Source organism: Hippocampus zosterae, chromosome 7, assembly GCF_025434085.1.
Source record: "Hippocampus zosterae strain Florida chromosome 7, ASM2543408v3, whole genome shotgun sequence".
In the NCBI taxonomy this organism is placed as follows: domain Eukaryota; kingdom Metazoa; phylum Chordata; class Actinopteri; order Syngnathiformes; family Syngnathidae; genus Hippocampus; species Hippocampus zosterae.
The window spans coordinates 2,976,017-3,501,966 of NC_067457.1; the positions used below are offsets into that span (position 1 = coordinate 2,976,017).

Consider the following 525,950-nt stretch of genomic DNA (forward strand, 5'->3'; position numbering starts at 1 on the left):
CTGAAGTCAACATCGGGAAAGAAGCCGCAACGCTCTTCCACTTCACGAGAGTAGAGGAGGCGCTCTCGGATAAGAAGAAGATTAATTAAAAAAATTAATAATCAAAACAAGATCACGAATGAGAATTTTTTGGGGGGGCGTGTTCCGAATGTTTTGTCCTCATGCAGCATTTATGCATGGAACCAAAATGCAAACAGGAAATAAATGGTGGTCAAGTGTTGTTACTGCCACCATTTTTGTTTTGGGCGCACTCCATGACATCACGGTGATATTTTGTTTTTCCAGAAAAAAAAAAAAAATCAATTTCCAAATGACGACATTTTCATTTTTTCTGCTCCTGGGATTTGCTCAATTTCCCCTGGCACCCAACAAGCTTTTTAACGTTTTTTCCCCCTCCGTCTAAAAACAAAATGTTCTCATCAGCATTTACTTGCTTCAATCCCTCACTGAAATAATAGAAATGCTTTTTTGTATCAGATAATGTGAAAATAAGTAAGTAACATAAGAGACTGGTTGGGAACGAGGACATTTTGGGACACGGCTACAAAAATATTTTGGGACACCTGTTGGAATGGCGTACAGACTGTAAGTGACGCAAGCGAGTCGAAACTGGAACAAGTCCTCCCAACATTTGCCCTCCTCAATTCACCTCGAAGCGGGGAAAGCTTTCCGCCCAGCTGTTCCCATCACAGCCTCGCAATACTCCCGGAATCACTTTTGATCCCGCTTTAAGACTGCGGCAGTGCGGCCCGCAACTCCATCCCGCCTGTAATCGCGGCAAAGCCCGAGCCTCCGCTAAACTCGCGGCGCATCCCCGACGAGAGGCGGATTATGTCGGGATGAGACGGCGTTACATCACATGCCGGCTTCAAAGCCAAAACGCCTTCTGGGGGGAAACAAAGCCGCACGGTACGCAGGTAGGGAGGTGCGCGTGCACATAGATATGTCGATGAGGCTTTCTGACTTTTAATACTTTGAACGCCAAGCTTCCAACAAGCGCTACTATACATAACATGGAGCAGCGACGCATGCAAACGGAGACCAACAATAACGCGCGGGCATTCCTTTGCTCTGCGCCGTGCGAACGGCAAACATTAAAAACGGCCAAATGTGGTTCTGTATTACCGAAGAGACGTCGTCATCTGGTCGTTAATTACATTGGTTGTCTGCCAGCGTGCCTCAAAGCTGCCAAGCCCGTTGGGGCACAAAAGTGCGCCGAATCGCAACCGAATCCCAGCCTGCCCGTACCAACCGGCGTGCTTTCTGGAAAACGGGTAACTCTGAAACGGCAACGGCATTTTAAGGGAGGACGTTGCGGTTTCGCCCGGTGCCAAAAAGTTGCCGACCTCACGCATCGAATTGACCTCACGCGGGTCAGGTCGGATCATAGGAAGCACTGCAGTGCGGCCGTCCGGCGTGAGCCAAATGCAGTGCGGGGAACGCGGAGCCGGGCGGGCGAATGCGCGCGGTAATTTATTCCATTTAAAGTGCGGGCCTCGGCGCCTCACCTCGGCTGCTTCCAAGTTTCTCCATCTCCCGTGGAAATTGCAGCGCAGCCGGCGGGGATGAAGGCCGGCGAGATTGGAAGACACTTTTATCGCATTTTCCTCACTTTCAGGCTCGCAGGCAGGCTGACCCGCCGCGCCGCGCCAAATGACTTTTATTAAGAGCGGACGCAGAAAGTAAAGACATTGATTTGAAACGCTTTAACAATCGGAAGACAAAAAAAAAAAATCCTATTTTGCTTATTCACTGGACTCTTTTGACACCATTATAGATTGCTGCATTAAATACTCATTATCATGCTACTGCCAAGGGCTGGGTCATTAATCGAATTTATTTGTCCAGATGACTTTTATTTTATTTCTTTATATGATTTTTTTTTGGGGGGGTGCATCTGTAGTTGAAAGCACATCCCCCTAATGCTCACACAAACAACATGGCTGCAAACAAAAGAGAGTGCAACGGAGCGCACGAAAACACAGTCACCGTTTGCGCGTTTGAAGGTGTCACAATTGATTGACAACTAATCCATCGTCAAATGAATCAACCAGTTTGATCATCGAGGAATCATTGGACTATGAAGCAGCCTCAGAAGAAACTCACCAACTAAAAAAGAAACAAAAACCCACTGTTTGGAATATGAACAGACAGACAGAACCGCGGTGAAAGGCAATGCCGTGTTTTTTTTTTCTCTATTCGAGGGGGGGGGGCAAGAAAAAAAAATAGAATAAAATTCAACGTCGAGTTCAAGATGACAGCACTTGTGGTAAACATTGTTGCGGCAGCCTGACAGCGGAAACCTGAATCTCGTCATGTGGTTAAGTGCACAACCTCTCCCGACCTCAGTTCTCTGTTGCCATGGCGACACGGCTCAAACCCATGTTGCGAATTTTCAGGTTCAGTTTCTGGTTGCACAACAGTGGCTTGTGCCAAAAGGAATGAAACATTCGAGATCCGGGCCTTCAGAAAAGTTTGCGGGTCAAATGTCGTTCGCCTGTGGAGTTGGCCAACATGGCCGACTACGAACGGATGGTGTACGATCGCTGCCGTTGGATCACTATGGACTTGAGATCAGCACAGCTTTTGAGTAGAAAAATGAAGATTAGGTGATAATCTCGTCTTGGTACATTGTTTACGAGGTCAGATAGATATATGCCAATAAATATAGATTTTTTTTTATATTTAAAAGCCTTTTCTCTGTCTCGTTTTTGTTCTTTTATTGTTTGAGGTGTGACAAAGGCAAAAGATATTAGCATAGGAGTCACTGTTCTGGGAACATGTTCTTTTTTTCCCCACTTTGTCACGAAGAAAAAAAATGAAAATCAGGTCAAGGTAGCGCTGTGCTAACAAGTATGCGTTGTCGTTCACCTTGATACGGATTCTTCTCTGCCCAATTAGTCCGTCCTCACCTCAGCTCCGCTTAGCTCTTCCTCCTCCGCCTACTCATCCTCGTCGCGTCCTCGCCTCCTCCTAATTTTCCCAGGTGGCCAATTGTTCCACGCTGGCTCCTGCAAAGTGACAGCGTGCCGTTAAAACACCATTTGAGTCGCGCCGCGCTCGACATGCACGTCATTAAACAGAAAAATGTCGATGCCTCTGCCTTCCAAATGGAGAGCGGCCCACCGCAGAGCTTGTGACCATTTGTCCTGGAGGCCATCAGCGGCGTTTACGGGACTCCTCAAAGTCGTTGAAGACTTTTTTTTTTTCTCCTTGTTGTTCTCCACGAGTACTTGTGCTTCCACTGTCTTAGCTGTGAAAAATGACAAATGGAAGGCCAGCCGGGCTACGGTTACAGCCCGCAATGATTCAAGTGCTAAAAGTCAGGATTTGGCCTTGCGTTGGACTGCGCTTGGTGAATTTCACAGCGACACTCAGCGAGTCTGTTACAAATGGCGACCTTTACTCGCGTCAAGGCGATTACGTCCAAAATATTGGTGCCATCTATCCTGAAGAGGCTTCTCCACGGGGGCATTTGATGGCCAGAGGCCAACGTCCACGCCTCCACAGACAGACTTTCATTCATTTATGTCCTCTTCAACATAATCGACATCACAAGCACCCCCGACAATAAAAATGCCAAAATATTACACCATTTCATCCGTGTCCGAGATTAACGCCGCCATTTTATGGAAAATGGACTTTCTGATATTTGTATACAAACGTGTGTGTGTGTTCTTGACGTTTGACGTGTGTTCTTGATTCTTGACGTTTTTCAACAAAAGCATACCAAAAAGTATGTTATGAGGAAATACATGGGAATTGTTTTAAATTGAGGGGAAAGCTTGTAAAACATACTGATACTGTAGAGGAGAATAACAGCACATTGTAGCCACGTTCTAATGATAGAAAGACAAAAGGCCTCCACTTACCCAAAATGATAGTTAATTGAAGAAGAAAAACACAGCAACCTTCCACTGCTTGGTTCAATAAAGCTGTAGTAGAGTTTTATTTGTTTAATTTTCGACAATAATTCCCTTTTCCCCACGCTAATTTACCTGAGAACTCGAAAGAAACAAGCTAGCAATTCAAGACAAGCACTGATATTAACAGCAGGTGCTAATGACAAACACACTGGTCAGGGTCAGCCAATCAGAGAAAAGCTTTGAAAGTCAACTTTTGATTGGTTTAATGAGACGTCACTCCATTTTTGATGGTATTTTAAAAATTTATTTTTAGTTAATCTCAAGGTTGATCGAATAGTTCCTCTTCATTAAATTGTATTTTGAAAGTATGATGTTTTTTGTTGTTGTTGTTGTGCAAATAAATGTTCTTAACGTCTTCGAAGGCACATCTTGATGACGCCAGACCGGCTGAAATCCGATTGGATGAGACACCCACAGGGAGCATCGGCGACGTTAAGATCGAGACCAATCAAATGACGACAATAGATCAGTTTTGTTAGTGAAGTACGTCATTAATTATAAAAGCGCAGATAAAAATGATTATTTGAAGTTACTGAAGCCAGTATAGATGGTATGGATAGATCACTGCATGATTTTTGCTGAGGTTATCTGCTAAATGCCAAATTTGAAATTTGGAACAGAAGACCGTGGTTATCTTATGTTTCATAAAATGCAATATGCTTCATATGATGATAGTAATAATCGTGTTAACCGGAGAGAAGTGTTGCTACAAGCCAGAAAAAAAGCACCAAGTGAATAGCCTGAAAGAGAAGAAAAGGCACAGAACCATTTGAATAGACATGACATGAAAAGGCTGAAAATGTAATTATGGGTTTCAGTATTTCAGGATTCCACTTTTCTTTTAGTCTTAATATAATGTAAATGACCGGGTCGTATTTTCCCTGAGTGCCGCCGCATAGACACTAAAAGCTTTCCACCTTTGACTCTGTGATACGTCCACCAATGTTTTTCTCTCTTTTCTCCAGCCAGGCCTCATTCATTGGTAGGCACTGAACACCGCAATGACCAGCAGCCGTCCTCAAGACCCGCATTGCCGCTCTCCTTTCACTCCATCACCTCCGTCGTCCTGGCAACGCAGCCGAGCGGACGCCGCACGTCCGAGCTTTCTGCCTCCGACTTGATAAGTGGTTGTCGTGGCGACAAGGAGCTTTTTTTTTTTCCCCCTCGCTTGGTCTTGATCACGCTGAGACCGATGATGGACTCTCTCTGGAAGTGAAAGTGCCACTTTTAGAGAATGTGCGAAAGAAGCTTTAACTGCATGAAAGAGAAGCACAACGGGAGGGAACCACTACACCATCACGGACAACTTTTATTGTCACGTATCAATCTTTTTGTTTACACCGTGCGAGTCAATGAGTACGACTTGAGTGCCATCGGCACTTTCATAACAATGTGGAGTTGCCAAATTGCACTTCATACTGCTTGAGTAAAAGTACAGACCTTTTTTATGTGTGTGTGTGTGTGTGTGTGTGTGTGCAAACACATATTCCCGCCCCATCTGCACAAAGGATTATCCTCTTTTTTTGTTCCCGGCCATGTTGCTCTGGTTTGCACCATATTAATGCTTACACTTCATTTTTAATTTGCCCACTGTGGGATTAATAAAAGATCGTGTTCAGTAAATGAGCACTGAAGCTTAAAGAATATAATTAAGGCTGGATTTCCATTGCGGGTCCAAATGAACAATTCTCATTGATGAACCGTTCCCATGTACATTTCATGTGTTAACGACGTTCATGAAAGACAACACCCAAATTCCGTGTAAATCGACGACCCAACGCTGGGCAGGGACAACGCAAAAGTAAATAATACAACAATAATTTAAATGATGAAACGTTTAGTGTTTGGTTGGCCTGCAGATGACTTTTCCACCCTTGTTTGTTGTTGCTGATACACCTTTAATGTCGCATATTTGCATAACGCGCAATGTCGACACACCTCAAACGTAGCTTGGCATCGTGTTTCATGGTTTGTGTGACTCTCGTGTGGCATATTTACGTCGGATTTTGTGTTTTGTTTGTTTTTTTTTTAATCATACATAACTAAGTGCAATGCTTTTCCTGTAATATGTGCACACCTAACGAAGGAAACGTCGTTAGCGATTTCGATATAGCCTAGCAACCGCAAGTTAGACTGACTTGTCCTCCCTTCACATCGGGTCAAAGGTTTGCTTTCAGTGGCTTTCTTGAGCAAATGGTAACAACATGACCACAGATACGTCGTTATGCTAGCTGCACAGCCGCGATTGACCCCGGGTCACTCAACACACTGACTGGCTAACCTTTTAGCCTCACTCAACGGGCCCTGCCTTTTAAAGCTCTACACAGTCAAAGTTACAGATAAGACAGCGTGGAACACCCCGAGTGTAGCATAAATGTCGGCACTCCCCCAAAAAAATCCTCGAACGCACATTGCGAGGCGTTGAACTTTTCTAAAAGGGGTTTTTTGTGCCACAACTCATTGATTTGACTCGCGCTGAGCGCCGTTGTAATGTAGAGCGCGTAACGCACGGCAGATCGGGGACTGATTTCCCAACGCGGCCTCGATTGTTTTACCTAAAGCGTGCGGCGCGAAGCCATCTTGAGACTCCATCAAATCCGCAGCCCACCTGCCAGACACTTTTCCGCTGCCCCCTAGAGGCTGGAGTATGTGAAGCAGTTGAAAAAGCTGAGTGGGCGAAAGTGAACGCGGCTGGCTGTCAGAAGTTGTCAGGGATTTTTTATTTTTTTTACCTCTGTGATCTGACGCACATTCCCCCCCACCGGAGAGGATTTGATCTCAGATTTGGAAGTTGCGGCGAGGCCGTAAAAGACCCTCTGGCGTCTCCCGCTGCCAACGAATGAAGACTTCATCAGCCGGATGGAGAAGAAAATTCCTCGTTTACTGGCGGCGATTCACGATAGGGGCGTTTTATTTTCTCCAACGCAGTAAAAGTGCCATGTGTCTGTGAGAGAGGTAAGGAGCTTCACCAAGAGGGGTGGGTCTTTTTTTTAAATTTTTTTTTCATATTTATTAACTCACCTGCAGAGAGGACCAGATGCCTATTGCGCTTCGTGCATTTATTAGCTATAAATGCATTTGCTCATATAAGTGGCCAAATATGTTTCTTGACTCACCCACAGTGAGCAGCAGCATGCATCAAAGGCGGCGAACGGCTTCCTTGATACAAGCTCACCTCAGTTCATCGCGGCGAGCAAGAAATTTCCCGGTGGAGCACCAAGCCCGGGTGAGCCGCTGCGTTCCCCCAGAGCTTCCAATTTCCTCCTCGACTCCCCGGTAGACAATCACAACCTCCCGCCGAGTCATCTAAGTGGACACCATCAACTCCTTGTCACGACACGTCCTCGGCCTTCTTCGTTTCCTTCTCTTCTCTTTGCTTTCGCCACATTTTTGCTACTCACTCCGAAATGGATTCGCTTCTTGTTTTACACATGGAAATAGTTTGTTTTCGCTGTGGACGTGTTTGCAAATATGCTGAAAGTGGAGCCGAGCTGCGAGCGGTTTGCACTGATCACCTTTGAGAGGTCTTAATTAACCACAGGTGGACGGCAGTCAAGAGCAAGAGGAAGAAGAGAAATCTGAAGGATGATCAGCGCCCGGATGGCAAAATGTAGTACATTGGCTCTCCACATAACCTGCAAACGCAGAAAATAAAACACCACGGCGCCTAATGTCTCGTCTCCGCTTGTTCTTCTTCACTGGCGGTCATTGGCCGTTGGCAAATGTGGAAAAAGTGAAGCTGGGCGTAGTGCTTCGCTCATGCCCCCGTACATCAACGACTCTTGGATTGACTCTCGGGCCATCACGCAGAGAGTCCCGAATGTTGTGACGCTCTAGTTCAACATGACTTATGGAAGCTACAAACAGGACTTTATTATCGCCCAGGGGCAATTTGTTCCACAGCCATCAAAAGTACTCAGGCTGCAATAAATAAAGAGGCAGATAAAAACACGATAAAAAACCTCTTAGACAGACATAAACTGCAGACGTGGCGCGTGGAACTTGTCGCTTGAAAACTGTGAGGCGCTAAGCGTTGCTCTCACTCATGTTTGGAACGAAAAGTGGCCAACTTTGGGATGCCAGCAAGGCAAAGCCTCGCATTCACGCCGGAGTGCATGTCTGCTAATTCTGATTTGTCGCAGAGGCCTTTCAAGTAAGTGTCCCGGTACTTTTGTCAACAGTCCTCAGAGATGTGGTTAGGGCATCCCTTTAGCGCGAGCAAACAAATGGGAGTCCCAGCGGGGAACCTTCAAGATGCCGGGAAGCAGAAACTGGCGATTAGCCACACAATGGCTTCCAAATCAAAGCCCCCCCCCCCCACCCCCCCCCCCCCCCCCACTACTTCAAAGACCCCCGCCACTCTTGTCAGCCCCGACATGCTCTCCACGATTAACGCTCCATTCACACGCTCGCTAATTAGTTTACGCCCTTTTTTGATTCGATGAAGGGTTCACGGCGGGGGCTCCGCTACGACAACAGAGCCCCCAAGGAGAAGATTGATATTTATGCACATGAATCGCAACACTCAGCTGCTGACATTTATTTTATTTTTTTTTTAACATCCACAGCCAGGAAAAGACAGAAGATCGTTCGCTAGCCTTTTAGCACATCAATTCACGGGCAGAGGCAGTAACATTTTGGCACGCTAGATAATGGACAGAGAGGGAAGATTGGCGACATTGTAGCTTTTTTGCTAACATAGGAAGGTGTGGGGAAAAAAAATGGTAGTCAGAACAAAAGTATCGGGACACTGAATGGCGATAGTAGTTCAGTTGTCCAAATTATTAGCATTTTAGCTCGTTGGCGAGCAGGCGGTGAAAGAAGACGTCTGTTAGCGCTGTGCTAGCATGCTAAAAGACGATCGTCCATTTTGGTCTGTTAGCAGCTGTGCCGACACGCCAGTGGACAAACTTCCTTCTCTGTCTGTTAACCGGTCGCCTAAAAATCCCAACAATCTTCCCTCGTGTTTTTTAGCTAACGTACTAAAAGGCAAACGAAGGGTTTTCCTTCTCAGTCTGTTAGCTGACATGCTTAAATTCTAACAGATGATCTTGCATCTGTGTCCATTCGCTAATGCGACAATTCTGTCCTGACTCAACATTTGCACTCGGGCACATTTTTCTTGCTTTTCAGCCGCTCACGTCTCTCGTCATGAGGCGTCTCCACTGGGCGCGACCTATCTTTGTGGCATTTTTTTGACAGCGTGACATCTCAACGCCTTCTGCAGACCGCCGACACTTCACCACTGATAAGTTGCCGAGCTGGCTGAGAAATGTTGTGACGGCTTGGAAGTTTCTGTGTCGGCGCCCCAAAAAACTCGCTTCCATGCTCCAAACGACGATTTTCCTTCCAGAAAATGTCAGCATGTCGTCCGTGCGGAAAAAAAAACAAAAAGCTGCTGATGAGTAGTTGCCATTTAAACGGGTTTGCCAACTTTGTTGACATTTTTGGCAAGACGCCGGAAAGTGATTTTCAAATGAAGAGATGACAAGACACCTGAGAAGACGCCACTGGTAATGAACGGACTGGTCGCCAAGATGTGTGTTTTTATACAGTAAGGTAAAGTTCAATAATTTCTTTTATGTAAAAAAATAAAATCAACCACATTCTGGGTGGTTTTTTTGCGGGTGCGGGGTTGTGGAACGGATTATTCCACGTCCATTCATTTCAATGCCGAAAGTTGATTTGATTTCAAGGCACCACTGTACACAGCAATCATTTCTCCGAAGCCGCAGCCCAGCTGTCTCATCTCATTTGCATATTTATGTTTAGCTTTCATTTCACGCCGCGTGCTTTCAGCGCTAATCGGAGCTCCTCTCCACCGCGCCGCCCATTTACCGCCGCTGACCCGTCTCCCGACCAGGCGGCGTCTCGGCCCATAACTGCCCCGTCGCCGCCACGGCAACGGCAGCCGGACCGGCTTTGATGGCCTCCAGCTGCCGGCGCCGAAGCGAGTAATTAGCCCTTTTTACCCATAACGCCCGGCATCGGGCATAGAGACGACAGCGATCGCCATCTGACAAAAACCTAAGCGCTCGATCGATAGTGAAGCAGGGGAACGAATATTTCAAGAATATACACTTCATCTGAATGCAAACGCGCACCACATCCCATTGTAGCCGTTGTCCCTTTTCGCGGCGTCAGCGTCCGCCGATGAGCGTGAGGCCAGAGGACAGCTGACAAGCCGCGGGCAAGCGTCACGACGGCGACGCCGGAGCGCGTTTGCGATGACCGGCGGTGACATTCAAAAGAGGAGGAGCCCGACGTGTTGTAAACATACTCCTTTATTAAAGATACGAAAGTCCAAGCAGCGTGTCGATAAATAAAAAGTCCTCCGTCGGAACACTAAAGACAAGCAAAGCCTCCCCGGGACACACAAGCGAGTGGACGTGAGCTGAAAGTTGAACGGATGCAATTGGACTTGGTCAAGATGGCGTCTTTAAATTGTAGGCGTGGCTTGTTAACATTTGAATGTTAACATTCAAGCGGAAAAATCTTGAACGACCAAAAAGAGTCCAAGTTGTCTCCACTCAACCTTTGATCACTGAGAAATCTATGCAGACATGGAGCGAGCGCAGCTCATCTTTTCCGGCTCGCGGCAGTGAAGGAAAAGCAACCGGCAGCCTGAACTAATGTTCGTTTCGGGAATCTCCCATGATGGACTTCCAGAGCTGGCGGGGAGGAGGCGAGTAGCGCGGTGTGTGGAAATAGCGGCGAGGAGGTCGAGACTGCTTTATTGAGCGGAACGGAAGGGAAAAAAAAAAAAAGTTGCGCTTCGTGTTTGTTTCACTTGATTCACGAGGCTTAATGCGCCAAATGAGCCTTGGTAAATGTCACCATTATGACATCAGAGGGGACATTACGCTGTTTCCCCCCCCCCCTCCACAATCTAAAACAGTTGTGAAAATAGGTGTCTCGAGAACGCGCGCGGCACGCTATGGCAACGGCCGTGACTCCGACGACCAAAAAAAAAAAAAGAAAAAAAGATCCGTTTGAAATTACCGAGACTCCCTGGCGATCTGGCTTCTCCGCAGTTGTCCTCGCTGAGACTCGAGTCGTCAACTTGTCTCCAAGGCCGGTGAGCGAGGGGCCCTAAACCGAAAAATGATGCGAATTTCATGAGCACTGAACAGGGTCAAGGTCTTGAAATGAACTCATTACATTTTTGTGCCTCAAAAAGTTGAACATTTGGTCTGTTGAAAAGTGAACAAAGCCCTTCCTTCGTTCCTCCAGGACTGCAGGGGGCGCTGCATGTCGACAGATTCGCCCCAATTGCGCTTCGGGTGACGCCGCTCCCGTTTCCTTCTCGGCTGGAATTGATCAAACCCACACTTATGACACGTAACATGTTGAACAAGAGAAGTGAAAGCTGCCAAAGACAAAAAAAAAATGTTTTGTGTGTTTGGAATAGCGTTTGTCATGGCAACCCAGCGCCGAGCATCTCGGCCCGAGATAAAAATAACGCGGACCTCTCAAACATTTTAGCGTCGAATGAAGTTTTAGGGAGAGGGAATGAAACATGGGTGATTAAAGATAATGATTGTGATGATTTCTGTCGGTTGTCAAGGTGACCGTGACATTAACAACAAACGGGCGGCGGATGGAAACAGTTTTTTTTTTGTTTTTTTTTTCCGGGGCACTTTGTAAACAACTACAATGAATTTTTTTTCCTTGTCCTTTTTCAACTAAACTTGGAGAGCAGTCAGAACGTTGGCATCATGTCGAGATAGATATTTATATCGTTTATATAGTTCATCTTTTTGAATGTGTTTTGTCGAGCTCAACTTCAAAAATGGAGAATATTCAAAATACATTTGGAGCTCACTCTGTTCTTTTTGTTATTTACACCAGTCAAGAGCGCTGGATAAAAACAAAAACAAAATCTTCCTTTTTTTGAGGGGTGGGTGCCTCAAGGCCTAAATGGAGGTGCTGTGGGTGGCGTCAATGGCTGCGGCTATGGGTCCTGCCTGGTAGAGCGGCACCTTGCCAGGGCTCTGGCGGAAGAGCCCCCCGTTGGGCGCCCTGTGCTTGCACTGCATGGTGCCCGCGAGCTGGGGCGGTAGCGTGGTGCTGCCAGGGAGCTGCGGCGGCGGTAGCGTCCTGCCTAGGGTCCCCCCAAGGTGAGGGTGGCTCAGAGATGCCGGCGGCGGCGCCCCCTCCCTGGGCAGGAAGGTGGTCACAGCCAGGCCCGTGGGCATCAGGCCCGCCTGGGTGGGCCGCATGCTGCCGATGTCCAGCGCAGAGATCTCGATAGAGGGGCCGGGGATCTGCTTGTGGACCAAGTCCTCGTCCAAAAGACTGTTCATACGCCGATGCACCTGTTCCAGGTTCACCTCCTTGTCCTATGGGGGGGAGGGGAGGTTGTTACTTCTGGCGCAATCACTGCCGCCCTCGCCCGGCCCCGGCCGGCCCCGCGCCCTGCCGACACCCCGGCTCTTGAAATCAAATTTGTCCGAGGTTCAAGATCAAGGACTAATGACTGGAGATGGGATGTCAGGACGGGAACGATGCTGGAGTCCTGCATGCATGGATTTTGTTTGGAAAAAGTCTCAAGACCATATGAAGATGTCGGCCTAGGACAACTGAGGACTAAAATGGGATGCCAGGATGGGATCAACGCCAGAGTCCCGACATCCGGGGGACTACCAACTAAAGACTTTGGACTATTTTTTTTTATATTTGTTTGTACGTGCATGTATGCTCTATTCTGACCTGTGCCAGTGGCATGCGCTTCCTGCCAGCCTCTCCCTCTGTCTGTCCAAATGTCCCTCCTCCCCTCGGACGAAGCAAAGTCATTATAAGTCAACGGACCCGAAACCAAAGCCAGCCTGTAATCCTTAGCGACCTGCACGACAGCACACAGGAAGCATCAAACACAGGAGGAGACAAGACGTCCACATGGAAGACAAAAACTGTGATTGCCACTCCCCAAGCCGCCCCCCCCCCCGCCACCTCCCCGCCACCGAGGCCCCGACGGCTGCTCATGCTTTACTCCAGGGACCCCGCCGTCACCTGCGTAACTGAAAGACATGCAGGCAAAATAACAGTGGGCGGGCACGACGTTTTTTTTTTTTCTTCTTTTTTTTGTTCTTGATTTTACTGCTTGGTGCTTTCTACCGATTCGTCTTACTGTTTATTGTGTATGTTAAATCGCTCCATGTACAGCACTTTGCATGCAGCGATGGCTGTTTGAAAGTGCTCTATAAATACTGTTGACTTGACGAAAGAGGCGGAGAAGGTCCCCGATGAAGCCCCCCCGTCATATTCAGTGTTACCGCGTCGCACAACGAATATCCTGGTTAGTCGTGTCGTACGCAGAATTCGCCAAACATTGATGCTAATTTAGCAATTGCTAATTTGCTAATGCTAATTTAGCAATTTAGCAAAACTAATTTAGCAATTTAGCAAACTGAGCACTATCGCCGGTCATGAAAATCTGCAGACCTCAAAAGGGGCAGACTGGGGGGGGGGGGGGGGGGTCACTGTACCCCAATCGTACAAAGACAAGACGGACGGGGCGGGAATCAAAGTTGTGGCTTGCGGTCGGACTGCCACGCGCTAAACAAACGTCATGTCCAGCGGCTGTATTTTATTTTATGAAGATCTTACGACGATCCGAGGATGCCCGCGGGAGTTTGCGAAGACGATAAAAGGGGGATCTTATGAAGGATTTTATGAAGACGTGTCGGACATTCCTGGCTCAGCGTGTTTCACAGCCGACTGAGGAGAATAAAAAGGGAACAATAAAGCCACGGAGGAGGCGAGCGGCGCGTCGGCGGACGTTCAAGGCGCTCGTTGGACGCGGGAGGCCCTCGGGCGGTCGCGCTGAAATTAAGCTATGACGTTGGGGGCTGCGATTGAAAACATGGAATATGCCCCCCCTCGAAAAAAAAAGAAGCTTAATTATATTTAAGACATATTGATGCGCTCTTTGTGGGTTGTTTAATGTGTTGGGATGTAAATAACTTTCATTAGACGCGGAGAGGCATTTAATATGATGGATAAAGGACGCCATGAGTGAGCCGGGCGGACTAAATAGAGCATTTCGGATTCACACGATTTATCTTTGGCTGGTTTACTTCCATCCTGCGATACAATAAACGCACGTGGGAGAAAAAAAAAATCATTTGGGACGGCTCACTCAGACATGGAGCTGAAATTCAGCTTTGGAAGGGGAAAGCGTTGACAAGCCATTTTAGTCCCAGTCAATGAGTAGAATTCTCTCTCTGTCTCTCTCACACACACACACTTGGGTGTATGCGCAGTGTCAAGATGAGGTTTGGTGGTGGAGGTGGGGGGGAGGGGGGGCATTAAGGAAATATGACAGATGGCGTGATGAAAAAAAAAAATATTGTGTATCGGTGTTGATGATATGCTGCGTGTTGTGTGGGGTGGTTCTGTGAGACGGCGAGTGTCTATTGCAGTGTGTGTGTGTGTGTGTGTGTGTGTGTGTAAATAACTGTGCGCACTCCCACACACACTTTGACTGATATGCACTGCGTCTTGAGTAAAGTAGCGCTTGCATCGTCAAGCGTGGGATGTGGTGGAAATGGAATGGGGAGGCGGCACACAAACAGACCAAAAATTATTTCAATCTCCCGCGCGGCGCCTCCAGTCTACAGCTTGGTGAACTGCAACTCCAATAAGTTGGGGGGCCGGCTCGGGCGGGATCCTTAAAGCAGAACGCGGCGGCGGGTCCCGAGCTCGGTCACCTCTTTGGCCCCGCGGCGGCGGCAGCCGTCGCCGCTCCACCAGGCCTCCAGGCCGGCCACCAGGCAGGCCAGCAGCAGCCCGGCGGCCAGGATGCAGAAGACGCCGGCGAAGCTGTGCAGCTTGAGCGAGCGGCCGTCCGGGTGCGCGCTGGCGTGGCTGCTCAGGTCGCAGCGCCCCGCGCGGGGCCACCATTTCTGCTTCAGGATGTCCAGATCACCCTTCTCCTGCAGCTCCAGGATCCTGGATGGGCACGCACAAAAACACCTGGGTCATCAACACCCAGGGCCCGCCCTCCCGCTTCACCTCATGCGCACCCCAATGTGATGCGTCGTGTTTTGGGTTTTTTTCCCGGCGGCGTGTTGATGTGTGGGCGGCGCGCAACGCGGCGATACAGGCCGGCGTAACAAGGCGGCCATTTCGTCGGCACCATTGTAATTGGGAACTCACTATGGGGTGGATCAGACAGCGATAATCAATGTTTGGGGGTGGGGTCGGGGGGGGGGGGCAAGGAGGATTTTCATCATTTGCAAGCAATTATCTGTCATCAAGCGTCATCTGGATTGGACTGAAGACGGTCGCTGTGTTATTTCACTGCTTGAGAGCGACTCCATTGATTTGGCTTCTTTGTTACTTCAGCAGCTCAGAGGGAGGGGGGGGGGGGCCATGCGCTGATGCCAACTAACAATGCGGACAAGTTGATTTTTTCAGGTCGATTTTTTTTTCACATCCAGTTTTGACTGTTCATCGCCGGTGTTGCTGCTCAGGGAGTTTGTTTAGTTATTCAAACCTTTACGGTCAATTCCGTTAACCTGCAGTACCTTTTGTTGAAATCAATCGCCTCAACTCACTTCAAGATAGTTCCTAGACACCAAGATGCCTGCAAGAGCGCCGCCTTTCTGCAAACGAAGCTCTTCAACTCCCTTTCACGTAGTTCCTTGCCAGCAATACGCCACTAGATGGCGCCAAAGCACGGCTTTTATCCAAATGAAGCTCCTCCACGCACCTCAACATAGTGCAGTTCTCATGCGCCAAGAGGGCAGCAAAGCATTACATGTGCTTCTGTAAAAAGAATCTCATTTTGGAGTCATTCCCCCCCCTTGGCAGAGATGCCGTCTGCGCTTGTGGCCTCACTTTCACAGTTGCCACATCCCGGCTGAGCTTCTTGCGAGGAACTTTGCCTTAACTCGGGCAATCCCTAGAGGCGCCCGGATTAACGAGAGCGAGCAGAGGATTGGCCACCCCCCGAGCGGCACGTTGAACCCAGACGCACCGCGGGACGTGCCGCAGGACGGCGAAGACCGTCACGATCAATTTGTCCTCCCTTAGGCTGAGCGCTTGACCTTTTCGGCTCCCATTTGGGACGACACCCACGTGGGGGGGGGATTGTTATGATCTCCATCCTGAACTCTCCTGACAAGAATTTTGAACGGCATGTAAATAAGCCGGACGTCTGACATGAGTCACCGGGTGAGTCAGCGTTGCGATGACGTTTCTTAGTCGTGTCAATTTGGCTAGCAAAAGCCCCTTCTCCGTCCTGTTTTTAAAATTTTATCGGGTGTCACAAGAGAAAAATTATATTCCTGTCAAAGTCTACTGCTGATTACTAAAGAACGGCAAAAAAAAAATGCTGGAAAGCCTTTTTTTCTGGTGAAAGTCTTCTTTTGTGACTGTGTTCACGGAACACAATATTCTGACGACAATGGCTTGCAATATGTGCAACTCTGCTTGGAAAATGGCAGCCAGTCAATGATTGAAAAAAAAAAAAAAAAAGATAATGTGGGCATTTTTTTTTTTTTACGGGCGGGAATAGATGAAAGGAATTTCAATTTGTTCCAATGGGGCTGAAAATTGATTTGAGGCAGAGGTTTGGTGGCGGAATGGCTTCGAGTCGAGGTAGCAGTGTGTCGCCATGGTAACATGATGCTGAAATGTCGCCATGGTAACATGATGCTGAAATGTCGCCATGGTAACATGATGCTGAAGATGCAAAGGAGCAAGAGGACGGTTCCCGCGCAACCTTGCATTCAGTGACCCTACAAACCGGTGATGCGTTCAAGGGCACCCCCCCCCCTCGCCGTAAGCGCTTGCCCATCCTTTAAAAGTTGGCGAGGATAAACCGTTTACAGATTGGCAGCGGAAGGTCACATTAACGTGGAACAACGCAACGCACGTTCAATCTTCTTGGAAGGTGACAGTCTGTTGTTTCCATAGCAACAGGGGCCATGGTGGAAAGTCGGCGGTGTGACATCGCACGACCCGACGGAGGTTTTTTTTCCCCCCCCCAATCACGCTGGTGTTTGTCTGCTTGGCCTTTGCGCGATCGATACGAGACGGGTGAGAAGTTTTGTTGCTGATGCAAAGTGGAGATTTAACCAAATGATTCCCCAACTCGCTTCGGGATCAATTTGCCGGGGATGAAGACGGAGACGCTCACGTGAATTTTCTCCGAATGTCTCGCAAAGATGCGAGCGTGTCTAACATGGCGGGATTTTTTCGAGGTGTGCGTTTCTGCTTCACTGACTTTAACAAAAACTTCTCCTCACACGGGTGGGAAAAAAAAAAGTCACATTTTTCTGCCTGCAGCTTTTTTTTCCTCAGACGTGAGAAGAAAAAAAAAAGTCCGAGTGGCACTTCTCAGCATCCTTCTTGGATTTGGGGACCTTTGAGGTCATCACGGCAACACGGAACATCGCCGTCCAAAATCTTTGACTCGTTTGGACAAGACGAGTTAATGCCGACTGACTTGTTTGTCATCACAAGAAAGCCGCGATGCCTTCACTGACACCCGCGCGACGCGATTGTAAACACGTCCAATGTCTTGTGCTGCGTTGCGTTCAATGGCACGCCTAGAGGATCACAGATTGTGATGCATTCAATGCATCCTCGCCGACAGTCAAACGGATACATCCGTGATGCGTTCAATGTCCGGATAGAGATTTGGCACCCTCGCCATGCATTCAAGGACACCCGCATCTGGCGGCGCCATTTGGAGCGATTGGGGTGTGGGGCCTTACTTTTGGGAGAAGAGGTCCCGGTAGGGGCTGCCGTGCTGCATGGCGATGCCGTAGCCTTTGCTGCTGACGCCGCTGCCCGACACGGTGACGGCGCAGTCGTCGTCGGTCAGCGCCGCGTACTCCAACGCCGCCATGTCCCACAGGAAGGCGTACGCGCTCTTCTTGGCCTGCGTGGCAATTAGCTTTTTTTTAGCTAATGGGCTAATCTGCTCACATCAATGTCGATCAACAGTACAAAAAAAAAAAAAAAAAGATCCCCGGAAGGTCCACTTCCAAGTGATGTGATTTATGCTAGTGCTGGAGCAGCTCAGACAGGTGCATTGTGGGAAACCGTTTTTTTTTTTTGAGTACCGATCGAGCCAAGTTAGATGTCGGCGAGCAAAGCTGACCTTGCGTATGCCCTCGGAGGGGCTGGACACCGAGTAGTCCAGGCCGCCGTTCTTGCTGACGGTCCGCCACAGCTCGGCGTACGTGCTGTCCTGCTCCAGAGGGTTGGTGCCTTTGTTGCGGAAATAGTCGTACACGGCCGAGTCCCGCACCGTGCCGTAGTCCACGTCCATCTGCCGCGACAGGTCCTGGAAGGACCTGCAAACATGGAAATACGGTCGAGCGCAGTGAGAAATTCATTCGGATGTCTTCATCCCGCGGGGGGGGGAGGAGGAGCGCCGACCGCCATCTTCTCGGCTCGGAGTAGTGGGCTAATGATAAAGGAGTGACGGAAGCGGGACGCCCGTGGAAGCCTGTCGGACAAATCGCGTTGCCTGAAAGAAAAAGCGAGCGAGGCCGCGTTCGCTTTGATGCGACGTGACAGCCATGCAGCGACCAGCCCGGGTCGCTTGGCACGCGCGACGGGGAGAAGTCGAGAGCCAGCAAATGAACACTTGCGAGCGACGACGACTGTCAAAGAACCAGCCATGGAGATCACTGAACAAAAAGGTGCTTCGGGATGACATTCCCGTTCGGTTTTTGACCGCGGGTCCGTGACTTTTTTTTTTCCGCTCGTGAAAGACAATTTCATGCTGATCAGTGAACTGCGTCAGGGGCTAACTTGCGTCCATCTGTTTTCGCCCCAAACTGAGCGACTTCCAGTTCAATTTCGAGCAAAGTGTCCTTGACATTTTTATCTCGATCAATCAATCAAACTGGCGGCAGGGCCGGATTTATTCGGGTTTTTTTTTTTTTTTTTTTGGTAAGCTTCCTAAAATCCATTTTCAGCAGAATAAACGCACTTGGCAAAAGTTGCAGAGTTTGCGCGCATGTTGAAGATGATTCATCGGTTTGGGAAAATAACGAGCGGCAATTCCGAGAGGATCTCGCACCCCCCTAATTGCCGCCTCGGAGTGCACTTAACCGTATGGCGTGGTCCATCCGGGACACGGTGAGGTACGCCGCCAGGTTGGCCGTGTAGGACGAGCACACGATGAGTGTGAAGAGCCACCAGCTGCCCATGACGATTCTCAGCGCCACCGAGCTCACCACGCCGTCGCCGCCTACGAACACAACCATGCCGTCTCGTATTGAAAGAAAAAATTTTTGGGGGGGGGGGGAACTTCACGGTCTCCTTTTGAAAAGTGGTCCCACCTTGCTGCACAAAGGCCCCGTAGACGATCCAAATGGCGCTGTGCAGGGATCCGGATGCCGAGCCCTCGCCGGTGGGGCCCGGCGGGGGGGCGTTGCGCGCGGCCGACGAGCGTAGCGCCTGCAGCCTGTTGAGCAGGAAGATGAGGACCCCCACCACCGGGATGGCGGCGGCGATGCAGGCCCACACGGCCAAATCGAAAGGCACGAAGAGCGAGAAGATGTTGATCTTCTCTTCGGGCTTCCGCAGCAGGATGCCCACGCTGTAGTCCAGGTAGCGCTTGCTGAAGTCCACCACGTTCTCCCGCTCCGGCGTGATGGTGACGGCCGACACGGCCAGGTCGGCTCTCTGTCACGGACGACGATATTTGGATTCCAAAAGATGACAAAACACCATCGATGGTGTTTTTGTGCAAGTCAACGCTTCACCTTGTTGATGAGGTCGCCGATCATGCCGTTCCAGGAGCCGTTGGGCAGCCGAGATCCGTATTTGCTGTCGGACACCTGGAGGAACGGCGTTGAGAGCTCAGGGGAGGTCCACGGGAGGTCAACGGGAAGTGGCGCGGGGAAGTGGCGCGAGGAAGCGCTCACCTGGTAGATGTCGTACTTGAAGCCCAGGATCTTGGCGAGGGCATCCAGCACGTCGATGGAGAAGCCTTTGTATCGTTTGGGCTGGCCCAGGATGTTCTCGGCCACCATCACAAACGGGTCCTCCTGCGAGAAGAAGAGAAGAGCCGTCACGACAACATTCACGAGAAGAAATCGCACATTTACAAGACCTCTCAGATGGGAGATTTACAAGACAAGATCTTTTATTTTCAAGAAGAACCCTCAGAATACCCGCAGAAAGGGTACCTAATGAAGTGTCCACTGAGTGTCTGTTTTGATTCCTCAAGTGCTACCTTGACCAAGCCGGACAGGACTTTAGGCGGTCAAGAGATGGGGGGAAGGGGTGCGGGGGACATGCCGGAGAGGGAGGCGGGGGCGGCGGTGAGGTGTAGTATCCGTGATGAGGCTCTAATATGAGCGCGGGGTGGCCGACCGAGGTGCAGACTCGCTCGGTGGAGCTCAGGAAGAAAAACACTCGCTTGTTTGTTTCTCCCCAAATCATTAAAAGCTGAGCTGCCAATCAAGCTCAAACACTCGCACTGTCGCACACCGCCTTCCCCCCCCGAAAAAGAGGATTTGTCACACGCAAACTTTTTACCGTCGTCTTTGTGGTTCTGTTCACATGACACCCCCCCCCCCACCGCCCCCAAAAAAACCCCAAATGATTGCAATGTGTTTTGAAATCAGAAAAGCATAGCATGATCATATTTTGCTTCATAAAAGCAAAATTCAATGGAATGTAAAGAACTAGCTAAGTTGTAATTACGTGTGTCATTCTTTGCAGAGGATAAAGAATACACTCCTGTGCATTCAGCGAGTTCCACCACTGCCCAAGAGCAGGTTTTCCCCCCACAATGTGCTAGCATTAAGCTTGACGGACTTGGGTTGTTTTAAACACACTTGGAGTCCTTCCAGTTCAGGGTGCAAAAGGATTTGCGTACCAGCAACGTGACCACTTTGACGGTGACTCCCTGCATGCCGCTCTCGATCCGGCTCTCCTTCAGGCTGCCGTTCAGGCCGTGCACCGCGTCCCATGTAGCCAACTGGCAACAAGAAAAACAAGACACGCAACGGAATGAGTCTGGCGGAACCGATTCAAACACGTTGCTGTTGCTACGGCAACACAGGTGAGCAAAATCCTCACTATTCAATCCCTCTTGTCACCTTTGTTTCAAAATTTGTGCTCGCAACGCGGGTGCGAGTAGCGCCTTTTTTAGTACATTTTGTCCTCATTGCGATCGCCGGCAACAAACGATAACCAAGCGCACATTAGCCGCCGCTGCTAATAAGCAAGCAGAGCTGGCAGCGTGACGTGACGGGAGTTAATTAGCCTCGTTAGCTGACGCGAGCACAGCCGTTATTGTTCCTTAATGACCGCACCGCCCGCCGTTAAGATGGTGCCACCCGTAAAGAGCGCCAAGTGGTTGTTGCCGATTAGCAAAAACAAGCTAACCGAGCCGGCACGGCGGAAGCTGCATCTGCTCCAGAAAAGCAGCAGATATGCAGGAGTTTATGCCCACGTTAAGGTTAAGGTTCAACACCCACACTTTTCCCACCCTTATCGACACGTTTCCGAAAATGGGATGCGATCGGCGTGATGGATTAGGACGCGCTTCATCTCCACGTGTGGAAATGAGCTCAACGAATTGAGTGCAGAGCTGTTCACTCAGATCAAGGCAGATGAACACATGCAGACATGTTGCATGCATATGAATGAGCGCACATATTAATGAGCATGCGTGTAAAACACTTGACTGAGCACCAGCATGCTAATAACAATCATACATCTGTGTTTCCATGAGTGCTCTATTAACGCTCAGTGTGTGTGTTTGTGTGTGTGTGTGTGAGAAGAGGATGGCCATTATAAAGTACAGAGGGACTAATAACTCAGAATGAGAGGCCAGATGATTAAATCTTCATTACTGCGGCAACTCTGAGCGTGTGTGCACGCACTGACACGTGGACCCCACAAGCCCCTAAATCACCGCAATGGGGGTGCCTGCGTATGAGACCGGGTGTCATTTCCACATCCGCGTTTAATGAAAGAAAGTGAGAAGAAAGGTGCTTCACGGTTATCAAGTCGAACGACGCCAGTGTGTACATGCAAGTGAGAGAGGCGCATTGTGCATGCCACACCACTAGGTGTTGCTGTGGGATTCGAGCCGTGATGTCACTATTTCGTTATCAAGTCGAACGACGCCAGTGTGTACATGCAAGAGAGCGAGGCGCATTGTGCATGCCACACCACTAGGTGTTGCTGTGGGATTCGAGCCGTGATGTCACTATTGCCATGGCAACGGGATGTTGACAGTCCAAATGGGAACAATGGAACCATTTGGTGTCAACAAGCGTTTTAGCACCCGCGGACGGCGTCCACTCACCCTCTTGACGTCCTTGCCGAAGGTCTCGCTGAAACTGGTGCCGAGGATCTCGAAGCGGACGTGAGCGTTGGCGCCGCTGTCTTTGAAGTCCATGGTGCCCGTCAGTCCCGTGATGTTGCCCTGGCGACGCAGCGCCGAGTTCAACGCCGACGTTACAACAGCCCTACTCAAGATTTATTTGGCTGTTTAATATTTGTCCGCCCTCCCGCCCCCCTGATGGGCTAATGGGAGACTCCAGTTTACAAGACGACTATTTTTGTACACAAAAGTCAATTTTCCACAATGCGGCGCCTTTAAAGTGTCACCAGTGAGCGCGATTGCGGCCATCACGAGTCATCACCGGCGATGATTTCATGCGCGGCACGTCCGAGCGGAACCGTGTTTTCTTTTTTTTTTTGGTTTGCCGGTGGATGACATGACATTTCATGGCTTCCATTAGCTGGTGTAGCGGCGCAGACAGCCGTCAGTGTGAATGTATTCCCCCCCCCCCCCCCCCCAAAAAAAACGTTCCTCTGTCAGCAGCAAAGGTTGCAGCAGCTGTCAGCAGAAGGGAAAAAAATCGTCCGACACGAGCTTATTTTCTTCACACTCTCAAAAAGTCAAAACATTTGTTATGGAGCGCATATGTCAAAAAACCCCCAAAAAACGGTGACCTTTCGTGAATGGATAATAAACTCCACGTTAAATTTCAACTGATCAGCTTTGTTCTGACTGTGGAGCTTCTCATTCATTCTTTGCGTGGAGGGGGGGGGGGGGGTGTAGTTGTTGGTATTTGGCTGCCGACAGACAAGCAGTGAGCTCCCAAACCTTTTGAATGGTCTCCAGCATGGACCAGCCTCCGTTCCAGGGCTTGGTGGACTTCCTGATGCAGTTGAGACTGGCCATGCTGTGCCACTTCCTGTCCTCCAGCTTCCGGTAGAAGGCGTTGGCCAGCATCAGCACGCTGTCATACAGGTACAGGTTCGAGACCTGCCGGGAACTAACTTTAGACCAATGTTTCGACAGGCTGACAATCTTCATAGCGATGAGCTAACTTTAGCAACCAGTCATTACCTCCAGGTTGTGCAGGTATCCTTCCTGAGGGTCGCACAGCAGCGACGAGATGCGATGGTTGTGTCTCACGCATCGCGCTCCGCCGTCTTTCCACAGCGGGAAAATCTGCCGAACGACCGTCATGCGCCCCAGTGCGCTGTGGGTCAGCTCCAGGATCTCCGTGTCGCTGATTTCCTGCGGTGGCCAAGGGGACGGCAGAACATTTATTCAGAAGCCAAAAACTTTCATGACACGCTTTACGTTCTCCATGTCAGTCATGTGACATGTCATACGCCACGCAGTTATTCAGCGTAACCGCGAGGAGTTCCTGATTTGTGAAATGCACGCAAAGATCTCATTTGAGGCACCGCGGAATTCCGAGGAGGGAGATGTGACATGCAGGCCAGTTTTAGTTAGCTGGAGGCTAACACACATAGCATGATGCGTGTGCCCCCCCCTCGCACACACATACCTACACACACACACAGAGAGAGCGGATGTGTGAGCAGACACGGCACGTGCTGATGCCTTGATGGAGCTTATTTCTCCCAGCATGAAAAACAAGCTAATCAGCGCATTAGCATCCATTTGGCTGCAGCAAATGGATGCTAATGTTTTGGTCTCATCATACGCCTCTCTTGTGACTATAAAAGTCGAGCCGTTTTGGGCTGAGTGCACTCGCCCGCAACGTGTTGATGGTTTGATGTGATGTTGCCATTGGCACGCAACAAAATGCCCTGAAACAGGTTTTTTTGGGGGGGCGAAGTGGGCAGACATTGTAATAATGCTAGCTAGCACGGTAGTTGGCGTTGTTGCTTCGTGAAGCAGCAGGAGGTTGGACTCGTCCAAAGTAAAACCTCAACCTATTCAGAGTTGTTTCGGAAAAATTCCGCAGTTACAGTTTCACCATACTTTATTTGCGACTACCTATTTTTCCGCCCCCTCCTAGTCATATCGCGAGAGCTTCTGGCGCTCGAACGTTCTGGTTTATCTGAAAGAAAAACAGACGGCTTATTTCCCCAGTTCTTATTTACGCCACCTTTGTTCTCCTAATTGTTTATCAAAGAGGCCTTCACCTCTTAATCCACCCCCTGCCTCCCATCTGAATGGCCCCCCTCAGCCCCGCTGCTCCCCCGACCCACCACCCCTTCTCCGCCGGTTAGCGATTGGTCTCCCCTGCGTGCGTTGGCGGATGAAAGGCGAGCGGCGGAGGAAGATGGATGAGCGAGCGGACACGGGCCGGCGAGCAACTTTCTCCTCCCTTTGTCTGCTAATCATCTCATTAGCGCTTCAGAGTATCAGAAACGGTGACTTCCAAATGGCACATGACTTGACTCTGATAGGATTTTAGTCAGCGCATACATTAACTAAACAATTTGGTTCACGGATAGCCATCCAAACGGGAACAAAGCTTCATATCGGTTCGTGGTTTAATTGGGAAGACAACGTAATAGACAATGAGGAGAGTGGTTTGGGATCATTACGGAAAAAAAAAATGTGGATGTTAGCTCTGCCAAGTGTATCATTAATGAATATGTCGAGCAAGATGGTTAACCCAAGCACTGACTCCGTGCATTGTTCAATGGCGTGCCTCAAGGCTCTGTTATAAGGCCTCGTGTGTTCTCTCTGCAATATTTTAATAATTGTTGCTACTTTTCGGGCACAAATCGGGAATATACGCAAAGGGATTCCAGCATTACAAATTAGCATGTTGCGCTTGGAGTGCTCGGCGTTTTGTTGGACGTTATCGGACATCCTTGGTTGTCAACTTTTTTTTTCCCAGTAATTTTCCTGAAGAAACGTAACGAGTCTGAAGCGTCTCGATGGTCTCCGGGGAGCGTTCGCTCTTCGTGTTCATTAACAAACGCTCAGTGTGATTAGTTAAAGCGTCACTTTGATGCGGTTGTCGGGAAAGTGGGATTCCGCCCGCGGTATGTGTCAACACACACACACGCACACACACACGCACACTCATTAACACTGTTAATAGGCTACAAACATTGACACTCGGATGATCAAAGGAGAGTGTAAGGGTCTAAAATTGCTGCGGGACTACGGCTGTGAAAAAAAAAATCTAATCAAGTCACGTACTCTGCATTGTGTACATTGATAAAGTCATAAAAGGTATTGATGAGCTTACCTCGTTAACAAACACCCAGTGGCTGTCCTTGGAGGCCAGATTGGTTTCCACTGCCTGTACGCAAACGACAAACACACCAAAAAATAAATGTTTACAAGCCGCACAATCAGAAAAATTATTGGGACACAACTCTTGGTCGATCAACCGGTCTGTGTGTATGTGTGTGTGTGTGTGTGTGTGTGTGTGTGTCCTTGTGCTGTTACACTTAAAAGTAATTTGCACCCAAGGCCGCACAGGAAACATGTTCCTGACCGACCACTTGACCATACACTAATGCATGCGTGTGCATGTGTGCGTTTGCATTTGTGTGACCCTTGTTACCATGGAAATGTAAGACGCATGGACCAGCCAATCACTGATGGACTACAAATGACTGAGTCATGACTTCAAACACACACGCACACACACACACACACTCGCGCATGTACAGTAATGTCACACTGACTGACTGACTGATTAGGTGTCATTTTCATGCTGATTTCACAAGTCCCGCCTCCTCAAGTGCATCCACCACTCTGTTGCTAGGAGACCAGTAATCCAGCTTCCTGTCCATTTGTATGCAACACCGTGTGTGTGTGTGTGTGTGTGTGTCACTATCCTGAGGCGTCTTCTTCCATCTTTCTTCTACGAATGTGTATCTAACAGTGTCTCTGTGTTTTTGTGCAATTATGAGTGTGTGTGTGTGTGTGTGGTGAGCTGTGTGTGTCTGTGTCAACGTGTGTGTGTGTGTGTTTATTTGCTCCTATGATTTCGCCTGAGTGGCTGATGGACTCTCACAAACAATATGGCCACAGTCAGACAAAAGCTTTCAGCGGCCCAGCACCGCCAAAATGGCCTCTTGGGACAACTTGACACCATCTGCGTGTGTGTGCGTGTGTGTGTGTGTGTCTGAGTTTCTGAAGTTGCGACGACAAAAAGCTTAATGACATTTGCTGAGCAAATGCGCGCGGGCGCGCACATGCACGCACGCACACTTTTCATCACAGTAAGATAATTGTGTCATTTTTCACCCCCATTGACGTGCGTGTCGCGAGCACATAAATCTCGCTAATGACTCAGCGAATGACGAGAACGCTAGCGTTGATAACACTTCCTGCCTCACGCCGGCCACTTCCTGTTTTTCCACCTTCACCCACGGGATGGAAAAGAGTACCTACCTGCATACCTAACTACCTCACACTTCATATGCTGTATGTTGAGCTATTTGCTATGCTATTTGTCAGCGTGTTGCGTGATTGCGTCGCCGCGACCCGAGTGACCTCTTGTCACAGAGATTATCTTCATCTAACACAAACCCGCTTCGGAAGAACATTAGAAAAAAAAGGGTGTTCAAAAAAAAAGCTGAGGCAAAAATATCCATTTGATGTTTCTCAAGCTTTGTTCCATTTAGTCCGCACAAAACGTCCATTGGATCTATTTTTCTCCTACGGTTTATCCAAGTATTCATTTGCTCTCTGGACAAAAAAAAGTGATTTTTCCATTAGCGCACAGAGAAAAGTCCGCATAACAGCTTCTTCTCTTTCTTTCTTCCAACACATAGGCTTCTTGTGCAAGGGGACATCGATTAGCATGAGCGCCGGGCTAATGTGTGAGAAAGCAACACTTGCCTGTCAAGCTGGCTAAAACTAAAAATAAATCAGTCCGTGATGACTCCTACATTCAGGGCCCTGAGCTCTGGTGCGTTCAGGGCCCTCGACCCGAAAGTTTGCATCGTATTCATGGTCCTCTATTCGTCCTCTATCCCGTGAGAAAACATCGCCCTAGTTCCGCTGAGTGCAAGGTTCAGCAGCCGGCGTTGAGTTTTGCCAACTTTAGAGTCCGTATTTTATGTGCGGCCCACAGAGGTCAGAGGTCAGAGATTGACGCCCTGTTTGTGCCTTAAACGCCTCTCTCCAATCAATCAGGCCAGGGTGTTCCTGCCTTCACACTAGCTTGAGTCCGCTCCATTCATTCATCTGCCTGGAGGATGACAGGCAGCCAGGCCCACCCTCGCCCCCTCCCCATAAACAAAAAATGGGTATATATAAAAATATCCAACTTTTGTTTGTTTTGGTTCTGACCCGCAACCTCCACAAGTTAGCATGTTGCTTGCTAAAGCGTGTGCGTGGGCGAGCGAGAACTAGCATTAGCCAGCGAGCGGGGGCGGGCGAGCCAGGCTAAAAATGGTGCATCGTGGGAGATGGATGAGTGACTCTTCACCCAACAACTCAAATTTTTGTGCGTGCGCGCAACTATGAACGTGTGTGTGTGTGTGTGTGTGTGTGTGAGACACAGGTGTGCAAACACAAGGCAGTCATGTGACTAATGGGCAAGGTATGCGACGTCGACGTAGCGCTCGTGCTCGCGCGGGCAAAATGTTTATCTGAACGGCGCTGCGAAAACATCTGCTTTTAATCCACTTTTTAATCCGCGTTTAATCGGTTTGGAACGAGGGGTTGCGTTGTGTCGTGTTCAGCTTTGTTCAAAAAGACCAGACGACGGGCAGACTGCCTGTCGTACACTTGGGTTGGATACGAGCTTGGTAGGGGGTGAGTGGAAATTCAATTCCTCACAAAATAACATAACCAAAAATGCTTTTAAAAAAAAAAAATAAATGACATTTTACGTCATAAAAGTAATTTCGCTTGAAATATATTTTGGCATTGCTTTTTGCCGTATTTCTTTGCCAACCTGTTGTATGAAGGTGTGCGCGGCGTTCGGGCTGAGCAGCAGGATGGCGCGGCGCAGCGTGTCGCGGTACCGGTTGAGCTCCTCCGTCCTCATGGACGTGAACAGGTCGCTGAACACCTGACTGATGTTCTTGTCCACCCGCTGCAGAGACACGTCCAAACCTTCTCGACACGCACGGTCCAGGAAACTCTGAAGGCCTCGCATGTCTACACGGGAAACACACACACACACACGTAAGATGGAGGACAGCGCAGACATTATTCGCTCTGTCATCCACTGATAATCGATCCCTTGATAGGCAGCTCAATTTTGCAGGCGCTGATAAAAACTGGCAGTCTCCTTGGAAACCACAAATGTCCAACCCGAGTAGAATCAGTCAGAACTCCCAAATCGCGTCATAATTTCCGTACACACACGTGGAGCAGTCATTCATTTGCTCGTATGTAACGCATTCACCCGTGACTAATATGCGCTAGCAGTCGCGGTGTTGCTAACGAGTTGCAGTGACTCTAGTCGTCCCCCCCCCCCATCTCGTTGTCTCCGACAGAACGTAAATCAGAGCCGCCAGAGGGCAAACGCACGGCGGCCGGTGACCTCCGACGCACGACGCGCATGATAAAATGCTATTTTCTAATCTCGCCGCCGTGGCCGCCTCGTTAGGCGCAGACATGGATTCCGCTTTCGACCGACCGACCGACCGACGGCTCCTTGGTATGATGAAGTGTTGTGGGTTGCCGCGGTTACACTAACACGCGGGGCTTAATGAAAGATGCGCTCGGAATGATGATCCGCGCGTGCTAACGTCGCTTATTAGCTCGGCGGCACGTCGGCGGCCGCGACGCTAACGAGGCTGACGTGCGGTTAAAGCCTCGCCGCCCCGCTCGTGAACGGAATGCAAAATGGCCGCCACTCCGCCAAGGCCTCGCGCGCAAAACGGGTCGACTCTCAGCTGAGAGTTCACTGTGTTTTACACACACACTGAAGGCTAAGGGGGGGGGGGGGCCACGGGGGTGTTTCTATTAAGGCCCCTCGCCGGCTGTTGTCCTCATCCCGAGTCGAAAGCGACCATTTGTCGTCTTAATGGCGCACCTGTGCTCCAACACGCCAAATGTCTGCGCCACGACAGGAAAAGGCATCAAGGAAAGTTAGCGAAACACTCGAGGCACGTTTGAGGTCGCCCGAGAGTGCTCGGCCAATCGTGTAAAATGGGCACGTGTACGCAAAACGTGAACTGGTCGCCGGTGGACATTTAGAGTTGCCGGCCACAATTCCACCAGGCGGCCCTTCAGATGCGGTTAGGAAATGTTTGAATGTACGGCTAAAAGCTATTTGCTGCCGCGACGAATACGGCTGCTAGAGGGCGCTCTCCGTCTGTCGTTTCAACTAAACGCAGCCGGCGACCAGTTCATTTAAGTTTGCCATTTTCCCTTTTTTTTTTTTTTTTTTTTAAACTGAGTGTGCATGTGTCTTGACGACAGTTACATCAGCTCATGTCACACTTGAAATATTCAAAAGCGCACAGCCGCGTCGGGCCTTTGATGCCACGAAAACAGAAAGCGCAAGCGTGGGCCGCTTAGTCTCCGAGCGCCAGGCAAGAGGACGCCAACCTGCCGGCGCCACCGCTTATGTCGCTGAACGGCCTTAATTGAGTTCCGTGCGGGTTCCTTCCTGGAGGTGCGGTGAACGAGCGAGCATGCGTGCGTGCATGCGCGGAGGCGCTGCCGGTTGAGACCTCTGGGGGGCGAAAAAACGTGTCGATGCATAGCTTATCTTCCTCTTTTGGGCAATTATGGGGTGGTGCGTTCAGGGCCCTCTTATCATCATCTGTCGGGCAAGTTACTGGTGGTGCATTCCATGTCAGGGCTCTTATCTGGCCAGTAGGGGGGGGTGGCGTAAGGAGTGCACTTATCGTCAGCAAATTGGTGGCGGTGCATTCAGGACCCGCTAGAATTCGTGTCTTATGTGGCGGTGCGTTCATGCTATCTTATCGTTCTCCGTTTGGCGAGTAAATGATGGCGCCACCCGTTCTCTCTTGTTGCCCTCCGTCTGGTTATGATGTGTTCAGGCCCCACTTATCGTCCTCAATGATGCGTTCAGGGCCCTTTCATTGTCTGCGAACTGACACGCAAGCGGTGGTGCGTTCAGGTGCCACTTCTCATCTGCACCGGGCAAGTTACTGGTGGTGCATTCCATGTCAGGGCTCTTATCTGGCCAGTAGGGGGGGGTGGCGTAAAGAGTGCGCTTATCGTCAGCAAATTGGTGGCGGTGCATTCAGGACCCGCTAGAATTCGTGTCTTATGTGGCGGTGCGTTCATGCTCTCTTATCGTCCTCCGTTTGGCGAGTAAATAATGGCGCCACCCGCTCCCTCTTGTTGCCCCCCGTCTGGTTATGATGTGTTCAGGCCCCACTTATCGTCCTCAACCTGGCCAGCATGGAATGATGCGTTCAGGGCCCTTTCATTGCCTGCGATCTGGCACGCAAGCAGTGGTGCGTTCAGGTGCCACTTCTCATCTGCACCGGGCACGTAAAGGGATGAAGGATGTCAGTTGAGAACATTGGTGGGCGCCGCCCCCGATCAGCTTGCTCATGTCGGGTTCTCCTCTCGGCCAAGGCAGGTGACGAGTGAGCCGATGAGACGCCTGACACCTGTCAATCAAGCTGGCATGCTGTCGACGGATCTCCAAACTGTACATTGTTACGCTGCGATGTGCCGCTACGTCGTGATGGTTTTCAATTCTGATGACTTGCTGTGTTGACCCCCCCCCCCCCCACAATTGAGACACACAGCAGTCAATTGTCCCCCTTAGTCCAAAGCGCAATTAAGCCAGAATCACCTGCATGAACTTTCTCGACACGGTTGTTCGTGACGGCTCGTAAAGCGAAAAAACATTCCACGAAAAGGTCAGCATCCTAAAGCGGATTGGCAGCGCGCTCCACCGCAGAGCTTCCTTACTAAGTCACAAGTTGACCGACACCCTCGACGGCTCTGCGCGGCGGCAACACTTTGTCAGCCGGAATTTAGAAAATATGCCAAAAATTCAAATCATAATAACTCATCTGTCGTGTAAATATTTGGCCTTCTTCCACCGAGTTATCAAGCAAATAGCGCCCTGGTGGATTTGGTGGACGGAGGCCCGGAAGAAAACTCATCAAACTCTCTGGCGGGAGAATGAACTAAGGTGATTGAGTTCATTCAAGCGTGTCTGTCAAAACAAGGAAGTGCTCTTTGAAAACGACTGCCAATGCGATTTGCTGATTGACTCGACCGCGAGCGCGGCGACCGCGAGCCGAGGCAATCTGAGGATCTTGACGATGGCCCCACAAAACGCATCACGTACAGGTTCTTTACGTGCGACGCGGACCGTGACGACCTCAAAGAGTTGGCCGCGCTCGCCGCGGCATCGAATCAACTCTCGAGGGCCGCCGTCGATAACGGCTAATGCACGCTTGAAATTGGCCGCCGGGCTTCAATTAAGGCCGGCATGCCGCTAATTGACTTCCTGTCTCCTCCGCGCTCTTCACCTTGAGCGTCGCGAGACACGAAAGGCGAGCCGGAGCCCGGGCGAGGCCAAGCAGGACTTTCCATCTCCATCCATCTCCGGCTGATCCCGGTGCGGCCGTCTTAGCGCGTTAGCGAGACGCTACGTCACGCTAATGTGCTGAATACATTTATGAAGACTTGCTGTGGCTCTTTCTCATCCGAGCCTGACCCTTATTTCCAGGAAGGCTTGTGAAAGCGACGGCAAAGATTGGGGTGGGAGGCGGAGGCGGATGGGGGGGGGGGGGGGGGGCGAGAAAGACAACGCTTTCGCTCTTCTGCGACAAACATGAAAACAAGCGGCTGCTATATGAAGCTAACAAATTTGCTGCGAGACAAATACCAAGTGAGACACAGCCACTAAGTCAAGTCGAGTGAGTGGCCACTAAATTCCAGGCAAGTCAAGTTGGGAGCAAAATGCTTCTTTTCGGCACGGAATTGAGGAATTGCTTCTCGCAGAAAGCTGACAAGGACATTAGTCGCCCCCCCCCACCCCGACAAAACTCGTAATGCAGAGCTTGGCGAGCGAATGGGATCCATTTGTTCTGTTGGCTTATTTTGCAGCCAGGTGGCGCAAGTTGGCGCAAGTTGGCGCTCTGGCAACACACAATCGGGTCTCGAATGCCCGAAATGGGCACGGACGGTTCACTGACCCGACCGTGTTTTGTCAGCGTGACACTTTTATTTTTTTTTTAATTCACGGCTAACGCTAAGTAGCACGTCGGTATCAAACACGGGTACACGGCTAACGTTACTTAGCGTTAGCCGTGTATTCGTCCACAAATGGGACGCAAAACACGGCCGCTAGTTTTTGTGAAACTTTGTTCCTTCCGACTGATTCTATCGACTGTGTCACCGTGACAAATTGTTGTTCTTGCTAACTCCACCGACCATATCAGTGTTGCACACTAACGTTCACACTTTTAAATGATTTCACGGAAAAGACAATTGCCCTCCACTCCCTCGCCTGCAAAAAAAAAAACTAAATCAATAACATGCATGGCCACTAGCGTTTGATATGGCCGCAGTGGAGAGCGAGTGACCCCTCCCCCCGACCCCTCCCCGAGCCCCCGAGGCCCACATCAGTGCGTCCCCGAGGTCTACGTCGGCTTGTGACTGACAGCTGGAGAAAGGTGTTTTTTTTTTCCCCCAGAGTGCAACGCGGCGTGTCCATGCGTGAGATTTCCTCCCTGAACTGCCGTGTCACGCTCAGCCGAGTCTTGCTCTGTGCGCACCCGCGCGGGTGAGCGTGCGCACAGAGCAAGACTCGGGTGAGTGGCGAGTGCGCTTCGGTCTTTGCCTTGTGGCGGGATGCTAGCCGCGCTACCTCCTCAATCTCGCTGCGTTTATCCCGACGCTCCATTGTTGACCGCATCGATCCCGCTCGGAGATCCGTGATGGCCGATGCGATTGCATTAAGATTTCCTGCTCCTAAGCTCCCCCCCCCCCCCCCCCTCCCGTCAATAAAGACTTTGCGATGCAAATGAGAAAACTGCCCGGCGGAAATCAGTCAGCGGAATGCAGGGCGGCGCGGCAAAAAAATTCATAGAGAGCGCCGCTCTGCTGACACGTTGTGACCCCCGACTTGAGTCCACTTTAGACACGGTTCGGTCCTCACAGATAATTGGACCGACCGCGTTACCGCCGCACGTTTTTTTCCGACCGGCGTCGGCGTCACGCACCGTACTCAATGTCGTAGAAGACGATGAACTTCTGCCAGCGCAGCTCTTCCACCAGCGTCAGCATGACGTCGTTGAGGCGCACGGGAGGCCGCGCCGCCAGCGTGTACCCGCGACCTCCGGGACTCGGGTTGAGCTGGCACGAGGTCCTGGGCGAGCCGCCGCCGTTCCTCTGGATGTACAAGTGCGGGATGTGCATGGCGTCCGTCAGAGACTGCAGCGCGCTGGCCGAGGCGCAGCCCGTCGACGTCACCAGCGCCAGGATGCCTTGATTCATCAGCTCGCAGGCTGCGAGGGAAAGGGGGGGGGGGGGGTTAGACAGTAAATAATAAATCAGAGTCGGGTGATCGGAGGCATCGATCCGAGAACAAATTGTCGCCACCGCTTCAACAACTTTAATGAGTTCTTCTTTTTCTGGTGCCTCCAACACTCCTCCTGCGTGACCATGACATCATCTTCTCGCGCCTCTGTGACATCATCAAAACGACGGTCCTATCACGGCGCGTTCCCGTCGTTAGCATCCCGTTAGCACGCGCGCCGTGCAATGACAAACTGCTCACATGACACATCATGTCGCAGGACCATCCAATCGGCGTGTCCTTCGCGGATCCCCTTGAGGGGTCCCGCGTCTCATCCCGTAAAGTGAGAGGGGGGGGGGCGGGCGGGTGAGGGAAAAGGTAGAAAATAACAATGACGGAGGAGGACCGTTAGGTGAGGATAAGGAGGAGGAGACGACGGGGATCGGAAGGTGGGATGAGGAAAAAAGAGGGGGGGCGAGGAGGAGGGGGCACGTCGCCCGCGAGGAGGGAGTTGGAACGAGATGAGAAAAGGGGGAGGAGCCATTCCAATTTCGAGACCATCATTTGAAGAAGAGAGGAGGTGGAGCTCCATAAAAAAAAAAAAAAAGTCAGCCGTCCTCCACTTCCTCCTCTCGCCATCCAGATGACGCCCGATTGGCCCAAAGGAAGGGCGACGCCCCCCCCCCCCCACATGAACTCTGTCCGGAACCCATCGGTACCGTAGGCTTGCCGCTCACCCCAGCAGCAAAGTGACGATGACACTGTGGCCACATTAGCCGCGCCGCACGCAAACACAACAGGAAGCGGCTCAAGCCCCCCCCTCCCCCCACCCCCCTCGTCCGTCGCGGTGACCGCCAATCACGCTCAACTTGCGGGCACGTTTCAAGGTGGCCCTGGATGAGTTCAACTTTCAGATGACAACAAAAGTGGACCATTTCCCGTCCTTGTTGACTCGATGCGCTCCAAATGATTTCCACGGTTTCCATTTCACATGATCAGGAGTCTTGAAATCTCCCCACGTTTTTTTCTTCACCCCCCCTCCCCCCCATTCTCATTTCTTTTTCCATCGCCGCGGATGATTTCTTGGATGGCGCGTGACAGCCGAGAACCGCCACGGTGAAAATTTTGCGCAGGTGCACCCGAGCGGACGTGACGGCGGCACTGAATATTGCAGTTAATGGCGCCCGTGGATCACGCAACGCTCGTCGGCTCAAGTGAAAACCGAAATCATCCACATCAATCAGAAGAACTAGCTTAAATCTACGATGGTCGCTTTTCATCGCAAGGCACTTTTAGACGTGCGATTCTTTCGCGAGGCATTTTGAAAACGGAACCCGAAATCCGTTACGGCGAAATAAAATCATCGGAATTACGAGTACAGTCGTCGGATGCTTGGCCGCGCAACGGCGGAGACGCGCGCAGGCGGCGTATTAGCGCTCACACTGACAACACCGGATAAAAAAGCGCTTCCCGGCGAGCCTGAACCGTGTCAGCCGTCACACACACACACACACACACACACACACGCCTTGAAAGATCATCGTGCAGATGACTGATGGACGCATTCCATCGATATCAGAGCGAGAGTTCAAATGTTAGCGATAGCGATGAGTACATTTGCCGCCGCGGCCTTGAGTGGCGAGACGCATCGTGGCAATCAATATTTGTTGATGGAACGTGACAAAAAGTTCCAAATAAAAATAGTGGCGGGACAATATAGTCAAAGCGGTGCGATTTTTTATTTTTTTTCCCTCCCCGAGAGTCCAACTTTGTGCGTATGAAATTAAAAACTGAAAACGGACGCCATCTCAAATTTCACATAGTAGTTTTGTTTGGTGCTCGCAGCTAGCGCACGCATGACAACTTTTAGAGTCGGCAAACAAAACACTCAGCTGGACGCTCCTTGTCAGAAGGTAAACAGGAAAAAAGACAAAGAAGAAACGCTTGCTCCATCACCAAACATGGCGGGATGTGTGTGTGTGTGTGACACACACACACACACGAAACAAAAGGTGTTTGATTGACATGAGTCTCGAGTCTGTATTGGAGCCTCACAGAGGTCACGCCTCACCTCTCCATGACACACACACACCGCCAAGGTCAAATCATCTCTCCTGCACAGCGCCAAGGTTGAATGCTCTCACGCGGCGACTATCGTCAAATACTGTCTCTCTCACACACACACACACACACACACACACACACACACACACAGACACCGCTCTGATGGCAATTTCATCTTTGGCGAAGCCGGAATGTAATCAGAAAGGGTTCAGAGGTGACAGTCTTGCCCTCTGGCTCTGCGGCTTTGGGGGCGGAGCTATAAGCCTTTTGGGTCTGAAAGCGGCTAAAAAAAAAACAATCATGCAAGAAATTCATTCATTCATTCATCTTCCGTACCGCTTGATCCTCACTAGGGTCGCGGGGGGGGGGGGGGGGGGGTGGAGCCTATCCCAGCTGTCTGCGGGCAGTAGGCGGGGGACACCCTGAATCGGTTGCCAGCCAATCGCAGGGCACACAGAGATGAACAACCATCCGCGCTCACACTCACACCTAGGGACAATTTTTAGAGTGTTCAATCAGACTGCCATGCATATTTTTGGAACGTGGGAGGAAACCGGAGTACCCGGAGAAAACCCACGCAGGCCCGGGGAGAACATGCAAACTCCACACAGGGAGGCCGGAGCTGGATTCGAACCCGTACCTCTGCACTGTGAAGCCGACGTGCTAACCACTGGACTACCGGGCCGCCCATGCAAGAAATTATCAAAAAAAAATTTCTCGACTTCGGGTGTCATCGCGGCCAGCCGCGGCTTTCTTTCGGGTGTCTCCGTTGTATCGAATGCACCCGGCTGGCATTTCACCAAAACGTTCCGGACACCTCCGTCAGCGCGCGTGTGGGTGGAAAGGGCAACGTGTCGGCTTGAAGCCGGGGTGGCTGATGAGTGTAAAAAAATATTTCTGCTCTGAGGATATCATATCGCACTGCAGCAGGTGCACCCGCGCGCCGGCGTGCGATTGAAAGAGCTTTATTATGCGGGGCAATAATAAAGCTCACGACGGCGTGAGGCTGGCGGACAGAAACACTCGGCGGCGGTGTCAAGGTCGGCAAATCACACGCGACATCAATTTTTGCTTTGAAAGTGGAGGATAGCGTCAAAGAAGACGTCGGATTGTTAGCATTTAACAGATTTGGTGTTTTTTTTTTTCCTGGTTACACTTGGACTGAATGAGGACTACTTCACTCCTACTTTTTTTATTCCGCTCCCCCCCTTTTATTTTTCCAGCGGCAAAGTGGTGCATGTTTCTGATTTTGGGCTTCAGTGAAGCAGCAAACAGCTCGAGTCCCGGCGCGGAGGCAACATCAGCAACAACAACCAAAAAAAAAAAAAAAAAGAGATACACACACTTGCACACACACACATTTGCAGTACTCGTTGCCAGTCACTGTCGAGGCACATCTAGACAAACAATGTACTGGTCGCTCGCTATTCACTGCGGCTCTGATCTAGATTCATATAAAGAACGGGGAGAAAAAAAAAATATGATGCGAGTGGGTTTTTTTTTTCTTTCCATTTAATGAGCGGTTGAACAGATTTTTAGCCTGCGGCACTTGTAAAGTTTATCACACTTGCTGGCATCTCCGAGCAGATGCTGGAGGCCGTCGTCCGTCGTCGTCATGACGACATCATCATCATTTGCAATAACCGGGCACACCTCGCTGTCGATCTTTTGGATTTGCCGGTTGCATATTTCAACAGGAACACTTGATGGAAGTGTCACTTTTAAGAGTTTATGAAACGTGTGAGACGCCGGCGTGAAACTGATCGCAAAGCTGCATGGCCGTGTTTTCGGCGTTGAAGGCCCGACGATGTGAAAACGATCACATTTCACCTTGACTAACGTTAGCTGTCAAATTGCTAAGCTAATATCGGCTAATTAAAGTGGTCGATCAATCAGGAGGGGTCGAGTTGTGTTCGATTGCTGGCGTCGGGAACTAAAGCTCATGAGTCACAATTGGGTTGTTTGGGGGGGCGGGGGGGGGGGGGGGGTTATCTTAATTATTAGCCAGTCCAAACGTATGTCTCTTACTTTCAGAAATGATTGCGCAACCTAAAGAGCTGAAACTGGCTTGTGGTTTTTGAAGACGTTAATGGATCATATTCTGATAACCGGCGCCGCTTTCAAATGCATGAAATCACATCCTCCCTCAACAGCGGCCTGGCGCGAGTCATCCGCCCCGAGCGCGCCGCTAACCCAAATGACGGCGCTAACGGCTCCAAAGTGATGGCGCTCTCTCACGCCGGCCATTTGTGTGCTGCGGGTGCCCCGGACGCCTGCGAGCGTACGCTGGAGTATCACTCGACCCGGCTGACATCGCCACCGCCGCCGCCGCCGCCGTGAAAGCGTCCCTAATAGGCCTTCCTAGCCACTCCAGCCAACGAGCTAATCGGCCACCCGCCGGGGCATTACGGACCTCGCTCGCCTCCAATAAGAGCCCCTCCTTGACCACCGCGATGACGAGGGGCGGCCCCGGCGCCCTCCGTCGCGGTTCACGAGTAGAGCCGCTGAGAATAATATCCGTGAGCTGCGGCTCGCCCCCGTCACCGGATGGTTTATGTTCGCGAGGTGTCATTGCGCTATTTGGATAGCAGGCAGCGGACTAGCGGTTACTCACAGGGCAGGATTTGTTGCCGTGTCAATGGCGGAGCAGATGTCAACATATAATAGACCGGTTGCCGGTCTCGGGTCTCTACGGAGAAACTAAAGAGCGGTCACAAGGCCATCGGGGGGAAGAGGAGCAGGGAGTTCCGGCCTCCTCGATTGCAGTAGGTGTTATGGTTCCAAACATGGGCGCCGACTGCGAGAAGCCTTTTAACATGTGCTCACGGCTCTGCTGTACAGGTGTGCCTTTCCATAATGGATGAAGTGGCGGCAGCGAGCGGAACAAGCTGAACTGGACTCGTTTCAAAACGCCTCGAACGTTGCTATTTATACTCCAAGCTGGAAGGACATCAGGAGGAGGAGGAGGAGGAGGAGGGCCACAAAGACTAAGTGTGGGGGGGGGCACTTCTCGGGACAGCGATGCCACCTCGTTGGCTGCTCGAACCTACGGAGTCTTACATACGATGTTTTCCCGCGAAAAGACATTTGCTTGACAAGACTTTTCATATTAGGGCGGCCCGGTAGTCCAGTGGTTAGCACGGCGGCTTCACAGTGCAGAGGTACCGGGTTCGATTCCAGCTCCGGCGTCCCTGTGTGGAGTTTGCATGTTCTCCCCGGGCCTGCGTGGGTTTTCTCCGGGTGCTCCGGTTTCCTCCCACATTCCAAAAACGTGCATGGTAGGCTGATTGGACGCTCTAAATTGTCCCTAGCTGTAGATGGTTGTTCGTCTCTGTGTGCCCTGCGATTGGCTGGCAACTGATCCAGGGTGTCCCCCGCCTGCTGCCCGAAGACGGCTGGGATAGGCTCCAGCACCCCCCGCGACCCTAGTGAGGATTAAGCGGTCCAGAAAATGGATGGATGGATGGACTTTTCATATTTGTCGCAGTTCAGGCATCCCCCTGTCGGAGGCTCGCTATCGCGCCGTGCGGAACGCCACATCGGCAGCGGGGGTGACACGAGGACGCTCCGACGCTAATCGCGCCAGGTGGAATCCGGCCGAGTGCCGTTAAAGAATCCAAAGATGTAATCGGCAAAGCTGCATCGCTGCAAAGATAGCGGACGGAAGCGCTCGCTTCATCGCTGGCAGGCGCCCCCACGGCGATAAGAAGAAACCAACGCTGCCGATCAGCGGTCCCGCATGGCCGGATCTCCGAACGTTATCGGATCTCGCTTGACGACGACGGGTCGGGCGGGCGGCGTGTTCCGCCATGGGGCACTTTTTTCCCCTCCTCTCCTAATGGAGGTAAATCGATGGCGATTAAATGGAGCGGGACTCTTAAGCCGCCGCGCCGGGGTCGCCCGGTTCATTCCCGCGCACTCCGCCCGCAGTGGAACGTTGACAAGCGCCGGGAGATGCAAACGGCACGGGCGGACTCGCTCTAATTGCTGCACACACACACACAAATAAATAAATAACAAGTATTGCTGGTGCCTGGGGAAATTAGGCCGCGACTTCAACATTCCACACCCTTTTGCCAGAGGTGAAAATTCACCGGCACGGTCATGCCTTCAAATACATTCGACGCAACTCGAATATTTTGAGATACAAGTCGTCGTTTGATCAATATAATATCATATAAAAATATAATAATACAGGGCGGCCCGGTAGTCCAGTGGTTAGCACATCGGCTTCACAGTGCAGCGGTACCGGGTTCGATTCCAGCTCCGGCCTCCCTGTGTGGAGTTTGCGTGTTCTCCCCGGGCCTGCGTGGGTTTTCTCCGGGTGCTCCGGTTTCCTCCCACATTCCAAAAATATGCGTGGCAGGCTGATTGAACACTCTAAATTGTCCCTAGGTGTGAGTGTGAGTGTGAATGGTTGTTTGTCTCTGTGTGCCCTGCGATTGGCTGGCAACCGATTCACGGTGTCCCCCGCCTACTGCCCGAAGACTGCTGGGATAGGCTCCAGCACCCCCCGCGATCCTAGTGAGGATCAAGCGGCTCGGAAGATGAATAATAATACAGGTCTTTCTTCTCTGTGAAGAATAACTAATATCAGTGCCGTACCGACGAGCTAAAACCGAGGAGCTGAGACGGTCGCCATCTGTCTGTTACTATGCCTGTATTAGACGGCGCTCTCGGGGGGGGCCCAAGGCGAGCACACCAGGAGGAGGCGTACAATTCCATCAAATTCGGTTAAACTGCTGCAGGGGGTGGCGAGCCATTTTCTTTTCTTTTCGTGTTATTTCGCGTTACAGCTTTCAGGGGAGTATTTGTTAACAAAGCAGGAAGATTACCAATGTTTTGACATCTACATTCAGGCTTCAGTTCCCGGCAGCCCGACGTCTTTTGTCACCCAACAACTTGTTTACCTGGCGCTCACGCTCACTCGTTATCCCACTCCGACTTCCTAATGCCGTCTCTCGCCATCGCGGCGGCGGCGACGGACCACGAGGCGCCCGGCCGCCTCACCTGCGTCGCTCATGATTGATGGCCGCTGCATTTTCATGACAGTTTATTTCGCTGCTTGCGGGCCAGGAGAGCAACAGACAAGAGAGCGCTCACACACACACACACAGATTCCTGCACTTGTGGCACAGTGAGGACCGAGTAAACAGGCCTACAAAGCGAGGACCACCCTTTCTGCTTCACACACACACACACACACACACACTACCCCACATCCATTTATTTATTTATTTTGAACCTCTTTCCATTTCAAATCTCACTTTTCCATTTTTGAACGTAGTGACATTTATGGTGAAAATGAGCCTAAAAGGCTTTGTCTTGACAATAGTCAGAACACACACACACATACAGACACGCACACACCTCGCCTGTGTGTGTGTGTGTGTGTGTTAGCTATGAGTGAGTGCATTAGCCGTAATATCTTTCGGTGTGGATTCCACGGAGGCCGGGCCCTGTGATTAAATTGCGTCCGCGTCTGATCCATTGTCAAATGTCAATCCGGCTTGTTCACCACATAAAATGAGCGAATAAAATGAAAGGGAGATTGTTTAGAGCTGGGAGGGGGTTGGGGGGGGTGATTTTCAGATGAAAGACATACACTCACACAGGAAACGAGGAGAGTAAAATGTCAATGAGTGAATCAATCTTGGTTTGTGCGCGACCGATGCAAGTTAAATTTATCCGGGGTGAAAAGTAAAACGGGGCAACATTGAATGACAAAAGAAGCGCTCCCAAAGATAAACCACCCCAACAATCAAAATGGAGAGTGAGACGAAAGCTACGATCGCCGCTCATGAGACTGACTGATGACGTGGCTCAATTGTTAGCTTTGCCCTTCAACTGTTCGCCAATTTTCTCGCGCAGTTGCTCACAAAACCTCGCCGCCGCATCTTTGAACACATCATCGAACACCACGACAACCGCCACTCATTCCGCTTCGAAGATAACCGCCACCACGACTAGCGTTCGTAGCGTCCAAGGCTAAGCCTTTCCGATAAATACAGCAATTTGCCAAAACATCAGTTAGCATAGCGCCTGTTGTCCAAAGTCTGCTAATAAGCCCCAGGCGACGAATTAGCCAAAATGTTAACGGCGGCGTGGCGTCGTTTTAGCATCGTGATTACACACACGCGAGCGAGAGCGCCTCCTGCGCGCTCACAAAAGAGCGGCTCGTCAAAAGTGCCGCCGTCGGCGATTAGCCCAAGTGTCTCCGTGCCATTTGGAAAAGGGGACGCGTGCGCAAAGAGCGCCGTTCATCACAAATAACCTTTTCCATCCGGCTAGCTCCTCCTGTTTCGTATGTAAACACAAATCATCTCTCATGTAAACACGCTGCCGACTATTTTCAACGTGAACCTCGAACACCATCGTTTGGAGGTCAACATGACCGTCAGAAGTTGTCCATCTTTTTAGCTAGCTTGCCATGTTAAAGAGCCCGAGCTAGCAAAGACGGTTTAAAATGGACGCTTCAACTCAAGTCGAAGGCAGTTTGAAGGACTCGAAAGAAGTTTCACGTCAGGGGGGAAAAAAAAAAACGAGTTACAACGGGAAAGTTCAACCGAGGTCGGTCATCTGTTGTCGTTGAAGATTGAATTTGAACGTTTTCTTTCTGTTCTTTCTTCATTCATGCTGGCCCCGATGCCGCCGCTGATTTCCCGGCAGGGTTTAGCGACAGCCATCATGATGATGACCGTCAAACTTTCTGCTGCTCATCCACCTTTATTGACACGCTCACAACTCATTTTTTTTTTTCATCGGGAACAACTTTTAGCCCCACACACACACACACACACACACACAAACACACACACTTTCCATTTCCTATTGTAATCTCGCCCACTGCAGCATCGGGGTGAGCAATAAAGAGAGGATATGAATACATAAATAGCTAAGAGCCAGTTGGTCCGTGCGTTTTGTGCGGATTCTTAACGGTAAACTGCAAAAATGCAAAAAGATGTATCAAAAAAAAACAGCAACAGAATGTGATGTTTGACATTTTACAGCACAATTCGAGCTCGGCTTCTTATCAAAGCCGAGCTCAGACAGACATCTTATCTTTTTGCTGCAGTCCTTTGATTGCCCGGTGGGTGCACATTTTGGGTGCGTGTGCATAAGTGGTGCAGAATGCAGATATCCAGCCCCCCCCCAACCCCACGGCCCCCCTGCAGTGTACAAATGTCCTACAACTCTTTGCCCTGTTCATGGCTGCCATCCAGGCCAGTGTGTGTGTGTGTGTGTGACTGCGCACGCTCATTTGCATGCTTTCAAGCCTTCTTCCGCCTTTCAGAAAAGTCGCTCGTACCCGATTGATTGCGTGTCGCCGATTATTGACAGGCGAAAGCTTTTGAGGCTCAGTGCAACCGGTAAACAAACCGGAAAAAAAAAAACCTCAAATAAAAAAAGCTCACCTTGCATCAAAATTAAAAAAAAGGACGATTTCACGTCACAAGAGATGCTAAATAAGTAAGAGCGTGCGCGCGCTATATTTAACCGCCGCTGACTGACGCCTGCTTTGATGGCGACGGGAGACGATCGGGCCCGCGTCCTCGTCCGCCTGTCGCGTTTCTTCTCGCTCGAAAATCACACCTGCACACCCCCCCCAAAAAAAAAAAAAAAATTACAATTCAAAACCTGATCAAAGTCAGCCTGGCGACTTTAAGTTATTTCCGTCGTTTGCTTCCAAAAAAAAAAAAAGGAGAATAAAAAAAGCTGGGCATCAAAACGGCTCTTGGAAATCTACGACGACTTGTGAGTGAGCTGAAGGCCACCCGCTCACCTCGCCCTTCCTTTTTTTTCCTCTCTTTTATTTGTTTGAGATTTGAGCTTTCATCCTTTTGTTGACTTATTTATGAGCACGGAGCAGGTGTGCCTTGTGGGGGTGGAGAGATGTGGTGGGGGAGCGTAGGGGGACATCAAGAGGAAAAAAAAAGAAAGTATTTCACTTCACTTTCATACACCGCCAGATACTCTTCTCCTCGGAATACAGTACACGTTCATTTTTTGTAATTTTTTTTTTCAAAAATCATCAAATCACCGCCGCTAATCTTTGGGAAGCGTTTGGGGAGATAAAGTGAGACGCTTCATTTCATTTGCATGCGTCTCCGTGTCATCTCCGGGCTTTGTGCATCAAACTTCTTTGGCTCGCTTTCTATTTTTACTTGGCCTCTCTGCACTTGTCAACATCGTAAAATACTGCTGGAGTATTTCAGGCCCTTTTTTTCTTTTCCCCCCGCCCCACTTCCTTCTCTGAATCAAAGTCTCGGAAGAGTTGCCTTTTACGTGCCAGACTTATGACAGACCCAATGATGATGACGGGGTGGGCCGGGGGGGGGGCATTTAAATGCTCACATACATTTGGACATAACATGTGCGGCTCAAGGATGAAGAATTCTCCAAAAAGAATTCCGATTCCATGAGCAAGATAAGCGCCGTGGTCGCTCGACTAGCACTGAACGGCAACTCCATCGACTTGACTTGTTTTATTTACTTTGACCAAATGAAATCATGCGCATCAAAACAACTCATGCTAAGCTAACAGCTAACACGAGTGGGCGAACGTGACCCCGTCTGTCCGACTCTTGGCTCTCCTCCAGGATAGAAACAAGCGCCAACGTTGCTTTATCCTCCGGACCACTATCACGCACACACACACACACACACGCACACACACACACCCACACACACACACACATACACACACAAGCGTGTTCATGTCAGTAGAAGAGCTCTTGATCTTCTTCTGCTTTTATTTTTGTCAAGAGGGCCAAATATGAAAGTAGAAAGGCTGAAAGGACTTTGGGGAAGGCCGGCAGGCTGCTGATAATGCACGCACGCACACACGCACACACACACACACACACACACACACACATTTTGTGCATGAATGTTCAATGGCCACATTCACTGACACCTAAATTGACCTTAGCCAGTTTGCCTGTGTGTGTGTGTGTGTGTGTGTGTTCTGGGGAGGGGAGGTGGGATAAGCAATGAATGAGTCCAAATTGTCATAGGACACTGCTTGTGTTTAAATGATGCGTGACTACTTATTGTTGTCTATGTGTGTGTGTGTGAGGGAGATTGTGAGCTTTCCAATCTCTGTACGCAGGCAAGAACAATAATAAATTGCCCCTGCCAACTCAAATTCGTTCAACTTCCTGGCACAGCCCACACACACACACACACACACACACACATGTGGCATCATCATCAATACCCCCCCCCCACCCCCCACTAGTAGGTAATTGGATTTCAAATGAGGAAAAAGGCAGGCGATTGATTGCAAAAGGCCGGTGAGAGTTGCAGCTAGCTGATTGGCTGACGGGAGGCTCCTCAGATAAGACGGCGACGGCGCCACGCTTGGGTGGAGCCATCAAAATGAGCCGAGCGCCCGGAGAAGTTGACGTCGGTGCGGGTCAAATTGGGCACAAAGCTGGTTAGCTATTTCGCCATGAGCCCACTTAAGCCAACTCGTGTAACGCTAACATACAAAACGCTGCCTAGGCGTTCTTGCTAGCAGCTTTCAACGCGTCGTCGCCGTCGGTGTTGCCGTTTTGGAGAATGATGGATTCCACCATCCAAGTTTTACTGTCAACATGTTTTTAGTACACTAAAACACGAGCTGGCTAACATGATACAAATAAAGTACAACACGGTCCACATGCGCTCTCAGCACTTTGACAGGCGGGAGAAAAAAAAAAAAAAAAGCAGCCGCGGCCAACGAGCTATAAACGCCGCGGAGGGAACCGAGCGCCGTCTTCAAACACGCCAAAGGTCCCGGCAGAGGGGAGAAAAAAAAGCTCCCAGCTGGACTTGGGTAACGAGACCGGGAGCATGAAAGCCAGGGTTGATGCTCACACGTGAGCGAGTCAAAGGCAACATGGGGGGAAACGGGGGGGGAGGAGGGAGGAAAAAAAAAAATCATGCCCACATTTGGACTCTTCAACATGTCACACCAGCCATCAAAACTTCATTCTCATTTGTTTAAATAAATCATGGAAATTAAATTATTAAGTGACATTTTTTTAAAAATACACCTCTCCGTCAGACTTAAAAGATTTGTGTTAAATAAATCAAAGTCGAATCCTTCAACTTTCTGTCTCACTTAATAGACTTTGAGCGATCAGATTTCCTTTAATAACTTTTACAAACTGAAAAAAAACATCCAATTTGTTTCTTTTTTTTTTCAAATGTATTATTTTTAGAATACAACTGTTAAATAATTTTAATAAATCACTCATAAAATTAAAAAAAATCCACTTTCCCATCAGGCTTAGTTATCCTTTTTTTTTTTAATTGATAAGATTCGAAAAAATATTATTTTTTATTTTATGCCAATCAAATAAATCAAAACAACTCATGAAAAAAATGCAACGTAAATATTTTCAAAATAAATTAAGAAACATAAATGCTCAATGGAAATCAATCAAATAAGACGATTCCATTTAAGTGTATTTATATTGAAGAAAAGTGCAGCTTAATTGAAGTTTAATGGCCGATAGGAGCCCATTGACCGCGTGCGGTACGACTTGCCGATATATTAGCCCGTTAGCTTAAATGGGCTTTTGTCTGGAAAAGGCTCCTCGGCCAGATTAGCGTGCCGCTCCTTTTCTTCTATTCCTCTCACTTTTATTTGGGCGGGGAGGTTTTCGCCCTTGCTAGCGTAAGATAAACTTTAATATGTTGTCTCTTATCGCGCTCCTGTGAGATAAAATGAACAAAACGTGATGGCGGAGAGTTCAACACGGGGAGAAAGTGAAGAAAAAAAAACAGCAAGGGGCTACGTTGGAAATGCTTCAATTTATTCCTTACGCTTCTTACTTTGGATAATGCGCTACGTAGCAAAAAAAAAAAAAAAAGTCCAGTAAAAATCCTGATACGGCCATTAAGGTGTCGAGAAATCAGTAGAAGTGAATGATGTCCCGCTTTAGCAAATTAGCATGAATCAATCGCAATCAATTGACGCCCGGCGCGGCGCGCGCGATTCTTTTACAGTGCACTTGGATTTCGTGCGAACAAGGAAGCGGCATCGATTCTCTGCGTTCGACATGATTGCGGCGCTTCGTTCACGGGACCAACAGCCGCCATATTATCTTGCGGTGTGTGTGTGTGTGTGTGTGTGAATTACAAAGCACAGCGATGTGATTAGCGGGTTTTATTTCCCGTGAAGTGTCCAGTCGATGATTTTCTCTTCGACTTTTTTATTAAAGGGCAGACTTTTATTTGAGGTTCCAGCTGCTAACATTGACTATTGTGCGTGCACAAAAGAGCCACAGAAGTGTAAAAGTGCTAATTACGGCCGCGCTCTCGCTATCGGCTCGGCTGCCGCACAAAGAAGAAGAAAAATAGCGAGCCGCCGTGACCTTTCGTCCGGCACACGAGCGAGCCGAAAGACGTTGTTGAAATTGGCGAGTCAAGCCAACGCTAGCTTTGTTTGACATCAGCCGCATGTCTTGGTTCACGACCAAGATTTTTATTGTATTATTGACAATGGAGAAAGGAAAAAACACGTTTGATTAACTCCATTTCAGATGAAAAGCGGCTAAATGAATTGACGGCAAGAAAATGTCATTTCAGATGGACGCGGGCCAAAAGTGGCCGACCTTTTTTTTTTTTTTTTTGGTCTTTGCGGTTTTGTAGAGTTTGACCGTGATGATTCCCTCGCTCAATTATTCACCGCGGCGGCGGCGGCGGTGGCGTCGCAAACGAATCAAGACACGAGCTCCCGTTGAAAAATGCAAGTTACAACAAAACACAATAAAAGCCTCAAGTGTGCATTATTGAACGGCGAGACGCTTTTAGCCGCGGCCGGCCGTGGACGTGTCTATCAATGGCGATGAATAAGTCAGCCGGTAAACAGCAGCTAAGCGTATGTCGCATGTCGACCGCCCGCCCGGATGACGTTCCCGACATCAAAAGTGCAACGGTGACCAAGAGATGGCCCACATTTTCAGGAACGCTTCTTTTGCGGACAAGGAGCGACAAAAGAAATGGACGAAGCGAGGATGGAAGGAGGATAAAAGAGGAAAGAATCTACTTTCCACCCTGGAGGGGTCAGGCGGGGTCACCGTACACCGTCAGGGTCGGGAGCGAGCGTCGCAGATCGTGGCGGCGATAGCGCCAGCGCGTCGTCGCCGGCGTTGAGACGGCCGCGATCTGCTGCGGCAGACCGGTCGCCTGAGGGCCCCATGAATATTTCATGGGCAGCTCCAACAAAAACATTCGACGGGGCCGACAGTAACAAGAAGAGGAAGAAGATGAGCAACGCCAAGACGACAACAACGAAAAGCCCAAATGCGACGAGATGATTGGACGACGACCGTCAAGAAATTTCAAACAAATTTCAAATGAAACATCCGCTACATCAGTTTGACGCGTGATGCCCTCGCATGTGGGAAAGGAGAGCCACAGTCATCCATTTAGCTTCAACGGCGCAAACGGGCTGCTTTCAAACACGATTGAGCACCGTTCCTAAGCACCTGCTATCGACCACGCTCGCACGCCGACACTCGCGCGCATGCGCTAATGGCCGCCAGGCCCCGCCTCTTAAAGGAAGACGAATACGTGCGCGGCGACACGACGAGACATCAAACGCGCTCTCTCCATTCGCCGCTCAAAGAAATGCCTGCAATGCGTTTGTCTGACAACCATCTGGCGACCTATCCGCTGTCCGGCGACCAATCTTTTTACATCTACAGCAGCCTTAAACACCTCATTTAGGATGCGGGAGCAGACTGTGTGTATGTATACTGTATTAAGTTGAAGTTCACTGCGCACATACGTACACACACACACACACAGTCGCCTCAACCTTTATCCAATCACAGCCGAGCGCAATGATTTCGCCCATTAGCATTACGAGCCTTCGCCGATGTCAGCAGAAAATCGCACGCACGCCCGCCGCGTCCTCGATCGTACCCTTGAGGGCTTGATTAGCAGATGACAGAGGACCTAACGTCAGTCGGACGGCAGCTAGCGATGCCCGAGCGCCAGTCGCCGTTAGCATTTGTAGCGCATTTGTTCCGCAAGCGTTGTTAGCGCTCATTTAGTTCATATGAGCGTGTGTGTGGTTAGCATCCTTAATTGTTATTTGAATGAACTATCTAATTGGAGTCAGCCCGAAGGAGGAGGAGGGGGGGGGCATGTTTTTAAGGATGAATAATGTTTTGAAAAAAAAATCTCTCCTCCGCCTCCCCTGGTCTCATCTCCATGGAGACGTCACCATGGCAACAGGCCAAACTGATGCATGGCGAGGACCATATTCATGAGCCACTCGGGCATCATTTGGTTTCCGAGTGGCTCATTTGCGCCGCTTCTTCTTCTTCTTCTTCTCGCAACGTGAACGCAACGACCTTGTGGACGATGAGTTTGGCACCAGAGCTAATCGGGACAAGATGGCGTCGGACGCTAGGTGGAGGGGGCCACGAAGGGATTTGATGCAATGGTCGTTCAAAGCGCTTTTCTCGGTAGAATTTGATGTTGGGCAGGACACTTGATGAACGGATGAATGTTCATTTCATTCATTTTAATAGGCAAAGATGATTTGAGCGTTTTGAGGGCGGTCGCGGAAGGAATAAATAAAAAAGTCGCATGGCGGGGCACCGCTGTCCACCTTTTTGCACGCGTGACATGAGCTCGTGCGAGCGCCGTTGCCTTCACGTAATTTCCTCCCCGCCGGCCGCATTCACACCCCGTCGCCGAACGCGCCCACGTACGGCCGGCCGGCCATCCGGCCGCCGCGTGACCGCACGGTGGGCCGGCGGCGAGGCGGCCGCGTTTTGACGGATCGCGCCGGACATCCCGGTAATGACTCGCCCAGGCTTGTCGTTTTTGTTCGGCGAGTCTCGCGATCGGCCGGGGGGGAGGCGGCATGTGCGGCAGGGGGACGGCGCTCGTTTTGTTTGGGTCGGTCCGGAGCGGGTACTGGACGGGGACGTCGCCCCCCCCCCCCCCCCCCCCTGCTGGATGCTTTCACCTCGAGGACAAAACGCTCGCTTGGCTTGGCAAGGGGGGACGCTCCTGCCAGGGCGAGACCCTTCACACGCGCCGTCCCGCATCACGCTAAAGCGGCCCAGACGTCCGCGCGCACGCCGTCTCATACACGCGCATGACAAATTCACACGCAAACCGCCACACGGACACTCATGCGACAGAAAACGTGGCCGTGAAAAAAAGAAGACCGAAATGGAAATTCGAGAAAGCCAGCAGGCGATTTTACGACTCCGCGGCGACGTTAAATGAATTTTGAAGGACTTTTTGCTAACACGAGCACGAGCAAAACGTTTGTACTTGACGGACACGGCGGGCCGAGACTTTTGGGGGCCACCCCGCTACACGCCGGGGAAATCCCAATTCCCCATATGAGCGAAAGGGGCAAAACGCAGACGCGCACGCTGAACCCGTCGTGTCTTTTACCCACGCTAAATATTTCATTTCTTGCTAACCAGAATAAAAATTTAGCGGTTGCCATAGCAGCTCACCTGGATTTTATGAGCCGGTGATTCCGTTTTGGGGGCTTTTTTTTTGTTTTGTTTTCCTCCCGGCGCATCGCGTGCGGTTGACTCAGCTCACGATGTTGCTGCGACGACGCAGAGGCGGCGTTTTGTCGCGCGCTAACGAGGCGGCAGCCAAAGCTTCTTCATAATTCATCAAAGTTACATGAGTCCTTATTAGCCGGGCACGCCATCTTCTACTCGGTGTTTGTTCAGGAAGTAGTGGCGCCTCGATGACATGTCAGCATACGAGTACAAACAAAGAAAAAAAACACGGGTTTGGCTTGTTTGTGCTAAACGCAACGGGGGGGTGGGGGGGGGCACAGTGAAGTGCAGTTGCACGAAACTACGGAGGCCGGCGCGCATCCGATACACGCGAGAGTACGCCGACGGCGCCTTGCCGTGCGCCGCAGCGGGTTCAGGTGCCGCTTGGCAAAGTTTTGAAAGGACTTCCGAGCCGCGCGTCCACGCGAGCGAGCGAGCGCCGCGGGCAAACTCGGCGTGGAAACTGGGACGCGGCGGCTCAGAAACCTGCCGAGATTATCGCCCGTGATGCCGCAAAACTCGACGAGTCACGCGGCGCCAGCCAGCGAAATCAGGTCAGGTGACACCCCCCCCCCCCCCCGCACCCCCATCGCCTCCTCGGATGTCACTCAAGAGTCTCTCCGAGCAAAGTCCATTTGCAAGAAATTCGTCAATAATTTTGCGCACTTAGTGAGGCTCATAATGTCATCATCCTTTTTTTGGTGTGCATTTTGTACTATGATTTACTTTCAGATTGCCGCATGGTGTACCTGATTGACCATCTTTCAGAAGAAAACGACAAAAAGAAATGTGGAAACATCATCAGATGGAGAAAACAAGAGCAGGAAGGGGAGAGAAAAAAAAGTTTTCCTCTAATTGGACATAATGGGGCCCACTCGCATGGATCACGTTTGACAATCAGCCTCTTTTGTCCGACTATTAACCAGCACAAAAGGAAAGCGGCTAATTTGGGGGTGTGCGGGTGGGCTGGAAAGACGGCACGATACAAAAAAAAAATCATTCTCTAATTCTGATCAACTACAGCCCAGGGGTCTCCAGTCCTGCTCCTTGAGGGCTGCTTTTCCACCCCCCCCCCCTCTGCCCCCCCCCCCCCCAAACTATCAGATGATCGGCAAGGTCTGCGGAAGCTGCCTTAGGGTCCCGGGCAGCGGCAACCCAAGGAACAAGTTTGTCATCATCGCGACTGTCACGGAACTTGAAACGTGTATTGATGGGTGTCGCCATGGCAACATCATCAGCATCAGCATCAGCATCAGCATCAGACATTCCAGCATCCGTCTGCATCAGCTTGTATCAGCATCAGAATCAGATACCCGGAAGTAGAAGCAGAAGCAACGCGACAAAACCACAACAAGAATCTGAAGCGTAATCAGAGCCGAGCCGAACGTTCGAACTTCAAGCGGAAGCGTCGGATTGCAACCCAAGCGTCGGGGGGGTCGAAGCGCGCCGCTTACCTTCTTGCACGGCCTGGAAAGGGTTGTTGGGTTCGATGAGTTTGATGGAGTGCGTGATCTTCTCACTCTGCAGCACGTCGTCGCTCAGGCTGAGGTCGGACACGGCCAGCTGGAACACTTCGTCGTCTCGGGCTGCGTTCTCCTCAAAGATGGCGCCTGGATGACATGGAGGAGCGCGTCAGAACCCCCCCCAAAAAAAATTTGCAATCGAAACGCAGCAACGGATCGCAACCCGGATGAGTCTGGAAGCAGAGCTGCAATGAGAACCAAAGCTGGGAGAAGAGCCAACGCTAAAGCTAGCTGCACTTCGGTTTCTGGTCTACTTGTGCGGTTCCGCTAAGCTAGCTGCTAGCGATTGTTGTTGTGGTTTTTGCTGCGTTTTGTCGATGCGGGTGTCGTCGACGTTTGGCCGACAAGAACCGGCCGGGTCAAACGCCGTCTCATCAAGCGGTTGACGGCGCCACGTTCGTGCTATCGATCGACTGTCATCGTCCATCGATCAGCCGGAAAGGATCATCCATCATCTTCACCTCTCCATTCCGGCCGCCATCTTGTCCCGAGTGGGTGGATCCCGCCGAGCGCAGAATTTGCCGCCGGGACATGTTGCGTCCTGAGAATGTCCCTCGTGTGTCAAAAGGGAACCTCACAAGTGACTCTTGATTGGCACTTCCACCTTCCCCCCTGCAGCTCGACCAAACCAGATTCTTGCATGTGTGTGTGTGTCATCATCGCGCTTCCTGTCCAAGCCCCGCCCCCCCTGTGAACTGCGTTTGATGACAAAGTGTGACCGAGCAGCTCGCCAGGCGCCAACAGTGGCCGTTTGTCCTCTTTGTCATGAGAGGCTTAAGATGAGGCGCACGTCCCGCTCAAAGTTGCGCCTGGTTCCCTCGCGGCCAAAAGAGCAAGAGAGAGAGAAACATTGGCGAGGGAGTGCCCCGTTGTTTGTCCGTATGTGCCCCCCGTGACCCACCGGCGACCAGTCCGGGGCGTTCAAGCTACTCCGACAACTGGAATTCATCTCAAAAGTGACCTCGGTAAAATGACGACACTTTGGACGACCGCTCTGTTTTTTTGGTGCCCTGCCAACGACACGGCGACCAGTCCTGGGCGTGCAGTCTCATGATTACGCTCATCGTCAGCTTGCGACAACTCAAAATGTTTGTCTTACGAAACGATAGGTGGTCGTTACCACGACAACGATAAGCATCCAGGCATCCGCACCATCATGACTTTCGCCATACGAGAAAATAATTTGCGGCGTCACTCGTTATGTGGTGTTTACACCCCCATTTTGTTGGCAGAGTTACATCAAGTACGTCTCTACAGTATACATCTGGAACGCAGCCCATTTCCGCCATATTTATGCTTAATTCATCTGCAGTGTAGCACACTTACATGACTTTTTTTTTTTTTTTTCACTCCGCATCATATTTCGCCTCCATGCATCTACTTCATGACTTTATGTCACAATACGTCGCATCTTTCTGTCCTTCTTCCAGTGAACACGCCAGCGGAGTGGCATATTTACACCAGATTTGACACCCGTCATTAAGCGCCTCGCCTCCTATTTCAGGTCGAGAACGGCAAATCAAGCGCGTCGCTTCCACAAAGCCCGCAAGACTTTGAATGAAGCCGACTGGCGGATGAATGAAAGACTGAGCAACAGCTTGTCTTCCTCATCACGCACCAACGAGAGAGAGGGGGGGGTACCCCTTCAACTCCGCCCCCCCCCCCCCCAGACCACCAGGCACCATCAGGACCGTACCGCATGATCCCCCCCCCCCTCCCTCCCCATAAGAAAAATAAGAGGGAGTGTATATGCTGCCTTACCAATGTGAATGATGGAGTCGGCACGCAGCGTCGCTCCGCGGAACAGCAACAAGCACGCGCGCAGCGCTAGCAGCATGCGGAGATCCATGGTCGCGTGCACGCACGCGCCTGTACACCCGCGCACGCACCCAGACGCCAGCCGCCGACACGTCCTCAGTGCGCAAAAAATAAATTTTAAAAAAAGAAAAAAAAAGGAACAAATTGGGGAGAAACGCAGGAAAGGAAAGCTATCCAAAGTGGGGATGCAGGAAGCGGGAGAGGGGGGGGGGGGAAAGAAGAAAAAAAAAGAAGAATGAAGAGTAAGAAGAAGAAGCTTCCGGACTGCGGAGGAAGAAAAGCAGCTGAGCCACCAGGATGAGGAGGAGGAGGAGGAGGAAGAAGAGGCAAGAGGCTTGCTCCGCACGCTGTGCCTCTCGCTACAGTGACGAGAGAGAGAGAGCGAGAGAGAGATGGAGAGTGAGAGGGGGGGCCTCTCACAGGGACAGTAGACTGACTCACCCATTCTCTCTCTCTCAACCTCTCATTTTCTCCCTCTCTTTCACTCATCTCTCTCTGTCTGCCTGTGTGTCTGTCTGTCCTTTCGCTCTCTCTCTGCCCTTCTTCTCTCTTGCTGACTTTGAGCAAGGCGAGGTAGGCCCAGGATTGGTTGGCAAGCCATCAGCAGGGCCCATGAGGACAAAAAAAAAAAGGACTGGTCACCATTAGCGGCGAAACGTTGCATTGGGTGGTTAGCGTGGCGGTTGTGAGGTCCCGCAGGGTTCCATTCTGGGCCCAGTGTGGAATTTGTGTCCGGATGTGACCTTTGAGGTCACTTCAGATTTATTTTGGTTTCTGATCAGATCTTAAAAGTCAAATAGACAAAAAAAAAACGCAGGAATGTGCAACTTTTTATGCAACATCAGTTGAATCGCAAGAATAACAAACTCAATCTTCACATGCACCCACGCAAAATAGTGTTCAACATTATTTGCATTCAAAGAAAATAATCAGGATTACGTTCCACTAATCAAGAGAGCACTCAACAGTAAGTGATTGTTTGGTTCGCAGCGTGATGAGCGTACTTCAGGTGGTGGTTACCATGGCAACAACAAACGGATTTAGCACCCGAGCAGAGGTGAAGTCAACCCGTGACTTTTGACATCTTCGTACGTTAAATATTACAGAAAAGCAACACGCTCGTGCGCTGTTGGCGATTTGTGGAGCGTGGCTCCCTCTGCGGGACACGGAGCGTTACTACACATTCCCCCACAATTATTCGCCGCCGCCTTTCGGTTTTTGTTCGTTTGCTTTTCTCATCGTCATCTGCGATTCAATCGTATTAGGAGCAGTCTTAGGAGCAGTATTCACACAAACTGTGTGCAACTCTACGCTGAAAAAAAAATCAGTTTATAAATGTATTTTCAAATATGAAACAAAATGCCGGCGGACCTGAACTGGGGCTATACATATTTGACACACGGCATCACCGCGTTGCAACGAGAACGTGCGCGTACGTTCCAAATTTCCATTTCCAAAGCGAAGTAGCGGGGGGGGGGGGGATCACTTACCATTTAATTGTTTGTTGAGACGTTGGAGACGAAACTCGGAGGCTTGTGGATGGCGGATGACTTGACCATGCTGACATCTCAAGCTTCCAAATCATCCAGAAAAGTCGACCTGATGTATTGTAAAGCTTGACAAAAACAGCCGCCGTGTACTCGTCCCACATGTCTGACGTAAGGCGGCCATCTTGTGACCCTTGACCTTTGCGATCGGGGCAACGTGCAATTGCAGCAAGCATATCAGAAACGACCACACAATGGCTGGAGATATTTTCTTTTTCTTTGCAGATCTGTTTTGCGAATCAATTACTTAATTTGAGAAGCGATACATTTTTTTGTTTTTGTTTTGTTTTTTTGTGTTTTTTTTGGGGCAGGTTTTTCCAAGTTTGATTGAAGAATAAAACTATGACAATGTAACATTTTTTTTTCATCTGTGTGTGTGTGTGTGTGTGTGTGTGCGTGTGCAGCCTCCTCAGGTCATCCAACGGCTGCCAAGCATCACATCAGTGGAGCTGATCAGTGTTTTGTGTGCTTAATTAAAAAAGAGTGCCGCGTGGTGCGGTGCGGTGGCAGAGCGGCCATGAGTGACAAGAAGTGAGAGTCTTTTGGAAGCGCCCCATGGCGCACTCGTGAGGGGATTAGGCGCGGGCGTGTGCCAGCCCACGCGGGCGGCCTTTACAAAAGCGAGCAGCATGGCGGCGCACGGAGCAGAAGGGAGGACCCCCGACCCATGTCGGCTTTTGGCCGGCACTCGTGGGCCCGCCAATCAAACGGCTCGTTGGTGGCAGCGAGCCGACGCGGGCGGGCGATCAAAGCACCCCCGAGGAAGACCGCCGCTCGCCAGCACCAAAGCGGTTTTGAGTGAGGCCTCAGGTTCTGATCTGGTTGGGCACTATGCCCTCAGCCAAGGCAAGAGATGACTTGCGCACACACACACACACACACACCTGCTGTGGTGTCACGCCCACGCTTCATTACAGCCAATCAAACGGCTCATTGACGTAAGACTCGCACCGCAGATCAAACCCGACAGTCCACGCGCGGGATGTTACACAAGGACAGACTACAAAGGTTCGACAAAGCCCAATAGTTTCATTCTGGACGTGTCCCAATAGTTGTGGATGTGTAACAATGAAGAAAATTTGGAGTTTGGAAATAATTATTGGGACGTCGTGGTCAAAAGTATTGGGACACCAACAGAATGGAAATGTGGAATGTAGGGATAAAAGTATTGGGACAGCAACAGGAAGGGGAAAAGTGAGGATCTCCCCCGTGCGGTCAGAGAAGGCGTGACGTCACGTGACGCTTGAATGTCATCGCCTCCTTTGGTGGCGTTCCAAGGTTGCACGTGCATGCGCACTCGCGCGCGTCTAATCCTCTTTTGATGAACTCTCCACACTGCTCGAATGGACTTCCTGGCGAGCGGTGGACCCGCACACGCGCGCACACACGCCCATCAGGCGGGCGCATAAATGAGGCGGGCGGGCACGAGGGTGTCACACGCCGCCGTGTGCGCACGGAGAGAAAGTTGACCATGTCTCCGCGCAGAAGCCTCTTCACGCCTTTCATCGCGGAACTGCACGCGGCCCATCGCCCGAGCGACGTGCGCGCCGGGACCCGGGACGAGCCTGGCCCTCCCGCCTGGGTTCCTTGCTCCATCGCGCAGCTTCGCCTCGGCCCCGAGGCAGGCGCGCTCCTCCGAGTGGCGGCGCCGCCGGACGCGCGCGCCGCGGAGCGCGCCCAGAGGCGGAGGCGCCTGGCCGCCAACGCCCGCGAGAGGCGGCGCATGCTCGGCCTCAACGTGGCCTTCGACCGGCTGCGCAGCGTCATCCCGCAGCTGCAAAGCGACAAGAAGTTGTCCAAGTCGGAGACGCTGCAGATGGCGCAGATCTACATCGCCACGCTCAGCGAGTTGCTGCACGGCGCGTCGGAGGAGGAGGAGGAGGAGGAGGGCGACGGGGATGCTGCGCCTCCCCTGGAAAAGGGACCCAGGCGAGCGGTCACCAAGTTCTGTGAGGACCACACACACAACACGCCGCCCAGACTGAAGTGACCTTTGGACTTCTCTTCCTGCTGCTGTTTTTCTTCCGTCAATTTTGGGGAGTTCGGTTTGTTCCTTGGTCATCACGTCGCCCAGATGCTAAAACGGACGAGCATTGACGCTCATCAACGTGCCTCGAGTATTTCTTGCAATTACTGGCTTTTTCTTTTTTTTTTCATCGAAATGCGTTCATCCATACGGTAATTGGCTCATTGATTTGTGAGAAACATTTTTTTAAAAAGTGAGTGGTGTTTTGAAATATGAAAATAATGCAAATAAATGATTAGTTTAGTAATTTTTTTTTTACGTCGTTTCCATCTCTTGATTGACATGGTTTCAGGTTCTTGCAAATTTCACATCCGCTGCCAAACAACAAACTCGCAAAAACGCAAACAACAACTCCCTTTTTCAACCGACAAAAAGGAAACCCAGCGGGAGGTACTGAAAGTAACAATTTTTATTCTTTTCCAAGTATGTACACGAAAGCAAAGACCGGTACAAACGCAGTCGCCGTGTTAAGAACTTTCCAACGCGCAGGAGGAGGACACCCAAAAAAAAGTCTGTAAAAAAAAATTCTCCAAAGTAGTCCGGGCCTCTCTCCGCACGGCCCAACCCACCCGCTTCCCATCATGCACTGCTCCTCCGGCAACTTATGAACAAACTATGTACACCAACATCCTCCGCGCTCCTCTATAAAGCTCTTGTAAACGTTTGTGTGTGTGTGCGTGCGTGTGTGTCATTTTAAAAATGAAAGCAACGATCCTGAGGTTATCGAAACCAAACGTGACTGTGAGAAAAGACCCTTTAAAGCTTTTGAAGGGCCACCTCCTCACGATAAGATTCGAGTTGTACATGCGCCATTAAAAAAAAAATATTTTAAAAAAGAAAAATGTTGAAGTGACCTGGCGAGAGGTACGTGAGACTCACTCGTTCAAGGGCAAAAACGGAGAATCGAGACGCGTGGATGAAACAAGACGACGCCAACCGAATGTAAAAACCATTTGGGGCTCTTCTCCACGCGTCAAACTTGCAACTTAGCGAACGAGGAGGCGCCCAAGGACGAGTTTGTGGCGTTAAAGTAAAAAAAAATTAATAAATAAAATGTATTTCAAAAAATAACAAAACAGTAGCTTGATTGAGGGGTCAGAACCGGGAGCACCAAATACGGCACAGGAGTGAAAATACTGACTGGAGGTGGACCGCTTGTGTATGTGTGTGTGTGTGTGTGTGTGTGTGCGTGTGTGTGTGTGCGTGCATCTAGCAGTGCTCCAGAAAGTCGATGACTCTGGCAATGGATTTCTGTCCTGTGGTGCCGATGTCACACTGCGGAGACAAAAAGAGTTTACACTCTCACACACGCGCCGCTCAAAACTGACACGTTCCCAAGACACATACACACAATTATTTGGCCCAAATTTGAGCCGGAGAAAAGAAAGTTGCGGCATGCGACGGACTCACTGTGAGGTTCATGAAGTTGAGGAACTTCTTGAGCAACACCGTCATGACGGAGAAATCCCCCTGAGGTAAGTTCTCTCGCACAGTAGTCACATTCATCTAACACACACACACACAGACACACCGTTAGCGTCGGGGGGTTTGCAGCGTGCGGTGGGCTGTCGGCAAGGTGGATGCGACTCACGGGGCTTCCCTTGCAGAGGCAACCCAGCAGCAGAGCCGTGTACGACGCCACCATGGTGTCCTCCATGTGCTTGCCGGCGTGCTGCAGAGCTGAAGAGGACGCACGCACGCACGCAGTTTTGAGGACCACCAATCCGGGCTCGGGCACTTAAGCTCATGGCCCACTTGGGGAAAAATCCTCGGCGTGGCTTTTGCTTTTTAATATCAGCCCTCCGACTGTAAATCCCTCGTCATGCTACAAAAGTTCACTCGTGCGCGCCTGCCTGTTGCATTTTTTAGCTTTTAGCTCGTTGCTAAATTCCCGGCATGTCGTCTTTAGCCAATCGCTCACCTTTGTTGAGGTCCAGCTCTTGGTCTTCTTCCTCCTTCTTCTCATCCTTGTCGTCCTTCTCCTGGGCGTCGTCGCAGTGGTTGTCGTTGGCCACCCATTGGATCTCGCCGCCCGTCTCCTGCCACTGGCCGCTCTTGTCCGCCGGCTTGGCGGCGGGCTCTTTGATGAGGTCGTCGGTCTGCGCCTCGGCTTGGGCGGCCGCTCGCTCTCGCTGGAGGAACAGCTGAGGACGGACGGGGGCGGCGGGTTAGTGTTATTTTTTTTTTGGGGGGGGTGCAGGTACCACACGTACCTGCACGAGCGCTGCTACGGCGCCGAGCGGACCGCCGGCGATGACCACGTCGGGCTGGTACGGTGGCAGGAGAAGCACGGTGGAGTCGCAGGGACCCTGACCTCCCTCCGTCTCCATTTCCATCAGGCAGTAGCGGTTCCTGGCACTGTACTCCACAAGGTTGATCAGCAGGCCCAGGCCCTACAACACACACACACAAACACACTGATATTTAATCGGCACAACCACACACATGCACACCGACAAATTCAACGATACACCCGCGCGGTGCTCACCAGGACGCGGATGTCGAACCTCTTCTCCTGCGGGAAGTATTGCGGAACTCTGAGAACGCAGTTGAGCGCCGTCCTGATCAAGTCGTCCTGCTGGCCCGTCTTGGTACTGCCCCACTCTGCGCGCACACATACACAGACGCACGCACGCAAACGCTGACGACGCGCCGCAACTCCGCGCCTGCGCATGTGCGTGCCTGGGCAGGCGCTGACCGTTGTCGTGCGTCAGGTTGAGCAGAACGCAAATGATGGCCCTCATGCAGTTCTCCACCGCTTTGGCCACCACCGAGCCGCCGTCCGCGCTCAGCTGGGTGCCGCCGACGACCTCCCTGCTGTAGCGCCGGATCATCTCTTCGCAGCGCCGCAGTGCCCTGCGGGGTGGGGGTCGACGATTCGAGTGAGGCGTTAAAAATTATTATTAAACAACCGCAACGGCGATTTCGCGGCATCGGGGGCGCAGGTGCTTGTTTTTGTCCACTCTGGGTTGTCAGCGACTTTGAATGTGTGCGGCTTTAAAACCACACGGACGCACACGTCGCGGATGGCGGCTGCGCGGTGTCGGTTGAGTGACAGCTGGACATGTCGCGAGTGTAGCAAATCCGACAATGAGGGAGGGAGGAAGCCGACGCGAAATCAAGTTAAGGAATTAGGAAACACTGCCGGTTTGTGTGCGTGCGCCTTGTGCGGCTTAATGGCATTAAGGGAGCAGGCAGCTGAAGGGCCGGGCAGAGCGGACGCGCGGGCCCGCGTCGGCCTCTTGACACTGCGGCTCTTTGTGGACGCGTTCGAACTCTTCGTCCTGCTCCTCATCCTCGGGGCGGCCTGCAGAACTGGCGGTTCAAAGGTCGTGTCACTCAAGGGGCAAAAGCGGGGAGGACGTGAGACGGCGAGTGGGCCGTTAATGCAACGCAATATAAAATATGAGGACAATCGCTTGAAAGAACTGAAAACAAGACGCGTGTTTGTTTGGGCGGTGCCGGTGGCAGCTTGTGCTGTTCGCGCACACATACACGCACACACACACACACTCCGGTTATTTGTCTACTGACTTGGCACAGGACACAATGAGCGACGAGTCTTTGTAGGCAATCAAGTAGTTCATATTCTCTGTATTGTGCACCGTCACCTAAAAAAAAAAAAAAAAAACACACACAAGCACATTTACGATGCGGCCGATGCACCGCGTTAGGTAACGTGCCAAGATGGCCGCCACGCTTACGCTATCCAGCACGCGTAGACATCTCTCGGCTCCCCACAAGGACGACACCAGCTTCTCCTTGTCGTCCTCCGTTTTCAGGTTGTCCACACACTCCTTCACTGGGGTGCCACACGCACTTTGTTAAGTGTCGCACGCACACAAACGCTTGTTGGCTCGCAGACACGGCGAACCAAACGACAGGCACGCGCATGCGCGCGCGTGCACACCGAGAGGTTTATGAGGTGTTACCTTTATCCACGACGTGGTCCAGGCCTCCCAGGAGCCGCAGCTCCTCTTTGAACCAGTCGCCCGCCCGCTTGGACGTCAGTGACAGAAGCGTCTCCATGGCCAGGTGACCCGTCTGAACAAAAAAGGGTAGGGGTCGCAAGGTCACACGCTGGACCCCGTCAATGAACGTGACGTGCGTGCGTGGCACCGTGATGTTCTGCAAGTCCAGGTGCTTGTTGTGCACCGTGTCGCAGAGCTTGCGGATCTTCTCCTTCATCTTGCAGATCTCCCTGGCGCTCAGCTGGGACGCCGGGTCGCAGCCGCCGTGGTCCTGGTCCAGCTCCAGTAGCCGGATCATCAGGTCCAAGCAGGAGCGGTCCAGGTCCATGTTGAGCCGGTCGCGGCTGAGGATGTACATGAGGGAGGCGGTGCACATGGCCAGGTTCTGCCCCACCCAGGACAGCCGCAAAAGCCCGTCGGGAAAACAAACAAACAAAAAATTCCCATTTGAAATATCATCCATCCAAAAAAAAAAAGCAGCCAGTCTTGCGTTTCAGCAGCTTTTCGCCATTTTGCCACTCACATGGTGCTGGGGGGCGTCGTTGAGCGTTTGGAAGACCTGCGCCACCTTCCCTCGTGCCCTCAGGTGCATCCTGAAGCTGGGCATGGCGCAGCGCGCCGCCAGACTGATCACGCTGCGGACACACGCGCGCGTGCGCAGGTCGCGTGAACCCAAAGAGAAGCAACCGCCTTCGCCTCGCCTTCGCCTCGCCGTCGCCTCGCCGTCGCCTCGCCGTCGCCTCGCCGTAATCCTACCTGAGGCAGCGCGTGTTGAGCGGTTGTCCGCTCTTCAGGCCGGCGGCCAGGTACTCAAAGTCGTCGATGAACTCCTGGTTCTCGCCAAACTCCACCACGTCGTTGAAGTGCTTCACTTGCTGGACCACCGTGTAGAGCTGACGAAAGGCAAAAAGGAAAGAGTTACCACGAATACACTCACTCACTCTCTCTCACTCACACACTCAGAAGTGCGCGTACCTCCTTGTGCTCTTTGCGACACTTGAGGGTGGTGACGGTGTCCTGGTAGGGGTCACTGGGGACGTGCACACACTTGGTGACCTTGGGAGGAGGAGGCGGGGCTTTGAAGACGCCGTTGTCCTTCTGCGCGTCCGACGCCACGTCGCTCGACGCTCCTCCCGACAGCTGCGGCGCCTGCGCCAACGTCGAGATGTCATTGGCCGGCGGTAGGAGACGATGAAAAGGCCGCGCGCGGGGGTCGGCGTCTTACGGGAGTCGCCGGCGGGCGGCACGTGACGGACGGAATGGGCTCCTCTTTGCTCTGCAGCGTCCAGTGGCGGGCGTTGTACACTGCTTTGGTTGGTGACTGCGACGCACAAACATACACATGAGCGGATATTCTTGAGCCTCTGCGTAGAGCAACTAATATGCTGCATTAAATGCTGTACTGATGACCTAAGAGGAATTGAAACCTTATTGTGAATCCCACTTGTGTTGCCCGCGGGACACGCAACTTGATGAAAAAATGTCCGAACAGTACCTCCGTCCACGTCATACTGCCCCCAGGTGGCCACGGTGGGTAAACCAGAACAAACGGCGCGAGTGTGACAAGAGCGGTGGAATTCTTTTCAATCCGTCGAATGCGGTGGTTACTCTATGTTCTTATTAAGTACATTCAAACGGAGTGCTTTTGTTTTGTTTTCGTCTGAGGAGGTCAATAGCCGCGTTTGGAATTTAAACGCCCGCGGCGGCGAACGCAAAGCCAAAAAAATAAAATAAAATCCACTCAGCTTGATTTGAGCCCATTGCGATTCGTGACCCCCCAAAATAAGTCCCCCACCCCCACCCCCACCCACCCACCAGCAACCTTTCTTTGCTTTTGGCTGCCATCTGTGCGTGTCGGTGCCAAACGCGCGCTCGGGAGCTGTCACTCGTCATGAGAAACAAAAAGAGAGTGAGTGAATATCGGGAGGGGGTGCGCGGCAGGGTTAATAAACGGAGATAAAAAGGCGCAGCGTGCCGATGAGCCGCGCTGGACCGTCAACGTGCTGCATGCAACAAGAAGAAGTCCGTGGAAAACCGATTAGGAAAAGAACGCGGAGAAAGGCTTGCTGATGTTCTACATCTGCTTGGTCGTGTTTTTCGGGGGCAGATAGTCTGTCAACTGTGATCATTTGAGTCAAGAGGCGGTGACGCAACTTTTCGGGTCCCCCCCACCCCCGCCCCCCGCACCTTCTTCTGTGCACTGAAGATCCTCCGGTGGGTATTGTGGTTCTTGTTGACCGGCTTGCCCTGGGGGTGCCTCCTGGGGCCCGAGGCCACCACCCGCAGATCGTCCTCGGAGAAGCTCAACACGTCCGCGGGGAGGCTATCCAGGAGCTGCCCGGCTGACTCTGACGGCGTCAATTCATGTGAAAAGAAATCCAAAAATTTAATCCCCCCCCCAAAAAATGGCAGTTTTGTGCAGACCTTTTATATGCAACGCGTTTTTTACAGGAAATGATTCGCAGCGCGGGACTTTGTCTGACCTGCTTGTAAGCTGCCATCCTGCCCGTGCAAGTAGTTTTGGCTCCGCCCGGTGGCGCATCTCTGAAGGGCGCGGCAGTTCCTGACGGGCTCGTCGTGCGCGTCCTCCTCCAAGGCGGCGGGCGCCGTTTCCTCGGCAACCGCTTTGAAGCGTGCTCTCACTTTCATCCTGCTGTCGCCGTCGTCGTCGTCGTCGTCGCCAACTGCCTCGCTGTCGCTCATGTTGTCAAAACCAAAGTATTTCATTTTGAGTTTGGACGAGGCGTCAGTCTCGTTTTCATGGCAGGCGTCAAGTTCGTCGAAACCGAACAGGTCCGTTTTGGTTCCCTTCTTCGATCTGGACTGGTTCTGACTAAAGAGCAGAGAAAATATATGTCATTCAGGTCACAGAATGACGTGAAGGACATTTTCCTGTTTTGACATTCTTCTCATGGGCTCCAACAGGGTGTGCACACTTTTGTCTTTAAAATTGTATTAAATTAATTGACCCATTAAAAAACAATCTTGAATGAATACAAACGATTGCTTTTATTAACTTTTGTACTTTTTCAGTTTAAAGATTAAGAATGAATCAAGTAAGCAAGTAAATTTATATTTATTTGGCAATTTTAAGGAAAAGTTTCTATAGAAAATAAAATGACTTCTTTTCCCTGAATTGTATGATGGATTATACACGGTCTATATTTTTAATAATATGCAAAAACCTAAAATTTCTAGCCGTGGGCCGTCTGTACCTGCTGTCCTGTTGCTCGGTCCTCTTTCGCTGCCGCGTAGCAGCGAGCTGCCCGTCGGCGCCGCTAAAGCCAGCAGCGCTCTTATCGCTAGCGCGAGCGGCTTCACTGGTAAACTTCACGCCGCCCGCTTGATTGGTGACGTTACACATGGAGGCAGAGGAAGGGTGCAGCACGGAGTAATCCCTCGTCCCGCTGCTCCGAGTCGCCTCCGTTGCGCCCGCGCCGCCAGACCCCGGCGTGAGCGGACCCCGAGCCGTATCGCCACAATCCGTAGCTTTGGAGGCGCTCCGCTTGCCGGGCCTGCGGTACGTCCGACATTTTGAGTTCCGCACGTGCGCCGAAGGGGACGACGTCGTTCGGCAGTAGTCGGCCGTCTCGAAGCCAAAGACGCTATCTGGGTCCCGGCTCTCCACGGGGCTCTGCAGGCGAGGCGGCGAAGGCAGCTTGTCCCCCGCGACCGCCGAAGTCCAAGAGAGCGCTGGGGCACGCAGCTCCTGACTGGGCGAAGGCGGTCGGAAGCCCATTAGGGCGTCCCAGGAGCTGTAGGTGGACTCGGCCTTGGTGGAGGTCTTCAAGGTGGCTGTCTGCGCCAAAGGCTTCCGGTCGCTCTCCGAGGCGTTTTGGTACCACGCGTAGCTGTGCTGCTTCTCCCAAGACGGCGAGGAGCTCTCGGGTATACCTGGGGCCGCGTAAAATAGACCGAAGTCAATCGGAGCACTGATTATGTTTGAAAAACAATGATCAACAGCATCACATGACGCATTGTGCCGCACGGCAAGTCGGTGACATGTCTGCAAATTTTTCAAAACAACGCATGTGGGCTGCTCGCAGGTAAAAAGGCAAACTGCGCACGGCATGTTCCGCGGTGACGTCTGTGCGGTCGTTTAAAGAACTCTTTGGGCCTAACTAATTACCTTTGCTGGCATGGCCGCTGTTGAAGAAGGGGCCACAACGCTCCGTCCCACCCGGCCGTGACATGTCCTGCACTGAGCCGTGGAGTCCTTCGCGGAAGCTAGACCAGTTTCTGGGGTCCGGGCTGAGTCTCACTTTTTCCACCATTGGGGCTTCCGCTGAGGCCATCTTGGCAGGTGATGACTTGCCACCACCACGAGAGGACACCGGCTTCGACTCCTCATCACTGTCGAAGCCAAACGGGTCGTCCGAGCCGCCCCCTCCAAGTCGGGCTCGCTTGTGAGTGTCCAGGAACGAAGAGCCCTTTGGAGGGCCAGCACGCTTGGAGCCCACCTTGGCCTTGTAGGTGGTGTCCCCCCATTTTGTGCTCAGAGTGCCCCTCTTGGTGGACAGCACTTCGTCAAACTTGGACGAACCCTCTCCTCCCTTACGGCTGTAGGTTTTACCAAATCTGGATGTCATTGTTGGATCTGGCTCATATTTTCTAAGGAAGCAGAAAGATTGGAAAATTAAAGCGTGACCAAGTATTCAAAATGTCGTTCTTCACTGAGCTTGTAGAAAAAAAAATCACAATACTGGAGGTGGCAATCATGGAAAGAAAATGATTGAGAGCAAAGTGGGTGCCTATGTGGTTTTTACAGAGCGAAAATTGTGTGACCTCAAACACAACAACAAAAAAAACTTTCAGATTGGTGGGGCCAAACAAAGCTAAGGTTAGCCACATACCAAAAGCTAATAACGGCGCCCGGTCCCTCTCGTGCTTGTTGGGGGTGGAGGAAAAGACGTGCGAGGATTTGGTGGCTCTTAAATCGGCAATTTGTACAATCCTTACCACCGCCTAAGTTGTTCGTTTGAGCGTTAGCATTGAGGCGAGCTAACGGCTAACAATAAACGCCATTTCGTCGTTCTGGGCCGCGACGCGAAAAGCACACAACACCGAGGAAAATGAAGGCATATAAATAAAGCTAAAATAATGTTTCGGAGCTTACTTGGTGAGCTATTGGGCCGATGGGGACAAACCAGCGGAGGCGTTAAACTGGCATCGGACCGGACCGAAGGCCTGCTTGGCTGATCCGAAGCGCAGCATAAACAAGGCCGGACACCGGCAGCAGCAGCTGCCCAAGTGCTCGATGGCAAACGCCACACACGCTCAACAATTTTGGGTGCCAACGCGGCTCTGCCGCACTCAGAAACTGGAAGGCCTGCAAAATTGTTCAGCCTAGAAATTAAATCACATACAATTGTTTCCTCCGGCTTGGGTGACCAAAGCCTTCCATTCCATTGGATCCATTTAGGTCAAGTTTGACAGTAAACCGGAAATTCCGTCAAACTCTACAAGAATTTGGAAGATAAAAGAAACCAATACGATACCAGGCGTTTCTTCTATTAAACCTTTTAAATACCCGTCAACATATTTATGGAAGTACGAATTCCAGGAATATAAACATAATTAAATTCCACGCGGTAGCAAGTCTGCAAAATGACGATACATTTATTCTGACAACTGTAACCGGAAGTATTTGTACGCTATATGCACGTCACCATATGCCAATGCGGCGTTCAAATACTTCAGCAGCAGTCGTATATTATCATTTCACATGACTGCACACAAATGAGATACACCGAAAACAAAAAAGTACACAGGCTGGTAATTATTTCATGTATATTTTAATGCCATGATACTCATACTTCGCAGTTACACTGCATACATTGTACTGTATGCTGTAATATGACATTAATTTAATACGTTATCATATTCATAATTACAGTGTGGCTACATGTAAACTATGTCTGCGGAAGAAATTTCCAACAGACAAGACAGTCACACCCCATGGAGACGAAGAAAGCGTTTTTGCTGAGCCTTTAGTAGCTGTACCAAACAAGTCCCAAGCATGTCAGCTGCATGGACGAAGTCGCTGACCATCACATCTGCCATTTTGTCTTTCGCCTCATTCATTTGAGGGGACTTATGTTCACACCGCCATTGACCTTTTGCTTCTGCCGGAAGAAAACCAAAGACAGACCATCAGTTTCCTGCACAAGCAGGTGCCACATTTCATTTTACCTAATCTTGCAGATGAACCCTCTATCGCTCCCACAGGTGTCCTCCTTCCAGCGGTCGCTGTCAAGGTCCCAGGAAAGACAGCGTTGCGCGGGCTTGTCGTCTTCAGGCTCGCCTGAAAGCAGGCCAGAAGAGATCTCAAGCGCTCTACATGGTGGCCTGCAAGCATCCATCAGCCAGCCGTGACACCAACCTGTGCTCCAGCGTATGTAAAGCAACTTGGATCCGTCGCTCCACATCCACTTTTCTTCAGCGTTGAGGCTGTAGCCGCCAATCCACAGGGAAATCCCATTCACTCTCGCCTGGAAGTAGTCTACACATGACAGTCATTTTCCACCACCGTCAGGATGAGCCGGAGCCCAAACTCGACTCAACATTTCTGCGTGCGATCAACTTGACAGATTTGCAACGAAGTGCGTACCTCGCACAAAGTCCTGTTCCTTGAAGTCGGTGATGCTGAGCAGGTTGCCTCCGTTTCGGCTGCAGTCGTCTTTCGCACCGTTCCAATTTATCTGGTACTCGATGATGAGCAGGTAGCAGTAGTCGTTGGAGGGGTTGTGCGCCCACCAGCCGCACGCGTCGGTCCAAACTGCAACCGATACGCCACTTGTCACCAACGTCGAAGTGCGTCAGACGGGATCGTGTCGGCTGTCGTGTGTAACATCACCTGATTGCGGTTCCGATAGCTTGAGAGGATTGGACCCGCGGTTCGCGGCTGCAAGGACGGACGCGGTACGTGTCACACATGAGAGCAGATCGACCCTTAACGTCACGAATAAGGCTTCTCCGGGTTTTCCTTTTGCGTGCTTGCGCTCGATTATGGTAACGGGAAATTAAGCACTGTGGGTTAACTGACATCAGTTAACCCACGAAGTAAACCGTCATGAATCGTGGACCTTTTTTGCAGATGAACCGTATGTCGATGTGGCACAGGTAGTAATATAGACGGCCATCCGATCCAAGGCGAACGCAGCTGGCGTCCTCCCACCCGCGCGGCTGCTTTTCGCCCCACGGGAGGTAGTCCTGTTGATCAGATTGGAAAGGTCTCTTTAGGGAGGATGTCTTTCATTTCTCACCATTTAAAGAACATTTTCCCCATTAGTGAGGTCTGGGGCCCAAATGTGATCCCCCCGCCCCCACACTCCCTCATTTCAACCATTTGTGGATCTTATATTGTTCAGAAATATGGTCAGATGACAATTTTATTCAGACTTGTTGCAAAGATTTCACTTACTGAAGGTGTTCCATCAGTGAACATTGCATTGTATCCATTAGTCCTCCTGAATCCCGCCCAGATCCAATACCCCCTTGCGTAAGCTTCAGGAAAGGAAGACATGAGCTTAAGTGCAAGACCGGCAGGCAACCTTGTGGATGTTGTGCAGCGAGCAGCATTGTGGGATCATAGTCAGGAATGCCCACGCGGCACTTTTAAGCAACGCACTATTTTCGTAGATAGGTGCACGTCGTTTTCATGCCATGGCAAGTCTAGTTTATCGTCTTTGGGATTTTGGCCAGCCCGGCTTGCGTCGACGGACTAAGGCGTTTTCGATGACACTTTCTAAGTGCCCTCAACTACGAAAATACCAAAAGAAAGAAAACTCATCCAATCCGCACATTTGAGAATATGTTCTCCACGAGAACATGTGGCGGCCATGAAAATAGGGTCCTTAATCATGGTGCTCACCTCTCAAGAAGTTGAGCTCCTCGATTGAGTGGAAGCTGGCCAAGTGACCTTTCCATACATTGACGCAGTAATCCTCAGCATCCTTCCACGATGCAGTCCACGATCCAAAGTAATAACAAAAACTGCCGTACAGCACGTCACCATGGTCACAGTAGGAATCTAAAAGCGGGAATAAACACTCAGAGGAAAAAAAAAGCGTGACGGATTGGGGAAGGTGGCCAAAATGTAGTAGTGTTGGTGTGAGTGATCATCGCCGCAGTCGCTTTTGAGTTCTGTTTATTCACTTCACAATCACTCCTTTTCATTAAGCAGTGTAACTTGTGCATTTCTAATATATCCAAATAGCTTCATGTTTATAAGATTCAAGGCATGATTTTCGGTGCAGATTGTGGTATGCAGTATTTCTCCTCAAAGACGCCAAATGCTTTCTTTATTGTTAAATTTACACGGCAGCGACTGCCACTGGGTTCTGTTGTGCAACTGACGTGGTGACAAAGCATAAAGAGAACAAGTTGAAGGACATGTAGGTGACGCTTTGAAGTGATAGCGCGCAAAGCAGTCTGCTCCAGGAAACTCTTCAAAGCCCCCCCCCAAAAAAAAATCCTTTCTATCTTTATCAGCAGTGAAATGTTGAAATGAATTCCTCCCCGTCCTGTGATCGGACAAAATTAAGTTGCCCACAAATTGAACTGAAATGAAATTTGAAATGCAATTCAATAAATACAAGAAAGAAAAAGAAATGCCAAATGAGTCTGAACTCACCAGAAGCTGTCCACGCGCCAAGCGTGAGCAGTGCCTGCCCAAGAAGCCATCCTGTTGGTTGCATCTTCAGCGCTGGATAGAATTATGACAAGTTCGGGTTCCACAGGAGCTGGGATTTGCCGAGCAGAGTGAGACCAATTTTGGTGTAATGGGCACGTGACCCCGTGTGACTTACGCTCCTGACGTCATCACACGTATGGTGAGATGTGACGTTGAGTGGAACTGGAAAGGCGCACTGCAGCAAGCACCAAGCGGCGTCTCTGGCCTCAAATCGCGCCACATCCAATATGGCAGCGCTGTCACCGTACCTTTTGGCTCTCAACGCGTCATCAAAATCTTTCCTCTGCGTGTATGCCTTTCACGCGACTGAGCTACCTGTTCAGCATTCGAACCGACGAAATCAACTCGAACTAAGTACAATTGTGTAAGTCGCACGAATCTCGGACGCTTTCTTGACTCACCGTCCATCGGCCGACACATTTGTTGTTCACATCTTTTTTTATCTTTGTTTCTTTTGAAGACACCAACGCTTGATCAGGTACGGACGGCATGTTGAACTTTTATTACGCTTTTATTACGTTCATTGTCCTCACTCGTAAGACAATTCAGCGGACTTGTCCCAACGACGGTCTAGCATGTTTGTCGTGTTTCTGATTCAAATAATCAGCACATCAGCAAGCACTTCATAAGCCTGCTAACTATTTTGATCATGTGAATCAGGGAAACACCCTAAAAAAAAACAGTATAGTGGCCCTCGAGGACTGAAGTTTGACACCTGTGGCTATAACCGGTCAAGTTTCCCCCCCCCAATACTGCTCGAAGTTTCTGCACAGGATTAATAGAACAATCTAGCTCACTATTGAGGCAAAACAACATTGTTGATTAATGATTACTGATACGATTAATCGGCGATAAAATGTAATGGTTTGGTCTCTAACATCTGTTTTAAATCGGCAAAAATTGTTTTCCACAGTAAAATAATACAAATGTCTTATTTGCTGGTGTGGTGGGAGAAATCAGACAATGTTTACTGTTGAGAGACTAAAATCAGAGGGTTTAAACCAGTTTTAATTAAAAATAAGTCTCAGAATCCTGATCAAAATAGTCAATTAATATCAATTAATCGATAATTGTTGAATCTCCGTCCTGTCAGTTCCCTGTTTGGACGTGACCGGACGTTGTCCGGCGCTCATCTGGCAGTCCCAGCGAATCGTCAGCGACGTGTGATTGGCTGCCCGGCGGCGTACCTGTGATGTCACGTGGCGTGCGGAGCCGGCAGACGTTGTGGCCATGCCGTACGTGGACCGACGCAATCGCATCTGCGGCTTCCTGGACATCGAGGAGGCGGAGGGCAGCGGGAAGTTCCTGAGACGTTACTTCGTCCTTAGCGCGCAGCGGGACAGTCTCGTTTGGTACATGGACAACCCACAGGTGTGTGCAGGTGTGTTGCGTGTGTCCCACGACAAGAATGACTCTGTACCGCATGTATTACCTCGCACAGAATCTTCCGGAAGGGGCCCAGCATGTCGGCTGTCTCAACCTCTCCTACATCTCCAAGGTAAGTGACAGACAGGATACGTTTGGACTTCCTGTCTGCATCCTTTGGACTTCCTGTGTGTGGAGTCCACTTCCAGAATTGTCTAGTGTATGTTTGTTTTTTTTTTGTTTTTTTTTTTCTTGCCGACAGGTGACCAACGGCGCCAAACTGAGGCCAAAGACGGACTTCTGCTTTGGTGAGAAGCTTTCTGATTGAATGAGGACACAAACGTACAATCCGTGTACTGTTCCTACTTTCCATTTTCCATTGGCAATTTTCAGGTTGCAAAGTTGTCTTCAGTTTTGCAGCATTTCAGCATTTTGTTTTGTTTATTGTGTGTGTGTGTGTATTCAGACACAAATTGAATTCAAAACACGTGACTCGCTCCCCCCCGCCCCCTCACGTTGTCTGTCTGCAGTTATAAACGCTGGGATGCGCAAGTTCTACTTGCAGGCCAATGACCAACAAGACTTGGAGGAGTGGATCGCCGTTCTCAACAACGCCACTAAGATAACGGTGAGCCTTGCAATCGCACAGAACCCCCCCAAAAGGTCCACTAGCTTAATGCTAATATATAAATAGGCTAACCGAAATTAGCATCAATGCCAAATTATAACCCTTCAATGAATGGCGCTTTGCAAAACATCGCAGTCACAGAGCACAGACCTCTGCTCTGTTGAAATTTCATCCCTCAAAATTAATATTTGTCATTTCTAAAAAAAAACAACAACAAAATGTGGCACATTTTCGGGTTGCTCGCAAGGTACCAAAGCTCAGCGATGGTGCCGATCCGCCTCAGGAAGTCCTGGGAGCCTTGAAGCACGTCTGCTACAAGACGGAGATCGTCGGTGGAGTCCCCATCGTCACCGCCACTCAGGTGAGGCTGGGCGGGTCCGGGCGTGCGCAAAAGGAATGCGTGCCCGATTCGCACGTACGCATGCCTCCACACGCGGGAGCGAATTCCAGACTTTCCCATCAGCTTAAAAAAAAAAGTCTGATGATTGGCGCCGATTGGGAGTTTTTGCTATGTAATTAATTCGAGTCATCTAACGTCCATAAGAAAAGCGTCAAACCCATTTGGACATTTACGTGGCAGGAGCAGGCGGACGGGCCGAACGGGGCAGAACGTGGCGCTTCGGGGAGACCCTACTTCCTGTCCAGCCAAGTCCAGGACCAGGATGTCATCAAGGCGGGATTCTGTGTCAAACAGGGAGCTGTGGTGAGACATTCCAAAATGATTGCGGGAAGGGGGCGGGGGTGGAGGGGGGACCCTTAGCTTCATGCTAGCACCCAATGCAAAACAATGCAAACGGATAGCATTGACCTGCTGATGTGTGTGTTTGTTAGATGAAGACATGGAAGCGGCGCTACTTCATGCTGGATCAAAACAGCCTCCGCTACTTCAAGTCCGACTCGGTGGGTTGCCGACTGACCAACCGTGCGCGTGCGGGTGTGCGTGCGTTAATCCAAAGCCTTCTGCTGTGCACGTGTGTGTGTGTTCACAGGACAGGGAGGCACTGCGTGTGATCCTCCTGAAGGACATCCTCAAAGTTCAACAGTGTCAACAAAGGTGATGAATTGGGGGGGGGGGGAGTGTGTACATTCGGTGCATCAAAACAGACTTCGAAAGATGCTCCCTGGCGCCTGTTGTCACCCTCGAGCAGTTTTTTTTCCCTTTGACTTTTCGATAGCACCAGCAGAGGGCGCTACTGACTCAAGTCTGTCAAATAGAAAATCGAACAACGACTACAAGGACTTGATCTCTCTTCTTTTTGTCACTTATGCAACTTGACAATGAGCCGCGCAAATAATGTGATGCTTGTGTTTGTGTTGTGCAGTGAGCTGATGATGAGGGACAACCTCTTCGAGATGATCACCTCCTCCAGGACTTTCTACTTGCAGGTAAGCACGTGTGTGTCTGTGTGTGTGTGCATGTTTGTCTTCTTGCATATGTTTGTGTGATTATATGTGTTGTGCTTGCCTGCGTGGCTGCGTGTCAGACGGACACTCCAGAGGAAATGGACAACTGGATTGAAGCCATCAACGGCGCTCTGGTGGCCCAGCGTGGACCCGCCAGCTCAGTGAGTTTCTCGATCGTCATCGTCTGCAGCAACAGCATCGTCCTCATCCTCATCTCCTGCTCTCTCCCCTGCAGGATTATAGCTCTCCCGCCGTCTCCTCCTCGACCTTCTACTTGGACTTAGGTGAGGAGCTCCCTTGCCCACCATCCTCCACTGCGCCCCATGACGGACCCCCGCCTGCCTCAGAAGACGTCCAAGTCCAGGAGATGGGGGTGGGGCATGAGTCGCTATGGAAGCGACGTCGCAAGGACGACATGGATGTCGACGGCTAGCCCGTCGTCCACCGCGCCATCCAGAAAAAGAAAAATTGAAAAATGAACAAGACAAGAAAAATATCAAATCGATAATCAAGGTGAATGATGACAGTAGAGCTCGGCTAAGTTCTGAGCCTGAGCTGCTCGAACACACACACACACGCACACAAAACAACATCATTACCGACTGACTCAAGCTTGGTGGAATTTGGTGGCTGCATGCATACGCGCACGCGGAGTTTCCGGGAAGAGTGTGTTTTGACTGGCATTCAACAGACTTGAGGACTTTTAGTTTTTTTTTCTTGGACTCGAGAGGTCATTGGCGGAGCAAAAAAAGAAAAAAAATTGCGCCCGGTTGGCAGAATGCATTTGGGTCATTAAAGTGACTTGCGAAGGCAAGAGCCCCATTTACTGGAATCCTCCAGGTGGGCCCACGCCAGAGCCAAACATTTTGTTCTCCGATGACAAGCGGCAACCGCGCGGCTTGGAAGTTCAATGGATTTGTTGTCATTTCACACGCGCACACAGCTCAGAGGACAGGGTGTTGTCTTGGACTGCGCTGCATCGCTAACTCTTAAAGTATGTTCACTCGCGATGTCTGAGCTCATAAAATAAAACACGCCAGTCTGTGTGTGCGCGCGCGTGTGGAAGGAGCGCGCGAATAGACTTACACAAGTGTTTTTGTCATGTGTTTTTTAACGAGTGTAGGATGTTCTATAACCGCACCAATGACATAATGTAACAGAACTTAATGAATGGAACAGTTTCTGTGACACTTTTTGCTTCAGCTGAATGCACTTTGTGCCGCTCCTTCTGGTGTGCGCGAGATGTCCGCTGTACAAATCCCGAGGTTGTGATTATGGACCAAAAATGTCCACTGAAAATTGATTGATTGATTGATTGATTGATTGATTCAGTTGTAGGGAATGAGTGAATCATCTTCATTCCCTAGCACTTAATCAGGACACAGTCCCCCATAGCGGGTCAGGACTGGGCCCCAGCGGAAATTGTGAGGATCCACCAGTTATTCACGGTCAACATCAATGCCATTAAAAAAAATAATAATAATATGAAGTGGGAAAATTCCGTGATTAAATGTTTTCCACAAAAGAACAGGAAAAATACATAATTGGGAGGGGGGGTCTGCGAACAGTTTACACGCGGATAATGAGCCGTGAAAATGCGGGTTCCGCTATATAACGGGCGAATGGCCCGTGGCTCCTCCCCCTCGGGGAACGTCACAAGTGCGAGCCAATCAGACGGCGTGTTTACGCGGCGCTTTTAAAAGCCCACCAAGGCAGTCCAACTTCACTTGTCCGCTAGTTTTCCAAGCTTCTGCGACCTCACCGCCGCCGCCTTGCTTCCTTCCGCTGCGCGTTCTCGCCCTACGCACACGATGATCGCGCTGGCGCTCCTTTGCGCGTTGCTCGCCCCCGCCGACGCCTCGTCGCTCTATAAGCGCGCCGCCGTCGGCTGTCCGGAAACGTGCGACCCGTCCCGGTGCCCGCCGCCCCCCTCGCCCGCCGAGTGCCCGGCCGGGGTGGCGCCGGACGCTTGCGGCTGCTGCCGGGCTTGTGCGGCCGACGAGGGCGAGCCGTGCGGCGGAGACGAACGCCGCTGCGGCGACGGTCTGACTTGCGTGACGAGCGACGGCGTGGCACCCACGAGCACCCTGCGGCGCCGGGCCACGGCGGGAGTGTGCGCGTGCGCCAGCTCCGAGCCCGCATGCGGCAGCGACGGGGTCACCTACGCCGACGTCTGCCGGCTCCGACGCGAGAGCGTCCGCGCAGTCCGGGCCGGGCGGCCGCCCGTCATCCCCATCCAGAGAGGCGCGTGCGGGCATGGTAAGTTGCAGTGGGCGTCGAAGCGGAAGTGCTCGGAACCGGGTGTATGCGGGGGCGTGGGGGCCTTCATGAATGTCCATTGCACGTTTCTGGCTAATTACTTGCATTTGATGTTGACATTTTGACATTTTAAGTCTCGACCTAAATTGCAGCCTTTCGGCAGCACTTTGCCGGGATAATAGCCAGACTAGTCTGAAAAGTTGCTTATTCAAGAAACAAAAGTGCTGAGTGGGCCTCCGTGCGCTCAGACGAATCTTGTCATTCCTCCTGGAATGTTCCACATTGTGGGAATGATACTCGGTCACCGTGGCAACAGAGTGTTGTCACCTCACAAGCCAAGAGTGAGTCAAGCCAGCGGCTGTCAAATTGAGGTCGGCGAGGGTCCGTAAACCGCGGCTAGCAGTAACCCCAAATTCATCTGCAATAAACCGTGACGTGGTGTGAGTTCGACAGTATCTCCCGACGGCACATCATGGAACCGGCAGGCCGATAAAACAAAAAGTACTAAAGCGAGGACTTCTTCTCCAAATAAATCTTGTGATGTAAATTCGATCTCCCTACTTGAGAAAATCTGCATCTCATTCCAAAAGCTTCGTCTTTGCAATGGATTGCGACGGGCCGGCAGTTGTTTTGTGGACAGAACTTTGGAGCCTCGGAGAAGGTCTGGAACGCGTATGGTGCTATGACTCATCCCTGGAAGACGTCCAGTTGACTGCTTGAATGTGGGTCAGACGTTATTTAACCCAAATTGAAGCGGCTCAAAATATTTTTCTTTCCGGCTCTGTGTGCAGACAAGCTGGGATACGCCGTCAGCGCGGCAACGCTTGCGCGGTGACTCAGGCGGAATCTTTCCCAGTTGAGGCTCGTTTCTCCTCTGGCTGGGATCAGATAAACGGGATGATATTGTTGATCATCGCCGTCGGTTTTGGCTTCTCGACGTGAAAAGAAGGTGGCGGATAAGAGCGAACCGTTCAATGTCCTCAGTTGATCTCTTTTGAGTTTACAAGTCTGAGCACGCCCGCTTTTTCGCTACGCAACCAGCTGGGACTCCGTCACCCCATGGTTCGCGCTGGCCAATAAAAACAACGGGACTTTTGGAAAGTGGGTAAAAGTAACGTAGTGGCCAATCGAAATTAAGTTAAAAAAAAAGATAGATGACGAGCAACAGAAATGAAATAAACGTTGTTGGTTGCCAAGAAACATGAGGGTCAGTGGTGGCCCGTTAGAGCGGTGACCCTGAGAAAGTCCATTAAAGACACGCGGCCTTCGAGTGCGGTAACATGCTAGCCAAACGTGACCTCACTTTCTTTCCCTTTGCCATTGATACTCACTCAGCCATCGAGCCAGATCGTTTGTCGTGTCCAACATTTGAAACGACTCCCCCCCCCCCCATTGGGAGCGGCGCTGATGTTTCAGCACATCTGGAGCGTGAGCAAGCGCGGCGCTTATGTAAGACCAGACTTGACTCGCAGCCTTTTGGTTTTATTAGCGTGGCTCGTCGACACGCGTGGATGGACTCGAGCCTCGCACAGCGGCTCCACGGGCCCCCCAACCCCGAGCAAAATGAACCATTCGTGTACTCGGGGTGGGGCGGCCCAGTAGTCCAGTGGTTAGCACGTTGGCTTCACAGTGCAGAGGTACCGGGTTCGATTCCAGCACCGGCCTCCCTGTGTGGAGTTTGCATGTTCTCCCCGGGCCTGCGTGGGTTTTCTCCGGGTGCTCCGGTTTCCTCCCACATTCCAAAAATATGCATGGCAGGCTGATTGAACACTCTAAATTGTCCCTAGGTGTGAGTGTGAGCGTGGATGGTTGTTCGTCTCCGTGTGCCCTGTGATTGGCTGGCAACCGATTCAGGGTGTCCCCCGCCTGCTGCCCGAAGACAGCTGGGATAGGCTCCAGCACCCCCCGCGACCCTAGTGAGGATCAAGCGGCTCGGAAGATGAATGAATGAATGAATGAATGCACTCGGGGTCCATGAAATGAATGCTCTTCAAGGCCCCCTAGTGGCCACGGTGAGCCTCACGTTCGTTCCGCCCCAGCAGGTCAGAGGAACCCCGACAGTCTTCGCCTCAAGTACAACTTCATCGCCGACGTGGTGCAAAAGATCGCTCCGGCCGTCGTCCACATCGAACTTTACCGCAAGTACGACCATGAAGTCAGGCGTGAACGATTTCCAAACGCGTTGCAACCCTTATTGACCTTTCCGACCCGCAGGATGGTTTATTCCAAGCGGGAAGTGGTGGTGGCCAGCGGCTCGGGATTCGTCGTGTCGGAGGACGGACTCATCGTCACCAACGCCCACGTGGTGGCCAATAAGCATCGAGTGAAGGTCCGGCGGTTGACCTGTCGAAATCAAGTCGGCAACGGAAAGGTGACATTTGGTGTGGCGCCTGCAGGTGGAGCTGAAGAGCGGCGCCACGTTTGACGCCAAAATCTTGGACGTGGACGAGAAGGCCGACATCGCTCTCATCAAAATCAACGTCCACGTGAGTCAAAGTTCAAGGCAGAAATCAAATCACCAAAGATCAAATCGGCGATCCAGTTGGGGAAAGTAAATCTCAGACGGACGTCAAACGTGAAATCCAAAATGGGACAAAGCCGCGGTTGATTCCGAAGGAAGTCCGGGTGAAGTCAAATGCTTGCTTTGCGTTACAGAGCAAGCTGCCGGTTCTGCTGCTGGGCCGCTCGGCGGAGTTGCGCCCCGGCGAGTTTGTGGTCGCCATCGGCAGTCCCTTCTCGCTGCAGAACACCGTCACCACCGGCATCGTCAGCACCACGCAGCGGCAAGGCAAGGAGCTGGGCCTGCGCAACTCCGACATGGGCTACATCCAGACCGACGCCATCATCAACGTGAGCCGAACGCCGAGCGGCCGCAAATGCGCAACACCCCAAAACGTTTTGCCCCCCCCCCTCTGACTGAGTGCTTTTGTTTCTCCCGGCGACGGCAGTACGGCAACTCGGGAGGGCCGCTCGTCAATCTGGTGAGTGCCTCTGGATTGGGTAGACCGCAGGATGTGTGTTCCAACTACAGGGGGTGTCACACTTCTACCCTGCCCTGGTGAGGGGTGTTCAATCGAGTGTGTGGGTGTGCGTTGCAGGACGGCGAGGTGATCGGCATCAACACCCTCAAGGTCACGGCGGGGATCTCCTTTGCCATCCCGTCCGACAAAATCCGAGAGTTCCTGGCTGAGTCGCATGACCGCCAGGTCAAAGGTGACAAACATGATGTCTGCATATACAGCGTTTTTAATTATTTTTTTTGTCACGGTGTCCGAATGATCTTTTTCAACGCGTCTTTATTGTGATTAAAATCTGCTGTGATGAAATTTGCGGCGCCCTGAGGTGTGTGTGATCCGTGCTTTTGTTCGCTCAAGGGAGGAACAGCGGCAAGAAGAAGTACATTGGCATCAGGATGATGAGCCTCACGCCAACGTGAGCACTTGACACGCAAACGCACGTGAACACTCTGACGCTACTGATGTGGTGGTGGGGGGGGGGGGTTTGAGGAAAAGATTTGCAGAAAATCAAGTACGAGAACGAGGAATGTTCTCATCTGTCAATCAAGCCTTCGAGAATCATATTTTCCCATGAAAATCTGCCCAAATAAATCCAAATGTTCATTCCCATTGTTTTTTTTTTTTTCAGTCTCGCCAAGGAGCTGAAGGACAGACAGTCAGACTTCCCGGACGTCACCTCGGGCGCCTACGTCATCGAAGTCCTCAGCCGGACCCCCGCCGAGGCGTGAGTGCGCAAAAACAATCTCGCAGCACAGCCGCATTCAAAAACACAGATTTTTAATTGCGATGTATTTGTTTCTGCGGCGTATTCCCGAACCAGCGCCGGCCTGCGGGAGAGCGACGTGATCATCAGCATCAATGGCGAGCGCGTGACGTCGGCGGCCGACGTGAGCGCCGCCATCAGGCGTGACGACACGCTGCGGCTGGTGGTGAGGCGCGGCAACGAGGACGTCATCGTCTCCGTCGTGCCCGACGACGTCGCCCCGTGACGCGTCGGCGACGAGCCGCCGCTGCCACCGACAGCACTTCCGCCGGCCACCAATGAGGGGCGCTGCGGGCGGAACACCTGCTGAGTTTCGGGTGTTACGGACGTACGGACCAATGCTTGAGACCGTGCGTCACACGTGCACCTCAAAGACACTCGCGCGACCGGTTGCTACTTGTGTGTCCGTCAAGTGGTTTCGGTTGACTTGTTTTGAAGTTGTTTTTATGCGTATGACCATTTTTCTGGGAAAAAAAATAAAATTATTTTTAACATAATTCTTGTTGTGTTTTATATTGTTTGTTTTATTTTGTGATTGTCGTTTTTCTTGTGCCTTTGGGTGATTTTTTTAAAAGCCACACTGATTAAAACACAGGTTCAAAATAGAACATGATTATTTGTCACCTTCACAAGTGGAGCCGCCCTTGTGGCGCGGAGGACACATTGCGCTCTGCTGTGTCGCTAGCGTCAGAAACGGAACAGAACAGACACATAACAAGCGAGTCAAACTGGCTAGTTTATTGGTTGTGAATGTGCTTAGAGGGATTCAAGCAAACGGGAAGTTGCCCGGCGAGCCCAAGTAAAGCCACAGAACCATTCGGTGCCGAGGTTAGCTAAATTATGGTAAGCACGCAAAGCATGCTCCCTCCAAGCGTGTTCATTTCGTATTTCTGTCTCGATCAAGAAATGTCCGGTCAGTTCAGGTAGTGCTTGATATATTCCACATCTGTGTTGGTTACCGAGTGCAGTGTCGGTGCCGTCTCTTTGCTATTTGGACTCGTGGACTTTGGTCTCGGACGGGTCGGCGGGTGGCGGGGCTGCATGCGGCGCTTGCTGGAGTGCGGCGAGCAGCACTTTGTCCAGCTTGTGCTCCAGAGCGTCCAGGCGGCTGTCCACGTGCTCCTTTAGACGCCGCTCCATTTCCTCCAGGCGAGATTCCATGGACGCGTCCGCAGTCCTGACGGACAATAAGCAACAACCAAGTCCGATGTAAGTACACGTTGACGTTCTTTTACGTGTACAGTACCACTGCCAACCAGTGACGCTAAGCTAACAATGTTTTAAGAAACACTCGGTCGGTCCACTTGCTGACTTGGAAGAACATTCTTGGACATTCCCCGCTTTCCGTCTGAGGCCAAACTTAAAAATAAAACGTCAGCAAAAAGCCACGCTGATTGGCAAGCTTGACATTGGCAAAACTTTGTCACTTAGTGACCGCCACCAAAACTTTTTTGAGAGCCCGCAACAGATCTGGTTCCAGCTGCGGGACATTTGATGATGTATAACAAAACCTCACCCCTGAAAAAAAAAAAAAACAAGAACAAGAACTTGAAACAGATGTCGGAGTTGATGTGCCTCCAAAATGTTTTCACTTGTGCAACACATAATCCCGCACAAAGGCGGAAAAAGACAAGTCCAAACAGATGTGGTAAGGGATGAGCTCAGAACATAAAACGCAAATGTACACACCCACATGAGAAAATTATGTTGAACCGGGAAAAAAAGAACATCAAAATACTTGCATTAGTTGTTTACAAAAGTAGGTCAAAACAAAATCTTTGCGTCGAAGCTTCATGTTGTGTTTCAGGTGGGGGTCAAAGCACTACTTTTGTCTGAATGAAACTCCGCCACCGACGTCCATCCTTGAGACAAAAATGATGACAAAGCACTACTTTGTGTCTCTATGTAGCACCGTAATTCACTTCAACATAGTTCCTTGGAACTAAGATGCCACCAAAGTACTCCTTTTAGTGCTTTGGCGTAAGGGAAAAAAAAACTGGTGGTCAGCTGTATCAACATATAATGGACTGGTCGCCAAATGAGGTCAGCAGATAGATGACAAACACGTGAAAAGAAAAACAAGACTCACGGCTCGATTGTGGGTTGTTTTTTTTTTTTTTTTTGAAGAGCACGGTTCGATTTTGGACTTGAGTGGGGCGGCTGCGTCCGCTGTGCTTGCGTTTCTTCTCCCGTCCGTCCGTCCGAGTGGCGTCACGCTCGGCTGACTCGGCCGGGTGACAAAGATCACTTTGTGGTGCCGCGAGAAGGCACAACGAGATCTTTTGTCCGTTTGTCACGGAGGGGTTGGCGTTCCTGTCGCCATGGCACCCACCAGCAAAAATTCAGCTGGCGTTTATCCTGGCTGATTTTGGCTGAGAGGCCAGTAACACCCTGGACTGGTTGCTAGTTAATCACATGGCACGTACAGACAAACAAGGGACCACTTGCCAGTCAGACTGGATTGGTCGCCACTGCCAGTCAAATTGCAGGGAACATGGACAAGATATTATCTCTTTTAAAATCGTCAATAATTAAATACACAAAAGTCGAATTTTTGTTGTTGTTGTTGTAAAGTCCAACAAATACGAAAGCAACAAGTATTGCAAAAATAATCAAATGTTTGGCCTACAATTCATATCTTTGTTGTCAGTGAGTACGAAGCGAAGAAGTTATTTTCTCCATGAATATATTTTTGAGACAATTCGGCTAATAAATCGGAAAGTTTGTGTCCTGCCAAGTTTCAGAATCTGCGCCCCCAAAATTTATGTGCCTTACTGCGTGTTGTTCTGGTCCACTTTGAGTGGCGCCAGCTGAGCACAGATCTCGCGCAGCAAGTTGTCGGGCGAGACGCCGTCCATGCCGTCATCCTGGCCCCCCGACAGGAAGTGGCGCATCATCTGGGACAGCCGTACGTCCGACGGCGGCCCGTTTGGTGGCGCTTGCGCAGTGGGCCTGACAGAGTCTGATGGATGCTGTCAAAAGTCATAAAATAATGTTTTCATCTAATTACATTTCAAAAATGCGTGCTCCATACATTTGCGGCATGCCGTACCTGAAAGGCGGCGGCAGCTGCGGTCCCGACATTCGGCGGGGGGGCTAAGGTGGACAAGAGGCCCCCACCCATCAGGAGGGGCAGGAAACTGCTTTGGTTCTGGCAGGGACACTTTGTCATGAGCACAGCAGTACATCAGCCCATCCGCCATATTGCATGTGGCAGATCTGCCTCGTAAAAAGGGGCCTTTTGCAACAAGTGAGCTTGAACCGACCGACTTAGTGCCCGTATGTACCTTCTGCTGGAGGCGCAGCGTCTCCATGAGGTTTTGAGCCCCTGGCGAGAGGGTGCCGCCCATCTCGTCCACCAGACTCTGGACCTGGAGCAGGTCGATGGTGCCCGCAGCGCCACCGCCATCTTGGTGCGGGGTGCGCTGTGGCGGCCGCAGCGCCACCACCACGCCGCGTAGCAAGACGCTGCTTCGACCCGCCAGAGAGAGCAGCTGAGAGGGCGAACGGGATTTCAAGCCGTTAACACCGAGAAATATTACTACGGTATAGTGAAAATGTATATTGTCATCCAATCTTTCTATGGTACAACTCTATTGTATTTCCTATCCCAACTATGAAATGTGTGAATGCAAACAAAGCGAGTTTGCTTCAATCACCTTCACGTCACATGACGATGGCGCGTCATCCAGGCTTAGTTGCTTCCTGTAGAAAGGTCCTCTGCCCACAAAAAAAAAAAGATATGAAACCTATTTCTCAATATTTCTGCAATGACGTACGGCTTATTAATGACCTGTCACCATGCTGCACATCGTCCTGCTTGTGGCCCCGAACAGTTCCGCAATATTCCCCTGTGGGCAGGTACACCTCCATGGTCCGCGCCTCGCTGATTAGCGTCAGGCGGCCGATAGCGGCCAGCCCGGCGGGGACGCAGCTCAGCGTAACGACGCAGGGCTCGCCGTTGTCGCCGTCCGCTCGCTCCAACAGGACACCATCGCCCCTAAGAGACACGGGTGCATTCATTCACGTATCAAATGTCACAGTTGCATATTTACCACCACCGTGGCAGCCTGAAGTTCAGTTGGTTAAAGTTGTACAGCAGTACCTTACCTCAACTCATAACAAGCAGCAGAGTTACAATGAAAAATATAATTGTACGTATATATGTATCTGTACTTTATCCTCTGCAAAGAATGACTCATTGCGGCTGTCCTACCCAAGTGTCTGCCTCAGCTTCTGTTCTTCTTCACTGCTGTCGTCATCCGGCGCCGTGACGTTGACCATCAGCACCACGTCGGCCAAGCTGGTGCCTCCGCTTCGACACTGCCACGCCGTTCCCACCTTCACGTCCACTGTGACTCCAGATGCCACTTGGAGAAGACATCATCATCACCACCACATAACTGCCTTGCACAAATGACTTATCTCATGTGGTGTATTTTCTCAGGAAATCAACTCACTCAAAATTGTAATATTATTAAGTTACTGTGTTTGCCCTATATCCAATTCCAAATCTGCAAAAAAATATTGAGCCTTCTCCCGTTCACTATTGGGCAGCAGAAGATCCAGTGTAAGTGCAGCCAGCTGACATGTCTGCAATCTAGTGGTGAATGGTGATATTACAACTTAAAACAGTGGACGGGTCGCGAATCTAACGATAGACGGAACCGTCTGGAGGTCTTCGTGTCCCAGTCGGTACCGCCATGCAGATGACAACGAAGGGTGTTAAAGGGCGTCTATTCCTACCCGCCATGCCTGCCGCCTGCAACCGTTAATGACGCCGATGTGTCCTCTTCAGTCTTCGCATGTCTTCCGGCCCGTTCAACCATCAACCCACGCTATTACAATAGCTTATTCGTGGAAGATACATCAAATCAGAGAGTTTTCCGAGTGGCTTCTGGTCGAGCTCGGCATATAAGGGGTCACGATCTACTTCCGGGGGTTTTCGGCTGACGTAATAAAAAAGCGACTGGTTGTTATTGACTAGGTATCTCTGCTCCACGTGCTGACTTCTCAAATACAATACAATAACGTCGTTCCCGTGCGTTTTTCAACAATTTGCAACTCATGCAGTCCAACTGTTATGAGTCGTTGCCGAGTCACCAGACGACAAAGTGACAAAAATAGAATAGAAAGCGACTGGAGTTCAAGAATCGAGTCAAAACATCACAGACTGAGGTCGCTGAAGGCTTCTTTGAGCAGCCCCGACTTAACCCCACCATCATCTCTCGCTTCGGTAAAGTAACTTTTTTTCCCCCATTTTATTCGCATTCAACATGACCAACATGTCGCTGCCGTTCTAGCGTCACCCCGGGATGGACTTCAGTGAATGCTACCAGGACACTGTGTCCACCGTGGCCGCCGCTGCCCGCGTAGGGGACATGAGGCTCCTGAGGTCCTTCATTCGCCAGGGCCGCAAAGTCGACCTTGTGGACAACCGGGGCTGGAGGGCCATCCACGAGGCGGCCGCCGCCGGCAGGGTGGACTGCCTTAAGGAGATCCTCTCTGCGGCCGCCAGGACGGGTAAACGCAACCGCAGCCTTGTCGCTCCACTGTGTGATTAAGAGCTTCAAAGTCGAATTGATTGACACTAAGCCACAATTATGAAAGATGGCCACAATTACTGGATGGTCTTACGAGTGACGACAAGGAGCGCAGACAATTCCAAGCACCGGTATAATCCTCAAAATGAAACGAGTAGTTTCTGTGCTGGTTATCCCCCGTGTGCAGCCGGCTCGACGGCGGGCTTCCAGGCGTACGTCAACTCGGCCACCCACGAGGGCGAGTCGGCCTGCTTCCTGGCGGCGAGAAGCGGCCACCTGGTCGCCGTCCGCGTCCTCCTCAAAGCCAGAGCCGACATCGACCAGCTCACCAACGACCTATCGTGTCCTCTCTACGCAGGTAAAGCTGCATGTGTGTTGGCAAGGCGTGGGTGTGTTAAGCGTGTCTGCGCATGCATTCTGGTTGATGCCAGGCCCTTAAGTAACAATTGTTCTCTGACAGCGGTCAGCAACGGCCACAAGGATGTGGTGGAGCTCCTAATGGCCAAGGGGGCCCAATTGAATCGATCGCACACGGCCTCCTGCTGGACGTGCCTTCATCTGGCGGTCTATCAGGTCATCCCCGCGCACGCACACACTGGCACTTAGTTTGAATGTATTTATCTGTTTTGTTCAGTTCATCCAATCAGATTCAGGCAAACTTGACCACATTGGATTTTGGAAAAGGACACATGAGCGTACATATTCGCAGTAGCTCTAATTGTACTTCTTCGGACAACTGCACACTTTTCAATCTCCGCTTTGATGTACTTTGTGTGCTGCTTGCAGGATCGCGTGGACATCGTGCGATTGCTGGTACGGTCGGCCAACCTGGAGGCACCAGACGACTACAAGATAACGCCACTCTTCCTGGCGGCGCAGCACGGACGGCGGGAATGTCTCGAGGTCCTCGTCCGCGCCGGTAAGCTGGGTGGTCCATGTTGGGAGAGCCATCACTTCCTGTACGCTCTCTCGTGAGGTGCTGTTGTTGCAATGAGGGCAGGTTATCCCAAGGGTTTCCAAACTGTTGCTTCAGAGCAGGGGTGTCCAAACTTTTTGCCAAGGGGGCCAGATTTTATGTGGTAAAATGTCGGGGGGCCGACCTTGGCTGACATTCTTTACATTGAACAACAATATTGTTCAACAAATTTTAGTAAGCCAGTCTGTTTCACATTTCCATTTTTATTTTAATTTCAACAATCTTAAGAATTTCTTTTGGTTCATTTGAAACAGGAATTTGAAATATGACATATCAGTCAATATAAACACGGAGTGATGTCTTGTTAACTCGTGAGTGATGCCCTCTAGTGTCTAAATACTATTACTCATTTAGTGAATGCTATTACTCATTTAGCCACTAGAGGGAAGCAGTACTCTATAAAGCATCACTCCCCAGTCTACGAGACCTCAGTCAATGCAAGACGTGTTCCATTGCGCCCAACCTGCGGGCCAGACGGCACTGATTTTATGACGGGGGCCGAGGGCCGGATGAAATTCGACCGCGGGCCGGATTTGGCCCGCGGGCCGGACTTTGGACATGCCTGCTTCAGAGGGTTTTTTTTTTTTTCTGTTCAGGCGCCAACGTGAACGCGCAGGCGGTGGACCTGGCCTCTCCGCTCCTGCTGGCTTCTCAGGAGGGTCACCTGTCTTGTGTGGACTTCTTGTTGGAAAACGGTGCAGATGCTAACCTGGTGTGCAGCGAGGATTGGCCCCAGCTGCCCATCCACATCGCCGCAGACTTCGGCCACCTCAGGTAGGTATTATTTCCCAATGCCGACTTATAGGCCGGGTTGAGGTTGTTTCTAATGTAGTGTGTTTTTTTTGCACTGGTATTGTTTTGGCGTGTAACAGTATCCTGCGGCGGCTGCTGAGCGTCACGGAACGTGCGTGCGACCGCGGCGAGGGCCTGGTGAGCCCGCTCTACCTGGCCATTCAAAGCCGGCAGTTGCCCACCATGGAGCTGTTGCTCGCCGAAGGCTTTAGCCCCGACGCCCAGAACTGCGACAGCCTCCTGAACGTGCACTCGCCGCTCTCCTTCGCCTTAAAATGCAACAAAAGGCGAGCCAGCACCCGGGATGCACACCGCACCCCGCCCAAGATGTCATATGATGGTGGCATAATTTGCAAATAGATGAGCTTCTTCTTTTCAAGAAAGTAAAAAGTGCACGGCACTGATGCGGAGTCCTTAAAATACTCGAGTGTCACATGCGAGCCATTTGGCTTTTTCGCGTTTTCAGATATCCGCTGGTTGAGGAGCACACACTTGACAGCTAATTGGCCGGGTGTATCTGTGACGCGCTGCTTGTGCTCGCCCGCAGGGAGGCGGCCAGGATGCTGCTGGCGGCGGGAGCGACGCTGGGCCTGGACGAGTGGCATCTAGTGTTGACCCGTGACGACGCAGATGTACTGAAGCTGGTGCTGGAACACAGGTGAGCACCATCCATGCTTCAACCTCCTCCTGCTTCTTACTCCTCAAAAGTACAGCAGGGGGCGGGGCCACCGCCCCGGGCATCCGCAGCAATCACAGATTTTGCGTAAACAAAGCGTGCCTGCTGACTTGCAGGAGGCTTTACCCACCACGATTCTTGAGCGACGACTCGGCGGCGGACGGCCGTTCAAGCAAGACGCCGCTGAGGCCGCCGGAGTTCGAAGACATGGTGCAGGTGGCGCTGCAGCAGCCGGAGTTTGCCGGCAACTGGCTGCCGCCGCTCCTGAAGGCCGGACTGGAACCCGAGTTGCTGCTGCACTTCAACACGTGCGTCTCTCTCGCTTGCTGCTCGGTTTACTTTTCAGTACCCTTCACCTTCCATTTGCAAAGTGCGACAGCCTCAAAATTAGTCTTTTCCTTAGCATAGCAAATAGGACCGTCGCACTTCTTCAACTCCCGGGAATGTTTTTTTTTTCTTCTAAATGTGTTAAACGTTAACTGATCAACCCGTCAATGTTTTTTGATTCATCAAATGAATTTTTAAAAAGTAATTAGGTCAGTCCATTTTTCCATCCCCTTCTTTGTGCTTCCAGAATGAATGTGGCCAACAGCGAGATGGTCAATTTCCTGCTGCAGTTTGTCAACTGGTCAACGGTGCCCCCCTCTTTGAAAGCCATCCTGTGCCATAGACGGGCATTGAAGACGTGGCAACCATTCCCGCAATTTGGTAGCAACACAAAACATTCGGACTAATAAGGACAAATGGGAGAGCAGTGCAGTAGTTTGGTATCACTGAAATGATTTTGAATGCGGTCTCCTCCTCCGTGCAGACTCGGTCCCCGACCTGTCGCATCTGTGCCGGCTGCAGATCAGGAATTTAATGGGATCCGACGCGGTGATGAGACCAAATGTGGTGGGCAGGCTCCCCGTACCACCGTGCATCCACCGCTTCCTGCAGTTCGACGACGTCGTCTAGGAGACCCTTGAACATCTTGTGGTGGCGCACCTTGTTTCTGTAACCGTTCCGGAAGTTTCGTCTGCAGCAGCGACATTTAAGTGAAAAGTTGGTTGTTGTTGTTTTAAATAACAAATTCCAGTCGCGGAGATGACACTGTGAGGTTTAAATGGTGTTTATGTTCAATACGTTCGACGACGTCGCCTGGGAGACCCTTGAACATCTTGTGGTGGCGCACCTTGTTTCTGTAACTGTTCCGGAAGTTTCGTCTGCAGCAGCGACATTTAAGTGAAAAGAAAGTTGGTTGTTGTTGTTTTAAATAACAAATTCCAGTCACAGAGATGACACTGTGAGGTTTAAACGGTGTTTATGTTCAATACGTTCGACGACGTCGTCTAGGAGACCCTTGAACATCTTGTGGTGGCGCACCATTTTTCTGTAACCGTTCCGGAAGTTTCGTCTGCAGCAGCGACATTTAAGTGAAAAGAAAGTTGGTTGTTGTTGTTTTAAATAACAAATTCCAGTCACGGAGATGACACTGTGAGGTTTAAACGGTGTTTATGTTCAATACGTTCGACGACGTCGCCTGGGAGACTCTTGAACATCTTGTGGTGGCGCACCATGTTTCTGTAACCGTTCCGGAAGTTTCGTCTGCAGCAGCGACATTTAAGTGAAAAGAAAGTTGGTTGTTGTTGTTGTTTTAAATAACAAATTCCAGTCACAGAGATGACACTGTGAGGTTTAAATGGTGTTAATGTTCAATACGTTCGAATTATAGTTTGTTACAAATGTCTGCTGCTGTTTTGTTTCACTTGCAAAATAAAAACTGTTTCTGCAGCAAACCTCTGTCAATCATTCGAAATGGGAATTGTTTTGATCCAAGAATCAGAATCATCTTTATTGGCCAAGTATGTAGAAGACACTCAGGACGAAGAGGTGGCACGCTGATTTTTAAAATGGCGTCATTTACTGTCACTGCACATGGAAACAGCCGTGGTCTCCCCCCCCCCCCCCATGTTTGGGACGTAATTACTGCTTTAAATGACTATCCTAATGTGCATTCCAGGAAAGTGGTGTCAAATGTTTTTTGTTCGGGTTCATCGCAACACATTGGGACCTCCAGCAGACTTTGCTTAATAATGTCCTTGAATGATAGAAATGATTGAGACAATCAATAATAATGTCCTTGAATGATAGAAATGATTGAGACAAGCAATATGTTTATATTATATTTTGCCATTCACTTTCCCATTCACATTTTGCCATTCACATTTGCCAAAATTATATTTTGCCATTCACGCTCTGCGTCACCATGGGGAGCGACCATTGTTAAGTGACGTCAGATTGAAACTGGTCGGTGATGTCGGGGTTTTTTTCCTCTAACTTTGCGAGTTAAACTTAAACAATGGATAATGAGGTTATTGGCACCAAATATGCAGCAAATTGAAGGCTCTCTGAGGTTCAAATAAAGCCACCGATTAGTGAATTTTCCTCTTTTCTCATCGTTCTTTGTCGCGTTTATGACGTCAGAAGGGTTACATCGGACTCAAGTCTTTGTCAATCATTCACAGAACAGCTCTGCTTGGTCAACGTCGTGCGAGTGACAAAAACGTGTTTTTAAAAAAAGTCAAGTAAATCTACGTTTGTTTCACGTTGACTTCGCGTTTTGTTGTGGTCACGTTTATGACGTCATTTCTTTCTTCAGTGGGTTGACGCAGGCCATATCAATCATATGAAGAACATCTCTGATTGGTGGATGGGGTATTTTGCGCGCCGTGCTCCCTGAAAGCAGGAAGTAAGTGTGAGTATCGAATCCTATGTGAGACAAATCCAAAAAGAACCACCTCGCAAAGGCCTTTATAATCTTCATGTTCTGCGTGAGTCTATCATATATTCTTCATTCCTTTCCATCGCCAACATTCCTATTGCTTGTCTAACGCTTGCTAGCTTCATTGTTGTTTAAGCGCAGAGATACCAACGGAAACATTGATGACATTATTACGAGAAATACTGAACATTATTACTTTTCCGACAGCGGTGAAGTAAGTAATATCAGTTTGAATATTGTGAGACGTCGTCCAGCTCGGCAGTTTGGACAGTAGCTGCTTTTCGGGACAGTTGTTCAGCATTCATTTGCTATAACGGGACGAATATTTTATCGTGAAACCACGTGGGCGTTTTATTTATTTATTTTTTAGGACTTGATGGTGATTAAAACGTAGTGCGAGTTTGTTTTCAACCTACTGCTGTGCGAAAACACCTGCGTGTGTTACAGGTGAGGTCAGCAGCTGGCAGACGAGTTGCGGTGCTGAAGTCATGCGCGCCAAGCATGCAGGGAGTAGCAGAGATGCTGCAGTGTGGCAACAAACCCGAAGTCTCCTGTACAAAAACCTGCTCATCAAGTGGAGGACCAAACAACAGAGCTTGCAGGTCTTTCTCTCTTCACCCACAATTTTGAAGGAACAAATGTGAAGGAAGCCACAGCAGAATAGAGCTCGTTCCAATTGATGCCATTGTGCTCTCTCGCTGCGGTGGTAGGAAGTCATCCTCCCGCTGTTGTTGCTGGCTCTGCTGATCGTCATCAGTAATCAAAATCCGAACGTCTCCTATGCCGGCGTTGCCACCGTGAAGCTGGAGAGGGACGATGATGTCTTCACCACCATCGGCTATACGCCCGTCACCAACGTCACCAGCCGCATCATGGACGAGGTGGCTCGCGGTATGCGTAAGGCACACGTACCTCAAAACATGTACACACACCACAATCCACACTAAATGTACGCGCTTGAAGATGGTGCGTGTTAGTGTCGACAACCCCCCAACGACCCCTCCCTCTCTCCCATTCTGACTGTCATTTGCGTGGCACCCGCAGACCTACCGGTCAATTTGGAAATGTTCGCCACTGAGGAGGCGCTGGAGAACGCCAGTGTGTACGAACCTTCGGGCCTGGTGGGCGTGGTGTTTGCTGACGCCTGGGCTACCTCCTACAGCCTCCGCTTCCCCTACAACCAGCTGCCGCAACCCAGCGACTTCACAGAGTCTGTCGGTAACGTCCGGAACGACGATGGCGGGGGCGGGGTGGTGGCGTGGCGTCGACGAAGGCAGTTCCGACGCGCTCTCTCGGCATTCACGCGTCTTTTGGTGCTTGCTTTTCGTCCGCAGGCGACTGTCTGAGCAGCTCCTTCAACTGCCGGGCGGCCAACTATTGGCACGCGGGATTCGTCCACCTCCAGTCGCTTTTGGACGCCGCCATCATCCAGGTGAACCGCGCTTGGCATCTATTCATTCATTCATTCATCTTCGGAGCCGCTTGATCCTCACTAGGGTCGCGGGGGGGTGCTGGAGCCTATCCCAGCAGTCTTCGGGCAGTAGGCGGGGGACACCCTGAATCGGTTGCCAGCCAATCGCAGGGCACACAGAAACGAACAACCATTCGCACTCACACTCACACCTAGGGACAATTTAGAGCGTCCAATCAGCCTGCCACGCATGTTTTTGGAACGTGGGAGGAAACCGGAGCACCCGGAGAAAACCCACGCAGGCCCGGGGAGAACATGCAAACTCCACACAGGGAGGCCGGAGCTGGAATCGAACCCGGTACCTCTGCACTGTGAAGCCGACGTGCTAACCACTGGACTACCGGGCCGCCCTGCTTGGCATCTAAAGAGGCCATTTTGTGCCGATTCTGGGGCTTTGTACAAACGCCTACTGAGGAATTGTCGGAACGTTTGCTCATAAGTCAGTCGCCTTTGACACCAGTTCCAGGTGTCGACACAACACCGACGGGGGGTGTCCTAAAAATAATGTTTAGTTTCACCCCTGGATGAGATTCACACAGAAAATAAGCACGTTAAAAAGCGAGCCGGCGGATCAAATGTGGTTTGTTTGCATTGCGAATCCCGCTAAAGTTTGCCATCTCCCGACAGATGCACACCAACCGCGCGGTGTGGACCGAGCTGGACGTGACAGCGGTGATGATGGGTCAGCCGAGCTGGGTGGACGTACACAAGTTCCCGCGCGCCCTGATCTCCATCTACATGGTGCTGGCCTTCACGCCCTTCGTCACCTTCCTCATCGTCAACGTAGCGGCCGAGAAGGAGCGGCGCATCAAAGACACCATGGCCATGATGGGCCTCTACGATTCGGCCTTCTGGTAAACGGCGGGTGGCTTGCCTTCTCACCTGCTCTCCACGAGCAGTGGCGACCGGTCCTTTGGGCTTGCCGGTTGTCAAACCCGTGCGGGCTTGTTTTGCAGGATGTCGTGGGGCCTCCTGTACGCCGTCCTGGTGAGCGCCATGTCCGTCCTGATGGCCATCGTCGCCACCTGCACGGCACTGTTCCCCAACAGCAACTTCCTGATCGTCTTTTCCCTCATCTTCCTCTATGGCATTTCTTCTGTGAGTAGCGCCATCTACCCATCCTCCAATAGAATGCGACATCTCATCTTACTTCGACATTGGCGTCGCTCGCTCGGTGGTGGCAAATGTCCACGAGACATCACAGGGGAATGCTTCCGTGTGCGCGCAGATCTTCTTCTCGTTCATGCTGACGCCGCTGTTCAAGAAGCCAAAGTTTTCCAGCACGCTGGGCTCCCTGCTGACGGTGGTCTTCGGATGTATGTCGCTCTTCACCATCCTGATTAAGGATTTCCCGCAGCCGCTGGTCTGGATGCTGTGCCTGCTTTCGCCCTCGGCCTTCTCCATTGGCGTCGCTCAGGTGAACGCGCCGGCGTTTTTCATGGCTCAAAATCGGCAGGGGGGGGGGCGCTTTCATCAGAGCGACTCTTCCAATCATGCCATGGGCGTCAGTTGTATGTCCCGATGCGCGTCATGTGATCTCAGGTGGTGTACCTGGAGGCGCAAGGAGAGGGCGCCGTGTTCTCCTCACTGGCCAGCGGGCCTCATCCGCTCTACGTGCCGATGTTCATGCTGGTTTTGGATTGTGTGCTGTACCTGTTGCTGGCCGTCTACCTGGACCAGGTGCTGCCAGGTGAGCGCTCACCTGAAGTGGTCTGGATAGATCAAATCCTTTCAGTGTCGGACATTTTCAGAAAAAAATGAAATAAAATCGGCCATTTTAGAGCACATGACGTTGCGTTGGGCGGTAATTGTTTAATTCTCGCTTTTCCCCCCATGTAATCAGACGAGTTCGGGATGAGGAGGTCCTTGCTGTACTTCCTGAAGCCGTCCTATTGGTCCAAACGCAGCAAGCGCTACACGGAATTGAGCTCGGTGTATGACGCCGAGTTAAACGGCGCTCCCGGCGTTGGCGGCGGCGAGTCGGTGGAGGCCGTCTCGCCAGAGTTCAGAGGTAGAGAGGCCATCCGGTAAGTCGGCCGGCTTCTTGGTCCTCGTCGTGAGGCCACGTTGCTTTTCTGATGAGTGGTCCGGGAGGAGTTTTTATATTTTGTGTCTGGCCCCCCTTGTACGGCAGCATCAGCAACATTAGCAAGGTGTACAAAGACAAGGACAACACCGTGGAGGCACTGCGAGGTCCGCTGATTTTTCACCTTGCATTGTCATCGCAAAACCGAACGTCAGTAATTGTAACATTCACATCGACAGGTCTGACCTTCGACATCTACGAGGGCCAGATCACGGCTCTGCTGGGCCACAGCGGCTCCGGGAAGTCGACTCTGATGAACATCCTGTGTGGCATCTGCACGCCCAGCGCCGGCTCGGCCGCCATTTACGGCACCCCGGTGGGCGAGCTCGCCGACGGGCCCGAGATGAAGCGGCTGGTGGGCGTCTGCCCGCAGTTCAACATCCTCTTTGACGTCCTCACCGTGGAGGAGCACCTCAGGATCTTCGCCGCCATTAAAGGGATCCCGCCGGCCGACGTGGACGCTGAGGTAACCGCCATGTCGTTATTGGACTTGGAATGTGTCCCGATGCGATAAACGACGGTGCCCTGAACCCTAAAATGTTTGCTCTTTCCTTGGAAAGGTGTCCAAAGTGCTGAAGGATCTGGACTTGGAGAAGATCATGATGGCCCAGGCCAAGAATCTGAGTGGAGGCCAAAAGAGGAAGCTCTCAGTGGGCATCGCCATCCTGGGGGACCCCAAGGTACCTCGCGATATCCGCTCCCAATTTTTTGGGGGGGCTCTTGTGTTGAATTTTCTTGCGTTACATGCTCCGGCTCACGTTTGATGATGGCGGCGGTGACGCGTGCACGTTTTTCAGATCCTGCTACTGGACGAGCCGACGGCCGGCATGGACCCCTGCTACCGACATCTGGTGTGGTCTCTCCTGAAGAGTCGCAGAGCCGGCCGAGTGCTTGTCCTCAGCACGCACTACATGGACGAGGCCGACATCCTCGCCGGTGCGTGAACCGTTTGCGCCTGCAAACTTGTACGCGCAGGTCATCACGATGCGGTGATAGATGACGTTTTTTTTTCTTATGTGGCGTGCATCCAGATCGCAAAGCGGTGATCTCGCAGGGCCGGCTGAAATGCGTGGGCTCGTCCTTGTACCTCAAGACCAAATGCGGCGTGGGCTATCATCTCAGGTACTTTACTCTTAGCCATCTGTCATTCGTACGCCGCTTCAAACCTATTCTTGTCCGCCCCCCCCGGCAGGATGTCCATCAACAATCGCAGTGATACCGGCACGATTTCCTCGCTGGTCCAGCAGCATATTCCCAAAGCCAAGCTGACACGGCGGCAGGAGGCGGAGCTAAACTTCACGTTGCCTTTTGAGAGCTTGGCCGCATTTGCAGGTAGGTATTTGCCTTCAACCTCTTCGTCTCCAGCCTCAATGTTTTATTTGTGTCAGTTGTAATGGCCTAGGGAGTCCACAAGGCGGCGACAAAGTACAACTTTTCCTCTTAGACAGGTTACAACCTGGCACTTGGTTTTTCCTTGAACACACAAAACTTGTTGTTTGGGCAGGATTGTTCTCGGAGCTGGATTCCCGACCCGACCTAGGCCTGGTCAACTATGGCGTTTCCATGACGACGCTGGAGGACGTCTTTCTGCGTCTGGAGGCGGAGGCTGAAGTGAACGAAGCAGGTGAGAGCGGTGCCAAAGCCCCAATGTCCGCTTGGGCCCGAAAAGGAAAATGGCAGATCTTTTTCAGACAAAAATCTGATTTCCGTCACACGTTTTTACTGTCGCCCGCAAAGACTACAGCGTGTTCGGTCGGGAGGGGGCGGAGGACGAGTGCGACGCTGCAACGGCGATGAGCAGCGACGACGAGGCGGACCGGCGGCTGCTGATGTTCTCGGACGGGTCGGAACTGGCGCGGGGTGCGGCGCTCTGGCGCCAGCAGTTCAGTTCGGTGGCGTGGCTCCACATGCTCAACTTGTGGCGCGAGAGGAAGGCCTTGTTTTACGTGTGAGTCCACCAGCACCCTTTACACATGCTAGCAACGTGCGCTACAGCAACACGAAGCTCTCACACCTCTGTCTTGAATCGTACTAACGAGAGCGCGCCGGTTGGCCGGCAGCCTTTCCTTATTGCTGGTGTTTGTAGGCACCATGCTGGTCCTGTCTTTGTCCACGGGGAACATCCTGATCCACTCGCCGGCCCGCCAGTTCTTGCCCATCTACCTGCTAGGCAGAAACCAACCCCCCCGCAGATACGCCAGCAAACTCCTGGTGTGCAACTCGACAGGTGACACAACTCGCAAGTCCGCTGGAATATTTGCGCTTTTGTTCTCCGGCCTCGCGTGTGACGTTTGACGCTGACGCAGGCGCGGATATTTCGGACTTTATCCGGAACCTGGAAGCGCAGGACATCGCTGTGGAAGTGGCGAATCACTGCGACTACATGATGGCGGCTCCGCACAGCGCTGCCATCAACGTGACGGGCTCCAGCAAGGTCACTAGAGGATTTTTTTTTTTTTCGTCAATCCCCACAAGCGACGTTAGCCTGTTCCAGTCTTTATGTGACTGCGTCAGTTGTGGCCGTGCAGCTAGTGTGGTTCACGTGGCTGTTTTTTGGTGGTTTGAGCGCAATGTTTGTCGTCTTTGCCACAGGGCTTCAGGTACAGCTTGGCCTTCAACAGCACCACGGTGCACTCGCTGCCCATGACCGTCAACATCCTCAGCAACGCTCTCCTCAGAGGGCTCAACAGCACCGCACGCATCCAAACTTGGACCAAACCGTTTGATTATGTGAGTATTTTGTCGTGTCACGGAACGAATCCAAATACAGGAATCTTTATTTCATACAGTATATATTTTTTCAGTGGTCCAATTCACGTTTCCGCCATCTACCGGTAGTTTTGATGCAAAGAAGACTCGAGTCGTAGAGTGCCTCGTGGTCTGGCCCCTTGCAAGTGAAATGAGAGGCGCAACAATTCATGGATGAATCTGTGATAACATTTTTTAATTGATCACAGTGCTTATGGGAAATAGTTTCTGCTGAACATGGGAATCAGCACGGGGTTGACAAAAATCCATCTGGATTGGGCCCTCTAGTATTCAAACAGCCGGTGCCGGTTTGCAAATGTGGCGACGTCATTGTCTGGTTTGCGTCCCGCAGAAAATCTCACCCGCCACGGCGTACGTGCTGCTCTTCATCGAGTCCGTCTTACTGGGAATGTTGGCGGCCGGCATGCCCGGCTATTTTGCCATGGAGCACACGCGAGACCAGGACGTAAGTGCTAACCACTTGACACAACGGTTCCATGAGCCACAGTGTTGGACCACCAAAACAATTTATGTACAATTGGTCAATATTATAAAAATGTACAGTATATAATCATTCAAATTAAACAGTTAAATAAAGGAGCTGTCGCATCCTGCGTGTGCATTTTCACATCAAATGTGCCCTGTTTGGAAGGCCATATTGACACGTGCCCCATCTTGTCCCCCCCCAGCTGAGGTGCCGCTCGACGCTGCGCGTCTCCGGTCTGTTCCCGTCGGCATACTGGTGCGGCCAGGCGGCCGTGGACGTGCCCTTCTACTTCCTCATCGTGTCCTGTATGACCATCATCCTCTTCTCCTTCCACTCCGGCAACTTGCTCACCTCCGGCAACCTCAACACCGTGGTATGCGCCGCCTTCGCCCTCCGCCGTCTCACACATGCTTTGAGGAACGAAGACTCTTGCTAACGCAGTTCTCCAACAAAGACGCCGAGTCTTTAGTTTTAAAGATGTGCAATGATGTGTCTGGGGAAGCCCATGTTGACCTGTTGACCTTTCCGCCTCTCCCTCAGATCTTCTGTACCATTGGTTTCGTACCAGCCGTGATCCTCTTCACGTACGTGTGCTCTTTCGGCTTCTCCCGAGTCCAAAGCAACAGAGACTTCTTTTCTGTCATCTCCATGATGGTGAGTAACAAGACGTCAATGCAAAGCGCCATAGACGGGCTAACAAAAACAATGAATTCTTGTGCGTATGTGCGTCAGGTGTGCGTGGTGTCGGGCTCGGTGGTTCACATCCCCCTGGTGAGCGACAAACGGGGGATGACGCACAACATTCTGTGCATCCTCAACCCGCTCTACCCGCTCATGGGCTGCCTCACCTGCATCGCCAAGGTACGAATCGTTTACGAGCGCCTCCAAATTTTTCAGTACAAGCCATCGCTTGGTTGGTCAGTTGACTGATTTTTGACGCCCAGGCCACCTTCCTCCCATCGTCTTCGGATCAGAGCTATGTGTTCAACAACATGCTCCTCTCCGTTTGTGGGGTAAGTCAACAAATCAATGGCGGATGGCCAAGCTCCTTAACCAATCATAATTGCCATTTGGTTGCGCGTGCTGAAAGAAGACGTGACGGGTGCTGCTGCTGTTGTGTTTTTTTTGTTTTTTTTGTGCGCTCAGCCGTACCTGCAGTGTGTGGTGCTGCTGCTGGCGCTGCGCTGGCTAGAGCGCTGTTACGGCGGCAGGACCGTCAGGACTGATCGCTTTTGCAGGTAGGTCGGAAATGCCACCAAAGCACTTGTTGTGAGTTGAGACGCAACATCCAAAGTGAGTGTGAGCGCATGTGTGAGCTTCGTGTGCCACCTGTCAGGATGTCCTCCAACCGGAGGCCCAAAGTGGAGCGTAACCCCGAGGAAGGCCCGGACCAGGATGAGGACGAGGACGTTCAGATGGAGAAGGCCCGAGTCAAGGAGGCCCTCAGCTGCCGCTCCTGTGACGAGGTGAATAGCAGACCGCGTTTACCTCCCCATTGCTTTCCCTTGAGATTCTGGTGCTGCCGCTGTCCCAAAGTTGATCGCATACTGCATGAGCTCTAATTGTTTGTTTTTATTCCACTTCCCGTAGAAGCCGCTGCTGGTCGCCAACAACCTGAGGAAGAAGTATAAAGGTCGCAGGGAAGGCTTCGCTCTCAGCAAGAGTAGCAAAGTGGCCACCAGGAACGTCTCTTTCTGCGTTCGGAAAGGTCTGTTGCTTTGACTTGGGCGTGAAAATCGAAAAGGATCCGAATGATGACGGAAATGTCATCAACAAAGACGTTTAAGAATTTTTTTTTTTTTTTTTAATGGGAATTTCAAAAGGTGTACTAATCGCAACAAGGTTTCAAGCACGCAGTCTTTACAGCGCTCAAACTCCAAAAGTCAGTTCAGCCTTTTGAGAGATTTGGCCAGCATGGAAAACATTCGGACTTTCACCGCCACTTTGACCGTCGCCGTCATGGTGTTGCTCTTCCAATGTGTCGTCCTCCAGGTGAGGTTCTCGGACTGTTGGGCCCAAACGGATCGGGCAAGAGCACCGTCATGCGCATGCTGTCGGGGGAGATGGAGCCCACGGCAGGAGAGGTACGCGCGTGTCTCGCCTGCTCAACAAAGACTCTTCAATCGATTCAATGCATTCAGTAAATTCACCAAACACGCAAACAAAAATGGACATCTGAATTTAAATTCCAACGGCGACTTTCCGGCTGAATTGAGTGTCGTTCTTGTGAGAACTGGGCTGTAAAGCGCAAGCGTGGCGACGTGTCCCCAGGTGCTGATGGGAGATTTTGGTTCGGGGGACGCCTCCCAGGAGCACGTGGGCTACTGCCCCCAGGTCAACCCTCTGTGGCCCAGGATGACGTTGCACGAGCACTTGGAGCTCTACGCCGCCATCAAGGGCCTGAAGGGACGCGACGTCCCCGGGATCATCCAGCGGTGGGTCCGCCGCCTCAAAGACCATGTCGTCCTCCGGGCGAGGTTTTCAAATGTAAACGGTGCTCTTGCCATGTTTTTTTTTCTTTTTTTTGTGCAGTGTGGTGACTGCTCTGGAGCTGAAGGAGCACGTGCACAAGCAGGCCAGGTCTTTGTCCGCCGGCATCAAGAGAAAAGTGGGTGATCATAACTCTCATTACTCCCCCCCCCCCCCAACAAAAAAAAGATGGTTTTGACGTTGCACTCTTCTTGGCAGCTGTGCTTTGCGCTGAGCATGATCGGGAACCCCGAGACGCTGCTCCTGGACGAGCCGTCGTCCGGGATGGACCCCAAGTCCAAACAGCGCGTGTGGTCAGATTGCACTTTTTCACATTCTTTCATTCATGACATTTGTTGTCTACCATTTATAGTTTTAACTAACCTCTTCAATTAAGGTTTAAACATGTTTAATTGATTTATTTTTTAATATTTAGGATGCTAAAAGATGTATAACTATCGATGCAAAATGGTCCATTTCAATCATAAAATGAAATTATATTATTTAGACTTAGCTCACCGGTTATTTCATCAAATTAATTTCAGTTTAAAGTATATCCTATTCCAGTAGTGACATTGCTGTCAACTTGATTATTTATGAATTATTTTAACAAAAGCATGTAAACTAGACGGGCGGCCCGGTAGTCCAGTGGTTAGCACGTCGGCTTCACAGTGCAGAGGTACCGGGTTCGATTCCAGCTCCGGCCTCCCTGTGTGGAGTTTGCATGTTCTCCCCGGGCCTGCGTGGGTTTTCTCCGGGTGCTCCGGTTTCCTCCCACATTCCAAAAACATGCGTGGCAGGCTGATTGGACACTCTAAATTGTCCCTAGGTGTGAGTGTGAGCGCGAATGGTTGTTCGTCTCTGTGTGTGCCCTGCGATTGGCTGGCAACCGATTCAGGGTGTCCCCCGCCTACTGCCCGGAGACGGCTGGGATGGGCTCCGGCACCCCCCGCGACCCTAGTGAGGATCAAGCGGTACGGAAAATGGATGGATGGATGGATGTAAACTAGACTACATATTTGAAATAGTTTTTTTAATTGTTCATTCAAATTTGAAAAACAAAAAACAATTTTAGGGCGGCCCGGTAGCCCAGTGGTTAGCACGTGGGCTTCACAGTGCAGAGGTACCGGGTTCGATTCCAGCTCCGGCCTCCCTGTGTGGAGTTTGCATGTTCTCCCCGGGCCTGCGTGGGTTTTCTCCGGGTGCTCCGGTTTCCTCCCACATTCCAAAAACATGCGTGGCAGTCTGATTGGACGCTCTAAATTGTCCCTATGTGTGAGTGTGAGCGCGAATGGTTGTTCGTCTCTGTGTGCCCTGCGATTGGCCGGCGACCGATTCATGGTGTCCCCCGCCTACTGCCCGAAGACAGCTGGGATAGGCTCCAGCACCCCCCGCGACCCTAGTGAGGATCAAGCGGCTCGGAAGATGATTGAATGAATGAAAACAATTTTACGGGTTCCTTTGCCCAGCGTTGTTCTTGTCTATCTGCAATGAGGCGACTGAAGCGGCGCCATTGTGCTAGCGTGTTGATGTCGCCCTTTTGCGTGTGGCTGCTTTTAGGAGAGCCATCCGCGCCGCCCTGAAGGACCGTCAGCGCGGCGCTGTGCTCACCACGCACTACATGGAGGAGGCGGAGGCCGTGTGCGACCGCGTGGCCATCCTGGTGTCGGGCCGGCTCAGGCACGTCTCGTCCCGTTTCCCATCCCGGCGTCAAAAGTCTCCAAAGTCTGAAGCGCTGTGCTTTTCGTCCGTCTGTCCATCCGTCCCGTAGGTGCCTGGGCTCAATCCAGCATTTGAAGGCCAAGTACGGCCGAGGGTACGGCCTGGAGCTGAAACTTGGGGAGGACGTGTGGGGGCTCCGGCAGGTGGCGCTGCTGCACAAGGAGATTATGGCCATGTTCCCGCATGCCTCCAGACAGGAGAGGTGACCTTTTTTTTTTTTTTTTTTGGCCTTAAGCATCGGTAACTGGTATCAAAAGCCTCCACGAGTACCCGATACAATAAAATGATGCTTGTATTGGCCCGATATTGGTACGTCGGCGTAGTATTGGTAGCAGTAGAACATGTTTGTTGTGTTTGTTGTGACAGCTTTGCCACCCTACTGGCATATAAAATCCCCACGGAGGACGTCCGATCTCTGGCCGCCGCCTTCTCGCAGCTGGAGCGCGGTAAGTCGCACGCACGCACACGTACTCACGCACGCAGACACAAGTCGTGACACGTGGTGATGTCATCAACTGTGGGTGATGTCATGTGTTTGTGCAGTGAAGCAAAAGTTCAAGTTTGAGGAGTACAACTTCTCGCAGTGCACTCTAGAACAGGTGAGACACCCATTTCCAGCAGATATTTTAGTGAGTTGCCCGTAAAACCACTCCCGTGGCACCCAATCGTGTCTCGTGGTGCCGTCGCAGGTCTTCCTGGAGTTCACCAAGGAGCAGGACAACGAGGACGACGAGGCGGGCTCGCTCAGCACCACTTTCCAGTGGCGCCGCCTGACAAACGACCAGTCGCAAGTCGACCACTCCGCTTGCGACAACCACGGCGACAGTGTCGTGCGACAGCTGTGACACCCACACCCTACTCCTGGACACAAAAAAAAAAATTTGACCGCGTGCGAGTGTTTGTGTGTGCGCGCGCGATGTCAAATTGTTATCGCCCCTTTCTCACTGCTCACCGAAGCCTTTGTGTTGAAAGCTGCGGCTGCTGCGTGCACATGCGATAGAGATGTGGGAATGTCCTGTTATATATACCGTTTTACACCTCTGTCAGTTTTGCAGACAGCCAGCACGAAAGGGGCGTTTTTGTTTTTTGTTTATTGCACCATGTTTTTAAAAGGAAGTGCAAACCATTCAGGCCCTGCGAAGGTTTTTCAGAGATGTTTTTAGTCTGTGTTAAAGGGCCGATATTCGCTGCACCAAAGTCTCCAAGGATGTCTCATTTCCGAGCGTTCTGTAGATGAAAAATGCAGCATGGAAAGTCGTTCGTTTAGTGTTTTTAAGGGAAAGTGTGAGCCGTCCAAGATGGAAGTAAGCAAGCGCCAAATCGGCATACATGCCAGCGGGTCTGTAGTATGGTCACGCCATTGGACGTGAGCTGTCGGGTCCCTTCATTTCACATTGACGCGGATGTTATGAGCGTCGTACATGTAGCGCACGTTGCCCAGGGCGCAGGCCTCACCAGAAAAATGTTTCTGTCAGTGTTTTGGGGGTTTTATATAAGCACCTCTTGTGAAATTTGTTGCACTTTGTTAAAAAAAAAAAAATCCCCCTGACACTGGTGAATTAAAATGTTGATGTTCCTGTCTAATGATTTCTTCCTTGATTCCATATTATCATGTACGTTACATTTGGCAAAATTGACACCGGTACGCGTGCAGTTTTTTTTATTTTCCACAATGTTTTAAATCAGCACAAAATGCAATCGCGTTTTATCCCCGCGCGGCTTCCGTCCGACTTCCGGGTGGGTGTGGCCCGCTTATCCGGAATAGCCTTGCAAGCTAGGCAGCAATTGCTACCTGGTAGCTAATTCGATTTTTGTGGAGCCGGTGTAACAACAAACAACCTCGTGTCAAGTTGCTACGCGCTGATTTTGGTGGCCGCGGCTTGCGGCTGTGATGCTTTGTCACGATGGGGAATCTGTTTGCCAAAAAGAAGCAGAGTCGAGTGACGGAACAAGACAAGGCCGTTTTGGTAAAGTCATAGCTGTTCCAAACGGACGCTTTTAATACGGCACAATAGAAATACATTTCCAGTTTATCCAATTCACGAAATGAGCATTGGAAACGGCTAAAAATGTTGCGTCATTTAGGATAACAAGCAACCTTTTGGCGGTGGCGGATCCCCAAAATGCCTCTCTGTAAGCTAAACTGTTTCAATCGCACTCAACGACAACTTTTTGCGTCTTTGCAGCAACTGAAACAGCAACGAGATAAACTGAGGCAGTACCAGAAGAAGATCGGCATGCAACTGGAGAAGGAGAGACTTTTAGCCAAGCAGCTGCTGAAAGATGGCAAGAAAGAGTAAGTTGGAGGAAAAACACACTAACAACAATGGCCAACTGTCAATGGCCGTTGTAGCGTCCGAAGCATCACAAACATTTTGAAACAATGTAAGTTTTTCAAGGACCTTTATTTATAACTGTTGATTTTTAGCCATGTCATTTTGCTTTGTTCAGCAAAGCGCTGCTCCTGCTGAAGAAGAAGCGCTATCAGGACCAACTGCTGGACAAGACGGACAACCAGATCAGCAACCTGGAGCGCATGGTTGGCCGGCCCCCGACAGCTCTGACCCCCGACATGTCGCTCGCTCGGCCTCATCGCCCGTCTGTCTTGCCGATGTTCAGGTTCAGGACTTGGAGTTCGCCCAGATTGAAAAGAAGGTCCTCGACGGCCTCCGAGTGGGAAACGAATGTCTGAAGAAAATGCACGAGGTGGGTGATGGCCGGCACCATGATGACGTCATTGTAATCGATGATGGTGTCATTGGCTATTCAGGAACATTCCATTCACTTGTTAATTTCAAAGTCAAGGTCCAAAAAAAAAGGCCAGTTAAACGACGAAGGTTTTTCAAAATGGACATTTAAGCCCCTCAAGGGTACATGTTGTGAGATTTCTCATCGTCCTCCATGAAAGCTGACTAATGAAACCTCAGCTTTTACTTTGGAAAGCAACATTTTGTTTTTGACAGATGGTACGAAGCAAACCAGCCGCCGAAATCCTCATTTATGTTTGAGCGTTTTCTGCACTGTCGGTTTGAAAGAACGCCACTTTGAGCTTGGAGCATTTTCCCTCCCCCTTCCAAGGTGATGTCCATCGAAGAAGTTGAGCGCATCTTGGACGAGACGCAGGACGCCGTCGAATACCAAAGGGTGAGTGGGCGCCGCATGCGCTCCACACAACTTGAAGCTTTTGCGCCATCGCACGTCCCCTCATGTTCCTCACATTCATTTTCATTTTTCACTCATCCTACCAAATAACCGGGCGATTGATATCTTCTCTGATCAGCAAATTGACGAAATGTTAGCGGGCTCGTTCTCCCAAGAGGATGAAGACGCCATACTGGCCGAGCTGGAGGCCATCACTCAGGTGCATCCTCATCATCGGCTTTTTATGATGATGATGATGATGATGATAACCTTTTTCTGTGACCTCCCGCAGGGAGACGTGCTGCTTCCTGACGTCCCGTCGGACCAACTCCCGGACACTCCCGAGGCTGGTGAGGAGAAAGCAGGTTTGTTCTTGTTGCTCTATTTCACTTTTAACTAACATGGCACCTGACTTAGTCGTCTCTCCTTTAGCGACAGAACGTCCGCGGAAGAAGGCAGAAATGTTAGCGGCGTGAAGATGGAGGAAATGATCTTCCAACAACCTTCTAATTACCTTCAATTTCTCTACAAACTTGAGCCCCGAGCGCAATGAGGTTCTTCCGAAAAGGCCCGTCGTGCGCTGCCATTCAGAACTGCTAAACTGCTCAAAGGCACACGTGTACTATGTAGGCCAGGGGTGCCCACACTTTTTGGACCGAAGATCTACTTTTCGATCAACTAACCTCCCGGGATCTACCATTACTGGCGCTAACAACTTCCGGTGACGTCATCACGCGCCATCGTAAATTCAAGATTTACCTGCTTTATTTTATTTTTAAAACATTTTCTTTTTGTGAAAATGAGACTGATAGGATGCAGCGTACATGAACACAAAAAATAGATTACTAACATGTACAAAGACACACAACTGTTTTTTTTGTTTTTTTTTCTCCTCGACACTCCTCGGAACCTGTCTTAGATCTACCGGTAGATCAGGATCGACCTAATGGGCACCCCTGATGTAGACTTTATTTTATTTTTTAACTTCAAAATCTTTTTAATGAGATCTGGTGCCAATTTCAAAATAAAAGGGGGCTGGATGATGGACATAAATGGAAACATTAAAAAAAAAAAGTTCAACCTGTGTGAGAAGCTCTTTGGCGTGTATTCTTTTCACAATAAAAAATGCTTGTACAGTATTTTGCTACTGCTGTTTGCTTTGACCACCAGGGGGCAGCACGTTTTCATTTTTTTGGGCATTAATTTTATTAACCTAGCCTGCAAGGTAAATTCTCGCGATATCTGTGAGTTTCCAAAATCCCGTGTGATGATTTCGGAGCCTTCAACACTGGAGCTGGCTGACCAATCACAGTGGGCGGCTGCGGCGAAAACTTTTTTCGGTTGACGATCACCTTGATTTAAAAATCAATGTCGTGTTATTTCAGACACCCTTGAGCTACAGCTTTACATTGAAAAAAAAACCGCCAACTGCCACTCAAGGCCACGATGCCATCCGTGCAGAATATCGAGATACCGACTCGGCGCTTTTTTTTTTTTTTGGGTGGAGGGGGTGATGCTCTGAGCGACTGAATGGATCCACGCCATGCGCGCGTAGGAACGAACGGCCAATGCGCATGAATCACGCGCGTGGATGTGGAGGTGCGTGAGCGTACGCGCCTCCACGTCCTTCAGGTGACCGACAACCCTGTTCGTCTTAGGCGACTTTTTGCCGGCCTTTGTTTGAGTTATTATTGGTCTCTGGCGTCAGAATGTTTGTCTGCGTGCCCGGGTTTGTGTGGGACAAAAGATGTGAGGAAGCTCCATCATGTTAGAAGTATTCAAGTGTTGTGTTAAAAGTGTCAAGAATTTGTGTCGAGATCGAGGGACGCGGTGACGCAGTACAGTGGGCGCGGCGAGCGACTGCGTAAAAACAACAAAAAAAATGAAGACGAGCGACTTCCCCGCCAGGCTTCCTGCGGCTCAAAATCCGAAGCAGCGTTGGGAACGTCAACGTTGTTGGATTGGAGCTGGTGGAGTGGCTCTGCGCCGGCTTTGACGTCATCAGCGTCCCCCTCTCCCAAGGTCCGCGAAGGCGGCGCCGTCCGCCTCTGCAAGGGGGGCACGCGCGCAAGCGTGGGTTCGCCGGTGTTGCTGTCGGTGGGACTTTCCTATAAAAGAGCACACCGAGACACCAGCTGAATTCCCGGCACACGTCCGCGCCGATTCACGCCGCCAACATGTCCAGAACCGACGAGGTCCAACGGATCACCGAGAACGTCTACAAGGTAAGACGCACGCACACGCGCGAGCGCGTTTCATAATGATCCTTTTTTTTCCACTTAAGCACGCTTTATTTTAGTGTACTGTCTGTATTATTGTGAGTGGCATATTTTACGGTATCATTCTGTTTATCTTGTCTTTCTGTCATATATCGATAATATGTGTGCGCTCTTTGCCAGTGTTGTCATTTTGTATTGATGTGCTGCTATGGCTCTCCTTGCCCACATGCCAGGGCATTGCAGTAGCTAAAATCGACTGTTTCTTCCTTTTGTTGGATGTTAAACTAGAGTGCGGGCTAATTAGTATGCAGGTGTCACACTCAAGGCACGGGAGGGAGGGGGGGGCGGGCAAATGTGGCCGGCCACATAATTTTAAGGGCCCATTCAAGGGCCCGCTAAATGTCTGTATGTCAAGTCTCCTGCAAAATTGATACATTTTTTTTTCATTGGGCTAGAAAATCTCCAGAAAAATGGATGATTATCTCTTTTTTTTTTTTTTACAAATATTGCAACCCCCCACCAACACCACCACAAAATCCCTTCTTAGCATGACGAGAGTTAAATATTTACAACAATTGTTTGGTTTGTAGTTTCCATGACTTTGAATTTCAAATTCAATTTGTTACGAAAAACATCATTCACAATTGCTATGGGATCTGACTGATGAATAAATTGGACAATGGCAGCCGTTTTAAAATTGGCATCAGTTCCGGGGTCAGTCGAACCCTTGTCCTTATGTGTCCTTGTGATGAAAAATATAAGATAAGATATCCTTTATTTGTCCCACACTGGGGAAATTTACAAGGATCTCAGGTGACCACCTCACCGTTGAAGGTCAACATGGCAGCACAAACATCTCAGCTGGCTTTCTTGCCGCCTCCCGCAGGATGCCACATTTCCAACCGGGTTTTATTATTCATTCATGGAGGTAAATGCTTCCCCTTTGAAAAAAAAACACTTCTGGCTATTTTGACACATGGCATAGTTTAGAAGTACACGGGGCCGAGTGGGTGTTTTACTGGCGGGTGGCCGGAGCATCATGGAGACCTGGTCCAGTCACGCATGAGGCCAAAGCCCCGTGACCTTTTCCTGTTCATCTTGCTATCAGAGTGAGACCTCAGTGTGCCTTCAAAGATGCAAACATGCACATTTTTCCATGCCTCACGCTGTGCGCTTGTGTGCCTCTCCGTGTGTGCAAAACGTGTGAGGAGGCTCCATGTTCATGTGAAAAATGCTTATGTCTCTGGATGTGTGTGTGTGTGTGTGTGTGCCTGTGCGTGAGCGACGTGTGGAGGCTCACCCACCGAGTCGTGATGATGATGATGCTGCTGGTGGTGCTGGTGCTTCTGCTGATGGGTGTGTGCATTGGCGGAGGTTGTGTTGTTGTTGTTGTGACAGAAAGACAAACAGACAAACACCATCTGCGCTCCCTCACAGTGCCACTTAGAATCCCAGCATGCCGCAGCCCCCCCTCGAACACACACACACACACACACACGCACACACACTGCTGAGTACACTGTAGTGTTGACTTAGCGTTGGTAAGATGAAAACCAATCGTCCTAACCATCATTCTGCATTAGGCCACCCCCCCCTCCGCCCCCCATTGAAACCTTCCCAGAGCCCCATCTGCACCCCCACCGGTATGCGGTAGCGCCACTTGACTGTGCAGCAATTTCAAGCCCAACATAAAGCCAACTGCTGCTCTTTATGTAAGCGCTGACTCATATCTCACACACACACACACACACACACACACACGTATGACAGCCCCACCCTCCCACATCCTTGCGTAACAAAAGATTCACGCACATATCCGTTCCGTGTTCTCCTTGCGTGTCACCAGAATGATTGCGGTTTTGCTAAGACCCACAACCAGACATTCAGGGGGGACCTTGAACTACACCTAGTCCTAAAACTAAAAACAGCTGGTACAACAGAACAAGCACCAGCTTGGATTAAATCATCATAAGATCCGGGACTACTATGAGATCAAGTACTAGAACTAGTTCTTACATCAAATTTGTGGCAGTGTAGAAACAAATCAGGGATGGCTCCAGGATTGCTTTTTCTCTGTCGGGGCAAAAGGGGGGGCTTGACAAACAGCAGGGCTGAAAAAATGATTTATCAATATATTTTGGAAGATAGTAAAATTCTGGAGGGGCTTTTCTGGAGCTACAAAGATTTGAGACGGGGCTGTACTTACCCCTCACCCCAGTGTCGCACCGTCCATGGAACCGATTGCTGACATATCAGTTCATTTCAATTAGGGGAGTCGATTTGAGATACAAACACGGTCACCGGATGAAGTCGTAACTCAAAGGCTGTGTGCTTGTGGCAGTGGAACGAACGTGTGTTGCGATCAGCTGTTTGGCAAGTCACATGACCAACGATGACACACTGCGCTCAACTGGACCTCAAGCGACTACCCGCGGAAAAATCATTAGCAAGTGCAGCGGGTGCTCGGTCAAGGTCGCGCAACTCCTCCTACTGTGCGTGTGCGCGCATGGCCCAGTAAGACGAGATTTCGGTGCGAATCGCACTCGCTCGACAACTAACGACGACACGCGTGTCTTCTCGCCGCAGTCCATCATGGAGCAGTTCAACCCGTGCCTGAGGAACTTTGTGGCCATGGGGAAGAGCTACGAGAAGGCGCTGACCAGTGAGTTCCGCTCACCTGTCGCCGTTCGCCGTCTCTTTGTCTGAACTTTCCGTCTGTCTCCCTTGTCCGTCTTGTCGTCTATGATTCGTTTGTCTTCCTCGCCACTCCATTGGGCTCTTTTCATGTCATGCGGCATCACTTCGTCGGCTTCCTTTAAAGTGGGTGCGCGTGTGTTCTGTCGTCGGCGCACAACGATCGCCGCGGACGAAGCATTTTTTAAAAACTTGATTTCAAGTGTGTAGATTCAGATTAAAATCATCGTGTGGAAAGTGTGGGCTTGTGAGCTTGGGTGTGAGTGTGGACGGCGTACGGGTGCGTGTACCGGATGCGGGTGCGCACTGAGGACGGAGAGCGCGCGCGCACACGCCGGCAAGTGGGACAGACGTCCTCTTGAGAATTGGGAAACGGGAGCAGGAAAGCGTCAAATGGAGGACAAGACACACTTTTGGGCACTTCACCATAAACCACTGCAATCATTGACGATCGCCAGGAGATGGCGCCTTTGCGACACTTTGGATTTGAGATCAGCACAGCTTTTGAGTGGAAGACAAAGATTAGGGGTGACTCCCGCCTTGTCACGTCGAGTATACGGGAGCTAACTACCAACACGTTGGAAGTCAGACAAGTTCAGTCCAACAGATTATGTAAACAAGGATTTTTTTTTTTACTGCAAGCGTGCTTACGGTCAAAACATGAGTGATGAGACTCACATTTTTCCGTCGGAGCTTTGCCGCATTTTCGTCTTTTTTCGTGTGTCTGTGACGTTAATCTTCTTTTCTAAATCCGGTCGCCTCGCACTTCTCCGAGCTGCCCGTCCATCGCCTCCCGTTTTGATTGACAGCTTGTCATGTTTTGATCGGCTACACTTTGGGAACTTTGAAAGGAGCTTTGTGTTGTGCCCAGTTCTGCTTTGCCGCTTTTGCCGCTCGCTTGGCCAGCCGCAAACTTCCTGACGCCGGCACGCTTCCGCCTGCCGAAAGCCGTTTGAACATCCGGCATTTCCAGCTGCACGTCCATCTTGAAGGCTTTTTTTTTTTTTTTTTGCGTAGATAAGGAGAAGAAAAAAAAATCAACAAGCGTTCTTGGAAGATGCAGTGCGCTCAGTGGTCCTCGCGGTCGTGGACATGGACATGCAGATGGAGATGACGGATGTGGCCTTTTCCCATATTGCGTGTCTGCAGGTGTCACGTCCGCGGCAAAGGGTTACTTCCACTCTCTGGTGCAGATGGGCGAGGTGGCCAGCGACAGCCAAGGCGCCAAGGAGCTCGGTGAGTCCTTGCGCTGGCTGGAGCAGGGTTTCCAGACACGCTCAGGCCTTCAAACCAGGCGTTCGGACTTCAGCGTACCCCCTAATCTCATGACACCAGCAGGCGTATCTTCTTTATCCCCCGCCTAGAGTGGCTAATTCTCACTCTGAGGGTTGCTGTGTACTAAAGGTCGTCTTAGAAGTGGATTAGCCGTTTGATTATTTTTGTCAGTTCGAGTGTAGCGCCCCTCGGTGGCCAAAGCGGGCATCACCAGAAGGAACACTACCATCAATTCAATTGCTGGGTTAAATTGCGGACCTTTGAATTCTTGACAATCAATTTAGGAGGCGACGTTTTGATGCAGTACAAAATTCACATTGTTTGGGGCGTTTTTAAAAAATCATTTTTCTGGGGGATGCCGTTTGGAATCTTTTGAATGGGGGAAGCGATGACATCATGTGAGGGATGCGTGCGTGCTCCATTCACTTTTGCTGCCGAATGAGTGATTGCGAATGGCGTCCGTCCCACTCATTCCCGCCTCCTCGTCGTCGGCGGCCCGTCTGCCTTCGCCCCCGCTCGCTCTGCAGTCGGGCGAACACGTCGCCTGCTAAAAATAGACGAGCGGAGCTCCTCTGGAGGTGGAGGGAAGAAGACGGACGGCCGCGCGTGTCTTCCAACAGGCCGACCAAATATGGTCTTGCAGTTCCGCTTGCCCTCGTTGGCCGTATCGGGGCCCCGGAAAAACATCCGCTAATCAAAGATTCTGAGCGTTTGCGTGGCAAGAATAAGAACAAGATGCTGCCCGTCATTCGTGTTTCAAAAAAAAATGTCTGCCATGTGTGTGAGAGTGTTTCAATCGTGGCGCTGAGAGAGTATTGGAGTGTATGAGAAGTGGATGTCGTCCAGTTCGTAGCAATGTGAGCGTCATCAAACCAGTCTTTGGAGTTTGACTCGAGTGTCTCGTCGGTGTCATCCTGATGTTTCTTTCCTATCAGCCGTGGATTAGAAAGTAGGGTGGGGGAATTGGGGGGGGGCGGATTTGTTTGCTAAAAACTTGTTTTTGTGTGTTTTTGCAACGCGCCGCATATTCAGAAGAAACAGCATGTAGGTAACGGCCGCACACGCACGTGTCACGGCCCACTTTGTGTTTTCCGTGTCACTGTGGATTCTTTTGTCACCATGACGCATTCGTCCCGCGCCTCTTCCTGCTCCTCCTCCTGGTTTTCCTCTTGGTCTCGCTTCCCCTTCCTCCTCTTCCGCATCTTCATCTTCTCTTCTCGCATCGTCCTCCTCCTCCTCCTTTCGTCCTCCCCCCTCGCCGTCTTCCTCCGCGGCCTCCCGCATGCCCTCGCCAACCGAAACGTCGCGTGACGGCCTCTGTCTCGTCCGCAGGGGAGGTCCTGTTCCAGATGGCCGAAGTGCACCGCCGCATTCAGATCCAGCTGGAGGAGATGGTGAGCGCTCAAACGCAAACTAATCAACCCAACCGGTGACAAAATAGCACAAAAATGCACAAGTGGCCTTTGAGTTCTTGTGACAGCAGTTTTTTTTTGTTCCCCCCCCCCCCCCCCTCCCAGTTGAAGTCGTTCCACAACGAGCTGCTGACCGAGCTGGAGAAGAAAGTGCAGATGGACGCTCGCTACCTCAACGTAAGACATTTGGCGCCGACACTCATCGCTTTGCGCTCCATTTGTGCCGGCTACTTGACCCCCCCCACCCCCCCACCCCCTCCACCCCATCTAGGCGGCGCTCAAGAAGTACCAGACGGAGCACAGGAGCAAAGGGGAGAGTTTGGAAAAGTGCCAGACCGAACTGAAGAAGCTGCGACGCAAAAGTCAGAGCGGGAAGACCCCCCCCAAGTACGGCGACAAGGACCTGCAGGTCAGTTGCGACCGCGCGACGCGCCAAACGCTGACCGCTTGCCGCTTCACGCCACATAACATCGAAAAAGAAGATTCGAAATGTATCTCGATGCGTGGATGCCGCGGCTCGAAAATGTAATCATTCCATTTGTCAAATCAGAACTGAGTTTTGTCACCCCCACCCCGCCCCTACCTAGGATCTATGCAAATTTCAATATGCTAATGCATATGCAAATGAGGCCCAGAATGTTGCAAAGCGGATGCGTCGGTGATCGCGGCGCTGCCTTACGTAAAACGGTGAGAGCGTGGGCCACGAGTGGCGCCGTCTCGCGCTCGAGCGCCACTCGCTCTTTACGTGACACACTTCCTGTTGTGTAAGGCTGCCTGTCAGGAGACGGGAACTTTTTTTTTCTTTTTTTTTTCCATCCACATCTACGCCTCTGCTCCACATTAGCCCATAACCGGTTTCCAGTTGTCATTTCGGATCCTAAATGAGGGCCTATAATAGGCCAGCGTAAGAGTGACCGGTCCCCCCCATCCTTTGACTGAGCGGCGACCGGTCTGCTCTGGTGGGATCCGGTTATTCAAAAGCCGAGGCACGTCACAAGACTTGAATTCCACTCACCGAGCATGCTGACCCACTTTGGGTCTGCGAGCGCACGTGTGGGCGGGAGACGGGAAGTACACAAAGTCATGATGTAACACACTCAAGTGTTTCCTGATCTGGGGTGGGGGGGAGACTGCGTTGTCATGGTGACGGGAAATCCTCCATCTTTGTGCGTGTGTGTCTGTCTCTTGGACCTTTCAACCAAATGTTTTGTCGTCCCAGCAGATGAGCGGCGCCATGCCAGAGGCCGGCGCCAAAACGCTGGCCGGACCTCCGCAGCTGGCGGCCTTGCGAAGCGCTGGCGGCCCGCAGGTGACAATTTCCCTCCCTTCAAATGCACACTTGATTAGGGACACTCGGGCACTAACTAGTCCTTTGTTAGTCAGTGACTCGTCAAGTGAGTGCACGCCCCAAAAGATTTTTGTTGGGATTGTAAATTTGCGACAAGGCAAGTTGACCGTGTTTGTCACGTGTGGCCGCAGAGGCTGATGGAAGGCGGCGCCGAACACTACCAGCAGTGGCCCGAGTCCGAAGTGGCGGCGGTGCCCCAAGGCAAGACGTCGTACTCCAACACGCTGCCCGTGCGAAAAGCGGCGCCCGCCAAGAGCAAAATCTCGCTGAGTAAGTCGGGATATTCATTCATTCATTCATTCATTCATCTTCTGAGCTGCTTGATCCTCACTGGGGTCGCGGGGGGTGCTGGAGCCTATCCCAGCTGTCTTCAGGCAGTAGGCGGGGGACACCCTGAATCGGTTGCCAGCCAATCGCAGGGCACACAGAAACGAACAACCATTCACACTCACACTCACACCTAGGGACAATTTAGAGTGTTCAATCAGCCTGCCACGCATGTTTTTGGAATGTGGGAGGAAACCGGAGCACCCGGAGAAAACCCACGCAGGCCCGGGGAGAACATGCAAACTCCACACAGGGAGGCCGGAGCTGGAATCGAACCCAGTACCTCTGCACTGTGAAGCCGACGTGCTAACCACTGGACTACCGGGCCGCCCTAAGTCGGGATACACGTCTGCAAATTGCTAGCGGGTTAAAAGAAGTGGCGGCGCAAACGCGTGACGTGCGTTTGCTTTCGTCCGCCAGCGGAGCCTCGCACGCTGCCGCGTTCCAGCTCGATGGCGGCGGGCCTGGAGAAGAAGCAGCGCGGCGGGCGGACGGCGCGGGTGCGGGCCCTCTTCTCGCACGCGGCCGGTGACAACGGCACGTTGCTCAGCTTCCAGCAAGGCGACGCCGTCACGCTGCTGGTGCCCGAGGCCCGCGACGGTTGGCACTACGGCGAGAACGAGAAGACGCGCATGTGAGTGTGCCCGCCCGCCGACGCCGACGACCTGCCGCTGACCTGCCGCTGACCTCTTGTGTTCCGCAGGCGAGGCTGGTTCCCCTTCTCGTACACCCGCGTCATTTCGGAGGACGACCCGGACACCGACGGACGACTTCCTGTTCACAGGTAAGTCAGCCCAGCCCTGCATGTTTTGGTTGCAATTTTTTTTTTGGCGTCTGCCATTATTAGAGCGATCGCTTTAACATTTTGGGATTTTATGGAGCGATAAGCGCCGGTCGATCTACGTCCCAACCCTCATCTATGGTCACGAGCTATGGGTCGTGACCGAAAGAACGAGATCCCGGATACAAGCGGCCGAAATGAGTTTTCTCCGCAGGGTGTCCGGGCTCTCCCTTAGAGATAAGGTGAGAAGCTCGGTCATCCGGGAGCCAGATGAGGTGGCTTGGGCATCTGATTCGGATGCCTCCTGAGCGCCTCCCTGGTGAGGTGTTCCGGGCATGTCCCACCGGGAGGAGACCCCGGGGAAGACCCAGGACACGCTGGAGAGACTATGTCACCCAGCTGGCCTGGGAACGTCTCGGGATCCCCCGGGGAGAGCTGGAAGAAGTAGCTAGGGAGAGGGAAGTCTGGGCTTCCCTGCTAAAGCTGTTGCCCCCGCGACCCGGCCCCGGATAAGCGGTGGATAATGGATGGATGGATGGATGGATAAGCGTCGGCAACTATGCGACGTAAATTATTTTTCATGCCATGGGACAAATCATTCGGGTGTTTTGTGTCATTTGACATCGTTTGGGTGTTGTGTTTCATATATTTGGTGTCACATGTTTTGGAGGTCATGTGACATCACTGATGTGAGACGTCACGTGTCGCACGTGCTCGTTTGTGTGCAGCCTCCATTCTTGGAGGAGCAGCAGCACCGGAAACCTTCTGGACAGAGACGCCACCTCTACCGCTGCCGCTGTCACCTTCGCCGACTACCACATCCACCCGCTGGCAAGACAGCCACGCCCCTATAGCGTCACCATGCCGGGTTTTTCGCAGGTACCGCATGATGCCGGGATAGCAAAACGTCACACATGGCAATGATGTCGCGGATATGAAATTAGCTGCGATCGCAAAGACAAACCAGACGAGTCTTGGCAAAAAAAAAAAAAAAGTTTGCCCCTCTTCCTGAGTTACATAAAGGCATGAGGATGGGGGAGGGGCCGGGGGCCTCAAATGCACCCAGGTGCGTAGGAGAGCTCAGTGACACACGTCAGCGGCTGACAGCGGCGCTTATGCAACTATGCTCTTGCATCACCCACAGCTCAGCGCTTCGTAACACTTCAACACCTGCGTGGGGAATAACTTTGAGGGTTTCGGGTCAACCCCAGCGAGCCCTCTGGATGCAAGAAACCGGTCCGCACGGGTGCTTCCGATGAACATTCTGTTTGTCTGGGCCTCGACGTTTGCCTTCCGGTGAGGTCATGTAGCAAGGGAGGCAGGCATTTATGAGATTATGTGAGCCACTCTCCCAGGAGAAGTCCAAAAGGTCACCAAATTTTCCGCCTCAGTGGTTGCTTGCGTTCGTTTGCTGCCCTCTTGTGGTGAATCTTGTCACTGCAGTCTGAAACCCCCGTTCTCGTGGATTGATTGATTGATTGATGGATTGCGTTTTCCTCACATCTCTTTCCTTCCCCGTGTTTGTGTGGGCAGGCAGCGGCGGACGAGTACGATCCGGCTCCCCGTTTCGTCGGCGGGTGAGCAACTTTTTTTTTTTTTTCTTCTTCATGTCAAGCGAGCACTTTAACTTTGTTGGTTTGATCATCCAAGACCTGCACTGTTCTTTAGTCTGGCTCAACGAGCATTTACGTGACGTAAGAGTCCTTTTATTCATTGTTAGTTCATCAAATCATTGCTTTGTTGATCATAAAAAAAATTGGTCAAGATTCAATTAATTATAAATATAAATATCAAGAAATGAGAATGTACTCACGATCAAAGCGCAATGAACTATTTTGAATTTGAATTCCATCACTTGGAAAGGTGCCGCACAAATACTGATTGACATTTTACTCTTTCTGTTTTCCTGTGTGCGTGTGTGTGTGTAGTACTTCCGAAGTCAAACTCATTTCCACAGTGTGAGAACCGACAAAGCGGGCTGCTGATTGACAACAGGAACAGGAAGCGAGCCCACCAGGAATAGTTCATGGTGGCGGCCGGCGGCTTTGTGGCGTCGGTTCTCCGCCTCAAGCGCAGGCGCAAAATTATCTATCATTCACACACATGCACACGCTTAGTTTCAGAATCTCAACAATAATCCCAATCATCCTAATCAAAGTGTATTTCTTGATGTGTGTGTGTGTATCACCAGTGGCATTTCCACACGCGTTCACTATGTAGTGAACGGAAATATTTGTCTTCTATGAGCACTTTTGATGACATTCTGTTCACGCCGATGATATTGCCGACATTCTCACGTTTTCTAGATCGCTGTCATGAATTTGTGTTGCTGTGTCTTGACATTATGATGGATATTGACATCATGCACACTGTTACGTATCATACATTTGTGTAGCCTGTATCATAGAACACACGAATATGTACAGGATATTTATTTACATGATGACACGTGGTTGCAATATTATGTATTAGGAAGACTATGCGTGAGTCATTCCACGCCAATCAGATATTTATTTATCTATTTACTTATTTTGCAATTCAACTTGCCAAGCATCCCCAAGAGGTGAATGGCCTTATAATAATAATACATCACATTTGTAAGCGCCTTTCACAACACTCAAGGACACTGTACAGCCAAGACCAATAATAAAACACAGATAAAATAATAAATAAAGAAAGAAAGATTTAAGGCGGGTAGGCAAGTCTGAATAGGTGGGTTTTGAGCTGGGTTTTGAATAAGGAAAGAGAGCCTTGTGGCTCAAAAGTCTGTATGGAGCTAATGCATGCTTTGACGGCGAAGGCGCAACAGAAAGCTGAACAGCTGGCATCAGCTTCCACGAATATATCAATTAGAAAAATAAAATATTACAAATGTATACAAGATGTTCTCCTGACACCCAGGCCCGCTTGTCCTCAGCTTGGAATGAACTTCACAACTTCAACTCAAATGTGTTTCAATCATTTCTCTGTTCTTCACACCGAGCCTGCAGTCCAGATCGAAGTACGATTGTTCACGTCAATAAAAGCTCGCTTTAGGGGAAAAAAAAAACCCTCAAAAGCTTGCGCAATCATCATTGAGCAGGACACAGCGCAAGCGTGAAGATCGCAAATTGCAAAATAACTTGGGATATCGATGTACAATGATGTGGAATAAATATTCCTTTGGGAGAAGCGTATCTCATTTCAATCATTTTAATCTTGCCTTTTTAATTGAAAGTGCTCAGTGTAAAATGCTTGAGCTGAAGACAGACAGAGTTCTGGAGCGGCTGTGTTTGGATCCGGAATCATTCATTTTCTAATTTTAGGTCATCAAGTAATGAGGTGGCCCATCTGTCTTGTTTGTGCAGCTTTCGGAGTGTGTCAATTCAATTGTGGCTGCCAGTCCAAAGGAATCCATTCTTTCTCCACAGAGCTCCCATCAAAGTGTGCCGACTACCCCCACTTTCCTCCAAAAGCCTTTTGACTTGAATGACCCCGCCCTCAGAGGTCACCATCTGCCATGTTGTGACGTGCAACTGGCCAGAAAACCCTCATCATCGTCAACATCACGGCCACCCGACACACACCGTGCACCTCTGATGAATGAAATTGAAATCGGCAAAACAATTCCAAAACAACATTCAAAAACACCCACATTTCATTTCGCAAATGGGGGGCGGCTTGTTTACGGATGGTCAGGAAAAAAAAGAAACATACGCAGAATAGTTTATTTTAATAATATACTAATTGTTCGATTTTTTTCAACTGAATTAGTCGAGTTATTTATTTCCTCAAATTATTGACGATTTATTGGCTTTATACTTGATGCCATTTTCCATGAAAATAAAATCATTCCTGAAATTTGTATGTATTTACTTTTATATGCAAGGGACAAAACTATCACCTTTTCCCATTTTTATTTTATATTTTATTTTATTTTCTGGGGTGAGAGGACGTTTGTCTGAGCCGTCAACTTCCGGAATCAGCTATGGATACAACCCACTTGACGAGTCATCAGTTTAGAGATGAGATCAGCCAATCAGAGGCAAGAGAAGAGGAGCCGGAATATCGAGCACGAGCCAATGGCTAACGGAAAAGGCGGAACTGATGGACGCCTTCGTGAAAAGATGTTGTTGACTTTGAATATTTGGTGGTTTTCGTTCTTCCCTGGTCCCAGTTAACTGACGGAGTGCGTAAATTCTCCCGTTAAGTGGACGTTGGCATTCCCCGTTCGTCGGAGAGTTTCTTTAGTAATGCGGCTCTTCACATGCTAAAGTAAGTTTGTGTCCGCGTTTTTCGGCGCGTAGGAGGTGAGCTAGCGTTAGCTTGCGCTGTTGGCGCTTTAGCTTGTGCTCTGTTGGCCTTATTTTTTTCCCTTCACATTTTGGAGCAGAAAACATGAAATGTGTTGAGCTGTAAGCTGTCGTAAATGTGTGTGCCACTGTAATCTCTTTTCGTGTTCTGTACTTTGCGTCGCTGCGTGGTCGTCGTGGGTAGCATTTAGGATCATACTGACTGACTATTGATTTTGTTCTTATTTTTCATGTTTTTCACCACGTTACTTATGCATTTCCTTGGCCACCTCGGGGCAACATAAGACGAACTGATAGATAATGTTGAGACATCTTATTCAACTCATCTTTCCTTGTCAGTACCGCACTAATATGGTCTGTAACAGGAGCTCCTTTAGCTGCCAGCAGTGTAGAAGCACCTGTGGATGAAGCCTTTCAGGACCTGGATTTACCACCTCAGATTATTTTTTTTGTGGGAAGGACCACGGAAGAAAAAAAAAAAATTCCACAGCACCTGAGAGGTTGGGAATGAGCGGTGGACACCATTCACCTGGTTATGTGGAATTTGGCTGGTTAGCTGCATGCGAATGCGGCTCAAGTTTTCAGTGATATGAGCAGAATGCAAAGGCGGTTTCTGTTGTTTGTAGCCATGGTAATGCGAGCCGCTTTGTTGTGATCAAATGAGCCGTGGTCTTATGCCCAGGTGTGAAGTGAAGGATGCACGCCACGCGAAGCCCCTCGTCCATCTCGGCCACCCCGCCGGGGGACGCCCTGGACCTCAGCTTATCCGGCTCGCGGCTCTCTTTCTCCAAGAGACCCGGCGGCGGTGCCGGCATGTTGCCCGCCGGCAAGTTCTTGGCCCGCTCGGTGTCCGTGTCGGCGCCGTGCGAGGCCCGAGGCAAGCGCAACACCCTGGTGAGGAGGAGGAGCCGCCGCTGCGCATTGAAAAACTTGCGGCAGTGGTCTGGGGAAAACATGCGCCTATCTCCGCAGGGCGACGGCGTGGGAAGTCCTCGCTCGGTCAAGAACCTGCGGCGCTCCAACAGCACCACACACGTCAGCCAGCAAGCACACTTTGTGCTCAGGTACCATTGTGAGATCACTTGACACACACACACACACACACTCCTTTTTGTGTGCATGTGTGTGTTGTCACAAAACAAAAAGTCTAGAGGGTGGGGTCAAGACCTTCGGGTCAGGTTACCCTCACCCCACCCGGTGGAGCCAGTGCGAGAAGAAAAGTGTGCGCTCTTTGTGCCTATTGTTCGGCATCTGTTCATACCCGAAGCCTGCCGCCCCCCCACGAGCCAGTCTTCAAGTCCAGGAATGTGCATCCTGAATGCTGAAGTGGCCTTGTGTTTGGGTAGCCGCGTTTTCAACACCTCCCCCGAAATATCCTCGGTACAGAGTTGCCCGAGGCTAAAAACGCAACGCAACACGACATTGTTAAGGACTGGGAAAAGTGTGACTCACATTTAAAAATGATGTGTTCCAAATCCACTTTTAAAAATTATTTAGTTATTTATTTTAATGTAGAACATAGAACAAAATGAGTGTGTATTTGCATCAGTGTTACTTTTGCTCCTTTCAGTCCGGACCACCACAGCGGCGACTACCTGACCGTGTTCAACAGCGGCGCCGACGGCCGAAAGAAACCGGACGGGACCACCTGGAACATCTTGGTATACATACACATACGCACACGTCTCATCTACAAAGCCTTTTCACACGTGTCTTTGCCATGACGTCAGGACGAGCAACCCCGGGCACCCGCCGCACTCCCCGTTGGCCGTAGCAGCGCCAGCGCAGACGCACCCAGCGGCATGAAGAGACGAGACCCTGCCGCATCATTCACTGCCAACAACAGGTTCCGTTCACTTCTATGAAAATGTATTTTATTTTTTTAGTTTGTTTACAAAATCTTAAATGGTAGAATTATTTAAATAGACTGGGGGAAAAAAGATTTTCTATTCTTCCCCAAAAATATTATTTTAATTCTCACTGCTATTGTCGCCGAATCAATTTGGATGGAAGAAAACAAGTATTCTTCCTTTGAGATCCTAATGCCTGTTCTCGGCTAAGGAGCAACAAGGGCGCCGTGGGCAACGCCGTCACCACCATCTTGCACAACAACCACGGCGACAAGCCGCTGACCCCCAAAAGCTCCAACCAGAGGCCTCCCTTCAAGTACGTCCTTCCGCCCAGCTTCCAGCTCGCCCGCGACGGCCTCTGCGACTGCCGCTGCTTTTTCTTTCAGCAACCTCCTGAAGGCCAGCGCCAACGACGACGTCTCTCTGGAGAATGGCTCGCTCACAAAATCCCAGAAGAACTTTTCCTCCACTTCGTCCAACAACAAAAGTTCGGTTCCGCGCGACAGCCCACCACCGCAGCGCTGCAACCAAGTCTCTGAGGAGGAGGCCGAAAGGTTTTGCCATAAAAGTAGTTATGTAGGATTTCAAAATCCCCAGCTCATTGATTTGGCTTTGCCACAAAAAACGGCTAATATTGAAAAAAAAAAGTACAATAAAATACAAATAGCGAAATCTAAATATGCGACTGTGGATGGAGTTCTTCCGAGTGCTAAAGTGTTTCGAACCTCGCAGGTACATCCAGCAGGTCAACCAGGCGGCCGTCACCATCCAGCGCTGGTTCAGGCGACACGCCAGGCGGCGCCGCGCCAACCGGGCCGCACTGCGACGCATCCTGGACAGCAAAAGAAAGGTCTGCAGGGCTCCACAAAGCCATTTTTGTTTTTTTGCAACGTCCTACGAGTGCGCCGGATGTCAACGACATGGATCGCTTGCGCTCGCAGGAGTGGCAGGAGCGAGCCGAGACCGAGAGTCACCTGGAGACTCCTCGAGACGACCGCAAGCTGATTCGAGAAGAAAAAGCTCGCCAGGCGCGCCTTGCCGCTATCCACGTAAGTGATCACCAGTGTGTTTCGACCTTTACAAAGACTTTTTTGATTGCTTTTTTGATCCTTTTGTACTTTAACTGGAATGAATGCACCAATTGTCGATGATTTTGTATAGCCAGAAATCCGTTCGGCAATTATTTAGTGACATCAAGTAATTAAAGGTTTGTAGGCCATGGGTGCATTTCAAATATTTTATTTATAAAGGACGTCCCCTGTATATACAGAACCGGTGAATTTAATTGGAGCTATTTAGCCACTATTTAATGGATATTTGTTTTCATTTTGTTTAAATAAGAAATGGCCTTGCCTCAATGTCTCCCTCTTGTGGTCACTACAGGAGCTGCAGCAGAAAAGAGCCCAGCATCCTCCTTCTCAATCTCCTCAACTTCTGGGCCCAGAGGCAGACGTAGAGCACCGCAGGGCGAGCGGCATCGCCCCAGGCAAGAAGCCAGCCAAGATTTTGTCGAGTCGCGCATCTCCAACCAACAGCGTCAGCGTGTCGCCAACACACGCCAAAGCCAACAACACGGGTGCGTGTGTTATGTGTGCCAGTCTGAGGCGCATGTGAGCGCATTTATGTCCATACGTGTGTGATGTCCCCGGTACTCATTCAGCACATGCATGCACGTGTATCGCATGCATGTGCCTTTGTGTCACAGACTTCCACGCGAACGCGGCAGCCGACTTGAGCGAAGTGAGCTTCAGGGCGGTATCTCCGGTGTTGACCAATCACAGAGCCTCGCCGTGCGCGCAGGTCTCCAGTCTCCTCCCTTTCCGAGCGCCTTTGCGGGTCTGCAGTTCTTCTCATCTTTTTTTTTTTTTTTGTCCTTGTAGGAGCGCAACGGCGTCACAGAGGAAGATGATGGCGACGACAGGGAGTCTATACGTCAAGCGACACCTGGTTTGTCTCGCCTGGCGGTCCCCGAGCCCAAGCCTTGTGACGTACGTGCAGGTTTATGCCAGCCGTGGGTGTGACACAGCAAATCTAGGCCTGTAATATTTGTGGCACATGTACCCCCTGAAACTGACTGCTGCAATGCCGCCCCCTGTTGGTGGTGTTGTGTAGGATCTGCAGCCGCCAGCCCAGATCAAGCCGGGAAGCGGCAGGCGAAGTGCCAGCGCCAGGCTTCCCATGAGCGCCAGAAGTCCTCCTTCGACCAGGAATGTCAGCCCTGTGTCAGCGGCAGATGTCAAGGCTAAGAATGCGCCATCTGGCCGCCGCCTTCCGGACGAATTTGCCGAACTGTCCTCTTTCCGGACCCTTTCCCCCTCCTTGCCCAGTCGCGGCGGTTCTCGGTGTTCTCAGGTAATCGGCCACGTCACTCACCCGGGGATAGATATGCGGAGTCCTTGATCGTTACATTTGTCCATTGTAGTTTTTTTTTCTTCCGACTATGTTTTTACTGTCCTGTATTCCCCGTGCTCCAGGAGCATCCTCGCAGGCATTTGAGCGGCGAGGATCGATCCTGCGCGACGTCCAAGTCCACCCTCAACGACCTGCTGGACACCATCAAGCTGCTGGAGGAGGAACCCGAGCGTCTTTCCGAGCCTAAATGTTACAACAAAGACAAATACGCCTGGATCGACCAGGTGAGAGCGCGGCATGATGGAAAATTGACTTTTGAACGGCTCGTGCCGTCAAACTTGATTTCCTTTTCAAGGACGGCGATGCGGATTCGCTGACGGCCGACAACCTGGAGCGCCACGTCCAGCTCAGCCTGCCGCCGCTGCCGCCGGACGGAGACGCCGCGGCGCTGCTGTCGGAGGCCAAGCTGCAGAGCATCATGAACTTCCTGGACGAGATGGAGAAGTCGGAGCAGGAGCGCCCGCGTTCCACCGCCTCGCACAGAGAAGTCAGTCAGTCTGAGGCTGCCTGCCCCCTGCCTCTCCATCTTGTGTGCATTTTTTGAAAATAAATTTTTACATCTCGTAATTTTGCCATTGGCAGCATTCATTTTGTTGTTAGTTAGTTAAAAATCCCAATCCGGTAATGCTGGCATTGCTCTTGGCATGTTGTCAGGCAGCATTTTTGGAGGAGGAGGCAGCGCTTGCGTTGGACCCTGCCTCGGCCACCGCCACCCAAGTCTTGGGATCCATTATGAAGATCAAGATGGAGCTGGAGGAGAAGAATCGCCTGGTGGAAATGCTGCAGAATGCACTGGTAACAATACAACAGTGTGTCCCCCCCACCCCCGGCTTAAGGCCTGTCAGCGCGTTGACGATTTCCTTCCTGTCCCGGTCAGGCCCAGCAGAGAGAGCTGACGGTGCAGCACGTGAAGGAGACGGAGAAGGAGCTGAGCCGAAACCTGCAGCTGCAGAGGGACCAGTACGAAGCCACGGTGCAGAGACACCTCACCTTTATAGACCAGGTGGGCATGTTGCACAACCGCCAGCGACCTCAACGGAAGCGTGAAGATTTCCCAAAAAGTCTGGCCATTTCAACAATGCAAAAAGATGCTTGAAAATACCATGATGGGTTCTGGAGAAATATCTGTATTAAAAAAAAAAAAAACTTTCTACGTTCACGCTAACATGCCCCTCCGTCCTCAGCTGATCGGCGACAAAAAAGCTCTGAGCGAACGATGCGAGGGCGTCATCGCCGAGCTCAAGCTAGTGGACCACAAGTACACCAAGAAGATCTCCCAGATGCAGGAGCAGCATGAAATGGTGACCGCCGACTCACCTTGGCCTTCTGGTTTCCGTAGCCTTCCCGGCCACACACTCGTGCGCACTTTGTCCTCACTCGTGAGGTGCTTCGGCACACTATTGAATGCTCAAACGGCTTCCCATAAAGCCGCTTGAGCATGCAGGGCCATTTGCGACTCAAATTATCCTGCAAACCTTGCTGGAAGGTCATCAAAGATTTCTCAAGGAAGTTCATTTTTAAAAATAACATCTGGCTTCTGCTGCACGTCTGGCTTTCTTTGGTTAAACGACGTCTTCTTCTTCCTCCTTGTCATCGCCGTTGCCGCCGGCGCCGCCGTTGAGGCCGCTTCTCCTTCCCCGCGTCAGGTTTGGCAAATCCTGGGTCCGCTGTGCGAGGTAACGCTTGCCACTCCCCCTGCGGCGCACTCCGCCGCTTCCATGCCGCCATCTTTTCTCTTTTTTTTCCCCCTTCGCTCGTTTGTGCAGCGCACTGTCCGTCCTGCCGGATGCTCACTGTCCGTGTGAGTCCTCATCATCACCACCACCACCACCTCGGCCAAGTCTTCATCCTCCCGCTGCTCCTCACATTTCTTGTTGCATGTTAACGCACACTCGACACCAGCTGACCGTCCTCCTTCCGGGAGCTGCAAGTGACATTTTACCTCGTACTCTTCTCTTCACCCCTCCCTACTTCCTTACATCCATCCTGCTGCTCCTCCTCCGTATATTCCCCCATTTTCTGCGCCATCTCCTCCTTCCCTCCTCATCTTCTTTTTCCTCCTCCTCTTCCTCCTTATCCTGCTTCTTGCCCCCTGACAGGAGATCAAGAAGCTGAAGGAGCTGATGAGTGTGACGGAGAAGATCCGGCGGGAGAAATGGATTGATGAGAAAACCAAGAAGATCAAAGAGATCACAGTCAAAGGTGAAACCGACGCGCGCCTCCCTGCCTGCCCCCCCCCCCCCCCCCCCCCTCTGTATTTGTCCCGTGCCTATTATTTCTCATCCTCGGCTTCCTTCTCCTCCCGCTGGCCAGGCTTGGAGCCCGACATCCAGAAGCTGATCTCCAAGCACAAGCAGGAGCTGAAGAAGCTGCACACGCTCCACGAGGCCGAGCTGCTGCACGCGCACGAGCAGGGGGCCGAGCGCTGCGCTCGACAGTGCGAGGAGCTGCGGAGGCAGCTGGAGAACGAGAAGGAGGAGCAGTGCCGCAAGGAGCGAGACTTGGCCCGCCGCAAGTTTGAGAAGCAGCTCCAGGAGGAGGAGATCTCCCTGCAGCAGCACAGAAAGCGCATCCACAAGGAGGTGGCCGACGAGAAGGAGCGCTTGGCGCAGCTGGCGGCCAGGTACGACCTGAGCGCGGGTGGCCGGCGGGTTGAAACGGAGGCGGCGGCTGCTTTCAAAGACCTCCGTCGTGTTCAGGCAGCACTCGGAGATGGAGGAGTTGCGTCGACGCATGGAGGAAAACTCCTGCATCGCCGGAAGGGTTTTCAGGGAGGAGCTGGACAAAACCAGAGAGGAGCAGGAAAGGAGACACCAGGTGGGGGACCGTCGGCCTGCACCAGATTTTTTATTTATTTTTTTTAGCTTTTCAAAACACATTCTCAACAACAAACAAAAACAACAAACAACATTACCCGTTTGGTAGCGTCACATTATATTGATTTATTAAAGATGTACAACGTAATTGTTTTTGCATTAGAGGGGCTTTGGCGCCGCCTTGTGGCCACTTGGCACATTTTATCGAGCGCACAAAAAGTTGAGTGAAAGCAAATTTGAGCATTTTGGATGTACCGGTACTTGATTGTGTCCTCAGGCGGAGCTGACGAAGCTTCAGGAGCGTTTTGACCAGGAAAAGATGAGCTGGGAGGAGGAATATAGGAAGAAACAGGTGAGACGGTCGGAAGCAGCGCCCATCCGGACCCCCGCGGTGGCCCATGCCCGTGAAATGCGACGGTGTGCCAGTTGCCGATGACACGTTTTGCCGCTTAGGAAGCGGGACTCCTGAGACACGAGCGCCAGCTGCGAGAGGAGCTGCGGCAGGAGCGCGACAAAGAGATCCAGCTCGCCATCTGGACGCTGGAGGAGGAGACCAGCAAGGAAAAGGAGGAGAGCGAACGAGCCGCACAAAACAGGTAGCCCATGTTACGAAATTTCCGCTCGCAGCCGCGATCTTGGTGCGAGCGGCGCACGTCAGCCGTTTGCCAGACAAGCTGAGAATGTTTTTTGTTGGTCAGGGTGAATCGCGTGCGGGAGGCGTACGAGGCGGAGCTGAAGGAGTTGGAGCGTTCCCTGAGGGAAGCCCTGGACAAGCAACAGGAGCTGAGGAAACATCACATGGACGCGCTGCAACAAGTCGACGCGCTCAAGGATGCACTGCGCCGCAAGGAGGAAGACCTGCTCATTGTCACGCAGGTGAGAAATGACATCGCCTCGCCTCGTGTGGCATGCCAGAACATTTTTTGTGACATGTTGAAATCACGCGGCATATGAATTCACACCACGCTGCGTGACATCACGCGTCATCGCTCGCCACCGCGGCTCAGCCTTTTGTTTTTGCGCCACGTTGGTCTGTTGAGAACCGGGACCAACTCCTGGAGGAGCGCCACAGTCTGGCCTCGGTGATCCAGCAGGAGTTCGACGCGCGCCTGCTGCTGGCCGAGGAGGAGGCGCAGAGGGCCAGGGTGGAGGCGGAGGAGGTGCGCGTCACGCTGCAGGCGGAGGTGGACAGGATCAGCAAGGAGAAAGAAGACGAGCTCCACGAAGTGCACCAGCGGTAAGCAACCAAAGTCTTTGCTTGTGTCGAGAATCTCCGCCGCCTTATCGGGCCCACTTCCGTTGCGATGCTCACGGATGACATCATCACCTTCAGAGTCAAGGCGGCCATCTTGAAGAAAGACGAGGCGGTCAATGCTCTGCGGCGGCAGCACGAGGTGAGTGGCGTGAGCAAGGACGCCGTCTGCTGTTTGGTTGACGGCGGGCGGGAGTCAACGCCGTCCCTTTGCTGTCGTCCGATAGGCTGCTCTGAAGAGGGCGGAGCACCTGGAGGCCTTGTGGGATGAGCAAAGGAGGCAGCTGATGGAGAAATGACCTCAAGACCGCACTCTGAAGTACTCACTCGCACCCTCACAGGAACGTTTCTAGTGTGTCGTGGGTATTTATTTTTTTTAAATGGATATCATCGGGAAAAAAAACACGCGCTCCTTTTCAATGTTTTTCATGCGGCAGGTAAATCCACCTGTTGCGGATCGTCTCACCGCTCCGCCGTTTTGTGCCGATGACTGACATTGATGTCAAAGTACCTTCAGGTTCGCATTGCGAACGTCACCGCTGGCCTCTTTTCTGTTTGGTCACCTGACCTTTGAAATGCAAGGCCAAGTGCACTTTGACCTCAATTTCAGTTGAAAGTAGAGGGTAGCGGAAGGCCAAAATGGCCGCCACCTAGGTTGGATGAAAATCGCGCTGCTGGATTCTTATTCCACGAAGGCAATTTTCATCAGAATACCATGCTTGGACTCGGTGTAACGCAAGGTGACCTGAAGTCGTATCTGTGAAGTCACAAGTGACAGGAAGGATCAGCTGGAACAAACTGAACCCCCTCTCGCCCCCCCACACCACTTTCTGGCCCCTCCCACGACGAAGCAAGAATGTCTCAATGATCCTCAGATCTTTTCCAGATGTTTCTGTGACCAGCCCGGGCAGGCCTGCACCACTGAGGGTTGGGTGGAGCCGGGTTGTGTAATTTATAGTGACTCGTGTTTTGTTTCTGGGAAGCGGGCAGGAAAGACTGTCGAATGTTCTCAAAAAAAGAAGAGGACTTGTCGGGATGGGCGATGTGTTTTGAGGTGGCCTAATTGCAGTGTGGATGCGCCAGCATGCACCGAGAAGAATGTTCAGGTGGGGGAAAAAAAGTTTGGGGGGTGGGTGCTCTCCGAGCACATCAAGTCACGTGACCAAAACGAAGGACTAAACGGAAAAATGAAGGAAACCCGTGCTGATGTATTCATTTTCACTTGTTATTTATTGTGGTGGAAAAAGCTGCTGGACCACCGGGGGGGCGAAATAACATTTTTTTTTCTTTCTTTCAAAATGTGTTCATGAAAAATCTATTGATACTTTTTCTACTCTGTCCAGTTATCAGATGTCTTGTACATAATAGAAGATGTACCACCCTTTTATTTGAGTGAAATGCGCTCAACAATAAACGTTAGCGAGACGAATGTCACCCTGTCCGTTCGCAAGCCTGGGTCTGTTCTTACAGATATTGGACAGATACGAATCTGAGCTCTAGCTAACTCCAACGTCATTTGAACTTCCTTTAAGCGATCAGTAAAGGGAGCATTTTAACCCAGACTGGAATTTGAACACCATCACAAAGTACTTCTGAGCTGCCCTTTGCTGCCTCCAACAGGACAAAACGTGATGTCAAGGGGGGGGGGGCAAAGTACTGCGCGTCTTGTGACCCACTTTGCTCCGGAGCTTTTCTTCCGCTTTCAGCGCATTTTGCTTTCTGCCGATGAAAGCCAAGATAGCTGGCGGGCCTCGGCGCCGCGCCGCACGCCAACAAAAGAGCCCCTGTCACCGCCTGCGGGTTCCGATCTCAAATCCAAAGAATCTGGAGGAGACACTTTGACCCCCTCCCCCAAGGATGACTTGACATACGTGGCAAGAAGCCAAGCAGTCGACATGCACAGAAAGACGCTCAGGCTGGGCCCATATGTGGAAGTCACGTCATCAAAAGTTGTTGCCTTGAGCTTTTGCCACGAAAAGTGATCGTAAATATCACAAATATTTTAGTATCAACTCATATCTCATGATTTAATTTATTTGCTGTAAACAGTGCTTAACAATTTTACATTTAGGTAAAAAAAAATTAAAATCTACTCGCAAAGGTGTACTCCATGAATTAATTATACAGTGTATGACAGTGTTGGAAAATGTCCACCAATTTTATCAATGCCAAAAAACAAACAAACAAAAAAACTATTCAATGATTCCAGGAATGTATTTGGAATTGTTGTCCATCCGCTTTTTAACCTTTGTTGATTTTGTGAGCAGTCCTTTCTGCCCCGTAGCTCAACCCCTGCTTATCTGAGATCGACACGAGAGGCGCCCCCCCGCCCCCCCTGATGTTGTCAAGCACTACGAGCGGGCCTGAGGTTGCTGGCTTCAAAACACCGGCGACAAAAAAATCCCACGGCGGAGAAGCGCGTCTGCTGCGATGCCATTGGCTTCAAATTGCCTTCTCTCCCCCTCTCCTTCCGTGCCGGTGCTGGAGAGGCCCCCACCGCCCTCGAGGCTGCTGCCAGCAGCTGTTGCTCTCTTATTGTGGCCCCACCCTACAGTGCTAGGAACGCCTCCCCCCCGCCCCCCTCGAGTAGGCGGTCCTGGCAGCAGCTGAGCGTCGTCGAGTGCCTCCAACTCCTCAAAGCGTCTCCCAAGTCCTCGAAAAGCTTGGCTCGGGGACCGCCAAGGACCGGCAGGACCAGGTGAGGCCTTTTCACAACCCCCCCGCCCCCCAACCAAAATCAAGCCCTCTCCGATTTAGAATCGTGTGAGTATTCTGACGGCAATCAGTTAGGAATCCTGAAGTAGTTGTGGTTCCAATCACGTTCAAAATGTTCATTGTTGAAGTCGCGGGTTAGAATCGTGTTGGATTTGTGCTTGGAGTCCCCGTTATTATCCGTTTGTCAGAATGTTTAGGAATTATGTTCAAATTGTCGGACACGTGAAAGAATCTTGGTTACATTCTCAATCATTCTCCGCTTGTCATCGTGGTTCGAATGCGATCGGGCTCATGGATAGAAACATGTTGCAATTGGATTGCAGTGCGAGTTGCAAGGGTGTTGCTTTCATCCTGACAATCCTGCTCAATTTCTCTTTGGGACGCGGGACAACGTAAGCACCCCCCCCCCCCCCTTTCTCCCACCCACAAAAAAGAAAAGCTGAGGTAGACCGCACAGGAAGATCACTCACTTGTGTCTACATTTTGGTGCAAGTTCTCCTCCATTGGGTGCCATTTTGAGTTTTATTCGCAAGTCTGGGGGTTGGGGGGCGGCATTGTTCCCATGTGCAATCCCCTCCCCACATTACTTTATTGTCCACTGAAACGGTGGTGGAGGAAGGGGGGGCGGGGGTAGTGTCAGTGACAGGCAGGCTGTGTGTCACTTTACGACTCTGACCAGGCCCCGGTGACGCACACGAGTAAGAAAGTTGACACTTGTCGGAGTTGTTAATAAAAAAAAATCAGTTGGATCCAGCTTTGCGGTCGTGTTGTGTTCAGGGTTGGAATCCGCTTCGGTTAACTTTACAATCTTTGTTGGATTTGTGTATGAGTCAGGCTGTCATCAATCCGATTGTAATACTTGTTTTTTTGGTCTGGGTGTGTGTGTGTGTGTTTGCTCATCGCCACCCCTGCAACCTTTTCTCACGGCCGTTTGCCAATGTCATTGCCGTGTCTTATTTGCGCTTCGCTGAGCAACAGGAAGTCAAGCTGCCCAAACCAGGAAGTAGATAACGGATGCGGGGAGCGACAACACGTGGCTTACTCCGATGTCGCTCTGAAAGGGCGCGCGCGGCCAAATGTGCCTGCAAATGGTCGAGCGTCTGGACTGCGCCGTCGTGTCCGAGCCGGAAGGTAAGCGGAGCTGCGAGTGTTGGCGCAGATTAGCTTTCGCCATCAGATTGTGATGTCATCACTTTTCGAGTTGTGCTCCGGTGAAACACTGCGACCAGTCCACTGTTTTTCTAAACGTCTTTAACTTTTTCTTCTTCTCTCCAGTGAATTCTGCCATATCCTGAACATCCTTCATTGCCCCCGCCTGCCCCCATCACACACACACACACACCTGATGCGCCACACACATCACCAGTGAAGCCCCCAGCAGCGGCAGCTCCTGAGTGAGTGTGGCTCCCCCACTCTCCCCCCCACTCCAACCGAGCCTTCCGCCCCGCCGGGGATGTCGGCGCTGACGCGGCTGGCGCTGGCAGCCATCACCGCAGCCTCCGTGCTGTGCGTCTACTTCCTGTCCGGGAACCTGGAGACCTCCCTGGCGCTGTCCTGGGCCCACCTCGGACCACCGTGGAGGTCGGTCACACAATCAGCATGGAGACGAGCCAACGTTGAGATTTAAAGTTTTAATTGCAATCGATCAAAAGATGAAATGCTGAAATAACTTTGTTGGACAAAATGTAGTCAATTAATTATGGTGAAGGCGGCCCGGTAGTCCAGTGGTTAGCACGTGGGCTTCACAGTGCAGAGGTACCGGGTTCGATTCCAGCTCCGACCTCCCTGTGTGGAGTTTGCATGTTCTCCCCGGGCCTGCGTGGGTTTTCTCCGGGTGCTCCGGTTTCCTCCCACATTCCAAAAATATGCATGGCAGGCTGATTGAACACTCTAAATTGTCCCTAGGTGTGAGTGTGAGTGCAAATGGTTGTTCGTCTCTGTGTGCCCTGCGATTGGCTGGCAACTGATTCAGGGTGTCCCCCGCCTACTGCCCGGAGACAGCTGGGATAGGCTCCAGCACCCCCCGCAACCCTAGTGAGGATCAAGCGGTTAGGAAGATGAATGAATGAATGAATAATTATGGTGAAATTATTTGAGAAGAGAAAAAATATTGTTGCGCAACGAAGACTACGGGAGTCTTGATGCCGAAAACTGCTCGGTGGGCACGTGTAGATTCTCCTCACGATGTCATCGACGTGCGCCACCAGCAGACCGCCTCACAGACATCTGCTCTTCCACAGCGACCCGCGTCTCCATAGCAACCGGAGCAACCCCGTCCCCTCGCCGGCGGTCCGTCCCGGGACGACGACTCCGCCGCCGGCCGCTAACGTGACCCGGCACAAAAAAAATTCCGGGAATCCCACAGAGCCCCCCTTCATCGGGGACTCCTACGCCAGTGAAAATGTCGTGCCGCAAACCGTGAGTGCAGCGCAAAACTCATCGGAATGCTCCCGAATCATGTGGGATTCAAAGCTCGAAGCTGCTTTGGAATCGCGTGCCCTGCCGTGACCTTTGAAACAATGTCGTGAGCAGTTGTCCTCCCATCGGCTCAACACGCTCGCTCGCTGTGCGCAGGACTGCCCCGACGGCATCGGAAGTCGCGTTGCCAAGTCGGACGTGTCTGAGCTGTTCCTGAAGAACGTTCCGGTGCTGCAGTGGTCCAAACACGCCACGGCCGCCGAATACCTTCGCCTCCGTCCGTACGTGGGCGCAAACGGCTGGGGGAGCCTCACCTATCAAAGTCAGTACCCACACGACCATTTCCCATGTCTCAAGCAGCGTTTCGTCAGCTTTCACGAGCACCAGCACATTTTTTTTTGATGCTCCGAAAACCTCTTGCCGTGCCGGCAAACTAAAATATCGCAAAAGGCAGAAATGGTGATCATAAAACATATCAAACATCAGCTTTCGGGAATACATTTGAAAGTAATTTTTGGGATTGCTGATTATTTTGGGAGCGATTCCACTGTTGGCTACTAGATGGCGACACACGATTTAGTCTGACGGAAAATATTTCAAGCTCAGCTGTGGGTTTTTTTTTTTTTTGGGGGGGGGGGTGGCCGCAGTATTAAATCCTCTTCAATCCTTTCTTTGTTTGAATCAAGGGGCGGTGGAGAAATGGGATGATTTGATGCCGCGCACCTGATGATGTCTTTAACATTTTTCCGGACAGTGCTGTCAGACACACTGTCGCTGCTCAACTCGTCCGCCAACGGCGTCGTGTTGGACGACTGGGCGAGTCGCCGCGACCCGTCCCGCTGCACCCGCTGCGCCGTGGTCGGGAACGGCGGCATCCTGAAGGGCTCCAAGATGGGGAAGGAGATTGACCAGCACCACTACGTCTTCAGGTGAGCTCATCTGATGTGGAATAAAAAGCTACATTTTACGCTCGTGAAACAAACTCTTTTAGCCTTTGAAGTCAAGTCACGTGACGGCAATCCCTGCCTCCGACGACGTCAGGAAGCTTCTTTTGACGATAACATTCAAAAGCTTCTGCCTTTAGCTTTGACTCGCAGTCGCCCCCTTTTGGTGATGACGTGCTTAAGGTTCTGAGTTGACGCTTTGCTGGCCTAGGACGAACGGTGCCATCCTGGCGGGCTTCGAGGAAGACGTGGGGGTGCGCACCACCCACTACACCTTCTCCACCAACACGCTGATGAACTCCATGATGAACTACGCCTCTGCCGGCTACCGAGGGCCGCCTCGGTCTCAGGTGAGCCACACGCTCTGCCGCCCGCTCAAGGAGGACGACGTGCCTTGACGCGGTCACGTCTCACCCCCGGACAGGAAACGCGTTACGTCTTCCTGCCCGACCACGACCGCGACTACCTGCTGATGAAGGCGGCGGCCCAGCGCACCCTCGTTGACCAAGGACGGGAACGAGGCAAAGAGTTAGTACCAGCTTTTTGGGCATGAAGCTCTTGTGCTTGGAATCTCTTGGCATGAAGCTCTTGTGCTTGGAATCAGCCACTATGATGCTTTCTCAATTCCCCCCCCCCCACCCCCCTGCATCGTGATGTCATTATTATCACGTCATGTTTTCCACTCAGTCCGACCGCGTACTTCGGGAAGGACGTGACTGCGGCCAAGCTGAAGATGTACCATCCCGACTTCATTCGCTACCTCAGAAACAGGTGAGGGAGCCCCGCCCCCTCCTCCCCTCGATAACCACGACAACCTAACGGCCCTCCCCTGAGTGAGCGTGACCATGTGTTCCTTCAGGTTCCTTCCGTCCAAAACCTTGAAAACCAAATACAAGAACATCTACCGGCCGTCTACCGGCGCCGTCATGCTGCTGGCGGCGCTGCACAGCTGCGACCGCGTCAGCGCCTACGGCTTCATGACGCCACAATACAAAAAGTACTCGGACCACTACTACGACAGGAAGTACCACCCGGTAGGATTCTTTGTTAACCACGACTTGATGTTAGAGATGAACCTGTGGCAGCGGCTGCACCGAGCCGGCCTCATCGCACTTTACATGCGCTCGTGAGTACTCGCGGATTTTCTCCCGGATGCTCTTGAACGCCCGGCGAATACTCGCCGTTGCTCCTCAACATTACCGAACGGCTTTTTCGAAGCCCCTGAATGCATCTCAAAGACTGCTCCTGAATGTTGCTAAACACCCCTCAAGCCGCTCGGCGCTCTTCTTCTGAACGGGCGTCAACGCACCCGACTGAATGCTCCCGAACGTTCCTGAACGCTCAGTCATGCCCTTGAACAACTGAATTTTTCTGAGTATCCCTGAACATTTCCGACCACTCCTGAATGCTCTTGAACGCACCCGAGTGAATGAAACATTCCATCACGCTCTTGAACGCAACCTTAATGAATACTTCTCAGCCGCCTTGAACATTTCGGAACGCGCTCAACAATGCCCCCGAATGCTCTTGAAGGTGCCGAATGAATTTTTCTGAGTGCCCCTGAACATTTCTGACCGCTGCTGAACGTTGCTGTACACTGTTGAACGCGCCTTGGCGAATGCTACAGAGCGCTCCTCAGCCCTTTTTGAACACTCCTGAATCCCTCCTGACGTTGTTGTTTATTTATTCCCCGCGCATTTGCACGTCCTCAACCACTCATTTTGGGCCAGCGGACAGCTCCTCCCGAAGGAGAGGCATGAGTTTCCCTGAGCGAAGCGACTTAGTCAACGTGCTAACCTGAACGACCAGTACGCTGTTCTGGTCGTTTCATTGTGCCCTGGCCAGCTCAAATTCTGCTGTTGGCGGGTTCCTTGTCGATGGAACCGCAAGCAAAAAGCAGCCTGCTGAGCGATCTCGACGGTGTGCTAGGCCGGTCGCCGTAGCAACCAGCAACTGGACCCCCCCGTTGCTAGGGTAGCAGCAGATTGGAACGCTCACTACGAAATAGCCTCCTGCCTTCCCACAATGGGTCTTCTCCCGTAAAGAAACTTGTTGAACAACTTTTTGTTTCTTTCTTTCTTCATGGTTAAGACGTTTTGGTTTTGAACATGTTTTCTTCTGAGGCATGTCGTTTTCTGTTTACACTTCTTTTTGAAAAGCCGGTTTCCTTTTCGACGTGTCAAAAGAAACCTGTTAATAAGCTAACTCTTTAATCTTTGAAACCCTTTTTTTTTCTTTTGGGACATGGTTTTATGTTATTTTCTTTTAGATATGATTTTCCTGTTTGATATCTTTTTAAACGTATTTATTTTATGTCTGAAAAACAAATCTGTTTAGACACCTGCTTTAGTCTGTTTGATTTTAAAGATACATTTCCTTTTTAGTCCTTAAAACATCGATGACAGTGCAAGTCATGTGACTGACTGATATGAGGAAGCAAACCAAAGTGACCTTTGTTGACTGTGACTGCTGTCGTCTCAGTGACTTATTACGTTTTTAAACACTCCTGTTTTTTGTGTAATAAAAGCCGAAAAGCTTATCGACTGTGAAGGGAAATGAGTAACCTAAAGCGCAGTACAAATGCTTCTGAATTGAGCATGTGAGGGCCAACATGTGACTAGTTGTCAAGAGTAAATGGAACAAAAGAAGTGGAAGTAGTGAATGATAAGACGCAAGCTTGGAAAATATTTCCTCAAAAACCATGCCACGTTTTTAAAGGAGACTTAGTTTTATAGCAAATAAATATCACCGGTTCTTGGGGGGGGGGGGGGGGGGGGGAAATGAAACCACCAAGTCGATTTTAGTCAAGTTGTTTCATGGTCATCATTTTTCTAAGTGATCTGAAAAAGAAATGTATGAAAATGCGTCTGAGAATAAAACCGTGGTTACAATTCTAGAAAAGTACTTCGGGCGAAACACAATCATGTCAAATCCAAAAGGTAAGTGGAGCTGCAGTGTTAACACAGAAATGTTTGACACGTCGAGTGACACACCGCGGCATGATTTGTATCATTGGGCGGCTTCATGACAAAATGCTGCAAATAAAATTGGGGGACAGGTCTCAAGTGTAAACATTTTGCTCGGAGAAGAAAAGAATTCCATACGATGTCTTATTCAAAGCACATTCCATGAATCGTTTGTGCGGGTTTTACTAGGCCGCCATCTCGCGGTGACTGCAGCTCAGTGCACCTATGCTGCTGTTTTGCCTCCTTTTACGCTTCCAAAATGATTCTTTTGCCGTGTGTATGATTTCATCCTAGTTTTGGTTTCGTGTGGCGGAGACAGGAAGTCCATAGTATTTTTGACACCGTGGACTGTAACTTTGCTGCTCTCAATCGGTCGCCACAAGCAGTGCAGCCTTCAAGTGCCTGTCGACGACTTTTCCCACGATGCTTCTGTGCGCTTGCCAGCCGGATGGAGTCCTTCAAATCAAAGTTTGACGAGGACGACTGAAAACAGGTAGCACACGTCCGTCATGAGCATTTGCCACTGAACCAAGTTTTCTGTTCTCTGACGACACCAAAGAGGAAGTGTGAGTGAGCTGTGTGAATGTTGCACCAATGTGTTTAGAGTTAATGAAGAGTTTGAATCAATTATGAATGTGTTTAGTTGCGGAGAGGCAATCGTGTGTTTTTGTGGCTTCTGTGCGTGTTTAACAATCCACATTGCTGCATTTGTGTGTGCACAGGGCCGGCGCTATGCGGTGGGGTGGGGTGGGGGGGGGGTCACAGCTCAGGTAAAAATGGATTGTTGTGATTTTACGGCTCTTTTCACAGGTCTGCAGTGTTCTTTGATTGCATGATTTAAAAAGAAAGGAAAAAAAAAAGCCGCCTCAGTTACAGAGGGGAAGTACATGGCCGCCCCTGAGTGAAATGTTGGCTCACGCTGGCCTCCCCACTTAAAAATTTCTGACTACGTCCCGATGTGTCTGAGTGAGCCTACGCGTGTGTGTATGCATGTGTGTCGGCGCATGCGCATTAATGCCCCCCCAGCATACTCCCTCCCCCTCAGCATTAGCGAGCAAGATGGCGCTCTCGCAAGCAGCACCGCGGACAGCACCAGCAGCCTCCCCTCCTACTCCCCCTACTCGACACCAACGGGCCAACGAAGCCCACGTCTGATTCCCCCCGCCCCCGCACCCTTCCGCAGCCCCCCCACCCACCCTTTTACAAGGAATGTCCTGCTTTCTGGAACCTTCCTGACTCCTTTGAAGCTTTCTTCCTTCCTGGAGATGGACGCGCAAATCCGCAGCTGGCTGGGCTCGGTTCGGAAAGGATGAGGATGACGAAAGAGTGAAGATGGAGATGAGGATGAAGATGAGGAAGATGCTGATGATGCTGACGTGTGCCGCGCTTTGGCCCCGTGCCGCCGCCATCGGCACAGGTGAGAAAAACATTCCAGCACTGGGGTTCCATTTCGGATTGTGTGTGTGTGTGTGTGTGTGTGTGTGCGCGCGCACGCATTCATGTGAGCGCCTCCTTGCCGTCGCACTCGCATGTGCGGAGCGCCCTGAAGTTAATTAATCATTTGTCATCTTCATTAAGAGCCAATCGTCCATCGGCTGTCCATACGCAATAAAGTGTTGCGGCCGGTTGCCATGGCAACCGCGGCTCCAGATTCTTGCTGAAGGAGCAGAAAAAACATTGCGATAACATTTCTAATTTTAGCATCCTGTCAATCGCCCGCTGATGACATCGTCGTGTGATGCCGTCATCCCGTCACACGATTGAACATGGTCGGCTTGATAGCGTTGGTCAAGTGAATTTGTTAGCTTACTCAGCAAACCTGGAATGTAACATTTTGATGCTAGCGTTGCATTTTCAGGCTGTTGTTGCAGCAGCGGAACGCTAAGATCACATTTGAATGTTAGCATATCGCTCGCACTGAAAAGTTAGTCTCACGGCAAATGCGTGCATTACGTTTTGATGCTCGTTTAGCAGTCGCGTCTTATTTTGGGGCTAATGCCACATTTCACGCCAATATAGCTTTCTAAGCTCACAGAATGCAAGTCGAGAAAAATCTCGACAGGATGTTGGCACGGATAAGTGACTTTACCTTTAAAAATGTTGGCGGCAAATTAAAATTCGCGATGACGTAGGCCCCATAACGTCGGTGGAAAAAAGTCGGCAAAGTTTGTCAATGTGGAAGTGTCTGTATTGTTGTGTGCACAAATCACATTATAAATGATTGATTTTTATGAAGAAATTCATATCGGCGGGCTAAAAATAGACGTTGCTCGCATGCTTGTCCCAGCAAAACGCAGCAAAGGGAGGAGTGCACTCGGTCACATGATGACTGGAATAGAATCCTGTAGCTTAGCCACGCCTAGCTTCGTGTGTTGCAGTCGGGCCCCCATGAGTGAAGCAGAGTTTGTGCCAGACAAGCAAAGTTGCGACGCTCGGCGAGTAAACACAAAGCGGAAGGCCCGGAGGAAGGTTTCCGTGGCAACCGCATCCTCCAACGGATGATCCAGGAACATTCTGCCTCGAGTGGAAGACGACAAAAGTGAACCAAGATCACGAGGGCGAGCGCTATGCCCTCGTTTTGACGCCGAGGCGCGCCAGCGCGCGGAAAACGTGCACCGCAGCCCGTGCCGTGCCTTCAGACGCACATGTGACATCACACATGCATGCGCAGCTCTTACGTAACGCATCCACACATCGACGCACATCCAACTGGTGCACAAAAACACACTTGCATACCCCGAGAGTGCTCACACACCCCCCCTGCCCCCCACACACGCACACTTGTATCTTGCCGTTACCTGAACGAGAGCGTTGGGGCTGCGTGCGTTTTCCTGATTCCTATCTCGTCCCGCAGGTGTCGGCGAGTGGGCGGAGCCGTCGTGGGCCTCGACGGCATTGGCGTGGGTGTCGGGTGTGGTCGGCCTACTGTTGGTCCTGCTGAGCTGCCTGTGCTGCAAGAAGACCCGCAGCGCCCGATTCAAGGTCAACTCCACCGCGCACACGCACGCACACACTAACTGTCACTAACCAGCACTAACTAGGTCCGGTTTTTGCTGGTGAGTCTTTCCGTTTGTATATCGCCCTGTGTGCGCATGATTTCCTGTTTGTTTCATGTGTGTACATGCAAGTTCTTGTGTGTGTTTGTGTGTTGTGTCTCTCTATCTGTTAATGTGTGTGTGTGTGTGTGTGCGCGCACGCTGACCAGATGTGCATTGGCGGGTGTGTTCTGCCGGTGATGTCACCAGTACACTATGTGGACCCCCACCAACCCCCCGGCCTCTCCCCCATTTTTCTTCTCCCCCGGGGAGGGGGCGGGGGAGCGAGGCGACCCCCGACCTATTTGCTCCTCCTCCTTCCACCCTTGCATCCATTGCAGCCTTCCTTACATGCTCTGCTGTTCGCTTCATCTGCTTCATCCTCTCCAGACTCCGACGTTGGACGCCACCAACTCTGCATTTGTGTGTGCGTGTGTGTGTGTGTGAGAGAGAGACAGTGTGAATGTGGTCACCCGAGGAAGGTAAGTCACCTCGTCACACGTGAGAACCTTTACTTGGTTTTGATGCTCTTAAGGTATGTATGCTTGTGTTTATCGTCCGTGTGTGTGTGTGTGTGTGTGTGTGTGTGTGTGTGTGTGTGTGTGCGTGTGTCACACCATTTGTGATACTTTCTGAGCAAATGGAATAAATACATATGCACAATCTTACATGGCCGTGGACGCACACACACACACACACACATATATACAGCATATAAATGTATACAGTATATATGTCCTCCTCTCATGCACATCCTATTGTCATGCAGACCCTCGTTTGTGTTAAGAGTACGAAGAGAGAGAGCGAACACATGTGCGAAGGGCGAGTGGAGCGTGTGAACGTGTCGGGGTCACAAGAGGAAGAACAAGAAAGAGAAGGAGGAGGAGGAGGAGAAAGGGCTGAGAGAGTGAAGAAGCAGAAGAGGAGGAGGAGGAAGAGGAGATAAATTTATGATGAGGAGGAGAATTGTTTTTAAAAAAGCATCCAAGTGTGTGTGTGTGTGTGTGTGTGTTTGGGGTGTTGTCAGGTCACATTCTTGAGGTCTTGCGGGACCTGGCTGAGTTTTTCCCTGCAACTTCCTGTGCGGCCTCCCGACTCGGGTTTGGCGTTCGATGCTCATGTCGCGGCGGCAGCCGGCGGCCAGCGAGATCCCCCAAAACTCGAACCAGTAAAACTTGACGTGTGTGTTATCGTTGTTGTTTCAGGAGTTCCGCAACCTTCCTGATGGCGAGGCGGACCGCACGCATGCCTTCACGCCAGCCTCGCCGGCCAGCCCCGATGTGTATGTCCTGCCCCTCGGCGAGGTGGCACTGCCCCTCGCCAGAAGGGCGGCGCCACCGGCTGAGATGGAGTACACAGCACATGCAGGTGACATGTTGCACGCACGCAAATGGACAAATGTTCACGTTAACACACACACACACACACACACACACACATTTTCTTCCTCAGTTGCAAGTGGGCGCGTCTCCTCGGGAGACCCTCGGGGCATGAGAGCCGAGAGTCTGATCTTGGCGGTCGCGCCTTTTGCGCAGCTGCTGCCTCGTTCTCGCAGGAAAGCAAATGGAACGCACATGCCGCAGTTCCACGGGAAGCACAATTTTGCCTCTGTCGTTGCACACGTTTGTTCCCGAGTCCTACGAGCTCACCCCGGTCCTTCTACTCATGTGTCATGAAGTTGTTTTCTTCATACACCCCGGTCATTCCATACACGGACAACTTAGTACACGTCTTGGCCGAAAGGAATTTCTGAGGCATCTCAACTCAGGCAGACGCACAAAAAAAAAAACCACTCACACGGGATAATGGCCAGCCGGTCCTAATAGCAACGGTGGATCCATTTGGAGGCGAGGATCCGTGCATCCCGTTTACGACTTCCTGGCTCGCAGGCTGGTTGGAAGTGGGAGGCGGCTTAAAGCACCGACACCATTATTGATTCGGAGCAGTGCGCGCCAACAACAACAACAACAACAAGATGGCATCCCTCAAAAAGCACACTCGCAACCATTCGCACGCACACACACACACTAACTGGTGCCAGGCAGTGGGGGCCAAAAGTTGCCGATTCCAAACAGGGATTCGGGTGGCTGTCAGGAATGAGCAGCGTGGGGAGGGTGACGCCATGTCCAGTATGAACAGTGGCTGGCCTGTGTGGTCTTCTTTTTGTGGGGGGGCGAGGGTGAGGCCACAAAGGTTTGTTTGTCTGCGCCACCACCCACAGTGAAAGACGGATGGACGGGAACGACTGGGTGAGCCGGAGCAAGTTTCTGGTCAAGGACGCCGACTGCGATGCATTACGGAGTCAGACAGACCGGCGCCACTGGCTGGGGGGGGGAGCTGACCTTGAGAGTTCTGGGATGTTCTTCAGTGGATACGTTTGAAACCTGATGTTGTCTGTGTGCCATTTGATTGACTCTCACCTGGACTGCTCTCTCCCCTCGCAGCGCACCACCTGAAATGGTCCGGCCTGAGCCGCCACAGTCTGCTCTACCTGAAAGAGATCGGCTGCGGCTGGTTCGGGAAGGTAAGACCACCCGTCAAGGGGCTCATGTTCCAGTCGTCGTGACTACGGTTGCAAAGTGCCAGTTTGTTGAAAGAAAAAAAAAGAAAATCTTGCAACCCCCCCCCCCCACGGAACCGCTTTGCAATTCTAGTCATGACGTCGCTCTAATGTTTACAAGCAGATAACATCTTCTTCTCTCCATCCTCGTTTTCATCATCAACATCTGCGTTATCTTCATGACTGGGTATGTCCATCACACCCCCTCCCGTGGCCCGCACTCCCACCCATTCCAAACTACCTTGTGTCAACCTATGTGTCCGTGTGTCCTCCTGCTGCATCTGTGTCCATGTGTCCACGTGGCAGGTTCTTCTGGGGGAGGTGAATGAAAACCTGAGGACCAATCAGGTGGTGGTCAAGGAGCTGAAGGCCAGCGCCAGCATCAAGGAACAAATGCACTTCCTGGAGGAAGTGCAACCCTACCGGTATTCCTCCGCTCGTCTTTTGACACACTCGATGCTTGCCGCTGAGTGACGTCACTTGCGGCGTGGCGCCTCTCTTCCTGGTCCGCAGGGTGCTGCAGCATTCGGCTCTTCTGCAGTGTCTGGCCCAGTGCACCGACGTCGCGCCCTTCCTGCTGGTCATGGAGTTTTGTCCGCTGGTGAGTGGCAGAGTTGTTCTTCCGATGACCACACTGCCTCCCTAGTGGCCAGAGGTGGTACGACATGGCAGTGTGTTGCATTACCAGGGCGACGTGAAAGCGTACCTGAGGAGCAGCAAGTGCACGGACGGCGTGGGCGCCCCCGAGCCGCTCATCCTCCAGCGGATGGCTCGCGACATCGCTTCAGGACTCAAGCACCTCCACGCGCATAACTTCACTCACAGGTACCACATCCGTCCATCCAGCCATCTCGCCATGCAACATGTAGTTATTTTTGTCTTGCAAATGGCCACTTCCTGTAACAACATCCTGGTGCTGACTGAGTGTTGCTCAAAGACTCCAGCATCAGTGATTTTGTTGCAGGCGGTGGACTCTCGTGCCAGCAGTAGCAGCAACAGCGCCCTCTGCGGGTTCATTCAAGAATGTCATCACATCAATATCTCCAGGGTGGGCCAGAATTCATGACTCAATCGCGTTGATTGAGTCCAGGATGGGAAAGATTCTGTTAGAACAAATGAAAATTAACTTTGCTTAAGAAGTGAGATTGATAAGTGAATCGAATTTAAGATTTGGGGTGAATATTGATCGAATAGAATGCCAGCATGAGGTGAGTCCTGAATTCCGGCCTGCCACAAATGCATCCTTTGCCGAGACGTATGACGTCTTTAAGTACGCTGCCATCGGAATTTACAGCGACCTGGCTTTGAGGAACTGCCTTCTGACCGCTGACCTCACCGTGAAAGTGGGCGACTACGGCCTGTCCCACACCAAGTACAAGGTAGAATCATCGGACAATCCAAAGCGGTCATTGGAAGAGGTTTCAAATCCATTCTGCATTCCTGTCAGGACGACTACATGGTCACCCCTGACCAGACGTACGTGCCGCTTCGCTGGATTGCTCCTGAGCTAGTGGACGACGTGCGCGGAAACCTGCTGGTGGCCAAGCAGACGCGACCGAGTAACATCTGGTGAGTAACTCGGCTTAACGATGAGTTGCGCGTATGTGACGCCGTCCCACCTCTGGACTGTCAGGTCTCTGGGCGTGACCATCTGGGAGTTGCTGGAGCTGGGGAAGCAACCCTACAGCCTTTACTCTGACCGGCAAGTTTTGTCCTACGCCGTGAGGGAGCAGCAGCTGCGACTGGCCAAGCCCGTACTCCAAGTTCCTCTGGCTGAACGCTGGTTCGACACAAACGCTCAAAAGCATGCTGCGGTTCTCTCTACCGACTGGTAACAATTGCCGGGTGACTTTCAGGTACGAGGTGATGCAGTTCTGCTGGCTCCCGCCCGATCAGAGGCCCAATGCCGAGGAAGTTCACCTGCTCTTGAGCTATCTGTGCGCTAAGGGTGCCAGTGAGGCCGAGGAGGACTTTGAGAGGCGCTGGAACTCCATGCGCCCCGTCGCCGGACACGGCATCCATCGCGGTCCCACACTGACGACTCATGAGCAGCCTTCATCCACTTTGGCATCTTTCCCTCTCCTCCAGCAGTTCTCACCCGCTGACGGCTACCACTCGGAGTCCGGGGATGACGTTTTGACCATCACCGAGACCAGCCAGGGCCTGAACTTTGAGTACAGGTGGGAGCAGGCCAGGGCGGAAGAGTCCTACAGAGGCCCGGACTCCTCAAGTGCCCTCAGTCACATCAAGTGTCCCGAAGCTGTTTATCCTCCGGCGGGCATTGTGGGAGGCTGCCCCTTGGGGAGTCTGAACCACATCGTTTCTCCACCTTACTACCAGCCAGAACACCTGCATGCTCCAGGCGTCCTTCCCGTCTTCGGTGCCCACAGCCCATCGGTCAACAGCGAATTCTATGTCCGCATCGAAGAACCGGTGGACTGTAACATCGAGCCCGACTACACCATGTGCTCCTACAGTCCAGACTACCAGAGCAGTGGAAGTTTCCTGACTGGGAGCGCCGACTCGGGAGACTGCATGGTCTGTCCGTCACAAGTTAAGAACTGTGACGCCTACTGGCCAGCCGATATCCACAACGTCGATGTTTACGACTCCAATGACTCGAGTCCTGCCATCTCCCTAACAATGGAGCCCCTCCTAGGTCAGGTGTGTGACGACAGCCCCCTACGCCCCTGGGAGTCAAGTCACTATGTGTCCTACAAAGACCGAGATGGAGGTTACTATTACGAGAACTCCCCGCCTGTGGACTTGGACCGCTATCTGATGGGAGGAGGGCTAGCCACCGAGCATCTTCCAGAAAGTTGGGGGTCAAGGAGCCTTCGCCAGGCATTGGGCGAGCTGGAGAACCCGGCGGGAATACCCAAGTCCCTCAATCGTCCGTCAGAACAGGTCTGCAGAGGCTCATACCTGGACCTGGACCCGAGCCACTCCTCCATCATCGGCAAGACCGTGACCGGAGGCTACTACGACATGATGGGCTCCCTGAGGAAAACCATGCCGAGTCACGGCGGGCACGGCTCGGTCAGCATTAACATGGAGACCGAGAGGGCACTCTTCGTGGGGCGCGGCGAGAGCGATTCGGCGGAAGATGAAGAGGAGGACATATTCATCGAGAAGCACACGTGCAACACTTGGCCTTCCAAACATCGCCACAGAAGCGTCGGCAACCAAAGACGAGCGAGTCAGAGTTGCGGACGGGATCCGTATGTGGACTTTCACTACACCATGCCCAGCACGGACATCGAGGACTCCTGGCCGGAGGAGCTTGGCCTGCAATACCACAGCCTGCCGAAGAGCGTCGCCTACCCGGAACCGCGCCGGGCTAAAGACAACGGCAGCTGGCGCGGTCGACAACCCCCCGTTGTGTCGCCGGACCGCTGTGACGCTTTGGCCTGCTTGTGCCACCAGAGTGACACCCGCGTGGTGCCGAGGGAGTGCTGCTACCCGCACTTTGTCGACCCGCTCACGGGCTCGCTGGCGAGTAACCACTACGGCTACAACCACGACAAAGTCATGGACATCCCGAGCAGGGACGAGCTGATGAACCTCTCACCGGCACCGGGAGGCCCGGTTGTGTCCAAAACCGCCCCGATCGAGCCCGATGGTGGCAAGGAGGAAGAAGCGACGAAGCGAGACATCATCGCGGAACAATCTCTCGTGACCAAGCCCACCACGGAAGAGACGACCCAAAGTCTTGCGCCGCCCGCAGATAACGAGCACGTGATGGTGGTCCTGACGGATCCGCAGTCAGAGACCAGTCAAGCGGGAGACAGCGGTTTGGACCGAGGTGGTTCCAGCGTCAGCCTCACGGACATCCTCGACTGTAGCGACAACGAAGGCGATGACTTCACGGATGACATCACCGATATCACCTCGGGGATCTTTGCCGAGGAGTCCGGCGAGCTGAGCGCTTCCCCCGCCTTCAAGTCGCTTCAGAAACAGGTAGGAACGCCAGATTCCATCGAGTCCATGGATCTGCTACCCGTTGCCGGATCTTGTGAGGGCTCGGGCACCACCTTACGCCCTTCCTGCTCCCCCAAAGCCATGGACAGCGGCTATGACACGGAAAACTATGAAAGTCCCGAGTTTGTCCTAAAAGAACCTCATGAATCCAAAGACCAAGATGTGCCTCAGCCAGCGGTCCGCGCGAGCCCGACGGAGGACCGCGGCGTCTGTGCCCCGAAGGACCAAGCGTCTTGTGAAGACCCGCCGCTGAAGTCGTGCGAGCACACCTACTTGCCGCTGAGCCAAGAGACTCCGTACAGGGACTCGGCCTACTTCTCCGACTACGAGAATGAGCGGCAGGTGAGGAATGAGCAGGAGGAAGGGCAGCAAACAGACGATAGTTGTGATGATGAAGAACCGCCGACAGACACTGTGAGGGCTCCAGGAAGGCCACCTGGGGAGGATCGTTTGCCAGAACCAAGCGGAACGTACCAAACCGAAGACTGTCCCCATGTTGAATCGTTGGATGGTGGCCTGGATGAGTGGCCCTCCCAGGAGGAGAACTCGTCCCTTGAAGACTGGGCGGCAGAGGTGGTCGGGGCCATGGAGGAGGCTCTCGATGCCCTGAATGGAGAACAGAAGTCCGCCGCCGGCATGCTAGCGGAGGATCTAGGAAAAAGGGGGCCAGTTAAGGACAAAGCTTTCGGGACGGAGGTGCTGCACATCTTACCCAAAGACGAGGTGGCCTTGCAGCACGCCGCCAATTTCAGGAGGTCGTCTTTGTCTTCGCCGCCACCTCAGCCTGTTCCGGCAGAAAGCGGCGGTGAGACGGACAGGGAGGACGGCGACTCGGACGACAGCGACGCGTCGGATGAGGAGCCGCGCACCTTCGGCGTCCGGGAGGAGGAGGAAGAGGAGAGCGAGGATGAATGCCACCCGGTGCCCATCGTGGTGAGCGACGATAGCCACGCCCACACGCTGCGAGGCCTCCTCAAGACGCCCGGCATCCTGTCGCTACATGAGGAGCTGGAACGCAGGAAGAGGAACGTGTCCTTCTTTGATGATGTTACGATCTATCTCTTTGATCAGGTGAGCAGGAATTAGCAGCAGATGAAAGTCGCTCATTCCAGGGCCTTGAGACTTCATGAGGACTTGCATTTGTCATCTGGCGTTCCATAACGTGAAACCTTGTTGTTCCAGGAGAGTCCCACCAAGGAGCTGACTGCACACGGGTTCCCTTTGGCCGTCGAGAGCTCAGCCAGCAAATCCCCCGAGAGGCTCAGCGCGTCTGACGACGCCTCGGACGGGAATATCTCCGAAGAGAGTGAGCGCGGTGCCCTTCCCGAGTGGGGAGTTTTCCCGGAGGACCTTCCTCAGCAAGCCTTCTTCTTTCAGGCGCAGGCTTGGAGTGGGAGGACGACTTCCCCCTGTTGCCGCTGCCGACGTCCTCGGCCGCCTCGGACCCGCCGCCCGTCTGCGTTCCCGGCGCCGAGGGGACCAAGTCGACCACCCGGTTCTCCCGCTTCACCGTATCGCCCTCCGTCGTGTCCCGCTTTTCCATCACGCACATCTCCGACTCAGATATGGACTCGGCGGGAGGTAAGGTGCTCTCGGGTACCGAACTTGGGACGCTCCTGACCTAAACAAACAAATGTCTGACTGCGTTTGCTCGGCAGGGAGCAGCGAGGACGGCGACAAAGAGTGACTGCCGAACATTCGCCAACCTTTGGGGGAATATTTTATCAGGCAACTCGAGGAAAGACCGGAATTCTACGAGCATCGCGTTGAGACTTTGGTGGAGCTTTAAAAAGTACAAGGTGACCTTTCAGAGACAAATGTAAGACGTGCATGTTGGGAAAACGTCCACAAAAGTTTGAAACGGCTTCGAGGACATGGCTTGGAAATTGGACATTTATTGTATTATATATTTTCCCAGCGTGAGAGGCGGTGTTCTTCTGAACGAATCAAGTTATAACATTCGCCGAAGCTGACAAGGTATCCCCCCCCCCCGACCCCCAGAGTTGGACAGCTGCGCAATAACGCAAACGAGCCGCCGATAATACTGATGATAATCACAATAATAATACGAGTACTGTAGTCCAATTTAGGGGTAGGGTGGGCAAAGTGTAGCCCGCGGGCCTCCTCCCTCCTGTAATCGGGGCCCACCGAGCATTCGCGTGCATCGGTTTCGCTTTGATTTGGCCAGGAGAGGCATGCTGCTGAGAACAGATTGCGGTTTGCAGTGCCTACTTGGCAAAAAAAATAAAATAAAAAAAATCAATATCGAGCAATAGCCAGACGGCGATTTGTTAATCTTTCTTGGATTGAAATAGACATCGTTCCCCAACCGCTTTTTTTTGTTTCAAAAACGCCGTTCAATTCTTTTGTATTCAGTCATCTGATCACAAAGTTGATCAATTGATTCGTTGTAAATAACAAAAAATAGTGAGCTTTATTATTCGTATTATTTTTAATTTTGATCAGTAAGGTGGTTCCTTTGTTGATTTTTAAAATGAAGCTTTGCATATTTGACATGTATTTATTTTTCGCGACTCTAATTCGGTCATCGGTTAATGTATTGATTGTAATTATTCAACAAAAAGTGTAAAATAAATCTATTCGCAAACACAAATTTTGCAGTATTTTATTAGATCATTGATGAAATAATACTAAATAAATTAATCGGAAGGGAAAAAAATTGGAGGTTGAGTTGTAACTTTTCCTTCCAATTCAAACGTCGCCAAGCCCTTCTGTCGTTTGTTAGCGGCTGGCTCACCACGCGTCGCCTCGGCAACAGGAATTAGGAAAACCTCCGTCGTTTGCTTTTCAGGACACAATTCTCGGAACGGTGCCGCCATAGTTCCGTGCCGTTGCCGTGGAGATGAAGGCGACATTGTTGAGGTACGCGCGCGTCTTCCCAGGGAGTCAAACAAAATTTTTTGGGGGCCGGACTGTACCCGCAAGATGCTTGCAAGCCGGCGCGTCGCCAAAAAGGAAGCTGATCGCGCTCCCCTTTGTGTTATTTTATCTTGCGCAAATGGCTCCCAAACACTTGCCTGTGTACCTTTTTCATCAAACCCCCCCCAACCCCCCACCAAACTAATTAAAGTCTCTTTTACACAGCGAAGCAGTCACAGTTCAGTTGTTGTCAGCTAGCAGACTAGCTAAGACGCTAATCATGTTTGAGGTGCAACAATGAATACAAGTGAACACCCTTTTTCAGTGCTCAGTGTTCAATCGGGATGGACCAAGACCAAAGGTTGGTACGGAACACCCTTGAATAGCTCACGTGCCCGCACAAACATGGGGGCACAAAGATGGGAGAGCATTTTGGCCACGCCCCCCCAGCGGCTTTTGTGTCTTTGATGCTTTGTGACATTTTTCTCTTTTTGGGCAAAAGAGTTTGCAGCCGCAATCTCGCACTTGACTCTTGGCGGTCTATGCCGTCTCCCTGGTGTCGTTTCCTTCTGCTGTCGGTTCCCCCCACCCCACCCCCGACACGTAAGTAAGTGCAGCGGTTTCCTATGAGGTCAGTCGAGAGCACTTGGTGTAACTGATGGATGTCGTGGAGCTGGAATGAAAACCTGATGGAAAGGGAAAGTCTACTTAGCTTCATGCTAACAAACACTGAAAAAAACCCAAACAAACCAAAAAAAAACACCTAAGGACAATTTCGAGTGTGACGTTAACCTGCCAAGAATATGTTTGGAATGTGGGAGGAAACCAGAGTACCCGGAGAAAAGCCACGCAGGCAGGGGGAGAACGTGCAAACTAAGGTTTTAATAAGGCTTGGGGTTCTCAAAGTAGGGTTTAAAACAAGGGTTAGGCTTTCAAAGTAGGGTTTGAAAGTAAGGTTTAAAATTAGGGTTAGGGTTTCATGGTCGTTTTTGGGGGGGTAAAAAAAAACACCTTACGATACATGGTAGGTTTTTGGGGGGCACAACGTCCAATCAGTCATTTGGTGCATGACTACTGAGTAAATACGACAAGCGCATTCTTGATGTGCTCGCGTGACTACCCCAGCATGGAGTCCAGCTGCGAGCCGCCTGACCTTGAGGACGACGAGAGGAGCTGGACCGGGCGGCAAGTCCGGCAGGTGCTCCAGGAGACGCTGGCGGCCCACCGCCGCGATCTGGATCGGGTGCGTACCTTCTGGATGGAGCAGTTTGCCGAGTTCCGGTGGGTCCGGGACGCGGCCGCCAAGGCGGCGCTGAAGGCCATCGAAGACGATTGGAGCCGGCGGTGGGCGCGGCGCGAAGACGACATTTTTCAGGACCTCCAGGCAATGAGGGAGAGCGTACGGCTGCACGTGGAGGAGCACTGGGACAACATGGAGTGGCATCTGGACCGCACCGTGGACGACTGCGAACGAGAACTGCGCTGCGTCAAGGCCGTGATGGAACAGAAGGTGCGGAAAAAGACCCGGCACGGTTTAATCTTCTGTTCATCCCATGACTGGTCCCACTTTTGCCGCCTGAGTACAAAAACATGAATAGGAGACAACTTTCCAATGCTAAGTTAACATCCGTGCTTTTTACCTTCCGGTAGCAAAAGTGTTCTTGCTAACACGGCTGCCGCATAGTTCCATGCTTGGCTTTTGGGGGTAGTTCGCCCCTGCCAACATGGCCGCCTTGTAGGCACGCGACCCTCGTCCACTGTACATCTGACAACAGTGGCACAATTGGAAACACACGGACCAGACTCTTACGTCTGAATGGACTTTGACAGCTTCCTTAAAAACGGGTGGACGAGACATTGACTCGCTGTCCCATTCAATCCGGATATTGGTAAAACTAGAATAGCAAAATATGCGGGTGGAAACTCATGCAGTCGGTTTCAGGCCTCCCACGTTTCAGAATTCTACTTCTTGCGTATTCAAATAACTTGCAATGCGTGAGTGTAGGTGCAAAACCACATGTGAGCAGAACTGACCCGACTGTGCGGCTTTCCTTTGGGAAGGTGCAGGAGAAGGAGCTGCAGCTGAGCCAGCAGAAGGAGCTCAACGCCGGAGTGCTGGCCAGCTTGGAGGAGAAGAAGGCGCAGATGGGCAACGTCAAAGACGTCCTGCTGCTGCTCAAGTCCAGGCTGGAGGAGAAGGAGGAGCAGAAAGAGCAGCTGCAGCAGCTGCTGGTCTCCGTCGGCCGGCAGCTGCGGCAGGAGCGGCAGGAGAGCGCGCGCTGGAGGACCTGCGCCGACGAACTGCGCCAGTGTCTGGAGGCCGAACGCGAGGCCGGCGCCCAGGCCAGGATGGAGGCCCTCCGCCGACAGCAACGGCTCCTCCAACGCGTCGACAATGTCAAGAGTCTCGTCAAGGGCTTCGTGGGACAGAATGCCCGTTTCATGGTCAGGTCCTGCGCTCGACTCAAGTGTCACATTTTTGCAACAAAAACATAGCTTTGCTTTCGAAAAGTCTACTTAGCTTCATGCTAACAAACAATGCAAAATACCAGTGGCTGACCATTAGCATCGATAGCCACGATTTCAGGAGCAACACACATTTGGGCACAAGCAATTGAGCAACACCTCATAAGACGACGCATTTATTATTTATCCTCTGCGAAGAACACATCAAACTGAAAAATGCTGGTGCGCTGTCTTGTTTTGGCAGAGGTCTCTGAAGTGCGCCGACGACACGGCTGACCAAAATGAGATGATGGACCAGGCGGAAAAAGGTCAAGTTGGGGAGAAAGAAAGGAGAGAAGAGAAGGAGCGCCGGGCTAAAGAGAAGAAGGAAAGCAAGGAGCGGGAAAAGCGAGCCAAGAAGGAAAAGAAGGAGCGAGACAAGCGGGAGAAGCAAGCAAGCAAGGAGTGCCAAAGGAAAGAAAAGAAAGAAAAGGAATGAAAGAGGGATGGTGAAATAAACAAAGAGGACACATTTCGCTCTCTTCTCGAAAGTCCGAAGTGTTTGGCACGACGCTCTAACTTCATGGGGTCAAAAAAGGTCACAAATAAACTCAATTAATTCTTGTAAAATAATTTTCATGTCATAAAATGAAGAAAGCTATTTTAGGGGTATTAAACTGCCGAAATGGATGTTCTTGACAAAGTCAGAGGTCCAAACGGAAACCGCACGATAGCATAATAGTTCAGATAAAATATGATACGGCAATCGAGCGACACTTTTTTACAGGTGACAAACTTTTTTTCGTGCTAAAAACGCCTTACTATGCATGGTCGTTTTTTTTCAGGCTAAAAACGCCTTACTTCTAACGCCTTATACATGGTCCTTTTTTCCAGCTAAAAATACCTTGCTATACATGGTCGTTTTTTTTCAGCTAAAAACGCCTTACTATACTATGTCGTTTTTTTCGGGCCAAAAACGCCTTACTATACATGGTCGTTTTTTTCGGCTAAAAACGCCTCACTATACATGGTTGTTTTTTTCGGCTAAAAACGCCTCACTATACATGGTCGTTTTTTTCGGCTAAAAACGCCTTACTATACTATGTGTTTTTTTTCGGCTAAAAACGCCTCACTATACATGGTCGTTTTTTTCGGCTAAAAACGCCTTACTATACTATGTGGTTTTTTTCGGCTAAAAACGCCTCACTATACATGGTCGTTTTTTTCGGCTAAAAACGCCTTACTATACTATGTGGTTTTTTCCGGGCCAAAAACGCCTTACTATACATGGTTGTTTTTTTCGGCTAAAAACGCCTCACTATACATGGTCGTTTTTTTCGGCTAAAAACGCCTTACTATACTATGTCGTTTTTTTCGTGCCAAAAACGCCTTACTATACATGGTCGGTTTTTTTCGGCTAAAAACGCCTTACTATATATACTATGTCGTTTTTTTCGGGCCAAAAACGCCTTACTATACATGGTCGTTTTTTTCGGCTAAAAACGCCTTACTATACTATGTCGTTTTTTTCGGGCCAAAAACGCCTTACTATACATGGTCGTTTTTTTCGGCTAAAAACGCCTCACTATACATGGTTGTTTTTTTCGGCTAAAAACGCCTCACTATACATGGTCGTTTTTTTCGGCTAAAAACGCCTTACTATACTATGTCGTTTTTTTCGGGCCAAAAACGCCTTACTATACTATGTCGTTTTTTTCGGCTAAAAACGCCTTACTATACTATGTCGTTTTTTTCGTGCCAAAAACGCCTTACTATACATGGTCGTTTTTTTCGGCTAAAAACGCCTTACTATACTATGTCGTTTTTTTCGTGCCAAAAACGCCTTACTATACATGGTCGTTTTTTTCGGCTAAAAACGCCTCACTATACATGGTTGTTTTTTTCGGCTAAAAACGCCTCACTATACATGGTCGTTTTTTTTCAGCTAAAAACGCCTTACTATACTATGTCGTTTTTTTCGGGCCAAAAACGCCTTACTATACATGGTCGTTTTTTTCGGCTAAAAACGCCTCACTATACATGGTTGTTTTTTTCGGCTAAAAACGCCTCACTATACATGGTCGTTTTTTTCGGCTAAAAACGCCTTACTATACTATGTGGTTTTTTTCGGCTAAAAACGCCTCACTATACATGGTCGTTTTTTTCGGCTAAAAACGCCTTACTATACTATGTGGTTTTTTTCGGCTAAAAACGCCTCACTATACATGGTCGTTTTTTTCGGCTAAAAACGCCTTACTATACTATGTGGTTTTTTCCGGGCCAAAAACGCCTTACTATACATGGTTGTTTTTTTCGGCTAAAAACGCCTCACTATACATGGTCGTTTTTTTCGGCTAAAAACGCCTTACTATACTATGTCGTTTTTTTCGTGCCAAAAACGCCTTACTATACATGGTCGGTTTTTTTCGGCTAAAAACGCCTTACTATACTATGTCGTTTTTTTCGGGCCAAAAACGCCTTACTATACATGGTCGTTTTTTTCGGCTAAAAACGCCTTACTATACTATGTCGTTTTTTTCGGGCCAAAAACGCCTTACTATACATGGTCGTTTTTTTCGGCTAAAAACGCCTCACTATACATGGTTGTTTTTTTCGGCTAAAAACGCCTCACTATACATGGTCGTTTTTTTCGGCTAAAAACGCCTTACTATACTATGTGGTTTTTTCCGGGCCAAAAACGCCTTACTATACATGGTTGTTTTTTTCGGCTAAAAACGCCTCACTATACATGGTCGTTTTTTTCGGCTAAAAACGCCTTACTATACTATGTCGTTTTTTTCGTGCCAAAAACGCCTTACTATACATGGTCGGTTTTTTTCGGCTAAAAACGCCTTACTATACTATGTCGTTTTTTTCGGGCCAAAAACGCCTTACTATACATGGTCGTTTTTTTCGGCTAAAAACGCCTTACTATACTATGTCGTTTTTTTCGGGCCAAAAACGCCTTACTATACATGGTCGTTTTTTTCGGCTAAAAACGCCTCACTATACATGGTTGTTTTTTTCGGCTAAAAACGCCTCACTATACATGGTCGTTTTTTTCGGCTAAAAACGCCTTACTATACTATGTCGTTTTTTTCGGGCCAAAAACGCCTTACTATACTATGTCGTTTTTTTCGGCTAAAAACGCCTTACTATACTATGTCGTTTTTTTCGTGCCAAAAACGCCTTACTATACATGGTCGTTTTTTTCGGCTAAAAACGCCTTACTATACTATGTCGTTTTTTTCGTGCCAAAAACGCCTTACTATACATGGTCGTTTTTTTCGGCTAAAAACGCCTCACTATACATGGTTGTTTTTTTCGGCTAAAAACGCCTCACTATACATGGTCGTTTTTTTTCAGCTAAAAACGCCTTACTATACTATGTCGTTTTTTTCGGGCCAAAAACGCCTTACTATACATGGTCGTTTTTTTCGGCTAAAAACGCCTCACTATACATGGTTGTTTTTTTCGGCTAAAAACGCCTCACTATACATGGTCGTTTTTTTCGGCTAAAAACGCCTTACTATACTATGTGGTTTTTTTCGGCTAAAAACGCCTCACTATACATGGTCGTTTTTTTCGGCTAAAAACGCCTTACTATACTATGTGGTTTTTTTCGGCTAAAAACGCCTCACTATACATGGTCGTTTTTTTCGGCTAAAAACGCCTTACTATACTATGTGGTTTTTTCCGGGCCAAAAACGCCTTACTATACATGGTTGTTTTTTTCGGCTAAAAACGCCTCACTATACATGGTCGTTTTTTTCGGCTAAAAACGCCTTACTATACTATGTCGTTTTTTTCGTGCCAAAAACGCCTTACTATACATGGTCGGTTTTTTTCGGCTAAAAACGCCTTACTATACTATGTCGTTTTTTTCGGGCCAAAAACGCCTTACTATACATGGTCGTTTTTTTCGGCTAAAAACGCCTTACTATACTATGTCGTTTTTTTCGGGCCAAAAACGCCTTACTATACATGGTCGTTTTTTTCGGCTAAAAACGCCTCACTATACATGGTTGTTTTTTTCGGCTAAAAACGCCTCACTATACATGGTCGTTTTTTTCGGCTAAAAACGCCTTACTATACTATGTCGTTTTTTTCGGGCCAAAAACGCCTTACTATACTATGTCGTTTTTTTCGGCTAAAAACGCCTTACTATACTATGTCGTTTTTTTCGTGCCAAAAACGCCTTACTATACATGGTCGTTTTTTTCGGCTAAAAACGCCTTACTATACTATGTCGTTTTTTTCGTGCCAAAAACGCCTTACTATACATGGTCGTTTTTTTTCGGCTAAAAACGCCTTACTATACTATGTCGTTTTTTTCGGGCCAAAAACGCCTTACTATACATGGTCGTTTTTTTCGGCTAAAAACGCCTCACTATACATGGTTGTTTTTTTCGGCTAAAAACGCCTCACTATACATGGTCGTTTTTTTCGGCTAAAAACGCCTTGTCGTTTTTTTCGGGCCAAAAACGCCTTACTATACTATGTCGTTTTTTTCGGGCCAAAAACGCCTTACTATACATGGTCGTTTTTTTCGGCTAAAAACGCCTCACTATACATGGTTGTTTTTTTCGGCTAAAAACGCCTCACTATACATGGTCGTTTTTTTCGGCTAAAAACGCCTTACTATACTATGTCGTTTTTTTCGTGCCAAAAACGCCTTACTATACATGGTCGTTTTTTTCGGCTAAAAACGCCTTACTATACTATGTCGTTTTTTTCGTGCCAAAAACGCCTTACTATACATGGTCGTTTTTTTCGGCTAAAAACGCCTTACTATACATGGTCGTTTTTTTTTATCATCTTGTGTTCCTTAATTTTTATTGTTTATTGTGCATGTTACATTGCTCCATATACAGCACTTTGTATGCAGCGATGGCTGTTTGAAAGTGCTCTATAAATACAGTTGACTTGACTTCAAATAAAGTTGAAATAATAACAATTACAATTGTTAATAACAACAATTCTTTGGTGTTCTTTTTGTTAAAGTCAGTCACACGCACAACAAAAATAAATAAATAGAATAATTGTGCGCTGAAGTCCTGATAAAAGGTTCGAGGAAAAGGGAGACGGGCAAGGTGCCTTGCAAGACTGCTCTCTTGAATTCCAGGGTAACCACACTCAAGAATGGGGAATAGGGATGACTTCATATTGACTTATCGAAAAGGAGAGTAAAATGTATCCCCTTATCGCCATCAAAGTACTAAATTGGAATTGAAACTAATTCGTCATGTTCTGTTATGCACTACAAATATATAATTAAGTTGGTCGACAACCTCAGCCGTGATGGTCTAGTGGACTAAAACTTTGCTTTCAACAATTGTATGGAGATGGGCTAAAATTTTGCCCATCTCCATACAATTGTTGAAACTTTTTTTCAAAATAATATAAAAGAAAATGCTCTCGTAATTTGTGTTTTGTCCCGTCACATGCCAGAAAACAGGCAAAAATGTTGTTTGTCGCTTTCCAAATCTACATAGGTGCATATGCTGGTGAGAAGAAAAGGGGACTCGAACACGAGTACACTGAACCCATGTATAGTAAGGCATTTTTTAGCCTAAAAAAAAAACGACCATGTGTAGTACGGTATTTTTAGCTGAATCCACACAATGATGCACTGTGTGGATCCCGTGTCGATGACACCTGCTGCACTTTCAAAATCCCTGCAGGCAACCCGCTTGACAGATTGAACGGACCGATTGGATGACAAAGTGTATCCAATATCCTGGAAAACATGCCGGACAGCGGCCCTCCAGGACCGGAGAGTTTGACACCTGTGCTTTAGAAGGAAGACCAAAAGCAACGTTGCAATTTTGAATTCTTGGTTTTTATTCCTTCAAATGCAAGTCACATCAGGAGGAGGCTTGCTCAGCAAATGCCGACATAAGTCGCCCGCTTAACAGGACTTCAAATAACCACTCAAGAATTCTCACGCCCACACTCAACCCCAACCCAAAACAACAACAAAAAAGTCTCGACTTAAAAAAAAAAAAAAAAAAACGTTTTCTCACATCATCAACAGAATTGCAGTCAAACTCCTAAAGAGGCATAAATAGCCAGCAAGGACGCAAATGCCCGTCAGGAACTCTGGAACCTTCTGTCCAAGTGTGTCCATGCGTCCTTCCTGGTTTTGGAAATGTCGCAAATCCTCGAGAGAACACGGAGCAAGTTTCTCTCTTCATCGCGCTTGGTTTCTTTTTCAATTTGGTGCGCTTCACGCCGATTAAGTCTCAGCCGCCCACTTCGCGCTTTTGTATCAACAACGGAAATTTTGAAAAATGAAGTGCTTGAACTTAAGCCGCCGCCTGTGCGCTTTACATATTTTAACTCGCGTCCGCAAATCATGTATCATACGAAATAGCGAGACTCGGCTTGCTTCGTGAGGCGCACGGGCGACTTCCCAAGCTGAGCGTTTTTGGGACCTTCTTGCGAAGTTGCGAGAACGGGATTTTTGTCGGGCCTCCTTGCACCTTTCCAAATTGTACTTTGTGAGTCTGCGCACAAGTTTCGCAAAACACGTGGCAAAGACAATAAAACGGAGCGGTGCCTTGAGATACGAGCGTCTCAACTTGAATGTTTTTAGAGCGATTTTTTGGGGTGGCGGGGGGTTGTCTTTCAAAAGTCAAGATAAACAAAGGACAAAGTTCTGTTCTTGTAAATCAGTCAAATATTCTTTTCTGCCGGTAATTCACATATTTTATTTTATTTGTTACATATTTTTCAAAGCCGATCAAGGAATTTTATCGTAACAGATATCCGGATTGGTAGCGGCCTAACAAATTCCGCATCGGTCGATTTCTCATGAAAAACAGGTGAGGTGGGTTTTTTTTGGGTGGGGGGGGGGCTGGAGTGGCCTTTACAACCATTCTTCTGGACAAAAGATGATTAGAGATCACAAAACAAATTCAAAATGTATCTCAAGGCACCACGTTTTTGGTTCTTGCGCTCTGTCAGATTCCGTTATCGGGTCAAACAAAACCAACCAAAACGACAAACAAAAAATTTGGGCGAGCACCAGTTGAGCGAAGATGAAGACCGACAGGCGAGCGTCATCCAATCCGATGAGCGCCGGTTGCAGTCCAAACCATCCGAGCGGGAAGCGCTCAATACTGAGAGCAGAGGGGCCCCGAGATCTTTCGTTGGAAAGCAAAAGCGGAGGGGCTGCGAGAGGGGGGGTTGGGGGGGGCGTTTTAAGTGCGGGGCAGCCTGCACATTTCACAGTGCTCGGTCCCGGGCTGGTTCATGAACGTGCAGTGCGCGCAAGACCACATGGCAGAGGAGGACGGAGGTGCCGACGGGTCCCCCATGCTGTCGAAACCCACCGAAGCCGACGGCTGCCCCCCTACCGTGCCTGTTGGCGGGAGAGGAGACAAACGTCACTTCTCCACGTGCACTCATTTGGGTATACATTTTTTTTTTTTGTCTTTAGGAAAAGAGCGAGATTTTGCGGATGGATGTTGCAGACCACACCAGCGACGGAAACATCAAATTATGTTTTGGATCAGACTCATCAACTAATTGAAAAAAAAAAAATGAAATTGACAGATAAAAAATAATTTGGTCATATCTGTCGTCCACGCATCAAATCCAGTCAAATATTGAGAGATGATTTGCAGCTCCCGCCACGTACTTACCGCACAGCTGTTCGATGGTGGCCCACTGCTCCGACTTCTTCCAGGTCTCAGCGAGGTCCCCGTCGGATGTCTTGACGGCATCCAGCAGCAGGCCGATGCTGTCCTGCAAAACGGGCGCGCCGTGCGGGCCAAATCAGGCGGCGGTGGCGGCGGTCACGCACGCCGCTCGCTGGCGCATGGTGGGTGGCCAACTCACCCTCAGAGGCATGACCTCGTTGGTGACCAGGAAGAGGAGCAGATGGAAGTCGGACACGATATCCAGGAAGGACGCGGAGGCGCACTGCGACAAATACGTGGCCAGGCTGTGGAAGTCCTGAGGAGAAAAGCCGCAGCTATAATTGGAGCCGATTTCTCAGGGTTGGGGGGGGATCCTACGAGCCCCTTACTTGCGTCTCTCCGAGGATTTCTCGGTTCTCGATGGGGAAGCGCTGAGTGGAGCTGAAGGTGAAGTGGGGGTCCTTGGGGAACGTCGTGGTGATCTGAGAAAGAAAGCGGAGAGCCGCCACATGGGGGCGACAAACGAGCGCGGGGGGGAAGACGACGACGCAAAAGGGAACTCACGTCAATGATAAGATACTCGACGGGAAGAGGGCGTGCCAAGAAGGTGACGTCGTTGCCAAATTTGTCTTTGTCCTGTTGACAGAAACGCCAGCTTGACGGCCGCTTCCCAAAAGCAACACAAGAGGGCGACGGGGAGCGCGACGCGGGTGTGCGCTTCCGAGCGTTACCTTGAAGAAGACGTCCGGGACGTACTGCTCGGGACTGGACTCTTTGGCGTAGCCCAGCTCGGGGGCGTCCTTGCAGGGCAGCAAGCACTCCTCCCTCACCAGGGCCATGCATTGATTGGACACCTGGTAGCCCTCGAAGTGCACCTGGTTGTCCGGACCGCCTGGGAACCGGTCGCAACATCCTCAGCGGTCGGCGACAATCGGCAAATGTGCACACGCGTGGACGCCAAAGTGCGGCCTGACCTGTGGCCACCACCGTCACAAACTTGGAGCCAAAGTGTCCGTCTCGGGAGAGTTTGCAGGGGTTGGAATGTTGGTTTTGGAAGTAGCCCGCCGTGATGCACTCCTCCGCGCTCAGGAAGTGCGAGTCCTGTTGGCAAGAACCAAAATCAGATGGGAGGGGCCGGGAGGGCAAAGTTTTGAAGCGATTCTCCAAGTGTGACTTTCCATTTTTAAACATGATTACGAAATCTACCCGACCTGGTTTCTGGTGAAGCGGACAGTCCCGATCCTGGTGTCCTCGGAGATCAGGTCGGAGAAAATCCATCCCACCTGCCCAAATAATTTCAGTGTGAAATGGCGAAAACGTACCGCAAGTGAGGCACGCGTCAAGATGCCCCCCACCCCCTCTCGTCGCGGCGAAAAGAGGCAACCCACCTTCCGAAGGCCAAGCTTGGCGGCGATCTCGTCCACGGCTGCGGCTTTGGGGTCCTCCAGCAGCTCCAGACTGTTCTGAGTCGCGTTCTGAAGGCAGCGCAAGTGCAGCGTGAGCTTTCGGTGACACTCGCGGCAAATTTCAACTTGAGCACACAAACGACTTGAAGCGAGCACACTCGGGGGGGCTTGTATTTCGGACAACCTGCGGAGGCTCGTAGATGGCGGCCACCTCGGCTCGGATGCCCAGCGGGATGTCTTTGTGCTCCGTGTACCTGCCGAACAGGTAGCCCACCCTCTGGCTGCCCGTCTTGCGCCAGAAGTCCAGGAAGCGGTCGGCGATGGTGTGGTTCTCAAACATGATATTGTCCACGTGTCGGTATTTCTGCCCAGCAAAGAGAAACGCCGTCGACTCAAAAGCGCAAGTCTGCAACGGCGGCTTTCTTTTGAGGGCAACGGCGAAGGGTTCAAAGGCCCAAAAGGTGGTCGTGCCCACCTGTCTGTTGAGCGTGATGGCGCTGGGCTGGCACTTGGTGCAGATGCCCTCCGGCCAGGGAGGGTGACCCTCGCAGCCCGACTTGATCTTGCAGCTGATATTCTCCAGGGCGGCAAACTTCCCCCTTTACATAGCACATCAGATTTTTTTATTTTTCTTATTTTTTTACATATAACGAAGAAAGGCAGAGAAGCGCTCACTTGTCGGCTCCTCCGGTCAGCTTTCGCAGGTACGCGTGGAACGACATGTGCTTGACGGGCGGGTCCAGGTGGTTCAGGTAGTCTTCGTCAAAAGGCTGCCAGAGGAGAGAGAAAATGCGGAAGGAGAAAAAGACAAACGAGAAGACGATTATGAACAAGGTGGAGGAGGAAAGAGGAGGAGGAGGAGGAGGAGAGTCTTGTTCTGACCTCCAACGGCACGCAGTGCACACACTTGCCCAGGGCGCCGTGGCGACATCTGCGGCCAGAGAGGACAACTTCAGTGAGTTGAGCAGACAAAAAGTCACGCTCTTGGTGTAAAACAACAAAGTTGAAGTGCGTCAAGGGCTTTCGTGTCTTTAGCATTATTTGTCGGAGACCTCTGCTTGTATGCGTTTCTGCTAAAATTGCCCAAACATAGATGCTAATACCAGCTAGCTCCTCGAGAGCATTTCACACTGTGTGGTAGCATTAAGCTAGCGCACGCTGCGCGCATCTCTAACGTGTGCGTCGCCTCACAGCTGCGCGTCTCGGTTCCTGTAGATCTTGCCGTCCTGTTTGGTCAGATACTGGTCGATGTCATCCTCCTGGATCTGCGGCGCCGACTGGGGGCGGGGCATCGGGAAGGACGAGGAAGCGGATGGCAATGATGACGATGAGTGCGGGGCGGCCGTGTCCATCACCTCGGCGGACGATGACGATGAGGAGGCCGGCGAGCCCGAGGGGAACAAGAAGAGCATGTCGCCGTGCCTGCCCAGACCGCACAAAAAGATAAGATAAGATAAGATATCCTTTATTTGTCCCACACTGGGGAAATTTACAGCCTCCAGCAGCAAGAATGTGGGTAGAAAGAAGGAAGAAGAAAAAACAAACAAACACTGTTCAATTAAGTGCAATAGAAATACTAAATAGATAAATCGCAAAAAGCCAACTTAGTGAAATGACTTCACGTCCGCCGTTGCTCACTTAATCTTCAGCAGGCTGAGGCTTTTGTTCTGCGAGAGGATTTCGCCGGTTTTGTTGCGGTTCAGGTAAAGGGAGAAGCGGTTGGAGTTGAAGCCAAACTCTTTGGCTACCTGCAAACACAGCCACCACCGGAAACAGAATCAAACACAAGTCAACTCGGTCATTTTGAGTACTGTATCTGCCGCTATCTTTTTTTAGGCTGGCACAAAATGCCAGGCAAAGATGTTTTTTTATTTAAATTGTGACATCAAGTACAAAATGACTAATAATTCTAACATTCAGAGAACAACATTCTCGACTTCATGTGCAGCATTGCAATCGACTGTACAAATGAACGGTACCTTCTTTAAAAAGGCAGCAGCAGTCTCCCGCTTCGTCAAAGGAATTTTCTTCATTCCATCTGGGGATTGAACACGGATGATCTACAACCACACCCCCACCCCAAAAAAAACAACAACAACAAATGAGAACATGTTTTAGAACATCTTTTCACGGCCAAAACTGCACCCTGCTTCGAAATAGTACAATGTAAAACCATAAGGAATCGATTAAGAAGACAAATACACAGAATTTACAATAAAAGCAAGTCTAGAGTCAATCTTAACAAGTAGCCCAACACTACAGTGGAGCAGTGATGACAGTGCAAAACAAAAAGATCTGGCAACCACTTTGACGAGGAGTTCATTGAGGTTCATGCAACCAAATCCAACAAAAAAGCAACTTTTGAACATTGCCAGCCTTTCAACAAACCATTGTCAGATGTTGAAGATGTTTTCTTTTTTTTCCAAACGCCAAAGTTATGTTTGTAGTGATGAGAGAAAATCAACATTGTCATTCATGGAGCTGCCTTTAGCCGGTTAGCCGGCTCGGCCGGTCCACTTTCAACGGGCCGTCACGTTAGCCGGCTAACAAGCTAATTGTGCTGCCTCATCACAACAACCAGTTGCTGCTAACTGCTAACGCTAACCGGGCTAGCTCGGCTTTGCCTCAGCTGAGCCCAGGAGACGACAAACGTCACTTTTGGCTCGCTCACTTGTTTGTTCGTTTCTACTCACGATAGTTTCGGCCATGATGCTCCCCTCGCTGGACACTGAATGTTGTCGTCCGCTGCTACAAGTTGACGAACGAATGCGCTTTCACGACGTTTGTCAACAAAACTCCATCCCAAAGCAGGTGCACCCAACAATTGTGTCCGATGCGGAAGCAACGAGTCCCTTTTCCAGACGATCCCCCTGGAAACATGTTTCAAGAAAGAGTTTCCGCTCATCTCTGCCCCGAAAAAAACAGTACTGTATTTATTTTTTTTAAATTTGGAAAGCAATTACTACAATGAGATAATTGGATGAAATTGATTATCATGTTTCAATTTTACCAAGTGAAATCAACTGAATTGTCACGAATGATTCGATTTATTAAAACAATAATTCTTTTCAATAACCACCTGTTGATTTGTCAAACATTTTTTACAAATGTATCTCTCAAATTATTTGGATATATTTTTACTTTACTCATTTGAGCCATTATTACAATGAGATAAAAAACGATGATACACATACATGTAATGTTACGAATAATATTACTGTATATTTTGACAATCCTCCTCATTGACAATATGGACATTGGAATTTTACTTTGTTATTTTTTATTTTGTTCATACTGTAAAGAAGACAAGCAAACAAAAGATCTCCATCACCAGCATTTTTTTTTAAACCTTTATTTCTCCGATTCTCTTTTACCATGCCGAGCTGGCTGCAAAGAAAACCAAGCAAAGTGCAAGCAAACACAAATAAACAACTGCAAAGAGTATGTTTTACTGTCTGTTTTGATGATGACGACGACCGTAGAAAAATCTAGACAAGGATCACTTAAGCGAAAAAAAGAGAAGATGCAAGGAGACACGTGGTGTGGCTGCTTTTTTAACGATAAATCAACAAGTCCAGAGTCAACCGTGAGCAAAGATGGATGAACAGACTCGCGACCACCACATTGTAGCTTCAACCCCAGGCCGCCCGGCAAACAAGAACTTTACAGAAGATCGCAATCCTAAACACGAGCAGCTGCTGAGTCATGACCACAACATTAATTTAAAAAAACCTCCTTTTCCATTTTTTAATGAATTAATTTATTTGTGTGTGTGTGTGTGTGTTTCCGGACGAGCTCAGATGATTCCGTACTGGGCCAGCTCGTGCAGCTCCAGATGATTGAAGGCCTCCCACGGGCAAATGACTGTAATGTCTAAAACACACACACCCACAAGCACACATCAATATATACACACAGACGACATGTACAGACGTGTGCTTTGTCATCACTTGTAAGATAATTGCGCAGACGACACCAAAAAGGAGTCTCAACATTTTGAGTTTAGCATCCGTGTGTGTCCAAAGACTCACCGGTTCCTAAGCCCTCCATTCCCGGGATATCATCACCGAACCTGCACGCAAGGGGCAAAAAAAAAAAGGATGCAATGACAAAGCCGACGACAATCAATAATTATTATTGATCATTCATCAATGGAATGGCGACTCGATCCAAACTATTCCCTTTTTTTTCTGTGAATCTGTTCTTTTGGAATTGCTACTTATGTGTAAATGACGCACCCCTGCACACCCTTCTTGGGGGGCTTGCTTTTGAACTGCCGAGTCTGCCTCTGCTTGAACTTGGGGGGGCCTTTGCGCGGGGTGGCGGGGCCCCCGCTCACCCGCGTGGCCGACTTGATCTCAGTTTTGGGTGCCTCCAGATTCATTTGTGCCGCCCTGGTCAGTGTGTGTGCGCGCGCTGATGCTTTTCTGTGGAAAAATATACACAAACACACACCGGTATATACGTGGCAAGTGACAATCGACACAATGTTTCATCATCGTGACCCCGATGCAATACGAGTAATCCTAATCCTGGGCTCACTTTAATAATCTGCCTTCAATCTGGTTAGCGAAGATGCCGCACAAGTGCTGAGCACACACTCGCGCTCTTAAGCGTCGCATCTCTCAATGACAACCGCACAAAAACACAAACGTATTATTCACTGAGCATTTTAAATAGGACAATTTATTTATTTTACAAAAAAATGCATTTAAAATGGAAATGCGGTAGCCTTTTGTTCATTCAAATTTACAAAATTAAAACTGGCAATCAAGTATTCATCCTAGTTTCAAAAATGCTTCAAAATCAAATGTGCAACATTGTCTAAATGGACAAGTATATTTACAGAATTGAAAAAAATATTAAGAGCAAACCTTAAAAAAGGCTGTCTGTCCATCTATCTACACAGTTTGTGTGCAAGACCCCCCCCAAGAGCCAGCGGGAGGTTGGCGGGACCTCTGTGACATTAAAGTGGACGCGTTCTACTCACGTGCTGCTTTGCTTGGATGACCAACAGTCGGACGACAAGACGGCAGATGAGCGGATGGCAGCGACACGTCACTTTTATACATGTACGGCCGGGATTACCGCGGACACGCCTTGTGTCATGTCGTAGATGGGGGGCGGGGGGGGGGACAGGCAACCACATAAAGGGCCCTAACTGGCTCAGAGTGACCTGCCATCACCCTGCCTGTGTCCCTAACGATGATGATGTCACTAATCTGTCATTTTCCATTACGTCATATTCGGTGACAGCATAATCCCGCCACGGTTTCACGTTGTCACGGTGACGAACTGTCAACAACACAACCACCACCACCACAAGATGCACCTGGCACTGTTTAATTGACACAAATGCGATAAATATGTGCATGTTGTATTCACAACAAGAATAAATACGTATTTCAAAGTGCAAACAGACTTGATGACGAGCGGTTGTTCATCTCATCTCAAGTCATACTCGGCGGTCTCCTCGTTGTGTTCAGCCACCATTCCCGTTGCCGGCCTAGGGAGGATCCAAAACCTTCTGCTTGAGGCAACTCCATTCTGGAAAGTTCTGCGCACATGCAAGTGGGGCACATGTTGTCAGAGGAGTCGGTAAACATTTCAAGTGAATCCTTATTTAGACCACCGTTGACGTAATGGTGACTAGTCAACTTATTGTTAGCCCTAGTCTACATTTCCAAGGCGTGGGGAGGTTTCATCGTCCGACTCCAAACTCACCAGGGGCACGTCACGTCTTTTTGAGGAGTCGAATCTCCATCTTCAAGAAGGTCTTCAGGTTGTCGTCCAGCACGTTCTCCTCGATGGCGGCCAGTGCCCGCTCACCGCCGTCGTTGTAGAAGGCCAGGAGCTGCTCGGCATGCTCGATCCACACGCAGTTGTGACAGCCGCTCATACAGCAGTGCGTCGGGGGTGCGGGAGGCGCGCCGGTTCCGCCACCGCCACTCTCTGAAGGGGCCGCCGGCGCAGGGGGTGGGCCCGGATTGACGCACTGGTTGCGGACATTCTGGTTGAGCAGAACGCCCGTCCATGATGCCGCACACAGCTGGAAAACAAGAATGTGAGGGAACTTAATCTGATGAAGACATCGATTGGTGACGCGCCGCAGTCATGCAAACCAGCATTACTACACAAAAACAAAAAAATGAATATCCAATAGGGAAGTACACTAACACTTTTTTTCTGACTGACACGGCATATCGATTCCATTTGTACTTTGGAAATACACACTTTCTATGAACACAATGACAGATAATGGTGATGAAAGACTGACTTCTTTGTTTTTGGCACATGTGATGTTGCGTCAAAACTCAAACTGACACATTGCAGCGCAGAAAGACTTATTCAATATCAGACTTTTTTCTCTTAAGTATCAGTGGTTAGGATCGGCCGCCTTGAGGAGTACTCGCCCACTACTCCATAATACGACAATCAATACAATAAGATCAGATGCTGATTATTACAAGTATTGATGGGCGTGCCTCGCAACAAACGTATTATGCTCGTAAAACGGTTTTGCTCCGATCAACCAATCTCACGGTGGCTACCGACCTTTCGTAAAGACGCCGACGACCTCGCCACGTTCACAACCAAATAAACCATCGCGAGATCCAACTAAAGTCCGTTTGGGACCCGGAATTGTTTTCAATGCTCCTCAAACTTGTCTTCAAGGGGATAAAAAGACGAACGAGCGTAAATTTCATAATCGTAGGAGTGAACGTCCTTTCATTGTCCCGGAAGTAAACCCTTGTAAACAAAAGCGTCGATTGGCCGCAAAGGGGGGAATTTGAACCAATCAGAAGCAAATATTTCTCGTGCCAATCAACTGTATGGGCGGTGCTAAGGACAAGCGTGAGTTGAAAAAACGTGTCCAACAGATGGCAGTACTTTACCGCGTCATTGTTTTCCAGTTTATAATTGACAAAACGCACATCTTATACATCCGAGAAAAACACCATTTTCAATTTGTAAAATGCACTGAAATCATGATGTTGTCGTCTCAAAGAATAAGCACAAGAAAACCATTATTTGTTCGTTTCGAAGCTGCAGTTTCACAGTGTGCTTATGTGTAGGAATCTTTGCGAGTGAAAGTAAAGCCGCAACGTCAGGTGTTATTTGCCCTTCAGTTGGCAACACCGACAGCGCCCTGAGCCCCCACCCCTCCCCCAACCCCCGTGAGCCCGCGCTGTAGTATGTTTGCCTTCCGGTGGTCCCTAAGGGGGGCTCTTTGTTTGCAAGCTGCGTCCATTGAAATGCCGCCTGACGACAGAAGTGAGACAGCGACAAGAGAACCAGTGAAGGACAGAGAGAGAGAGAAGAGAGAAGAGCAACCTTCTCACACACACCACCGAAACACTCACACACCACTGAAACACACACAATTCAGACGCTCTCATGCCGCAAGTTTTTCACGCAGGCTGACCTGGTTCGTTTTTTTAACTCATTTGGCAGGCGGTTTGAAGTCACACTAAGTAGACAACAAAGTATGCCACACACCCACCCGGGTCGTGCAGCGTGTACTTTTGTGTTCGTGTGCAGATGTGGCGCTCAGGTGTCCTCGGTCAAGGTTTTTCTCACAGCGCCGTCTTTGTCCCGAGTGTACAAAGACAACATTGTGCCAGCCTCTTGCGAGCTGGGCAAAGACCTCAAAGAATCGCTGACTAGTCCTGTTCAAACAGGAAGCAAGAATGAGAGAGGAGAATGATTGAACTATCTTTAAAGTACTTGTGTCTTTGCAAAACAAAAGCTTTTGGTCACGAAACGCGTGCACAAAAACACAGAAGAGCGAGCGAGTTTGCCGACGATGGCACGCACGCACGCCATCAAACGCCCTCCGATGACCTCGACCCGTTTCCACCGGCGGGATGTACGTCCTCCCCTTCGAAGGCCGACGGCGGGCGGGCGGGCGGACTCCGGCTCCCGTCGGGCTTTGCGCACGACAGGAAATGAGCACAAATAAATGAAGCCAAGAAATATGTACGATGAAAGAGACGCCGTGGTCCAAGTTCGATTCGATATAATTACACATACACATTCACAGCGTGTTTCCATGTGGAAGCATTCAAACATATTTACATCTCTTTGGTCACATGACATGGAAAAAGAACCTTTGGCTAGTCTAGTGTGTCGTGTCCTTTCTCGTCGCGTTGAGATTTATAGCGCGGCCTTAGCCCAATTCAGTGCCATGTTGTGTTGTGGACGGTAGTACAATCTAAAAGCAGCGTGGTAGTGTACTTTTGTGCGGTGCAGAGTTGTGTACTTTTGGTCTAATGTCGCCGACTTGCATGTTCTTTCGCGTCTTGTTTTTGTTTTTGCATCATCAGCGGATTCAATTCGGAGGACGACCGCCGCCGTCACCACTCGGGCGTCCTGTGTTGTGCCTGTTGGGACACAAGAGCGAGAAAGGAGGAAAATAATCAGACAGGAAACGCAACAAACTGATCTGTACACACAAAAATACACAAACACACTGATATCATTCGAGGTGGAAGTCCGTGTGGGCTTACGCTGCTTCCGTTTCCGTGAGCCATGTTGACTGTATCCGTCGCATCCGTGAGGTTTGCGGCGTGCAGGTCTCCGCTGCCGGCTGTAGAGTGGGCCGATGCTCTGGGAATGGTGGAATCGTAGGGTGCTTCCGGAGGATTCTGCGAATGGGGTTGGGGGTGGGGGGGGGGACATCCAAACAGGTTCAAGATGGCGTGGCACATGCGAGAGGGAGCATCGGAGACCGGCATGCATGCCGTCAGCGTCATACTCACAGACGCCACGCGGGCTTTGGTGATGAGCGCCAGCTCGGTGGGCTGGTACACGCAACTCCTCAGCTGACCCATGTAGCCGCTGTACGGGGACACCACCGTGCCGCCTGCAAGGACACAAAAACAGTCATCACCTTTTAGTTCAACCACGCTTCATTGCCTCTTACTCCGCTGTGTGTATTTTGGCCTGTTTTACTGCCATTTCTCCTTTCTCTTTGGCTATATGCAACCTTTTGGCCTGTTTTACTGCCATTTCTCCTTTCTCTTTAGCTATATGCAACCTTTTGGCCTGTTTTACTGCCATTTCTCCTTTCTCCTTAGCTATATGCAACATATTGCATTTTCCTTTTGCTCAATTTAATTATTTTAGCATTGCCGTTATTGTGTTCGCTGAGCCGAAGACGCATTATGATGGACAATAAAGATTGAGTATCGTGTTCTCCTCCCTCTTCCTGCCCTGAGTTGGTCACTAAGGAGACAATGTCAACACGCGCCGCCGGGACGCGATGGGGTGCTCAGGGACACGGTTAGGCAATAACATTACACATTAACCGGAAGCTGCCATTTTGCTGAATTGTTTTCCGCCAGGTGATGGTTCAACTCACGTTAAACATTCACGTCGGCTCCCAACCGAGGAAAATGTCTTCATTTTGATGTTTTTGGAATGTGTGAGGAAGTGGCAGTACTTGCAGAAACAAATGTAAGCACGGGAAGAACTGAGACTCAAACCTTGAACCCTTGAACTGCAAGGCAGTCATTCAAAGCATGAGACCAACGCATTTTTTCTGGTTTGTTTGTAAGAAAAAGACAAAAAATCACACTCGGACCTTGTGCGGGTTCGTCCATGGTGAAGGCTTTGTTCTCAATGTTGCCGGCGAAGACACTGCGAGAGTTCTGCTGCTCCTTGAGGATGTTCTCGTAGCTGACGGCAGAGCCCGAGTAAGCGTCCTCCCTAAAGACGAGGTCACCGTCTCCGTCCCCGGCCGAGCAGCACACTTGAGGGATGGTGACCAGCGCCAGGAAGACCCAGCCGTTGGTCACCAGGGCGACGGCCAGCGTGGGGTCGTCCCAACGAGGCCCGCCGTTGCCCTGGGCTCGATTCCCGTGGACGTACATGGCGATCCACGCCCCCCAGATCCCAGCGGAGAGGAGGGTGCACGCCACGATGAGGGCGCCTTCCCTCTTCCACTGCTTGTGTTTTCCCGCCATGACGCCCAGGCCTGCGCCCAGGGCGGAAACGAGGAGCGCCATCACGTAGATCAGCGCCATGACGAAGTCGGCGTTCGCTATGTTGCAAGGCACAGCCGCCGCCACGTCGCCATCGACCGCCGAGTTGTCCGGCCCCAGCGGGTGGCGCACCACCGTGATGATCAGCCACTCGGCGTTGATGAGCACCTCCACCGACCACAGAGCCAAGGCGGCGAGGCACGAGCTCCCCGCCCGCGGGGCGCGGTTGGTCCTGGCGAGGGCATTGAGCCGCACGGCTTGAACGAGGAGGCACGAGAAACAGCCGGCGAAGAGAACGCCGAACAGGAAGCGGCGCGAGGCGCAGGTGGAAAAGTTCTTCCCCACGATGAAGGCAAAGGTCAGGCCGAAGAGGCCGGCCGCGCACGCCAGGAAGATGGCGTGCAGGGCCACCGCGTTCCTACGGTTGCGGTCCCTCACGAAGGGCACGTTGGCGAGCAGCACCATGAACAGAACCAGGCTGACGACCGCGCCGGCCGACGCCAAGGCCTCCAGGACCACGCCCCACGCCGCCTCCAGGTCGCACAGCTTGAAATAGAGGGACGACACTTCCGGACCGCAACCCGTAGGTCGACTCGCGTCGGACGCCATCGCTCTCCTCAGCAACACTACCTGTTGACATGCACACACAACAAAAACACTTGTGTGAACCACATACATACACACTCGGTCTCACACTCTCACACACACACACACACACACACCAATGCACAGAGACTTTTTGGCAGCTCTGAGATGAGGAAGACATTAATGTTTAACCCAAGTCAAATATTTCAACTTTCACGCGGGTGAAAGTGCACCAATGTCCAACGCGAGACGCTTCCTAAAAGTCGGACCGACGTAGTTTGGTGTAGTTTAGTCTGGTCTACTTTATTGGAGTGTTGTGCCGTTCACTGCACTGCGAGATTGTTTCATTTGGTGCTGTGCGGTGGCGTTCGGCAGCGTAGTGTCGTGTAGTTTATTCATTCATTCATCTTCCGAGCCGCTTGATCCTCACTAGGGTCGCGGGGGGTGCTGGAGCCTATCCCAGCTGTCTCCGGGCAGTAGGCGGGGGACACCCTGAATCGGTCGCCAGCCAATCGCAGGGCACACAGAAACGAACAACCATTCGCATTCACACTCACCCCTAGGGACAATTTAGAGTGTTCAATCAGCCTGCCACGCATGTTTTTGGAATGTGGGAGGAAACCGGAGCACCCGGAGAAAACCCACGCAGGCCCGGGGAGAACATGCAAACTCCACACAGGGAGGCCGGAGCTGGAATCGAACCCGGTACCTCTGCACTGTGAAGCCCACGTGCTAACCACTAGACTACCGGGCCGCCCTGTCGTGTAGTTTAACGGAGTTCAATTGCGCGCGGTGGAGTTAATTGTCCCCCCACCAGTCACGTGACCTCGCGTCAGCCGCGCCTGTGCGATAGCGACAAGGTCCCCGTGACGGTTGCCGTGGTGACCGTGCACCTTGGCATGATTGGCATTTCTCAAGCATCCACATCCCAATGCTCATGTGGATTGAGTTGGAAGCAAGCAGAAGTACATGCGAACGCAACACAATGAGGCAAACAAACAAAACGAGAGAAACACGAAAGACTGATATTTACTTTGTTAACTTGTCTGACAAAAAAAATAATCATAAAACGGTTGTTTTGTTAAATGCTCCCTCAGACAAAAAGTACAACCTGTATGAAGTGACAAACACAATTTACAAATGAAACGGAGTCGGAGTGATGCGTTCACGTACCTGATTGCTCGCCTCAGATTCACGTGAAGAGATCGGTCAAGGCAGGAGACAAAAGTGGAACAAACGAGGCATTCAAATCCAGGTCAGCTTGTTTGTGAGGTCAGAAAGTGAAGTCAAGTCCCAGGAGAGGTCTGAGGAGGCTCGAATGCGGCACAAACACAAACAAGCGTCAGCACAAGCTGCGGCTCTTGTACTACTCCTGCTGCTGCCGCTACTTCATGCAACAAGCACACACACACACACCTGGTGAAGGGTGTAGCGACGCCTGGTGGTGAAAAAACGTTATTGTTTGTCATCATCATCATCATGTGTACATCATATTATGTCATTGACCTTGTTGGTTCTTTTATCTCAGACTTTTTTTTTGTTTCGATTGTTATTTGCTTGGGCAGAAGTTTTCTGCCTTCTTCGAGGCAAAAGCAGAAGGTCCACATTCAAGATATTCTTACACGTTATGAACTCGAGCCGTCATCCAACCGAGCGCCACAGTGGCGTGCGGCAGCCCAGCCCAGGCTCCACCCAGGAAGCGGGCACAGCCGATGACCCACATTCCAAAGTCATCGTCATCCTCGGCAGCATCGGCGTCCACTTCATACTCGGCCACCGGGACGCTCACAGAAGAAGTAGAAGATGGAGAAGATGAAGCCGGCGGCGGTGGTGGTGCTGCTGCTGCTGCTTCGGGCTGCGTGCGTGTTGACGGCGGCAGCAGGTGAGACAAAGATCTAAAATTTGGTTTCTTTTGGTGACGGAAAATGTCTTAGTTGATTGTGGGTCAAAGTACATGAGCGTAAGGTTGCATGGAGACTCTAAATTACACTTGATTGTGAAGATGCGTGCAATCTGTCTTGTACTCCACTTCTGAGGCCGAAGTTGGCTGGGACTGGCCCAAATTCAGTCCAGTGCGTCGAAACGATGGAGTTGTAGCAACCTGATAGACACAGATATGATCCACGAGGAATGGATCAATAATTGGACTGCACTAAGGGGGGAGTGGGGGTGGGTGGGGGTGAGTTTTAATTAAATGTGACCCATAATCAGGCACCGGGAGACCGATCGATGACCTCATGAGTGTCCCAGTAACAGAGCTCTACATTCAGCGCTTGATCTCGTTTTCCGATCTTGAATTTTGTAATCCCCTCAATCAACCGTCTCGCTTCGGCTCAGGCCGCCCAAAGGTGGACGGCAGCCCAGACGGCAACGCAGACACCCTGAGCCACTCCCTGACGCTGGTCCAACGTCTGGAGGCGCTCTTGCTGCTGGGCAACGGCAGCGACGTGACGCTTCGGGTGGAGACGCCCGACGCGGACGAGGTGAAGCTGATGGCGGTCCACGCGCTGGTTCTGTCGCTGCAGAGTCCCGTCTTGGAGGACATGCTGCGGGGACGCAACGGCAGCGTGCTCACGTTGCGCGAGAGCCCGGAATGCGCCTCTGTCTTCGAAAAGTTCATCAGGTCGGGCTTGTTGCGCGCACTCACAAACAGAATGGTCACCTGTAGAGGAAAAAAAAATTATTCTCTGCGTCAATCTTGACTGAAGAGAATGTCCTGAAATGTTTTTTGAAATAATATGATATGATATAATATAATGACGGCGGCCCAGTAGTCCAGTGGTTAGCACGTCGGCTTCACAGTGCAGAGGCACCAGGTTCGATTCCAGCTCCGGCCTCCCTGTGTGGAGTTTGCATGTTCTCCCCGGGCCTGCGTGGGTTTTCTCCGGGTGCTCCGGTTTCCTCCCACATTCCAAAAACATGCGTGGCAGGCTGATTGGACACTCTAAATTGTCCCTAGGAGTGAGTGTGAGTGCGAATGGTTGTTCGTTTCTGTGTGCCCTGCGATTGGCTGGCAACCGATTCAGGGTGTCCCCTGCCTACTGCCCGGAGACGGCTGGGATAGGCTCCAGCACCCCCCCCCCCCCCTAGTGAGGATCAAGCGGCTCGGAAGATGAATGAATGAATGAATAATATAATGACAGTTATTTACAGTTATTTCCCGCGGCTAGGTACCTGTACTGCGGCGACCTCTCGCTGCGACTGGACCAGGCCACCCCGCTCCATCGCCTGGCCACTAAGTACCAGGTGGTGGCACTGCGGCAGGGACTCACGCGCTACATGACTCTCAACCTGGCCCGGGAATCGCCTTCGGGCCACGTGGCCGGCTGGTACGAGTACGCGGTGGAGGCGGGCGACGCGGCGCTGCGGGACGGCTGCCTCCAGTACCTGGCCTGGAACCTGTCCTCGGTCCTGCAGAGCGGCGAGTGGACCGGTCTCAGCTCCCAGCTGCTCATGACGCTACTGCGGCGTTCCGATTTGGTTCTGCACAGTGAGATGGAGCTCTTTGCCGGCTTGGAGGAGTGGATCTCGCACAACCGTCCCGACGGTCTGACGGCAGAGAACGCGCTGAGGGCGGTGCGCTACGCCATGATGCCGCCCCGAGAGCTCTTCCGGCTCCAGACCCAGTCGGCGGTCTTGGCCCGCTACCGGGAGTCGGTCCGGGATCTGCTCTACATGTCCTACCAGTTCCACGCCGCCTCCCCCGTGCACATGGCCAAATACTTTGACGTCAACTGCAGCCTCTTCGTGCCCAGGAACTACCTGGCGCCACTTTGGGGGTCCCCCTGGGTGGTGAGCAACCCCACCCGCGACGATCGCAGCACCAGCTTCCAGACGCAGCTCGGGCCCAGCGGCCATGACGCCAGCAAGCGGGTAATGGACACATTCCGTCTCCCGCGGGTTCTTTTGCTACATTCTGGGAACATACACAAAGCAGCCGTGAGTTGAACGCGGACACCTCGATGTCAATGCGCAGGTGACCTGGAACGTCTTGTTCTCGCCCCGCTGGCTGCCGCTCAGCATGAGGCCCATGTACACCGAGACAGGCGCCATGCAGCCCGCCCGGGCCGAGGGCGGGCGTCCCCGCATCATCGTCACGCCCGCCACGTCCAGCGCCGACTTTGCCGGCGTGAGCTTCCAGAAGACGGTCCTGGTCGTGGCGCAGCAGCAGGGTCGGCTGCTGGTCAAGCACGTGTACGACTTCCACCAGAGCACCGAGGAGAACGGAGACTTCCTGGCCGACGCGGACCTGCACCGCCGGACCTCCGAGTACCTGGTGGACGGGTCCCTCATGCTCCACGTGGTGGTCAAACCCATGTACCAGAGCCTCGTCGCTAGCAAGAACTAATCGCGTACACATGCCAATCGCAACCGCACCTTTCCGTCCATCTACTGTTGACTTATCTCAACGTCTGCATCGTCGCTAAAGTTCAACGGGGGCACCGGGAATCCTCTTGTGCGTTGAAAAGGTTTTAGACTAACATTGGATTACAAATCAGTCATGCTACCAGCGCAGCAGCTGTTGCTAACGTGGGCTTGTTCACAGTGCTAGTGCTAGCATAGCATTGCCAGCACTACCATTTTGTTGAAGCCGAATGGCATTCTTTTTGGCGAACCCAGATCGTGATGATGAAACTTGGTAATTGCGTGCCGTTACGAGTTGTACAAGTAGATGCGAAAGAAAAAGGAGGGTTGAAGATTGGCATATTTGTGCTTTTACTTGCTGTTGCTGTTGTGTCGTCGTCCTCCCGTCCCTCAAAGTTACGGTGCTATTCTATTACTATTGACCTCAATGTAGCTGCAGTGCTCCTTTCTATTATTCGACGTTACACTTGAAATATTACACGAGTGAAAGCGCAATAATAAACTCACTCAAAGATCAACACCATGTCTGCCACCCGTCAATCAAAAGGACACGGCGGCTGTTTGATACATCGGTGAATCATCACGCAGGTTAGAAAGGAAGAAAGGTTTTTGTTCAAGTTTTCTGTCGCCGTGTTAAATGAACTGTCAAGAGTGAATAATCGCACTGGTATCGGTCGGAAAAAAAGATTTGCACTTTACTTAACATGACTAATGCAGACTTAAAACTTATTCTACATGCGTGTGCGTGTGGAAAGTGCCTCAGCGCACACGCAGAACACGAGGACTCCACTTCCCATGATGCCTTGCACCCATCGGAGCAGGAAGCAGCTCGCCAGTTGAGGGGCTCGCTGGTGCGAGCCAAGTTGGGAGCAGCCTCTGTCGGCTCAACATCGTGCACGCGCACCGGCTCCTCTGCAGGCTTCCTTCGTGCACGAGGCGCGCGAGTGCCTCGCGCAAATCGCAGCGGCGCACACGCACGAACGCGTCGGGCGTGCACGCGGATCGTCGTGCACGTATGTGCGCCGCGAGAGGCTCCATGCAAGAGGAGGAGGAGGGGGAGGGGGAGGGAGGAGGTCGCGCACCTCTCCCTGGGGGGTCCCACCCCGCTCGAGCCAAGGGAGGTAAGCACGCACGCGAGTGGCTGCAAAGCGCGTGAACGGGGGCACTTGCACCCACTTCCGGTCCGCTGACATGTTTGCGCGTGCACTCCCGCTGCTCCTGAAGCGTTGCTTCGCGTGCACGAGGGCCGGTCGTCGTCATGAGACGTGCATTAAACTAATGTGCGCGCGCGCGCGTGAGTGTGTATGTCACGGACGGGGGCTTTGTGCCACATGACACCCTGCCGCGGTCAACTTGACATTCTAGCGCGTGCACGTCCTCTTTCTGCACACTTCTTCAACTGTTACACAAGTGCCACGGTGTGTTTGTCTACGCCCGCGATACTTTACACTCAAATGAAGGTCACACTCAAGTCAACATGCGCACTGTGCACACGCATACACTGTGCACGAGCATTTTTGAATTCATAAATACACAAATAAAAAACGCGCGCGCGCACGCACACACACACACTATGCAGGAATGGACCAGGTAGGCCCCGCCCCTTCTGTGTAGCCAATCAGTGTGGAAAAGTTCACATTTGCTTTGAATTACTTGTGCTTCATTGCACAAAATGCTGAGCTCAGCAAGTGTGTGTGTGTGTGTGTGTGTACACGCACGCGCGCCCGCATCAGACTTGTGTAACACCTTATTCCCGATAAACATTCACGACCATTGTGATGTCATGTTGCTGAAGTGGCAGGGCACGCCCGAGATTGGTCGCCAGCCAATGTCAAGACACATCGAGACAAACAAAGAACTGGTCGCAAGCCACTCTCAGGCCACGTGCAGCCAAAGGAGCGTTTTGTCTCCACTGATGCTAGCGAGCGAGCCGAGATGGGAACCCGCAACCTTTGACAGCGAGGCACACTTACGAGCCCGCGGCGCTGCCCGGCCGCCCACGTGCGACACGACTGATGTTTTGGTTTTGCGTCGGCAGGCAAGCAGAAGTTGGTCCTCTCCAAGGAAGTCTTCCAACAAGCTCCTCCTCCCGCTCTGTAGGTTCATTTTCCGCCTTTCACTTTCACCGACAACGGTTTGCTCCCCCTTGAGGTGGAGTATCGGCACACATCAATCAATACAATCGACCAATCAATCATGTTTTTGTGTGCTTCAGCCCGCCGCGAGATTTGGACTCCAAAGCGTGCGTGACCATCGGCGACAAGGTAACGTCCGGCCTCTTGGCTCGCTTCCTCTGCCGCGCTTTCACAAGTCTTGTCGCCGGGCAGAATTTCGAGGTGAAGGCCGACGACCTGGAGCGCATCGGCGAGCTGGGCCGCGGCGCGTACGGCGTTGTGGACAAAATGCGGCACGTGCCCAGCGGCATCATCATGGCCGTCAAGGTTCTCACCGCTTGGACCTTCAAAATAAAGTTGGCATCCTTTTTTTTTACCAAAGTTGCAGATGATGATGTGGTTTTTATTTTCTCTCTCTCTCAGCTGATCCGCGCCACCGTCAACTCTCAAGAGCAGAAGAGGCTGCTCATGGACTTGGACATCTCCATGAGGACCGTGGACTGCTTCTACACCGTCACCTTCTACGGGGCGCTCTTCAGAGAGGTGCCTCCGACTCGGCAATCGCACGCTTCCTGCCCAGCGAGATGATGTCATCGCGAGGCATCGGCATGTGCGCTCGCAGGGCGACGTGTGGATCTGCATGGAGCTGATGGACACGTCGCTGGACAAGTTCTACAAGCAGGTGATGGAGAAGGAGCGTACCATTCCCGAGGACATCCTGGGAAAGATCGCCGTCTCCGTGAGTGGCCGCCGCCGCCGCCGCCGCCTTTCGTCCTTTCTCCGTCCGTTGCGCATCAGGGCCGCCGTGGTTTTGTTCCAGATCGTGAAAGCGTTGGAGCATCTGTACAGCAACTTGCAAGTCATCCACAGAGGTGGGTGTCGGTGTCGACGGCCGCGATGCGACGCGCACCTGGCGTGCGGCGCTGTGCTCACGCGGCGCCTGCTCCGTCGCGCAGATGTGAAGCCGTCCAACGTGCTGATCAACAGCCAAGGGCAAGTGAAGATGTGCGACTTCGGCATCAGCGGCTACCTGGTGGACTCGGTGGCCAAAACCATGGACGCCGGCTGCAAGCCTTACATGGCGGTGAGCGCGCCGCGCTTCGCCAAGTCCGCACGCGCGAATTGGGCGCTGACGTTGTTGCGTTCCCTCAGCCGGAGAGGATCAACCCCGAAACCAACCAGAAGGGATACAACGTCAAATCTGACATTTGGAGTTTGGGGATCACCATGGTAACCAAAGACAAGTCTTCCTCTTCTTTCTTCCTTCCTCGCTCCTCGGAATTTGTTTTCCTGTAAATTCATTCTCCCCCCCCCCCCTCGGCGTCCATGTTGAAACCGGCAGGTGGAGCTGGCCATTCTGAGGTTCCCGTACGACTCTTGGGGTACGCCCTTCCAGCAGCTCAAGCAGGTGGTGGAGGAACCTTCCCCTCAGCTTCCAGCCGACAAGTTCTCCCCGGATTTCGTCGACTTTACCTCGCAGTGGTGCGCGGTCGCCGCTTCCTTTCGTTTCGCCTTGTTGCATGCGCTTTAAAAAAAAAAAAAAAAAAAAAAAGTTGTTGGTTGTTTGTGCTCAGCTTGAAGAAAGTGTCCAAGGAGCGGCCCACTTATGCGGAGCTCATGGTGAGTGTGCGCCGCAGACGCCGTCGCCGTCGCGCTCGAGCACCGACGGGTTTTGTCCTCCTCAGAAACATCCCTTCTTCACAACGCACGACGGCAAAGACACCGACGTGGCGGCTTTCGTCAAGGTCATCCTGGGGGACTGCTGAGTGGCGGAATCCTTTTTTTTCCTCCAGAAAGCGCGTGCGTCCATGTCCGACGGCGTCCGATCGTGTTACTCTTCTCATTGATTTAGCATGCGCTCGATTTCTCAAAGTCTTTCGCTGGCGGCGGAGAATTTTTCTTCTCCACATTCGGCGCCGTGGACGGCCATTGCTATCGGCGATCCCTCTCGCCGTGATTGATGAACGCGAGGCCCTTTGGAAATCGTTTTAGGATCTCTTGTTGTGATGCGTGGCGATTTGGAATCGATTTATGTGACATCCGGCAAATTAAATCGCCGCCCTGGACTCTTGTTGATCGATGTGCCTCCTGAAATTGAGCGGCGACCAGTCCGTTCTCGTCTATCTGTCGTTTAATTGGCCGGCGACCAGTTCAAAAGCTTCAGCCGGATTTCCCCCGACGAGGATAAATGTTGAAAACGGAGAGATGGCTCATGGCTGTTTGCTTTTATTCCCTTTAAAGCGTTTCTGACCTCCCCCAGGGAGTTCAAACTCTTTCATCAACGTTTACACTTCTTGTTGAGGGCATGCGCTCGAGAAATAATCACAACGGCAGTTTTTTTTTTTTTGTTTAAACACAAGAAGCGCCTTATTCAAACATTTCACCTCATTTGAAAACGAGTAAATATGAAACCCAGGAGATGACACGCCGTTCAATTTTTATTCCATGTCACGCACGAGTTCTTTTCCGCGCTAGTGAAATACAGAAATGATGTGTGCACTTTTCTTCAGTTTCTTCCCTTGTGTTCTTCAGTTTAAAAAATATATTGTGATAAAATTTCTTTCAAAGAATGAAACAATTGTATTATTATTATTTTTTTGGTTACCATGCAAGCAGTTTGGCTTGGTAGATTCCCAAAAGTGCAATTCCGCAAGTTCCCAGCTAGGTGGAGCAACAACTATACCCTGGGCATTCTCTCCTTTTTTTTTTCTTTCCTATTTGGTTTCACCAGGACTTTTGCTGACATTTTGGCACCTCCTCTTCCTCATCCTCGTCATCATCACAACTACCATCATGGTCGCTGTTGGGAAATTTTGCCTTTTGGAATTGCAACGGAATGCATTTTGGGTATTTTGGGTCATTTTTGCAACGAGGCGGCAAAACATCAATGAGCAAACTTTGTTTTATAATTGCTTGGCAATTAAAAAACAAAGTGGCAAGGCATCAACTTCACTTTCACGGTGCAAAAGACAACAACACATCTGCACATCATCATCATCTTCACCGAAATCAATGTGTGCGCATGCATGCGTTATCTTGTCTTGTGTGTATGTTGTATGAGGATGCGTCGAGTGCATATGCGATTGTGCGTGTGTGTGTGTGCCTAAATGTTTCGTGCACGCGTGTGCGTTTGTGTACTTTGTGCGAGTGTGTTTATTTCCTGTTTGCGCGCAGGGCGATGAGAGGAAAGAAGCTTTCCGCTTCCCAGCCGAACTTGCGGGACGGTCAGGCATCAACAATCGGGTGGAAAGGACGGCAAGTGTTCTGGAGTGCACGTGAGACGCACGACCTGCTGCTCACGTTGACAAGACGCAGCCGCGCGTGTGTGTGTGTGTGTGTGCACCCATGCGTCGGATCGCCTGCATGCATGCGTGCGTCTGTTTCATGGGCTGAAGGTCGGGTCAGCACGCGAGGTGTTGATTTCTCAAAGTTTGCGTGATTTCCGGCCACAGGAAGGCAACGCGACGTCACGGCCGAGCTGGCGAACGAGCCCTGGCCGCCGAACGAAGGGATCTTTCGGCGGCCCCCGTCTTGGAAGCGAGTTCTGGAAGCGTTACAGCTGAGTAAATGTTGTGTCTGCGAGCGAGCGCCAGGAGCGGTGCGGTCGCGCCAATCATCGCGCGGCCCGACGATCCGTTCCACACGCATGTTTGCCGTCACACGCATCCGCCGCCTCCTCGCAGCCGCGCGCGCCAGAAGACAAACGGCCGCCGAGGCTCATCAACGTTCGCCGTCACGAAATGGCCGATTGGCGACCTCGGGCCGGCTCGGCGCCGCACGAGAGGAAGTCGGCAGGCGGAACATTTCGCTTTTTGGGTGTTGTGATGTTCGTGCTTTAGTAGCGTGTCAGTGGTTTTGTTTTGGATGTGTTTCATAAGCGCGAGCGTCGTTTGTGAGGGATTTATTCATGAGTGCATGCGAGTACATCGTTTCGCAAAAGCGCGTGTGAGCATGAGAGCGCCACATGCTTGTGTTGCCAATGACCAAAGTCGTCCCTCACCTGTTTTCCACGCGAGGGGCCCCTGGCGGGCGCTGTTGATTCAGTTGCCTGGGCCCCTTGCGGCCCGGGAGGCCCCCGATGCTCAGGATCAGGAGGACACGCCCCCCTTCCAGCTGGGCACCCGTCACCCGACGGAGCGTGCGGGGATTTGATTGTTGACAGGAGCGCTCGGACGCTTGGTAGTGCTCATCATGAAGGTCATCCTTGTTTCCAGGGAGGGGGGCGGGGGGGAGAGAAACAACTTTTACTCAGATGCATCTTCATGTCTTTCATTTCATTTATGTACAAAAGCGAATCTTTTGCCAGGCGTGACATCACGACCCCCCCCCCCCTCCCCCGATTCAGGTCACAGCGTACAGGAACACAGTCACCGGCGCGGACAATGGAGCGCGACCCATTTCCCAGGATGCAGCGCGCCGCCGCGCCGACTTGCGGCCTGGGAAATCGGCATGGCGAGTTTCCGCGACGCGAGTGTGCGACATTCCGTGAAGAAAAGAAAATCGAGGAGGACCGCCCGCGCCCTCCGCCAAGCCGACCGCGTTACTCACGCGCAGCTCCACAATGTATATACGCCGAGAGCTGCAACACGGGAGGAGAACGGCGGTAGAGCGGAAGACGGCAATTGTGGGCAACCGTGAGCGAGAAACAGCAATCGGCTGTGACGGAACACAACAATCGCACTGCGGCGCGCACCCGCACACCCCCACAATACCACGGGATCACCGTGACCACATCCGCAACCAGGGAATCTAAACACCGGCGATTACTCTTCGCATTCATCACGACGCGTGTGTGTGTGTGTGTGTGTGTGTGTGTCAAACACACATTGACATGAAGTGGACACACCAAGCGGAGCCAAGTTTAGAGCGCAGACACACGGAAAAGCGTTTAAAGGCCGGAATGGTCGGAAGCCGCGTGTCAGACATCTGAGGGGCTCCTGACTCACCGCCGCCCTAATTCAACACACACGGCGCGGCGCACACACGCACCGGCTGACAGTTCGCGCCGACGCAACACACGCACGCAAGCGCAACAGCGGACACGACCTGCACTCCTTCAATCGCAAAGCCGCACGGCGAAGATCGTCAAGGTGCACGCGGGGTCGGAAGGAGGTCAGGCGGAAGGTCGGGATTCAGCGTTTCTGGGTCTTGTTTACGAGAGAAAAAGACGGAACGGGATGGGCGACGGGACGACTGGCGATTCCGTAGCAGCCCTCGCGCAGGCAATCTGACCGCTCCATGTTTGTCGAGAAAACACGGAGTGGCGAAGGGGACCGCCCGACCTTGGCTCTTTGCTCACCACGCGTACCGCCACCCGCGCTCGCCGTTCCTGCAGTTTTATTAACCTAGTTTTTCCGCAAAGTCTGCACTCCTTTTGGCCGATCTTTTTCCTCCCTGACAGGAAAACAACTTTTCCACTCTGGTCACGAGCTGCGACTCGTTTTGATTTTCGTTGCGATTCATTCCGAACAACGTGACGCATTGGCCGTTTATTTTAACGACCGATTTTATTGGAAACATTTATTTGCAAATGAATTTGAGGCGAGGCGAGCTTGTCAGCGACGGGTTGACGTGCGCTCGAAACGAGAGAGGAAACGCTTTTGGCTGCACTCGATCACAGACGCCGCTTGGCGGGACTCGGCGTTACTTGGCCGTACTCGGTGCGAATGCGAGCGTCCAGACCTTGGCGCCCGGCCCCAACGTGTGGGAACTGGACGGGCATTTCGGCGTTTTTATGAAGCCGCGAGCACTTGGACGCGCCGTCCGCCGCCTGATTCGCATCTGCGGCAAACTGGCTTCCACACGGCCGTCGTAAAATCATAACGAGGGTCGTAAAATACACATACTTAAACACTCCCCGCGGACGGTTAAACTCGGGACTTTCATCACGCAGGTGTACAAAGTGATGCGGAGTAGGCTCGTCAACAAAAAAATATCTATATACACTTGCGCATTCTTTCAACATACACACGGAGGCTACCGCTATGTGCACGCACACTTTTACAACACACACACACACACACACAGGAAGATGCTAATGAGCTGCACTTAGCTGAGCGGAAGAAGCTAGTTTGTTAGCTGGTAAACAAGTGAACAAACAATTGCCAAATAAACAAAAGTGGCACTTTCATTCCACTTTGTAGCGTTTACGCGCTCGGCTTGTAATGAGCAGCTAGCACGTTAGCGGGCCGCAACATGGCACGCACACACACACACACACACATGACGCACACGCAGGTGGTCGCAGGTGGTCTGGTGGCTGCCAGAGGACCGACCGTGATGTGCGCGGCCTCGCTCGCATCTGGAGTCCATCAGCGCCGCACGGCGGGCCGCCGGGTCTCAAGATGTCACGGTCATGCCGTGTGCATGTGGCGGCGCTGCTGCCGCTGTTGTTGTTGTGACACCGGCACACGTGTGGTCCATGTGTGGATCCCCCCCAACTGCCACAACTCACACACGCACACGCAGGTCATCCACATTCTTCTTCTTCACTTGTGATTTCGGAAGCGAGACAACAGGAAGAGATACGACACGTGTCGTTTGACACACTGGCCTTTTTGACACGTCAGCGACACTCTACGAGTCGGAAGCCGCCGTGATCCTCGGCTTGCAGGCTTCTAAGTCTCACGAAGCGCCACAAAAACTCCGCGAACGAGGGGAATCGCAGGTCGCCCGTCAAAGCAGACGTTAGCCGTCGCCTTGTTTTGATGAAGAGGCTTAAAATCCGAGCATTTGGACAATTCCAAGCTCAACAAGGTCTCAAAATAGTTGTGCATTAATTTGTTAGTTGCCGATTAATCAATTGCAACTCCAATGCGGACAAAAATGTGCAGCAAAAGTAGACAGACATCACAATACAAGTATTATTACTGCCGTACTAACGAGCTTGCCCACATATACCTGCATGTCTGCATGATACTGCCCCCCAGGCTGCCAAGTGCTCACACCAGAAGGAGCAGCACAGTGTCCATAGATCAACCAAACGAGGCTTCGTAATTAAAAAAAAAAAAATTTGGCCCGTATGTAGCACTGAGTGCACACGTACGCCGACACGGTGTTAACGCGCAGGCAGAACGACACGGCCAGCGGCGCCAGCGCGCTCTGCGTCACTGCTTCAAGGCCAGCGTGACCTTTGAACGCCGCAACCCGAGTTTGGCCCACCGCGGGGAGCATCGCAGCACGCTAACTAGTGGGCGCTAACGTGCTAATGCTCCTTATAAAAGCCTGCGTTCATAACGTGCGCACGTCTGTGCGTGTGTGTGTGAAAAGGTTAAGAAGCCTGTTAAAAGGCGGCGGCGGAATGTTGGGGAACGCAAAGTGATGACAGCGCCTGCAGCTACGCTGGGAAAATATCATGGAAAATATTAGAGCATTGGAAAATGTTACAGGCGGCTGGAATAGCGGGACTATTGTAACAATATAATCAGCGACATGCGCGCACTCGCGCGCGCACGCACCCACACACACACACTAACGCGTTCATAGAAGCAGATGGGAGGTGGGCACCAGTTTTGGCCCCAGAGCATCATGGGAGGAAAAAAAAAAACAGTTGTGTGCTTTATTGATTTTGGATAACTTCATCAAGTGTTCCAAAAAAAATAACGGCAGACTAAAAAAACCGCTGTCTATAAAGATAAAAACTATTAAAAATAATAGACGTGTTTTTATGATAAAATTGTACACTCTTCATAGAATTTGTTCTCTGTTGTAATTGCTTTATTTGTAATGGATTGCAATTGTCGGCCAATTATTTGATAAAATCGATTAAAAATGCAGACTATGTAAAATAATTTTCTCATGAAATATTTGATCATTTAAAAAATAATGCATTAGCCAGTTATTCCCTCCCTCAAAAAAACAAATATGTGGAAGTATTCTAATCGTGAATTATTTGTATTTTGGACTTTATTAAATGAGTCATAATTGATTCGCCAATGATTGAATAAATGTTGAAAAAAGCAATATTCAAAATGGTCACCGAATGATTTACACAGTCCGGTCAGACTTTGGACCGTCCCGCTTGAACGACCACCTTAACATCAGTCTGCGCCAACGCCGCTGCAATAGCAAGCACGAATGCCCGGAAGACCCCGGGAACGAGCGCAGACCCTTTCGGCGGAACGACTTTCCCAACCCAAAGGATCATGACGGGAAAACACGTTTGAAACGCAAGAGACAAGACAAGAAGAGAAGACGCGAAGCAAAAGATGACGGGTAAGCCGCGTGGCGGCGGCGTGCACGGTGCCTTGCGTCGCCCGTTTGAAGGCGCGAGAGAGCGTCAACATGCCCACTCCGTGACTTGGTTGTGCCGGGCCGGTTTTTCGTGAGGCTGTCACATGACACGCGAGTCCGAGTTCGCTTTGAGGTTTATTTTGAAAAGCCGGCGATGGCGTGTCCCCGAGGCAGGCTTCTTGTTGAGGGGCGTGGCCAGGTCACCTGTATTTTGGGAGGTGTCGCTCGACTGTGTTTTGCCATGACAGGTGTTCTGCTTCATTCCAGCACGCCTGCGGAGGCACGCGCAAAGCTCAGGTAGCTCTCGTCCTCCCTCCTCTTCTTCTTCTTCTTGATTTTCTTCCACGATGAGGCATTTTATCACAGAAAGCTGCCGCCGAATTTAAGATTTGACCTCAAAACTTAACAGTGGGACCTCCTACTGGAGCCTTTGAGAAGACTAATCAACGGAAAAAAAAAAATTGCGCTCGAACCGTCGAACCTCCCAAGAGAGCTTTTTCAAAGCCAGCGAATTTTGCGTTCTCGTCAGGGTTCGCTCAAGGTCGCAAATGTTCGCCAAATGTCCGCCTAGACCTTGACGACTCCTCATCCTTCGACGGTCACTAGAAAAAACTTGTAGTTCAACTTTCCGCCGAGCTTCCAAAATAGAATCCTCTACCAGAATCTTTTTAAGAGAAAACTTCTACTTGTACATTTTGGCTAAAACAATCGACATATTCCGATCGTGTTCTACTCCATCGTTCTGCTAGAACCTTTTACCGGGATTTTCTACGAGAAAACTTCCACAAGCACGACGCTCGAACCTCCTCGTCCTGTAAGATTGCAGCTAGCCCAGGAGGGATTTGTGCGACGTCCCCAAAACACATCCCGGCGCACCGTTGTCACGGCGACCTCTCGCTAACGGCGTACTAATAGCATGCTAACGGCCGGCGTGCCCGGCGGAGCGCGAAGTGACCAGCGTCGTAAACGATGTTTTGTAATCGTTGCTGCTTGCACGAAACATTTGAAGGCTGTCGCGGAAAGTGGCCGCAGGCTAACTCGTAGTCTGTGTCATACTCAGTCAAGGATAGCGGGAAAAAATATATATATAATGCCCCTGGGGGGGGCGGGGGCACTTGCAGTAAGTGAGCGTGTAATGGCGTCGTAATTGAGGGAATCACGCAATGAACATCGAACGCAGTGGAAAGTTTGCGATGGGGAAGGTCAGCGTCTGTTTTGGACACAACGGCGACGGCGGCGGCGGCTTTGAGGTCAAAACACGCCTCAGAGACACGCCGCCCGCCGCTGTGTGGAGGAAACAGAATCACATCCTGGCGCAAAAACATACACACAACCCCCCCGGCCCCCACACTTTTCCAGGAGGGGTAATCTAGTACTAGGTGTCCTCGTAACCCGTGTTTTGGAAAACTCTACAAATTGCGTCGTACAAACATAAAGTGTACAAAGTGCTAATGTTTGTACGCCCGCCAGCCGGCAGGATGCAGACGTCCTACCAGAGCGTTGAGCGCGACGACGGCACGACGGCGGTGAAGATTTCCGAGAGCCGCAAGCAACGCTTCGTGCGCAGAGAGGGCACCTGCAATGTGGTTTTCCGCCATCTTCCCCAGGAGTGGCTGCTGTTTGTCACCGACATCTTCACCACCTTGGTGGAGATCCGCTGGAGGGCGATGCTGCTCATCTTCGCGCTGTCCTACATCCTGTCCTGGCTCTTTTTCGGGATCCTCTTCTGGGTCATCGCGTTGGCTCACGGCGACGTTCACGATCACAGGACGGCGCCCTGCGTCTACGAGGTGCGCAGCTTTACCGCCGCCTTCCTCTTCTCCTTGGAGACCCAGACCACCATCGGCTACGGCTCCAGGGGGATGTCGGAAAACTGCGGCGTGGCCATCGCCGTGGTGACCGTCCAGGACGTCGTCAGCTGCTTCATCGACACGTTCGTCATCGGCATCGCCGTGGCCAAGATGGCGTCCGCCAGGAAGCGTGCGCAGACGGTGGGCTTCAGCAACCGCGCCGTGGTCAACCTCCGCGACGGCCACCTGTGCCTCTCCTGGCGCGTCGGCGACTTCCGGCGCCATCACCTGGTGGAGGGCACGGCGCGCGCTCAGATCGTGTGCGCCGACGTTCACGCCACCGGCAGGGCGGACGTGACCTATCGGGACCTGGTCATCCAGCAGCCCGACATTGTTCTGGTGACCCCCACCACCATCTGCCACCGCATCCAGGAGGGCAGCCCGCTCTACGGGATGAGCCTGGCGGATCTGCAGCGTTCCGACCTGGAGGTGGTGGTGTCCTTCACGTACACGGACGACACCACCGGCACTCTGCACCAAACGCGGACCTCCTACACGCAGGACGACATCCTGTGGGGTCACGTCTTCCAGGAGATGATCCGGGCCGGCAGAAGGCGCTACACCGTCGACTACGTGCTCTTCAACCATACCGCCAAGGTCCTGGCGCCCGAAATCAGCGCCGAGGCGTACCAGCTCAAGAGGCGGCTGCGGCCCTCGCCGAGACACTCGCCGAGACCATCGCCGAGACCCTCGCCGAGACTATCGCCGAGACCCTCGCCGAGACTATCGCCGAGACCCTCGCCGCGCCCCGACAAGTCCCCGAGCCCCGCAAAAGTGATGCTGCCGCTGCCGGACGCCCACCTCCGACACGACACGCTAGCTGATGAAAAACGTGCGGAAACGTAGCGGAGTGACAAGATGCAAACTTGCCAACAAAGAAGAAAACAAGTTAGCGACCGGCACGTCGATGACTTTCAAGGATATTTTTCGATCCCTCAACGAGAAGATTTTTCCTAGAAACCTTCCGACAAAACCTTGTACAGTATTCTAACCTTCCACTAGAAAACTATGACTAGCTCTTTCAACAACCACCTTCTCCGTTTGAACACTGTCTCATCATGAGTACGTCTGGATTTTTTTTTTTCAATGATCAAAATGAGAGTTTTGAGATTTTTGCCAACACTGAATAAAATGCCACCTATTTGTGCGTGCTTTTGTGCGCGTCTTCATGCAAATGTGCAAGTGTGCGTGATCGTGTATAAGGGAGAAACTTTTGAGTGTCTGTGTGCGCCGAATGCACTTGTTTCACTTGACGTTCAACCACCTGCAAACTCCATTCTCTCTACTGCGCCCCCGTGTGGCTAAGGTACGCACGCACATACACAAACTCTGAAGTACACATTCATTCGAACTAAATGTACACTTTAGTCGACAAGGAACCTCAACGCAATTCATTAAAGCTCGCTCTCACACACACACACACACACACAGACACACACACACACACACACACGAGTGCACGCAGTCCCTACGTGTGGATATTTTGCAAATACGTGTGTATTTCGCAAATATCCACACGTAGGAAGTAGAAAAAGTTGTCGGTTGTTTTTATTAATGTTGGTGAACGCACGCATGCACGCGCCGACGGTATCATGAGCGCGCGAGACGGCGACGGGTGGGGTGGAGGTCTCGGGGTTGGGGGCGGGGGCGTGCCCAGTCCGTGCCTCGCGTTTAAAACGCCTCGGGACGGACCTGCGAGGCACAGCAAAAGCCGCCGCGCACGCACACACACGCGCACACACAGACACGGGCGCGCGCGCGCTCACGCATGCGGTTCCCGTATGACAAGCGCACGGCTGGACCGAGCGGATTTTTTACCTCCGAGCGCTGAGCAAGACTAACGGCTACCGAAGCGAAAGCCTCGCAGCAATAACAACAACAACAACAAAGACGACCTGGATGAAGTTCGCCGGCTTTGACGTGCACCAGCAAAGTTTTCCATCCAACTCCAACACCGTGAGTCCACCCCCGCCCTCTCCTCCTCTTCGCCAGCGTGCGTGCGTGCACCTGTTGTCAACATTTGTCGCCGGCATGTGTGCCGCAACGAGACGCACGCGCGCACGTGTAGCTGGGCATGAACAAGATGTGGCGACTAGAACGCACGTCAGCATCATTCGCAAGATTTGCACTGTAAAAAGGAAAGGGGTGGCTTGAATTTTATTTTATTTTTTTTAAACTGAAGTGTTTCACTCGTGGGTAAAACACGTTTTGTTGGAAAAGCATTCATTCGGATATCAATACGATGGAAGAAAAGCTCAAATGGCTTTCCGGCACTTTGATAAACTAGTGAAAAAAAAAAAAGGTTCCAACCAGTTTTGACATGTGGAGGAAGCTTGAAAGGAAGCTCGATTGAAGTTTGGCGTAGCGGCGGCGATTTGGGCCGGGTCGCCGTGACGACGGCGCCTAATGAACAAGTGTTGCGTGGCTCCGCGGGGAGAAGCGGGCGGGCGAGCGAGCGAACGGCTCCTGAGGAAACCTCCCAGGGTTGAACAGTCAACAAGTCATTCGTCCTCCGCTTCCTCGACTTCCTGCTCACACCTCTGACGGATGAGGGGGGGGGATTAAATGGTGGGAAAATGGTTTGCAGGTCGACGACCGCCCCACCAAAAAGTGCCGGTTCAGTTTATCTTAAGGGGTTTGCCCTCTACTGCCCCCAGGTGGCCAAGGTGCATATAGCAAAAGGAGCAGCACAATATCCAATTAAATGGAGCATCCCCCCCCCCCAAAAAAAAAATAACTCACAATTCTGTTCAGAAATGTCATGTCCCGTTTATTATTACGGAGTGCTATTTTAGGTGGCGACGCGTTCCTAATGACGTGTCCTCCTTCGCAGACGACGCCCACGACGAAGCAGTGAGTCCCGCCTCCCGGCGCGATCAGGCGGCATCATTTCCCGAGCGAGCGTCGTTCCTCAAGCGCTTCCAAAGTGTTCCTGCGACGCTTCCTGCGCAAGCGGCGACTGTGGGCCCGGGTCATGGGCCGCTACGGCGGTACGGCGTCCTCCGAGGAGGCGCGCGCCAAGCCGGCTAACGGCTACGGCAAAGCGCGCGCGTGTCCGCGATGGGAGAGCCGCTTTGTGAAGAAGGACGGCCACTGCAACGTTCGCTACGTCAACGTCAGCGAGAAGGGTCTGCGCTACCTGGCCGACATCTTCACCACGTGCGTGGACGTGCGCTGGCGCTGGATGCTGCTCATCTTCTGCTCGGCCTTCCTGCTCTCGTGGCTCTTCTTCGGCTGCGTCTTCTGGCTCCTGGCCATCTTCCACGGCGACCTGGAGGTCCACGCCGGCCACAAGTGCGTCTCCAACGTCAGCACCTTCACGGCCGCCTTCCTGTTCTCGGTGGAGACGCAGACCACCATCGGCTACGGCTACCGCTACGTGACGGACGAGTGCCCGGCCGCCGTCTTCGCCGTGGTCTTCCAGAGCATCGTGGGCTGCGTCATCGACGCCTTCGTCATCGGCGCCATCATGGCCAAGATGGCCAAGCCCAAGAAGAGGAACGAGACGCTGGTGTTCAGCCACAACGCCGCGGTGGCCATGAGGGACAACAAGCTGTGCCTGATGTGGCGGGTGGGCAACCTGCGACGGAGTCACCTGGTGGAGGCTCACGTGCGGGCGCAGCTCCTGCGCTCCCGCACCACCGCCGAGGGCGAGTACATCCCCCTGGACCAGACGGACATCGACGTGGGCTTCGACAGCGGCGTGGACCGCATCTTCCTGATCTCGCCCATCACCGTGGTGCACGTGATCGACGAGGACAGTCCCTTCTACGGCGTGGCCAAGCAGGACCTGCGCGCCTGCGACTTTGAGGTGGTGGTGATTCTGGAGGGCATGGTGGAGGCCACCGCCATGACCACGCAGTGCCGCAGCTCCTACCTGGCCAGCGAGATCCTGTGGGGGCACCGCTTCGAGCCCGTGCTCTTCGAGGAGAACAACTACTACAAAGTGGACTACTCGCGCTTCCACGCCACTTACGAGGTGCCCGGCACGCCGCAGTGCAGCGCCCGCGAGTTGGCGGAGAACAAGTACATCATGTCCGCCTCGGGGTCCTTCTGCTACGAGAACGAGATGGCCATGGACGCTCGGGAGGACACGGACGAGGGCAACGGGGGCAGCGTGGGACCCGACGCCGTGCAAGACGCCGAGCACGATCACGATGGGACCGCCGACGCGTCGCTCAGGCGAGAGTCGGAGATATGAAGGACGGGGCGGGGCCCCTGTTGGGAGGCCAGTTCCGGTCCGGTTGGCGGGACGCTAAGGGACGATTCCGCCGCACGCGTGACGATTCAAGGGGTGGGGCGTCTAGTGACGGTACAAGCGGTCACGCCATTGGCCGGCTGGTGTCGGGCCTCGGCCGACCTTTTTTTTTTTTTTTTGTACAATGTGCTGCTGCACCACTTTTTGGCCTTGGCCTCCTCCTCATTCATCCCTCGGTCTCCTTCTAATTTCTCTCCTGCCTCTGATTTTTCTCCTGTTCCGCCTGCTCTTCTATTTCCTCTTTCCCTCATTCTTCTTCTTCTTGTCTGCCATCTTCTCCGCTTTTCCTCCTTCACGTAATGCCATCTCCTCTTCTCCTTGATCATCCCGAGAGCGCTTTTCTCCTCGTCCCCCTCCTCCTTTTTCGACGCTCGATGCCGTCGTGCCAAAGACTTTTTATCAATGACGACTCTGAAGAATCAATGCGTTTCTTCTTTTGTTTTGCGAACGGTACAAAAAAACACTTCTTCGGCTCTCCATGTCTTTCCTTCGTCGTCTTCATTCCCAACGAGGCAAACCAACAACAAAAACGTGGGACTTGTCGCGTGGAAATGTGTTCGCAGTCTTCCAAACTTTCACACTTTTTCTACCGGGAATAATAGCAAATGACTATTTTTGTTGTTGTTGTTGTTGTGATGATTATTTGTGTCTCGTTACATCTTGCTTTCTTTTTCAATAAAAAAACTGAATAATGCTGTTTGTCGTGACTTAGTTGAAAACTCGTTGAAATATGGCAACAAACTCACTGGAGTCCAAAGTGGCCGTTTATTGCGGTCAGCCCAAGGCACACCTGTACAATAATCCCGCGCTCTATAATTAGCGTCTCGTGATGCCACACGTCTCAGTTGGTTGGTTCTTAGCGTTGTGACGAGCTGCTGCGTCACGGCCACGAGAACAACATCGTCGAAAGCCCGCGGAGGACACGGACAATGACGGGAAGCGTTCTCGCCATCCCTTGTTGTTATTCGGGCGGCCTCTCGGCCAGGTGTCGTGTTGCTTGCTTGCCCACCGGCCGCCCCTTCCCGCCACACGCACCCAAACACTTTGGGCGTCTTTCACATGGCGACCGGGTGCTAAAAGCGGACGCTGGTTTTAAAGTGCTTACTGTCATCGGCTGGCACGCCCTTTTTCCACCCCTTCGCAGCTGCTCGGACAACTGTGGCGCACGGGTGGAAAAAGTCAAGTCAAGTGTGGGAAAGCCCAGCTCGGATGAATATGATGATCGTCAGCTAGCATGCTAACCGTTAGCATGCTCACACGTACGGCAGGGAAAAAAAAGCCAAATTTGACCACGATGAATCGGTGAGAGAAGAGGCAAAATTTTCAAACATCAACATTCGTCTTCGGCAAGAAATCAAGATTCATCGCAAATCCGGGTGGTCAATCATCCATATTTGGCTCAAATCAGATCGACAGAATTTGAGTTCAGGTTTTCGCTTCTGGCTCTGTGTCGTGCGTACGTGCGGCCTCTTGGCAAATGGCGTCCGAATCGGATTGGATTCAAGTGCCCGCGCATGGTCAGTGGCATCGCTAAATTCCAATTGGATCAAACCTGGATCAAATTTGGCTTCATGTTGCAGCTTCTGACCCCCAAATACACAACTTGGATACAATGGGAACGGGATAGTCGGCGTGCGCGGGCGCAATTTCAACAGGATTTGTTTTGCGGTTTAATACGAGCCACTGACGAGGAAGCACAAAGCGGCGGAGCGGCTCTCGACTCCTTTGCCTCCCGTCAGCCTTGAATACTTTCCACCTTTGACAGCTGCAATCTAAATTTACGCCAGCGGCAGGAAAAAGATTTGGACATCCTGCCGTCCGCTTCCTGTCACAGTGACCTCCACGTGTGGAAAACAAGGCGGACGTGGAGGTCGGAGGGACGGCGGGAAGCTCCCTGCCACCTGCCGTCTTCGCGCTCTGACGTGTCAACGACGGGACGGGACGGGACAAGATGCGACGCGTGCGGCCGGCCGCTCACTTCCTGCCACTTCACGTGCAAACAAAAAGATGACAAATGCTTCGCAACGACTCAAACTTGATGATCAAGCATGGACATGCTCAAAAGCATTTAGTCTAGTCTTAATTTGAGCATCCTGTCTGATGTCATAGATCAGATTAAAAAAAAAAAAAAGATGGATAACAGCCTGCTCATCTTTGTACAAGTTGTACGACTCGCATTAGCCATTTCTCTAAAAGTGCTTGTCCCGTCTCCTGCCGCTTAAGGGCTGACTTTTGTCCGGTCACAGGAGACGTCCGTGGAGGAGGAGGTGGCTTGGGACGCCGCAGAAGTGCGCCCGCTGGCCGGGACTCAACAACAATCAACGGAACCATCTGTGGCGGGCGCCGCACTCACACCTTTTGTGTCGGACGCAACTATTTGCAAAAAGTTCGGGAGAGTGGCCGTCCGGGTGACATTTTGGGTTTCAAGCAGGTGTCAAATTCATTTGGGTTGAGGAACTACAAGTGGCCCGGACTTGTGTAATATGCCACACGGGACCATTCTGGCCCAGCGCAACCGGCCGATCATTTCCTACTTGTTATTGTTGTTGTTATTTTTGTTCTTGTGGAACCTTCTTGAAGTCCTAAACAGACGTGAAAGCTTGAAGATGATTATTTACCTCGATAAGTAAATCGAGCGACGGGTCCCATTGGGCCAAACATCCATTTCCTGTGTCTAACATCCACTTCCCTTGTGTGCGCGGCGTCAAATCTGGAAGCCGCCCTACTCCTCCACCGAGTCACCCCCCGACCCCCTCGATTATAATTAGCTGCCAGGCTTAAGTTTGATCCCGATGAAAACGCTGACCCAAAACTAATGACGACAATCTTGAGTCGCTGGGCTAATGTTGGCTAATGTAATAATGGCGTCGTTTCAACATGGAGGCAGGTGGCCTCAGCACGAGCGCGGCCGGGCTATTTGCAGACCAACAAAACAAAGCCCGTGCAGACACGGGTGAGCGCGCATGCCTTGTGGTTTCCGAGCAGATCTTGACCAAATGAATATCTATATACAGCGTACAGTGGTGCCTTGGGATAGCCACGACCATTATTAGCATATGTCATCCATTACCAGCAAAGCATTCCGTCGGTTAGCCGCTAGCAGAGCAGGGGCCGTCAGTTAGCCGCGAATATTAGCATTCACTGGGAGGCTCTGTATTTGAATGCCGACACTCTTGGCTATCGCATTGCCTTCGCTTCACTTTTGGGGCAGCAATGAGCGTGGTAACCAACTTTGCACGGACGCTTGTACAGGACATGACTCGCACACAAGAAGTGACTCTAAAACAGGAACCGTTTGATGTGTGAAGAAGTAAAAGTTACGTGCACATGCACACACATACACACCTCACTAACTTCCACTTCCTGCATTACTAGCTACATATGATGGGAAACCGATTGTCTCTCACTCACACACACACACACACACACACACACGCACGCCCACACTTTACAAAAAAACAAGTATTTGTCAGCACTGACTGATCAATGTTTGTGCCTTATTTTTATGTGGTGGCATTTTTAAGGTTTTGCTTTTAATCTCATTCAAATACATTTCTGATTTGGACCGCATTTTAATGTTGGCCATTTTTCCGGTATTTGCAGAGTGATTTTTTTTCTTGGTGTACAAGTTGGAGAGCCACTCACCCGACGTCATATGCAAGCGATGACTCTGGTGGTGAATGCAGAATTCCCGCCTAGAGGGCAACAGAAGATACATACAATAGGGTTAATTAAACTCACCACCGCTTTATGCTAACACCTGCACTTCATTATGCATGCTAAGGTTGGCAGCTAAATGAACAAATGTGTTTGTGTGACAGTAGACGTTTGCCCACTGCACTGCCAGGAACAAAATTCCCGGAGTTTTCCAGAATATTTTTTTTTAAAAAAACGTTTTTAGGGGAATTTCCTGCCCTTGAAAACTTCCCAACAGTCAATTACAAGAGGGTGATTCAGTTCTTTTACTGTTGTTGATGACTATTTATGTGACGGAAGGAAGCAGGAAGTGATGAAAACGATGAATGGATGGGAATTCTGTGTGTGTGCGCGCTCGTGTATTGTTGTTTTTATTGCGCGTGTGCGTCTTTGTGACAAGTGTCTTCAGAGGATGTTATTGGCCGTTTAGATCCTGTTTTTTTCCCCTTTCCATAACACAGGTGCACTCATTGAGTAACAAACTCCTCTGGCTACCAGAGGGGGGCACCAAGGGGCCAGGTCACCTCTTTTTGCGCGCTTATATCGGCACGCTAGCTGCCAATTTTCAAGGTCAACAATAATAGGCAGAAAGAAGGCTGGTCAAAGTCATGGTTCGGACGTTGTCGGCGGTGAGCCCGCTGATCTTTTATGAGCAGCTGCTGCGAATCAACGCCTCCTTGGATTCGTGCTTGGATGAAGTAGATGGTGCTCACGCGTGTGAAGGTCGACACGTGTTCATCTCAACGTCATACAAAAACACACTCTTGGGCTGTATGTAGGTCATGAGGCCGACCCGTTAGCCACTCACGATGGCACGTTTCACCAGTTACCTCCCAACTTTGGAATACCTAAACTTTAATAAGAGGTCAAAGCAAATTATGGAAAACTCAAACATAATGTGCTTGGTAAGGCTTGGCAACACGTGACTGGAAGACGTTTCACAACAGGAAGTATTTCATATCAGCCATTATTGATAATTATTTGTTTTACCCGTTTTATATACGAAAAGCAATTAACTGTTTCGGTAATGCGGTGTCATGTGCAAAGTGCTCCACCGCCAGAATATTGTAAAAGCATCTTGGCCTTCGAAGCTAGCTACCCCAAAGCGGTATCGTGTGCTAGCTACCCCAAAGCGGTATCGTGTGTATTTGCATTAACCGTCATTCAATGTTCATACAATAATCCTACTTGCCACAGTTCTTTTATACAATATTTTACTTGCCTCTGATGCCGAGGGTAGGACACTAGCGCAGCGTACGTCAAAGATTTGGAATTCATTTACTTGAACACGCTTCGATTGAAAGAGTTGTAGTGAAGCGACGCGCCACTGACCTGAACGAAATTGCGCCACTGCGTCTTCTCGCGTGAGTACGTGCACTTCGTTGGTTTAGCCTATTTTCTTTATGTTTGGAGTCGGTTGCGCGTTGCTTGTAACAAGCCGGAGTCCGGGTTTGCTTTCTGGTTGTTATCTATTTTACATGTTATCGAAGGGTGTTGTAATACATATTAGTGTTGAATTACTGCCGTCGCGAGCTGACGGCCATCTTACGTTGCCAGTTGCTGAACGCACCTGTCCCATTAAGTTTGGGACAAATATTACATGCAGATTTCACCGGAAGGAATTCGAGAAAATCTTGCTTTAAAAGTATATCTCTGGTGTGCTACTCAAAAATCATGACTCCATACAGAGATCCTGGCATAAAATACGCATGGCACGTGTTTTCAGCAGGAAAAACAAACTGTCATTGGCAATGCAAGATGGCTGCCGTGTGGCTTTGCCGTCACGGGTCAATTAGTTGTAGTCCAGTCCAGTCCACAGTCCGTCGGTTGGAGGCAGTGTTGCAACATTCTGTGATTATCACTGATATTGCATCTCTTGCGCGCAGTTCAAAAACAGCCCCAAAATCATATGGATGGGGGATTTCAAACTGTTTTATCCCCCCATCCCGCACTCTTTTTCAAAGGCCACAAAATTCAAAAGTGATACAAGACACCTGATACTTGGTTCATTTATTGAACACACACACACACACACAGACACACACACACACTCTCAATCAAACCAATCCGTCCCTGGAGTCAAGCTGATGTGTCGAAAAGCCTATCGATCATGTCCTCCACTTCCTCTGGGCGGTACTTGTGGTACTTCTCTGGGTTCTTGGTGAAAGGCAGGTTGGCACATCTATAACCCAAAGCAATCACAAAGCAAAACTTCTTATGTTTGAGTCAAAGAGTGTATTCAAAGTGTTTCTAATAAAGTCTTAAAAAGCGTATTAAATGTGTACCAAATGCCATTTAAGCAGCAGTCACCATTTTCAAAACATAACAAGATGGCACAATGCCCCCCCCCCCACCCCACCCCTTATGGTTGTCAGCTCCTCAAATATGTCCGGCCGTACGACATCTTGGTCAGTTCCTCAATCATCCACCTTTTTTTTTTGTAAGTGGGCATGCATGCACCTGTTCAGGAAGCCGGTGTAGGCATGTGTGACGGCTCTCTTCTGAGCCAGTCGGATGAAGTCTCGCTGCTCCTTGTCAGGAACGGCCCATCCCTTCTGGATCTTGCACAGCTCCTCCAGGCCTTCGTTGAAGCCCTAACACACACATACACCGCTGTCACACGCACGCACACATGCAAATCCATTCGGTATGCTGACCTTGAACTTGTCCTTGATAACCTGCCGTTCTTTGTCCTTGAGCTGAAAAGAATACAGTGTGGGTTACCGTGGCGACGCAGCATTGCCATTAAATCGTGAACGCGCGTCGCCGGCGTCTCGTGCTGACCTTGGCGCCGGGCTGGAAGGCGGGAAGGTTTCGCTCGGTCAGGTGCTCCGTCACTTTCAGCCAACTGAGAAGAGCAGGGGACACCGGAGCGAGTTGGCTTGGAGCGACGGCGGGGATAAACTGACGCAAAAGGCAACAGAAGGAGGAGCAAGGGCAGGAGGGAAGGAATGGGGAAGATGCGAGGAGGACGACGACGACAACGAGAGCACCTGCGTTGGTAAACGTGTATTTGTTGCTCGATGAGCTCTCGGTATGAACTCTCAGCTCGCTTCTGAGTCACCGTCACCAACTGGATCAGCTCCGACCTGCGCACGGGAACAGACGCGCACACATCAGCACACGTGTGCAACGCGCACAAGCCAGTCACGTGATGTGCGTGCGCTCTGACTTCTCGAGAGACTTGAGGATGTAGTTGTAGTTGTTATGGAGGAAGATGGCGCTCAGAGCCGAATCCTCGTACACTTTGGACTTGCTGAGCAGGTTCAGCTGAAGGTTCCCCAGGACTTTACCTAAACACACGGACTCGCTCGTCAGGCTGCGTGCGTGCACGCGCACGCGTGTAGATACGTACAGATGTACGTGCTGAGGAGGCGCTTGTTGAATTCCGACGTGTAGCTGCTGGATGAAGACGCGGACTCTGGAAAACACACACAAACGGCATGAGTGTTGCCGTTACCGAGGTAACACCACGTCCACTCATTTGGTATGAACCATGTTGCTGCAGAACCACAAAAAGCCTCTGGAGGGCGTGCTTACCTCGGGGGTCTAAAGGGATATTGTAAGTGTCCCCCAGCACTAAAAGGGGAGCCCCCAACCCGACAGACAAAGAAGAAGAAGAAGAAGAAGAGGTTAGTGTACAGGAAGTAGAAACATTAGCAGGGGACGTGGGATAGTGTCATGATCGCCCCTCGGACAGGACAGGAAGCTGCACGCCATAAGCAGGAAGTGGAAAGAGACAACAAGTGGCAAGTTTGTGGCCGCACACGAGGACGAGAGCTTTTGAGGAGGTGGAAGCATGGCGGTCATGCAGCAACACGCACCTTCGTCCACACGGGGGCGCCAGAGCTAGGCGGCTAAGGTGCTAACGTGCGGCGTACCTTGTGAGGCCAGCATGGCTCCGGCCGTCTCGTGGAAGTCCAGCAGCTGCTGCAGGAACAGGATGGCCTGGGGGAGGAGCCGGGGAATCAGACAGGAAGTCCACGGCTCAAAGGTTTCGTTTGGCTTACGTTGCTGGTCAGCTCGTGCACCGTGCCGTCCTTGGGCATGTTGTACTCCTTGTCGGGATCGTTCTGAAGACACGCAGAGACAAGAGCGTGAAGTGCCGGAAGAGAAAAAGGAAGTTTGAGAGGATCGTGCCTTGATGCTGTCGGCGAACTCCTCCAGCGCTTTGGCGCCGATGCTCTCCATGGACGTGATGAGCGCCGGCAGCTTGTTCTTGGTGCTCGCCGCCGTACCCTCAACAAGGAAACGGGAAGAGCGAGTTAGCCCGACCGCCGCGCCATCCCCCCCCCGTCCCATGCCGGCCGCCTACCTGCAGCGTGGCGTCAAAGTCGGCCTTGTTGATCTTGAGGTGCCTGAGGACGGGGAAGATGGCGAGCACGGCCGAGTAGTCGTGGCGCAGGATGGCGCGGCGGGCGGCGCCCACGATATTGTCGCCCTCCAGCATCACGTTGTCCAGCGCTTCCTGCCCGACGACGCCACGCTCTCGCTTAGCATCCGCGCCAATTCTCCGCGTACAACAAGTCTCGTTCTACCGTTTTTTTTTTTACTCCAGAAACGCCTGAGCGGCGCTTAAAATAGCAAAGCGTCGGCACCTGAATGAGGGAGTCGAAGGTCTTCTTCTGGTGGTGCTCGGGGATGACCTCGCTGAGGAGGGCGTACTCGCTCTGCGCCAGCTTGACGAAAGCGCTGATGCAGTGGACGTACACGTCCATCTCCGCGTCCAGCCCGTCGTCTTTGCCTGGCGAGCACACGGGAAAAATTGAGCCGTCGCGCACGCCAGATGAACGTAGCCGCACGCCGCGGCGGGTCGAAAATGAGCACCCGCTGCATTGCGTTGGAGGACTTTTTTTTTTTTTTTTTTTGCAGCTCTCAAATGGTTTCTTTCCTTTGTATTTGTTGGAGTCACAAAATAACCAACGGGTTGATTTATTGTCAGAACATTTTTGAGAAATAAAATATCCAAACCCAATTCCGATGAAGTTCATTCATTCATTCATTCATCTTCCGAGCCGCTTGATCCTCACTAGGGTCGCGGGGGGTGCTGGAGCCTATCTCAGCTGTCTTCGGGCAGTAGGCGGGGGACACCCTGAATCGGTCGCCAGCCAATCGCAGGGCACACAGAAACGAACAACCATTCGCACTCACACTCACAACTAGGGACAATTTAGAGCGTCCAATCAGCCTGCCACGCATGTTTTTGGAATGTGGGAGGAAACCGGAGCACCCGGAGAAAACCCACGCAGGCCCGGGGAGAACATGCAAACTCCACACAGGGAGGCCGGAGCTGGAATCGAACCCGGTACCTCTGCACTGTGAAACCGACGTGCTAACCACTGGACTACCGGGCCGCCTCCGATGAAGTTGTGAAACATAAATCAAAACAGAATACAACAATTTGCAAGTGAGGTTCAATCTCTAGTGAGTTGAATACTATTGATATAGACGACAAGATATTTCACATTCAAACTGATCAAGTTGATTTTTTTTTTTTGGAGCAATCAATCAGAAACACGTTTTATGAATTCCGAGCCTTTTTTTTCTGGATTAAAATGAATTTCATGATTTTAAAATTGTCCCCGGAGCCCGAACGTCTGCTGCCAATGCCTGTCAGTCTGATGGAGAAGGGGACGGGGTGCTGGGCGCAGGGGGGTGGGCTGCCACTCACCTGGGGGGCCGCCGTGCTTGTCAGCCAGCGCCTCAGAGATGAGTCTGGCCCGCGGGTCGTGATCGGAACCTGCTGAGACGGACCTCGTCAGACCGCGCCGCCGTGACGAGGTCCTGGGGGTGGGTGGGGCAAAGCTAAACTCGACACCGGCCCGCCACCGAGCACCCGGGGGGGGGGGGGGGGTAGCGTCACACCAGCAACTAGAGCCCCTTTCACCTCCACTTACCGCAAAAGGGACCGTCGCAAGTACAACGAAGACACGGCATGAAGGAGGAAGGGGAGGGTGACAACAAAGGGGGAAGAAGAAAAGACGAAGGTGGATGAATGGGAGGGGCAAAATAAGAGCTAAAAAAGGAGGAAGGAAGGAGGTGAGGACGAGGAAGATGAAGAGCAAGACCCATGTCAGGAGGGGCGTGTTGGGGGCGGTGGAGTGACAACAAGATGAAGAAGGGGAGGAGGTGGAGGACGAATGGCACGTCAAAAGACAGCGGATCCGAAAGCCCGCTTTCACCCGAAGAAGGGGGGAGGGGCTCAAGTTCAAGCCTTAAGTCTCAAGTCCTTGTCTCAAGTCTCAAGTCTGCGTCTGCGTCGTTGTGAGGCGTAACTCTACACTGTTCCACCACAAGAAACGGAAAAGAGAGCCCGAGAAGAAGAAGAAGAAGAAGATGTGCGCCGGTTACCTTCCAGAGGTGCCAGGTTGGACCCCCCCTTTTTGCCATCCAGCCCATGCTGTGAGTACTGTTTCAGAAGGTTCTGAGCCTTGCGAATGGTCCCTGGGCCCCAAGAGGAGCAGGAGGAGGAGGAGTTAGAGGAGGAAGGGCAGCAAGGTCAGGAGGGTCCCGATAGCCAAAGGGAAGAAGAACAAGTAGAGAAAGCACAGCCGCGCAGTGAGAGATCAACGAGACGGCCAAAGAGCACACCCTCAACGAGAAATCGATAGTCAACCCTCGCCTGGTTTATCGTGGGGGGGGGACAGGCTCCACACTACGGCCGCCGCATGTAAACGTGACTTGTTCATCTGCCTTTTTGCTGTTCGTTACACTGCACGTCTTGCGGCTCAGTGCTGCCCCACATGTTGTGGCAGAACGTCACAAAACGGGATTCTTTCGCAACCCACGATAACCCGGCAGGGGTTCACTCAACTTCTTGTGAGCGCCACTGCAATTCACGCACACACAGAGAGCATGGTCTCTTAGCAACGGGTAAGTGTCAGCTGGCAACTCAAGCTTGAGAGATAGCAAAGCACCGAGGGTTAATCACATGGCGACGTGTCGCATCATGGAGCCAGAAAAAGACCTTGAGAACTACAGTACACGCTAGAAAATACTACCTGCGTCGACGCCATGTTGGATGCAGCAAGGCCGAGCCATGGCTGCTGCGCACGCTTTCATGTGCATCGAGGAGTACGGCTTTTGAGCGACATTATAAAGTTCTACTCGTTCAGATTGAGTGACTGACTCCTTCGCAAGATGATTGCCATTTGCTGATTTGAACTGTCGATCAACGGCGGACTAAATGAACAGCTTGCCCCACTGCCACATCCAACATGGCCGGCGTGTACTAGCAAACGGCGAGAGGAGACGCCGTCTTACCGGGCCTCTTGGGAACCTTCTTGGTGGGCGTGTCTTTGCGCTTGGCCTGGATGGCGGGCGAGTAGAGGACAGCCGAAGAAGCGCTGTTCTTGCGCAAGTGCTCCTTCAGGCCTTTGATGGAGCGATCCAGCTGGCTGGAGCGGATCTGGAAGTAGACCGTCATGAAGTCTGCCAAAAAAAAAAAAAAAAAAAAAAAGTCATTCATTTGTCAGAAAAATGGCTAAAATTGTCATCTGTGTTTTCGAAAGTGAAAGCAAATGTTACTCTGAGCCCAAACGTGACATATGACAAGGCGAGCGCGGTTCACCTTGATTGCGTCCGTATTCCACCAGCCATCCGCCGATGCAGATGATGTCGTGGAGGACGGCTTGGGGCAGGTGCTCCAGTATCACGTCCTCCTGGACGTCCAGCTCGTCGTCGGCCACGCCGATGGCATCCAGGATGAGCACGGGCGGCACTGGCTTGCTGTAGCGGGTCAGCAGGCTGCGGAACTCCGCCTCCAGGAGCTCCTTGCCCTTCTCGAAGAGTCCTTTCTGCAGCACATTCCAATTTGAAGGGTGAAGCGACGTAAGCGGCGCACGCCAACGGAGACGCACTCCCAACCCCCAAAAGCCCACAAAAACTAGCTTTTTCCAAAGAACAGTGTTTGAGATCCATTAGGGGGCATTCAAAGACAAAAACGGCTGAACGGGTGAGCGGCAGGCGGCGGGTCGTACCACTGTGTTGAGTTCGGGGCTGTCAGGATTGTTGTCCTGGAAGTACTCCACGGCTTTCTGGATCTTGGCGATGCATGCCAGATACTCGTCCAGGCGCCCCGTCGGTCTGGAATACAAACGCCGCAAAGTCAGGAGCAGTGGCGACCTTCGATCCCCCCCGGCCAAGAGCTCCCCCATATCCCATCCCCCAGCTCACCCCTCCCTTATGATGCGGTCCGTATCCTTGGCCACATGGTAGTAGCTGATGACGTGGTCCATGCAGGACAGCGTCTTGTCCACGTTGTCCTGCAGACGCTGCAGGTTCTCCGTCTGCTTGTGCACGGGAATGATGGAGTTCTCCAGCTGCATCAGGCGGCTCTCAAAAGACGACAGAATGGACACCTGCCAAAAGCACACACGCGAGCATCTTAAGCCACCCGCATTCGTTCACAGTCAAAAAGAGTTTCCATGTTGTGCATGCTTTGCCCAAGATACCCCGAGGATCAACAAGGCTACATATTCAAGGGCGCTGTGTGTTGTGTGTGTGTGTCTGACCATTCCATTGGTCAGCTGATCACTCTTCTCAAGGTTCTCGCGAATGAATGACAGGGTCTCTTGTTCCTGCATAACAACACAAAAGAGGTCATGTCACTTGTGCTGCTGAAACTAAAGCGGAGAAGCACTCCACAGACGTGTAGCATTTATTTGTGTGTGTGCTATCAAGAGGGTAGCTGTTGTAACCTGCTTGAGTTTCTCCTCGATTTCTCTCTTCCTGGCCGACGCGTCCTCGGTGGGGATCATGCTGGCAATAAAGGACGACCACTTGCCAATGACAAACCAACAAACTAGTCCAAGTGGATGATTAAAACGATCATGATTTGGTCGGAAGATCGCTTCGCAACAGGACAGGAAGTTCAGCTTCCTGTAGCTTCGGCCACTTCCGGGTCTGACGTCGAAGTAAAATACAGCCTTCGACTCGAAGTCAGGGAGGCTATTTTACTGTGCTTGTTAAACAATCGCTGAACTTCAGTTAAAAGTAGAAAAATGGGTGACTCCAATTATTATCAGTGCTGTTGCATTTCTCATCACATATCGTGTAGTGTTACTTTCTGTCAAGATTATTTTGAAAGCGCAACATTGTTTTTCTTCCGATAGGAAGCGTTTCGCGTTCCCAATGTTGTTTGTTTAGAATGATTTAAGTGGCGTGGATTATTAGAAATGAAATCAAAAGGGAATCAAATACAATTCTTGTCTTTTTTTATTGAAATTCGATCGGCTAATGAATGAATGAATAATAAATAATATTCGTTTGTCTATGTCACGAGTGTGCAGTAACCCAGATCTCCACATGGAGTAGCTAGTGCTATGTATTGAGATCAATTCATAAAAATTATTGTACACCAACACAGTTCAATTCATGTATTTTAAGCACAATGCTTGATATTATCACCATGATTTGAAGAAAAAAATGAAGTTAAGAAAACAGTCTTTTTTGTATTTATTTACATAAATAAATCCCAAAATACATGACGATGTCATGCAACAAACTGAAATGTAGGTGGCAGGAGGAAACAATAGACAACAGTCTTTCATCACCCTTGAACACTTGAGAAGAAAAGTAACAACTGGAAAAAGAAATAGAAATAAAATGTAAAATGTGTGTTCCGTTCATGACAAAAGGGAACTCTGAAGCAGGAGAGCCCCTGCTCTTTTTAAGATTCCTCCGCCTTGGACAGAGTCTGAAGTGGAAAACACAAAAAGGAGTGTCACTTTTCCATGGGGAAAAAAACAGTTTACCCCCGCACCCCAAAAAAACAAATTACCTGTTTGAGAAATTGCCTTCCAAAGTAGTTGGTGGCCATATTTTTGAAGTCTGTCTTTCCTCCCACTTTACACCTGACGTATCCGTAAAGGTTGGCTCCCTGCAGCACCAGCCCCATGAGCACCACTGGCTGCACACGAGACAAACACACCACCACCACAACAATAATTCAGCCAAATAAACATTGGAAGGGGAATAACCTGAAAAGAGTGAAGATGGACTGATTTGAATCAGTCAACAAATTTGAACATGGTAGGTTAGTATGTAAAACTGTCTTCATTTTGGAGTTTTATTTTGAAATATATAGTACTTTGGGAATGGGAATAGTTTCATTTGGTCGAGAAATTATGTCAAAACTGTTAAATATGGGACTGATGCTTCTCAATGGGAGAATTTTGTATTTTGGGGAGAAAGGAGTTACTATAGCAACACACAATTCTTTAAAAAAATTTGTGGCGCCTGCTCCACAAATAATAATAACCATAATAATAAAGACCCGGCCGTGGCAGCCTTACCAGCCACTTAATGTTGAACTGAAAGAGGGTGCTGAAGGCGAACACCACCCACACGAGTGGGCACACGATCAGACCCAGCCAGAAGATTCGAGCCTCCGAGTCAGAACTTGGCTTTTTCCTCGGCCCCTGCACAAAACCAAAAACAATCCGAGAGCAGCCATGAAGCGGAGCAGCAGCCATGCGATCGCACGAGTGCGATGTCGCGTCACATCACCTTGCGCGACTCAAACACCCAGTGGCTTTGGCCGTCCTCGTCCACTTGGTTCCACCACCGCAGGGCCACCATCAGACGTCCGCTGATGTTCTGTGTGAGGACAACAGCTTTTCAATTTTTCAACACATACCAAACATCGGTGTTGACACACACGCACGCACGGCCACCTTGACGGTCCAGAAGTCGCAGGAGAGCAGAAGGATGATGGCCACCATCCCTCCGATGGAGCCGTTGCCCAACCTCTCACATAGCAAGTACACTAAAATGGCGCTAATCCTGAAGAACAGGTGGAAGAAGCACGCCACCGGATGCCTGCAAACATAAACATCAACATCACCATCAGCATCACCATGGCGCTAAATGTGCAAAATACCGCTGGATCTTTTTTGACAGAGCAGACTGACTTGATGTTTGTCTTCTTGGACAGTCTTTGTCCGGCGTCCTCCTCGGCGTCAAACAGAGCAACATCTTCCTCGTTTTCCTGAGGGAACGACGAGGACGAAAGAGTAGACACAAATCAGCTCGGTTGTGCAACAAACTTCACAGCATTCCCCAGGCACTTTGACATTTTTTCCCACTCGTTTTTGTCATACTCGTAAAGCTCTGCGTTGAACAGCCAAACGATTGTTATTTTCATATAGTGTACATTGATCAAATGCAGAAAGAACGGCATCGAAAACACATTTCCTGAAACAATTTCGAAAGCGTTTGTAGTGACTTTTAATAAGAATTGACGAGCTTTCTCAAATGCTAAGCGTGCAAAGTCACACTCGGCGAGCAGATAATTATTTTCAACACGTTCTAAACATCAATTTTCATTTACAACACACGAAAACATGCTTCGGTAAACAATAAAAGGATCACTTACGTCTGTTAGCATGGCGACGCTCGAGCGAACACTTCCTGCTTACCTGCTAGTCGAAAGACACGTCACTGGACGACGTGCTCACGTGGCCCATGCGGGTTACGTCACGTGACGTGTGCGAGGATGACCTATGCATTGAAATGACAACACAATTGAAAGTTTCAACAAAAATGTAGAAATGGTGGTTGTTAATATCCATTTTATTTAAAAACATGAAATGTCTACTTTGTCACATACGTCTGCGAGCATGTTGGTAGTCGAGGCACCACTTCCGGATACTTTACACGTCAATGGACGCCAGCGTGTCACGTGACCTGAGCGCGTCACGTCATAGGTGGAACGAACTACCCTACATACTGGGGTAAAAACGATAACCAAATGAAATGCAAAAACAAGAAAATAGAAAAGAATTTATGAATACATAATTTGAAAATAAACAAATAAAACTGTGAATTTATTTATTCATTATTAAATTCAAACGAATTTTATTCTTTGTCTTTTGTCACATCTATTTTGTCCAGTGATTAACTTGATCGATTACTTTGTAGAACACCAATACAGTTTCATATTTATTTCTGTCATCTACAGTCATAAAGTATTGCCTTGACCTGTTTTAATCAAAAATAAATAGGATCCATTTGGGAGTGTAAACCTTTCAATGAGTTCATCCCAAGTGAATTCAAGTTTATAGCAAACGGGTACTCACGCTGTGTAATTGTCATGTCAACACTGATATACACATAAAAATACTTTATTTCGTGAGTTTATTTCTCCTTGGGAGTATCTGGGGGTTCGTGCATGGATGCAGAGTTTCATTCTCAGCAATTCCATGCAGACATGCAGGAAGTGTGTGCATGTTGACATGATATAAATAGAGTGACACTTCCTCCCTCGTCGCAACTAACACACACAGCAGTAAGCTTCCCGGAAGATGGACGGCGTTTCTTGGCCTTTACGGAGGAGGGACGCCGTTTTTGGGGGACGTGGGCGCAGAGGGACACTTGAGGGGCAAGGCCTCGCCAGGTGGCACCAAAAGCACCACATTCTCCTTCTTGGGTAACCAGAAGGCGGGATAGAGTGGCTCCAGGAACTCGGCCTCGTAGCGGTGGATGAGCGTCATGGTCTCGTCCACGCCGTAGAAGGCTAAGAGGCCTCCGGCCGAGTCCACGTACACCCCTGCGGGAACACGTCGGAGCCTTCACTACAAAGTCTTGATATCCAGCTTAAGGTCCATGTGCATGGTACAAATAAATGGAACCTGGACCTAACCCGAACCATCAAATAAATGACAGAAAATTCTAATTATTCCAAAATGGGCACTGCACTGGTCCTGGCAAATTCATTGGTCTTTATCTTTGGCGCGACTGATCAAATGCAGAGAGTACACTGTCATGTCATAAAGGTGGAAAGCTCTTTCATACAGACCGAGTCGCGTAAAGTTCCCCGCGCTGAGAGGCGTCTCCACGCCGCTGTGCCAGGCGGAGAAGGCGCGACCGTTCCAGTGTAGGCACCAGGAGAAGTTGTTAGCGGTGATGCAGCCGCTGCTGTCGCCGCCTTTGCGCTGGATGCTCTTGTAGGTGAGGCCCACGTGCGTGCCCTCGCCGCCGATGTCCGCCTCAAAGTAATGGCGGCCCAGGTAGAAACTCTCCACCGCCAGCACCTGACGCCAGTCCTGGAAGCGCTCGGGGAGGTCGGGGTAGGGATGCTGCCAGGGCGTGGTGTTGGTCACCTTGCGGTTGTCTTCGGTCAAACGCAGGAAGACGTGAGCCGTGTCGGCGTCGAAGCTCACCTGAGCGCCGTCTGCAGGACATCAAACCAGATTGTTTGGAGGACGACTTTTGTCCAAGGCTTCTTTTTGCGCAGTTATCTTGCAATTATTTTTATATTATATATATTATTATAAATTAAAAAATTTATAATAAATTTTAAATTACAAATTATATATCTATATATTATTATCTTTTGGCACACTTACACTTGAGGAAATCGGCCCGCGTGACCGGCTCGGGAAGGGTCATGCGCTGTCTAGCTGCAACGATGGTCTGCACCGTCGTCTTAATTCCAACATTGTCTGAAAAGGAAGCGCACATTTTTTTGCGATCTGTCGGTCACACTTAATCCCAAAAAAAGAATAAATAAATAAATGCCCGACCTCTGAACTGTGAGTCAGACCTGCGAACCGCTAGTGCAACACTTCTTGGAAAGTAAACACAAGCTGAATGGCGGCAACTTTTGTTTGGTCAAAATGGTTCACCTTCATTCCAAAAGTCTGCGTCACTTCTAAACGTTCGCCGACTCGCCTCCATCCAACCTTGGCGAATAAGCGCGACCTGGACGGCTGACATTCTGACGCCGAAACCTTGGAAAAATTGCTGCGGCGTCGGGGGGGTCGGCTGATTTTTCACCGGAGTGACGAGACATTTTTGGCAAGGGGCGACGCTCCACACCTGCGCTTTACTCCTGACACGCAGGCGGAACATTCCACACGAGTAAAAACACGCCTGCAGACGTTCAAGCGGTGATGGGAATCATCAAGAATTTGCAATGAGAGGACCTAGATTGCATTCGAAATCGTTCACTCATCGCAGACTTACAAATCCTTGAAACGAGATGCCTTTTTGTTTTGTTTTGATTTTGTTGTTGTTGCAACAGTTTTTAGCACATTTTTTTATTTTTTTTATTTTTTGCAGAGGATAAAGAATACGTCTATGAGTGCTGTTGTCTGTCTACAAGTGTTGCACCACCGTTTTTGTTCAAATATCCAAATAGCCATTCCTTGAAGAGTCTAAGACACGGAGGCTATTCCTGAGCCCGTTGAATGTGTTTTGCATTGTTCGTTAGCGTGATGCTACGAAAAAAAAAACAATGCGTCGCTTTTTGCTCTCCACTCACCAGTGTTGCACGTCTCCCTGACCTTGTCCATGTAGGACGTGGCCAGCGTGGCGCAGAGCTCCTGCGTGGCCTCGGCGATCACGTGGCTGATCGACTTGAGGCCGTCCATCAGCCCAATGTAGACGCCGGGCAGCGAGATGTCAGACGCCTCTTTCTTCCACTCGCAATACTCCTGCAAAGACGTGGGAGTCATCTTGTCAGGAGGATCAAGAGAAAACCGTTGCACTTGAACATTCGAAATGGCGTGCGCAGATCACCTGCAGGAAGTCGACGTCGTTCTTGTTGCGCGAGAGCTTGTCCACCTGCGCCCGCGTCTTGTTCAGCTCGCCGCACCTTTGCTCCAGGTGGGCGCGGATGCCCTCGGCCTGCCCCAGCGCCTGCTTCTCCTCGGCCTCCAGGATCTCGCTCACCTCCCTCTCGGCTTTCTCCACGGCCGCCCGCAGCTGCTCGAACTCGGCCCGGACCACGGCGCGCACCTGCGTCACCGAGTTCTGGATGGACACGGTGTTGAGCTGCAGCTTGTCCATGGCGTTCTCCGCCGCCGTCAACGTCTTGGTCATCTCGCCGCGTTTGTCCTTCAGCTCCCTCTGAGGTGCAGACGGACACTTTTTTTCTTATGCGGGCCGAGTATTATTCCCATAGACAATGAAACGAGTTTGACAGCTCTGTCGAAACAATCCTGTGTGTGTGTGTGTGTGTGTGTGTGTATGTGTCCCTAAAGTGAAGGTCAGCGACTGTCCGAAGAGACACAAATAGCTGAAGCTTGATCTCTTGCGCCGCAGTGTTGTGTTACCACAAAGTTAACAATCAACCAATCGAGCAAACAAAAAAAAGTCAACCATCCAAATCAATCAACTTGAAAATGAGTTTGAACAATCAGAAAAGGATTCTCTTCATCAAATAGAATTTCGACTTGTTGACTTTTTGGGGTGGAACGTAGCGGCCCGCGACCTACCTCCAGCTGGCGGCGCGCCTGCGCGACGGGGACGGTGTCGTGGCCGCGGTGGTCATCGGCCAAACAGTCGCGGCACAAGCAGCAGGCGTCGGCGCGGCAGAAGAGCTCCAGGGGCCACTTGTGGATCTCGCAGGTGCGGCGCTCGATGTCGCGCAGCGGCGCCACCAGCCGATGGTTGTGGAACTTGGCGTTCTCCAGGTGCGGGCGCAGGTGCGCCTCGCAGTACGACACCAAACACGTCAGGCACGACTTGAGCGCCCGCCGCGGACGCTCCATGCACGAGTCGCACACCACCGTGTCCTCGTCCAAGACGTCCTCCTCTTCCTCCTCTGCTGCCTCCTCCTGCTGCTGCTGCTGCTGCTCCACTGTGGAGCAGCAGCCAAGTGTGGTTACGTGCGGACCTTCTTTATCCTCACTATGTCACGAGAGAGGCAACAGCGCTTGTGGCATCGAGTCGAGTCCAGGACAAGCAGCCACTACTTGGGACGAGTCATGTTACTAGTGCAACGCTGGAAGGTTTGATTGCGTATTAGTGGCTCAAAACTTGTCTTCATGGTGAAACGGGACAAGTAAGACACGGTTAACCCGAGCAGATGTCAACTAGTGTGCGGTTTTGTCACGCTGCTAACAAGTATTTGTCCTACATCAAACCTGTTCTTGTGTGCAGAAATTTACAGTAATGGAAAAAAAATCAACATTACTCATTCAAAAAAGAAAAGTTGTTCTACTAGTTTATGAAAGTTAGTCAAGTGTAGATGAAGATTTAGGTGGACGTGAAGGATGTGGAAGAAATGCTTTCTTGGTCCTCACCCAAGTGCTTGTCAGGAGCTTCTTCCGCTTGTGGGCGTCCCTCTGGGACCCCTTCTGAGCCACTTTGCGGTTCTCCCCGGGGCTCTCCTTGGGAGTCCCCTTCGGGACCTCGTTGAGGTGCGGCGTCCTGCTGCCGGGGCTCATCTCGCGCGGGCTCCATGTCGCCGTCTGAGCAGCTGTGGTCGTCTCACTTCTTGACTCGCGAGCGAAGACGAGAGCGGACGAGCCGAGAGGCGGCCGCGCCTCGATGGCGTCACTGACAAAAGGGGGGAGCCCGGCCCCCTCGGCTCCCACGCGGGCGGAGCCCAAAACTGGCTGCCGACCCACCTGGCTGACAAGATTCCGGCTCGCATTGCTGCACTGGAGTGTAACACGCGCACACCCAATCAGCACAAACAAGCTGCCGCACCCGTGCAGGTGTTGCGGGAGACAAATTTACTTTACATCCTGTTGCACACGTAAACACAATGCACATGGACACCGACCCGTCACTGAGGGCGGCCCGGGACCGCCCACCAAGTAGCCTTGGGCACCGCCCACTTGAGGCTTGAGTCTCAGAAAAGTACATTGTATTTCGACACGATTTTTAAATGTTATTTTATCATGTTTAGAAAAGTCCACAAAGCCCTAATCTGCTAACATTCATTTTGGTTACTCATTTGCATAACGTTGTTGGGTGAAAAGCGAGTTCATGTGACTTCGGCATGCACGGTGTCACACGTGGCTCGAAATACAGGAGACAAAGGAAGACAAGAGGAAACGCAAGAGGAAATCTGGAGCCAGCGCGGGAACGGTGTTGAGTTTCAGAGAGTGCGTTGGTGACCAGTGAGTTATGTCATCTTATTGACGTGTCTCGAAGTACACATTGTCAGAAGCAGCCGTAATCTTTTCCATCAAAGCGTTGTTTTTTTGCCAACTTTACCGTAACCACGTTACCGCGGAATGATGAAGTTCTCATCACGTCACGAAGTCCAGTACCGGAAATGGCACCACTTCACTGTCACAATAAGAGCACCTAACCGGATGTGCTTCTTAAATCTTGCTACCTTAACTACGCATTGTTTAAAACCACAGCATACGGTGTGCACACGTTTATTGGCCTATTTTGTGTCTCTCTTTCGGAAACACATATACAACCTCCACACCCAAATACGTTTCTGGGCCTTTGAACGCAAACATGTGCCCATCAATCATTTCCAGTGACAAATATAGCATCCCCGCTTGAATAAAAGGAGATCTCTTCAATTGCTGGTTGATAACTTTTATTGAACAGCCATTGTGTGAGGAGCTACAATACAAAATAAATCGTGCGGAAAGATGTTTACCAATGTGGCGTTTTCACTGGACGCCAACCAACCGCGTGATGGGCGGAGCGGCCACCATCAGTTCCTGATATTTGTGGAAGAAAAGACGAAGGCGGGAAACGTAGCCGTCCTCCTGGTACGGAAGATTCCGATCGGCCAGGTAGCGACGCACCGCCGGTTTCACCTGACACGCAGGCGCATGGAAAGCCCAACTTGTAACTATCTTGCATCTGTTGCATGTGGCGGCGTGCGCTAACCTTGAGACACATGTTGTCGGAGAGAAAGGGGAAGAGGTGGTGCTCCACGTGGCAGCTGATCAGCGAGTGTCCGAAGGTCCAGTCGAGCAGGACGTTACGCGGGAGGTTGAGGACGCCGTGAGACATCTGCAGCAGGCGCGCCGGCCGAGCGCTCCGACTGTACATGGCCAGGCCAATGTGCTGACAAACGCAAAATAACTTTTTTTTTTTGGTCCTATCCCATCAAAATGCAACTTTTCCCACATAATTGACTTTTATATTTGCTCAACGTCATCCAGGCGATCCAAGAAAAGACTTTGGCTCCTCACCTGGAAAATGTTGACGTGGATGAAGGGCAGGGAGAACATGGCCCTGGTGGCCAACATGCACAGCCCGGCGCCCAGTGGCGAGCGGAAGCCCGACACGGTCAACAGAAGCCAGAAGTGCGAGGCCACGCCCAGCAGGATCAGAAGCACCGTCCTCAGCAACAGCACAGCCGACGCGCCTCCCAGTTCAGCTGACGGGTGCAAAAGGCGTCAATCGCGCAACGCATGGATAAAGAAGATGTACAGTTTGACTAAGACACACGCACACATACAGCGTGGCGCACCGACCCAGGGCAGCGAGGGGCGTGACGACGGGCACGGCGAGAGGCGCCACGAAGAGGTAGAGCAGTCGGGGAAGGCGCGGGAGCTTCCACACGCTGGAGTCGCCCATGCCGATCACGTTGGTGTGAGCGTGGTGCAGCTTCACGTGACCCGCCGACGCCACGTGCGCCGAGAACGCGCCGCAGATCTGCTCGACAGCATCAAAAACATCCACGATGTCGGCTCGCCGTTTGTTTTGACAACGATGTGACAAAAATCAACACGCAAGAACCGGACCTCGATGAAGAAGAGGGCCCAGAATCGCTTGGCGGCGGGCGACTGACTGAGCGCGCCGTGACTGGCCATGTGGCTCCCCTTCACCGTGATGACGGCGTGGGCCACGCCCATCAGCAGCAGCCCGCACGCGAACCGCGGCGCCTCCGACGAACGCAGCAGCAGGAAACCTGTCGTCACGGCAACACTAAGCAACAGGTAACGTGGAGGCAAAGCGCCACGGTGAGTTGAAATCGAGTTCACGGGGCGGGGGGGGCGGGCAACAAAAGATCAATAAAGCACAAGGCCGCGCAAACAGACCAAGGGGAATGATGAAAGCAAGAAAAAAAAAGAGTAATGGGGGAAAAAGGAAGTTAGACGGAAAATCGCATTTCTATCACACGTTATTTCATTCCTTCACGGGCGTCTCCGCGGGACGCCGGAGGATGACTTACCGGCCGGCAGGCAGACGACGAAAGCGCCGGCCAAGATGGCGCAGTCGAGCCCCCTCCGCTCCCACCAGCTGCTCGCCTTCACCACCGCCTCCACTTTCCGCTTCAGTTCCTTCATGGCGCTCTCCTCCTCGCCATCCTCGCTCCTCACCTTACTCGCTTCCGCCGTGCCACCTTCTCCGTCCATGTTGTCTGCCGATTATGTTCCGCAAGAAGCGTGCCGCGGTGCAAAGTTCAAAGGTCACGTTGAAAACCAGGTCAATAAACACTATGCCCGATCATTGCCATCTTCCCGTCTTTCATGAAATGTCCCTCATTATTCATTTGAAATAGTTGAGTGACTTTTTTTTGGGGGGGGGGTACCTCAAACCTCTATTTCCTGTTGTCGAAATAATGTGCTGTTACTTCTGCTTGTTTCTTCACATAAACAAAACAACACAACAAGTCCGAATAACACCGCTGGCTTGTTTTATGCCATTTTATTTCAAGACCGTTTGGGCTTTTTTTTTTTTTTTGCCACGTCTTCCTCGTGAAGGCGATGACGAAGAAGTCGTCGTCTTAAAGCTTCTGGATCTCAAAGAGTCGGATGTCGGTGTCGTACCAGATGGGAGGATCCAGGTTGCTACGGCGACCAAAACAACAAGTGAGCCGCGCGCACGCACACGAGCACGCACGTTACGCAGACGGGCGGCCGACTCACCGCAAGTAAACGACCCCCCACGTGTACGTGTGGAACCACGACGACGTGACGGCGTTCGCTTGGTACTTGCGGATCAGGATGGGGTGCGGCACGGGCAACAGGCCCACCAGGGTCCCGTGCTGGAGGAACTTTAGGATTTCAGACTCATCCGTCAGACCCCTGACCACCGAGAAGAAGTACAAAGATGTCCGAGAGGAAGAAGACGATGTCCAAAACGGAAGTGTGTTGCAAATAATTCATGTCCACCCCAGAAAATACGTTTGAATTCACGAACGTTCATGAATTCACGTATTTTTTTTCCCCCCATCAAGCTAACGGAATAAAAATACAACTTTGGCGCCATCTTGTGGCGTGGTGGTCTCAAGACAATGCGTCGTCGTGAATGGAGGCGCTTCATTTTTCAAAACGTCCTCATATATTGGCAAATAAAAGATTAAAAACAAACGTTTTTACACGAAACCGTTTACACGAAAGTACACGATTTGAAGCGAGCAGAATGAATCTGGTATTTTTTGACGCATTTTACGGCGAATATTTGGCGCCGCCTTGTGGCCTGTTGTTCCCAAGAAAAAGTGTTGTGAGGAGAGATACCTTCATTTTTCAAAACGTCTTCCATCACATATTGGCAAAGTAAAAAAAAGAAAAATAAAGGTGACTTGGACTTTTGCCTTACTTGTCGATGCAGATCTTCTCCACCTGCGGCACCAGAACCTGCAGAAGTCGCATGATGGTCTGCAGGGGAAGTTTGGACTTCCACGACAGCACCTGAAATCACAACCAGCCGCCTCAAATGTTGTCCTCGAGGGAGACGTTAGATTTTTTTTTTCTATTTTCCCCGGAGCACCATATTGCTGTTGATATGAGAACGCAGACTGACCCAGTCGGGCGTGGGGCTCCAGGGCGAAGAAGCCGAGGCCCTGGCTGGGAGGCGAATGGCCCCTTTGCTCTCCTTCTGCGTGCCCTAAAAAAAAAAAAAAAAAACTGAATGCTTCCAAACGCAGTCGCTCGCCTAATTATCCCAAAAGGATTTTTGAGGAACTCTTTGGGTCCGGTCCGCTATCTCGAGTTGCGTACCTCGTGGTGGTCCCTCTCCGAGTTGGACTCGGTGTCGTTAGCCCCGCCCACGACGCTGCACTCGGCGGCGGTCCGCGCGCCGTCCGAATCGACGGCGCCGTTATCACCAACTTGGGACTTCTGTGTGATGTTGTGGATCCCTGACGGAAGAGAGGACAGAAGGTAGGTCTATGACTACATTCTTTGTCCTCACTGGTAAGACAGCTCTTCTTTCTCCTCTGCAAAGAACGACTTGTGTTTGTGTGGCCCACTGAGGAAGGAGGACAATGTCCATTGAACTGAAGGACAGAATGATTTTTTTTGTGGGGGGCGGGGGATAGTCTCCTTATCAAGAACCTTGCATAAATACTGAAAGCGTTTTCCTTACAGCTGCGATGTGGTTCCGGCGCGGCTTCCAGGGAACCGACCAGGTCCAACTCCTCCTGTCGGCTTTTCGGGCAGGATTCCGTGCCTGCAGAGTTGTCGTGGGAAGTGTCGGCGCTCTTTTTTTTCTTCTTCTTTTGGTGCAACAGCGCCTTGTTGATGAACGCCGCGTCGGCCTGGAGGTTGGCGAGCCGTTGGAAAAGGCTCCTCCCCCGGATCAGGGAGTACACCAGGTTGCTGTTACCTGCGAGGAGGGCCGGAGCACAGCGGTTTGAGGTTTGGAAGGGTCTACTGGAGCGGGGGGGTCTGGTGCGATTAAGGTGAGGGTTTGCTGACCGTCAAACTGGTACTGGATGATGTTGTTGAAAACCTCCAGGAGGAAGAAGACGAGCTGGTGGTTGTGCGGGGCCGAGAACAGGAACCACGGCCCGGAGAAAAGCTCCAGGAGGTGCAGAAGCTTGTTGGCCGACACCATGGACAAGCTCTTCAGGTACGGAGAAACTAGTACATGCCACGCGGGACACGTGATGGAAATGATCGGCAAACGACAGGCAAAGGACAAACGCGAGACGAGGAAATGACGGACACCGACGCCTCACCGTTGACGATGATGGTGAGCAAACAGTCGAAGAGCGGCTGCAGTCGCCGATGTCCGCACGTCATCATCCTGTGGAAGATCTGCGGAGGCCGTCGCAAGCAGTCAAAGCCAATCGGGCTGCCGTGTTTCTTTGGCGTGCGTGCGGCGGCGTTACCACGAGCAGCAGGTCGGCGTGCGTCCCGCTGAAAACCGGAACGTCCATGGGGACGCGCAGCGTGAAGGGTTTGTTGAGGCGTACGCCAAAGTTCCTCTCCCCGCTCAATAGCAGCAGGATGAAGACGCCCATGTGGACCAGGCCCGTACCAGCTGCCGACGACACTCTGGGTGTAAACGGGACTTCGGGGTTGCCCGGGGGCGGGGGGGGGGGGGGGTCGAGCCACTCACAGGGATCGGCGCGGGCTTCGTTGAGGAAGAACAGAATGGGGACCAGCACGTCCAGAACGTCGCTGCTCTTCAGCACGAAGAAGAGGAATTTCTGTACAAGCACGCAGGCGTTTATTACCGTGGTTAGGTTAGCATTAGCATTTTAGCTAGCATTCGCGTTTCCCTAGGGGGTTAGAGTTAGCTTTAGCATGAGCATGACATTGAAGACCGGCATTATCGTTCCCCCACGGACGGAGGCTTTTGGCCGTCCGTTCACCTTGTTGAAGTCGCACAATTTCCAAAACAGGACGAAGAGTTCCTGGTGGAAGGTGATCTTCTTGGTGGAGTTGGGCAGGTAGGTCTGCGCCAAAGGGTTGTTGAGGAGCCGGCTCACACCTTTCAGGATGAAGCTCAAGTCCTGAAAGACAAAAACTATTTAATCATATTAAAAAAATTATCTATAACCGTCACCCGTCACCCTCGCCCAAGCCACCAGATGAGGTGGCTTGGGCATCTGATTCGGATGCCTCCTGAGCGCCTCCCCGGTGAGGTGTTCCGGTCATGTCCCACCGGGAGGAGACCCCGAGGAAGACCCAGGACACGCTGGAGAGACTATGTCACCCAGCTTGGCTGGGAACGACTCGGGATCCCCCGGGGAGAGCTGGAAGAAGTAGCTAGGGAGAGGGAAGTCTGGGCTTCTCTGCTAAAGCTGTTGCCCCCGCGACCCGGCCCCGAATAAGCGGTAGATGATGGATGGATGGATGGATGGATGGATGGATCTATAACCGTACGGGCAGCAGTGGAAATGAATCTCGCCTCCTCACCTCTTCTCGGTGGATCCTGGACAGGAAGTTGACAAACTGGTTCTCAGGACCACACAACTGCAGGGCAAGAGGGTGTCAAAAACTTAAAACCTGCATTCGGTTTCCCCGAATATCGGTCAAACCTCTCTTTGGCCCGGAGAAAGAAAAAAAATATTTCTCCTTGAGCCCGTGCCTGTTCCCAACTCATGTCATCCTCACATCGGTCTCGTCCTCGGCGGCGGCGCGGGGTGCGCCCTGCTCCAGCGCGACCATGAGAACCTGAAGCGCTTGTTCCACCAGCAGCTGGCGCTGGTCTGACATGAGCAAGTGGTCGTAAGGGAAGCCCCATCCGGAAGGCTGGTAGGCGCACACCACGTTCAGCAGCGACGTGAAGAGCGGGAGCGCGTGTCTGAGCGTGCGCACACACACACACACACACACACACACACACACACACACACACACACACACACACACACACACTCAAGCGCTTCCGAAATGTTCTCACTCACAATGAAAACGCTCACACTAGTACCTGTTGGCGGCGGAGCAGAAGAAGCGCACCCAGGGGTTGACGCGATGCTCGGCGGGCGCCAGGTAAAGGACCTCGGAGAAGCACGTCAGCAGCAGCTTGAGAAGCTCCGTCCTCCAAAGCACAAAAAACACCTTGACGCAAAAAACACGGTGACTAGATGCGGCGCGTAGGGGGGGGCGGGGCCTCGCTCACCTGTTTCTGTCATGGCTGGTGTTGAGCGGCGGCGATTGGGAGAAGCCCACGCCCGCCTCCCAGATCAACTCGCAGCTGTCCACCGCGCCGTCGGCGTCTGCAACAACTTCCTGTGGCCCATATTACGCGCTGTTAGCAGCTAGCATTAGCGCCAAGGCGTCACCTACTTGTTCTGGAATCATTCAAATGTCGTTTATCCATTTGAGAATAATTGAAATGCTTTGTATGCTTCAGGAATATTCTGGAAGTTTGGTGTGTTCAGTAGCAATATTCTGGAATAACTGGAATAAATGTTTTATGTTCAATAAACGACAAACCAAATGTTGTGCATCTTGGAGGAATGTTGTGGAATATTTTCAGTGCTATCTCACGAGTGAACATCAGGCTGCCTTCCGCATAGTGTTGTTGTTTGGGGGGTAGGGGTTTGCCCCCACTCTGCGCACCCCCTTCTTGTGGACTCTTGGGAGTGTTTACTCAGGCTGTCCGGTTTCCACGCCTGCTAGTCAAACATGGCCGCTCCAAACTGACTCCGGAAGATGCTAATGAGATAACAGCTAAGCTCACGAGTAGTTTAGTGCTGTGAGCAAACAACACGCCTTGTTAGCTTTAGCTGCAGGGTGAACATAAAATCAACAGTGGAGAAGCGGCAATGTTTGTGCTGGAAAGCGATGGTTAGCCGAGCTTCTGGAGCGCAATGCATTGTGGGTAGCGGAGGAGGACTCGCCTGCCCGCCCCGCTTACGGCCCTGGACAGTGAAGTCGGGACAGAAGAGAAGGTCGGCGATGGCCAGGAGGAGCGACTCAGCCAGGGGGCGAGCGCCATCGGGGTCATCATCGTCGTCGTTGTCGTTGTCCTGGCAACACTGCGGGAAACAGGAAGTGAAGGCAAAGGAGACGCTGGGATTGGCCAACTGCAATGTTGTGACTTGTGATTGGAAGAGCTCCTTCATACAAAGAGGATTTCAGATTTTTTTGGGGGGGGGGCGCGGGAGGGCCACAATGCGGGCTCTGTTTGGACTGCAACAAGCAGGTAACTAGAGAACAAGTGATGGGTGGGGGGGGCAGTAAGAGGGGGAGTGATAAAGGGACTAAAGGCGTGTGAATGGGTGTTAAAGGAGGAAGTAAGGGGCTACGGGAGGAGGTGTGAGGGGTAAATCCGGATGGTCAGCAAGGGTGGCATCAGGGAGGGGAGGGGGAAAGCGACTTAGCCGAGCAGGTGGGTGCCTACTTGCTTACGGGCGGCAGGCAGGCCGGCCCACATGAAGCCTCGCCAGTCGGCGTCCTCGAAGACGAAGGGCAGCACGCGGGTCAACAGACGCGTGCAGTTTAGGACGGAGACGCGCTCTCGCTCCGACGGGCAGCAACGATCCGCCGCCCGGCCCAACTTCTCCACCGCCTGAGCATTGAATAAAAAAAATTAAAAGGTATCGTGGGGCCCGAACAGCAAGCCGCCAAACTCCCCCGCACCTTGTAGCACAATGTGGCCAGGTTGGATGGAGATTCCTCCCTCAGCGCTCGGATCTCAGCCGGCGGAACTAAGGCGAAGATGTCCTGGACCGACATGGACGGCTCGGCCCAGAACTGGTCCCAGAAGACCTCATCCGATGCTTCCACGGCCTACGCAGCACCCGTCAATCAACGCGTTTAGTCACGTGTCATATACACCTTGTTTGGGGTAAAACACAACTCTAAAGTCGGCAAAAAAAAGTGTGTTGTTCTGAGACGAGAGTGTGCGTGATGACGTCAAATGAGGGGAAACAGTTGACTGAATCGCGCATGTCAATCATTTATTTGTCAAATTTGTTGTTTGTCTGACAGCTGCCAGTCAGTCACGTGTCATACAGTGCGTTTACGTTATTAGTTGCAAAAGCGTCACTTGGATGGACCAAAAATTATTTACGTGTGTGTTGTCGTTGTTGTGCCATCTGTTTGCGTCGTGTGGCTGCCCTACGGCAGCCGACCCCCGTGACCCGGTTCGGTCCGCTTGTCTGACCTGACCTGAGTGGAGCTGGTGAGCTGGATTACAGCCTTCCTGAAGTGAAGTTTGCTGTCACCGCTGCCCATGTTTCGTCTCGTGTCGTCGGTGTCGGTTCGGCTCCTGCAGGTGTCTGCAGCAATTGGCAGCAGGTCCGCTGGTGATGAGGAGGCGTTCGGGGTATGCTCGGACACTTGAGGACTCTCTCTCGGCCGTTCCCGTGTCTTGCTCAACTCAACTTCATAGCATCGCGCTTTCACAACAGCTACCACACTGCTTGGTTATTGTGTTTTTCGTTTTTGAGGTGGTAATTGTGCTAACTGCGGCAGTCACCACCGTAGCATTTAATTCATGACTTAATATCATGATAGCTGTTTGCTTTACAGCCTTATTTTTCTTTCTGTCAGTAATGTGTACTTCAAATTTACCCTCTTTAAAGAAACAAACATACCTGACTATGTATTAATAAAAAATATAATATAGAAATTTTAATGAAAATATAACAAAAGTGGGAAAGTGTTTATCAAGACTTCTTCAGGAAACTTTTTAATTCCCACTGTCGTGGAAGGCAACACCATACCCGAGCAGGAACTCAACTGGAAGACTTCCGGGATTGAAACGTTTTTCAATTTGAGATTCATCCGCTTTTTGATGACGTCACACTCTGCTGCCGTGACGAAGACGTCGCCTGGGAGTCACGTGATCCAAATATGACCGTTTTGGCGTTTATTATCGGAAAAGTGACGTCGCCCGTTCGTAAGAGTGACTAAGTAGCCTAACCGTATCATTGTGCTGTGCTCATGAAGTCCAAAATATGGGGGTAAATGTTTTAATGTAATTTTTTATTTTTTTTTGGTGAGATTGTTGAGCTTTTTTCACATGAAGCGTTTTAGACTGTCCCTCTTTCGAAACGCACGTGGGTTTGTGCGACTACTAAAGTGTGTGCATGGGAGGCTCCTCTCATGTCTCCGCCCACACGCTCGGTGGATATCGAGGACGCGATGCGGCGCGCTGTGGCGTTGGTCCTCCTGACGTTGACGTTTTGCTCCTCATCAGCAGGTGGCGCCATCTTCAGCGGCCAGGTGCGTCTCTCCTCTGAGCGTTTATCACCTGGCTTTGTCGTAAAAATGTCACTTTTGCTCAACTTAAGGCCGGGGGGCGCGAGCAGCCGAGAAGACGGCCGCGGCGGCAGACGAATTTCTCGTCGTTGTCGAGCTCAGGTGAGCCGGCGTCAAGCTGGGACACGTTTCAGCACAGGAATGAGCCCGATAGACTGTGGTTCACCGTGGCGTGCTGTGATCCGTTGGCAGGAATCTGCCAGAATGGAGGAAGGTCTGTCCCCAGCCTGACGACGGGCCGACACATGTTCTGCTTGTGTCCCAACGGTTTTGAGGGGACCTTCTGCCAAACGGGTGTGAAAGCCACAACTGCTCCACAAGTACACTCACTTGTCCACCAAGGTCCGGTACACACATCGAGACAATCGGGCTGATTGTGGTGACGGTGCGGTCTGAGATGCGTTCGGACGGGAGTTGTCTTGACAAAATTTGACCTGGATTGGGCTGACAATTCCACAGATGGGACGCGGCCTCCGTTTTTTTTTTTTTTGCCAATGAGCCGACTTGAGCTGGATGACAACGCCTCTCTATTCATGTGGCGTTTCTCCTCACAGTGAGCGGTGCCGACTGCTACGAAGGCGTCGGGATTTACTACCGAGGGTTCCGCTCCCAGTCGGAAAGCGGTCGCCGGTGTGAGCCCTGGGACGCCGACATCAGGCTTCGCTATCTGAGCTTGGACGTGTATGGCGGCAGGCACAACTACTGCAGGTCCTCGGCAAAAAAAAAAAAAAAAACGCTTCCTCCGTTTCCATGGCAATGCCACACTTCCACATTCCCCACTATAAGAGCAATGAAAGGTTCTAGAACAAGGGGGGTGTGCACGCCCCTGAGTGGGATAGAGGCAAGATGAGCGTTCAAAAAAAAAACCGAACCATCCAGCTAAGATGAGAGTTGCGCTAACTCGCGTGTGGCGCCCCCATCAGGAACGTGCGCTTCAAGCGTCGGCCGTGGTGCCACGTGTGGAAGGAGCAGCACCTGGTTTGGGAATATTGCGACATCCCTCGATGTGCCTCATGTAAGTCACGCTCTGGTTTTTGCAGCTTTTTAGCGAGGAACTGGCCGCAGCGCCACCTGTTGGCGCACAGATGCCGTTGTCGTTGCACATTCACCGCACACAAATATTCCGGAATATTCTCCAGACTATTTGAGTGAAAACTTATTTGTGCTCTCGTAGCCCAATCGCTCGTGTTGGCAATGACCACCGCAGCCCCACAGACCACACCCCCGTGTAAGCCACACCCCTTCATCCGCATGTGTGTGTTTTAATGTTTGCTGCAACATTGCGGAATATCCCTGAGCCTGCTTGCATTGTTGTAGTGCCACCGACCACTCAGCCACCACGGACCACCCCGCCGGGTAAGCTCCGCCCCCCTTAATTGTGCACGCGCGTGTACGTCAACTAACGTTTTTGTGTCTATGCGCGCGATGCATGTGTGCACGCGTCCAACCAGCAGTGACCAACACGTGTGGGCGTCGTTCGCGCCGAAAGCAGATGCGGATCGTGGGCGGTTCGGTGGCCCCTGTGGAGTCGCACCCGTGGGTGGCGGCCATTTTGTGGCGTGGCAGGTCAAAAGACGTGGTCTTCCGCTGCGGGGGGAGTTTGATCTCCAGCTGCTGGGTCATGACCGCCGCTCATTGCTTCCCTGATGGGTAGGCCGCCGGCGACGTCGCTCCCCGTCTGGAAAAAATAATAATAATAAATGCCGCCGTCTACTTTCCGTGCGACAGATCCCGTGTCAACGAGCGGCGCTTCCTGGTGTCGCTGGGGAAGAGCGCCCTCAACCAGAGCGATGCCCTCGAGCAGAAGTTCCGCGTGGACAAAATCATCCTGCACCCGGACTTCAACAACGAACTGGGAAACTACGACAACGACATCGGTAAGCCTCTCGCCGCGCACGACGTTCATTACCTACTGCGGCTCGATTAGTATGTAACATCCGACTGTGCAGCGCTGCTGAAGCTCAAGTCCAAAAAGGACGGCCGCTGCGCCCGGGACAGCGTGGGCGTGCGGCGGGTGTGCCTGCCCGGGGAGGGCCACCAGGTCCCCGTGGGTTTCCCGTGTGAGATCGCGGGCTACGGCAAGGAGAAGCACGGCTTGTGGTACCACTCGCAGTTCCTGCGGCAGGCGCGGGTCAACCTGCTGGCCGCCGACGTGTGCGGCGCCGACGATTACTACGGCGACAAGATCACCAGCAACATGCTGTGCGCGGGCCGGGACGACTGGACGCAGGACGCCTGCGAGGTAAAGTTTCAAACGTCACTGAATCCCCAGATGGATTTTGATGTGTTTTGTCGCGTTCAGGGCGACTCGGGAGGTCCTCTGGTGTGCCAAGTGGACGGGCGTTTCGTGGCAGTGGGCGTGGTCAGCTGGGGCGAAGGCTGCGCCCGCGAGCGGCGGCCTGGAGTCTACACCAAAGTCCACAACTACAGACAATGGATCAGGCAGCACACTGGAGTTTGACCACCGGGGGGGGGGGGGGGGGGGGGGGGGCGAGACACGCGGATGCTTTTCATTTTGGTTTTTTTTTTCAATATTTGTAAAAGATTTGTGTTTCTGGTGACAAAGTAAAATGTGTTAGTCTTTTTTTGGGGGGGACAAGAATTCAATTCCAAATACATTTACTATTTTGAATGAATGAATTATGCAGCACATTTTCGAGATTTTTTTTTTAAACACAAATTCAAAAATAAAAAGTAACAATTTGTAAGATTCAACAATGCTGATCATTTTTGGTCGTCACGAGCCATTTGGACTGGAATGACAGAGGACTGACAAACTCACGTTGTCCACCAGAGGGCAGAGTTTTGCGGCACAAGCCCAAATGGATGTGAAGTCAATGCTAATGTGTATCATTTAACTTGCAACGGATTGAACAACAATGGTGCAGCAACGCATGGAGACAAAGAATGTCACAATGGCTTTTCGGTTCATACAATGGGAAAAAAAGATTGATTCGTTTGAATTCGATTATATTAATTGACGACATGAACAATATTATACGTTATGTTTTTTTTTCTCATTAAAACACACTTTTCAATTTTTTTGGGGGGGGGGGGTTGTTTTTGTTTTTTTTGGGTGGTGCTCCCGTTTGAATTTGGACATACTAATGTGGACTTGAAAAGCTCCCTGAACAAAACTGGTTGAACCTGCCCGCGTGTGAGTGTGTGAGTGCGCATGCGTACGAACCCGTCTGGGAAGTTCGGCACCTTTTCCGGTCGGCCGAGGCGTGTCCGGATAGTCACCAGGCAGAACGCCGGGCAGCTTCGACAGACGCAGATTGTCGTGCGCGTGGGAGACTCACATCGTCTTTGCCAGTCGCTGTCGTCGCTAATCAAAGTGAGTAAATGGAATATTATTGATGACAGTGACGATCACGATGATGATGATGATGATGTCGATGACTTAAGGCCATCATGCCCGAGACGGCCGAGTCGCACGCCTTCCACCTGACCACCAACCGCAACTGCACCATCGAGGTGCTCAACCTCACCTCAATGTACTGCCTCACCAACCCCAAGTAAGTGTGTCGCCCTGAAAACGTTCCACACAGCGCACGTGCGATGATACCGCGAGCATGTCGCGCACACCGCTCTCAAACCTTTCCAAGTATTCGCGACAACGTAGTAGTTTCGGTCAGTAGACGGATTCTCGCGCGTACGTTAGCGTTAAATCTGGCACGCGAGGCCGGACTAGCAAGTTAGATCAATTTTCGGGTTGGTTGGTTGGGGAGGGGGGCCGGGGGGGGGGGCACCTGTGCAGAAACGCCGCGACTGACATGCCCGGTGTGCTGTCGCGCAGGGTGTACATGGAGAGCGGCTTCCCTTACAGCCCGCCGCAGCCCACCGTGCGCACGCAGCGCGGCGAGGTGTGCTCCTTCACCAAAGACGACAACACGGCCTCGGGCGCCGTGGGCGTGCTCACCTACGAGCTCTTCCACATGAGCTCCAAGAATTGCAGCGAGATGATGGCCGTCATGTTCTCCGTGCCTTTCGACTACAACTTCTACAAGAATTGGGTGGCCATCGGCGTCTTCCCCAAGACCACGCCCACCGACGAGAAGCTCTACAAGCTCATGTACAACGACAAGGGGAGCTTCGTGCGCCACAAGGCCGACGGCGGCGGCCTGGAGTACGAAGGCGCCTCGGTGGACCTGGCCGCCACCATGTCCGACGAAGGCCACGCCATCATCAAGTTGGAGATCCACGACAGGGGGATGTGATGCCGGCCGCCCTCGCCTCAATAAAAGCGGCGCCTCGCAGCCAAACTAACGTTTGACCTCTTCTTTTTTTCCCCACGCAACAACAAAAAACACCCACAAAGCCTTTTGCCCCTGACGGCACGTTACACAAAACCTAGCGCGTCAAACACACACACACACCAAAATTTTGTCAAACAACTGAACCAAAACACACAAAATAGACAAAACGTGCATCAAAAACACAAGACGCACACTCAGAGGGCTTCAAACATGCTTTGAGCCTGCAGGTCTCTTGAGCAAAAACACATTCAAGACAAAACACACACACACAAAAAAAAAGACAAATGCGGAGCAAACAAAACCCACAAAACAGGCCGTCAGTGAAACATGTGAAAGATAAAACAAGCGCTAAGCGCGCGTGACGGTCGCCAAACTCACAAAGGTGTATGAAACACTCCGTCGAAAAACGTTCATCACGAGGGGGGGGGGCACGCAACTGACACAAAATAAGCACGCGGAGCGCATTCTCAGCACCCACAAAACATGCAACCAACGTCCATTCACCCCACGAAACGCTCATGAGGAGCTCAGTCAGGGCTCGTTTTTTTTTTTTCGCCGCCTCCAACCTGTCAAACTCACGCCCGCTTCGCATCTCACCCCCCGCCCCCCGGCTATTGTTTTCCAATCGTTTCCGCCGCACTTCCTTGTTAGCAAATCAATTCAAACGAAAAACAAAACACACATGACAAGGCGTCGGATTCAAGGAGTGTCCAGACTCGACAGGCAGTCATCATGATGGAATGTCATCCGAGCCGGACGCACCCCGAGCGAGGGCGAGTGAGGTCCGGGTGACTTCCGTGCAAAAATGTCCCCCATCCGGTTGCGGGCCGCTCCGTTTGGGCACGGCGCTCCGGTCGAGCTGGACCTCGCGATATGTGGCCAAGGTGCGGCGCTAACCGGAATGTCGTTCCAACCGGCAAAACTGGCGCAGACAAAAGCCCGTCTGTCTTTACGAGCGCGGCGACGTTTGGTCCGACCGCACCCCGCCGGTGGGCGGAGTCTAAGGCGGCCCCGCCGGCGGCGGAGAAGGCAGCGGCGACGCCGAGCATTCGCTCGGCAGTTCCCAAGCCAGCAAGCGCCCGTGCCGTCCTTCCAGGTAAGCGGCTTTGTCACCGCGCGCTTCCACTTTTTCCGTCGAGCCCGACGTCGCCGACCCCTGCGTTGACCCTTCGCGCTCTCCCAAAGGTCATCATGTTGACCTTTGTCAACCGAGAAGGGGCGAGTAGCTTTCGTTCCAGGGGATCTTGTGTAACCGTCACTTAGCGGGTGCAAAACTTTCTTTTTGCATTTTCTGAATCGTTCCGTTGGATCGCGGCGGCTCGGCGCTTTTGCTCAAACGCGTCGAAGCGCTTGAGGAAGAGGCCAGATTTACGGGCGGGGCCGTCACGCGAATTCCACAAGCGCCGGTCTGGCGCTTCAGTCGGTTCTCTTCAACGTGAGCGTCTCCTGAAAAGTGATTGAAAAAGCGTCCGACGGGAATTAACGTTTTTTGTTTTTCCTTCCGGCTCGTCCCGTCGTCCGTCCGTCTTGTACAGGAGTCCCGATTACCGCCCATCCATGGAGTCCGCCGAGGCTTTGGCGGCCAATCAGAAGAGCCGCAGGAACGTCACCATCGAGATCAGCAATCTGACCGCCGGCTTCGTCCTTAAGCGCCCCAGGTAAGAGGCGCACCTGACACCGCACCACGTCAGGATACAAGCAACTTCAGAGACCCCTCCCCCACCCCCACCCCGACCTAAGCCCTCGTGTCTTCCCAGGGTGCACCTGGAGAGCGGCGACTGCCACAGCCCCCCTCAGCCCACCGTGCGCTCCATGCGCACCGAAGTGTGCAACTTCAACAAGACGGACGCCGCCGCCTCGGGCGCGGTGGGGGTGCTCACCTATGAAATCCACGAGCGCGGGGCGGCCGTCGCCAAGCTGGCCATCATGTTCTCCGTGCCGTACGACTTCACCTTCTTCAAGAGCTGGATGGGTGTGGGCATCTTCCCCACCAACCGCGAAACCGACGGCAAGCTCTACAAGGAGATGTATGAAAACAAGGAGCAGAAGGGCTTCGCGCGCCAGCTGGCCAACGGCAACGGCCTGACCTTCGAGAGCGGCAAGATGGACGTCAAAGTCACCATGTCGCCTTTGGGCAAGTCCATCATGAAGCTGGAGCTGTGGGACTTGCACTTCCACCCCTGAGGGCCAAGGCCGCAAACGCACGCAGAGGCCCCGTGGCCACCGGGTCAATTAAAAAAAAAAAGTTGCTCTTTTGTCTTGGTTTTTTTTTCCTGCTGGGTGCTCAGTTCATAACATTAAACACGCACACACACAAAAACAAAAAAATTAACATATGAATCAATCTGCAGTTTGTTGCCCTCTTCTGGACAGTTACGGAACTGCACCGAGAGCATTCTGTCTCTCCATCTATCTTGGGGCCACAAATTCAAATAAACATACAAATTGCACGTCATGCCTGGGGGGCTACGGTGGTCTCCTTTGTTTCGATGGGGGGCGGGGGGTGAGGAGATTAGATCAGAGGACGAAATGGATCAAGGGGCCCCCAATAGAACGGCCAACATGATGCCGGCATGACAGGAAGTGGGCGTGTCTTCAAGGAGGAAGCGCCAAGGTGCATCGCAACAGGAAATTGGCAAAAGCACAGTAAGACTTTTCAGTGCATCCGACTGTCATGTTCTCCTTTCGTCTTTGTTTTGAGGCGACCCATCAGCAGGTGAGTTGTTGCTATCTGACCGTTTTTTTGGGGGGTGGGGGGGTTTGGGAGACATCCATCAGCTTCCTGTTAACCATTGACTTCCTGTTAGGCCGAATCCAGCCGTTCGCAACCATTATTTCAAAAATGATTGCAATGGAAAATATTGACGCCTCCCTACAAAGATTTACAATTGCATTTAGAGGCCACTAGAGGCGGCAAAGCACTACCTTTGTCTAATGGAAGCTCTTAATTTACTTCGGTTTAATTCCTCGGTACTCACTTTTTGTAGCCTTTTTCCTTTTGGCAGGGTGGGGGGGTTGCGAGATTTTTTTTTTTTCCAAATGTGAACTCAAGATGGGGAAACCCCGCCCTAATCAACCCGTACACCTTTTCACAGCCATGTCCATCATCGTGCCCTTCGATTACGGCGATTATACGGACATACTGAACGACTCGCGGCCCAACGTTTCGGTGTTCGTGGTGGATCCGGACACGCTTTCGTGCGAAGCTCGTCCGCTGGGCCGGGGGTCGGCGGCGGCACTCAGCGCGCTCCTGGCCGTCATCTTCCTGCTGGCCGTCCCCGGGAACCTCCTGGTGGCGCTGGTGATCGCGCGGGGCCGGCGCTCGTTGACGCCGTCCGACGTGTACCTGTTCCACCTGACGGTGGCGGACGGCCTCATGGCGCTGACCGTCCCCTTCTGGGCGGCGGCGCTGACCCGCGGCTGGATCTTCGGCGACTTCATGTGCAAAGCGCTCAGCCTGATCTTCGAGGCCAACTTCTACACCAGCGTGCTGTTCCTGGCGTGCATTAGCGTCGACCGCTACATGGCCATCGTGCACGCCAACCGAGTGCCGGGGCGCGCGCCCAAGCGGTGCAGCCGGCTGGTGTGCGGCGGCGTGTGGGCCCTGGGCACCGCCCTGGCGCTGCCGACGCTCTTCAACGACGCGCTGCGGCCCGATCCCGACTCGGACAGGAGGACGTGCGCCGAAAGCTTCGACGTGGGCAGCGCCCCCGTGTGGAGAGTGGCCACGCGCGCCCTGCGCCACCTTTTGGGCTTCCTGCTCCCGCTGGCGGTCATGCTGGCGTGCTACGGCGTGACGGTGGCCCGGCTGCTGCGCACGCGCGGCTTCCACAAGCACCGCGCCATGCGGGTCATCACGGCCGTGGTGGCGGCCTTCCTGCTGTGCTGGATGCCGTACCACCTGGCCATGATGGCCGACACGCTGGTGAGGGCCGACCTGGTCGTCTTCGACTGCGAAGCGCGGCGTTCGATCAGCGCGGCGCTGGTCCTCACAAACGGCCTGGCGCTGCTGCACAGCGGCATCAACCCGCTGCTCTACGCCTTCGTGGGGGAGAAGTTCCGCAGAAACGCCAAAGCGCTTCTTTGCAGGAAGGCCCGACAGGAGCGCGCGTCGGGCTCCAAGTTCAGCAGGTCCACGTCGCAGACGTCCGACGGACAGGGCGCCGTCGCGTGATAGACTCCGCCCCCTCCGCTTACCTGCCTAAGACAGATTTTTTTTTTTTTTTTGTCCAAATGAAACTCAGACAGAAGCCATGTAGAGTAAATGAACGCAAGATTCAGTAGAATAAAAGTTTGAAAAAGACATCTGGAAAATCACCACCACCAAGTGAAATATCACAAGTCAAAAACCTGGACTCCGAGACAACAGTTCAAGGATGATTCACTCACCGCGATGATTCAAATCCCACTCAGAGATCACAAATCGGAAATGATGACTCAAACGAGTACAAAACTAAAAACACCATCACACTAAAAAAAAAAAAAAAAAAATCCTGAATACAAAAAAAACCCCCAAAAACCGACCACCTCCAAAAACTACACAAAACCCATCAATCAAACAGCACAAGTCCAAAATGACTCAAAAGCTACAAATTAAAAATTAGGACTCAAAATAATCCCTCAAATCGACAATCATGACTTCAAAACCCTCCGAAATCTGAACTCAAAGAAAACACTGCTCACCAAGCCAAAATCTTCACTCGAAAGCCACAAAACAAAAACCGCCACAATTCAAAATTCACAACTGAAAAAAATAACAAGCGACTTGAAAACCACTCAAAACAGCACACAAATGAAAAAGCCACAACCTCAAAATCGCCTCTGGAACATCACGATGACTCAAAAGCCACCGCTGAACAATCAACCCCGACTCCAAAATGGTGACCCGCCCTAAAAAATTAGGTGTCACATTTATTTTAATTTTTTTAATCGCTTCGATGGCAGTGACATCATTTTGCGCTCATCGGTCCGCATTCGGCTCCGCGCGGCCGCTCCACCGGGCCACCACGTAGACCAGCAGCGGGACGAGGGCGACGGGCGCCAGCGTGAGACCCAGGACCAGGCGGCGGGGCGCGTCCTCCAGGTGGCCCTCTTGCGGCGGGCAGTGCGCGAAATAGGCCGAGTGGACGCGCAGGAAGGCCGAGTGGGCGGCGGCGTTGGGGTAGTAGCAGCGGCACCAGTGGGACAGCTCCTCCAGGCAGACGCTCAGCTGGTTGTAGGCACTGCGGGCGGTGGAGGTGAGCTCCAAGTCATGCCTTCATCGGCTCACCTTGATGACATCACGACGTCTCTTCTTCTTACCCGATGACGTTGTCCAGCACGCAGCGCGCGTCCGCCTTCAGCGGCGCCATCTGCTGCTCAAACGGCGAAGCGCAAAGGGCCGCGCTCAACTCACCCAAGGCGTCGGCGCGGCAACCGAGGGGGAGCGGCTCCAAGTCCTCGACTTCCTGAAAGCTCTCTACGCGGCGCATTCGTACAAACAAACATGCGGAAACAACGCAAAACACAAAAAAAAAAAAACACGTGCGCGATCATGCGCGAGGCACGAGTGACCTGTTTTTTTGTTTTTGTTTTTTTTTTTGTCAAAAACTGACTGACCGTCATCTTCGGTGATGACGTTTTCCTGCTCAATTTCGTCCAGCACTCGAGTCAGCTCGTCCTCCGATAGGCTCCCGTTTTCCTTTCCCACCTGAGGCGCATCTGCGTACCAAACAAACCAAACACAAGTCCAAAAAAGAACATCACAACTCAAAAAGAAAAAGAGAAACGTCATAGTGAAACCCAAAGTCTCGTGATGACTTCACATTTGTCGTGGATGACTCACTCGCGCTCGCGCGGTGCCAGCCGGCGGATGGTTCCGGAAGGTTTTGGACGGTGGCTGGAAAAAGACATTGTGACCTTATGACCTCATCAGCCAGTCAAAGAGCAAAAGAAAAAGGGCAAAATTTTACTTTTCTCCGGGACGCTTTTGTCAGTCGGCGGCGTCTGCTGGAGCGTGCGCGCGCAGAGCAGAACTGCGAAGACAACAAGTCAAGGCGACACGTCACCCAAATGGCGTCCGGCCGTACTCACCCGCCACGATAACCGCCCCGAGCGGCAACCGCGCCATCGAAACACCAAACGAGCAAAACGTAGAAAGCGGGCGGCAGACGGATCGCCTCGTCGTCTTCGGGAGAACGGCCGGGGACTGTGAACGCATCCGGGGGGGGACGCCGCAGCATGGCGTGACAAGCCCCGCCCTCTTTGAATAGGGGTCCGCGCTTGTGTGGGAGTGTGTGTCCGTTTGTGTAAGTGTGTGTGGTATTTGTGCGCGTCCGCACGCCTTGGTGCCCCGGCTTGTGAAAACGACAAGCGCACAAAGTGGCGTCGATGCGGGCGTAAGGGCGGCACCTCAACTTCCTGTTGGCGCTCAGGGACCCCGAGAACCACTCGAGGGATTTCCTCCCTCGTTAAGAGACGCGCTTGCCCAAACAGACGCACAAACACACGGCGACTGGTTGGGCCTTTTTTCAAGGGCAGGATATGCTAGCTCGCGGCTAATGGCAGCAGGAAGTGTCACGTTAGCCTCGCAGCTGAAAGACGACTTGGACGGTTTGAGGAAACTTCCTGTTGACCCGGGTCAACTTCACGGCGAAACGAAAAGTTGCATTGCGATGTGGCTTTTTTTTTTTTTTTTTGTGGTCGAAAGCTCACTGGGTGTGACGACCTCAACGGCTCATCTCCGATTCGAGTTTCGGTACATCTGGAGGTCAGAGTTCAGCGCGAGCCGGCATACGTCAGGTCAGGAGGTCGCGGCGCGGCGGCCGCGTCCCCGATTGGCTGACGGGCTCCGATAAGGTCGAAGATGACGCCGCCCCCCCCCGGCACAACTCGGCGCGACTGCGGAGGGCAAGGTGAGAATTTTGATCTCGCCGAGGCGTCGCTCGACGTGACGCTTTTGCTAACGTGAAGGCGCACTCACGGCAGGATGCGGTCAGGCCTCGGCGACGGCGATTCCGACGCGTACGACTTTGCCGAGTACGCCAACTGGTCGCTGGAGGATTGGCGGGCGACGGAGGACGATTACGACGACGGCGGCGGCGACTGGTGCGAGGCGGGCGAGCAGGAGTCGGCCATCAAGGTGTTCCAGACGTGTCTGTTCGCCGCGGTCTTCCTGTTGGGCGTGGCGGGAAACGTTTTGGCGATGGCCACCTTCGCGGCGCATCGCCGCCGCCGCCGCTCGGCGACGGACGCCTTCCTGTTCCAGCTGGCGCTGGCCGACCTGCTGCTGCTGCTGACGTTGCCGCTGCAGGCGGCCGACACCAACGTGGGTTGGATCTTCTCGGCGCCGGCGTGCAAGGCGGCGCGCGCCGTCTACGCCGTCAACACCTACGCCGGCCTGCTGCTCCTGGCGTGCATCGCCGCGGACCGCTACCTGGCCGTGGTACCGCGTATTGGGAACCCGCCGCGCCGCCGTCCGAGAGCGACGGCGTTTGCGAGGTCGGCGGCGTCGCCGGGCGTCTGGCTGGCGGCGGCGCTGCTCGGCCTGCCCGAGATCATCTTCTCCGACGTGGCCGGCTCCGGGGCCGACGCCTACTGCGGCACGCTGGCGAGCCCCGGCGTCAAAATGGCCGCCGACGGCGCCGCCGTCGCCGTCTTCGCTCTGTCCTTCCTGGTCATGGCGTCGTGCTACGGGGGCATCGCTCGCGCGCTGTGGGCGGGGCCCGGCGGCGGGGGCGGGGCCAGGCGCCCCCGCCGCACGCTGAGGCTGATGGGGGCCCTGGTGGCGCTCTTCCTGCTCTTGCAGCTGCCCCACAGCGTGGTCTTGTCAGTCAAGATGGCGCGGCCCCTCTGCGCCCCGCTCCTGGAGTACGTCACGCGCAGCCTGGCGTACGCCCGCTGCTGTCTCAATCCCGTCACCTACGTCCTGGCGGGCCGGCGCTTCCGCCGGGACGCGCTCGAGCTCCTGCGCCGCCGGTGCCGGTCGGCCGTTCGGCCCGACGGCGCCGCCTCGCAATCCTGATCTGATTCCGGGTCTTCTGATTGGTGGGTTGGTAATTGGTCCACCGATTGCATGTAACCTGACGCAATTCCCGTCCGCTTCCGCGCTGCTTTCCAAAAGTTTCACGCCAAACTTTGTTTTTTTCTTTCTTCTTTTATTGCCACTTTCACGACAATTTATAAAAACTCTCAATGACACACACTCATGTCTCTGAATATTATTGATTACAAGTCATCAGCGTGCACGTCTAGAATTTGCATGCCACTCGGTATGATTTTTTTTTTTTTCCCTCCTAATTGCGATGACGGAGAACATCAAGTCCACGGAAGCTAACGAGACGGTCGATGGTTCGGGTGCGTGCGGGCCGCGCGCGGGACTATCGGAAGATATTCAGGAAACGGGTAGAAAATGGCCGACGGAGCTTTGCTTGATGGTCGTCAGAAAAAATAAAAGATCTCTAAATCATAAAAAATAATAATTTTACACAGTCGATGTGTTACGTACGTATAAAAATAGAAAACAAGTAGAAAACATAGATGGCATTTGTCTTTTTTTTTTGTACATCTTCAGAGCACGACAACATCGACACGGTCTAAAGTCTAAATCACCACCGCCACCGTCGCCTGTGATGTCATCACCCGTGATGTCATCACCCGCGATGTCATCCGCGAGAGTTGGACGAAAGGGAAGGGTTGAGGTTAAAGGTCGGCGGGTCATCATCGGGCCGACGCCGGGGGCTGATCATGTGACTACGGATGAATTGTCATGCAAACGATTTTGAAACGTCATCGTTGTCCGAGCTGACCCCCCCGGTCAGAAAAAAAAAAAACGGGAATTGGCCAAAGATGATCCTTTTTGTGCTTACGGGTCGTTCCTCGCTCGGAACACGGGCAGGCGCGGGGATAAGACGAGCGACAAAGGGTCAGAAGTAGATTATTGCGCGTTAGCCACGAAGCTAATTCCAAACAAAGACGCAGAAGGAAAAAAGGAGCCGGCTCGCTTGCGAAGACCAAAATCCGCCGCCGCCGCCACCGCCGCCGCCGCCGCCGCCGCCGCTTCTAGAAGTGGAATACCTGCTGCTGGCCCCCCGCCGGCGCCGGCGCTTCCTCTTTGGACTTGCGGCCTCCTTGCTCCAGACGTTTGAGGCGAGCCGCCACCGTCGGACCTTTGACGGACGCCGACAAGCCGCCCATCACCTGGAGGGAGGGAAGGGGGGGCGGGGCGAGAACTGAACCGGACGCGTCACAGAGATACATCAACATTTTGGCGTTGACAGCTAAAAGCGGGTTCCCCTGAGACGGAGGCCGGACGCTCTACCTCCTTGTCGACGCCGTCGTCCTGAAGGCCCGGCGGCGTGGAGGCGGGACGGGCCGCGTCCGAGGGGGTGGCGCGCCTCAGCTTGAACGGCTCGCCGTCCGCCATCTTTCAGCGCGGCGCAGACGACGGGCGTCATCCAACAGTTTCCGGGCGGCTTCGCGATCGGCCGCAAACGGCAACCCCGGCGCTCACCTTGTTGTTGTTGGCGGCGAGCGCCGACGGGAAGCTCCGGCGAGGAGGGGGCGGCGGTGGCGGAGACTTGGACGGCTTGTCCGTGCGGCACCGGGACACGCCCGCGTCCGCTGGGGAGGGACGCACATGACAAACAGCTGAGCGGTCGCCGGGCAACGTCAGCGCGGTGACCCAATTTGCATTTTGCCCACCCGAGCCTCGCTGGGAGGCGGAGCCATCCATGCTGTTGAGCTTCTGCGCCGCCAGCTGCACTTTGCCCGGCGGCGGCGGCGGCGGCGGCGGCGACTCGCCAGCCGCGGGGGCGGCCATCAGCGGTTTGGGGGGCACGGCGGGTTTGGTGACGGTCTTGGCGGCCAAGTCCAGGTCGGGGATGGCCTTGAGCAGCTCGGCCTGCGTCTCCTCCAGCAGGCGGTTGATGTCCCGGGCGCTGAACTGCGTCAGGCTCGCCCGCTTCTCCGCCCAGTCGCGCTCCGCCGCCTGACACGCGTCATCAACACTTTTGTCATCACGGCTTTTTAAATACAAAAAAAATGGACCCACCTTCTCCCATCGCATCGCCCGCTTTGCTCCAGCGACTCACCAGAGTGACATCGGCGGACACGTGCGCGTTGAGGCTCTTCTCGGCCGCAACGCGACTTCGGGCGCTCGGCGGCGGCGTCTTGTCCGGCTCGGGAGCGCGGCCCGCCGCCTTGCCGTCGCTCGCGTTGTCCGTCGGGCCGCGGGGTGAATTCCTTTGCGATTGGTCGCCCGCCTCCTCCCGCTCCTTCTCGCTGGCCTGCCTGCTCGAGGAGGAGGAGGAGGAGAGCGCAAGTCAGGTGGAGGGGCGGGGCCGGAAAGGAGGGAGGAAGTGGCGCTTACCTCCGAAGCGTGCCGAGTGTGTCGCGGACGTTGTTGCAGCGCTGCAGCAGGGCCTCCAGACGATGAGGCTCCTCCTTCAGGAACTTGACCGCCTCCACCTCCACGCGCAGCACCACGCGCATCTTGCTCTGCAGGCCCGGGAACTGGCCTGGCGTGGAGGACGAGGAGGGGAGAACAAAAAAAAGGAAAAAGAAAAAACTCCCGTAGTTACTGTCGAGTACTTGAGTAGTCACCCCCTTGTACTCGAGTACTCACTCTTGAGGCTGCCGAGCGTGTCGGCCAGCGTTTTGAGTTCTTGCGTCTTCTGCCGGAGGTCCTGCTGGCTCACCGGGAGCCTCGCCGTGTTCGACTTCTTCTGCAGGTCCTCCACCCACCGCTCCAAGTCGCTGGCACGCACCGGGCCAAAAGGTCAAAGGTCACCATCCCGAGGCGCAGGGAAAGGAAGGAGAGAGGCAGCGAAGGAGGCGGGGGTGGGGGGGGGAGGTGTACTGACTGCAGCCGGTGCACGAGCATCTCCTCCTGGTTGAGGTACTTGAGGCGTTCCTCCTCCACCAGGAGGCGCTGCCGCTGCAGGGGATCCTCTTGAGTGCGCGCCGCATCCTGCATCAGCACTCTAAGCTCCGCCTCCGTCTGCCTCAGCAGCGCCACCACACAATCCTGATTCTCCAGCTGATCACATTCACGCACGCGGCCGTTTTAGTCGCAACGCGTGCGCATGCCACACACACAAACACACACACACACACACACACACTCACTCAGCCGCACGCACCTGCGTGTTGCGCAGCTGCGAGAGTTGCGTACGCAGCGCATTGGTGCTTTGCTGCAGGCCCAGCAGGTGGCGCTGCATCTGCACGCGGGACACGGTCAGTGGCCGGTTGGCGTCGCCGGCGGCGGTCGGGGGTGGCGGCATCAGCGCCAGGGGGCCGGACGGCGTCGCGGCTATGATAAATCATTTTTGCACTCAGCTTTTCTTTCTTCATTTTTGAATTCACGCACAATGCGTCATCGGCGTGCACGCAAACTCAACTTTATATGCACATGCCAGCCATGCACACGCACTCACGCACAAGCTTGCCAAATGACAGTTGATATGTACCTTTCTTTACTTTTGCAGGTCCAGCTAGAACAAGAAGCATGAGCAGCAGTTACATGCTAGCAGCGGTTAGCGGAGGCTGTGTGTGTGTGTGTGTGTGTGTGTGTGTGTGTTCTGCAGAAAGGGTGGTCCTCGCTTTGTAGGCCTTTTTACTCGGTCCTCACTGTGCCGCAAGTGCAGGAATGTGTGTGTGTGTGTGTGTGTGCGACACGTTGGCTTTCGCAAGCTGGCAATGAGAAGCTACGCGCTAACGCTGACAAGCTAGCACTCAGAAGCTCCAGGCGAGCGCTTCCATTCAGGTAACTTACGATCTGTCCCCGAGCCGTCGCTGGCAGACTCCATCGGGTCCCTTCGGGAGAGCACAAGCGGAAAAGAAGGCGAGGATGGAAGTATGGAAGCGGAGACGCGCGACTACACGACAAGGAAGGAAGAAAGGAGGCCTTACGGGCTGTGGTCTTCGGGCGCTCTGCTGAGGACTCGCTGCAGCAGACCCGTCAGGCTGGCGATCTGCTTCTCCATCACCTCCATGCGCTCCCTTCACACCCGCGCACATCATCATCATCATCATCATGCCAGTCACCTTCCTCACCCTCTTGAAAGCTCACCTGGTTTCTGTCTCATCTGCTCTGACACTGCCCCCGTCTCCTCCCGCCGCCGCCGCCAGCAGGCACAGCTGCTCCGAGGTCAGCCCCCGACCTCTGGGACTGTCGCCGCCCACGGACGACATTGCAGAGTCTCGCCGCCGCTCGCCCCTGGCAGGGGAGCCGCGCGACGGCAGCGTGCTAGCGTAGGCCTCGCGCGTATCGGGAATCCTCTGCGGAGAGGAGAGCGACGGTCCGCGCGGGCCCACGGCCAACATGGCCGCCGCGTAGGTGTCGTTGTAAAGGGCGCCGCCCGCTCTGTAGAGGCCGCCGCCTTCCATCAGGGAACACACCGCCCCGCCGGTTCCTCGCCGGTATAAGGAGCCGTACGGGTCGCTTCGGCCGGTGAGCGGCGATTGCGGCGCCCCGGCGAGGCCCAGGCGGGCGTCCATGGCCAGGGAGTAGGGGTCGGCGTAGATGCCCGCGCGCTCGTCCGCCCGCAAAAGCGCCACGCCGCGGGCCCCGCCCGCCTCGTCGTCCGGCTTCACGTCGCGTCGTTCCAGGATGGCGCTGGAGGAGGCGGCGAAGGCCGGCGGGGGCGGCGAGTGGTGCGCCGGCGGCGCGCCGCGGTGCTGGGGCAGCGCCGGCCCAGCATACGAGGACGGACGGACGCCGCCGCCGTAAAGCAGCCGCGTCCGCGACGGCGAACCCTGAGGCGGCGAGGACGAGGCGGAGCGATGCTGGGAGGACACTTGGGCGCGCCGGCCGGGGGGCGAATCCTGGGGGGTGTACACCATCTCGCGCTAGAAGGACGCAAACGGGAGATTGATGGAGAAGGTGGATGGAGGTCCAAGGGAGCGGCGGCGGCGTGCGGCGCTACTCACCCTCAGGTCCCCGTTGGCCAGCAGGTGCGAGTTGTGGCGCTGGCCCGGGTACGTCCCGTAGACGGGCTCCTTGCAGTAGATTTTGATGACGCAGCGGTCCCGAACGTCCCGCGGGTCCTCCAGCTCGTAGAAGACGTTACGGCTCTCGTCCTTGATCAGCAGGGCCGTGCTGGGAGACCTGAAAACCGCCACAGGCCCCCGGCCCCCGTCTTGGCAAACATTCGCTCCAGATGAAGGAAGCTTCAAGTGCAACGTACCTGAGCGCGGCCATGCTGAGCCTCTGCGGGAACATGTGCACGATGAGCGCTCGCAGGGTGTCCAGGCTGCTCAGCTGGTGCGTCAGGTGCACGCGGCGGGTCTCCTCGCCCAGCTGGAGGAACAGCATACCTGCGCCACACATGCCGAAATTAAGGAAAGGAAGTAAAATGACTAAAAGGAGTTTGGGCGAGACCCCCACCTGGCGCGTGCAGCTTGGCCGGGCCGCCGGCAGACGATCGGGCCAGCGGGAGACTCTGGCGCAGGCGGTTCATGCGGCTGAAGGCCGCGGGCAGGTCGCGATCGGACATCACGTCCGGATGCTCGGCCGAAAGTCCGCCGCCTGGCGTCGGGCTCAGGCCGCTGCCGCGCGGCGTCCGACTCTGCCGCCGTCGCAACGCAAACATTTCGGGTTACTCGCCAACCGAGACAACGCGCAATCAGAAATTCATGTTCGGGACCTGGATCGTGTCGCCAACGTCCACTGAAAATCCCTTTGAAGGGATTGAGATGTATCGAAACAGAAATCCAAAATAACCACAAAAAAAACTGGGTGCGTATGAATGAGTGAATGTACGCACGCACACACACACACACACACACACACACACACACACACACACACATCGCTGGTTGCCGCAGCGCAACGGATCAGCGCCGACAGTCAGAATGCGAGCCTCCGACTCGGGAATAGCGATTTACGAGCCGGCGCCCTATCAGTCAGCGAGCAGCAGTCCTCAAATCCTTCAGTCCTCGAGCCGGCTCACTGGGACCGAGATGTCCGGGTCGGGTCGTTCCCTGACAAAAAGTTCCTCCTGACTGTCGACGATCCGAACGCGACTCAATGTCTTTGGAAACGGTCCTTCCCGTCTGCCTCTTTTTTTGTCCGTGATTTTCACTGTTTGTTCATATTGTGTGAGCGTTTGTCGTGACTTAGCACTCGGAAATAATCGATTTTGTTTTTGTGGATTGATTTTTGAGACAAACGCCGCTGCGAGATATTTTCACGCTCACACACACAAGTCTCGTCTCAGAATTTCGCCTGAGGATAAACCATCCCTCTTGTGTCCGCGAGAGGGCGGTGTTGCTGCCCTCATTGAACGGGAACGACCAGGCAACAAAATGCGACGGTGATTTATTTCCTTCAAATTTGTTTTGCCTTCACGTGGAAGACGTTCGTCTGCTGTCGCATAGATTCGGGGAACCCCAAAAAACACCCGTGAAAAATAAATACATTTGAGGGGAGAATTTTGACACACGTACGCACACAAATGGAGCAGAAAAAAAGGAAATCCTTTGCTCATTTGTGGTCACGCACACTCATCCTGAGTGTGTGTGCGTGTGTGTGTGTGTGTGTGTGTGTGTGTGAGTGTGTTTCAGCCTGGCAGACATCTTTCCAGCTCGCCTGCACACCCGTTTCCATGACAACAGCAGTCACCGGTGCCATATTGTTAAGCAGAGTGAAGGATTAGCGTCACTCACTTCATGTCAAGTCATCAATTTGGCGTTCCCCCGCTAAATCGCACTTTCGCATGTGCCGCAATTTTTTACACAATAGTCCATTTCTGAGAGTTCTCTCTCCCTCTCCCTCTCGGTCTCGTTTTTATTTTATTTTTTTAATTTTTTAACGGAGCTTAGTTGGGCACGTCGGTGCAGTACCACGCCGAACCACAACATGTTTGGCAGCACTGAGTTCGACTACATTACATGTAGTGTAATAAAAAAAAAAGAGGAAGAAAATTGTAGGTTTTTTTTGTTTCAGTCAAACATGTTGCCTCGCGAATCCGGAAGCATGCAATTGATCGTGCATTTGTCAGCGTTCTATCGAACGTCGTTCTCTGGCGCGGCAGTCATCCGTCGGCGAAAGAGACGATCCAATCCAATCATAACATTCTCAAAAAGCATGTGAGCGTGTGATGCGGGGTCACCGTGGCAACAGAGACCTCTGCCGCGTCTTTGCCGTTTATTGGGGGTGGCGCGTGCGCGCGACTGGCGCAAATGCGATGAGGATGACGAACGACGAGCTACGATGGAGAGAGTAAGGAAGACGAGCGCTGCTGACCTTGAAGCTCCAGTAGTTAGCTTGTTGCTGAGGAACAAAAAAAAAAAAACAACAACAACAAAGAACACAACGTCAAAGACTCGCCAGCGGGCTTGACTCAAGTCCAGCGGCGAGCCGTCGGAGCGTCGACGCGAAATCCTACGAGTTCGCCCAAGACAATCGGCACAATGGCGGCATCGTACGAGTGACGCTTCATGCCTTTCACTAGTGGTTGAATTTTCTGCACGCTCGCCCAACTATTAGGACTCACGAGTAGAACGACTACAACAACTGGGAGATTAATCAAACGGCTCGCACGGCTTGTAGAAGGACAAGGATCAATAGTAGTATCGGTACTTAGTATCGGTGTGCAGCTAAAGTGAATACTGGCAATAAAAAGCTATTGAACATCCCTAATCAGTCCTTTGCTGACTTACATCACCCAAAAGTGTCTCGTTTGCGCCGTGCACCAGGAAGTGACATCATTGGCTTCCACATACACACACACACACACACACAAGCGGCCATCTTTGTACACACCCTTCCTCTTCCTCTGCGGCCAAACCCACGTGCACCCGCACGCGCACGTCTTTTCTCTCGAGCGGGTTGTCCCGGCGCCAACATGCACACGTGCGCCATGCCCACACACACACACACACACACACACACACACACACACACACACACACACACACATCATCAATAGGATGGCGGCGGCGCCGCAGAATATCGTCCTTTCTCCTGAGAGGACGACGGACGAGCGGAGACGGTTACCGTGGCTACTCAGTCTTGGTCCCTCTTCCTCCTCCCAGCGCTCCATTTTCCCCGAGACGCCCGCTGTGGGTTTCCCGCGCCGGAGTCCCTGCTCGTCGCTACGGCGGCGGCGGCGACGACGGCGGCGATCTGCATCCTGCTCAACCCCCCCCCCACCCCACCCACTCCCCCCGCCGCCCCTCCTCCATGCCCTCCCCATCCTCCTCTCGCGCTTTCTCCTGCGTCTCAGCTGACACCCCCCCCCGATCCGCACACCTCCCTCCCCCACCCCCCTTGCCTTCCCGTAATGCCAATCAGGTAACGGCGGTCGCGTTACGCCAATCCCACAACGCACCTTCGTGTAACGCCAAACACGTCACGCGGCATTTGCCAACATCTCGTCATGGAAACGACGCAACAGCAATTTGTCCAACGCCGACGTGCGTTCACGTAACGCCGACTTCTTCTCACCGCGAACGTACCTGCCGTCCTCGAGCAGCGCCCCCTAGCGACATCTCCTTGTCGGCGTCCCTCCGCCGCTCCGCGTCGACCTGGCGGACGCCGTTCGGGGCCTCCGGTCTGTCGGGCGCCGGCGCGTCGCGACGCCGGTCCGGCGACGAGGACGCCGACCTCCCGTTGGCGGCGAAGCGCCGGCCTCCCCGGGATCCGGCCGGTGAGCGGCAGTCCCGCGGGAATTCGGCATCACTGGCGGAGATCATGGAATTCCTTCTCTTCTCTCGACCTGCGCGGGAGGCGAGAGGGCGACGCAACGGCATCAGAGGCCACGCGAGGAGGCGGCCGAGATCTCGTCTACGAAACATCGCTAATCGCTCACAGGAGACAGGCGTGCGGCACTGGTGTCCAACCGGCGGCGGAGGGCCAGATCCGGCCCGACACAGCGTCACTCGTAGCACCGACATGGCTTCATGTTCGTCAATCCCGTCGAACACCATTCACGTCACCCCCCCAACTTGCCGGTGATCTTGATGGAACACCGGCACGCCTTGAACGGCCATCCCGTCACCCCCAACATGCCATCACGTGACATCAAACGCACCGTCATGTCAGCCAATCACAGAACACCGACACGCCTTCACATGATAGCACTGAGGCGTATGTTAACTCGATGCCAAAAGGCACAGGCGGACTTGTGAAGGTTTGAGGGGTGTGGGGGGGGGGCGTTCCTGGCACGCGTTACAGAGCGGGCCGGCGCCCCCCGCTGGCTTAGCATCGTCTTGATATCTGGTGAGCCCTCTCCTCCTCCTTCTCCACTCGGCTGTTCACCCCCCCCCCCCCCCCCCCGCCTCGCTCGCCTCTTTAATCCTCTCTGGCGGAGAATGAAGCGCTTCAATCTCTCGCTCCACTTTTCCACCTCCTCTATCTGGGTGCCGCACATGTGCCCCCTGTGAGACCGCCCCCCCCCCCAGGCCACCCCCACCTCCTCGTCTTCCAGCGACGCCGCTTTCTTGCCGCCTTGTGTGATGTCGCAATGCTACCCGGCCGCTTCCCTCTCGCTAGCGCGTACGCCGCCTTTCCAAAAAGGAGCTGTGGAGGCGCCCGGTTTTGCGGACCGGAAGTCAGCCAATCGGAGACACGAGAGCCGCGTCACCCGCTCATGGGGCGTTTTCGCATTTTCAGCCTTGTGACGCTTTCACAACTTTTCACCATCAACCTTATGCGAGTCCTCCAGGTAGTGTCGCACCTTGTCCCGTTGGAACAAAAGTACCAAGAGGACTTAGTCAGGGAAAAAGTCAATCAGGCTCCATCACGGATTTGCGGTCCTACTAATTCATGTTTTTTAAAAAAATTGTGCGGTAGTGTGTAGAAGTGTGTGTGTGTGTGTTGGCTGCTAGATGATGGAACACGTATCTCATCACACAGGCCGGTTTTCGATGATTGAACGCGAAATTAATTCAAATCATCACATCCTGCTTTTTATGCCTACGGAAAGCGGCATGCGGAGATGTTTGTTGGTTGGGGGAGGGTGGGGGGGAATCCAATTGCAGTATACACAGTTTGTAGAAAATGTTTGTCTCATCCATTGCTCTCGCTCTCTCAAAGTGTTCAAACCTGTTTGGATGATTTTAAAAAGTGTGATCTTAAAAAAATGGACGCGCCGCTCTAAAAAGTCGGCCATTTGTCTATTGCGGGGTTTCCCCGATTGCGCAGATGGGCCGGGAATGCGATTAGCCCCCCGCCGGTCGTGCCAAAGTACCAAAAGTCGCCTCCGGCTAGCCCTCATAGGACCGACGGCAGCCGACAATGAGTACCGTCAGGAAGATGCGCCGGCTGGCTTCCTTCTGTGTCGCAAAGGCCGCGCCGCCGCGACGGCAACCCGCAGACGGCGGAGACGCGCACGCGTGAGCAAGAAAGACAGCCGGGGAAAGTCCAGAGCGGCGACAAAGTTAAGAATACCTGCGGCGGCGGCGGCTACATGCCTGGGAAGGACGAGTTGCCCATTCCGAGTGCGACGACGACGACGACGACGGCGCCTCCTCCACGACCTCCTCCTCCTCCTCCCGTTCACGCCACCGCCGCGCTCCTCATCGTCTCGCCATCTCGGTGGCGCCGCTCGTGTGAGCCAGCGCGTCTGGCAAGACGGCGGACGCTGGATAAAGTCTTATTTTATGGATGCCCCCAGCACACCGCCCCCCCCCACCCCATTCCCGCAGCCTCTTAAAGGGGCGACGGCACATCTGCACCAACTTTCATCTCAGCACCAGCCTCATGTCCATGACACACAAGTCTACCTGTGTGTGTGTGTGTGTGTGTCTATGCAAGTGTGTGTTTACGTCAATGCATGTTTGTGTTTGTACTTGTGCATGCACGTGTGCGTGCACGTGTGTGTGTTGAGAGGAAATAGCGAGGGCAACGGTTTTTTTTGTGGGGGGGGGGGCTCTCAGCGTTTGAAGTGCTTGCTGCATGCCGATAAATGAATCATGAATTCTAGCAACAAATAAAACCATGCAGAGAGAGCGTGTTTTTGCGCCTGGGAAAGTTCTCACCTCCAGCTGCCAAAACATCTGCGACGTCATCATGGCAGCTTTGCCGATTGATTGGTGATTGACATCATAGGACACGCGGGCGGGGGGGGGGTGTAAGTGGGGGCAATGGCCCATTATGACAAGAGACTCCACCCAGCCAATGGAAGGTCACTTCCTGCTGGCCTGCCCCCCCCCCTCCCCCACACTCTCTCAACATGGGCAAATGGACAACCTCCATCAATGACACTTGCGTCATGTGGGCGCCTTTTTAAACCAATGAGGCATGCGACTCACCTTTCATATGAAACGTTTTATTTTATACGTAGAAAACTTACAAACCTAGTTCTGAATTTAAAAAAAAAATCACGCTCAAATATTACAAATGTGCTAAAATGTACAAAATGTGGTGGGTGTGGAGGGAGGGGGGGGGAGGGTGACATGGTACTTTCCGATTCGGGTCACATGACCCTGCGCGGGCGTGACCATCCGTCGACAAACGTGCGCGCACGTGTCGCCGTCAGTCATTTTGAAAAAAAGGGCGGCGGTAAAAAGGGCGTGGCCTCACGCGGCGGTTGACGGGTCAAAGCGCCGCGCACACGCACGGGCGCTTGAGGCAGACGGGCAGGATGCCCTTGTTGATCTGGTGGAAGTCCACCAGCTGCAGGAGGTCGGTGAACAGCGTCACGCCGTCGTCCATCGTCAGGTACTGCCGCCCGCCGTCCTCGCACTGGAAGCACAAAGGCCATCAGCACGTGTGCGCGCACACACGCACGCACGCGGGAAGCGCTCACAGGGATGACCAGGAAGTGTTTGGCCTTCAGCTCGAAGCACAGCGACAACACGAAACACTGAGCGTGCCGCTGGCTCACTCGAATCAGGAACGTCCTGCACACGCACACACACACACACACCGTGTTACGTTGGCACTCCCAAAGTAGGCCACGGTGATGCGGTTGCCATGGCGACCGCCGGGCTCACCCGTCAACCAGGCCCTGTTCCTCGAGCAGCGTCTCCGCTCGCTTCCGGGACACGTTACCGTGGAACCACGCCTGGCCGGCGTGGAGCACTGCTAACACTGCCAACAAGATGATCAAGGTCGCCTTGGGCGCAAAGACGAACCGCCAACGAGACGGCGGCGGCGACTTACGGGGCGGTCCTGAGGCTGAGCTCAAGTTGGGCAGGCTGCTGCGAAGACCTTCACGACGCTGACAAATTAAAAAAAATAATAAAAATTAAACTATACACACACACAAAACAAGTCAGAGTGCAGTGATGACATCACTGCTGATGGACCACGCCCCCTCACACAACGAGTTGCTCCGCCCCCTCCTCACCCGCCGCGCTCGGCCCTCCTGCCAGTCGGCGCACTCGGCCTCGCTCGGGTTCTCGATGACTCGACCGCCGGAGCCTCCGGAAAAGTCCATGGCCACCAGGTTGTCCTCCGACTTGGCCTGGAAGCACACACGAAAGAAAATAAAAAAAAATTAAAAAATAAAAAAAAAATCACCTTCATTGTGCGTCTTCGTGCTCACTTTGCCCTCCGTCAGGTTGCTTCCCTCCAGACCGCGATGGGTCAACTTGGACTGTTGGAAGTTACACTGCAGCTGCTTCCCATACTAACACACACACACACACACACACACACACACACACACACACACACACACACACACACACACACATTAAAGCGTGTCAGACGTCAGAGAGCCGATTGGTCAAAAGTAATCAAGTCCAACCTTAAACAATCGGAAGGCCGAGGTCCAGCAGGTTCTGGTCTGCTCGCTGTCAGCGCACAACATCTTCACATGGTGAAGGCGGACCGGACTTCCTGAGGACTGTGCGTGCGCACACACACACACACACACACACACACACACACACACACACACACACACACACACAGATGAGATGACGTCATCATCACACGGTGAAGCGCAAGCGGGGCAAAGGTCACCGACCGTGATGGCGAAGCAAAAGTTTTGGGGCGCGGCGTAAAGTTTCCGTGCGTTGACGACGTTGTAGACGTGAAGGTCGCGAAGGTCGGCCACGTACTGCAGGTGTCTCGGTTCCTTGGACGCGCCCTTGGACGAGGAGTAAAGACCCGAGCGGCGCAGGAAGAAGTGCGCGCGCTTCCAAGATTTGCGCGTGCTGTCCTTCACGTGGAGGAAGCCTTGGATCTCGGGACACGAGCCCGAATGGACCAGATCCTGAAGGCCCAATGGGAGATCGTCACTAATGCTCGCCTGTGGGATGCCGCTATGGGACGCCACGCTGGATGTTGTTATCCGCGTGTGTGCATTGCGCTCATCACGTCTGTGTCATGTGCGTGCATATTGTGACCTGCACGAGCTGTTGCGACGTCATCGGTTTGCCGCCGTCTGCACTGTCCGAGATCATGGCGTCCGGGAAGAAGAGCTGAGGGAAGGACGACATGGATGATGATGTCATGGCGACGACGGGGTTGATCATGCGGATGAGGTCACGGGTGTGCCGTGATAACATGCCACGGCGAGGAGGGCCTTCGTACCGCCGGCTTCCGGAAGAACTCGTACTTGGCGTAATTCTTGCAGAAGACGAGCCGCGTGTCGGCCTTGACGGCCCAGCTGGCCTGAACCTCCAGCACCGCCTCGTGGTCCTCCAGGCACCTCTCTGGGGAAGACGCGTGCGGCTCGTTCATGCGCTCGGTCGCCAGCGCCTACGCGGGCGCGCGCGCGCGTGCGTGTTACCGAGGCCGAGCGCGGGATGGACCTCCATGAGGGCCCAGTGCTCCCGCTCGCCGCAGCCCCCCGTCGTCACCAGCATGCGACAAACGTCCATCGCCGTGGCGCCGTCGCTCACCCGAAGCGAGCGGGCATGCTCGTCCTCGCCGAAAACCTTCAGCAGCTGACGCGCGCCACGAAAAACACAAAGTGAGTCACAATCTCGGGCGGTTCCGTCGCTGCACGTTTGTGCTCACTTTGCCTCCGTCCAGACTTTGAGGGCTCCATTCGCTCGGTTCCGAGGTGCGCTTCTGACGCTGCTGCAAACGTGCACACACAGGCATGCACAAAACGTGTACATCTTGACCGTGTTTGGATGAATGATTTGGAGACAAACTCTCCCCAAAGCGAGAAGAGAGCGTTCAAACCAGCCCGACGAGAAAGTTCCGCTTGCAAGAGGGCGTGGGGGGGAGCGGGGGGGGGGGGTGCACGCGAATGTTTGTAAATGCAAAAAAATAAAAAATAAAAAACCAACCGCCACAACCTGTCTGTTGTTCAATCATGACTCACAACTGGTCTGACGTCATCACCCCGCAAGCGGGAGACAATAGACGACGACGACGACGACGACTACGACTCACTTGTTTGTCGCTGGCTGCCAGCGAGGCCGTCGTCGAGGGGACGGGAGAGCGGGTGAGGCCGCACAACTCCGGGAACGGATTCGGGACGGGTGGAGCCGACGATGACAAACGCTCTCTCCAGTTGCCCCTGGAAGACAAAACGCAAACATTCATGACAGGAAAGGTCGCCAAACTAACTCCTTGGAGTTGACAAACGCTTTGAAAACAATACTCAAAGCAATTTCCTGGGCATTAAGCTTTTTAGTCCTCGTAGGAGTTCGCCATTGAGAAAAAAAAATCTGAACGTGGTTTTATGAACAACCTATCGCCACCAAAATTCATCTCCCTAATCAACCTCTGAAAATATCCTCAAAATGGCCCCCAATATTTTGCCTTTCACGCCATAAAATCCAAATGATCGAGGTGTTGTGTTTGACAGAAAACCGAGAGGAAACCGAGAGTGGCAGAGTTCGCGCTGGTGACGTCATGACGCACCTGCTGGCTACGAACTCCCCGCCGGCGATGTTGATTGGCTGCGAGCTGTGCGCTTCTGGCCGGGTGACGTCGTCATCCAAACTTTCCTTTCGCGACATCGTAAAAGCACCGCAAGCGTTTGGCTTGTTTTTCCGTTTCTCCTTTTTGCCCCCTTTACCACGGACAGCGGGCGCCGATCCTTTCACGTGACGCCACGTGAGCCGCGAGCAACACAACGCGCAGCCGACCAGCTTGACGGCGTTTTGTCCCAGGTGTGTCGCGCACCTGCGCCCCCGCTCAGCTGTCGCTCATCATGGCGACGATGACGTCAACGGTTTGGCGGGTCGGCTGCAGGGGGAGGAGCCACACGCGGCCAGGTAAGCGACTGACGTGCAGGTCAATAGCGCACCTGCGGATCAGCCGACCTCCCCACCCAAAAGGAAATCATTAAAAACAACTTATTTGTATTTTAATCTAAATGCGAGGCCATTAAAACGGAATCAAGCAGCTGTTATAGGACAATTAAATTCTAAAAATGACTGCATACGTGTTGTCATATGCAGATGAACATTGAAACTACAAAAAGAATTTTAAAAAACGAAGCAACTTTATGAACATTCCCAATCATTTAATTAAAACGAGTGATTGTGGAGCACTAAACAATTTCAGGTAAAATGATCTTGCTGTACAAATAGTTAGATGGAATTCATAAGAAAAGATAACCAAAATGTGACTGTTGTACAAATGGACTTTATAAAAATTAAAATGTGAATTATCATGTGACATAATCAATGAACTTTGTCAGAATGAAGAAAAAAATGAAGCTTTCGTGTGTCTTGACATACAAAGATACAAAGACTGTTTATTTGTCTAAAGAATGACTTTGAAGGAATCAAATGAATGACGGTTGTACAATCAATATCATAATTAAATATAAATGAATTCTTATGGAATTAGTTTGAAATGTAATTTTACAAGTTTTAATATATTAAAAGAATGTTTTTAAATTGTACATATGTCCATGCAAAGTAATTTCGGTCTACTAATGACTTTGTTGCAAATACTTTATCATGAACTTTATTTAAAACATTAGAATCAAACAAATAACTCTGACCAACGATCATTTAAATGAAAAGTGATTCAAAAACGTAAAGACACAAGTCAAGTTTGAAACTCAGGTGAAATGACAAAGCAGAGTGTTGTACAAATAAACATTTATTCTGATGAAAACTGATCCAGAGAAATGCAAAACGCGGACTGTGTCCCAAACGAAAGTTTCCAATCTTGTTGACGCTTCTTTGGCGCCACCCGGTGGCCCAGTTGGGTACACAACCCGTTCGAATTGCGTTAGCGGTGCGTGACGACGTCATGGCGCGTTTCTTTTCTTGGATCAAATCAGGTTTTTATTTTCATTTCATGTGTTGAGAAAAGCCCACACAGTTTCAACATTTACAATCATTCCAATGGGCGAGGGACGGCACGAACAGCCCTCCGACGACACCCCCCCCAGCCGCCCGCCGACTCAGTGCCCATCCGGAGCAGCCGTCTCGATGGGTGCCATAATCCTTCATCCGGACCAAATGGCGACTGCCAGCGACCTGAAAAGTTACTGGCTGGTGGACATTTTTTTTTCTTTCCTTTCCTTTTTGTTTGTTGGAGTCAAAACAGCTGGGATGCTTTTGGTTGGTTGCGCGGTCAAAAGTACAAGTAGAATCGCGTGACAGGAAGAACGAGAAAAACGACAAGAAGAAAAAGAAAAAGTTGGTTTGAAATGTTGACAATGAAGCTCGTCACACAGTCTTGTGGACTCCTCCCACAAACGCGCCTTGTGCTGGGGTGGGGTGGGGCCACGGGGCTGATTCCAGAGACAGCATGATTTTCATGAGTGACAGCACGGGGAGCGGGCAAGTGAACTCTGACCTGATACAGGTTAAATGCTTCTTACAGGAATGAAATGACATCTAGCAATCAGGCGTTTAATAAAGTGAAGGGGGGCCGGGTATTGAAAATCATGCTTCCTCTGGGAGGGGGTCAAGGGGGTGGTGGGTTATGCGTGCAGACTGAGAGGGAGATTGGGGTGTGAAAGGACACCATTGTTACTCCCATCCCAGCCCACAGCTGACCCTCGTAACAAGTGGGGGGTGGGATTGCAGGTGGGGGCTGGGCGGGGGTCAGACGGAGCGAGGGAGTGGGGGTGCCGGCGCGGTGTGCGGAAAGAGAACAAAGAAACAAGAAAAGGAGCGCTCATTTCTGGTTCTTGAGCTGGTTGGAAAGCCAGTCGAGGCCCTCGTAGAGGCCATCGCCGCTGGTGGCGCACGTGGCCTGGATGTACCAGTTGCGCTGGCGCAGCGAGTGCAGGCCCAGCTTATCCGTGATCTCGGCGGCGTTCATAGCGTTAGGCAGGTCCTGCGGGGGAAAAGGTGCACAGCGTCATGCTTCGTCGGCGTGAGCACCCGCCACTCAACATTCACGTGCTGGCAACCGCCGGGGGGGCCAACGCACGCTTTAGCGCAAACCTCACCGAGCCCGAATGTTGGTTTCTCGTGAACGGTTGCAAAGACTTTCACCAGACTTGCCCTAACACTGAATGGTCGCAAACAGCTTTTCTTGTCGCTACAAGTGCCGACCAGAAAAACTGCGATGGTTACGACTGTTGACGAACGTCTTTACAGCCCTCTGTGACCTTGAAAAAACCCAAACCAAAAAAGGGGATGGGGGGGGGGGCTATTTGCTCAGTTAGATAAGGGCTTTCAGGCTTCTTTTAAGCTGCTCAAAAAAAAAAAATAAAGACGCTACCATGCGGGAGTCCAAAGTCAAAGTCAGTCGGCCGATTGGGGGCAGTCGTTTCAAGAGGCAACGGACAGCAAAACGTTGCGTTAGCCTGCCCCATGGCAGTTGCATCAATAATATAGCCATTGTGAACCACCATTGAAATGTGAGGCATTTATAATGATTCAATATTTTGACAATGCCTTAGTGACACGAAATTGTCCAAATGATGACATTTTCAGCCAAACTACTATCCTGCATGAATGCAGACTGCTTTTCAAAATAAGACCTCTGCTTTTACTTTGAAATCAACGTTTTTGTTCCAGACCAAAGCCCCAAATCAATTCAAATCAATTGATCTTTGTGCATTTTCCAATTTGCCAATTTAAAGGAAAAATGATCAACAGCTCCAAATAATTGTCAGTTGCCACCCTACAAATTCGAGCACTCGAGCGGCTCCATTGGCAGCGGCGTGCATACCTGTTTGTTGGCGAAAACCAGCAGAACGGCTTCTCGGAGCTCGTCCTCAGACAGCATTCTCGCCAGCTCCTCACGGGCCTCGTTTACACGCTCCCGGTCATTGCTGTCCACCACGAAGATCAGACCTGCGCACGCACACAGACACACGTACGTCAACATGCGCACACATTGACGCAGGCACACCAGCGGCTAGCTGACCTTGGGTATTCTGGAAGTAGTGGCGCCACAGAGGGCGGATTTTGTCCTGGCCGCCCACGTCCCACACTGTAAAACTGATGTTCTTGTATTCAACCGTCTCCACGTTGAAACCTGAAGGAGAGAGGACAACATTTGGACGTTGATAATGTGACAAACCATGCATACACGCTAGCAAGGTTGACAGCCCGACCGTTTCCAGCCAGCGCATATTCAGCAGTAATCCATGCATCAATCGCTTTCCCAAAAACAGAAGCGCAAGTTCCTGACGGGGAGACGTACCGATGGTGGGAATGGTGGTGACAATTTCTCCAAGCTTGAGCTTGTAAAGGATGGTGGTCTTCCCTGCAGCATCCAGGCCTACCATTAGGATCCTCATCTCCTTCTTGCCAAAGAGGCCTTTGAATATGCCAGCAAAGATGTTTCCCATGGTGACGACGCTGCTGGAAGGAGGAGAACCACATTAGTGGAGGAGCCTCACAAGACGGCAAAAGGGAGTGCATTCAACAATGGCGTGATACAATCTCCACACTTTTGGGGAGCGATTGTTTTGTTCTGTGCACGTCCGCTGCCTGCTGCCTGGCAGTCACCTGTCATCGCACTGGCAGTCGCAATTAGCCCACTCGCTCACCAAGCCGCATTGTTCATCATGCATTTGTCCGTGCCGTGGGCGTTGGCACGTCACGCGGTTCCACGCGTCACTTGTGCCGTTTAAGTCAAACATTTAGTCGTTGCCGGTCGAAGTGAAGCCGAGATAATCACTCGGGCGGCCCGCTGCTCCACCACCGAACCTTGAAAGTCACCAAACGGCCCGCAAACAGCGCATAGTTCCGAACGAAGTTCCCATCAGTGGGGTCCCCTTTTACCGCAATCAAGGCAACCGTCAAATCACTGCCGGAGATCCGTGTCTTTGGATAGGATTTTGAAAGGAACTAGTTGTTGGGAGCTAGCGCCGATATCGTTAGCTTCGCTTAGGGCGGATACGTTAGCTATTAGCATTAGCTGTGCGGACGTCATCTCTCTCTCTCCCTCTCACACACACACAATCACCTCTAAAAGCGCTGCGCTGTTTAATTGTGATTGACGAGTTTATTGGGAATGTTTAATACAAGAACCGGTGGATTAATCTAACCGATTGGAGGTGGGGGGGATCCAACTTCCGAGAGGAGCCTTTCCCAATCGGCCCGTCAAGAGAATGTCTAGTCTAGCCGCTAAATGCCGCGTCACAGCACAGGGGAGGCGAACGCCAGTTCGCGCTCAAGCCTCGACGGTTAAAATGCTGCGTTCGGATGTGTCGACGCGTCTTCCCGTCGCGGACGGAGCGGTGGGGAGCCGCCGTTGGCATCGGGTGCGACTTTACCTTTTTGACGAGCTTTTGGTTCTCTACCGTTCGGGTGGCCGTCACTCCAAAATGGCGTCTTGCGCAAGCGACGAGACGCCGGTGCTTCGCCGCGTCCTACTATCAGATGGCAACCAATCGCAACGCGCCCACTGTCGCGTTTGTCCCACCTTCTCCACGCTGTCGTCCAATCGCAGCGCGCCCGCCCGAGCGACGTACGGAACGTTGCACAAAATGTCGCGGAAGTGCACCTCCACCCAAAAAAACAATTCTTGACACTTTCGTTTGGCGTGACAGTACAAAAAAACAACTCACACTAGCTAATTTAACTACTGAAAGACTTTCCATTTCCTGTACGTCAGCAAAAGTAAAAAAAATACAAACTCTTTAATGTACAAGGTACAAAAGTCAATAAACTGTAATTGTTTAGTATTAAGAGGGTAATGCGCAAGCAACTTCCGCATTGGGTAAACAGGTCGAAGCACATCTTTCCGGTTCCGCTGACTGGCCGAACCGTATGGCAGACACTCGGGAAATACCACTGCAACATTTAATATGAAATATGCAAACATTTACACTTTGATTGACGCTCCGAGCTCGCACTGTCTTACTCCAACTTTTTGGAAACTCAATGAATTGTGCCAATCATTCAGAGTGCACCAAAAACGGAGTGCTGGTGCGCGCTCGACGCACTCCAAGTTAAAAGTTCAACTCAAATTCAAGCATGAGGTCAGCGGATGTCATTAACGTTTGTCATGTGTGGCCTTGTGTAGTTCTTTGAGAGTCTTTTGGCTTGTGTGTGTGCTCAAATAAATAAAACCGACTTGAACTATTCTTTCAGCAAATGAAATAAATTGCATGAAGACTCCCACCAAAAAGTCTCCATCTCATTCTTAGCTCACTAGCCAATGTCCCATTGGAATTAACAGAAGGTTAATTTTTTTTCTTGTTTTAATCTTTGTAAAATACATTGCTCCCCCAAAGTCCAAACATACTTTAGTCACTCTCGCGGACACAAAAAGTAATTTGCTCTTTTAAAACACTTGAATTGGTATGACAAGAAAGTCCCAAGCATTTTAATTTATAATAATTAAATAGTAGTTTAAAATGTGATGTGCCTTTACAAATACCACGTAGTACATTTGCATATTGAATGTCACAAGCTAAATCCATCAGATGTTAACTTGTTGCTAGGCTTCTTGCTAACACCCTTTCAACATGAAAAACAAAAATCGTCTGGCGGAGCTAAGGAAGTTAGCATTTGCTCCGTTCCTGCCGTAGCGGCAGGCAGCCCAACGAGACGCCGCCCTCTGTCGGTCCGGAGTGAAACATCGGGCTCCTTCCGACAAGTCCGGGTCATTGGCGGACTTCCAGTTTGCCATCTCGAACTCGCCACATCCATCGTGGGCATGAGTCGGGCGCTTCCACGCAGCGAAGCCACAGACAAGACTCGCAGATCTCCTGCCTGAAGCAGACCGACTTCCTGTCCAGCGTCTCCAAGGTAAAGGGACTTGTTGACATCTGATTGGAAGACAGGAAATGATGTCACCTTCCACATCACTGTGTCAGACTGTTCCCGATGGAAGTACAGTACAGCCCCGTGAAATTGGGCAAGTGAATGCGGGCATCACCTGCTCGCTGATTCCGATGGCCACGTGTCCCACTCGGACCTGTCGCCGTTCCCGAATTCTCACGCGCCGACCCCGAGCGTCCTCAATCCAAATGTCCACGCCTGACGGGGGTCACATGACCAAACGTGAGGCTCAAGCCGCTCTCCGCTGTGGCCGCTGCGTGCCGTTCTTGCGGCATTACCTTCAAAGCGGCGGAGGGGGGGCCCCCGCGCCCAGGCCGAACTCTCCGCGTGACCCCCGCTGGAGGAGAAGATCCCGGAGCTCAGGTCGTCCGACGAGCACTCAGAGTCCTGGATGAATGGGGGACGGGGGACAGGAGGGGGGGGGGGGTGAATTATCCACGATGAAATGGATCCACTTGGACATGCGCCACGCATACCTTTTGTGAGACTTGTGACGAGCTGCTGAAGCAGGAGGGGGGGTCGTCTCGCGGCTCAGGGGACGGTGTCAGCATGCCTAGCCAACAAAAAAAAGGAGCATTTCAGTCGTGTGTGAGCAGAAAATGCGTTGGAGTCACGTGTGTGTGTGAGTTTTGTGTCAGAGTTTGTCAGTAGTGGGTGAGAGCGAATGCTTATTAAGTGGTGTGTGTGTGTGTTTTTGAACAGAGTAAACACCTGGGGGCTGTTGCACCTCGCCGTCCGAGTCCCCTGCCACCTGGCCCCTCCGCAAAACCGGGAAAACGTCCATCAGGGCTCGGAGGTATTGTGTCGATGCTTCATCCTCCCCCTCGTCATCCTCATCCTCACAGTCCCCCTCGTAGTCACCGTCCTCTTCCCCCACGTAAATGTCCAAATCCGAATCGGAATCGGACCCCGATCCCGAGTCCGAGTCCCAGGCGGTCTCATCCCGCAGAGACGCGGGCTGGCCTTCCCGATCCAGAGCGAGCGAATCGTCGTCCTCCGAATTATCCTCGAGGGCCGCTGCCGTCCGCCAGGGGCTCACCCAGCGCATGGCGGGAGAAAGGGAGCCGGGCGCGGTTTGGGACGTCTTGAGTTTGTCACGGGCCATTTCCAGCGAGGCGGCGCTCACGCCTCCGACTGCGCGGCCAAGGAGACCGTGTGATCACGTGATATGTTAGCTTGAAATGCACGACTGCGCCGCTAACATGGCAACCCCCCCGCCCCCTCCACACACACACAGAGGGCAACATACCCACTGCGAGGGCGACTGCGGTATTCCCCCGAAGCTGCGCAGCCGTGGCCCGTCTATCGGGATCCTTGCGCAGTCCGGCACGGAAGACTTTGAGTGTGGAGCGGTCGCAGCCGGACGGCACCTCCCACAGCGGCGGCGGCTGCGTGACGATCTGACAAACGCAAGAGAGTCACGACTTGTATCGTTGTTGTTTTCTGTACGAATCTGTGCGTCGAGAGCGACGTCTTACGTGCAGACAGAGCGGCTGCGCGTAACGTCGTATCCACGGGTGTCGTCCGTTGAGCATGTGGAGCAGCATGCAGCAGCTACTCCAAACGTCCGCCTTGCCGCTCGGACACTCGCCACGTGCCACCTCGGGCGACATGTGGCTTTCCGTGCCCGGGAAGGATGCTCCTACACGTGCGCGTACCCAACACACGCATTCACACACTCTAATTACGGAGGAAAATGACATTTTAAACTTAAGTTTGCATTGTCACCCCTATGGAGACGACATTTTCGAAAAGGTGTGAGTGGATGGAAGGAAGGGTTGTTTTATTTGCGCTGTGCAATTGGTAGGCAACCAGTCCAGGGTCTACCCAGTCACGTAATCCATAATGATTCATTTGATTGTGTGTGCATGTGTGTGTTTTTACCCATGTCTTTGGTGGTGCGACCGTTCTCGTCCAGCACACGAGAAAGTCCGAAATCACACAGGAAGCACTTGGTGAGGTCAGCTGACAGCAGCACGTTGTCCACTGCATCAACACATACACACACACACACGCACGCGCACGCACACACACACTTGGACAAACACGCACACATACGCATAGACACATCACAAAGACAACACAGACACACATATACACACAAACACAGGTTAAGATGATGTGACGAGCTGACTATGTTCAGGTAGCCCTGCGACCTTTGACATCCAGATGCAGCACGTTCCTGCTGTGGAGGTGCTGCAGTGCCCCCAGAGTTTGGTGCAGGTAGTGCAGGGACAGGTCTCGGGGCAGGCCGTCGCCGCCGCCGTTCGCCCCCAGCAGCTGAGCCAGTCCGGCTGTGGAGTGAGCGTTCCACATTGGTGTCATGGCGAAGGCGGCGAGTGTGGACGGGGGTCAAAGGTTACCTGGCTTCAAATCCATGAAGAGGATCATGTTGGGACCCTCCCTCACTGCGCCAAACAGGCGCACCACCCGCGAGGACGTCGCCAGGCTCCATGACCTCACTTCCTCTTCGCGGAAGTGACTCACAGGAACCTGAATGTGCACACACACACACACACACCGCTCAACATGAATGATGAGAGTGGCGCACACAACATACACACACACACACACACACACACACACACAAACACAGAGAAGCTGACCTTCTTTGCGGCGCACGTGAAGCGTGTTGCGTAGTCGCGTACACACACAACGTCTCCGTAGGCGCCGCTGTGGATGTGACGCAAGACGTCGTACTCGCGACCCTCTCGATAACGACCCGCGATGGGTCGCAGCTTCTACACGACGCAAATGCAAAACAACTGCTCAGTGTTTTGTGTGAATGTGTGCAACACCTGCCATGCTTGTGTGTGAGTCTTGTGTGGTCTGTTCGTGTCCGTGTGTACTGTCTCTGTGTATCTATATTCGTGTGGGATGTTTGTGTGTGTTTTGTGTGTACGTGTGAATATGTGTGCGTTGTGTTTGTGCTGACCCGATGCAAGAGGAAGCCCTGGTTGCCGTGCGCACTCGTACTCCAGTCCAGCAGGTGGCGCGTGCTGCCGTATGTGAAGGAAGGGCAAAGCGACACGACTTCGGCCGCTGGCGAGGAGGCGGAGCCACATTCTCTCCGAGCCAACAGGGAGCTAAAAGCGCCGGACACTCGCTGGGGCGACCAATCATTTTCATTCCTACTTGTGTGAGGCTGGCAGCTGCTGGTCAGTCGATGCGTGCTTTGCGGTGAGCCGCCATCGCCGTCGTGCTGCCAGTCCTTAAACTGAGGAGGGGGAGTGATGACATCACAGGGCGACATCGTCACTTGGTTTGCCGAACGGGACCAGCAGATGCCTCGGGCTGGAAAACTTGTGACGTCGACTCCTTCTTGTTGTTCTGACTTGGAATTCGCTTGCCAGGCTTCTTTCCTGTGCACGTGAGCAGTTGACCGGTCGCTGTCAATGGCGGCGACTGGCGTGATACGAGTTACCTGGATGCGTGGACGAGGCCAAGGCGCGAGTCGCAACGGTGGACGTGCGTCGGGCTGAACTCCTGCAAGTCTTCACCTGTCAACAGAGGAGTCACACAGTTTTCGGACCCAGTGTTGGACGCAATGGGAAGCCATTGAATTAAACGTGTGCGTTTGTCTCACTCTCAGCCTGCGCCACGACGGACAGACGTAAAGGTTCCCCGGAAGGCACCGGCGGTTGTCCGGTGTCGTCCAGCAGCTCGGCGGTTCCCAGCAGCATGGCCCGGCCGAGGGGGCGGGGACCGACCCGCCGCTGCCACTCGCGGTCGTAGCCCCGGCGAGGGTCCAGCATGCGACCCAACCTTGACTTCCTGCTGCGTGTCAAAGATGAGAGTGACATCAAAATCAGGAACAACATGGGCTAAAAATAGCGTCGGAGGTTTTGGCGCCACCGCGCCAGGGTGCAGCTGTCCGACTTTGTCTTCCTCCAGTCGACACGTTGACACCGACAGCGAATTAGCCGGCGTTTACCACGGCAAACCGACAACAAGGAAGGAAGGACGAGGAATATGACAAACAGTACCACGTTCAACTCATTACAATGACAAGCGTGATGACATCATTAGCTTTCCCATGATGCTCCGCTGCCTCATTTCCCGTTTCCGCCACTTACCCGCTTCGATCCTGCCAGCGGGGTTGTTGTGGGTTCCCCTGGTAGGTCCGGCAGATGGGGTGCTGGTCCTTCCCGAGTGTCTAGATCTTTCTTTGTGGGTCCAGTGTCATCTCGACGCTTCCTGTCCTCCTCCCCTAAACACTTCTCATTGGCCCAAACAACTTTTGACGTGTTCAAGAAGCCAACCCCTCTTGCCCGAACGACATTCTTGCGCCCCCCACTGACACTGATGCAAATATGTGTGTGTGCGTGTGTGTGTTCTCTCCCTGGCAACACGTAAAGGAGGCCTTAGGTGGGCTTTGATGGGGGGGAGGAACGGACCAATGAAGATACTGAAGTTCTCAAACGACAGCAACTTGTCGCTTCGAAGCTAAACTAAGCTAAGCTAAGGTAAAATCAAGTCAACAGACTTCCAACTTATTTAGATTATGTAGATGTCTCACCTTGTTCAAGGACATCTGAATTGAATTAGTCATTTGTTTATTTGTATGTACTACTGCTAAAATTCACTAACCTTTACTGCAGTGTAATTTAAAAAAAAATATTTTGTTTTATAAATTAGTCATGATTCACCGCGCAATAATTACTCGATTATTGGAGAGGCTAAAATTCCAAGAGCTTCAACAATTAATCAATGTACCACTGACACCATAAAACTCTCTGAAATTGTGTGTGTGTGTGGGGGGGGGGGGTGCATAATGTGTTGAGGCTGACCGTCTACGACACGTTTGATTTTATTGACATATAGTTCATGAAAAACACTTCCGTTTGTTTGCTGAGGTGACAAGCAGAAGCTGATTGGCCAGCAGCGACCGTGTGAATAAATCAAGCAGTTAAACTTGCTTTTGCTGGGCCCGGAGACTTCTCATTGAGGAGGTGGGCTTGCGTGTGCGGCGCACGCGCCAGATGACGTCCGGGTCGCGCAACGAGGCGGCCCACGTGGGTGGCGTCCGGACGCAGCCGCCGCTCGGGTCGCATGAGTAGTGGGCGGGGCAACAGTGCTTCATGTCTGCGCAGCAAACCGCCTGCGGAGGCAAATTTGACATTAGAACACACCCACAATACGACGCGCCACGTCCGCCATATTGGATGTGGCAGGTCTGCCCCCGTAAAGTCGCGCAACTACAGTGGATTACCAGACGACTGATCAGTTGAAGTCGTTCATTACTTTCTTCCCTCATATGTCAAATTGCCCCAAGTGAAAAGAATTGAAAGGCTAATAAAATATCTTTGCGATAAATATACCGACCGCGTAAACAAAAGGTGCTTTAAGAAAGTGCTGTTCGTTTGTATGACAGACCTGGGGCCAGGGGCAGCAGGCCCACTCGGAGGCGGAACTCCGACAGCACGTCTCGCGCTCGGCGCAAGCGAACGCCGCCGCCACGTCGCAAGGAACCATCGTCTCCACCCGGACGGCGGCGGTGGCGGCATCTGGCGCCGCGGCCGGCTTCTCGCACGTTTCCGTCTCAATGTTGCACGAGTAGCCCTGCGGGCAGCAGTGCTCGCGATCCGGGCAGCACACGGCCTGCGGGCGCAAAACCCCACCGCGCGTCGTACGGGCGGACTTACGTCTTTTCAATATGACGAGAAACGGTACCTTGACGAGTGGGCAGCAGCCCCACTCTCCGGTGGGCAACTTGCAGCAGGTGGTGCCGGCCGCGCAGCTGCTCTTGTCGTCGCACTTGACGTCGGTGACCGCCAGGGGGCGTGTGAGGGCTGGCGTTTTGGCGAGCCAGGGGACCACGTGGCGTCCTCGGGAGCAGGACGAGCGGTGCGGCTCGCACGTGTGCCCGGCGGGGCAGCAGTGGGACCCGTCCTGGCAGCACACAGCCTGGGGGCACACTTCCTGTCACTTTCAAACATGTTGGGGAGCGTTATGGGTGACGTCTTGTGACGTGTTGGGCACAATGGGCGGTTTGGCACGTCGGGCAGTGTGTTTGGTGGCATGTTGGTAGGTTTGTTGGTTGGGTCACCTGCGGCAGCGGGCAGCAGCCCCACTTGCCAGCGCTCTTCATGAAGCAGCAGCTGGCGCCTTTGGGGCAGCTGGTGTGTTCGTCGCACGCATTGGCGCCGGTCGCCACGGCGGTCGTCTTGGCCAGCCAGGGGAGGGGCGGGGCCACGCCAGAGTCATCGTCGCAGGTCTTCGCCTCCAGGTTGCAGCGTTTCCCATGAGGGCAGCAGTGGGCGCCGTCGTCGCAGCACACGGCCTGGCGAGGGACCAGAACATTTCAAGACGAGAGCACATCAGCTGGTGGGGCGCGTTGGGGGGCATCTTTACCTGCTTGAGGGGGCAGCAGGCCCAGTCCCCGGCCACGTCCCGGCAGCATGTGGATGTTCCGGGACACGCCATCGACTCGTTGCACTTTGTGTTCGGGGGCGAGATGGCGCGGACGGAGGCGGCACCATTGGCGGGGTCGTCACACGTGGCGGCGGCTAAGTTGCAGATGGTGCCGTGAGGACAACAGTGAAGGGCGTCCGAGCAGCACATGGCCTGGCAAAGCACACGGCAGGTGCACATGCAAAACAGGGCTCGGCCAAGTTTCGGGCACAAGGGCCTCTTTTTTTTTTTTTTAAAGACATGTGGTCACGCAATTTAGAAAAAAAAAAAGAAGAAATAAAAAATATTTCAAAAAGAAAATATTGTTAATGTAAATTTCTTTGTTATTTAAATAAACATGTTCCTTATATAAGTATTTAACAAGACAAATGAAATTTAGTGTATAAGAAATAGTTAATTACAGTAATTTATAATTTAATCTTTTTTTCATTAAAAAACTCATTACATTATAATTCATGCAGTCATTCGAAAAAAATGTAACTGTATACATTAACTAATACGCATTGTACTGCTAACAAATACATTCAATGTAACAATGTGATAATAAAATGGAATACAGTACATATTATTAACTCATTTCAAGGGGTGGAAAACACTACATTCATGCAACATATTGAATATATTTTAATTATTCACGGGAGCAATATTCAGTCTGCGTGTTTGAAAAGCAAATGTTTCCACAAGGGTCTTACATCGGGCATTGGGCAGCAGCCGTACTCCCCCGAGCTTGTTTGGCAACATGTGGTCTCATCTGGACACGTCCATGTTTTGTTGGGACAAACCACTAGCGCACACACACACACACACACACACAGAAGAATACAGCTAAATGAGGGTTGTGATCAATTACTGGATGATGGAAAGTGATCATGGATGGGTTGCAGATCAATGGAGGAAATCCTGCTGCCAGTACAGCCGTCATCATGAGCTCACCATCTGCGGGCAGCTTGCGAAGCCGGCGGCCGTGCCCCTCGGCCGGCCGGCAGATGCCTTGCTGCAGGTCGCAGACGGTGTGATTGGGGCAACAGTGGGCGCCGTCGTCGCAGCACACGGCCTGCAAGAACAACACTCGTTTCGTCGGCTGCTTCTCAGAAACGCCCGTGGCGCCCGCGAGACCACGTACATCCTGGTAGGGGCAGCAGCCGTAGTCTCCGCCAGCCTGCAGGCAGCAGGTGAAGGTGTCGGGGCAGCTGCTTGTCCCGCCGGGACACGTCACTGACGACACCTCGACCGGTTTGCTGGCGGCTGCGGGTGTTAGCGGGAGGGGTCGCCTCGGTGTTCATCCATCGCTTTCAAAAGTCCCATCAATTTAGCGCACGCCTTACCTGGAGCACTGACACGAGGCCTCGCAGGAAGTTTGCTCATCAAAGGATGCCAACCCCGCCAGTCTCTGCCAGCCGAAACGCATCTGGAGCGGGTGAGATCGCAGGCGGTTCCCTCGGGACAACAGTGACGCTTGTCGTCGCAGCACACCGCCTGCGGGAGGCGGCCAAAAGTCAGCTGCAAGCTAAGCTAACTGCACGAGTGACTGCTACTACTTGTGCGTCACCTTCGCCAACGGGCAGCACCCCCACGAGCCGTCAGGAAGCTGGCAGCACGTGGTGGCGCCCGGACATTCCGAGTGCTGGTCCGGGCACAACACAGCCAACGCTCGCACACTCTGCTCAAAACACACACACACACGCAAATTCCTATTTTCTCTATTTTTAACAATGGACCACTAAGTCCAAAGTCCAAAGTTACGTACGCCTTTCATGTCGTACCACGTTGTGCCACAATATGCGAGGGAAGCTCCAGTGAAAGACATGGAGCATCATGAACAACAGCTTGGTTTGGAAGTTATGCTGCTCACGGCGCGCTTGTTTGAAGTCTCACATCCATGCTCGTTTCCCTAGCTTGTCCGTGACATTTCCATGATATATTTTAGCATGTCACGGTCATTTCCCAGCACTTGCACGTCAAATGGCCGTTCCTTCCGGACAACAATGGATGCCGTTTGAATAGCATATGACCTGCGGCGCCGCACGCGCATCTCAGTCAGGTTCGCAGAGGCATGTCAGGACTTACGCGAGGCAGAGGGCAGCAGCCATAGCGTCCCGCCACGTCCGTGCAGCACGTGCTTCCCTCCTGGCAGGTGCCACCATCGGGACACACCAGTGACACGCTGGTGCCAAGCAGACCGGACGCCAACAGGGACCACCACACCAGCGCCTGCGCCAAGGAAATCACATTCACTCTCCTGGCCGAACTTCAAATGGCAAACAGTCGATTGTTTACATACTTTTGCCCAGTGACCAGTCCAGGCTCTAAGCCATTTTTGTCCCAATGTCAGCATTAGTCAATGTTATCATCGATTTCTTTAATATTAGAATATATATATATTTTTTAACCTTTATTGAACAAGTTGGACTACCTTAGTGACACTCGTTGTTGATGTCAGTTGCATGTTGATGACATCACAGGCCGTCGACTTACCATAGTGTGACAGAGGCGGCAGCTGATGACGTCAGTGATGCTAACAGTCCCCCACGCTCATGTGTGCTTGGCGACTAGTTCCAATAAAAAACAGACAAATACAACATTATGCCGTTATATGGGGCATTGTGTACGTTGATTCCCGCCGTCCCTTGAACAAGTGGGAGCGAACAGTGCAGGTTAAGCTAGAAAGCTAGGTGGCTAACGGCCGAGCTAGCAACCAAACGCAGCGTTTGAATGAGTTAATTTCTTTAGAACCGGCTCGTTGCTCACATCGGTGTCGAAGCAGGTCAACAGGACGCGACGGCGCGGAGAAAAGAGGCAGCGGGCGAATGACTGACGTTGTTTAAAGATGTTTGCGCAAACTCAACCAGGGTCACATGACTCGGGGGCACGTGACCCATCCTCTTCGCTTCTTAAAGAGACACGAGACACAAGAACAAAATAATTTCTGCACCTATTTTCTATTACGTTAATAATTTATTTTTTTTCATAGCTAAAAGCTTTGAAGTGTTGAACTAGTGATGGTCCGATCTTGTTTTACATGAGCAAAATCAAAAAAATTCACATATTTGTTTATTGAAGCGTATTATTGAGTGTATTGCTCAATAAATACTGTGCTTCCCTGACGGAGTCATCAAAAGTGTGTGTACATCACGCGCGTTTCATTTGCCGTTCTTCTTTGTGCTGTGTCCTCTTACAATAAGGTATACACCGGCAAGTGAGTGAGTTAGGGAACACATTTATTTCTACTTTGTACACAAAGGTTACACTTGTCACGTGATGGAGGCCCTTTGTGCCTCCTCATTTTCACAACCACAAGAAGAAGTAAAAGTAAACAAGTGCAGTGGTCATTGTGGCTGATCAAAAAGGTATCAACACAAACACAAAACAGCACTTGAATGTCAGCAATAGGATACAAGCAAAAAGTTGGGATTTGAAAGAAGAAAAAGACGTTCATGTAAACTTTGACGACCGGAAGTCCACATTGTGACCTTTGCAATGGAAACATGCACGTGAAAGTCAAATGCAAGATTGGCAGCGGACGCTCCGCGCGGGAGGGGGGGTCGAATGCGTGGTTGGCGGCGCCGACTGTCCGTCAGGTGGCGCGAGACGCTAGAGTAGAAACCTCCACGCCAAAGAACAAGGCACTTGGAGGAGGAGACGGCTGTAGTGACCTATCGAATAATTAAGAGGCCTAATCGAACACTCACAACTGAGTCGCTGGTGCCTGGTGAGGAAAGGGGTGGCACGACGAGGCACTCTAACCACACAGAGATCACAAGTGCTTGGAAAAATGGCTGCTTCATCCTCTGTGGGTGGCCGGCGTGACCCGGTTGGCGTGGTCGCTGCGCTAGCAAGTGACGGGGCTCAGTGTACTCCCCCCCTTGGCACAAACCTGACAACCAATCAGGAACCTGCATGCTTGTGCTTGTTGTGACGGCAATTATGGAAAGTCGATTGAGCATCCCTTCCATATTCGACTTGTGCGCGACACTTTGCCCTTATTACTCAGACAATTTCACAGACTAGTAGATCATGTTTACAAAGTTTTTTTCCACTACTCCGTGACATTTGTGTGCCACCCAGTCGTCGAGGTGGGGGAAAAAAATAAACAGGGTCCTCGTCGTTCTCCTAGCGCGCCGTAGTTGTTCTCCGATTGTGCCATAGAGTAGTGGAAAAGGATCAGTGGTCAGACAAAACGGTTCGCCGAGTGCCGGAGAATAAGAATGAAGGGAGAAAATGCCGAAAAGGGCTTTCCATGGCGTGAACGCCGGCTGCAGGTTTTTCACTTCCTGGGATGGAAGACCATGAGGGGCCTGTCCTCGATCTTCTGCCAGGGACTCTTGCGGTTCTCCTCTTTGTCCTCGGTGTCATCATCGGGACTGGTCATGGAGTCGTGGCGGTTCTCGCGGCCTTTGCGAGGAACGGCGGACGCGCGACCGGACGGCCCCTGGTCCAGAAGCGGCGTCAGGGAATTCTCCTCGGGGGAAACGGGGCGGCCCTCGCCACCGCCGCCGCCATCGCCGCCGGGGTCGCCGCGGTCGGGGTAGGCCAGCTTGGAGTAGCTTTTCCCCGCCCCGCCGCGCGCCTTGCGTCCCGTCTCCCAGCGTTCGTCTTTCGCCTTGAGCCCGCTGGCGTTCTTGCGCTCGTGAGCCTCCAGGGGCGGTACCAGGTTGGCGTCTCTGGCGGAGCTTCCGGCCCCGCCGCCAAATCCGCCGCCGCTCAGGTCGTTGCCGGCATCGATGTAGGAGTGGCGCACGTGGGCGTTGGCGCGGCCGTCCAAGGAGATGAACCAGGCCCGCGGGTGCTGCTTGACGCCCAGCTCCAAAAGCTTCTTTTCCGTCAGGGCTTGCAGTTCGCCGTTCATCTGGGCCATGGTGGAGTCGTTGAACAGCACCGGGAATGTGACGGCTCCCCCGGACGAGTCGGGCGTCCAGCCGGGGTCCTCCGACTGGTCGCCGGCGGGGCCGCACTGCTGCCGTTGTTGCTGCTGCTGCTGCTGCTGTTGCTGGGCTCCTCCCATCTGGACGCCATCTTTGTTGCCTTCCTTCGGCTCTTTGCCGTCCTTGCCGGCAAACTCGGAGGGCAGGCGCATGTAGTGGGCGGGGATGACCAGGGTGGGCACCATGCTGCGGTACATGTTCTCCTTCATCTGATCGATGGAGCTGCAGAAGATGATCTGGCCCGGCTGGGTGTTGAGCGAGGTGGGCCGGGCCAGGCTGTCGGCCGCCGCCGCCGAATATTCCGGAGGTTTGTCGGGCTGGCTCGGCACGTAGCCTTGGAAACGCGGCGGCGACGGCGGGTCGGACGAGTAGCCGCGATTGTCGTTGGCGCTGTGATGCCGGTGATAGTCGGACTTGCCGCCCTCGATGGGACCGTAGCCCTGCTCGTAGTCTTCGTGCAGCAGCGGGTTGTCCAGGTTGTTGGTGTCGGTGGCTCGGGTGGCCTTCATGGCGAAGCATTCGCCGCGCTGAGAACCGCAAGTGGTTTTGCCCGTGGAATGTCGCAGCTTGTGAGCGGCCACGTGCTTGGATAGGTCCTCGCGAGAGCCGCGGTAGTCCCGCGAGGGCGACGGGTCCGACTTATCGTCGGACGGACCCGACTCGGCGTGACCGCCGCATATTAGATTGAGGCGCGACGTGGACGTGCCTTGGTCCCGCTTGGCGCCGTTGCCGTTGGAGGGGAGCGGCTTCCCGAGCTGCCGGCGAGGTTTCAAACACTTCCGCCTGCAAGCGAGCACACGCCGACGACACGTTTGGATTTGGGTCAACTCAAATTCCCGCTCGGCTCCGAATGGGCCGCACCTGCAGTAGTAGAGCAGGACGCAGAGCAGGATGAGAACCAGCAGAGCCAAAGAGCCCAGGATGGCCAGCAGGAACAGGGTGTGGTAGGCGGTGATGTCCCTCAGGCCCGGGTGGCTCGGGACCAGTCCTGCAACCGCAACAAAAGTCAGAGACCGAAAACCCTTTCCAAGTGTGGACTTTTCTCCGAGGGCACGCGACGGCTTACCTGAGGAGGCGGGGAAAGCGGCCACCCAGTAGCCCGTTTGAGAGAGCACCGCCTTCCACACAAAGTGCGAGCCTTCCTTCTGGATGTAGCCCGTACCGTTGCGCACCCACAGCCCTGCGCCGCACACAGAATTTTTGCGTATGTGATACCAGCGCAAAACGTGTATTTGATTTGAGGCAGACGTCGCTCACCCGTGTGCTGCTGATACATCCACGTGGGCACGCTGGTGGCCATCCTATTGCGCGTGTCGGACGGAAGCGGCACGGAAATGCGGATGGAGTCCGAAACAGGGACGGGGCTGCCGTCTTTGTCCGAAAGCTCCACGCCGACGAGTGCCAACGGCATCAAGTTAGTCCAACCCGCGTCTGCGCCTGAACACCAAAACACAGGCCCACCCCCCAGCGTTTACTGACAATTTTGGTATGACCCAACCAGTAGGTGGCGGCATTGCATCGCTTTGAATTTGAGATCAGCACAGCTTTTGAATTGAAGACAAAGATTAGGGGGGGGGCGTCGTTCTCGGACCTGAGCCGTTGGTCTCGCGGCCCAGCAAGAAGGGGAAGCCGCCCATCTCGTCCTGAGTCCTGGCGGCGGTCAGCGAGGCCGCCAGCGCCGTCCCGTTGGAGTCGGGTGGAAGTTGCAACGACTTCCGGGGAAATTGCACCACGGGATGCTCGCCGCCACCTGCCACGTCGCAAAGTGCACTCGGTAACCAAGGCAAGTGATTTATTTCTTTTTTTTTTCTTCTTTATTACCTGGTGAGCCGGACAGAACGAGAAGGACGTCATCATACAGAATCAGCGTACCGGGTCGATGAACCAGAAGGTACAAACTTACTGAGGCGTACACTGACAGAGAAAGAGGACAAGAAGACAAGCATAAACGCATGCCGGGCGTGACCAAAAGCGCGAGAGAGCGGGCTGGTCTTACGGGGCGGGCGGCCCGAGAACCACGGCACCGAGTTGGTGACGTAGTTTGCTTTGGCAGCGCTAATGATGACCCAGCTAGCAGCACGGTACTCAAAGTCCACCGTCACCGCGCCGTCTGCGCCAGCACGAGCCGTTGCCAATACACTCTGGTTGCCGTGGACCTCCACCAGGGCGTCGGCTAGCGGAGTCAGGTCACTGTTGTCGAACACCTGGACTTTGATTTGGACCTCTGCGGTGCAATGCACAGGACGGGTGACATCATGTTAGCATGGAAAGAAATGGTGCTCTTCAACATGCTCATGAGCTTCATGTGAGGTTTGAGATGTTAGCACCAACATGTCATCCTCGTTATGTCCGCTAGCCCTAGCTAGCTTTCTGGTAGCTTCATCATGTTTGCATCATGCATTTGAGCGCTTATGTTTTCCCTTTGGATGTAGCGTGAGTGTATTTGCGTGTGCGGGTGTCACCTGTGTCATCTTTGTGTGTCGTGTGTGTGTGTGTGTGTGTGTGTTCTTAGTATTGCATGTTTGTGTCATCTGTGTGTGTGCATGTTCTGGATGCGTATCGTGGGTGCATATGTTGTTTTGTTCCTTGTGTGTTGTGTTTATGATACATGTGTGTGCGTGTGACTGTTAGGATATTATCGTTATGATGTCACGAAACACATCCACCGCCATTTTAGCCTCTCTCCTATTTTGGTCTTTGTGCATCGGTGCGCGGGCACGTCAGAAGGCAACCCAGCAACATAATGACGTCATGGCCTCACAAAAAAATAATCGAACAGACGACCGATGAAGATGACGGAGATGATCATATTAAAAGCACACAATGATTCCCACGCGCGCGCGCGCACGTGACGGTCGCTGCACGTGCACGTCAAGCTCGCTCGCATGACGTCGATGAAGCTGAAAATGAGAATGATGAACAAAAGATAACCCGAAGCCTCGCTGCTGCCTGCGACCACTCCCATGGCATGAAGCGCGCGAGGCGAGAGCTTACCAAAATGCTCGTGCACGGACTTGGCCTCCCACAGCGCGCACACGCACGCCAAGACGAGCACACGAAACACGCGCACGGCCGCCATCGCCGCAGCTACATGTCATGACGGACGGACTGAGTGGTTGCCGCTTCGGTCCCACTGGGTCCCGATCCTGGTCTCGGTCCCGGAGCCTGTAAGGAAGTGCTGGTTCGCGTCTGGGCCGCGACGTGATGCTGCAGTGCGCGCGCGCGCACACACACACATTGACGCGCCTCTTGTTTGTGGACGGCAGTATGAGGGGAGGGCCGACAACATGGCGCCCTCTTCTGGTCACTATCGGAACTCCGGCTAGTGGACGCGCGCACCCACGAAACAAACGAAACAAACTCGACAAAAACGTGACAGTCAGACACATTGACAACACATACGCGCAAAACACGTACAAACACAGACACACGCACACACACAGACTCTCTTTTCACCCTACACACAAACGCACTCACACACTGTGTGTGTGTGTGTCTGAATGTGTGTCTATGTCTCTGTGTGTGTTCGTGTGTGCGTTTGTGTCTGTGTGCGTGCGTTTCAACTCATGAGATGAATTTGATGAATAATTTTCCAAATTAAAAAGAAGATTGGACATTTTGGTTGTAATGACACCTAAATAACACCAGAGGACAGAAAAGAACAACAGAACATGACCGCTGCCCTTTCCAGGACACACTCTGGGCCTCTTCAACGAAGTCCGTCTTTCTAATGAAGTTAACTTGATAACGTTTTTCTTACCTATTTTCTTACTCAATTACTGAATCACTTTCTTACTGAATCACTTCCTAAATAGGTATACATTTGATTGATTGTACATATTTTGGTGATCGGTTAGCTTTACATGCTAGCTTCTCCAGTTTTGCTTTGTTCACCCCATATTAGCGTTCCCAGGCTAATTTTTCAAATATGGGCTTGTGTACCATTTTACCATCAATATGTTCGCTTCACATTTCAGCTGATATCTGCGAGAAAGAACACACGTGTGCTCCGTTCTTTGTTGGTGTGTTGACGGGTTCACGTTTGAGATCATGCGTTTTGTATCCCGGCGCCGCGCGCGCGCCTGCTGGCTGCCTTTTATTTTTAGCAGTCATTAAAAGGCGACCGCTGTTTGACCGTCACTTGTGGTTTCACCTTCGCACACGCCGCTGTCTGCTCCCTCACATCACACACACACACACACACACAAACACATACATATCTACGTCATATTGGAATCAATACTTGATCAATACGTAAACAGGCGACGTGTACGGCCTGCGTCAAAGTGAGAGCCACTTGGGCCCAAGCAGCCGATGACGAGCGATCATTTAAGCAGTTAAACATGAGAGCGGTCAATGAGAAGAAAGTGTTTATCTTCTCAGTCCAGTGAGAGGACAGTTTTTGTCCAACGGTCCGTTGCAAGTATGGATCGCGGGTGCGGGAAGAGCTGCGAGTCGGCAGCGTGATGATTTGTCTGCCTGGTTAGGAACCGGATGCTCATTTCTCATACGCCCCCCCCGCCCCCCGACAGGCGTGCGTGTCGCCGGTCTTCATTGTGTAAACGATGATAGATCTTATCGTGGAAGGGGGGGAGGGGGAGGGGGTGGTGGATAGACGGGCTGTCATCTGCCTGTGACAAATGTAATCTCCAAATAATCGCACAAGCGCTAACAAGTTTTCCTCACGCCGCTGCGGCACAAAATCAATAGTTCATCTTCTCGAGGCTGAGCGCTCATCTCCGGCCACCCTCCCCCAACGTACACCGATTTATTTCCCTCCGTCCCCGCGCCCCCACCCAGCCATCCCACTGGATATCGCCTGTCATCAAGATTTTTTGTGTACTCCATAATGAATTCGCTTTTTCGCAGCGAATCCCTCCAAAGTAATTAGAGGCTAACTAAGCGCTTCGTTTCAGCTCGAGGGGTCAACTTTATAGCTCATCCATTCAACCATTATCTGAACTTCTCATCGTCACATGATAGCACGATAAAAAAAAAAAATCCCCAAATGGTAGTGGGTGGTATTCGATTAATGTTTTCAGCTCGAGTGTCAACTATGAAGTCCACTGTATAATCATCCCGATATTGTATATTTCCCCAGTGTGGGACGAATAAAGGATATCTTATCTTATCTTATCTTATATAGTATTTCGCGATTCGGGAATGAGTGAATGAGTCCCAATGCAGCATTTGTTTACGTCTTGGAAAAGAATCGCAACTTCGAGTGGCGCCAGGTTTCTTGACGTCGTTGGCCAACACGGCAAACACGGTTCGCGGGACGTCGGCCAATACACACACACACACACACACACACAAATATACACTAGGCATGCATATGCAAACATGCAAACAAACAAGACACAATCATACCAAAACAAACCACACGTGAGGTCATGTTCTCACACACACACACACACACACACATACACTTGCACACAAACAAAACGCGCACCCACACATGCAAATCCGTTACATGCACAGAAAACATGCACACTGAAACATACGTGCCCACATACCCCGACATCTTGCAAAACAAGGCCCAGCACGCATGCACACACACACACACACAAAGCATACAACATCCACATTACCCACATATGCACATTCACACACCCAGAGCTAACAAAACAAGGCCCAGCATGCACACACACACACACACAACTAAATGCACACTCACAACACACACGCGCGCAACACACACAAAGCATTAGACTAAGTGACTGTCTTCGTTTTCTGGGTCAAAACTTGACGAGCTCACAAAGTCTTTGAAGTTTTTTTTTTTTTCCCCTAAGCCTCCAAACTACTTTCAAAAAGTACTCAATCGCAAAAGTACTTTCTACAATTACTTTGCGCAAAGTTGTAAACATCAAAGTGTCCTCACTCGCTCTTTGCAGAACTTTGCATCGCACTCGAACCATGTTTGCGTTGTGTTCCTCGCAGCCACGTTTGGGGGAAGAAAACCCCCCCCACATTGGCTTCCTGTTAGCTTGTTCGTGTTAGCTTCCACGTTAGCTTCCAAATTTCAGTTCCGGTGGACGCTGCTTCAAATCTAAATAAAACTTCAAATATATTTTTTCTTCATGATAGGAAGCTATCCGAATGTTAGCGTCTCTATGTTAGCATCTTGATAGCTAGCTTCATGTCAGCTTCTCTGTGTTTGCTTCTTGGTTGCGACATGGTAGACTCCCCCCACTATTATGTATATTTTAGGGAAAGCAAGGACAAGCGCACACATACGTACACGGGAGGATTTAAGGCCTAGGTGAGTGTGCATGGACGATGTTGGCTGATTGAAGACAAATTGTCTTTTCGATTCAGGGGGCAGGCAAGGAGGGGGATAAGAGAGCGGCGGCGGCAAGCGTGGGTGGCGATGGGAGGGTGAGGGGGATTTCAGCATTGTCCCCTTTCCAGCTGCAGGGAGCTTGATTAAAATATCCGCGTTATGCAACCTCTGCCAAGGAAAACACAGCTGGTTTGTCCAGTCAGACACGAGCAACCAATGAGGAAGCGGGATTTGTCCATTTTGACACCTGCCGCCAATCAGGAGCAAGCCTTTGTCTACGCCTTAACATTTGGCCTCCTTTCGGTGTTATGTCAATTTTTTTTTCCGAGACAATCAAGCTTTCACCCTTTCTTGCTTGTCACCTCAATGCAGCACAAAGATTGCCCTAGTTTAAAAACACTTCCCCGCCGGCTGAGCTGTTTGCCATAAGCGAACAGTTAAAACTTGACCGCAACTTCCTGTTTGCTCTGCTGGGGTGGACGCGCAGGACTCACTCACATTTTTATTTATTTTCCACTCATTTATTTGGGCTTGTTCCCATGGTCTTTTCTGTCTTTCATGGACAGAATGCTGTCACCCCTTCAGTCGCTTGCTTAATTAATTTCCTCCTCGATGCATGTTAGCATGTCCATGTTAGCATGTCCATGTTAGCCTTTGCATCAGGGGTGGACAACTGCGCTCCTCCAGGGCCGCCATCCTGCATGTCTGAGATGTTTTCCTGATTTTTGCATCAGGTGTGTTGGAATAGGGTATCATCTAAAACAGGGTGGCTAGCGCCCCTGGTGGACAGGAGTTGCCCGCCCCTGGTCGACACGTTCGCTCCCCTCCTTGATTGACTCATTCATTCACTCACTCCTCCACTCGATTATTGACTCCTGCCTTGGTTCATTTCAAGTTGCTGTACTGTAGTGAGAACTGTTAACGTCATCATTCTTTCTTTTTGTTGTAGATCATGGCGTTTGCAAGCGCGTACGGGTGCCACCTTCCGGCTCCTCCCACTTTGGCACCGGTCCAAATGGGAACACGTCACACGTGCGCGCGCCGCGCAAGACTTAGCCGTGGCGTGGTGCGGGTCTTGTCTCTCGATTGCCCACCCAGGCCAGCGTGAGCTCTGCACAACTTTGGCGCGCCCGCAGGCTTCTCACCTTTCGCGCGAGGTCGCGCGCGTCCCGCCTCGGGTGGGCGGTGCGTTGACGCGCGTGTCCGCGGCGCGTCACCGCCAGCCGGATGAGCCGACGCGCCGCGGACTTGTCGTCGGGCCGGCAGAAGGACAAGAAGAAGAAGAAGGAGGATGAGAAGGAGGACGGAGACGAGGAGGTTTGCTTGAGGACGGACAGTGGGGGGGTGGAGAGGAGCAAGAGAAGCGATCGATCGCCGGCCGGCCCGCATACAACAACACTCCACCTGCACCTCCTTCCCCCTCGTGGACACAACACCCGCTCCTCCATGAGCGCAAGAGCTTCTCTTCTTTTTCATCTCCTCCTTTCTGCCTCCTCTCCTCTTCTTCTGAGAAGGATGTGAGGGCAAAATGTTTGTCCTCCAGGTGAGTTCTCTTCTTCTGACTCGCTCCCATTTCCCAAAACCCAACAACATTGAAGAGCAACACATTGTCGAGTGGTTAGAAAACAAAAGAAACATTGCTCCTTTTTTTTTTTTTGTCTTGACAGGACAACTTTATTTGTGTATCATCGCAACTTTAGGATCAGTCAATGTCATTATCATATGACACGTGATGCCACGTCGGGGCAGTTTTGAGTCGAGTGAGTCGGGCTGGGCAAGTACGGATACCCCCAGCCTTATTTCAAGGTATCGGGCACCGGTCAAGACCGCTGATACCGACCACCGATACTTAAGGCGACAACATCTGGCATGTGCTAAGTCCCGCTTACCAGGAGTTGACACTCCATTGTGAGCGTTTGACAGTTGGACGAGTCGTGCCGTGCATCACAAAGGAAGAAAGGAAAGGTCCGTGCTGACTATGATCTGTCAGTTGTGTTCAGCCAAATTTATTCTTCAAAGGGAACGGTACGATCTGTATTCAGTATCGCTGGCGTCGGTTTGAAAGAAAATGTGGTCTGGAAATATTGTGAGTAATCAGTTGAAGTTCTCCAACTCTTCTGCTTGGCTTCTGTGTATCCCACAATGCACCTTGACTTACATGGGGTCGTGAGAAAATAACGTTGCCCGAAAATATTTTGGGTTGGACAAATGAGTCAACTAGACAGTCCGCTGTTACAAAAATAGCTGCCGAGGAAGTAATGAATGACGACTGCTTCATGATTTTGTTTTGTTTGTTCCAGAACTATCAAAGTGGCCGATGGCCAAAAGCAGGTAGCGCGCTACGGTCAGGATGGTCACAATGCCTAGTCGGCTTCTCGTCGGGTGGTTCAGGAGGTTCAAAATTGCAGCATTGGAACGTTCCAGTCAAGAAGGTCGAGTCCGGGATGTTCTGTTCGTTGTGTCCACTTGGTATGTTGCAGTTAGGCTATTGTGGTCAAGGACTATGAGTTCGGCTGTTCAGTCGGGAGCTTCTCGGTCGAGAAGATGCGCTCAGGATGTTTGAGTCGGAATGTTCCAGTCGGGATGTTCTAGGTGTGTGGTTCCACTTGGGATTTTCCCCGCAAAATGTTTCTGTACGCTCATGCAGGCTTCACCAAAGCGAACCGAGATGAAAGAGCGGTCGCAGCTGTGATCTCTGTGTGTGTGTGTGTGTGTGTGTGTGTGTGTGTGTGCGTGTAAAAACCTTGGTCGACACGAGACACGTTAGCTGTTACGCTACACGTGAAATCAAGAGTTCACATAACAGTTCCACGGCCTTGTGTTTTGATGATGTCATCAGCGTGTGACAGTGGCGTGCCACAGAGGTGGAGAAGCCCAGTGTAGTACCAAGTGTGCGTAAAACAAAATCAAACGTCCACGCACTGGAAGCAACCAACACAATTGTGCCAACAAGAAAACAAATCATAATTTGGAATATGAATGGCAAAGTGCGCAGAGCGGGTCTTGCTTGCCCTGTCTTCCGCCACCGCCGGTGACACTGTGACGACATGTGACAGGCGAGAACGTTTGCGTGTGTTTCTGCAGATGTGCGCCGCCCTCTGCGTCTTCCTGCCGTCGGCCTATCGGGCCGATGTGACGTGCGACGCCATCCTCGGCGCGGCCGCCGATGCCTCCTCCGGTAAGACGACACACGCGCTGAGAGGAGGAGCAGAATTTTCACATCTATTCTGTAGAATGACCCGATCAGTGCCCGAGCCGCAGCTGTTTGATGCTCTTATGAGGGAGTCCGATTCGAAGACCGTTGGAAGAATCAAGTCCACTGAAAGTCAGATCTACTTCCTGCCAGGGGAGGGCAGGATGCTCTTTTAATAATGAGCACACACACAGGCGAGAGTGTGCTTGGAAGTTATCGGTGTGTTGCGAGCTAATTAGCATAGCCTAATCTTGTAATTTGTCACAAGCTGCCGTTTGCTTGTAGAACATCAGCGAATGAGACACTGTGCTGATTGTGCTCAACCTCGAATGGCTACTCACAACAATAAATTTGCGAATGACTCAATCATCATCATTAATGAATCATTTGGTCGGCATCATCATTAATGAACGATGTCCACGTGCGTACCGAGGCCCTAATGAGCAGCCGAGCTGACGTGTTGTTAAAAATAACTAGTCGTCCTCAAGATGTGACTTGAATTGCTTTGACGTTTCAAAGAGTGTCTAAGTGTAGGAGCCAGGCGGCGTTCCCCACGGGCTCCGTGCCCCGCCCCCTCGAGTATGGTCCCGTTGCTCCAAAGGCTCCCAAGTTGTCAGAGGAAGAACGGCGAAGCCCGAGGACACGACTGCTTTCTTCCTTCCTGTGGTGGTGCCCATGTGGCCCCGGGGACCCCTGTCACCATCGCTTACTGTTGCCCTTAAAAACACACACACACACACACACAAAAGGAAACTCGTTTTACTTGTGACTAGATCAGCAAAGTGGTAGACTAGAAAAGTTTAATTGTTTACTAGTCACCCAAAAGTGTAACAAGTCTTGGAAAAAATGCTCCTGATAAGACGCAATTGTCAAACTAGTGGGAAAAAATTTCTCCCAGCCTGAGCTGCAGATCAAGGACCTGATGTGTCCGCACGCTGATGTGATGTGACGTCTCGCTTGTGTTTTCAGTCCAATCGCTGGCGTCCACCTGGAACGAGACGCAGATGCTGAGCAACGCCAGCGTCCAGCCGACCGGTGAGGCAACAACAGCACACAAGACATGCAACAAGCGCATGCTAACGGACAATTTGCGTGTCGCTCGTGTTGCAGGGGCGGAGGATGCATATTGCGAGGCATCACTGGACGGCATCGGCACCTGCTGGCCCCGCAGCCCCGCCGCTCACATTGTGTCCATACCGTGTCCCAAGATTTTGTACGGCGTCCGATACAACACCACTAGTAAGACTGCCGCAACTATGCGCGACACGCCATTTGCTTCTACACAATAGCATCATGCCAGCTACTTGCCATCGACACGCTACCATGTTCAATCAACACGGCACCTTCACAAAATTGACACGCATCCATGAAAGAGCAGCACACAATTGGCTCAGCATCCACACGCCATTTACACGGCCTGAATGTGCCATCTTGCCAGTGGCAGCAGAGAAAAACAACATAAAATGGCGGGCTATGGCTCCCGCGGGCTAACACAATTGGTGATAGAAATTAGCATGAGCATTCAAATTAGTCAGTCATGGAAAGTAGGAAACAAAAAGAGGACATATAAAAGTAGAGGTGAGGAGGTGGGGACACGTGCTTGGACACGTGATGATGTCATCAGTATGTCCCGATGTCATCATTTTGTGATGATGTCACAGTAGCTCCCTTGGGTTTTTTGTCATTGTTGGTTTTTTTTTTTCCCCTCAAGGCATCATCCTCATGAATGTTGGCAGCTGAGTGTACAAACAGGGCCGCTAATTAGCCTAAGTGTCGCTATTTCTTTGCCTCGTGCTGACATTTAAAAAAAACAACAACAACATCGATGTGAATCTCATCAAAAGTAGGGGGAACAAGAGGGGGGGCAAACGGCTAACATTTTTTGACAAGAACAAGGCTAGCATGTTCATGTGTAGCTAATTATGTTTGTTAGTGTGTTAGCTAGCGTGTCTAATGTTTTTTTAACATTTTTTGACAAGAACAAGGCTAGCATGTTCATGCGTAGCTAATTATGTTTGTTAGTGTGTTAGCTAGCGTGTCTAATGTTATTTTAACATTTTTTGACAAGAACAAGGCTAGCATGTTCACGTGTAGCTAATTATGTTTGTTAGTGTGTTAGCTAGCGTGTCTAATGTTATTTGAATTTGCCATTATCACGAGTCTGTTGCCATGTTGACCAGCGTTGATAATATTGTTTGCCAGTTTGGCTGTTGGAAGGATTCACCAGCATGGCTAATTTTTCGGTTTGCATACTAACAAGCGTGGCTAACGTTACGTGTTGGTGTGTTTGGCAGCAAGGTCATCCAAACTTTTAGAACGATAACGAAAAGTCACACTGGGGGGAAATATTCATCATCACCCTATGGACTATTATTGATTGTAAAGTATACTTGAGCGCTCTATTTTAAACTGCCAATCTATTATTCAACATTCGTGAATATTTAATGAGCTCAGCGGCCAGGTCACATGACTCCTTTGACGTCTTTTTATAGAGTGCCACTGTCAATGTTTAGCATTTTCGTGACCTTGCAAACTAACACCCCCCCCCCCCCAACACACGCGCACACACAAAAAGTTGGCGTTTGGGAATCTGCAAAAGATGAAATCAGAATGACTCTGAATCTTGTCGGCATGGTACAGTTCCCGTCACCATGAAAACATTTTTTAAAACGTCATCAAAGTCGAATCCTGGTTGGGTGACCTTGAACATTACCGACTTTGGCAAAAGGATGTTTTGAAAGTGGGAATTAGTATGAGCGAGACGAGAAGGAGGAAAATAAGGAGGAGGAGAAGAAAACCCCAAGGAGTAGAAGAAGAAAACCTGATCCCCAATAAAGCGTTGCCTTCTAAAAATATCTTGCCCATTGTGAGCGCTGAATATGTGCCATGAATCATCCCGCTGGAATCGGGCTGGATTTCCAAAATTAGATTCCAACAAATCCTGGACCATCGTTTGTTTGTCTGTTTGTTTCTTATCCTATTAAAAAAAAAACTTTTTCTTTCTTTCATTCACACCCGCGAGCGAGATCCTCCCTGGACATCAGAGAACCACACTGATGACAGCACAAACATTCTCCACACACTTCGACAAAACAGCTAAACTAAGCCCCCCCAACTCCCACCGCTTTCACTTGGTGGTCTCCAGAGGCGACTTGCTGGATGCGCAAACGAACCCCGCCCCATTTCCCCTTTTTCCTCAGCAACCAGCAGCCCCCTTGTCCCCCCCCCTGACTCACTCTGTTGATTTGTGGAAGTCAAGCTGGAGGTGTGAGAGCGCGTGTGTGTGTGGGGTGGGAGTGGGGGGTGGGGGGGATTGGGGAGGGAGATTGTACGCCAGCTAACAAGCCTACACATCAGCATGCAGCACTGCCGTGCAGTGTGATTGGGGGATTGTTATCCAACGAACACACACACACACACACACACACACACACACTTTAGAATGAAAAACTTGTGAGGACTGGCCTAAATGTCCTCACTTGTCAAAAATGTCCTCACTACATTGGTCTTATAATCACAGTGGTCCTCACAAGAATAGTCATACAAACACACACAAACACACACACACAGTTTCCTTTAGTACAGTGGAAATGTGTTCCACTTTCTGTATTTTGTCCCAAAGGCAAACATAAATTTTGCGTGTTTGGGTTGCGGAGCGTCTCCGTCGGCCGCGTCCAAAGCGGCAAAAAAAATGTGTTGATGGGTTTTGTTTTCACACTGCCGTGTGGAAATTCTTACTCTCGGCTTTGGTGTTGTCTTCATATGCACCTGCGGCGTGCCGGCCACTGCATCGACTCGCTCCGTAAAGTGACGGCATCCGATCAGAGTCGTCCATTTGCTGCATCTCGAGCCAAAAATTGCGATGCAGTCAAGCTCACTGCGTCAGCTTGCTCCAGTGAGTCATTGCATCGAGGCGCCAGTGAGAATTGTCAAGATGAGTCACTGCATCAAGTCACTACTTGGGAGTGATTGAGAGATGTCACGGCATCCAAACACAAAGGAATTGAATTGAGACGAGGCCTCGCATCGAGACGCTGTGTCAAGACGGTGCGCGCTAAGGCAAGCAGTCACTGAGCGGAATCGCTCTACGTCCTTGCTTAATTGCGGTCAGTGTGTGGATTGGCTGCTCGCTGACACCGCACTGCGCAGTCAATCATGCACGGATCTTTTCCACCGATGCACAACTGGAGCCTCGGGTCGCCACGGTGACCAAACAGCTCAGTCCCACCGAAGCGCTCAAATCCCTTTTCCCGAAAACTTAATTGGTGGACAGGAAGGACGGGGCGGGTCGCAGATGTTCCGCATCCCGCGCTGGGATTTGGCACCTGCTCGCCACCAACGATGCTGGGCTGTTGAGCGGTGAAATATGACGCTAATAGAATTCCTGCTCGTTAAACAGAGCGCTCGCCTGGCAGCCGTTGACGTCTTGAGCGCCGCGGTGGAATCTTAAGCGAGGATTCCCGGTCAGGAAGGTCAGGTCGTCGTGCCCGATGCTCATCCTGTCAAAATGACAAGTTTTCAGGAAATCCCCAAATGGCAGCTTGATGAATTTGCGTTTTACCTTTGACTCATTTGTATTTTTTTTTTGTGTGTTCTTTCTGAATTAAGAAGTATATATTTTTTGGGGGGGCGGCCCGGTAGTCCAGTGGTTAGCACGTGGGCTTCACAGTGCAGAGGTACCGGGTTCGATTCCAGCTCCGGCCTCCCTGTGTGGAGTTTGCATGTTCTCCCCGGGCCTGCGTGGGTTTTCTCCGGGTGCTCCGGTTTCCTCCCACATTCCAAAAACATGCGTGGCAGGCTGATTGGACGCGCTAAATTGTCCCTAGGTGTGAGTGTGAGTGCGAATGGTTGTTCGTTTCTGTGTGCCCTGCGATTGGCTGGCAACCGATTCAGGGTGTCCCCCGCCTACTGCCCGAAGACAGCTGGGATAGGCTCCACCACCCCCCGCGACCCTAGTGAGGATCAAGCGGCTCGGAAGATGAATGAATGAATGAATATATTTTTTGGAGTGTGACGTGTGTCGCATTGATGTGGCACAGTGCCTTCAATTCGCGTGTACGCCGCCATGACGGCAAGATTCAACATCAGGTTGCTGCGTCTTGAGTCTGCAGCCATCCGTGCGAAGGAGCCACCGCGTCAAACCGGTGACGGGAGCCATCGGCGTGCAGTCACGGCATCAAGTCGATGCGTCCGGTCACAACACATTGGTCCATTACGTAGACGTCGCATAGAATCACTGAGACGGCGTCAAATCGCTGCGGAGGAGCAAGGTCGCCGCGTTCCCATACCGGTTTGGGCTACGGGGACTCGAGCGTGATGCGGCTAATCTTGATGCCAGATGACATTTCCCCATTCTGCGCCGTGTTACTATTTTTAGCACACCGCGAGCACATTAGCGCCTTGGCGCCCTCGGGCTACGCTGTCTACTCGCATGCTTCCAAACATTTTTTTTTTTTCCTGACGGCTTTTGGTCTCTTGCACGCGCCGGTCATGCCTGTCGTTCGCATCTTTCCCGCTCGGGTCACATGACACGAGACTTTCCTTACCTGTCTGTCATCTGTTACCCCATGGAAATCAATTTGAGCTGTTTTTCGCATATACTCAAGTGGCATATGTGTGCTGACGGGAATGTGTGTGTGTGTGTGTGTGTGTAGACAGTGTGTACAGGACGTGCCTGTCCAATGGGACCTGGGCCGCAAAGGGGAACTATTCCATGTGCACGGCCATCCTGAACCAGGAGGTGAGCCAGTCTCAAATCATTTTGAACGTTTTTCTGGGTCACCATCTTGACGGACTTTTCATTGTTTGCCAAAAACGATTTCCCCGCTGCGCTCCACATTTTGCTTCTGATGCGGCGCCATCACAATTGGTCGCCAGGCCTAGCCATCCGCACAACCGCGGCTTCTTGGCTGTTCTCCAATCATTTACTCTTTGCCAGACCGGGATGGTTCCGAAAATGTCTTTGTGGTGACCGAGGAGCGAGTCAGGGCGAAGGTTATTGTCGTTAAGGAAAACGAATGAAGTCACAAAAACTTTTTGTTGACGAAATGAACTCAAAATGAGGTGCGCAGGAGCATGCTAGCAGGTGTGTATGTCGAATTGGGAGAGCTGATGTGCGGATTAAAGATCTTAATCCCCACGCAGACACCAGCGGCTTACGTAAATGCAGGCCGCCCGCCCGCCCGCCCGCTCGCTCCCTCAAAAATCGCCACCGGAAGCATTGAAGAAAATGACATCATCCAATCAGTTGCTGTTCCGCTTGTCCTCGTTTCCCCAGCGGATGGTGGGCCAGAATGTCGGGACACCTCGCCAGAAGCGGTTGCTTTGACGTCCAATATTGATTGGCTCGCAGCCTTCTGTCGTGATGCGTGCTTTGCCAGAAAAAGAAATAAAAAAATTCCGATGATGATGATGATGATGACGAAGGTGTTTGCTGGCCTTTCCAGAAAAGGGGCAAGATGCACTACCAGATGGCGGTGATCATCAACTTCCTGGGTCATGTCATCTCCATGTTGGCGCTGCTGGTTGCCTTCTTCCTCTTCCTGTGTTTGAGGTAAGTGCCATGAGCGCCGACCCCCCCCAACCCCCCCCCCCCCACCCCCCGCCTCCCACATCTTATTGCAAAGCCCCATTTGGTCACGGAATGACAATCCACCGCCAAATAGGACACGTCTCCATTTGGGGGGCGGGGGGGGGGGGGGATGCAGGAAACAGGAGCTGGGGAGGTACAGGCATGGGCAACACACACACACGTGTCACGGAGGGGGGGAGGGGGGGCTCACACTGGCCGAGGAGGTGGTCGATCTCGGGCTGACTTGCAGACTTGGGAGAGTGCGAAAAGCGCGAAGCAGAAAAAGCAAAAAGCTGCAGACCAGCGCGTTTATGCACAAGTCGTGTTGGGGCAGCCTGTCACCCCTGGGGAGGTGCACTCAACAAAATGGAGCAAAAGAGCTCCAAAAAGATCACAAGACGCCAGGTCATCACCTCACACAGTGCATTGTGCAAGCGGTCAACACTCCCGCTCGGCATTTCAAGGTTCTGGGTTTGAATCCGACCGGCAGCTCCACAAGACGTGTTGTCGTGTTAGCTTCACTTGAGCTCTAACAAGCCGCCCCCGCCCCGCTAACAAGCACACCTGTCCTCCTAACAAGCATGAAAGGTCATCCGGCATATTTCCCCCGTCAGGGGGCTCAAAGCGACCTTCACCGGGTGGCGTCACAAGCGTAAAATGTTCCTTTCGCTTCCTGCTTGCTGTCATCCACTTTCGAGAGCACAAATGAGACACGTCATGTCTTGGATGAAAATGCGGTCGTCTTACCCCCCCACCCCCCCACCCCACCCCTGGTCTGGATAGGAGCATCCGCTGCCTGAGGAACATCATCCACTGGAACCTGATCAGCGCTTTCATCCTGAGGAACGCCACGTGGTTCGTGGTGCAGCTCACTATGAGCCCGGAGGTGCACGACAGCAACGTGGTGAGTCCAAAGGAAGCCGAGAAAACTTCTCGGATCCGACAGTGGGGGTAAATTACCAAGAGGCGTCAATATCACTTTCGGCTTTTTCGCTCCAAATTGGTCCATTAAAATGCCCCCTCTCGTTTCAAATTAATTCCTCCCACTAATGAGTTGGTTCACTCCCTGATTGTAAACGAACGGAGTTAAATAAATTGAACAGTTGAACCCATCAATTGGTCAAGCCACCCGGGAAATCAAAAAAATCGGATTCAATGCAACTGTGCACTTGTGGCCATCTGTCAAGTTTTCAAACCCAAACGTGGCCCTTGAGCACACAAGCCGCGCTTGCCGGAAACCGGTCCAGTGACTTGAGAAGCGTGCGCGTTGTGTTTTATTTTGAAGGCGTGGTGCCGGCTGGTGACGGCTTCCTACAACTATTTCCACTCCACCAACTTCTTCTGGATGTTTGGCGAAGGATGCTACCTCCACACCGCCATCGTGCTCACGTACTCCACCGACAAGCTGCGCAAGTGGATGTTCATCTGCATCGGCTGGTGTACGCAGACGCACGTCGGCTCCCAGACAAACACAAAATGAGAACGGAGCGTTCGCGCTAGCTGAATTCGGAACGCTTTTGGGCGACGGGACGACAGGCTAAAAATAGCGCAAACGTTTTGAAAGCAAGACGAGAGATGTGAGAAAAGTTTAACCGGGTCAAACGCGGCGTGGGAAAAAGTACACCAGCGAACGAGTGCAAAAAGTTGACAAAATCATCCGGACGGCGCTTGAGAACCTGACCGATGATCAAAATGGGTCCGATTCCAAATCCGAGCACGCAAACGAGTTGCTTGTCCACATATGGTCACATCTGTGCGCTTTGTGTTTTGCGGTTGTGCAGGTATCCCGTTCCCCATCATCGTGGCCTGGGCCATCGGGAAACTTTACTACGACAACGAAAAGTCAGTTTCGCCTTTGAACCTTCACACAAATCTTTTTCTTTGGCCCCCACCGACTGATACACTTCATTCATCCTGCGCGGGAAGCGAAAGTGCTTGTAATTAGCGTGCTAATCCTCACCCTAACTCCGCCTTTTCTTCCGCTCGATGATTCCTAATCCCTGGCGGATTTTTCCAGGAACATCTGAGCTATCAGATGGCACATTTAGCACATTTATTTGCCCACTGACCCCCCCCCCCCCCCCCACCACCACCACCACCACCCGCCTTCCCCGACTCCAAAGACTTTGCACACCCCCTTGCGTGACTCCTCTCGACCCACCCCCTCCCAACTGGGCCATCCTTGGAGCGAGCATCCCATCCGCCATCAGCGCAAAGTGTTAGCACGTTAGCACGCTAGCACGCTCCCCGTGGGACTAAGCAAGGCGGCGTTTCGCATCCACTGGGAATGTTTGGGAAGAAACTCACTAGGCCACGCCTCTTTAAGGCATGCACACAACACTTGACGTCCAACAATGGACAGCCGTGACACTTGTTTTATTTTATTTTATTCTACCTTGGCCAAAATTGTTTGATAATGTAGTTAGTTTGCCCCGATGACGTAGTTCTGCCTACCGGCGTCGACAGGTGCTGGTTCGGGAAGCGGACGGGCGTCTACACGGACTACATCTACCAGGGTCCCATGATTCTGGTTCTGGTGGTGAGTTGCTTTTTGCATTCTTTTGGTGAAATTTTGTGATTTTTGTGTTTTTTTTGCTGCAGCAGTTCCTTCAATCGAATCAAAACAAACCCAAAGGCGCATTGCGACATTGTCGCATGGCGTCCATTTCAACATGCGTCTGATAATCGGTGGTCTTCAATTAATCAGGAAGCTCCCGTCGCCCTCCACACGCCGCATGTGGACCCACCTTGGCTAAAAGGACCGCTAGCCCAATCTGGCACGTTCGCGCGTGTGTCTCGGCGTGTCCTGCTGGGCGCATCTGCCGTCCCCGAAATCTTGTCAGCTCAGTCCAACCGGGGGCCCGGCCGGACTCTGGATGAGTCCTGCAGCGTGTCCATCTGCCACCAGAATGTTTGATTTGGGGACGAGTGTTCCATTTGTGGCCAAGAAATCCAACTCCTAGCTATACTTACAAGTGATCCTCAATGATGATGTCACAATTTTGTGGACTGTCAATCATGTGATGACGGGTCAATCAAGGGCACATGTGGTTGCAGATCAACTTCATCTTCCTGTTCAACATCGTCAGGATCCTGATGACCAAGCTGCGAGCATCCACCACCTCGGAGACCATTCAGTACAGGTAGACGGCTGAAAGGGCCCCGGGCGGAGGTCAACCGCTCACCCTTGTGCCCGTTTTCTCCTGGCAGGAAAGCGGTGAAGGCGACCCTGGTGCTGCTCCCCCTTCTGGGCATCACCTACATGCTCTTCTTCGTCAATCCCGGCGAGGATGAGATCTCGCAGCTGGTCTTCATTTATTTCAACTCCTTCCTGGAATCCTTCCAGGTACGCAAATGGCACGGCCCGCCTTCCCGCGACCTTTCCTGTCCGGCCCGCTGACCTTTGCCCTCCTTCTGCATCCATCCCGCAGGGCTTCTTCGTGTCCGTCTTTTACTGCTTCCTGAACAGCGAGGTAAGTTAGGCCCCGCCTGCCTTGCCACCTTGTCGGGCGCGTTACCGTGGCGACCGGCCCCTGCGCCGCTACATCGCTATCTTGGCAAACGTTTCCTGGGACGCGGTCGCGAGTGTCAAGCACGGCGCATACCTATACACAACATTCACCCGTGTATACATAATACATGTGACATACATCCACATACACGCACACAACATGCTGGCATCACAAACGCAAAACCATGCTGAGGAACACACACACACACACACACGCAGGCAAGGCGGCGCGTTGACAGTGCCGATGCCAGGCTGCGGTCTCCATGGCGACAGCCGGCCGCCAAGATGAAAAGCGGCAACGGACATCTGCCGGCAGGAAGGCGCTTGATTGCTTGCGCCCACTGGATATCGATTGCGTGTTTGCACAATCAACGAGGCGGACAAAATCCGATGTCTGGTCCCGGTCCTCATCCGTCATCCGTGGGGTCGTAAGAAATGTTGTATGTGTGCGTCATGTGTTTGTGTGCGTGTCGCTGTCCTTCAGGTGCGTTCGGCCGCCAGGAAGCGTTTCCACCGCTGGCAGGAGCAACACTCCATCCGGGCGAGGATGACGCAGGCCGTGTCCATCCCCACGTCGCCGTCGCGGGTCAGCTTCCACAGCATCAAGCAGTCCACGTCGCTGTGAAAGCTCGATGAACTTAAATCGACACCAAGCGTTATCGGGGCCCTCGGGATTTTGGAACGTGAGCGCAGATGTACCGCAAGTCTCTCGTCCGTCATCTTGCCACCGTGACTCGTGGTGACGGCCGCCCTGGCTCGCCGTCTCGCGTCACCTTCATCGACTTTCCGCAAACTTTTGACACATTCCGCACTTTCTTCCAAAGTCTTTTTAATCGCCTTGGACACCTGCACGGCGTTTGTTTGGGAGAACACGGTGGTGTTGGGAAACGAGTGGATGTGTTACTTTGTGTAACTGAGCTAATCATCATCAGAAGAGGAAGATTACGCGTTCTTTGTCGTGCACTTTTCCTTCCTTGGAATGAATGAAAATTCCTGGTCGGCCAGTCGGGAGCCTCCATGTAAATAAGACGCTTTGAAATCCTCCTTGGCGTGCGGTCTTCACATTCCCACCTCGCCGGTTGCTCTGGAAAGCCGTTGGAGCATTTTATTTAGGGCGGAAGCTAACCATTATTTGAATAATCCATTTGTCGCTTCATTGGTTTTTTTTTTTTCGATTAAACTGTGAATCGGGCGGCCCGGCAGTCCAGTGGTTAGCATGTCGGCTTCACAGTGCAGAGGTACCGGGTTCGATTCCAGCTCCGACCTCCCTGTGTGGAGTTTGCATGTTCTCCCCGGGCCTGCGTGGGTTTTCTCCGGGTGCTCCGGTTTCCTCCCACATTCCAAAAACATGCGTGGCAGGCTAATTGAACACTCTAAATTGTCCCTAGGTGTGAGTGTGAGTGCGAATGGTTGTTTGTTTCTGTGTGCCCTGCGATTGGCTGGCAACCGATTCAGGGTGTCCCCCGCCTACTGCCCGAAGACAGCTGGGATAGGCTCCAGCACCCCCCGCGACCCTAGTGAGGATCAAGCGGCTCGGAAGATGAATGAATGAATGAATGAATGAATGAATGAATGTTTAGAGGCTGACATTTCAATGATTTTCAAGTTCTACAAGGTCTCTGAACGATGATCAAAATGGTTGTGGATTCATCAATTAATGGTTGCACCTCTCATGTCAATACGGCGAAGCGAAATGGAATAAAAGCCCCGACGGCTTTCCACACGTTGCTGACTTCCTCCTGTTTTTGTCATCAACACGCGTCTTGTGTATTAGCTGCTGTTCGTTGTATTTATTGTTATTTATTTGACAGTTTTTTTCCCCCGGCATGTCGCACCCAAAACTTGTAACTCGCGCTCACAAGGCCAAAAATATCTCTCACACCTACAATTTATGATACACCCGAAAACTCGCCTTTCCCTCCAACAAAAAAAAAACGCATATAAACCCTCACACACAAACTACAGACATACACTGACACCAAAAATCTTTAACAGACTCCCAAAAACTCACCATTCCGTTGTTTAGTGTGAGAGGAATGTTATGTGAGAGCATATTTTTGGACAAACGTGATTTTTGGCCTGTACAGCACTTACCGGATGCGGGTGCGACTTGCTGATTGCGCTGACCATTCCGACTGAAGTAGCGGGATCCCGAGATTTGTGGCACACGTGCGAATTACAAGTTTCGTGCATGGCATGAAAAAAAAAATCTGTTCATGTCGTCCCCCTGGCTTGCGTATTTTCCTACTGACAAATAAAGTGTGTGTAGCATTGACTCCAAACAAATGGGCCTGCCTGTTTTATTTCTGGAAGCGACACAATGCATGCATGTGCGCATGACAGCATCGGCTGTTTGCCTCCAGACCCCCCGCCCCTGAGGGCAGCGTCCACATTTGGAGCATCTTGTGATCCTCTTTAGCTGTCACGGTGCAGGAGGGGGGGTTTGGGTGAGAGCTGCACTGGAGTGTAATCAAGGCAAGTGTGTGGTGGTGGTGGTGGTGATGGTGGATAGGGGGTAGGGGGCTAGTTCCAAAATTGTCACTGTCATCGTCAGCCTTTGGAGAGGCTGTGACCTCCTGCAGGGCCTACTTGGGGGTTGGGGGGCACCGGGAGAACCCAGCCACTTCATTTTAGAGGTCAGGCCGAATCAGCCACAGGCACTTTTCACCACACCGACAGCAACAACCAAGTCAACCTTTCTCCCAGTGGCGGTCTCACCAGTCCAGATTCCAGAGACTCTTTTGACAAAGGCCGCCACCTCCTGGTCCACCCACCGGCCTTTCGTTGCTTTTTTTTAAAACAACAAACTGCAGACAGCTCGAAACAGTAGTCCCAAAAACATTTTTAAAGCAAATATTTTGCAGGTAAAGTCCCCAAGCTTAGAGAGTGCATTGTGTTACGTCAACAGTACTCGCTGTCGCCCGACGACGTCAGCAGGAAATAGGGAAAGGAATTCAATTAAAGCAGTGCTGCGGCCACGTCGTCCAAGAATGTCAATTTTACTCGATTGGATTTGCGACGAGGCCCATGTGAAGGCACGCCGGGGGCAGCTATCAACTACAGCCTCCCACCGACTCAGCTCGCTGCTTTATTTCATTGTTGTACAGTAACCCCATCTCGTGGCACTTTATCGCGACTACTACTTGATGACTCGGACTGCTGCATCAAGTAGTGCTCGCAATTTCAGGTGGGTTAGCATTTCTCGTTTGTGATTCTAAAGTGATGAATATGTGTACCATATTGGGGTACACATTGGGTAATTGTTTTATTGTCTTCTATCATTACTGTCATGGAACTATTGCACATCCATATGAAGCAGAGGACAAAAGATTGCTGGGTGGTGCATTCCTAGATGGAATAACAACAATTGCAGCCTTGCGGAAGTCAACAATATGTGAACATCAAATGTGACATCATGCAAGTATGCAGAAAAACAAATGTGACATATTAGTATGCAGCTTCTATTCAGTCAAGTTGCGTTCCTTTACTCCCTGATCATGCACTCTTGTAAAGGCATCGAGGCTGGCTACTGTGTTGTCTTCTGACACACAAGAACAATAGGCCCCCAAACCGAACGAGAAGTCTTTGTTGATGTTGTTTACAGTCAAGTGTCGATCATTTTAAATAAAACGCGCTTGGTGACACGAAGGCAGCTGGCTCATTTTGCTGGAGCACATTCATAATGCTCCTTACGGTCCTATTTGGATCCGTCACGTCCAACTTTTTACAGAATACCTTTGACGTGAATGCAATTTTGTTTTGGTTTTCTAGTTTTGTTTCGTGCTATCACTTTGGTCCGTATTTCCGCTGTACGGTACATTTGAACAGATTGGCAGCCGTGTGAGCCAATAGGAACCTCTGAAATATTGTCACTGACCAATAGGAAAGCGGAGGCTTGTTGGACGCTCCTAAACGCTTAATAACAGTACAGGCAAGCAGGTAAGTAACACTTTCGACTTATTTGCTGCAAATCAACAAACGCCACACTTGTCACCACCACAAGAGCCATTTGCTCTCAACTTGAAATGTCCCCTCGGAAATAAGCGGACCTTTTTCGCTCACTTTTCAATCAGAAGTCATGCTGCACAAGTAACGGGGGCTTACTTGCGCTTAGCTTAGCATAGCCTGCTGTCGCTCAGGCTACTTGGTTACCATTAGCTTCACTGCTCAACTCTTCCAACAGTAATCAAACTTGACCCCCAAAACAGCTGGCGGCGATCAGTCATGCCCGTCAGCCACACGCACACGCATACAGACAAAACCAAAATGAAAAGTCCTGCTGGCAACTTGTCGCCACTCAACGTTGGCATGCAGCGGCGCGCCGACAACTTTTTCAACTGCGTGAGCATCGGCTGGCTCGCAGGCGGCACGGTCTGGGTTCGAGTCTCTCCAACAGGCATCCCTGTCCGGCCTCGGCGTGCCATGACATTTGATGGCGACCAGTTCAATATTTTTCTACTCGAGCTGTGCCCTGTGATTAACAGGCGACCAATCCCTTGTTTGTCATAATGCGTACTGGCAACCAGTCTAGTGATTCTCCAGATGTGCAGTCAATAGTTTTCACGCGGGCTGTGATTAATTGGTGACCAATAATTTTTAGTCTCTAGGTGCCCTGATTTTGCCTGGCGACCAGTCCAGAGGAAGCTAAGTGACAGGATGGACAGGACCATATGACAGCCAGCCACTTAGTAATTGCAAATGACTGAATTTACATTCCTATCACTTCAGGTGCCCTGCAGACGCTTGTCGACTAACGTGACGCTTGGGAAGACTTCACAGACGACGCCCAGTCCACAAGCATGGAGTTGAAGGTACACCATTAAATTCATGTCCTTGTGTTGGGGAGCGTGGGGAATGCTCTCTGCGTGATGGGTGTTTGCCCTCCCCATTTTTTTTTGTTTTGCTGTCGTACAGATGTCAATCAAGCGATCAGTCGAGATCTTACTTTCTCGGATGTTGAAAAACAAAGCAAGAAGTAGAAAGTACACAGCTGTTTGTCATTGGAGAGAGAGAAATCAAGTTACTCTGAAATATAGTCAGAAACAAAATTGAGTAAAAGTCAAAATCTTTCCCCCAAAAAAGACTGCAGCGTAGGTACCATCAAAATAAAAAAATGCGCAAAGGAAAGTAAAGCTAAAGGCTCCGCCCTCAAGTAGGCATACCGTGAGTACAGTAAGTAAGTAAGTAACGTGGATTAAGTAGGTATTTGTGGTGCTGCGCCGCAAATGTGACGTGTAAAGCCTTTATGTCGTTCTTTGTTGTTGTTTGTTTGGTGCGCTCGCCCCTGGCGGTGAACGGCGGTACTGCCGGGGCCGCCTTGCCTTGCCGCCTCCTGGCAGTGTTTCTTGTGCGCACGCGCAGTGCGGCGCTCGTGTGTTTGTCAGCTCAAAGCCGAGCGAGCAGCTAGCCGCCATTTTATCAGCGTCTCTCCCCAAAAGCCGAGAAAAAAACGAGCGTTCAGCGGCCGCCCGGAGCTCTTCTGGCTCGTCTCTAAGCGAGAATCTGGCCCAGGCTCGGCCGGAGAGGCTCTTCACTTGACCGCCTCGCGGCCCGGGAGGACTCGTTCGACGGCCTTGTGCTGAAATCGGTAAAGGAAGGCGAGCGAGGTTGCGAGTCTGCGAGCGAGCAAGGTGGAGATCGTTGATTCGTCCATTGCCTCGGTCCGGAACGAAGCCGAGTGGCCCCCGTCGGGCGGGCCCCCGGTTACGTTTTGGGGCCAAATTGATGGCCTAGAGGTCGATTCCAGCAGCCTTTTTCCCCCTTGCCCTTGTTCCCCCCTTCTTCCCCTCCCCACCCACCCTCCGAGCGGAGTGCAGGCAATTGTTGGGCGAATTCCCTCGGATAGTGCGAGCTCGTCACGTGGTAGGTTCCTCCTTTTCCTTTGTTAGCCGCAGCTAGCGTCGTCTTCCTGCTCCCAACTTGTCCGCGCCTTCACCGCTCCCGCGCGGGCCACCGCGAGCGAGCGAGCAGGCAAACGAGCAAGCGAGCGCTTCGCCGTGCGGGCCGCGCGTTCACAGCGTCGTTCTGGGACCAGTTGGCCAAATGTTGCCTTGCGTAATGAGGCGTGCCTGCCTGCCTGCCTGTCGCCCCGGCACCGCTGGCGAGCGGGCGATTGAACGTACGTGTAATCTCGTCGTCGCGACGCTCACGGTGGCCTTGCGGCAGCTTTCGGGCTTCTGCTCGCGTTTGTTGCAGCAGCAGCAGCAGCGGAGTTAACGCGAGCCGCCTTGGTGACATTTCTTTTTGTTGTTGGCGACTGGCGCCAACGTGCCTGCGCCCGTTGCGTCAACACCACCAAGACATTTTGGATGTTTATGGGCCACGAATGGAACGCGACGCGGGTTTCGTTGTCGGTATTTGTGTGCTAAAAGGCGGATTACATAATGTGCTTGGGAAGTCCCAACATGGCGTAGCCTTGCGCTCACTGCAAACTGCAGTGAACCAAGTGGGGGCCATTCGTGCGATGGATGGATGGCGACGCCGTCACGTCGTTCGGTCGCGCACCTTCATATGCACGCAACAACTCCTTTGACACAATGTGCAGCAGACGCCGTGACGTCATGGGGCCTAAATCCACCTACTTAGCAGGGCGCTAGGAGCCTCACTTGCTCGTTTCGTTTCCCTTCTGCTTTACACTAGCTGCTTTTTCGAACAATTTAGGAGCACATGGTGCTACTTGAGTCGGTGGGACTGAACCTGGTTTTGTAAGTGGACAGCTGACTTGCTGGAGTCTCTTTCCACTCACTCTACTGTAGCTCACGTTCCCCGACCGACCGCGTTATAATACATAGTCGTGGGAAAAAAGGACGTGACCGCCTTGTATTCTTGAGTTTTGCATTTATTTGAATTTACCACGACATTTCAGATGAAATGCTTCAAAGCACACTGTACACTGCCATCGATATTGACGGAAGAACCGAAGCGATTGTTGGCTGTCAACAAGAAAACATTCCTGGGAAATGGCTATGTTCATTATCTTATCAGTGCAACTCTTCTGACCGTTTTGTTGTTGCTGCCTTCACAATATTTAGCTAAACAATTGTACCAGCCATTTAAAATGAACATCGAACCCCCAAGAAAGTGCATTTTAATCTGTGTCATTGTAAGACCGTTTAAAATGAAATTCCAACATGTGTACTGAAAAAAATTAAAGTATGCGAGGGCCACTAACATGAATTCATTCAACTCGCTAAAATAAATCCACCTACGCAATTACATATTGTCTATTTGTTATTTTGAGAAAAACTGCTACTTCACAGCTTTGTCTTTAAGGCAAAGAGTTCAGGACTTTAAACTTTTGGGGTGACCGGGGGTTGGCCCTGTTTTTTACTCAACGCCAGCTGAAGCCATCTCTGCATTTCGAACCAAAACAACGTTTTTAAGGTGATATAGTTTCGGATGAAAACCTCACATCTCCAAAAGTATCACTTTTCAGGTAACCAGAAAAACGACATGTTTGTTGAGCCATGAGCGTTGCGTGATGAAAGCCTTTCTCAACATGTCGCAATGAGTCATAATGTAAAGACTAAAAGTAAAATACAACTAATTAAATTAAAAGACGAAATTCATTTATTAAATAAATACAATTACATAGCTCTGTGAGGACTGCCCAAAAGTACATATTTGTGAAAAATTATGCACATCTTTGGCGGGACATTTATTCTTCGCGAAAAAAGTTGAAACCATCTCGCCCACGAACATATCCCGGCAGGATTTCTGTTTTCAGGCCTGTCCTTCATCAAGAAGTTGAGGTACACACGGTCCCGATGGCCGCGGCATGACTTCCATCGATGAATCATCCAGTTGAATTCTTATTCCATCATCGCGACATCCGCCGGAATGCCGCGCGTTGACAGGCGCATACAGTGCACCAAAAACTGAAACAATCAGGTTTCGCTGCGCTTCAAGTTGCTGGGAAGCAATCCAGAGTCCGACCTCCTTCGAAATGACGGTTGCTGTACATAAGAGACCAATTTGAATGTTTGTATCCATGTTGCGACCCTGAAGTAAAGTGCGCTGTGTGCACCTCCTCTCTCGTACCCAGGCTGTCCTCTGGGCGGGCAGTAAGCGGGGGGGGTGGAGCAGGCCGCCGTGCCCGTCCCTCTGCACTGCATGGCTGCGATGGCGCCCGCTCTCACCGACGCCCCAGCCGAAGCTCACCACATCCGCTTCAAACTGGCTGCACCGTCATCGAGTTTGTCACCGGCCAGCGCCGACAACCACGCCAACGCCAGCAACATCCTCATCCACGCCGGCGGCCCCCCCAAGTGTAAGGTGGCCCCCGAAGACGCGTGTCCCCTCGACGATCAGCAGCAAAAGCCGTCGCCCCAGGGGGACTCCCTGAGCAAACTCCAGCCCCTGGTGGCATCCTACCTTTGCTCTGATGTGACCCCCGTGCCCTCAACCAAAGAGTCCATCACGCTGCAAGGGGTCCTCATCAAACAGTCGGTCTTGAAAAGTCACAGAATCCTGCCCGGCTCGCTGCTCAACGGCGGAGACTTCCTGTTGAGGAAGCGGCACACCATTGAACTTTCCGGAGGCCAGCTCAAAAGCCTGATGAGCGGCAGCGCCAACGGCGGGGGCCAGCCCGTGGCGCCCGTCAACGGCCTGGCCAAGAAACTGGCCGCCGTGTCCGGTTCCGGCTGCGCGATGGCGGCCGTCAACGGGGATAAGCCTGCGGTCCCCGCGCAGTCGCACGCATCGGACGCCGACGGCCGGCCGGCTCACCTTGCCGTCAAAGGAACCCTTAACCGCAAGCGTTCTCCGGGAGTTTGTCCGAACGCGCAACCCTCGGCGCCGTCGCCCTTTTCCAATGACAACCACGGCCCCAGCCAAGAAGTGGATTCGGAGCGTGGCGGCCCAAGTCCCGAGCAGTCGGACCGGGAGAGGCCGGGCTGCAGCCGGCGCGGCTCCCCGTCCCGCGCTTCCCCTTCGGACACGCCGGACGTTCAAGTGGGGGAGCGCGCGCGGCTCAACGGCACCCGGCAGGCGGAAATTGAAGGCCGCCTGCGACGGCTGCGAAAGCGCCTGCAGGTGGTCCAGGCCAAGCAGGTGGAGCGCCACGTTCAGCAGCAGCTGGGCAGCTTCTTGGACTCCGCCACCAGTCGCCTGCTGGCCGGCGGCCGCAAGGACCACGCCGCCGCCTCGGCCTCCGGCTCGTCGGCGTGGAGGACGGGACGCCACTCGGCGGCGAGCAACAGAGACAGCCTGGCCCGCTTCCTGAAGAGCGGCTCGGTGCCGCTGGAACTGGAGCGGTTGTACCTGAGCGGTTCGGCCAACCTGCGCTCGGTGGAGAAAGCCTTCGACTCGGACGTGACGGAGAGCAGTTCCGGCGGCGACTCGGACTTGGAGGAGGAGGAGCTCAACAGGGTGGACGTGGAGCAGCGCCATGTCAAAATGTGAGTTGCGCCGTCGATTCACGCGGCCCGTCACACTCTGCCACGGCCCGCAAGTTACACCCGCACCAGCAATACGGCAAAGTCATTTACGCCGTTTCAGATGGTTGTAGTTTTGCCCCTCCAACATTGCGAGTTGTTCAAACACGGCCGAATCAGTGACAAAACACGGACCAAGGGCTGCACTATCGATTATTTTAATCACCATTTCATCTGTTTAGTGTTTGATAAACGCAGCACATGGTTTGGCACATCAGCTCAGCTACATTTCAACAGCAAATTGTTCAACCGGAGCAGGTCACGAGAGCATCACGCCATCATCATGCCAAATGTCTGATGCGAATTGACATCGACATGACAGTAATTGTGAACCTTTAATCAACTGCTACTTTAATACACACAAAGGTAGCAGCAGCGCATACACACAGAGCAGCTTTGTTGGGGACCTCCTCTGCCTGCCATGTTGCACGTCTTCCGGTCGAGCTGCGCGCTGCCCGGCACGTTGGCGCATTGTGGTGCTGCGTTGTAGGCGCAAAACTCCAGATGCGCACTTGTCTGCCCGTTAAAAACAAACAAACCTCCAAAAGAATTTGCTTCAAGAGCCACAATATCACAGAGGGTGTAAATAGTCATTGGACAGCCTACTGGGGGGGAGCAAGGGGGGTCAAGTGCGCTTGGGTGGGAACATAACGGAAAAGCGCCAAAGTTGTTTATCAGCGGTGCGAACATGTCTGAGTGCAGGAAGAAACGCTCGCCCGCTGTGACGTCAGCCAGCGCGTGCCCGGAGCACTATTTGACAGGAAGTTCCCCTCGCTTGGGACTGCAGCAAGGGCACTCGGTCCACTGTGGGGAGTCCATGATTAACCAAGGAGGCAACAAAGCTTATGACTTCTTGTTTTTAATGATTCAGAACCTGGAGCATTTCTGCATTCCCACGCCTTGATTCAAAAACGGGAGATTTCCAATTGACGGAGTAGGAAATTCAGACGCATCAATTGCGAGTTGTTCATGCACGTCTGAGAGACCCTGACCGCAAGCAGCTGCAGCATATGACACGGAGACGGGCGAGGTGTGTCACCCACTTGCCTTTCCTGTCTCTTGTGTGTTGACAGACGCTGTCACTTTATTGTTGGTGTTTTTTTTTTTTTTTCCTCTTCTCTTTGTCAGTGACGAGTAGCTTGCTGGGAACGAATGGTTGTCGCATTCAGGAAGCAAACCTTGGGGGGATGGGGGGGGGGGAGCAAGGAAGGAGGGGATAAAAATAAGAGTCCCGTGCCGATCTGCTTGTTTATTTGGCTGTGCCATGCGCACGCCAGAGCTTGTTGGAAACATCTGGATGCGTTGGGCTGACTTGTCAGTTTGTCAACACCGAGCGAGCCACACTTGTTATGTAACCCCACCCCGCGCCCTCCTTTTTTTTTTTTTTTTTTTTTTTTTTATGGCATGACTGCTGCAGTTCTTTCCTGCCCACACCCTGTCGGGCCGCCCGCCATAGTCGGCCTCCGCCGCTCGCGCGCACGATTCAGTTCGCATACCGGGAGAGCGCCGTTTACATTTCACACCGTTGGAATTGTAACGCCGTTCGGGGCCCTTTTCAAACCTGGAAACTTTCCATGCGAATTTCAGGGAATGAAGTGAGGATTTACCATATGGAAGGTGAGCTCATAAGAAGGCACAGTAATACGGGGGGAAAAAACCCAATCCTGTCTTCCAAATTTTAACTTAAAAATGGCCACGGTCAGAAAATAAGCCTCCACTCGTTGATTCATCCCTCGTGTTGTTTGTATTGCACCTGCGGTGACCCGTAGAGATAAGAGTTGAATTTGTTCCATGGCTGTGCTCAGAAGTCAAGACTCGTATCTTGCGTCGCGCATAGGCTGGAATTGTGCAGCCAAACGAGAGGCGCAGCCTGCCGGAGACGGATTTTTCGGACGAGCTCATTGTTTTCCGCTTCGGAAATGCACAATATTGAGGTGGCTTTTTACAAATAGGAGTCAAGAAACTCCTCGCGAGCCAAAAGGGGGTCGTCTCGACAAGGTCGTAGCGAACGCGGCGTGTGGGAAGGTCCAAAACCCAGCAAAATGTTGGAGGGGCTCATTATCGTCATCTAGTACCATTGTAGTAGCTTACACGGTGTACTAATGGGTGTTTTCTGAACGGGACCATGAATATATATATATATATATACACACACACACGTACTGCCATTGTCTACATGTGTTGCTGCACCCTTTGTGTTCAGTCGATTGAGCATTGCTATTTAGTGTTAGCATGAAGCTACCTAGCCGCCTGTCGGCCACACTTGCGCAACAGTTCCCACGTCCGACGTCGGCGAGCAGCAGGGGCGGCCCGAAAAAAGGTGGAGGCGCTCGCCGTCCTCCGCGAGGATGACCTTCATGGGTGTTTTTGTGTGCGCGTGCCAGATGGAAGCGCGCCGAGAGTCGCTACACGCTGGAGAGGGCGGCCATCATCAGTCACTGGAACTGGCTGCAGGCTCACATCTCCGACTTGGAGTACCGCATCCGACAGCAGACGGACATCTTCAGGCAGATCCGCGCCAGCAAGGTCAGTCGGAAATGCACTAAATTGCCTTTTACACCAAAAAATCTCCTTCGGGCGTGCCCTCCGTTTTGTGGAAAGGGCAACGTTGAACTGTTGGACAGTGAAATCAAATGATTCATGTAGAGAGTTTATCGTGCATTCTTGCTTCACCCTGAACTTGGACCTCAAAATTTGATTCGAGTTGCTCAAGAGCACGCCGTCATGTTTTCTTGCTGTGTCCTCTGCAGGGCACAGTGGAGCTGGGAGGTGTCGGGCCTCAAGAAGCCAAGACGGAGCCTGCCAGCTCTCAGGTAATATTATTGTTGTTTTTTTTTTTTTCATGTCTCAAAAACGTGCAATAAACGAAGACTTGGATATTGAGCTGTATGCTTTTTGTCTTGACCTTTGACCTCCAAGATGCAGCCTTATAGGAGAACTGTCAAAGGACACCGCTAACGCTAAACTACAAGATAAAAATAAAATATGTGCAGATGTGTATTCCTATATGTGTGTGCGTAAAAAGTGATGGCAATTATGAGATAAGAGTGGAGTGAGCCTGATAATTATTTGGAACCGCCAAGCCACCGTCATGAATGCTTGCGGCTTCGGTTTGTTTCGATGAGTTTGCTTATTGACACTCAAACTATCCTCACGCAAGGAAGCGTGTGTGTGATTATACGAACGGTTGTGGCTGCAGGAATCGTCTTCAGAGTGCGCGGAGCACGTCGTCACCGCAGAACCCTGGAACGCTCAAAACGGCCAGCCGGTCAACGGCGTCCTCAGCAGGTACTGGCGATGATGATGAAGATGCTGGTGGTGGTGGTGAAGATGATGATGACGATGGCGGAAATGTGGCGCCGGCAGGGTGGGCGAGAGCGTGGACGGCAAGCACCAGCAGACGACGACGGACGGCACGTGCGTGGCGGCGCGTACGCGACCTCTGATTGGCTGGAGGCGGCGGAGGCTCATCCAGCCCAACACGGTGGCCAACCTGACGGGAAAGGTAACGACGCCGGCTAACCGTCGGATTGTTTTTGACGATGATTAGCGATACGAACGTCGCGGGATTCGTCGCGGGACAAATTCGCGTGCCGGCTGAAGGCGGGGGCAAACTGAAGCTTTGCGACTGTGTCATGCGAATGTTTTCGTTCAGCCCGCGGCCAAGCATTTGCTCCCGGAGGGCTTGTTGATGTGCGTTGTCATCCGCGCAGGCGTCTCGGAGCGGCTGCGCGTGCCGAGTCAACCCCAGCTGCGTGATGTGCGGCGGCCGGCCCGTCCCCCGAGAGGACCCCCAGTTCCACTTGCCCGTCCTGGAGCGCCTGTCCAGACTGGATCTCGGCATCCACCCCATCCTGTCCTTCCCAGACGGTCGGTCGCTACAGCTTTTGCTTCAGATCGCCGTCGCTCCTTTGTCGGGGGCTTGAGGGGGGGGGGGTTGTTTTGCAGTGTGTGATTCCTTCTCTTTTTGGAATCTTGATTTTCTTTATTTTTTGGGGGTCCAGATGTGGGCGTGGGCCTTCGCGTGCAGCAGGCCATGAAGAGCTGCTGGAGCGGCCGGTTGCTGGAGAGGAGCAAGCCCGTCAAGAAGTTCTCGCTCAAACACAAGCTGTCGTCATCCAAAGAGAAGCACAAGTTCGCCAGCTCGCTCATGGCAGTCAGTGAGTGTGCGCCGCCGTCGCACGGCCATTGACAGATTGCTTTTGCAATTTTTTTCCTCCTTCCTGTAATTTCTTCTGGTACCAATCAAACCGGTGTCAGAAAGGTTGGCGGCGTCGAACACTGTCAACTTGTTCCCAAGCAAATTATTGGTGTAAGCACTGCGCATCGGTAAAGATGTGCTTTGCACTCACAAGCACCAAAAAAAAACTGGGCCACACAGGAAAAACATCAACAGACTGTGAAATAATTCACGCATGGATGAATCGCACTTTGCACTTTTCAGGGCTGAGCCATTACAAGAGTCGAGCCGACAAATCGAGGGCGCCGGAGGCCGCCGCCTGCAAGACGGAGCGACTGCACGGTGCGTCGGCGCCTCCCGGACCCTACGACAAAAACTACAGCCGGAAGAGATTACGAGAGCCCTCGTTGGACCGGAACGACTGTGAGTAATGGGGAGCCCAAGTTGTTCGCGTTCCAAACGTGCAAGCGGATATTTGTAGAGAGAGAGAGAAATGGAAATGGGAGAAGAATTCCTGCCGAGAGGCTCAAATTGCAAATTGACCAAACGATTTATCTGTGAATGCGATAACCTTTCCGTTCAAACTAGATTTCCAAAAATTCCCCTGAAGTTGCCAACTTGGAATATTTGCCAAATGCCAAAAGCGGGTTTGTTCCATCTTGTGCTTCAACATGTCCGCCGGCGTGTTCCGCAGCCTCTCCGAAATTCTTCCTGGAGTCGGGCGGCGGCGGCGCGGCCCCTTGCCCGGCGCTGGCCGGCGTCCACAGCCCCGTCGCACGACAGCTGTCCACATGCTCGGACAACGCCGCGCCGCTGGGCGCCGCCGGCACACCTGTAAGATCGATGAACATCAGACATGTGTTGGGGGGGGGGGGGGGTATTAAAGTGGGGGGGGATTCAAGCGCCGTGACTGTTTGCCGTGCGTGTGCGCTCCAGCTGCAGCCCATCAAGAGGAGGCGCGGCGAAAGCTCCTTCGACATCAACAACATCGTGATTCCCATGTCGGTGGCCGCCACCACGCGAGTGGAGAAGCTGCAGTATAAGGAGATCCTCACGCCCAGGTAAGCCCCCCCCCCGCTTGCTCGCTGACCACAAAGCGCCTCATCCGCTCACCCGGGTGACTTGTGCATCCAGCTGGCGAGCCGTAGATGTCCTGTCGCAGCCGACGGTGCCGGAAGAGAATGAGCGCGAGGTGAGTGTCTGCCCCCCCCCCCCCCCCCCACACTTGATTTTTGACACCAACGGGGACGGAGGAGAACAAATCGCTGTCAAAAACGCAGTACGGTGACGTTTTGGAGGTCGACATGCGCGTGCGTGTTTTTGTTTGTAGGTGGAGGACTTGTCGGACGCGGCCTTTGTTCAGCTGCACCAGCCGTATGAGGACCAGGAGCGTTCTCGCTGGACCTGGATGGCCTTGGCGCCGGCCAAGCGGAGGGGCAGCAGGTCAGGCCGGCAACACGCCGACAGTTTGCTCGGTGGGAACGACCACGCACCTGGTGTAACACCCCCCCCCCTTTTTTTTTTTTTTTTTACTCTCCGTCAGGTCGTACAAGTCACTGGACGGGCGCACCACGCCGCTGTTGGGCGGCACCAACCCCCCGACCCCCCAGCCGGCGTCCCCCGAGCCCAGCCACTACCCCGCGCTACACGACTACGGCTACATGCCCTCGCCCCTCAGCCCCCCCAGCCCCGATACGCCCTGCTCGCGTGACTCGCACCGCCTCATGTCCAGCGAGGATACTCGATGTTCCACGCCCGACTTTGCCTTTGAGGAGAGGGTACGACCGCCGCTACCTTGCGTCGCCTCCTCGTCCTTCTCGTGTCCCGCGCCAATCTTAAGCACTCGGTTTTTTTTTTCTCCTCTTTTCCAGACGGTGGCGCCATGGGAGCGGCGCAATTTCCCACTGGCCGAAGACCCGGCGCCGGAGCCCGAGGCGGACGGCGAGCGCGCCAGGCCCAGAGTGCGAAGCCTGTCGGGATGCCGTGCATTCGGCCGGCCCGACTCGGACGATGGCGAGCCTTCTTGTTGCCACGACGACGAAGACGACGACGATGATGACGACGACGACGCTGCGCCTGCCGCCGGCCCCAGGCGACTGTGAGCGGACTTGTGCGCTTCCTGTTGTTTGATATTCAAACATCAGTCTAATCCTTTCACAGTTTTTAGTGAATCCGACGCAGATAGACGCGACATGTTACAAGTCTGATTTGTGTAGTAGGCGAAACATGTACATGGACTGGGGGGGGGGGGCTTAGCGTTGTTTTGATACGTGGCGTGTACACTTGTAGCGCACGATGTAGCGACTCCTCCACTATGGCCAAAGGGTGTTTTTCTATCCTTTAGTTTGTTTGTAATTCCCATGTCCATTGTTAGTGGAGTGACTCACAAGAAAAGATGGGGAAAAGTCTGCCCCTCCCCCATCAAAATAAACAGGTACATGTAGGATGCAGCCCCTCCACCCTCAGAGCAGAGCACTTGTTGACTTTGGTTGCTTTCGTTTTCCATTCCCGACATGTTCGTATGTCGCGTGTTCCAGCGTAACGTTGTCTTTGACTTGTGAACCATTCCTACTGTAGGCCCCCAGCCACCCCCCCCCCCCCAAGCCACCCAGTCCCCACCCCCTCCCTCCCCCCTCTCCGGGGGGGGGCCGCACTTGTCCTAGGAGGCGCTACTAACACTTGTTTAGCGGGACTCGGATTATTCAGGCTCTCGCTGTTCCATCTCACGTGGGTTCCTCCCGTCTGTCAACTCTGACTATGCAAAACGAAAAGTCAAAAAAAAAAAAAAGTTCATAGTTTGCTTTTGCCTCAGCCAATCACTGTTCTTCTCTCTTCAGTAGTGACGTCACATGTTGATGTACCTGTTTGATTGTTGCAGCAGTTATCACTATTGTTTGCTTTTTGTAAATAGTTCCATTAAAACATTTATGTTTAACTTGGACGCCCTGATTTGTGGAAGCTGACAGCGTTGTAATAGTCTCCCCAGGTTTCAGCCCGTGTCCTCTTGGGATCATGGCGCTGTTGGCTTTTGTTACCACGGCAACTGTAGACTGGATCTCGCGTGGCCTGTCCGCTTGCTGCTTGTGAGTGTGAAAAACAAGCGAGCGGCCAAGGTATCAAAACTCCATTTTGAGCCATGTGGACGGACACCCACACCAACACTCGGCAACAGCTTGATTGAAGCCAAGTGCTTCCGTTACCACTCGATGCCTCTGGAAGGTAGTTGATTGCACCTCGGAGCCTGGTTGGGGGAGAAGTGGGCGAGCGTTGTGGAACCAACCTTTTATTTTGCCGTTTAAGTCTTAATCTGACTATGCTAGACCTTCTTTCCAAACCATTGCCAGGGTTATTAAAAAAAAAAATGAACGTGATACATGCAGTCGGGTAACTGCCACCCCCTCCCCCCGAAAAGCTGACTGCATTGTCAACTTTATACCAGGAGAGGGCGCCAACAGCCCGAAAAGTGGGCGTTTCCTGGAAAGGTTTGTATTGCGCACAATTGTGCTTGACATTGCCTCACGAAACATTTTGCCCAAGATTTTTTTGGGGGGGGTTGAATTGATGAACCCCCCCCCCCCCACACGCACTTTTCTGACCTACTTTAGGACCATCTTTTTGTCAGTTTTCGTGTGTGACAAAATCTCACTGAATTGGAGCTGCGTCCCTCTTCTGAAAGTGGCGTTTCATCTGCTCTCCACTCAACGGATGGACGGACCGACGTTCCTGGCAACACTTTGTCCCATGGGTGAGTGAAATCAAGTTCTATTTCTGTTAGCACGCTGACGCCTGGTGTAACTTGTAGCCCCGAACCGCCCCTGACTGGACTGTAGGCTGTGTGATTGATTTCATCAGTAAGTCTAAATATACGACGAGACTTTGGTGACTGGTCAGCGTTTATTGTCAAACACAAACATACATTAAATGCACAACAACGATCACATTTGCACCACTGTACAGCGTGAGTGGGTTACTATGGAAACTGGCTCATGGAGTTCTTCGTCTTTGTCGTTGTCTTGGAGCGACACATTCGACAAAGTTGGCATGCACCTTTGCTCTGGTATGAAAACACGACACGCGGTGGACATATAAACGTTATTACCCTGCATATGCACACGCATCAAATCCAGCAGGTTCGTGTAGGGTGAAGAAAACAAAACAAAGCAAACTGCACTCGCTCGGCTTCGCTTCCATTTGGCGCTTCATGCAGGAAGTGATGTCTTAGCATCATTGGCTATAAACTTTAAAAAGATCCATGACCGTCAATCAACTAACCTACACAGACATACAACACACAAAAAACTGACTTTGCGCACCCGCCAAATCATGAAGCTAAAAATACGCGGACATCGACAACGGAACTGCGGCACCGGGAGTCCACTCGCTTGGTTCTCTCGACTCGGCGACAATACTGCTTTGAAAGGCTGGCTCATCATACACTTGCCGTCCCTCATTTGGCAACTGACATTTCAAAAGCATCCCCGTCCCCACCCACGAAGCCAACGCAACGGAAGAGTGACTGACTGACGGCACGGCACGGCGACAGCGACGGCGCCTCAGCAACATTTTTTTAAAAACTTTTTTATCTCAAACAAGGTCAAGGAAGTGACGAGCGGGAGAGCGGAAAGCCTCAATCAAAATGGCCACAAAGGAAGAAGCTAAACTGACTTGAACGCAGCGTCAGCAGTCATGGCAACCCTGTAGCACCCGCAATGGAATGCGGAACTTTCCATTGAAAACACCCAAGGAGGAAAGGCTTCTAAATGCAGGGGTGTCAAACGTATAAGGCCCGCGGGCCTGACGGAGGTCCGATTGGGCAACGTGGAGAAAAGAGAACACCTTCACGCTGCCGTGTTTCAAAGTAATGACCGTTGCTAATTTTGCCCACTAGAGGGCGCATTGATAACCACTGAAATGACATTGTGAACTGGGCTGTCCTTTAGGATTTGACGCCTGCTCCTGAAGGATTCCCCGGTGAAGTTTGGCCAGCAAAGAAAGCCCACCTCGCTGGAAAAAAAGGGGCCGCGTTTACATGAAAAGGTAACCCTCCTTCGAAATATCTGAAGAGCCATCAACAGCTACAGGAAGGCTTTTTTACTGTCTTCCCGGTGTACTTGCGATATAAAATTTGGACTTCTCACTTCTAAATGTCCTTTCCTGACCCATTCGAGATCAGATTGGGGTGAATGTGGCCCGCCAACTCAAATGCGTTTGACACCCCTGCTCTCATGTGAATTACTGTTGAAACATGACGGCGGTTACAAAAAGTCCGGTGAGAAAAAGGACGTGGAGGGTGACATAAGGGGCCGGGGGGGGTGTCGATGGAGGGAATGGCCGCGCCTCACAGTCCCTGCCGGGCCAGTGAGGCGCTGACCCGGTCGGCCAGCGTGGACAGCTGGGGCGGCTCGGTCATGTTGAGGCTGCCGGACGACGACACGGTGCTGAGCTCTTGAGTGGGCGAGTCCTCCAGGGAGATGATCTCGGCGCCGTGGTCCGTGCGCGCCCTGGCGCTCTCACGGAAGTTCAGCTTGTGGCTCTCGATCTGCGCGGACGCAAACGTACAAACGCGGGCGCTCGTCAGTGACGGCGCCGGCCCGTTTTGGAGGTCTTCCCTCTCCAACACGCCCGATTGAAATGATCGGCCTGACCTAGATAGTTCCTCCACTTCAAGTGCCTGCGTGAAGGGAGATGATGAGGATGAGGATGATGATGACGCACTGGTACTTACTGGCGTCCTCCATCTTGGCGGGCGCGTGCGAGATGGTCTGAGGAGAGTGAGGGGGGGTGGCTGTGGGGGAGGGGCCGTCCGGGGGGCTCGGCCCGCCTTTCTTCCCCTTCGCTTGCTACGCCGGGTGCAGGGAAGGGTAATAGGGCAGGCGGGGGTTGAGCAGGGAAGGGTGACGCATGCAACAAAAGTAAACGGGATGGCGTCAACAGAAACCAAACAAAAAAAAATCACAATCATCATGAGAAGAATGATGGGGAAGAAAAGCGCAAGGAGGACGCGACGGACGGCGGCTCATCAACAAGCCCTCACGTCATTTTTATTAGCCTACCCTGATATTATTTTACGGTTGAACAAAACGTTCTTCCCTCCAGCCAAGAAAAGCAAACGAGTTTTGCGGCAGGCAGAGAAATGGAGTTGGTTGGTGTTTTTGTTGCCGTGTACCTTTTTCTGTCCGCCTCCTGGCACATGACTGATGTTGCCAAGTGAGCCCACCTTGGACTGAACTCTGAACTCCAACTTCTCGTTTTTGATCTCCACGTTGCCGCCACCTGGGGGAGAGGGACACAACGCCCGCAACCATCAAGACGATTTGTGGGACGGGCTCGCTTGAGAGCGTGCGCGCACGTGCCGTCACCTGGTTTGTGGCGGATGTTATCTTTGGAGCCGCACTTGGACGAAACGCTGCTCAGGTCCACTTTTTTGTGGACAATTTGGACCTGACGGGAGAACAGAGGCCAACCTTCAAGACCTTGGCGCGCAAAACACGGAACGCCCGCCCCGCCCATCTCTCCGGAACATTTCCCAGCTTCTTTGAGGGACGTCCGTCACACCAAATGATGGATTTTGCGTTGCCACGAGAACGGCACATGACAGACACAAAAGGGAACCCTTCAGGAACGCGCCTACTCGTGTCAAAAGTGCAGCTGGTGGCGCTCTAGTGGGGCGGGGGAGTAAGGGTTGGTGTAAGGGGTTGCTCCTTGAGAAGGAAGGGGGAGGGTCTTGGGCTGTCCAGCAGCCAATCAGCAGTGAGCTACTCACATTGCCTCCACCGGGGACATGTTTAATATTATCTTTGGAACCGCAGCGGGAACGCACGTTGCTCAAGTCCAACTTCTTGTCCACAATCTCAACCTGGAAGTCAACACGGGCAGAGATGCCAGTTACCACGCACGAAACGGCCATTGTGCCTGGAGAAAGCCCCGCCCCCATCCCTTGCACCCTTGCGGTTGCTCCGCACACCCGAGTCCTACGAGCGTTCGTACGTTCGTGGCCTCCACCAGGGGGCGCACCCCTAACATGGCCGCCTCACCTTCCCGCCGCCTGGCGTGTGCTTGAGGTTGGCTTTGGAGCCGCAGCGGGATTGGACGGCCGACAGGTCCATTTTCTTGTCCAGGATTTGAACCTGAAGAAGGAAGCACATTGAAAGCAAAGTGCAGCACGCACCGTCGCGGCTTTGGAGCGCCCCAACCACGGACAAGCACGCGTCAAGGCGGACGAGCACGCCTGACTCACGTTGCCGCCACCGGGCACGTGTTTGATGTTGGCTTTGGAGTTGCACTTGGACTGGACGTTGCTGTAGTCCACCTTCTGGTCCAGGATCTGCACCTGCGAAAAAAGGAGCACCTCCGGGTCACCCCAAAAATACCAACGCCCTCCCCCCACCGTCGTCCGAAGCCATCCTTCCGCCGCTCGCCAGGCTTACCTTGCCGCCGCCCGGCTGGTGCTTGAGGTTCCCAGTGGATCCGATCTTGGACTTGACCGTCTTGAGGTCAGGCATGGGTGGGGCGGAGGCCAGAGGGGCGGCGGTCTTCAGGGAACCGGGTGACTTCGGGGAACTCCGCACCACCGCCACCTTCCTCACCTTGTGGGCGTCGCCCGCCGACTTGCCTCCGAGCGCTTGGCTGGAGGGAGACTTGGGCGTGCCGGGACTGCTCTGGCCGCTTGCGGCATCTGAAACGTAGACCGGATGCCGGTCCCGTGACGGGATTCGCTGTGTTTCTATGATGGGGTGGTCGCGCACCCGTTGACTTACCTGGCTGAGCTCTGGCGGGCGTTTTGCTTGCAGGAGTTTGAGACTTCTGCAACCACAAAAAGACAAATGAAGACACTGCCCGATTGGGAGGATGGACGCGTCTGCCACTGGACTACATTAAGATCAGTGCTAAACGAGGACCGGGGGATCACGTACCTTCCCCGCGGCTCCGTTGTCCATCTTGGCGGCGTGCGCTGCGGGAAGAAATAAGAGGACGAGGTCAGCAAAAGGTCACCAAAAGGCCAACGAAGGCAAAGAGCTAGAAGAGTCTCCTCTTTCTTTTGGGCTTTGGAAAGTTGAACCAGGGTTCAGAAAGAGCCAATCGAAAGACACGAGTGAGGCGGGGCTCCGGGTCACCTGTGTCTTTGGCCTGTCCCGTCGGGACACCGCCGTTCTCGTGGCGGTGCTCGTTGAGGTTCAAAGTGGCCATGTTGGCTTCCGCGGCGGCCGTGTAGCTGTTATTGGCGGCGGTGTGGTCCATGCTGGCGACGGCAGAGCTGGCGAAAGACGAAACGCAAGACGCACGACGTCATTTGGAAGGAAGGACCGCGTGATGCCACCCCCAATGGAAACGGAGACCCTCAAGAGAGACTATTTGCCAAACTACTGCCGCTTGTTTTCAATTAAGTTGGCAAAAAAAAGTGTGCTTTTACTTCAAAGACTTCCCCCCCCCCCCCAGGGCGACACGGTTGCTCTCCCACACCTTCCACTTTTGCTGCCTCCGGCACAAGATGGCTTCCACTGTCCCGACTCGCTCCAAACAAACAACAGCAAATGATGATGTCACTTTTCACAGTAATGGGGACCTTGTCGAGCCGCACAGTGTGCGTGCGCACGCGTGCGTGTCCCATTTAAGCGCTGCTCCCTCGGCGCTCGAGGACAAAACCGCCATTGAGGCGTCTGCATGAACGAGCAGCCGGAACAAGACAAAGAGGACGGGGCAGGGGAGGGGCCGGTGAGCTCACCGGCCCCCTTGCAGCCGACGTTGGACGCCGCCGCGTGTCGAAGAAGCTAACGCGTTAGCATTCTTGCCCGTTGCATGTCGTTCGACGTGGAGCTCGAGCGGCCATCATCGAGGGGGGGGCGACCTCCAGGTGCCAGTCGAGAGACCAAGCGCCGTTTGGTACCGTCCGGACCAAGAGACTAAACAACAAGTGGCTGTCATCTTTGAGGAATTTATAGGGGGACTGATGCAGGCCATCTTCTGGATCCAGATTGGCAAAAAGCGCTGCATCCGGCATGAAATCTTCTTCATCGATGGCCACCAGAAGGGAGCCCTTGGGCTGCCCTGACCTCAACGTGGCACACGCTTGATGACTGCCCTCGCACCAATCACAACAAGCACGTTCGAGCTCAAGCACGCTTCCAAACTTTCTGCAGCCCATGCCGCAAAACAAATGTCGCACTCGGCTTTGTGGCGGCCACTCCCTCGTGAGCAAACAGGATGTAGGTCCTGCTCGCTGCTTCAAAGCTTGCCTGGGATTGGACGCCACTCCCAGGTAGCACCCACTCCTCCCAACCCGCTCCTGCTCCATTTTGTGCTTGATTGGTCTTGACCCACTTGGTCGCTTCAGGCCCATCCTGGGAAGCTGCCGGCAAAATTAGCTTGCGTATACACACGCGCACGCTCACAAAGCGCAACATAGCATAAACACGCACACGAAAAACACGAATGCACACTCTTTGCCGCCATGTGTGGAATTTTCTTCAAAAATTTCCAAGCTGGCGCCCCCTGACATGCTAACACTGGCGCTAGTTTCACACCTGGATGCCTCATGCTAACTTATGCTAAGCTAACAGCGCTAACCTCACCATGAAATCCTCACTTCAACGGAGCTGTGTGTACTTGTGTGCTTGTGCGCATGTGTTGTCAGCTGGAAACCCGTGCTCATGCACCGTGACCCCGCGTGACCCCACACGTCACATGGTGAATATCTTCATTGCTTTGTTCCATATCCTTGATGGCCAGCGCGAGGCGCACCTAAAGTGCAAATGTAGTCGTCGTCAACTTTGATTGCAACTGACTGAGTAAGATGATGTAACATGACATTTTTTTAAGGTCGGTGATCACAGTAAATTTATTCCAAAATGAGAAATTCTGGGACTGTGACAGCTGAGCTGCGATTTAGCAGGGTTTTCCTCTAGTCGGATTTCATAGAGAATAAAGAATATAATCCGGTAAGTATTGTCATTCTCTGTCTGCATGTGTTGCTCCATCATTTGTGTTCAAATAGACTTAGCCTATGCAAGCGCAGCTATCAACTACTTGCGTATTAATGTTGTTTTCATTGTTTGTTAGCCTTAACATAGCGGGATTGTTCTTGTTTGCTTCTTTATGTCATTCTATTTGTTTTGTGTTTAGGTTTCGAGTCAAACTTAAGCTGGGAGTGGCAAGTCACAGAAGGAGGATTCTTTTCGGGAGACTCGTTCACGAGTATCCAAACCGGTTCGTATTGTTAATTAAGTTGAATTGAGCCACTGTCACCATATGGCGCTTGTACTCAAGTTTTTTTTTTCCTTGTAAGGCAAAGCAAAAAAAATCTGCCCAGCGACCGCTCATTTCCCCCAAAACTCGATTGTGGTGCCATTCGCATCTCAAGGCGTCAAACTAGGCAGGCCAAAGAGGCCGACTAATACATGCACTTTGTGCTGGATCGTGATGGAAGGCCACGCAAGGGAAATGTCATCTTTATCTTTTTTTTTTTTTTTAGGGAGGGGGCGGGTGGCGAAGGCAGACTGCTCGAATGTTCTGGGTGGTGGTGGGGGTTGGGGGGGCGATGGTGTCAGCCATCGTTGCTTGCATGTTCTAGAATAAAGCAGCGCGCGCTCTCGCAGCGGACACGCGCGACACAAAGACGCTCGTCGCGAGAACCTGGTCGAAGGATTCCGCGTGCACGCGCCGAACGACGCCCGCCGGCCCGCGCGCGAAAAAAAACACACATAGACACACACACGCATACGTTTAGAAATGGAACACACACATTGAGGATTCGTACATGCATGACCTCAAATGAAGACGCAGGCGCGCCCGTGCCACCCGCGCGTGTATGCCTGGCGCGTGGAGCTAAATGCGGTCCGGCCGGGTTTTTGGTCTGGAATTGAGGGCCTCGGCGTTGGTTCTTACCTGCGTGCACTTGGAGACGCTTCGTTCTTCTCTCGGCTGGACGGCGCGCACGCAAGCACGGCTCCTCCTCGCTGTGCACGCTCACGCCGCTGGGGGGCGCGCGCCTGTGTTGAAACGGAGGCTGCCTTAAAAACCAGCGTTTTTGTAAATTGATTTAAATGTATTTATTCATCTTTGTTCCATTATTAATGAGACATTTTGCACCACGCACTCTTTTATTTGTATTTCAAAAATATTTGAACATATCTGTGTTGCTCTGTTCCCGCCCTCACACTCACTCAGTCAACAGAACGGCCACAAGGGGGCGAAAAAACAACATTGGAGAAGAGAGACATTCGCGGTGGCTCCTTTTTATTCTTTGTTTTCTTCTCTTTTGTCTGCCTCATCATATTTGTCTGTTAATAATGTCGGACTTAATAAAATCTGGTAATTTAATCGGAGAAATATAATGAAAAGCATTAAGCAGTTTCTGCATCATGATTTAATGCTGCAATTCTTCTGGTGTGCTCGTCTTGGCCACCAGGAGGCAGTACAGTAAAATACAGTTCAGTCGGAGACCAGTCGTACTTCTTCTACTTCTACCGCAAGCGAAAACAATGTCTGTGGTTATTGTTATAGCTGTCTACAACTGCGACGAGCAATGCTAGCTTTTGCCTTTGTTTGAAATACATAAAGTGCAAGTCTTTTAATTTACTTAGTTTCAAAGGTTGCCATTCACAATAAAATTGAAATACGACCATTAATTAATTCACTGCAGATGAAGCAAATGCCCAAAAATACTATTTAATCACTGCTGTGTACGCGCGTGTGCTGCCGCCTGCTGGATAAATGTGAACCTGCCCCACGTGTCTCCATCCGAGCGTCACGTGCACTGCAGCAGCGCGTCACGTGATTCTCAACGCGCACGCTCCTCGTGCTCATAAACCGTCCTGCGAGGGGACGCGCACGCAGACGCAGGTGTTGGCGCGGCGAAGGCATTGCGCATGTTCAGTGGCGCACGGCCGGCCGGCCGGCACAGGGAGGGGCGGGGCTGCGGGCGTTGTGTTCTCTTCTCCCACCTGACGTCAAGTGCACGCGCACGCGCAAAATCCGCGAGGAGGACGAACCAGATGCGGCGGTCCGGTCGCCGTCGCTGTGCGCGGGCGCCACGAGATGCCAACACCGTCGCGATGGTCGTCAACATGGATGCGTACGTGCGAGTTTCCGTCCTGTGAGTAACTCTTCCTCCTCTTCTTCCGTCCGTCGTGCACAGCGTCTCACGCGCGGGCTCGTCAGCATGCGGCTCCCTCAGAACCCCCCTCCCCAACACACACACACACACTTTGCCCCCCAAAAGCCCCCCAACATGTAATTAACGCAGCAGCTTTCTGTGTGCCATTCACACAACTTTTTTTTGTTCCTGCACGACTGAAGTTGCTGGTGTCTTCCTCATGTCATCTTCATGTTTCCTCTTGACCTCATCCTCAACTGTTTGCATGACCTCTACATGCTCATGCACACATTCATTAAAGCGCTCCTCTGCCTCCCCCACACACACACATATTCCTTCATTCATTCACACAAATGTGCACATGAGTCTACTTGTTTTTTTTTATCCTAAACAAGCTCCTCCCCCTTTTCCAGGTGCTGACTAGGGGTGCTTGTTGAACGGATACTCCCCCCCCACACACACACACACGAAGCATCTCAATAACTTCCCACAAGGACGCAAGCGGGGGAGGCGATGTCCCAATCCGGGAAGGTCGTCCACCTGTATGTGGAAGTCAGGTCTGCTTCCGATCCTAGTGTCGGGGGGAAGACATTTGGAGAACACAAACATGGTTCTCCTCTGAAACACTCAGGACTTAAGGACAATACTCGGGACCTCCTGTCCCAGCTCGCCAGCCGGACCCCCACCAGGTGTCAGACCCCCAGTCCTAAACTACTCCACCAATCTCCTCCAGTTTCTGGAAGGTCTCACCTCAATCAAGCCTTCAGTTCTCCCGGGGCATTCAAGCGCTGGAGTCTACCATGTGACATGAAGACCTCCAGCAAGGCCTGCTCCGACAACAAAGAGGGGATTGATGGGAAGCGGTCTGTGGTCTCCTTCAGTTACGTGCAGAAGTCCAACGTGAAGACTTTAAGCAGTCCAGGGAACAGTCAGGAAAGAGGCACCCGGGTTCACAAAACAGTTTGTGACCCTTTTTGGTATGATTCTTCATGCGGTCCTAAATTGACATTTCAACCTTCGGGTTTCCCACCCGCTCTGGACCCCGTTGGCAGGGCTGCAACTCGAAGGGCTTTGGAGCACTTTGGATCCCCGCTATTGAGTATCAAAGTGGCGCATGGACTGGAGCGCTCAACGTGGTCTTATACCCATCATCCAGCCCGTTGTCAGTCCTGGTCCGGTTCTCCAGTCCTGCACCACAACAAAAAACACAGGACATGTGGGTGGCCTTGGACTCCGGTGTCAGACCAGCAGTCCTCACAGTCCCAAAGTCCCCTTTTTCACTCCCAAAGACCCGCTGACTTGGCAGATGACGTCATGGGAGGCTTAAACCAGTTGAGTGGCAATTCTAAACGTTCAGCCGCCCCCTGGGTTCATCCCAAAGAATCCAGACCCGCTTCTCCACATCAAAGCCACAAGATGAACATCCCCGTCCACATGTCGGCTGCAAACCAGGGTGGGCGACCCCTCCACCAGTCCAACCAGCTCCTGAGCTGGGCTCCTGATTCACCTTCCCCTCCTCCGCGCGTCCACCGCCCTTCTCACCCCCCTACCGAGCTCGGCTCCCCCATCAGGGACCCCGGAGTGTCCCTGGGTAATCTCCGACCACCTGACAGTCTCACCCTGCATCGATGTCAGACACCCCAGTACACCAGCGCCAACCGGAGGGGCTCAGGATGCAGAGAGAGAGGAGATCATTCATGGTTGACCTCCAAACCCTTAGTCAGTCAGATGATTGAAGAGGCACCGGATAAGGGGCGGAGTAGCAGTCCTTTCCCAGTCCCGGACCGCGACCATGCTCGCGATGGGTCCGGCCAGCATGGATCTCTCAGCCCAACAGCGCAACAGAAGCGAGCTGAGCAAAAAAGGAGAGAGCGCCTCCTACTGGGTCCTGTGGTCCTAGACTCCCCGGATGCGGACTGTGACTACCCTTTGGATGCCATGGGAGGTTCCTCACCGGGGTCCAGCGGAGTCACGGGCAGTTTAGGGGAGCGGGAGTGCTTGTCACCCGAGTCCCTTCAGTCCGGCCACCAGGGAAATGAGACCGGAGCCTCGACCTCTGGAATACAGGTGGGACTTGGACCCCGGGCCCCCATTAAGGGTTGCAAAATTGTGACACTTTTTAAACGTCTATGGGGGTAAACAGGCATGATTCAAGAAATTTACACACACAAAAAAATGAAGGTTGACTTTTAAGGGAATCTATTGAAATTCACATTGTTTGCCAAACCGGTCCGACCTTTTGCAACCCGACTGCCAGCCATCTTTAGCCGAGTTTAGATAATCTGAGATGGTTTTCTGTTGTTGTTTGGACTTTTTCAGACGGACAGCGCAGCGCCTTTCCTGTCGCTACACTGTCAGAAGATCGCTCGGGCCAAGTGGGAGTTTCTCTTCGGACCCGAAGAGGGCGCCGGCAGCGGGCCCGCAAGTAACGGAGAATTTATTTATCGTCTTACTGTAGACACTGGAGGTGTTGGGAATCACTGAATCGTTCCCCACTCACTCGAGAATTTTACAAAGTGGACCAAGATAGTTCCCAAAACGGTCTACAAGGGGGTTCCACCCACAAAAGTGATTATGGGACTGTGTGGTGGCAAACTAGCAAAAAAGGCCAATCCACAGTTGACTAGTTGACTAGTACAGTGGCTAAGGAGTGAGGTAAACATCTCATCGAATTATTTTCCTTCTTCTTTTTCATGTAGACTTTGTGGAAGCTTCCACAGCACCCCCTAGTGGAAACTCCAGCGAGTCCCCCACCCCAACCCCTCCCTCTTCACTGCCGCTGCTTGCCGCCAGTCAACATGTTCGACACATGGAGGTGGAATTGGTGACCCCGCCCCCCGCCGCCGCCCATGTCGGGTGGTCCCCCGAAACGGGCGTCATCCGCCGCACCCTCAAGTACTCGGAGACGGACCTGGACGCCGTCCCGCTGCGCTGCTACCGTGAGACGGACATGGACGAGGTGCTGATGGGTGGGCAGGTGGACAAGGACTCTGCGTTTGGGAGTAACAGAAGTGTCCACGGGGAGGATCCTCAGGGCTCAGGCCTAAGCCCGGACGGTTTGGCTTTGGGGTCTTATACGGGAAGGGCTGAGGAAGAGGGGAGTCGAGAAGGAGAGCAGGTGGAGGAAGAGGAAGAGGAAGAGGTGGTGAGCTGGGCTAGTGTGAGGATGCAAGGGGATGACAGGAAACAACAAGACGCAGCGCAGGAACTGGAACAAGGTTTCCCATGCATGAAGAGGTACGCACACGACAAACGTTTGGGCCGGCCGGCGATGGTTAAGAACCTCACCGTTTGATTTCCATTATTTACGTTGACATTCGAATCAATTCCAAACGGATTGAAGCCTTTTGACGCCCATTTTGAATTAGAAGTAGAAAAATACTAATTAGGACTGCAGCTAATGATGACATTCATCACCCCGCTCTCCTGCTCGCCTCGATTGGGAATTTTTGATTCACTCACATTAATGCAGCAACAACAACACAAACAGAAATAAGAATAGCGTCGCTCGTGATGCGAGGAATAACGGCACCCGCCGTTTTGTGTACAGGGCGTCGGAGTGTTTCCTGGACGCCCGTCAGCCGGCTCTCAAGTCGCCCGTCCGGCTGCAGCATCGTCACCTGGCCACCGAGGACGCCTTCAGCCGCCATTTTGAGAGCATCGTGGAGTCAGCGCGAGCCAAGGGGACGTCCTTCCAAAGTCTGGACGGCCTCGACCTCGCGCCCGACTCGGACGCCACGCGGGCGCCGTCCAGCGAGAGGCTGAGCGGCGGCTCGTCGAGGTCAACTCATAAGCTCCTGTGCCTCCAGTTGTCTGCGCTTGTCAGGTACGTCACTGGCATAGATAGACGAACAAAAAGAATGCGTGGGTGTCGTCGGCAGGGAGGAGGCGGTCCAGCGGCGCGTGGCCAAGTGGCGGCGAGACGACGGCGCCGAGCGCACGGCGCGACACCTTTACCACTCGGACGCGACGCAGCAGCTGAGCAGGAAGTGAGTGCCTGCGCCGCCGCATCCTGAAGCGCCGCTGCCTTCATTTTCTTCTTCTTGTCTTGTTTTTGTGCGGCAACGATGACTTCAGCCTCCTGCTGGCAGACGAGTACCTTCGACTCTTTGACTTCTCGCATCTACCCCTGGACCAAGCTCTCAGGTGTGTGTGTGTGTGTGTAATTTTGCCCTTAGTGAACAGTGCTCAACTCTGACCTGTGTAGGCCAGCTACAATGCTCGTGTGTGTGTGTGTGTGTGTGAGCAGGGAGTTCCTGAAGCAGGTGGCGCTGTCGGGGCAGAGTCAAGAGCGAGAGAGGCTGCTGCGGCATTTTTCCCGCCGTTATTTGCTGTGCAACCCGACTGGTTTTAGCTCGGAGGGTGAGAACACGCAACGCAACGCAACGCTCTCGTGCAGATGATGGCGTCCACGTGAAATAGCGAGCGGATGATGGACGCTCGATTGCTGCTACGCCCCCCCCCCAAAAAAACAACAACAAACAAACACGTGACATGATAAATTTGACATCAGGTGTAACGTGGAGCCTATCATGTTCATTCATTCATTCATTCATTCATTCATTCATTCATTCATCTTCCGTACCGCTTGATCCTCACTAGGGTCGCGGGGGGTGTTGGAGCCCATCCCAGCCGTCTCCGGGCAGTAGGCGGGGGACACCCTGAATCGGTTGCCAGCCAATCGCAGGGCACACAGAAACGAACAACCATTCGCACTCACACTCACACCTAGGGACAATTTAGAGCGTCCAATCAGTTTTTGGAATGTGGGAGGAAACCGGAGCACCCGGAGAAAACCCACGCAGGCCCGGGGAGAACATGCAAACTCCACACAGGGAGGCCGGAGCTGGAATCGAACCCGGTACCTCTGCACTGTGAAGCCGACGTGCTAACCACTGGACTACCGGGCTGCCGCGCCTATCATGTTAAAAAGTGCAATTTTCTCAATTATTATCTCAATTTTTTTTTTCAATCTGGCGTGTCAGCAACACATTTGCCATCCTGAAGTCAAAATATGAACGACTTTTTCGGTGAGAACACGTCGGCGATGAAAGGTTGCGTTGTTTCTCTTCAGATGCCGTCCACACGCTGACGCGCGCGCTCACGTCCCTCAGCGCGGACCTGCACGGCCCGGTGAGTTTCGCCAAAGTCTTGTTGTTGCGATGACATCTGCCGTGGACTCAAATGAGTGCGTCTTACCCGCCATTCGCCAAATGATATGCCAACGAGGGTGAAACGCGGGTGTCGTTTTTTTTTTTTGTCAGGATGTTGGCGCCAAGATGTCTTGCGTGCAATTTGTCCACGACTTGGACGGACTCAATGATGGACGAGCCTTCCCCAAACCTCTGCTCAAAGTAAGCCTTCATTTGCACTTTTCATTTTACATTTTGTCCCTCCTGTTTTTTTTGTTTTTTTTTGTCTGTGTTTCCCTGGTGTCTGTTTTGTCACTCCTTCAGCAGCACCCGGTCCTCAGCCCCTCCCCTCCTTGCCCCCCCCGCTGTCCTCATTATCTTCATTCTCATTGTGTGTAAACATCCCGAACGTTACCGCGGCTTCCTTCCCGTGTGCGGTCCCCAAGCGTCGTTCGTGTGTCCCCCTGCGTGGTTGCCACGGTAACGCGTGGATGCTATCGAGACCCCTCCCTCCCCCGTCCTTTCCCATCTTTATGCCCGATCGCTATGGAGACGAGGTGGTGGGCGGCTGATCTGTCCGGCTTCCTGTTTCTAACGAGCTCGTTAGATGCGGTTTGTTTTGTCTTTCCGCGCTAATGACGATCCCCGGCGAGCAAGCGGAGGCCCCCGTTCTCCTTAGCGTGAGTCGTCCTCCAAAGGCCACGTGACGCAAGTTCCGCCAAACTCACGCGGCCTTCAAGTCTCGCCTTGACCTCTTGGCCTTTGTTTCCGTGGCGACGGCCCTCAGCCAAGGCTTCTCTGGAGCCCACGTCGGTCGCCTCCATTGCTCGGCTTAACCGTATTGGCCGCGGTTTCTGCGGCCCACGGCGGCTGCTACATGATTGAGGAGCCTTGCCCCGCCTGCCTAGGTGAGGGCCCTCAAGGACGCAGCCTACCGATTTGGGCCCAGCTACGGTGCCCACGCACACACACACACACACACGCGTGTGCCGGAGCAGTCAAAGTCCGACAGGAAGTGGATGGAAAGTTGATGGCGAACATTTGCACCTTTTCGCCCACACGAGCTGCTCATCGCCGCCTGGATGTGCGAAGACCAAACAGAACAGGAGGGAGGGGGAGAGGGAGGGATGGAGGGAGGGGGTGGGGCTCGAGGGAGGGAGGGAAGGGGGAGGGTAGGGGTGTACGGGGGCGGTACTAGTGATGAAGTGAGAGAGAATGAACGAGAGAGCGAGGAAGACATTCGGCTGGTGACATTCGACAGCTTCTCGCCTTCTGGTCGCCGTGGCAACACAAAAGGAAAGAACAAAAAAAAAAAACCTGCGAGAGAAATGCCTGCTGGGAAAAAACGGACAAACGGCCACGCCGAGAGCAACAGGAAGCTTCTTTTTCTTTTTGGTCTCGTCCGTGCCGGCTTGCGACGAGAGTGACGCTCTTTGGAATCCCGACGTCGAGCGTTGACGCCCCACAGCCCCCACACGCCCCCCCCCCCACACGCCCTCCTCTACCGCCACCCCCCTCGCACACACCCCCTCGCAGAAGTTGTGCAGCGGCCATGGACGCGGCTGCGTCAGGTGCGCGCACGCCGGCCCAGTGATTTCCAGCGACTCCTCCTTCCCTTTCGGCCATCTGCCCCCCCCCTGTTTGGCAACAGCCCGGATCGAGTGCGACTTCTTCGGTGACCATGATCGGCGTGAACAGCCTGCACTCGGCGGGACGTCTGCGCTCGCGCTCGCTTTGCACGGTGCGCTACGGCCGCGATTTCCGCATGATGGACCCGTTTCGCTACCCCAGGACGCCGCGCTCGCGGTCCCTCAAGCCGCTCGTCTTTCCCGACCTGCTGGGAAAAGCTCAGGACGGCCAAAACCACCCGCAGGCCCGCAAGAGGAGGAAGGTACGCCAAAACACGTCGCTATGGCGACCAACAGGTCGTCTCATCCCCCCCGATCCTCTGCGAAGTTCACTTTGGTCCGGCCGCTTGACCTCTGGTCTCGCCGTACGTGGCGAGACTCTAGCCGGTCGCTTAAACGGGTTGCTAACTGAATCAGAACCGTAAGCCTCACGGGTTTGTCGCTAGCATCTCGCTAACTGATCGCTTGTCGGTGATAACTCGTCGCTCGCTACTAATGAAGAATGCAATTGACTTCCCGAAACTTGTTCATACCTGCGATTTCCTTTCAAACACCCCACATGACCAAACTTTGTGATCTTATGAAATGTGCGGATCTTCTTTATCAACGTACAAAGTAATTATTCAAAAATATGTTGAAAACTCCCCCCCTTTTTTTTTCTTTTTGGTGGGAGCCATTTTTAGCTCTTAAGTCTCACGACAGTACGGATTAGCAAGAACTGAAATTGTTCTTCCGGCCTGCTTTATTTCGTAGGATCGGTCAGATGCACTGAAAGGAGACTTTGATTCTCTCCTGGGGCGTATGTCGCTATAGTTGAGTGTATGATTGTCAATGTTATATATTCTGTTTATTGTGGCGTTAACCCTATCGGGGACAGCGGTTACTACGATGGCCAGCTTGTCAGGTTCCAGGTTAGCATTATTGGTGCAGCAGTCGTCTATCAACTGCTCGCTAGCTGCTGTGATGATCCGCGCAATTGACCTACTTCTACCCTAATCCTAAAACTCGCTCGATGGTCGCTAAGTGGTGGCTAATTCATGCGATCGATTTACTCTTATGACAGACTGGTCGGTGATTGGTCAAAAACCAGCAGCTAACTGCTTGCTAACTCAGCCTGAACCCTGACCCAAACCCTTCATGTCAGGCCATAGCAGACAAGTGATCGGTCTGACCTGATTATGTCGCCGACTAGGGACTTCCTAGAGTTGTTTTTGCGCCCTGGGTGCTTATCAAAAACATTTTTGTGGTAAGTAACGGCACCGGTTGTCTCCTCCAATCAGCTGTTTGTATCTTATTTGAGCGAGCTGGTCACAAACGGGCGAATGATTTATCGGCAACTGGTAGCTAACTATGAGCTACGACCAATCTGAGTAACCTGTTTGTTTGTGTGTCTGCAGGCGCTTTATAACTCCATCAAAACACAGAAGCTGCAGTGGACCCTGTAAGTCCGGCATGGACACACACACACACACACACACACACACACTAGTCACTAGGGACGACACTTGCAATTATTCAGACGATCCCTACCCCCCCAATCCGGACGTGGGATATTTACGAGACTTTTAAGGAACTATCCAGGTCCAGTCCAGTATCTAAAAATCCCTCTGGAGTGATTAGAGAGTCGCAAATTGCAAACGTGGACAACGGGCAGTTCTACAGATGCTCGGAGATGGCAATTAGGCGAGCGGCTGGCTGGGCTTTGTTGCCAAGGTGACGGCACCATGGCGACCACTCTCTCTCTCTCACTTTGCTCAATCAGTTTGCGCTCTCTCGCATCACCTGCAGCCTCCCACTTCCTCTCCCAGAATAGCCACAGGAGCAAAATACTTCATCTCCATGACGACGCCGTTTGATGACGTCACAGGGCCACCTGACGGGGCGTATCGGTGCTCGCTTTGTGTGGGTTTTGTGTACTCGTGCCCGCAGGAGCGTGTGTATAATTTGCGCAGCATGACGAGGTGTCACCGCGGAAACACATCCCCCCCCCTGTGTAAGTATGGGTGTAAGAAGCCGCTCAGGCCGTGCAGCAGTTGCCAGGCAACAGGCTGCGTGCTGATTGGCCTGACCAAACGCTTATGTGGTGCTCTCGTCTGTCTTCTATTTGGGAACTCAGGGCGCCACCTGCTGAGCTAACAAGTGTTGCTCGTGTGACGTCAGACACACACACACACACACACATAAACGTTTTGGACTAGATTTGAAAATTGACAAGTGTACTTTTGTAATCGTGACTTTGTCCAGATATATTTCTTTTTTTTTTTTCTCAAGTACTTGAGCTAAAGATGCTACATGATTGCTACGGCGACATGACGCTGCCACAGCCCACTTGATTTTTGTTTTGGTGACCAGTCGCACTCATGTTGTTTGCTGTCTCCATAGCGATGAGGAGGAACTGAGGAAGTCCTTCTCGGAACTCGGGGACAGCCTGTGCGACTCGTCGAGATCGGCCAAGGGCAGTGGCGGCGGCGGCGGCGGCGGCGGCGGCGGCGGCGGCGGGGGCAGCGATGACGGGACCTTGTCGGCGGATGAGACGCCGCCCTGTAGGACGCCGCTGTACAAGAACGGCTTCCTGGTGCGCAAAGTGCACGCCGACTCGGACGGGAAGAGAAGTACGTAAGAAGCAGTTTGGGACGCCGGTTTGGGATATCTCACACACACACTCTCACGATTGTTTGCTGTGCGGCAGCACCGAGAGGCAAGCGAGGCTGGAAGACCTTCTACGCCATCTTGAAGGGGCTCATCCTCTACCTGCAGAAAGTGAGTCGCGTCGCATCCCGTCGCGTCGCGTCGCGTGCGAATGGCCACGCTGACTTCCTGACTCCCGGGCGGGGCGGGGCACTTAGGGCGAGTACCGCGCCGACAAGCCGCTGACGGACGACGACCTGAAGAACGCCGTCTCCATCCATCACTCGCTCGCCACCAAAGCGGCCGACTACAGCAAACGTGCAAACGTCTTCTACCTGCGGACTGCAGACTGGAGGCTCTTCCTCTTCCAGGCGCCGTAAGTGTGTGTGTGTGTGTGTGTGTGTGTGTGTGTGCGTGTGTGTGTGTGTGTGTGTGTGTGTGTGTGTGTGAGACACACATTCAAACACGCATGCGTACTCTCATACACACGTTGAGGCCTCGCCGCTCCAGTTCCAGCTGGTCTTTGGCCCAGATAGTCAAGCCCCGCCTCCAACACGCCGCCTCGGTCTTGAGGGACTTTGCCGATTGGCTGCTTGTGTGAGACTTCCAGCGTCTCCATAGCGACCGTTGCACATTGCCTTTCTTCTTCTTGATGATGACCCCGGGGGTCCTATTGGAATGTGTCGAGAGCGCCGGTCGGGTGCGGTCCCATATCAAACCCCGACACCGCCCGATTGCCGCGAGTTCGTCATTGGCGCCGGTGCTCATTGACGTTTTGCCCGTCGACCACGACAGAAACGCCGAGCAGATGCAGTCGTGGATCACCAGCATCAACACGGTGGCGGCCACATTCTCGGCTCCGCCCTTCCCGCCCGCCGTCGGGTCCCAGAAGAAGTTCAGCAGGCCTCTGTTGCCGGGCAACGTGTCCAAACAATCCGAGGTGGGCCCGCAACACACGGCAATCGCGGTTCGACTGTTGTGACTGAGATTGTCGTTCGTGCATGAACTGCAGAAGCAAATCATTTGTGAGTCACGTAGCTCGTCCGCGCGAGAAGTGACGAAAGAGATGCTAATAGCGCGCGGCGCTCGCGTTGATGCCATGTGCGTTTGCAGGAGGAGCAAGCGCGTTCCCATGAGGCCCGTTTGCGGGCCGTATCTTCGGAGCTGGCCGAGCTGCTTTCTTGCCCGCCCCAAAACAAACTCAAAGGCAGACAGCTAGACCAGTACCAGCAGAGGGACCAGTATCTCCACTTTGAGGTCCGTGTGGAAACCGTTACTCTTTAGCATTTGGCACATGCTACCGGCTGAGCCATCATTGACGGCTGTCGTCTGACTTGTGTAGAAAACGCGCTACGAGACGTACGTGGCCCTGCTGCGGGCCAAGATGGAGGGCGGCGGCGGCGGCGACCGCCCCAGCAGCGAGGCCGAGCTGGAGGAGGATGAGGGCGCTCTGCAGAGGGAGCACTCCAGCCCCACCCTGCACGACGGCAGCCAGGCCAGCGGAACCCGAGCGGGCGGCAAAGCTCGGCAGGAGGTCCAAAGGCACAGCTACAGGCAAGCCGTGAAGAAGTGAGGACGGTCTCGACGCCCGCCGCTGGGCTTTTTCTTTGCTTTGGAGCGGGCGCTAGCCTCTCGCCCGCTATACGCCCTGCCGCTTACTCAGGCCAGCCGGCTTGCCCGCTACTCGGGTGGATGGGCGGGGACAATGGCGCCCAAAACGGCGTGCAAAATGGCACCCAGTCAGAACAGGAAAGTGCCCCGCCAGCATCGCGTAAACACCTTCCACTTGCCTCGTCTTTCCTTTTTCCTTCTTTTCCGTCTTGTCCTTTTTCCCTACCTTCCTTTCAGCTTTTCCTCCATCTTGTCTCATCACTTCCTGCATGGTGACGAGAGAGCGCATTGACACTTTTCTCTTTTCTTCATCTTGCCTTCTTCTCTCTCCTATCTTGCTCCATCTGTTGTCCTTCGTGGCCACCAGTTGGACTCAGGCGCTGTGCATTCACTCACCAGACGGATCTGGAATGTTCTTTCAGCTTCTCCCACGCGCCACATTTGACTGCAGGACGCGCGTGGTCAAAGGCCGAAGCCAACCTTGAACGGTGAACATGGGCCGGAGGTTCAAAAGTGTCACTCATCTCCCAGACGGGCTGTTTGTTGGTTGGCGGAAGGACGGCTCATAGAGCCCCGCCCCCTCGCATACGTCATCTGGGGGACACTTCAACTCTTCTTCACCTTCAATCAATTGCATTTATTTTAGTGTGTGCATCTTTGCTTTTCTATGCGGGTGTGTGTATGTGTGTCTGTCTGTGTCATGTGTTTTTTGAAGATATGCTGTGGATGTGCACGTACGTTTATGGGGGTGGGGGGATATCATTCAAGATTGAGCTCAAAGGACAGGTGAAGCCCCACCCCCACGTTCGCAACTGACTAGAGGTGGAGGCAGAGGCTAGTTACCATGGTAACCAAAGTGTCCGCGTTGTGCTTGGCGCGAGCTGGTGGTCGCCCTGACAACATTTCCCCCCCTCCCCCCCTATATTGTTTACGGGATAATTGTAAATAATTAAGCATGTTTATTCTTCTTGATTTGGGCTTTCGGACTAATTCAGGTCACTGTCCGTCTTTCTGCTCCGTTGTGAACATTTTCATCTGGTTGAATAAAAACGTTTCTTTGTTCTTCACCGGAAGGAGAAGTGTACGCAAGTGTGTTGCATTCACTTGAGGAAAAAAATCTTTTACATTTTTTAAAATATATTTTTATTTCATTTTTTTGGGGGGGGGAATTTAAATTTTAAGGAAAAAAGATCACAAAAATGTTTTAAAAAACGCATTATTGAACATTTATATATATGACTCAGAAAAAAAGGTGAATACTATGTGCTTCTGTAAGATCATGTTGGTTTACGGGTTCTCAATAAAAGAATTAATGCCTCTATTGTTTCAAATTCGTTCCGATCTCGGGGCGTAGAAGTATCCAGAAAAAAACAGGGACAAATGTTTCCCCAAACAACTAAACTGTATCTTTCCGATAAAATACTGGAATACTTGATTTATTTTCCCACTGACAACGAAAATGTCACTATAAAATCTGCATAAAAAATTGACAGATGTCACAGAAATACTTTCTCATTTGTCCGAAGAGTCCATCGTCGTCCTTAAAAAAGAGTTGTCGTGGTTAAATAAAGAATCGTTCATTTCAAAACATGGAAAAAAAATTCTCGTTGTTACTACAGGAAAACAAACGCTCCTCACCCCCGCCTCTCCTTCAAAGAACGCGCAGATTGATGACGTCACACTGAAAAGTCCTGCGTCGAGTCGCTGGCGGAGTTTGACGCGATCACAACAAAAAGAGCAAAAAGAAGAGTAGACCAAAGCGCGCGGCTCATGTAGGACGACTTGCGCCGTGAGTGTTTCGTCGACATTTTCACCTGCAAATACACGCTGTTGATCTCGGCCTAGCGCCGCCGTTTACGTCCCGGAGCGCCGTCGGATGTTGACATTAGCATTAGCCACCAGCTAGCAAGACAACATGAATTTAGGCCAGCTTCTTCCGCGTGTTACGTTCAGCAATGGGACATTTTTTTTGTCGACCAATGTTAGTGGTTTCAAGGTGGATGTGGCGAGGAGACCGGGACGATGGTGCAAGGGAACGGATGTGAGTAACCCTGTCCGTCGTCACCATTTACTCTCAGGTTGCGGCCGGCGGTAGCACTATGGAGAAGCCTCCCTTCCGACACAACAACAACAAGTGCGGCGACTGGGAGCTGAAGGAGCGGCTGGGCATGGGGGGCTTTGCCCACGTCTACCTCTACCAGCATCACGTGAGTTCGCCGTGTACGCGTCACGGCTTGCCCCCCCCCCCCCACACTCCCCGTCTATTGACGTGTCCTGTCAATGCAGGTGAGCGGTGAGAAGCTGGCGGTGAAGATGTGCCGACTGGAGTTGACGCCCAGGAACAAGGACCGCTGGAGCCGAGAGATTCAGATCATGAAGAAGTTGGTTTTGCGACTTTCATCTTGTGCGAGGGCTGTCACAAACTTGAGTCCTAACTCTCGATTTTTTTTTCTTTCTCCTTGCTAATTGGAAATGGCATCAACAATAACCAGCATTAACATGCATCAATTTTCACAGAAATAATAAATGAGATCGATATTTGTTTGTGAGAAAAAAAGTGTCCAAACGTGCATTTGCATTCTTGTGCCCGCTCAGGTTAAACCACATCAACGTGGTGACGGCGCGGGACGTCCCGGAAGAAATCAACTTGATCGCATTGAATGATTTGCCGTTGCTCGCCATGGAGTTCTGCTCGCACGGCGACCTGAGGAAGGTACGCGTTGCGTTTGCCACCCGCCGACCACCTTCCCTCCCTCTAATGGCGTTTTTCTTCAGGTTCTGAGCAGACCGGAGAACTGCTGCGGCCTGAAGGAGAGTGACGTTCTGTCCTTGCTCAACGATGTTGGTACGCGTCTCATGTCACACGCCGTTTTCCATATCGTGCCACGTCGCACGTCGTGCCGCGTGCGTCCTTGCTACAAGACCTCTTACATGTTCGGCGCGGCATTTTCCGTGGCCCGCGCGACTGTGCCGCAGGTTGCGGTATCCAGTACCTGCACGAGAACAAGATCATCCATAGGGACCTGAAGCCGGAGAACATCGTCCTGCAGGAAGTCAACGGCAAGGTGACATGCTGGAGTTTGACCTTCGGTCGGGCTCCCACATAATCCCAATGCCAGTTCAACAGAACTGTAATTAATCGCCATAGAGATTTTTTTGGGGGGGGTATGCACGGTTTACAACAGCTTTATGCGGAGCCCCCAAGCCACATCTCTTCCCCCGCGCATTGATTTGAGAAGCGCCCGGCTAACAGATGTGCTCGTTTCCTGCTTCAGCTGGTGCACAAGATCATTGACCTGGGCTACGCCAAAGACCTGGACCAGGGCAGTCTGTGTACGTCCTTTGTGGGCACGCTCCAGTACCTGGTGAGAAACTCTTTGACTCCGTCCGTCCATCGCCAGGGTGCTCGTGTTGACACGTGCGCGTGCAGGCGCCGGAGCTGTTTGAAAACAAAGCGTACACGGTGAGCGTGGACTACTGGAGCTTCGGGACCATGATCTTCGAGTGCAGCTGCGGATTCCGACCGTTCCTGCACAACCTGCAGCCCGTGCAATGGTACGTCGGCGACATCGGCGGCATCGGCGGGGCAGTTCACGCGGGCAAACCTGCCGTGTTGTGTTGCGGCGCAGGGCCAGCAAAGTACGGAACAAAGGTCCAAAAGACATTATGGCGGTGGAGGAGGCCAACGGAGAAGTGCGCTTCTCGTCGCACCTTCCGTACCCCAACAACCTGAGCAGGTGCGAAGGGGGGGGGGGGCAACCGCCGCCCGTCGTGTGGGTTTGCAAACGTCTTCTTTGAAGTGCCCCATCCAAGCACCCGCCGCAATTGGACAGACGTGCATTTTGGGGAGAGCGTGTAAATGAGGGCGTCCCCCCCCCGCAGGACGCTGCTGGAGCCCATGGAGGCGCTGTTGCAGCTCATGCTGAAGTGGGACCCGGTCCACCGAGGAGGCGGCGTCCATCCCGAGAGCAGGAAGCCGCTCTGCTTCGATCTTCTCGATCAGATCCTGAGCATGAAGGTCGCGATCCAGCGTGCAAAAGGCTCTTTCGGAAAAACGCGGCTCACCGTCGCCCCCTTCTGCTCAGGTGGTGCACATCCTCAACATGACCACGGCCCAGGTGCACTCCTTCCAGTTGGCGCCCGACGAGTCTCTGCACGCCCTGCAGAAACGGGTGGAGGCGGAGAGCGGCATCCACGTGGTCCACCAGGAGCTGCTGCAGGAAACCGGCGTGTCCCTGGACCCCCGCAAGCCGGCGGCGCAGTGCGTCCTGGACGGCGTGGTACGTTGCCCGCCCGCTGGCGGCCGCCGTACTGACGCGCCGCCGTCTAAACTTGTGTCCCATGCGTCCCGTGGCGCAGCGAGGCTGGGACGCCTACATCGTTTACTTGTTTGACAAGAGCGCCACCGAGTACTCGGGCCCGTTCAGCGCCAGGCAGCTGCCGGATAAAGTCAACACCATCGGTGAGCGACGCGGCCGCCTTTGCGCGGGTTCAACGTCTTTGAAATTCGTTCCTTGCGATAGGCTTGAAATGAAAGAGGCCACGCCCCCTTTTTGCCAAAACTCGTGAAGATTCGTTTGGCCTGACGTTTGCGATGTCACCTCGTGCGTTTTCAGTCCAGGAGGCCCGGACGCCGCTGCCGCTGGGGGTTCTCAAGAAGGTTTGGGCGGAGGCGCTGAGCTACATCTGCGGCCTGAAGGACGACTACAGCCGCCTTTTCCAGGGCCAGCGCGCCGCCATGTGAGTCGCCGGCGCTTGCCTCTCGCCCGTTGCGCCCGGTGTCCTCACCCCCCCTCCCCCCACCATGGCCTCGCAGGCTCAGTCTCCTCCGCTACAACACCAACCTGACGCGCTGCAAGAACAGCATGTTTGGATTCTCGCAGCAGCTGAAAGCCAAGCTGGACTTCTTCCGCAGCAGCATCCAGTACGACCTGGAAAAGTACAGCGACCAGATGCACTACGGCATCTGTGAGTGCCACGAGCGCTCTGCTCCGTTCTTCTCACGCGCTCTCTACTGGCCTCTCAAACGTGCTTTGCTGTCCTCCGCAGCATCGGAGAAGATGCTGAAGGCCTGGCAGGAGAATGAGGAGAGAGCGGCGGCCTTTGCTCAGGTCACGGACGATGAGAAGGGTGATCTTGGCAACGAGATGAGCGAGCGTTTGTCAAAAAGCAAAGTCCGGTTGTAATTGGCCGTGGTTCGAAAGATACTTCCCCCAAACCGCCCCCCCCCGAAGAATCCCTCCCAAGGATTTCTTCTGGAGGATTTTCACGGGCTCTTTTTTTTTTTGATCCGGCGCTCGCTTATCGCGTTGCCAATGAGGCGACGTCAGCGTGCTGAGGCGCGCTTTCCGTGTCGTCCCGCAGGTGGCGGAAGTGAGCCACCTGGACGACGAGATCATGGCGCTGCACTCGGAGATCGTGGAGCTGCAGAGGAGTCCGTATGCGCGCCGCCAAGGCGACAAGATGGAGCAGCTGTGAGTGCGTCGCCTCTTTCAACACGTGGATCCTCGTTTGGTTTCGGGAGGAAAAAAAAAAAACATTGATGACTTTAGAAAGTAGATCGGATATTTTAATATAAGGCCACATATCAATGTCACCCAGCGAGTGATGTCGTTTGTGTTTTCAGAGAGGAGCGAGCCATGGAGCTCTACAAACAGCTGAAGATGAAATGTAAAGGTCAGACATGTTCTTCTCACCGCGGCGACGACAATGATTACCATGACGACGCCGATGATTTTGACAGTTCCCGAGGCAGACCTGAGCATCGACAGTTCCGAGATGGTGAAGGCCATCATCCAGACGGTGCAGAACCAGGACAAAGTGCTCAAGGATCTCTACACGCACCTCAGGTACAAGGAGCATGTCGCGCGCCGCATACCAACGCTGACTTACTGGCGAGCCCCCCCCTACCCCCCCTTCTATCCCCAGTAAGATACTGAGCAGCAAACAGAAAATCATCGAACTGTTCCCGCGCATCGAGAAGACGTTGGAGAGCATCAAGGAAGCAGACAACACGGTCATGCAGATGCAGGTCAAGCGCCAGCGCGAGTTCTGGCACCTCCTCAAGATCGCATGCGTAAGCCAGCGACCGGGGGAGGGGGGGGGCGACGAGGGTGCACCGTCGCACCCCGACCGACAGCGCATTTTCCTCCAGCAGGCGCAGAACTCGACACGCAACTCGCTGGCGACCGGCCCCGAGTCGGCCAACCTCCCTCAGGTGTCCCAGTGGGCCCAGTCGGCCCCGCCCGCCAGCGCTCCTCATCCTCTCACCTCGCTGCCCGGGCCCAACGACAGGTACGCAAGACCAACCGTATTCATTTTGGACAGGATTTGACTGAATTTCTTTAATGACCCCCCGCCCCCTGCTCCCCATAGTGACGCGGCCCCCCGCCTGCTGCAAGAGACCCAGAAGTACCTGAGTCAGCTGACCAGCCTCATGCAGGAAGCGGTGGACGAACAGGCCAAAAGCATGGTGGTAAGTCACAGCATTGGCCGCCCCCCCCCCTTTTTTTTTTTTTGTTGCTGGTTGAAATTGAAATTTGTGGTGTTGCCCAAGGATCAAGACTGGAGTTGGACCAAATACGAAACGTTAAGCGGCAAATTCAAGAAGAGAAATGCGTGAGATGCTTTCACCTTGAAACACTAACGGCAATGATGAACTTTGACCTCAAGAGGTGCCGTTGACTTTTTTTTTTCTTCATGATGTCGTGCTGCTGCTTCTTTTTTTTCCGGTGTTTGGGGGGCGGGAGGAGGGGCGTTGAGGATTTGCAGGCAGCTGATTTGACGTTGAACAGGAAACAGGAAGTGACAGTGGAAAAAGTGCACTATGTAGCTCAGTTGATGAAGTTGATCAACGGATCCAAACTTCCTCTGACTGACTGATGACTTTGCGCTGGGACCAAACAAACTCGGAGCGGAGCGTGTTAGAAATGCAAAAAGATGCAAACACAAAATTTTTATTTGAACAGCTGAAAGGTTGAAATAAAGATGAGTCGGTGCCATTTTTTGAGTCGTCACTCGTGAAGAACGCCGCCCCGGAGTTCTTCGCTTAGGGGACGTCGTCTCGCTACGCGGCCTCTTTGTGACTACGTTCCACCGCCATCTTCTCCAGACGCTCCGTGTAGAAGCCGTTGAAGTCCAGCCTGTGAGAGGTCAAAGGTTAACCCGAGTGGAGGGTGAAGGAAGAAGCACGGCGACGCCGCTTCATTGGACCGCTAGGGCTGATCCATTTGCGATAGAACATTCAAAAACCGCCACCGGTGATGCGCTTGGACGCGGGCCGTCCACGGGGCCGACGAAGACGCGGGGCCGACCTGTATATGATGCTGATCATGCTGTGCTCGCAGTTGTTGGAGCTGAAGATGCTGAGTTTGTCCAGAAGGTCCAGCAGCAGAACGCTGAAACTGTTGTCGAAGTTCACGATGGACGCCTCAAAGCCTGCGCCCGAGGCCGCCTCGGTCTCCTCCGACTGAACGCACACAAATTCCGCATACACACACACACACGCTGTGAGTGTGTTCGAGTTTTGTGACGTGGGGGCGAGTCTGGCTGACTGACCTTTGCCGCTTGGCTCTTTTTCCGGTCGTGGCAGCCGGTGTCCAGGGGGAGGCGCTCCAGCCGGAGAGCCTGCGTGAAACGCTAGAGTACGCGATAAACACAGCAGCTCAGACGGGGCGCGGAAGAGTCGTGGTGGGGGGGGGGGGGGGGGGGCTTACCTGCATGCGGCCGGCGAACATGACGCAGACGGACATGAGCTTGGAGAAGATGCGCAGCAGCTCGGGATTGGTCAGCATGCAGTCCTTCATGCAGTTGTCCAGGAAGCTGGTGTGGTGCCACAGCACGTCGTCGATGTTGGACGCCTGAAACGAGATTGCGCTGAAAACAACCCCGGCGGTCGGAAGGGAACGTGCGGCGGCGGCGGCGGCGGCTCACCGTCTTCAGGTTGTTCTCCATCACGTGCCAGGTGGGCTCCATCACCTCAAACATCATGTAGTACTGGATGTTCTGCACAAAGTTCAACATGCGCTGACGCAGCGCAAACGCCGCCGCGAACCTGCGACGGCGCGAGTCAAGCGACGGAGTGGGAAAAGGAACGACGGCGGTGGACGGGGGAGCGGCGCCGCTCACCATTTGGCCGAGTGCGACCAGTGATGCTTGGCGTGTTTGTTGCTGATCCACACGTTGCACAGCAGGCGCTCCGCGTGCTTGCAGTAGAACATGTGACGGAACAACATCTGGTACCTGGTCAACGCCTTCCTGCGTCGGACAGTCGAGTCAGCGGGCGCAGGCGCGGCGGGAAAGACTAAGCGGGCGGCGACCTGCTGATGATGAGCGAGAGCGGCCACTTGACCACGTAGTCGAAGGAGAAGGCCTCCAGGCCGCTGAGGGCGGCGTCGGCCGGCTCGGCGTTGGCGACGCTCTTCTCCTGCTTGGTCTCGATGGCCAGGACCCGCAATAGCTGCGTGATCACGTCGTGCGGCATCAAGTCGATCTGAGCCGGCGCGGAGGAGAAGGAGGCGGGGCGTCAAGGCGGTGGGGGGGCGGGACTCAAGACGCGCGACCCACCTTGAGGTCGTCCTTGAAGGGGTCGGTGTTGGCCGTGCTCATGCGCAGCGCCAGCTCCAGCAGCGCCTCCAGACGCGGCGCCGCGATGTCGTCCACCGGCTTGCGAAGCTCCTCCTCCGTCAGGTCCATGAAGTGCACGAAGAAGTCGCCTTTGTCCATCAGGAAATAGTGTTTGATGGACCTAAACATGCGGCGCAGGTAGGCGAGATAACGACCAAAAACCAGATTTGAATTGAAGCAATTTCTGTTTGCGTCTCTTTCCAGCGAGGCGGCGGCGTACCTGAGGCGGGCCACCAGCTCCTTCTCCTCCAGCAGGAAGTGCAGGAGCACCTTGCTGGCGTAGTTGAAGGCCTTCTCGATCTGTTCCACGTAGGCTCGCTCCTTCAGCGTGTAAACCACTTCCTTGGCGTCGGGACAGGTGACGTCGCGGCCGCACTCGCGGACCACGTTCAGGTACTTTCCTGCCACGCACAAAGAATGAGAAGATGGATGGATAAGCCCGTGAGACCGAAGCGAAAAGCGCCGGGAGATCACATGGGGGGGGGGGGGGGGTCACCTGTGCTGAGGATCTTGTCGGCCATCTTCTGCAGGAACGACGGAATGCGGTGCTGAACGACGGTATACCTCTGGTCCCAGTACTTGTCGTTGTAGTCCTCTTGGATCTTCTCCTTCTGCAGTTCGTGTTCCTCCACCATGAACTCGCTGTTCTCACGCACGGCAACATTCAAAAACGGGTAGGCCAAAATGTTTATTAAAAAAAAACTAAACGCAAAGAGGTTGTACACTCGATGTTTGCCTTGCGGGGACCCCACCTGTAGGGATCGCGGATGATGCCCCTGAAGATCCATTTCTCCAGGATCTCAAAGTAGGGCACGCTGGCAGCCTTGGTGAGGTACAGGCACACTTCCTGCGCCTGTGCGTCGCCGGTGAAGTTGAAGGTACGGTCGTGAAGGAGGCTGAGCGTGGCCCCGCCCATACACTCGCCTTTGTCCACCGACGAAGCTGACGGAGCAACCGCGCAAGTGAGTCGGGGAGCCGGCCGGCGAGCGACTGGCGGCAAAGGCGCGAGCGGCCGGCGGTACCGATGGCGGCCAAGATGTCCATGGTCCTCATGGTGGGTTGCAGGTAGAACCAGAGCTTCTGCAGCGACAGCAGGCCCCGCCGGTGCACGTGTTCCAGCTGAGTCACCAGGATCAGGTACTCCTTGAGCAGCGTTCGCATGGCCGCCGTCAGGGCGTGGTTCACCTGCCCGTACTCGAACGACGACTTCTCCTCCACGAATCTGAGGCACCAAAAACAGCTTTGAGGCGCCGTTTGGGTCGTGCGGGTCTTTGGCCTACCAGCCGGCCCGATGCTCACGACGAGGGGACCGACCGTGTGACGGTGGAGTAGTAGGACGCCACGGGAAGGATCCGGTGCACCAGCTCCTTGACCGACGGGTCCAGCGTGGCGTCCACGATGAAGGAGCGGTTCTGGCGGCCGAGGACCGGCTGAGCCGCCACGTTGCGTCCGTCCACGCCCACCAGAACGAAGAGCAGATCCTCCAGAACCAGCTGCTCCTGTGCCGCCAGCGCCAGCGTGCCTGCGACCGACACGTTAAGGTACGGAAGCATTCTTTTCAGGAGAAACGAAATAACACAATGGGTGCGCTTGGACAGTTTGCAAACGCGCGCACACTCACCCACGGGCGGATCGGCGGGCGGGGCGGGGCCGACGATGAAGTCCCCGAGGAGGGTGGGCCGCTCGTACACCCAGCCGGGAAAAACGGGATTGAGCTGCGCCGGATTCTTCTTGTTGTGTTTGTCCCGCAGCATCTTCCGCGTCACCTCAGCCGACTGCGGAACCAAGCGCGCCACAAAATCCACGGACCACCCATCAGATGAGCGGTTCTGACGCGACGGACATGATCGTTGCGAGCGGCTGTCGGGTACCAGGGGGGCGTTGGACGCCGCCGTGGCGTTCCCGAGCTTCTTGCGCAGCTCGTCCAACTCCTGCATGGACATCTTGGAGACCGTTGTCGACGCGCTCAGGACGCTCGGCGCCGGAGCGAGCGCCGCCGTCGTCGCGCAAGCTTCCGAACGATCTTTGGCGTTCTGCTGAAGACGCTGCAGAGTCTACACACCGGTGGGGAGCGGTCAAGGCAAGTTCATCTTCACTCCGTGACAACGGCGTTTTCGTCTCCTCTAAATTAAGCTTCATCAAGCATCATGAGCATCAATCAGATATTTCGGCAAAGTCTTACTTGCGAGTCCTCGCACAGGCGGGACAGCAGGTAGACCAGCGGGTCCAGGTGCCGGACATTTTTGGATTTTAGCTCCTCGTACTTCCTTAGGAAGTCCTCGGGCGTCTTGGAGAACTCCGCCAGCTTCACCTTTCGGGGTTTCAAAGACGAAACGTGTTTGTGTGCCGGTTTTGTGTTGGAACGGAGCGCCGGCTCGTACCTTGGCGCTGTGGGCGGAAACCGTGGTGGTGACGTAGGGCGTGCGGTGCTTCTGCAGAAGGTCGATGTAACCTTCCGCTCCGTCGCCCCCTCGCACATCCAACACGCTCAACAGCTCATTGACATGATGGTGGATCCGGAACTCACTCATGGTGCTGCAAGAGATCAAAGATGCACGGATACAGACAACAATATCATCCCAGCTGATCGCGGCACCCTCATCCTGTCACCGAAATAAAGTTGAGTTCAGAAACGCGCGTTGAGAATGCTGTCCCTCCATCAATATCAGGCTGACTTTGGACGAGAGGCGGCCAATCACAGGATTGACAATAATTATGTAATAACGTAGCAATAAAGCTTCTATTGTCTTCGCAATGAAAGAGTCCAGTTGGCTCCATTCAACTGTGGAGCGTTAATCCTGAGCTATGGATGAGTGGCAATGAGCAAAATGGGACGTACAGGGGGGGCTGCAAACTGCAAGCCATCCCGCGGAGAAGCATGCTAATACGTTCGTCTTTCCGGCCATTGCAAACGTACCGCAGTGAACTTCCGTCGTCGCGACTCCTCAAAAGACAAAAGCTGGTGTGTGTGTGTGGAGAAGCTGTCACATCTGCGCCCAAAGGGAAGGTACGTTCAGGAGACTCATTTACATATTTTAGGGATGTTGTGAGAAATGTTTGCGAAAGTGGCGGCATCGGCCGCTTCTTCTTCTACGCTTCTTCGCGACAAACGTGAACGACACTGCCTCCTAAAGTCCATGAAATAAATCGCAAGAACAGGCAGATGGATACTATGATACTGTAATATACAATACAATACATCTTTATTTACATAGCGCTTTCACCTCAGCTATAGCTGTAATAAAGCGCTTTGCATATCATACAGCAGAAAATAAAATATTTCATTGATAAGCGCTTTAAACACTGGCCGGGAAGGGTAAATGAAATGTAAAACTACATCTCCCAGGCTGCTCCGCGTTACGTCATCGTTCCAACACGGAAGCGTGGCTTTTGCACGAGCGACGTCAAATGTCGCGGGCGAGACCTGCCGCTGACGTCACCGGGCTCTCCACGCTCAGCGTCACAAAGGACTACGGCGACGTGTTGCACTTCGGCGGCGGACGGGAAGCAGCCGCGGTGCTTTGTGGCCGCGCCTTTTCCGTAGCGTCGTGAGCAAGCGCGACGTCATGGCTGAGCTGCAGGTGCTCGAAGCGGCCGAGCAGGCAGACCATCACAACAACCACCACCACCACCAGCAACAGCAGCGAGATGTCGTCCGCAGCTCAGTTCGCCTGGCGCCACCTCCACTCGGGCCGGCCGCCGCCGGCCGCTCGCCCCCCAAAGGCAGTTCGACTTCCGAGCCGGGCCCTCGCTGGGTGCGCCTCAACGTGGGCGGGACCTACTTCGTCACCACCAAGCAGACACTGTGCAGGGAGCCCAAATCGTTCCTGTTCCGACTTTGCCAGGACCACCCGGACTTGGACTCCGACAAAGTGAGCCTGCTCTCTTCCCAGTCGCGCCCCGAATCACAAGCACCACGAACCTCGACCACATAGTGGCTGTTTACTAGTGCACGAAATAATGACATGGCCATTTTGTGGTGCTCTTGGAATGTCTCGTGAGTAGTGTCTCGTTATATGGTGATCAATTTCACATTTTAATGTGTATGATGTGATGAGTTGTTATTTTTTTTAATTAAACACATTTTTAGGAGAGGAACGTCGTACCAGTTTCTTCCTACTTTTTCTTCATTTGTGTTTGTGTGCAGGATAGCACAGAAGCCTATTTGATTGACAGGGACCCCACCTACTTCGGGCCCGTCTTGAACTATCTCCGTCATGGAAAGCTCATCATGGACAAGAACCTCGCCGAGGAAGGTAGGAGACACCAGAAACCGTCCACCGGAGCGCGTGCGCACCAAGCGCTTAGCTCACTTTTGTGCGTTTGTGTTCAAGGTGTCCTGGAAGAGGCGGAGTTTTACAACATCGCCTCCCTGGTGCGTCTGGTGAAGGAGCGCATACGGGACAATGAGAACCGCACGTCACAGGTAGCCAGCGTCGGCGACCTCCCCGTTCTGGCTGCGTTTGCCATTATGGTAAATGATAATGGCCATTTTTCAATGACCTCCTGCAGGGCCCTGTGAAACACGTCTACCGTGTCCTGCAGTGCCAGGAGGAAGAGCTCACTCAGATGGTCTCCACCATGTCGGACGGGTGGAAGTTTGAACAGGTGAGCCTGAAGACGTGCGACCCTTCCCTCGACCTTTCTTGATCCGTACACTTCCCGTTTGTGTCCATCAGCTGATCAGCATCGGCTCGTCGTACAATTACGGCAACGAGGACCAGGCGGAGTTTCTGTGCGTAGTGTCGCGGGAGCTCAACAACGCGGCCAACGGCGTCGTCATGGAACCCAGCCAGAAGGCCAAGGTGGGTGGCGGGAAGGGCGGGGTGCGGTGGTGCATTAAAGGGGCGGGTCTTACTAGGCCTGACCTTCGAGGGCCTGTCCTCATGGTAAGATTCATAAAGGGGTGCAGGCACACCCTGAGGGAGGCAAGCTTCACAGGGCGGGGGTGCGTCCAACTGGTGATGAGGGGGGCTTTTGTGGGCGGCAGTCACTCAGCCGAGCGTCGCTCTCCCCTGTCCAGATCCTGCAGGAACGAGGCTCTCGCATGTGAGAATTTCATCAGGACTCCGCCCCCAACAGCCCTACGGTCTCCTCCTTTGTTCATCCGTCCGTCTGATTTGGATCTGTTGACCAAGGTGCCCCCCCCCCCCCACATCGGACGCTTCCGACGTGACAAAGGAAGACGTCGGTTCTTCTCTACATCCCCACAGGAAGTGACACATGGTTGACATCCTGGCTCCGCCTCTTCATTTCCCATCCCTGTCACACATGCCCTTTGACCTTTTTGGCATATCTTCCCACGTCACCCTTCGCCATCATGGGAGTGATGAAGCAGGGTGACCACAAAGTCGTTTGTCCACTTGGGCCTATCACATCCAGGCCTCGACTTCGTAAAACTTCACCTCTGCGCTTTGGGATGAAAACGACGGGACAGCAACTTTTCTTGATCGACGCGTCACTTTGATGCGATTTGTCTACATTTGTAAAAATGAGCCGCAAATGACATTTGATGAAGCGAGTCGCTCCTCCGACGTGTAAAGATAGCTTAGCATGCTATCTTTGCTAACGAGCGGCGACGACGCGTGACAAAACTTTGCATGTGAGCATTTGTCAGTCACGGTTTATCCTGCTAACGCCGCGACGTGCGATCGGGATGCTAAGCATGTTAGCATGTGTCCGATCCGTTAGCTTTTTACTGGCCACCCGATGATGAGCGGACAGATAGCTGGGAAGACGGAAAAACATTTATGACATTACAGACAGTATATAATGTAAATACATATCACGTATTTGTGGGTTTTTTCGTGTCATTTAGTTAATAACGGTGAAGATACAAATGTTTCTAATTGAACGCCAACAACCAATTCGGATGCTCGTGTCAGTCAAATGAATCCATTTTCCAAATGAAATTCAGTGGGGCTCCGGTCTTTAGCATTATTGATCAAATGAGATTAATCTGACTTCTAAACCTTTACAGTCGTCGTATATCCATGGGAAGTCCTCTATAATGTATGTATTGAAGTTGATTTGGAGTCGTCCACGTGTCAAAAGTCAAATGTGTTGTTTGTGTGCCAGAACGATAAGAGATTGGGTTGCGGTGTTACTTCTTGTACATTTTGTCTACGAGTCTTTTTTTTTGTTGTTGTCGAGCAACCCTTCTAACTTCGACTTTCTCACCATAAACGTTGTCTTTTCAAACCCGACGCTTCAGCCGTGAATGTGAGAACGTCTATGGGGATGTGACAAAACGGGTATGACGACGAGATTTATCTGAAGATCGAGCGGCTATGACGTCACGTGTCGGAGGGATGAAGCAAGTTGACGTGAAAAGACGAGCACAAGGTAGGTATGAAGCCCACAAGACCGGTTTGGTGAAATGTGCCAAAACGGGTATGTGCCTATCTGACAAGACGCCGATGAAGATGTGACATAATGGGTATGGAGACGGGTATGAAGGGCCATCGGTTGTAAATTTGCACACCCTGGCCAAAGGATATCTTTCCAACTACTTTTCAAAGAGGCCCAATGTAACTTTATTTTTTATTTTAGTGTTAGTATGTCATTCACATGTTGATATTCATTCATTCATGTGTATCGTATCCCGTTTTAATGAGATATTCATCTATTTTTTTTTATTTCCTGATGCGACAGAAGCAAGCCTAGTCAGTAAGGCCTTAAAGGCAACGCGGTTTTATTTATCTAGTGGTTTTCATGCAAAAGGGGAAATCAATGATCTGCACACAAAAAGCGGAGAGTGCTCATGTTTTTTGAGTACTCGAGCCCCGCCCCCGGAGGTCTCCAATGACTGAACGGACATCGAAATAGCGTCTCGGAACCCGATCTGTTGAAATGACTCTTGAAGCGTGGTGCGCATGTTATCTGCTGTGTGTCCAGCGAGGCTGGGCACGTTGACCTACATGTGAGGGGGGAGGCATTTGGTGGTCTTGAGGTGCCCTACCCTGATACACACCCTCCCCACGCAGGCCTGCCTAGCACGTCACATCCCCCACCTCCGGTCGAAACATCCCTTAATCTCCGTCTCGGTTTTTTTTTTTTGGAAGGGGCAACGCCAAACGAAGTCGAACCACGTGAGCGAACAGTTGCAGCCGACCGAGGAGGACCCGAGACGAGAAGGAGTGAGTGAGGAAGCCTCTGTTCTTGCTTTCGCCTACTTCCTGCTTGCAATTATAACCCCCTCCGCCCCCATCCCGCGCTCGTCCAAACTCTCAAGCCGCGTCTGAAAACAAAAAGATTCCATTGGGCTCAAAATGCGAAAGGGTGACACAAAGTCCCATTTCAACATGAGCGAGTAGTATCCGGTGCCTGGTGACGTCATAACGTCCCCCTTCGGGGCCAGAATGTTCCCCGCTTCGAGAATAATTCCGATCCAAAAGTCTTCGCGATCTAGTCCGAGAAAAAAAAAGCACATCGTCATTGCGTTGCGACTTGTATTGACGTTGTGCCCCCCCCCCCCCCCCCACTTTGAAGGCGAGCCATGGCCGACGGCAGAGGCGGCGAGAGCGACCGGAGCCGCGACGGCGCCGCCTAGCGTACAATGAGCAGCGATTTACAACATCAACGCGATGGCCTCAGACGGGCCGGAAGACGAAAGACGAGCCGCGGGGGCCCAAGCCCCGGACGGTGGCTGGGGCTGGGTTGTGCTGGTGGCCACCATGCTGGTTCTGGCGCTGACGCTGGCCTTCCCGTCCTGCGTGGGGATTTTCTACAACGACCTGCAGAGGGACTTCCACGCCTCCAACAGCCAAACTTCCTGGGTGCCCTCCATCATGACGGCCGTGCTCCATGCGGGAGGTGGCCCGAACCAGTCCATGTACCCAGTACACGCAATTTCCACATATCGATAGGAGACATTATATATAATAATATATAATTATGTAATAATTATATAATATATAACATTATATAATAGCATTCGTCATATTCCAAAGTAGCTCGGCGAGCCCTGACATATGAGATGGAACGGGGATCATACACATGAAGTTCTACCGAATACAATATCTCCAGTGGGATGTCATTTTTTTGGGGTTGTCGGTTTGATTTCAGGCCCCGTGTGCAGCGTGTTGTTGGAGCGACTGGGATGCCGAGCGACCGTCATGCTGGGCGGAGTCCTGAGCGGACTGGGGATGGCCGCCAGCTCCTTCACGCGCTCCATCGGCCAGCTCTACGTCACGGCCGGCGTCATCACCGGTGAGCGCAAACAGAAATTTGGCAAATTAGCACAGGTTGCGGGTTTGAATCCCGCGCTGGGGATATTTTCAGGTTTGGGTTTCTGCTTGAGCTACCAGCCGGCCGTGACCATCCTGGGGCAGTATTTTGTGCGGCGCCGCGCCTTCGCCAATGCCGTCTCATCCACGGGTACGGCGCTGGGTTTGTGTACGCTTCCGGTGCTGGCCAACTTCCTGCACGGCGAGCTGGGATGGAGGGGAAGCTTTCTGGTTTTGGGAGGCGTGCTGCTCAACTGCTGCGTATGCGGCGCCTTGATGCGACCTCTGGCGCGAACGCCGAGGGAGACGGCGGCGGCGGGTTGCGAGCCGCCGCTTGAGTCGGGTTGCGTCGGGACATCTAGGTGAGGGTCACCAGCCCTCCTTTGAGACTCGAGCCACCCGTAAGCCGATTTTCATGCCTTTCCTCCCGCCTTTGCGCGCAGCGGGATTCAAGCCTGCGTGAGCAAACACATGGCCCTGGACCAGCTGCGGCACAACCGGCGCTATCGCGTCTATGCCGTGGCCATCACGTAGACCATGCTGGGCTTCGTGGTGCCGCTGATCTACCTGGTGCCCTACGCCACCGACAACCGCATGGAGGCGGGCCGGGCGGCGTCCCTGCTCTCCGTCCTGGGCCTGGTCAACATCGCCGTGCGACCGCCCGTCGGCGCCATCGTCAACCTGCCGTGGTTCCGGGGCCGCCACGTGTACGTGTTCTCCGGCGCGCTCCTGGTCAACGGGCTGAGCAACGCCGTGTGCTGCCTGGGGCCGACGTTCCCGGTGCTGCTGAGCTACGTGCTGCTCTACGGGCTTTCCATGAGCGTGGTGGGCTCCCTCATGTTCACCGTCCTGATGGACGTGGTCGATATGAGTCGCTTCGCCTCGGCGCTCGGCCTCCTCGCCATCATGGAGAGCGTCACGTTGCTGGTCGGACCTCCGCTGGCCGGTAAGCGTGGCTCCCGCAGTTCGGTGTACCCGCGTTTACTGAGATGATTGTGGGGGGAACGCCGGTGTGCCCGCAGGAATCCTGGTGGACTCGACGGGGCAGTACTTCTACGTCTTCTTGGCCTGCAGTGTCATCGTGGCCTCGGCCGCCATCTTCCTGGCTTCCGCCTTTTGGTGGATGGATGCCGACGAGCGTGCCCGACGCGGCGAGCAAAGAGCGAGACAAGAAGAAAGCCGCCGTGACCCGGTTGTTGACTCTCTTGTCGCCCCCAGACCGCCAGGTGGCGCTGTGACATACACAAAACAAGCCGATTTGTGCTTGTGATACTGTTTCATAAACATTGCGATAGGCAAGCTTCGACAGGCATGCGATCGTTTCCTTGGAAAACAAACAAAACAAAGTCTCGGCTGAGCTTTGTTGGACAACTGAGATGCCCATTATTTATTGCTTTCATTGTATCATTTGGATCACATTTCTTTATTATCATCTTAATGCAAAGTATTTCAGAGTCTTAATACTTTACCCTTATAAAATGATTGTTTTGACATGAGGGTTATACTGCACAGTTTTCATTTCTGTCATTATTTGGACATTATAATATTCTTCTTATCTTTGGTTATTTGATTCATAGTGTTGTAATGTGATTACTATGTTATCTTTTCTCATCAATTGAATGAGTGAGTGATGTGAGAAGCTAAAACTGCAAATGTTAGAATTATGTTTTAATCTCGTTTGAATGTTATCATAAATCTTATCAATTCAAGATCTTGTTATTATTTAGTTTCTCTTACAGTTTTTTTTCCCCCTATTCGTTCATCGTTTTTAAACTCAAGAAGTCCGTCTTTCGTGACGTATTTTCACGCTTGTTTCACTGCATGTTCTCCGTGCTTTTGAATATGACATCTTTCTGGGTTAAATCAATTTGAAATGACGATTCTTAGTTGTCAAATCATCAATTCGAGTTTTAAGTTGTTGCCGGAAACGCCCACTTAACCTGGAGCAACCACTTCCGCTAACTTGTTGTTTCCACTTCCGCCCGGTGACTTTCGCTTTCCTTTCGTTCGTTCAAATATTTTTGATACGGCCAAAATGAAATCTACAACATGCGAATATTAATCAGCAAAACAAAATGACAGTGTGCTCGAGTTTGCAAATATTAGCCAGCGATAAGAAAGGAGAAAAAAAATACGGAGTAAAGGTCGTTGGCGGCGAAAGTGAAAGTAAATTGAACAGGGAAGGTTCTCGACGTTTGTCTCCGTGTTTGGAAGGGTGAGTCTTAAACTTGTTTTGTGGCATTTATGATACGAAATGCCGATTGTGTTGATAGCATAACTCTCATCGATAAGGATCTTTTCAAGTTTGTCATTCTGAGTTTGTTTTTTTTTTATATTCCAGGAATCCTATTTCTGATCTTCGTCGTTTTCCCCTTCGCCAGTAGAAAAAAAGTGAAATATTCAAGACAGTTTGCTCTTTGTTGTTTCCCCCGCCCCGCCCCCACCATTATGTTTTTTTCTCCCAGATTGAACTTGCATTAACGCCCACTTAAAATGATTTCTATTAAAAAAAATAATATTTTAACTGCCCGACATTTAACAGAATAAAATAAGCCTCTCCACGGCATCATTGCTCATCTGCATTTCAAAGTAACCTATTGATGCATTATTAAGCGGATGTTTGAGTGGCTGTCTGTCTTGCAGGCTGCACGATGCCGTCAGTCATCCTTCCCGGTTTCCTGCTGCTGTTGGCGGACGCGTCTCTCACGTGGACCTTGTGGAGCGGCCTGCTGCCGATGCTCGGCCGCGGGGCCGGCGTGGCCGAGCAATGGGCCGGCGCGGCCCTCAAGTGGGCGCTCCTTGACGTCATGACGCGTGCAGTGGCCCCCAAGAAGCAGCGGGTGATATTACGCGGGCTCGGCGCACTGCTCGTTCTCCTGCCCCGCTTACTCCGATGCGGCAGCGAGCTCCGGGGGGAACCTGTCGCTCCCCCGGGGTTGTCCGATCAGCTTCAGGTGTCGCTGTGCTCGGCGTTGAGTTGCCTCTTTTGGGAAACGGCCTTCGGCGGTGGTGGCGGGTTGACGGAAGAGGGCAAGGTAGCGCCGGACACTCGCCGTCTGCTCGCCAGGCTGCTTCAGCAATTCAGACCCGACTTCCTCTTGCTGACTGCGGGTTGCGGCTTTATCGTCCTCACCGTAGCCTGTGAGTTTCACGATTCGCGTATCCATCAACATTTATTGCACCGTTCTCATACATACATGATACTTTGGGAAGCCCTTCTTCGAAATATCCACTGCTAAGTTTGTCCGGGATGAAAATCGGACAAGTATGTAAAGCGGACGCGTCAAAATAACTTTTCTCATTGCGTCACTTGCCCTTCCTAAATGGTGTTGTTGTTTGTGGACAGGTGACACGTTGATCCCGCTGTTCCAGGGCACGGTACTGGACATGTTGCGAGGCGGAGCGCTCGACGGCTTCTACGCTACGCTGGGAATCCTGGTGTGCTTCTCTGTGGGCAGGTATAGCGCCCTCAACAGGCAACAAAGTCGCCGGCTCAGTAACAAGCTGACCCAACGGAACGTCCCTCCCGCTTGCCCGCAGCTGCATTTTCTCTGGCCTGAGGTCTGGATCCTTCATGATCATGCATGCTCGACTCAATAAGCGTCTGAGGATGGCGGTGTTCCGCACGGTGCTGTCCCAGGAAGTGCTCTTCTTCCAGGAGAACCAACCAGGTGAGCATGATATGAAGTGCTGCGTCACGGCTTTTTTGGAGTATGTTTTTCCATCCGCCCATCCATTTTCTAATCGGCTTTTCCTTAATGAGGCTCGTGGGCGTGGCCAGTCGGCGGGGTACACCCTCAACTGGTTGCCAGTCAATTCCGGATGATTTTATTTTTTATTGATTTATTTTGGGTGACAGCAACTCTTTGTTCCCGCCTGCAATCGGACGTGAACCAGCTGGGCCTGACGGTGGCGCTGAACTTCAATGCCGTGCTGCGCAGCTCGATCAAGACCCTCCTGATGCTGGCGGTCATGTTGTATCAGTCGCGTCCGCTCACGGCGCTGGCGTGCGTCGAGATCCCGGTCTTGGCCGCGCTGCAGAGACAACAAATCCGTTACCACAAGGTCAGCGAAAAGTCATGAGGAAAAAAAAAAACCTGATGAGAAAATGTTAGGCGTTGATCGATGAGGGAAAACCCTGACAGGAATTGAAGGAGCAGAAGCAGGACAGCCTGGCTCGCCTCAAAGAGCTCTGTCATCAGTCGCTGGGCGGAATCCACACAGTCCGAAGCTTCCGCGGCCAATCGGACGAAGTCCAAAGATTCCACGGAGAACTCCGACGCTTTCAAGAGATCAAAATACGAGCCGTGCGACGCAAAGCCTTCTTCACCCTCTTGCGGAGGGTGAGGCATTCCCGCGCTTCGCTTTGGCTGGCGACCTCCCGTCCCAAAGGTCATTCTCATTCCTTTCATCTGTCAGTTGGGCGGTTTGGCGACAAAGATGGTGATGCTGCTGGCGGCTCGCTCGCTGGTGTCCGGCGGGCAGCTGAGCGGCGGGACCCTCCTGACGTTCCTCTTGTACCGGAAGCCCATGTCACGCAACCTCAAGGTGAGTCATGAACATTTGCCATCAGCGGTGCGCTTTTTTTTTAAAATGAATTTGCTGTTTTGCTCCATCAGGAGATCTTCGTGTGCTGCGGCGACACGTTGGCCACGTTGGGCATCATCTCCAAAGTCTTCAGCTACCTGGACCGCTCGCCCAAACGCCGAACCGACGGCCACCTGGCGCCTGATGCGCTGCGGGGCGAGATGGTGTTCCAGAATGTCACCTTTGGCTACCCGTCCGCAGCGGGGGACGAACCGGCGCTGAAGGTAAGCCCGCGGCCCCGCGAGTGTTGCCGATTGGCCGGCTCACGGACCAAAATGCGCTCAGGACGTGTCCATGGCGCTGGAGGCGGGAAAGGTGACCGCCCTGGTGGGCCCGTCGGGTGGCGGGAAGACTTCCTGTGTGGGACTCCTCAAGCGACTGTACGACCCTCAGAGGGGGTCCGTCCTGCTGGACGGCCGGCCGCTGCACGCCTATGACAACGCCTACCTGCATCGTAAGGTGAATGAAACGTGAAACGATGCCCCATTAGCGACGTTACAAGTGGTCTTCAATGCGGAGCGTTGAATTCTGCCAAAGTCACCCGGGATAGGGGCGCCCCCCCCCCCCCCAGATGAGGACCCGCTGCGACAGCAAACGGATGCTTGTGTCATGGTCGCGCCCTTTCCGCAGGTGGTTTCGGTTCCCCAGAATCCGGTTCTCATGCGCGGCTCGCTACGCTACAACGTGGAGTACGGCCTGGAGGACTGCGACTTCCGGCGGGTGCGAGAGGTGTGCGCCAAGATCAAAGGGGACCGGCTCTTGGCCAAGATGGAGGCCGACTACGACGCAGGTATGCCCCCCCCACCCCACCCCCCCACCTCTAAGGAGACAAAGGTGACCGCAGACTGTTCTTGTGGTGCGCAGACGTGGGCGAGGGCGGCGCGCATCTGTCGGAGGGCGACAAGCAGAGCGTGGCGCTGCTGCGGGCCCTGGTGCGCCAACCTCGGGTCCTCCTCCTGGACGAGGCCACCAGCCAGATGGACGCCCACACGCAACACGCCGTCAGTGGCACCGCGACGCACGACACGCAACCACAACACTTAGAGCTAGCGCACGTAGCTTACGACAAGCTTACCTTAGCTAGGATACGTGAAACACGGACACGTGGTACGGGGATACGCAGACTAGGATGTCTGGGGTACAACTTTTAATTAGTTTTAGTGTAGGTTTTAGTTTTTTTTTTTAACTGTTAAAAAAGGCTTTGTGTGTATGTGTGTGTGTGTGTGTGTCCTGCAGGTCCTGGAGGAGGTGGTCCGTTGCGGATGCACTGTCCTGATGGTGGCGCACCGCCTGCGCAGCGCGGAACGAGCCGACCGCGTCATCTTCATGGAAAACGGCGTCGTGACGGAGGAGGGGACGCACGCGCACCTGATGGCCATGGGGGGGCGCTACCAGAGACTCAGGCAGGAGCTCTCCGACCAGCGACCGTGACCCATCTGTCAAGTCGCGATCGCAGCCGGCCAGTCGCGGAGCGCGTGAGGGAAAATTGGGCTTTCCAACTTTCCAACGGCTCTACTGGATGAAGGACTTGGGAATTAGTTGTCTGCCTCCTCACACATACCAACTTTTATGACGACCCCCGGATCAAACCGGACATTGTGTTATTGCAATTGTTTTACACGGGGCGCAGCTGCCCGCCATTTTTTTGCACACTGCCTCTATTATTAGTTTTTATTTCTTCAAGCGCACCCTCATCGATGTCTAAAACTATCGAGGGCAGAATCAATTTGTACTGAGTTGTGATGTTTGAAGACAGAGAAGAAAAGATGTCATGGCGTCGGCTCTTGATTCCACTTTTCGAGAAATAAAAGAACCCGTGTGCCAAGGATCGACAAACGGGCCAAATTCCTTTTGAAACGGATTATTTTTTTTTCTCACGACATTGGTGAAATGAGTGCGTCGCATAACTGGGGGGCGGGGGGTGGGGATTTGGAGCAGAGAAATCCTCACGTGATCCGATCCCCACAAAACGACCCCAGTGCGCCATCTGCAGGCCGCGACGAGTGTAACACCGGATGTCTTGCCTCTCTGTCTTTCGGTTTTTCCTTTTCTTCCCCCCCCCCCACACACACAATCTCTGTTTCTGTCTCTGTTCCCTGCAGGCAGCCAACATGATCAGTCACATCGTGTCCCGGATCTTTATCCTCGGCAATTCCGCCGCTTTACGCGCGGGGAAAACTTCACACGCACGCGCGTGGGGGCTTTCTGTCACCAGCCGGTGAGTTGCACTTTAAACTTTAAAAAAATTTTTTTTTTTGGGAGCTTCCCAAGTCGACGTTCGAACGTGTTGCACACCCGCGCTCCCCTCGACCTCACAACGCGTCACACTTACGTCACAAGTGACCATTCACGAGACAAGAGTGTCGCCCCCACCATTAAAAGGGACCTTTTTAAAGGAATGCAATTGAAAAAGAGGCAGAAAACGAAGCACCCCCTGCAACCCGTACATGGCCCCTCCTTGTGTTGAGCGCGTGTGGAATTCGGACTTCATATCTTAGATCGGGTTATGAGGATAGAGAGAGCGGGTGGTGGTCACGTGTGCAGCTTGTCTGTTTCCTGTTTTCAGTCTAAAAGCTACCAGCGGGCGACCATTCCATTCTTTGTCCACGTGTGACACTGACCGCGACCTGTCCGTTTTTGTCTACGCGGACCCCCGAAATGGACTGGCGACCTGTCAATTGTCACGAGACCAGTCCAGTTTTTGTCTTTATGCTGCACGCCGTTGACTGGCGACATGCAGGCCAGGGCGTAGTCGGACTCTCTCCGTTTCAGCTGCGATACAAAAGAAAAACAACAACAAAAAAAAGCTGCAGAGCCTGAAATGTCAGCACCGGCATCAACAGCACGGCGCCAAGTATTTGCCATTTATTGTTTTTTCCGCGGGGGGTGAGCGGCGGGGGGGTCCTGAATTTTCTGAATCCAGAGTTTTGAGGAAACATACATTCAATGGGGCGTATGCGAAAGGCGGGTTTTGGCTCTGGTCCTTGTATCTGGACCACCCACAAGTCGTGCGTAAACATGCAGAACTTTGTGGCTGTTGCGTTTTTGCAGCGGCGTGCACGTGGAGGCGCCGCCAATCGTGCCCACGCTGACGACCAGCTACGCACACGGAACCTCGTCCTACTCGCTGCTCAACGCCACCGTGGGCGACACGCTGGCCCGGGCGGCCGACGCCTGGCCCGATCGGGAGGCGGCCGTCTTCGTGCGGGACGGCGTGCGCAAGACCTTCGCCAGCTTCCACCAAGACGTGAGTGAGTGAGTGAGTGCGTGTGCCCGCCCCCCCACGAGTCGACTGGCAGCTGTTTTCGAGCGCATCTTGACTACGGAAGCTCAAAAGAGTCGAAAATAATAACAGGAAAACATCGCAAGTTAAATGGCAAAATAATATGGCGATATTTTACAATGTCATGGGCGTGTTTGTTTGTTTTTTTTAATTGATTTTTTTGGAATTTCCTTTGGACTCCCGCGGCTGACAGCTTTCGCATCTTGGCAGATAAGTTTTCAACGCCATTTTGTTTGTTTTTGTTGTGACGTGCTAGCATGCGTGTGCTAGCATGCGTGTGCGTTTTCATGTTTGCACATGTGCGGCGCTTGTTTGTGACGTCACGGCGGCGGGCTCGTTTGAGGAGCTAGCATGTCCTTAGTTCTTGGCACTTGTGAGTTTTTTTTTTAAACCTTTATTGAACAAGTTTGGCAGTTGTGAGTTCTGTGGCTCCTGCTGTTTCTCGCCGCACGTGTAGGTGGAGCGCGCCGCCGCAGGGTTGCTGGCTGTGGGCCTTCGTCCCGGGGAGCGTTTGGGCATGTGGGGGCCCAACACGTACGAGTGGCTCCTGATGCAGTTCGCCTCGGCCAAGGCGGGAATCATCATGGTGGGTGTCGGCCGCGTCGCCGCCTCGCCACGTTCATCTCGCTCGACGTTTCCTCTCCGTCATGTAGGTGGCGCTCAACCCGGCCTATCAACTGGAGGAGGCCGAGTTTGCCCTCCGAAAGGTGAGCCGCGCCGCGGCGGGAAACGCGTCATCTGTGTTTGCGCGTGTCTGCATTTACTTTGGGGGTGCGCGCAGGTGGGCTGCAAAGCAGTGGTGTGTCCGGAGGCGTTCAAGACCCAAAAGTACTGCGACATGCTGCGGCTTCTGTGCCCGGAGATGGCGACGTCGCCCCCCGGGGACATTCGCAGCAGCCGGTACGAGCGATCGGGACATCCCCGGGACCTCGCGAGCGATGACGGCGCTTGACTCCTACCTCTCGGCAGACTTCCCGAGCTGCGCTGCGTGATCGTCCTGGACGGCCGCCATGCCGGAACCTTCCACTTGGACGAGGTGATGCAGGCGGGCGACGGTCGCTTCCAGCGTCAGCTGCACGAGCTGCGGAATAAATTGTCCTGCGATGACCCCGTCAACATCCTGTTCACCTCGGTAACGCGCGTTCCTTTTGATTACGTTGACAAAAATGATTTGAACATTTTCGTTTCGGAGTTTTGTCGTGAATGAATGATGATGAGCTAAGGTTGAGCGCCGGTTTGTCGGCAGGGAACGACGGGACGTCCCAAAGGCGCCACGCTGACGCATTGCAACGTTCTGAACAACGCTTTCTTCGTGGGCATGCGCGTCGGCTTCCACTGGCGGGTGAGACGCCGCCAAGCGGCAAATAACGCTGACGCCCGCTCTGCCGCTCCCTCGGCTGACCTCGCCGCGCTTTGTCGGCCGCAGCCCGCCACGCGCGTCTGCCTCCCCGTGCCACTCTACCACTGCTTTGGCTCCGTGGGGGGCGGCGTCTGTATGGCCGTCCACGGCATCTCGCTGGTTTTCCCTTCGCCCTGGTACAGCGGCAAAGACAACCTGGACGCCATGCAGAACGAGAAGTAAGACCGACTGCACCCTTGTGACCAGTCGCTTGTTTGTCCGGCACGGATTAGCATCACAACGTCCTTTTTATCTTTCAGGTGTACATTTGTGTACGGGACGCCCACCATGTACGTGGACATGACCAGTCAGCCCGACGTGGACACATACGACCTATCGTCTGTGGTCGCAGGTAAGCAGCAGACCGACATCCGGTGCGGTAATTCATTCGGCTGCGCAAAAAAAAACAAATGATGAGGCCTTTGCGGGTGTGCGCAGGCATCATCGCGGGCTCGCCGTGCCCTCCTGAGCTGGTCAAGAGCGTCATCTCCACCTTGGGTATCAAGGAAATCATGGTGAGTGAGGCAAGGAGGGAGTCAGGGAGTGCATGTGTCCACTTGCACCCCCTTTTTTGGACTTCTCATGCATTATTTCATTGCTTCATCCACTTGTGTTCGATATAAAGTTAGTGCATGCAATTTGTCATTTGTCCACTAGAGGGAGACAAATGACATCAATTGCTGAATCAATTTCAAGTTGTTGTCCTTGTCAAACTTTTGCGGTCAGGGGTGTGGGGATATGTGCTCCGGCAGCGGTAATGACCAAAAATGGGCAAAGGTGGTGAAACGTTTTCTTTTATTGAGGCATCGAGCACAAACGTGAAGCTCAGGCGGGACGATCGGGAAGGTGTTAGCGTGAGCAAACAAGCTGGCGGCGAGCGACGGGGTGTTGCATGTGTTAATTGTCGACTGGGCCCGCTGGGAAATGTTCGTACCGGGGTGGGGGGGGGATTAATTTGTCTGCCGGCAAGTTGGCAGGAGGAGGTCACGTGCGATTTCCCCCCCATCATCCCACTAAATTTCAAGCTGGTGCAGTCAAGTCATGATCCGATTAAGCAGACGTCACGTCGACTTGCGCAATTGGGCCACTTGGCAGGCGATCTCCGTCCTAATTATGCCGACTCATGAACACGTTGCCATCAAGCGGGCGCCCAAGCAGTCTCAATGACTTTCTTGTCTGGACGAGGGCTGCCTGCAACCAACCACGATTTTGCAAGGGGAAGTCAAAACAAACATTTTCTTGACAATAATAAGTTCTATGTGCCCTCGCGAGTCTAACACCGGCATTGTGATCAATATTGTCGTTGCGGAATTTGAACCAAGCAGCAAAATGCAGCCGTTCTGAAAAAAAAAATCTCGATGATTGTTTCGCAAAGTAAAAGCAGATCTTTGCATATGTCGGCGTGATGTGCGACCTTCTGCGGCTGAGGAAATTGGCGACTGAAGCGTGACTGGGGGTGGAGTCATGCAACTCCCCCCCCCAACCCCCACGACAATCCCCACAATTCCCCTTTCCGCCACTCGCCCCTTCAGTGGCGTGCGGCCATCTTGTTTCTTTTGGGCTTGAGCCGGCAGGCGGCGAAGGCGGCGCTGTCTCGGACCTGCTTGCCTCTCTGCGCCGGCGGCGAGGCGCACGCGGCGTCCGTTCGCTTGCGGCTGTTGCCGTCCATCCACCTGCGGCCACACGTGTTGATTTCATCTTATCCACTTTTGAAATTGTGAACGTCTCGTGTTTTTTCGGAGCATTTAGGAAGCGTTGTGTTTGATTGAGAAAACGCCGCAAAGATTTGCGGTTTTACCTGCGCAGCGGCGCCAGCTGGCAGGTGCAGCTCCAAGGATTGTTGGCCACGGTCAGATTGGTCACTCGAGACAAGTCCAGACTCTTGGGAAGCCAGCGCAGTTTGTTGTTGCCGACGTCCAGCGAGGTCAGCGCCGTCACGCCGGCGAACGCCTCCTCCGACATCTGAAACGCCACCACAGACGAATCGAAAAGGTCGAAAATGGCGTGTGCCACTTGTGACCTCATCAAATGATTTTTATCGGCGTGAGGCTAACGTGAGGGCGGCGCGCTCGTTCTACTCGAAGCGCACGAGTACACGGAGCTCCCCGCTAAAGCGCTCGTGCTGAAAGGGGCTTTCGCAAAAGCCTGGAGGAGGGCGTCGCGGGTCTCGGCGGGCGTGGGAAGCCCGCCGACTGCCTGAAAGGCTCCTCTCATCTTGTGTCAACATCCGCGCGCACGGACGGACGGACGCTAAAAGCTTCGTGCAGGTGCGACAGCTACTCGTTGGAAATTTCCACTTGGGGAGGGTGGGGGTGGGGGGGGGGACAACAACACCCCCCCCCCCACCCCACACACACTCCGCATACCCGGAACCACGCCCCCCCCCCCTCCTGCCGCAGACGATCCATTTGGGAGACGCGCAAAGAGGCGTCTGTGCGCAGGCTACACATACAAACGCGCTCTGTTTACCCGACTCGCCAAGCTAACAATCGTTACGTAAGCGTCCACTTCCTGTTTTGCGGCTTTGCGCCGGCGGCATTTTTCGCCGCTTAGGCTCGACTCGTCCTCGTTCGCACTTTGAACTTGCGCTTGCTAAAATGGCGCCCCAAGTGTCGGGTCATCGGAGGTCACCGAAGCTAATTAGCGGGCGTCCGATAAGGCGTTTTGCAGGTCTCGGCCACGTGATGGTCACGTTGGAGATTTTATTTTGGTTGACAGCGGGGATGTTTTTTTTTCCAACGACACATTTTCAAGCTTCACAAAGTTCCACTGTAGCAAAACGCGCAAGCGTGGCGCCAGTTGTGGCTCAATTTTTCCGTCCAGTGAGGCTCAGGACCCCCCTCCCCGCCTCCACACCGCCCCGCCCCTACCACTGACCTTCTCCAGGCCCATGCGGTCCATCTGCAGCTTCTCCATGTAGCGGCCAAAGCTGCTGAAAGCGCGTTCGGGGATGCTCTTCATGGGGTTCTCGCCCAGCGCTAGCTCCTCCACCACACGTAGCTTGCTCATGGCGGCGGCGGGGTAGACGGCCAGCTTGTTCCGGTCCAGGTGCAGCGCGGCCAGGTTCTCCACGTCCTCCAGGGACCCGGCGTGGAGCGCGCTCAATTGGTTGCCGCTCAAGTGCAACCAGCGCAGGTCCTTGGCGCCGGCGAAGGTGCCCGGACGGAGCTGGCGCAGCTTGTTGTCGTCCAGCCGCAGCACAAAGAGGTTGACCAGAGGCGAGAAGATGCCTTTGGCCAGCTCGCCGATGCGGTTGTGGTCCAGGTGGAGATAGGTGAGCCGGCTCAGGTCTCGGAAGGCGTCGGGCTGGATGCTGGTGATGTGGTTGTGCGACAGGTACAGGTACACCAGCTGGCTCAGGCCCTTGAAGGCGTTGGCGGCGATGTGGCGCAACTGGCAGTGCTGCATGTGCAGCGACACCAGGCCGCCGCTGTCGGCGAAGGCGGCGGCCGGAACGCCGCCCAGCGGGTTCCTCTGCAGGTTGAGCAGCCGCGTGGACGCCGACACCCGCGGGATCTCCTTCAGGCCCACGCCGTCGCAGATGACGTGCTGCAGGTCGCCGTGGCAGTGGCAGGGGGTCGGGCACCGGCCGGGCGCCCCCCCGGCCATCAGCGCGCTCGCCAGCAGCAGCAGCAGGCAGCTCACGCGCCGCATGTCGTCCTCGCCTCGCGCGCACTGAGCGGCCCGACGCTCGGGGGCGCCGTCAAAAGGCGGGTGGGCGGCGACCACCCGCCTTTTGGGAGGGGCGGGGGGGGGAGACCCGCTCGGCAGAACACTCGCCCCCATTGAGCGGGTGCCGCCAGGGAAAGAGGGAAAAAAAAAATAGTCCGCCATCCGCATGAGGAGGAAGTTTGTGTGTTGCCGGCTAAGCTTTTGAGCTTTTCTGGCCCGCGCGTGTTCCGAACATTCCTTCTGGAAAACGAAACGCTTGCGTAAGGAATGTGCCGCTCACTCGACACTTCTCCCACGTCGTCGGGAACGCCGCCGCCTCTCTGATGTGTCCGCCGAAAGCTTTTGCCAAGGGGTCCGCGCGGCTAATTAGCCACTCGCTAACACGTGACCTGTGATTGACAGATCGGATACGGCACCACGGAGAACAGCCCCGTCACCTTTTGCGGCTCGCCGTTGGACAACATGGAGAGGAAGTCGCAGACGGTCGGATACATCATGGACCACACGGAGGTGCCCCCCCCCCCCCCCCCCCGCCCCGGGTGAAGCAAACGTGACTGGAAAGGTGCGAGTGAAGCTAGAGGTGGCGTGCATTGTCCGCAGGCCAAAATTGTGCACCCGTCCAGCGGGCAGCAGGTTCCGTTGGGTTCCTCCGGCGAGATCCTCATCCGAGGCTACTGCGTCATGTTGGGCTACTGGAACGACCCGGAAAAGACCCGCGAGTGCATCGGGGATGATGGCTGGTACAAAACCGGGTGAGTCGGCCTCACATTTAATTCACCCTTCGCTCACGAGTTTGGCCGGCGTTTTCGCAGCGCATGTGTGAGAGCGTTTCAGTTGTGACCGTGAGAGTGTTGCACTCACGCAACACGCTCTTCTCAAAACTGCGAAATGCTTGAAAAGTTCAGTCGTACGTGTGAGAAGGTTTTAGTGCCGTGCGAGCGTTCCGGTCCGGGGTGATGACGGCTTCTCATCCGAGTGTGCCGGCGCTCTGAGTGCTCATCGCGTGCGTTTGTGCGCTCAGAGACATCGGCAGCTTGGACGCGTTCGGCTACTGTCGCGTCGAAGGTCGCATCAAGGACCTCATCATCCGAGGAGGCGAAAACATTTCCCCTGCCGAGATCGAGCAGTTCCTCCACACGCACCCCAAAATCAAAGAAGCGCAGGTCAGGTCACGCACGCGCCGTCGACCTCCAGGCGACCGAAAAGCTCTCACGCGCCAACTAAACATTCTCAACTGAAAAGCTTTCGCACTCTCTCCTGAAATTTTCTGACACACAAAACATTGAAATGCTCCCCCACTGCACGACAGGTGGTGGGCGTGACGGACGCCCGCATGGGCGAGGAGATTTGCGCGTGCGTTACATTGAAGGACGAGGAGGAGCTGACCGAGGATGACGTCAAGACTTTCTGCAGAGGGAAGGTCAGTTTCACTGGCGTGTACCGTCGCACGACATTCATAAAATGGATTGACGCTACGTATTCTGAATACCGCCGGAGTAGCGTCCAATCATTCATTCATTCAAAATCTCAACTCCTCTCTCAGCTTGTCAGTACGGCGCTCATAGTAGTTGTTCTACGCAGAGGAGAAAGATAATATGACTCAAGCGGGGAAAAAAAATTGGCCGAACCAAAACTTGTGTCACTAGCTTGTCTAGAGCGCGTTAGGTCGCTGGCGTATCGGGCGTCCGGTCGTTGTGACGTGATGTCGCGCGTCTTTGTCTGTGTCCAGATTTCTCACTTCAAGATTCCTCGCTACGTCGTGTTTGTCAGCAGATTTCCACTCACCGTCACTGGAAAGGTAAGACTTACACCTCCATGACAACCGCGACCGATCTTCGGAACGACCCGTGTGAGGAAAGGGGGGGGGGGGCTAGAAAAGCAAAGTAGGACACAAGGTGTCGGCACCTGAGCGAGCGGCCGCTTCCCTGTTTCAGGTCCAGAAGCACGAACTGCGCCGGGAGATGGAGGAGCGTCTGGGACTCGCCAAGGCCTCCTGATCCGCCCCCACGTCAGCCATTTTGAAACGGGACATTAGTCTGTTGGCTCGCAAGCATCTTTGCCATCAAGAGCAATAAATGGGAACGTCCATCATCTGAACGGTCGCCCCAGTCTTGATTCCAACGCCCATCCAGAATCGCCCATCCAGTCACCTGCCACCACCGCCTAAAAAAAATTACGAGTCACCTGACCCCAGTCACTTATTGGCTGTCACCGAACGCACGTCCCGAGTTAGCTCCCATCATAGTTGGTCGCCGCCTGTCCTCGACCCGTCGAGGTGAGATGCTCTTGTGTCAGGATAGAAGACAGGAAGTCGCTCATGTGCTGTCCTATCAAAATAAAGCTTTAATACTGTTAGGGTGAAGATGAGCCCCGATCCAATCAGCTTCTTCACAAAAGAAAAAAAAATGTCGTAAACGTCCCTGGAATGTGGATTATAGACAGAAAGTAAAAAAAAAAAAAGACCAGATGAAAATGGCTTCCAAAACGTAAGGAGAAAGAAAGCAAAAGCAGTTCCCGATCCCGCGCCTTCACCATCGAAGCGGCGGTTAGAAAATGCCGTACGCGTCGCCGTGTCGCGTGGCCACGGCGAAGGCCGGGTAGGCCTCGTAGGCGGGGTACGCGGCCACCCCCGCCACCCCGTCCTGCTTCAGTGGGGACGCCACGCCCCCCGGCGCCGGCCCGGCCAAAGCGTAACCTGGAAGACACCAAGCGCACCTTCACTTCCTGTCGCCGGGGCCGAACCGGCGCGTGCGCACGGCGCGGGCTACGGACCTTCACATACCTGGGAAGGCCACCGCCGCAAAGGTAGCGTCTGGGGTGGGGCTAGCATTCTCCGCGGGCACCCCCAGGGTGTGCAGCGTGTGCTCGGCTGCGTGCACCTTGGCCTCGTCCACGCCGGCGCTCAGCTTGCTCGGGGTGAACGGGAGCCTGCGGGGGGGCGGACATGACGCAACGTCATCCCGTTGGGGAAATATTTTTGGCGAGATGGCGCTTACACGTTGGGGTTCTGCGTGGCCAGGGCGGGGATGGTGACTTTGTAGAGGAAGAGTTGGCGCTGGTCGGGTCCGATGGCCGAGTGCAGTTGGTACACCGGCGCCCCCCAGCTGTTCTTCTCACACAACTCCTCCAGAACCTGCACACATGCACACTTTGGGTGAGTGTGTGTGTGTGTGTGTGAGACGCAGGAAGTGTACGAGGGTGGCGTGCGGCCGGCGTTACCTGCGGCGCCGGCTTGAGCGCGGCGGCCTTGAGGCTGACGGCGGCCGGCGTCATGGGCGTCAACTCCATGCCGGGCAGGAGGTCGTACAGCTTGTCATCGGACCGCTTGGGGGCGGCGCCTGGACGGCAGGCGCCGATGCCGACGCCCCCCGCCGCGTACGTAAGGTAACCCCGCCCGCCCAGCCCGCGCACCCCCGCAGCCCCTACAGGCATACTCATGTAAACTTCTACAGGAGAAACCAATCGCGTCAGTTCCAATCAGCCGCAATCACACACACACACACACACACACATGGACAGACAGACGGACAGACAGTCTTCCCAGCATTCCCGTTGATTGTAAACTTCTACTGGACGTCGCAACATCAGCCCAACCGGAATCTTTCCCCATCCGCCGCCGGCTCTTTGCGCACGACGTGCTATTTGAACATCGCACATGTAACGGCCAATCAAAAATGGACATGCCCTTAAGATTAAAAAATAAAATATTAGGGCCTCATTTGATAATATGACACATTAGTCAGTGTAAAAAAAAAAACCAACACGTTCACATAGCACAGCCCCCAAATTTGGTTGTCGCCAGCACGTTTGGTCGCTTGGCACGTTAACATAACGCAGATCATGGGCGTCGTCGCTAGTTAGCGTAGCATCGAGTCATCTCACGTAGCAACGGGCATGTGTGTCCCACGTCCAGTAGTTGTTCTTTGATTGACAATGTAAATGTAAAGCCTAAAGGCGGCCTCTGACCTCGAACAGAGGGCGCCCTCATCACACCGCGACCTGCCACGTGACCTTTGGCGGGCGGGAAGCGGAAGTGGGCTGGGGCGGCAGCGGCGGCGGCGTAGGCGTGCGGGGCGTAAAACACCGGCGCACCAAGATATGCCACTGTGGGGTCATACACCTGAGAAGGAGAAGGTGGGGGAGGGGGGGCAGCTTGGAACTTAACGCAGTGGATGTGAAAACAGGCTAAAGTGTAGCCCAAAAGTCAAGTGCCTACAGAGTCAAGTGGCTAAAAAGATCCAACGCGCTAAAAGTCAAAATGTATCAAATGTCAAAGCCCAAAAGTCCAATAGCCCTTAAGTCAAACATCCTAAAGGTCAACTAGCCCAAGGTCAAGCCCCTAAAAGGAGGCCAGACTGCCCCCCCCCCACCCCAACCCCCCAAGCTTCTAAATGTGCGGTGGATGCGTCCGACCGCCCTGTCCAAAGTTCCCATTTACATTTGTCACCTGTCCGAGGGTGAGGGCAGCGTAGTCGTCCTGCAGCAGCGAACTTCCTCGCCCTCCTCGCCCTCCTCGCCCACCCGTCCCTCGCGTGTAGCGCACGTAGCTGTCCTTGTCCACCGGCTTGGCCAGCGTCACCTCCATTGCCGACCCGTCCAACACCTGCGCACGCGTACGCCCGAGTGAGTCGTGTGGGCGCGCATGCGTGTTGTCTGCGTGCGCGCGCGACCTTCCCGTCGAGGGCCTTCATGGCGTTGACGGCGTCGTCGCGGTGCGTGAAGTGGACGAAGGCGTAGTCTCGGATCTTCTTCACGCGCTCCACCGCACCTGCAGGAAAAGCCGCCCCTGGTCAGGGCCCGCCTCCACGAGGCGAGGCGACGCCGGCGACCACCTGCTTTGATGGCGTTGAACTCCTTGAGAATGTTCTCCTCGCTGGTGTGCAGCATGAGATTCCTGACGTAGAGAATCTTGACGGAGGCCATGGTGTCCTCGTCCACTTCCACCTCCGGCTCGGCCCAGTCCACCGCGATGGCGTGACCCCACAGCTGGATGCGGCCTGAGGTGGGCCGAGGGATGTGACGCCGGCGGCAACCGAGTGGGCGGCGGCGGCGCGTTACCTGGCAACAGCTTGCGTCGCGCCATGGCCGCCGCACGGTGGCTATCGTACTCCACAAAGGCGAAACCCCGGTTCTTGGATTTGTCCGCCGCGCTGGGATAGACGATGACGTCCACCGCTCCTTCTGTCACCTTGCGCATCTCGGCCAGGATCTCCTCCCGCATTTTGCTCTTGGGGATGCCGCCCACGAACAGTCGGCAGTTGTCCACACTGGGGCACACGCCCAGCAGGCGCCCGCTCCTGGCACGCCAGCGAGCCCGGTGAGTTGCCCGACCGACGGACGCCTCAAGCATCAAGTGGGGGGCGGCTCACCTGATCTCGTAGTTGTTGAGCTGCTTGGTGGCCGCTCGGGCTTCCTGTTTGTTGGCGAAGGTGACGAAAGCGTAGCCGCGGTTGTTGCCGTTGAAGTCCATCATCATCCTCACTTCGAAGATCCGACCGAACTCCCGTGAAAACATCAAAACCAACGTTAGCTGGACAGAGCGCCTTGGCGCGACGTACGGGCGCACTCGCGCCTTGCTACGCTGTGCCCCACGTAAGATGGCGCCGTCATCACCTTCTCGCAGAGTGGCACGAGCTCATCCTCAAAGAGATCTCGCGGGAGTTTCCCCACAAAGATTTCGCTTCCTCTTTCTGGCGGCGGCCCGTCCCAGCCGGGCGGGGGGCCGCCATATCGCCGCTGGCCATTCTCCTGCCACACGTTGGCGTGCGTTAGCATGTTCGTGGGTTGGAGCCCCCCGCTCGCCATGGACACACCCACTTTACCTGCTGGAGCCGGTACCCCGTCCTCTGCACCAGTGCCCTTAGCCCCGCCTCCTTCTGTGCTCCCACTAGTTCCTCTCCTCCTGCCTTCTGATTGGTTTCCATTGGGTTTGATTGACAGCTTGACAAATCAAGGAAATTAGCAAAGCTCACTGCAGGACGAAGACCAGCAGTAAGAGGGGAAAATGAGGTTAGCTAGCTTGTGTGTGTGTGTGCGCGCGTGCGCTTTGTTTTGCATGTATTGTGTTTGTTTGTTTTTGTATGTTTACATCTGTGTGTGTGTGTGCGTGTGTATACAGGTGACGTGTGTTGGGTCAAGGGTCATGAGAGGGAAGAGGTCACGTCACCATGTGATGACCAATCAGTTGCATCTGTCGCGGAGGCGTCACGTCACTTGTTCTCTCTCGCTTGTTTCGGAGTTTATTTGAAATTACGACAAAGTCAGCTATTATTAAACCATTTTGATTATTTCTCATCAATTTTGATTTCTGTTGCGCATTTCAAGGGACCAGAGGACCTGGTGGATCTTTTTTTTTTTTAAAAAAAACGATTTGCTTAGCTGTAAAAAGTGTAAGTAAAATTATTATTATTATTATTATTATTTTTTTGTCTTTTGAATCATTGTGATGACGATCGGAGCCCAGATGACGTTTGAATTGGCCACATGAATAATGAAGGCTGATGAATAAAAATAACAATCATAATAATAATAATAATTAAATGATGTGAAGGAAAATTGTAAATAGTACTGCGATTTATCCATTTTGTGTTCATATTGCATTTAATTGAAAGATGTTTGTTGTTTTTTTTTCTCTTTCTTCTTTCTACATACATTCTTGCTGCTGGAGGCTGTAAATTTCCCCAGTGTGGGACGAATAAAGGATATCTTATCTTATCTTATGAAAAAGCAGACTTAGCATGGTAGCACCTTGCCGCTACAGACACACTTGTTTCGCCGCCCCTGTTTGCCGTCACCCGACTAAATGATGCGTTTCAATCCATTCCATCAATTTCAGCGTAAACAAATGTAGACATTTTCAAAGTTGACGTTTGCAACTAACACTTATTTTCTATTTGCGGAGAGAAAAAAAACCACACACACAAAAACCTACCTGAGCAATTTCAGAGATCACCTCCCTCTGTTCAGACCTGTGTCATTCTGACCACTGTGTGTGTGTGTGTGTGTGTGTGTTTGTGTGAGCGTGTCATTCTGTGTGTGTGTGTGTGTGATCGCATCATATCAAACTCCAAAGGTTCACTTTCTTGGTGTTAGCTTTACAAGGGTTCATTAATGTTTAACCTGCTGCTATCTGTGTGCTCACACACACACACACATGAACTTTCCGAGAGGCTGAAATTCGCTCCATGCTGAGGATGGCTGGATCGATACCAAAACATCGATATTTCGATCCGGAGTGTCGATCCTCCAGCCAAAGTATTGATATCAAATGCGGCGTCTACGACAGGACTGTCAAAATTTGAGATCATTCCACCAGCCTCATAAAACCTTTGAGAATTGTTCATCCGACAGAGTTACTGGAGAAACGTGCCACCCAAGTCGAAAAGGCGCCGGCGTGTACCTAACGTTGTGGTCACACTTCAATGCAAACGTCCAAATAATTTTATTTAACGTATTTTGAAGGTTCTCTTCAATCGTGTTTCTTGTCCAACTCACTTTGAGGCACAGACAGTTTTATGCACGGGATAACTAATAACTCAATCGTTACTCACAAATGCTCAATAAAAACAACAACACAGCTCACGCGCAGTTTTTTCACATGGTCGTTTTTTTTAGCCGAAAAAAACGACCATGTATAGCAAGGCGTTTTAGCCGTCGTTTTTTTCGGCAAAGAATGCCTTACTATACCTGGTCTTTTTTTTGGTCATCTTGTGTTCCTTCAAATAAAGCTGAAATAACCAACAATTCTTTGGTGTTCTTTTTGTTAAAGTCAGTCACACGCACAACAAAAATAAATAAATAGAATACCTGTGCGCTGAAGTCCTGATAAAAGGTTCGAGCAAAAGGGAGACGGGCAAGGTGCCTTGCAAGAATGGGAATAGGGATGACTTCGTATTGAATGGTCGAGAAGGAGAGTAAAATTTATCCTCTTATCGCCATCAAAGTAATAAATTGGAATTGAAACTCAATCGTTCATGTTCAGTTATGAACTACGAATATACCATTAAGTTTGCCGAAAAACTCAATCGTGATGGTCCAGTGGTCTAAAACTTTGCTCTCGGTTCAGGCGACTCGGGTTCGATCCCCGCGCTCACCTACATGTGTGCATAAATGTAGGTGTGTAGAAAAGTGGAATCAAACACGAGACGGCTGAACCCATAGTATGGTCTTTAACCACTAGACCGACTTGGATTTGGAAATTGATAATTTGGAAGTCATACTTATTTCTCAGCTGTCATGTTCAGGTGCAATGTATGAATATGACAAAAAATTCCCCGAAAAACTCAACCGTGATGGGCCAGCGGTCTAAAACTTTGTTCTCGGTTCAGGCGACACGGGTTCGATCCCCGCGCTCACCGACATGTGTGCATAAATGTAGGTGAGCAGAAAAGGGGACTCGAACACGAGAAGGCTGAACCCAAAGTATAGTCTTTATCCACTAGACCAACTCGCATTTGGAGCTTAATGATTTGGAGGTTATAATTATTCGCATTAACAATAGTATTGTGCACTCCAAAATTGAGAAAGACAGTAAAATACGACTTTCAATGCCGGAAGTCATCAGAACGGTTGGCCTAATGGTTAGAGACAAACGATGCGGTCCGGTGAGAGCGAGTTCGAGCCCCACCGCAGGCTAGCATTTACCGAGATTTTTCTTTCGGAATTGTATCTCACAATTATTTTTTTACTTCTTCTTTGTTAAATAAAGCTTTTTAAAAAAACAAAAACGTGATGACGTCGTTAGCGAAAACGTATTTAAGCTGCGACTAATTGAACAAGCGGTCTTTTTCCCCTCCAGGCTGACGACTGACTGCACGTCCAAATCGCGGCAAGACGACCACAAGGCTTGGAAAGGTGAACGCTTTAACTTTCTTTTTTTGTCTTGTCATTGCTAACTTTTAACAATAATTCACATTTTCAGGCTGTTCAACTCTTCCACGGTAAGTCTCCTGCAAGTTTAAATGGCATTGTGTTCTTTTGAACTAACACGTTTTGCAATTTTCTTTTTCCTTTACAGCGCGCAGCGAGGGTAAGTTGCTCGCGTTTGACAAACCGAACGTCTTAAGTTTTTTTTTACACCCGTCCCATTTAAACGGCGACAACTTGGTAATCATTCTTTCTCACCTTCGACAGCCTCCGTTGGTCCATATGCTGCTCCTGCTCCGCATTTCTGCCCACAAGATCACGCAGAACCCCAACAAGGTGACTTTTCACTCTTTAATAACTTCTTACAACACTCGCATTGAGTGGAACGCAGCACTTTTAAATGTGCTCGCACCTGGCAAACATGCAAAGCAAAGTTTGCTCGAGCATTGCCATTAACGTGTCCCGCTACCTTACTGTGCAACAAACGCTCCCCCAACTTCCTAGGAAAGCTACGTTCGCCGAGAGGGTAAGTAGACAAAACTCCTTTCTAAATTCACAATTAAACAGAAGTAATATGCATCTGTGCATACTAATTGTGTCATTTCTGTTCCCAGGTACAAATCGCGTCTAAAATGGCACACTTGCTGTGCGTTTCAATGTGGAATTCAAATTGTGAACCATTTGGAGCAAGCCAAACTAATGTCTCTTTCCTGTCCACAGGCTTTGCATCTTCTACAGAATGGCCAAATTGACTGTTACAAGGTAAAACTGACTCATTTGAATACATATCAGACTAAATCCCAAAAGTGTCGATTCTCATTTCTGTCTACGCAGGCTCACCTCGACAAAATGGCTGCCATCCTGTGGCGTTTGGGCCTTCCAAATATCGGGGTGCTCAGCCATACGCTTGTACGGTTTGAATATTTAAGAGTCAAGCGCTAACGTTGCCGTGTCTTTCAGGCCAGCGTGCTGTCGAAGAAGCGTCCAGCTCTGCTCTCTTCACAAGTGAAACCAAATCTTTTAAAGCGGTGCAAGTGCGAGTACTCGTAATTGAGCGCAGGTGTCAAATCCAGAAATTTGAAAAGTTTGGTTTAACCACAGGCCCGCCCACTCAACCAGCTCCTGAGAGCTGGTTAAGTTCGGCGCACCTGTGGCTTTTCTGGCTCTCTCGCACACTGAGACACAAGATCAGATTCGGTGTCTGGCTTCCGCAAGACCTTGCTGATGATCTGATCATTTGAATCGGGTGTTGCACCAGGGGGGAAACGGGTGGGAGAGTGACCCCAAGACATTTACTCAGCATTGCGTTTGTCCCGCTCTCATCCACCAGGTGGTGCTGAAGAACCAGGTAACACGTTGTGATGTCGCGTAATTCCAAGCTCAGTCCTGGAACTGTTGGTTGGAGGCGGCGCCACGATCCACCTGATGTCATGCACGCTGTCAGGTGACTGAAGCTACACCCAAAAAGCACGGCGCATTGAATTTTCAAGCACGCTCACCTGCTTTTTCTTTGATTCTGCATGCAGTGCAGCTTCCAGTCACACCCGCCACCTGCTGGGTAAAGAGACAAATGCGACAAGATTGTGTCTGATCCGTTTTCAACGTTGCCGTACAAAGGTATGAAAAAGGACCTGACGGGTCTCGTTTGTCACATTGGCAGGTTTAACCACCTCGGATGAGTCACTGGACTAGTAGCAGCTTGGCCACGTGCTGCAGCAAAAGATTCCAGTGGATCAATCAGTTGAAAAATGAAGAGCTTGTGTGGCAGCAGCTTCGGGTAAAATGGTAATGCATTTTGGATCATAATTGGTGTCTACTCACCTGTACTTTGTCATCCACATGAAGCCGGTGGAGTCGAAGTGTGACTGAACCATCTGCCGGTAAGAAGGCTCATTTAATTTTAACAAGCATGTTCTCCGCAGAGGTTGAAGACTACTTTCCCCCTCTTCAGGCAGCAGTCAACATGATCGGCATCCTGCACAAAAGACCCAACAACTTGTCTCTCTCGCTGGTAAGTTTCAGGCCGACAACATCTTTGTCTGCACAAGACATTGACTTGTGTGTAACTCACGGATGTTTTTCCTCTCAGATCAACGCACCTGTCCGATGTTCTTCTCACGAGCCGACCACTTCGCCACCCAGCGACAAGCAGACTGCCATCCAACTTGCAACTTTTCCTCTGCTTTGTCTGTTCAAAAGAAATAAAGCTTGACTACAAAGAACACTAACTCTCAACTTCATTCTTAAACACATCACAAAAATCTAACTTAAAACAATTAAATTTAAAATATTTTTTCAAAAAAATTTTGAATTTTTTTCAAAACATTTTTTTAATTTTCCAAAAAATTTTTCTGGATTTTTTTTTCCCGGGTCAAAATTTTAGGAAAGTGGGTGTGGCATAGCTGGAATGGCGGCTCAGGATTGGCTGATGGCAATGGAAGTGGGCGGAGCATGGCAATAACATGCTGTGATAGGTGGAAATGAGGGCGTGGATATGCAAATTAGGCCCCCTCTGATTGGCTGGTGGTTTATGGGGCGTGGACATGCAAATTTGGAGCAACCTGATTGGTCAAGCCCTGGAAAGTGGGTGGAGCTATGCAAATCTCCGTGTTCTGATTGGTTATGCAAATTTATGCAAATGAGGGCCTCGCCGTGATTGGTGGATTCCAAATTGGGTGTGGTTTGGGCGAGCTTTGCAGAAAAATTTCTAAGTCCCACTTGAGTTTTAAGGTGAGAGCTGCACTTCGGTCACACCAGACAGTCCTTTCACTGTTCCCGTCAGTTTCACATGACCCAAAAGCTCAATTCTTGGAGTTTTGAATCATGTGGAGACTAACGGGACAGCAGTGTTACACTTGTGGCCATACAAGTGACTGATGTGCAACTCTCTCCTCAAGACTTGAGTCTTCAGCTGCAGTGAGCACTCAGCATGAAAGACTTTGAGTGAGTTGAGGATGGACTTAGTCATGGAAGGCAAAGACTCAAATTCAAGTTCAACAATTTATTGGACAGAATAGCAAACAGGACAATGTGAAAGCATTTTACCAGTCACCGTTTGTGTGGGCCAGTGCAAGTTGCACACACACAAACACTGATGACAGGCCCAAGATGGGAGCATGTGCTTGACCAGCACATGCTCACGATGTCATCATGAGATGTCAATGAGGTCACTGACATCTCATACACACCAAGGGGTACATGAGCACATCCGACTTCTCTCACTCAGACAAAAACTAAGTGCCGTGTACTCCACAACTCCATGATGACACTCTTCTGGTCAAGTTTTTAAATGACATTGAAGTGGGCCAAGTTAGTCATATGTATGTAGATATTATATATATATGCATACATAGACATCTTTAAACTAACTTGGTCCACCTCAAGGTTTAAAAACATATTCCAGAAGTGCTTGATGATGCTCGGGTGGTATTTGTGGAGTTGACACTGTTGTGCAGTACACGAAGCACAAGTTTAAGTTGAGTGAGAGACAGACGGGCGGGCGCACTCACCTCCACCTTGTGGTGCAACGCGTCATCAGACATCAGCTCTCCAAGCACACAACAGGGCTCAATACTCACATGTCCTCCGAGTCTGTCGGCTGCATGTTTGGCCCAGTCACCTCTTCAATCTAGTCAGGCAGAAAAAAATAAAGTACAGTGTTCCAAAAAGTTTTTTTTTAATGATTTGAGTCATGATTCATAAAGTGGCAGACTTTTACTTTCAACCCATCCATTTCCAAATGTGCCTACACACGCACCACATCAGGCTGAGCGATCCACTCGTGGCCGCCTCGCCACACAATGAACAATTGCGATATCCCTCATTGTTTTTTATGTTGTGTGTGCATTTATCACGACTATACGTTTGAATTTTAAACCACGTGTGAAAATTACGAGTATATTTGTGGATATTATCAACCTATATTTTATTGAAATGTTGTATTTAGTATGTGGAAATCACAAATATGTATCGAAAAACAAGTGAAAAAAGTCACGGATGCATTTGTGTGAATAGTTTTCTGACAAATCTGCCCCCAAATGTGAAGCCATCACACTTCCACTGGTTACAGCAGCTTTGGTGTGGAAAACATACAAAATGACATGCAAGTCAAACGCTCTTCTCGATTGCCAGTTGATTGGCAGCTGAGGTCTACTTGTTAGCGGTGTGCTAGCTAACTGGCCTCTTTGCCGACGTTGTTATTCCGATAACTTCCAGTGACTTTAGTGAGTAACAACAAATAAATTACAGGAGAAACGTGTTGTAATTATGCTCCTCAATTGCCGACATAAATACACTGACAGACAAACGGCTAATAGTTAGTTTAAAATGTTAAAATTACTTACTGCGAAAACGGCTTCTGGACAGCGAAAACACTTCCTCAATTGAACCGGATGTTGTCCCGTTCTTGTGCTTGTTGTTATTCTTCTTCTTGGTGAATTGGGTCTCCTTGGTCGATGTCGCCCCCTACTGTCCAGGTAACCACAAAGGCGTTTGGCAAGCAAAGGGAATCAGAATTACATTTTACGGTATTGGCCAAGTATGCAAAAAAATAAAATAAAAAGGAATTGACTTCCCCAGTTATAATACACTTTGATTTCTACAGTGCTTCCACAACAGCTTCAATAAAGCGCTCTGCAGAATTTTGGTGGGGACAACCCTCCAATTGAGGCATTTTCGTAGTTTGGTAAACTCACTCACTGTGGTTTCATCTCTCCTGCCAGGAGTGTCTATGTCCTTTTGTCTCTCACCTTCCTACTTTTCGTGGTGAGGGCTACTCCAACGAAATAGGTGCGGTTCCCTCATGACAAAATTACATATCAAATTTAATATATCTGCAAGGACAAATGTGTGTCTGTTTGTGCGCATGGACAGACACACACGCACACACGACAGTAAGGACTCCTCAGTGGACCACGGGCTCACAGCTAAAATGCTGTTTTGCTTTATAATGTACTTTTCTGAAGGCCAATGTTCGAACAAAATTTCTCTCTGAATATTCAATTTATTAGCTGAACTAACAGGCTTCACACGGGAAGGCCGGGATCTGCACTGGAAACTGAAGCACAAACCAATTCTGTTGAATTCAGTTTTATTTTATACTTTTCTGAAGGTCAATGTTTTATTTAAACTCTCTTGTAAGTATTCAAATAATCAACCACACTCACACATGCAAACTCCACACGGGAAGGTCGGAGCACTGGGAGGCCGACGCACTCACCAGTCCACCACCAGGCCCCCCTCAAGTGATTTTGAAATATTTAAATCAGAAAAAAATGATAAATAACAACAGACTCTCTGCAGTTTTTTTGTCGCAAAATCGATGGTCAAAGAATTTCTCAACAAGTATAATTTTGAAAAAATATTTTAGTTTTTTTCTACATCAGACGTCACAAAAAATGTACAACTTCTTTCACGCTGTCTCGAAAAAGACAAAAAAAAAAATCTGAGTTTAACTTCCAAAAAAGTGAACGAGATTTCCTTTCCATATTTACGACCGATTACCTTATTAGCAGGGGAGGGCAGGGGGAGGGGGTTGTGTCGCCAAAGTATTGCTTTGGTGTCATGGAATGTTGACATGAAAGGAGGAGATTCAATTCCAATTCAAATCTTTTGGCAACTTTCTTTTAAATCTTTTCGGTTTAAAAAAAAAACAACAACCTATCCTGTAAAAAACAAACATCGTCTTCAGTCTGGCAACGGTGAGTGCTTTCCGCCGGCCAACTCTGGAGCGGAGCTGCTCTCCAACACGCTAAAGTCGTTCTCAGCAAAATTGATGTCCAAAGAATTACTCAGCTCCCGGTCGGTGCTCCCGTTCACTTGGAAGTCCGCAGCGGTTCCGCCGGACACATGCGGCCAGCGGCTGTCATCCTCAGGAGACATCTTGGCGAAGCCATTTGGTGCCAAACAGTTTGGGTTGACCGCATCTTCTTCATCGCTGACTTTTACAATGCTCTCATTGGATGACGAGAGCCGGGCGGCATCCTCATCGCGGTTCTCCTCAACGCCAGGAGAGTGGACCTCCACTGGCGTCTCCATGCGACTGCTCTCGTGCGTGGCGTCTTCAGGCGGCGTCCGCTCGTCCAGGCCGTCTCCCAGGTAGAAAATGGCCGGCGTGGCTTTGGCAGTCGTGTCGCACGGTTCGTTTGTGTCGTCGTCGACGCATGAGGAGAGCACCGGGCTACTGACGTCTTTGTTGTGAGGGCGAGGGTGATGAGGAGCCGGGCTGTGGAGATTTTAAGTTGAAACGGTGAACTAAGTAACATCCAGAAAATGTTCGATTTACTTTCTTGACGAGGACAGCACCATTGGTTCATTTGCTCTTCGGGATCTCATCAATGAGTCGGCGAATGAGCTGAGACCGAACAGTCGGTTGCTATCGCGATGGCCCTCACCTCTCCATGGACTCGTACGACACATTGAGACTTGGCTCCTTGATGACGGCGTCCTCCTCCTGAGCCTGAGCCCAGCCCCGATTGGATGAGGCGTAGGTCAGGATGGCGTCTGTCACCGAGTAGGGCGTGTGGCCTTGCACACAGTCCAAAATGTGGCCCACGGGCAGCTGCGTCTGCAGGAACAGGTGAAGCTGGCTGTCTGACAGACACACAGTCATGTTCACCACCCTGGAACACACACGCGCGCGCGCAAAAAAAAAAAAAAAAAAAAAAGATCAACAAACGCAGACACCCAAATAAAAACAAGTCATTAAACAAACCCATAAATATCCCCAAAAATAAATTAGAATCACAAGCACGCCTATACAAACGGGCAAAAAGAAAAAAAAATCTTCCACACCACACAAAAACAAACAATGCACTCAAAAAGCACACTGCAGAAAAAATAAAAACAACATGCACAATAATACACTACAAAAAAAAAACAAAAAACAAAAGAAGACCAAAAAAAACGGCCTTATTTCAAGGTACTCAAAGGATTCTGATACCGCTCCTATCCGAAGTACTTGTGGTATCGGTACTTGGTATTGGTGAATACTCAAGAGTCAACATTAGGTGTGAAGAAGGAACTGACTTGTCCAGAAATACTTGAAGTCCTTGACGCCTTCGCTCCAAGAAATCTTCATTGCTGAAGGAGAAGAAGGACTTTCTGGGAAGGTCTGGAACAGGCCTAGAGCACCACAAAAATCTCTCGTCAAACTCTGAAATCTCGCCTTGCTGCCAAGAGCAAAAATACGCAAGGCATTGACGCCACTCATAAGGGTTTGTGGGTGCCACGAGGGGGATGGCAAAGCACTACTTTTGTCTCAATCAAAGTCCCCGACTTGCTTCAAAAACAAACACACGAACCAAACACATCAAAACGGAAAAGAATCGGCAGATGCCAAAGAGTAAATGTGCTAAGCTCACACCAAGCCGGCGTTCTTCTGCAGCTTCTTCTTCAGCCATGCAAACTCGCTGTAGCGCCGCCGCACGCATGACGTCTTGGCGGTGAACGCCCGACTGTTTGTCTGCAAGCGCACAAAGCAAAACACACTTTTCGCATCAATACTACTGAGCAGTCCTCAGGTCGGTTGCATAGTAGACAAAAAAAAAAAGATTCACTCGAAGTTTCCTCTTTTTTCTCTACCTCTATATTGGTGCTATAATTCACCAGTTCGGCTCCGCTTTAACGTTGGTCCCGTGAGACTACTTCGACAATCACGGTGACGACATTTTGTTTTTCAGTTCAGATTTGTCTCACGTTGATACGGTATGACGTTTTTTTTTTTTTTTTGTCCATTTGTGCACAGTCAGGAGTCAAGTGGATGACAGTGACGGGAGATCACGAGGGGGGTGGGTGGTGGGGCGGGGTTGAGGGGGGGGGGGCTCGTCACTGCTGCTGACTTGGCGCTGCTAAAGACAGACAGTTGCCACAACAATGCCAGGAAACGATCCGCCGACGTCTAAAAAGAGGTGTGGGGATGTCATGGTCCAGCTTTTTGACGAATTATAAAGATATTTAAATGGGTGTTTTTCCAATTGTTTCTTCGAATAATAAAACAAGTCAATATTTGTTTATTGTCTATTTTATGTCTTGCTTTATAATCTATAATTAATGATAACTGAGAGGAGCCATGCACAAAAACAGCAGCAAAACTAAACGGTCACAATTCAAACGGTTGTCGTTCAAAACAAACAAATTACAGCCACTCACATGGAGGAAGATCTTGTAATCCACGTATGAATTCAACGAGCCTTCGTTCTGCACGCGGGGATCTTGAACTCGCACGGCAACAAACTCCTACATTGAGGCGGGGGGGAAAAAAATGCATCCTTGAAATATTTCTACGGTCTATATTTTTGTCGTCCAAAACACTGGCATCCCTGATATGTTACAACTGGAATGTTGACCAAGAAGACGTTACTTAACGCATATAAAATAAATGTTGGACATTAAGACACGCAGTGCACGGCACACTTGATTCGTAAAAATGCATGTGGTGGAAAGGGTGTTGCATGTAGGGCCAATAAATCGAATACGAAAAGGTGACTTACATCTTCGTGGTTCATGGTCACTGGCGCAAAGATGCTGGCGTGCCGACAGAGATGAGATGCGAGAAGCGGTTTCAATTCACATGCTGCAGTGTGACCATGACTCACCCTGTGAAGCAAGAAAATAAGTTCAAGTCACTCACTCTCATTGCACTTTTACGAGTCACACACGAAATGACGAATGGCGTGAATGCTGGGGGTGAGGGTCATTGACTTAGGAAATAATTTTCTTTCATGACAGGCCATCGAGCAGTGACTCAGCTGGCCATCACAAGGCCAAGGAGGGAGACTAATCGATTGAGTTGAAAAACGAGCAGATTGTGTTACTGACACGTGGTGCATCCAAATCAGAGGATTAGGCTGGACACACTTGATGTCTAATAACCAATTTACTTTTAAGTTCTTTTTTTTCAAATATAGATATCATTCTTACACCAGCGCATGTTTTGAATGCCTCACCTGTCTCGTTCGTGGTAAGCATGTCAAACTGAACTGTTGCCAAATTGGAATGATTTGCAACGTCATTTATGACGCCGCCCTGCACACTTGTTCAGAAGTAGTTGACACAACGACTACAAGTCAAGTCAAGAGTATTTATAGAGCACTTTCGAACAGCCATCGCTGCATACAAAGTGCTGTACATGGAGCAATTTAACATGCACAATAAACAGTAAGACAAATCGGTAATAAAGGCGGTAGAAAGCCTACAAAAGTGATATTTAACCATACCTGTTTTTTTAATGAATATTTTGTGCTTTAAGTCCTTTGGCACCTTACGAAAAGCTCTCAGTACAGTATTTGTTGTTGCGCAAAAAGCAAACAGCAGCTAAAAGCTAATTCTAGCGGACTTGCTTTGAACAAAGTGTTTGTAAATTCGCAAGCGAGCGTATTGGGTTTAAAGTGAGCCGTCTGGTAGATGTTCCTCAAACACGAGCCGAAAGCTTCCTGGGTTTCAGTCTGTCGGTTTGTTAGTCCAACACCTTCAGTCTCCATTTCGCAAGTCACACGAGAGCGACTGTATGCTAGCCCGGCTAGCCTCGCGGCTTCGAATCGTGACGTCATTGGGTGGAAGGATGGAGGGGAGCACCACCCCCCTTTTTACGCATGCGCATTGGCTAATTGCATTACGATAAGTGTTGCTTATAGCATACTGTATAAAATATAAATGTCGTTATGATGCAAAAAGATCGCCATTTGCCACACCCGTGCACTCGCACTTCATGAATCCCCCTCGTGCAGACTTGTCTCCAAATAAACCTTCGAATTCTGCTTGTTCAATGGCGGTTTGAATACCAGCGCCACTCGGTGACCTGTATGATGACTGCTTTGGCTTACCGTGGAAATTGTTTTCAATTTCGAGCCGCAAAAATAAAAGTGAACAAAAAAAGTATTAAAAAGCGCAGTGTCCCAGTGAAAGGCCATTGCGCATGCGTGTGACGCCCGCCTTTCGCCACTTCCTTCCCCACTCGTCTCAGACGATAAGGGGCGGGGCCGCTCGGCTACATTTAGCTCCAAGCTAGTCAAAAAGCTAGCCTCGCTGTGTAACCTACCAGGTAGGGAAAAGCAAAACACTGAATCGCCGACGCGATTGGGCTACAATAAAAACCCTAGCGTTGCACTGTGATCCTTTTCGGGAGGGGGGGTCTCTCGAAAAAAACGAACTGCGAGTCAGAGGTGAGTTAATTTTTTCCCTCCAAAAGCGAGTGCTTTAAAAGACAATGTGTGTGTGTTTGTGTGTGAAAAAGTGTGTGTGTGTGTGTGTGTGTGTGAAAGCGAGCGAGATCGAGAGGCAGACAGAGCAAGTACAGCTCGTCATCAGCCACTTGAATTAATATTCTCATTCACCTTCACATCGCTGCATCAAAATGGAGCCCGTGTTAATCGGAAAAAAAACCCACTACGTATAAATCTAAATGACGCCAGACTCCGTGATGCATCGGACTGGAGGTGAAGGCAGCACAACACAATATGGAGGGTGGAAAGCTGCTCCCTTCCATGCTAGCCGCCTCCTGCATGCACGGCTTTGTCGTGCAGCGCTTTTGATTCCCCCACGTTACTTGGCTGCGACCTGAGCCGCATAAAACGCCCCCAAATCGTCTTTGTTTCCAGTTTTATTTTGTTAGCCTCCCAACTAGCTGCTGCTGCGTCTGTTATTCTCATACAATCTTCTTGCTTGAACAGGTGGTTGCTTGCAGCTTTTTCGATGCACACGCACTAGTTTTTGCTTTCCATTTCAACAAAAGTCCTTTTTTAAAATTTTAATAGTGCAAAAATTATTAATTTGCGACAAATGCTGTACAGCCCTCAAACACAAATGTGTCAAAATATCTTTACCCATTGGGATGAATGGAAATGCCTGTAATCCGTTTTTTTATTTATTACATAGGAGCATTTGAAATGTTGGTACCTATTTTAGGAAGCATTATGGAAGTTTACTGGTCTGATAATTAATTATAATATATATATATTTTTTGCCAGTTCAACCGGGAGTGGCGTCAAAGCGCTAAAAGCGTCGTTTCTGAAGAACTGATCGCGCTCTGCAAACTTCTGCTTGTTGTGAAGTAAGTTTGGGAAAATTTGCTGCCACAGTGTAGCAGCATACCATGATACTTTCCCGGCTTCATATTATAAAATAATATACATTTGATAGTGAATTGAGTCTTGGTACTGCACAAATTTGACTTGCATATTTTATTTTTCATATAGTGTATCCTGTCCATCGACAACTAGACTTAGTAAATTAAAACTGATTAATTGGTTGTAATGTAATGTGTGCAATGCGCTTTTCTTCTTTCTTACCAATTTGAGCAGAACCCTGCTGGTCACCAGCTCTCCCTGAAGAGTATGAGCCTGACTACCGAAACTCCCAACGATGGCCCCAGCGTTACAGAAGGTTCGGGCATTCTCTCACGTCATATAAAATCATCTAAATTTGGCCGATTTTTATTTACATTTTTATGTGAGCTAGCCTTCCAATTTATTGGTAGGACCCTACATTTTTTTTTGCATTTTAATCAGCATTTATGTTTTCAATGCTGCAACGATTCTTAAAATGTGGTACACATGCTCCCTCTAGTTGTACAATGTAATCATTACCTGAGTATGGTTTAATGACGTTGAAATTTTAACAAAATTTTTAACACGATTGCATTTATTTTAGAGTTGGCTTGCAGTGCTATTAATGAGATTTTTCACCTTAAAACCACAGTCCTGTTTTTTGTTGTGTATTTACAAAAAGAAATATATATCCAGTATCCGTTCCACCTAAAAATCTGCGGGACCGTGGTAAAGTCAGCTGTAATGTCCGCCGTTTAGATGCCTGACTGTACACTGTCGTCTGCCAGAGAGTAAGCAGCCTGCGGCCGAGAAGAAGGACAAGAAGGCGGATGATGTAGCCGAGGAAGATGAGGAGGAAGAGGAATACGTGGTGGAGAAGGTCCTGAATCGGCGGGTGGTCAAAGGGAGGGTGGAGTACCTCCTCAAGTGGAAAGGATTCTCGGAGTGAGTGCCGTTTTAGAGCGCCACTAAATTCAAAACTTTTGATTGCTGTTGGTTTTTGTGTGTGTGTGTGTGTGTGTGTTGTTAACATGCGTCTCGTTTGTGGTGTGGCCCACCTTTTTTTGTGTGTGCGCACGCACGCAGGGAAGATAACACATGGGAGCCAGAGGACAACTTAGACTGTCCCGACCTCATCGCAGAGTTCCTCCAGTCTCAGAAGTCGGCGCACGAGGGCAAACGAAAGGCGTCCGCTGATGGAGACGGGGAAGAAAGTAAATCCAAGAGGAAGAAAGATGATGTGAGTTCAAAATACTGCAGGAAATTCACAGATATTGAGCTGGTTTGGTTGGCTCACTTTCAGGATTAAAAACGAGATCCCGAAAATAATGTTTGGTTGTTTTTTTTGTTTTTTTTTGTCAGACAGAGAAGCTGAGGGGCTTTGCCAGAGGCTTGGACCCAGAGAGAATCATCGGAGCCACCGATTCGACGGGAGAGCTCATGTTCCTCATGAAGTGGTTCGTACCCACCGCATGAAATTTCAACAGCTTTATTTACAAATTCCAATTTTTGAAATTTTTGCAACCCTACCGTCGTCATGGTGCCGCTCTCACGCCACTCTTAAACATTTCTTGAAGGAAAAATTCTGACGAAGCAGACCTGGTTCCGGCGAAGGAAGCCAACATCAAGTGTCCGCAGGTGGTCATTTCTTTCTACGAGGAGCGGCTCACCTGGCATTCGTACCCTAGCGAAGATGAGAAAAAAGATGAGAAAAACTAACAAAACAAAAACAACAAGTGTAGTTTTGAACTTGGTTGTACTTTGGGTTCCGAAGGAGGAGTGAGCTTGTTCTTTAAGGGGGGGGGGGTTTAAACGATTCACGGTTAGTCTGACGTTGGTTGTGATTTTATGTGTTTAGAACGTTGTCATCCTGCATGACACCGTGTCCATGCAGTGTTAAACTTTTGTCATTTCACACCTTTTACCATTATTGCTTATGTGCCATTTTATATATATATACATGCATTTTTTCCTCCTTCCATCTTAGCCGTCGTGTTCCGATGAAGATTCATTTGCCGTGATGACTACGTGCTTGGTGATGGTTATTGTTGTTTTTCCCCCATGTCTCACGGTCATTTTTTGGACAATAAAAATCACTTTTTGTTATGCCTTTGTCTCAGCGTTTCTGCCAATAATGTTGATAACCTATCATTCATACATTTGATTGTTGAAGATACAAAGTAAGGACAAGAGTTGACTGGGGGGCAATTTACACAAAATTCAAAGTTGGGAGTTTCATCGTTCTACATGAGGGGTTGCCCAACCTCCTATGATCGACCCGTTACCGCATACCCACGAACTTACACACCCATGTCGTGAGCAGAAACGGCCATAATGGCTCTTAAGATTAACAAAACAGAAGAAAATAGTCGACACAAGAGTTTGTCATCAGGAAATCACTGCCTACCTTCGTCGAGACCTGACGCGCTTCCAAGGCGTGGTAACGATCGTAGGACACGTGTACCGTTTTAAAATGCTTCTCTGGGCGCTCCAGATTCCAATTCTTTGCCTGTGACCTCGGTGACTTGGACAGGAAACAAACTGAATGAGAATAACAGAAGATTCGGCGCAAAGAGCTCCGATTGCTAGCTGCAATCGCAGACTGCTCACCGTAAACAACTTCCGGTGATGCAGGTCACGTGGCATCGGAGGTTAAAGGTGACCCGTTTTATTTTGTTTTTAATACTTATTGTGGGACAGAGTTACCGGTCGATCGTGATCGACTAAAAGTTGTAAAATAAAGCGGTAAACACCAGCTAATGTCTCATCTGGTTGAGTTTGACATGACCAAAGCACTGAGAATGCAAAGGCTGGAAATAAAAACACTTTATTAATCCATAAAAACAAATGATTGCCAGCAAACATGGAACTACATCTAAATCAAAAGGTGGTTGGGGGTGGGGGACACACACACACACAAATATTTACAAGACAGACAAAAAAAGTGCTTAAGTTTTAGCAGGATGCAAGAGTTTACGACAATAAGGGGAGATGCATTCACGCCCATTCCGAATGTGCACCGGAGCCCCAAACATGACCAAAAAAAATGTAATTGTGGCCATACAATAGATAAAACATGCACACAAAATGCGGATTTGTGGCCAATAAAATTTTTATTTTATGCCCAAGTTATATTTCATCTTAATTCTGGCCATTCTACCCCCTCAAAAGCAGATCAGGTCTGGGGCTCCACAGTCCATACTCATTTCCCACTTGCTTCAGATTCTTTTCAGGACCACAAAATGACATATTTTCAGTACTGTCCCTGATACGAGCATAAAAAGCGTGCTTCCCCCATCACCGCACGACATTCCAGACTACAGTAGTTTTACCATCATCACCACCACTGACTGACTGACACACACACACACATCCTAACTGAGATTAATCGCTTAGATTTGAGAAGGGTGCAGAAAAAAAAAGTTCTGATGATTACATTTGAAAACTCAGGAAAAAGTAGTGCAGGCCTTGAATGTAGAGCTGACTTGAGTAGACAACAGTGGTTCTCAAACTGGGGTCCGCGGGCCACCCACAGCAAGGCGTAACTTGGGGGGGGATTCGCAAATTAATTAGCAATAACTTATTTAGTCCTTTACAGTATGTATGTGGATACTCATGTATGGTGCGTCCAAAAGCATGAAGCGCTTAGTCCTCCCTACCTTAGTTGTGGGCCAATTAAAAGCCCCAATATGTGAATAATCACTAGAAGGGGTCAGAAAAAGTTGCTGAATTCGCAAGTGGCAACATGCTTTTCTAAACTCGATTTGATGCTTGTAAAACCAAGCAAAAAAAGTAGAATTTCTGTGCAGATTTTCTGCCAAAAGAAGAAATCAATTTAGCAAGAAACAAGAAGTAAACATGGAACTTGCTGTCGTGGGCCACAAAAATTAGATAGCAGACCAGCTGTGGCGCCAGTGCCTTGAGTTTGACACCGAACTATTAATAGCCTTAAATCTCAAGCTTGAAACGTTTATTTTGAGTTACTGTATGTTTGAGTGGTGATAGGAGTATTGAGGGGCGGTGGGGGGGGGTCCTTGAAAAACAATTCTCCCCTATAAGGGGTCCCTGAACCCAAAAAGCTTGAGAACCCCTGGACTACATAACGATTGAGGAGTTCATGTCAGCGGAGCTCATCAAGCCGAACATTCTGGAGATGACGTTGCACATGGATGGAAATCTAGAAGAACACGTGGATACATGTTGCAAGGCAGCGCTACTTCCGCAAACCCTCGGCGCGGTTCCTGATGTTGGAACCGAAGAATTTGTCCTCCACAAAGCGCCCTCTTCAAAATGTCTTCTTTTCCGTCCGTCCCCCCCCCCCCCCCCACCGTCTCGGAAGTACATAAAGAGCGAAATACGGAGCGCAGATTTTGGGTTCTGGCCGGAGGCTTTTTGGAACTCCTTCACAGGGAAATTGCTGATCTTGTGATCGGACGTGGGGGGATCCAGAAGCTCTGCTGGGGGCTGAAGCTTGAATTTTTTTGGGAGGGGTTCTGGGTCTTGGGGAGCTGCAGGTCCTTGGTGAAATGGTTTCGCAGCCTTTCCTCACTGAGTACAATTTTTCCTGCGACCAACCTCCACAAAGCGTTCCCTCTTACCGCCTCGAAAGTCCCGAAGGATGAGTGGTGAAGCAACAAGCGAGCGAATCAAATAAAGAGGAGTGAAACCTCCAGTTCTTGGCCAGAAGCTTGATGTACTCCCCCATGAAGATGTTGATGATCTTGTGTTTGGATCTTGATGATCTGGTCATAATAAGTCTTCATGGCTTGGCTCGGTTTCGCTTTCCCTTGAGCTTTGGCAGGAGAGGCGCAAGTTTCAAGTTGGTGGGGAGCTTGAGGTACTCCATGAAAGTCTATCCCAGACCTTCACAAACCTCCCTGGGTGATTGCTATTTGTCCTCTGCCCGGTCTCCACAAAGCAGCTTCTTTAAAAAAAAAAAAAAACGTCTTTGCATTCCCTGTTCCCGCCTCGGAAATCCGGAAAGATGAGCAGGCAAGCGAGGGAAAATAACGGGAAGCAGAATGGAAAAAAAGGGGCCAAACGAATACGGGAAGCAAAGCGCGGGCAGGTTGGCGGGCCTCGCCTTTGTCCCGTGTGCAGAAAGTCCCCCACGAGATCGGTGGCCTCACTTCTTTTTGTCCTTGGTCTTCTTGTCTGCCCTGGGCCGATTCTGCTCGCCGCGCGGTACCACCAAAACGCTCCCGTCGGCAGCGTACTGGAGAGAGTAGCGACTGGGCGGGTAGGGCCGGCCCTGCTCGTCTCGCACGTGGGCAAAAACCTCCTGGCACAGACTCTGCATTTTCTGCTTCATTTGCCGGATGCAGCGCAGGAACTCCATCTTTTCCTTGAGTAGCCGCGCTTTGTCGCGCCTGAGCTGGTGCACGCCTTCCTCCAGGTTGATGATGGTGTCCAGCTTGCGCTTGCGACAGTTCTGCGCCGCCATTTTGTTTTTGCCGCGCCGGCGGATGTCTCGGACCAGGGCCAACTGCGCTTCGCTCAGCTGGTGCTTGGCCAGGAGCTCGTTGAACTCCTCCACGGGGAGGTTGACAATCTTCTCGTTGGAGAAAGGGATCTTCATGGCGCGGGCTCGCCGCTCGTCCCGGCTCGAGTGCTTGTCCAGCAGCTCGGACGTCGGGGGAGGAAGCTTGGAGTTCTTGGGGTTCTGTTTCTTGGGGAGCTCGGGGTGCTCGGTCAAAGGGGTCCCGAGCGGTAGGTTGTAGGTATGGTTGTGGTTGATTCCTCCCAACTGGGGGAGGCCGTGGAAGTTGTCCTGGATGGATAGACAGGAATGAGAGACAGATGGCGAGACAGATAGATGGCAAGACAGCAGATTGACGCACGTTAGTTAGTCACGTGGCGATATGCATCCATCCTTTTTTTTTTTTTTGATAGCGCTTTTCCTCATTAGGCTGAGTTGGAGGCTATCCCGGTTGACAGGCGTGCCTTAACATTAAATGTCAACTCGTCCATTGTTTGTTTATGGGCCCTGACATTGGACACCAGGAAATAAACGCTACACCCGCGCAGACGAGCCAATGGTGTACCTCGCCTGTCGTCAAAGTCAGCAGGGATTGGCTCCAGTTAACCTCCGACCCCGAATGAGGAGAAGCACGAAATTGGATGTGTGGATGATTTGAAATCAAAACCTGGAAGCTCATGCGGCACAGCTTGCTGTATTCCGGCTGGTATCCGCCCACGGCTCCTTCCTCCGAGTCGGACGCAGCGGTGCTGTAGCCCACGGCGCCCTCCTCCGAGAAGGTGGCGGAGGTGGAAGAAGAGGAGGAGGAGGACGTCTCCGAGCTGCTGGGGGACGCCGGACTGCGGCTGGAGTCCAGGGACAGGCCCGAGTCCGAGTCCAGCTCGTCCCGCAGCTGCGAGGCCTGAGCGTGGCTGAAGCCCTCCTCCATGGCCAGGTCCAGGAGGCTGATCTCATCCAGCATGGATTCCTCCAGAAGGCCGGCGAAGGGGTCCGCCGGGATGGGCGTGGCGCTGACATTGGCCCCGGTGGCGTTGAGAAGAGGTGGCAGAAAAAGTCCAGTGAGGTTAGTGGACCCAAAGGTGGCGTTGATGTGGCTGGAGTTGCTGGAGGAATCCGGCACCCCTCCGGCCGCGTCCGGGTGAGGCGGGAAAACCGGAGGGAACTCCTGGCTGCAGCTGGCCAGCGAGGCCTGGTGCAGACTCACGTTCTGGTGGATCGGCGCCGCGGGCGGGACCAGTCCAAAGTCTGACGTCAATGTCCTGCTTATGTCAACGCTGCAGCCCGCGTCGCTGTTGTCCACGTCCATGGCCTTCGACATATAACGCCATACATTTAGATCATTCTGATGCAGATGATGATTTGTCCATATGTCAAAACTGCTGCAGAAAAGGACTTCAATGAATATCAGATTTTTTTTTTCCTAATTTTAATTATTCCGAATTTTTGTGTGGACTTTTCTAATGCTTGCCTGAGATGTCTGTGGACACTAAATTGTTCTTCTGACCAGCTGAATGTTTTTTTTTTTTGTTTTTTTTTCATGCGAATTGTTGATTCCCGTTCAGAACTTTGTTTGTTTTTCTGTCAGTCACCCAATTAAAATCAACTAGTTTACGGATGTGGAACGTAATCCTCAGCCTCTGTTTCAGTCGGTGGTGCTATGACTACATTTGAGCGAACTCATCTGTTTTAGTCATTACACTTACATATTTCTCTACTGATTTGAGGGTCATGTCTTTCAGCACAAAAATCGTGACAAAAAGCGCTTTGTCCTCATTTGGTGATTATTTACTGGAGCCCCCATGCCTGCTGACTTAGCGCAAGAGGCGGCATGCATCCTGGACTGGTGGCCAACCGGTCGCAGGCGTTTCCAGTTTGAGTCGTCAATTTGTGGTTTGCGTGCAAGAATGGTGGAGCTTTGCCTACTTGGAGCTCCATGACGGCCATGATATCCTGCCACTGCTGCTCCAGGTCCAGCTGGGGCGCCAGGCAATGTGACGACGTGGACGGAGCTTCTGCGCTGGGGGGCGCCACTTCGGGTGGTGCGGCCGGGGTGGGAAACTAAGGAAAAATCATTTTTAATGGTTGAGGTTAAAAAGTCCTCTTTCTCTGTCTTCGAGATAACAATTACACTTGCGGGTATGCTACTCGCTGCCTCAATTATTAAATGGGAATTTTTGGACTACAGTATCAGTCAAATGAAGAGTTGTTTTGGGAACATGACCGAAGCGCATCTCTCATAACGATGTTGCGGTCACATGACAATTTGACAACTTGTAGCTACAACATCAATCCACGTCGGGTTGTGGTTTGATGAAATAGGTGGCGCTTAAAATGTTGGTTCACCGTTATGGACAACAGAGGTTATATTTTTCTATCACTGCAATAATTGGTTTGGCGAAGGTCCAATTTGGTCCAAGGCCAGACGCTCAATGTGCGTCTGGCCTTGACGTGGCCTCCTTTTACCTCAGGGTCTTCTCCAAAGGGGAACGTGGCCTCCAGCAGCCTCAGGCACTCCTGCAGAGACAGGGAGGTCTGTGAGCCCGCTGCAGGCAGCTGCACAACATGCACACCACATAAGTGGGAAAAGAGTGAAAACGTGAGGCGCCTGAGACACAAAAGACGCAGACAATGGGATAGGGTTGGGCAAAGAAAATCGGCAACGCTCAGGTAGCGGTTCTTATACAACAGATGAGTACCTGTTAAAATAAGAAGAGAAACTAATTTTGGGTTTATAAGCTTGGTCCGGGACTCAACGCAGGCATGGAGAGGTGTCATATTGCCCCTCCAAAAAAAAAAGCTAACATGAACATATTTCTCCCGTGAAACTGCTGACTGTGTTGCTGAATTGAAACGCTTTGGTTGTATTTCATTTTCAAGCGCAATACATTTACAGTACAGATTTACAACATTTGTGAACATACAATTGGGATGTCACGTCTGTGCAAGACAAAAGAGAGGAGGAGTTGATCAAACCTGCTGCGGGATGCTCTCTCCCGTCTCGATGTCCACAGAGCGAAGCGTCTGGAGGTTCACGTCGTTCCTCCAGCTTTCTCGCTGTTGCTCCTCGTTGTTTTCCTTGCTCTCCTGGGCCGGGCGAGGCTTGTCCTCTTCGTTGTCCTTCTGCCGGCTGCTGTAGTTAAACACCTCCCTGCCGGCGCCCAGGTCGATGTCCTGTCGCCACAGGATGTCAATCAGGTCGATGTCCTGCAGTACAAGAATTAGTACGCATGTAACATTGCACAGTCACATGGTGATCTTTTAAAATTCGAGAAGCATCAGTTGACGTGAGCATGATATTGGTGCTACGCTAACGTGACCATGTGAGCATGATGTGACCATGATGTGACCAAATTGGAGTTTTGCTTCATTACGGACCCACAGAGACTTTGTGTGCCGCAACAGTATGAGCATTCTTAAGAGGGAAAAGATGCTATTAAGATATTTCGCCTTTCATGGCCGCATGATTCTTAGGTTTTGGGTGCGAATTTGGGCTCAGGTCATACTGTAGGAAGCATGTTCTCACTGTGCTTGCGTGGGTTTTCTCAAGCCTTTAAACTGTGTGAATATGTAAAAAAAAAATGCTTGCTTGTCTCTATTTGATCGAGTGTAATACTGCACTGGCATCTTGGTCTGCATCTATAGGCAATTAAAAAAAGATCCTGATCCAAAAGATATGACAAACAGATGAATATTTCCCAATTACCTCTTTGCTGAGGTTGTCGTCGTTGTCCTGCCGCTGGTCACCGTCGGAGGCTACTGCCCCGAGGCTGCCGTCGGCCACGTTGAGGTTGTAAGCGGTCTCCGGCGGCCCCCCTTCGCCTCCCCCGGTCCCCCTCATGGCCGGGGCAGCGTCGAGGTCGTTCACGTCCTCGAGGCCGCCCCCATTGTCCAGGGTGATGCTGGCCCCGCCCGCCTGGCCACTCTCGACGTCGCGGTGCACAAGCCAGGTGTCGAGCTCGGGGCTGGGCACAGAGATGCGATCCAGTTGGCGCACCCGGTTCAGCAGGCGGCGGGTGGCGAAAAACTGGTCCAGGTCCACGCTCTTAGGGTGAATACCATAGCCGTCCAGCGTGTTGCGCAGGTTGTGGAACTGAGCGGGTGTGTAGGCTGAGCTGGGGCCCAGGATGATCTCCCTCAGGGCTGGCAACTGGCCGCTCAGGTAGGTGTCCACGTCCACCTGTAACCCGATCAGACTCAGAAGGATGGTGAACTGAATCAGGCCCTCTGTGAAGTACTTTTTCAGGTAAAGCATTTCTTTGGAAAAGGAACAAAAAGGTGAAAGTAAAAATAAAAACAAAAACGGGGCCTTGGAGTGACAAGTACCAGAGGACTGATAAAGCTTAACAATTAGCCAGGCCAGGGAGAGTCCAGAGGGAAACGTTTCCACTTGTGAGAGACTCCACTTTCCTTCTTCATATGAATGTCATCTTCCTGGCAAGAGAAACAACCATGAATGCTCCATAGAGCTCAGAGGAAGCAGCAGACAATTCAGACATCTCAAAGCTCGACTGCATTTGCTCATTTGAGGACAGGATTCAGTCACTCCCTACGTCGCAGACAACTCCCAACAACGTCGCTGTCATTCTTTCCTATTGAACAGAACCGAGGGCGGTTTGAGCATCGCACACCCCACCCTTGACGGGACAACAACTTCTTGCGGTGCAGCTGAAGGTGAAAGCTGGCCAAGCAGCAGACGAGGTCCCTCCCTCCTCCCTCTTATCTTCTTCCTGGTGGCTAGCACTTAGCCGCCATGTATTTTTTAACTCGCCGAACGGAAACACGGCATCACGCTGTAATTACAACAGGCCGCTGTCAGAGAGACATTTAGCCGTGTGCGTGTTAAGTTGACTTGAATTTTCTCTCCTTAAAATGAAAGTGAGAGGCGTTGTCACCGGATTCGACGTTTTAGCATCAAACAATCTCCCTAGCAACAAGTGGTGATTGACGGGAGGGAACAACCATTCGTCGGAGCCCAAACGCGGGAGCGACACGCCAGTGCAGACGTCCAAAGCCAATGAGATGCGGAACGTGGGCGGGACTAGACAAAGTCTCACATTCTATTGGAACTCGCGGCTGTCAGCTGCGATTAGCCTTGTCGGGCTACTTGCTGTCAAAATAACAAATACTCCAAAACTACGTGACTGGATAACTTATTTAATTGTTGAAACACAAATGTTATCCACTTACAAAATTTACTTCTTCGTATAAGCGTGTATCTGGCATCACTACGTTGTTCGTTGTGATGTACCGGCTTACCCATTTAAAAACATTTAGTTAATACTCACGTCAAGCAGCTTTTAATTGTTACGTCTCCATGCCACAAAGTCCACAAAACGCCGCAATTACAATCCAGCCCGGTCCAAAGTTCCGTGTTACCGTCGTCCCATGTAGCTCAGCCCACCCAGCCTTCCCTCGTTGGCTGGCCCAGCATGACTTGCAGAATTGCTAGCTGCTCCGGCTAACGTTAGCCTATCCGCGGCGGTTGACACCAAAACACGCTTTCGTACAGCGCATGCGTAGAACCTTCTAGTCGCCGCTTTCATCATCCGACTGAAATTCCCCTCCACGGATTTATAAATATCATCAGGCCATACGCGTCACGCGGTGGAAGTCTTCCCTTTTAAGAAAAACACCTGCTTGTCACTTCCTTTCCATGAGTTATATTTTATGTTGCAGTGTTTTTGTTATTGTTTCACTCAGTGATGTAAAATACAGTATTGCAACGTGTTACTGCTCTGGCCTCTTTATATCATCACCTTGTCAAACCATTATATTCTGTCTTTTGGAATAATGACGAATTAGTTTAATTGTTTTCTTACAATTGTGTTTACATGTCAAGAATTATTATAGTGGCATTTTGGACGGAGCACATGATGTAGTGCAGTTAGTCCCAAGCAGTGTTATCCCATTTCAGCTACTGTACACCGAAAATTGTTTATTTATTACAAATAAAGCGCTTTGCCTTTATGTGTGGACTGATCATGAAGTGGACACTATAAAATTGGTGAATCAAGTCTGTTTTCATTTTAATGCTATGTGTGTGTGAGTGAAAGGCAGTGTGAATGTAAGTAAATGGATGGATGTTAGAACGCTACAGTTGTAGCCTTGACAGAAGACACTCAGAAAGACTTTTTAAATGACAAAACCTTTTATGTCCTGGTTAACCTTACTATATCATGACGCCCATCAGGTTGACTGGTCGGTTGTTGTAGCGCTTGGAAATGTCACTTTCAATCTGTGAGAAATAGATTAAAAAGTACAGTCAGCAGCACTTATTATAAACATTAGAGCATATAAAATATTACAATACATGTGTACATACATTGGTAGCAATAATAACAAAAAGGATGTAATTTCTGGACAGTTGCTAAAAACATCATATTGGACACTGAGCATTCACACAATGAAGTGATTACCATTTTTTTGAGCTCCTGTGTGCGTTCTACCAACAGGTCGACTCGAGGCTCTAGCCTGGACTGCTCCTCCAAGGCTTCCCGCCTCTTCTCCACCATGCTGATGGCCTTCAGCTCCAGAATGTCGGCCTGCTTCATTTTCTGGCTTAGCACCTCTGTCAAGCGCTCCACATAGCTGCACACGAGCGTTTGTTTAGTTTTTGTTTCTTTGTCAAGGACCACGTCGAGAAAACGGCAAACTGCTCCGTGTCAGATTAGCTTTGTATCTAACGTCTATCTGAGGTCTCTGTGACAGCTTAGAAATCTTAAGAAAAGCCTAAAAATATAAATCGAGAATCTTAAGAAGTGCAAACCATAATGTGAAATGTTGCCATATCAAATTTTCCTCTCCGAAGCCGAGTTTTTGCAGCGCAGTGACGACGTACCGCGGTGAGGCCAGGATCATGAAGAGGTGCTGCATCCGGAGCGACGTGAGACGGCCCAGCAGGTCCTGAACCTCTGACAGCATGCCTCTGATGTGCTCGCTGCTCTGGATCTGGATGACCCGCGGCGCCGACTGGAACTGACTTATGGCCACCACGTCGCTCTCTTGGTCCATCTCGGTGAGGCGCTGGCTGAGGAACGTTTCCAGCTGTGCGGGACAGGAACAGGGTGCAGATTTGAGGCCGTGATTACAAACCACTGCGACTTGACTTGTGTCATTCGTAAGTCCGGGTACGAGTGAATTTCTGTTACCTCCATGAGTTCATCAATGAACTGGCTGCGGGATTTAGCGTTCTCCAGCAAGCTCAAGGCATCGTTGCCCTTCGCCACGCCCTCGGGACCTACAACGATGTGCAACAAGCATGTAAAAATAATCAAGCAAGTCTAATTGGTACGACTGGAAGCTCCCTCACAATGTGTGCCTGCTTGTACAATCTCAATCTCAACGGGAGCGACATCGATGGTATCGCCGCCACCCTGTTGGCAGACAACATCAAGAGTGCAATCTGGAACGTATCCACAGATCTTGGCTTTTTTCCACATTTGATTATGTAACAGCGTGAACCGTTCTCATTATTTTCGTGGATCGGACCTCAGTGATGCCCCAGTCGATCCCGTCGTCTACTGTGATTTCTGAGCTCGGCTCCTGAGTGCTGAAGTCCCCCCAGTCAATCTAGGTGGACAAAAATCAGGTGCAATTTCATTTACCGGTAGTTACCTATTTTTACTTAGTAAAGCTTAAAGACGGCTATTTACCGTGTCCTCCGCCGGCACTTCAACAGGCGTCTCCTCCACATGCGGCCTCTCCACCGCCGTGGGAACCTTCCCAGTCCTCCACTCGTAGAAGGTGGCGTTGCCTCTCTTCTGCGCAAACGTCAAAATAGGAAGAACCGGATGCGACCTGCCGACAGGTGCTCCTCAGCTCAGGAACGGGAAAAGGAGCGCGTATGAATTTTTTGTTGGCTCGGTCTACTCACTCACCACTCACATACAAAGTTGGTGAAAGCGGTGTAAAGTTGGATTTTCTCTTCAAGCCTGGCGGCGTCTGTCCCCACTTTGTCAAGAACATCCGGGAGATCTTTGACCAGAGCCTGCAGCTCACGAGGAACGTTGTCTCCCTGGAAGAGGGGGCAGCATGGTGACAACAGTGCAAGCAGAAAAGTGGCCTTTTTCCATATTTTATGGTGGGACAGCATTTCAAATTCGTACGACGTCAACTTACCTTGATGCCGTACTGCTTGCAGGCGGCGTAGTAGTGCTCACGCATGTCAGCGGCCGAGCTCTGGCACTCCACCTCCCGTCTGCTCATGTCCTGCTGCAGCTGCTTGACTTTGGCCAGCTGCTTTCTCAGAGCCGGGCCCTCGTAGCTTACGTTGCGACTTAGCAGACTGGCCATTTCAGCTACATTAAAAAAAAAAAAACGCTGGGCACACTTGTTTCCTCTTTTCTGATGTTTTCAAGAGCACTTCAACTGATTCTGTGTTCACCTAAATAGATGTTATCTGCCTGGTACAGGTGCACAATCTCTTGCCAGTCCTACAAGCACACAATCAGACCATTCGAAGACTTTGAAGTCCTTTCCCAATAGGGAAGATGACCGCATTTTTTTTTTAATTTGCATCTTCTCACCTTCATCCTCTGCGAGGAATAGTTGCCAAAGATGTTTTTGGATGACTGTTCCGTCCCCTTCAGGATCTCCACGATTCTTAAGCAGTGGAAGTAGTGAATGTCTACGTGAAACACCGTCAGTTAAGCCGTTATAAGTGTGTTGTGTTGTTTGTTGGCATCAACACATATCATGACCAAGCATCAAGATCCAGTGTGGATAGACACATACAGGAGCCTGAGAGGAGCTCCTTTATCTCCTCATTCTCTGGCATGTCCTGTATGGCGGCGTTGATCTTCTCTCGGATCCCTTTGATGGCATTCTGCCACTTTAGATTGCAGTGACGCCGATCTATGAGCCAGTCTGCACACAGGCGCATGCATACACTTATAAGAAAAAACTTGTCTTCTGTTCGCCTACCAATCGATTACATATAGTGAGGGGGAAAACAATTAAAAGTATCTTCCAATAGATGGTAGAAGATACAATTAAACGGTGCATCCATAATCATTCACATTGCCTAAAAAAAGGGTCTGGTATACTACTCTATGTAATGACAGTGAACGCATCATTAAATACTTTCCGGAGGTCCATGAAAACATAGCGTTTTAGCAAAAGTAACCCCTGTATATGACTTGACAGAAAAAAAAATATTATTTCTGCCTTACCCAAAAGTTTGCTGGTCTGAATGTCGATTGGGATGTGCTGTATGTTCTGCTGAAGTGAGAAAATATTACAGACATACGTAATTGATAACGTTATACAGCAGCGAACCAGAGCCACAGCTGAAGTTGTTCCTCATATTGATCTTTGAAACAATTAGCTCACTCTTTATGAGTTCGTTATTGTATTCCTCCTACCTCCATGATGACTTGTTCTTCTGTTAAATCCTGTTTAAGGCTTTATTCCATGTTCATTTGAAGGCTTTCTGTAGTGAGGTACTCATCCGGTTGTGACACGTTACGAGTGTACCGACCAATAGGAAAAGGCGATGTTACGTTACCAAAATAATTCGCCAATCAGAGCTAAGTATCTTGAAAACTCCCTTCTATTGGTGAATGGGAAATGATTTATTTTCGTGTAGAGATCGGGTCGGTCAATAGAGAGCGACAAATCACCAATACTGTTAGGGGGTCTTTTTACTTACAATAAGTGTATTTAACAGCGAAGTATCTCTATTTTTTGATTCTCGACATTTCATAGCGATTTTTTTTTTCTAAAAATAAAATATTTGACATGATTTCAATGTTCCGGGTGGTCATTTAGCTTGCGCTCTCTATTTTTGTCATTTTACAGGAGAGTTTTATGGCTACAAACAAATCTTGGGGGTTAATCTTTTTTATTGATATGGCAATGATGACCTCTTTCCGATAAACAAATGAGAGTATTGTGTAGGGAAGGGTGCATGGGGGAGGAGGGGGGGGGGGGGGGGGGGGGGAGTCACCATTGCTGCCTGTGTCCCCCCCAGCTGTGTTTACCCATCTACACCAATCCGATCCCACAGAACAGCCACCCGAGCATAGGGATGCTAAATGTTTGGCTACAAGGTAATCGCAATTCTCAGACTGTAGCATTGAGCAGGAATAAAAAAAAAAAGTACATCTAAACGAGAAAAAGGGCAATAACAAAACATGTTGCATGATGGTTTGCATGAAGTTATACATCTGCAAAGCAATCCTGCATCGATAAACAAGACTGATTGGAGGGATTAGCATTTTCTTGGCACGGGATGAGGAGCGAAATAGAAACAAAGTCTCATGCATGCGGTTTCAAGTGTTTACATTTGAACTGGCCGTTATTGTGTCTCGCGTCCCAACCGCCGTCGCCCCTCCGCTCCTTTCAAAGGCGCTGCCCGCCGCCGCACCAGCTGGCAGAGCTTCCCGTCACCTCGGCGACGAGATGAGGAAGTTGCCCGGCTCCTCTGGCACAGCTGAAAGACAAACACTTCCTGATTGATTCTCTCCTATCCGAGCCGTAGTCGCTTTCCCCGTTTGGTACTGGCGCCCAAAGAGCAGCCGGCAAGCCAAAAAGGGTGAACACATACTTCTTAGCATTTTTTTTGGGGGGGGTGGGGGCTGAAGCTCAGGTTCAAATGGGCAAAACAAAAGCAGCATTCATCCATATGGCCCCGGCTCTTTGTTGGGTGAGTTTGCTCACTTTGACAGAGGAAAAGGAAAAGGCTCATCGACTCTTTGCTTGAATGCAGGATGAACACCAACATAAAATAATGATGTAAGACGGGGAAATAGTTAGTTGTTGTTGTTGCTCTGAATGCGTGCGTGGTTATCACTTTGTCATCCGTTTACTTGTGGGATAAAGCGTCCCGAATATGCAAATGTTCAACACCTGCTCACAAAGTTTGCAACCGCCCTTGACTTGGAGGGAGAGGACATTTGCATACGAGCCACGTTATGTTCTTTCGTGTAAATTTTTGCACGGTATCGGACTGCAGAACCATGCAATCATCTTCGGTGATATGGAGAAATGGTTCTCACAATATCACATGAAGTACCCGCTCAAACAAACACTCTTACGCCTCCAAGCAGCACCGGTATGACCAACATTACATTACAATAGCACAGTAGGCCTAAGTGTTCATTAAACACATTGCAAACATGACACCGGATGGCTTTCAGCCCACCCCCCCCTTCCCCCAGTACAAAGAGAGCGGGTTCTATTTGTGTTCAGCTAGGTTTACTCGTGTGAAACTACTCGTAATGTTTCGGCATGCCCCCGTGTGAGTTGTTTGACTTGCAGGAGGTGGCAGAGTGGACAGGAAGTCAAACAAGGATTGATGTGACGAGAGACTAAAAGCTGCAGATGTTTGTGTTTGCTCCCCACGCACGTCATCTCTGGCGCGCTTCGCTCATTCTAAGTCATTCGTGTCACGCGCGTTGATCCCTCTGAGGGGGTAAGTTCGGTGTAAGGGCCACACGAAAAAGAGGGACAGATGTGTTTGGGCGCACAGTGGCATTGACCCACAGAAGACTCGAAACGCTAAAAATGGCCGTGATGCTTTCATTTGAAACTTTAACTTTGAAAGCCCAACCCTGAACTTGAAACCACGATTTGAAACCCCAATGGCAAACCATAACCAGTAGGATTTAAAGTACAGAGGGGGCCAGAACGCAACTTACCTCGTGAGGCCCGGGTGAGCGGTCGCCGAAAGTCGAGCACCGAGGTCAAGCGCCACCACAGAGTCAAAAGTTCATCTTCACACCTCTGCGGGCCTGATTATACTTACTGATAAAAAAAAAAAATGCACAAAAATGGAGGAGTTGCAAAAGTCACAGCTCCCTCCTACAGGGTGATCGCATCTCCTTTTCCAGCAAGTTGACTGACTCACGGGCATGAAAAACCTGTAAGACACAAACAATGACTTCCATTTAAAAAGCAATGTTTGTTTTGGGAAAAAAAAAAAAAAACGCCTTTGTTTGGACAAAAACCCTCCATGCCCCCCCCCCGCGCCTCCCTCGGGGGGCGTCAACACACACACACACATACAACCTTCCCAAAACATACCCCCACACGGTGTGGATTGATGTGTGTCGGCTGGGGGGCCTGGATGGCGGCTGCTGTTGTAGTTGGGGTGGAAGGCAGTGGATGGGGGGGGGGGGCACTTTTGGAGGGAAATGAAACCTCTTGTGTCTGACTTAGACTGAGGAGGGCGAAGTCATCATTGCATCCCCCACATAGCACATTCCTCAAATAAAAAAAAAAAGGGGGGGGGGGACATTTTAAGTTTCCTGAAATAGATCAATGGATTAGGCATCGTTATCAATTCAGTGGACATCTACAAAAATGTTTCTTAATTGCGGGCTCCAAAGACAAAAGACTTCTGATCATGCAAATGAGGTTTGTTTTTTTGCAAGCTCATCATCTTATCAAGTCAAAAAAAAAAAAAAAAAAAAGTGGCGCCTACTTTTTCAATCATCCAGATTGCCTTTTTGGTCGATCAATGAGGAATCTTTCGAGGCAGCAAACATAACCAACAGGGGCACCAACAAGTTGCGTTGCCCCCTCCATTGGACCACCACGCTGTGGCCACTCCCCCCTCCCCCCCATAACTCCCTGAATGTCCCCTCGGGTCATGCTCTCTAGGTCAGCAACCCCCCCCGACCCCTCCCCGCTAGCCTAAGACATGCATAATGAGCTTGGGGCTGATTGTGTGTGTGTGATGTGAGCATGCCGAGACATGACATGTCGCCAAGTCTAACTTGATATGTTTGACGTATTGTGTAAAATAAGATAAAACCGAACGGGAAAGCGACGGACGGACAGACAAAGGGACCGTGTGGTCAGGCGAAGGCAAATTTTCCAATTGGGTGTCCATCGGAAGCCAACTAAAAGCCAATCGCCCCCCCCCCTATACCCCCACCCTCAATCCGTCTTGTGCAAAGTCATCAAAATGTCATCGTCCGCCCTCAAACAATCGCTCTATTTGTTGTGGCGCAAACTCGCTGAATGCGGCTCGTCTTCATCCTGGAAGCGTGTCGTCGGGCAGATTCCAAATTGGACGGTAATCACATCAGCGCGAGGGGCTCTGACTAATGACCAATGACGAGCGCTAAAACCCTCCGTTCTTCCAACTAAGCTTTTTCTCCACAACTGTCAATAAAACCAGGAGCAACGCAATCCCAATTTAGGGACGCATTTTCTCTCCAAAAATCCAAACCGTGTTACGTCATGTGTAAAGTATGTCGTCGGCGGGGACGTCCCGTCTCCCGTGTTTGTTTTCCTACGCCTGCCGTCCAAATTTCCATCACCCCGAGTGACCCTTTTGCTTTCTGTCAGTGAAGAGGCCCTGATTGGCCTGCGTGCATGTGCAAAGATAGAACCTAAAAATGTGCTAAAAATCCTCCAGGTTGAAATATGCGCGTGTGTGTGTGTGTGTGTGTGTGTGTGTAGAGAAGAAGTAAAGGCAAGTGCACACACACTGATCCATACGTCTGTGCATATGCATGAATGGGGCAGCCAAATTTGGGACAATCCTCCAGGCTCTTAATTATTCAGCTCTTTCTTAACATCCGCTTTACGGTCATGGCTTCTCACCACAGTTGAGTGCTGAAAGAAAGTGAGCGGCTTTTTTTTTTAGGGGGGGGGGGGGGGGGGGGGGAGGCCCAGCCAGACTGCGGCCCGACTTCTTGAAAGTCCTTCATTTGTTACTCTCATGGATGGAGGTAATGCAGAGACGGTAACATATGAGACTCATGCCAAAGTTTGCATTCACAATCTCTCAAAAACACACTTTTTTTGTCAAGTCAAACAGTGAAGACGCCCCCCCCCGCCCCCCCCATCTAGTGTTATTCATCCACACCTGTTGAACGATTTCCAATCCACCTGCTTGCATGAGAATGATGTCGCCTAACACCAACGCACCCCGGAGGGACGAGTGAACTGATACCCCTGAAGGTGGACAGGTGGGGGCTTGGTTGCTTGGGGGTTTAGTCACCGATGGAGCCAGGGAGTCACCCAATTTTGGCGGCGCCTTCCAGCGTCCTCACCCCCCCCCCCCCCCCCCCCAGTTTCTCTTAACAAAAGGCCCTTTAATGTCAAGACACACACACACAAAAAAGAAGACAGGTTACAATGATGAGCCAGGGGGTGCGTTTTTTGTTTTGTTTTGAGGCATAGGTGGTAAGACTAATGTGGAGGGGTGAGGGGGGGTCATCTCGGGATGAGGTTCAGGTTGACAAAGTAGACTGAATAGCGTTGAAAGATAGAAAGGAGGCTTCACATACCCGTTTGGTGTGCAATTTTGCTCACAGTCAGTGACCATTCAAACCTGTGAATTAAAAAAAAAAACAATTAAAAGCGTGATCAAGTGAAGACGATGCATATCATGCTTCCGCGGTGACCGTAAAAAAATTCTCCCAACTTTTACCGTTTTCCCCCAAGCTCGAACGCCGGCTTTCCATCTTGGGTTAACAAACTTCACAAGCGCCGGGAGTAGTCGTCTAAATTTTATGACGTCTCGGAGATGACATTCAATCCGCGGGGCCGGCGGCCGGCGTAATGCCGAGCGCCATCCGCATTCGCCATGGGGGAGGGAGGGGGGGGTGCGGAGATTGAGCAGCTGTGGAGAGCTTGATCAATTTTTGCCAAAATGTGACCTAACCGTTTGTCATGTGAGAGGGACGAGCCGGTGCATGCGAAGCCAGTCAAATGTTCGTAATGAGGGGCCGTCGGGAATATAATTCACTATTATTAATTTCAGCCGTGTGTGTGTGAGAGAGATATTTTCGGTCGAGTGCGTGTGTGTGAGATGCAATTCTGAATTGTGACCCTATTGGCTCGGCGTAGGTCAACGCATTGGCATGTGTCCATTGTCTGTGCAAGCCACTTGTTGAAGGGTCGGGTGGGGGTGGGGTGGGGTGTGGGGGGGGCTTCAAGTTTGGTTCTAAATCTGTTTGTGCATGTGTGCAGGAAGGCTAATTACATTGTGCACAGCCCGGGATGACCTTCGCTGACCACACTCGATTGCGAGGAGGAGCGGGGGGGGGGGGGGGGGGTGAGTGGGGGGGAGATGAAGAATAGTCCTGCAACAAAAGGAGGAAAAAACGGAGCATGCATTCTTTGGGGGGCTTTTGCAGTTTGTTGCACTTTACGAGGATGAGATGGGGGGGGGGGGGGGGGATATTTTCTCGCTTGCGGTTACTTTACCTCGGAAACCGTTTTGAAACCGACTTGACTTCACATGGACCAACTGGGAAAATTGCTGAATTGATCAAGGAATGATCAACCGATCGCTTGAATTAATCGAGTGGCAAAGGGGCCCGATTGGAGTCAACCATTTTTTGCCCGCCACAACGATGCATCTGGCCCCGAGCGCCCCCTCAAAAAATTCCAAGCCTTTTGTCGTCTCTTCCATTGTGTTCCGACAACGCCTATTCAAATGTGGACGTTGGTGGGCAACGCCAACATCTGTCTTCCTTGTGGACATATGCAAAAAAAAAAAAAAACGCTGGGACGAGCCATTGTCGAGACGCTGCGTCTTCATTCGAGTTTCCCTCCAAATCGATCTGGCCAATTAGAAGCGGTGGTGGTGGTGGGGAGGGGAGGGTCACCCCGAAAAAGCTAAAGACAGCGGTGAACCTCTGTCTGACCTCCTCAACGCCCCCCCCCCCACCACCACCACACCCAGCCCGGCTCAAACAAGTACGAGAGCATCTCAACAGTCGATCGAAACCAGCGCTAATATGCACCGCGTGCCTTTTTAATTAAACCTGGCAGCAATTAACTTCTTTCAAACCTCACCAGAAACTTCAGTTATTCCCAATCTGAAAAAAAAAAAATGTGGACCGCGCAGCGGCGACGTTGTGTGAAGAACCACTTGAAAGACGCGGCCCTGTTTGCTTTTTAGCTAAACTGCTCCCGCGTGTGCTTTGGATGCAGAGGAATGTCGGCATCAAACGAAAAAAAGCTGCTGTCTCCGCCCCCCCCCCCCCCCACACACACACGACAGTACACCATATCCTTATTTGTTTTGCTTTGTTTGTACAGTCGTAAATATTTCAGACCCAGAAGATGAATATTACTTGGTAAATTGTTTGCTGGTAAGTGATTCGAAAAGATCACGTCACGTTAAAATCGACTACAAAGTCCCGTTTTTCATTTGGCGGAATCTGTGTGGACACAAAACCACAAAAGTAATATTCTGTGAGGCTTGAAAGATCAGCCGCGATCTTTTTGTGTCAAGAAATTCTCCATTTTGGACACCTGCAGTCTGCCTCGTCCCATCATTCTGCAAATGGACCGTCCCGGGGGGCACGCAGCTGTGACCTCTGAACCCCAGACGCTATAATTAAGTTATATATAGAGCTGACGGATGCATAAAAGTGGCCAAAAAAAAGGTCAAAGGGCAGAGCAGCGAAGGGCCATGACAGGAAAGTGGTTTTGAGTGATCTCTGTAAGAAAAAGGATGAGGAAAGTCCATGTCCAATCGAGACATTTTTGATTTTTAGCTGCATTTGTTTTTATTGTTTTCAAATACACCACAATGATTTAAAACCATATCGCGGGGGTGGGATCCCAACGGAAAAGATCAAAATGCACATGCGAGTATTGTGACAGTGCAGCTAAGTGATCTATTACATGTTTGGAAAAGCATTAGGGAGCGTTCTCATGGCGTCTCTGCGCGTTTCCAGCTGCGTTTGCCATCCAGCCTTTCTGTTTATCTGCTGTCTTGTATTCACTTCCCTGCTGGGCCCCCACCCCACCCCACCCCCTGCAACACACACACAACTTGAGACGAGAGGGTGAAAAAAAATAAAGAAAAGATATTTACTGTCAAACAAACAAACCCGCATCAGGATCCTGAGAAAGCGCAATGAGAAAGTAGGTGTCATTTTTCACATGTGAGTCTCACGGTGGGGGGGCTTGGGGAGTAAATATCAGCAAAAACAAGAGGTGGCAGTAAATCATAAGTCTTCATCTTTTGACTTTCAAGCAAATCCCTCTGCGAGGTTCATTGGCTTTCCCATGACCAAAAGCAAGCAGCCCCCCCCCCCAAAAAAAGACGCGAAACAGGCAGTCAAGGTTTGCCGCCAGTGTGCAGGAATGCTGATTATCGGCGCGCCGCGACAAGATCTCATTACCAGCAGATAGATAGATGACTCAGTGCTGGAAAACAAACAGCGGCTATGCCAGATCAGATGGATTAGCGCCGAGGTGCCATGGGAAGCTCGCCAACAGTCATGGGAAACGCGGAGGCCGTGCTCGTGTGTTTGCATTGAACACCTTCGAAGGACGCAACCTTTGTGCACTCAAATCTTGCACAAGAATCCACTTGAATTGATAGAATTATATATATATACATATATAAACAATTCATTGTATTACATGGGACCTTATGGGGCCTGATTTCAGAACAGTAGGGGCCCCGTATGTGTCCTGCGGGCCACCCTTTTCCCACCCATGCTCTTTTGAGAGCCAAACTTCCCACCATGATTCTTTGGGAATGTTTCAGCGAGAAGACGCGCTAAGGGAAAGTTAACACGCATGTCGAGGTCCAATAAACACTGTTGACACCACACTGTTACTACATCCTCCGCATGTTTGTGCTCACACACACACACACACACACACACCCTGGAATCCAAAACACTGTGCAAATACTCAAACGTCTCACACTTGAACGTCAACTCTCGTCCGCGTACAGCGGCGCTGTTTGAAGACGTCGCCATTGGCGGCCAGGTGAGATTGAAAGCTGCACAAGTCGACCGTGGCGGGAATCTGCTACAGTGCTGCAGTGTGTGTGTGTGTGTGTGTGTGTGTCACAGAGCGCAGTCAAAGGCAGCATTGTTCTAGGACCCCGATTAGAAAAGACACCGAAACTAACCCGTCATTCGATTCAACACTGTAGCCAGCAAAATCTATAATAATTATTATTATAGCCGTCATTAATGATCAAATTAAATGATGACTTCAAGATGAACGACTTTCATTCATTTTCTGTATGTTATTTTTTTGTCTTCTACAATCGGGACTTTTTTTAATGATAAAAATGCTTTGAGTAACACTTAACTATTATCACAAACGTAGTTCATCGCCGACATGAATGGATTTATTTTTCCAGCCCCGCGTCCGTGCTCTGTTTTGAAACGGCCCGCAGGGAAACACAAAGCTCCGTCCCGCTGGAGACAAAAAAGCAGCTGGATTTCTGCACGTGCCTTTGTACCCAGCTCGACGGCCTTGTCATAACTCCATCTTTTGAGTTTCATCGCGCACTTTGATGCCTAAAAGTCAGTCACTCAGCGAGATGGATGCACAAAAGAACATTTCATTTGTTTCTAAATACCTCAGCATGAAGGCGAAGGCGGAGCAGGAAGGGAGGTCACATGGATCAGAGGATGACCAATCGCCAACGCTGTTGCACTTATCTGAAAATAAGATTAGCGTTATTGAACTGGGAGAGGGGCTTTCGTTTGCTTTATTGGATTTTCAAATCGGAGCGTAAAATAACAAACAGAAAGCGTCATCAAGGGTGGGGGGCATACCTTGACACAGGTTATCAATAAGTCCCCGTTTGTCGGTGTAAAATGTGAAAAGCTATTTTGTGTCGACTGAAAATATGTGGAAAACCCGCACATTGATTTGCATTAACTCAACAGCGGATGATGACGTGAATTCTAAGTAACGCAACTGCACTATGCATCACGTAATGGTTTGCTTTAAAAATCAAATGTGGCCCTCGGGAATAAAAAAAAAAAAAAAGCCCATTCCTGCATTGTGTATGCCTCCTTTCAAAATAAAAGCTCTTGAATAGCATAACGCCGATGATTAAAATAAGTGGCATCAGTTGCGTTAACTGAGAATAAAGAAGAAGAAGGAAAAAAAGCTAAACATTTACATAGAATTGGGGGGGGGAAGACTAGACAGACTGTTCACATTGTCTCACTTGGCTGTATATGCACTGTGGGGGCCAAGACAATGGAGAATTGTAACATACTTGTGCACTGTCACTCTTTCTTCAGGTCACCCCCCCTTAAGTCCCTAGTCCCAAATCCCACCACCTCCAAACTCCACCCGTCCCCCTCCCACTTGTGAGAGTGGTTTAAAGTTTCCTGCCTCGGCCTCTGATTGGTGGCTCCAAGTTTCTTTAGGGGGAATAAACTTTGGAGCTTGAGTCAGTGTGGAGCAGATAGACGGGCGGTCGGGGTCAGGCAGTCAGGAGACACATTCTCTTATCTGAGGAGGATGCAACACTATGGCTGCAAAGTCAAGACAACACTAGATCGGTTTTATAAAGGAGCTCATATTTGGATTATTTGATCTTTTTTTTTACATTTATTTATTTGAAAGTTTGCATCACTTATATTTTAAGATGCATCTTTTGGGGATTTACACCATTTGGATTTTATTCCGTGCAGCCCTGTGCAACTATTCCGAGGATCAGTGCAGTTGGAGAGGCAGGCAAGTATTTCATACGACAGTTTGGGATTGACATTTTTTTTTGGAAATGATTTTGAATCGCATCGGAGCTACGGGTGGTCGGTTCAGAGGCGCACAGGTTGCAGGACGGCGCTCGTCAGCCCACATGTTGAGACGTGTCGGCCATTAGGGGCAATCTAAATGTTTTCAAGTCCTCGGTGTGGTGGAGGGGGATTGACTACAGGGGGGGCGCGGGGGTCCAGACACACGGATGACTGAGGGGATTAATTGTGAACTCGCACGATGCGTGCACTGCAGGACTAGGAATTACATTCCCGCTATTATAGTTTGGGAAAAGGGGAGAACGACTGTATGTTGAGAGCAATGCTGTGCTTCACAAGCATGCCAACAGGTGGCGCTTTCCCTCAGTAGTTTTATATTAAGATGTGGTGACTTAATATGGTGTTGCAATTTGACACCTAGTTATTCCACCAGCATATTTTGGTATGTAAAAACTTTAACTCTCTCAAACATGTCAAAGGTGACATTTTGGATTACTACAATGTACGTTTGATTCGGCAGCATGGTGCCTGAAAGGTTAGCATTTATACCTGGCTGTTTTGTAGTTCTGGGTTTGAATCTAAGCTCCAAACTTCCTGTGTGGAGTTTAGACGTTCTCCCATGTTTGCAAAATATATATTTTAGCTTCATTGAAGACTAAATTGTTCATAGGTGTAAATATGTCCTCGGTGTGTCCCGAGATAAACTGGCGACCAATCCAGGGGGTACTCGGTCTATCGTCCAAAGACAGCTGTGAGAGATTCAAGCTCATGACGATAAGCAGTATCGATCAAATAATTCTCTCATTTCTTCCTTGCAGTGGTTTGTCCCAGCAGCAAGGCAGTGTGGAGCAGATCTCCCTCCACTGCTCCGAGGGCACCCTAGACTGGCTGTACCCCAAAGGAGCCCTTCGTCTAACCCTGTCGCCTCGCCTGCCCTCTGTGGCTGTGGGCCCCGGGGGCGGCGGCGGCAGCTCGGGCCTCATCACGGCCTGCGTCAAGCCCTCGGAGCACTTCCACGGCGCCCAGCTCTACCTGGAGAGGGACGGCGTGCTGGAGCTGCTGGTAGGGGACCGACCCGAGTCGTCCCCCCCGCCGAGGGTGCGCTGCTTCAACCGCCAGCCCGGGGAGAAGGTGGCTCTCTTCATGCAGGCCACACCTCACCAAGACATAAGCCGGCGCATTGCGTCCTTCCGATATGAGCTGAGGGGGGACTGGACTGCGCGTCTGTCACTTGACTCCAACCAGATCAGTACTGTTGGTGAGTTGCTCAAGTGAAGGCCAAAGCTGCCTTTGGTATCATTCACGCATTCCCTTCTCCTAAATCTAAATGTACAAAGAAGGCTGAACATTTCACTTACATTAGGCTTATATAAGGCACCGATCTCTTTTTAGGAACGTTGTTGTTCCTTGTGCGGAGAGCTAAATACAACAATTTTGAAACGGATTAATGGCATTTCCATTCATTCCAATGGAAAGGGATGATTTGTGATACAAGGGTGTGCATTGTTGCACCCCACGCGTCACTGCTTTAGCTCAAATTCCTGCATTCTGATTGGGAAATGCACGAGTCCAATTCCACAGTGATGATAGAATAGATCCCCAAACCCTCACATAGGGCCCTGATAGAGGAGGCCTCAGTGGGCTGATTGGATTTTCCAGGAGGAAGTGGGAAAACTTTCCCAAGAGTAGAAGTGGGGAGTAGGCAGTGAGGAGGGGAAATGGGACGTAGGGTTGGAGGGTGGGTGGGGAGTGGGGTGGGGGCTACAAAAGCTCACTATGTGGGTCTTTCTCCAGAGTCCACGGCTCTTTGAATGCGTGCCGCTGAAACATTCTGGGATTACTGCCGTCTCCTAGGCAACAGAAGCCTCTCCCCAGCTGAGATGCTCCACTCTTTTGTTGAGCTGCCTCGCTGTGGGTAGACTTGTCTGTAGCCAGAGACCGACAGCCACCCCCCTACTGCCCCCCCCCCCCCCCCACCTCAGTCGTTCACATTAAGTTTGCTTTAGGACTGGAGAGGAAGGAATCTCATTTATCAAGAGGGGTTTCACTGTGGAGAATGCGCAGGGCGGGATAGGGGCCTCCAGTCAACCTCAAGCAACTATTAAAATGTGTAACCCGGCCTCCCCCCTCCAAAAACAGTTCAATTCCCTGGTTCCCTGGAGATAAACGATCATGTATGTTTGGGAACTTTGACATGTTGAGGTGCTTGCCTTTGAATTTTTTTGGTCTTGTAAATTAAGTCAGATGAACTTTTAAAAGTCATTAAGGCCTAATGTAAGATCCTTTTGTATGGTCCTCCCAATTTACATGAATTAAAATCGGAGTCTTGTCTGTACCTTTTTAAAGAAGCAGCGGTCAGGTTTATGTTTTCTTTTCTTTTTTTTTTTTTTAAATGACCATCATTGCGGTACTCAAACATATCTTTTGAAGTCTCGCTCCGCTCCCTCCTCTTATTGTGGGCCCCGGAGGCTTTGTGGAGGTGTGACTGCAGACACCCAGGAAGGCTTTAGGGTGGAAAGACGGGGAGGGGGAGATTTTAGCCTGTAAAATGGTGTGCAGCCCAGAGAACCGTGCACCTTGAAAGCCTCAACTGTAAAAGTAGCAGCTGTCTGTTAGTGGTTGGTCCTTCAAGCCCTTTGTGGTGCACATTCCAGAGCATGTGAGCTTTTCTTCTTGATTTCTTATTAGCATGCACTGTATGTGGGTTCCCCCCCCGGAAAATTGATGCAAGCTCGCTAACCGATTCTCCCGTCTGTTTCCTCCTCAGAAGCGTGCAGACCCTGCAACGACACGGAGATCCTAATGGCCGTGTGTACCAGTGACTTTGGTAAGTTGCTCAGCCTCGCATGAGGAGAATTTTGTCCCAGAACGTTAAAAGATCTCGCAAAGCAGGAAAAATAAAAGGTAGCAACAATTTTAGGTGTGGAGTCGCCCAATGGAATTTCACCTGCCAGGTTGCAAAAACTTAGTGTCTACTTTTTCAATGTGAGTGGGACAATGAATGGGAGGGAGGACAGAAAGAGGTGAGGAAACGTGGACTGCGGGAATGATAGAAGGAACGGGGTCTCACCGCAACTTTTAGGGTTTCCACAAAAATGAATCCGCATCCGGAACTTGAACAAGAGGAGTCCAGACGTCTCCGTTCAACTTTTGCGTATCATCACAACCTGGACGGCTGAGCAGACAAAAGAAAACGGCATTGGAGAACTTTCATGACACTTTATGCATATGTAGAAACGTAAACTACAAACCTGGGCACAGTTGGTCTCACGGTGGCAACTTTCGTCTTGTCTTCTCCACAGTGGTGCGAGGAAACATCCGGTCCGTGGAGGAGGACGAGAACCTCCGCGCCGCGGTCATCAAGGTCAGCGCCACGCGGGTCTTCCGCCAAAAGTACGCCCTCTTCACCGGCAACGGTCGCATGGCCGCTCGGGGGGACATCCGCACCCTTCTGCAGTGCGGCGTCAAACCAGGACCCGGCAGCTTCCTCTTCACCGGTCGGGTCCACTTCGGCGAGGCCTGGCTCGGCTGCGCCCCTCGCTATAAAGACTTCCTGCAGGCTTACATCGCGGCCAAAGCGGTCCAGCAGATCCCATGCGAACTCCCCGTGGACTGAGCTTGAAAATTTTGTCGCTGCTTGTCTACGATACGGAACCGAGGCGCAGGGGAAGGCCGGGTCGACCCGCTTCGAGTCGTGGGGGAACCCATTGCGAGCTACTAAGGGGTCCGTGAAAAATGGGACTTTTCCCCATACGTCTTTTCAGTGCAATAACAGCTTGCCGAGCTGTGACGGCAGCTTTTCGGCTGCCGAAATAGAAGCATTTAGATTGACATAGCAACACAAGAGGGTGAAATCTGATTGGACAAAAAAAAAAATCAAATCAAATATCCGTGAGCGAAAAGCCACCAAATGAAAAGCATAGTTAATAAATAAATACAAATAGACAAACGTAGGCTCCTAATGGGAGTCACTGAAACTCAGGGAATGTACAGAAATGAACTCAGCAGGGACACAAAATACTTCCCAGCAGAACCAAGGAGTTTTTAGTTGGTGACGTGAGTGGGCGATGGAGATTATAAAATCAGATGAAAATGCACTCAGTGAATGAATCGCAAATGCTGCAAACACACACACAAAAAAAATGGAAAAACCAAAAATAATTAAAAAGCAAAGTATATGTAGCACGGCGGTGCATTTCAGAATTTAATATATGCGCATACAGATATTGTGAGCATGTACAGTAATAATAAGGCAGTCACATGGCTTGCCCTTATTCTGACAGTTTGTGTCAATCACATGCAAAAGAAGTGTGTCGAATGCAACTGGCGACAACATGTTTTCAAATCGAGAACGCAAGCAAGAACGGAGGGAGAAAAAAAAAATCGTACAAAATGCCGTTTTCTTGCACTACATCAATGACGAGATCGTACCAAATGACTTAAGTGCCGAAGTCTTAAGTACTGCCATTTGCTGTGTATATGTGAATACGGAAAAAAAAAATGTAAATATGTGCATAAGAAATTCTAAAGAACTACGTCAATATTGTTATGAGTTTTTTTTTATATGTTCTGTGTCATTCAAATATACTGACAAAAAAAAAACCTCAAGAGATGCGTGCTTGTTTTATTGCGATTACAAAACGTGATTTGATTCATGGAAAAAGCCAGTTGGAAAAGGTTTGGTTTGAGCTCAAGGCTAAACCTTTCCCACGCATAAGTCACTTGTGAAAGGCTTACAAAAAGAAGGCCAACAAGATTTAGCGTGTGTGTGTGTGTCTGCGTGCAGAGGTTGAAATTCCGTTGTCCTCGCTCTGCCATTTTCAGGAGCCAGGAAGCAATAAATTGCCATCAAGCGAGCACCGTGGCAGGCACGTCTGAGCTGAGGTGCCACACAGTCGCTCGCTCCATCCTGACCGTATGTGTGTGTGAGAGTAAATGCGTGTGTGAGTGTGCGTCTGTGTGTTTTAAGTGCCAGATGAAACAGTAATGGGTGGACGGGAGGCACCAGAAATATAATTTAGCGTGACCTCCAGCACACACACTGCTCAAATGCTTTTTCACATCATACTGAAATGAACTCAACCGTCGGAAATCACGCAAGAAAGGAGGGGAAAAAAGGATGGTATCAAACTCGTCGACCCTGTTTGACTCATTGGAACTATTTCACCATCACATCCTCCTCAAATGTTAGATTTGGTCTTTCCCATAACATTCCCCACAGCAGGGGGGGGGGGGTGTCAGCTGCCGATTTGGAAAGTGTGGCTGACGCGTCAGCGCGGCGCAATTGTATTGGCAAAAAGACACTTTGGGATTACAAATCAGAGCTCTGACAACTTTTATCCCTTCTTTCTTGAAGTTATCTAGCAGGCCATAGCCTTGTCTAATAGGAAAAAGTACACTGCTTTCCAAACATTCTGGAGGGGCCCCATTAATCATTCACTTTTTTCGATACTCGCGACCCCTACACACATTAAAATGCCACAGAATCTTTCAACTATTACGTGATAATTCGTCTTCTCCAGAACAGAAGGAAGGCATTTAATGGCTTGTGTCCCATTTCAGCATACGGTTGATTAATAGTGACGAAGAAACAGCTGTATCCCTGGCAACCAAACAGAACAAGTCTGGCGTGTCCGCCTCAGATCAGCAGCCGCCAGCTGAGCGCTAGCATTTCCACCACCACACCGGCATCCCGGATTCCCATTACACCCTTCGGACAGCTGGAACTGCGGGTTGGGATTTCGGTGACGCCGTCGCGCAATCATTTACATCCATCAAGCGACGGGAAACCTGACTGTGATGGATGAGGCGTTTCATCCATCTAATCTGCCACCTATGACGCTGTCAAATTCACCCACAACAATATTGTTAAATTGACTGTGTTGTTCCGAATGGAGCGTTTGCGTTGCAGCGTCAACCGTCATCAACCGTAATGGAATGGTGAGTGGACTTAAGTACCTACAATGCCACAATTCTTATGCGGGTGGACTGCTATTAACTCCTATGCATTAAGCGAGGCACTTATGAAAAGTGGTCGAGTTGGATGTGGTCATCTGAGGAGCACAGTATAGGCAGTCGGGTGGGCTTGAGAGGTGAGGCCAGAACGGAAAACAAGTGCGAGCATGTTTCCGTGGCCGTGTTATCCCTGTGAAGTAGTGAAGGGAGAAGAGTGAGGAGGCCCCTTTTGTTCCTCAAGAGCCTGCAGATGGCTGTAATCCTTTCCAAAATGCGCACTGAAAATCCATCAAGGCAAGAAAGAGTGGACATGGTGCGCAGGAGCGTGGAGGTGGGCCACCCCCTTTTATCAGGAAGGTTCAAACAAGCATCCTTCCCGCCAAAATAGTCGATGAAAGGAAAAGGGAGTTGAATGATGAAGGGGCAAACTCCACACAGCTGCCACCTCCTTGCTGTGTCCCTGGGTTTGACGTGAGACCGCAGGGTTGGTTGTGGGGAAAGGGGTGGGTAGGGGGGGCATGGTGTACGGGCACTATTTTAAAAAAACAAAACACTAACTGTGGGCGGCCCGGTAGTCCAGTGGTTAGCACGTCGGCTTCACAGTGCAGAGGTACCAGGTTCGATTCCAGCTCCGGCCTCCCTGTGTGGAGTTTGCATGTTCTCCCCGGGCTTGCGTGGGTTTTCTCCGGGTGCTCCGGTTTCCTCCCACATTCCAAAAACATGCGTGGCAGGCTGATTAGACGCTCTAAATTGTCCCTAGGTGTGAGTGTGAGCGTGGTTGGTTGTTCGTCTCTGTGTGCCCTGCGATTGGCTGGCAACCGATTCAGGGTGTCCCCCGCCTACTGCCCGGAGACAGCTGGGATAGGCTCCAGCACCCCCCGCGACCCTAGTGAGGATCAAGCGGCTCGGAAGATGAATGAATGAATGAAAAAACACTAACTGTGCACTAATAAAGCCACTTTGAGATTTGCTGTGTTTCGGTATTGTGGTAAATGAGCCAGAATTTATCTCCCGATGGCCCGACGATCATTGAGTTTTCTAAACTGGAAAAAATATAAATATTTAAAAAGAGAAGTAAAAATAAACACCCCTTTATAACCGGAGATGTGGCTGCAATTACCTCTGATTCACCCCAAATAAAGTTCAGCTGTTCTAGGAGCCCCACCCTCTACATTTGTGTAGCCTGCGAGCTTCTGAAAGGAATTATGAACAGTTTGAAATAACAGCAAAGGAAATTGACGGTTGTAGTTTCCACAAAAGTTTACGAAACAAAACATCATTAACTTGTGGGGGTTTTTTTTGTTGTTGTCCTCAAATAGGCCAACTTGTTTTCTGACGTCATTGGTGTTCAAGTAAGATAATAAAGGGAGCATACAGTCCACTGCACCTGTTTCCATTCACTGTTCCCTGACCAATTAACCGCAAGAGTTTGGCTTCAAATCGGAGAAATTTCCTGGACGGATCACTTGAGTTTCCTTTCCACGGCTTCGCAGCGTTTGTCCACCGCGAGACTTAAGTTACCTCTTCAGGAACGCACCTATTGTTCGAGCTTGTCGGTGAGTAAAGAGGTAGGGAGGAACGAAACTGCCACTCAAGCTCGTTTTGTTATGTTACTAGTATCTCCTTGCACGACGTCCCCCAACCCCCGCACACCCGCCTCCCCCTCTTGTGTTCTGCAGCTTCCAGGCAAAATGTGTCAACTGATACTGACTGGCAGGGTGTCATAAGAGTGCGTGAGATCGGATCAAAGCTCATAAAAATGATCTGATTTTTTCCCCCCAATATTTAAAAAAAATATTTTTTTGTATTTCTTGAAGAGCATTTTTTTAAAAATTCCTCCGCGAATCGCATTTCCATTCATTTTAATAGGGAAAGATGATTTAAATGTTTTGAGTTTCGAGCATAGTCACTGGACAATTTAAACGTGCATCTCAAGGCACAACTGCACAATATGTTGCGAAGGCCGTGAATAAACAGTCTCCGTGTGTATTTTTTTTTTTAATTGATCATTGGAATCCATTTGCTAAAACATGCACAGATGATGTGTCCCAAAGCAATCTTCCAGCCATTCCCTTCGCTCAGCCGAGGCGAACATGTGCGCTGGAATTCTCCCCCAATTAAGACAGGGATTAGCCAGGTCCAGTGTGGGAACAGGCGTGAGTGTGGGAAAGCAGAAGGGGTCTCTCTCCTCCTTCCTTCCCTCAGCCTCATTCTCACTCGCTCCGGTCCGTCCCTCCCCTGTCTGTCTTTCTCACCCTTTACTGTACCTCTCGGCCTTACTTTTCTCACCCTCAATTCTCCTTTTTTAATTTATTTATTTTTTACCCCCCCCCCAACAACTTTTCATGTGAGTCAAGCATTCGTTTTCCTTCCAAAGCTCCCCTCACATCCCCTCTTTTTTTTATTTTACTTGTCATTATTTCTTTTTTCTTTCTTTCTTCACACAGCCACCCAGAATCTCTATAGCTTTCACTCCCAATTCTTCAAGGTTTGCTGAAGAGCATGCGACCCGCTTCAAACAGCCCTCCACCCCCGCCTCCCTTTTAGTGCCTCTCCAGTCCGGGTGCTGAAAGCTTGTCTGGAGAGGAGCTTGGGACTCTGCATGAATAGTCTGACGCAAAAGTGTGTGTGTGTGTGGGGGCAAAAAGACAACTTGTCCGAAAAGAAGAGACAGGTGTCGGCTAAAATTGCAGTTGAGGGTTCACATGGAGGAATTTTGCATCAAGTTGGTACGGCGGTAACTTGACCTTGAGTTCAATTCGTCTTGTGACCACGATTATACCTCAGGTTTTTTCCCCAAATCTATTTTCCCCATTCGGTATTGCAGTATACTCATTTTGTAGGTGTTGCTGCTCCCTGTGTGTTAAAAGAGAAGTTGTTTGAAGGTTTAAAACTACTCCAACATTTATGCTCATTTCCATTAGGCCCTTTATGGCATTTTGCATTATGTTTGCCTTAAATGACTGGAATTTCAGTAGAAGCAATTATATGCTTTGGAAGAGCATTTGGTTGTTTAATTAGACCGTGTAACTATTTTACAAGTTAGCAAGCTAGCCATCGAGAGTGTCACATACTGTAGCTATCCACGTATCAAACATGAATTAATTCCACATGCTTTGACACTATTCGCTGTTCACTTGCCATTGTTACCGACTTGGTTCTCATGATAGTCCCAATCCAAACCTCCCAAATTCCCACTGGCTCCATATTCTTCCTCGTTGTTGTCACTTTTCCTTGCCCATTCCCACTCTCCCCGGCCATTCCTTGTGTTCCAATAAATCTCTTCCCGGCGCACTGGGGCACACAAGGCTTGTCCGTTCCAATTACGGCCTGCCCGTCCGGCCCCCGGGATCACACACTGCGGGCCCGCGAGCCCCGTTCTCATTAAGCCCGTATCAATTAGGCATTAACCTCGTGAAACAAAGGGGCTCTTGACGAACAGTCCATGTGAGGTACTTCCTCTGCATGGCTCCCCATCCTGGGCACGACACATTATAAGCTTTCTTCCCCCAAAGTGTCAACAACCAAACAGAGCAAAGAGGAACTACAAAGTTAGCGTGATATGCTAAAAAGCGTCATAATGCTGATGAGCCTCGGTTTATAAAGCATTCAATAGGCCGGTATGAAACAGCGCAGGCTCGGACAAACACAACAAACAGACCCTTGGGAATATGCAGATAAAATTTCATGGAACAAACGGTACGCAGTTTCCTGTATGCGTTCCGTTTCTGTCAAAACACTTTGTAAACTTGTACAGAAAGTTCTGACTATTATTACAAGGCAGTTTCCACATCTTCTCCCATCTTTTTAATTATATGTACGGAAGTTTCATTCACACCGATTACAACTCTGTGTCCTTGTTGGCACAGCAGCAAAGAGGCAACCTGCTTTTTTGATTTTCCCACAAGCTCTTTGGCACAGTGACTATGTTGGCACAGGCCCAAGTTGCACCCCCACCACACTACTCGCCCAACCACACACACACCCTTTCCCAGGGTCCTGGGAGTGTAATACATTACCAACAAAATCCCACTTCCCATTCCTCTCAAACGTTTCACAGCCCCTCCCCTGATGGGACAGCCGTGCCCCCTCAAAAGGGGATTGGGGGTGACATGTCTGTATGACTCCCTGACAATGTTCCCATAATTCCACAGATTGGTTCGATTTAGTTCAAGATCTTTATCTTTATCTATTTAGTTATCTATATGACTGAAACCAACATTTTCCTTTAAGATGTTATGGCAGCTCCAAATTATGTCAATAAACTCAGAAGGGGGTAATTGGTGTATTTGCATCTGCGATGCGAGTAACATGGGAAAGCCTACGAGAACATCTGGAGTTTTAAAAAACTGTACTACAACAATCCTGTAGGTGAATAAAAGTATGCATGCCCTCTTACACAATAAATGTGAGGCAATAATATGAATTCAGGGAAAGGAAAAAAAAATGGCTCCACTCACATCGGAGCATAGAAAGGGAAAGTGTTCACGGACGGGCGTGTACCCGTCTGGGTAACATGTAATGACATTATTCTCACTAGGGTGACCCCTCATTGTCGCTGCGCTTTCTTCTCTCCAGCTCGTGAAATTGACATAAGCTTTACAAACATTCCAGGGATTTTTTTCTCAAGCCTAGATTTCTTCTTGTTTTTTTGCCCGGCACAGTGGGGGAGAAAACACACCACCTAGTGATCACACAAATGAATGCGGAGTGGGATGCCGTTCCCATGCCATTGCGCTTGTGAGTTTACCAAGTCCAGTGTGCATTTTAAATAGATGGGATGTTTTTTTTTCTTATACTATCGCGACATATGTCTGTCCTTTTTTTCCAATACTGTGAAAATGTGAAAAATTCATTATAAAAGAAAATATCTCGTCATTGTGTGACCTTCCGACCTGTGAAGACGCTTTTCGATATAGTCCTGCAACTGGGACACCTGTTGCTCTGGCGGTGAGAAACTTGTGCTCCTCCTCATCGATTCCCTGTACCAAATGAAAAAAAAGAAGTCCACATTAGATGCAAGATTGTGCGTCCATAGCAGCCAAAGTGGTAAAACGTTTGAGCATGGAGGACTCGCGGCGCAGCTAAAGTTTCACGTACGTTATCTCCTTCAGCTGTTTCCGCGTTGACCAACCAGGATTCTTGGAATATCTGCTCCGGTTTTGGCACCCTGCGTAAGGTTCAATTTTCGTTCACAGTCGCTGACTTTGGTCACATGCAAACACAAATCAACCCATTTACTTGACCTGGTTTCGGGCCACTTGCCGCTGAGCCCCCCGCTTTGACTTGTGCTGCTCGAGTTGCTGTTGACGTTTGCCGGATTCTTCTCTTGGCTCAGTGGGCTCCAGGCTGAAATGGCTTTCAGGGGGTCCAGGCTCCAGACCGTGGTCTAGTTTGGCCAAAATATGCTGTCTCTGATCCCTACATGATGGGACGAGACGACAGGTGAACTTACATTACCTAGAGTAGTTATGTTTCATTACAATCACGTTTCATGTAACAAGACTCAGAGCACCTATAGGCACATATTAGGGCGTGATGGGTCTTGGTGGTCCTCTGCAGTCTCTTTTTGTAAGCCTGAGTGGCAGTGGCGAGCTGCTCTTCGCGGGCCCTGTAGGAAGCACGGACATCCCTCAGCATGTTGTCCACAAAGGCACTCCATTTGTTTCCCTCGGATGCCATTTTGGCTCCCCCGAGGCCATCGACGAACTCCTAAAGGCGCGATTAAAGCATCGGTGGTGTCAAGATATTTTGGACATCCTTCTGTGTGTTTGTGCAGCTACTCACAGTTATGTCCTTTAAATAGCGCAGCAGCCTTCCACGATAGAGCTCGTGGAGCTGTTTGACTTGCAACTGCAGCCTTGAAATCTCCTCTTTGGCCTCCTTCAGTTGACTCAGACAGCACACACATGTCTTGGATGAAGCAAAACACGACAGAAACAAGAAGTACTTTATTTTGTGACCGCGTAATGACAACATGTAAAAGTTTTTTTTCCCCCCAACTTTTGTATTTTCTCAAATCTTCTTGAGTATAATGGCACGAGCTTGGCGCACAGATATATAAAAATGAAGCTCATTTTGGAAGGACTGCACTTTACTGTGATCTTGACAGTTCTCGCTCACCACAGTCTCCTCAGATGGTTTCCGTTGGCTGCTTTGGATTTGCTGCTCTTTTCCCATCGCCCCGCTGACGGCCAAACATCGGTTGCAACCACAAGAGAGAAGAAAACGCAAACCACATCACAAGAGGAAGTCAAGAGACCACAAATGAAAATCAAATCAAAGAGCAGATGCGCATGTGGGATGAACACCACCATCTTTCACGAGCTCGTTCCGGTTTTAGAATGATAATCCAAAACATTCCTTACATCTCCTCCTCGAGTTTCCTCTGCTGCTCCTCATAGCTGCGCTTCAAGTTCCCCAGCATGTCTTTCATCTCCTCTTGATTTCCGAGGAGCTACGGGGAGTAATAAAACCTGAATGTTCTGAATGTTGTGATTATATGCAATTTTGATTAGTTCGACTCGGTTGAGGAATGTGGAAGAATGAGTGACTGGGAGGCGCATACCGTTTGTTCCATGCTTTTCTGACCCTTGTTCAAAGCTGCAAGGTCTTCCGGCTGTTAAAATGAGAACGGACAGGTCAGTCCTTCCTCACATCTCCTGAATTCATTGAAAGCATCACAAGCAAAGGCCAACACCTGACCTTGACTCTGGTCTGCAACAAGCGGCCAACGAGGGTCCTCACTCGGTCCAGCTCCCCGTGAAGGTCCTGCGAGGTGTCCCGAGCACTCTGGTGCTCTTCGGCCAGCTGGCTGCGCAAGGCAACCTGCGCCTGGGCCAAGGCCAGCAGTTCGGCACTTAGCTCCTTGCTTTGGCCCAGTTCTTTGTGATGGGCCTCAGTCAGAGGCAGGTCGTTTTGCTTGAGCGAGGACGACTCTTGGTCGCTCTCCTCGCCCACTATGCGGTGGGTCCCGGCTGACTGGAGCTTGCAGAGTAAATTGTCTCGCTCGGTCTGTAGTCGTTTTATTTCATCTTTTTGGTTCAATATCTAAAGATGGGGGAAGATTTAAAGAAGATGAAGTACACGAATGACATCAGTTTTTCTCCCCTTTATTGTGCTAAGGCACATACACTCCGCCCAAACATCGCCGATACCAAGTAGCCAATACTTGATGAAGCCATTAAATTGTTTCATTTGTGTTTAGCGTTTCACTGCCTACTGAATGTTTTGATTCTCTTTTCACAATAAATGTTTGAATTAAATTGCAAGGTAAAAGCATGACCTTATTTTTCAGCTCAAACGTCTCCTCTTCAAACTGGGCTCTTATCTTGTTTATGTGAAGCTTCTCCTCCACAAGCTCCTTTGATATCTGAGTGTGAAGGAAAAAAAACATTTCTGCTTATAGAGTGTATCCAATAAAGTTACGCCCAAAATAATGAATACCGTACTCCACCTTTAGCTTCTCCTCTTCGCTATGGACGAGTTTGCTGGATAGGTCTGTGTTGGAGGTGGACAGATGAGTCACTTTATTCTGCAAGCAGTCGACTTTGATGGAAAGTTGCTCATTCATGTTTTGAGGCTGCAAAGAGTGAACTGACTGAAATGAACATTAGTGGGAGAAACAAATTTAGGCCTACACGATTGTATCAAGATGTAAAATGCCGTACTCACATTTTCCTCTCGAATTTGGTCCTTCGCTTGATTTAAACATGAGCGAGGCTCCCGTGGGTCCATATTTACAATTCCTTCAAGTAAGTGCAGTGGAGTATTTGATACTCACTTTGCGTCCCTCAGCGGAATGTTGCCATGGTTCAGTACAACACAACTCTTCACAACAAAACGAACCATTTTCTTTGTAGAAAAGATTCAAAACATTTATTTACATACATACAGCAAACAATGGACTTGATTGTATATTTTTCATGTAAAATGTGAACACAAAATGATGCTTAGACAACGACAATAAAAGTCCATATCTGCACACACTGCTATAGAAGAGATGTATAAAAAATTGACAAGTATTGTATCTGTTTTGCTATTATTAAATTGCACCGGTGAGGACATGAACAAACGGACATGCCTTCTATATGTAGACAACAGCGCCACCCAGTGACACAACGGGAAAAATATTTCATTAGAAAAAAATCTGAGGTCATTCATGGGATTTTAGGGGACGTTCAAGTCCTCCTCCACTTCATCATCCTCTTTATCGTGATGTTTTTGGTCCCCGGAATGCATTGTGAGACCCATGTGTTTGTGCAGGGCGTCCAAGGTGGGCTGTTTAACATAGTATCTGATATTTTGTGAAGGGACCACATTCTGGAGCTTCTCCAGCTTGCTATAGGCCTGGGAAAAACATACGGTGGAAGTTAGAACAATTGGGAATTTGTATTGAAGTGCATTTTGAGAGTTTACTAAAATAATAACAATAATAATAATCACAGTTTTGAAGTTGCCGCGCTGACAGTGATGGTCGATCAGGAAACCAAAAACATCGCCAACCCTGACAGCGGCGTCTAACTCGGGCTCCTCCAATAAGCCTTCACAAATGCTCAGTGCCTCCTCACCATTTTCGGATTTCAACCTAGGAGAAGATCAGAGCCAAAATAAGAAATGGAAAACGAAAAATAATGTACACACCACAGTTGAAATGTTTGTAAATTATGATGTTTGAATGGTAGGGTTCTGTGTATATCCTCACTTGCGGGCGTGGACAAATCTCTTAATGAGAGTGATTTTTCGCTGCAGCTCGGCCAGTTTGGCTTCCTGTTGTCCATCTGAGTTTTTGACTTTGGAGAGGCATTTAACCGCCTCACTCAAAGCATCCAGAGCCTTCTCATAGCTCTGATAGTCATCGATTTCCACCTTTAGAGAGAAAAAAAAACGTTCTGTGAAGTTGTACATTGCTAGTCTTGGATTAGAACAGAATGGAGCATTGTGCTACCTGTGCACGGGTTTCATAGAAGCCAGCGAGCAGGTGCGGTGCTCTCCCTTTTGTGTAAAAAGCAATGATGGTCTTCAAGATCTCTGGGTTTTTCCAGTCTACAGACTGAAGATAGTTGGCGGCCATGACGAAAAGCTCCTTCTGACGGCAAACGTTTGCAAAAAGTACAATCCTCTCTGTGTCGCCTGATTTCAGCAGTGCCCTCATTGCCTGTTTGGAAAATAAAAAAACGGCCTCTGTTAAATTTGAAATTGACTTATGACGTTCACACATATGACTTTCTTCCACCTCCTCCTCATGGTATTTTATGACCTGAACCATAAAAATAAGTTGCGTAATAAATACAGTTGTAAAAGAACAATTCTGGTCCAATTATTAGTTGGTGAACAGTTGAACATCAGGCTTTTTTTAATCAGACATGTTTTCTGTGCATTTAAAATTCGTTGAAGCATTTCTTACCTTGTGCTTGTTTCCAGCCTGTGTGAATTTCTTGGAGGCCAGATGGTAGTTTCCCTGACGCACGCAGCATTCGGCTATCTTCTCCAGTAGCTCCTTGTGAGCCTCTTCAGACAAGTCTTTTGAATCCGTCGCGGTCATTTTCTCTGCAAACTCCTCCGTGATAGTCAGGTTCTCATTTACACACAGCTCCAGGGCCTGAGGGTACTGAGAACAAGAACACCGTCAAATAAAAGTCGCCGTATGAAGATGGACGTAAACAAGGACGAACTGCACCTTCTTTGCCGCGATCAGCAGCTCCACAGCCCTTTTATACTGGGAATGTTTGATGAAGAACTCAGAGCAGCGCGCCAAGAGAGCCGGGTCCGAGCTTTCATTCAGGTCCTCGGCAACCATTTGAAGTGCCGCAAACTGCTCTGTCGCGAAGGCCACTTCCAGGGCTTTGGAGACGTAACCGGCCTACAGAGTCACGCACGACAGGGGAAAATTAAATAGTAAATTGTAACCAAAATGTAAGACAATAACACCTGCACGCCATTCAGGAAATATACCCAGAGTTGATACAATACGAAAATTACTCCACATTTTTCATCCTTACTCAAGCCTTTAACAGAAAAAAACATCTACTTAGAAATGTTCCAATGCTAATCTAAAGAAATGCTGCCCTCTTGTGGAGAATCATGGAATATGTGAAGGAATGCAAACGACCTGAGGGGGGGTTAGCTGGATGAAACCAACAGTGGACATACTTTGTGGTAGAGTGAAACTGCTCGGTCCATGTGGACGCCTTTCTCCTCGTAGTAACAGGCGGCCTCCATCATGTCCTCCGGGTTGCTGAGCAAAGCCAGATTCATCAGCTGGTCATCCAAACCGTTCTCCTATTCACCGTGAAGACAAAATAATTTATGGAGGAAAAAAAAAATTATCACAATGCTGAGAAATGATGAATGCACCAGAAGTCTTGCCACTGAGCAAAACAAAACGCATCAATAAACACCCGTCAGTTGTGTATGAATGAACTCACCTTACAGAGTCGTATGGCGTTGTTGTAGGCCTGTGCTCGAGTGTAGAAATGCACAGCTTGTTTGATGTCCTCGTGACCCTCGTAGTGCCGAGCCAGGTGGTAGGATGCTGCCCTGTCACCTGTATCGATGGCTATTTCACATGCCTGTCCAACAAATTCATTTCAATAATGCTAAAATTAACCCCGTGTTGAATCAGATTAGATTGTGTCCATTAGAAAGTCAATACTTTCACGATCACCTTCTGAACGTTCCCCATGTAGCAGTGAACTCGAACCAGGGAGAGGTAATCTTGAGCAGATTCATAAAAGTCCAGAGCTGAATCCATTTCCGATTGGCTCTCCAAATACTGGGCCCACCACTTGTAAAGGTTCCTGTGGTGTAATGATAATAGTCTATTTCAAAGCGCGTCGGCATAACGTGCGTGTTTAGACTGAGTAGACATACTTGTCTTTCATCCTCTTAACATAGATTTCTAAAGACAAAGGGTCATCTTGAAGCATTCTGGGCACTTCCACTCGGTGGGTGTCGGATTTTTCATAACTGGAAGAATGATTGGACAAATCATATAGTGAATATTGAATGACGAATATGCGTGTGACTGACTGTTGTCGAAAACCATCTTACTTCGCCAGGGCCAAGCTCTTGTCACCCATGGACTCCAAATAGCGGGCATAATTATAGTAGGTGGTGCGTAGGTGGATGCGATCGTGATTCTCAGCGATTTCTAGCGCCTTCTCACATTGGCCAGCCGCCTGATAGAGATTGTTGAGGAGGTCATAGCGTTGGCAGCTCTTGTACAACTTCTCAGCATCTTCCTGTTGGAGGACAGCAAGGGAAGGGTGGCGTCTCGATGTTGCATGGGCATAGAAAGGAAACAACGAGCAAGATGACTTCAGTTTTTTCGTGTCCTACCAGCATGCCGAGCTGAATGGCCAACGCCGCAATGTGGGTCTCTGGCTCCGGCTCTGCCTCGGCCTCCTTCAGAGCTTTCGCTGCCCTGGCATTTCCCATATTGCCGAGGCACACTCGGGCCACATCCAACCGCCGAGTTTTCACACACATGCGCGCCATGTTTTCCCATACTGCTTTGCTGGTGAGAATAAAAGTCAGGAACAGGTTAGTGTTCTTGATTAGTCATCAGAAAATAAAGTTCAGGGTGTGTACAGAACCACAACTGTATCTTACCTTCTGGACCCCCCCCCCCCCCCCCACCCACCCACCACCACTTTCTGTGGTAAATCAAAAGCCAGAATCCCTTTTTGCGATTGCTTAAAGCTCATATTCAAGATTCCTTAGCCATCTGTTCCTTATTTGGGTCCCACCACTCCCCCCTCATTGCTTTAGCAGATACAGATGTGTGCTGTTTATTAAAGTTGGGCAACAGGAAATAGCCCAAATCTTTAGGGGCCCACGGTGTACAAGGGGGGGGCAACGGCATACACGTCAAACTACAGCAGGCTACATGTCGGCCAGATAAGCCGAGTACTGTACAGGGCCTGTCAGAAATAGTCAGGCCTTGTATGCATGGCCGAAAACAATGAGAGAAGCACTCCGAAACGCAGAGGAGCGGCAACATCTAGAGAGCCAGAAAAGGAAAGACAAGAGAAGGAACAGGTCCACATTTGGCCCCTCTTCCCAGTCTCTTTTCCTCTCAGGAAACACATCCTGTTGCTGGTCGACTGTGGTGGCTAACGTGTTTGTTGCACACAAGAGAGGACTTCAAGTGAACGCCCCCCCCCTCACCTCCGCCCGGGCTGCAGACAAAAGAATACACAACAGTGACGTCCGAAAGAAGGGAGGGGGTTGGGGGTCTTTTAGGACATTCGAGTCACACCAAAACCTTAGCATGTGCGCACACTTAAAGCAACTGCGAAGGAGGGAGCTGTCCGGTTATGACTTGCTGCGGTTGCACACTGACCATCTGCAAGAAATCAACTCGAATCTTATAGAATTTGCTGTGAGGGACACAGAAGGGGCAACGTTGGAAGGAAGCAGAGCGAGGTGGTTTTTGGGAAACTTTTTGTTGTCGGCGGTGGAGAGACTTTTTGCAACAATACGTGAGACTCTAACTTCCTTGTGGACTCTGCACACAAAAAAGTCAAGGGACGCGGGAACCAACATCCAAGAGTCAAGCTGCAGCCATCTGGAGCCAGTGGAATGGACCTCGGCGTCTGTCGGATTGATGCGTGCATTCATACGGTGCTGTCAGAAGAGGAAGGCTGAGGAGTTCCTGTCTCGCGAATGAGGATGAACGGAGATGTTCTTTAGCTAAACGTCACGACAATCCCTTCGGCTTTTCTTCGTTTGTATAACTTGCAAGTGATCCGCTGGAAGGGGAGGCGGCGGCAGCTGTGGAGGAGGCGGTTGACAGGAACCACGGGGCCCGCGGAGCTTCTCCGGAGGACAGGCGAGGGAGCAGGCAGGACCCGGAGGAAGAACGAGGGTCTGAACCCGCCGAGGGAGAGGGCGGGGGAGGAGGGGTGGCGGTCACCGGGTGTCATATGGCCGTGCAGAGGCTCGTGGCTGCGGCGGTCGCGGTCGCACTGCTGTCCCTGGTCCTAAACAATGTGGCCGCCTTCACTCCTAGCTGGGTCCTGCAAGCACTGGAAGACGGGCGCAAGAGGAGCGTGGGACTGTGGAAGATGTGCCCCAGCGGAGGGGAGAGGGGTCGGGATGAGCTCCAGGCGGGACGGAGGGCTCAGGTGGCACAGAGGCAATGTGAAAGTCTGGGATGGGGCTCCGAGTATGCTGGCTATCAAGAATCCCGCAGCACTGTAAAATGTAAGCATGATACAATATTACGCTACCCCTACCGGTGTAGCCTTTTGTTGTGCTCCCTTTGTTTATATTCATCTTGGAGGCAAGGTGGGATATTGGTTAGCACCTCCACCGAACAGAACAGAGTTCAGGGTCTCGACTCTCAGCTCTGGAGGTAATGCGTCCTTCTCGTGCTTCCTCTGAAGTGTCAAAAATGTGCATGTTGGGTTCAATGAAAAATGACCCATAGATGTGACTATTAGTGTGAAGGGTCAATATGTGCCCCGCGATTGTCTGGCAACCAGTCCAGATTGTACTAACGTTGCGTGGGATAGGCTCCATCTCACCTACAAGTGAAGATTAGAATCTGAACAGATAGAAAGCAGAACTAGAAACTGGGTTTATTGATATTGAAAGCGCAAAGCATATTTGACAAAACTACTCTAAACAATGGAATTCACACGGCATCAAATGAATTCTTGCGTGCCTCATTCCCTTGATTTGGATCGTTGGGAGTTTTCACACAGTGTGAGCCATTCATGTAGTTCGCCTAATAAAGCGCCATTGACAAAAGGCCATTCAAGAATACGTTTGGGGAACCGCATGGCCGCTGCCAACTAAGCACAATGGGCAGCAGCACAGACTGATAAAACAAATAACTGCTGCAGTCCGTTGCAACAGACACGTGCAACTTTCAAGCAAGTCTCAAGTCAGGTCACCTTATTATTGCCCAACGATGAAAGGCAAGATTTCGTCAAATGTGCAATGCATGTTTATTTGCTCATGTCCAGCCCACGGATGGTTGGTAGTATAACACAACTCTCCCCCCCCCCGTGGTCCCTCAAGTGCAGTTCGACATGATGCGGGCGTGTAACCTGATTGCGACCGTGGCCCTGACGGCCGGTCAACTGATCTTCCTCCTCGGCCTGATGGAGCTGCCCTTCATCACGCCAGAATCTCAGTGGTGGGAGGAGGCCATTGCTGCACTCTTCCAGCTAGCCAGTAAGTACCAATCCTTCGAAACAACTACTCACAAGGATAAATAAACGCACAACTGGGGATGAGCACCTACCGATACAAGATACTGGAATCGCGCCGATACCAGCCTTATTTCAAAGTATCGGCGACTCATCGATGCCGCCAATACCAGCAACTGATACATCTGACATCAAAGAGCCGACCTGGTACTGGGGTACTACTTTGCACGTTAGGGCGCAACGAACACCACACCACACCAAAGTCTAAAGGTTAAAAGTCAGAAAATGGATGGAGTTATTGGGACACTCCTCAAGCGTGCCATTCTGAACCTCGTATCGTGTATCGGGGTACTGGGGTGGGAACAGAAAATGGTATTCTGCAAACTTGCCACAAACTTAGAAGAGACTCGGGATGAACGAGCCCAACCCTTGACTGATAACTTAATTAAGAGTCGCGTCCCAAGACTTTTGCCCCTCAAGTGAGGGACACTCAGTCGCTTGGCTCTGTATCAGTCTGTGGTCTCTCCTCTGGGTCTAAATTTAGCCTTCGCCCAGAGCCCATGAGCCAGAGCTGCAGCGAGCGACTGGTGGGCGCCAGGATATCCCTGCTCAGGACGAGGAAATGTCTGTGACTACCTGTTATGCAAACCCCCGAGATGAAGAAGGAAAAAGCCGGGAGGGGGAATGCACGGGAAAGACGCTTTCGACGGGGACTGGGCTGTTTGTGTCGTGAGTGCGCGCACCGCCTGGAGATACTCTGTTGAAGACAATGTTTGTGCCTTCGCTGGGGGATTTTGGAAGTTAAATGCACAGAAGTGGGAATTACCCTCCTTTGTCATGAGCTCCTCCACCCTAAGCAAGGATGGCTCTCATCTGTGGACTTTTGATTGGAGGGTTGACACTCACACTCACTAACAACAGTGAATCGCAAGTCTTCTTAGTGACCTGTACAAAAGACATCCGACACGTCTCGCAGATCAGCACGTGGATATGTACAGTATAGCTTTTACGACGATAGTCAGGGATGATCAATGAGACCGTCTTTACGTATGTTGACAATACAGTCGAAACAGCACACACCTATTTCCTATCTAAAATTAGACAAGGCTTCCTGGAAGGGGAAGGAAAAAAAATGGAATCTTCCAAGGTCGGACCATATATGGCTAGCAAAGCAAGTTGAGGATGACATATGAAGCGAACCAAAGAACGGATATGAATTCTACTCACAAGTTTGTGGGAAAGGTTTGTGGAAGGACCTTTGGGATAGACAAGAATGTAGATCGGACGCCAGATTAATGAGGTTTTCAATTATTTCAAAATATGATTTGATAAATAGTATAAGGGTAACTAAATTTGTATCACAAGGCACCACACACATTCTCCATTCACTTTGTAGTAGTGAATGGAAATAATCACAGCTTGAATGGCGATATTTTTAAGCCTTATCCACTTCTTGCACCGGATTGTTTTCATTTTGATACGTGCCAAACGTGCGCGCAGACTGTGAGTTTGCAACATTCAGGTCCATTCAGGGATTTTTCCTTTGCCTTTGCCCGTTTCACCCCTGGAAGCTGGAATGTGTGCGCTTGTGTCGAAAGTCATGTTGTGTCATAAAAGGTCACGGGATTAATTTCCTACATTTACAGACGGTGTACTTTTTCCATCATGGCTTCTGGTCACAAATCTGTTGCTTGCTTTTTTCCCCCCCTACTGTTAACTTATCCATTCGCTTATTTTTAAAAATCATCCTCAAGATTAATTCAGGCTTTTTCTCCGCGAGCGATAACATCAAACTTCCAGTAAAAGCATGAGCCTCGAAGTCCAGGGTGTGGAAGGGTGGGAAGGAAGGATGGAAAGAGGAAGACGGGGAAGGAAGCTGATGAGATAAGTGCGTGCCAAAAAAGAGAGGTTCACACAGACCACCCTAGCTGCGACCGAGACAGGAGATTATTCATTTTCTTGGATGAGGAGCCAGACGGGTTAAACACCAAGCCACTGAGCAAACAATGCGACGTTCCAATTTGAGTGATTGACACACGCCGATAGGCAGAGAAGATTATTCACATCCTCACTTGAAACAATGACAAATCACCGTAGCGCAGAGGGAGAGAGAGAGAGAGACAAATATAAACGAACGGCAGCCTTCGATGCAGGAAACCGACTGATTCATACAGAGTATCCACGTTTCCAGTCATTATTTCAGGGAACCTTTTGACACCGGAACACTGAGGATTGTTAAGTCTTGGACATGTCGTGCTCGTAAAACTACTGAACGGCTCAATTTTGGTTTTATGAATGTATCGGGTCGTCGTGAGGTCAAGAAAGGTGCGGGAAAGGTGCGCTCCGGAATTATTGTCAAAGCCTTTTTGTTCCTAAAGACCAGTGATGGGTTTTTAAAGCTCCTTTGTTGTTTCTAATGTTCTTACAATTTTTTTTCCTTTAAGATCATTTCACTGACTTCAACCATGCTTTCTTTAAAAATCGGAACGAGATTATACTTGTTATTGAGAATTTATGGTTGGTTAGGAGTAAGTTTAGCTGAGAATAATAAATCAGCAGTATGGACCTTGTGGGTAAAGAGACACACTTACTTGACTATAAATAAAAGATTTTTAAAAAATCACAAATGTTCAACAACAAACAAATTAGCGCGGTGGGGAATGCGTAATCGCCCGGGTGGAGGATTTCAGGAATCAAACACAATGCAGCAGTAAAAATAGCTATCAATGAGTAACCATGTAAAACAACCATCAGAATATGCAGCCAGTGGAATGTTTGCCTTGAATGTTTGTATTTCTTTGTTTTAATGTTATGAAGGGATTTGTGCAACTGGCAGACAGTTTTGACCCAAAGGAAAGGTGGAGATTTTACAGACACGAATACACCTCCCTTCATAGTTTTTGAAAATATCTTTTCATGGGGCCAATTGCTTATCTGAGTCAATTGTCTTTTGTAGGTTTTGTGCTGGTGATCGGACTTGTGACGTTCTACAGGATCGGGCCCTACACTCATCTGTCCTACTCCTGTTACGTGAACATAGCGGCGTGCCTGCTGGCGACCACGGCGGCGGCCATGCTCATATGGAACATTTTACACCGCCGTGACGATTGCCTGGCGCCGCGGGTCATCATCATCAGTCGCTCACTGACGTCCCCTTTCCACCCGCGTCTGGACAACGATTACGTGGATTCGCCGTGTTGAGCAGAAAATCCCCCCCGGACAGGACTGCTCAAACTCATTAACCTGTTTTCCCATGGCTCAACATACATCCGCCTGCATGTTTTAAGTTTTGTAACCCATCACTTTTGGACGTCACATCACCAAGTAAATATTTCCTTTTGAGAGAGATAAAGAGTCTGATTTATTGGTGGCTACACACTGTGCTACACTTGGACCAGGACACTCTGTGACGCTTAACATCCTGCCAAGCAGAAGATCAAGCTGGACCTTGATTGTTATATGTGCACTTACTCAAAAGTCCTCTGGCATTACGATGATTTAGAGTTGTGAAAGAATGGATATAAAGCATAATAACAGAATACCTCATTGGTTTTTTTTCTCTTCCTGTACATTTTACAGCATATCTAAATGTAATGCTGATATATATTTGTAGGTCAGGACATTGTAGTTAGCCTAGCAAGGTTTCTGAATGGGTCAAGGCAATATTTAATAGGAAACTCATATTTTAATGCAAAAGGGGATAGTTACTCCAAGCATAATGACGACACGCGCTTCTCCATAAAAAGCAGGCAACAGCGGAAACACACGTCAACACTTTTTGCAATCCATGTAATCCACTTCGAAGTCTTCTTGTTTGTGGTACATCTGTATATTAATTTAACATTAGTCAACTCCAATCAACACAGTGCTCTCATAGGGTGTCGTAATATTTGAGATTATAAATATCATGCATCTGTAAAGAACCCTTGTGGATATTTCAAACATAACGGGGGTTAATGAATACAAATATTATTTGATAACTACAATAAATTTTAAAGTCAAGAGTGGTGGTTGTGTTGTTGCTTTATCATTCAACATCCCTTTTTTTTTTTTAAATCATTGTACCTTCTGTTGTGATGTGATTTTATAGAATATATACTGTCTTCTAAATACATATCTTAGACTATTCCTATGACCTCCTCTGTTGTTCCTCCAGTCTAAATTGCAATGTGAAGGCTATAAGACAGATAAGTATGTGGGTGATAACCCTGCAGGTCAAGGACGACATGAATGAGAGGAAATTGCAGAGTCTGGAATACAGACATTCCAACCTGTATCTGATATTGCTGCTTCATTCAGAGGACTTTTATGAAGCATTTTAACAACGACACTAAAGGCCTAGTGGACATGCATTTATATAAATAAGAAACTTTTTTTTCTGCGACATTTTTTTCCCCAATGATATATTGAGAAATTTACAGGGACGTTGGACTTTGATGTTTCCGCTGCTTACTAAATCCTCATGAGAACGAGATATTCAAGGATCAGACTTGACCCATAAGAAAGAAGGTAGCAAACATAGGTGGGCATTTTCATTCAGCAAACAATGGCAAAGTTTGGAAAAGCAGTAAAAATAGCTATCAATGAGGAACTTAGTAAAGCTGTCAGCAGATCTATTAAAGTCTCTGGAATATCCGGCTCGCGGGATGTTTTTCCCACCTGATTGTTTCAATTTGATTGGAGGGGCGCACTGACAATTGTGTGTTCATCCTGAAATTTCAGGAGGGAGTCAGAAAGCATTTTTAAAAAAAAGCAAAATTCGTGAAGCATATTATTCATGACAACTCTTGATTGGATTGAATAAGCTTGTGAAGACAATTTGTGAGTCAAAATCAACCTCCCGTGCTTGAAGACTATTGTGGAGAATGCCAATCCTAGTCAAGGCCGAACATAACAATGCTCTCCTTGTTGGTCTTTTGTCAAGTCTTTGAACTCAAGTCCTTGTGGACAAGACTGCCGATGAACATGATGACTGGATAAATGTGGGAAGTAACCTCTGCGGAAAGACGTCTCTGAGCTGACCCAGCCTGACTTCTTACCTCTTGATGAGTTTGATGGACTTGAATGCTTCGTCCATGTGGCCGACGGTGAGGTAGAAGCTGAAGTTGAGCATGGCGTCACGTGTGGACTTGTCGCAGTTCTCCAGGCCTTCAAAGTCCCTGAGCGCTCGCCTGGAGACCATTTGGGGGAAGAGGGCTACGGACCCTCGTGATGGCTGGCTCTGATTTGCTGGTGCTGACGTGGCGGAAACCTCCTTTAGAAACACAAGAAATAAGCGTATCACCAAATGAGGAAAAAGTAAAGTGCTGTGAATACTTCTTGGATGCACTGTGTAGATTGGAGTAGGTGGGAGTCAAAGCATACTACAGCGTTGGAATAAACAGCAACAACAACGCTATATTCACCAGACGGGGACACTTTTGTGCTGCCAGGAATGGAAAAAAAATGTTTCGTTTTCTGAAGGAAAGGCGCACACAGGCACTTACTTCTGATTGGAAGACACCACCCCTCCGAAATAATAGCTAGGGTGCGCGTTAGACCAAACAAGAGTGGCACATTAGAGTCGTGGCGGGTGCAAAGGAAACTATATGCTTAACAAAAGATTTCCAGACAGAATCGGCACATCCAGGGAAGAAGAAAATCATGAAGCAACGGATAAACAAAAGAATTGCCCAACCTCACCTTGCAGCTGAAATAATAGTAAGGCACGTCAAGAGCAAGGAGGGCCTGTAGTCCTGCTGGTTTGGGGTAGCAGTCCTGCAAGAGGAGGCCATGTTCCTGAGTACAGAAGAGCGTCACCACTGACACGTCCACCTGGAAAATAAAGAAAGGACGTGCAAAGTCATGCTCAAACTTATACTGAGCAAAAACATAAACACTGTATACACTTTTTTAAACTTATTTTCGACCAATAATGCGGGTTGCGCAGTGAAATAAAACTCTAAAAGCTGCTTTAGCCGGAGAATTATTTCAACGTTATCTTTACCATGTCCCAGTAACCAGATGAAGAGGTTTCGGAGCTGACCGGCACAGTCTCACACACAAAGAGTCGAGGTTCACTCTCGTCCCAGAAGTGCGATACAGGGCATCGGCCACTAAGCTCGCTCTCCTGAAACTGCTGTCTGAAACACAATACACAAGCGGATTATAAAACAATAGAAACGGGGCGCAAGCGCCGTTGCTTACCTTTCACCGTCTTCGGGCTGCGAGATACCACTGGGTGGTCTGCCAGTGAAAAAGTCAAAGTGTGTCATTGTGTCCATTTCGATGTCATAGAAGTACACTTTTTGGTCAGGTCGACCATTCACCTAAGAGGGGGAGGGGAGGAGGGGAATCAGCATTCAATAAACCATTTTATAAATGTACACTTCATAAAATCTGTGACACAAGTGGAGTACAAACACTGTCCATATTAAATTCATCAAACTGAATTATATGCATCACAAATATAAACAAATGAGAGTGGCTGTTATGCATTTACCTGCGTGATTAAGATGCTGACTTGGCTGCCATTGGCATTACACTTGACTGAACGCAGGGCTCCCAGATTGGGAATCTGGTCAGTCAGGTTCTTCGCATTGCAGTGAGCTTTAGCATCTCTATAAAAACACACATTGACGCAGACGCATATATGGACAAGTATTTAGACCTGGGAGTAACATCATCGTGAACAAACCTTCGGGTCAGATCAAAAACTCTGATATGCGACGTGTCTGTGCCGACCACTAGGTAAGACTGGCACACACTGAGGAGCACTGGGTTGCCCTCCGCTTTGGAGAAATTCAAGAGCTGTTTCACTGTGCCCTAATTAACGAGAAACGGGATGGTTACTCAATGAGTTCACCACAGCTTCCCAAAGAGGCTCAACAAACCTGCGGTGTGCGAATCTGGACTCGGTTAGGTTCCACGGTGTAAAGGTTCTCGCCATGTACAGCTACGACGTGGGAGTCACAAGGGAATGATCCTGGGGTATCAAAAGAGAAAAAAAAGAAGCAAAGACAAGAGATTGAATTTAAAAGGTGTGGGTGGAAAATAAATGAGAAAATTTGTTCTGGGAGCACAACTGCTCAACTTTCTCATCATTCACAAAATTAGATGGAGGGATAAACGGGGCGAATGCGTCAAGACACCGTTTGTGCTTTTGAGAGCGTGTTCGGTTAAAAGTGGAGTAAGTGAGCGTACCTTTATTATGTAGGGCAGCCCCTGACATCTCAAACACAGTGACCTGTTTGCCGCTCCAAACCGTTGCAGAATCCTGTCGGGATGGACACAAAATTAGAACTGATGGTGACATTTCTGAACGCATCTGTGCTTTAGTTTCAGGACCTGGTACAATTCAAAAAACAGAACCAAAATATTTGAAATCCAAGTCGAGTCGTCGGTGACTAGTCGTTTTCAGCCACAGCTCATACCCAGACACTCACATGCGGATTTGTCTATATCTCATTCAGTTCCATTCTCGACACCCTTCGCTGCTTACCTTGGTCACACAGACTCCCTTGATGTGCATTTCGGACTGCAGAGCCAGGTGCAGCCCTGTGTGGAACTGGGTGATGCTGAGCTGGGTCGGCGTCAACTGCACCGCTGCCACCTGCTGGCTGCAGTGGGCTGACATTACGTGCTCGTGCAGGATGACCACGGTGGTGGAATTGTTGGCTGCCAGCAGATTCAGACTGGCGCCCCACTGTAAGGCGAGTACGTATCAAATATTTATTTGCACAGAACAAGACAAAACTGCATTTAATACCTGCAGTTGAGTGACGTTTCCTTCTATTTCCGTGGGAGTCTGAAGCTTCCACTGGGCTTTTGTGTCACTTCTGCTGCGGTCGGGATGCACCGCCATCTTCCACATCGCTATGCGTCCGTGACTGGTGCCAGCGGCAAGAATTTCTGGAGAAGTGAATTGCAACAGGAAACGCAAGATCATTCATTGCAAATGAAAGAACTCTGTGTACTGTATGGAGAATATGGGAACTGCGCTTCTCATAGTAATTCCAATGCAACACATTTTACTTCGACCTGAATGCTTTTGTTAGAGAGAAACACTACTTCTATTCCCTTTCTTCTATTTACAAATATTAATATAGACCTTTTCCTGCACAGTAGGAAACACAGTTGATCATCTCGCCCCTCTCAAAGCCAAGAGTCTCATCAAGAGACAATGCGTAGTTTTCGTTTCGCTCGAGATCCCATAACCTAGAAAACCAAATCAGGACAGAACATCACGTAAATGGCCAGTAAGTGTGTAGGTGTGCTTTGTTTGTTGAGCGTACAGGATGCCAACCTGATGAGTTGCTCCCCTGTGGCTGTGATAACAAGACCATTTTGTGCCCACACGATGTCGACGCTTTGGCCACTCTTACTGCTCAGCTTGACCTTGTAAAGTGTTTTAGAGAGAACAATGCGTTTTCCAGCAGGCAATAAGGAGAATGTTTTTTTTTCTTCTGTTGAGCACACCTTTTGAAATTCCTGGGCGTCGCCCTCTGGTCCCAGAGTGTACTGTGACAGCATCATCGTGTCAGTGATCACTGTAAGCACCTCCCTGGTCTCCAGGTAGAACATTTTCTTGATGGCGCCGTCCATACTGAGGAGCAGGCTTGTTTTCCCATGCTCGTCCACACTGTGTACATTACCTGTAAAACATGCTTTAGATCAGTGGTTCTCAAACGTGGGGTGGGGGGGGGGGGGGATTTCTAAATCCACTTGATTGGGTCTTTAAAAACTACACTTGTTCTTACCATCTGCACTGCTGACATAGAAAGCAAGGCCCTCCTGCGGCCCCATCTTGAGAGGCGCCCCCTTCCAGCTGAACATGTCCAAAGCGTTCTCATCCCCACTCACTGATGCACGGGCCAGCATTTTCACGTCACTGCAATAATAATAATAATAAATACGTATATTAAAGATTTTTTTTAATAGTCATCCTGTTTACTCACTCTCCAGGCAAACTTGGTTTGAATAAACAGCAAGTGATGGGGGAGTTGTATGCATGCTTCACTTGATGGTTCCCTTGAAGTCTCCCTCTGGCATCCACCTTCCAAACGGCTACAGTTCCGCTCTGATGTTAGATAAATGCAAGACATTTTTATGTGGTGGTTTTCAACTATTGCCATCCTGGAACCTTCAGTTTCTAACTATTGCTAAGTCACATGTACAACAACATATTTTATGTCCCAAATCACCAGATATCTATCACTGTTTTAGAGAAAAGCAAAGTTATCTGTGTTCTTAAAAGACACTACCTGGTCCCCAGTTACCAAGCGAGTTCCAGAGCTACTCCACTCCAGCAGTGTGATGTGCGCCGTGTGCGTGCTCGGCAGGACATTTTGATCCCCGGAAGGGTGTAACAGAAGCAGCACCTCGCCATTCTCCCAGCCCTGAGCCAACACTGGCTTTATGGGATGCCAGCAAAGCATCGTGGGCCGATGAGGACGCTCAACATGGCAGCTCTCCACATGCTCTCCCTGCATTTGGAGAGGGATTTGTTGCGATGGGTCGGCAGACAGACAAAAAATATCTATTTGACAAATAAAAAACATTCTCACAACCACATTCCAGTTTACCTGCTGTAAGTAGATGTTAACATTTCCTCCAGTGCTGCAGTTTCTTGAAGCCACAGCCAGTATGGACAGAGCTGAGTGCCACGTCAACTGAGAGGGGTCCTCACAATTTTCAGGGGTCTCAACACGGTGGTCGAAATACACCGCCATGTCCTCAGTGTACCAAAGTGGGTTAGAAAGATGGCTGATAAATGACACACCAAATCCACATAGGAGGGCACCAAGTGAGCTTCGACCCCTGAACTTCACAAGTGTGAGGAAGAGACACAATGGGGCAATATAAATTTGTTATTTATTCTTTGTTATAAAACGATTCTACTGTGTTCAGTTATCGCCGCAGTATGTTTTCATTTATTTGACTGACACGTCTTGATAGCTTTGCACTGATGGATCACTTGAGAATCCCCTTGCTACTGGCCTGTTAACAACTCTCTGGGAAATGTTGGCTTTATATTGATTCGATATTGTTATGCACGAAACAGTAATTATAAGACTATTTATTGATAACATTGAATTGACACGACTATTAGTAAACCATGTGTGTGTGTGGGGGGGGGGGGGGGATGAGTAAAATTGATACGAGTTTATGGAGGGAGTTTGTAATTTAAAGTACCAAAACATTTAATCCCTTCAGACAGTTGTCGAACAACAACAGATTTTTCACAGAACTCTTTACCGTCTCCACGCGGGGTAATTTGCGCGAACACTTCACGACTTGCATTAATTCGTTCTTATTGTCCTCTTCGTCATATACTTTTTTACGCAGATGATGAAAAAAACATACCCTCGCAAGCGTCTTTCCTTCCAAACGGTGTTACTCTACATCTAGGCAGCTCACTCAACAAAATCACTCCAGGCGGCATCCATTTTGGATTTCCCCACCTCGGCTAGCTTGGATTCATGATCCAAACTTAGCCTCAGCCTTCAATGGCGCTCTTCTAAACAACAGGACCGGACGAGGATTTTTCTTTCAAGGCTTGCCGACACCACTCAATTAGCTGTTAATTTTCAGGCATTCTTGGAAAACGTTTTGCCCTGTGTGGCTACAATAGCGTCTCTGACAGTTGCCCCTAACAACATACCAGGTTGCATTGGAGGAGGAGTTACGGAAATTAACGAACATGGCCGAAATGTGACGAGTCACTTTCTGCTATTAAAAAAGTAACTATTACGATAAGGAAAACATATTGCTCAAAATAAAATAAAAATAAATAACCCTTAAAACATACACGTATTTTCAGCATTTAACAGCAAATTAAAAATATCATAAATGTCGTTGTATCACTCTAATATGTTGTAACTTGTACTAAAGAGACCCGAAATATTATTTGTTCATGATTATGTAAATCATTGCATGCATTTCAGTTGGGAGGAAAAAATATCTACATGCGATGCAACAGCATACAATTACAAATTGTCATCTTTTGCAGTTTCTCATCAGAGAAACGGTATTTCAGAGACCTCATTCTTGTGTGGAATTACACATTTAAGTCACAGGAGGAAGTACAATTTATTTTTGCAGTCTGTGTACGACTAAGTACTGCACATAAATATTCACAGGATGTCCTTTGTGAACAAACAACCCCAATAGAAAGATCTGCTTGTACAGGAAGGAGACGAAAGGATCTACCTGTACTATATAAAGGATATCCTCTTCATACATTATTAGCTGGAAAAAAACAGCATAATATTTCTTCTTTTCAGCCACAATTGGTCTCGTTTGACCGTGGTTTGAAGTTTGAACAAAAAGTAAAAATGTGTGTGCACTTTTAAATGCAGAGTCGGGGGATAAAACCTGCTTTCGTTTGCTTGACCTTGTGTTTCAGGAAGTGAAAAAAATCATCCCACCTTGAGGGACATTGGTCACTGTTTGGTGTCATCCGCTTCCTTGACTGTCACAATCGACACCTGCAGTCTTTGTGAGGACAAAGTGTTCACTTCGACCTGGTGCATTTTTTTGTTGTAGTTGTTGCTGCTCATGATTCAATGCTGAGGGCTTGTGGACTTTGAAGCTGTTTCTTTAGGCTCTTATCCAGGAGTACCAGACTCTGCATGGCCAAACTCCTGCAATCGGCATCCACATCATCCTCAGCCACATCTTGGGAACATAACACATAGCACAGCAAACATTAAAAAAAGCAAAAATAAATAAACTTTGGTCTGTCAAAAAGCACCTCCAGCATGTCAGAGGAAATGGTGATTCAGCCCCTGGTTAACATGTTAATAGCGACAGGATGGATTAAAATAACTACATACATAAATAGATAAATAAACCAATCCCATCACAGACAATATGTGCATTGCAGGACATCCTGAATCGTCATCCTCTTCCCAGAAATCAGCGCAGCTGTGTGTGCATTCGGAAAATGTCCATTTAGGTGCAAGAGTGTTTCAGTGAAAGCGAAATGGGAAATACACTTTTTTTTTTTTTTTTACCTGCCAACCAAGATCTAGTTTCAAAAATCTGGTCTGCAAGGTCCACTAGGAGGTTCGAAGTGGGCATACTCATGAACACGGAACAGACGGCAAAGACGACGCTTCGTCTTACTATCCTGAAAATCAAAGTGAAACATTGCATGGTAGGGACATTCTCGAAGCAATTCAAACTTTGAAACATTGGACATTACGACTGAATTAAAAACACATTTTTCAAGCGCGGTTACTTACTGGTCAGCGTGGTAACGCACCACCCACACAAAATCAAGGAGGGCACGACCCATTTGTGCAGCTACCTGCAGGACAAAAACGGAAAATAGTGTCATCAGTAACTTTAGTAACGTAACTTGGTCATGATTTTGTATGGATTCAAGTACCGGCGCATTGACTGCCAAATGCATGAAGATGCCCAAGGTGTGGATCAGCCTGCCCAACACCAGGTGGTCACTTCCCAACAAGTCAAAGGTTACCTGAGGCCTGGTAGACATGAGGTGAACGCGCATTTAAAAGTGCTCTAAGCGCCAAACGATGATCATGCATTCGTATGTTGAGGGGACCAAAATCTCTGGACTCACTTGTCATAATTTCTGAGTAAAGGAAAGAAGAAATATCCAGCAACTGGTGCGTAACGGTTGGCCGTGGCTTTTGCTGGTGGCTGGGAGGCTCCCTGTAACATGTGAATTTCCACTGGTAGATTCATAAAAGATTTATCGATCTATTCTAGAGTATCTTGCGAGCTAACCAGCTCTCAGCGTAAGGGGTGAACCCTCTGATGTGGTTTAAAATACCTGACTGATGCGCTTGGTCTTTGCCTGAATGCGCTTCTCAACAACCTGCCGACACGTAGCAGTGTCCTCTGCCGAGGACGGCGATTGGTCTGTGGTGACGATTGGATTTGCGTTTCCCGGGTTTGGCTTTGATAGCTCCTGAGCTGCCACAGCAAGAACCTGAAATAAAATAAAGCATTATTTTGAGGACGACACTCAGGATTATTCGGGTTGAGAGGTTTTTTTTTTTTTTTTTGCTTTTGAACCTCTAAGATATCAAGGCGCTGGCAAAGACTGTAGTTTAAGGAGTAGAACTCTGTGTTGAGAAACTCGGTCACCTGGAATCAATCGTCAAACAATAGTTAGGCAGCTAAAAAGGGACGATATTCTTCGCGGAAGAAGCGGGAAACCGTACCGGGATGGCGTCGCTGACCACAAGTGCCACCATGGCGGCCTGCCTTAGACCCCGGAAGCCATTTATGCTGTATTTATCCTCCATGTGGAGAAGAACTTTGCTGAGCTGTACACTGATCTGATGAAACACAACATTATTTTCAACATTTGTGACACCGTGCAGAACACAAGCGATGCAAAGCTGCCATCTACTGGACGAGAATAGAATTAAAGAATGAAATTGCGCATCATGATTGTCCTATGCAATTGGTCTCATTTTGGTGTGTGTGTGTGTGTGTGTGCTTTGGTAATCAGTGGGGAGTATAAAACAGACATACTAAATATAGATGACTTGTGCTGTGCGCGGCCAGTGTACCTCTTTAGTCGCAAAGACGTTCTTTCTCACCAGTCCCTCAGCAACCCTTAAACTAAGCTCCACACACTCCGGATCTTCCGACGAAATTAAATCTGGACGCAGAAGGAAAAAAAAAAATACAAATCAGGATATGATAAAATAATACTATGGTCTGGGGAGGGAAGGACGAAAAACAAGGAAACATACTTTCCAGACAATCACGTAGGTAGCGTGGTGGTGACGCTTTCTTTAGTTCCTGATCTCCAGACATGTCGTAAGGCGTGAACTCATCATCGCTGCAATCGGGAAAGATGACACTGATCTTGTAACATATCGCATATGGTACATTACTCCTAAAAACTTAGAAATGCCATTTCAGAACGAAGCTAAAAATCAAGAAACGTGCCAGGCTCCTACTTTCACTGAAATGGTGTATGCGTGCAGTGGACACTTACCTATCGAGGTCCGAGCCTGGCTCCTTTTTTGACGATGCCATTTCTCGTTCATTTTGCGAGGAACCGTTGCAAACTGGCGGATTTTCTCTGCTCTCTTCTGGAGGGCTGACCCTGTGCATGATATGAAATAAAATCAGCAAACATTCACACATTGCATGAATGCAAGGTTATACACTACTACTAATAAATTTTAAAAAATACATATATTTGTCATAGATTTAGGCATCTTATGTCAAAAGCTTGTAATCATTCAGATATATTCACCCATCGTCACATTCAGGCTCTGATTCGCTCATCTTGGAAGGAGTCAGAAGAGAAACCAGATCTCGTGTTTCCTCATCCTGTTCATACTACAACAAACAAAACAGCAACAAGCGATGATTCGTGAGCACCGAGGTTGACGAAAGAGTTTGAATTTGCAAATATGCAGCGGATTACAACAATTTGATTCGATGCCTTTAAAAAAACTTTTTGACCACATCTCAATTCAACACTGACCTCAAATTTGAGCTTGGTTCCGTTGATATTCATGCGGGAGCTCAGACACTCGCCCACAACCATCCCCATATGCCTGATTCGTAGCACGTTGCTGTCCAGGTGGCTCTGCATTCCTCCCAACATGCACTGGAGAAGTTCTGAGGGAAAAATGCGATCGGTTAATGCAATTAAAATGAGAAACATTTTAATGGCAGCATAGTACATATACAGTTTATAGACCCCTCCTTCGCGACAGAAAGTCGCACCTGAACGTAGCTCCTGCAGCTCGGCATCCTCTAGCAGACCCACAGCCAGCAGGAGTGCCTTGCTGACGTACAGCTGCTGCTCCAGGGGTGTGTGTTTCACTGCGCTTGGGTTGGCCCACGCTTGGCACAGGCACCGCAACACCTACGTGAAGAAGACACGCAAAAAATAACGATGACAACCGCAGTAGGGCTTTGTTCCTCTACATCAGTGATTCCCAGCCATATTAGCTTGCCGTGAGAGATTATCGGGTGTGGCGCCTGGAGTCATGTAACAGAATAATAAGAAATGTGAGTAAATTGAGATATGTGGTATCACAGTTATGGCGACGCTCTGTGCACTCACTTGGATAAGCAGCGGTCTTCTGTCCTTGTCTGCGGCGAGGTAATCCAGAACAACTCTCAACGTGCGAGTCTGGGTGGGAAAAGAAATTCTAAAAAAAATTGCAAAATCGAATTTGTGTAATGATTCATGCTTTTAGTAATACCGTACCTCATATTTGTATTGCAGCAACAGCAGTTTATGTGTGATGACAAACTGGGCCGTCTTATTTTTTAACACAAGATTGCCCATGATTCTACCCAATGCTCCAGGTCTGAAAAATTAAACACCCACCCACATCAGTGAAATATAATAAGACACGACAATAACATTTGATCATCAGGGAGGAGCGTAGTAAAAAGTATGACTTTATTGTGTGTCGTTGTGATATCCCAGCGCCCTCACCCATGGACGGCCTGCACCAAGCCGACGAGCACGCTTTCCATCCAGCGCTGGGGTACATTTTCCAGCAACTTCCAGCAAACCCTCTGCCACACCATGTCTGTGCGCGTGCAGGCGGACATTTTGGGAGTCATCACAGCCAGCAACAGACCTGCAGGGAGGATTTTAAAAAAAAATAATAATAAAAGGGGACAAATGAATGCTTATTTTTAACACATTCAAATGGAAAACAAAACATCAACATTCAAACATGCCCCACCCTGAATAAATAATTCTCTTATTTCCCTTTGTTGTCAAGATTAACAAATAATAAAGGACACAGTATTGTAAAACAGTCATTTGTTCTGCCCGTACTTCATATCTTTATTGTTCTGTTATTATATTCATCAAAAATATATTGAAAAATTTTATCAATTAACTGGTTATCGGAATATTATTCTGTCAAATACTGGAATGGGTATCGGCCTAAAAAAAAATCAGATTGGTATGGTCCTACTCATTACCATCTCTTAAGGAGAAATATTAAATAGTACATTCAAAAATTAACTCATTTTAGGGGTCAGAAAAAGGAATAATTCAAGTTTCATGATCTGTACTTTCTATATACTTACCACCATGTCCTTGGGCACAGAGCTTTCCAAGTGTCTGAGCCACAAAAGTCAAAGAACAGCTGGTGCCATCTGCCAAATATAGCATACACAAAAAAAATACACATTTGCATTTCACAGATAGTTGACCTAAACAACTAGATATAGTAGCAAAATGTAGCATGTTACTGCTCCCCTTAAAAAATCTGTAAACCCCTTAATGGCTATGAATGTTTTACCTTTGAGGGCCCTGCAAGTACGGTCCAAGGCAGTCAGCATCTCTTTTGCCAGCAGTGGATAGTACTGCTGAGGGAGGAAGGCAGGCTTGTTGTTGTGCTGAAGTTTATTGGCAGTGATGTCCGGCAGCGCCACGATACGTGCGAGAAGGGCCTCTCGGAGTTGGGGGGAGTCAACGGGACCGGTGGTGGTCAGGCAGTAGGACCACAGCAGGGCGGCCAGCCGACCGCTCTGGACAAACTTCTCTGTGATGCTGACCAAGTGGTCCAAATTTGAACCTGGTCTGGAAAAGAGAGATAACAGATCATTCTAATAATAATAATTTGATGGTGCTTTTTTGCTGCATAAGAACCTGAACGATAACGTAAAAATATTGGCAATAATTTGAGGGGTAGGGACCTGAGGAAGTTAAATATGCCTGTTGATTATCAACTATCACGTGTACCCAAGTGTCTTATCGCATGGCTGTAAATCAGCAGAGTTTCAAAACAAGGCAACAATTATTTTAGATTTTAAATGTAAAAGTCAAAGTTTAATGTAAGAATGTCATCTGTGGTTTTATTGTTCTTATTTGATTGTAAAGTGTCCTTGAGTGTTTTGAAAGGCGCTTATAAATGAAATGTATTATTATTATTATTACATTAAATCTTGTACCTTAACTCGCTAATTCCCTCCATCAGCACCAACAGAGTCTGTTCAGGAGGCCCCCACAAGAAGAGGCCATCCCATAATTCCGAGCGCTGCGCTGCAGTCAGGCCGTGGAACCAGTCGGCTTGAATGTTCTTTACCAGGAACTGAAGAACGCGAGTGAAGTGAGACCTCCGAAACTCTGCCTTCTGGACTGAAGCATTCACATTCTCGGGGGTTTCGTCCAAGTAAGAGCGGAGGACTTGAAGAGCACGGATAGCATCTTGCTTTGGGGCTGACAGGGTGAGGCTCTGGAAACACTGGGACACTTCGAGACGGACATCAGGAGGCAAGGTAGGAGACTCCATCTTTGTAGAAAAACTCCAATTAGAAAAAAACTGTTGAAAGGTTAAAAAAATATATCATACCGTACATATTATGCTGTTCAATATGATTTTTTAAATGTAAAAACAGGTCAATGAACGATTTCAAAAAAATAATCGGTTTTCTTTCCCTTAATAATGTGATTGTGATTTAACATGGAATTATTTTTGTTCACGGTCCTCTTCCCAGTTGATTTGATAATTGCATTCGACTACATTGCGATGACAATTTGATTAACTGGTCAGCGAGCCCTATCAAATAATAATACTATGCTGTTGTTTTTACGTGGCTGAAATATATTACTGGCATTTCCATTCATTTTAACAGGAAAACATCATTTGAACAAATATCTCACAGATTAAATGAATTGAAATCTAGAGAATTAAAACTGTTTTAAAAAATGTTGTGCTCTATGTATATTACTGTTTATTAAGTACGAAAGGGTGGGTTAGGGACGTTTTCGTATTATATTTAAATCTGACTTGTAACTACAGTATTACAATTACGAAACAATACAGCTAGAGAGTAAGTGGAGCAGTGCAGCTAAGTATGCTAATTCATTTCGCATCTTCGTAACCGCTCCAACTTAACACTCGTATCTAATTATTCTTTAAAAAAAAAGGAATAAAATATTGATTTAATGATCATGGCAACAATAATGTCTTACTTGGTTGTATTCAGAGAAGTCTTCCAAATAATTTGGCGGAGATGGACATATCCCAACTGCTGTGCTCTGTCAAAATAGTTACGTGTTACCAAGGAGCTCTCCACCCGCGCAAAAAAGGTTCCGTCAATCATCTTCTTCTGTTTAATTTCCACAGGTTGGTAGACATAAATGTTGCACGCTACCTCTCCCTATCGCAATTTTGTGTTAACTACGCTTTTATTTCATTTTTAAACATTTTAATTGTACGCCAATTTAGATTTTTTAATGCATTTTTTTGTCATCAAGTCTTAAGCATATGTTAATTCTTTGCATGTTTCAATGTGTAAAATGTTAATATGAATGAATAAATTATGCAAAATAAATAACACTGGAATAAAGGAAAGACACAGATATTAATTTTATTCCTTTTATTTTCCTACTCGTAATCCCACTGTTTACTTTTATAATTTCTTTTTTTACAATGACTGAAAGTATACTGTTCAAAAAAAATAAAGGGATTACTTCAACAGCACAATGTAACTAAGTGTTCCCTTGATTTTCTTGAGCAGTTTATATGTACTCCAAGTAATTTGATGTACAGGGGATAGTCCAAACATAAAAATAAAACATTGTTTTAACCAATACTGTTATAATTTATACATTTATTTCCCAAAATATGAATAAGTTTTACAATTTTGTCTTTCTACAATGTTTCATCTTCCCATGTCAGACAACAAATGGCAAATCATGCACTACACATGTAGTGAGGGTGGTGCCTGCAATTTTCTTTGGACACTGGAAGTGAGTGTGGAGTAAAATCCTCAAAAATTACAATTCATATATACAGCAAAGGTTTCACCAACAACATCGCTGTGGTGTGGTCAGTGCTTTTCCTATCAGGTTTGTTTCGAGGCAATCTTTGAAAAACGGGCACAGTGTTTTAGACTAGAAGAGTGATTTTCTTTTTATTAATTTTCTGTCTCTCTGAATCAGATGAACTGGGGTTACATTAGCAGATATTTGGTTTAAAAAAATGTGGTTAAAGTGCAATCATCTCTGCATAAAAAAAAGGAACTGTTGCATGTCACTGTCTGACTTAATAGCACTCCAACAATCACTTTTGTTGTCGCCTAGCCCGTTGGCATCATCCCATTTCTAAAGCTTGAATGATTCTGCGTCACTGCAATTCTCAAAGTGATTGACAACACTTTGACAACCACCGCTGTGATGAATCACGTGAGGGAAAAGCTCCAATCGCGCTCAAAGTGAGAAAACGTGTACTGTCAGTAGCCTGAATAGTATACAATGAAAATCAGTGTTTCCGTGCGGTACCTGACTCCAAAACGGGAAGACGACTCTACGAGCTGTATATCTATAAGAAAAAACCCTCGAGCGGCCACGACAATATATAGAAGAGTACCTCGACTAACGACCTCTTGCAGCAAATTACTACACACGCACTGAGATGATATGCACATTACTCGTCACCATGAATTCAACATTCGCCTCAAAACAAAAAAAAAAAAAAAAACATTGCAGAATAGATGACAAGTGTTGCCTTTGTGTCGCATATTGAATAAATATCTGTGAGATTCCAAATAAGAGTAAACGTTCTGTACACGCTACATGCTAGAAAGGAATAGAGGCAGCATCAGCATTTTTCTCACTTGAGATGAGACAATAAATGTTTTGTTGTTGTTGTCGTTTCCCTCGGACTAAAAAAATACCTACAATCCAGAATGAGCGTAGAAAAAAACTTTACAAGTCATTTACATACAAGGCCATATTCCGAGGAGTGGCAGGTGAAGCGTTGTGAGTGACAACGTGAGCATGAGACCGTTTTGTGAGGAAAGCAAAGCTGGACAGTTTTTTTTTTCTTTTCAACCCAGCAAGATCTGAAATTTAGATCTTCATTTGTCCTCCAAAGTCCAGACGAGTGGAGCATCCGTGTGCAACGTGGGTTGAAGAAAAAGTAAGCGAGATTAGGATTCAAGGTTTGCTCTGTATGTCATCCGGGACAAGTCTGCCAAATCCATCCGGTGCCGTAAAACCTGCCATGAGCCAAGTCTTTTTCGATTAAATGTGGCAGTTATGATTGCCTCGTAGGTTGGTCATTGCATGAGCCCACACCTGAGCGTGCTTTAAATCTCCGCAAACATTTTACATTTTGATCCCTTCCATTGGAATAAAAACAAAACACAATTTAGTGCAAAGTGCAACCATTAGACTCGAATATAAAAACCGTTTGAGCATTTATACGAATCAATGCTCCAACGGTTTTGCATACTCTTCACATGTAAGCAGTTAATCTTTTCAGTCTCAGTTTCATTGACAAGAACTCAAACAAACAAAAAAACACTTTCTCTCAGCAAGAACACTGGAATCAGGTGGAGGCTGGTTTTTTTTAATCCTTTCTTTCTCAATTCTACATTGATTCCCAACCACTGCTGGAAATTCTCAATTTTCATTGAATTGGCCTGAAAATTAGTTACTATAGAATTAATTTGTAACTTTTTTTTTGTTTAGTGTTGTGTTGTGAGATTTTTGTGATGTCCAAAATAATGCTTTGGCTCAATAAAATGTTGGGAAGCATCTTATAAGAATGATTAATTCCTTTGCACCGTGAAGCCCACCTGAATGCCAGGCCCCTTGTTCATCATACAAAAAAAAAAAAGCCAAACAAAAATAAAACAAACAAAAGATGCAATTCATTACTCAATGAGGTCCTTCATTTAAAAAAAAAAAGTCAAATTACACACAAAAAAGCAGAAACCCCTCCGGCATAGAAATGTCCTTCACGTGGGTTGACCCCCAAAAAAGTCCACAGCAAGCTGACCAGTGCTTCATCCCATGAGTCAGCAGCATGGTTCAAGAGACGGTGGTCCTAATCCTGACGCTTCCAGTTGCAACTGAGGCGAACTAGCAGGATACGTTTCATCTCCTCTGAGTTTAAGGCCTTCAAGGTAATTAATTGCCTTGTCCTTCCTTTTGAGGTCAAAACTTAAAGGATGACGGGGGAGAGAGGGGGGGCAGGTTGATTTAAGTTTCACGCCTGCATTCATCCGGGCTCGGGTTCCTCTGACCAAAATAAATGGAAGTCACCAGAACCTGAGGAGCGCCTGATGCGCAGACACACACACACACACACACGCACAAATATAATAATCTTCTATTTTTACATCAGATTACTTGTTATTTTGGATGATGAGGTCACTGTGTGGCTTTTTCCCCCCCTCATACCCAGATGGTGATTATTTGACCTCAAGGATAGAGGGGTTGGACTCCATGATGGCCACGATTATTTTATCAATGTAGTCCTGGAGTCTGTAGTTGATCTCCTCCTGTTTATGGACGGCCTCCATCAACTGTGATACAGATAAAGAATGATCAGAAGCTTAAAAAAAATAGTAAAAGGGTGTGCGCCTGTGCTCTAAAATTTCGAATGAATCACCTCAGAGCGGGACACAGAGTTGATCTCGGCTGCCAGGGAGTCGGAAAAGGAAGCAGACATCAGGCTCTTGGCTCCCTGGATGCTGAGGTTGATGATCTGCCCGTTCAGCTCATCGTTCTGCTCCTTCAAGCTGCGGTTGTCCTGCAGAGGAAGTCCACACGTTGACTGTGAATCGCGGCAATGGCACAGGAAGAAAAAAAACAACTGCACGCGCAATGAGTCGGGGATATATGAAAGGTCAGTGTACTCGAGACGTAGCTCTGAACTATCAATCTCAGATGTGCATCCTCCCATTGTCACTAAGTCGTGTTCCGCTTCAATAGAAGTTAGGAAAATGCGGATTTGGAGCTGGGAGTCGCGGCTTGGAGTTTGAAGCGGATTATGTGGGACAGGAGAAGTGAACTAATCTCTTTTCGTCAATGGACGCTACAGCTTCGTGTTTGCTTTCAAAACTTTGCTTGTAGCAGACGTGTGCACATTTTTCAGCATGATGTCTCTGATCCACTGGTGAAAGGACACTTTGAACCTCTCCTCTTTCATCTATAACTGCTTCAGACAACAAAGTGTATGCAGAAAAGTGGTGAAGATTGCACGACTGTGTCTGTCCTATGTGTTGTCTTGTGTTATTTTTTTGTTATTTTGACTTCAAAATGGCGCCGCGAGAGTGGCTGCCTTTCCAGCAGCTCCTATTTTTTTGTTGTTCTACTTCTTCCTTTCATAACTTTGCTGCTGTGAATCTGGAATTTCTCCATTGCGAGACTAATAAAGGTTTTCTTAATCTTAATCTTAATCTTAGAAAACGTATTGCTCAAAAATACCCGTTGAATATACACCAGCATTCATTTGAATGTGCACCTGACATATTTCACAGTACAGCTCCTTCGTTTAAACATAGTTCCGTAACTGGGATTTGTCCGCAAGTCAGTACCCTAGTTGATCATGGAGCGATGCCAACGCGCGCTATGCGCAAGTCCGAATCTTCTACCTGTTTGAGTCGTTTGATCTCTTGCTCCAGTTCCGCTTCTCGGGTGCGAGTTTGATACTCCTGCAGCCCGGCGCTGAGCGAGCGGCCCCGTTTTGCTTCCGCCTCCAATTTGTACAATTGCAAGTGCTCCAGCTGCTTTCGCAGGTCTTCAATTAGCTGCGGGAGACAAAGGGAGAGAGCATTTGTAAAATTGTTGCTACTTACACTGGCTTGGTCACTAAACCCAGCAAACACAAATTAAAAGTGTATTGTCATCAAAATGCAATGCCTCAATTGAACGAGCCGAGAAAGCAGGCCCACCTCCTGCGTGCTCTCCTTCTCCTTTTGGTTCTGATGGCGTTCATGGCTCAGCTTGTCGGCCATCTTCTGCCGGGTCTCCATCTCATCCTGCCACTTGACGGTCATGATGTCTACCTCGTCTTCGAGCTTCAGTTTCTCCTGGAAAAAAAAAAAAGTACAAAAGAAAAAAAGGAAGGCAAACATTAACCGGGATGGTTTCGACTGACTGCGGTGGGAATAAGAAGGAGCCGTTACACTGACCTCCTCTAACCTCTCGATGTTTGCTCGTAGACAAGGAACACAGGACCTCAGTTCGCTATTCTCCTCATCAAGCTGCTGCATTCTAGGGAGAAAACATAAACAAGACTACGATGTCGATACTCCCCTCATGTCAGCACTGAAATTGGGTGGCTCTATATTGCCACACGGTGGCAGTATAGAGCCACCTGTTTCACTTCCTGGCTGTAACCTGGACAACACGCGAAACATTTTGTAGTTGCTAAATTAGTGCGCTGCTAAATTGCATAGTTGTATAGTTCTGATGCTTTCATAATTGCGACGTGACAGCGGTGGTATTTAGAGGAGGATTAGATCGGAACCAGAATGTACCTGGACTGCAGGTTTTCCATCTCCAGTCCTCTCTCCCTCTCCAGCTTGCTCAGAGCCTCCTTGTGGCGCCGGATCTCGTGCTGCAGCTGCTCGTCGGCGAGCAGCTCCTGCTCCTTCAGCTGCTCCTCATAGGCGTTGGCGCGGTGCACCAGCTGAAGGTTCTCCTGCCGCAGGCGCGCGTGCTGCTCGCCCGAAGTTTCCGACTCCTTCTCCAGCTCTGCCACGCGACGCTCGAGTAGTAGCATCTGCCAAGGGGGTTCAACGCAAACGATGAGCGGAACTTTCAAATTCGGTGCGAACGCTTCTTTTTCGACGACAACATGAAGCTAATGTGTGACGGCTCACCTTGTCTGTGATGTCATTGTCAGCCAGCTCCAGGATGTCACGGGTGAGGTCGCTCACCGTGTCCAGCGTTATTGAGCTGTTCTGCAGAAGATGTCTAAATGTGTAAAGGGGCAAAACAGAGCTTAGCATCACGCCTATGCGGGACTTCAAATGCTTATTATTTCATGAATTGAAAAACAAAACGATGTGCAGCTTCGGCTTACCTTGCCACCTTCTTGCTGGACAGTCTTTTGCCAGCACTAGATTGGAAGAAAAAAACAACAGGAAAGCGGTCAGGAAGAGAAGACTGATAGAGGAAGGAGACACCATCTCCTGTTAGCTGTTATCAGTGCCATCCCTGCTCTGCTAGTGGAGCGAAAGGGGCCTTGACGAATTCTACAACGATTACGGTCAAAATCGTAGAAGCAAAATACAGACAACCAAACAACCCGTGGAAGCAGAGTGAATCTAAAAAGTGCTGATCTCGGCTTATTTTTTTTTTCTTCACCATCAAACGATAAGCTCGCTCATGAGCAAAGCGCAACCATGATATGTTCTTCGGTCATCGTGCTCCCCCCTTTCACCATTTGAACACTGAAGGCAAATCAAATGGGATTTCAGGGTTACCGTAACTCTGCTACTTGCCAGTAATCCCGGATCAGCGAGTCTTTTCTAATCAACAGCTCTTTTGAAACGCTTTATTCAAAGAGTGACCGTGTAACTCAAAAATATTAAGCGGGAGGGAACAAAAATTTCAGGGTGAATCTGAAATGCACTATAAACTTAAAACGTCCTCTTAAGTTGAAATTTCTAATGCACGTTCCTTTTGAAGAGTAGACTCGTTCCTCCAAAACATGTCTCATTTATGCTATACACGACATGCACAACGTGACAGCGACGCGCGTCAGCTAACACACCACTGCAACACCGCACGCGGCGCCGCAGAGCAGACGTGCGTTACCTAGTCATCTCTAGGAAATTGAGGCGGGTGGAGAGGTCCTCCAGGCGACTTATTTGTTTGTGACATTGGCTACAGAAAAAGTCCAGCGCCTCCTCCTTGAGGAAGCTCTGAAAGCAGTCGGGGAGAGGAGCGGGTGCGCTGCAAGAAGGAGGGAAGGAAGAGGGCGAGAACAAGAAGTGGTGAGTGACAGACAAGCAGGAGGTGCCATCAAGGTGGGAAAAGACCCATGAGGTACGTCGGAGGTATGAAGTGGGAGGGGCTCCCTTGAGAACTTGCAAAGTGTAAGGAAACGTTCTCAGTTGGACAAGGCATTCCCCTGCACGTAGGTAACACTTACTCTTGCTACTTGAGCTCAGAGCTCTTTTGCGACACTCGGATTTGAACGTGAATGGCTCCTTGTCAGCTCTTCCATTATGGAACCAACCTGGCACAGGTTTTTGCTCGCTGAGGCACAAACGCTGCGTCAAAATGAACGCCAGTCAAGGTGTCACTTGATGGTCGTACACGTTGGTACCCTGAGCCATTTTTATCTCAGCGACATGCTCGCGTCGTTCTGAGAGGAAGTGAGGCAAATTTACAAAGTTGTCAAACACACTCATAACGTGAAGGCAAATATGTGTGTGTGTGTGTGTGCGCGCGTGTAGGCTGCCACTGCTGAGTATGACGCATTCACACCGAGTGGGTGAAGTCTGTGGGACGCAGTATCATTTTCTGGAAACTGAGCAACATTTTCTGTATGCAATGTAACCTTAATTTTTTTTTTTTTTGAGAAACGTGTGACTTATTCACGTGAGAATGACCAAAACATGATACAAGATTATCTACCTACGTGATGGTGGGAAATAGAGTGGAGAGAAGAAACGCTGGGGGAGGGCAGTCCCTCGTTGGATCGAGACGTGTGTCAATAAATTTGGAATGAGACAAGAGGAATGAACCGCGTAGTATCTATCTTTATTTACCGTGCCCTTCGCGAGAAAAGGAGAGACGGTGTTGGAAAGGACGCCTGCAGATATCTTATCGCGTTTTGACCTCAGAGTCTGGAAATCAGGGGTGGGAAAACTTTAGTGCTCACATTGAATGGATACTATGTACGATGTGAAATTGCTTATTTGAGCAACTAACCCTTTCGGGGACGGCGGTTCCTACGGTGGACAGCTTATCATGTTATCAGGTTACAGGGTGCATGAAAGGGTTAAATAACCCATGCTTGTGTTTGTCTTTATTATCTGTATGTAATATTTGCAGGACTGGTTGAACAGTCTGCAACATATTACAGTCACTCTTCCTTTGGGGAAATACCACAATGATGACCGTATTGGAAAATGATGTCATGAATAAATAAGGAGCATACCTCGGAGAGAGCAGAGCGGAGACATCGATCTGCTGAGGGCTCTGCGCCAGAGGGCAGTCAACGGCGATATCGGCGCCCTCCTCTGCACTTTCCAGCAGCAGCTCTGACGTATTGCTCTCGCCGAAATCTTCAAAATGCTCCTCCTCGCCGCCGATGACCGCCACCGGGGAGGGGTTGTGCAGCTCCGAGTTGAGTGAGAACCTTTGGGGCGGGGAGGGGAGACAAAACAACACTTAAAAAAATTCAAACAAGGTGCATGTACAAAGCCCAACAGAAAAACCATTTGACGCCTGGCGATTTAATCAGAATCAGAATCAGAATCATCTTTATTGGCCAAGTATGTAGAACACACAAGGAATTTGTCTCCGGTATAACACGCTGCACTAGTATCATCGTAAACAACAAAATCTTTGAACCATTTTAGAGTAACCAGTAGTAGTAGTTTTGTGGTGCAAGAAGAGTGACTATGTCAGTGACTGTTTAAGGAGTTAATGGCTAGAGGGAAGAAGCTGTTTAAGTGTCTACTGGATTTGGTGCGCATGGATCTGTAGCGTCTGCCTGAGGGGAGTGGCTGAAAAAGGTGGTGGGCAGGGTGCGAGGAATCCAGGAGGATTTTCCGTGCCCTTGTCTTGATTCTTGCAGTGTGCAAGTCCTCAAGAGTGGGTAGGGCGGTGCCAACGATTTTTTCTGCCGTCCTAACTGTCCGTTGAAGTCGGATTTTGTCCTTTTTTGTGGCGGCCCCAAACCAAACCGTGATGGAAGAACACAGGATTGATTCGATGACTGCCGTGTAGAACTGTCGTAGCACCTCCGCACCATTCAGAAAATAAACCCACTGATCTTATTTTTGCAAGCTGGAAAGATGACTCTTCCTGTTTTCCGACGGGATACGTCGAGAGCCTCGTGCACTCAGGATGAGGATGTGCCAATCAGCAGAAAAAGCTCGCGCTCTCAGCACACAAATACAAGGCAGCATTTGGCTTGTTCGCAACACAAGTGGTTTTGCTATCTGAAACCACGTTAACACCAAGATGCATGGGTTAAGGTTTACAAATAAAACTCTCTGCTCTGAATAAACATGAACTGGTTAAACTGTAACAACACCAATGTACCAGCCACTTACCCTTTACCCAGGCTCTTGGTGCATGTCCCCAAATTGAGGTCCCTCGCGCAGAGTGCCGGTGAGGAAAGAGAACGCATCGCTAAACGCCCGCCGATGCTCTGGCGTGAGAGCCTCGGAGCAACTGGGGTTAAAACCCCAGCCAACCAGAGTGGAATCCTGAAATCTTACGGTTGAACTTCAAACAAAACCCAAGACTCCAAAGAGCCAAAGCTGCCGTGTAAAGGGTGCAATGTAGCGTCTGTGCTTAGCGGCAGACTGAATCAGGGCTGACTGTGAGTGGGTTAATCAGATTTGAGGCTAAGCAACAGCCATCAGACGGTCCAGCTGACTGTCCGAGAGCCAAATGTGTGTGGGGACAGCACTTGGACAGAGAAGGGTTGGGGTTGGGGGGGGGGGGGGGTAATCCTGCTACAGTCTTAAATCCCTTACCCAGACCATAGTAGCATCATTTCAGTCCAAGGCTACAGAGCTAGCCATGCTAACTTGATCGGGTAGCAAAACCAGAAGCTGGAAAATGCCAGAAATTAATCGACCGGGAAGTGATTTTCATACAAGAAATGAGGTTCAACGTTTGGCAAGGATAAAGGAAAGAGCGAGAGCAGGTGACATCAGAACATTGGAACAGTGTTCCTGTCAGTGAGACGGCGTGAATGGGCAATGGAGAAAAATCGGCTTACTCCAAGAGAAAGAAAGAAGAAAAAAAAAGGCATTTTGGGGGAAAACAACAAAAGAGCTGAGCTCAACACTTCCTGGAATTCAAGGCTGGAAGGGGAAGGCCAAATGCGGTCATCAAGGAGGCCGGGGCAGATCACAAAGTCAGCACTTGGCATTTGCCCTAAACACGATCAAAACTAGTGACAAGAACATTTTGGAATAAGATATCCAGGGGAAAAAAAATGTTGAATGAAAATGCATCTGTCACTTTAAATTTTCTCAGCCAAAAGAAAATCTTTTTTGGTGTCGGTACTGCAATCCTTTCCATCTTTTCCCACCCAAAAGGAATGACAACATAGTAGATTTGTTTGAACAGAAGTGGCTGTGGTTCAAGGTCTTCCATCTCAAGTTATCTCAGCAAAGTGGCAAAGTTTCGGCTATCCTGAAACATCAACAGTCAACATTCCAGCAGTGCACAGTCGTGTGCTCGTGTGTTCCATTTTTTTTTTTTTGCCGGCTCTTCGAGGAAAACACAGATGGGCCTCCAGTAACCGCACAAGAATACTAAGCTATGCTGCCAATTAACCCGCCCGTCTGCTGACCCGAGTAGAACTCCCGACAGTCACTTATCTGGCGCTGGCACTGACATCACATGACCAACGTGAAGGGTCAGTGAGCTGGCTAAGCTTAACCTTTGGCTCAAAGGTCAAGTGTGCCGTGGGGAAATTAGCCACTTGTATTGATTCACGACAAATATCTTCATTCATCCATCATCGGAAACGCTGCTTTAGCTGAACGTTTGTCGCAGTTTCCACACGTTTGTGCAGATGACATAATTTATTTTTTTTTTTAATAATTTCCAAAAATGTAACAAGCAGAGAAAGGAAGTTGCGTGTGCCATTCCACCAACCTATTGATGGCCTCTTCGGGGTCATGAAGTGCAGCCTCGATCCCGCTGTCCGTGTCCACATCCTCGTGCATTTCCGGGGGCACGAGGGCACCGGTGTCCTCGTCCGTGAATGTCTCGCATTCGCTGTACGTGCTCTCGGAACCCAGGTACGCGCTGTCCGTCACCTCATTTTGCTGCAGTCACACAAAGACTCCTTTTCAACAACAACAAAAACTCACTGCACGCAGAGATCGGAACCTTTCTAAATGAAAACAAATACTTGTCCAACTACTCCGACAACTATAAACCAACTTAGTTGATGCGGATTGGCATTAAATTGTCAGGACAATTTCAGCAGCAAATGACGACAGGTGAAAAAGTTCAGAAAGACTGCGGAATAAAAGAACCGAGCAAAACAAACGACACACCGTGAGCAGACTTCAGAGGCAGTCTGCTGCTTTTCAAAACGGCGTGTAGAAGCAAAACGCCTCGAAGCTTTCAACAAAACAAGCTTATTATAAAAAGCGAGAGACTGGATTTGAAGCGTCTCGACACCAAATTGTGTCCTGGCTGTAAAGCAACAATGGATTCAAGACAGGTGAGTCACAATGGAAGGCGTACCGGGCAGAACGACGCGTCAAGAGAAGCCGGGGAAGAAGTTCTACCCACCATGTCCCAAACCATTCACAGACAGGAAAGCTGGCCTGCCACCAGCGCATCCTAAAACGCTTCCTTAACGTCCACCCTCACGCCGAGACAGAGCTGCTTTGAAAAATGGAAAGTCCCGTACACACGTTCGGTTCCGCTGGGTGGTCACACAGGGGGTGGAGACCAAAGTCTAAAAGTGAGTCGGCTGTAATGTTTCCCCGACCGGCGGCGAGATAAAACGGCATGGCGACGACGTAATCTTTAATTAGGGACGGGGCGATTCCGCAATATCTCAAAGTGCACATCGTGGAAAGCGTTGCATAACTGCTCTTGTCGTGTGTCTGCATTAGAGATGAACAACTGGGGACTGTTTGGTAGCTTGAGTGATTTTTTCCTCTTTTTTTTTTTTTAAGTTTTGGGGGCGTGGTTTTAAAAGGTGTTTCATAAAAACCGAGGGAAATGTGAGGTGTAGGAATAACTGGGTGGAGAGGGGCCTTGTGCCGCTCAGCATCACTTCGCTTGTTTTGAAAGCAAACGGTGGCAGAACAGTGCGACCATTGAGGGGGCACCCTTTTCTGAGTGGAAAAACAAGCCTGTGGACACATGGAGAGGGGTGGGGGGGTGGGGGGACTACTTCAATAAGATGCAAACAAACATTGCTCGCAGCCACCAGTCACACCCGCAGGTACAGCTATTGCCTTTGGCTTCATCACATTAACAGTGGCTCAATATTTGCATTAACTGCGCAACATATACCGGTATTTATTTTCCCCGCTATATTGCGATTGCGGGCAGCCCGGTAGTCCAGTGGTTAGCACGTGGGCTTCACAGTGCAGAGGTACCGGGTTCGATTCCAGCTCCGGCCTCCCTGTGTGGAGCTTGCATGTTCTCCCCGGGCCTGCGTGGGTTTTCTCCGGGTGCTCCGGTTTCCTCCCACATTCCGAAAACATGCGTGGCAGGCTGATTGAACACTCTAAAAATTGTCCCTAGGTGTGAGTGTGAGCGTGGTTGGTTGTTCGTCTCTGTGTGCCCTGCGATTGGCTGGCAACCGATTCAGGGTGTCCCCCGCCTACTGCCCGGAGACAGCTGGGATAGGCTCCAGCACCCCCCCGCGACCCTAATGAGGATCAAGCGGCTCGGAAGGTGAATGAATGCGCAACATATACCGGTATTTATTTTCCCCGCTATATTGCGATTGCAATTTATTAGAAGAGTATTTTAAAACTGTGGAAAATCTCTGCCAATATTGAGGACACCTTTGGATCCTGCCAATGAATTTTCCAGCCGCCCCTCCACAAATATTCTTGACATTTTGCAAAGTGTTTTTTTTGTGTAATCCGGTCGACAGAACCCCCCGATGTCCGCTCTGCGCATACGCCGGACTGCACTTCTACGCCACACCAAGTGAGGGCACTCCGATAATTGCAAAATGTGACTTTACATTCACAGTAGACCCTGAATTATGTGTAGCTATGATACCGTATAGCTAACATAAATTACATACTCTGCGCAACACAAAGTTGACTTTAAATCTACTCTCCCGAATGATTTCTTGTCTGCACCAGCACATCTGAAGCAGCCGTGTTCTAAGAAACCAAGCGGGGCACTTGGGCCGCCAGGAGGTTAAAGCAACACTCATCATGACACTCCATTGTTCAAAAATGCACACGGCGGCAGAAAACGGTTACGTTTTTTTTGCAGACGCCCGCAAACAATACGATGCTTAAATATACAAATTTGGCGCGGTGCACAAGAATGTCAGATATGCAAACCACAAGTACAAAAACAGCCCATACTCGTGATACGCCCAGTTCAATATTTGTCAAAGAATCTTATCAAGCTCAGCCTGCCAGATGCTACTCAACGTCAGCCAAAACGGGTTGTTCGGTCGGTGGAATATTCTCAGAGCGGTAACGATAGCTCGGGTCGGTTGCGGCGGCAAGAGTGAGAGTGCACCGAGAGGTCAACTCGGAGCTACCGCGAGCGATGACAGGAAGTCGCTGCAAAACGCGACCTTTTGTGTGCAGCGTCCCACCTCGTCATATTCCTCTGGACACCCGACAGCTCCGTCGCCCGGACTGTAGTTTGCCCTGTACAGCTGCGGCTCGGGACCTGCAGATAAGGACAGGGAAGACGTGTTTCGTGTGTGTAAACATGACATCACTGTGCAAAGGAAGCTCTGCAAACACGGGGGAGAGGAGTAATGGGTGCGTACGTACAAATAGCATTCGTGAAGGACAAGGAGGGTAAATAGTCAAAGTCGCCTTTTACTTTAAAAAAATGATTAGAGCAGAGTTTGGGATAATAGTGAGGGGTGTATTCGATCTCATTATGTAACATTTACACTCACATTTCAGGGGCTACGGTGTATCCCGTGACAGATACACCAGCAAAACAATACAAGGGCCAATCGTAAACTTGTATCCAAACATAACCAAGAACAAGGGGTGCAACCCGAGATGGAGTCTTGTGTATCAGCCTAACAAAGCTTTTCATGCGCCCCGGTGAAAAAGAAAGAGTGCTTTGCCGGGATATTCCTTCTGCCCGATACTTGCACACACCGCAGGCCATTTGAGTTTGATTAGACTGCAGACATGCCAGAGCGGCTACAAGGGAGGAGACGTTTCCTTAAGCTGCAGGTTGCGGCCTTTTCCTTTTTATTAAAAAGAAATACCTGCCCCGTACTCAAAGTTTCAGACACAGGATAGGATATTTGAAAAGCAGATTTTGCTTCCCGGTCAGGGGATGTTGTGCGCACATCAACAATTAGTCGTAAAGCCGAGAAGGCTTTCCAACGGGGAGTGACCGCAGGATCGAGACGGCCAAGAAAATACACAAAATACAGCCGTCGCACACTTTCGAGCAGTTCACCACCTATTTCGTTCCAGCTCGGTTTTCTGATCAACAGCAAATAGTGTTGACATACTGTATGTTTCATATCTTCCCGAGAGTTTTACATTCAACTAGCAATGACTGAGAACCCGAACAATTAAGAAAAATAAATAAAGTTTAAAAAAAAACACTGCACAGGTCCCAGAGAGACAGAGAGAGAAGGCGAGCATATAAATTATTGAGGGCGAACAGGACTCTCTGCCCTCAGTTGAGCGTTGAAACCAACGTGCACACACGTTCGTGCGGCTCTGGCTTTCAAACGCATCTCTTATTCATGTCTCGGGGTAACCGGACCTATTCAAGATAGAAAGCTTTGGGGGTGGGGGTGGGGGGTGTCTAATGGTGTCAATATGGGTGAGCGGATGGAGGCAAGCAGTGCTTTTATGCGGCACAGCAACAATCTGGTGCTGACATTTCTCTTTGATTCACTTCAGGCGACATTTACGAAACTCCAGGAAATCAAGCTAACTTTAAAACGCCACTAAAATGCGTGTTCACTCGCCTCCATTGCTGATAGCAGAAATTCCTCGGTGGAAGTCTTCAAAGCTGATGACTCCCAGCCCACTGGGATCCAAAAACTTGGTCAGATCTTTTACCTGAAGATCAAGATTCAGAGTCAAAAAAAAAAATAAACCAATAGATGTTATGCAAGTTTCATTTTATGGGTGAAATTCAAATTTTACAAGGATGTTGATATGTCCAAAGTGCAACCATTTGCATACGGTGGATTAGAAACCCCGCTGCTCATGAGAAGCAGTTGGTTGCGCACAGAAATATCCGCACAGCAGTGTTCAACGGGTTACATAAGGGCACCTACATACTGTATATTCCATCAGGCGGTAACCTAGCAACAAGAACATGCTTCCGGCGATGCAGCGCCTTGGAGAATAAAAATAACATGAAATTGGAGCAGATCCGTCCTGGGTAAAAAAAAAAAAAAAAAATGTGCAGAAACTCCAGGGTCCATCGCCAATGCCAACTTTGTGGCGGGGCTGCCTTGGAGAAGATTTTTGTTGCGGCAGCTGCAGGAAACAATCAAAACCGACACACAAATAAGAACCTGTCACATGTCCGCGGTGCAGAAGATGACACAAACCCTTTATTATGGTCCAATTGCAAGTCTTCCGCGCTCTCTCCGAACACTTTTATTGTGCGTAGCGGACCATCGTGTTGGGTCTAATTTTGTATGGGGTTACTCTTGCAAACAAGCTGATGTACTCAGCAATGCCGATCTCGGACTCCCTTAATTTGAGCGGTGGCACGCAATCACATACATGACAAATGATTCATCATTCATTCATTCATCTTCCTAACCGCTTGATCCTCACTAGGGTCGCGGGGGGTGCTGGAGCCCATCCCAGCTGTCTTCGGGCAGTAGGCGGGGGACGCCCTGAATCGGTTGCCAGCCAATTGCAGGGCACACAGAGACGAACAACCACTCACCACACTCACACCGAGGGACAATTTAGAGTGTCCAATCAGCCTGCCATGCATATTTTTGGAATGTGGGAGGAAACCGGAGCACCCGGAGAAAACCCACGCAGGCCCGGAGAGAACATGCAAACTCCACACAGGGAGGCCGGAGCTGGAATCGAACCCGGTACCTCTGCACTGTGAAGCCCACGTGCTAACCACTGGACTACCGGGCCGCCCCATGACAAATAAATGAAGATGAATTGAGAATGAGGGAGTTAGCGCACTCCTAAGTTGAAGTACCACGACGACTCATCTTTTGCATTTCACTTTTGGCGAAAAATGGGCTTTGCGGCTCGAAACAGAAACACCACCATGGGGGGGGGGGGGTGAGAAAGCGGAGGTGTGATTGCAGCGTGAGGACTCAGTCTGAAGAGCATTGCTATTCTGAAGGCGGTACAAAATAAAAACCACAGACCAGCAGGGCCAAGACGAACTGACATGAGATTGACTTTATGGAATATACAAAATGATAGTTTCTCTCATGTGCAATATTCGGCACTACGACACTGCAAAGCCCAAACGCAAACACTATAAAAGGCGTTTTTGCGGCTCTTCTGGTCGGCCGAGCATGTGGGTTTTTTGTCTAATCAGTGATGGGGCACGCCTGATCGCACCCCCCACATGCCTTTTTCAGAAGAATACGCTTTTGGTGGAAGAGTTTGCCTTAGTGAGAGAGGATGTCACAATAATTCCCATCCAAAGTGCTGATAAAATGATCGCAAGGTCGACAGACATGCAAAGAGATTGGTAAAAAGAGAAGAGAAAAAAAAATATGGATAGTAGACACAATTCAGGTCAGTGAACATTCCATTGTGGATTAGAGGGGCAGCGCAAAAAAAAAAAAAAAGCACAGAGGAGGCAGGGCGGCTAAAAGTGGGGTTGGGAGTGTCGACGGACATGCGGGTTGCCGCCACAATACAGCTCGGCGTGGCTTTTGTGCACAATTGGGGTCAAAACCAGTCAGCGTGGTGGTTAGCAAGAAGGCTTGGAATGCCTTCAAAACCGCACCGGCGCGCACGCACTTGGTCGTTTTTTTTTTTTTCCCACGGCAGTCGTAGCGGCACAGCATAAGCGGCAGGCTGACTTTTAGCGCTCTAGAGACAGAAAAGAATCACAACTCTGTTGCCTATATTTGCAAGAAGGAACCGGGTCAAACAAAAGCGGACGACTGGGGCAAAGCCATTCACTTCACCATCACGATATGTGAATGAAGCTTGGTGGTTTATCTCTCTTACATAAATTGGAGGCTTTAGTCACAGTCACCTCCGCCAGTAAGCTTACGGCAATGATTCTGATATCAGATCTCAACTCAATCATCTACTTGGCCAACACTCCTACTGGCTTTTTATATCCCACAAGTGCTTGATAACATCCCTGCGATTCCAAAGGCTGCTCTGTGTTGTTGTTGGTTTTTTTTTCTTTAATAGGCGGCTAAAATAGCACCGCGTTCAAACTCTGGTCAATTTTGTAATCTCTCGGATCAGAACTAATTAGGCATGGAGGTTATTCAAGTCTCCATGACCATATGGTGTCAACATCAGGCACGCAGGCAGTGCTCCACCACCCAGTGACGTGTAACATCCCTTGAATGAGGATTTGACTATCCACTGTGTGGTTTAAAGCGCCTATTCACGACAGAGACAAATGAAAATGCTTATTTTTCAGCAAGCGGGAAGTTACAGAGCTGACAGGTTTCCAGATTGGAAACTATGGGAAGAATTGACACACTTCCCTCGGGTCCTCACATGCATAACAACAGGTGGAGTCGATAGCTGACTAACTATGTGACACGAGCACGGCTTTGTGATTCACATTCACACAAAATAATGAGCAGCCTGCGGCCTGCAACCGAGTCAGGAAAATATATTTGACTCTTAAGCCTTCACAATTCTCAGCGGAGTGATCCATGAATGCCGAAGACGTGAACTGGGCCAGATGCCCTCGTTAGAGAGTATTTATGTCATAATGTGGGATGCAGTAAATGGTTGAGGGTCATGCACGGAGGCCGACGTCAGACATTTCACAGGAGATAATCCCCTGAGAGCTAATACTATGCAAATGAGAAGACGAGCGTTTGTTATTTGACATATGGAGGAAATGCCAGGCCGATGCGACCAATATGCTTGACGGACGTGTTTAGATGATAACCCAAATCCTCGCGCTGGAACGGCTCGTGAATGCATGAAAGACTAATCCCGCGGCGGTTTCAGTCATGTGACGCTGAGCTTCTTTAGCGAAGGAAATTGGGAGGGGTTGGCAGCAAATATACACAAGCGACACCCTAGTGTAGAAGCAATTAGCGACAATGAGCTCGCTCGCGGGGATACTGAATACTTATTTTTGAACGCTGGTTTTGGCGGGTCTCAAATTGTCAAAGGGTAAAAAAGGCGAAAAGGCAGTGCATTTGGGACCTGGGTTTTCACTGGGGCCTTACCTGACTTTATCTTAACATCAACATCAAGATGGAGCCTTCCAAGAAAATGAATCAAGTTACTTCATGGAAAAACATCTTACCTGGTCAGCACCATAGGCAGTAGCGAACTCCATAAACTCCTCAATCCGAACAAAGCCATCTCCGTCCTGGTCTAAAGCATCGAATACAGTTTTTAGAGGGGAGGCATCTTCTTCTCTCGCGTTGACAGCGGAAACCATTGGCAGTGAGTCATCTCCCACCATCTTGGAGAGAGCAACCGTCTCCACACTTGGATCAATCGTCCATCCAGTCTTTTCTGTGCAACTGCTCAACTCCACAACATCAAAATCTTGCAGATTGTTAATTGTTAGTTTCTCTTCCCTCGGTTCTGTCGTCGCATCACGAGCGGTTTCATCATTTACTTCCTCCTGCGGCTTCAAGTTCCACGGTCCCTCACTGCAGACTCCATCAGTGATTGAGCAAAAATCCAAAGCCATTTCATCATTGGCTCGATGCTCGGCCGTGGTGCAGATTTTGCTTTCCGTCAAATCTTTTGGTGTACCTTCCACAGAGAAGCTCCCACAGCTGAGATCACCTCTGATGATGACATCCTCAGCCGGAGAGTCTGTCTGCGACGAAATCGCAGGAGGTGAGTCACTCTCGTCTTGGAGATCTAAGGTCCTGCATATCGTTTGGGCAGCATGTTTAACGTCGGAATCCTCGGTTGCATCCGACTGTGCACCTGCTGGGCTATCGGGATGAAGGGTTAGACCGCCGTCAAGTTCTGGACCCTCAAAATCCAATAAAGATCCTTGAGGACAAGCCAGTAGTGTGCTGCTGTGGCTAAGTAGAAAGCTGTTCTCAGGTAGCCCTTGTGGGGTCAAACTACTGTTTACTGGCAGAGCTGTCACTTGATCTGGGAATAAACCTTTGTCTCCAGTTTCACGTGACAAAGTTGGCCTGTTGTGTATCAGGGCCTCCTCTTGTGACAGGTCTACCAGTCCTTCACTGACACCGTGTGACACGCCCGCTAACTCAGAGGCGACAAAAGTCTGCTTATCCGAGAGGAGATCTGTGGAAATGAGTGAATCTGCTGGATTTGATTCAGAATTATACGTACATTGGGAAGACGGCACTGTCGTGCTACTGTTGGTTATTATCTCAGTCTGTCCATTGAAGGTGCTGTTGCCTCCAAGAGAGGCCTCCTCAAATACAAAGTTTTTCCCAACCACATCAGTGAGGTTGGGAGAAAACAGCCACGAAAGCATGAAGTCATCAGGTTCCTTGTTTCTTTCCGTGTGAGGCGATGTGTCAGAAGCAGTGGAATGACACTCTTCAAAAAACAAATCTCCACAGGGATAATCGGAAATATACAAAAGTTTATCCAATTCGACCGGCGCATCCTGGTAGACTTGGTCCATTTTGCTTTGCTGAGATGTCAGATCGGGGTCGCCAAAATGCAAACCTGTTTCACCACAGTTGTTTTGACACAGGAGACCCCCATTGTCTGAGTCCAGGCTGAGAAATCCAAGAGGAAACGCTTGCTCGGACTCCCACTGCGCACGCCCCAAAGGGCTAGACACCACCGTGGGTTCCATCTATTTTGGCTACAGGTGTTTCATCTCCAAAGCAAATTCGCACGTCATACTTTATCTTAGGTTATATAGGGTTATGCGGTACAACTTAATATTAATGCGTCCATCTTGTGGAAACTTTTGCCGTGATTATAAGTTTTATACAGATGTCAATAAGTACTTTTTTTCTAACTTGACAGATCGGCAACCACATTCAACAAACGTATGATCGAATATCAAACGCATTTTCCCAATTTTCACCATATTAATGTTTCCAAATATTTAGTCTGGTTTGACTCACTTGATGTCTTTTTTCGGGCATGGCTGGTCCACGTATGGCTTTTCCCAAATCACGGTCTCTGCCCAAAAATCATCAAACGTTTAAGTCAAGATATTAGTAAAAACGACGAGAATAACACTTCGGCACCGAACCCAGAAAAAAAACACGCAGTGCATCTCGAATCGAACAGTATTTGCGTCAACGTTAGCTTAGCCGATTCGCTCATCGTATCCCATCGTGAGCAAAATTACCTCCTCTATAAAGATGAGCGCATGGTAAGGTTTACCAAAACATTTCAAGGCAGAAACATTAGTGCACACCGGCGTTTAAATGCCATTGGTACGGGATTCTCGTGGATTTCTCCTGAAAGGAATTGGGAAAAATAACATTAGCTCCTCCTTTCCAGCATCCTACCGCTTCACTGCTATTGGCTAGGTGATGAGCTAGCCCAAATTAGCCTATTAGCTCGGTACCAGGCCAAACAGACCGTCCGCCACCATGTCCTGGGCGAGTGCATAAACAAACAAATCCTCTGTCACAATTTAAGTGTTACGGATGTCGTCGTCGTCTATGGTATATATATTTCTTTGCTACGGAAATCCACCTGTATCCAACTCAAAAATATGGGCCAACCCAGACCGTGACGACTTCGCTCTTTCCTCGACCCAAAAATACTTCCGTACAAAATGTCACTGTGCTCCGATGAAATAAAAAAAAAAAACAGCGATTAAATACCGAGAATAAGTTCCATCGTTTGCCTGCCGATGTTGTCACGTACGATCTCTCTCTCGCATCAGCATCCCTACCCACCGCGTCTTCTTCCTCTTCGTCATCCCCCACATCCTCCTCCTCCTGTCACCGCAGACACATGCTGACGTTTCACGCAAGCGTACAAAACTCCGCAATGTCATTTTTAAAAATTATGGTTGGTATTCCCAGTTTCCAAATACTCAGTTTTCCAAAATTTACATGTTCAGTTTTGCATTTTTACCTCCTGCAATCACACTTCCAACTCCACCAAGTCATAGGACACAAAAATGCACAAGACAGATCATTTTTTAAATTATAGTTTTACAGCGCCCCCACCTGGCGCAAACCAATACTGATCCTCCGATTGGATGACAGTGCGTGGATGTTGTACTTTTTAAAGTCTTCCATATTAAAAGTGATTCCCAACCTTTAGCCAGCCAAGGCACATATTTAACATTAGAAATAAAAATGTCATACAAATTATATATACCAAAATCATGACGAGGTCATCTCCATTTACTCACAAATTTAAATCTGGACCTTCTTTAGTTGACCAAAAAGCTTAACACGGTATCTGTGGTATGAAAGGCAACATGTGGCTTGTAGCTACACAGGTCAATTGTAATTTCAGCCATCTCGTGGAAAGCATTTAATTGTTCGGCCAGTCATCTGATGGAAGTCATGATGGAAAATTCAGGAAATGACTCCACAAAGGATCCCATATTAAATATAATAAATGTTTTACTAAGTGACTGATCATCACAAAATGGAATGTGAGGACAAATGTACATGAAATGCAGAATAACACAACACAGGATTAAGATTACATGGTGCTGTATCACAAACGTTGGCAGTCGTATTGAATATGTGATATTTCCATATTCCAGTCGAATAAAATATTGATCATGTCATTTCTTGGAAAATATGCTTAATTGTGGTACAACTCTGGTAAGATCAGAGATATATACTTATATGGATCAGTTTCCAATTCTGTAGCCTGAAACAGTGTCACAGCACTGCAGCTTTGTTACTGTTTTGTTCATTTTTATTTGTCTCTCTTTTCAGATGACCAATAACCTGAAAAAAAGGAAAAGAAATATATATTATTTTCTGTCTGACAGTGAGGCAAAAAAAAAAAAACATGCATCAGCGATACCCAACCACTGTGCTGCGGCACATTACTCTGCCAGCAGTCATCATCGGGTATGCCGCGAAAAATTCCATTAAATCGCTCCAAAGAGTGTATCTATGTTCATGTTTCTTTGACAGCGACATATAGTGACAGACAGAACAATTAAATGTTTTTCCACTTGATGTCAGAAGGTATAATTAACCTGTGTAGCCATCATGACTTAAATAAAGTGACATTTTTTTTCAATGACAATGCATGCCTTGGCTTAAAAAAGGACATAAAAGACATTATGAAATGGAAAGCACTAGAAAAAAAACGAAATGGTTTTCCATTTTCTACACAAGTCATTTGAAAAGCTACACCTCCACCTCCACACCTGGGACAGGAGGAAAACAGAAGAACCCCTGCTCAAAGTTTAGCGGATTTAGAGGAGGCTATACCCATCATCTTGGAGGCGTCGTTAGCTGAGGTCAGCCAAGATCCGCCGTCCGCCACCAGGATGGCTCCGGTCACGTAGGACGAGGCCCGGCTGGCTAAGAAAAGTGTGCAGTGGGCCATCTCCGTCTTGTTGCCTGATCGCTGCAAAGGAATGGACTGGAACAGACCAGCGGCCTCCCCTCTCGGACCACCTTAGAGAAAAAAAGAAAGTGTTTTCCACCACTGTTATTTTAATGAAGACACAACAGATTTTTTTTTTAATGAACATTGATTAAAATCGAAAATCTATTTTTTTTTGGGTGTGTGTGAATCTTTATTTTAAGTTTCTATAGAATAATGCAATTTGTTGTTTTTTTTTTACCCAGTCTGCGGAAGCCCTCTGTGCCAGAGATGGGACCGGGGGCCACAGCATTCACTCTCACCCCACTGGGTCCCCACTCCACAGCCAAATGCTTGGTCATGGCATCTAGGAATAGGAGAAAATATAGAAGAGGGTTAAAATTCTTAAAGCTGTCAATTATAAACAAATCTTACCATTTGCAGCCTTGGCAGATCCAGCGTGCACCTGCAGCGCTTGTCCCTTGTATCCAAGTGTTGCCGAAATGTTGACAATGTTGCCTCCATGATCCTGAAAATGAGTAAAAACAAATAAGTCTCTCAAAATATATGAACTGCTCGTGCAATTTTGCTTGGATGCAATCTGCCTTGTACGTGTGATGTGTACTGACTTGGGTAGGGCTGAATAAAAATATACATTTGAATTGCATCCTTGACCTGGCAACGGCAATTTGAATCTAGATATTTACTGCCCTCTTGTGGTGACTTACTGTACCTTGAACCACTTCTCGTACACAACTTTGCTGGTGTTGAACGTTCCCATGGTGTCAATCTCCAGAACCGTCTTGAAGGCGTTGAAGGAAAGAACAGCGGCAGGACACAGGAAGTTGCCGGCAGCATCTGTCAGAAGACTGAATCTTATTTTGCGTTACGTCAGAGAAGCATCGGTGACCTTTCGCCGACGCCGTCTTCCCCAGCGACACAATCTTTTGCTGTGGACTCAAGGGCTCTTGGCATGAAGAGATAAAACAAAAGTTGATGATTAAGCCCAAAATCTGTCACACTTGATCTTTGGCCGTTTATCTGCATGCATGCAACGTTTTATTTTTCACATTATTTACATTAATGGTATTAAATAATTGGTTGCTTAATTTAAAGACCTTAAGAGTGACTCCGCTTCCACTTTTGTTTTTTCGACTTACTGTTAACAAGGATGTCGATGTGGCCCATTTCTTTGAGGGTCTCATCCACAGCCGCTGAAATGCTCTCAGGCTGCCTCACGTCCAAGCACAACGGGAGACAGCGTCGTCCTGAAACGGTAGACAGCTTCTTCGCCGCCTGGAGGAGACACCAAATGCTAATCGGATTCTCCAAGACTGACAACTTGGCAAAGATAATCAAAAGAAAATCAAAACCTCAGTGAGCTTTTCTTTGTTCCTGCTGGCAATCACCGTGTCACAGCCATGTCTGAAAGAAGAGACAAATAAAAACATGAGGGGATTTCCACTATCAGGGTCATATAACGCCACTGTATTGTTACTTTTGTTCACTTATTCAAATTCAAAATGCAATTAGAATATTCCAGAAAAGTTTATTTTGGTATTTCAATACAAAATCTTGAACTCATATCATTAAATAGATTCCACAGAAGATGCCAACTAGTTTCCTCACCTCATGAAGATTTCTGCAATCCGTAGTCCAATTCCTGACCCGCCACCCGTGATAAGTGCTACCTGATCCCTGAAAATGCATAGACTTGAAAGTCACTTCATGTCATTACTACCACGTCAGATTTCTAGTGTTTAGAAATGTGATCATTCTAACCCACATGCAGACGGCGAATGTCCAATGCAGTGACTTACTTGAGTAAGTCTGGGCTGTAGATGTGAGTGTATGAAGTCAGGCAGTCATCGGAAGCAATGTCTTCAGGTAGCACATCACAAACTCGCTGTGGCTCTGCCATCCTAGTCAAGAAATATGGAAAGGGCTTTCATCACACATGGCACAGATGCATTTATGTACACACACGATGATGTTCTGTAAAATCCAGTATTAAGGATCAAACACGGCGTGTTGATAAAATCTCAGTTTTGACAAACTGTTTGGAATCAATCTGACATAGAAGCAACGTAATAAAAGCAATGTTATTGAAAAACAACCACTAAACACACAGAACAAATCTTATTGACATATTTGGTGAACTGCTTTTGTAATGCTGTACATTTTTACGAGATTAAATACACACGATTACATTGACAGCACGGTCATCTGAAATCAAATGGACATTTACAGTCGCGCAGAATGCTATTTTTGTACAAAGAGATGACACATTTTTATGTTAGCATCTGATGCTGAGCTTTTGCTATGAAAGTCATGTAGCTAACTGTAGCCTATGTTTTCGTTACCTTTCGAAGAACAAATTGGTCAAGAACACCGAAAAAGAAATTTGAAAGCAATTTCCGAAACAAATGATCGAGCTTACTCGACCAATGTGGCTTTTGTACGCGTCCTTTACTTGTGAAGTTGGAGTAGTTGTTTGTACCTTGGACACTAATTTTCAGACGCTGTCTGCGGAGCATCATGGGAATTGAAGTTTTGCAGGATTATGTTTCAAATACGATAGTCAAATTCAAATGTATTCGTTTGCATTGTTTCTCTGATTGAGTAATTTGTAAAGAACTATGTCAATATATTTAACGTGAATATCACGTTTTATTTTATTGACTAGTTGGTTAATAAATTATCCAGTATTTACATTACAATGACCGCTAGATGGCGATGTTGTTTAAGATATTACCGAATCGTCACAATGAAGTGGGTGCGGGGGGGTCACGGGCGCCGTTTTTTGAGCACCCCCAAATTAAGCCCTGCTTCCACAAGCATCCCAATACTGTATGCCATATTAATTTATAAAGTTGCCATTTGAATGAGATAAAAAGCATACTTGTACCATAAATTCCCAATGAAGTCTTTCAAAAACTGCCCCAGAATATCACGAGACAGGCAACAATAACATTAATATCTCTTGTGGAGATTTTGGAGACAAACACCGTGCCGCAGCTGCGGATTTGCACGCACTGTAGATAATTTAATTCCAACACTGTCTGCATTTTATACATGACTCACTCGTTTGTTAGATTTCATTTTTAAGAGAAACTTGCTCGAAGAAATCATAGGAGCATAAAGGCATGTGGCCAAAAATATATTTACTTAAATCAGTTGCGACTGAGCCCTGTCCCTTGCCGCTGCCAGGCCGAGGCAGTAGATCAGACGCGCTACGACCCCACAGCTCCAACAACTGGTCCTGGGTTTTGTCCATGTGTCTGTTGACTTGGTGCTGGCAGGTCAGTGTGGCAGGAATTGCTGGACTGTCCTTGGTCCTCCTTCAGACCTACCAGCTTGCTGCTGATCTCCCACAGCCTGCGAGCCGCCTCCTCATCCATGGCCTGGGGAGCTGGCTCCTTTTCTGTCAAAACGTCGTAGTAGCGCCCCGTCATCCCCTCCAGCTCTTCGGCTACGGCCAGGTAGATGCTGGGCTGGGCTCCCAACTCGGGGTTCTTCACCAGCAATGAGAAAAGGGGACCTGGGGAGCAAGCGTGATTTGAATTTGTAAATGAATACACAAACATGGAAGAAAAAAAAACATGAGCAGTGCTGGTGTGTTCATTTTGGAGAGAAGAGACCATGTCTTGGCAACTGACGACTGCACGCCCTCATGCATTTGTAATTTTCAAAAGTCCTGGTGGATTTATCTCATTGAATAATCAAATTATTGCATTTATTTAAACAAATTATTACAATTACAATTATATATTGACATCAATTTACTGTAAATAACAGTGGTCAATAGCAAATTTTAATCAGAGATTTCCCCAATTTTTGTCTTTACTTTTTTCAAGCACATAAGGTTTTTGAGACGATTTTTAAAAAAATTTGACCTACCGGTATATTGCGGTTCATCTGAATTATTGATAATCCTAAAATATTTTTTTTTGTGGGTGATGTCTTGATAGATTAAGGATTCAAAATGTAAAATGCTTTTTCATCTTTCAATAATAATTCCGCTGTACTCACTGAGCACGGTGGTGGAAAATTGGGACTGGTGCAGACCAGTGTGCCTGCCAAGCTCAGTGGAAACAACACCGGGGTGCACAGCATTCACGGTCACGCCTGTGCCTGTCACATATAAAAACAAACATTAGAGAAGTTAGCGGTAATTTAAAAGTGTATTCCTACTTTCGGCTCGCCCTGTAAATCAGAACAAAACAATAAAAACTGTACTCCCTCCCACACATGTCACTTAACTTGCCTTGTAAACGCTTGGCCAGCTCTCTGGTAAAGAGAACGTTGGCAAGCTTGCTCTGACAGTACGCTTGCTTGGTATCAAACTTTTTGCTTTCCCAGTTCAGGTCTTCAAAGTCCATCTTTCCAACAAGGTGGGCGAGCGAGGCCAAGTTGATCACTCTGCTGGGGGCGGATTCTTTTAAGCGATCCAGCAGGAGATTGGTCAATAAAAAGTGGCCTGGAGGTGGGCAGAAGAAAATATTTGTCATTTCTCGTGGAGAATCATTCTCGTGGGTTTTGATTCAAAATAGAATACACCCTCGCGTTTGGGTGGCTATTGTGTCATGTCCATCCATCTATGAATTTTCTCCTTTCAACTTAACATAAAGAAAGATGAGGCGTACTTGAGGCATATTTTAAACAATCACACGCGCGTGTACCTAAGTGGTTAACTCCAAACTGCATGTCAAAGCCATCCTCTGTTTTCCAGGCAGGACATCTCATGACCCCCGCATTGTTTATTAGCACATCCACCCGCTGTTCCTCTGCAAGGAAATATTATTTTTATGAAAGTAGCACCTTTTCCTACAGCATGGAGCTGCGGTGAAAACAAGATTGTGTAACATGTTTTTTTTTTTTTCATGAACTTACTTTCTTTGATCCTCTCGGCAAACTCGCGTATGGATTTCATGGAGGCCAAGTCAAGGTGGCAGGCGTAAACATGAGGATTTAACGTGTTGCCTCGGATTTCTTTGGCGGCCGCCTCGCACTTCTCCATGTCTCGACATCCCATAATGATACGACCCCCTAACCATGAAGAGAAGTAAGGGGGAGAAGTAATAGATTCTTTAAACACTCGGTTTTTAATGGGGGATTCCATTATTGTGGATTTTTTGCAGCGGGCCTTGGTCTCTAATTCCAAATATCATCATGTTTACACACCTCTCTGGGCCAGTTCCCGCGCCGTCTCTTTGCCGATCCCTGTGTTGGCCCCTGTGATAACAACCGTCTTCCCATTTAGCTTGGCTTTGCTAGGACACCGACCCCCAGTCACGTGGTTCCTGTGAAAGTAAATCAAATCAAAATTTCAGGTAGACTGAGGAAAAGTGTGATCGGAAATCAATAGATGATTTTTTAAATGAAGTCATATTATGAGGTCAGGGATAATTGGTAAGCAGTTGTTCCTTTTGAGATCCCAGTTGGGATCATGTCCTTTTCCTCTGATATAATGCATGAACGTAAGACCAAATAAAATTGCTATTCAAATTTATACACAGTATTAAAAATCTATTCAATTAAGTTTAGTCGACTAGAATGTGTTTGACTTGGTTTGATGGACAGAAGGAACATAACTGTCTCAACAGGAAAACAAAAAAAAACAGACGAAACCACGTGTACAGTATATACAGTAAGCCACAACAAACACTGTTATGTACAGTACAGTCTATTAAACAGCGCTTATTCAAGAGCTACTCACTTCACCAAGACGGCACATCCAATAACAGTTCCAAAGACAGAAACAGGCAAGACATATTTCCTCATTGTGTATAAACTAACGCTAAATGAAACGTTTCGTGGGGGTACGGTAAAACGAACAGTGCAAGGTTATGGTCGCTTACTAATTACGTCACTGCGTTGCTTGGCATTCTGGGAAAGATAGTCTGGATCCAGGAAGGGACTTTCAAAAAGGGCAAATAATAATAATCATCATCATAATAATGAATTAAACTTTGAATGAAAACAAAAATAAACAAATGCACTGGACTATTCTGGTGCTTTTTCAGCAATATGCATAAAATTAATAGTTTTTCTGAAAATTATTGACTTTACTTTCACACTAGTATTCCCCAACTTCACTTTCGCTAAACACTGCCAGTATTTCATATTATTTTCTTGCATTTGATTAGCTTACAAGTATTTGGAAGCTATCTGTGCTCAAAATTAGAATGCCTTTTGTCAGATTCATGAGCGGATTCCATTGTGCTATTATTTCTCAGTTTGAAAAATGGCATATATTATAAGTCACTGTCTAACACAACATAGCAACCAAAAGTTGTTAAACTCGAAACTTTCTGTAAAGAGGCCATTTGAACTTGAGCTTATGTCACTCCACTGACGTTTGTAGGGCAGCAAGGACACTGGAAGCAATTTAGGAGGAAAGATTTGGAAACAAGAAAGAAACAAGGCCAGGTGGAAACTTGAGGCGACACACATAAAAAATCTAAATCTGGGCCGCGAGGCTGGTGTGTGGCAAAGAGGAGATGAAAGACAGAGTGACCGAAGCCGAGCAGACGGTTACATCTGTTAATAATTTGAAGGTGTCTTATCCCGCCTGGTGTGTTTGACCTTTCAGCATGAATACTTGACCTTGACTATGATTATTAGCAGCACTGTTTCTGTGCTAACCCAGGTAAAATTAAAAGGAAAAAAAACGTCTTGGCCCATTTACCACTTTGCAATAGATGCATCTGTTTGGTTCTTCTCTGCTGGATGTAAAATGACTGAAAGCATTATTTCCCTTCACATCTTGGTACACATTTACTTTTTGGGACATTTTTGTATGGTGATGTGCCTTGTCATCTTTTTTTTTTTTTCCACGTGAAGGTTGGGAAATACTGTTCTATCCATTTATCTGCAGCCATCCACCTACTCATGATAGTTAATGGCTCTTCCAGGTCGTGGCCATCATATCCAAGCTGTCTCATCTGTTCATCTTAGCAAACAAGTGCTGGCAGGAGTGCTGTTGTTCCTCATGTACAGTTACGGGAACGTGCCAGTGCTGTGAATTAATTGCCTAATAAGGACAGTTGGCAAAGACATGGCGTGAAGTGCTCAAGCTGTTGAATTATGCAAGAGGGGAGCAGCTTGTTCCTTTCGAGTGCTCAAATCACTCAAACTACAATAGCAGGAGTAGTAGTGCAATCATTCGATACTTGCGGGTTGCACTGGAAAAAAAAAATCACCGCAACCCCGTCCAGTGGTGGTTGGGTATTACAGCGCCCCAGAATAGTGTACCTTGTAAAAACCTACATTATTGACATGACTAAATATTGCCCGCCTTGGCCATCTGGGGGCGCTATCAGACAGACAGACAGTTGCACTGTTCATTGAGACGTCTCCACTCCTTTCTCAGCTCACCAGTGCAGCACTAATATTAGACATTCGATGCAGAGGATAAAGAACTTTTTGTGGAATTTTTGCTTGGCGGTTTTCCGTAAGACAAATTTGAAACGGGGGTTTTGTCTCAGTAAAGCTTGGCAAAGACTGCACCGCACTGCCGTCGCTGAGAACCTCCGTAGTAGTGGGGTAATATGAGAAGAGGCACTAGGACCCTGGGCATGTGAGCAGTGCAGACGACAAACAATGAAGAGAGCAGAGTAGTGGGAACCAGAAGAGGAGCAACATCTGAAGCACAAAAACCATCCCTAGCCCCTGCACCACATTTCAACCTCTTTCTCACCTGCGGGACACAAGAGCTGGGAGTGGAACGTATTCATCTACACTGGATGTGCAGGCTTCTTCTGGCTTCTCCGTTTGTGAATGACTGGGACTGATGTGGGTCATGCAGTACTACTGGAGGAGCGAAAGATAAACAACCCCCACCTAGGACTACCCTTGAGCCTTCCGCCAGAGGAGAGATGATCCGAGCTCGCACACCGCAGCACCCATCATGATGCGCTCACCGCATCCGCCTCCGGACGAGTAGTCTCAAACCTTTCAAGGAACAGGATGAGAGTCAACTGAGGGAGCACATCCGCACTTTTCAGCAAGTCTGTCTGTCATCCAAAGCTTTGAGATTTTTTTGGAGGGACCTGCCCAGGATTCTTTGGATTTTCTTTTGTTGATTTTTTTTTTAAACTTTTTAAAAAATTTTACCTGTGTGCTTCAGGTTCGTGCAGTCTCCAGAGGTTCAGTGCAGTGCAGAGAATGCAGGACCATGGAGGAGAGAGACAAGTCCCCAGCAGGTGAGGGCATTGAGGTGCACTAATAAGAACCCAACGGGAGACTCGCATTGTTGTTGTATTTTTCATCACAAGCCTTCCATTTGTTTGGCATTACTTCAGAGGTTCCACACTTATCATATCTATACACACACCTGTGTATAATACGCAATAGATGGCATGAATGGAGGGAGTGTTCCAGAAAAAAAAAATAAAGAGAAACAGTGTGTTCGGAATGCAATGATGTCTCAGTTGGAAATGAATAAGCGACGCTTCAAAAATGCTCACGCCTGCAAATCCTCCTCTGTTCCGTACAATACTTTTACAATGAATGCGGTTGCACTTCATAAACTCCTAAACGCATTATGTCGGCTCATTAGGGGGCGAATCCCATGAAAAGGCTTTTGAAACCGATGAAAAGGAATTTTGTCCCCGGGCTACAATAGTTTCACATTGTAGATGAGAAGGAAAAGCATCATCAGAATCCAACACGTGAATGAATATCGCGAGTGTCCAAATGAGCGTATCATTTCCTCCCAAGTCTGCGAAACATCTTGTGTCCATAGAAGAAACAGCTTTTTACAGCAACCTGCTGCCACCGCCATCTGGGAGGAAACAGCTGTCTAATATCATTTCATTATGAGCCTTGTCAATCAATACCTCACGCGAGGTTTTGCTGTAAACAGTTTTATTCAGCTCCATTTAGGCTCTGCTCTCCTCGCGCGGCTTCCCAATTAGGACTGTTTTTTTGGGTTTTTTTGTTTTTTGTTTCTGGGCTGCTGGATGCTCGGAGACTGCTCTTTTGTGTCTGCTCAGTGTTGTATACACATGCGCGTACATCATGCAATTTAGTCAAATGCTTCATAATGAGACGGTGGGGGGGAGGGTAAGGGATGTGCTATTATTCTCGTAAATCCCATTATATACTGTACAGGACTGTTAGTTTGCCTTGATGGGGATGGTGAAATTGCTTTTTCATTAGACAACCAGCTCCTCCTCCTCCTCCTCCTCTCCCCCCCCTCCCAAGACCCAATTTCTGCAGCTTTCTTTTGAACCCCCCCTCCACAACCCTGCGCGATGTCGTCAACATCAAAGCATGTAGCACAAAGGGAGGGATGCTCGTCTCTCTCATCGGAGTCCCCCAACCTTACGCTCACATCAAACCTCCCCTGTGGAAGAGACTGGATTAGGATGGTGGGGTGCAAGGGGGGTTGGGGGTAGGGGGTGGGGTGGTTGTTATAAAATGTCCCCACGGCATGTCATCACTTAAGGATTTCTGCACACCGGAAAGGCAAGGGCCATTCAAGCCGGTTATGCTCGACGTCGGTGTGAGAATGTGGCGAGCGGAAGTCTGAATTTGCAGTAAGTGAAAAATGGCTCCCAATAAGTCGTCAACAAAACGAAAAGGCCCAAGTTGTCACGATTGGTAACATGTCTCTTAATTCCGATATTTTCATCAATTTTGAGAATGCGATGAATGGCCTCGGTGACGTCTCAAACGGGCAAGGAAGTGGTGAATATTGACATTTGTATTCTGGAATTCATTCATTCATTCATCTTCCTAACCGCTTGATCCTCACTAGGGTCGCGGGGGGTGCTGGAGCCCATCCCAGCCGTCTCCGGGCAGTAGGCGGGGGACACCCTGAATCGGTTGCCAGCCAATCGCAGGGAACACAGAAACAAACAACCATTCGCACTCACACTCACACGTAGGGACAATTTAGAGTGTTCAATCAGCCTGCCACGCATGTTTTTGGAATGTGGGAGGAAACCGGAGCACCCGGAGAAAACCCACGCAGGCCCGGGGAGAACATGCAAACTCCACACAGGGAGGCCGGAGCTGGAATCGAACCCGGTACCTCTGCACTGTGAAGCAGACGTGCTAACCACTTGGCTACCGGGCCGCTATTCTGGAATTTCATTCTGAATTTACCATCATTTGCTCACTAGTGCCACAAAGTAACGGAACAATTTCAAATGAAAACGGTTGGAACGGAGTGAGAAATGCGGAAGGAGCAAATTCTTGAACTGATCCATCACTTAAGTATTTCTGCATGGCAGACGCGCCCCAGTCTCATGGCAGCCACTAATGAATCTGGATTGGTTCTATCGTCAGTGTTTGGTTGCAATTACGCTCCTCCCGTGTTTCCTATTGGGGTCAAAATCGTTAGTCAACCTATGACAGATGGACAAAGTGCACACTCGTGCTTTCGGAGGCAGTCATTTGTGCAGCAATTCAAGTCAAGATGCGTTTCCTTCATAGTTAACTGGAGCTCATTCAAATAGGGAAGAGGAGACAAGGCAATACGTGAGCTCGGTCATCCCCAGTTGGTGACTCATCGCACCCGAAACAAGTTTTCCATTAGTGCGAAGAGGGAGACTGAGTACGAAATCTATTTACTTCTCCCTCCCCTCCTCGAGTCTCTTGTTTATTTTCAGGAACAGACAAGAGGGACAAGGACTGAGCAATAAAAGCGGTAAACAGCGCAAAGCTGCTGACTCTGATCCCCTGACCCACTTTAGATACACCTCGCTGAATATTAAACTACATTTGTTGCACACGAAAGGGTCGCGCGTCACCGTTCAGACCGTCAACTTTTGCATCTTCAACATCGAAAATGTAGGCCTTACTTTTTTTATTAAAAAAAAAAAAAAACTTGCAGTTTTTGCTTTTAAAATCCGTTCTGTCAACTCTAGTCCTGTAAGGCACTTTCCAGGAATTAAGATTAGAGATTTTTTTTTTTTACTCTGTCTGTTATAAAGAGATTTTCGTTCCCGTGTTTACACGCATGTTGTGGGCTAGAGAATTTGTCGAGGGGGATCAAAACATATCCGGACGTATAACAAGCGAGTGGGATGGTTTCAACTACTTACAGATTATTTAGAATGAGTGGAACCGGATTTAATAACCCCCCAGACGGCATCTTTAGCCACCTGATAGGACGGGAAGTGATCAAACAACGCAAAACCCCAAAGACGTGCTAACAAATACGATCTGCACTCTTAGGTGGATGTAAACGAGTGGATTAATCTTCTTAATTCTTACTCCACCGGTTTTGTGGGAAGACGAGTCACTTTTAACGTCGCCTTAATTCGAAAAGTCCCTCAGCAGGTGCTTAGAAGGGATTCTGCCGCCTCAGGTCACAGCTGCTCGTGGAACACAAGGGGCCCTTCTATGTAGCGTCACTGTCACACTCCAGACCCTTTGAGCCTCCCGAATAATCACATCATCTTGGCAGAAAGCCAAAGAATCCCCCCCCCCACCCCCCCCCCCCCACCCCCACGTTATATACCTTCCGGGCACAACACTGCGGTTTGTGGATCACACCTTCGGATGTGATCACAGCTGCACCGTCGCGTATCGGCACTCTTAATCCGGTTCTAAAGAGGAAATGGGCGTATAGCATCCTTCGCTCGTGGATGTCGGGGAGGGGGGGGGGGGTTGTCTTTGCGGGGAACTAAGAAGATGCGATTATGAGCTATGTTGGGGGGGTGAATTATTTGGAGGAGTAGCTCCGACTTTTATTATTCGAAAGTGCAGTAGTTCTGTGAATGTTCTTGCCAAGTACCACCCTAAAAAAATAAAGTCATCATATTTTGAGGAAAAAAAAAAAATACACGTCAATAAAATGTTGGCATTGTGGGAACGACACCCAAGTTCACAGGAATGTCGGCGTAGAAAGAAAAACCGAAGCCAATTTTGTATCTTGTGGGCAGAGCTGGATAAATTTAGCAAAAGGGCGTAACAATTTGCAACGCTTGTACTTGGCTTCTTCTTCCAGTGCAGGAGGAAAATAAACATCGATGCAGAAAATGGAAAGGGCGCCCTGCGTATTCCATATGTGCTGGTATCGCCGCTGATCGCACGTCTTAATATGAGCCCGGAGGTGATTATGTAAGACGTTGTGAATCCCGTTGCCTACTCACGCCAACTGTGCCCACTCGACTGCGTGTTGCCTTCAGGGAGTCCACGAAGACTCGATTGTGCTCCGTGCGGACCAAATCTTGGGCACAGGTTGAGTGGTTAAACATTTAAACGGGACAGTTGGACAAAAAAATAATAATTCAATGAAAAAAAAAATCATGGATAGAAATTTAAAATGGCCGCCCGCTGAGATGGCGCTAAATTCATATCCCGCAAACCCGATATGAATCCGAATAGCGTGTTTCGACTCGTAGGGGGCGCTCACAATTGTCACAACAAAATAACGAAGTGGATCCCCAGGTAAAGCAGACACGAAAAGATTTTGTTATGAACACAAAAAGTCTTTAATAACGAACAGAAAGAGCCCGACAGGGAAACAGTAACAAAAAACGCTGGTCAAATAAGGACCAGGGAAGAAATAAGGAAACAACCGAAAACGAAATTACGGACAGGTGTGCAGTTGGCGGAGGGAAAAGCCCGCCACCTGCTGGCGGGCACGGGACGTGACAACAATAGTGCAGGTGTACCAAATGAGAGCTTTTGTTGAGAAATCGGGTTCGAGGAGAAAAGAACAACAAGCTTATCAGTTGGCCACCAGCAAAATCGCTCATAGTGATTGGATGGATGATTGCGTCCTATTCCCCCCCCCCCCCCCCACCCCCCTCTATTAAAACGGCTGCATTCTTTTTCCAGTATCCCGTTACACCTTCACCAAACCTCATTCGCTGATTTAACTGAGCGGCCGGCGCATTTTAAGCCCGGAGAACAAACCCCGAGTAACAAGTGACGACGTTTTGTTTCCCAGAAGGCACGTGGCCCATTTTCCCGGAATACACCTCCAAACTGTCAGCCATTTATCTCTGTTTGTTGGCGCTTCTTATTGATTTTCCCGTCCACCGCATGCCAGTAAGTGCTGCGAGGCCAGTCATTCTCGTGGCCGCATCGTAAAGCACCACAAAGTGATGTGCGACGTGTGTACTCCTGCCCCCCCCCGCCCTCGCGCATACTCCGAAATTGGTTTCAAGCTAACGAGAGTCTGTTCAAACCATTTAGTCCTCCCTTTGGGATACGGTATGGACATCACGCGGGCCGGCGCGAGCAAATGAGCGGGCGCTAGCTAATCGTAAAACATGCAGGAGAGTGGCCCTCGAGTTGCCCATTCGTGTTTTAGATGTTTACCTCCTCCAACACAGATGATGAGCTGATAAGTTCATTCATTCATTCATTCATTCATTTTCCGTACCGCTTGATCCTCACGAGGGTCGCGGGGGGTGCTGGAGCCCATCCCAGCTGTCTTCGGGCAGTAGGCGGGGGACACCCTGAATCGGTTGCCAGCCAATCGCAGGGCACACAGAGACGAACAACCATCCACGCTCACACTCACACCTAGGGACAATTTAGAGTGTTCAATCAGCCTGCCACGCATGTTTTTGGAATGTGGGAGGAAACCGGAGCACCCGGAGAAAACCCACGCCAGCCCGGGGAGAACATGCAAACTCCACACAGGGAGGTCGGAGCTGGAATCGAACCCGGTACCTCTGCACCGTGAAGCCGACGTGCTAACCACTGGACTACCGGGCCGCCCGTCAATCGGTATTAAATCAAAAGAAAAAAAAAAGACACACTGACTCAAAGTAGCGTTTTCCTTTTCCATCAGTCTGCCGCCCGGCGTCAAGGCCAGCCTGTCTCTTTCTCCAACCGGGCCGGGACGGGTGGGCAGCGGCGGGAGCTCCCCGACATCCAAAATGGCCCCCGGTGGAGTCGGGGTGCCCGTGGAGGACATGCAAGCATTAGCCATCACCACGCTTTCCGCCGCGGACGTCAGCAAACAATTTGAGCAGATTCGCGAGCTTGGCAAGGGCACGTATGGCAAAGTGGACCTGGTGGCCCACAGGAGTCAAGGTGAGCATTTCCAGGGGGGGGGGGGGGGTTTGGGTGGGCGGGGCGATGCGCGTGATGAAGAAGACTAATCGTGTCCGGTCTCCGCATGCCCCGGGGAGATGAATGGCGCAACACACTCTCCGTCGACCTTTTGCTCATATTTCCGTCCGCTCTTTCCAGGCACTAAAATGGCGCTGAAGTTTGTGACCAAAAACAAGACCAAGCTCAAGAGTTTCCTGCGGGAGTACAGTCTAACGGGCTCGCTTAGCTCAAGCCCGTTCATCATCAAAGTCTTGGACGTGCTCTTTGAGACGGAGGATTGCTACGTATTTGGACAAGAATACGCTCCCGCCGGGGACCTCTTTGACATCATTCCCCCGCAGGTAGCGCCACCGTGCTTGTCTCCACCAATCATCATCTCCACTCCGACAGAGCCGCTCCAACGGTGTTCAGATGGCGCACTTTTAACAAGCTCCCCTGGGGCCCGAGCCCTTTTCTCGGTTGCATCGCTGTCAGAGCAGCTCCGACTTTGCTTCCCGACCGTTTGGTTTGGCTTTCTCATTAAAATTGCAATTTCAGCGCAACACAAGACGAGAGACGTTTGTTTCACGCTTTCCGAGCGGAGAAAATCAGTGTTCCGCCTGAACTTGAGTTTGTGTTTTGTCGGTGAATTTGGACATGTCGGTATGATTTGGACAAATGTATTGGGACGCCTGACCGGTTGCCATACTGCACTCGGGGTTCCTTAAAACATTCATTCATTCATTCATTCATCTTCCAAGCCGCTTCATCCTCACTAGGGTCGCGGGGGGGTGCTGGAGCAGTAGGCGGGGGGACACCCTGAATCGGTTGCCAGCCAATCGCAGGGCACACAGAAACGAACAACCATTCGCACTCACACTCACACCTAGGGACAATTTAGAGCGTCCAATCAGCCTGCCACGCATGTTTTTGGAATGTGGGAGGAAACCGGAGCACCCGGAGAAAACCCACGCAGGCCCGGGGAGAACATGCAAACTCCACACAGGGAGGCCGGAGCTGGATTCAAACCCGGTACCTCTGCACTGTGAAGCCGACGTGGTAACCACTGGACTACCGGGCCGCCCTCCTTAAAACATAATCAATAGAATTAGGTCCACGAATTATTGGCTAGCCGATGTGGTTGAACACATCCCGACATTTCTGTACTCTGGCGTGCTACGTTTTCCCCGTTTTGTTCTGTTCTTTATACGTTAGATTTCAGCCGCGGCGTATTTCCTTTCTTCTTGTCTTTTGTCTTCCTCTCAGGTGGGCCTGCCGGAAGAAATGGTCAAACGCTGCATGCAACAACTCGGTCTGGCCCTGGATTTCATGCACAGTAAAAGCTTGGTGCACAGGGACGTCAAGCCGGAAAACGTGCTGCTCTTCGACCGCGAGTGTCGCCGCATCAAGCTGGCAGACTTCGGCATGACCCGCCGGGTGGGCTGCCGCGTGAAGAGGGTGAGCGGCACCATTCCCTACACGGCTCCGGAGGTGTGCCGGGCCAGCCGCGCCGAGGGCTTCCTGGTCACCGCCAGCCTGGACGTGTGGGCTTTCGGAGTTCTGGTCTTCTGCATGCTCACGGGAAACTTCCCCTGGGAGGCGGCGCTGCTAACCGACGCCTTCTACGAGGAGTTTCGGCGCTGGCAGAAAGCCGGGTGCCCCGTGGGAACGTATCCGTCTCAGTGGCGCCGATTCAGCGACGACGCCCTGCGAATGTTCCAGAGGCTTCTCGCTGCCGAGCCGGAAAAACGGTGCGGGGTCAAGGACATCTTCTGCTTTGTCAAATACGAGCTCGTGAGCGAGCTCAGGCGCAGAGCGTCCTATCGCGCCAAGCGAGGCGAACGCTCCGGATCGGGGGTGTGCACCGGCAACTGCGCTTCATCTTCATCCACTTCTTCCTCCTCCTCTTCCTCCTCCACCTCCTCCTCCACCTCCTCCTCACGCAGCTCCCACAGACACCCGGAGCCCTCAACGCCTCCCGGAACCTCCTGCCTTCGCCCGGCTCCCCTCAAACGGAGCGTCCTCTCTGACCATCGAGAAGAAGCCGGACAGCAACAGCCTCCGGGACGCGACAAGAACAAAAGCCAGATGGTGATGGCCACTGCCATTGAAATCTGTGTGTAACCGCGTGACTTTTTGCAAAGTGCTTTCTAGATGTAAAGTCCGTCTGAAAAGGCAGTTGAAGAGCTTAGATCAGCCCGGACTGAGGTCAAAGGTCGTTTAGGTTGGCAGCCGAGAGTGCTACCGCGCCAAGAGAAGCGAAGCGTCCGGCTCGGGAATGTGCAATGGCAACTGCGCTTTGACTTTGTCCACTTCTTCTTCCTCCTTACGCACCTTCCCCAGACCCCCCGTAGCCTCCCACGCCTCCCGGAACCTCCTGCCTCCGTCCAGCTCCGTTCAAACGGAGCGTCCTCTCTTTCCCCGGAGAGGAAGTTGGACCGTAGCGGTCTCCGGGACAGGAACAAGAAGCCAACGCTGTTTGAAAACTGAGCACACTTCCTTCCATCCATCCGCTTTCTAGAGAGAACCGCTAAATCTGCTCGGGGGTCCGTCAAGCGACAGGAGCCAGTCCAGGGCTGCCCTGGACTTCACCGTCCACTGCACGACCACACTTCAGATCATCAAACGGGACCTCCGCGTAGCATTGCGTACGAGGCACCGCGTCTCGCTAACGTGCGCCACCTCAGGACACTTGAGTGGACGGCTTGCCGTTTTATGACTCATCCATTCCGGTAAATCCGTTGCGGCCGTTGGACTGCTGAGCTCCATTTACGGGAACATTTTATGGGCGCCGAGGTGCAAGCAACAAGGAGAGAATATGTTTTAATATTTTTTTTTGCTATTCGCGCGCGTGTGTGTGAGTGTGTGTCCGTGTGAGGTTTCCAATACGAAAGCACAATTTTTTTTTTTTAAAGGATGAGGAATCTCACTCCATATTGTAGACGTATTTGGTATTTAAAACAACAAAAAGTGCTCCGTCACATCAGGTAGTTCAACTATGTAGCTGTACTCGTTTTTTTAAAATCAGGGGACTTGGTCAGGTTAACGCATCGTATGTAGCAACTCAACCGGGACGGCGCGTGCAGTACGGAGATACTCCTTTAGCGAACCTTGAAATAGAATCTATGAAGATGCGTGACACGGTAGCTGCTGCTTTTCCGTCAACGAGGAGTGTTTGATTTGTTTGTACAGTACACTTCCGTTCGTAAACTGGCGGGGGTTCCCTCTTTATGTAATTGGAGCGCCAGGTCGGAATTGTTTGAAACACCGGAAATCACGCGGCTACGTCGGCTGGGATGTTTGTTTTTTTTCCCGCGAGCGATGGTAAAAACCACTCGAATCGCAAATCGCCGCAAAGCTAGCAAGATGTTTTTTGTTTTTTTTTTACTCGTGTCTGTGAGTTCGTTGGGGTTCAATCAAAGGGAGAGCCGCTCAGTTAACTCTTATTTCTTTTGTTGTTAAAATACAGGAAAGCCAACTTCCACAAAAGCAAAACTTTTCGTCAAATGGCGCCTTGAAATGTTGAGTTCACCCAACTTTTTTTTTTTTTACAGTGTACGCCGCATCCAGAAACTCATCACAGTGCTTCACTTAAAAAAAAAAAAAAAAAAAACAATTCTCAAAAGGACTGATTTGATCCTTCTCTTCAGGCTCCAAACAGCCTCCGCTAATTACAGGAAAGCAGCGTGAGAATCCTTCAGCGTGCGCTCGTGACCGCGCTCGTCCTTCTTTTTCCGCGCGGGGACCCGCTCATGTTTGTGCCGGGTGTTGTTTTCATCATCCCTCGTCACCCCCCCCCCCCCAACCCCCTCTAAGTCTTCGCGCTGACAGCCCATCAGCTCTGTTGCTATAGCGACAATGCCACACTGCCGCCGTCGTCGGGCTTCTATCCTCCTCGGGTCTAATTGAGCCCAAATTAAACGAATTTGCTGGCGCGCACGGCCGTTCGAAACAATTGCTCGGTTTATTTCTGTGAATGCGACCGGAAGAGATCAAGATAAAATCGTTATCAGTTGTCCATCAAGTCTCATTCGAATGTCAAGATTATTTTTTTTTTTTGATGAGCTACAGTCCTATGCCTTTTGCAGTCATTGGAATTTGAATGCTCCCGAGCTGTAAAAAGTTAAAAACTGTCTTACTTCAAAAAGTGGCCTCCAGTCATCCACACCTCCTCGCTATCCGATGCCCCCTCTGGAAAAAAATAAAGAGTTGGTGCAACCTCGGTAGCTGCAATAATATTTTCTATGGCCGGTTAATTTCCCCCAAGCACTAAAAGTTCGCTTGGGTGCACTACATATGGATTTGGTTGGCGGGTGTGTAGGCGGGAAATTGAAATAGCTCCAAAAATAGACACCACCTTCTTCCGATAACCACCGTATTCATTTATATGAAGAACGGCTTCTCAAATAGATACTTCCTTCAAATAAACACCCGGTTGCGCATACGGACACTTCCCGTCGCAATTGGAGGACACGTACCACCAAAACGTACAAATAAAAGGCCTCCTCCCGACTGTTTTACAAACATATTGCGGCATCACGTAACCTCCGCTAATTGCGACGTGTTTCCGAGGCTGTCGACTGGGGTGGGTGGTGGGGAGGGGGGGCATCTAAAAGACAAATGGATAGCGGCTCACCTTGACCTTCCAATTCCGACGCGTCGCCAGTCGGACGAGCGAGACGTTTGCAATTAGCCTGGGCGTCCGTGTTGTTCGCCGGGTTTATTTGCATCCGTGTAAAAGGTCAGGATGACCTGCACTGCAGGTGCACGTTATACACGTTATGTAATTATTAAAAAAGGTGCTGCGAGCCACTAAGCGATGCAAAGACGTCTTACGTGAGCATCGTTGTTCCGGACTGTTCGCGGACGAACTCAAATGCTTTGTATGGGGTAAATAATAAAACATTTTCAGACCAATTCAGCAAAATTTGATCATTTTTTTGTGACACACGTGTTGGTACGTATTGGTTGGGTATTATTGCAATAAGCAAAACCTTTTTTTTTTGTTTTTTTTGGCAGAGATAGTTGTTGTAACTTGTAAATACTCTGTGTCTTTAATAAAAATGAGAAAGATGTTAATATATGTTGAAATAAAATACAGTCGTGCGCCACTTCTTGTGACTCCCGCATGTTTTTTCGGGTAGTGTTTGCTCATCTCATCAGTGAACACAAAGTGAACTCAAGGATGTTTTCGCGACAGAACACTGGCCGAAAACGACCGCCGTGTCATCTATTGTCATGATATGCTGGAGAGACCTTGGTGGGAATTGTTTATGAGTTTGAAAAGGGATTCCCGACAAAGACGTCTGATCAAAGCGAGTCAGTTCAGACAGCAGGAGAAAGGAAAGGTCACCCAGGATGCACGAGCTTATGAGACGAGGAAGCCCGCCTTCTGTGCGAAAAATTTTTCATTAGATGAATATCCTCCGAAGGTCCTCTGTGACCAAGCAGGATCGGGTGTCCTTGTTTTGACTTTGCTGACGGATTTAGAGCAAAGAAGGAGCTCATCAAAGGCCAAAGCAGGGATTGGCGAAAGTATGGCCATTCTTGCCACCCCAGCTTTTGAAATGGCAAGACCCCAATCATCGCATTTGGGTCATTTCAGAATTTCTCCGCACTTTCCGTCCATTTTTTTAATGTGAACGCACGATGCGGATTGCGAAACTAGCATCAATGTTCTAGCCCTTTAAGCCATGGATGTGTGAAAATAAACAAGACGAGCAATACGACAACACTCACGGGCATATATTCTTTATCCTCTGCCAACAACAACAAAATGAATAATACTGCAGCTTACTGAGCTTAGCTGTATGAATAGAAAATGGAAAGTGACCCCGATGCACACAACTTTGCCCACACCTGGTGTAGCTTACACGTGACTACTAACTTTTAAGACCTTGTCATACCGCCATTAAATGCGACATGCCCCAATGTCTTCCTGCACAGCATTTTTCGGCACGATGCAGAGAATGCTACAGAAATCCAGATCGTCACCTCGGCGAGACGACTAAAGTGTCATTTTTTTCCTTCTCTCTCAGATCCGCATCGGAAGAATCTGTGTCGGATCACAGCTGGAGAAGTGATCTCGGGGAACAAAGAGGGATAAAGAATGTGTGGCAGGGGAATGAAGAAGCGGTAAGGGAGGGCAAAATGTACGCAAAATGGGACAACTGCGTTTATCATGTTTAAAAAAACGTTCAGGGAGCGTCAATTCGGCAAGCTTTGATTGCTTCCTATTGGGAGAACTGCGCAAGTGACAAAGTGAGAAAAGGTGGAAGGTGTTAGGGCCCAAAGTGTCAATAATTTGTGTGGCTGTAATTATTTTCCAGCACCGTTTTTCTTTTCAAGATCCTGAGAGAGTCCATAGCTATAAAGGTGTCAGATTGAACTTCTCGTCACCGGTACGAGAGTGAGAATTGAACCCATCTGCTCCCCCATCCACATCTGAGAAATTGTGACACTACTAAGTCAGATGATGCTCGGCCTAATAATTGGGCCGAATCTGGACATTTTCAACTCGGGGTGGACTCAATTTTGTTGCCGGAGGTTTAGACGTTGAGCGGCAGAGTTATGCTCACATATTGTACATGAGCATTAAAAAAAAAGCAAGAAATAAAAGAAAGAAATAGCTTTGAAGGCCATTCAAATCCAGAGCGACACAACGAATGCTCTGCTGCGCAACTTGTTTTTTTTTTGCCAATGCCAGACAAAAACTCTCAGACAGTGTGCGGGGCTCGGACTGCGTTGCCGTAGCAACCCGAGTGGAGAAGAAGACAGCGACGCTGTTTTGGTGTACCAACACGGCATCGTCGGAATGCGAATTGGAATCGGATGTCAACTTAATTAGCCCGGTATGTTCAATATACCGTATATATATATATATATATATATATATATATATATATATATATATATATATATATACTGTATATGTATATGTATATATATGGGCTCGGTAGTCCAGTGGTTAGCACGTGGGCTTCACAGTGCAGAGGTACCGGGTTCGATTCCAGCTCCGGCCTCCCTGTGTGGAGTTTGCATGTTCTCCCCGGGCCTGCGTGGGTTTTCTCCGGGTGCTCCGGTTTCCTCCCACATTCCAAAAACATGCGCGGCAGGCTGATTGAACACTCTAAATTGTCCCTAGGTGTGAGTGTGAGTGCGAATGGTTGTTCGTCTCTGTGTGCCCTGTGATTGGCTGGCAACCGATTCAGGGTGTCCCCCGCCTACTGCCCGGAGACAGCTGGGATAGGCTCCAGCACCCCCCGCGACCCTAGTGAGGATCAAGCGGCTCGGAAGATGAATGAATGAATGAATATATATATATATATATATATATATATATATATATATATATATATATATATATATATATATATATATATATATATATATATATATATATATGTGTGTGTATCTTCATGCTTACATATATGATAATACATGCCAAATATACATGTTATCTTGTGTTAGAGTCAGGTTAAAGGGAGTTTTATTTATAGTCTGTTGTATTTTCTAATCAACACTCACACACTCCTACTAGGATCTTTTGATGGGATTGATTTCCTTCAGAGAAAAGGCAAACCTGCCTCAGCTCGGAAGGCAGGGATGAATTCATCATGCCGAAACACAGCATTGTGGGATCATAACCCCAAACTATTTTCACTCCTCGCCTGTGCAGGAAACATTTCAATACCCGCTCGGAGATGTAGTCAACAATAGCTTTGTCGGCTTGTCATTACCCGCTCGTAAATCGAAAAGAACCCCCGAGGACGCTGCTCATGCGAGGCTCACCATCAGTTATTTTCAATCATGCGCTAACGAGTGCGCTAATGAGTCGGGGGCGAGGAGAGGACCAGCGTGAAGCTGTGTGTCTGTGACCATCGGATGCCGGGCAAATGTTTATGTCCACCTTTGTGAACGGATAGCGGGAAGTTAAATGTGTCAAGTGGGCGTGATCATATACGTCAACATTTCCTGCTTTTTCTTTGTTGTTGTCTGTGCAAGCGGGGATCAATCATTCACTGAAGTCAGCAGTGATCACCCCCACAGCGGCGCAGCCATCTCTTTAAACCGCGATAAGAGACGATGTTAAATTACGCCATATGAAGTCACTACAAAAACAAAAAAAAAGCAGCATCGCGCTCGGAATACAATACAGTATGACAAGTAAATAGTTCCTATACCGCAGGTCAACACCTGAGTGAGTCACAGCTGCAGTGAACGTAATGAAGTGAGGACTGTGTCGAGCTTCGTGCCAGATTTGCTTCTTCTCGTGGGCTTTGCGTGCTTGAGACATGATTGGAGTGTGTGTGTGTGTGTGCGAGCACGTGTTTAACAACACACACTCTGCGGGGTTTCATTGAGTCATTAATTAAAACATATGCCATCCAGTTTCGAGCGGTTATTATGCGTCGTCCGTAAACACTCTCGCCGCGTTGCCGTCGTCGATTCAATTCAATACCTCGACGCGCGTGGAAACAAGATGCGGCCTTTAATGAAGCAAACGGGAATCCTACCGAGTGAGACAAAGGGAGAGCAATCACGTCGTGGGGTGGGGTGGGGTAGGGGGGTGGGGGGATTAGATGCCACCCCAGTGGATTCATCTGCAACACTGCCTGGTTGATTATTTTCTATGAATACAACTTGGCAGTGTGTTTCTCTCTGGTGGGGAAAGAAAGCACTGATGAATTAATAACAACAACAACAACAAAAAAAAGTCCAAGGTGACACAGACAAATCTCTGCTTGCAAATGACTTGGCAACAAGTCAAGAGTGCACAAACTCATTTCAATGAAGGGGGGGCTTCAAAAGTTGAAGCGATCAAAGTGGATAGTTTGCGAAGGAGAGAGAAAGTTGACAGGAAAGCAAATCGCATTTGTTGCCTGCAATCTTCATCTACGAATGACCTTTGCCCCATCTGGTTCTTATTCGACGTACGGTAGCACAAAGGTTTGGTCAAGGTTAAAGAATTCATGAAAGCGTGACATCATTTGACTGAGAAATGAGAAATGAATCCCCGAAATGATTTGCTCAATCGGTATGTCAAGATATTGTCCGATTTGTGATGACGGCTGCTCCACCTACCAAAACAAAACACAATGTTCTCAGGTTCTCGCATGTGTGCGCTTGTTACGCAATACACTCGGAGCTTGATTACATTTTGTCACGTTACGTAAGTTGCTTACGCCATTAAATTAAAATGCAGGACGAGGGGGGGGGGGAGAAAAAAAAAGGTAGCTTAAATTTTTAATTGTTTCCTAAGTGCTTTGGCTTGTCGGCTTGACCTGGGTTAGCCGTGAAGGAAGTTGTCCCGAATACAAATTACACGCTCTGCTTTCAACACTTGCAAGTTTGTTGCTTATTGGAAAAGTTTCGGATTGTTTTCAAATCAAAAAAGATAACTATGAGACAAAAGTTATTTGTATATATGCCTTACAAAAATACCGCTCTGGTCATATCATTCCTTTTGCGATTCCTGAGAACTCTTTTTCACTCTTTGCCTGCATCACTTCATTTTGAAACACTCACTCGATATCGTAAATTGCCATTTGCCTTTGCACAAACATCCATTCATCAATCTGTCCCCGCACTCACTCACTCACTCCTCCTCTTCATCTGTCTCACTCCGTCACCTCCTCGCCACACACATGCACACATTTCCCATTTTGTCTCCTTTCATTTCTCGCTTCTCTTCCCGCTAGCTCCCCCCCCCTCCCCCTCCTCCTCACCACACCTTCTCTCCACACCGAGAACGATACCCCACCCCGCCCGAAACACATCTGCGTCATTCTTGCCGCGGAAATACGTCAGAGGCACTTAATAAGCATCCTGGCGGGTGGGGGGTGGAGGGAGGGGGGGTGGTCAAAAGAATGTGAAGTATGTGGGAAAGAAATGGGGGCAAGTGGGGGTTTGGATGAACAGAATGGCTTTGAAATACGCTTTTATGCGTTGACGTCATCGCTGGCAATTAAGAAATCTGCAGAAATGATCATTTGCATTCATCCGTTTTTAGAGCAGCGGTGTGCAAAGGATGGCCCGCGGTCCACATACGGGCCCGTGCTGTTATTTAAGAATCATCACACTGGTACTATTTGTCGTGCCAATGTCGCCATTTTCTTCCTAAAATTGATTCTTTAATTATTTTTTTAGGTTGTTTTTGGTTTGGACCTGCCTGTATACAGTGAAAAAGCAATTAACAAAACATGCAATATAGCACGGGAACACTTTACTGGCCTCCCGCCTTTAGTGAATTCTCGCCATACCGTGCATCGTTATTTTTATCCGTCGTCTTCATCTCATTTTTAGATTTCATGCAATATCCTTTTCTAAAAAAGCTTCCACTTACAGAGGAAGTGCCATCTGTCCTTGGCGCCATTCCGAAGCTTTTGGCGCAGATTCTGGGAGAAGTTACTATAAATATCATTGGGACATATGTGATGGAAATATGACAGAACTGCGCGTCTGGACAGATTTAAGCGTATACAGTATGACATAACACTGACATGCCCCCCCTTATGTTGTCGTGAAATTTTCGAAATGTGTTTTTTTGGGTGATGGTGAGCTAAAAAAAAAAAAAAACAATCCAAAAAATAAACACAAACACAAAATTCAGGTTCAATGACCCCAAGATTCATTCATTCATTCATCTTCCGAGCCGCTTGATCCTCACTAGGGTCGGGGGGTGGGTGCTGGATCCTATCCCAGCTGTCTCCGGGCACAGTAGGCGGGGCACACCCTGAATCGGTTGCCAGCCAATCGCAGGGCACACAGAAACGAACAACCATTCTCACTCACACTCACACCTAGGGAGAATTTAGAGTGTTCAATCAGCCTGCCACGCATGTTTTTGGAATGTGGGAGGAAACCGGAGCACCCGGAGAAAACCCACGCAGGCCCGGGGAGAACATGCAAACTCCACACAGGGAGGCCGGAGCTGGAATCGAACCCGGTACCTCTGCACTGTGAAGCCGACGTGCTAACCACTGGACTACCGGGCCGCCCTGAGCCCAACATCTAAAAAAAAAAAAATCTTAATCATAATTCAAACATGTTCACTTTGCGCTCACAGTGGAAAGCAGTTGAAAAAACAAAATAAAACAAGACAGCAGGGGAAAAGATGGCTTTGTAGACTCACTGTCTAAAAGTTACTTAGAGGGAATATATGCGCACTCTGTGTCCTCTCTTTTACTTTGGAGCGAGGAAATGAAGTGTGTCTAAAATTGCCTTTCGCAGCAAGTTGGCAACAAAGTGTTTTCACTGCACAGGTGAAACGCGACGCTCTATTTTACATAATATCCCCCCCGTTTCCATTGTGGCAAGGGATTTAAATATTCATGAGCTCCAGGGAAAAGGTTGCGCTCGTCCAGGGGTGGGCAAATTTTCACGCTCAAGGGACACGGGATTTTTAAAGAACAGACTGGGGCTCTCTCCATGTATACATTCTATACTTTGCTTAGAACGACATCTCGGATGGTACTCGGTGCTACTTTTTGGCCCATTTTCCATTTTTTTCCAGATAAATATGTCTTGGCGAGAAAAAAAAACTGGGCCAGAATTTTCCCTTGAGCGTCTGCAACAGGAATTAGATTTATTATCCAGAATGCCGTGTTGGGGGAGTGACTACACCAGGCAAGTCCAGCTCTGGGGGCTGGAGGGCCGCATGTGTAACTGTGGCTTGCATATACAGTATGTGACACCAATCATCACTCATGTGGAGTCCACTTGAGTTCAGTGGAACGTGCAGATGGCAAATCAATCGCTGATGAACGACGGGACGCCTTTTCAAGTGTCGATGAGCGTGAATAGTAAATGTCACCATCTGAGGCTGAAAAGAAGGCTTGGATTGATTGATTACACTCCACGCGCGCTACGTACTTGACATGTAGCATAAGGACTGTGAAAATAGATCTACAACCATGTTACCCAAAATGTTTTGGGGTTTGTTCCTTTGGCTCATTATAAAGTGGGGATTACTGAGCTGTTTAGCGCAGGTGAGTTGGACCTCCCCACGCGCTATCCGCTCGATGTTATCGCTCGTTGACACAAAGTCATTGAAGTGAGCCGCCGTCTCCCTCTCGTTTGTTCTCTCGAGTCGTCCGACATCATCTCACTCACATTCCCTCAGAGCCGCAGCGTGAAGAGACGCTAACAGATGGCTAGCGTGTGTACATCTAGCCAATATGTAGGTCAGGTGCGGCTGCCCGGTCGCCGGTCGCCATGGCAACTGAGAATCAAACAGGACCGCAATCTTTGCTACGGGACTTGCGGACACCTCTTATCCTCCCTCGCCGGTTCGCCCCCTTTTTGAGATTATTTCCCCAGATTATGTCAAATGCGTCACATTAGCAGGGTGGGAATGAGTTGAGACCAGTGGAGTGTGTCAGAAATGCATCACCAGTCACGCCTTAACAATTAGAGCCATTAACCTAAAAAAAAAATAATAATAATAATAATGCAATGCTACGCTATGACCTCAAATACAGTGGACCCCCTTGCCCCCTCCATTTTGTTTCGTCAATGCCACATGATGGTGGCGAAGCATCATAAAGCATCAACACCATGCATACAGGATGTACACAATCATGATGAAATGTTACATAAACAGTTGATATTGACAGCTATTGTACTTTTTATTGTTTGCTATTATTTGGTCATTTATTTTAGATTAATATGACAGAGATATTCCGATTATTTTTTTTTCTTTTCTGCTACAATTAATCCGATTTTAAATCACATAACATGAGTTCATTCTCAAAAATGAGATGTGATGAGAAATTACACTTAAAACCCGAAATCGTAGAACGGAGCAAAATGTGGAAAAAAAAATTCTGCACACTCGATGAACATACTTTAGTATCTCGAGATGTCGGTTTCTCAGTGTGTACCGAGCTTTTATTGACATGCATGACCTTGGTAGTGATGGCGCATGGGGGTGGGCGGGGGGGAGAATTCATCGTAACACAAAGGGGGCTCTCCTCGCTTGTCTTCCTTCATCTCACACATCACTATGGTGAGAGCACGTGAGTGGACGTGGTGAGCCGATGGTGCATGCAGAATGCTGATGAGGGTGAGGAAAGGGGGGGGGGGGTGAGAATGAAAAAAGAAAGCCTCCTCTCTTGCTGCAAGACAGGAAGGTGTGAGAGAGGAAAAAAAAAAATCCCAGATCGCCCTACCATATTGCTCATTCATGTCCAAACGCCTTCACGGCTCAGATTTTACCTTTGCATCTAACATGGGATGCTCAATCGAAGGGTTTTTGTTGGCCTTTCTTATCCCACCTCTGTGTTTAATTCCGTCTTTATCATCACAATGGCCCACTTTTAATGTCTGTCCAGGCTAATGAGGTTAAAAATGAGCTGCGGGCTCTCCGGGGAAGCTTTTAGAGGCAACAACATGAAATGGTCTTTTTTTTTTTGTTTGTTTGTTTGGTGGGGTGGGGGAGATTAGGCATTGTGTATTTATACTCCACATAAAAGGGATTATTCAAAAGGGCAGTGATGATGAGAGACGCTTGATGCCTTTTCCAGGTCACGTTTGAGCAAGGAGGATTGAATGAAGGCCAAAGGGATTTGTTTGGAGAGACATTTATTGAACGCTATTAAGGGAAACCTTCCCAATTTCACAGCGTGCTAGCAACAAAATGAACTAAGTGTCCCCCTTTTTTTTTTTTTTGTATCGTTCCCCATCCTAAAGAATGGAACTCCGAAAACTGTTTTGGAGCAAACAACTCGCTTAGCTTTGTTGTGCTAACATTGAGCACGTCATGTATCGTCATCTTTGTGTTCAAATGAAGAGGCCCTGAGTCGAGTTGTGAGTCAACTGAAATGAAGTCATCATTTTCAGGATTCATGCTTTTTGGGCGTCCCATGAGATTTTTTTTTTCTCCCTGTAAAATGTGCATGTGGGCTCAACCAAAGTTAGGACACTCTGCTTCTAGTCAACAAAAGCGAGGACATGACTCACTGAACTGTCCTGTATAATCTCCAACAAAGTGACATAATGGCACGTTAAAGGATGACACATTTTGCTGAGCTCTGACTTTTTACCACACTGCTATGCAGATTTTATGAATCCTCTTTTTTTTTTCCACTCCCCTCATGAAAACCAAGCAAAAATATATTCACGGATTTGGCCAGGTCGCCCCTATTGTGATGAAATAACGTTTTAATCACTATTAGGAGCCCACGAAACGTGACAAATTGGAGTTGATGTGATGAATGGCAACGCCGTAATCCAGTTATGTGCACGTTATAATGAATTAGCTGTCAGCTGTGGTTCAGCGCAGTCAAGCTTCTCCTCCTCCTCCGAGTATGAAACCAATTCTCAATGTACTGAATGGTTGTGGTGGGTAGATGAACCGATATTAAATCATCTTGTTAATTAAATTGCCTTGTGTTATGCCCTCCTCCATATGCAGGGGAGGTCACCTTACTCTATTCGGCAATGCACTGGCTCAAACTCACATTCAACCCAATGCATAATTAAGTCTCCACACAGAAAGGTCAGAACAGAGATTCATACCCCAAAATGGAAAGCACACATGCAAACCACTTTTGCACTGTGCTGCCTGAAAATCATTTCATTCAATAGCAATAGATGAAATTGGATAGAAGAAAGATTTGGTTAAAAAAATTAATAATAAGCACAATGTTCTTGTTGATTATTTTGAGTCTTGACCAACTCAAGCAGCTCAATGTTAGATCGGGCCATTAGCGACACTCTGTGGCGTTTGATGGTACTGACGCAAAAAAAAAAGACATGCATACTTCGAATAAATGATTGATTTCCTGCTACATCCCATTCGAGCTCCCTGTCACTTCCACAATCACAACAAATACAAAAATAAAGCTTCATACCGTGGCATCAACATATGCAACATCGATTCAACCCAAGCTTTTTTGTCTTGTCAATTTGCAATGCAACTGTCACCGTGTCATCCAGCGAGCCAACGAGTTATTGCTTTGCAAAGTAAAGAAAGGGGAATATTTTCATCTAAACGCACTTAAAAAAATACATTGTTGTTAAACACAATTGTCATTGAATTCTAACTGCCCGGTTACTTCTGACAGTTCGACACAAATGACACTAAAAGTGGCTTTAAAACTATTTAAAAAATAAATAAGTACTTTTTTTTTTACCTGTTCCAGCAACTGGAGGAAGAAAGGCTCGTCAAATCTGATTGGGGGCGGAACTTCCCGTCAGGAGTGAAACTCTTGACGAAAATTCGGTTCAGGGGGGCCCCCTTCAGGTCTATTTTTTTTAAAACATGAAAAAAAAAACGTGTACAATGTGAGTGTATATATATATATATATATATATATATATATATATATATATATATACATTCTTTAAAAACATCCTCTCTAAATCTGTATATTTAATTTATTTTTTATTCAACTATTTAATTAGTTAATTAGAACAAACCTACATTTATTTATAAAACGAACAACTTCACATTCATAGTAAATTTATTTTTTGGTTTAATCTTTTAAATTAAAAAAAATAATTTAAATAATTTTTAAAAAGAATAGATTGATTCATTATAGCAAAATTAGCAATATCTATCTATAACATTAATAGCATAACATGAGTAATAATATTCAACTTTCTTGTTTTTATTTAGTTAAGTAACATTTTCCAAATGATGATAACAAAGTGTACCGTAAATGATGACATTTTAAAGCGCACAAAAGTTTGCCAACCCCTGACTTTTTTTTTTTCATTGGGATGCTTGAATGGCGTGGGGGGAGGAGAGAAGGGGGTGTGGGAGGGTATTGGGGGGGGGGTCATCATCATCATCAACCCCCCTCCTCCCCCTTAGCGAATCTGATCGCCCGCCCACTCGGGGGTTGGGGGGGGGGGGAGAAAGTGCTGCTTTGTGAATGAAGGGATCGGCGGAAGGAGCAGAAAGCAAACTTTTTCCCAAAGAAGAAAAAACGCCGTTGCTTTCCTCCACGTTTCGGCGTGAAGAAGCTTCCACGACACACACGGAGCGTCACGGGAACACCACGCGAGGTAAGCCACTCATTTTTGTATTAGGAGTGCGCGCGTGTGTGTGTGTGTTTAGGATGCAAAGATGCATGCACGGCAGCAGAAACCGTGACCGGAATAAGTGTCTTGTGATGATTGGTCATTCCCATGCACGATTCGCCACTCCGTCGATCGTCCTGGGGTGCGTTCCCCCCCCCCCCCCCCTCACTCGGTGAAACGATTTTACTTTACGATCTTCTTCATGCATGCAAACTTTCCGTTTCGCAACATGACGTGACTCACGCAAAAGACGTGCAATGAGCGGTGTCACCATTCCACGCACACACACACACACACAGACTCACACACAGAGGACTCATTCATGCTGTTATGATGAGTGTCTCTCGTGGACATTTGACGTCAGCACTTCTGACTTTCTTCATGTTGTCTTCCATCTCATCTGAACGAAAGCGTCACACACATAACAGCAATGATCCGAAATGACCATTTGCTTAAAGCTGCCCCATCTGCACAACACATGTCACATCCATTCCATCCGTTTTCTAAAGCGCGTGGTTTGATGCCGCGCCCGTGTCATGTAGTATGTTCAAAACTCCACATTTTTATCCTCGTTTATGTCCCAGGTCTTGCGATACTACCGGCCGAGTTTGAAGTCAGATGGGGATGAATTATTTCGCACAAAATGGGACATTCTAATAGTTCATTCATTCATCTTCCGAGCCGCTTGATCCTCACTAGGGTCGCGGGGGGTGCTGGAGCCTATCCCAGCAGTCTTCGGGCAGTAGGCGGGGGACACCCTGAATCGGTTGCCAGCCAATCGCAGGGCACACAGAAACGAACAACCATTCGCACTCACACTCACACTTAGGGACAATTTAGAGCGTCCAATCAGCCTGCCACGCATGTTTTTGGAACGTGGGAGGAAACCAGAGCACCCGGAGAAAACCCACGCAGGCCCGGGGAGAACATGCAAACTCCACACAGGGAGGCTGGCCGGAGCTGGAATCGAACCCGGTACCTCTGCACTGTGAAGCCGACGTGCTAACCACTGGACTACCGGGCCGCCTCTAATAGTTCACTTCCTGTACATTTTACAGCATGGCTACCAAAGACTTTTTGGAGGTCAGGTCAAACGTATCCTCGGTAGGGGTGCTACAAACTACTTTTTAGTACCTATGTATCATTTTTTCGCATGTTTAGGCCCTCAAAATGCAATTAATTGAGGCGAAGAAGCATCAGAATTTCTACAGGTCCATTCGGAACATCACAGCAGTCACTGCTCGGGCCCTAACTAACCCCCCCCCCCCCCCACCCACCCCCCCACTGGCTCTCGCTGCCCAATTTGCTCTTCTGGCTTTTCCAGAAGCTGCTCCACGATGATGGCGCTCACTTTTCTGTGTCTGTTCCTGGCGAGCCTGGCTCGAGGCGAGCCCTGCCTCATCATCAGCGAGATCAACGCCGACAACCCCAGACTGGACACGAGCGAATTTGTGGAATTGTACCACACCAGCGGACGGCGCTCCTCGCTCGACGGCTACACTCTGGTCTTCTATAACGGCAACGGAAACGTGGCTTATAAAGTCTTAGACCTGAAGGGCCACAGCACCGACGACAGGGGCTTCTTCCTGGTGGGCTCGGTGGACATGCTGCCCAAACCCGCCATCCTCCTTCCTCCCAACACCGTCCAGAACGGTCCGGATGACGCCATCGCGCTCTACCACACGTCGGCGGCTCGTTACGCCGAGAAGATGAACGTCACCGCCGCGGGTTTGGTGGACGCCGTTGTTTATACGACACGCAAGAAGGGCGGTGCCGAGGTCCTGGCTGAGATCCTCACTCCGGGGGAGCTGGCCTTTGTCGAGGACGAATACGCCCTGGAGGGGGACGAATCCATCGAGAGGTACCTGAGTGGATCCGTTTTGAATATTTTTAATCAATCAAGTCTAATTTGTTCCTTGACCAAGTCTCTCTCTCTAGGTGTTTGTTGTCTGAAGATCGCTGGGGCTTCCGGGTGTCCGCTCCCTCCCCGGGTCAGAGGAACAACTGCACGCCGTCCGCCGCACCGTCAAACCTTCCCGTCATCACCGAGCTGAAGCTGGGCGGAGGGCAGGTGGACGGCTTGGTGGAGCTAACGTCGACGACCGACGCCGGTCCTCTCGTGTTGGTGGTCCTGAACGGGAAAACGGACAAAGTCAGCTTCAGTTTCAACGTGAATGTGGACACCTCCAGGACCGGACTCATCTCCGTGACGGTCGACAAGAGGTATATGAAAGGTTAGTACGGATTTTACATTCAAAATTGGGACTATTAAATTGTGCGTCAGTGTAGCACTGATGTTTCTATAATGCGAGACGATAATTTTTTTTTTTCCAGGAGACGAGTCTGGGGCAGTCGCCATATACAGCGGTACGACTTCGGACTTTCCCGTGGGCAGCCCGCTAAGTCAGATCGAGCCGCTGGACTCGTTTGTGTTCGCCGGCCCCGGAGACAGACCCAGTGCCAACCTCACGGAGACCCTCATCCCCGGCAGGCAACCCTATCAGCTCAGCAACAGGCAAGGGAAATGATGACGCAACTCTCGCTCGTTTCAAGGTCGCGCTGAGGGGAGAAGAGTCAAAACCAATTAAGCCGATTGAGAACCGCGAAAAATCCAATCTGAGCATTTACATTATCAGGAGCCTATTGATTAATTGATTAACTAATTAACTATTAGGGCGGCCCGGTAGTCCAGTGGTTAGCACGTCGGCTTCACAGTGCAGAGGTACCGGGTTCGATTCCAGCTCCGGCCTCCCTGTGTGGAGTTTGCATGTTCTCCCCGGGCCTGCGTGGGTTTTCTCCGGGTGCTCCGGTTTCTTCCCACATTCCAAAAATATGCGTGGCAGGCTGATTGAACATTCTAAATTGTCCCTAGGTGTGAGTGTGAGTGCGAATGGTTGTTCGTTTCTGTGTGCCCTGTGATTGGCTGGCAACCGATTCAGGGTGTCCCCCGCCTACTGCCCGGAGACAGCTGGGATAGGCTCCGGCACCCCCCGCGACCCTAATGAGGATCAAGCGGTACGGGAGATGAATGAATGAATGAATAATTAACTATTAGTTAATTGCAATGTAAATATTCATTTTAAATGTCTTTTGTTTTACTTATCGCATTCAATGGTGTGTTAAATGATAAATGATCAATTATAAAAATGTCTAAAATAGCAGACTATAGATGGATTGGCATTTTTTTCATTTGATTAAAAAAAGTTGAATAATCATAATTTTAACTACATATAAATGATTATTATTCACTTCATAAATAATTGCATCAAATATAATTGTTTTGAAGAATGTTTATAAATTTTTTTTGCCCACCCTAGCTTTAAAAGGACAGAAGTTTGTTTTAGTGCATTGAGGGTCAGTGTTGAAAATAAATGACCCAAAAAAAGGGTATTTCCACACTGTACTTTTTACTCTTACGACACCATCTTTGTATCGATGGCGGGATTTGATGGTCATTTTGTGACCACTGTTCCTCTTTACAGAAGTTTGCCTTCCTGTATTGTCATCAAAAATACGCTCTCAGTCATGCTGACTTGGGCTTGCATCACTACACAGCCATCGTCTTCCGGCTCACTCAGTAACAGCTTCTCCTTTCAACTTCAAGAACATGTCAAGGATTGCAGCTTTTCTTTGTCGCTTTGGTCCAAACGCCCCAAGGGTTTTTTTTTTCTTTACTATTAGCTTTAATCTGCAATAAAGTTGAAAAGAAAATACATGTCAGGACAACTCACTTTCTCATTCCATCACCAAAACTTTGTATTTGAAAAGGGGTGTGTAGACTTTTTATATCTAGGACCGACATATAATGTACAGTATGTGTAATAATTATATCCAATGTCATTTTCCTTTGTCAGTTTAAAAGAGGGAGGCTTCGACCTCAGCCGTTGCGGCATGGCCACGTGGACCAGAGATCCCGGCATCTTCTGGGAGGCCCCGCAAACCCCGGGGCAACCCAACCAATGCCCCTGGCCAAAAATCTGCCCTCACGCTATGGGTGAGTGTTGGGTCAACTTACTGTTTATGCATATGTAAATAATTCAGGATCTGGATAGGGAGCATTGGCACAAATGACTGATTCTTGGATATGGAGTTTGCAGGCAGATTTTATATACATAGTGTGCGCGCGCGTGTGTGTGTGTGTGTGTCCACACACTCACAGGCATATAATCTTTATCCTTTATGGATTATAGTATTATTATACTTACTGCATTTAGAAGAGACATTTCTGTATTTATTTTGTACGGTAAATATAATACTGCCCCCTGGTGGCTCAGAACCAGAAGAATCAACATAACCATCCATCCATCCATCTTCTACCGCTTATCCGGGGCCGGGTCGCGGGGGCAACAGCTTTAGCAGGGAAGCCCAGACTTCCCTCTCCCTAGCTACTTCTTCTAGCTCTCCCCGGGGGATCCCGAGGCGTTCCCAGGCCAGCTGGGTGACATAGTCTCTCCAGCGTGTCCTGGGTCTTCCTCGGGGTCTCCTCCCGGTGGGACATGCCCGGAACACCTCACCAGGGAGGCGTTCAGGAGGCATCCGAATCAGATGCCCAAGCCACCTCATCTGGCTCCTCTCAATGTGGAGGAGAAGCGGCTCGACTCGGAGCCCCTCCCGGATGACCGAGCTTCTCACCTTATCTCTAAGGGAGAGCCCGGACACCCTGCGGAGAAAACTCATTTCGGCCGATTGTATCCGGGATCTCGTTCTTTCGGTCACGACCCATAGCTCGTGACCATAGATGAGGGTTGGAACGTAGATCGACCGGTAAATTGAGAGCTTCGCCCTTTGGCTCAGCTCCTTCTTCACCACGACAGACCGATACAACGTCCGAATCAACATAACGTCCAGAGTTAAAGCGCGAAATCAAGGTTTCCATGTCCCAGGCAGCATCATTATGATCCATCGATCCCTAATAGCCCTTCATAAATGCACTCTCCTGTTGAAGTAGTTCCGGGAGGCGGCGCAGATACGTCCCCACACCTGCCGTCTTGGGGGACTGGTGACTTCTTGATCAACGAGCTGAACACGGCCACTCCCGGCATGGCTGACGACGGCGAGTACTTGGAGCTGTGGCACCCATCCGGACGCCGCGTGTCCCTGCAGGGCATCTGGATTCTTTTTTTTAGCGCGCACAACAACAAACCCTACAGAGAGATCAGCCTCAGTGGACACTTCACCACCGACAAGGGCTACTTCCTGCTGGGCAGCGACAGGCTGGTGCCTGCGCCTTCTATCCGCCTGCGTCCAAACACCATCCAGAACGGACCGGACGCCGTGGCGCTGTACCGCAGCCCCTTCGGGCCCCCGTCTTCGCAGCAAAGGGGGATCCCCACCAAAGGGCTCCTGGATGCTGTGGTCTATCGCAAGATGGGATCCGATAAGGAGGCGCAGGAGCTGAGCAAGGCGCTGACACCTGGACAGCTTGCCTTACTGGAGGATCCGGAGGTTCTTCCCGGTGACGAGTCGCTCAGCCGCTGCAGAGGCCTTTACCCCTCTGACCTGTCTTCATTTTCAGTAAGTATAAAAATTAAGTCAAGATTAAGGACCCTGTCAAGTGAATTCGGTGAAAAAAAAGTCAAAAGACAGAACTATTCATTTCTACAGTTTTTTCTATCCTTCCGCAGGTAGCTCCGCCCACTCCGCTGAGGGAAAACAGCTGCCCCCGCCCTCCTCCGGCTCCGGAGGGCGTGGTGCTCAACGAGGTGGCGAGTGGCCACTGGACCAATCATAGCCAGCAACGGTCCTTCGTGGAGTTGCGTGGCCCCCCGCTGACCGAGCTGCGTGGTCTGGTGCTGGTCGTGTTTGACCAGGAACACAGCGGCAGGATCGTTGCGCTTCCTCTGACTGGAATGATCGACGATGACGGGTATTACACGGTCGGCAATGTCACTCAAGCGGGTGAGCACAGACAGATTGGATGGAAAATTAGAAAATTTGTGGACTCTTTTTTTTTTTAAGTCTGATGGATTTTTCTTCATGTTTCTTTTTTTTCTCTGTTTTATGGCCATAGTTGATTGATGTTTTCACAACTGCTTCATTTTCTCACTCCCCGTGCTTATGTGTTTCTTCTCTGCATAGATCAGACTTTCCCAGAAGGCGAAGATGTGCCGGCCCGAGGAGCGGTGCTCCTGTGCTACGACCTGTTCAGCGTCTGCAGAGCTGCCACCGCCCTGACCAACTCCAGTCGGCGCGACGAGTTGATATTCGGCGACGTACAGCTGCTGCTCTCCTCGATGTCCGCTAGAGGGAGCCAAATCATCCCGGCTCTCAGGTAAACACGGAAATCTGCAATCTTTCGTGATTTTTTAAAAATGTTTTTTTTAAGTATTTTCCGTCATACTAATACACTGGTTAAATGGCAGGAGCGCAGTACAACATAATTAGCATACTGCTGCTGTCCACCTCATGCATTCCGACTACATTTCCCCTGCGCACATGTTTTTAGTGAATCGGTGCTTAAAAATAGATCAGTGACAAAACCTGACGAGGTGGCCGAGAGGTTAAGGCGATGGACTGCTAATCCATTGTGCTCTGCACGCGTGGGTTCGAATCCCATCCTCGTCGTGTGGTTAGTCATTTTTTTTGTTTGCTTTTCTCATGCATGCAGTTTGTCTGTGCATGTCCAGGTCAGTCCAAAACGGCACGGTCTCTCTCAGCCGCTGTGCGTGCTGCGATACGAGGAGCCCTTCTTCCTGGACGACGTCTTCGCCAACTCCTCAGACCGTCAACATCTGCCCCAGCATGGCCTTCTCCAGCCACATTGACGTTTGCCTCGGACCTCCGTCCAGTGGCTGGCCGGAGAAATCGGGAGGTGAATGATAAAGTGATAAAGTGGAACGTATGATGAAATTCTGAATTAAACATACTGTATATAAAAGTATTTAGGGGGGAAAAATGTACTATTTTGGCTCGGATGGATTTGTGATTGTAAATCATAATACAGAATGTGATTTATGTGGGATGGTTGCAGAATGCAGTGGTCTCAGTCTAGGAAGGAGGATGGTCCAAGTGGCCCAGTATCTGGAGCAAAAGTGTCTCTGTGGAATCTCCGCTTTATCGCTCCAAGGTGAAAAGATTTTGAGTCACATGGAACTTTTTATTTAAAGGAAGATGATGTGACTCGACTGTATACTACCGCATCAGTATTTTTTTTTTTTTCTCCACTGCACTGTGACATTTACATGTTCTGCTTTGTTCCTGTTCAAGGGGCCAATTTCTCGTGTATGACTGGCTGGTTGCGAGTGTGGGGAAATATCCGGGCCTTTTCGGACCACCAGAAGGCCCTCATCATCCAGATGTCCACCGGGAAGCTCCCGCATGACGACGGTTGCTCCGCCCCCACCACTGACAGCCGCACAGGCGCAGGTCAGTCAAGTCTTTCGGGACGCTTCATTAGGTACACCTCCTGAATAGTTTTAAGAGCCTCACTTTACATATTTACCGTATCTTACAAGGTATGTATGTAGTCTGACTAGAATTGATTTGCTCTCTAAATGGAACATGACAACCAATCCACTGAATGTTTATATTTTCTGTTTTGTGTCATTTTGACAATGTCCTAGGGTCCAGCCTGGGTTTACAGGTTGGTCTGGTAGTCGGCCTGCTCGTGTTCCTCGCGCTCGGAGCGGCTCTCGTCACGTATTTCTTCAAAAGGAAGTATGTATTCTGATTTTCTTTCGTTTGTTCACATAACAAATGATTTGCGTTCATGAAATGAAACATACACAGATGGCCGGACCCCAGTTTGAGAACCGCTATCAATTCAAAGAATGTCTGTGTGTTTTCTGCTTGCAGGCGTCCTTTGGACTACGCCACCATGGAGCTGAGCGAGCACGCAGAGGGTCTTTCAGATCTATAGTAATCGGGGGCTCGTTTAAATTGTTTGCATGTGACTGTGTGTGTGTGTGTGTGTGTGTGTGTGTTTAAAAATTTATGAATCAGCTGTTTTGGAACAGGGCGGCCCGGTAGTCCAGTGGTTAGCACGTGGGCTTCACAGTGCAGAGGTACCGGGTTCGGTTCCAGCTCCGGCCTCCCTGTGTGGAGTTTGCATGTTCTCCCCGGGCTGGCGTGGGTTTTCTCCGGGTGCTCCGGTTTCCTCCCACATTCCAAAAACATGCGTGGCAGGCTGATTGAACACTCTAAATTGTCCCTAGGTGTGAGTGTGAGTGCGAATGGTTGTTCGTTTCTGTGTGCCCTGCGATTGGCTGGCAACCGATTCAGGGTGTCCCCCGCCGACTGCTGGGATAGGCTCCAAGACCCCCCCGTGACCCTAGTGAGGATCAAGCGGCTCGGAAGATGAATGAATGAATGAATGAATGTTTTGGAACATATTTTATAATGTTCATTGTTTGTGAACAGTACTGGTTACTACTGTGAAAGGGAAAGAGGTACTAAGGGAAGAGGGTGGGAGAGGGCGGGTTGAATATTTGAGAGAAATAGTCTTTTTTTGGGGGGGGCTTTAAACTGATTTAATTAAGTGAAGCGGGATGTTCTCGGCATTGAGTGGCCTTTCCTTTTTTTTTTTTTTTTTTTAATTCTTACCTCGTGTAAGTACAGTGAACCAAGGCCTGCCACAAAAATATATAGTTAGTCGAAAATGTTTATATTTGCTTATATGGAGTGTTTATAATATTTTGCAGGCCACGTGTTAGCTTTTGGACACTTACAGACTGTGAAAAACGATGTAAATGTATTGACATGTACACACGGTTGATCTTGCATTTCAACTTGCCCCTGATTGCTTCGCTACATTTTTTTTTAAAGTTCTTGCAAATGTGATTTGTTTTCAAATGTGAATGTGTGCCAATTACCACTTTTTATGCTCACTTAGTGACGTTTGCATTTTCTTGTCTTATGAAAAAAAGGGACGCAAGCTTCGATGAGGATGGATTTCATTTATGAAGGTTGACTTATGGGTAATGGGAGATCTATTTTATGTTCATATTGACAGTGCCTCCGAAATGGTCATTCTGCATTGTGTGTGTTTTTAGGTTAAAACTTTATTTGCTAAAGGAACAGCCACACTATAAATGGAAATATAAATATAAAATATAAATACTCCTTCGTAGATACCAACACAAGGTGTAATGTGAAATTTCAATCGATAATCTTTCTCTGGTAATACAACTCCAATTTCTTTTTTTACAAAAAAGTTTAAATTTATTACTAGAAATGTTCTTCAAATATATCCAATAGAATCATACTTACTTTTATGCCACAGTGCAACGTTTGATGACAGTTTTACTATCAAATTTGGTCTGTAAAGACCAGACGTTGTCTTCCTTAAGGTTTGAAATAAAAATAAATCACCCCAATTATATCGCAGTCATTTTTGATGTCCCCCCCCCCCCCCCCCACGGATATTTTAATTCTCATATGTATTATGATTTGCGAAGAGTGCTGGCCATGTGCAGCATATGTAGCCAGCAGGTGTCAGTGTAAAAGATCCACCTTAGAGGATGAACTGGTCCATGACCAGTGGATCGACTGACAAGTGTCTGTTTACAGTCTCCATGGCGACGGAGGCAATAGGAGGTGAGGCTTTCGTGAAGTGACTTCATCCAGTTTTGGAGTGCGCAGACAGACAAATGCTGAACTGGTCGCTGGTTAATTCATAGTTTTACCCCCCCCCCCCCGCACTCCCCACACATTTAAATCCACTGATACAGTCTTGTTTGATATGTACATCAATTGTCGATGTTTCACTGCTTTGGTTCCTCCACTTGTGTACTGATCGTGTAGCACGAGTGTTGAAAGTTCATTTTAATTAAACACCCCCGTTGGGAGATTAAAAATATCGAAATTGGCCCGGCACATGTTGGTTTAGAGTCTTTCATTTGTGACGTGCTACTTGTCGCTCTTCTTCTAGTGGTTCTGCTCAGCCAGATTCTGCTCCCCATACAGGTCGGGGTTCTCGGCTAGCGTGGCTCGGACCTTCTTCTTCTCCTTGAAGCGTCCGGAGTGGGACACCTTGACTTGGCGCCCCTTAATGGCCGACTTGTCCACGATCTTCTCCAGCCTGGCGCTGAACTCGGACGCTTCAGGAGTGGGCCCGCCGCCGCCCCCGACGGGGTCTTTGGTGTTGCTGCCATACTCTGCCGGAATCTCATACAGGACCTTGGACTCGGTCTTCTTCTTGCGAGAGAAGGTGAGCTTCCACCAGCTGGGGTCGGACATGATGGCAGCGGGACAGATACGAGACCTACGGGATACAAAGCATGCAGGGTTGTCATTATGTGTGTGTGTGTGAGGGAGGAGTGGGGGGGTGTAGGGCCACCTGACACTTGGTTTTTCACCTTTTGAATGACTAAATAATTGAATGAATGAGTATGTGGTGGGCGGCCCGGTAGTCCAGTGGTTAGCACGTCGGCTTCACAGTGCAGAGGTACCGGGTTCGATTCCAGCTCCGGCCTCCCTGTGTGGAGTTTGCATGTTCTCCCCGGGCCTGCGTGGGTTTTCTCCGGGTGCTCCGGTTTCCTCCCACATTCCAAAAATATGCATGGCAGGCTGATTGAACACTCTAAATTGTCCCTAGGTGTGAGTGTGAGTGTGAGTGCGAATGGTTGTTCGTTTCTGTGTGCCCTGCGATTGGCTGGCGACCGATTCAGGGTGTCCCCCGCCTACTGCCCGGAGACAGCTGGGATAGGCTCCAGCACCCCCCGCGACCCTAGTGAGGATCAAGCGGTTAGGAAGATGAATGAATGAATGAATGAATGAATGAATGAATGAATGAATGAATGAATGAATGAATGAATGAATGAATGAATGAATGAATGAATGAGTATGTGGTGTTCATGTAATCTGATGTTATGTCACACAAACACCTCCTGGATGAAGTAGCAACACTACACAACATGCATCTGAATCTTATGGTCAAGCGTTGCCCACATTACTCCACTCTGTTCTCTCCTCTTTGTTGTCGATGGATTAGGAAGTTGTTATCGTATGATTCTGTCATGCGCTGTGTATTCTATTCTATGGTGTGTGCAAATGTACTCGGTTTCATATGAGCAGCTATGCAAATAGTGCACATGTGCGGCGGTCTTATCAGGGCCGCGCACACCTGTCGGCACAAAGGTCCCGCGTCGTGTTTGATCTGCTGTGTTGACTCCTGAAGTCGTAAATGTTTTATTTCTTTTTATGCTGCTAAGAGGGCTGCGCTCCATTGCTCGATAAGTCCTGTGTTTCTCTGCTCAGGGGGCAGAGGTCAATTTAATACTGATAAACAATCAACAAAACCCGCAGTAGAACCGAGGAACATAACAATAGTTTTTTTTTAATGGCTGTTTTTGCAACTAAATGCAAATACGCGGACCTTAAATATTAAATACAACTAAACTATACTAGGAAATGATTCCATCAGCATTAGGAGGGACATTAATCATAATTATTGACGGAAATGGCTTGTCAGCTTCTGGAGAATAACTTTTACAATGTGCATATTTCCTCCGGGTGTGTCGGACCTTTGACTGTTGACTCATGGAAGGCCCAGCCGCAGTTGACTTTTAATAAGTTACCCTGTGTGTTCTGTCATGCCTCAACACATCACAGAAGCCAGCCAACCCCCCCCCCCCCAAAAAAAAGGAACACCAAACACCTCTTTTTCGGGGGGGAATCACTAACCAGCTGACGGCGAGACAGCAGGCTCTCTCCTGCACTGATCTACTGCGCCATCACACTGTCTTGTGCTTTGTGATTCGGACTTTCAGTTCCTATTATAGTTGAATTGGTTACCATGGTTACAATAACAATCATACAGTGGATACAGATATTATAGACACATAGGTCGGTCGCCAGAGAAATTTATATATCGAGAGAGAGAGAGAGAGAGATTTGACCCAATCACTCAGTTGTTGTGCGGGTAAAGCTATGATTTCAAACTGTCCCTGAAGGCAACACCTGGTTTGCTGAATGAGATCGATAAATAGATAATGTCCTACCTTGCTGGCTGAAGAAGGCAAATACAGCAAAGGTGGTCAAAAATGAGTAAGTGCCGCCATGTTTAAGTGGTCTTTTCCCCCCATTTGTTGCGGTCGTCCTGTCAGGTGAGCAGCATCTCTCTTGTCCACCTGTCTCGTCACCGTGCAGCTACCTGACACACACACGCACACGCACACCTTGGTCCCTCCCAGCCGACGTGCAGACGTGTGTGACGGTGACTCAGTGGGACCTTTCTTTGGTCCACGACGTGGAGATTCCGGTGAGCCAAGCAGCTTTCCAAAACTGCACCTAAATTTCCCTTTATCAGCCTCAAACGCTCTGGCCCTAATGTGGAATTTGGACTCGGAATAAAGTCACCTTTGTGTTTAACATGTGCTACTCCTGTTTCACAACTAGATTGCGCGCGCACACACACGCTCACATACAATGCATATGAATACAAGGTCAGTTAGCCGTGTTTTGCATAAATTGTGTGTGGGTTTTGCACACAAATTTGCCAGACATTCAAATGTCTGAATACACAGTATGAATTGAGCCACTGAGAACTAGAGTGGGCTAACTTCATTATTGTCATCTAATCCCAGGTTACTTCATTTCATTCAGGCAACCTTGATGATACTGAATGGGATCCAATCGATGAAACAGAAAATGTTGATGGGATCTCAGTTGAGGAGACAAGTGCGAGCAATGTGAATATTATGTTTGGCAAAATGCCAGCGTCAGAGGATCTTGTGAAACTTGATTCTACTTTATTGTCATTGTACAGGAACAATTTTTTAACAGGAAGAGGCCGTGAATATCAATGGAATCATGGACTAAGCTACCACGATGGACTAGTGTTTGAGATCTGCCTCACAGGTACACCTCAGACACTTACGGACATTTTTTTCAGTGAACCTAACATGCATATTCTCTTCCTCTCGCTCCTTTTCTCGAGAGACAAACCTACATGTGTCAAGTATTTTTTGCAAACGACCTCACAAATAAGATCATTCATCTTACAATCCTGAAGCCAAACTGTCTTCATATAATTAGTTTAGAACGTCCTCTTCTGGTGATACTTTATACTGCATGTACTGAAAAGTGGGGGGGGGGGGTTCTTGTCACGTTAAATGTTGTTCGTTCCTTCATTCAAACATGAACACACCAAAGACTGAGATGTATAATGAGTATGGGAACTGTCTAAAAAATTTCTATTAAGAATAGAAAAGGAAAGTGTCCTTCGCGGCTTCCGTTGACGTCACGCGATGCGTGACGTCAGCATAACAACAAACTGCCTTGATAGCTCACGGGAGAAATTGAAACGATCAACATTATAAAACCAATATTTCTAAATCCACTTTGAATGTGAGGCATCTCTTGAAAGGTGGGCATTTTATGCTATGTAAAACGAGCAAACCAACGACTGTTGCCCTCGGCGTGACATGCCAAAGATCTAAGAATCATCTAGCGTTCATGCTAATTTAGCGTTGTTGTTAGCCAAATGCTAAAAGGCTTTATAACGACCCGCTGATATTTCACACTCGTAACTTTATTAGACTTTGGCATCATCAACAGCTCTTGGTTCGCGGTGTTGAAATCAATAATGGATTTGTTACGCGTCACCTAGTGAGTTGTCACGATCGCGTACATCAGTGTGCTAGGTGGCTAACTAGTAAGCGTCAATTAGTCAGCGCAAAGTCAACGCTTTGATAAACGGACGCAAGTGGCAACGTCTCCGATTGCTTCGTGCGTGAGGTTTAAATGGCGCTTTAGTGTTCTGTTTGCTCTGTCTCTCTCACTCTCTTGCCGACGTCTCGCGAAGAGTTAAACTCAGCGGTCGCTGTCTTTTCTAGCTGCCAGTCAGCGAAATATCGGGAAAATCCGCTTCGTTGCTTGTGTGTGGGGGGGAAAAAAAGAAGCACGCATTGCAGTTGCATTGCGGGATCTAACTCGCATGTCGTCTTTTGGGTGGACAGTGTTTGAGATCCAGGCGGGGACCGGGCTTTCTTGAGCCTGTCGGTTGAGCCAGCCGGAGAGACGGGGAACAGGATTGGGAAGCAGGGCGAGGCGGAGCCGGTGGAGAAGATGGCCGGCAGCCCGGAAAAGAGTTCCACCGCGCAGGAGCTGAAGGAGCAGGGGAACCGCATGTTCCTTTGCCGCAAGTATCAGGAGGCTGCGACCTGCTACAGCAAGGCCATCGTGAGTAAAATGTCTTTTTTAACTCTCACCACTGTCATTCAAGGATCATTTTGAATGGATGCACGATGTTATGTTTGCACCAAACATGCAAAAAGAGCCCCCCAGCGATTGTCTTGTCATCCTATCCAATGACATAGACCTGTAGTATGTAAAATTCAAGAAGTATTTATCATAAGGACAAAATCACATCAAAGATTGCTTTTTTACTTTCTACCAATGTCTACGTGCGACGGTGGCGTGATGTCCCGCCTTCCAGAACCGTAACCCCTCCGTGGCAGTGTACTACACCAACCGGGCCCTCTGCCATGTGAAGCTGCAGCAACATGACAAGGCTCTGGCTGACTGTAAGCACGCGCTGGAGCTGGACACGCAGTCAGTCAAGGCGCACTTCTTTCTGGGCCAGTGTCACCTCGAGCTGGAGAACTACGACGAAGCCATCGGGAACCTGCAGAAAGGTCAGACCGAAAGCGCTCCTATAGGTCCTGAAAACCTCCCGCGTCGGATTCTAAAATGTTCTGCAACGTTCCGTTTTCTGCAGCGTACAACCTGGCGAAAGAACAGCGGTTGAATTTCGGCGACGACATCCCCGGCGCCTTGCGCATCGCCAAGAAGAAGCGTTGGAACAGCATCGAGGAGAAGCGCATCAACCAGGAGAACGAACTGCACGCCTACCTGAGCAAACTCATCCTCGCAGAGAAGGAGCGGTGAGGGCCGGCCAGCGAGCTGGCGCGCTATCTCGTTTTGTTTTTCTCGCTCTCTCTATATCAAAAGATGACTCATGTCACTGTCACGTTGCACTGCAGACAACTTGAAGACTACAAAGAAAAGCAGGACGACGATCGCATTAGCGGTGACGTGGCCAAGATTGCATCCAAACACGTACGTTCATACAGATTGTCGACCGCCGCTTGGGTCTTTTTCATGAGTGCTTCCTCGTGTGACCCAATCAGGACAAGTACTTAATGGACATGGATGAACTCTTCTCTCAAGTGGACGAGAAGAGAAAAGTGAGTATCGCCTGCATCGCAATGATGACCCGAGCATACGTTTACTCTGTGTTGATGCTAATTAAGAATAATTCATTCATTCATTCATCTTCCGAGCCGCTTGATCCTCACTCGGGTCGCGGGGGGTGCAGGAGCCTATCCCAGCTGTCTTTGGGCAGTAGGCGGGGGACACCCTGAATCGGTTGCCAGCCAATCGCAGGGCACACAGAAACGAACAACCATTCGCACTCACACTCACACCTAGGGACAATTTAGAGTGTTCAATCAGCCTGCCACGCATGTTTTTGGAATGTGGGAGGAAACCGGAGCACCCGGAGAAAACCCACGCAGGCCCGGGGAGAACATGCAAACTCCACACAGGGAGGCCGGAGCTGGAATCGAACCCGGTACCTCCGCACTGTGAAGCTGACGTGCTAACCACTGGACTACCGGGCCGCCTAATTAAGAATAATAATTCTAATAATAATTAAGACCAGTTCCATTGCGTGCAGTCACAAAGAGCGTTTTTAAATTTTTTTTTTTAACATAGTCTGTATCCCCCCCCCCTCCCCCCGCCAGAAACGGGAGATTCCAGACTACCTGTGCGGCAAGATCAGTTTTGAGCTGATGAGGGAGCCGTGCATCACACCAAGCGGGATCACCTACGACCGCAAAGACATCGAGGAGCACCTACAGGTACCAACTTCATTCCGTTTGCGCGGCAAATGTCAAAAAAAAGCCGGTCACGTGATCGAAATAGCTTTTTAAAGTTGCGGTCTGTCCGCCATTGTTTGCTTTTAACGGCCGCGCCATTCAGCGGAGGGCACAATACTGTATCGAAAATGAAGTGTGATTTTATGAGTGCCACGCCATTGATAATCTTCGTATCCGTTTGTATTTAATTTGAGATGTGAGTGCATCTGAATGTAGCTTGAACCGGGTAACGCCCCCAATCAGTAAATCCAATAAATTGACGGTAACTACAGAAAATTCATTTTGTTCAAATGACAACGAGAAACTCATTGAACTGAGGTTGCGCCGTGTTGAATGGAATCCTAAAGGTGGGCCTTTTTGTGCCAATTTCAACATCCCCTTTTTAACCCCTTCAGCGGGTGGGACATTTTGACCCGGTCACTCGAAGCCCCCTGACCCAGGACCAGCTTATCCCCAACCTGGCCATGAAGGAAGTGATCGATGCCTTTATCCAGGAGAACGGCTGGGTGGAGGACTACTAGATAAGAACCCGCCCCCCACCCCGGTCTCCTCCCTTTTGGCCATCGCGAGTCTACACAAGACTGTCGAGATGATGTCGCGCTTCGCCTGGACATGAACTGTCACACTTTGGACTAGCGTAGGGGGAGCCGAATGTGGACCTCGGAGCCCGTCGCCGCCCCCTTTGCATCTCAAATTAGCGAGGCTGTGTGTGTTTGTGGCCTGCTACTCCCTTTAACATCTTCGACAACTTTGATCTTTCATTTTCCTTTTGTCTCTCCTCCCCAACGCGGGAGTTGCTCTCTCTGGGGTCTCGTCTCATCTTCCTCTCGTCTATTTCTATCTCGAGTGCTACAAATCCCAGGGACACGTCACTAAATGCTGCCGTGTACGCGCGCGACTGCCAAAAGACGGCAAATCAGATTTATTCTTTCTTAGCACTTCGACTTGAAATGTTAACTATGCCCCCCAGCCTCGCCCCCCCCCCAAAAAAATCCGTTTGCATTGTGTGACCACTTTGTACCCAAGTTTACAAAATGACAGCGAGGGTTGGGGAGTGACAAAAAAAAAAAGGTTTACGTTTGTGTGTTTGCAATTGTCCGCTTCTCCTGTAGGGGGCGCCACAATCCGCCACCCACTGCTGTGCGCTTTGACATTTACTCGATATGCTCTTTGTCCTCTTTAGTAGGACTAAGACTGAAGACTGTGCCCAACTAGTACTGCTAGCTAGGCGCTAGATTTTAACTCACGGAATCTTGCATTATCACTCGTCGTATTGTAGCACGCACGTTTTCGTACCTAATTCATCGTACTCGTAGGATAGCGAATAAATGCTTCGTCATGTGAGCATTTAGCCGTCCTAGGAGTGTGCCGAATTTTCTTAGGCCCCTTTCCCACTGAGCGGCGAACACTCGTGCATTTTTCTACCTTTGCTTAACGCCGGCACTTTTTCGCCACGCAGTGGGACGGACGGGCGCTTTAGATTAGTGAGGGCAAAGAGTACACGGACCCGAAGCCGGGATCTCGAGGCTCGCCAACCGCTCAAGTACAGACAATTGAGATGAAATGAATGTATGTGTTTAGTCTGGAGCTGGAAATTTGTTGAAACGGGACATTTTCGTCATGTAAAGTGGCCTTGGAAGTGGGGAAATGAAGGCGAAAGGCTTGCTGGTTAAAAAAAAAAGAAGAAGTTTTCCCTTTGCTGGATATTCAGTCATGTATGGGAATCAGCTGATGCAAAAGGTGATTTCAATGGCATTCTTGCACCCAAACTTGTGCTGTGACGATGTTTGATTCCCGCATCGCCCTTGAAATGACTGCGTGCTTTACAAAAAAAAAAATTGGGCGGGGGGGTGCCTTTTGTTTTTTTACCCTGATCGTCCATGCTGGTAATTTGAAGCGTAATCTTGCAAATTGCAGAAACAATCACCAGTGGGGAGAGGTTGGGCGGTGGGGGTAATCCGTCAAACAAAAATTTCACGGTGTCATCCTCGCACGTGTTTAAAATGCTGGAAAGCGCATCATCAATCAGGCACACCCGCGTTTTTTCCACAGCAGTCCTCGAAAACACCGTACTTGTGAGTTGACTGATCTTCTGGCCCGAGTGGTTGACGTCAGTGTGCGAGAAAGTGTAAATAATCGGCTTGTCTTATTTCTTCACAAAATATGCTTCTTTGTTCTCTTTTTGTTTTTCTTGCCGTCTTTCATCTTGAAAGTGTATTAAATGTCGATATGTTGATAACGTGGAGGCCCCGTTTCTTTTTCTTTTTTTTATTCTTGGGGTTGGGGGCTTGTGGTGTTGTACCATTTAAGACAGGGGTGTCCAAACTTTTTGCCAAGGGGGCCAGATTTTATGTGGTAAAATGTCGGGGGGCCGACCTTGGCTGACATTCTTTACATTGAACAACAATATTGTTCAACAAATTTTAGTAAGCCAGTCTGTTTCACATTTCCATTTTTATTTTAATTTCAACAATCTTAAGAATTTCTTTTGGTTCATTTGAAACAGGAATTTGAAATGTGACATATCAGTCAATATAAACACGGAGTGATGTCTTGTTAACTCGTGAGTGATGCCCTCTAGTGTCTAAATGCTATTACTCATTTAGTGAATGCTATTACTCATTTAGCCACTAGAGGGAAGCAGTACTCTATGAAACATCACTCGCCAGTCTACGAGACCTCAGTCAATGCAACACGTGTTCCATTGCGCCCAACCTGCGGGCCAGACGGCACTGATTTTATGACGGGGGCCGAGGGCCGGATGAAATTTGACCGCGGGCCGGATTTGGCCCCCGGGCCGGACTTTGGACATGCCTGATTTAAGAGATCTTCAAATATCTGTGCACTCGGCACTTATTTGTCCCTTTAGTTTGGATTTCCCAGTCAAGGTTTTGATATACGCACACGCACGTATCTGTGAAGTGCGTGCGCGTGTATCAATCCCTCACTGAGCCCATTGTCTCTGCCGCCGTCACGGCCGGTACAAGGAGGGCAGAGGACAGAAGGCGGCATTACTTTTGCCGAGGCCACAGCACAGCGCGATCATGGTAAGCGGTTTTTTTCCGGGCGCATTTTCGTCTCTTGCGCCTTCCGCGCTGACCGCTGCCGTGTGTCTTTGCAGAATAGCCGTATGTTAGCCGTGCTTCTATTTGCCGTGTTGTCTTCGGCCCGCTCCTCAACCAGGAAAGGTAACGTGTCATTCCGTTGACGTGACTTTCCGCCGCTTAACGATATGAAAGATTTGCCGTCGTATCGAGGAGCTTTTAATTTTGGCTGGTGCTCTTGCCGGTGAGAAAAAATGTCCCGCCTGTCCCCGTTGTCTTCAGTGGGTCTCGCCAGCAAAGTCCTGGTCTTCCCTTACGAGACGGATTTCAGCTACGTGACACTGATGCCGCTGAAGGAAATGGCGCTCAAGGCCTTCACGCTGTGCATGCGCGTGGCCACCGAGCTGCCCGAAGAGCGCCAGATCATCCTTTTCGCCTACCGCACGGCCGACTACGACGAGCTCAACGTGTGGCGCGAGAAGGACGGACGCGTCTCGTTTTACATGAGCGGAGACGGCGTTTTCTTTTCCCTCCCGCCGCTGGGCACCTTCCGCACCAGCCTGTGCCTGACCTGGGAATCCGTCGCCGGCCTCACCGCCGTTTGGGTGGACGGGAAGCGCAGCGCTTATCAAATATACAAACCCGGACACGGCATTCGTCCCGAAGGCACCGTCCTCCTCGGGCAGGACCCCGACAAACATCTCGGCGGCTTGGAGGCCCTGCAGAGCTTTGTGGGGGAGATGACTGACGTGAATATGTGGGACTACGTCCTCTCCCGGAGCATGATCCAAGCCTGGCATTACGGTAACAAGGTCCCCAAAGGCAACGTCTTTGACTGGGCCACCGTTGATTATGAGCTGAACGGCAATGTCGTGGTGGTGGAAGATGACTGACTCGCCGTGAACTCCCGCGGAGGGATGTGTGACCTCTACGGTGGAGTGCCTCTCATATTTGTCATGGTTTTACTTATATTCTGTCTTACTTTGCATTAGCCTTACGTCGGTGGGTCTCGAACTGGGGTCAAGGACTCATGGTGGTCGACGATCTGTAGCCTGGGGAACAAAATGGGTTTTAAAAAAACAAACAAACACTAAACTAATGCTGATCTTGTCTAAATTGACAGAAAAATGTCAGGTATATAAATTTAGCCTCCTGCTAAGCTATCTGAGATTTTTTAAAAATACATTATTCGAACTTCATAAGTAATCATTTTTGGACAAATTAAGCGGAATTGGATAGTATCTGACAGTCGAGGATTCTAACGAACAGTCTGTATGTATTCTTGTAGCATTTGAGTGAGAATATTTGCTACTTGAAGGAATATCACTTCGCAAATTTTTTATAAGGCCTCCAACAAGATTTTACTTTGCTAGCATTAGCACTGGCGATGTTTCTCAAACGTCTAGTATTTAAATGTACGGCGTGTGTCATTCTTTTCGTGCGGGTTTAATTAAACTCCCAATTTTATTAAACAACTTAAAGCTGGTGTGCTTGCCTTGGCCGCTAGGGGGCAGTAATATACATACACTACATAGGACATGTAGATTTAACAACGAAACAAGTCGTTATTAAACTTGTAGCATTTGAGTGAGAATATTTGCTACTTGAAGCAATATCACTTCGCAATTTTTTATAAGGCCTCCAAACAAGATTATACTTTGCTAGCATTAGCACTGGCGATGTTTCTCAAACGTCTAGTATTTAAATGTACAGCGTGTGTCATTCTTTTCGTGCGGGTTTAATTAAACTCCCAATTTTATTAAACAACTTAAAGCTGGTGTGCTTGCCTTGGTCGCTAGGGGGCAGTAATATACATACAATATATAGGACATGTAGATTTAACAACGAAACAAGTCGACTTTCGCAGCCAATTTTTGACCCATAGTTCATAAAAGATTCCGTTATACTTATGCTCACAACTCAATGCAAAAACGTGTCTCGAAAAACTCGTTTGATAGGTAGGCCCCACCGTACACTATATTTGTTGCAGACATTTAAATCATGAAGTAAATTCGGGATGAGATTGAATAAACTAACCATCCACTAAAATGTGAACTTGTATGTGTCACTTCAATAATAAAGGGATGTTAGTACCGTGACTTTTTTGTGTGTTTTTGCGCACTTTTGATCCCAGAACTAGACACAATTGTCAGTGTCATCAGCCTCACACTGAGCCCATTGTCAGTACTGACATGACGCTCCTTGCAGAATCGGTGTCATTCAAATTCAGTCGCATTGTTTTATTCCATTGCGCTGGTCTGGGTGTCGCGTGAATTTATCCCAGAGGGCTGCGCACCCCAAAGACTCACCGTATGAAGGATTCCTTACACGTAACTAGCAGAACTGAAATCATATGGTGCCTCCTTGCCCCCCCCCCCCCAACCTCCCCAAAGACTCAGCTCAGGGTCAGATGTTCTCCATCCAAGTGTAAGCTTAAGCTCGCCTTCCCCATTCACGTCTGTGGCTCCTTGCACTCATTATCTCGGCCTGCGCTAAGGCGTAGTGACCTCCTTGCAGAGACCACGGAGAACTTTCTGGCGCACGGCCCAGGCTCCCTTGAGGGTGCGAAAGTGCCGTGTTCCCATTGTGTGTGTGTGTGTGTGTGTGTGTGTGTGCGTGTGTGTGTGCCCTCGGCGCTGTGGCTGCTGCTAAATAAGGAGAAGGCAGTGCCGATGAGTTGTGACTGCGGGTCAGCAGCCAAATGTTCCACCTTCGTGGATGTTGCAATGCATCAATCGCCGTGCCCAGTCAGTGTGCGTGAACACCTTTGTGGACCATCTGGTGGACCGGGCCTGGCATCACAGCTCACATACGCACGCACACGCATGCATTTCCGCCCCAAAAGGGATGCCGAGTCCTCACACCGTACGAGTAGTTGAACGCAATCTTACTGTGTACTATGCAGTGCTCGGAACTGAGATATTATTTTTGTCACTGCTTGCCGGAGTTGTTCTTACCACGTGTAAGTAGTTATCGTCATATTCGTACTGTCAAAGGCTATAGTATTTGTTGAGCAGAGAGGCATTGTCACACTGCTCTGAAAGATGACGACCTACTGTGTATTCTTCCTAACGTCTAACGTCTGGGCCGATGGTAACATGGGATTTTTGTTTGCAAAATATGCTGAGTTTTTGTTCATGTTTAGGCCCTCAAAAATCTTTTCCAAAGATATCGACAGCTTCCGCGAACGAGTACCCGATACCTTGACATAAGGCTGGTATCAGCATTCGCCCATCTATGGCATTTTGACATTTGTAAGTGGTAACGAGGCTTTGTGTTCAGTCAGGACATGACAAGTGGCCGTATAATTCCAGCTTTTGCGTCTTCTGTGGCCCGTTTTGTCCAAGTGAGCAATCTGTTGCACCCCCCGCAGCCCGCACGGGGGGGGGGGCCTGCCAGATCTGCATATCGACCCCGCGGTGCTCGGAGGTGCCGCTGACTCGTGTGCGTGCGGAGCTGGTGAAATGTTTTCCACGCGAGAGGAGCTAGACGGGAGAAGCTCGCGAGCCGGTCGAGGGGGGAGACAGAAGGCGGGCCGTTCTGGATTCCTTCGAGCAACTCCAAAGAGATTTCCAGGCAAAACATATTTGCATACGGCAAGACAGTGCTACGAGCTATCCCGGCGAGCTGAGGCGTGCGCGCGCTGAACAGATGGAGAATGTTTTTTAGAGCTTTCTTGCAGAAATTGCAGCCCATTAAATTGAGATCTTGGGCATTATTCAGCCGGCGTTTGTTCACGTGGACATGACAAAGAGGCGAGCGGATCAAGCTGCTCTCGTTAATCACACATCGTTCCCGATAGGCGAAGGCTCGGGCGGCTTTTCAGCTCAATCGGGCGGCGTTTGATTTGGACAGATGGGCCAGGTCAGTCGGAGATGAGCTTCAAAGAAAAAAATAAGAATAAATAAAAGGACGGGCGGCCCGGTAGTCCAGTGGTTAGCACGTCGGCTTCACAGTGCAGAGGTACCGGGTTCGATTCCAGCTCCGACCTCCCTGTGTGGAGTTTGCATGTTCTCCCCGGGCCTGAGTGGGTTTTCTCCGGGTGCTCCGGTTTCCTCCCACGTTCCAAAAACATGCGTGGCAGGCTGATTGAACACTCTAAATTGTCCCTAGGTGTGAGTGTGAGTGTGAATGGTTGTTCGTTTCTGTGTGCCCTGCGATTGGCTGGCAACCGATTCAGGGTGTCCCCCGCCTACTGCCCGAAGACAGCTGGGATAGGCTCCAGCACCCCCCGCGACCCTAGTGAGGATCAATCGGTTAGGAAGATGAATGAATGAATGAATAAAAGGACGTACAATCTGTAAAATGGTCGCTTTGAATACGAACGTGGGAATTTATGGTCATTTCTAAATTGTCTGTCAAATTCATATCAGTCTTATTCAAACTCTTATTTCATCCAAAATATTTTTAAATACTTTTTAATCACTCCTGCTCATTTTGATCTATTTTTTTGAGTCAATGTATCATTAGTAATACTTCAATTATTATACCCATAGCAAAGATATGATTGGGGGGGGGGGGGGGGCGAGGGTAGGGGTCAAGAGGAAGTTAAGAACAACTTGGGCAATGCTACATGCTCCCAAAAGACCTCAATATTAGTTCAACCCTTCCTTCCCTCTCTCTCGCCAAGACGACGTAATGTGCCAGTGTGTCCCCTTCGCCGTCCCCCTCTGGGCTGTATGAAAAATTCACCAGGCCCTCCCATTAGAGTCATTCCGAATCAGGGAGCAAGGCATCGCGTCGGGCCGACACCGCGCTTTTAAACCTCCTCGCAACGCAAATTGTTCTCTTTACGAAAACACCCCCAAAAAATCACAGCCGCTTGGCTCAAGCCCATTATGTTGATTTATTGCACAAATTACTTTTGGGACAAGAGGAAACAAGGACCTTTTTTTTCCACCAGTATGTTTATTTATTTATTTTTTACTATTTTGGCGGTGTTTGTTTGAAATGAAGCCTTCAGTCTGTTATTTATTCATTCACATGAACACTTATGAGCACATATACACACACACACACACACACACACACACACACACAGGAGCATCACGGCTAGTCGTGAACGGTTAAAAACAGATGGACAATACCCTTTTCAGTGAGCGCCTTTCACACTGCCGGTGCAAAGCCTGACCTTTAGAGCGGTGAGGGTGAGAGCGCTTGGCTTCCACCGGTGCCATCCCTTCAGGCGGAACGGGCCCGACACTCCAGCGACTCGCTTACTGGACTTTAAAGCGTGTAACAATTTGACCTTAGAGCCCCCCCCACCCCTTCAAAGTCACATGGATGGTTTTGTCGGCATGTGATAAGGTGAAAGCGCATGTTACCTCCTTGAAACCGCGATTCACGTCTTTGTATTGTGTAGGCTTGTTGGCAAGTTTGGCTAAAAACGTAGCTCGCCATTTTCGCCGTTGTCATCGAAGCGCACACCGATGCAGCATTTCGACTTTTTTTTTTTTCTCGGCCGTTAACCGAAGCAGTTAATGAAATGAAGAATAGAAACGGCATAAGAAACATTTGAAAGTTAAAAGAAACCTAACCTAACCTCTTTGGCTGAGCGTGCGTGCGTGTGTGTGTGTGTGTGTGTGTGTGTATTTTAGCATGCTTTGGCTTTGGCCCTCCGTGGCCTGTGGGCTGTCGAGCTGTTCCAAACATATGAGCGCTGCCACATTGCACGATGCTGCCAGGCGTGCCGTGGCCTCCTGATTAAATATTACAGCCCTCTAAATGGATGGAGATTAGCCTCTGTGGGAATGTTAGGGCCTAATTTACAGCCCCTCCCACCTCCCCACCTCCCAGCCACAAGCCTTCTCTGTTCATGTGTGTGGAAAAAAAATGCAGGGGGGAGCGCACAAGGGCGTAAAATGGTTGAATGTTTTTTTGTGGTGGTTTGAGGTGAATTTCTCCAACCTAATTTTCATTTTAGTTCCCAACGGATTTGGATGGTGACGTGAATATATTTCCCTCCAGAGCCGATACTGTGAATATCCGGTCGGTACTGAAACGATATTTGTTTCATTGGACGCAATGCACGGACGGATGCAAAAGCGTGCTAAAACATGTCAGTCAGCGCAAAGGAAAGTGTTCAATTCCCACTTGCCATTCAAATGTGTGCATGTTTTCACTGTTGTGTTATGCCAGCTCAGCATTGGGGCCCTGAATTATTGATGCCTTGGTTTTGTAGTTCACCACCTATAAAATGCTTTTAAGGACGCAAGTGCATGTTTTGAGGTCTTTGCATGAAACGCCTCAACTTTATTATTTATAAACGCACATTTTATGGAAAAGGGATTTACGCACCTTTCATCACCATTTGAGTCATTTCATTTGTGGCCTAAGCATACCGCAGACAAAAAAATGTGAATTTGTGGGCAGACAATACTCATATCTGTGGCCACAATTTTGTATTTTATGCCCATTGTTATATCCATTGTGGACGTGTACTGAGCAACCCCCATGTCATGTCTGTGTCTCTGTAGGAAAGAACTTAACATACACACACACACACACACATATAATTTGTTCAACATATGTTGTCGTTGGATGCGCGGCGCCTGTAACAATGCGAATCCTTAATTCTCTCTTCATTTCCCTCTCCTAATGGACCAACACATCCATCACACGCACATGTTTGTGGAGCATCCTCAGACAATAACCACACACACACACACACACACACACGTACACACAAGCATCGTGCGCCACTGGGCAGAGACTAGCCTGAAAGATTGAAAGCAATTAAAACTATCATCTGCAGTGGCTCTGGGCTGGCCCGTGGCTGCGAGGGGGGAGCTGCCACTGTGCATCAGCCTCTCAGCCCTCACAATGCGCCGCGACGTCAGAGCCCAAGTGGCGGCACACAAACACACAAGAGCAGACCCACTCGGAGAAACGGCGAACCCCGTTTTGGTGCGCGGATATGTTTCAGACCCTCACCCCGCAAGAGGTGAAAATTTGTCATATCGAGACAACATGTGCTTCGTTAGAATTTTCCGTAGCTGCCGGTTGGGAAAAAAAATAATGTTTTTTAATTCAGTAAAATGTGATGAATCGAACAGTTTGTGCACCCTGATAAATTATGTAATTGCTTCTTCTGGTGTGTGTATCATGGCCACTGGAGGCCAGTATCATCCTGTCATGCCGGTACAAACGGATCAGAGTTTCACAATTCCTTTAAGTGACTCTACTGGGTCAAAGTAGGGTCAAAGTTCTGTCAGTCGTTTTTTTTTTGCAGAGGATAGAGAATATATGCCTGTGAGTATAGTTGTATTATCTGTCTAAATGGATCAAATATCGGTTGCTTCAAGCATTCCAACACAGCCACATAGATGCTACGTGGCGTTTTGCATTGTTAGAGAGAGTTAAGCTAGCATGAGGCAAAGTTTTCGTGACTGGCGTGAATTCTGCACAGCCAGGTTGGACCCGATGTTGTTCATTTTGCAGAAGGCTGGAGGATGTGCGAGAGGGCCGGTTCTGCAATGTACGTCTCTTGAAACAAAAAAAAACAGTCAACACAGAAAAAGTTTTTTTGAAGTTAAGTAAAGTTTGTGCAGACTGCCTGCAGCGGTGCGCAGGTCTTCATTTAAAAGTCTCAACATTTGAGCAAATCCTCAACTTCCAACTCAAAGCACACACACAGCGCGCCACAGTCAGATATCATTAAGTTGGACTCCTGTAACTCCAAGCTGTTTGGGTCAGAACCCCAAGCGTCTTCCACGTGTTTGTCCGTCTCGCTCTGTTTGGATTGGTCTCCTCAGGACAATCCCACCGTCGCCATTATCGGCTACTGTTACAGAGCGCCGACTTGGCTCTTTTTCTCCGATCAGCTCTCAAGCTGTCACTCTCACTTACCGTCGACATTAGCACCGGTGCTTCCCTCATCCTGGTTTCCCCCGCCCGTGTCCCATCGGTGCGTTTGAGTCACATCTCCGCTATTCGGCCTCGACTTAATTTGACAGTCCCCTGTTTTGTCAGTGTGACAGGCCCATAGCGAGACACTAATAGGCCACGGAGACCACCAGCAAAGGCACCAGCCAGGGAGGGCCCCGCGGTGCCAGTCCGCATCACCCTCCACGTCTCTCGGGGCGATGCGGGCTGGAGCGAGAGGGGGTCAGGGCTGGACTGGTCAGGCGGCATCGCTGTCACACCGGGCCACAGCAGACTGGACGCGGCCTCAGTGCTGACACCCGTCACTATACTGTAAGCAAAGCCGCCCCCCCCCCTCCCCCACTGCCAACCGGACTAGAGGAGAGTTAAAAGAACAGCCAGTGGGGGTATCTAATGACTGTGGCTGCCAATCACAGACAAATACGCGGTCTCCACGTTATGTACTATTCATTTACTGTGTGTTTGTTTGTCTGACTGACTGACAGTTACCTGCTAAGCTGCGATAACCCGTAATTGGTAGCCGGTGGCTTTTGACAGATTCTGTTTTTTGACCTTGTTGGTCAACCGTTGCAACGGTTGGTGTCCAGTAGATGTAAAGGGGACCCAACAGACAACTTTGATGCATACAGTTGAAGTATGTACATGTATGGGAATACTCTGCAGTTGCCTTGCGCTTAAGAATTCTTCAACCGCTGTATGGTGGCAGAAAATATTAATCTCCTTACTTCTCAGAAATCAGTAGTTTGGCAAATAGTGAGCAATTCTTCCAAAAAGGCTTCAAATTTCCAGTTTAAAATTCCTGTCAAAATTAAACATGAATTGATTAGAATTAACAGTTGTGTATTTAACAACTGCAGGAGCCCCGAAGTTGAACTCTGTGGAACACCATATCTTGAAAATTCCCCCACCCCTCTTGGCTTTGTTAGCAGGGCGCGGCATTTAAGCGTGACTGAAGAAGGAGACGCGGGGATCTGCCAGGAGGACTCCAAGGATCTTTGGTGTGGTGAATTATTAAGGTTTACTAATACTTCATAAATCCCCTCTTTGTCCTGTCCATTACCGGCCTGTCACATCCTCTCGCCGCTGCGAGACTGACTCACTTGCTTCATCTAGATGACAGAAGTTAAACTGTGTTCCGGAGGAGATGGGAGGAGGAGGAGGTGGTGGTGGGGGTGCAGCCGGGGAGGAGAAGAAGGGGCGGGGGGGGGGGCACGCCACTCAGCAAGTAGGCCCCAGGGCTGAATGGTTTGGGAAGCCTACGCGCGTATTTAGCGCTGGCTAGCCTTGCGCGTTGTGCTTTCTTATAAGCAACCTAGACGAGGCCATTGCTGCCGAAATTGAGTGTAGATGCCGAGGAGCTGATGCTGCAATGCTGTGGAACGAATTGAATTGTTGTCAGACTTGAAGTTAGAAAGGGTTTGAATCCGTTGACAAAGTCAATATGTCAAATTTGCCAATCGTATTTTGAAAATGAGGGAATTTGGAAATTTCCCACATTTGTCCCACTCTCCCGGCATGTCCGCGTTTGCAAATCAATGCGGACATTTTACATATTTAACTCCCCCCCCCCCCCTTCCACATTTCTCACACTTCATGCTGAAGCGCACTCACGTCATGACGGAAAGGCGCTTTTGCGAGAGAACGAAGCGGCGGCTGGATGAGTTCAGCCAACTCCTCGTGCATCCTATCTTCCTCCTGAACTCCCCTCGCATCCACACCAGCATCTCTCTCCCTGTGATCCCCCCCGCCCCCCATCATTCCCCCCCATCTCCTCCTCCCAAAACAGCAAACCTTCCTTTGCCTCAGTGCGTGCCTGGCGGACTCTCTCGGCGGTCTCGACAGCCGAGCTGGTCGTTGCCCCGAGCGCTGTGGAGCCGTCGCCTCTCATTAGTGTCACCACGCCTGCCTGCTCCTTGATTAGAGAATGAGGTGCATGGAAGGAGTACGCGTGTGTTTATGTGGGTGTGTGTGTGAGTCTTCACAAGAGCATGAGGGGGTGCGTGTTCACTACTCCCCCCCCACCCCCCCACGCCCTTTCCCCTCCGCCTTGTGCCCGCAGAGCTGCTTTTAAAGATCAGTGATTTGGTCAATTGGCGCGGCAACTCCAATCCCGCGGAAGGTCACTGATGACTCAATGGACCAGTCAGTGAGGCCGGCTGTCACGTCACTTAATGCGTGTGTGTAAACCAAGGTTATTAGAGTTAAGGAAAATTAATAAACTAGAATTGGGGGGGGGGGCAAAAAAAACAACAACAAAATAAATAACAACGAAAATGCTTCAAAAAAAACCTGAAATTGTATTTTATTAAAATAAATCTAAAACTAAAACTAAGTCGGTTTGAAAATTGTAGCTGAATTCACGTTGTACTTTACATATAAAAACTCAAACCGATACTAAAACTAATAAAAATGAAATGGAAACAAAATTGAGTGCAAAAAAAAAAGAAGAGAAAATGATACAGAACCAATAAAATAAAACTAAACATTAATGTCAAATCCAAAGATCTATATAGTCCCCTACTTTTTTTTAATGGAGTACCCGTACATTGTTTGTGCTTCATTCGTGATTTTGTCTATTTTTGTGGGTGGGGTGGGGGGGTCGAATTGAAAGTTGCGTTTTTGCAGCAAACAAATTGTAAGTGTAGGAATGCCCCTGTTAGGAAATGGTGATTTTGTGTGTGTGACCTTGGAGCACATTTTGGACCGATGTGATGGTCAGGTCAGCGAGTTGCCACACCCCGAGGGGTCCAGAAGTGTGCGATGTGCGTTAGTCCACTTCCCGAATGTCCTGCCCAAGGCGCAGCTGTCCATTTGTGGACAGTTTCTCTGCCCAAAGGGACCACCGACTGACCGAGTGACTCCATGGACCTTGTATACACACACGCTGTCCATCTGTTTGGCTCTGTCTATCATTCACCGCTCTGGAAAATACAAGCAGACATCTTGGTTCATTACGAATTTAAAATACAGGCTGGACGATGACATTTTATTGGACTGGATTGAGGACTTGCTAGTTTCTCTCTTTTTTTTAAGCTATTGGCGAGCTTTACTTGGGTTGCTAATTGTGAACTGAATAATAACAAATGCAAACGTAGCGAACTGAAATGTGCATCTTCCTTGTGCTTTTTCATATGAGAGAATACAAGATTTTTTTTTGGAACACCAAGAGAAGTACTTTTGGGCTGCCACAGGATGATTTATTCAACATTGCAGCTTGACTGGGGAACAAATGTGATTATTTTTATGCAGGTAAAAAAAAATGCTAATAAAAATTGGGTTATTTTTGGCAAGTGCCGGAACAGATTAATTGCACTTTCATTCATTTCACTGGAGAAAGATGATTTGAGATGGTCACAGAACGAATTAAACTTGTATTTGTTGTACTTCAGTGACTTTCCTCCACTGCTGATTTGAGTACAGTAAACCTTCATCCTATAACCCCCGAGAAGCCCCCCTCCCTCCCCCCCACTCACAGTGTTAGCCAGCTCCCAATAATGCAAACAGCTTAGCGGCAGGGAAAAGGCACGAGGCTGACAGCATCTGAGAGGCAAACAAGCCTCCGTCCCCCCCCAAGCTATGGCTTCCTGACTTGTTTATTTGCTAACTGGCTGAGAGGGTCTGTGCTGCGTTGGGGCTGGGGCGGGGGGGGGGGCAAGAGGAAGAACATATGGTTTGCTAAAACGTGAACTTGTAGTTGGGAGGCCGAGGCACCCTAAGGGATGAGGCTGACGGCCTTTGGTCCCTGTCTCCCTCGATTCCTGCCGCATGGGCAGCCAGCGTTGCACGGGCGTCCTCCAGGAGTTGGCGCTCTCTCCCCACTCCCCCGGCCTGCCCCCCCCCCTCACCACTACCAAGGGAAAGTGATGGTGGGTTCCTGCATGGGTGGGGGGGGCCCTGGTCGCAGCTGGGAAAGTGACTGACACCAGGCTCCCCAATGAGTGTTGCTTCTACATTACTGAGGGAATACAAGCCTGGTCCCGGCAGGAGGCTGCGCTGGTGCTCGGGTCCCAACGCATATGGACGTTAGCCACGTGGTCGTGTTCCGATTTTGGACGCGTTTGTCGGGAAATGCATCCTCGGCGCTTGGGAATTGGTCAGGAAGTGACGATGAGATTTGATTCAACTGAGGTGGCATCCACGGTATCTTCAGCTCGGTATCATGTATGAGAGTACACACGTTGTCTGGCACACGCTACATTGATGAACAAACACACGAACTCCCTGTGGGTCAGTGACTTAATATGCACATACTTACACGTTGTTGATACAGACACACAAACCGGCGTGCGCACACCCTGAAGGTCAACGCTGTGATGGACAGCAGTAGTAATGCACTGTGACACAATTAGCTGCTTCCCTTCATTTCCACTCACCCCCCCCCCCCCCGCCCCACTCCTCCCGTCAGGTGACACCCGTGAAATAAATAAATAAAAAAGACCCACCTCCTGAGGGCGTGGTGGGGTGGGGGGTACGGAGGGGTCAGGTGGTTGGAAGAGGAAGTCGACATCGGGCAAAGCGAGGAAGGAAAATCGGGTGAAAAGGGGTGGGTGGGGGGGGGAGTGTTGCCAGCTGCTTCCCGTATCTTAACCCTAAGCGAGAAACGAGGGTGTCAAGTCCTGAACCAGCTGGTTATCTCGTCTTTCCTTCTCCGATAAAGGTGGTGAAACATCGCACGTTTCCATTGTCAAAGTCAAACGCAGCTACAAAGACCAGTTAATTAACTAGTTAATTAACTAGTTAATTGAAAGACGGTGTGCGCACTTGTTTTTTTTTTTTTTTAAAATTGAGTTCAACCACTTTTGAAGTCTCCATTGCTGGGAATCACTCTTTTATATTACATGTGTATTTGACGTCAATGTGTTTAACATTCCAAATAGTAGCAGGTCGCGCAGAAGTAAAGCATCTGATTTGTGTGTGTGTGTGTGTGTGTGTGTGTGTTGAGACCAAAGAGAAGGGCACAAGTGTCTGCAGAGGAAAAAACCCCAACGACTCATAGGTCCCGTCATGGCTGAACCTTGATATCTGCCCTTTGCACAAATCAAGCCAGCTGACTTTGAAGGGATGCCTTTCCACACGCTGGACGGCGGCCAGCGTCCGTCCGGCCCTCGACGGTGTAATTGCCTTGCGTGTTCATTTGAGTGTGAAAGTGGAAATGTCTCATTGTTTGCTCCCAGCGGCGTCGTCTGACATCATGTGAGGCCGGGTCTACTCTGTCAGACACTTGTCAATCTTGTTACATTTTCTTTTTCAAATAGTTTCGGTATTCGGAGACCTTTTGGGGTTTTATTTTTCTTTCTGATGACAATATTCGCTCCCGTTTCGAGTTCACTATAAATATTACCGAACCGCCGACTCGTGGTTAGCCTAGCTTCGCTGAAAAATATTGGCGAAAACAGCCAGCATAGTTTAGCTTGGCCTAACGTAATTGTCAGAGAGAAATGCAATAAACTGCTTTATTTTGGGTAAACGTGTATTACGTGTCTCGGTTTCAGAGTATTTCACTTGCTAGAAATGAAAATGAAAGCACAATTAAGCTGCATATACAAAAAAGTACAAAAGATACCAAGGTAACTAAAATGTAAGGTTACCTTCACCCACGACTAATTGACAATAAAGGCCTGTAAAAAAAACGTTTGTTTTTTTAGAACACTTTTCCAGAAATTCAATTTCTAAGACTCGCCCTCATGCCCTCTTTTGACTTTTTCCAGAAAATGTGACTCGCCAGTGCTCAAACTTATGTCGGAAAGTATTTGACACTTTTGTAAAAGACCGTCAAGAAGCACACACCGGTCCGCTTGCTTCTATCCAACTTTTCAAAAAAGCAAAATGACTGAAAATCCTCAGCAACATAAAACAGGGAATCGCTCAAGGATGTTGCTCTTCTTTGATACGGAATGGGGAGAAAGGGGCTTGGGGGTGGGGGGCGGTCTGCGGTGAATAATTGATAGTGGCTGAGAGCGATATGAGTTTAGTTAATGTGCCCAGCAGCGCACGCTCAGAGAGGAGCTGTTAGCCATTCCACCTCGGGCCTCAAAGTCACAGAGTGGAAGGAGAGAGGAACACTCATCCCCCGAGTTGGAGGAGTTTTCTATTTTCAACAAATAGTCCATCTTAGAAGACACGCGGCAATACGAGCGCGTGTTTGGATGCATGCGCACAGCTGGCTCAGCCTGGTGGGCGCGTTGTCGCAGCCCTCCAGTCCCTTTCCCAGAGCCGTAATGGAGTGCGGCTGTCAGCCTCCGCAGATGCCACTCCATAAGGACCCTTAGCTCATCCTCCTCCTGGTCCTCCTTCAATTCGCCCGTTGCGTTTTAGCGTCGATTGTAGACTAGGCCCGACTGTGGAGACCGCTAGCTTCATTTAGAATCATGCAGCGTGTAACCCGATAACATGATAAGCTGGCCACTGTCGTCTTTTATCAGTACCAGGACCTTGATTTGGGATTAGACCACAGAATCAGGACAAGAACCTTATGTCTGGACTTGAGCCTGTTCTCAGGGTGAGAAAGTTCACTCGAGACTAGTCTAAACCGTTCTCTTAGGACTTTCTCATTAAAACCTTCTCTTTGGATGAGAACCCTAAAAAGTGACTAGAACTGTCACTTGGGATGTTATTGTTGAGTAAACTATTCTTTCTCTGATGACATGGTCCTGCGTCCCGGTACCAGCCAAGAAATTGACCACAATTTCTGCCATGGCAGTCTTGCTCAAGAGTACATCAAACGTCCAACATCAGGTTTCGCCGCACCGTGGAACTCAGTCATCCAGTCAAGGGACCCTTCACGAGACATCAGGCCGGCTGTCGCGCCGATGTGGCCAAATGGAGGCTGACAGGCCGCTTACATGGAGCCTAACCATCTGGAGCAAATGTGACAGTGTGGTGGTGGTGGGGGGGGGAGACTATGTCTGCTCAATCAGGAGTCAGGGCAGGGGAGCTTGGTGACATGGGAGGACCAAGGGGGAGAAATCGAAGAGGAGGTGGAGATGATATCTCTCGTGAGGCACACTGGCGTCCATTTTTCAAACTGTTTCTCTCAGAATGGAGAAGAAAAGGTCAGCTCGATGGGAATAGCGGCGAGGGAGATAGCTGAATCGATGATACAGTGGCTCAATAGATAGATAGATAGAAATTAGCGAGCATAGATAGCTAGATAGAAGCTAGCTCATAAGCTAGCCTTTGATCAATACTATCGCTAGATTGACAGACGGCTAGATAAATAGTTTGGGGCCCATAACCTCAGTTACACAACGACAACGTTCTTCACTCCATTTCATTTCAAATACTTTTACCTGCGACTAAATGTGTTTGTCATAAGGAAAATAACAATTCGAAACCCCTCCTCATCACGGGTGACTTTAAAGAGTCACGTTTCCGGTATTAAGAAGCCATCACTCACTGATGTAACCTTTTAGTTCAACTTGGTTGCGAGGTAGAGAGCACGTTTGAAAGTGTAGGTGGTCGCGGGGCAAAAGCGGGGTGGGGGGTGTAAGGGTGGGGTAGGGTGGCTGTTTTATTGTAGTGCCTGAGGGCGACGCTCCTAGTCAATATAAATGTGCACGCTCGCTCCTGCTGTGCTCCCATTTGAGTACAGGGACGGACGAGAGGCAGGCAGACAGCACCGGGATAACAACCGCACACTCCTCGACTCCGAAAGACAGACACTTGGATTGCAGGTATCATCCACTTTATTTGCTTTATTGTTGCTGATTGTTTTATTCGAGATGGTCATGCATTGGACCAAGACAAGTGCTACCGAGTTATTTTCTGCAAATTTAACTGTATCACCTTGTTCCGATATCTTTGTTGTGGTTATATGCTTATTTTATTATCATTATGTTTATTTTATTTATTTTCTTTTTTTTTAAGTCATCTTGCATGGACGAAGAAGAGTGGCTGCTAACGGGAGACACGTTGCGCTTGTTTATGTGTGTGTGTGTTTGCGTCTTCAAAGACATTTAAAAGGAAAACTTTTGTTATATACTGTATATATATATTTATTCTTTTTGACTTTATGAACTGAAACAAATTATGTCAAGAACTTTGTTGCCAGTGTTTGGTTTCGTCTTATAGAAATGATGTGTTTCATATTTTGAATTGCATTAAAATGTGATGAATGTGTGCACAGTCAATCGGTAAATTGGGAGCGATGGATGGATAGATGGAATTAATATACAAAAATACGTAATTAATTTTATATGTATGAAATACACACAGTATCATTAGACATTTTTAAAAATTATTTTCACACATGTGATTTTAAAAAATGCATCCAAATACTATTTTAAATAATGGCCAATTCACATGCAATTTTTTTGTAGTATTAATAATTAGAATGACTATTTTAATAATTGCAAAATTAGACATGCACTTTGAGGAAAAAAGTGGAAAATCAAAGCCGACAAAACTCATCATTAACGGTTGTTTTTATTTGTCTCCAGCAGGACTTGTGTGTTGTTGGAGGGAAGACAATTCACGATCCCGGAAATCATTAAAAAAGGTAATTCAATCAATAAACACGTGGATCAATATGTACATTGAGGTTTTTCATTTGTTTTTTTTGTTTGTTTGTTTTTTTTAAATGCCGTCCCATTGAGTGTGACTTTTGTGGTTGCTGATGCATGCCAAAGTGGTTACAGTGTGCTCACACTGTCCGTAATTGTAACAATAGATGTTCGAGTGGTTCAGCTTGTTGGATCATCGGCTTTAAAAGCCCAAAACAAGACCGCAGGGTTTGGATATGGGATTGGGGGTGGGGGGGGGGGGGTCTCAAAGTGCACAGTCAAATGCGAGTGATCCACATCTAGTGGCCAGAAGAGGAGGAAACTGTATGATTAAAAAAAAAAATTATTGATTGTCTGGTAACAGCAGCTGCTCGGCTCCATTATGAGTTTAAACGGGAGGGGGGGGGGGGGGGGCGAGCCCTGAGGCAGACACGGGAGTCGATGAATTGGTCAACAGGCCCCGACAGAGCAATGAAAGTCAACGGTATCTAGCGGCAGGCGTGGCAAAAGTATGTTCAAGTAAGTTTTAAAAAAAAAGAACAAATACTAAAATTGTAAGCCTAGATTCAACTCTTCGAAGTTAAAAAAAAAAAGTACAACCTGTTGCAGCTGTCCCTGTTTTGACATTGTGTCATCATTCACAGAGGTTGAAAAAAAAAAAGTACAAAGTATTTTGAGATATTTGACAGCCGCCTGAGAAATCATTTTCCTTTTTGAGTTTTCAGTCATCATGCCTTCTGAGTGAAAACACAAATGCGTACGATGAAAATGAGTTTGGAGTCTTCATTGAAGTCAAAATGATTTTGGACTACTGAGAGAAAACGGCCGCAAGCATGGGGCGGGGGGGCATCATGAAAACTCCGCTCCGGGAAGATCGGATTCCGTCCGCAAACCTGTGAGGCAGACATACTAACCACTCGCAACGCGTTCCTTGCGTTTGGTTTCAATGACTCTCAATTTGAAAGCGTTCACTCTTTTATCTTTGAATGACCTGAGGAAAAAGAAGAAATAAAAGCCTTCCAGCAGAGTGTTTTAAACGGAGGCTCCTCGCATCCTCATTCACCGCAGGGCCCTCCCCTAAAGTGGAACAAGGTAATAGTTTCTTTTATTGTTCATGATGAGAGGGACGTGATTTCAACTTTTTTTTCCCCTTTCTCCAGTTAAAAAAAAAAATAAAAATTAGGATGTTTGAATTCTCAACTCGCAAGATGAGGCCCAGTTCAGGAGATCTATTGAACTTCTGCACTGTGTCTTGACCCAGATCCTAGTCCTGCCACTAATTATGCCCCCCGGGCATGACGCCAGGCCCTCATTAGTAACCAGCCTCCATCCCCCCCCGCTGCCGCCACCTTCTCGTCTTTAGCGAGCGCTACCCGCAACCCGGACTTGGACTCGTTCTGCCTGCTAGTTGGCCTTCAAGGTTTCGGGAACACTAGGGACCGTTCCTAACCCCGCACAGGTGCACAGCCCCCCTTGTCATGTCCCATCCCCCCCGAGGCCTTACCGGTATTCCGGTGGAACTAATGAGGAGTGGCAGGTACAGTGAGAATCTCAAGTTAGGTTAGTGGTGAGTTGACCTTTACCTCAGGTAGACATCTTGGAGTATATAAAAAAAAAACAAAAGAAATTCCACGGCAAAGGGCCGGGGTGTGCAAACTTTTGTGCTCAAGGGCTGCATTCTATTTTGAAAACGGAAAGATGGGCCAGTTCAAATGAAATGTCAAATGTCACATTCAAGAAAACGGGCGTGTCTGTTCACAGGTACCAAGAAAATCCACCCGAAGGTCGGCAACTGCGCTGAAATCTGATGGACATAATCCAAACGGGCAGCAAAATCGCAAAGCGGCTTAACGGGTCTCGCGAATGAGTCGAACCTGAACAGGAACGGGCAGAAATATCAGGACCAATCATGTCCAAGGACGACGCTTGCAAAGTGACGTCCGCCGGCAAACACAAGGAGCGCAAGCCCAAGAAGCCTCACTACATCCCTCGTCCGTGGGGAAAACCCTACAACTACAAATGCTTCCAGTGTCCCTTCACCTGCATGGAGAAGTCCCACCTGTACAACCACATGAAGTACAGCCTGTGCAAGAACTCCCTGTCCCTGCTCATCGAGTCCGACTGGCCCTACAAAAAGGGCAACAACGTCCCGCACCCGGACCAGCTGCGACCGTCACAGCAGGACCTGCGTGGGGCCGGCAAAGAGGCCCCGGACCAGCGGGCAATGCGGACCGAGGAGGTGCAGCAGAGAGGTGTGGAGGAGGAAGCGGAAGATCGGGAAAACCGGGGACAGGAAGAGGAGGGAGAGGAGGCGCGGACTTTGGTGAAAGAGCGGTCCGAAAAAGGGGACGCCGCAGAGTGCAAAGCGGATTCCGAGTTGTTTATGGCCGACATGCTCTCCTTGCGAGACCAGCTCCTGCGAGCACGCTCTGCGGAGGTGGAGGCCCAGTTGAAACACTACAAGACCCTATCCAAGAACTGTATCACGGCACCCACGTTGCTCTCAGACCAGTGGCGCCTCCTAACCGCCAGCAAGGCCAAAAGCGAAGGCGCTCAGGCTCGAATGAACAGCTCCATCCCGTGTTATCCTCCCCCGCCAAACCCGGTGGACTACCAGGACCCCGCCGGGCTCAATCTTTCGGTGCTCGGGGTGGGCTATCCCATCGGTCCGAGTCTTTTCTCCTACATGAACTCGACGCTGCCCGCCACTCAAACCCACGCGCAGCTCGCCCAGCTCCCGTTCCTGGCTTCGGCCGCCCAGCTGATTCATCCGGCCTCCGGCGGCCACGCGGACAGGACTCTCATCCCCCCGCGGCTCTACTACCCGTTCCTGTGCGAGCATAGCTTCGCACCGGCCTCCGGTCAGAGCAATGCCAATAAAGGACCCAAAACCTCCACAAACACCGTCGATGCGTTTTCTTTATCTGGTCCCCAGCCGCAAGTTAACCTGTGGAAAGTGCCTGCCCTGAGGCCTGGGGCCACAACGGTTTCCCCTGTCGGTCGGACGTCACCTTCTGACCCGGCCTACAGGCTGGGGGATAAAGTGCAGGCTTCAGCCAAGGAAGGTAAATCTAGTTGGGGCCTCAAGAGGCCGGGTGGACCCGGAGTGAACCATGAAGCTCCCGTGGAAAAGAAGCCGACGACGGGCTTCGCTTTGGAATTTCTGAAGAACATCCAGACAGGTTCTACTCTAAATATGGCATCGGACAAACTTAGGTAGGTCAAATGACTCAACTATGTTGAATGACCTCTTTCGATCTTGGCTTGCTTGTGAGATTGAATATTTTTCTCTGCATTTCAGTTCACAGAATTTGCACCACAAGACCAGGTCGTCGGAACCCC

At 50.4% G+C, this 525,950-nt stretch overlaps 70 protein-coding genes, 6 long non-coding RNA genes and 1 other non-coding gene across 145 annotated transcripts in view; 38 read left to right on the top strand and 39 right to left on the bottom strand.

The window, feature by feature from the left end:
- Nucleotides 1-2,738: 2,738 nt before the first annotated feature.
- LOC127603177 (uncharacterized) lies at nucleotides 2,739-5,396 on the bottom strand. The gene is made up of 3 exons (XR_007963006.1): nucleotides 3,873-5,396; nucleotides 3,127-3,253; nucleotides 2,739-3,011 (listed from the first exon to the last, which is right to left on the bottom strand). It is a non-coding gene; the product is annotated as an uncharacterized LOC127603177 (long non-coding RNA).
- Nucleotides 5,397-10,192: 4,796 nt separating this feature from the next.
- On the bottom strand, nucleotides 10,193-53,902 carry LOC127603502 (glutamate receptor ionotropic, delta-1-like). 2 transcript variants are annotated; one of them, XM_052069801.1, is made up of 18 exons: nucleotides 53,469-53,902; nucleotides 51,639-51,794; nucleotides 33,285-33,569; nucleotides 28,064-28,269; nucleotides 25,394-25,447; nucleotides 23,275-23,448; nucleotides 23,029-23,190; nucleotides 22,222-22,341; nucleotides 20,782-20,883; nucleotides 19,823-19,945; nucleotides 19,661-19,735; nucleotides 19,235-19,580; nucleotides 19,005-19,143; nucleotides 18,043-18,238; nucleotides 17,654-17,820; nucleotides 14,639-14,879; nucleotides 12,639-12,771; nucleotides 10,193-12,268 (listed from the first exon to the last, which is right to left on the bottom strand). In XM_052069801.1, exons 1-18 carry the CDS (start codon nucleotides 53,554-53,556, stop codon nucleotides 11,868-11,870), a joined length of 3,168 nt encoding a protein of 1,055 aa, XP_051925761.1. In that variant the 5' UTR covers nucleotides 53,557-53,902; the 3' UTR covers nucleotides 10,193-11,867. The 2 variants fall into 2 exon arrangements, with proteins under 2 accessions (XP_051925761.1, XP_051925762.1); XM_052069802.1 differs by lacking the exon at nucleotides 12,639-12,771.
- A 2,492-nt stretch (nucleotides 53,903-56,394) lies between these two features.
- On the top strand, nucleotides 56,395-57,347 carry atoh1c (atonal bHLH transcription factor 1c). The gene is given in 2 exon segments (XM_052069539.1): nucleotides 56,395-56,523; nucleotides 56,526-57,347. Coding segments are annotated over 2 exon segments (579 nt in total). The 5' UTR covers nucleotides 56,395-56,481; the 3' UTR covers nucleotides 57,063-57,347.
- Nucleotides 57,348-58,162: 815 nt separating this feature from the next.
- Nucleotides 58,163-66,640, bottom strand: LOC127603361 (wings apart-like protein homolog). The gene is made up of 20 exons (XM_052069538.1): nucleotides 66,436-66,640; nucleotides 65,199-65,680; nucleotides 64,285-64,963; nucleotides 63,553-63,902; nucleotides 63,257-63,417; nucleotides 62,295-62,390; nucleotides 62,045-62,218; nucleotides 61,826-61,962; nucleotides 61,593-61,704; nucleotides 61,218-61,454; nucleotides 61,031-61,142; nucleotides 60,803-60,900; nucleotides 60,633-60,709; nucleotides 59,797-59,954; nucleotides 59,587-59,702; nucleotides 59,312-59,491; nucleotides 59,020-59,242; nucleotides 58,690-58,778; nucleotides 58,509-58,604; nucleotides 58,163-58,373 (listed from the first exon to the last, which is right to left on the bottom strand). The coding sequence occupies exons 1-20, from the start codon at nucleotides 66,471-66,473 to the stop codon at nucleotides 58,308-58,310; spliced, it is 3,681 nt and encodes a 1,226-aa protein (XP_051925498.1). The 5' UTR covers nucleotides 66,474-66,640; the 3' UTR covers nucleotides 58,163-58,307.
- Nucleotides 66,641-66,845: 205 nt separating this feature from the next.
- On the bottom strand, nucleotides 66,846-69,854 carry LOC127605100 (C-type mannose receptor 2-like). The gene is made up of 9 exons (XM_052072692.1): nucleotides 69,705-69,854; nucleotides 68,943-69,101; nucleotides 68,493-68,575; nucleotides 68,155-68,281; nucleotides 67,926-67,973; nucleotides 67,680-67,847; nucleotides 67,452-67,571; nucleotides 67,262-67,373; nucleotides 66,846-67,194 (listed from the first exon to the last, which is right to left on the bottom strand). Exons 1-9 carry the CDS (start codon nucleotides 69,766-69,768, stop codon nucleotides 67,170-67,172), a joined length of 906 nt encoding a protein of 301 aa, XP_051928652.1. The 5' UTR covers nucleotides 69,769-69,854; the 3' UTR covers nucleotides 66,846-67,169.
- A 206-nt stretch (nucleotides 69,855-70,060) lies between these two features.
- On the top strand, nucleotides 70,061-74,226 carry LOC127605099 (pleckstrin homology domain-containing family A member 1-like). The gene is made up of 12 exons (XM_052072691.1): nucleotides 70,061-70,242; nucleotides 70,858-71,135; nucleotides 71,206-71,262; nucleotides 71,392-71,437; nucleotides 71,660-71,757; nucleotides 72,005-72,118; nucleotides 72,338-72,460; nucleotides 72,589-72,657; nucleotides 72,747-72,811; nucleotides 73,080-73,143; nucleotides 73,242-73,322; nucleotides 73,397-74,226. The coding sequence occupies exons 2-12, from the start codon at nucleotides 70,995-70,997 to the stop codon at nucleotides 73,592-73,594; spliced, it is 1,056 nt and encodes a 351-aa protein (XP_051928651.1). The 5' UTR covers nucleotides 70,061-70,242; nucleotides 70,858-70,994; the 3' UTR covers nucleotides 73,595-74,226.
- Nucleotides 74,227-74,878: 652 nt separating this feature from the next.
- LOC127605098 (serine protease HTRA1B-like) lies at nucleotides 74,879-79,697 on the top strand. Of its 2 annotated transcripts, none has more exons than XM_052072689.1 (10): nucleotides 74,879-75,420; nucleotides 77,460-77,562; nucleotides 77,635-77,749; nucleotides 77,817-77,906; nucleotides 78,076-78,270; nucleotides 78,369-78,401; nucleotides 78,519-78,633; nucleotides 78,795-78,852; nucleotides 79,066-79,161; nucleotides 79,258-79,697. In XM_052072689.1, exons 1-10 carry the CDS (start codon nucleotides 74,973-74,975, stop codon nucleotides 79,424-79,426), a joined length of 1,422 nt encoding a protein of 473 aa, XP_051928649.1. In that variant the 5' UTR covers nucleotides 74,879-74,972; the 3' UTR covers nucleotides 79,427-79,697. The 2 variants fall into 2 exon arrangements, with proteins under 2 accessions (XP_051928649.1, XP_051928650.1); XM_052072690.1 differs by having other exon boundaries at nucleotides 77,463-77,562.
- Nucleotides 79,698-79,923: 226 nt separating this feature from the next.
- c7h10orf88 (chromosome 7 C10orf88 homolog) lies at nucleotides 79,924-84,123 on the bottom strand. Its single transcript, XM_052072693.1, has 8 exons — nucleotides 83,947-84,123; nucleotides 83,417-83,570; nucleotides 82,994-83,200; nucleotides 82,860-82,920; nucleotides 82,488-82,694; nucleotides 82,253-82,351; nucleotides 81,976-82,172; nucleotides 79,924-80,377 (listed from the first exon to the last, which is right to left on the bottom strand). The coding sequence occupies exons 1-8, from the start codon at nucleotides 83,951-83,953 to the stop codon at nucleotides 80,188-80,190; spliced, it is 1,122 nt and encodes a 373-aa protein (XP_051928653.1). The 5' UTR covers nucleotides 83,954-84,123; the 3' UTR covers nucleotides 79,924-80,187.
- Nucleotides 84,124-84,133: 10 nt separating this feature from the next.
- Nucleotides 84,134-88,965, top strand: asb3 (ankyrin repeat and SOCS box containing 3). The gene is made up of 12 exons (XM_052072694.1): nucleotides 84,134-84,436; nucleotides 84,504-84,723; nucleotides 84,931-85,101; nucleotides 85,204-85,316; nucleotides 85,530-85,662; nucleotides 86,316-86,493; nucleotides 86,592-86,798; nucleotides 87,059-87,169; nucleotides 87,304-87,495; nucleotides 87,762-87,895; nucleotides 87,999-88,668; nucleotides 88,863-88,965. Exons 1-11 carry the CDS (start codon nucleotides 84,284-84,286, stop codon nucleotides 88,142-88,144), a joined length of 1,758 nt encoding a protein of 585 aa, XP_051928654.1. The 5' UTR covers nucleotides 84,134-84,283; the 3' UTR covers nucleotides 88,145-88,668; nucleotides 88,863-88,965.
- Nucleotides 88,966-89,831: 866 nt separating this feature from the next.
- On the top strand, nucleotides 89,832-102,475 carry abca5 (ATP-binding cassette, sub-family A (ABC1), member 5). Of its 2 annotated transcripts, none has more exons than XM_052069565.1 (38): nucleotides 89,832-90,004; nucleotides 90,404-90,553; nucleotides 90,662-90,842; nucleotides 90,996-91,169; nucleotides 91,286-91,383; nucleotides 92,050-92,276; nucleotides 92,379-92,520; nucleotides 92,651-92,839; nucleotides 92,965-93,112; nucleotides 93,266-93,449; nucleotides 93,557-93,615; nucleotides 93,688-93,974; nucleotides 94,069-94,188; nucleotides 94,306-94,444; nucleotides 94,540-94,630; nucleotides 94,701-94,840; nucleotides 95,013-95,132; nucleotides 95,246-95,456; nucleotides 95,569-95,735; nucleotides 95,815-95,942; nucleotides 96,101-96,238; nucleotides 96,609-96,722; nucleotides 96,946-97,116; nucleotides 97,284-97,397; nucleotides 97,476-97,604; nucleotides 97,688-97,756; nucleotides 97,890-97,981; nucleotides 98,080-98,209; nucleotides 98,334-98,451; nucleotides 98,736-98,827; nucleotides 99,015-99,178; nucleotides 99,276-99,351; nucleotides 99,432-99,526; nucleotides 100,773-100,892; nucleotides 100,984-101,136; nucleotides 101,301-101,380; nucleotides 101,478-101,533; nucleotides 101,624-102,475. In XM_052069565.1, exons 2-38 carry the CDS (start codon nucleotides 90,440-90,442, stop codon nucleotides 101,777-101,779), a joined length of 4,986 nt encoding a protein of 1,661 aa, XP_051925525.1. In that variant the 5' UTR covers nucleotides 89,832-90,004; nucleotides 90,404-90,439; the 3' UTR covers nucleotides 101,780-102,475. The 2 variants fall into 2 exon arrangements, with proteins under 2 accessions (XP_051925525.1, XP_051925524.1); XM_052069564.1 differs by having other exon boundaries at nucleotides 89,852-90,000; nucleotides 90,399-90,553.
- A 175-nt stretch (nucleotides 102,476-102,650) lies between these two features.
- Nucleotides 102,651-105,214, top strand: chmp6b (charged multivesicular body protein 6b). The gene is made up of 8 exons (XM_052069550.1): nucleotides 102,651-102,901; nucleotides 103,121-103,230; nucleotides 103,386-103,473; nucleotides 103,554-103,640; nucleotides 104,013-104,078; nucleotides 104,215-104,295; nucleotides 104,368-104,440; nucleotides 104,508-105,214. Exons 1-8 carry the CDS (start codon nucleotides 102,839-102,841, stop codon nucleotides 104,549-104,551), a joined length of 612 nt encoding a protein of 203 aa, XP_051925510.1. The 5' UTR covers nucleotides 102,651-102,838; the 3' UTR covers nucleotides 104,552-105,214.
- Nucleotides 105,215-105,374: 160 nt separating this feature from the next.
- On the top strand, nucleotides 105,375-116,700 carry baiap2b (BAR/IMD domain containing adaptor protein 2b). 6 transcript variants are annotated; one of them, XM_052069546.1, is made up of 14 exons: nucleotides 105,379-106,300; nucleotides 108,881-108,956; nucleotides 110,138-110,224; nucleotides 111,296-111,307; nucleotides 111,596-111,657; nucleotides 111,781-111,852; nucleotides 111,947-112,084; nucleotides 112,895-112,984; nucleotides 113,155-113,293; nucleotides 113,771-113,984; nucleotides 114,054-114,134; nucleotides 114,860-115,010; nucleotides 115,665-115,708; nucleotides 116,060-116,700. In XM_052069546.1, exons 1-14 carry the CDS (start codon nucleotides 106,253-106,255, stop codon nucleotides 116,091-116,093), a joined length of 1,248 nt encoding a protein of 415 aa, XP_051925506.1. In that variant the 5' UTR covers nucleotides 105,379-106,252; the 3' UTR covers nucleotides 116,094-116,700. The 6 variants fall into 6 exon arrangements, 4 of the variants coding, with proteins under 4 accessions (XP_051925506.1, XP_051925508.1, XP_051925509.1 ...); XM_052069547.1 differs by having other exon boundaries at nucleotides 105,381-106,300; nucleotides 112,898-112,984; XM_052069548.1 differs by lacking the exon at nucleotides 111,296-111,307.
- A 1,495-nt stretch (nucleotides 116,701-118,195) lies between these two features.
- cep131 (centrosomal protein 131) lies at nucleotides 118,196-128,192 on the top strand. 2 transcript variants are annotated; one of them, XM_052071768.1, is made up of 28 exons: nucleotides 118,196-118,385; nucleotides 119,106-119,317; nucleotides 119,396-119,487; nucleotides 119,994-120,084; nucleotides 120,154-120,269; nucleotides 120,485-120,589; nucleotides 120,660-120,827; nucleotides 121,006-121,123; nucleotides 121,215-121,322; nucleotides 121,657-121,849; nucleotides 121,979-122,073; nucleotides 122,154-122,261; nucleotides 122,386-122,625; nucleotides 122,748-122,909; nucleotides 122,981-123,172; nucleotides 123,340-123,480; nucleotides 123,563-123,688; nucleotides 123,870-123,986; nucleotides 124,332-124,361; nucleotides 124,785-124,887; nucleotides 124,999-125,308; nucleotides 125,385-125,502; nucleotides 125,779-125,853; nucleotides 125,955-126,097; nucleotides 126,200-126,377; nucleotides 126,542-126,738; nucleotides 126,835-126,895; nucleotides 126,981-128,192. In XM_052071768.1, the coding sequence occupies exons 2-28, from the start codon at nucleotides 119,120-119,122 to the stop codon at nucleotides 127,050-127,052; spliced, it is 3,657 nt and encodes a 1,218-aa protein (XP_051927728.1). In that variant the 5' UTR covers nucleotides 118,196-118,385; nucleotides 119,106-119,119; the 3' UTR covers nucleotides 127,053-128,192. The 2 variants fall into 2 exon arrangements, with proteins under 2 accessions (XP_051927728.1, XP_051927729.1); XM_052071769.1 differs by lacking the exon at nucleotides 124,332-124,361.
- An 816-nt stretch (nucleotides 128,193-129,008) lies between these two features.
- st6galnac (ST6 (alpha-N-acetyl-neuraminyl-2,3-beta-galactosyl-1,3)-N-acetylgalactosaminide alpha-2,6-sialyltransferase) lies at nucleotides 129,009-135,369 on the top strand. Its single transcript, XM_052071793.1, has 10 exons — nucleotides 129,009-129,451; nucleotides 130,447-130,599; nucleotides 130,744-131,049; nucleotides 131,709-131,886; nucleotides 132,043-132,208; nucleotides 132,641-132,815; nucleotides 133,042-133,180; nucleotides 133,255-133,358; nucleotides 133,518-133,601; nucleotides 133,690-135,369. The coding sequence occupies exons 3-10, from the start codon at nucleotides 130,922-130,924 to the stop codon at nucleotides 133,958-133,960; spliced, it is 1,245 nt and encodes a 414-aa protein (XP_051927753.1). The 5' UTR covers nucleotides 129,009-129,451; nucleotides 130,447-130,599; nucleotides 130,744-130,921; the 3' UTR covers nucleotides 133,961-135,369.
- A 162-nt stretch (nucleotides 135,370-135,531) lies between these two features.
- aatkb (apoptosis-associated tyrosine kinase b) lies at nucleotides 135,532-147,596 on the top strand. Of its 5 annotated transcripts, XM_052071766.1 has the most exons (16): nucleotides 135,532-136,289; nucleotides 137,044-137,213; nucleotides 138,651-138,778; nucleotides 140,037-140,199; nucleotides 141,276-141,355; nucleotides 141,516-141,578; nucleotides 141,698-141,816; nucleotides 141,905-141,992; nucleotides 142,080-142,216; nucleotides 142,686-142,770; nucleotides 142,839-142,960; nucleotides 143,025-143,174; nucleotides 143,248-146,443; nucleotides 146,555-146,678; nucleotides 146,750-146,953; nucleotides 147,031-147,596. In XM_052071766.1, exons 2-16 carry the CDS (start codon nucleotides 137,129-137,131, stop codon nucleotides 147,057-147,059), a joined length of 4,773 nt encoding a protein of 1,590 aa, XP_051927726.1. In that variant the 5' UTR covers nucleotides 135,532-136,289; nucleotides 137,044-137,128; the 3' UTR covers nucleotides 147,060-147,596. The 5 variants fall into 5 exon arrangements, with proteins under 5 accessions (XP_051927726.1, XP_051927727.1, XP_051927723.1 ...); XM_052071767.1 differs by lacking the exons at nucleotides 135,532-136,289; nucleotides 141,516-141,578 and having other exon boundaries at nucleotides 136,634-137,213; XM_052071763.1 differs by lacking the exons at nucleotides 135,532-136,289; nucleotides 137,044-137,213; nucleotides 138,651-138,778 and adding an exon at nucleotides 138,983-139,313.
- LOC127604625 (uncharacterized) lies at nucleotides 141,394-225,707 on the top strand. Of its 2 annotated transcripts, none has more exons than XM_052071808.1 (3): nucleotides 141,394-141,410; nucleotides 224,847-224,956; nucleotides 225,238-225,707. In XM_052071808.1, exons 2-3 carry the CDS (start codon nucleotides 224,853-224,855, stop codon nucleotides 225,656-225,658), a joined length of 525 nt encoding a protein of 174 aa, XP_051927768.1. In that variant the 5' UTR covers nucleotides 141,394-141,410; nucleotides 224,847-224,852; the 3' UTR covers nucleotides 225,659-225,707. The 2 variants fall into 2 exon arrangements, with proteins under 2 accessions (XP_051927768.1, XP_051927767.1); XM_052071807.1 differs by lacking the exon at nucleotides 141,394-141,410 and adding an exon at nucleotides 224,599-224,775.
- Nucleotides 147,756-151,277, top strand: LOC127604619 (calponin homology domain-containing protein DDB_G0272472-like). 5 transcript variants are annotated; one of them, XM_052071796.1, is made up of 4 exons: nucleotides 147,756-148,859; nucleotides 149,378-149,762; nucleotides 150,314-150,697; nucleotides 150,963-151,277. In XM_052071796.1, exons 1-4 carry the CDS (start codon nucleotides 148,672-148,674, stop codon nucleotides 151,194-151,196), a joined length of 1,191 nt encoding a protein of 396 aa, XP_051927756.1. In that variant the 5' UTR covers nucleotides 147,756-148,671; the 3' UTR covers nucleotides 151,197-151,277. The 5 variants fall into 5 exon arrangements, with proteins under 5 accessions (XP_051927756.1, XP_051927757.1, XP_051927760.1 ...); XM_052071797.1 differs by having other exon boundaries at nucleotides 150,320-150,697; XM_052071800.1 differs by having other exon boundaries at nucleotides 147,756-148,855.
- nploc4 (NPL4 homolog, ubiquitin recognition factor) lies at nucleotides 156,518-162,610 on the bottom strand. The gene is made up of 17 exons (XM_052071782.1): nucleotides 162,443-162,610; nucleotides 161,729-161,809; nucleotides 161,388-161,497; nucleotides 160,941-161,171; nucleotides 160,632-160,680; nucleotides 160,425-160,519; nucleotides 160,225-160,348; nucleotides 159,934-160,113; nucleotides 159,732-159,818; nucleotides 159,555-159,626; nucleotides 159,318-159,444; nucleotides 159,075-159,235; nucleotides 158,908-158,979; nucleotides 158,733-158,825; nucleotides 158,543-158,659; nucleotides 158,347-158,449; nucleotides 156,518-158,063 (listed from the first exon to the last, which is right to left on the bottom strand). Exons 1-17 carry the CDS (start codon nucleotides 162,455-162,457, stop codon nucleotides 157,903-157,905), a joined length of 1,878 nt encoding a protein of 625 aa, XP_051927742.1. The 5' UTR covers nucleotides 162,458-162,610; the 3' UTR covers nucleotides 156,518-157,902.
- Nucleotides 163,073-164,932, bottom strand: pde6gb (phosphodiesterase 6G, cGMP-specific, rod, gamma, paralog b). The gene is given in 5 exon segments (XM_052071810.1): nucleotides 163,073-163,622; nucleotides 163,781-163,821; nucleotides 163,988-164,163; nucleotides 164,166-164,176; nucleotides 164,740-164,932. Coding segments are annotated over 5 exon segments (387 nt in total). The 5' UTR covers nucleotides 164,822-164,932; the 3' UTR covers nucleotides 163,073-163,545.
- On the bottom strand, nucleotides 165,077-166,509 carry oxld1 (oxidoreductase-like domain containing 1). The gene is made up of 2 exons (XM_052071811.1): nucleotides 166,305-166,509; nucleotides 165,077-165,798 (listed from the first exon to the last, which is right to left on the bottom strand). The coding sequence occupies exons 1-2, from the start codon at nucleotides 166,353-166,355 to the stop codon at nucleotides 165,484-165,486; spliced, it is 366 nt and encodes a 121-aa protein (XP_051927771.1). The 5' UTR covers nucleotides 166,356-166,509; the 3' UTR covers nucleotides 165,077-165,483.
- gprc5c (G protein-coupled receptor, class C, group 5, member C) lies at nucleotides 167,445-171,755 on the bottom strand. Of its 3 annotated transcripts, XM_052071792.1 has the most exons (6): nucleotides 171,737-171,755; nucleotides 171,494-171,633; nucleotides 169,336-170,365; nucleotides 168,512-168,615; nucleotides 168,260-168,397; nucleotides 167,445-168,133 (listed from the first exon to the last, which is right to left on the bottom strand). In XM_052071792.1, the coding sequence occupies exons 3-6, from the start codon at nucleotides 170,342-170,344 to the stop codon at nucleotides 168,107-168,109; spliced, it is 1,278 nt and encodes a 425-aa protein (XP_051927752.1). In that variant the 5' UTR covers nucleotides 170,345-170,365; nucleotides 171,494-171,633; nucleotides 171,737-171,755; the 3' UTR covers nucleotides 167,445-168,106. The 3 variants fall into 3 exon arrangements, with proteins under 3 accessions (XP_051927752.1, XP_051927751.1, XP_051927750.1); XM_052071791.1 differs by lacking the exon at nucleotides 171,737-171,755 and having other exon boundaries at nucleotides 171,494-171,725; XM_052071790.1 differs by lacking the exons at nucleotides 171,494-171,633; nucleotides 171,737-171,755 and having other exon boundaries at nucleotides 169,336-170,436.
- btbd17a (BTB (POZ) domain containing 17a) lies at nucleotides 171,778-174,668 on the top strand. Of its 2 annotated transcripts, XM_052071789.1 has the most exons (4): nucleotides 171,778-172,202; nucleotides 172,658-172,943; nucleotides 173,491-174,193; nucleotides 174,297-174,668. In XM_052071789.1, exons 1-4 carry the CDS (start codon nucleotides 172,124-172,126, stop codon nucleotides 174,666-174,668), a joined length of 1,440 nt encoding a protein of 479 aa, XP_051927749.1. In that variant the 5' UTR covers nucleotides 171,778-172,123. The 2 variants fall into 2 exon arrangements, with proteins under 2 accessions (XP_051927749.1, XP_051927748.1); XM_052071788.1 differs by lacking the exon at nucleotides 171,778-172,202 and having other exon boundaries at nucleotides 172,441-172,943.
- LOC127604630 (uncharacterized) lies at nucleotides 172,849-181,012 on the bottom strand. Its single transcript, XR_007963375.1, has 3 exons — nucleotides 180,800-181,012; nucleotides 173,495-174,229; nucleotides 172,849-172,982 (listed from the first exon to the last, which is right to left on the bottom strand). It is a non-coding gene; the product is annotated as an uncharacterized LOC127604630 (long non-coding RNA).
- On the top strand, nucleotides 175,486-179,303 carry map2k6 (mitogen-activated protein kinase kinase 6). 2 transcript variants are annotated; one of them, XM_052071802.1, is made up of 12 exons: nucleotides 175,486-175,806; nucleotides 176,724-176,781; nucleotides 176,901-176,949; nucleotides 177,013-177,126; nucleotides 177,223-177,342; nucleotides 177,422-177,538; nucleotides 177,620-177,671; nucleotides 177,756-177,883; nucleotides 177,952-178,029; nucleotides 178,142-178,281; nucleotides 178,374-178,419; nucleotides 178,485-179,303. In XM_052071802.1, exons 1-12 carry the CDS (start codon nucleotides 175,701-175,703, stop codon nucleotides 178,563-178,565), a joined length of 1,089 nt encoding a protein of 362 aa, XP_051927762.1. In that variant the 5' UTR covers nucleotides 175,486-175,700; the 3' UTR covers nucleotides 178,566-179,303. The 2 variants fall into 2 exon arrangements, with proteins under 2 accessions (XP_051927762.1, XP_051927761.1); XM_052071801.1 differs by having other exon boundaries at nucleotides 175,486-175,805; nucleotides 176,720-176,781.
- kcnj16a (potassium inwardly rectifying channel subfamily J member 16a) lies at nucleotides 184,948-188,028 on the top strand. Its single transcript, XM_052071794.1, has 2 exons — nucleotides 184,948-185,013; nucleotides 186,502-188,028. Exons 1-2 carry the CDS (start codon nucleotides 185,007-185,009, stop codon nucleotides 187,725-187,727), a joined length of 1,233 nt encoding a protein of 410 aa, XP_051927754.1. The 5' UTR covers nucleotides 184,948-185,006; the 3' UTR covers nucleotides 187,728-188,028.
- kcnj2a (potassium inwardly rectifying channel subfamily J member 2a) lies at nucleotides 188,448-191,168 on the top strand. Its single transcript, XM_052071795.1, has 2 exons — nucleotides 188,448-188,837; nucleotides 189,715-191,168. Exon 2 carries the CDS (start codon nucleotides 189,856-189,858, stop codon nucleotides 191,080-191,082), a length of 1,227 nt encoding a protein of 408 aa, XP_051927755.1. The 5' UTR covers nucleotides 188,448-188,837; nucleotides 189,715-189,855; the 3' UTR covers nucleotides 191,083-191,168.
- On the bottom strand, nucleotides 196,827-203,718 carry exoc7 (exocyst complex component 7). 9 transcript variants are annotated; one of them, XM_052071773.1, is made up of 21 exons: nucleotides 203,535-203,718; nucleotides 203,349-203,414; nucleotides 203,011-203,195; nucleotides 202,815-202,920; nucleotides 202,406-202,631; nucleotides 202,099-202,266; nucleotides 201,187-201,279; nucleotides 200,507-200,575; nucleotides 199,434-199,579; nucleotides 199,151-199,303; nucleotides 198,976-199,074; nucleotides 198,846-198,908; nucleotides 198,717-198,783; nucleotides 198,376-198,414; nucleotides 198,191-198,256; nucleotides 198,008-198,128; nucleotides 197,829-197,924; nucleotides 197,620-197,683; nucleotides 197,493-197,534; nucleotides 197,296-197,429; nucleotides 196,827-197,017 (listed from the first exon to the last, which is right to left on the bottom strand). In XM_052071773.1, exons 1-21 carry the CDS (start codon nucleotides 203,592-203,594, stop codon nucleotides 196,915-196,917), a joined length of 2,166 nt encoding a protein of 721 aa, XP_051927733.1. In that variant the 5' UTR covers nucleotides 203,595-203,718; the 3' UTR covers nucleotides 196,827-196,914. The 9 variants fall into 9 exon arrangements, with proteins under 9 accessions (XP_051927733.1, XP_051927737.1, XP_051927736.1 ...); XM_052071777.1 differs by lacking the exon at nucleotides 201,187-201,279; XM_052071776.1 differs by lacking the exon at nucleotides 201,187-201,279 and having other exon boundaries at nucleotides 200,507-200,578.
- On the bottom strand, nucleotides 204,279-206,331 carry tvp23b (trans-golgi network vesicle protein 23 homolog B (S. cerevisiae)). Its single transcript, XM_052071809.1, has 7 exons — nucleotides 206,213-206,331; nucleotides 205,749-205,825; nucleotides 205,512-205,656; nucleotides 205,345-205,434; nucleotides 205,131-205,256; nucleotides 204,617-204,745; nucleotides 204,279-204,532 (listed from the first exon to the last, which is right to left on the bottom strand). The coding sequence occupies exons 1-7, from the start codon at nucleotides 206,222-206,224 to the stop codon at nucleotides 204,506-204,508; spliced, it is 606 nt and encodes a 201-aa protein (XP_051927769.1). The 5' UTR covers nucleotides 206,225-206,331; the 3' UTR covers nucleotides 204,279-204,505.
- Nucleotides 206,945-211,242, bottom strand: trim16 (tripartite motif containing 16). Of its 2 annotated transcripts, none has more exons than XM_052071784.1 (7): nucleotides 210,872-211,242; nucleotides 210,057-210,423; nucleotides 209,359-209,688; nucleotides 209,102-209,273; nucleotides 208,185-208,280; nucleotides 207,635-208,009; nucleotides 206,945-207,385 (listed from the first exon to the last, which is right to left on the bottom strand). In XM_052071784.1, exons 1-7 carry the CDS (start codon nucleotides 211,024-211,026, stop codon nucleotides 207,162-207,164), a joined length of 1,719 nt encoding a protein of 572 aa, XP_051927744.1. In that variant the 5' UTR covers nucleotides 211,027-211,242; the 3' UTR covers nucleotides 206,945-207,161. The 2 variants fall into 2 exon arrangements, with proteins under 2 accessions (XP_051927744.1, XP_051927743.1); XM_052071783.1 differs by having other exon boundaries at nucleotides 210,057-210,421; nucleotides 210,867-211,239.
- fads6 (fatty acid desaturase 6) lies at nucleotides 212,112-214,035 on the bottom strand. The gene is made up of 6 exons (XM_052071804.1): nucleotides 213,722-214,035; nucleotides 213,291-213,457; nucleotides 213,021-213,201; nucleotides 212,736-212,923; nucleotides 212,428-212,607; nucleotides 212,112-212,354 (listed from the first exon to the last, which is right to left on the bottom strand). The coding sequence occupies exons 1-6, from the start codon at nucleotides 213,903-213,905 to the stop codon at nucleotides 212,205-212,207; spliced, it is 1,050 nt and encodes a 349-aa protein (XP_051927764.1). The 5' UTR covers nucleotides 213,906-214,035; the 3' UTR covers nucleotides 212,112-212,204.
- hid1b (HID1 domain containing b) lies at nucleotides 214,183-221,103 on the bottom strand. Of its 3 annotated transcripts, none has more exons than XM_052071770.1 (19): nucleotides 220,344-221,102; nucleotides 219,813-219,962; nucleotides 219,574-219,741; nucleotides 219,071-219,208; nucleotides 218,347-218,456; nucleotides 218,155-218,265; nucleotides 217,839-218,028; nucleotides 217,641-217,697; nucleotides 217,094-217,234; nucleotides 216,838-216,928; nucleotides 216,608-216,759; nucleotides 216,455-216,533; nucleotides 216,192-216,356; nucleotides 215,860-216,099; nucleotides 215,493-215,632; nucleotides 215,296-215,379; nucleotides 215,092-215,183; nucleotides 214,419-214,577; nucleotides 214,183-214,340 (listed from the first exon to the last, which is right to left on the bottom strand). In XM_052071770.1, exons 1-19 carry the CDS (start codon nucleotides 220,407-220,409, stop codon nucleotides 214,277-214,279), a joined length of 2,397 nt encoding a protein of 798 aa, XP_051927730.1. In that variant the 5' UTR covers nucleotides 220,410-221,102; the 3' UTR covers nucleotides 214,183-214,276. The 3 variants fall into 3 exon arrangements, with proteins under 3 accessions (XP_051927730.1, XP_051927731.1, XP_051927732.1); XM_052071771.1 differs by having other exon boundaries at nucleotides 218,347-218,452; nucleotides 219,067-219,208; XM_052071772.1 differs by lacking the exons at nucleotides 214,183-214,340; nucleotides 214,419-214,577; nucleotides 215,092-215,183; nucleotides 215,296-215,379 and having other exon boundaries at nucleotides 215,622-215,770; nucleotides 220,344-221,103.
- Nucleotides 221,270-224,156, top strand: plaub (plasminogen activator, urokinase b). Of its 2 annotated transcripts, none has more exons than XM_052071785.1 (11): nucleotides 221,270-221,402; nucleotides 221,471-221,540; nucleotides 221,631-221,780; nucleotides 221,993-222,146; nucleotides 222,362-222,453; nucleotides 222,613-222,666; nucleotides 222,756-222,794; nucleotides 222,890-223,088; nucleotides 223,167-223,315; nucleotides 223,388-223,680; nucleotides 223,741-224,156. In XM_052071785.1, exons 1-11 carry the CDS (start codon nucleotides 221,283-221,285, stop codon nucleotides 223,897-223,899), a joined length of 1,479 nt encoding a protein of 492 aa, XP_051927745.1. In that variant the 5' UTR covers nucleotides 221,270-221,282; the 3' UTR covers nucleotides 223,900-224,156. The 2 variants fall into 2 exon arrangements, with proteins under 2 accessions (XP_051927745.1, XP_051927747.1); XM_052071787.1 differs by having other exon boundaries at nucleotides 222,893-223,088.
- A 995-nt stretch (nucleotides 225,708-226,702) lies between the features above and the next one.
- On the top strand, nucleotides 226,703-227,958 carry LOC127604629 (DELTA-sagatoxin-Srs1a-like). Its single transcript, XM_052071812.1, has 3 exons — nucleotides 226,703-226,793; nucleotides 227,233-227,355; nucleotides 227,455-227,958. Exons 2-3 carry the CDS (start codon nucleotides 227,255-227,257, stop codon nucleotides 227,879-227,881), a joined length of 528 nt encoding a protein of 175 aa, XP_051927772.1. The 5' UTR covers nucleotides 226,703-226,793; nucleotides 227,233-227,254; the 3' UTR covers nucleotides 227,882-227,958.
- Nucleotides 227,959-228,304: 346 nt separating this feature from the next.
- On the top strand, nucleotides 228,305-230,002 carry LOC127604622 (C-X-C chemokine receptor type 1-like). Its single transcript, XM_052071803.1, has 2 exons — nucleotides 228,305-228,413; nucleotides 228,793-230,002. Exon 2 carries the CDS (start codon nucleotides 228,795-228,797, stop codon nucleotides 229,869-229,871), a length of 1,077 nt encoding a protein of 358 aa, XP_051927763.1. The 5' UTR covers nucleotides 228,305-228,413; nucleotides 228,793-228,794; the 3' UTR covers nucleotides 229,872-230,002.
- Nucleotides 230,003-230,106: 104 nt separating this feature from the next.
- On the bottom strand, nucleotides 230,107-232,020 carry LOC127604624 (receptor activity-modifying protein 2-like). The gene is made up of 6 exons (XM_052071805.1): nucleotides 231,770-232,020; nucleotides 231,649-231,711; nucleotides 231,522-231,575; nucleotides 231,296-231,397; nucleotides 230,999-231,155; nucleotides 230,107-230,919 (listed from the first exon to the last, which is right to left on the bottom strand). The coding sequence occupies exons 1-6, from the start codon at nucleotides 231,894-231,896 to the stop codon at nucleotides 230,658-230,660; spliced, it is 765 nt and encodes a 254-aa protein (XP_051927765.1). The 5' UTR covers nucleotides 231,897-232,020; the 3' UTR covers nucleotides 230,107-230,657.
- A 155-nt stretch (nucleotides 232,021-232,175) lies between these two features.
- ccr10 (chemokine (C-C motif) receptor 10) lies at nucleotides 232,176-234,130 on the top strand. Its single transcript, XM_052072296.1, has 2 exons — nucleotides 232,176-232,590; nucleotides 232,664-234,130. Exon 2 carries the CDS (start codon nucleotides 232,665-232,667, stop codon nucleotides 233,697-233,699), a length of 1,035 nt encoding a protein of 344 aa, XP_051928256.1. The 5' UTR covers nucleotides 232,176-232,590; nucleotide 232,664; the 3' UTR covers nucleotides 233,700-234,130.
- LOC127604903 (SRC kinase signaling inhibitor 1-like) lies at nucleotides 233,975-244,268 on the bottom strand. Of its 4 annotated transcripts, XM_052072289.1 has the most exons (19): nucleotides 244,071-244,268; nucleotides 242,138-242,391; nucleotides 240,924-240,950; nucleotides 239,064-239,244; nucleotides 238,864-238,993; nucleotides 238,607-238,784; nucleotides 237,747-238,525; nucleotides 237,587-237,676; nucleotides 237,450-237,490; nucleotides 237,145-237,168; nucleotides 236,818-236,987; nucleotides 236,539-236,714; nucleotides 236,301-236,431; nucleotides 236,046-236,193; nucleotides 235,768-235,966; nucleotides 235,379-235,664; nucleotides 235,188-235,297; nucleotides 234,996-235,100; nucleotides 233,975-234,874 (listed from the first exon to the last, which is right to left on the bottom strand). In XM_052072289.1, the coding sequence occupies exons 2-19, from the start codon at nucleotides 242,372-242,374 to the stop codon at nucleotides 234,737-234,739; spliced, it is 3,150 nt and encodes a 1,049-aa protein (XP_051928249.1). In that variant the 5' UTR covers nucleotides 242,375-242,391; nucleotides 244,071-244,268; the 3' UTR covers nucleotides 233,975-234,736. The 4 variants fall into 4 exon arrangements, with proteins under 4 accessions (XP_051928249.1, XP_051928247.1, XP_051928251.1 ...); XM_052072287.1 differs by lacking the exon at nucleotides 244,071-244,268 and having other exon boundaries at nucleotides 242,138-242,446; XM_052072291.1 differs by lacking the exons at nucleotides 242,138-242,391; nucleotides 244,071-244,268 and adding an exon at nucleotides 241,677-241,845.
- A 666-nt stretch (nucleotides 244,269-244,934) lies between these two features.
- grb7 (growth factor receptor bound protein 7) lies at nucleotides 244,935-248,816 on the bottom strand. Its single transcript, XM_052072300.1, has 14 exons — nucleotides 248,454-248,816; nucleotides 247,980-248,106; nucleotides 247,596-247,658; nucleotides 247,366-247,522; nucleotides 247,167-247,288; nucleotides 246,980-247,054; nucleotides 246,598-246,846; nucleotides 246,376-246,474; nucleotides 246,172-246,255; nucleotides 245,974-246,090; nucleotides 245,787-245,844; nucleotides 245,618-245,708; nucleotides 245,431-245,524; nucleotides 244,935-245,366 (listed from the first exon to the last, which is right to left on the bottom strand). The coding sequence occupies exons 1-14, from the start codon at nucleotides 248,549-248,551 to the stop codon at nucleotides 245,220-245,222; spliced, it is 1,581 nt and encodes a 526-aa protein (XP_051928260.1). The 5' UTR covers nucleotides 248,552-248,816; the 3' UTR covers nucleotides 244,935-245,219.
- An 813-nt stretch (nucleotides 248,817-249,629) lies between these two features.
- On the bottom strand, nucleotides 249,630-253,404 carry arf2b (ADP-ribosylation factor 2b). Of its 2 annotated transcripts, none has more exons than XM_052072298.1 (5): nucleotides 253,237-253,404; nucleotides 252,159-252,316; nucleotides 251,880-251,990; nucleotides 251,682-251,806; nucleotides 249,630-250,838 (listed from the first exon to the last, which is right to left on the bottom strand). In XM_052072298.1, the coding sequence occupies exons 2-5, from the start codon at nucleotides 252,304-252,306 to the stop codon at nucleotides 250,677-250,679; spliced, it is 546 nt and encodes a 181-aa protein (XP_051928258.1). In that variant the 5' UTR covers nucleotides 252,307-252,316; nucleotides 253,237-253,404; the 3' UTR covers nucleotides 249,630-250,676. The 2 variants fall into 2 exon arrangements, with proteins under 2 accessions (XP_051928258.1, XP_051928257.1); XM_052072297.1 differs by having other exon boundaries at nucleotides 252,159-252,319; nucleotides 253,237-253,402.
- Nucleotides 253,405-254,458: 1,054 nt separating this feature from the next.
- On the bottom strand, nucleotides 254,459-259,172 carry LOC127604904 (mitogen-activated protein kinase kinase kinase 14-like). Its single transcript, XM_052072292.1, has 15 exons — nucleotides 258,826-259,172; nucleotides 258,336-258,526; nucleotides 258,174-258,249; nucleotides 257,685-258,111; nucleotides 257,356-257,490; nucleotides 257,113-257,242; nucleotides 256,906-257,043; nucleotides 256,634-256,735; nucleotides 256,228-256,391; nucleotides 255,999-256,149; nucleotides 255,461-255,883; nucleotides 255,226-255,302; nucleotides 255,028-255,136; nucleotides 254,847-254,947; nucleotides 254,459-254,736 (listed from the first exon to the last, which is right to left on the bottom strand). Exons 2-15 carry the CDS (start codon nucleotides 258,502-258,504, stop codon nucleotides 254,572-254,574), a joined length of 2,367 nt encoding a protein of 788 aa, XP_051928252.1. The 5' UTR covers nucleotides 258,505-258,526; nucleotides 258,826-259,172; the 3' UTR covers nucleotides 254,459-254,571.
- A 369-nt stretch (nucleotides 259,173-259,541) lies between these two features.
- Nucleotides 259,542-264,062, bottom strand: grnb (granulin b). Of its 3 annotated transcripts, XM_052072293.1 has the most exons (13): nucleotides 263,912-264,062; nucleotides 263,639-263,712; nucleotides 263,231-263,374; nucleotides 262,713-262,823; nucleotides 262,489-262,639; nucleotides 262,287-262,408; nucleotides 262,097-262,217; nucleotides 261,856-261,947; nucleotides 261,104-261,316; nucleotides 260,799-261,032; nucleotides 260,423-260,656; nucleotides 260,126-260,350; nucleotides 259,542-259,850 (listed from the first exon to the last, which is right to left on the bottom strand). In XM_052072293.1, the coding sequence occupies exons 2-13, from the start codon at nucleotides 263,639-263,641 to the stop codon at nucleotides 259,659-259,661; spliced, it is 1,842 nt and encodes a 613-aa protein (XP_051928253.1). In that variant the 5' UTR covers nucleotides 263,642-263,712; nucleotides 263,912-264,062; the 3' UTR covers nucleotides 259,542-259,658. The 3 variants fall into 3 exon arrangements, with proteins under 3 accessions (XP_051928253.1, XP_051928254.1, XP_051928255.1); XM_052072294.1 differs by lacking the exon at nucleotides 262,713-262,823; XM_052072295.1 differs by lacking the exon at nucleotides 260,423-260,656.
- A 302-nt stretch (nucleotides 264,063-264,364) lies between these two features.
- Nucleotides 264,365-269,354, bottom strand: LOC127604909 (protein FAM171A2). The gene is made up of 8 exons (XM_052072301.1): nucleotides 269,080-269,354; nucleotides 268,082-268,309; nucleotides 267,907-267,999; nucleotides 267,677-267,835; nucleotides 267,343-267,522; nucleotides 267,152-267,265; nucleotides 266,947-267,073; nucleotides 264,365-266,868 (listed from the first exon to the last, which is right to left on the bottom strand). Exons 1-8 carry the CDS (start codon nucleotides 269,162-269,164, stop codon nucleotides 265,428-265,430), a joined length of 2,427 nt encoding a protein of 808 aa, XP_051928261.1. The 5' UTR covers nucleotides 269,165-269,354; the 3' UTR covers nucleotides 264,365-265,427.
- Nucleotides 269,355-273,388: 4,034 nt separating this feature from the next.
- On the top strand, nucleotides 273,389-287,929 carry crhr1 (corticotropin releasing hormone receptor 1). The gene is made up of 14 exons (XM_052069804.1): nucleotides 273,389-273,911; nucleotides 275,453-275,546; nucleotides 276,531-276,596; nucleotides 276,672-276,800; nucleotides 281,216-281,301; nucleotides 282,008-282,114; nucleotides 282,916-283,036; nucleotides 283,418-283,571; nucleotides 283,914-283,974; nucleotides 284,599-284,671; nucleotides 285,190-285,275; nucleotides 285,343-285,478; nucleotides 285,564-285,605; nucleotides 286,128-287,929. The coding sequence occupies exons 1-14, from the start codon at nucleotides 273,897-273,899 to the stop codon at nucleotides 286,266-286,268; spliced, it is 1,311 nt and encodes a 436-aa protein (XP_051925764.1). The 5' UTR covers nucleotides 273,389-273,896; the 3' UTR covers nucleotides 286,269-287,929.
- Nucleotides 287,930-289,540: 1,611 nt separating this feature from the next.
- On the top strand, nucleotides 289,541-302,196 carry kansl1a (KAT8 regulatory NSL complex subunit 1a). Of its 4 annotated transcripts, XM_052071663.1 has the most exons (16): nucleotides 289,541-289,582; nucleotides 290,372-290,454; nucleotides 293,688-295,041; nucleotides 297,462-297,603; nucleotides 297,828-297,890; nucleotides 298,277-298,365; nucleotides 298,444-298,582; nucleotides 298,791-298,947; nucleotides 299,082-299,237; nucleotides 299,522-299,680; nucleotides 299,952-300,091; nucleotides 300,194-300,318; nucleotides 300,392-300,449; nucleotides 300,588-300,700; nucleotides 300,801-301,035; nucleotides 301,129-302,196. In XM_052071663.1, the coding sequence occupies exons 3-16, from the start codon at nucleotides 293,756-293,758 to the stop codon at nucleotides 301,357-301,359; spliced, it is 3,093 nt and encodes a 1,030-aa protein (XP_051927623.1). In that variant the 5' UTR covers nucleotides 289,541-289,582; nucleotides 290,372-290,454; nucleotides 293,688-293,755; the 3' UTR covers nucleotides 301,360-302,196. The 4 variants fall into 4 exon arrangements, with proteins under 4 accessions (XP_051927623.1, XP_051927625.1, XP_051927622.1 ...); XM_052071665.1 differs by lacking the exon at nucleotides 289,541-289,582 and having other exon boundaries at nucleotides 290,223-290,454; XM_052071662.1 differs by lacking the exons at nucleotides 289,541-289,582; nucleotides 290,372-290,454 and adding an exon at nucleotides 290,939-291,505.
- A 936-nt stretch (nucleotides 302,197-303,132) lies between these two features.
- Nucleotides 303,133-310,138, bottom strand: LOC127604570 (microtubule-associated protein tau-like). Of its 3 annotated transcripts, XM_052071727.1 has the most exons (12): nucleotides 309,996-310,138; nucleotides 307,372-307,511; nucleotides 307,171-307,208; nucleotides 307,015-307,060; nucleotides 306,685-306,932; nucleotides 306,495-306,587; nucleotides 306,292-306,384; nucleotides 306,021-306,113; nucleotides 305,617-305,698; nucleotides 305,424-305,530; nucleotides 304,983-305,097; nucleotides 304,610-304,796 (listed from the first exon to the last, which is right to left on the bottom strand). In XM_052071727.1, the coding sequence occupies exons 1-12, from the start codon at nucleotides 310,010-310,012 to the stop codon at nucleotides 304,768-304,770; spliced, it is 1,101 nt and encodes a 366-aa protein (XP_051927687.1). In that variant the 5' UTR covers nucleotides 310,013-310,138; the 3' UTR covers nucleotides 304,610-304,767. The 3 variants fall into 3 exon arrangements, with proteins under 3 accessions (XP_051927686.1, XP_051927688.1, XP_051927687.1); XM_052071726.1 differs by lacking the exon at nucleotides 304,983-305,097 and having other exon boundaries at nucleotides 303,133-304,796; nucleotides 309,996-310,132; XM_052071728.1 differs by lacking the exons at nucleotides 304,983-305,097; nucleotides 306,021-306,113 and having other exon boundaries at nucleotides 303,133-304,796; nucleotides 309,996-310,126.
- A 236-nt stretch (nucleotides 310,139-310,374) lies between these two features.
- Nucleotides 310,375-323,666, top strand: LOC127604533 (PH and SEC7 domain-containing protein 1-like). The gene is made up of 17 exons (XM_052071654.1): nucleotides 310,375-311,348; nucleotides 311,762-313,415; nucleotides 313,668-313,773; nucleotides 314,048-314,585; nucleotides 314,899-315,129; nucleotides 315,230-315,337; nucleotides 315,426-315,494; nucleotides 315,598-315,710; nucleotides 316,423-316,481; nucleotides 316,613-316,702; nucleotides 319,506-319,549; nucleotides 320,491-320,720; nucleotides 320,798-320,868; nucleotides 320,955-321,112; nucleotides 321,532-321,676; nucleotides 321,850-321,993; nucleotides 322,079-323,666. The coding sequence occupies exons 2-17, from the start codon at nucleotides 311,862-311,864 to the stop codon at nucleotides 322,307-322,309; spliced, it is 3,891 nt and encodes a 1,296-aa protein (XP_051927614.1). The 5' UTR covers nucleotides 310,375-311,348; nucleotides 311,762-311,861; the 3' UTR covers nucleotides 322,310-323,666.
- A 332-nt stretch (nucleotides 323,667-323,998) lies between these two features.
- LOC127604545 (inhibitor of nuclear factor kappa-B kinase subunit alpha-like) lies at nucleotides 323,999-329,348 on the top strand. Of its 5 annotated transcripts, none has more exons than XM_052071679.1 (22): nucleotides 323,999-324,136; nucleotides 324,426-324,554; nucleotides 324,634-324,728; nucleotides 324,943-325,060; nucleotides 325,123-325,192; nucleotides 325,324-325,412; nucleotides 325,623-325,712; nucleotides 325,778-325,902; nucleotides 325,977-326,120; nucleotides 326,230-326,365; nucleotides 326,433-326,627; nucleotides 326,707-326,809; nucleotides 326,964-327,087; nucleotides 327,164-327,315; nucleotides 327,397-327,458; nucleotides 327,712-327,821; nucleotides 327,974-328,023; nucleotides 328,091-328,196; nucleotides 328,276-328,423; nucleotides 328,502-328,641; nucleotides 328,723-328,822; nucleotides 328,904-329,348. In XM_052071679.1, exons 2-22 carry the CDS (start codon nucleotides 324,447-324,449, stop codon nucleotides 328,967-328,969), a joined length of 2,331 nt encoding a protein of 776 aa, XP_051927639.1. In that variant the 5' UTR covers nucleotides 323,999-324,136; nucleotides 324,426-324,446; the 3' UTR covers nucleotides 328,970-329,348. The 5 variants fall into 5 exon arrangements, with proteins under 5 accessions (XP_051927639.1, XP_051927638.1, XP_051927640.1 ...); XM_052071678.1 differs by having other exon boundaries at nucleotides 324,006-324,136; nucleotides 324,334-324,554; XM_052071680.1 differs by having other exon boundaries at nucleotides 324,006-324,136; nucleotides 324,334-324,554; nucleotides 328,505-328,641.
- tubgcp2 (tubulin, gamma complex associated protein 2) lies at nucleotides 329,291-334,102 on the bottom strand. Its single transcript, XM_052071666.1, is given in 19 exon segments — nucleotides 329,291-329,489; nucleotides 329,661-329,849; nucleotides 329,851-329,897; nucleotides 329,899-329,985; nucleotides 330,063-330,206; nucleotides 330,280-330,400; nucleotides 330,475-330,603; nucleotides 330,666-330,838; nucleotides 330,913-331,093; nucleotides 331,193-331,373; nucleotides 331,469-331,614; nucleotides 331,725-331,914; nucleotides 331,995-332,194; nucleotides 332,287-332,494; nucleotides 332,594-332,747; nucleotides 332,844-333,026; nucleotides 333,155-333,283; nucleotides 333,354-333,507; nucleotides 333,890-334,102. Coding segments are annotated over 19 exon segments (2,850 nt in total). The 5' UTR covers nucleotides 334,048-334,102; the 3' UTR covers nucleotides 329,291-329,413.
- A 235-nt stretch (nucleotides 334,103-334,337) lies between these two features.
- kctd2 (potassium channel tetramerization domain containing 2) lies at nucleotides 334,338-337,173 on the top strand. The gene is made up of 6 exons (XM_052071751.1): nucleotides 334,338-334,844; nucleotides 335,120-335,228; nucleotides 335,307-335,398; nucleotides 335,485-335,580; nucleotides 335,652-335,777; nucleotides 335,996-337,173. The coding sequence occupies exons 1-6, from the start codon at nucleotides 334,539-334,541 to the stop codon at nucleotides 336,023-336,025; spliced, it is 759 nt and encodes a 252-aa protein (XP_051927711.1). The 5' UTR covers nucleotides 334,338-334,538; the 3' UTR covers nucleotides 336,026-337,173.
- A 701-nt stretch (nucleotides 337,174-337,874) lies between these two features.
- slc16a5a (solute carrier family 16 member 5a) lies at nucleotides 337,875-340,938 on the top strand. The gene is given in 6 exon segments (XM_052071711.1): nucleotides 337,875-338,111; nucleotides 338,464-338,787; nucleotides 339,040-339,183; nucleotides 339,256-339,562; nucleotides 339,644-340,146; nucleotides 340,223-340,938. Coding segments are annotated over 5 exon segments (1,431 nt in total). The 5' UTR covers nucleotides 337,875-338,111; nucleotides 338,464-338,558; the 3' UTR covers nucleotides 340,471-340,938.
- Nucleotides 340,939-341,037: 99 nt separating this feature from the next.
- On the top strand, nucleotides 341,038-345,644 carry tap2t (transporter associated with antigen processing, subunit type t, teleost specific). Its single transcript, XM_052071690.1, has 12 exons — nucleotides 341,038-341,415; nucleotides 341,844-342,341; nucleotides 342,547-342,658; nucleotides 342,741-342,871; nucleotides 343,060-343,265; nucleotides 343,346-343,543; nucleotides 343,620-343,748; nucleotides 343,820-344,011; nucleotides 344,073-344,246; nucleotides 344,418-344,577; nucleotides 344,652-344,788; nucleotides 345,024-345,644. Exons 2-12 carry the CDS (start codon nucleotides 341,852-341,854, stop codon nucleotides 345,216-345,218), a joined length of 2,124 nt encoding a protein of 707 aa, XP_051927650.1. The 5' UTR covers nucleotides 341,038-341,415; nucleotides 341,844-341,851; the 3' UTR covers nucleotides 345,219-345,644.
- A 189-nt stretch (nucleotides 345,645-345,833) lies between these two features.
- acsf2 (acyl-CoA synthetase family member 2) lies at nucleotides 345,834-354,223 on the top strand. The gene is made up of 16 exons (XM_052071695.1): nucleotides 345,834-346,005; nucleotides 346,839-347,034; nucleotides 347,528-347,656; nucleotides 347,724-347,777; nucleotides 347,852-347,970; nucleotides 348,040-348,202; nucleotides 348,317-348,412; nucleotides 348,497-348,648; nucleotides 348,730-348,821; nucleotides 348,908-348,984; nucleotides 352,544-352,651; nucleotides 352,742-352,893; nucleotides 353,163-353,304; nucleotides 353,451-353,561; nucleotides 353,871-353,939; nucleotides 354,076-354,223. Exons 1-16 carry the CDS (start codon nucleotides 345,899-345,901, stop codon nucleotides 354,136-354,138), a joined length of 1,830 nt encoding a protein of 609 aa, XP_051927655.1. The 5' UTR covers nucleotides 345,834-345,898; the 3' UTR covers nucleotides 354,139-354,223.
- chad (chondroadherin) lies at nucleotides 349,819-352,309 on the bottom strand. Its single transcript, XM_052071717.1, is given in 6 exon segments — nucleotides 349,819-350,142; nucleotides 350,268-350,431; nucleotides 351,347-352,168; nucleotides 352,171-352,203; nucleotides 352,206-352,280; nucleotides 352,283-352,309. Coding segments are annotated over 6 exon segments (1,266 nt in total). The 3' UTR covers nucleotides 349,819-349,997.
- A 238-nt stretch (nucleotides 354,224-354,461) lies between the features above and the next one.
- Nucleotides 354,462-359,155, bottom strand: a1cf (apobec1 complementation factor). 3 transcript variants are annotated; one of them, XM_052071697.1, is made up of 13 exons: nucleotides 359,073-359,155; nucleotides 357,964-358,112; nucleotides 357,755-357,889; nucleotides 357,511-357,641; nucleotides 357,200-357,438; nucleotides 356,974-357,138; nucleotides 356,812-356,909; nucleotides 356,589-356,744; nucleotides 356,108-356,261; nucleotides 355,361-355,563; nucleotides 355,138-355,274; nucleotides 354,924-355,069; nucleotides 354,462-354,836 (listed from the first exon to the last, which is right to left on the bottom strand). In XM_052071697.1, the coding sequence occupies exons 2-13, from the start codon at nucleotides 358,063-358,065 to the stop codon at nucleotides 354,688-354,690; spliced, it is 1,815 nt and encodes a 604-aa protein (XP_051927657.1). In that variant the 5' UTR covers nucleotides 358,066-358,112; nucleotides 359,073-359,155; the 3' UTR covers nucleotides 354,462-354,687. The 3 variants fall into 3 exon arrangements, with proteins under 3 accessions (XP_051927657.1, XP_051927656.1, XP_051927658.1); XM_052071696.1 differs by having other exon boundaries at nucleotides 355,361-355,587; XM_052071698.1 differs by having other exon boundaries at nucleotides 354,737-354,836; nucleotides 354,914-355,069; nucleotides 355,361-355,587.
- A 2,339-nt stretch (nucleotides 359,156-361,494) lies between these two features.
- LOC127604596 (uncharacterized) lies at nucleotides 361,495-362,981 on the bottom strand. Its single transcript, XR_007963363.1, has 3 exons — nucleotides 362,828-362,981; nucleotides 362,506-362,560; nucleotides 361,495-362,428 (listed from the first exon to the last, which is right to left on the bottom strand). It is a non-coding gene; the product is annotated as an uncharacterized LOC127604596 (long non-coding RNA).
- LOC127604597 (uncharacterized) lies at nucleotides 361,632-362,667 on the top strand. Its single transcript, XR_007963364.1, has 3 exons — nucleotides 361,632-361,768; nucleotides 361,841-362,450; nucleotides 362,533-362,667. It is a non-coding gene; the product is annotated as an uncharacterized LOC127604597 (long non-coding RNA).
- A 3,663-nt stretch (nucleotides 362,982-366,644) lies between the features above and the next one.
- On the bottom strand, nucleotides 366,645-373,250 carry snx11 (sorting nexin 11). Its single transcript, XM_052071734.1, has 7 exons — nucleotides 373,107-373,250; nucleotides 369,496-369,601; nucleotides 369,155-369,241; nucleotides 368,368-368,468; nucleotides 368,033-368,128; nucleotides 367,399-367,626; nucleotides 366,645-367,229 (listed from the first exon to the last, which is right to left on the bottom strand). Exons 2-7 carry the CDS (start codon nucleotides 369,508-369,510, stop codon nucleotides 366,692-366,694), a joined length of 1,065 nt encoding a protein of 354 aa, XP_051927694.1. The 5' UTR covers nucleotides 369,511-369,601; nucleotides 373,107-373,250; the 3' UTR covers nucleotides 366,645-366,691.
- cbx1b (chromobox homolog 1b (HP1 beta homolog Drosophila)) lies at nucleotides 370,950-373,782 on the top strand. 3 transcript variants are annotated; one of them, XM_052071757.1, is made up of 7 exons: nucleotides 370,951-371,166; nucleotides 371,971-372,053; nucleotides 372,301-372,385; nucleotides 372,837-372,993; nucleotides 373,135-373,288; nucleotides 373,411-373,505; nucleotides 373,626-373,782. In XM_052071757.1, the coding sequence occupies exons 3-7, from the start codon at nucleotides 372,337-372,339 to the stop codon at nucleotides 373,765-373,767; spliced, it is 597 nt and encodes a 198-aa protein (XP_051927717.1). In that variant the 5' UTR covers nucleotides 370,951-371,166; nucleotides 371,971-372,053; nucleotides 372,301-372,336; the 3' UTR covers nucleotides 373,768-373,782. The 3 variants fall into 3 exon arrangements, with proteins under 3 accessions (XP_051927718.1, XP_051927717.1, XP_051927716.1); XM_052071756.1 differs by having other exon boundaries at nucleotides 372,304-372,385; XM_052071758.1 differs by lacking the exon at nucleotides 371,971-372,053 and having other exon boundaries at nucleotides 370,950-371,166; nucleotides 372,304-372,385.
- A 1,077-nt stretch (nucleotides 373,783-374,859) lies between these two features.
- Nucleotides 374,860-383,048, bottom strand: nfe2l1b (nfe2 like bZIP transcription factor 1b). 3 transcript variants are annotated; one of them, XM_052071685.1, is made up of 7 exons: nucleotides 382,813-383,048; nucleotides 381,231-381,958; nucleotides 380,501-380,698; nucleotides 379,991-380,080; nucleotides 379,451-379,585; nucleotides 378,195-378,836; nucleotides 374,860-377,818 (listed from the first exon to the last, which is right to left on the bottom strand). In XM_052071685.1, the coding sequence occupies exons 2-7, from the start codon at nucleotides 381,777-381,779 to the stop codon at nucleotides 377,174-377,176; spliced, it is 2,259 nt and encodes a 752-aa protein (XP_051927645.1). In that variant the 5' UTR covers nucleotides 381,780-381,958; nucleotides 382,813-383,048; the 3' UTR covers nucleotides 374,860-377,173. The 3 variants fall into 3 exon arrangements, with proteins under 3 accessions (XP_051927645.1, XP_051927646.1, XP_051927644.1); XM_052071686.1 differs by having other exon boundaries at nucleotides 379,991-380,041; nucleotides 380,501-380,731; nucleotides 382,813-383,046; XM_052071684.1 differs by having other exon boundaries at nucleotides 380,501-380,731; nucleotides 382,813-383,046.
- Nucleotides 383,049-383,659: 611 nt separating this feature from the next.
- Nucleotides 383,660-387,027, bottom strand: cdk5rap3 (CDK5 regulatory subunit associated protein 3). Of its 2 annotated transcripts, none has more exons than XM_052071707.1 (14): nucleotides 386,890-387,027; nucleotides 386,698-386,746; nucleotides 386,261-386,392; nucleotides 386,053-386,153; nucleotides 385,911-385,959; nucleotides 385,646-385,824; nucleotides 385,405-385,541; nucleotides 385,180-385,324; nucleotides 385,016-385,096; nucleotides 384,837-384,900; nucleotides 384,676-384,764; nucleotides 384,366-384,571; nucleotides 383,944-384,115; nucleotides 383,660-383,762 (listed from the first exon to the last, which is right to left on the bottom strand). In XM_052071707.1, the coding sequence occupies exons 1-14, from the start codon at nucleotides 386,893-386,895 to the stop codon at nucleotides 383,697-383,699; spliced, it is 1,476 nt and encodes a 491-aa protein (XP_051927667.1). In that variant the 5' UTR covers nucleotides 386,896-387,027; the 3' UTR covers nucleotides 383,660-383,696. The 2 variants fall into 2 exon arrangements, with proteins under 2 accessions (XP_051927667.1, XP_051927668.1); XM_052071708.1 differs by having other exon boundaries at nucleotides 386,698-386,743; nucleotides 386,890-387,022.
- Nucleotides 387,028-391,307: 4,280 nt separating this feature from the next.
- On the bottom strand, nucleotides 391,308-400,352 carry LOC127604600 (uncharacterized). Its single transcript, XR_007963366.1, has 6 exons — nucleotides 400,215-400,352; nucleotides 400,034-400,138; nucleotides 395,829-395,910; nucleotides 392,469-392,568; nucleotides 391,771-391,814; nucleotides 391,308-391,573 (listed from the first exon to the last, which is right to left on the bottom strand). It is a non-coding gene; the product is annotated as an uncharacterized LOC127604600 (long non-coding RNA).
- metrn (meteorin, glial cell differentiation regulator) lies at nucleotides 396,618-401,402 on the top strand. Its single transcript, XM_052071742.1, has 4 exons — nucleotides 396,618-396,943; nucleotides 397,782-398,221; nucleotides 399,731-399,790; nucleotides 400,266-401,402. The coding sequence occupies exons 1-4, from the start codon at nucleotides 396,855-396,857 to the stop codon at nucleotides 400,577-400,579; spliced, it is 903 nt and encodes a 300-aa protein (XP_051927702.1). The 5' UTR covers nucleotides 396,618-396,854; the 3' UTR covers nucleotides 400,580-401,402.
- A 6,735-nt stretch (nucleotides 401,403-408,137) lies between these two features.
- Nucleotides 408,138-410,703, bottom strand: ccdc78 (coiled-coil domain containing 78). Its single transcript, XM_052071714.1, has 10 exons — nucleotides 410,593-410,703; nucleotides 410,375-410,500; nucleotides 410,204-410,290; nucleotides 409,624-409,968; nucleotides 409,487-409,537; nucleotides 409,287-409,375; nucleotides 409,042-409,105; nucleotides 408,706-408,831; nucleotides 408,434-408,630; nucleotides 408,138-408,339 (listed from the first exon to the last, which is right to left on the bottom strand). The coding sequence occupies exons 1-10, from the start codon at nucleotides 410,653-410,655 to the stop codon at nucleotides 408,156-408,158; spliced, it is 1,332 nt and encodes a 443-aa protein (XP_051927674.1). The 5' UTR covers nucleotides 410,656-410,703; the 3' UTR covers nucleotides 408,138-408,155.
- Nucleotides 410,704-410,768: 65 nt separating this feature from the next.
- ift140 (intraflagellar transport 140 homolog (Chlamydomonas)) lies at nucleotides 410,769-427,784 on the bottom strand. Of its 2 annotated transcripts, XM_052071652.1 has the most exons (31): nucleotides 427,425-427,784; nucleotides 426,644-426,878; nucleotides 426,323-426,544; nucleotides 426,017-426,138; nucleotides 425,819-425,949; nucleotides 425,538-425,713; nucleotides 425,365-425,456; nucleotides 425,170-425,276; nucleotides 424,828-424,970; nucleotides 424,561-424,764; nucleotides 424,263-424,335; nucleotides 423,953-424,044; nucleotides 423,757-423,884; nucleotides 423,562-423,679; nucleotides 423,267-423,388; nucleotides 423,067-423,202; nucleotides 422,763-422,894; nucleotides 422,567-422,602; nucleotides 422,120-422,334; nucleotides 414,259-414,436; nucleotides 413,971-414,161; nucleotides 413,791-413,886; nucleotides 413,585-413,717; nucleotides 413,346-413,489; nucleotides 413,071-413,199; nucleotides 412,598-412,780; nucleotides 412,325-412,528; nucleotides 411,866-412,075; nucleotides 411,623-411,786; nucleotides 411,364-411,505; nucleotides 410,769-411,267 (listed from the first exon to the last, which is right to left on the bottom strand). In XM_052071652.1, exons 2-31 carry the CDS (start codon nucleotides 426,788-426,790, stop codon nucleotides 411,088-411,090), a joined length of 4,350 nt encoding a protein of 1,449 aa, XP_051927612.1. In that variant the 5' UTR covers nucleotides 426,791-426,878; nucleotides 427,425-427,784; the 3' UTR covers nucleotides 410,769-411,087. The 2 variants fall into 2 exon arrangements, with proteins under 2 accessions (XP_051927612.1, XP_051927613.1); XM_052071653.1 differs by lacking the exon at nucleotides 422,567-422,602 and having other exon boundaries at nucleotides 427,425-427,783.
- Nucleotides 414,770-421,082, top strand: tmem204 (transmembrane protein 204). The gene is made up of 3 exons (XM_052071753.1): nucleotides 414,770-416,127; nucleotides 416,950-417,105; nucleotides 420,037-421,082. The coding sequence occupies exons 1-3, from the start codon at nucleotides 415,848-415,850 to the stop codon at nucleotides 420,279-420,281; spliced, it is 681 nt and encodes a 226-aa protein (XP_051927713.1). The 5' UTR covers nucleotides 414,770-415,847; the 3' UTR covers nucleotides 420,282-421,082.
- A 347-nt stretch (nucleotides 427,785-428,131) lies between the features above and the next one.
- On the bottom strand, nucleotides 428,132-435,144 carry telo2 (TEL2, telomere maintenance 2, homolog (S. cerevisiae)). 3 transcript variants are annotated; one of them, XM_052071672.1, is made up of 21 exons: nucleotides 435,013-435,144; nucleotides 433,989-434,329; nucleotides 433,337-433,617; nucleotides 433,122-433,190; nucleotides 432,514-432,661; nucleotides 432,280-432,382; nucleotides 432,133-432,201; nucleotides 431,790-431,931; nucleotides 431,545-431,681; nucleotides 431,311-431,396; nucleotides 431,047-431,157; nucleotides 430,799-430,887; nucleotides 430,613-430,704; nucleotides 430,259-430,375; nucleotides 430,110-430,181; nucleotides 429,865-430,023; nucleotides 429,652-429,743; nucleotides 429,454-429,553; nucleotides 429,308-429,372; nucleotides 429,077-429,192; nucleotides 428,132-428,738 (listed from the first exon to the last, which is right to left on the bottom strand). In XM_052071672.1, exons 2-21 carry the CDS (start codon nucleotides 434,327-434,329, stop codon nucleotides 428,617-428,619), a joined length of 2,511 nt encoding a protein of 836 aa, XP_051927632.1. In that variant the 5' UTR covers nucleotides 435,013-435,144; the 3' UTR covers nucleotides 428,132-428,616. The 3 variants fall into 3 exon arrangements, with proteins under 3 accessions (XP_051927632.1, XP_051927630.1, XP_051927631.1); XM_052071670.1 differs by having other exon boundaries at nucleotides 433,989-434,342; nucleotides 435,013-435,134; XM_052071671.1 differs by having other exon boundaries at nucleotides 433,989-434,359; nucleotides 435,013-435,134.
- A 260-nt stretch (nucleotides 435,145-435,404) lies between these two features.
- rab11fip3 (RAB11 family interacting protein 3 (class II)) lies at nucleotides 435,405-455,721 on the bottom strand. Of its 4 annotated transcripts, XM_052071659.1 has the most exons (15): nucleotides 453,148-455,721; nucleotides 449,660-449,753; nucleotides 448,301-448,377; nucleotides 445,639-445,811; nucleotides 442,952-443,152; nucleotides 441,601-441,738; nucleotides 440,864-440,899; nucleotides 440,661-440,754; nucleotides 440,316-440,560; nucleotides 439,968-440,049; nucleotides 439,728-439,865; nucleotides 439,428-439,583; nucleotides 438,443-438,583; nucleotides 438,232-438,356; nucleotides 435,405-438,110 (listed from the first exon to the last, which is right to left on the bottom strand). In XM_052071659.1, the coding sequence occupies exons 1-14, from the start codon at nucleotides 454,642-454,644 to the stop codon at nucleotides 438,243-438,245; spliced, it is 3,186 nt and encodes a 1,061-aa protein (XP_051927619.1). In that variant the 5' UTR covers nucleotides 454,645-455,721; the 3' UTR covers nucleotides 435,405-438,110; nucleotides 438,232-438,242. The 4 variants fall into 4 exon arrangements, with proteins under 4 accessions (XP_051927619.1, XP_051927618.1, XP_051927620.1 ...); XM_052071658.1 differs by having other exon boundaries at nucleotides 435,405-438,356; XM_052071660.1 differs by lacking the exon at nucleotides 441,601-441,738 and having other exon boundaries at nucleotides 435,405-438,356; nucleotides 453,148-455,717.
- A 912-nt stretch (nucleotides 455,722-456,633) lies between these two features.
- On the bottom strand, nucleotides 456,634-460,822 carry decr2 (2,4-dienoyl CoA reductase 2, peroxisomal). 5 transcript variants are annotated; one of them, XM_052071737.1, is made up of 10 exons: nucleotides 460,673-460,822; nucleotides 459,140-459,241; nucleotides 458,949-459,017; nucleotides 458,693-458,744; nucleotides 458,480-458,615; nucleotides 458,053-458,177; nucleotides 457,755-457,848; nucleotides 457,582-457,686; nucleotides 457,223-457,411; nucleotides 456,634-456,727 (listed from the first exon to the last, which is right to left on the bottom strand). In XM_052071737.1, exons 1-10 carry the CDS (start codon nucleotides 460,714-460,716, stop codon nucleotides 456,696-456,698), a joined length of 948 nt encoding a protein of 315 aa, XP_051927697.1. In that variant the 5' UTR covers nucleotides 460,717-460,822; the 3' UTR covers nucleotides 456,634-456,695. The 5 variants fall into 5 exon arrangements, with proteins under 5 accessions (XP_051927697.1, XP_051927701.1, XP_051927698.1 ...); XM_052071741.1 differs by lacking the exon at nucleotides 460,673-460,822 and adding an exon at nucleotides 460,488-460,635; XM_052071738.1 differs by lacking the exon at nucleotides 460,673-460,822 and adding an exon at nucleotides 459,760-459,884.
- Nucleotides 460,553-463,206, bottom strand: LOC127604574 (retinol dehydrogenase 13-like). Its single transcript, XM_052071732.1, has 7 exons — nucleotides 463,039-463,206; nucleotides 462,504-462,622; nucleotides 462,213-462,368; nucleotides 462,002-462,106; nucleotides 461,587-461,799; nucleotides 461,352-461,453; nucleotides 460,553-460,860 (listed from the first exon to the last, which is right to left on the bottom strand). Exons 1-7 carry the CDS (start codon nucleotides 463,101-463,103, stop codon nucleotides 460,553-460,555), a joined length of 1,068 nt encoding a protein of 355 aa, XP_051927692.1. The 5' UTR covers nucleotides 463,104-463,206.
- A 1,689-nt stretch (nucleotides 463,207-464,895) lies between these two features.
- On the top strand, nucleotides 464,896-476,443 carry sbk1 (SH3 domain binding kinase 1). The gene is made up of 4 exons (XM_052071712.1): nucleotides 464,896-465,526; nucleotides 471,085-471,329; nucleotides 471,489-471,691; nucleotides 472,596-476,443. Exons 1-4 carry the CDS (start codon nucleotides 465,489-465,491, stop codon nucleotides 473,451-473,453), a joined length of 1,344 nt encoding a protein of 447 aa, XP_051927672.1. The 5' UTR covers nucleotides 464,896-465,488; the 3' UTR covers nucleotides 473,454-476,443.
- A 1,597-nt stretch (nucleotides 476,444-478,040) lies between these two features.
- Nucleotides 478,041-496,496, top strand: si:ch211-183d21.1 (uncharacterized). Of its 2 annotated transcripts, none has more exons than XM_052071667.1 (15): nucleotides 478,041-478,180; nucleotides 487,150-487,343; nucleotides 488,683-489,219; nucleotides 489,297-489,592; nucleotides 489,693-489,873; nucleotides 491,213-491,352; nucleotides 492,304-492,872; nucleotides 492,983-493,256; nucleotides 493,437-493,629; nucleotides 493,985-494,169; nucleotides 494,329-494,424; nucleotides 494,565-494,723; nucleotides 494,921-495,014; nucleotides 495,153-495,262; nucleotides 495,654-496,496. In XM_052071667.1, the coding sequence occupies exons 3-14, from the start codon at nucleotides 488,696-488,698 to the stop codon at nucleotides 495,214-495,216; spliced, it is 2,775 nt and encodes a 924-aa protein (XP_051927627.1). In that variant the 5' UTR covers nucleotides 478,041-478,180; nucleotides 487,150-487,343; nucleotides 488,683-488,695; the 3' UTR covers nucleotides 495,217-495,262; nucleotides 495,654-496,496. The 2 variants fall into 2 exon arrangements, with proteins under 2 accessions (XP_051927627.1, XP_051927628.1); XM_052071668.1 differs by having other exon boundaries at nucleotides 492,307-492,872.
- On the top strand, nucleotides 493,841-493,922 carry trnas-gcu (transfer RNA serine (anticodon GCU)). Its single transcript has one exon. It is a non-coding gene; the product is annotated as a tRNA-Ser (tRNA).
- Nucleotides 496,497-497,105: 609 nt separating the features above from the next.
- LOC127604593 (proline-rich protein 15-like protein A) lies at nucleotides 497,106-499,633 on the bottom strand. Its single transcript, XM_052071760.1, has 2 exons — nucleotides 499,298-499,633; nucleotides 497,106-497,559 (listed from the first exon to the last, which is right to left on the bottom strand). The coding sequence occupies exon 2, from the start codon at nucleotides 497,532-497,534 to the stop codon at nucleotides 497,223-497,225; it is 312 nt and encodes a 103-aa protein (XP_051927720.1). The 5' UTR covers nucleotides 497,535-497,559; nucleotides 499,298-499,633; the 3' UTR covers nucleotides 497,106-497,222.
- Nucleotides 499,634-500,501: 868 nt separating this feature from the next.
- Nucleotides 500,502-504,160, top strand: stub1 (STIP1 homology and U-Box containing protein 1). The gene is made up of 8 exons (XM_052071744.1): nucleotides 500,502-500,664; nucleotides 501,257-501,479; nucleotides 501,736-501,934; nucleotides 502,018-502,183; nucleotides 502,283-502,358; nucleotides 502,430-502,486; nucleotides 503,045-503,161; nucleotides 503,575-504,160. Exons 2-8 carry the CDS (start codon nucleotides 501,366-501,368, stop codon nucleotides 503,698-503,700), a joined length of 855 nt encoding a protein of 284 aa, XP_051927704.1. The 5' UTR covers nucleotides 500,502-500,664; nucleotides 501,257-501,365; the 3' UTR covers nucleotides 503,701-504,160.
- A 1,914-nt stretch (nucleotides 504,161-506,074) lies between these two features.
- Nucleotides 506,075-507,996, top strand: crp1 (C-reactive protein 1). The gene is made up of 3 exons (XM_052071754.1): nucleotides 506,075-506,226; nucleotides 506,301-506,367; nucleotides 506,506-507,996. Exons 1-3 carry the CDS (start codon nucleotides 506,224-506,226, stop codon nucleotides 507,114-507,116), a joined length of 681 nt encoding a protein of 226 aa, XP_051927714.1. The 5' UTR covers nucleotides 506,075-506,223; the 3' UTR covers nucleotides 507,117-507,996.
- LOC127604598 (uncharacterized) lies at nucleotides 507,216-508,401 on the bottom strand. Its single transcript, XR_007963365.1, has 2 exons — nucleotides 508,200-508,401; nucleotides 507,216-507,268 (listed from the first exon to the last, which is right to left on the bottom strand). It is a non-coding gene; the product is annotated as an uncharacterized LOC127604598 (long non-coding RNA).
- A 13,176-nt stretch (nucleotides 508,402-521,577) lies between these two features.
- The window catches only part of prr35 (proline rich 35), a 6,530-nt gene continuing 2,157 nt past the window's right edge, over nucleotides 521,578-525,950 (top strand). The window contains exons 1-4 of one of the 2 annotated variants that reach the window (XM_052071693.1): nucleotides 521,578-521,780; nucleotides 522,546-522,604; nucleotides 524,370-525,824; nucleotides 525,910-525,950. The exon at nucleotides 525,910-525,950 is cut by the window's right edge and continues 2,157 nt beyond it. In XM_052071693.1, the coding sequence (XP_051927653.1) occupies nucleotides 524,518-525,824; nucleotides 525,910-525,950 (1,348 nt within the window). In that variant the 5' untranslated portion in view covers nucleotides 521,578-521,780; nucleotides 522,546-522,604; nucleotides 524,370-524,517. The remainder of the gene's footprint in view (nucleotides 521,781-522,545; nucleotides 522,605-524,369; nucleotides 525,825-525,909) is intronic. The other variant, XM_052071694.1, reaches the window with a different exon arrangement.

Bases quoted from the DNA above. Each gene is read 5' to 3' on its own strand.
- LOC127604909 (XM_052072301.1), bottom strand. From the start codon at position 269,164: ATGGCGGCCGTGCGCGTGTTTCGTGTGCTCGTCTTGGCGTGCGTGTGC. The intron at 268,310-269,079 runs GTAAGCTCTCGC...ATTGCACCGCAG, and splicing joins GTCCGTGCACGAGCATTTTG to AGGTCCAAATCAAAGTCCAG. The intron at 266,869-266,946 runs GTGCGGCCCATT...GCTCGCTTGCAG, and splicing joins GTCCTGCTCTACTACTGCAG to GCGGAAGTGTTTGAAACCTC.
- tvp23b (XM_052071809.1), bottom strand. The intron at 205,657-205,748 runs GTCAGTCTGCTC...TTATGTTTGCAG, and splicing joins TCCAAGAAGACAAACATCAA to GCATCCGGTGGCGTGCTTCT. The intron at 204,533-204,616 runs GTAATTTGTTTT...TTTCCACTTCAG, and splicing joins GAAGGCAATTTCTCAAACAG to ACTCTGTCCAAGGCGGAGGA.
- exoc7 (XM_052071773.1), bottom strand. From the start codon at position 203,594: ATGATCCCCACCGAGGACGCGTCGGCCAGGAAGAGAGAAATCGAGGAG. The intron at 200,576-201,186 runs GTAACCGGCGCA...CCGTCTCAGCAG, and splicing joins CAACCTGGCACCTCTGGAAG to GTTCCGATCACGACCCGCGG. The intron at 199,580-200,506 runs GTGAGTGGCAGC...TGTGCTCGCCAG, and splicing joins CAAGCACGGCGGCCCCCCAG to GCAAAGACGACGGGCTGGAC.
- tap2t (XM_052071690.1), top strand. From the start codon at position 341,852: ATGCCGTCAGTCATCCTTCCCGGTTTCCTGCTGCTGTTGGCGGACGCG. The intron at 343,749-343,819 runs GTGAGTCATGAA...TTGCTCCATCAG, and splicing joins CCATGTCACGCAACCTCAAG to GAGATCTTCGTGTGCTGCGG. The intron at 344,247-344,417 runs GTGAATGAAACG...CCCTTTCCGCAG, and splicing joins ACGCCTACCTGCATCGTAAG to GTGGTTTCGGTTCCCCAGAA.
- gprc5c (XM_052071790.1), bottom strand. From the start codon at position 170,413: ATGTATGTGGTTCACACAAGTGTTTTTGTTGTGTGTGCATGTCAACAG. The intron at 168,616-169,335 runs GTCCGAGTGTGA...GTGTCCTTGCAG, and splicing joins CATGGACGAACCCGCACAAG to GCGGCACGGTGGTGTCCCCG. The intron at 168,398-168,511 runs GTGAGTATGACG...CCCCATTCGCAG, and splicing joins CCAAAGCCCGCGTGGCGTCT to AATCCTCCGGAAGCACCCTA.
- oxld1 (XM_052071811.1), bottom strand. From the start codon at position 166,355: ATGGTTTATTTGGTTGTGAACGTGGCGAGGTCGTCGGCGTCTTTACGA. The intron at 165,799-166,304 runs GTCGGTAGCCAC...CTTGTTTTCCAG, and splicing joins CGTCGGCGTCTTTACGAAAG to CTGTGTGCGGCATCATGGAC.
- LOC127605099 (XM_052072691.1), top strand. From the start codon at position 70,995: ATGCCGTACGTGGACCGACGCAATCGCATCTGCGGCTTCCTGGACATC. The intron at 72,658-72,746 runs GTGGGTTGCCGA...GTGTGTTCACAG, and splicing joins GCTACTTCAAGTCCGACTCG to GACAGGGAGGCACTGCGTGT. The intron at 73,323-73,396 runs GTGAGTTTCTCG...TCTCCCCTGCAG, and splicing joins AGCGTGGACCCGCCAGCTCA to GATTATAGCTCTCCCGCCGT.
- LOC127604625 (XM_052071807.1), top strand. From the start codon at position 224,614: ATGCGTACGAACCCGTCTGGGAAGTTCGGCACCTTTTCCGGTCGGCCG. The intron at 224,776-224,846 runs GTGAGTAAATGG...CGATGACTTAAG, and splicing joins CGCTGTCGTCGCTAATCAAA to GCCATCATGCCCGAGACGGC. The intron at 224,957-225,237 runs GTAAGTGTGTCG...GCTGTCGCGCAG, and splicing joins TACTGCCTCACCAACCCCAA to GGTGTACATGGAGAGCGGCT.
- ccr10 (XM_052072296.1), top strand. From the start codon at position 232,665: ATGCGGTCAGGCCTCGGCGACGGCGATTCCGACGCGTACGACTTTGCC.
- stub1 (XM_052071744.1), top strand. From the start codon at position 501,366: ATGGCCGGCAGCCCGGAAAAGAGTTCCACCGCGCAGGAGCTGAAGGAG. The intron at 501,935-502,017 runs GTCAGACCGAAA...CGTTTTCTGCAG, and splicing joins CATCGGGAACCTGCAGAAAG to CGTACAACCTGGCGAAAGAA. The intron at 502,359-502,429 runs GTACGTTCATAC...TGACCCAATCAG, and splicing joins CCAAGATTGCATCCAAACAC to GACAAGTACTTAATGGACAT.
- LOC127604624 (XM_052071805.1), bottom strand. From the start codon at position 231,896: ATGCGTTCACAGTCCCCGGCCGTTCTCCCGAAGACGACGAGGCGATCC. The intron at 231,576-231,648 runs GTAAAATTTTGC...GTCTTTTTCCAG, and splicing joins CAAAAGCGTCCCGGAGAAAA to CCACCGTCCAAAACCTTCCG. The intron at 231,156-231,295 runs GTCAGTCAGTTT...TGCGCCGCGTAG, and splicing joins CGTCATCACCGAAGATGACG to AGAGCTTTCAGGAAGTCGAG.
- c7h10orf88 (XM_052072693.1), bottom strand. The intron at 82,695-82,859 runs GTGATTGAAGCA...TCGCCCTCTCAG, and splicing joins CATCGTCATGTGACGTGAAG to CTGCTCTCTCTGGCGGGTCG. The intron at 82,173-82,252 runs GTACGGCATGCC...GACTTTTGACAG, and splicing joins CAGCTGCCGCCGCCTTTCAG to CATCCATCAGACTCTGTCAG.
- LOC127603361 (XM_052069538.1), bottom strand. From the start codon at position 66,473: ATGGAAGGCTTTGGTCACCCAAGCCGGAGGAAACAATT. The intron at 59,703-59,796 runs GTCAGCGCCTGC...GTGTGCGCGCAG, and splicing joins CAACCTGACGCACGACAACG to AGTGGGGCAGTACCAAGACG. The intron at 59,243-59,311 runs GTACGTGTGGTA...GTCCGTCCTCAG, and splicing joins CCGTAGCAGCGCTCGTGCAG to CTGTTCCTCCAGCGAGAGCG.
- kcnj2a (XM_052071795.1), top strand. From the start codon at position 189,856: ATGGGCCGCTACGGCGGTACGGCGTCCTCCGAGGAGGCGCGCGCCAAG.
- arf2b (XM_052072298.1), bottom strand. From the start codon at position 252,306: ATGGGAAACATCTTTGCTGGCATATTCAAAGGCCTCTTTGGCAAGAAG. The intron at 251,807-251,879 runs GTCAGCTAGCCG...GTGCGTGCGCAG, and splicing joins CTACTTCCAGAATACCCAAG to GTCTGATCTTCGTGGTGGAC. The intron at 250,839-251,681 runs GTATGCACGCCG...TTTCCCCCGCAG, and splicing joins TGGTTTTCGCCAACAAACAG to GACCTGCCTAACGCTATGAA.
- baiap2b (XM_052069546.1), top strand. From the start codon at position 106,253: ATGTCCAGAACCGACGAGGTCCAACGGATCACCGAGAACGTCTACAAG. The intron at 112,085-112,894 runs GTCAGTTGCGAC...TTGTCGTCCCAG, and splicing joins ACGGCGACAAGGACCTGCAG to CAGATGAGCGGCGCCATGCC. The intron at 115,011-115,664 runs GTACCGCATGAT...TTGTGTGGGCAG, and splicing joins CCATGCCGGGTTTTTCGCAG to GCAGCGGCGGACGAGTACGA.
- LOC127604533 (XM_052071654.1), top strand. From the start codon at position 311,862: ATGTCCCAATCCGGGAAGGTCGTCCACCTGTATGTGGAAGTCAGGTCT. The intron at 313,774-314,047 runs GTAACGGAGAAT...TTTTTCATGTAG, and splicing joins CGCCGGCAGCGGGCCCGCAA to ACTTTGTGGAAGCTTCCACA. The intron at 315,130-315,229 runs GTCAACTCATAA...TGTCGTCGGCAG, and splicing joins CTGAGCGGCGGCTCGTCGAG to GGAGGAGGCGGTCCAGCGGC.
- metrn (XM_052071742.1), top strand. From the start codon at position 396,855: ATGCATCTTTTGGGGATTTACACCATTTGGATTTTATTCCGTGCAGCC. The intron at 398,222-399,730 runs GTGAGTTGCTCA...TTTCCTCCTCAG, and splicing joins CAACCAGATCAGTACTGTTG to AAGCGTGCAGACCCTGCAAC. The intron at 399,791-400,265 runs GTAAGTTGCTCA...TCTTCTCCACAG, and splicing joins CGTGTGTACCAGTGACTTTG to TGGTGCGAGGAAACATCCGG.
- acsf2 (XM_052071695.1), top strand. From the start codon at position 345,899: ATGATCAGTCACATCGTGTCCCGGATCTTTATCCTCGGCAATTCCGCC. The intron at 347,971-348,039 runs GTACGAGCGATC...ACCTCTCGGCAG, and splicing joins GGGGACATTCGCAGCAGCCG to ACTTCCCGAGCTGCGCTGCG. The intron at 353,305-353,450 runs GTCAGGTCACGC...ACTGCACGACAG, and splicing joins CCAAAATCAAAGAAGCGCAG to GTGGTGGGCGTGACGGACGC.
- LOC127605098 (XM_052072689.1), top strand. From the start codon at position 74,973: ATGATCGCGCTGGCGCTCCTTTGCGCGTTGCTCGCCCCCGCCGACGCC. The intron at 77,907-78,075 runs GTGAGTCAAAGT...TTTGCGTTACAG, and splicing joins TCATCAAAATCAACGTCCAC to AGCAAGCTGCCGGTTCTGCT. The intron at 78,634-78,794 runs GTGACAAACATG...TGTTCGCTCAAG, and splicing joins GCATGACCGCCAGGTCAAAG to GGAGGAACAGCGGCAAGAAG.
- asb3 (XM_052072694.1), top strand. From the start codon at position 84,284: ATGAGTCGTTGCCGAGTCACCAGACGACAAAGTGACAAAAATAGAATA. The intron at 84,724-84,930 runs GTAAACGCAACC...CCCCGTGTGCAG, and splicing joins CTCTGCGGCCGCCAGGACGG to CCGGCTCGACGGCGGGCTTC. The intron at 85,663-86,315 runs GTAAGCTGGGTG...TTTTCTGTTCAG, and splicing joins CGAGGTCCTCGTCCGCGCCG to GCGCCAACGTGAACGCGCAG.
- hid1b (XM_052071770.1), bottom strand. From the start codon at position 220,409: ATGGGCAGCGGTGACAGCAAACTTCACTTCAGGAAGGCTGTAATCCAG. The intron at 218,457-219,070 runs GCGAGTCCTCCT...TATGGGCCACAG, and splicing joins GCCGTAAGCGGGGCGGGCAG to GAAGTTGTTGCAGACGCCGA. The intron at 215,633-215,859 runs GTAAGGAAAACG...CTCTTCCGTCAG, and splicing joins GCCGGAACCACATCGCAGCT to GGATCCACAACATCACACAG.
- grb7 (XM_052072300.1), bottom strand. From the start codon at position 248,551: ATGTCGCGAAAGGAAAGTTTGGATGACGACGTCACCCGGCCAGAAGCG. The intron at 247,659-247,979 runs GTGAGTCGTAGT...GCACGTTTGCAG, and splicing joins TGGCAGCCAGCGACAAACAA to CAGCGTCAGAAGCGCACCTC. The intron at 245,845-245,973 runs GTGAGGAGGGGG...TTAATTTGTCAG, and splicing joins AGGAGGGCCGAGCGCGGCGG to CGTCGTGAAGGTCTTCGCAG.
- btbd17a (XM_052071788.1), top strand. From the start codon at position 172,558: ATGAGTGTCCCAGTAACAGAGCTCTACATTCAGCGCTTGATCTCGTTT. The intron at 172,944-173,490 runs GTCGGGCTTGTT...TCCCGCGGCTAG, and splicing joins GTCTTCGAAAAGTTCATCAG to GTACCTGTACTGCGGCGACC. The intron at 174,194-174,296 runs GTAATGGACACA...GTCAATGCGCAG, and splicing joins GCCATGACGCCAGCAAGCGG to GTGACCTGGAACGTCTTGTT.
- LOC127604619 (XM_052071796.1), top strand. From the start codon at position 148,672: ATGGGAGAGCATTTTGGCCACGCCCCCCCAGCGGCTTTTGTGTCTTTG. The intron at 148,860-149,377 runs GTAAGTGCAGCG...TGACTACCCCAG, and splicing joins ACCCCACCCCCGACACGTAA to CATGGAGTCCAGCTGCGAGC. The intron at 150,698-150,962 runs GTCAGGTCCTGC...TTGTTTTGGCAG, and splicing joins GACAGAATGCCCGTTTCATG to AGGTCTCTGAAGTGCGCCGA.
- kansl1a (XM_052071663.1), top strand. From the start codon at position 293,756: ATGGCTGCGATGGCGCCCGCTCTCACCGACGCCCCAGCCGAAGCTCAC. The intron at 298,583-298,790 runs GTAACGACGCCG...TCATCCGCGCAG, and splicing joins TGGCCAACCTGACGGGAAAG to GCGTCTCGGAGCGGCTGCGC. The intron at 298,948-299,081 runs GTCGGTCGCTAC...TTGGGGGTCCAG, and splicing joins CATCCTGTCCTTCCCAGACG to ATGTGGGCGTGGGCCTTCGC.
- ccdc78 (XM_052071714.1), bottom strand. From the start codon at position 410,655: ATGGACCCACGGGAGCCTCGCTCATGTTTAAATCAAGCGAAGGACCAA. The intron at 409,969-410,203 runs GTCATGCTTTTA...CCCCATCTTTAG, and splicing joins CGTTTGAGCTGAAAAATAAG to ATATTGAACCAAAAAGATGA. The intron at 409,106-409,286 runs GTAAGGAATGTT...TTTGGCCGTCAG, and splicing joins AGGAAACTCGAGGAGGAGAT to CGGGGCGATGGGAAAAGAGC.
- LOC127604622 (XM_052071803.1), top strand. From the start codon at position 228,795: ATGTCCATCATCGTGCCCTTCGATTACGGCGATTATACGGACATACTG.
- LOC127603502 (XM_052069801.1), bottom strand. From the start codon at position 53,556: ATGGATCTCCGCATGCTGCTAGCGCTGCGCGCGTGCTTGTTGCTGTTC. The intron at 19,736-19,822 runs GTGAGCGCTTCC...CCGTTCCTCCAG, and splicing joins TCAAGTACGACATCTACCAG to GTGTCCGACAGCAAATACGG. The intron at 19,581-19,660 runs GTGAAGCGTTGA...CGTCCGTGACAG, and splicing joins TCGGCGACCTCATCAACAAG to AGAGCCGACCTGGCCGTGTC.
- map2k6 (XM_052071801.1), top strand. From the start codon at position 175,701: ATGTGCGCCGCGAGAGGCTCCATGCAAGAGGAGGAGGAGGGGGAGGGG. The intron at 176,782-176,900 runs GTAGGTTCATTT...TGTGTGCTTCAG, and splicing joins CAAGCTCCTCCTCCCGCTCT to CCCGCCGCGAGATTTGGACT. The intron at 176,950-177,012 runs GTAACGTCCGGC...GTCGCCGGGCAG, and splicing joins GCGTGACCATCGGCGACAAG to AATTTCGAGGTGAAGGCCGA.
- a1cf (XM_052071696.1), bottom strand. From the start codon at position 358,065: ATGGAAACCAATCAGAAGGCAGGAGGAGAGGAACTAGTGGGAGCACAG. The intron at 355,588-356,107 runs GTCAGAGGCCGC...TTTCTCCTGTAG, and splicing joins GAGGGCGCCCTCTGTTCGAG to AAGTTTACATGAGTATGCCT. The intron at 355,070-355,137 runs GTAAGCGCCATC...GCCCCCCCGCAG, and splicing joins GCCACGCAGAACCCCAACGT to GCTCCCGTTCACCCCGAGCA.
- tmem204 (XM_052071753.1), top strand. From the start codon at position 415,848: ATGGCCGTGCAGAGGCTCGTGGCTGCGGCGGTCGCGGTCGCACTGCTG. The intron at 416,128-416,949 runs GTAAGCATGATA...TGGTCCCTCAAG, and splicing joins ATCCCGCAGCACTGTAAAAT to TGCAGTTCGACATGATGCGG. The intron at 417,106-420,036 runs GTAAGTACCAAT...TGTCTTTTGTAG, and splicing joins TGCACTCTTCCAGCTAGCCA to GTTTTGTGCTGGTGATCGGA.
- nfe2l1b (XM_052071684.1), bottom strand. From the start codon at position 381,779: ATGCTTTACCTGAAAAAGTACTTCACAGAGGGCCTGATTCAGTTCACC. The intron at 380,732-381,230 runs GTAATTGGGAAA...CTTGTACTGCAG, and splicing joins ACGACAACCTCAGCAAAGAG to GACATCGACCTGATTGACAT. The intron at 380,081-380,500 runs GTTTGATCAACT...CATGTTGTGCAG, and splicing joins GAGAGAGCATCCCGCAGCAG to CTGCCTGCAGCGGGCTCACA.
- rab11fip3 (XM_052071659.1), bottom strand. From the start codon at position 454,644: ATGGAACCCACGGTGGTGTCTAGCCCTTTGGGGCGTGCGCAGTGGGAG. The intron at 441,739-442,951 runs GTATGCTCCTTA...TCCTTCTTGCAG, and splicing joins TCCGCTCTGCTCTCTCCGAG to CGCACCCGCTCCTCTCCCCG. The intron at 439,866-439,967 runs GTCAGTGTAACG...TTTTTTTTCCAG, and splicing joins ACATCGAGAGGTTAGAGGAG to GAGAAACTGAAGCTCGAAGA.
- LOC127604574 (XM_052071732.1), bottom strand. From the start codon at position 463,103: ATGAGGAAATATGTCTTGCCTGTTTCTGTCTTTGGAACTGTTATTGGA. The intron at 462,369-462,503 runs GTGTGTAAACAT...CTTCATGGTTAG, and splicing joins GCGGGAACTGGCCCAGAGAG to GGGGTCGTATCATTATGGGA. The intron at 462,107-462,212 runs GTAAGTTCATGA...ATTTCCTTGCAG, and splicing joins TGCCGAGAGGATCAAAGAAA to AGGAACAGCGGGTGGATGTG.
- LOC127604903 (XM_052072287.1), bottom strand. From the start codon at position 242,431: ATGCCGTTGCGTCGCCCTCTCGCCTCCCGCGCAGGTCGAGAGAAGAGA. The intron at 240,951-242,137 runs GTACGTTCGCGG...TTTGTTCCTCAG, and splicing joins GCGCTGCTCGAGGACGGCAG to CAACAAGCTAACTACTGGAG. The intron at 235,298-235,378 runs GTGGGCAAAATG...GTCCCTCCCCAG, and splicing joins CGCCTCCCAGCGAGGCTCGG to CGGACGCGGGCGTGTCCCGG.
- telo2 (XM_052071672.1), bottom strand. From the start codon at position 434,329: ATGGAGTCTCCTACCTTGCCTCCTGATGTCCGTCTCGAAGTGTCCCAG. The intron at 432,202-432,279 runs GTACGGTATTAC...TTTCCCACCCAG, and splicing joins TGCTGCAATACAAATATGAG to ACTCGCACGTTGAGAGTTGT. The intron at 430,182-430,258 runs GTACGGTTTCCC...GATTGATTCCAG, and splicing joins TGGTCAGCGACGCCATCCCG to GTGACCGAGTTTCTCAACAC.
- fads6 (XM_052071804.1), bottom strand. From the start codon at position 213,905: ATGGACGGAGAAGGTGGCACGGCGGAAGCGAGTAAGGTGAGGAGCGAG. The intron at 213,202-213,290 runs GTCCGGTTCTTG...GCTGTCGAGCAG, and splicing joins GGGCCCTCTTCTTCATCGAG to ATCTGCGGCGCGTTCTCGGC. The intron at 212,355-212,427 runs GTTAGCGCACGC...CCTGCGTGTCAG, and splicing joins CCGACAACATGTGTCTCAAG to GTGAAACCGGCGGTGCGTCG.
- crhr1 (XM_052069804.1), top strand. The intron at 285,276-285,342 runs GTAGACGGCTGA...TTCTCCTGGCAG, and splicing joins TCGGAGACCATTCAGTACAG to GAAAGCGGTGAAGGCGACCC. The intron at 285,479-285,563 runs GTACGCAAATGG...TCCATCCCGCAG, and splicing joins CCTTCCTGGAATCCTTCCAG to GGCTTCTTCGTGTCCGTCTT.
- cep131 (XM_052071768.1), top strand. From the start codon at position 119,120: ATGCACGCCACGCGAAGCCCCTCGTCCATCTCGGCCACCCCGCCGGGG. The intron at 122,262-122,385 runs GTACGTGCAGGT...GGTGTTGTGTAG, and splicing joins CCGAGCCCAAGCCTTGTGAC to GATCTGCAGCCGCCAGCCCA. The intron at 124,888-124,998 runs GTGAAACCGACG...CCCGCTGGCCAG, and splicing joins CAAAGAGATCACAGTCAAAG to GCTTGGAGCCCGACATCCAG.
- nploc4 (XM_052071782.1), bottom strand. The intron at 161,498-161,728 runs GTACCGTTCATT...CTGTGTTTGCAG, and splicing joins CTGCTGCCTTTTTAAAGAAG to GTAGCCAAAGAGTTTGGCTT. The intron at 159,445-159,554 runs GTCGGGTAGATT...TCTTGCCAACAG, and splicing joins TCCGCTTCACCAGAAACCAG to GACTCGCACTTCCTGAGCGC.
- decr2 (XM_052071737.1), bottom strand. From the start codon at position 460,716: ATGAGGAGGCGGCTCGCAGGCTGTGGGAGATCAGCAGCAAGCTG. The intron at 457,849-458,052 runs GTACAGTAAGTC...ACTCATTTTCAG, and splicing joins TGTACGAGAAGTGGTTCAAG to GATCATGGAGGCAACATTGT. The intron at 456,728-457,222 runs GTATAGCCTCCT...CCTTTTTTTCAG, and splicing joins CGACGCCTCCAAGATGATGG to GTTATTGGTCATCTGAAAAG.
- si:ch211-183d21.1 (XM_052071667.1), top strand. From the start codon at position 488,696: ATGATGGCGCTCACTTTTCTGTGTCTGTTCCTGGCGAGCCTGGCTCGA. The intron at 493,630-493,984 runs GTAAACACGGAA...GTGCATGTCCAG, and splicing joins CAAATCATCCCGGCTCTCAG to GTCAGTCCAAAACGGCACGG. The intron at 494,724-494,920 runs GTCAGTCAAGTC...ACAATGTCCTAG, and splicing joins TGACAGCCGCACAGGCGCAG to GGTCCAGCCTGGGTTTACAG.
- snx11 (XM_052071734.1), bottom strand. The intron at 368,469-369,154 runs GTGAGTGGCTGT...GTGCGCTTGCAG, and splicing joins ATTACAAGATCTTCCTCCAT to ACAAACAGTCGGGCGTTCAC. The intron at 367,230-367,398 runs GTGAGGGCCATC...AAATCTCCACAG, and splicing joins TCGTACGAGTCCATGGAGAG to CCCGGCTCCTCATCACCCTC.
- trim16 (XM_052071783.1), bottom strand. From the start codon at position 211,026: ATGGAGCCCGCGCGAGATGAGCCCCGGCAGCAGGACGCCGCACCTCAA. The intron at 210,422-210,866 runs GTGAGGACCAAG...GCTGCTCCACAG, and splicing joins AGCTCCTGACAAGCACTTGG to TGGAGCAGCAGCAGCAGCAG. The intron at 209,274-209,358 runs GTGATCTGCGCA...ACGTCTTTGCAG, and splicing joins ACGACGTCGACTTCCTGCAG to GAGTATTGCGAGTGGAAGAA.
- crp1 (XM_052071754.1), top strand. The intron at 506,368-506,505 runs GTAACGTGTCAT...CGTTGTCTTCAG, and splicing joins CCGCTCCTCAACCAGGAAAG to TGGGTCTCGCCAGCAAAGTC.
- LOC127604904 (XM_052072292.1), bottom strand. From the start codon at position 258,504: ATGCTGGACCCTCGCCGGGGCTACGACCGCGAGTGGCAGCGGCGGGTC. The intron at 257,243-257,355 runs GTCAGCTTCTCT...GTGCACATTCAG, and splicing joins TCACGTGCGCCGCAAAGAAG to GTTCCTGTGAGTCACTTCCG. The intron at 255,137-255,225 runs GTATGCGTGGCG...CCATTCATCCAG, and splicing joins CGTCACAAGTCTCACAAAAG to GACTCTGAGTGCTCGTCGGA.
- grnb (XM_052072293.1), bottom strand. The intron at 262,409-262,488 runs GTAAGGCGTGCG...TAACACCCGCAG, and splicing joins GCCTCGTGTCAGTGCTCCAG to CCGCCAGCAAACCGGTCGAG. The intron at 261,317-261,855 runs GTAAGACCCTTG...GTGCTTTGCCAG, and splicing joins GCTGCTGCCCAATGCCCGAT to GCCATGTGCTGCTCGGACGC.
- sbk1 (XM_052071712.1), top strand. From the start codon at position 465,489: ATGCAGGACCATGGAGGAGAGAGACAAGTCCCCAGCAG. The intron at 465,527-471,084 runs GTGAGGGCATTG...CTTTTCCATCAG, and splicing joins GAGAGACAAGTCCCCAGCAG to TCTGCCGCCCGGCGTCAAGG. The intron at 471,692-472,595 runs GTAGCGCCACCG...TCTTCCTCTCAG, and splicing joins TTGACATCATTCCCCCGCAG to GTGGGCCTGCCGGAAGAAAT.
- LOC127605100 (XM_052072692.1), bottom strand. From the start codon at position 69,768: ATGCAACCAACAGGATGGCTTCTTGGGCAGGCACTGCTCACGCTTGGC. The intron at 68,576-68,942 runs GTGAGCACCATG...CCTTTCCTGAAG, and splicing joins GGAGCTCAACTTCTTGAGAG to CTTACGCAAGGGGGTATTGG. The intron at 67,572-67,679 runs GTACGCACTTCG...TGTCATGTGTAG, and splicing joins GGAACAGGACTTTGTGCGAG to ACTACTTCCAGGCGAGAGTG.
- LOC127604629 (XM_052071812.1), top strand. From the start codon at position 227,255: ATGGAGTCCGCCGAGGCTTTGGCGGCCAATCAGAAGAGCCGCAGGAAC. The intron at 227,356-227,454 runs GTAAGAGGCGCA...GTGTCTTCCCAG, and splicing joins TTCGTCCTTAAGCGCCCCAG to GGTGCACCTGGAGAGCGGCG.
- plaub (XM_052071785.1), top strand. From the start codon at position 221,283: ATGTCTCCGCCCACACGCTCGGTGGATATCGAGGACGCGATGCGGCGC. The intron at 222,147-222,361 runs GTCCTCGGCAAA...CGCCCCCATCAG, and splicing joins GGCAGGCACAACTACTGCAG to GAACGTGCGCTTCAAGCGTC. The intron at 223,681-223,740 runs GTAAAGTTTCAA...TGTCGCGTTCAG, and splicing joins GGACGCAGGACGCCTGCGAG to GGCGACTCGGGAGGTCCTCT.
- LOC127604570 (XM_052071726.1), bottom strand. The intron at 306,114-306,291 runs GTGAGGCGGCCA...GTTGACTTCCAG, and splicing joins ACACGCCAGGCGGCGGGAAG to GTTGAGATTGTGGACAAGAA. The intron at 305,531-305,616 runs GTGACGGCACGT...CCTCTCCCCCAG, and splicing joins TAACATCCGCCACAAACCAG to GTGGCGGCAACGTGGAGATC.
- chmp6b (XM_052069550.1), top strand. From the start codon at position 102,839: ATGGGGAATCTGTTTGCCAAAAAGAAGCAGAGTCGAGTGACGGAACAA. The intron at 102,902-103,120 runs GTAAAGTCATAG...GCGTCTTTGCAG, and splicing joins AACAAGACAAGGCCGTTTTG to CAACTGAAACAGCAACGAGA. The intron at 103,641-104,012 runs GTGGGTGATGGC...CCCCCTTCCAAG, and splicing joins GTCTGAAGAAAATGCACGAG to GTGATGTCCATCGAAGAAGT.
- kctd2 (XM_052071751.1), top strand. From the start codon at position 334,539: ATGGCTGAGCTGCAGGTGCTCGAAGCGGCCGAGCAGGCAGACCATCAC. The intron at 334,845-335,119 runs GTGAGCCTGCTC...GTTTGTGTGCAG, and splicing joins CGGACTTGGACTCCGACAAA to GATAGCACAGAAGCCTATTT. The intron at 335,778-335,995 runs GTGGGTGGCGGG...TCCCCTGTCCAG, and splicing joins AACCCAGCCAGAAGGCCAAG to ATCCTGCAGGAACGAGGCTC.
- LOC127604545 (XM_052071679.1), top strand. From the start codon at position 324,447: ATGGAGAAGCCTCCCTTCCGACACAACAACAACAAGTGCGGCGACTGG. The intron at 325,903-325,976 runs GTACGTCGGCGA...GTTGCGGCGCAG, and splicing joins AACCTGCAGCCCGTGCAATG to GGCCAGCAAAGTACGGAACA. The intron at 327,822-327,973 runs GTGAGTGCGTCG...TTGTGTTTTCAG, and splicing joins GGCGACAAGATGGAGCAGCT to AGAGGAGCGAGCCATGGAGC.
- st6galnac (XM_052071793.1), top strand. From the start codon at position 130,922: ATGTCGGCGCTGACGCGGCTGGCGCTGGCAGCCATCACCGCAGCCTCC. The intron at 131,887-132,042 runs GTGAGTGCAGCG...CGCTGTGCGCAG, and splicing joins AAAATGTCGTGCCGCAAACC to GACTGCCCCGACGGCATCGG. The intron at 133,359-133,517 runs GTTAGTACCAGC...TTTTCCACTCAG, and splicing joins GGACGGGAACGAGGCAAAGA to TCCGACCGCGTACTTCGGGA.
- ift140 (XM_052071652.1), bottom strand. From the start codon at position 426,790: ATGGCGGTGTATTTCGACCACCGTGTTGAGACCCCTGAAAATTGTGAG. The intron at 424,045-424,262 runs GTACGCTCACTT...TTGATACCCCAG, and splicing joins GGCTGCCCTACATAATAAAG to GATCATTCCCTTGTGACTCC. The intron at 414,437-422,119 runs GTAAGAAGTCAG...TATTCTCACCAG, and splicing joins TCCATCAAACTCATCAAGAG to CAAAGCAGTATGGGAAAACA.
- abca5 (XM_052069565.1), top strand. From the start codon at position 90,440: ATGCGCGCCAAGCATGCAGGGAGTAGCAGAGATGCTGCAGTGTGGCAA. The intron at 95,736-95,814 runs GTGACACAACTC...ACGCTGACGCAG, and splicing joins CCTGGTGTGCAACTCGACAG to GCGCGGATATTTCGGACTTT. The intron at 99,179-99,275 runs GTGGGTCCGCCG...TTTTTTGTGCAG, and splicing joins GTCCCCGGGATCATCCAGCG to TGTGGTGACTGCTCTGGAGC.
- LOC127604593 (XM_052071760.1), bottom strand. From the start codon at position 497,534: ATGTCCGACCCCAGCTGGTGGAAGCTCACCTTCTCTCGCAAGAAGAAG.
- cbx1b (XM_052071758.1), top strand. From the start codon at position 372,337: ATGAGCCTGACTACCGAAACTCCCAACGATGGCCCCAGCGTTACAGAA. The intron at 372,386-372,836 runs GTTCGGGCATTC...GTCGTCTGCCAG, and splicing joins TGGCCCCAGCGTTACAGAAG to AGAGTAAGCAGCCTGCGGCC. The intron at 373,506-373,625 runs GTTCGTACCCAC...CATTTCTTGAAG, and splicing joins CTCATGTTCCTCATGAAGTG to GAAAAATTCTGACGAAGCAG.
- cdk5rap3 (XM_052071707.1), bottom strand. The intron at 386,154-386,260 runs GTATGTGTCTAT...TGTTTCACGTAG, and splicing joins GGAGCTCCTCTCAGGCTCCT to ACATTCACTACTTCCACTGC. The intron at 384,765-384,836 runs GTGAGGGAGCTT...ACATCGTTGTAG, and splicing joins TGTACAAGCAGGCACACATT to GTCCCGAGGGCGTGGCGAAG.
- aatkb (XM_052071763.1), top strand. From the start codon at position 139,002: ATGTGCATTGGCGGGTGTGTTCTGCCGGTGATGTCACCAGTACACTAT. The intron at 140,200-141,275 runs GTGACATGTTGC...CTCCCCTCGCAG, and splicing joins GGAGTACACAGCACATGCAG to CGCACCACCTGAAATGGTCC. The intron at 143,175-143,247 runs GTTCGACACAAA...GGTGACTTTCAG, and splicing joins GTTCCTCTGGCTGAACGCTG to GTACGAGGTGATGCAGTTCT.